General features: G+C 45.6%; 1 protein-coding gene and 2 long non-coding RNA genes across 5 annotated transcripts; 2 read left to right on the forward strand and 1 right to left on the reverse strand.

Annotated features, from left to right (window-relative positions):
- The first annotated feature begins 5294 nt into the window (after window positions 1–5294).
- Window positions 5295–178358, forward strand: MED13L (mediator complex subunit 13L). Its single transcript, XM_039561361.1, is given in 32 exon segments — window positions 5295–5453; window positions 24299–24536; window positions 88063–88147; window positions 92401–92484; window positions 131362–131507; window positions 132872–133066; window positions 133452–133643; window positions 137511–137673; window positions 138507–138611; window positions 140926–141025; window positions 141027–141655; window positions 142327–142549; window positions 143004–143109; window positions 143495–143619; window positions 144760–144859; window positions 148196–148416; window positions 151482–151687; window positions 153960–154903; window positions 155516–155695; window positions 157305–157528; window positions 158117–158309; window positions 159912–160359; window positions 161669–161888; window positions 164680–164868; window positions 166286–166509; window positions 166920–167062; window positions 168248–168406; window positions 169622–169798; window positions 171858–172012; window positions 173900–174061; window positions 174364–174476; window positions 175512–178358. Coding segments are annotated over 32 exon segments (6654 nt in total). The 5' UTR covers window positions 5295–5381; the 3' UTR covers window positions 175645–178358.
- Window positions 177672–230699, reverse strand: LOC109145861. 3 transcript variants are annotated; one of them, XR_005603200.1, is made up of 6 exons: window positions 230409–230699; window positions 229899–230023; window positions 209429–209545; window positions 194654–194892; window positions 183656–183805; window positions 177672–181709 (listed from the first exon to the last, which is right to left on the reverse strand). It is a non-coding gene; the product is annotated as an uncharacterized LOC109145861 (long non-coding RNA). The 3 variants fall into 3 exon arrangements; XR_005603201.1 differs by having other exon boundaries at window positions 177672–183805; window positions 229899–230020; XR_005603199.1 differs by having other exon boundaries at window positions 177672–183805.
- A 417-nt stretch (window positions 230700–231116) lies between these two features.
- On the forward strand, window positions 231117–465019 carry LOC109145862. The gene is made up of 10 exons (XR_005603182.1): window positions 231117–231163; window positions 244934–245041; window positions 288381–288717; window positions 454113–454269; window positions 454745–454877; window positions 455727–459835; window positions 460476–461787; window positions 462231–462428; window positions 462580–462752; window positions 464954–465019. It is a non-coding gene; the product is annotated as an uncharacterized LOC109145862 (long non-coding RNA).
- Window positions 465020–576716: the final 111697 nt, after the last annotated feature.

The raw sequence follows: 576716 nt of genomic DNA on the forward strand, positions 1-576716 counted from the left end.
ATCTGTATCTGTGTTTAAAAAAAGAACTATCGGGTATAGGTTTGCTTTGTGAATTTTAAAATTATTTTAATGTTAAAATTAGATATTGTTAATTAAGTCAGTGAGTTAGTTTGGCTGGTTTGGTTTTTTGTTTTGGTTTTTTTTTTTCCCTCTTAAGTCTCCAATTTGTGGAAGTAAAGTTTTTTGGTTTAAGACCAAAATACCCTTGAGATCTTGTTTATAAACACTTGAAAAAAAGTGTAAGTATTGGATGAATTCAAAAACACTTAAAAAATGTATGCAATCTCATAAAAGGTGGACAATGAGACCACTGAGAACATACCTGGAGCGAGGGTGCTCAGCTGTGCTTTATCACAAGAACATACAAAAGGAAACCACATAAATCATGGTCAAAATCTTCTAAAATTCTGTGACTTTTAATCCTTGCCAATGAACTCGCTCACTTGAGTACAGTTTATTTAAGGGCAACTCAAGAGCAGGGGGCAAACAGAATTATTTTATTTTTAGCTTTTTGCTATATAGAACAGTTGGAGATCACTTGCTTGTGCAGTAGTCATAATTTGGGTATCATATCATCCTCCCCTCCCTGTTCTTTCCATTGCTGGGGGGGAAAACACAGAAAACAGTAAAAATGACACTTGATTAAATTAGACACAAGACAATCCTTAATGGCACTGCAGCAGCTGGACTTTGTTCTAGTGAGTAACCATAAAGTCCAGCTAAAATACATGGAAAAAATATGTTTCACCTGGAGATGAGTTGTCTTTGTCGTGGAATGTCCAATGCTGCTGAGTTTGGACACGGCCAAAGCTTGGCTGGACTCCAGTTCTGCTCCGGGTGTGAGAAGGGCCAAATCCTACAGCCAGAGCCGGGAGAGCCCTGCCTGAGCCTGGTGCTCCAGCCAGTGGTGTTCCTGCAGGAAACGCTCTTCCCATGGATTGGGGGCACTGCAAAGGGGCCATACTTTGGGACAAAACAAAGCCAAGGCCCTGCTTGCCATTCCAGCTTCAGTCACTGGAGACTCCTGTGACACCTTTGTGTCTTCCCCCATGTTTAGTTGGAAGCTTAAGCAGCACCTGCTGGTGGAAACAAAGGCTATGGCAGTGCTGAGCCATCCTCCTGGAAGAACAGGTTTCATCATTACTCTGAGCTCTGGGGAAGTTGCTCTAGAATGAAATAAGCTGGGCTATCACTGTTTGGAGTAATTTTGTCAGGGTAGGGACTGGCTCATTCCCAGCTCTGTGTGCTGAAGGCTGAGTGTGACCCAGCTGATCTCCAGGAGCCCGGGAACTTTCAGTGGCTGAGCTTTGGAATTGCAAATTAATCCATTGCCAGATTTAGTTAAGGCTGTATCTTCCCACTAGGGGAAAATGGTTATTTTGTTATAGTAGGAACCCCAGTGTTACTGCTCATGTTCATTGATTGTTGAAAAAAGGCAAAAGAAAACAGGGAGTAAAACTGGAATGCCCTGAGTTGGGGAACACGTTCCGCCACATACCATCTCAGGTAATTATGCACGAGGAAGTGTCACTTGTGTGTGATATCTGTAAGTGGAACAATTTCTGTTTGAAGTAATGCTGCTGTCACAGACAGCAAGGGAACTTCCCTACCTCGGTACTGGGAAGGGAAGGATTAGACTGTAATGATTTCCCTTCTCTGTGATAACTGAATGCAATATAAAGTCAAGTACCTGGCAAAGTGCTCAAAGAAATGTTATCTTTTTTTCAGTTTAAAACTGAAATGGATTTGGCAGCACAGGGCCGGGGTCAAAATGTGTGACCAGTACCATTCCCAAAATGCAAGAGCCAACAACTCAACTTCAGAACATTGCTGCAAGACAGGTAATCAAATTACATCACACGATTTTTAGTAAACTAAAAGAGGGGAGATTTAGATTAGATGGCGGGGGGAAATTGCTTATGGTGAGGGAGGTGAGGCCCTGGCACAGAGCAGCTGTGGCTGCCCCTGGATCCCTGGCAGTGTCCAAGGCCAGGCTGGATGGGGCTGGGAGCAGCCTGGGATAGTGGAAGGTGTCCCTGGCCATGTCAGGGGTGGAACTGGGTGGGCTTTAATGTCCTTCCCAACCTAGGCCATTTTATGATTCCACACGTTTTAATTTATAAAGTATTTAACACTCGTAAGACTGCTGGAAGGTGGCCAAAGCAGCACAGTATGAGTACGTTAACATTTCTCCTCATGAAAATGGACCTGAATCATCTGTTAGACCCCATGTTCTCCTGACAAAATAAAGCATAATAAGCCATCACTACTTGAAAGATCCAGATAAGAGGAATGGTGCTGACTGGAAACACCATTTGGAGGCTAAGCAGCATATGGAAGGAACAGGAATTCTGCAGCATCCATTCCTGCACAGTATTTATCTGGATAAGTAATAACACGATTCTCAGTTCCAAAATATTTTCTATAATAAGAAAATAATCTTTTTTTTCGTGGTGAGGGATGTTCTTTTATTCCAGAAATAGGATGGATGCTTCATCAAAGGGTTTGTTGTCCCTGGGCCTCCTGCAGTGATAGGATGGGTGCGTGGTGTTGCACTGGAGTTACAAAAGCTGTACTATTTTAATGCGGAAGGAAGTGGTTTGGGGTTGGTTAATACATATTGCCTGACATATTTACAAGTGTCAGATTGTGTTCTCTGTTTATAAGATTTGTGCCAAAAGGAAGGGGAGTAACGTAGGCCAAAGTACTTCCCTAATTCCGGGTGCCAGGATGTAACAAGCAGTTTCTGGGCTGTGACACTTGGACTGAATAAATTGCAATTGTAACTGAATGTGAATAATTTGTACTTGAAAACACTTTTCCTCTCAGTACAGGCCCAGTCTTTGCAAGAGAGAATTCCTGGTCGGTGTGGCAGGGAAGAGATTGGATGGATGATGGATTCGTCAGTGGAAACACACACACAGTAAGAACCCCGGGCTGGGTGGAAATTTTCTTTTGGCCTAAATTCTGTCTCTCACTCTGTGTACGTAATTCAGGTAAACGTGATGCCTGTTTGTGGGAGAGATTTGTTACCATGAGGTAAATCCAAACTAACTCCAGTCAGCCATTGCAAGAGATGCTAATCTTAATTTATTGCCAAGGAAAGTAAATGGCAAAAAGACGCTTAAATGAGATTAAAATCACGATAAGGAAAGCTGCCGTTGAGCACAGAGGGAGAATTTTTCTACTGAATCATGTCATTGAAAATGTGCTGCGTTTCTGTATTAAAGCTTAAGCTGAAATGCTCAATAGCTTCACCTGTTAAGCAGCATTATTTTCTTTCTACCACCTGTGGAACTCTCCAGTTAGGGAGAAACTCAGGCAGGTGAGCCTTAATCTGCTCCCACTAGTTCAAATCAACGGGTCATTACCAACAGGGAAAACAGTATTTGTGACTTATTATCTGTTTTAAACAAAGTATTTAATATTTACTGTTTATTGTATGCATATCCCTTCTTCTTGCATGGTGCTGATAACACCATGGGTTTGCTCCCTGTATGGGCTATTCACTTAAGAGCTGGACTCGATGATCCTCGTGGGCCCCTAGCAACTCAGAATATTCTGTGGTTCTTCTCCACATGATGACTTTTTTTGGAAAGAATTTCATTTGTTTATCTAATTCAGGCGCTTTCGAGCTCCTTTATAAAAAACTAACTCCACCCAATGTCTTTGCAGCTGTTTCAGGTGAACGCGGGGCAGCTCCGAGGCTGCTGCGGGGGCCGCATTTCGCGGGCCGTGCAGAACGTGGGGATAAACTCGACTGTGACGGGGAGCTCGGCGTGCCCTGACGCGGCCACGGCCATGAAGGAGTTTTGAGGCCTTTTAAAAATGACTTGGAGCACTCTCAGGTGCTGGGGAAACCCTGCGGTGAACCGCAGAATGGCCGGGACCGTGGTCTGCCTCCGATCCCCGCCCCGAGCGACTTCCCTTCCACGGGACGGGGCAGAGCATCCCGAGATGGAAGGGACCCACAGGGATCACCCAGCCCAGCTCCTGGGCCTGCCCGGGACACCCCAACAACCCCACCCTGGGCATCCCTGAGAGCGTTGTCCACGTGCACCTGGAGCTCTGGCAGCCTCGGGGCTGTGCCCGTTCCCTGGGGAACCTGGTCAGTGCCCGAAGAAAAAGAAAACCTTTCCCAAATGTTTGGGTAGCACCTCTGTTCTTTTTACTTTTCCTTGATGGTTGAGAAGAGAATTCCGGCTGGTTGAGAGACAGTAAATGGTAACTTTCCTTATCCTGCTAATATTCATTTGGGGATTATATGAATGAAAAGCCCATTTGGTAAACTTGTAACATCACAATGTGAAACACCTTTTCCAGTAAGCCACTGGCTTTCTTGTGTCCTGTGGTGCTTTGTGACTTCCAGGTGGTCCCTGGGGAGCCCGTTCAGCGCCCGACCACCCTCTGGGAGAAGAGCCTTGTCCGGGCGTGCAGCCTGACCCTGCCCGACAGAGCTGCGGCGGCTCCGTGGGGCGCTCCGGGGGCCGCAGGGAGCGGAGATCCCGCTCCGAGGGCCGGGACAGGGCCCGGGCCCGGCGCCGGGACCCCCGCGGCGCCGCCTCTCCCGAGCGCCCCCAGCGGGCGGCGGGCGCAGCGCAGCGGCGGCGGGAGGCGCCCCGGCGCCGGGGCCCCGCCCCCGGGCCCGCGTCACGTGGTGCGGCGCGGACCAATGGCGCGGCGCGGTGCGGGCCCGGGCGCCATTGCTGTCAGAGCGCAGGAGGCAGAGCGGGCGCGGAGCTGCGGCCGCCGCGGGCACGGCCGGCACAGCGCGGGCGGACAGCGCTCCCTGCCCGGGCCGGGCCGCGCCCGCACCGCCGCCACCCCGCGGGCAGCGCCGACGAGGCGGCGGCGGCAGCGGGAGGAAGAGGAGGAGGAGGAGGAAAACACCATCCACGCACAGCCAGCGGCGGCAGCAGCGAGGGGCGGCCGGGCGGGGCGGGGAGGGGACACAGCGCCCCCGCCCGCCGCCGCCTCCGCACGGGGCCGGGACCGGGACCCCCCTCGCCCCGCCCGCGCCGCACGGACCCGCCGCCCTCCGCGCGACCCCCGGCCGGGGGGGGCCGCACCTGGACGCGGAAGGGCGGCCCCGGGCCCCCCTTCCTCCTCTTCTTCTCCCGGCCTGGAGGAGCGGGGGACGCGTCCTCCCTGCTTGCACCGGAGAAGGGTCCCCCGGCTCGAGGATTATCGGCGCGGGGGCGGGTAGCGAGGAGTAGCGCGCCCGCCCCGGCCTCGGCGCGTCCCCTCCCGGCCGCGGGGCCCCGCGGGGCCGGAGCGCGGCGGCCGCCCCGGGCAGTGACGGGGGTCGCCCGCCTCGCCCCTCGCCCCCCGGCCGTCCCCCCAGACATGCCCCGCCGTGGCGGCCCGGCTCGCCGAGGATCATGACTGCGGCGGCGAACTGGGTGGCGAACGGGGCCAGCCTGGAGGACTGTCACTCCAACCTCTTCTCGCTGGTGAGTGAGTGAGTGAGCGGGCGGTGGGCGGGTGGGTGCCCGGGGGTGGCTCCGCGCCGGGTTTGTCGGTCGGGAGCAGCTGCCGGGGGTTTATAGGCAGGGCCCGGGGCTGCTCCTGCGCTGGCCCCTCCCCCGGCCCGGTCCCCGTGTTTATTTTGCTCCTTAGCGTGGTTTGCTGCGGGTCCGTGTATCGCGCTCGCAGCTGGAGAGCGGGGAGGGGATGGCTCCGCGTCCCCTCCACGACCATCTTCCCTGGTAAACAGGCTCCTCTCCCCGCCTCCCTTGGCACTCCGTGCCCTGTGCGCTTTGTGCCACCGAACCGGGGGGTTTTCTCTCCTCACAATGACAAACGCCATTTCAGCAGCGGCGAACGTTCATGTAGTGTGATCGTCTGTCGGACTTAGCTCTGGGCTCCTGTGACGGCGTGTCAGCTGCTGTTACAGCCTGCTCTCCTCTTTGCACACATCGTGCTCGGGGGCAAGAGGTTAAAAAAAAGAAACGAACCCAAACCTTTGAATTTTTTCTTCTCTGAAGAACGGCGGCTGACAGTAGTGTGCCGGCTTGTTTGCATAGATACCGTCTGCCCATCTCCCTGGGAACTTCCGACGTGGATTGCGTGGTTTAATGTTGCAGAAATTACGGTATCAGTTTTGGCTAGCTGTAGATTGGCAATTTAAATTTAAAATACGAAAACAATTTATGTGTAATGGCAAAGCCATTTGGAAATACCTTGCTTTATTTTATCTGGCACGCACAGGAACATTATCCCTTCTGGATGGGCAACAGCTGAGTGAGCGAGAGGGCTGCTGGATCATCGGGAGCCTTCCAGGGCTACAGGGATAATGTCGGAGGGGAGGAGGGACTTGATCAGTGCGTGGTGTGGTGGAGTTAAAACCTTGTGATGCAACTTTGGGGGTAGCATGTGTGAAAGGGTTGTGGTGGGTGCCCCCTCCCCGCAGCAGAGCTCTGCCAGAATTGGAGGTGGGTGCATATGTTCTTCTTCTGACAGAACGGAAGAGATTGTTTTTAGCTCCCTTATGAAAATTAAGAGAGGAAAAAAAAGGAAATTACTTAGAAATGCAAATGACCAAGCTCTTTGTTTTATGCTTTTTAACTTTACTATAGTATACTTGTTATTTTGTCTCAGGGTTGTTTTTTTTTAAATCTACATGTATTTGGCGTTTAATTTGCTCGTACCTTTTAAGAATCTGGGACAAGAGCCGAAGTCTTTCACTGCTGGAAAACTGGCCCAGAGCTTGTTCTGTGAGAATGATACATTTCTTACTTTGGCTTTTTGTTGAACTGTTACGTTATGTAAGTTTGTATCGGTGCTTCTGTTTGAAGGCACTTGGTAATATTGATAAATATGTAGCAGTGCCCTGTGTATCGAGATGTGGGAAAGGTGATTTGAGGGATTGTTATGGTGATTTTGACTACGCTGCTCTTTGCCAGGGAGGAAAATAAATCGGGAAGCGTGAAGGGAACAATCGTATCTGATTGTAGGAGGGAGGCAGTGGAGGGTTTGCTCCTCGCAGGGTTGTGAAGTCCCCGTTCATTAATGCAGACTGGAGCGTGTGTTTGGAGAGGCGGAACTTCTCCTGCAGTTGCAATCTGCGAATCTGTCACTGGTCAAAATAATTGTTGGCATGCAATTAGCATAAATTATAAAGTGAAGCTATTTCATAGTTATTGTGGTTTGGTTGTTTTTTTTTTTTTCCCCCACCTGACTAGGCTAGGGAAATGTTCAATTTTAAATGGGTGTGTAATATCACTGAAATAAGTTCAACGAAATTCTTTTGCAAGTGGCTTTAATAATAATGACTTTAATGTGCAACCCTTTAATCTCCCATGTAATTTTGTGGGAGGTATCTGTACCTTAATGTGGTGCTGTGTACGAAACTCTGTTTTTATTGTATTCTGGCTCTGGAAAAAAAGAAGGAATAAAGTAGTAGGTTTTTTTTAAATACAGCATATGTGAAAACTATTAGGAAGATTTACTTTAGATTGTGTTAGTGTTTTTTGGGATTTAAGTATCAATGAAAGATATTGAAAACAGAAACACTGACTGGAAATACGTGGCCAGCACCACTGACCCTTTAACCTCACATTGTCATATTAATTTCAAAATTTATGAAGTGTTAAAGCTACAGTAGTCTGGATTAGTAGTTAGAGAAACTTTTGCTAATCATTTACTTCTTCAGTGTAACAGAACAAAATCTAAATCAGTAGTTGGTAGGAATCTATTCATTCTTTAGGAGTGAGGTAGATTACAAATATTTGGGAAATTGATTCTGCTATTAGAAATTGGGGGCTTTTCAGTTGTAGGCTTTGTTTTGGGTGTGAATCCCAAGAAATGTTTGTGACTGGAGAATTGCAGTTCTGAAATAATTGCAGTCTATCATGATACCGTTTGTTCATGGTTAAATAATCTTTCTTGCCACAGATATTTGTTTTGTGGAAGCAGGAATGCTGTCTCCGTGCCCTGGAGAAGCCAGAGCTCTGTGCCAGCTCTGTCTGGTTGCTGTGGTGGATTTGGGTTGGTTTAACAATTCATGATTTCTATTTTCCTGTCGACTGTAGAAAAGCTAGAGAGGTTTGGAGCCTTTGCTGCTTCTGAATCTTTTAACGGGAACTGTTTTCTAAAAGCTTCTAGTAACTGATTCTCTTTTATCAGTGATGTCCAGAAAGTGTGGAGGCCCTCGGTGCCCTGGGCTCAGAATGTGTCACCTGAGGGGAGGGCACGGTCTGAAACGAAGGCTTTAAAGTTACCTTTGACTGTGCAGGTGCTGGGGGCAGTGCTGGGCTGGCAGAGCTGGGTTCCATGGAATGTCCCTCTGGACTGCAGCCCTTGGCAGCACCATTGTGTGTGTGGTGCTCTCCAGCAGAGCAGGAGTCCAGCACGGCTCTGGAAAATGGGTTAATGCTGGTGTGCTCTGTCAGGCAAAAACCCCCAGCCAGCCTGCACAAAGGCATCTCGAGTCCTGCTCTAAGTGTGCAGCCTTTCCCAGTATGGTGATGTAAGGGCCAGTTTGCATCTTTGTCATCAGAGTACTCCTCTAATAATAACTTGTTTAATCTGCTGGGTATAATAGCCTTGCTCATTAAAAATACACTTTCTGTCTGAATTTGCTGCTCCTAGCACAGCAGTAGGAGAAATGATATTTATCCTCACTCTGTTTTTGCTGTAGTCCAAATGTCTGCTGCTGCTTCTGAAAAGAATGTCTGTTTTGATAAACAGTATTTAATAAGCCATTGTAATGGCCAGTTTGTTTAAATACTAATTAAGAGCTGTCTAATAACTATTTAGAGACAAAAGGTTCTGAGGTAATATGCTTTGTATTAAAACTTCAGCCCCAGCTGGCAAGCAGTCTTCCTGTGAATAATCCTTAATCATAAAAGTAGTCTTACTGAAATTAATTTGACTTTTCCTGTGAGTAAGGGTTACTCATATGACAGCGAGGGCTTGCATGAAGATGTTTCCTCAACTGTCTGGCTTTGCTGCCCTGGTGGATCCAAAGGCACAAGTCAGTCTCGAGAAATTGGGGTGAAGCTGCATAACACTGGATATAGTGGAGCTGGAAAGAGTACAGCCAAGGGTGTCAGGAATGGCCTGAAATTTGGTGGAGCCTTCATGGGGTAGAAAGATTTGGTGCTGTAGGAATCTTCATCTTGGAAAAGACACAATTGTGCTCTTGGCAAGTGAGACGAGGTTATAGAAGCTGCTGTGGAAGATGTCTCTTGTTCTCGTATAAGTGCATTCCTACAGAAACCAGCTGCCAGAAGGGTCCAGGCAGTGGGAATTGTGTTTGCTCCCGTTCAAAGGCAAAGTTACAAGCAGTGAAGGCCGTCACTGCTGTTGCTTTTTGTAGTTCACATCCAGGAACAGAAGTTGTCCCCTTTGATCAGGGAGTTTTGTTGATGTTTCCATAATAAAATAAAAGGAATTAAAGCAACCTTAGGTGGCATTTGGATTATTCTCCTAAAGGTTCTTCATGGCATCAGAAAGTGAAGGTTGCAGAGGCTGCTGTGAGATACTCCTTGGTGTTGCATAATTGTCTGTAAAGGACTTCATAGTAAATGTTGATTGCTCAATGCCTACAGTAGTAGTGAATTAACCAGTAGTCCTTGCTTGTGTTTTCATAAATGCAGTGGGATTTGGGCATGCTGGATGTTACAGCACTCGCAGTGGATATCTTGCTTGTTTGGAATTTTATGTAGGTGTGAATTTACGTGCATAAATAATTAAGAAATGGAATTAACTTCTCAAGTTGTGCAAAAGTATTTGATTCTCTAGTTATCCTGAGTTTTATTAGGTAACAAGACAGAAGCAGAGAGATGACATTAGAAACCTTTTTCACTTCTTGCTAATAACAGATTATTTCAGGTTTTAAATCACTTCAGTGGTAAGGTTTTTATTATGTCCTGTCAGAGTATTTGACAGTTTAATGGGACGTGCCAGGGAGAGGGTTTGAAGAGAAAAGACCCAGATTTGCAAAGAGATTGGGACAGTGACATTGAGCTAGCGTGCCCAGCTCCGGAAGGGGAGTTGAGGGATCTGTTGGATAACCTACCTTATTGGAATATTCCCAAAGAAGATGGGGGGTGCGGGGATGACGTTTGCAGCTCAGAGTAAGCGTGCCCAAGCTAATCACTGAGAAATATTGGAGTGAAGTTTCCTTGAAATCTCGAGTGTCTTGTGAATGTACACGTGTCCTGGGGCTGGGAATCCTTCCCCAGAGACTGTGTCCTGATTCTGGTGGCACTGTGAGTCTGGTGGTATGCCAGATATCAACATAATAAAGAAAATACTCAAATGTTAGCCTGATGTATTCAAAAAAGTCCTAGGTAACTGCACCTTAGGAACAATAATTTTAATTTACTGTAACACTATCTGGAAATAAATTTTCCTATTTTTCTACATTTTTAATAGAGAATTGACATCATAACCCCAGTTCTCAAATACCCTCCCTGCCCTGACTCATTTGATCTTGAATTTTTTCGCCTTCTTCTGAGAGCGCTTCTTCATATGAAAGAGTAAAGAAAGATCTACAGATAGGATTAAAAGTTCTTTCTTCTATTATTTTCCTTCTGGACAATGCAATCTTTTGAAGAAAATCTAAAGGAACTGGAGGTTTTGATCTTTGGTGGAAAAAATAAGCGTGGTGCATATGAGATATATCTGCCGAGTGTGTTAACTTGAGTAACGGTCATTTGATGAAGAAAGAATCTTTATGGATTTTGTTTTAATTTTTTAATCTCTCTTGTTCTCAGAAGCATGACATGAAAGGATCTGTGTGTATGCAGATGCACTGCTTTTAAATACCAAGCCCCATCAGCGTTAGGGGGCTGTTGCACTTTGTGATGGGGTGAACACCTGGGCTGATTCGAAGCTTCCTGTTCACTGGGTGAGAGTAAGCCTGTTGTCTCCACTTTGCTTGATCTCTCTATGGAATTGCACCCACGTCCTCATCTGGCCCAGTCCAGTTTTACATCCTTAGTTGTGGCAGATCCCTTTCATCAGCGTTTGGGTTTTGCTCTGATCGGAGCAGGAACGTGCCTACAAATTTTTTTGTCACATCCTGTGACTGGAATGGCTGGCACCTTGCTGCATTCCTTCATTGTCTCCCTGCTGTTACACCTGCTCCCTCTCTGCCTTTCATTTTTCCTTGAGTGCTGGCTCCAGTGTACGCCAGGATCGCCTCATTATAAATTTATGTCCTTTGTTTTTTTCTGTGTGTTCCATCGTAGCTGTGGAAGGTGATGGTTGCTGTCCACAGACCTCTAAAACCCCTTTTCCTGAGCTTGTGCGGGATCCTCTAGACAACCCAGTAACACTGGATAGATGCTTGGGCTGTTCCCACTGTTGTTAAGGCTGACAAGTGTAGTTTATACAAAACTTTGGAGTCTGTGTGTGTTCATTTACTGTTCTGTGGGTGAGTCGTGCACTTCGTTGTCTAGAGTCTGGCACGGTGGCATTTGCATCTTGTTGGTGCCATAGTAACACAAATAATAAGCAAAAATACTGCTCTGACTGAAAACATGCTTGTTTTAGTATTAACTTGCCAGTTTTAAAAGTGCACAAGTGTTTCCAACAGAAGATCCCAACCCAAATCCAGAAGATTTGCTTATAAGGAGTGTGTGTTTACACGGGGGCATCTTTGTTCCTCAGACCAGGCTGTTCCCCTGCTTTCATTTTGAGCTCGAAGTATGGCTTTAAAAATAGATCCTCTTTCCTTGAGTTCCCTGACATCCACTGGTAGTTTTAAAGAGAAACCAGCTAATAAAAATATTCTGCTCTGCAGACCTCAGCGTGTGACTAAAAGCCGGTGTTGGGCTCCCTGTGCACGCGGTAGTGGAGCGAGCGCACAGCGCAGGGATAAGGGGCCCGGGGTACCGGCAGTGCCAGCTTGTGGTGTTTGCTGCTGTGGCCCTGCTCGGTACAGAGCTGTGCCTTAGTGTGATCCCAACACTGCAACGGGATAACGAGGGCTGGGCAGAACCCGCTCTGATAGCAGGGAGGAAGTTCAGCTCTTCACAGCGGGAGAGGAGAGTTCTCAGCATTTCCTCACGTAGTAAGGAGCTGCTTTACTCACAAATGTAAAAGATTTAAGCAGTCTTTCCTTTGGCTTGTGCTGTGAATTTTGATTAATTTTGATGAATTCTGACTCTCACTTTCTACTCCAGTCTGTAAAAATACGTTATTTCTCCTTGAGTCATGTGTGGTTTAATCCATGAGCAGCATTGCAGCAGTGCATGTGGAAATGTGGCTGGAGCTTTTAGTGGCATCCTCGCTTTTGTTTCTTTGAGATGGGGAATTTTATTGTGTGGTGCTGTTGTATAAGGTGCCCCGAGGCAATATTTACATTTATGTGACTAACACAGATGAGCTCAAACGTACACAGTGACCTTGTCCCTATATTAAGGAAAGTATTTAATGAGCTTATGATAATGGAGAAAAATGGGCAGGCTTCTAAAATTACAAAAGTAATCAGATATGACACATGTATTTTTGTATCACTTCTCGTGAGGCACTTGCCTCAGCTTTCTTTAATCAGCCAGTGTTGCAGCTTTGTGTATTCTTGTTTATGAAAATTAAAATTACAGAGGAAAAAGTTTGGGGTTTTTCCCCCTCTTTCATTTATTTCCCTCCCCCTTCACTCTTCTTCCATGCCTTGGTGATTCCAGAAAGGTTCATAAATTCATGTTTAAGCCTGGCGTGTGGAACTGACCTAGTGAAAATCTTTTCCCCCTTCTCTCTCCCAAGGCAGCTCTGTTCCCCTCATTCCTCTCTCCCCGCCACGTTTTGGCAGTGGTGTGGATTGAACGGAGATCAAAGTGGCTTTGTAACCACAATCCATGTCTTAGAGAAGGAAATTTAAAGCTTGTTCAGTAAAACTTTATTTCATTCATCTCTTAGCTTTAAAAGAGCTATGCTGTGGTCAGGGCCTTGTGGTTGCCTGTTCTTATGACTCCATATTTGCCCATAAAATACAATATTTTGTGAAAACAGAGGATTGAAAGCAAAATTTAAAGGAAAACTCTTCTTTACCTATTGACCAGGCATTGGCAAACTTCCAGTTTTTGATAAGGATGCATTCACAGCTATGAGACAAAAGTTTCAAAATGTGTTGGTTTTTTACATTATAGACTTGTGACTTTTTACTTATAGGAGTCTCTGGTTTACTAAGAAGTTTTCAAACCTAGTTTAATATATCTGCAGTCTCTTAGTGTTGGACTTTTATGAGTCTCGCTTCATGTGTGTCTACAATGTTACTGAATTTGTAGGTGGCTCTGGTGAGACACAAAATTAATTCCATGAATATCTTGTAGTGGCCATGTCAAGTATTTCTATAAAAAAATAATTTCTTTGCTGAGAAAGAAGGTTAATTGGTTAAATTACTTTATTCTGAAAGAGCTGCTTTCAGTTTTTGGCCCAGAGTTCCTGGTTATTTAATTTTCCATGTGTATTTTAATAAAATTTTGACTGGAGCTCTCTGTGAATTTCTGTAATTCCCTTCTGGCAGGAGGTGCTGGATTCTTCTCTTTGCAGGAATGACAGTGAGAGAGCTGGCAAAGTGAATCTACGTGACCAGTCATGTAGTGGCTTTATTTACTACTTTCCATGTTACAGAAGACTCATATGCCAGGATTCTGCAGGTGGTGGGTTTTGAAGGGCTGAGGGATTTTGGCTGCTCCTGACAAGCTGGGCACTACTGGGTGTCAGTGGTGAGGACAGGCATGAAGAACCAGGGCTGGGCTTCCTGTGCTGTCCCTGCCCCCCTGTCCCAGAGCAGGAGCCTGGGATGGGCCCCTTTGGGAAGGGAGCGAGGTGGGCAGGGATGGACACAGGGGTAAAACCGAGCTTTGCTGGGCCGGGCAGGGATGGACACGGGTTAAAACCAAGCTTTGCTGGGCAGGGCAGGGGCAGACACAGCTGTAAACCCATGAGGGCTGCTGTGCTGCTCAGATGTGGGGCACGGGAATGTTCCGAGTCCTCGGTGCAGCTTTTTGTGTAATGGAAGAAAGGGAACTGCATTCTTTAACTCACTGTGCCAAAGTTTACTCTGCTCGGGTTGTTACTTCCTCCAGCCCACCCTCCCCCCGTTTCTTTCTGCCCATATGTCAAATTACTTGGTTTGGGAAACATCTGATAGTCTATTGTATGACTCTGATGTTTGACATTTCCTTCCTCCTTCAGTTAAAAAAAAAACTAGAAAAGAAAGTTAAAGTTGGGAAGAATAGAGAAGATTCCTTTGTTTGCTTGCAGATTTGCTTTTGTCATTTTTTTTTTTTCATGTGTTGGACTGCTTTTCTGTAGTCCAGCTTTCTCTGAAAGGGGACTTTTAAATTTGGAAAATAGGCAGCCAGTTCTGATTCTTCCTGAAGGGGACTTGCATACCTCATCATTCACCCTGTCTGAAAACAAGGGCGGGATACTTAGGCTGCTGGCAAGTTGTATCTTTATTTGTTTTTTTTTGTGTGCTACTGAAGTTTGCAGTGGTAGTTTTCATTTTATTATCTGTTCTCAACCATCTACTCAGAAGTTAAAATATACTTGATTCCCTTTTGTGAAGAGACTGAAAGTGATGGAGAACTCAGAGTTGCCTTTCTGTAAAATAGTGTCTGTGACCTGACCTGCGGGGTGGGTCACTACCTAAACCCAGGGTTTGGTAATATGAAAAGAATTTCTTCAATTCCTTCTGTCTTTCATCTTGGAGATGGCATTTTGCTTCCAGGCATTGTGTGTTTCCATGCAGCCTGCAGGGGTAAATGTTCAGCTCTGCCATGGGTAAGCCTCATTCCGTGTAGAATCATTAAGGCTGGAAAAGGGCTCCAAGATCAAGTCCGCTTCTTCCCTTTGTCCCGATAATAACCCAAACCAAATCAAGCCCAGTCATGCCTTGTTAAATGCTGTTGGCTGCCGTGGCTTTGCTGGGTAGATGTTTGGACATGGGTAGGTTTTGTGCATCCTCTGAACCCCAGATTCCTGCCTATTCTGTTTTGTTGTGCAGATTGGCTTTCCCATTTCCCTTTCTCGCTCCTGGTGATGGGATTCTGGCACAGCAGCTTCCCATTCTGTGTGGCTGTGTTGGTGCAAGAGCCAGCAGGACGTGTGTGTGGAAGTGCCTGGCTAAGTCTCACTCCCACGCTGACCTGGGTCAGTGCTGCTGTCATCCTTCAGTTTCCTTATGGTTGTGTCCTGAATAATTTGGGCTTGAAGGTATCTTTTCAAGTGATGGCAGAGTCTCAGCCCTTTGGCTTCCAGCCACGGTTATCACATTATCCTTTCCCACCTCTGATGGACTGGGTTACAGCCCTGACAGTGGGAGGGGAGCTGCCGAGCCAGGCACCAGTGTGGAACGTGTTCTGAATTAGCTGGATCGGTTGAGGGCTGGAGGTTTGCTAACCAAAGCCTTCACTGGAAGTGGAAGATGTTGATCTAACTCAAAAGTCTTTTCTTAAAACTTTCCTCTTTAATTCTTTTTTGTTTTATAATGATTTTTTTTTTAGAGTTTGTGCAGTTAGTCCTGAATGGCTGCTGCTGCTTTCTGGGGGCATTGGGTCCTGGCTGAGGATGGCAGCTTTGAGGGTGAGCATTGACTGCTCTCTGTGTGCTGATGAGATTTCCAAGGTACCTCTTGGTGCCTGGCTAAATGGCAGGGCATGGAACAGCTTTGTGGAATCATAATTGCACAAGTGTCCTGTTCAGTGGTGGCCAGTGTTTGTCTGGCCTGCTGGATTTGCTGAAGTGGATGTAGTTGCACTTCCCTTGAATAATCTCCCAGGCTCTCTGTGTATTTGGTTGAGAGGTTTCTTGAAGCAGGTAGATGTTTTATGTACTTATGTACTTACGAAATTGTCTACAAGTTTTTGTCCTGATACAAAAATTTCAGCCACCTCGTTTTGGTTTGAATCTGGGTTCTGCTAATTTAATTTGATATCTGGAAGAAAACCAGTGGCTGTTCTCTAGAGAACCTCAGTTTCCCTCTTGTAAACCAACCAGACTTAATCCTTGGATGATTTTTTTACTGTATGGAATATATATTTTTTGACCATTCCTGTAATTATTCTGGTTTTGATGTTGTGAAACAAGAGCTGTAGTTGTGATGAAGGTGCAGAGCTACAGGTGAATTATAATGGCCTCAATTTCTGTGTCACCTTCTGTTTCTTTCATAGGCATTTCTCACATTTGGTTTTGTTTTGCCAACCTGTTTTTGCAGTGGACTAGAGGAAGATACTTTTTCCCTTTCAGTGTGTCAGTGTGTGCTCATTTTCCTTCTGCTGTGTTTGATTGTAGTCATCTACTTTAGTATTTAACCTTGAAATTCTGTGAGAGTTTGGATCCATATCAGTAATTTGGGCCCTTTTACCAGATTGCTTTTTCTTTTGTGCTTGCCACTCAAAAAGCCTTTGTTGGTAACTCCTGCATCTGCCAGAGCTGCTGAAATTTAAGCATTAGTATTGGAGTGCTTTTATGTTTTCCACTGGGAAAGGTGGTACTTGGTTGCCACCTCAAATTCTTTTTGAGATGGGTCTGACTTTTGTTTCTTTGAAAAGAAGCAATTAATCTTCCTGGCTGCCTCCTCTCCCACATGGGCAGAATCACCCTGATGTTGGGGAGAAAGAGAAAAAATACCTCATTTCTGTCAGTGCTGTTTACTTTTTAGGCATAACAGCTCATGCTGTTAGTTTGTGGCTTTTAGTAATGTGGACTGTATTATTTTAGAAATGCCTTGGTTTTCTGGTCCTCAGTACTGTGATATGGGATCTCAGATGTTCCCAGGTACAGAAGTCCATCCGGGAGATACCTGATAATAGGATTTTGGTTACAGCTAAATCCTTCACTGAGACTTGGCAAAGATAAAAGATGACACACAAACGCCCTGACACTGTTGCTTGTCACAAACAGCTCTGGAGTAGGAGCATTTCAATAATCTCTTCCAGGGAGCATGAGGGAAGGAGGCAGCATGGAGTGCAGGGATTTATCCAGCACAAAACTCTTCCAGGCACACGTGCTGCATGCACTGGCGTGCTCACTTTCACGTTGGTTTTAAGAGCAAAGGAATAACAACCAAAAAAAAAGGTAATTTTTTCATCCTTCATTTTTAAAAGCTTGTTAGTGGCTGCCCTTTATCCCTTTTTTTCCAGCCACTTGACTGTGTGCTTATGCAGGGAGAGGATTAAAGTCAAACATGTCATTCTGCTGCTGCTCAGTTGCATACTAAGAGGGCTGGGGCTGAGCGCTGGGCTCTGAAGCACAGACCATGGCACGGTGTTTTTGTTGGCCATGGGATGCCCATTTCAGAATCAGCTATTTTGTAAAGTGTTAGTTCTTGTCTATTCTTGATTTCAGAGCAAGTTTGGAGGACTTTGTGCAGTTATTGCAATACTTGGCCTCACAGAAATGTCTTTTTGGAGCTCATTCAGTGCATGCAAGGCCTCTGCACTGCCATGTGATCCCTCCCTCTTCCAGGGGCAGAAGGGATAAGCCCTGAGGGAAGGGAACACAAACCATTCCCTGCTTGTTTTAAAATGGAAAGCGTAAAGAGGAGAATGTTAATATGTAGTTGAGGGAATGATCTGATTTCAGGAGACTCCACAGGGCTGAGGTGGTCAGTTTGTTGTGGGTTTTCAAACCCCAGAGAGCTCTAGTCAAGGGAGAAAAGAGGGGGAATGTCTGGGGACAGGTGCTGGCACTGCTCAGTTGTGCTGTGGGAATAGGAGCCTCTCTCAGGGTGTACAAACTGTAAAGCTGTGAAGAAAGCAAATGTTTTAGTTAAGCAATCTCCTCTGTTCTTTCCATTCACTTGACAGGGACTTAGGCAGATGTTACTAAATACTTCATTTCACTGTGAGACGGGGTGGTGTTTGCATCCCCCACAAGCAACACGTTGTTCCAGAGTAGTTTTCAGTCCCACTGTCCTCGTCCTTTTGTCCTTCCTTCCTGGTGAAGTGTATCAACATGACATAAATCTTATCTGGTATTTAAATGGCTGGAGTGGAGTGTGCAATGGTATTTCGTTGCTGTGTGAGGATGATGTAGTGAAATGAGACACTGTAACCAAAACAGATGGTGCTAATCTTGAGTCTGTCTGCAAGATCTTACAGCATTTAATTAAAATGGTGGTGTAATTCCCATGGCACCTTTAACTACAGTTTAAATTCTTGGACTTTGAACTAAGGGCTTTCTTATGCAGATTTTCGCTCATGTGAGTAGTCCTTAGTATGAGTCTCTGGTGGCTTCAGAATAGCTACTTACTTGAATGAAGCTCTCAAGATGAGACTCTAATAAAACTGGCAAACATATATATGGCATTTGCATGCTTTATGTTCCAATTTGAAGCATAAATTGTAGACTAAAGATACTTAGCAACTACTCTCCTATGTAGAAGCAAACAAAATCCTAGATTAGAGAAATCGTTTAGACTGAGCCTAACTTCAGAGGCTGGTAAATACAATGTTTTAAGGTACCCTGGGCAGCTCAACATTTTCTTCTTGGTTAGAAGGACATGTGGTGAAAGCTTTTATATTCCCTTTAACTGAAATGTATTTGTGGAAGTGATGACGGTGTGGTTTGGTATTTTACATTACTTGCACCTTTTTTAAGACCATTAAAGAAAGTTATGTTTGAAGCACTGGGCAGACCTGAATTTGTCTGAGTGGCACCTTTTGGGCAGGCAGTTGGGAAGTACTTCTATACTTGGTTTTTGTTTTGTTTCAAATTGGAGAAGTGTGGAAAATAAAATGACCTGAGCGCTGCCATGTTGAAAGTCTTTGAGAAATCAGGGTTGGAGCTGAGGGCCTGTGTGATGGATACCTGCTTCTTTTACTCACAGTATGATTTTACCTCCTTTCAAATATATCCTTCTTATTTTGAAAGTACCAGAGTAATGATCTTCTACACTCTGCAGCCTGACTCTGTCTTAGCTTTTCTTACTTTTCTGTACCATATGAAGCAGGAAAAATAACACACTTATCTAGTTTTAGTCATTGTTTTTAATGTAGAGAAGCACAAAGCAGTACAGAAATAACCCTGCTTTACGTTTGGTTCGGCCAAAACCAAAAAATTCTCAAACTTTTGATGCTCTCCCTCTTTCTCCTTCTGCTGTGTCTATATTATTGAATAATCTCTCCAAGGGAGCTTTGTGTATTAAAATGGGTGGAATTACTCAAGCGATCTGGAGAAGTTAATTTAGAGTTGGCCTGTCCATTTCCCATAAAACAGAGGCCAAAAAGCATTTGGTGGAGATGGGAAATAAAAGAGGAGGTGGAAGATGGGTTTGTTTGTGTTCCATCTGCAAGGGCTGCAGAAGAGGAAAACAGTCACAGAGGCTACCCAGCACTAATTATATCTTCAGGGTTGCTGGGAGCACACCAGCACCAAGTCGTGCACTGTGAAATGTTACTGGGGAATTGTGATTTTTAGCAGCCTAAACTCTACCAATCGGAGTGGAGCACGATGAGATCAGCAGAAGACCCTCCCAGGCTGCCTATTATTCTGATTTAAGCCTGAAGGGGGGAAAAGAATGAAAGCTTAGGTTTTCTGTCTCCTAGGACTTCACAGTGGTGGATGGTGTCCTGGAGCCCTGAGCTGTGGCAGGTACATGTGGAGGTGTCTGTATTTAGGGCAGCAGGGTGTGAAAGAAAGTGCTAATTTGCTCTCTGTGTCTCTCTGCTTGTCTCTGTATGTGCAGGGGGGATCAGAGGTTTGAACACTCAGCTCATCTCTTTTGAGGCTGTTTCACTCTGCAGGGTGTGATGATGGTCACTGAAACCCGAGTTTGTGTCCCTTTCCAAGGCACTCTGTGATGTTCTCTCTAAGGCTGTGCATCTGAATAAAGACGTTGGCAATGCACTGTTTTCATTAGTGCCTATTTCTTGGGGATGTTTTGGGTGGTTTTGGATGCCTGTATGGAATTTGAACAACCTCTTCTACCCTGACAGCTGCTTTTGAAAACATCAGAAACAGATCTTTTTGTGTCTTGGGAATTGCTCTGCAAGAAGTTGGATGCTAGTGAAGGGTCTGGGTATTACTGTTAGTGATCCAATTTCTCTGTTTCCTTACATGCTTGGCCCCGTGCATTTAGAACTGGCGTCTCACAAATGTTCTGTGTCCAACTGCAGTTAGCTGAATTTAGAAAAAAACTTCATTTCAAAACAGCCCCTCTTATCTGAGCAGTTGAACCCTTCACAGCACAGTCCTCCATGACACATGTTCCTTTATAAACCAAAGCAAAAATCTCATTTAATGCATGATTTGCTAACAGTGTTGGATAATAATAAGTATTTGTAAGTTCCTTTTTTTTGTCAGGCTTTTTAGTTTTAAAAACATTGTAGCAATTGCAATAAGCCAAGACTGTGCATATGGGAAGAGATGCAAGAAACACAGTAGATTACATCACCTGGCAAGAGTTCTGCTTTGTTCTGCATTCATCTCTAGCCAGCTGTGAGTTAAACAGCATGTTCACAGTTTTGTCCTCAGGTTGGCAATTTTGGTTTCTGTCTCAGTGTTTGAGGCTGCTTTCAAACCAGCAGTTTTACTAATCAGAGCAGCTCTGCCCTCCCTGACCTGCTTTGCTGTCCTCAGACTTCCCGGTACAAGCATCTCTGTGGCTGCTTAATGAATCAGGTGTGGGGACTGATCTGAGTAGAGGAAAAAGTCGTTTAATCCAACCCTTCTGGGTTTGAGTCAGCCCAGCTCAGTGTGAATGTCTGAGCAGCAGCTGAGTGCTGCAGGGAAGGCAGCCAGGCCAGGCCTGCTCTGGCACCGGTGCTTGCTCCTGTCAGTTGAGGTGTACATGAGCTGCAGTCTGGGTGCACTGTAGGGCTGTGTTTGATCTGACTGGAGCTGTCCCTGGCAGGGGAGATCCCCCTCCACTCCCCCTCCTGGCTGCTCGGTGATTCCCTGGCTGCAGGATGAGCTGTCAGGGTGCTGAGCCTGGAAATGTTTGTCTTTCTCTTTGTTTCCCTTGTTTAAATCGGTGAAGTGATCCCATTCACCCAGCGATTCCATGACCAGTAGATCCAGACTGGGACATGGAGATGCGTGTCTGGGGCTGAGGAGGAGGCTGTGTTGGGTCAGCCTGTGCTCACTGCCGATGAAGCACAAGTGAAACCACATTTGGCTCTTCAGAGCACTTCCCAGAACCATAGGCCACTGCTTGTCTTGTCTGTACAAACTCTGCTACAGATGGAGGCCTCTTCAAACCAGGGCTGTTGGCTTGTTTAAAGCAATTAATGTAAATAACCCCCCCTGCGGATGCAGATCTTCTCCCTCTAGTGTGTTAAACACTTTACACAGAACATCAGTAGAGGCGTAGAATGTGTGTAAGTGTTTTGGGTGTAGTCCGCTCTTGTGTATCCCTTCAGGATTCAAATCTCCTTTTGAATTCAGTTTTAATTAACATGAGGACACAATCCTGAAGTTCTGAGGGATTGGTATTGGTGCTTACCTATTAAAAATTTAAACAGAAACAGACATATCCAAGTACATGTGCTGAACCACATCTCTGCAACCTGGACTGGGAAACGATGTGTGAGAGCTCATTTAATGCTGCTGCTGACTCCAACCCCCCAGGACTTGTCTCTCCCTTTTTTCCGGAGTCTCCCTCCGTGTGGGTGGGCACTGGTGTGATCCAGGTTAGCAGTTTATCATTCCTCACAGTCCACAGAATTACAGGCTCCAGGAGTTAGCGCAGAATTAAGTTGGGTGCAGCCCTGCTGGTTTTGCTGTGCTTTCCTTGACTGTTTCATCCCTGCTCTGGGTGGGATGTTGGTGTGATACCTCTGAGCTGGCAGGAGGCCACAGGAGCCTCTCTGCTCTTTGGAACAGCTGAGCTCTGGCTTTTGCTGTGTGGTTCAAGCGAGTGCTGCAGTTGGGTGAAGTCCTTTGTTCAGTTGGGTTTTTTTGGTTTTGGTTTCTGTCATCTTCCTGTTCCATGCTCTTTGTGACTTAGCATATGTTCTTAGCTGGTTATGGTACAAATATTTAACATCATTTTTTTCACAGGTTGCCTGTACTGGCACTAATTTTTGGTGTTTTGTAGTTCATAGTTGTATTCATGATCCTGTTTCAGAAACTCTGCCCGTTCCTTTTCCAAGCAATAGCTGGGGACCCATGTAGAATAGATGTAGATGTTTTGGAGGAGCCCTTTCTCTTGGACAGTTATTTAGTGTGTGAGGTATTCCAGCACCCTACTGTGCAAAAAATAACTTTTCTTCTTCCATTTTGCCTCTTCTTCCTGCATTCCCTTGTCCTTGTTGTGCCAGGAAGGTGGCACATGGCTGTGCATCTTGGCCAGCCTGGACTATCTTTTCCCATTTCCTTTTCCATAGTCCCCCAACCCTTTAGATGGCTGATCAGCATTTCTGTCTGCGTGCAAGAGCTCAGTGCTGGCTGTAGGAAGCCTCCAGCTGGGACAATCCAGGACTGGTGTCCTGCTGGCAGGATACAGGATGGCAGTGTCCCTTCTGCCCTGTGGAGCTGAAGGTGCCTGGTGATTTAGGGGCCTGCAAACAATAAACCCAATTTCCGTGCTGTTCAGTGTTCCATAGGTTTTTCCCCGTCCCAGTGCAGTGCTGTATTGCCATGTGCCTGGTGAGGCCTCTTCAGAGGACAATTAAATAGGCAATATTTAATTTAATCAGTGTTTGGGGAAATAGTCCTTGAGGCAGAGTCCCAGGAACTGTAGCCATGGGCCAGAGCCCTGCTGTGCCAGGCAGGATCCAGGAATGAGGTGGAGCTGTTTCAGAGGATGTATTTACAAGATCCAAGAAATACTTGTGGTTCTTTGCTTCTGTTGTTGGTATGATGAGCATCACCTTCAGCTCCTCAGCAGTTAACTAGCCAGCTTCTGAACCAGTGGCAGTTCCTTCCAAGTACTTTGGTGGACAAAAGTAAATTTTAGAGTTTAAACTTGTAAATGGACTAAGTTTGTGGACTGGAAAAGGGAAAGTCTTCTGTGTGTGACGGGGAATTTGGGTTTTGGAGGAGGGGTTGAATATTGTTACACAGGTGATGAAAATGAGAGGAATACATGAACTGCAAGTCTTTGGTCTTATTTTGGAGTACAAATTCATCCCTACAGTCAGTGTTTCCACTGGGTCTTTCCCGTGTCCCTGGCAGTGCCCTCTCTTGTCAGAGGTGCAGCTCCTGCCCTGCAGGGTTTGCACTCCTTGCTGCAGACCAGCTGGCTGCTCCTGCAGGAGCACCTGGGGCCGAGCACCGGCTGCTTCTGGGCAGCCAAGGGAAGGTGTGAACCTTGGAAAAGAAGCAGTGGAGGGAATAGCAGCAGCAGGAATGTGGTAACAGGTTGGAAAGTAGAGTACAAGCCCTCTGTGTGAGCAGGGTATACACACACCAGTTGTGTTTGATAACAGCCAGACTGTCCTGGGGGTATTCCCTGTCCTGTGCTGGGCAGCAGAGAGAAAGGGGGAGGCTACAACAGGGGTGGGGCAAACTGGGAGTGGAAGAAAACCACAAAATCACACAACACCCTGAGTTGGAAGGGACCCACCAGGATCATTGAATCCAGCTCCTGGCCCTGCACAGACACCCCAACAGTCCCACCCTGGGCATCCCTGGGAACGGTGTCCAAACGCTCCTGGAGCTCTGGCAGCCTCAGGGCTGTGCCCATTCCCTGGGGAGCCTGGGCAGTGCCCAAAGAAAACCTTTCCCAAATATCTGGGTGCATTTAGGACTGGCGAACAGGATAGCAAATCTGTTCTTTTTGTTCTTCCTTGATGGTTAATAGGAGAATTCTGTCTGATTGAGAGACAGTAAATGGCAACTTTCTTTATTCTGCTTTTGTTCATTTGGGCAAAATAAAAATAAAAAGCCCATTTGCTAAACTTGTAACATCACAATGTGAAATTGTTTCACCTTTTCCATCAAGTCACTGGTTTTCTTATGTCCTGTGGTGCTTTGTTTGTGACTTTCAAGTGGCCAACTTCTGGGCTGACACTGAGCTCACGTGGCCACCAAGCAGCCTGTAAGGAAGGAGCCTGCTTCCCTCTCCCTGTTTGGTTTTTTTCCTTTCTAACTTGTAAGATGACAGTAAGATAACAATAAGGTTAGAAATTGAATGAAGCTGCTGGAAATGAATAGAACAGAAATGAATAGAAGTGAATCAGGCTGTGGTGAAAACCTAAATGCAGGTGTAAGCCAAGTTTATTCAGCGCTGTTTCTAAATTTTTTCCTTGAAGGGGAATAAAGGAAAATATCTGAATAGGAGGGTTTTTGAACTTGAATTGAGGAACTAACCATGAAAATGAAACAAACTATGAATATAACTAAATTATGGAGGGATCCACTGACTCTTTTCTTCCTTTTGTGTTTCCCACAGGCTGAACTCACGGGCATCAAATGGCGTAGGTACAATTTTGAAGGCCATGGGGACTGTGGGCCCATCATTTCAGCTCCAGCCCAGGATGATCCCATCCTGCTCAGCTTCATCCGCTGCCTGCAGGCCAACCTGCTGTGCGTGTGGCGCCGGGACGTCAAACCCGACTGCAAGGAGCTCTGGATATTCTGGTGGGGGGACGAGCCCAACCTGGTCGATGTCATCCACCGCGAGCTGCATAGTAAGTCACTCTTTTCTTTTCAAAATTTCTCAATTGGTTCTATTTTTTCCAATGAAAAAGAAGCTTTATTTAAATCTTCAACGTGCTACCATATGTGATTTTGTTGTAATTTGTGGTTTAAGACCTACAGGAAAACAAAAATGCTGTAAATTTAACTTTTTTTGCCGTGAGTGATGCGGCAGATAAAATGTGAAGGGAAACTTGAACTCAGGAGTTCATGACCTGTAGTCATGACTTGGATTTTTGTGGAACCTGTAAAAATTGAGTAAATTCTAGTTCAAAGGATGATGATGATAATAATAATAGTAATAAAATCCCACCTCTGGCATAAGGCAGTAGCTGATGAAATAAATCACCTCTCCTGTAGAGTCAGGTGAACTCCACGGCACCCCAGGTAAATCCGTGAGGTCAGGACTTGCTCCTTGGTTGTGCTGCAGGATTTGAACATAATCCGAGGCAAGTTGCAACAAGTGAGTGGAATCGGAGGCAGGAAGGGGCAGGTGGGTCAAAGGTGATGGGGATAAGTTGGTGACTATGGGCTTTATGCAACTGGGATCGTCCTCAGAGTCTCCAGAATGTGGAGCCTTAACATGATAAAGCTTCTTCTGTCTGTTGTGGTCCTGTTTGGGTTTGACCATATCCACTATATATTATTTTCTTTTCAGTGGTGTATTGTTGCTATGACAAGACTTAGTTTGTCTGAACTAAAAGGTGTTTTATTGGGCTGTATGAATTTTACCTCCATTTTCACTTTGTGTCTTGCAAGAAAAGAACTGAAGTTCACCAGTTCTGGAATAATAACAGTAGTTAAAAGAAAAAATCCAAGCGAATCATAAGGATCAGGTTCTAGTTTCTTGGTTTCTTGCAGTGATTTTTTTATCCTCGTGACCTTTAGACCTTCTGGTGACTTGGTGATAAAATGCGTTTCAAGTACACAGAATATTTTGTTTATCAGGTGTGCTTGAGTTGTCCCTTATCTCCCACTTGTACCCTGCACTGTTTGGTCCTGGGTGATGGTATATTCATTTCTCTTCATTTGTTTTTCAGTTCCAAGCACTGTTCCAAAGTTCCTGCTCTGATGGCTGCCAGATTGTTTATTTGGCACCAGAGCCTGTGAAATCACAGATACGGAGCCCTGAGTACCTTGGGGTGTGTTGCACGCAGGTAGCCCTGTGAGCATGTATAATTAAAGAGAAGGCTCACAAGTGCTGCACTGAGCCATTCCACTGACATTCATCTTTTATGAGGCACCTGTTTTGAATGAGGGGATGGGTAATATTTCTACTTACCCAGCAAAGCTTTAATAATATATGCTTTTCTCTTAGTGAAATATAGTTTATTTAATATTTCAAATGCAGGAGATGGGACTTAAGTGTCTTTTTATTTGAGGGGAGTTGCAGGTGATGCTTCTGTTCCTGTTGTAAATTGATGGAGCTTGTTTATATCTGACATCTTGGTTACAACAATGTGATGCTGCTTCCAGTGGTGCTGCTATGGAAATCCACTTAAATGTATGGACAGCTGAACCTGCTTGGGTGCAGTGTGGGGCAGGGTGTAGCAAAGAGAGGAGCATCACTGTCACACATTATTTGCCTGGTTCAAAATTCTGTGGAATCACGGAATTATTTAGTTTGGAAATGACTTCCAAGGTCATCGAGTCCAACCTGTGCCTGACCCCCCAGCCAGAGCACTGAGTGCCATGTCCAGGTGTTCCTTGGACACCTCTAGGGATGGGGACTCCAAACCTCCCTGGGCAGCCCCTTCCAGTGGTTCACAACCCTTTCCATGCAGAAATTCCTGCTGCTGTCCAGCCTGAGCCTCCCCAGCCCAGCCTGAGGCCGTTCCCTCTCCTCCTGTCCCTGTTCCCTGCCAGCAGAGCCCGACCCCCCCGGCTGCCCCCTCCTGTCAGGGACTTGTGCAGAGCCACAAGGTCCCCCCTGAGCCTCCTTTGCTCCAGGCTGAGCCCCTTTCCCAGCTCCCTCAGCCGCTCCTGGGGCTCCGGCCCCTTCCATGTCCTTCTTGAACTGAGGGGCTCAGAACTGGACACAGCACTCAAGGTGTTCCAGCATCCAGGCTGGAGCAGAGCAGTAACTTTAAGTGGAATTAAATCTGAAACTCGTCTGTTGTCGTGTGTGTAAATCCTACAAGGATAGATTTCCTTGTTCTATATTAAAAGCACATTGAAACACTTGTAGTGACTTATCAGATACAGTTCAAAGTGATGTAAATTGTGTAAGTGTTGTACACTTTCCTGCTGATAGGGCTGTCGGGCTCTGTTCAGTACATTTGAGAGTTCAAACATCCGTATTGACAAAATATTGAGCCTCAAATTCTGCCAGCCCAAGGCATTTATATCCATTGATTCCTTGAGATAGGACAAAGGACACAGTTTGTGTTCACTGTTTTGTGCAGCCCCAAGGCAAAAGGAACAAGTTTATTCTGCTTTTTATTGTATAAACAGGCCACAATACTGAAGTATTTGATAGTTGAAATGAGCTTCCTGAAAATATAAAGGATTTTTCCATGTGGGCATACAAACAGAAAATAGGAAAGTTACTGAAGCAGAGTTTTCCTTGCCTCTCAGCTGGGCCAGGATAACATGATGCTTTTTTTGGGATAACCTGCTCAGGAAGTGAGCTGCTTTGGCTTCAGATGCTGTTCTGCAGGTTGGATTGTCACTGTGACTAAAGAGTTCCTTGAGCAGAGCTTTGTTGTTGTGTTGTATTCACATGTTCAGGAAGCACAAGGATGTGATGCTGCAAATCCAAATGGAAGACTAGGGTCTATCCAAAACATTGTCCAAAACTATCCAAAACATATCATGTCTTCTGACTTTAGGGAATAATGGCTGTTAATGAAATAATGAATTCTTATCAAGAATGAAGTTTTGGATTTCTCTTTTCCTGCCTAGGACTTGTGCTTTGAAAGTGAAATAATTTGGTGATTTTTAAATCACTAAATTTTAAAGAATTTAGTTTTTAAATATTATGTTTTATTAATTCAAGTCTAAATTATAATTATGGATTTTTCTGGATAACAGAGTCACTCCACCCGTGCTGTATGATATATACTGCTTTCATAAACAGGTGAAAAGTCCAAACTGAGGCTTTGCTTTCAGAAGCACTTCAAAAACTTCTGCTCATGAACTCTAAGCGTTCCTTTATAACATTCAAGATTTGGTAAACAACAAATCTGCCTTTAATAAAAGAATTTCAAATAGTCCTAGGGAAAACAACTTAGTGGTTGTAAACAGGAGGTACGAGGAGAGTTGTTTATGTAGTAGCTTTCCAAAACTGTGGGTAATTAAATGCTGTCACGGGAGACTAAGTAAAGACAATTATTTGCAGAGCAGTTATAGATCAGTGGAGTGGTTGGATTAGCCAGGCAGCTGGGAACTTCAGAGGCGTCTCTTGCACATTCTCCTACATTTCTTCTTCCTGCCAGCCTTAACTGGGGTTCTCTGGTTTCTATCATGGTGGCATTTAAAACTGGAAGAGGGTTTGAAGATCTTTATTTGGTCCTGGGTGGAAAAAGCTAATTGGTGTGGGGTCAGTGAGTGAGGAAAAACCGGAGTGATTCTGTAAGTCTGAAAAAGTTCAGTGTGCTTTAGTTTGTTGAGGTTTTGTTTTCTGGAGGATAAATGCTGCTCAGTGATACTGCCTGGAGAGGTTTGGCAACTGTTCCAGCCACGGTACCTTTTCCCATAAATCCATTTTCTTGTACATCCGACAGAAGAAGTGGAAGGAGAGGAGGGAGTGTCTGACTGTTGGCAGCGTTTTTGACAGGAAGGTTGTGGATTTGCAAGTTGTAGAGCTCTCATTTGCATTTGGTGACCAAATACCATCTGGAGCATCAGAGAGAATTTAGACTCAACTCTTGGGTTTTCTCTCTTCTCCCACCCCTGCCCTGGACCCTGTGGGTCCCACATGGGTTATAGGGAAGGGACATCTGTTCCTCAGTTCCCCCCTTTGCTTTTGCAAAGAGCACTTTGCTCTGACATTTTACACAACTCCAGGAGCTGGACTTGATGATCCTGTGGGTCCCTTTCAACTCAGAGTATTCTGTGATTCTCTGGCAGTTTTGTCTGTAAATTTGTAATCTCTGTACTGGATTTATGGATATATTCAGGTTTGTCTGCTGCATCTGTGGTACAGAATATTGGAATTCTCAGGGATAATGCAGGGATAATGATGTGTACCTCTACTGAGAACACAGCTTGGTGACTGTAAGCACAGCACTGGAGGTGGACTCTGGAAAGCTGGCAGGATGTGAGACAGGAGCTTGAAAATGAATAAATTCTGGCTGTTTGATAGTTCTTTAAGTAAAACTGCATCCTTCTATCAGTTTAGTAGCTTGTGTGCCTGAACTCACTGATTCTGGTAGGTATTTGGGATTTCCATCTGATATATTGCCCTTGATCCATTAATTTCTGGAGCTGCTTCCCCAGAAAAGAGACACTAATTCACTTTCTGCTATGTAGAATGTAAGACTTTGGGTGGAAACGCTTATGAAGAATAGATTATCTTGAATTAATTAGGTGAGTCTTTCCTGAAAGATTATTGTACATGATCTTTGCAGCTTGGTGAGTTTAAAAACGTAGCTGAAATTTGAGCTGTGACAGGAAAAACCCGGAGCTTTGGCTCGTTCCTGTTTATGAATTCTTGGCATATCGGGCTGGCGCAGCCGTAATCCCCCGGCGCTGATAAAAGCGAGGAGGGAAAAATGCTGCCTGTAGGAAGGGCTGTGTGCAAGGCACCCACATTAACCCACGTGGTTGTACCCCCAAATTAATTTCTGCTATGGTTTCTCTACCTGGAGTTTGCTGATTTTTTGCCTACAGGAAAGCAGAACAGGCCAGCTCCGTTTTAAAGGATCTGTCTCGAGGAGAACAACTTGCCCCAGAACTCAACTTAGGTGGTTTTATTCCTGCTGGGAAGGAAGGGTTCCTGATGCTCCCTTATGAACTGCCAGATTTCAGACTTGCATTTATCAGTCAAGTCTTCTAAATTAAGTCAATGTTTAACCTGTAAATGTTTAGTAGTTGGTGTCTGTCAGCATTTCTTAGGGATTAAAAGAAAAATAATGGAAAACTTGGAAAAAATGATATTTTTTGGTTCCGCTAAGGTAAAAGAGAATAAAGCAGTGAAAAATCTACTTTCCATTTCAGTTTGAGTCTAGTTAAGGTTCTTTCAGGGTACTGTGTTATTTCTGCAATTGGGAGCTCTGTCAGGAATTACAGTGTGTTCTAAGCTCTGTGTAGTGAGATACGTTAATTATTGAACGAGAAGATGTTCCTGTCTGTTCAAACATATTTTAAGTGTGTGAAGCAATGCATGAAATGAAGCCTGAGCCCCCTTGCCATGAAATGGGTGTTCAAACGAGAGTGCTCCTCAGTCTTCATTCTAGGATGAGATTATGGGAAGGGAGAGAGTCGCTGCTGGAATTGCATTACAGCTGGATTGGAGACTTCCTTGGATTTACCCAAAGGCTACTCCTGGGATCCCTGGGCTTAGGTGAAAGCATGGGATGTGCACTACAACAATTTTATGCACCCTGAGTAACTCCATAAAGCCCAGAGCTCTTGCCATGCCCAGTGGTACTGGGAAGGAGAGCAGCCAGGGCATGGAAAAGCAGCTCACGAACACGGAATAAAGGAGCTGAAATGCAAGGCTTTTGGAAGGCTTTCCATCTAAAAAGCAGCAATGAATATCAAGCAGCTGAGTACCACTTATTAATAATTTGAGTGAAATCTGAAAACGGTTAATTGCCGGTTCTTGAGCAAGGAGTGGAATTAACAAGTAGGTTCCTATGACAGAAGACTTTATTGGAATATTAAGTTACTGAAAAGTCTGTTTCTGGCTTGATTATTTTCAATAAGATAAGTAATTTGCATATTCTTAATTGCCTAGCATAGATTATTCCCAAAGACATGAAAACAAAGTTTGACTTTTCCATTGTTTTGGCAAGAAGATGGGATTGAAAAGTGAATTCCTACTTTCTCAGCTCGCAGAATTGTTCCGTGACCCTTATATCTGACACTGGTAATTGGTGTCCAGTGATTGCCAGTTGAAGTTCAGCTTAGACAAAATAAACTTTTTCTTTTAAGGAGGCATATTAAATGAGGTTATTATGCCATCATTTGGGATTAAGGAATTGCTTCATGGGAAAATGCCAACTCCTTTTATACACATGAAGTTGACAAGAGCCTTATTGTGTCTGGGTGAGATGTCTTAATTTTGTTTTGTTTTCTTTTAAAAATAAATGTTCTTCCCACCACTTCAACTCCTTTTACTTGGAAGTTGGTTTATGGGAGTAGTTTAAAAAAAAAATTAAAACTGAGTGTCCTGTTTGGAATTCTGACTGCAGTTACCTTTGCCTTAAATCCTCTTTCCTTCAGTGGTTTTGTCTCCCCATGAACAGGGAACCTCAGTGTTCAGAGCAGGATCCAGTGAGTACATGTAGCATTTGTGAATTCATTACCAATTCTAGTCAAGAAATGGACTTCACTGATCTTGTGTGTCCCTTCCAGCTCAGGATATTCCATGGATCATTCTCACAGTGCATTTTCCCTCTTTATACAGCTGGACATATGTAAGGCTCAAAAGTTATAAAAAAATCTGAAATCTACCAAAGGGCCATATGTAAGAAAGCCTGATGCTTTCTGTTATTTTATTTTATTTGTATCACTCAAGAATTAGCATCTTGATTTTGTTCATGTCTGGGAATTTGGAGCTTTTGCTGTTGATTGCAACAAATTACCTTGTGAAAACAGTTTGAAGGAAAGACACTGATGGAGGGCAAAGCCAAGAAATTCTCTACTGCTGAATCCACGTGCTTCCTCATAATCTTTCTGCTTTCCAAACGTAAGCTCAGCTCAATTGAAATAGTTGAAATTTTGAATAATTAACCTTTAGGTTTTATTGGCCACACAACAGTTCTTGTTTTTCTCTGGTGCTCTTGTGGGAAAAGGAGTTGGTATTCCTGAGGCAACATTAACAGCTGCCTTCTGGAGGGACACTTAATGGTCCTTGGCAGGACTGTTTCAGCAAGGCCAGACTTAGAGCAAATCCAGGATATTTAAGGTGGGATAGAACTGGTGCTGTGGAAGTGGAACTGCCTGGAAAGCGCTGGAAATCCAAAGCAAGGTTCCAATAGCTGGGAATCCCTCCCAATACCAGCAGAGTGAGGTGTTACTAATGAATCCAGGAGAACTATTGTGTAAAATGGGCTTGGAATTAACTGGAGTGTTGAGAACAAACTCAAGTCCAACTTCTGAATGTAAATAAAATTGATGTGTTACCACAGGCAATTCGGTGAACCACGTAATTAGGTTTTTTTCCCATGAAAAACGAGACATTATGCTGCAGCAAAGCAGTATGTAAAGGATTTATATTCTAGTTATATGAAAATTAAACAATCATTAAAAGACTGTATTTTTAAAAGTGCTGCTGGGGGAGGGAGAAATGAAAAAATCCAATCAGTAGAATTTATTTTTCAGCGATGTATTGGGCAATATCAGCCACGGTAGTTGATGTTTTTTCCTTTAGGGAATCTCTTTTTCCAATGAAATGAACTCACTTAACTGTGTGAAGTAAATCTAAGTTAGCTTGAAGTGAAATCTGCATTAATAGGGCTCATTACTGATGTTTGTATTTTCATGTATTGAGTAATTCTAAGAACACAGGGTAAGCTCTACTGGAAAATGTAGGCTTTAAAAATTGATGAAATGCCACCTTCAGAACAAAATGATTAAAAAATTGCATACAATTGCATTTTGGTAATGGCATTTTTAGAATAATTAATGAACTTTAAGTGACAATCAGGGTGCTGGATTGCAAACAGAAAACACTGAAACACAGCTCTGCTGATGTTAACACATCATTGCTCTTCAGAGAGAGATGGTTTTCATTACATAAACGTTACTTTCTTTATTCTAAAGTTCCTATTAAAGGTCATAAATCTTACTACAGAATTCTTCTGCTCCAAACCTGAGACCAGTCTCATTTTAAGTGGACTTCATTGTACACCTGCACTTGCTTATCCTGGGATTTGACTGTAATCTTTAGGACAAGTACCTTGGATACCTGGCAGCATGTCCATGTGGCAATTCCCAGATGTGATCCGTGGCTCGGGGTGTCAGTGATCAGCCAGGAAAACCTGGGGGAGGCAGCTTTGGAAATGTGAAGTCTGTTCCTGATGTTCATTAAAACCTCAGGGCCCTGAAGCTGGAATATGGTTTTTCCAAAGAAGCAAACATAACCATATTCCTGCGTGGAATGAAGAGGAGGAGCAAGTGCAAAACAACTGAGCTGTAGTACATGGGATAGGTTAAGAATGAGGGTGGATTCTTACCTTTGCTCTTTGCCCACGGGAAGTGGGGGTTTCAAAAGGAAAAGAAAAGGCTGGAGTTGTGCTGTTAGTTAAGTATTAGTCTGATGCCATGAAGATTTTTGCCTTTTCTTTTTTACCCCTGTTATACCTTTTTACAGCTTCTGTACTCCTAGTGCTTTTTGCCTACATTCTTGGACTTGTTTGTCAAGCTGAGAGACTAAACATTTTAGAAGCTTCGTAGCCAGGGATCAGTGTGCCCCAGACCCCAAGGTCCTCTCCAGAACATATTCTGTAAACCAAGATAGAACCATCCAGGGGAAGATTCCTTGGGGAGGGGGGCTCACTTGAGCCTCTCATTGGGGAATCTTTGATAGATCTGCTAATTAGTAAAGCCTATAATGTTATACCCAATGTTGGGGGGACACGGAGAGGAGCAGAGACACAGAGACACAGGGAAAGACTCGGCGGGGTGCATCTCGATGCATATGACCTACACCTAAGGATCCTTAAAAATAAATACCAAGGTAAAATCCCTTTTCCCCTTCTAACCGTGTATGCCTCTTGATTTTAAGACCAGGAAAAGGCATCAGTCTTTTGGTTAAAAAGAACCAAGCACCCACGTGTGGCAGTCACTCATATAATGATAAGTAGAACTTTGAGTGGAACGGTGTAAAATTGATTTTCCAAGGCTGAAATGCTCAGTAGTTAGAAGGGAGGGTACAAGCCAGAGGAAAGGCTCACTGCAGGATGGGCACAGCTGCAATGCTTTTGCCTCCTTCTTATGTAAACCACACTTAAATGTTCCCGTGGAGCTGAGCAGAGCCAGCAGGAGCTGCAGCCCGGGCCCGGGAGCTCAGCCTGGCTCAGAGCAGGAGAGGCTGCGGTGCTGCTTTGGTCCCACAAAGGCCCTGCAGCTGTCCCTGTGCTCCCTTAGCTCAGGGCTGCTGGCTCAGGCACAGTTTCAGTTTCTGTTCCAGTGCTGAGGGCTGGGAGCTCCCTGAGCTGCCTCTGCCTCTTCCCAGCCCTGACTCTGCCTTGGCACGAGCCCAGTGCTGGGCTGGGCCCTGGCACAGCCACTCCGGTGTTCCCTGGCTGTCCCAGCAGCCTTTCCTGCTCAACCCTCACAGCCCTGATCCCTCTGCTCCTCCTGGGCAGTGCGTGCCAGTATTTGCACAAAATCATGGTCATTCATTGCTTTGGAATAGTCAGTGAGCCAGAGGGGCCAAGCTGAAATGCTTCAAATTTCTGTAACAAATTGATGGGTGGATCCTACAAATCACCAGGCAAAGGTAGCACCTCAAATTCCTGGAGAAATTGAAGTGTGAATTTCCTCTGTTAAAGCGCTTATATTGATAAACTTGGTTTTAGAAGGAAGAACAGAAGGTGGCAGGTGTGGCAGTTTCTAGGCAGGAAATAAATATCAGATTTTCAATAAAACATTTCTATTTTGTAGTTGTTCCGTGACATTCTTGTTGCTTCTGAAACGCAAGTAATAGAACACCTTTCCCACCAAGGGAAACTTCCAGTCACAGGTGCTGAAAGGATCATTGTACAGGATTTTTTTTACTGGAATGGCTTTAAGAATTTCATATTCATTCTTTAAAGCTCTCTAAAGAGGTGGGAGGTATGGACAGTGTTACTGTGCCCACAGGGGTACAGCAGGCCTGGAGGCTGATGGGTTTGTGGTTCTGGGGAGCTGGAAGGAAAATCTCTTGTCCCTTTGGAGTTTGATAAAACTGATTCTGTGCAAGACTTGCTACATATGTCAACAAAATTCCCTGGAATCTTCTCTAAGGCAGGTGAAGGGGAAGCATGTGGGGTTTGTCTCCCCTGTCATTATTTTTGTCTCTTCTGTATGAAAAGGATGTGATTTCTGGTATCATGGTGATGAGCAGTGTGACTGTAAAGCAAGTTTGGCTTCTGTATTTGAGTGATGTCCTCTGCTCTGATCAAGGGATGGAGGTGATGGTGGACTGTGCTGGGATAGGATGGGGAAGGGCTTAACTGACAATCCTGCCCTTTCCAGAGATATTCCTGAGAATTCTGCCACTTTAAATGGCTGCCAGTCAAGAGGAATCTGCGTTCCTGTCAAAAGCCTTATAGGTTTTCTTTAATGTGTAATTGGCTTATTGAAAGAGAGCATTTTATTTTTATTTTGTACTAACTTATAGTTTGAATACCTTACAAGTAACTTAAGAATTCTCTCACTATCCCTAACAGCCCTGAGCTGGGAGTCTAATTTGGACTTTCTATACAAAGCAAAGTGAGATTTCCATTGCTGCAGCATACTAAAATAAATTAAATACTTCACTAAAGCTGGCGTGTCTGGAAGTGGTGTCACCATTGTTGCTGCTGCTTCTCTGCTGGTGTTGGTGCTTCCAGCTTCAGTAAGGCCCTCTGGTCCTCTGCACAAACCCATGGAATTTATACCCAGAAGGGTTTTGCAGTCCAAATGGAGGAGTTCCCACTCATTTATTCCCATTCTTTGGGAAACAGTGTTTTCAGGAGCTGAGAGTAATAAAGAGCGGTGGGTTTGAGAGGTCTGTCCCAAGAGCCTTTGTACCTGGAGAAGCTGTCCTTGGAAGTGCAAAACTTCCAGACAGATATCCCCTGGCCCAGCTGTATGTGGAATTATGGCTTAGTGCCTCTCTGCCTTTTTCCTAAACTAAACCAGACTGGAGGAAGCATTATTTTATTACGATTTCTATTGCTGTAAACCACAGTTAAGGCCTGGAAAGTGTGAAGAAAAATGTTTTGCCTGCAAGACTGTTACTGCTCAATCTCAAAAGAAATGCACTCTGGTACTGAAATTCCTAATCCCTCCCTTTTGGGATAGGGGTTCCTGCCTGGCCTTGTCCTGGGAGGTTCTCAGTGAGCCCACAAAGGGTAATTGGTGAGCAAACGTTACACTCAGCACTGTTTGCTTGTCCTGCCCCAGACAGCTGCTGTAGGATGGCTGAGCCTGGGGGCGAGACACTGCTCACATTCAAGGGCTCAGATTATTGTGTGGGAACAGCAGAGACAAAAGATCCTGCTGCTTAAAGGTAGACTAAATATATATTTGTATTTAGGAAAAGAATTACTGTCTGAAGAAGTGACTTTTGAGTTTAAGGTGAATTTACTTAAGTTCAGTTTTCAGTTTTTCAATGAGTTTTTGCAATTATTTCACACATTTATTTGTTTATTCCTGAGTAGTAAACACGCCAGCAAACCTGTATTATAAATCCCCTAGGGAAATGTTAATTTATTTTCCCTCTTCAGGTACTGACTACAGTTTACATTTTGTCATTAATGCACTGAACAGGAGTTTCTGTAAGTTTCTGAAACTCAAAATGTTAAAATTGAATAGCAAGCCCAAATTGCCACTTGCTGCCTTCTTAGGATTCCTGCTTGTGCTCCTGAAACACTGGGAGAAGCAACTGAGTTTTTTTAGTAGTTTCTGGTGAATTTACTTGCTTTGTTTAATTGACAGGTACACTGAAAAAGTGGAGACCTTGGATTACTGGTGCATTGGGAAATCTGGAAGCTGTTCATTGTCCAAGATGCCATTTTCTGGAGCTCGCTGAAATAGCAGGATATCAGAGCTGTGATGCTGATGTAGCCAAAATAAGAGGGGCTGTGGAAGGAGCTGCCCACGGAGAAGGCTCCGTGATTCATTTCTGTGCGAGTTCAGAATCTTCCAGTGCTCAAACTGCTGAGCTCAGGAGTTCTGTCCTGTCATTTGTCTATGTTTTAATGGGATGAAGTAATTATGTGTGCATTTTCTTTCAACTAACCAGCCTGATAAAAGCAGGCACAACTGAAGAGCCTATAAATTGTTGGCTCTTGTGTTCCAGCAGAAGTGCTTTGATGGCTCTGCAGATTTTTACATCTTGGTGCATATATATAGCTGCCCTACTAAGGTGAGTAAGGCCAGAGAGCAGTTTATGTAACTGATGGGCTGAGGGTCTCCCCTTGGGAATGTGCCTGGGGGAAAGTGGATCTCAGCCACAGGGCAGTTTTAAGGGAGCAATCCCTGGCACTTCCGAGCAGAAAGAGAAGCTGTTCTCCCCAGCACTGAAATAACTTCATTGGAACGAATCACGTCTGGTATTGATACTTTGGATGTATCAGTCGTGGATTCAAATACAGATTTTGCTGCTGCTTTGCAAACCCTCTGCCTGTGTCCTGCAGCTGTTAAGACTCACTAGTTTTTTATAAGTTTGACATCCATCTGATTTTTCAAGTAGGAACTGCTCACGGTGTATCATGGCATCTGCAACCCTTTGTGTTTAATGAATTCATCAGGTGTTTGCTATGTGATATCATCAACCCACTTAATTCTTTTTAGAACTTCATTCTTTCTGCATGGCGTGTTTATGCATTCAATTTTATCTTTACTATTAATTCAAATTAAGTCTTGGTTCGAGGGTTTATGTAATCACTTTAATGAAGTGGCTGTGCCTGCTCACTGCTTCTTGTTTATTTTAAATATTGGGCCGGGGAAGTAGAGGTTTTAATGCATTCAAAATTATAACCAGCAATAACTACGCAATAGTCCTCTATGAATTCAGTTTTAAGAGCTCTGCATATAAGATGACTTTTACACTATTGTGCTGTCTCATAATTTCATGTGAGAACAAGCTGCTGTTAATTTGTTTTCCTGTTAGTCCATATGTGTCAGAGGCAAAATTTGTCATTCCTCTTCTGGCTTGAAGTTGTGTTGTCAGCAGATCCACTTCTTTTCTGGAGTTTCCCTGTTACACTTAACAATGCAGTTTCTGAATTTTTGGGCTTGTGGCCACTGAATCCCAGGTAGCCATTTAAATTAACCTGCTAGGATGAGCGATGAATTCCTGCATCCTAAAAATGATTTCTCTTGTCACCTGTACAGTTTGTCAGAGGCTTTCTGTGGTTACTTTGCACATGTGAAGTGGTCTTGGTTTAAGAACAGTGACCTGTGATGGAAATGCACAACATAGGGGCAATAATGAGTCCAGGCCCCTTGTTTGCCTGTCATACACATGGAGTTGTTGGTGTCCCGGTTTCCTCGTGCAGTGGACAGGTTCTGTAGGAATGCTGAGCTCTCAGGTCATTATACCCTCCCTCACCTGGCTGTTTGCAGTGGTTTCCAAACCACACCGGTGGCTGCTCTTGCTTTGGGATCTGGAGCTGCGGATCCGACTGGAACCAGGAACTGGGAGCTGCCTCAGCCAAAGCTTTTGTGATCAGCATTTCCCCCCTGGCCACCCGCTCTAAGCTGTGAAGTGATATCCAGGATGTGTGTCCAGGATGTGGGATGGAGGAGGAGGAGGGAGTCTTGGTCCAGGATTGCTTTTAAGTGCTTGTGCTGAACAAGCAGGCAATGCAAATGGTGAATGGAAGGGAAGGCTGGTTACTGCTCCACCTTGTCTCCGTGTTCTAGGAGCTGGGGAAATTGGGAAAAGGAGAGAGGGCTGGTGTGGAAATGTTTGAAACCAGCAGATACCCATTTTCCCCTCTCGCTCCTCACACTACTCCCAGCTAAGTCTTCCTGCTAATCCTCACGTGATTAAGAATGTTGGATGGTGACACAAAGAACTCTACAAAGTAATGCTTAAGGATATCCCGCTGTGTGCATTTGATGCCACATCTGGGATGAGATTATAAATAAATAAACGAAAAGGAAAAAGAACAAAAGAAAATACAACCCTGAAATCCCATGAACTGTAACTTTTTAAAGCCTTTGAATATACAGTGCTTGAGGAAAATGGAAGAAGCTAAGATATTTTGTACAAATATATTAGAGAAGAATACAGAGTGCATTTGGAGTACAAAGACTCCCAGAGTTTTATTGGCTGTGGTTGTTGTCAGCGTTAACAAAACACACAGTCAGCACGGCCCCAGTCTGTCACTGTGACATGTTGAGCATTTGCAGATGTAAATCCCCATCATATGTCAGAAATATGATATTTTGCAACCAAATAAAAACACACAGAAACTTGGGATTCACAGAACTTTCTGCCATGTACCATAACTCTGGCCGTGGCTTCTGTTCAGCGTTGCAGCTGCCCAATGGATAAAGGGAGTTTTCAAAACCATATGTGCTGTGAAAATGGGGCTGTTTATGTAATGATAGTTTATTTAATGGGAGCTTTGCAAAGAATTGACTGTGCCGTGCAGTGCCCAAGAGGGTGAGACACAAAGGAAGTGGCAGGCACAGCAATCATAACCTGAAATCACATTATCAGATTTTTGTGGAAGTGGATTGAGTTTTCCAGAGGCCAGTGTTTCATTGCTGCCAGAAAACCCCGTTTTGTACATATCAGAAGTGGCAGAGTGATGAGAATTGGTGCTTGCCCAGCATTTATTGTTCCTCAGTACCAGTGAGATAATTGGGTTTGTCCCTCAGCTGCAGTGGGTGCATTGCGTGGGCGGCATTAGGTCCTGGTGCCTTCTCCCCTCAGGAGACACCGTTTGTTGTGACAACAGGGACTTGTGTCACACACCCTGGTTTGGGTGTGTGAGGGGTGTGCTGCACCCTGACCTCGGTGTGCAAGCACAGCAAACGTGTTCAGCACGTGTGGCTGAGCTGAGTTCCTCTCCTGCAGGCTCGGGGGCAGCTGCCAAATGGCTGCAAACCACCCCTAAATGCCGAGAGTCCCCGTGTTCCAGCACAGCTTTGAGGTCTGAAGAGATGCAGCCACTGGAGGTGGGTAGGTTTTGACTGTGGTTGCACATTTCCTTCGTGATTCCATGGATTTTCTACTCTGAACAGCAGTGGTTGTGTGAGGGGGTGCCTGTGCTCCCAGCCCTTCCATTAAGCTGGAACATCAACCACCCTTCTCTCTCCGACTTAATAACTATTTTAACATTTCATCCATATTTATTAAATAAAAAACGGCCACCACTACAGAATCAAAAGGTAAAGGGGCTTTTTTGGCTGTTATCTGGAATAGAGTTGGGAAAAGATAAGAAGCTTGTAGTGCCTCTTGGATTCCTCTCTGGTTTAGCCTTGTAGGAAACGTGGTAGTGCTTGGCTTCACGTTGTTCTGGTTTAAAACCAAACCACCGGATCCTCTGATTTACATAGCTGAAATTATTTTGCTATTATTCTATTTACATTAGTATTGCCTTGTGTATTTGTTAGGCAAATGAATTCCTTGTTAAATGGCTGGGAAGAGGATTTCGAAACACTGTGATTAGTTCCTTTCTTTTGGAAGAAATAGTTAACAAATAGGAAAATGCTGGTGGAGAGCCGAGTTTCTGGCAAGCCCCGCCGGTACAGAGTGTACTGAGCTGGAAATGTTGCCGAGTTAGCACAAACGGTCTGATATAAAAAGCACGTTTTTGTTATAAACACTGCCTGCTCAACAGAGTTGTTGGTCTTACAGAACAGCTTTAAACAGGGACTGTTGCTTTTGAGTAATATTAAATATTTGTCTCTGGTGAATGTTTTCTTAGGAAAAATCACTGTAGATAGCAAACAAACCAATTCTTTTATTATCCAGTGTAAGTGCATTTGAACTTCCTTGTTTTTATCTCGACTGTTTCACTTGAATTTATATGTTTTTGGAGAGGTTATTTTTCACTTGAAAAAGTTTTGGGTTATTTTTCTTCAAAACAAAGTATTTGTGCAGGTGTCTTCCAATTTCAAAATAGGCTTTGTTCTTTCTGGGCTTTGTCTTGTTGTTTTTCTGGCTTTGTACTGACACTTTGTGGCTGTTTCTGTGGTGTTTCAAGTGACAGGAGTCACAACAGTAATGGAAAATAGCAACTTAAATAAACATTTTCAGGAAGTGTGAAGCAGGGTGAGTGTGGAAACCTTCCCGAGCTCAAACCCTGTACAGCTGTTCTCTACAGCTCTGCCCTGGGAGTAGGCTTACAGGATAGAGATAGGAGGCTTTTCGATTTATTTTCTGTGGCTTTTTTTCAATCTTAAATGCTGTGAACAAGATATCTCTAGACACTGTATTTTGTGAACAATCTGGTGGGTATTAACTTATAATCAGCATCAAATTTTCTTTTTATTGTACAGGGTGATGGGTGTATTCTCAATTTTAGGCTGTCTCACCATTCCTTACTTGATCCTGCAGTGTATAAATTCCTTTTTCCCAGCTGTCTGTGTGTACACAATTGAGGAGGTGATGCCATCTTTGTTTTTTTTCTTTCTGTGTGGTAGTACGTACTAAGAACAGGATGGGAAAAAGATCATTTTGGAGCCAAGTTCTATTTTTTTAGTTATGATAACTGGTTTAGAGTCAGGGATGATGATTTCTGAGCTGTGTTGGAAGAGGAGCACAACATGTTAATTTGACTTATTTATCTCTTTAAAATTCCTTCCCAGTATCCCATCTATCCCTGCCCTCTGGCAGTGGGAAGCTGTTCCCTGTGTCCTGGCACTCCAGGCCCTTGTTTCATTTAGGTTATCTCCATCCACTTGGAAGAAGCTTTTTGGAGGGTAAAACGTGTAGGGGGGCAGCTTTGGGTTTAGATCATAACTGAGCAACGTGTTTATCCTCTCCTTAACAACAAGGCAAATCTAATTACTTAATGCTTAACCAATGAATCAAAGCAAACCTTAATCCAGGCCTTTTCTTTTGTGCAAATTAAGTGGGCATGTCATTATTTAAATATCCAACAAGATTCTGGAAAATTTGATTAAACCTGCTAAGAAAACCTCATGAAATGCAGGAGAGGTGAGGGAAGAATTACACTGCAATTGAGCATAAATAATTATTTTTATCAAATGGCAGTAATGGTGTGTGTGATTATATTTATTTTCTCCTTTGCTTGTTTTCTTGGGTTTGTGTTTTTGTTCTGTAAGTGTCAGTCTCCTGCTGTCTTTTCTGGGAATTCTGTTCTGGGGAGATGCTGTGCAGTCAAATGCTTTTTGAGTAAGGAAAAAAGGAACTTGTTTTCTGCAGGTAATCCATGCAGACATCAAGGGAAGAAGATATCAAAAGGAAACTTATTAGAGGTCAACCAATTTTGTTTGGAAATGCAAGATTTGGAAATTAAAGGCCAGTCTGAAAGGACGTTGGAAAATTGTTGTTCTCCCTGTAAAGCATGGCCCTTTTCACTTTAAATGCTGCATTTTGAGAGCCCCTGGCTGGTTGTCCTTGCACACTCACCCTGTGTGGAATCCTGTGCCTTGCCACTGGGTAAATGATTAGCAATGGGAAAATGTTACACAAGAAATTCTTTGGAATGTTAATTGTAAATCTAATTATTTCCTTCTAAAATGAACCTGAAGCAAAATTCTGGTAACTGTTATGAGGAGGAAAGAGAGGTGGGGGTATAAAGTAGCTGAAACTTGGGGTAGTTGAAAGGGGATCTGGTGATTTGGGCAGAAAGGAGGCTTTGCTCTGGCATTTCTTCTAACACATTTTGGAGGATAATTGAAGCAGGATTTTGTTTCAGAATACTCCATAGCTTTATATTAAATGTGTTTCATGGAGTCACACAATCATTTAGGTTGGAAAGACTTTTAAGATCAGGGTATTTTGCAGCTTATAATGGAGCAGCTCATGGGATCAGGTTGTGAAGCTGATGCATTTCTCCTCAGAAACAGTTTTAATTAAAACGTTTGAACTTTGGATCAAAAAATCTATTTGGAAAACGGAAGGAAATGCAGTTTTGGCTTCCTGAGTTTGGTGAGGGGCTGTGTGGGCAGCAGTAGCTCTTGTGTCAGTCAGTGCTCCTTTCGTGTGGAGTGCAGGTGGGTCAGAACTCGCCTCCTCTGACGCCCGGTTAAAAACCCTACCCACAGAAAGCTCACGACCCCAGCAGCAAACACCCTTCTCCCCACAACAGCTCACACTTGGTTTGAAGTTTGCAGCTCCCCCTTTTTAAATTTAATTTTTGAATTTAAGTATCTTCAAATGTAATGGCCAGTGTAATATAATTTCAGCACTAACCATGCATGAGTGCAAAAAAAGACTCCCAAAAGAACTCAGGGAAACTCTAAAGTTTGTGAAAAAACTGAAAAATAAAAATTTCAGGCAATGTTTTTACTACAAATTCTCTTGTTCTGCTACTAATAATTTAGAGTGTCATTTGCTGTTTTCTGAAATAGATGAGAAATTACACAAGTAAGGGCTTTGCAGAACAGAGGTTCTGCCAAAGCATAAAAGGTTGTGTATTTGTATCCCTGTGTGTCTGCAAAAACCAGGAAGTCAGGATTATCTTTCCTGTTTAAAGTGGGACATAAAACTTACGCTGAATTCTTAGTGAATATCTGGAGCTCTGTGTGTGTTGAAGGTGGATGCAAGAAGTGCTGATGATCATGGAGAGGAATAAAGATGTTCCAAATGGGGTTAGAAATGACTCCTTCCCACCCCCTTTCAGCATTTGATATAAAAAAGGAATCTGGTAGAAGATCTCTTCGCTCATTCTGCCCCAGCAAACCACAAGAAGAGAAGCTGTTTTTAACTAGATGACATATTTAGTAGTTGTCTTGCCAAAAAAACTTTTCCCTTTCAAACTGGAAATAGTGTTTTGTTCTGAAATAATGATCTTTTTATCTGCATCGCTTTTTTTCTCTGAAGCTGGTCCCTTCTTCGTAGAAATTTATTTTTGTAAGGCTTTTCCAGATTTAGGAACTGCATTTGATGACTCATAGGATTTTTTTTCCCTTTGCTTTCTGCCAGGTAGGAGCAGCTGTGTACTTGGTAATTAGCTTACTCTGCCTTTGCTTAACCACTGCGCTCTTACTGCGTTCTGGCTGAGGGGGAAATGCTGCATTTTTCTGCTGTTTGTTTTCTGTGTTCAGTCTACAAAAGCCAGTTTTACCAAGCCCTTGAAACAGCCAGAATATTTAAATAGAGCATCGAAGTAAAAGGAGGGCTGTAGAACTGCTGTAAATAATCCTTTTCCCCCGCCCTCTGTGTTCACTTTCTCTGAACATGGTAATTCTGGACAGTATTGTAAGAGCACAGAGACAACAAAAAGCAGGTGGTTACTATAGTTTCAGTGAATGAAGCCAGTTTTACTTGGCTGAAGGTGTTTTCTAATTTCTGACATTCATGAAAGGCCTTTCTGAGCGCATTGAAGTTCTGACTGTTTTCATGTAACATTTGATCTCTTTTACCTATAAAAGCACAGGGGCCATCTCTGATGTTTTTAAGTACATTCTTAAGCCCAGGGTTTTATTGCCACTGTGGCTGACTCAGATCTGTGGAGGAGCACAAGCACTTTCCTTATGCTTTGTCCAGAGCAGCTGTGGCTGCCCCTGGATCCCTGGCAGTGTCCAAGGCCAGGCTGGGTGGGGCTGGGAGCAGCCTGGGGTAGTGGGAGGTGTCCCTGCCCAGGGCAGGGGTGGCACTGGATGGGCTTTAAGGTCCCCCCAGCCCAGTGCATGATTCTGTAATTCAGTGACAAACAGCACCTGTAGCTGTGGGCAGAGCTGGGTTCACTTGAAGTTCAGGAAACAAAGCAGCAGCCACAGCTTCCTCGTGCCCAGCCAGGGCTGTGCTGCGGGAAATTAACTGGAATTGCGGAGGAAGTGATTCGATGCCATTTCCAGGGAGCTGCAGTATGTCTGTGGTCATGTGGGGGGATGATGGTGAGGATGAACCTGTGTTATGATCAAACCGACGCTTGAAGATGCGAAAGGGGTTCAGTTTGCTGTTATTTCATTAAATGAGCATCTGTTGAAGCCTTGTGATTTTAAAGCTGACTTTACAGTGCTTAAATGTGAATTTTCTTTGCAAATGCCATAAAGCAAACCTGTCTCCTTGTCCATGTGGGGCTTCTTCTGTTGTGAGATTTTAATGCCTTTTGTGTAAAACTTGCTGTGTCCTGCCCTACTACCTTGCCAGGTCTGTGGCAGCTGATTTGGTGGCTGTGAATAGCTGTGATCCGCAATGGAATTCCTGTCACTCAAGGGCTTCAGGAGGAAGATTACTCAGCAGCAGCCTCCCCTGCACCAGGATGAAGGACCTGCACAAACTTCTGCCAAACAGAAATTGCAAGAGATGGCCTTTGCAGTATCTGCAACAGTTTCTTTTGCTCAGTGTTTAATATTGAAGCCTCAAAAGCGCAGAAGGGTTTTTGCAGAGCGTAAGGGCTGCCAGCAGAATCCCCAGGCACATCTGTGCATTCTGTCATTGCCAAATGCACGTGGACGTGCTTTGTCCCCGTTCCTGGTGTTTTGGAGCAGAGTTTGACAGAAATGATCTATTTTAGTGTGTGCACGTAAGTGCAGGTACCAGTCAGTGTTCAGGGAGGGGGCTAAAAATTACAGCTGAAATCTTTGATTTAAACTCCATGGAAGTTTTGTGAAACTTGCATGGCTTTCTGAGAGCAAAACTGCAAAACGCTCGGAAAACGAAGTGCGAGACAAGTTTAGTGGTTGAGGTTTGTTAAATTCTTCTTTCCACACCCCCCGTGCCTTGTTCTGAACCTCCCGTCAGGAGTTTGGCATCAGGGAGGACAAAGGTGACATTTTACAAGGTCTCTGACTCTCAGGAGATGTGGCCAGTGGGGCTCTGGGGTTTGTTGTGTTTGTGTTCTTTTTTCTTTTCCCAGCCCTTATCTCCCGGCTGCCTGATGGCAGGAATTTACTGCAGCGCTCCGAGCCCTGCCCTGCTGGCCCAGGCACAACCTGGAGTAACACTTTAAACCCTGAGGAGCTCTGTAGTAGTTGGCAGATTCTTGTGGAAGAGGATTTTTGTGCAGAAGCTGTGCCCAAAAATATTTTTCACCTTTTAAAAAAGCATTCATTATAAATTCAGGTGTTTTAATCAGAACTGGTGTTTACTGTGGCGTCACTGCAGTGTTTCCTCTCTGGAATTGCTGAGGTTTTTAGCTCATGGCTTGAGTTCTTCAGTTTGGGGAAGCAGAAACCCTTTGGCTGGTATTTTTTAGTTACTTTGGTAGCTGAAGAGTGTGTGTACGTATCCACACAAATACATACACTTAATAGATATAGGAAAAGCAGCATTTGGTTGGAGCACTAAGCATCTGTTGTGCTTCAAATTCAATTAGCAACTCACCATCTTCATGAAAACACCCAGGACTGTTCACAGTGAGTGAGTATTTAATTTTATTAAGGTGCACACCTGGGGTATGTGTGGGCATGTGAATCCAGGACATACTTGGACTTTGCTGATTGTGCGCTCCTCATACTGTGTTCAACCCCAGAGATTTTAGTATTGCTCTGTACTGTGCATCGTGACTTTGGCATTTCTGAGCTGTTCATTTTGGCAGTAGTGCTGGTTTTTGATCGTTTTTTCAGTATTTGAATTGGCACCTAGAACCGAGAGGAATAAACAATCCCAACTATTTTAAACTGCAGCTATGATTTGTTTTTTAAGATTGGATGAAAATCAGCTTAAACCTCCTTTGTGCCAACACTGGAATAGCAAGTAAGAAAAGAATTACCCTTTATAAAACAGTGACTGTGAAGAATCTGCAAGTGAATTGTTTTGATTAATTGGTACCACCTTGAGCTGATGGGACTTTATATTAAAATTTATTCCTTACTGTAGGGAACAGATTTTTCCTTGATAGGTGTTGTTGTGACTGCAACAGTGCTTTTGCTTTAGAAAATTGTCTGTTTTGTTGTCTTTCATGCTCCCTGTAAAATGCCAGCATCATTTGGTGTTAATCCACCTGGATTTTTTCTTATTTTCTTGCTCCATAAGAAAAGACAGAGCAACTGGAATGGTGATAAACACGGGAGAAGTGATGGGAGGTGGGAGCAGGGAGCTGGAGCAGGACAGGCAGAGCCCGTGGGGTTGATGCCTCCTCAGGGAGTTCAGTGGTGATGAAACGTTTGGAAGAGTGGCTGATCCCCTGAGGGCTGTGCAGCTTCAGAGGGACCTGGACAGGTGGGAGAGATGGGCAGAGAGGAACCTTTGGAAATCCCACAGAGGCAAAGGCGCGTCCTGCACCTGGGGAGGAACAACCCCAGGCAGCAGCACCTGTGGGACCTGTGGGAAGCAGCTCTGTGGAGAAGGGCTGGGGTGCTGGGGCAGGAGTCCATATGAGTCCATGGGGTGGAATTTCAGAAATCAGGTGTCCTGTCTGAGACTGAAGGCTTTGGAGAGCTGCAAAGACAGCCAGAACAGTTGCAGCTATAAAAGCCAACAGAGAACAGTTCTTGCGGTACAGAGAATGAGTGTTAAAGTCAAAGGCAGGATAGGAAATAATGTGAATTAGGGGAAAGAGATGGCCCTGGTCTCCTCTGTAGGTATAAGCGTACACTAAGTTTGGTTGTTTTGAGATTTCCACCCAGATCTTCCCCTATCTCAAAATTTGGCTTTAAGAAATGCCGTTTTTACCTCTGGCTAGAAGCCAGGTGGACACTTGTGAGAGAAACTGGTGCCAGGACAGGAAAATCCCACCGAGGGCTGCTATTTCCAGTTGAAAGGTTGGTTAGACTCAAACACTGAGGAGGCTTTACGCAGTCTGTGGGGAGGGAAAGGAATGATTCAACAGTGTTTCCAGTGAAGAAAGTTATTAACTGTTCCTGGCCTTGTCCCTTCATCTTCGGGGAGCAGCTGTTCAAATCCAACCAGGCCAAACCTGAGCAGCTCATCTAAGCCAGGTGGCATGAAAGGAGCTTCGGTGTGCAGAAGAAAATCAGTTTTGTCTCTGGGCGAACAGCTCGGTGCGGGGTTTATCTGCGGCTCTGTGCTCCCGTGGAGCCCGAGAGCAGCCGGGTGCTGGTAACGATCAAAGAGAGCTGGGGCCGGGTCAGGCAGCCTGTCCCTAACCCAAAATACAGCATTTAGCCCAGATGAGAACCTGAGATGGGGCTTTGGGATCGCAGCCTGTGATCATTGTGGCTTGTACGGCACCCCTGAGATATTCAGAATTTGTGCTTTTGCTGCTGAGCCTGATTCCTGTCAGGCTGGGGCTGGGTGGAGCAGGGAATGCTGAGGGGGCCAGGACTCCAAGGCTGTTTGGGAATTCCTGTTCAACCCTGCCAGCCTGGCCTGGAGCTGCACACCCCAGTCCTCATACGCTGAAACAAATCAAAGCTGTTTAGTCTGCCTGAGCAACCAGCATTCCTGGGGTCAAATAAAAATTCTCTGTGAAGCAGATGCAGCAGTTCAGCCCTAAGTGCCCAGCTTGCTTCAGGTTTCCAGAGCTCACTTTTTTGTGCAACATCAGCTTTTGAAAAGTCAAAAAGAGAAAAGTAATTAATAGATAATAACTAGATTCATAAAAAACCAAGACACTGAAATAACACAGTTTTATTCCTGATCCCCAGCAGGCAAAAGTTTATTGAGGATCTGCTGGAGCTTCAGCTGTTTTCCTACTTAGTCCTGCCGAGGATGTGTCCAAACTAAATATGTTCATCTGCAAAAGGATGACACAGGGTTTTTCCTGTTGTTAAGACCTGGAAGACTTTGAGGTTTATAAATATAAGGGGGAGTAATTGCAAGGCGCTGTACTGTATGTATGTTGGTGTTTTAATAAGTAATAAGTCATTTAATAAGTAATAAAGTAATAAAATTACAGATGGACCATGATAGGAAAATAACTTGCTGCAGGAAAAATTCCTCAGGACAGCTGGTTATTCCCAATATCTACCGCTGTAACTGAGTAAGGAGAAATGGACAACAAGCCATGTCTGATTACCAACATGCTGATGTTGTGCTCTCTTCCCCAGTCTGCTCTCCAAAGATCTGGGACTGACAAAGATGAAGGAATTTGAAGAGCTATTCTGGTTATTTCAGAGAAAGTTTAAAATGGAGAAGGGATTGGGGTGATTAGGAGGCTCTCATTACCCATCATTTTCAGTGCTGCCTTTTGTAGCAAAAGTGACAAATGTGCCCTGTTGGTGTTGTGTTGGTGTTTAGATTTTCTGAGTCCCTCAGCCCTGAGCTGGGTTCCCATCCTGGTGGAACTGTCCTGCCTGGTGCTTGCAGGATGCCCTGGAACAAACCCTCTGCCCCATCATCCACAACGAGCAGAAGGGCATGAGGACAGTGCTGCGAGGATGGGCAAGGAGGGGCACTTTGCTTGGGGAGAGTGGGGCAGGAGAGGCCTTCAGTGGCCTGGCAGAGATACTCCGAGTTTTTGTTGGTTTCCAGACAACAAAAGGTTTCCCCTTCCCTCAGAGATCCGGAGTGATGCTCTTGGCCGGGTCCTCCTTTCTCTCCTGCCTTCCTTTGCCTGCTCTTTTCCCTCCCAGTGTCTCCCTTTGCCCAGGGCAGCTCCCAGCCAAAGACCCTCCCCTGATGGTTTTTTTTCCCCAATCCAGGAGCTAAAGCAGCCCTGGATGAAGTTATGGAGGCTGGCAGTGAAATGTCACTGTAAGATCTTGCTCCACTTGGGTTTCAGCCCCTTCAGAGCTTTGCCTTGAAGGGCAGGAACATCTTTTCCTCGCTGGGAACTGGAACTCCAGCCCATTGCAGCGTGTGCCATGGATCCCAGAGGGGCATTCCCGAGGCTCCCAGGCTGCTGGTCCTGCCGTGCCTCCCAAGGGAGCTGTGCAGGGCCAGGGGACAAGGTCCAGCAGCTGGGAGGGCTCCCAGAGCAGACAGCAAAGGCTGCTTTGCTGCACATTTTCCAGCTGGAAGCAGAGGGAAGAAGGGAAGGGAGTCCCTGACAGAATCCTGGCATGCTTGTGGCTGGAAGGGACCCTGCCCATGGGTTAGGATGCCAAGAGGGAGAGACGCCTGTGCCCCAGGGAAGGTGCAAGTGAGACCATATGAGGACAACAAACGGATTTTATTGGACATGCATTTTATTGTAACAACAAATGGGAGGGATGGGATTCTAGAGGATGTGTGGATGTGTATTTTAATTTGATATTCTTCTTCTTATTACTATTTCCTATTTCTTCTTCTTCATCTAAGTCTTCTTTGCCTTCTTCTTTTTAATTACTTCTACTACTCCTGCTTCTTCTTCTTCGTCTTACTCTTATTCTTCGTATTCCTATTTTAATTTTTCTTCTTATTTACTACTACTGTTTTTTCTTCTTTATCATATTCTTCTTATTCTAATTAATCTTATTCACTTGTTATGCTTATTCTTTTCTTTTTCATATTCTTATTGCTTACTACTATTTCTTCTTCCTCTTCTTCTTCTTATTCCTATGCTCTTCTTATTCTTATTCAACTTACTATTTTTATTAATATTCTATTCCTTTTTCTTCTTCCTCCTATTTACTACTGCTATTTCTTCATCATCACAATATTCCTATTCCTATTCCTATTCCTATTCTTTTTTCCTGTATGAGGAGGTTTTTTTAATTTCTGGGTTTTTTTTTTTAAACTATTACTATTTCTTAAAGTCAGCTTCCACTTGTTGAGTCAAAGTCCTGCAGTCATGTCCGTGGCCTTTGATGCCACCAGGGGAGGTTCAGATTCAAGATCTGAAGCAGTTTTTCCTTGGCAGAGGCGTGAGGCACTGGAAGAAGTTGCCCAGGGCAGTGGTGGAGTCCTTGTCTCTGCAGCGTTCAGGAGCTGTGCAGATGTGGCCCTTGGGGACGTGGTTTCGGGGCGACGCTGGCGCTGCCCGGGTGCCAGTGGCACCGGGTGCCCGGCAGGGTCTCTGGGCACCTCGGTGACTCTCTGGGCTTCCCCGCCGAGCGCGCCGGCACCGAGCGCGCTCCACGGGCGCTGTTTGGGGCCGGCCACGCCGGTGACTTTGGGCGTCGGGGAGACGCCCCCGGCACGGCCCAAAGCAGCCGGGGCAGCTCAGGCTGCGGGGCCCGGCCAGGCCGAGGCCGCCCCGGGCCGGGCGGGCGCTACTCCCGCGTCCGCGGCGCCAGGCAGCGGCAGCGGCAGCGGAACAGCGCCCGCAGCGCCCGCAGCGCCCGCCTGAGGCGGCCGGGCCGCTTGCTGGGGGCAGCCGAGGGGCCGCGGGGGCTGTGCGGGGCAGGCCCCGGCTCCTGCCAGGCCAGCACAGGAGAAGCTGCGGCTCCCGTGGCGGCTCGGCCTCGCACGGGGGGAAGCGAGGCCCAGAGCGGCTCCCGTGCCGGGCGCTCGGCCCAGGCCTCCCGAGGGACGGGCGCCGGGAGCCCGTCTGCCGCAAGAGCTGCCAGGCTTCGGCGCCCGCCTTCTTCGCGCAGCTCGAGGACGCTGAGTCCGTCCCAGGCGGCGTCCTTCGGCAGCGAGGGCGGGACCCCGAAGCTGAAGATGCACGTGTATTGCCCCAGCTGCTGTGTGCGGCAGGGACCAGGCTCCATGCCCCTCACCCTTCCTTCGCCCTGCTGGGACAGCTTTGGGTCATTCCCCTCTTCTTCCCCTTGGGGCAGCTCCTGGACTTTCACTCTTTGTTCCCTCTGGTAGAGCTGTTGCTGTGCCCCATCTCCCCACTGCACACTCACACCCATCTTCCACGGGTTCAGCCCTTGGTGACTCCACACTCCGCACAGGGACACTTCCTGCACTGGCACTGCTGGTACCCACTGGGACAACTCACGGCCTGTTGCCTCTTCCCACAGGCGAATCTCTTGGGGCCGAGTGTCTCTCCCCTGGCAAGGCTCCTCATCCATGCCAGGTTTCCTCTCTGCCTCCTTGATGACAAAGGGCCCCTGCTCCTCTTCAGTGTCTGTCTGTGGCCTGACTGAGGCACTCTCTGCCCCCACCAAGTGCCAGCTGAGGGTCTGGTCTTGCAGCTCGCTGGGCACAGGGGTGGGTGGCTGGGAGGAGCTGGGGTTTGCCTTGTCCTCTTCCATCTCTGAGGTCCTGTAGCACAGAAGGATTGCGGGAGCTGCTTCCTTCTGCGACAGTGGCTCTCAGCGGACTGGGCACTCCAAGGTTCTGCGCCCCTTAGATACCCTCGGCCAGGGCGGGGCTCTCTGATGTCACAAGGGTCTCTGGGCACCCCCAGGTTCCGCATGGCCAAGGGCCCTGACACCACGCGCCTGTGTCACAAAGGGCCGTAGCCGGTGCCCCTTCAGCAGCCGAGCCTGCTGGAAGTAGCACTGAGCAGGCCCTGGACTTGGGCACTTGTAGCCCTTGGCCTCTGTGAGGCTTTGGCCACAGTCCCACTCAACAGCCCAATCCCCACACTGGCTTTGGCGGGTGGGCTACTCAGGGCACGAGCCATTGGCCAGATGGCCGCAGCCAGGGACTTGGGGGCATTGGCTCCATGTGCAGCTGCAGGCCGGGGACGAGGGGTGTCCCTCAGGGCTCTGCCTTGGCCCTGGGGCTCTTTAGTGGCGTCCCCAATGACACAGGCAGGGGCTCGAGCTCCCCCTCAGCACGTTTGCAGGGGACGGGCAGCTGAGCGTGGCAGGGGCACCATGGCAGGATTTGGCTGTGCACAGGGGCCTGGGCAAGCTTGAGAAGTGGCACAACGAGAACCTTACGAGGCCTCACAAGGCCAAGTGCCAGGTGCTGCACCTGGCCCGGGGCGATCCCCGAGTCCCGGATTCATCCAGGCCGGAAGAGACCTTCCTATCCCTCAGTTTGGGGCTGCCTCCCTGGCCGCTCCCAGCACCTCCAGAAGCAGCACTGGCTGGGCCTTGGGGTTTCTGGTGCCCTTGCCCACTTCCAGCAGAGCTGGTGTAGTGGGTTGACCCTGAGCCCGTGCCTCTGCCCCGCAGCCCCTGTGGGCAGCGTGTCGAGCCACCCTGGCTGGGCTCCAGTGGGGAATGTCCTTCCAGCAGAAAGTGCTGGAAAGAGCCCAGGGCTGAAGAGTCTCTCCCGTGCTGGCACTGCTTCTTCAGAGCATTAAAATATTCCCCTGCTGGAGTGGCCTGATGGGTGTCTCCCCATCCCACCCAAAAAGAAGCTGAGGTTTGGGTATTATTTGAGAATTCCTCTCAAGTTGAGCCTGCCAGGGGGTTATTTGCAGGGAGAAGCTGCTGCAATAAATACCCCGATGCCTCCCCCAGGGTCTCTGTGTGTTTCAACACTCTTGGGCTTTCTTGCCACTTCTCAAATGAAAAGAACTTCTTGGGGCAGCAGCAATTTTACCTGTCACCATAAAATACTGTTCCATCAGTTGGTTTTCCAGTCCATCCAGCTCTTACTGTGGGTATCCTGGCATGTGAAGAATTCTGCATCCTTTTCTGTAGCCACCGTGTCCTTGTGCATCACCCAGATGTGCTGTTTGCATCTGGGGGGGCACTAAATATCAGCTCCTGCTCTGTGCGCTGCTGAGGTCTCAGGGAATGTGCTGGCACTGCTCCCCATCTTCTGAGCATTCCTTTCCTTCAATAAATTCTACCAAGCCCTGTCTTTAGAGAGAATCTTGCAAGTCATTTGGTTGCTTTGAATTTCTGTTTGTTAAATGTGTATTTTGTCAGGCCATTGTTCCCTCTTTGCTTTCCTTCTGAGGGCAGGGTCCTGCACAGTCCATCCCTTCCCAGCTCCAGTGTTCCACTTGGATTGGGCTTTATTTTCCAGCCCTGGGGAGGCTGGGTTAGAGTGAGAACACCAGCTCTGGTGACTGGTTTTTGTTTGCCTTAACCAGAATTAGCAGGTTTTCCCATCAGTCAGAGGAGATACACCCCAAAGCTAAATTTGTATTTGTTATTTTAGGAACTTGAGCACATAATGCTTAAACACGAGTGGCTTTTGGAGATTTGTGTAGGTTAATTTGCTGTGTTGGCATCTGGTGGCTACTGGTGCCCCAACTCACGGAACAGCTGATGCTTTTTCCTTTTTTTTAACCACTTGCTTAATTGTTTTCCCTCTTCTACTCTCATTTTAGTGAGGGAAGAACTCTGTCAACTGTAAAAATATTTGACTATACTTTGAGAATATGTTTATTTGTTTAAACTAAGAAATACTGTCTCTAGAAAAAGGTTGAGTGGAAGATGATGTGAACGAGTGATATATTGTGGTGTTGAGTCACGTTGGGGGCTTCCTTTGTGTGAAGCGAAAACAAAATTTTAGATTATTCAGCTTGTGACGTTTGTAGATCCTACGAAAAGACCTGTTTTGGTTTGTAAGCACAGTATTTAAGTGTCTGGGCTGAACTGGGGGAGTTACAGGAGAGCTGGAGCGTCAGGGGGTGCACAGGGATTTCTTTTCGTGCGTAATTGGTCTGTGTTTAATCCAAACTCACTGAACTGCTGCCATTCCCTTCTTCACTTAAGCAGTGTGGATCCTGCTCTGTGGAAGGAGGTTCCACATCCTCTGTCATGTTTTCCAGGGAGGAACTGGCACTCCCTGGAGTCAGCCAAATCTGAAATGGCAGTGTCTTTTTTTGCATTTTTAGTAACCTGGGTTGTGTAAGCACTGTATTTGTCATAATTGCTCTCAGCTTTCAATATTTATCTGCTACTTGGTGACTTCTGGCAAGTGATTAAACCCCTAAATCTGTTGGGTGTTAGGGTTCTCTCGTTGCAGCTCACAGGTGTGCTATGGAAGGGAAAAGTGTAGGAGAATTGCTGCTTAAAATGGGGAAAAAAGTGTTGTTACTTATATTTTAATAACACTTGCAGTAAGGCTGTGGACGGTGTAAAGCATTCTGCTAAAAAAGAATTAAAACAACCTTTCTGCTGAATAATAGCTTTTACTTTTGTAATTACGTAATTCTCTTGTTAAATCTAACAATTTTTTTTTGAAGAATTAATGGAAGTGGTTTAAAGGGATTCCCTCACTGTAAGAGATACCTGATAGCAGTGGTGAGAGGGAAGCACCAACTGTGTGCAGGTGTCCTCAGCACTGGCAGAAATAGATGCATTAGGATGTGTAAGAAAGGAGGAGGAAAGAGGGAAAAAAATGCTCTGAAGCCACATCCTTTTTAAAAATTTATTTGTTGCATAAAAGTACAGCTCAGAGCTTTATTACTGCCCTGCCCTGTGTGGCTGCAGAGCAGCCCCTGCGAGGCTGGATAGCAGGAGCTGCGTTTTGGGTGCCTTTCCTCTGGGAAAACACAGATTTGTGGGTCGCTGATGCTGTGAACTGTGAGGTCTGGATCTCATCCAAGAGATAAAACCATTGACACAAGGAACTGCTCTTCGACATCAGCACACTTGTTGGGAATCCGCTTCCAAGGCTGCCCTGGATGTGAAGGGTGTTGCTAAAATGATCAGGGAAATGTTATATAGCTGTTTTTATGAGACTGTATTTATTGAATAGGTATTTATTACCTGCTTTTCACTGGTCGTTCTCAGTGTTATTGCATTCCAGCTAATACAGAAATAAAGTGCAGAAAAAATCATGGCTCAAGTGTCTCCAAGGGCTCCCTTTGGTATCTCAGACCAAGCAGTGTCATCCTCAGCTCAGAACTGTAAATGAAATTACTGAAATTTGGGGGTTTTGTCCAAGGGCACTAAAGGTGAGCATGAGATTTGCTCACCACACCTGTTCAAGATCTCACCTTGTAGAATTGTTCCATTTACTGGGCTCTCTTTAGGGAAAGAGAGGAGAGTACACACAAACATATGGAACAGATTCCCTCGCCAGGCCGTGCCAGGTTTATTTGGATACATAATGAGCTGTGTGAGGGTTTCAGTCCTTGCATTGTAGTGCTGGAACTTGGCTTTTGCTGCTTTTTTCTTCTCCTTTTTTTATCCTGGGCCATATGTGGGTTTAGCTACACCAATCTTCTTGAGCCATCAGAGTTGTGTGGAATGATTTTAGATCACTGCAAGTCCACAAAGCTGAATTTGTGTTAATCACTTGAAACGTGGGGTTTTTTTTTGCAGTTTAATGGTGCTGCCTGTATTTCCACCCAGGCCTGAGGCTCAGCATGACACATAATATACTGCTCCATGAATGTATAGTTTAGCAAGACTCATAAGAAAGGCAGGATTATTTATTTAGACATTATTAATAGAATTGGCCTTTTCTGAAGGGATGGGATAGTCTCATTCTCATTCACAATGAGGCAATCCTAGAGACTTTCTGGGGTCAAGCTTTTTTTCACATTTCTGAAAAATTAGTCTGTGTGGAAGCAGAAAAGGTGTGGATAAAACAGATTTTTAGCTTGATGTGGGGTTGGTTTTGTTTTGTTTTGGTTTTTTTTTGGTTGGAAGCCAGAATATTTTTAAGCTTTCTACATTCCTAATATCTGAGATCAAAAGAACCGCAGAGATAATCTTTGTATTTTTGATTTCCTCAGCTGAAAATCGGCTCGGATTGTGAAAATGAGAGATAATTGTGTGTTTTCCTGTAGTCCCCTAGTGCAATTCTCAGGAATTTGCAAACCCTTGAACACTTTCAAGATGCTCAGTGACATGTAGGGGGGGCTGGTCCAGCAGTAACTTCCCTGTGCACGTCATGCCCTGAGCCTGCCACGGCTGGGCCAGTGCTGGGCCACTGAGTGCTGCTCCTGGAGGGACAATTCCAGCTGAAATCACACGTAATTAATGAAGCTTTTTACAGATTGCTGCTGGCAGTGGTGACACCAATGCTGAGCTGAATTCTGCCCTGTGTTTGGGTGTGCTTGGCCTCCGTGCCAGAAGCCTCGTGATGCCGAGGGTGCCAGGCTTTGCCCAGGCTTTCCAGGCAGCAGATCCAGGCAGGGCCACTCCTGGCCAAGTGGGCACTGGCTTGGAGAGCCATCAGTGTTCCTGAACACAGACTGGTTTCAGGAATGTGGTGGTGTTGAGGTGAATCCGTCACTGGGGCAGCCACTTAGAGAAGGTTTGGTTTCCCTGCTCCAGCTTCCCTAGGGAGCTCCAGAAATACCCCGTGGGCCTTTTGTCCTGATTGAGATAAGGCTAATTATTTGTTTTTAATGGACTAATTTTACACCCACCCCTCCTCCTGTGCTCTTTCATTTCATGTTGGTCAGAGCTTCCATTCCAGCCTTCAGCTGCTCCAAAGTGGTCTCTGGAACTGCTGCAACTTCCAGAGAGGTGAATCCATCCTGCTCTCCCCTTACCAGGCCCTTCCACAGTGGACTTTGCCTTCTTAATTTGTTGCTGCCCCAGAGCTGCATTTTAAGAACAAAAAGGAGGCTTTTCCTGTAGAGCAAATCCAATTTTACCGAGATGGCAACCCAGGAAGACTTTGACAAGACTAAGGCCTGCTGGCTGAGGTGTGGATTCATTAGGCAAACTGCCCTTGGAGTTACATGGAATAACCTTTCTAGTGCAGCCTTGGCAGTACTGTCCCCTGGGAGCCGTGTCCTTATATTTATTGCAATTGATGTTGTTTGCTAAGCATTTCTTAAGGATTTTAAGCATGGCCAATTGCTTTCCTGGCCCTCAGAGCAGTGTCTGTAGGTACTGAGATCCCTGTCATGATTTCTTGAAACTTGAAACTCTGCTGCTGTTATTTCACTGGGGGTAAATAAAAAATCAGTTCTGGAGATGAAGATGAGCACAGTGTTACTTTCACTCCGAGTTTGCAGGAGAGGCCATGTACTAAATTATTGGATTATTTCTACTTTGCATCACTCACATTTGCGAAACAAGTGCAGCAGTGTAACATGACTGTTGGATTTGATCCTCTCTTAACTTCCATAACTGGAATGCTTCGTGCTTCTAGTCCCTAATCCCTTTTCAATCTGTTCTTGCAAAGGACACCTTCCACTATCCCAGGATGTTCCAAGCCCCGTCCAACCTGGCCTTGACACTGCCAGGGATCCAGGGGCAGCCACAGCTTCTCTGGGCACCCTGTGCCAGGGCCTGCCCACCCTCCCAGGGAACAATTCCTGCCCAATATCCCATTTAAACCTACTCTCAGTTTGAAATTCTCGAGCTCTTTCCCTCTTGCCTTTGGAAAAAAATCGGGGTGGCTCACCTGGAACAAAGTGATATAATTTACTAGGAATTTTTAAGTGTTGCTCGGTGTTAAAATCGAAAAGAAGAGTTTGAACAGGCACAAACTTGATGGAAACAGTTGGATCATCTTTCAGAGTTAGCAGAGATGGTCATGTGTAGGTGGACTCTTTAAAATGTAAATCAGGCTAAAATGAGCTGTTAAAAGCATACTGTGAGTAGGTTTTGTTGGATTTGTTTGTGATCAAATAATGCAGGCAGGGATTTGGGAAACGTAAGAAGCAAAAATTCCTCCTTTATGGATGGTTTTTGATAAGCACCGAAAAAGTAGTATCTACTCCCCTGTAAGCTGCCCCTCCTGCAGCTCGGGATATTGCACACCTGTAGCTCAGGCTGAGCTGGAATCCAGCACAGGTATCCATATGGATGGCAGTGCCTTTTTGCAAGGCTCACAGGCAACAAAACCAGTTTTCCATTCCCTTTATCCTTATGAAAAGTCGACTCTCGTGCTTGATGAGCCCGCAGTTGGGAAAATGAGCTGCAGCCAGATGGGGCTGGGTTTTATAGGAAAGCTGTTTAATTATCTGCCTTTCTCCTGCCTTTATGGGCTCAAAATGTGAGAGTTTGGAGGCATTAAATGTTTTATTAGAGTGACTGTTGTTATTAATGGCATTACAGGTCGGCTGGTGCTGTTAAATCAAATTTGCTGCTCTCACGGTAGTTGTGCTCAGTGCTCTGGAGAGGGGGCTGAGGTGAAGCTGAGGATAAACGCCGGTGCTTTGAGGAGTTTCAGACACTGGTGCTGGCCGGCCCAGGAACAGTCGGGGCTAGAAAGATATTCAAGTGCTCTTGAACGCCCTGTACGTGTTCTTAATGCTTTTACAGGCTCTTCCTCGAGTGCTGAGAATGAGCTTGAATTTGTGGCCTTTTGTTATTGTAAGGATTATTTCTTTTTTTTGTGGAAAAGACTGGTAATTTCTGTGATGTCAGAAGTCAATGATCACCTGTGCTGCTGCTTGTATTTATGAGCCTCTGTTCACAGACTCCTTATTTGGTTCTTTGAAAAATACACTTTATTAGCATAGTCACAACAGCCTGGACTAGTGGAAGGTGTGTTTGGAAATAACGGTGTGTGTTGAATAAACACGCTCGTTGCATTGTGCAGCAGGTTTTTGACAGAGCTCCATGTGAAGCAGTCGAGAGTCAGTTCAAGTTTGATTATTAATGGTGTCCAGAGCAAGCAGTTGCCTGTGAATTGCAGTGAATATCTGAATTCCGTGAACTGTTTTGAGAAATTACCTAAAAATCTCTTTTAGCCTGTAGTAATAATAATAATAGTGATAATAATAATATTGAAGTACAGTATAATTATTTCATTTTTAATTTAAATTCTGTGTAGTGGATGTTGCTTAGTGCAGAAGATGAATTGGTGCACAGTGATCATTTTCTGATAAAGAAAGGCCTGATAAAGAGCCTTTCCACAAGTGCATCAACCAAACTCTTTGCTCTTGGATTATGTTGACTTTGAGACTGGATTCACTTGCTGCAGTGAATTGGCTGAGTGGGAATGGGCAGGCATTGGCAGCCCTGCCATTCCCACAGGAACACCTTTCTTTTGGAGGCTGTTTCACTTCTGCTTTAGCTCACACTTTCAACTTTTCAAGTTTCAGAACTGCTTTTATCTCTCTGACAAAATATGAACTACAAATGGGTGTGAAAATATTAAATACCCGCCTTGTTTGCAGGGAAGATGGAGTGGAAGTGTTTGAACTGTGTGTCCTGCCAGGGATGGTTTGTGTAGGGTTTCCATCCCTGACATGAAAATGGCAGATGAATTAATTGATGAATTGTACAGGGTGGACTTGTCAGCCTGGCTGTGGGATTCTGTGCCCAGAATTCTTCCTTTCCCTGTGCCTGCAGCAGAGCCTGTCAAGGAGTTGGAATTGCCGGGTCCTTCGCTGTTTGGCTGTTCTGGGAAAGGTCACCTTGTGTCCCCTTACAGAGCCTTGGCAAGGCTGGCAGCTCCGCAGAGCTGGAGGATCAAAGCTCAGCCACCTCTCCTGGGCAGTGCCTGACACTTCTGGGTACCAGTGGCTGAGCTCTTTCTGCAGGAGCCCCAGAATTTCAGTCCGAATTCCCCCAGAGTAACACACAGTGCATTCCGTGCTCTCCATGGAAGTCTTGGCTTAAATATTTCCCCCTTGAAAGCTTCAAACTCCATGTTCAGCAATGTGACATCTGTGAAATTTGGGCTGTGATGTCACAGTGCTAATGAATCTTGGGAGGCTTTGCCATTCTCAGATGTCCTACATCAGTTCCACTGAATTCTGCAGATCCTGAGCTTAACTGATGAGGTTTTAATATGGACATCAAACTAACTGGCCTCACCTGTCCTGTAGGACTGATGACAATTATTTCTCATATTTTAGCTGTGGTGCTGGGCTCTTCTTCAGGGGGAAGCTGTAGCAGGCAGGTTTGGCGTATATTCGTGATTCCTTCCCTTGTGTAACCTCCCTTCCACCTTTTCTGCCTGTGTCCTTGGACTGCCTGTGGACAACAGGAGACCCTGAAGGCATTCATGCAGTCATTCATGATTTATGGGCTTGGCAACAGAGCTCTTATCTTTCTCCAGAAGTAAAAGAAAACAAAAAGAACAGAAATGCCAGAAAATGAACAGTGGCATGTTTCTGCTTCTAAATCAAGGGAGAAATCAAGCAAACAAAACATTTACCACTAATCTATAAAACACTTTCAGCCAGTCTTAGATTCCTCATTTATCGTGCTGGTGCTATTACTATTATGTTCTTAATATTCCTTCATAAAACAGATGAAAAAATGATTTTCTTTATGTGGATTTTTTCATGGAGCTCATTTACCCTATGATTTTTGCTTTTGCTTCTAAAACTTTACAACTCCTTTTTGTGAGAAGGAGACTTTGGTAACCTGCTGGTTTGGTTGTGTTGTAGCTCATTCTGCGCTATAAACACACCAGCATTTCCAGGCCTCTTTGTACTTATTTTTTTGGGCAGTGCTCAAAAAAGTAAAAATGTTATTGTTTGAAGTGTTTCAGAGTTATTCCTGGCAGGGAATGGACCTTGTCCCAGCCAGCATCTGCTGCCTGGAACCATTTCCTGTCGGGAGGCCGGATCTGGAGCTCCTTCCTTGCGGAGAGGGGCTGGGAGGCACCTGAGGACAGGGACCTTGGCCACTCGTGCCTGGCTGCAGGGCCACAGCTCAGCCAGCAGTAGCACTTGTGTCTTTTGAAGAGTGTCTGGAATAGAAAAATCCCTTTCCTGTGAAATTATCTCATCAAAGTGCGTGGGGAATTCCCAGTGGCTGTGCACAGCTGCGTTACCTTCGCTGTCAAACATCACTTCCATACCTGTGGGGTTTTTATGGATCCTGTGGATTTTTTTCTCTCCCAAGTTAGGCTTTCCTTTCCCTCTGCAGCAACATCTGGTTTTGATATAATGAGGAATAAAGTTGAACACTTCTTCAGAGCTGTATACTCTATTGCAAATATCTTCAGAAATTTTCTACTGTTCAGTAATAAAATTTAGTTTGTTTTATAGAAAAATTCCTCTGCAAGTTTCATTTTATCAGAGCCTGAAAGCTTTATCTGACAGGGGTGATATTCAGTCATTTTCTATTTGAGCCATTTTTATTGGTTATTCTTTCAGGAATTAGGCAATGGTTATTACTCGTTCTGGGAGGTTTCCCATAACCTACAGAAGTTATAGCATGTACTGTTCCTGCCGTTGAGAGAAAATAAATCTCTTACCAGAGTTGGGGTTTTTTTGCTTAAATTCAGATTAATCGGCTGTGGTAGGAGTTGTTCTTTTAATCATTTCTAACAAGGTCATACACTGAACAATACCATCCATAAAAGGCTGCAGCAGCAGCAGAGAGGGTGTAGTCCTGGAGGTAAGCACTTTGTGTGACAGGTAATCCACTGGAGACAGCCGTGTTGTTCATCATTCCAGGCATGAAAAAGCCATTAAATCCAGGGAATGAATGAGGAATGTGGCGCTGCTCTGGCTCCCTCTCCTCTGCAGACTCCGTGTAGGCAGGGCAGACTCTTTTCTTGCTGTTTTCAAGAGGCCATTTGCTGGTTTTTGTCAAAAAGAAAAGCCTCCCTCCCTCCCTCCCGTTTTTTTTTAAGCAAAAGCTTTCCAGGCCCTGTGAATTATTAAGATCCGTTAGCACAGTTGCTCTTTCTTTGGGAAATTGGCTGTCAGAAGTAGCAAGAGAGCTCTTAGAAGTCTCTTTGCTTTTGATTAAGTGGAACAGTTGGATCGGTAACAGATTCCAGATTTTATGTGACAGTTCCTCATTTCTGCACAACCTGTGCGATTCCAAGGCCTCCTCTGCCATGTGCCCGTGCAGCTCCGTGTGTATCCATGGAAATCAGGGATTGGGCACACACACACACACACAGGGTCACCCACTGGACGCTGCCACAGCGCTCCCTTGGCTTTTCCCAGAGCACAGAATGTGAACAATGCACATGGAGATGGATTTCCTACAGCTGCTTCCTTAGGGAGCAGCCTCTGCAGTGATCCAGTAAATATTGTGTCACTCAGAGCAGAACATCTCTTGTTTGTGCCACCTATTAATGAAGTCATGGTACAAATTCCTTACATTTATGAAGTGTTGGTTTGGAAAATAATCTTTGGGAGAATCACACCTCATGGCTTCCCTACTTTCTACAACCAGGGAGGCTGGCAGTGTTTCATATTTTTGGAGCAGTCTTATTTCTTCTTTAAAGAGAAAAGGATTTTTCCTCCACAAGTCCATCTTCTCCATCAGCTCTGGACAAATGGCTGCACTTGGTTCAGGTTTGTGTTGAGCCTAACTGCAAGTGTACCAAGCTGTGGTACGTCCATGCCTGCAAGGTAATGAATATGGATTTCAGTGGAAGCTTTTTTGAGAAATGTTTTGAAGTTTACCTCCTCTTGAAACAGGTTTTCAGCTCAGAGGATTAGCTTGCCTAATTAGCATATATTAGCATACATAACTTGCCGTACGGTGGAAGGAGATCTGTTCAGTGCAGGAGCATGGTACCAAATACGTTTGCATCTTTTAAATGGGATATTTTGTTCTTACTGGACAGTTCTGGCCTGGGCTGGTTTAAAAAGCTGGAAAGCCTTCAAAGGGACAACAGGACATGGAGATCTTGGAATTTTCTGATTTCACTGCTGTCTTCTGGAGTTAACTTTGGACAAACAGGGCTTTTGGGATGGTGTTGATCTCTGGAGTGGAGCACAGGCTGAGCTGCTCAGAGGGCATGGTTCAGGGTCCGGTTGGAATTCTAGGGTAGCAACGCCCCTTCTCCAGAGTTAATCCTGGGTTTGATGTCCGATGTTGCACCTGAGATGGAAACTGACGACCATTTATAATCTGGGGACTACAAAGCAGCTTTGGTAGGAAAGGATCTGGGCTCCTGGTGGGTGAGGACCTGAATATGGATCAGTAGCAGTGCCCTTGTGGATAATTCCCTGCTGCTCTGGGAATGGCTTATTCCTCGCTCTTGGGCACTGCTGGGACCACCTGGGGCCCTGGGTTCCCTGGGAGCCCCTCAGGTGGGTGGGCTGGGGGGCAGCAGGAGGGGGAAGCAGGTTCTTGCTCTGGATGTGCCCAAGGAAAATGAAAAACAACGTAAAAATTACCTAAATGGGCAGAATTTTCCATTCTGGATTGGAATATTTGTTTCCAAGGAGGATGTTCAAACACTGGAACAAGATGACCAGAGAGATGATGGAATCTTCATCCCTGGAGATGCTCCAGACTTGTGTGAGCAGTGTTACCTCACTTTTGATTTGGTTACAGGCCTTGGCCTCAGGAGGCTTCTGGGCTTAATTTTTCTGTGATTCCTTTGCTTTTTGGAAGCTACCACCTCAGTCGAGGAGTGACATGACCCAGAACAGCTGTGGATGCAGACCTGGGCTGTGGGCAGAAGCTGCTCTGGCTTGGTACAAGGTTGCTGTCAAGACATTGGACACAAGGAGCAAATGAATATTAGGAACAGAATTTCCCTGCCAGCTGCCCTCTCTGCCACATTGTGGGACTTACCCTTTTTATTTCACTTGTTTTCTGAGGCAGGAACATTTTTCCTGGATTATTTGAGTCTTAAAGAAATTAAAGTTCTCTGAGCTGAGACATCCAGTTTGCTATTTAGAGCTCTTGGAACATTCAGTGGTGGTGATGCATTGTGCTCTGACCCTTTTTATATCCCGAAAAGCATTGTTCCCATTCCATAATACAGCCTGGAAGGACGAGTGCAGCGTTTGCCATCCCTCTGTCCTTTCACTCTTGTTTTCGTCCTTTTTAATGGGCTTTCTGGTGGAATTTAGAGCTGTAATTCCCTGCAGTCCAGCACTCAGCACTCAGGACGATGTAAGTTGAACAAAAAGAGGTTTTTACGCCGGGTTATACAAAAGACATCAGAATTCCAAGCCAAACCTCAGAACTATAAATGCCTGAACCAGTCTGGGGGACGTTACCTGGTCACTGCCTGGCAGGGATGGGTGTGCTGTGCCAGATCTCCTTTCCCCTGTGGAGGATGGATGCTGTTGGTGTCTTAATTCCCTACTGCCTTCCTCCTCCCTACTGGAATTTAAGCATCAGGATGTTCTGTGATTTCTAATAAAACTTCTTTAATAAGAAAGATACTTTGAGGGGCCCTTATTCTTAACGAGGCTTAATGTGCTGTTTGTGGTGGTGGTGAGGAGTTCGTGTGAGACCCTGGGTTCCTTTCATTTTCCACCTTGGAATTACATGTCAGAAAATTACAGGAAGTTGGTAAGAGGGAGCAAATAATTTGTGAGATACAATCAAGCTATTTTTTTTAGCATGTTATCTGCTTCCTCTTTCAGGAAAATATTTCCTCTGAACTATCATCACGTAAAGGTCCTTCGTGGGATTTTCTGCTCTGAAACCAGCTCCTGCTCTTGGGGAAGTTGCTAATTAGGCAGAAATGGGATTTTAACCTGTCTTATCTTTAAAGGCCAATTCATCCTGTCAAGTCTACGTTCAGTTGTGAGAGCACAACCATAAATCTTTTTAATACACAGCCAAGTCCTGGCTTGGTTGTGTTGGATATTTTCACCAATTTCTGTGGGGCAGAACTTGTTCCTTGTTTGCAGACAGATCATTTAGTATCCAAGGAAAAGTGGTTTGGTAGCTCTGGTGGGATTGCTTGGCACACATCTGTGTGAGGAAAAGTTTCTGAAATTAAGCAGTAATTAATTTGTCCTTAAAGAGAAATTCATGTAAGGAGTGGGGCTGAGTTTATGTAGTGCAGTGTTTAAGGGAGGTCAAGGTTAAATAGAGCCATATTTATGTTTGGGGTGGCTGTAGATCCACTTTCCAGTACATGAGGATTTTGGAAAGGCTGAGCAAGAGATGCACCAGGCAGGGTGAAAGAAAGGTTTCCTGGAGGTAACACTGCAGGAATTCCCCTGGTGGTGTTAGAGAGGCAGAGAAAGGATCAGAGGGCCAGGCAAGCTGGAGTCACGATCTGAATAAACTTTGGAATGGAGCCATAAGAAAACCTCAGAACCTGTTTGGGTCATTTGTTGTGTGGAAGGAAACTTGGAGCTGTGACCTGAAGTGCTGTTTGATTTCAGCTCAGGATCCAGTCTCGGTCTCCTGCTCTGGGAATAAAACCTTCTGCAGGTGGTGCCAGGGCTGATTCTGAGGGGCAGAACCTCCCCACACAGCCTGACTCAGGTCTGGATCCCTCTTGCTATGATAAACAGATAAAACAGCTTAGGAGAGCTTTTGTTAAATCCGTGGTTACTTGGCTATCCCTCTGTGCCTTGGGGGAAGCTGGAATGGTTTGTGGGGTAAAGCATGAGATTTATAACTAAAGAAATGTTGGATTTGGTTGTTACTCAGCTCCATTGGGAACTCCCATGGAGGGAGGGCTGTGTTTCCAGTGTTTTGTGTCCTCCTAAAGCTGTTGGAGGAACTGTGTGTTTGAAAATATTATTATTAATAACAATGCATATAAATTACTTACTAAAAGAAAGGTTAGAAGCCCATTGTGCTTTATACAGGCACAGTGCATTGGGCTTCAAATTGCTGTAGAATGAGGGAAGGGTAAGAAACTCACTTTGGGGTGACCCACCGAGCAGCTCCAAACAGTTCTGAAACCTGAAGAGTTATTAGATGCTAATTAAAAATAAAAAAATCCCTCTTCTTAATGTGTGGATTGTCTTCCCAGAACACTCCCACTGTGAGCAGTGTCTGGATTGCAGCTCCCATTCCACAAGCACAGAACTCAGGGAGCACCTGTGGTATTTACATTTAGATTTACATTTACACCAGGGCTCAGATCACTCCTTTCCCTCTGCTTCAGTTTTCTGTGCCAAGTTTGTTTCCTGGGCCCAGATTTTCATTGTAGCTCAGATGTCACATTATGAAACTCCAGTGGAATAAAGTGTGCCTGGTTTTTGGGACCTCAGGGCAGCCAATAACTTAGATTTGGGCAATGATGCCTCAGACTTACAGGAATTCTGGAAGTGCTGGCACAAGGTAGTGGTGATTTCCTGTTTGCTGATTTATCTCTTTTCCATAGGTAAGCTGCAGATGAGATCCATAGGGAATGGTTCTCCCACAGCTTCAGACAGTTGTTTCACTGATTAATGGCTGTAAAGAATTTAATGAGCTGAGGTAGGGGAGAAAACATGAAGTGCATATGATCTCAAACCCTCAAGTTAACACACCCATGATCTGTGTATTTTAACTAATTTCAATAGCGTGTGCCAATATAAAAGATAGGTTGGAATTGTGGCCCCGGGGAAAGGGTAAGGATACAAAATTGGAGGCATTGTTTTCCTGCTGTAATTTAGCATCCCCTGGGAGTGGTTTAAGGCTGCTCATTGGGTGCACAGCTGGCTGCAGGGGGGCAGCAGATTTTGATGTCATTGCAGATGGAATTGCTGCCTGACAACCACCCAAATCAATGTAATACCAGAAAATAATTGAATAATTACATTTATTGTGTAGGTGGGAGGATAAGACACATCTAAGTCATTATGGAGTTCAAGAGTTGGGTTTATCTGGAAGTTCTGGTTTGCTCTGAGCTGATAAGGATTCCAGTGTTTTAGTGGTGCAGTGTGGATTACAACTTCAGATCTTACTAATAATGCAATTTTTCCTATAGCAAACTGCAAGGAAGGCACAATTAAATAAAAATATTTATTTTTGCTCTCCAGGAAAGAGAATATACCCCAGCTAATAGTGTCAGCTCCTCCAAGCCTTTGGGTGTGGGCAGTGCTGCTGAATGATATCTCTTATCAAAACCAGGTTGGCCCTTGGGATGGAAGAGTGGTACAGAAGGAGAATGAATAATTAGAAATGATGTTTTGTTTTTTGGCAAATAAGACATTCATAAGTGACCAGACCAACTCTAACCTAATAAAACATTTAAGATCTTTTTTCTCATTGCATGAAAAAAAAAGTGAACAGCTACAAAAAGTAAGCAGCACCTACTGAGTGCAGGTAAAAAACCACAAATGTGCACAGAGGAGAAGTTCAGTGTCCTCCTTCCTTTTGAAGTGTTCTCTTAAGGTTCAGAAAAGCAAAAGCCTTTGAGGGAGGTGAGACCCAGGTGTGGGATGGAGTTTCCTTGGTGAAACATCCCTGCCAGTGCCTGGAATGCCGACAGTGCTCAGGTGCAGCGTGGCAATGGTAACAGCCAGAGTTTAGTCTGTGGAAATCTATTTTTGCTTTGCACACTGCTGAATTGCTGCCTTCTGTGTGTTTTTCTCCATATTTTTAATAGCGAGAGAAACATTATTTTATCAGTGTCTTCTTTCTTTAAACTCCAAATTAGTGTAAATTAATCACAGTTAGTGGCTGCTGCTGCAGGAAGTACTGGCAGGATGGATGGCTTTTGTGTGTTTTTAATATGTTGCTACTTCTTGTCAAATAGACTTTCCTCATACTGAGTGTGCTCTGAGTAATGGAAGATGAGAGGGGAAGGGAATTAAATCCCATTTATTCAGTGGCTTATTGTTTCTCTCTCTCATCTCTGAAACCCTCCGAAAGATTAATTAATGGATGACAAACATCTCAGCTTCATCTATCCAGCTGAAATACTTGATGGAACTTGGAGCTCATCATCAATTTATTATTAGCTTAGCAGTAAAAAGATAGGAAATAGTGCAAAGTGGAGAGAAACCCCCAAATCCTTACCCTAATATTGATAAAAGGACGAAGAATTGTTCCTAAATAACTGTACCAGTGGAGATCTTTGAGCTCTCCATAAGTTCTGGCCACATTCCCAGGAGGAAGCAGAGCAAACAGGCAAGGGGGGGATATGGTTCCTATTCTGTCCTCATTGTAACAGCAGAAATCCAAAGTTTGTTCTTACAAAGCACTAAAAATGTCATAACATAGAATGGCCTTTTTAGGCCTGCCTGGATGCTCTGCAGAGCAGTTATTTATGCGTTGCAGCTTTTTGCCACTGAAGCAGAATTACAATATTTTAGATATTCAGGGAGCTGTTTTTAAGCCCTTTAGGCACTGCAGAAACACAACATTTATTTGTAATTGCCGTTCCATGTGCAGCTTGTTTCGATGTTCTGGACAGGGACGTGTTGTTCACAGTGTGTGAGCCCTGAAGAACACCCATGTATACAGCAGAAATTCTGATTAAATTGATCAGGCAATTTATTCTCTTATTTCTAGATTATTTCCCCCTCAGCCCGTATTCCGAGTGCTGTTGGAAGGCTTGGGTGCTTTTGCCTCTAGGAGGAGATGCTTCCAGCTGCCTTTGTAGGATCATCTGAATTTCAGTCTGATCTGCTTCCAAAAAAGGGGGCCAATTCCTCCCCTCTGCCTCCAGCTGGGCTTTTCTGCCCCAGTCTTTGTCACTGTTGGTGGCTGCACCTCTCCAGAGGTCCCTGTGTTGGCAGATCGTGGTGGAACCTGATGGAAAAGTTTGAGAGAAAAGTGGGGATGCGAGAATGGGAGAGAAATAGGGGCAGGAAGGTGATACCGAGAGGGGTCAGGCTGTGGGAGCCGGGGAGCAAATGTCACCCTGGTGATGGAACCATGACCAGCCTGGCCCTGGCATGGATGGCACACTGGCAAATTGCAGACCTTGGAATACCCTGAGGGCCTCCAGTGCAGCAGCATTAAACTCAGAGCGGAGGCTCAAGTGCTTCTCCAAAGTTCTGAAAATCTTTGCTTTGCAGCCCTGAGTGCTGTGCCCAAAATGTGCCTCAGCACCTGCCCTGAGCCTGCCTGGCCAGGCTGCCCCACAAGGAACTCTGGCATAAGCAGATTAAAAAAACATTAGAAGGGGAGAAGAACCAAATCTTCTAGTTTTCCTTTTCAAGGTTTATTTTAATCTTCATTCCATGCAAAGGTTGAAACAATTGCTGGTGTTTTGTCCCTTCCTGCAGGTCCCCTGCACTGCTGCACCCCTGGCACGTGTTTCAGTCAGATCTCAGTCTGGGTTTGACACCAAAATCCCTTTAGTTCCTAGTTTAGTTAGTGATGCCATCACACTTTGAGTGCCTGCAGTCTCTTACATGTGCGTTAGTCATGGATGGGAATGGATGGGGTTCTTTTGTGTCTTTTTAAGATGAATGAACTCACTCTGTTTGGTCTTTATGGATGGTGGTGCCAAAGCACAAATACTGAGTTACTCACTGAAGTCATCACTTTGGGAACAGGAGAAGGAATAGAACACAGGCTTTTTCATTTTTATTTATTTTTAGAACCTTACCCATTGTTTCCTGTGGTTTTTTTTTTATCTTTTAAGGTAGTAAGTCTTATACAAAAAGCTTTCTTTTCTGCATTTTGATGATTTCCTTTAACAAATACCCTAAGTCATAAATATTCCATTGCTTTATTAAAAAAACCAAACTCCACCCAAAGGAAAAAACCCAAACCCACACAAAACCCTCCCACAAATGCAAGGCAAACCCAAGCAAATCTGTTTGTATTTGAAGGATTAGTTTCTGTTTGCCTGTGGCTGTAGCCCAAAGACATAGATCAGGACAGACAATGTGGTTTTGTGGGGAACAGACAGAATAAAATTTCCCAGTATTTTCTTTGAAACCATATTTTCTGTTTATAAATTTTACAGTATTTAAAATATTCTTATTTGACTTCCTCTCCCTCTTTTCAGATGGGGATATTTTCCTGCATAGTAAATTCAGCTATGTGTGAAAAAATCCTGGGTTTGAATTATTGAAAGTTAAAAAGGTCTTGTTTTTCAGAAATCAACTCATTCCAGATTGGTTTTAACCTAGATATTTCAAACGTGATTTGGGTTGAGAGAAACAGTTCTGTGAGTGCTCCCAGCAAATATCTCATCCCTCTGGGCAGATGCCATTAAATAAACATGTGTTCACTACTACATAAGAACATTATTTTTCTAATGTGGCATATGCATGACAAGCACAGAAGGCTCAACTGTCAAACTTGGAAAAATATCTGTGTAGCTAATTCTGGGCTTGCTCTGCAACCAGCTTTTGCATATGCTACAAGCGTTGTTTTTCTGCATATAATTCTTTACTTTTGCTTTTCAATATCCAATCTAATCCTGGGAGTGGAGTAAGCCGTGGAGTAACAGGATGTCACTGAAGCCCTGCGAGGTAACTGATGTAAAGCAGAATATGTGCTGGTGGAAATGAGATGGTATTAAACCACTGGACAGGTCGATGTAATTCATGATTAATTCAATGTTACTGGATAATTTTGGAGGGAAGAACCTTTTCCCAGCATCCAGCCTAAACCTCCATGACCAAGCTCTCCTTGAAGAGGGAGGGTGAGTGGTTTCAGCGTGTCCCGAGAACTGATCAGGATTCATTTATGGAATTAGCCAGCCCTCAGAAAGATCAGCCCACCTGCCTTCTGCTGACAGGTGCCCCTGAATGTGCCCTTTTCTCTGGCCAAGGTGTGTGTGAGCAGCATGGAAGCCTCTCCTTTAAAAACTTCCCCTGGATAGCTTTCCCAAGCCTGCAGGGGATGGGCGCCACGGAATGATTGCCTTTAGAGGTCCATGGAAACTGAAATAGAATTGTCATCTGGGGTTACAGCATTAACAGCATCTCCCTTCCCTGGATGCTGCACAACCATGATGTAATTAATTAAATATATCTGGACAGTGGGAATAAAGGATCTGGCAGAGGGGCCTGTCTGGAGAGCAGGAGCTGATGCTGCTGTGTCTGGGGCCTGCAGAGTCACGGGGGGTTGGCACTGGGATGAGCTCAGGCTGTGGGATGGAGTCACTGGGCAGTTCTGCCTAAGGCTCCAGGTGAAATTGTTGCAGCCAAAAATTCATCCATGGATTTTACATTTGTCGTGTTACAGATCCAAAAGGGATCCAGTGAAGCTGAACTGTCTGAAAGTTTTAGGCAACAGAAGTAATGTGTGTCACCTGCCAGCCATGTGTGCTGGCTGTAAAAGATCACTCATTTCTGACTTTGAAGTTGTTCATTTCCCCAAACTTACTAAAAATGATGGGCAAAAATAACTACAGCCCATTCATTGCACCTCTGCTCAGTTACTTGCTGTGTGTCATATTTATATAATCAGTTGCATCTTTTAATAAATTTTGAAAAATTGGGGCTCATTGACGTTCCAGACATGGTCGATTATTCTTTTAGGTTTAGAAAAATGGCAGTTAAGTAATCACAATGCTGAGAATTGTCTGAGAATGATTGTTGTAGATTTTTCCAAGTAGTAATCACAGGCCCTGCTTAACCAGCTCCATATGGCCCAAGGCATGTAGGCAGCTCTAAGTGGGACAAAGAGTGTTGGAGTGGTAATGAAATATGCAGTAATCATCAGGGCTGTGTGAGCTCTTTACATTATTTCACACTGCTGCTTTGAAACAAAGAACAGGATGTGGCACATTTAATGCTTTCCCCTTGAGAATCCGTTGGAGTAAAGTTCAATTTTTAATTCAAAAGGCAAGGGAAGCTGCTACGGAATTAAAGATGTGGATGCTGCCCAGATGAGCTATAAATAACTTATCCATGAACAGCAAACCCTCTCTAACAGTCATGAGCAGATAAATGTGCCCCTCCGACAGCGTACTCACCCTGAGCCCTTCCTCTCACATTTGGGTTGGGCTTTTTCTGCTGAGTAATTTTGCTGTAAAAATGGCCTCCAGTTAAACTGGGTTAAACTGGGAGATGCAGATGAGAGCTGTACCTTGCAGATAGAAGCACAAGTGCTTTTGTTTTGCTGTTCCATGAATCTTTGTGCTGGCGCCTGGTGGGATGTGCCTGGCCTGTGCTGCCTCCGGAGCAGAGGGGCCTCAGGAGCAGAGGGACACCAGCCTTGGTTCCCTTGCCTCCCAGCACTACTTTTTCCATTGACCATCTCTATCCAATTCCCTGTTTGGCTCCTGCTGCCCAGTTGCTGTATCCAGTGGGTTTGGTAGATTTTAGGGCACGTCCAAGTGTGGAGATTTCTGTAGTTGCTCACCAGCAGCATCAAGGAAAATGGTTCCTGGATACAAACACCCTGCCAGAGAGCAACAGTTACTGCAGGGTGGCTGTTCTCTTCTGGCAGAGCTCCCAAAGTGAAAATGTTGGTGTTGTATTGAGGTAATATTTTAGTTTTGATAGATCTGAAATTGCTTCTGAGCTTCCTCCCTCCCACTCTCTTGCTTGGGTTCAGATGTATCCTGGTGTCCACTGGGGAGCCAGCCAGGAATAAATTAACATCTTCCAGTGACAAGGTTCTGGTGTGCACTGGTTTGACGTGAATATCTCAGAGTTTGGATAATTCCTTAGCACTAGGAGTACTTAATACCTTAAGTACTTTCTTTAAAAAATTGTCTTTAAAAGCATCTGTGGTGCTGTCCATAATATTTTCTTGAATAATGAATTTATTTAATGTTTTTAAAGGGTGGTGTAGAGTATAAGACTCTTCAATATATATGTGTGTGTGTACATATATATTTGTATATATATGTGTATATACACACACAAGAGTCTTATCTCCCTTTGATACACCAAAATAAGTTTATTAAACAGCAATGGTATGAAGCCAGTTACTTCCACTTCTTTCTTAATTTGGAGTTTGAAAATGAGCCAAATGAGAAGTAATTTGTTTTTTCCTCTTAGTTAAGCTTGTGTGTATTTGATTGTGTAACTTTTACCAAAATTAGCTTATTTACAAATAAGCGTGGGGCCGGGATGCTGCAGGAGGGAGTCCCTGGCACCTGGGTGCTCAGCTCTTGGGAATGAGCATCTCCAGCTGGGTGGGGCAAGGAGAAGCTGCCAGGTACTGCTGGAATCTGAGCAAGGGGCACGATGCAGGAACTTTGAAGTCTTCTGGACTAATTTGTGCCTGATGCCACGTGAAAGGCATTTAAAATATAGAGAGACCAAAAGGAAGTTGAGTAGGGTGTATTTTATTTTAACTGCAGAATACATGCAGCATTCCGATGGGGACATCTTGGCAAGGAAAAGACATTCAGACCAGTTCTGTGAAATGCAAAAGTGACAGCAGTGAGAACAGGGATCTATTGCATTACAGATTTGCTGACAATTCCTGGGGAACTTGTTGGGAATGAGGAGAATTTTAGGTGTAAAACATTGCTCATCAAACTTGTTTTCCCACTGCAGTGGGAATCTCTTGCCGAAACATATCCCAGTGGAAGTGAAGGACTGGTTAAATAATTTGTCTGGCTGTTACTGGTCTGTCTTGGAAAAGATTCTCATGTGTGGTGAAATTATTTCTCTTCCCTAAACATAGGAACTTCAGGCATTTTCTACCAAGGTTCTTGTAGGTTTTCATAACCTGATTGATTCTAATATTGCATAAATTAAAAATATCAGTAATTTCCCAGAATTACCCCCACTGAGCTGACTTTTATTCCTTTCTGATATCCCAGGTAAAACTCATCACTGTTGTGGCTGAAAGTTAAGTTTTGGAGATAAAGGTTAAGTATCAGCAGTAGAGACCTTTATTTTTGTATTTTTAACTGAAACAGAGGTGGTGCAGTTACTTTAAACATTAAATCCTATTTAGTAATTGTTATTAGAAAAACACTGCATATTGATCATTTCATTGTGCTAACGCTTCAATGAAATAAAAATAAAGCACCACAGAGCACATATTAGTTATTAAATGTGACATCAAGATGCATTTTGTTTCTTATGTGATGCTTTCTGCAAAATCCTGGGACAATCCTGGGAATTAATTTAGTGGGAGCCCATCTCTGCCATGATTATGTGGAAAGCTCAGGGAGGTGGGGATGGAGCACAGCTGGGTCGGGAGGTGCAGCTGGACACAAACTGTGCTCCCAAGGTAAGGGGCACAAGGAGTGACCCAGGGCATGGGCTTTATGTAAGACAGCTTAGGATGGTAGCTCAGAGCAATTACATGCAGAGTTATTAAACTGGGATTATCTCCCTGTTGCTACCCTCTTTAAACAACCCAGACATGTTTTGTGGAAATTTAAATGCATTGTAGCTGGGGTTTTATGCCAGCAAAATAATGTCTGGAGTAATTGTGATGCTTTGTGCTTGAAGGCAAAGGCCTCTTACAGGCTATGGGGGTATCACATAAACAAGAAGGAAAGAATAAAAGAAAATAAATTGTCAGCAGCATCAGTCATTGATCTGTTGGTTGTATTTGATAACAGCCTTTATCAGGATGAAGAATATATAATGGAGTACATTTCCAAGAGGATATATTTCCAGCTGGTTCATATTCTGCTTGAGGGGGGAAAAGTAAGCAAACCCAGCCTTCCAGTAATCTTCAGCTGAAGCTTCATTCGATGTCAGATTATGTTTAAATGTTACAAGGGAGTGAAATTCTTTGGCCCAGAGAGATGGAGCTGAGTGGGGCCGCCAGGGTGCTGGGAGATTTCACGGGGGGATTTTACCCTATTAATTTGCACTGAGACTCAAGTGCTGTGATTTGTATTTAGCCATGGTTTGCAGTAGTTAGGAGTTGCTTTTTACATCCCTGGCGTGACAAAGTCAATTAAGTCTGGCTTTGCTGCTTCTGGGGTAAGTAGGTGAGAATTTGGGTTTGGCTGTAGGCATTCCGAAGTGCAAGATTTATTAGAGATGGAAAATCAGCTTATTTTTGTTCCACGAGGGCCAGCCAGGGTTGTCGCAGGCACTCTGTGGGGACTGAGCCGTGTGTGTGCTTTAGTTTTGACACTAAAATTGTTGACAAAAAGGCAAAATGCCAATGTCCATTGCAGGCTCCAAATGGCAGCTGGCACAGCCTGGCAGCAGATCCCTCCCTCCTTGCCCGCCTCGCCCTGGCGCTGGGGAATGATCCCGCGGATTCCCTGTCGCACTGGCTCAGGATCCTGGAGGTGCTGGGTCCTTGCTGGGGCTCACAGGGTCACCCCACATTCCAATTAAATATGCGGAGAGTTCTCCAGGTGGCTCCTTCTGCGTGACAGCCAAGGGCTTTCCTGGAGATGCAGAAATGGGTGGTTGTTATTTACTGAAATATTAGGGGAAATTAAATAGGCTGAGCTGTAATCTTATAGCTGCATTTTTAAACAGAATTATTTAAAAAAATAGAAGCTCAATTTATAATTATTTTTATTTTAGAAATAGCATTTTGTGTTCTCCTGTGCAGCGAACCCCTGGGCTACATGCAGAGAACCCTCCTGGTTTAGAGAGAAGCTGCAGGGTGCTGTGTGCAGAGCACTGTTGTTGGGTGGATTTGCCTGGACAGCTGTGGGATGTGGCTCAGGAGCATGCTCTGGGTGGGGAATTTGATGAGAGCCCTTTATATTGCATCCCAGAGATGTTCCTCCAACACCTGTGCTGCGCCTGCTCCTGTCTGGCCCCAGTGGAGGTGTCTGGTGTTCCAGTGTGGTGCTGTGGAGTGTTGGGGCTGCCCTGTAGGGCTCATTGATGTTCTATTGCCCTTTGACCCTGGACTTTCAGTGTGTAGGATTGTAGGAGGCAGATCCTTCAAGGGTAATAAATCCTCAGTATTACTGCTCACATAGCAGCTATTGCTTAACTCTTCAGAGCAGGGGGCCGTGGCAGAGTTTCTGTGTTGGGTGGCTCCCCCAGGATAGGGACCCACTGGGTCTGGGAATTGAATTAAACAGTTCCAGTGAAGAAATATTTCTGAAGTGAGCAATTAATGGGGATCTGCAGCCTTGGTTTCTCTGTAGACCTTAAAACAGCCTTCCAGTGCCTAAAGGGGCTCCAGGAGAGCTGGAGGGAGACTTGGGACCAGGGATGGAGGGACAGGACACAGGGAATGGCTTCCCACTGCCAGAGGGCAGGGATAGGTTGGTGACCAGGAGGATGTGGTTTGGAGGCTGTTTTGCCCTTTAAGCTCCTGAATTAAAAATAGGATTGGAAACACAGAGTACAGGTGACGTTGCGTTGCTTGAGATGTTCAGATTGTCCCACAGCACTGGATGCACCAGTGCAGCTGCCATGGACTCAGTGGAATGGTGCCATCATCAAGAAATGCAGCTTGGGCTGAACTGGGAGGGGGACTGTTCACTGGGTGCTTTATCTGAGCAGGAGCTCTCAGAAGCACGTGAATTAAACAGGTTAAGGTGAGACGGTTGAACATCTCCCAGACTAGTAAAGCTGCAGTTACAGAACACCTTTTTTTAAAAGATGGCAAGAAACTTACTTTTGTTTTGTATTTGTTCAGCTATTCAGTAGTCTTTTGAGTCTTGGAGGTATCAGAATGGTGAGCATGTCTTTTGATGTTGTATTCCTCCTCCTCCAAATGGGTGGGGGCATAGGAACAAAAGGTATTTAATGAATTATGATGGAGAGTTAAGTGGTGAGAGACTTGGAGGAACCGGTTAAGACTCCTTATTAGGTGGAACGCAGAAGTGGAAGCCACAGACAAGACCAGGGAAGATTCTCTTGGGTTTTTGAAGATGGGATCTGTTCTGTTGTCTGACCTGTGGGAGTGTGGGATGCTGGATTTGAATGGAAGGGTGTGGATCTAGCCCATTCCACATGCAGTTCAAGGGAGTTTGGAAAGGGGAGGAACACCTGACCACTGTGAGTGGATGAGTTCCTCACTGTTGGATGGTGGACTTAGAAGTGCCACAAGACCCCAGAAATGCAGGCCAGGTGTGAGGCTTTTTTTCCTGTTGGAGCTGCCACAGGAAATGCTCAGGAGCTGAGGAGTGCCTGGGTTTCCTGGCACCATGGTCTGGAGAGGGTCAGACAGCACCAGGATTCTCCTTGGCCAAGTGCTGCTCCACCTCTGGGTGCCTGTTTGGTGACAGTGCAAGGGAGTGGGGATGTGTTTATCCCATTCTCATGTAGTTATTCCATGCAGGTCAGCAGCTCCGGGCAGGCAGAGGTGCCCATTCATTCCCCACTCGCTGTGTGTCTTTCGACTTAGTTAAATCCACTCTCAGCACAGCTAAACTGTTTGGGAAAAAGATTAAACCAGACAGTTTGACTAATTGAAAATGAGGGAAATCCTCTGTGACTGTGAACACTGGGTGTGCTTTGTACTGTATTCTGCTTTTCTCTAAGCTAAATAATTCTTTTCTCTGTGTGTACATCTATAGATAAAGTAGATTAACTTGTTGTAATCTTAGCTACTGTTTTAATAAGGCAAAGGAACGTTTTGTTACTGTTGATTCCTGGAGTCCTTGGAGAGGAGGAACTTCAGGAATACTTGTCGGTAATAATTTTTAAGGGCAATCCACAACCCTGATTTTTCAAAAATTAAGTACTTGCCATGGCACATATGCCATGAATGGAATTGGTCAGTCAAAAAGTAGCTGGAATGAAAGGAAAAGCAGGGGCAAGGCAGGTTGGCATTGCTGGGATGGCTGGCCACTGCCTGATAATTTAAAGTAGAGTTCAGAAACTGATGTTTCCAACAGAAATATGCATTTCCAACCGTGGTGAAAAGCTGAATTTATGAAGTGCTGCTCCATCTGTTGCTGAGGAGGTCCCACTGTGCAGGTAACAGTCCAGTAAGAAATTCAGTAGGGAATTTGGAATCTTTTAGGAAGCACTTACAGAGAGAAGCATTCAACAACACTAAATTAAAATACACATTTGTGTGTCTCTTTTCTCTTTGTGATTTGTACAACAGTTGCTTCTTCTTAAATATGCTTGGTTAGATGAGTTCTTATTCTTCTCCTGCTTCTAAGCCCTTTCATTTTGTTTCTGCAATGAAGATGTAACAATTTATGACATCACATTAATATCCATGGCAACAGCCTGTAAAGTGAACAACATATTGCATTTGCATTGCAGAACCAGCAGTGAGGGAGACGGCTCCTGCTGAAATATGGATATGGGAAAGAACTCCAGCAGTGAGCACAGGGGATGCCTGGGAAGGGGAATTCTTTTGTAGTGGTCAAATGTGGTCAGTTGGCTCAAATTTTGTGAAAGTGATCTTTAGAAGGAGTCCCAAGTAGAGAGGAGTCAGAAAATGCAGCGCTTTTTTGATTGAATAGAAGGTAAAATCACAACTTTCTATTCCTGGGTGTTCCTCGGGGAGCCTGCTCATCCCCAAGGGAATCCTGCTCACTCGGGTTCTTGTTTGCAGTAACTCTCACAGGAGAGATTCTTACAGGAGAGATCTTACAGAGCAGGACTGGCTTCAAATTAATAATTACTACATATATGTTCAGCCTTAAAGATTATGAGAAAAGCTGAGTACTTGGGAGTCTCAGATAGTCTGTAAAATTTTGCAGCTTAGTTTATTACTGTGTGGAATTCCAAGGACTCCTCTATTTCAGAACAGCTCTCCAGTCCTCAGTAATTTGCTTTTTCCATTCCCAGTGCCATGCTGTGTCTTCCTCATTACTTCTTTCTCCTGTAATACCTTCTGTTTATAAACAGGAGTAAATAAACATATTATGATAAATAAAAACATGCTGATAAAGAAATTGTTTTTCTGTCCCCATCTGAAAGAGCATCCGTAATATTCCCTGCTTGGAAAGGCAGGAGCGGGGACGGAGAGGGGCTGTTTTCCTACACTGAGGTTTGGGTACCTGTTTGGGGTAAGTATCTGTTCAGCCTCTGGAAGTAATGGACATCACGATTTTCAGGGATCTTCTGGAGTCTTTCCCAAGGGATCACACATTTGATCCCAGCTGCTTTGACCAGATATTATTTCTCAAGGAAGTTCTCTGCTTTCAGAGCTGTTTCATATGGACGGTTTTATTTTAAAAGAAGCACTTAAACTGTCCCTACTCCAAACCTGCTCTCCTCTAATATGTTTATTATTGCATGTGGTCGGTTTTTTCCCCTGAAGTTTTATTTTTAGCCTGCGTGATCTGGGATCCTTTTCTTAATCGAAAAAGCAGCCCCTGGGTGATGGGCCCAGACCGGGTCCCAGCCAGCTCCCTCTGCTGGCTTCCTCAGAGGACAAAAATAGATTTAAAAACCTGCTTAAAAACCTGCTTGACATTCTGCTGCCTCCAGCTCAGCCCCTTCGCTGGCAGAACTCAACACAAAACTGTTATTTCGCTTTTGCTTCTGTTCAAGTAGCAGCAAACTCCAGTAAACATTTGCTTACAGAAGAGCACAAAGTATTTTGGCATGTTTTGTGAGGAGTAAAGAACAAACAAAATGACAAAAATATGCTTGTTCTGTCTTTGAAGTCTGTTCTGCGTTTTTATTCTGTGCCTGTGGTTTTGGAAGGATCCTGGCCTCTCCAAAGAGATGAGGATATGAGGGAAAAGGTTCTCACAGGCACATTTATAAGAAGATATTTCATTTATGCTGTTCTTCATACCTAAACTTAAGATGCATTTGCAGGTTTTTTTATTTCCAAAAATTGTTGCAAAATGGAGAGTCTTTAAACTTTTCTCTTGAAAATATTTTTTTCAAAGTATTTTATTTACAAGCATCAAGTCTGACCACAACCATTTTTGCACTGATGTTATTGCTCAAGCCTCACCCTCTGTTTCTGAAGTATATAAACATTGTAAGCTTAAATTTATTTTCTAATTGATAAAAATTACAAGCTGAAGGTCATGTCTGGAAAGACCTACAGGATCATGTCATGGTTTGGGTTGGACAGGACTTTTGCTTAACTTTGCTACTCAAAAAATCTGCCAGCAGTATTAAATTTGGGGTTGCCTGCTGCTAACTCTTACTTTCTATTTTTGGTGATTGTTGGTTGGGGTTTGGGTTTTTTGTGTCCTTCAGCTTTTACTGCAGCAAGTTTTTAAGTAAACAGATGGAAAAGTCAATTTTGTTGTTTACTCCTGTGTAAAATAGAATTAATTCCAGCAGAGAGGTAGGAAAAAAGTAGTAAAATAAGCTTTAAAACATTCTTTTGAAAGGATGTATAACCTAGAAAAAAGGTGTTTATTCACATCTTTTCATACTTTCAAACAGTAACATGAAGAGGATTTATCTAATATGTTCCATGTATAATGGAATTAGTGTAGTAGTTCACACTCACAACCTTTGGCTGTTTTGTGGGGGACATATGATGTGTATTTAACGTGGGAAACTGCTCTAAAAATATTTCCTGCATCCCTTACTTAAATTCAGATCTTGTCTTCTCACAATATGGCATTTCAAGTAAGTTAAGGAAAAGAAGATTTTCTAATGAAACTTGTTATTTCTATAGCCATTAGGTTGGAAAAAAAATGAAGAAAATAGGAGCCTGGGGGCTGCAAGCAGTGACACAGGACCAAAAGCAAGTGTGAACTGAGGAAAAATAAGCACAATTCTTAATTTTTATGCAGAAGGGTAAACTCAAATGTTAGCTGATGGAAACCCAAATATTGACTTGGTTAAATCAGCATACAGTTGAGAAGAACCAGCAGTTTCTGTCCCCCAGAGCAGAGCCCGGCTGGGTGGAAGCAGAGCTCCGGGGGCCTGGAGAGACTGGGCACGTTACACGCGGGATTTCTCCATAAATGTCTCCTTGGATGTGTTGGAGATCTTGTCTTTCCTCCAGCTGTCGTCTTAACATACCGATTAAAGGCTGTGGCAGCCGCAGCACACGGGAAGGCAGCGAGGCGCGCTGCCCGAGCTGCCGTGGTGCGGGATGGGGATGGGCATTCCCGGCCGTGCTGCGCCCTCGGGCCCGGCCGCGCTGCGCTCCCCGCACGGCGGCCCCAGCGGCCACGGCGTGACTCGTGTCCCGCGTCCCCTTGGCCGGGCAAGCTCCCGGGATCGCCCTGCAATGCCGCCAGAGCTCCCAGCGGATGTGGGGATGGATCTCCGGGAGGCACGGCCGGCGGGCGGGGTGGGCTTGGGATTGGGATTGGGATTGGGAATGGGAACGAGGAGGGACGGGACTGCAGCGTCCGAGTGGAAGCGCCTGGCGGGAGCCGTGCGGGCGTTCCCAAGGCAGAGCCGTGTGGAAGGGCCGGCAGAGCTCAGCCCGGTGCCGCGCTCCGAACGGAGCTGTGCTCCAGCAGTGACGCCCTGCATACTTGGGAAGTGAGGGAAGAGTCCGGGTTCCTTTCGCTTTCCAAGTAGGGATTAATACGGACGGCATTTTCCCTCAGAACATGGCCTGTGTTACTCGGGGATGGCTGAACTCGCTCTGATGTCTCCGGAGAGACTCGCTGCCCTCGCACATTCCGTTACCTCCAGCAGAGCTCTGGGAACAGGGAATGCAGAGTCAGTGCCCCGTCAGTGCCAGTAAACACCAGTTGTGTTTGGAGAGGAAAAATACAAGTCCTCCTTCTCATTGCATTGTTGGTGCACAGGAAGGTCTCCCTGCTGCACATCCACTGCAGGAATTCCATTTTCTTTGAACCTGAGAAGATCAAACGGCAGAAGTGGGGCTGGCAGCCAATGTGTGGAATAAGGGTCACACTGGCTGCAAGGCCCAGGTGGTGACTGGAAATGGAAATGAGGAAAACTTGGGAGATTTGGAAGGGGAAAGAAGAGAGCAAATGAACTTTGGAGAGTACAGGTTGTTTCTAGGATTAGGAAAGCATAGTAATACTTTAAAAACATTGTATTTTCCTTCGAAGATTTTTGGGTTGCTTTTGTGTTCTTCTGACAAACTACCTTTAATGTCTTTATACCAAATAGTTGAAGAGATAATGGAAAATGAAAAGTTCAGAAATGTGAGAGGAAATTCTAGAAACTCCCAGGAGTAAAGTTAAGAAAATACTTCTTTCCTAGTGGCATCCTTAGCCTGGAACATTTAAGGAAACAATGGTGAGAATGTCCCCAAACCTTTAGTGCCTTTTCACTATGGTCAGGTTATGCTTTTCATTTATAAGAAATACCTCTGCAAAGAAATATAAAGTGGCTTGGAAATCAGACTGCTTAACACAAACACATGGTGGGACGAATGAAGCAGCATAAATCAGGGATTGGGGGGGATTTTCTGGCACGTGAGAGCAGGTTTCCCGTTGCAGACAACTTCCTGCTTTGCTTTGGGAAACTGTGTAAACCACATAAAACTGTGCCTTATTTCTGTTCCTTTTACTCTTTCTGGTGATGGTAGAAAGCATTCGAAGCAAAAACCACACGGCAAATCCATGGTTTGATTTGGAATCTCTCCTGTCTCAGGAGCTCTCTGCACAGCTCATCTGCATTCCTACAGAGAGAGCAGACTCGAGCTGTAATTGCACAGAAATGCTCGTTCTGATTTCATAGATAATAATTTTGGTTAACCAAGCTGCTGAGAAGCCGTCTCTGTGAAGATCTGGCTGTGGTGTGCTCCAGTGAAAGGCAGGAGAGGCCGTGCAGGAGCACAGGAATGTGAGTGTGTGGGCCAGGGAGAGGATGTAACGTATAATGTGTATTCTATAAAAAAACAACTCTGTACCTACCGGGATTGAGGAAGCGATAAAAGTAATACTTTAAGTAGTGCTAACACAATCTAAGTGCAGATAGTTACCTACCATCTGTTTTTCAATAAATAGCTATTATGCTAATTTCTGTTTCAATGCGCAACAATTAAAGCCTCGGAATATTCCTGTGATATTCAACAGCTGTTGCCTTTGAAGGTTTTATTTATCCTTCTGAGGTGCAACAATTTTAGTTTCATAGTCAACTCTCCTTGCAAGTGTTGGTTTTTATATCGAAAATTGCGGTGCGTTGAGATGCAAACTGGGGTCGTGCCTGAGCCGCAATCTCCAGCCATGGTCTCCATTTATATTCCAATTTTCCTGGAAGCTGTTAAGGGTACCTTGGAAGGACGTGGATTGGAAATGCTTCTGTGCAAGTCCAGTGAATATTCCCTCAGTTTGGAAATAGGAGAACACAAATGAATCATTCTGGGGAGCATTTCCACTGTTTTGGTTCATTTTGTGATGAGCTGTCTTGGGGAAGGGAGCCAAGATGGATTCTCGGGCCTGTATGAGTGAGCAGCACAATTTCCCTATGATCATAACCAGCATGAGGAAATTAGATCTCTAAGTGGGTTGAATCTGATTTAGTAATAAGTCAATTTAATCACTAATGACTTCAAACGCAGATTTTACAAGGTGATCAATGGCAGTATAGCAATGATCGATCAATGGCGTTGTCTTTAATTGGATTTTTATGGGTATAATATAGTTTTTCAGAATTAATGTACCATTGCATTGTGTTGTTACTCTCTTAACTCAATTTTTTAGGAGAAATGATGCTTCAAAATGCTCTTTGGCTTTTGAAATATTGTTTTAAGGGCACGCTAATAAAAATACAGATAAAAATTAAATGCTTGCTTTTAGTAATTTTATGTCTGATTTTGTTGGAGTTGTTTAGCCATGTGTTTTTAAAACACAGAAAAAGCACCACATCCTTCATATTTCATGGCAGCGAGGAGGCAAAATATCAAAGGCTGAGAAGGAGCATGTGCTGCTCTGCATGTGAATCCTGAGGAGCTGAGTAAGTCCCCGTCCTCAGCAGTTTGACATAGTAATCTTCCCTGGAAGTAATCTCCTTGTCCCATGTGTCCTGCTTTAATCTATCAGTATTTCTGCAGTGTGCAGCAAGAAATTGATTTTCAGTAATTTTAATGGCTGAATAACTGGTGCTGTCCCAGAGTGTTTTTTCATATTTGCAGTGGCCAATGTGGTGACTGAGGGCAGTGTTCTGGATAATGGGTTTCATTAGCTCTGATGCCTGAGGTAAAAAAGCAGTAGGTGGGAATAAAGCCTTGTTTTTGATGTCTAGACGTTCATTTCAGCTGTTGCTGCAATATGATACATTAAAAGGAAATATGTAACATAGCTCTGAGGAAATATGTATTCTTTGAAACTAATTCTGCTTTTAAACTGCACAAGGCAGTGTGACCTGAATTATTAAAATGTGGGTGGCTGGATTTCTTAAAGGTATAACTGTCTCTGCAGCGCCGACACAGCCTCGACTTGCCTCCTCTCCTTCCTTCCTACATTTCTTTTAAGTAAAATATGTCAGTTTGACCACTGAAGCAGAACAGAGATCTTATTATCTTTCCAGTATCTCTGCTGGGAGACCTAAAATTATTGAAGTATTTGCTTTGATATTTTGCTGTGACTTCTCTCCTTGAAATTTTTATAATGGATTTTTTTTTTTTTTGAGAACATGGCTGGCTTCATAAAAATTGTTGGACACTTTGAAGACCTTAATATCTCTGACTTGAAAATAAAAAAGACCCCAAGCCAACTAAGCTGCTCATTAAGTAGCTTTAAATTATAAATTTCCCATGTAAGTCTAAATTATTGTAGTTGCCTTTCATTCATTTAACATCTGATCTGCAAGAATAAACATAAAAATCAGCACAAACGTTTTATTCATTTTTTCAACCTATGAAAACAAAATCATAACAAACGCCTAAAAACACTTTTATATATGAAGGCTGTTGATTAATTCCCACTCTGTTTGAACACCAGCAGTGAGATTAACACCTCCATTGTAATCCATTGTAAGTGTCAAATACACTTTTTTCTTGTTTCAGATTTTCTGCTATTCTTGATAATTTTTTTTTTGATGATCCAGATCTTTAGAGACAGAATATTAATAGACTTAGTGGTTTATTTTGGGAGATGATTTAATTAAAAATAAAAAACCAAACAAAACATAACTAGAGGAAAGCAGTTGCTTCTTTTGGTGAGAAATGATGTGCTGAAGTTCTCCCTCTGTTGCAGGGCAGTGAGAACGGGATGAGCTGCCTGTTGAAATAAAGTAAATGCCACTCCCAGGTGTATCCTTCTCTGGAGTGTCCAGAGGCTTGGATAGGGTAGTCAATGTTTACAGAAATGTATATACCCAGAGCTATAGAAACTTGTACATGAAGCTATCCCAGTGGAGGAGCAGTCACCTGGCAGAACCCTCTGGTGAGAAGGAGCTGGGGCTCCTGGAGGTCACCCAGCCTGACACTCCCCAGGATGGGATTGCTGCAAACAGGGATCAGATTGGCCATGGCTGTGTCTCCCCACGGCCTGGCAAGCAGTGACCCACAGTTTGTCCCCTCTGCTTTGCTGCCTCTCCAAACTCTTGTCCTCTGCTCTGACTTCCATGGAGGAAAATGAAGTTCATGCTCTGTTGTGCTTTCTCTTACTAAAACATTCCATCTTTCCGTGATTCTCCCCCTAGAAGTTCTCTGTTTTGGAAGATGGCTTTCACAGCCGTTGGTCAGTGTCACATTTGTTGCGTCTAAAGAGAAATATTTCAACTGAAGTACCAGAAACGCCTCCAGGACAGGCCGGAGGTGTTCCCATGTTTCGGAACCTGTGCAGCACCGGTGTTCTGCTGGCTGTGCCTGGAAATGCTATCAGGAGCATGGGAAAGCTGAGGGGGGCTGGAGTTGAATGTGTTGAGTGTTAAAAGCATTAGAAATCGTCACAAAGACAGATAGAGACCAACAATTATTTCCTAGGCTTCAATTTGCTATAAGGAATTTAAAATACTCCTCAAAATCTAAAATCTAGTTAAATTATAAGCGTCAGGAACTTTGGAATTTACAGGAATAGTCTAATTTTTAGTGTTTTGCCAAGCTTTTTTATTGGTCACCATATGCATCTTGAAGTTGCAACTTGCTCCAGTCATTTCAACACTTTTCTTTTGGAGTCTGGATCAGGAAGCCAAAGAGCAAAGAGGAAGTGAAATGCTGCACTTCTAATTTTTCCTCCTCATTTTTATGGCATCAGACATATGTACATGCTCTTAATTGTGAGATGTACTTTTTTAGTAGGATAAAGAAGCATTAGAGGTAATTACAGTAAGTATAGTGCTTTAATATATCTGGGATTTAAAGGCATTATTTATTATAGGAAAGTGGTTATGGCACTGTCTTATGATATACTTGGAGTTAAATTTAATAGGGAAGTAATTTTATTTCCATTTCATATGTCATTTATGTGAATTCCATGTACTAAGAAAGGCAGTTTGGAAAATTAGAATATTGAGGGTTGATACCACTCCAGACTTTCCCCTTTTCCCTGTCCCACTCCACTGCTGCTCCTCAGGCAGTCTGATCTCATGGCACACACTTGACCCTCGGGACTTGGCTGTGAGGTTAACATTGCTTTTCCCTGCTTTTCCTAGGATTTTGGACACATTCCTCCCAGCCATTACTTCTGCTGAGTGCAGGATAGCCATGGATGCAGCTGTGGTGATGGGTAGGGAGGGGGAGTGCTGCCAGTTTCCATTCCCTCATCCCATCCCTCCTGCTGGGATGTGGAGTGCTTTCATGTCTGGGATTGTGGAGGAATAAAAGGCTGGGGTAGCCAGGGAAGCTGAGCAGGGAAAAAGAATATAGGTGATGTCCAGTCAAAAAAAATTTCGGGATTAAAATTATTCCAACTCTACAGAATATTACATTTAACAGTGTAAAGCAGTGTGATCTGATCTGAATTCTCCTAAAATGGCAACATTATACTTGGCGAAGATAGTTCTGAGAGATGATATAAGCTGTGACAGGGTCCCATTTGTCTGCCGTGTATATCTGGGAGTAGGTAGGGAGTTAGGACTGGGAACTTCAGAACTGGTAGTGGGAACCTTCCTGTAAAATCCTGGAATTGATTCTGGTCTCCCCTATTTTGCATGAAGTTCCTAAAGCAGGGCAATACTGGCAGTATAGCCTAAGATAGGGTGAAACTGGAGAAGAGCTCACTGCTGTGTAAGAGTGAATTTATTTTGACTTTTACAGGTTCTGTCAACTTCATGATGCTGTCCAAAAATTTCATTTTTTAATTTAAATACTGAATTTTCATGCAGGTGTGATCTCTCATAGTGTAATCTGTAACTTTTCATATATTTAAGGATTATGTCATTTTGAAGTGCAAGACTGTACCTGCCTTGCAGCTTCTGGGGCTTCTGTAGTTCTGAGCTGTTGGGAATTTATACATCGATAGTTCTGAGCATGCACGGGGGTTCTGAGTTCCTTAAGCACAGTGTTTTACCCGTGAAACCCGAGGCCATGCGGAGTTCTGTGCAGTAAATAGCCATGGCCCATTACATCCTCGCTGTCAGGGAGGGCTTGCAAGCATTAAAGGGCCTGCAGTGGTTTCAAAGGAAAAGCTCCTTGGCTGCTGCTTGTGCCCAGGGGCACGGGTCTGTGTCTCCATTCTCCCGGGAAGTCTTGTGCTGTCCGATAAGGTGATTTAGTTACTAAAACCTGGCTTTTCCATTCTGCACGAGGAGAGAGGCTCTGTTACCAACATTAGCATATCACAACACTGCGCATGCAAAAAATGTGCGTTTTCTTGTCTGTGAGTTACAGCTCCTGGAGAAGCAGCAGAACAGTGGCTCGAGGCTTTGAAGGCTGCTGGCAATATTAGTATTTTCCATGGAGCACAAGCTCCTTAGAGCTCGCCTTTAAACGTGGTTGTAAACTATACTGAGATAATCATCTCTGCGATAGACGCGCTGCTGGGAGGTCTCGTCCTGCAAATTGGCCAAGGAGGGGTGTGAAGTATTCAGTGCTTAACGTGCAGTAGAATTTTATGTTTGCACTTCTAAAGATCTGCCGACTACTCCTGTGAAATTGAAATGACAGAACTCAGACAATTAACAAATCCTTACTCGTTGAAAAAGTTGTTTTGTCATCTGTTTTCACTCTGCGTCTTTTAGCTGAGTAAGATTTCGAATCTGGTACAGGCATACCAGAAATAGTGCTACTCCTGGTAGTTTTAGCACCCAAAAGCCATGAGTAAGGACAGCAGATATTTCTGAGGTTTGTCTGTCCTTCAGGTGACTAATTCAGGCTGCACTCTACTAGGAGAGATAATTAGACTTACTTTTTTAAACTCTAAAGTCCCTGCAGTTTGGTACTGAGTGTACAGTTTTTATTTGGTATAAAATCTGCTGTGTATTGCTAAAACTGCGATAGTTCAAGTCAGTACGATGGAGGAATTGCACCTGAGTGTGACAGCGAGAGGTTCAGAAGAGTTGTTTCATGTTTTTTCGGTTATGTAAATTGATTTTACACCTTTAATGATTCACTTTGTTTCTTGATTGTCGGCATCTGTGGTTAAGTTTTAAAGGATCTCTCAGCGGTGGTGGCAAAGAATGATCGTGCATTCCTCACCCCTGTACTTGAATATTGAATGCTACAAACAAATGGGTTTGCTTTTATGCTTTTGTGTTGGGTTTGGGATTTTTTTTAAAATTCAAAGACTGCGTCTGCAGCAAGTAAAGATTAAAGCTACTTGGGCAATATAGGTATTAGCTGAAATAGTTTAATGAAACATGCTACTTTGAAAATTAAAGCTGTTGAAGATACGTTTTGGATAAATGTATTTCCCTATTCTGAGCATGTTGACATTTTATGTTTTTGTAGTGGTGGAAGAAGGATTCTGGGAGAATGGACTTTCCTATGAGTGTAGGACCCTGCTCTTCAAAGCGATTCATAATCTTCTGGAAAGGTAAGAAAAACTCCAGTGCTTTCAAATATTTCATTTTGATACTTAAAATCATACAGGATACCTATAGAGCATTTATATTATTATGGATCTTAAGGTACATTTTTTTTAGATTTAGACCTTGAGTCCAAGAGAACAGGATAGAGATGGATCTCTTGAGTCATTGACTGGTAATTTATCATAAAATGCTGTGCCAACTAATTAAACACTCATACAAGCAATAATGTTGGTACATATTTCTGCTCGGATTTTTGCTAAGGAGCTGTTTTAAAAGCAAAAAAAAGAGAAGTTTTCACCTTCTCGAGGTGCTGAGAGAGGGGAATTGTAGCTGACCTTTACTGCCTTGATGAAAAAGCTTTGCCAATCATCCTGGTTTCATGCAAGTTACAATTTGACTACATTTGTGCACACTGTTCAGGGTAAAGCTTAACAGTTCCTGGCTCTGATGAGACATATTTTTTGTATGTATATATATATATATATATATAGATGACTTGACTGCAAAGTTATTACACTTATGGCTTTTTCTTCTTAATCCAGCTATCAACTCTTAAGATTACTGAAGATTATCTTGTTCTTAGATCTAGGACATGGCATCTTGGGCTATATAATTTTATTCTTTCTGTTTCTGCAGTTTTTCAGGTCATCGTCACCTTTCTGTATTACATCCTAGTTCTTCTTACAAATTTGGATATCTTCTCAGAATTAAATTGTCATTAGACTATTCCCACTTTCTCTGAGGTTCTAATAATAATAATAATAACATCATCAAAATAGAATGCACCTTTGTGTTGCAGTAATTTTGCAGAATGCAGCCTTGGATATTTTTTCTTTCAGAAAATAAGCAAGTGGAAAACACTTTCATCTTGTCTCATTTGGTGTCCTGTTTGCTTTGATGTAGATTTACTGGTAATGAGGTTTGTATTATGTTCCTGAGGCTGTGCTTCCATAGGGTGACCGAGTTACCTGTGTGCATGTCCGCAGGTACAAGGATTAGTTGTTGTATTCCCTGTTTTCTATCCCATCAGTCTCTTTAGGGGATTTTTATAAATGTTGTGGGCTACTTAGAATGAATACAAGTATAAAAATTAAATTCCAAGTCTAGAATGTTCATTAGTTCTTTTGTAGCTTTATATATAGGGAAAATTAATTTGATATGTGTTTATTAATCTGTGGTACCCAGCCAGCTGACTTCTAAGTGTAAAGTAGCTAATTTTATTCTTTGGACCTCTTTAAACTTGTGAAATAATTTTTTTTTTTTTTTATATAACTTAATTGAAATCAGTTGGCAGAGTCAGCAGACGGTTCTGTCCAGCTGTGACTGGAAAGCCTTTTCCTTTCAGCAGTAGTTGGTGAACACACCTCAGGTGTTTGCCAAGAGCCTCAATTCATGTCATGATAAACTGAAACAATTCATGTCACGATAAGCTGATATGATTCATGTCAGATAAGCTGTTACAACTCGTTCCACAGTACTGTCCCTTGGACATGAGCGCCTTCTCACTGCTTTCCTGATGACAGTTTTTACAGTCTCATAGCTGAATTTACTTGAAGTTAATCACTTTATATATTTTTTTTTTTTTTTTTTTGGTCTGCCATACCAAATCTGAACTTAACATCATAATTACTTTATTTAAAGTAATAGCAACATGTGTGCAGACTTTATTAAACAGCACTTTAAACTTTCAAGCCCTATTTTACCCGGTGTTTCGGAAAAGCCCCATTAATAAAGCAGAAAGCTCGAAGCCGTTTCTGGCCCATCGGTGCCGGGGCTGGTGCCGGCGGTTGCGGTTTTGTGGGGTTTGGGGTTTATTTCGCGTTTATTTTGCCGGAGGCTGAGGGGGATCGGCCGTGGCGGGAAGGAAATGGCGGGAGGAGGAGCCGTGAGGGGGAGCGGCCCCTCATGGAGGAGCCCGAGGGACCTGTGGGGACAACACGGGGCAGGAAGGGAGGAGAATCGTCTGCTTTCGCCTAACCCTGGCAAAGGCAAGAAAAAGGACCTACACAACTGATTGGGGGGGGATATTTTGGTTGTGGGTTTTTTTTTTCCTTTTTTTTCCCCCCTCAGTACCCACACTAATGAGCAGTTTATGTAAATTGGCAATATAGAAAACATTACAAGATCTGAGGGATGACTACTCAAAATATTACGGTGTCGTTTTGTAACAATTGGTGTGCCCTTGGCAGGTCATTTTTTCATGGAAAAATCAGAAATACAGGAGGTCAGGTGCCAGTGAAGTGCTGGAACAGCTGCACTGCTGAGGGAGGGATCGCCCAGCCCTGAGGAGGGAGAGGAGCCCGGGCCTGCGGGGTGTTTCATGTCCTTATATCATTAAATAACTGCTTTTTATGACCTTTTATTGGCTTTTTTTTTTACACAAGTCCATTGTTACAGCTCACTGTGAAAGACTAGTTACCTTTAGTGCTTATACAGCAAAAATAACCATGCTATCATTGACTGCCCACCCGGCCGCATCTGAGATCCATGCTGCTGCAGGCATGGCTCTGATTTTATATGGGATTATTCTTTAAATAACCCATGATTTAGTTTAGCATGGAGGGTTGACTGATTTTTAAGGACAAATCTTCCCATGAAGACTTTTTTTCTAAGAAAGCAGCATTAGTTTGAGGCAGTTAAACCTGCTGTGGTGAGACACAGTGATGTGACACACGGCATTGAACTGTGTGTGATGGGAAGAGTTTATTACATTTTTTTGTTACTACAGATTATTTTCTTTAAGGATCTGATGTAAACTTCACAGACTTCCTTTTGTTTGTATAAAACATGCTGGCACTGACAGACTCTCTGATAGCAAATATTTCCTAGGGAAATAGTTGCTGAAGCTTTCCCCCCCCACTATCAATGTCTTTAGATCTCTGCTGGCTTAGCTTTCATATTCAGTTTAAGGTATTGGTTATTCAACTGAACTGGTTTCTTTTTTGCTTTAGTTGAGAAAGTGCTGATAGAATTTTCTTCAGCTTTAACTTTGGAAAACCCTGCTGAGTTTATACAGAAAAATTAGGAGCATATTAGTATCTATGTTGTCAGTTGTCCATTTCCTATCTGTGTCTTCTAGGTATGCTTTTGAAGTGCAGATCACACAACTTTTCTGAACCTTGCAGAATGTACTTGCACAGAAAGTTTCATGTGATTTTAAATTTTTTTCCCTTTGTTTTGGTTAATCTCTAGCAGCTGCTATAAACTATTGGAAAACTTAGAAGGGTGGAAAAATCCATTTCTTTCATCTAAATAAAAAATAATGAATAGATGTGAAATGCATGGGCAAGGCTTGCATATTACTTGTAATAGTGTATAAACCACTAGCAACAAGTAACCAGTTTTTCAGATTTTTTGAAGCATATTATTTACCTTAGTGAAAAATATGCCTTAATTATGAATTTCTGTGTGTGGTCCCATGGGCAGCATGTTTGAGTACATGTTTAATGTATGAGGCATATTCAGGGTTGGCAAATTGTGCCTGTGATTCATCTGTACAGGTGGACCTAGAAAGGCATCAGGCACTCCCTAACTTGTCCATTTGAATTGGGTATTGATCTCTTCGGGTCCTCACTGTTGTTGTTGTTGTTTTTTTTTTTTTTTTTGAGGGGGATATGCAGTTCCTAAAAAGAAACGGTGGGCTTTCAAAGGGGCCACAGAAAATGGAACTTACTGCTCTAATTTTGGTGATGTGGGAGTATATTTGGTGGAGTGAGGTTTTCTGACAGAGGAAGCAGTAATTATGAGAGTTTCAGCACCTGAAATCATGCTGGGGATCATGTGAAGGGAAAATTGAATCATTGTTAATATTTCCGTAATACAATTTTCTGTCATTCCTATACTATACCACATACATGCCAAAAATAAAGGAATGCATATTCTTTATTGTCTGAAATCTGAAAGACCGAATAGAAAAGAATCAGTACTAATGAATGGCTTTTGTTCAAGAAGAGGAGTGAGAAAAATAGAATGATAGATCATTCAGCAAAAAGAGTAGCACAGAGTGGAAAAGATTGTGGCAAAGATGAAGGGAAAATGCACGTGTGAAGTTCAGCATCAGTGACAGTGTCATGAGATGGGACAGGGATTCTCTGTGAGTGATGTGGGAAAACAGAAAGTGGAACCCAAAAGCTACAAACTTTTATTTCAATCTGATGGAAATTCAGCTGCCTAATCCCTCAGTGTCACTGTCTTCAAAGATTCCTTTTAATTACACTTTCAGATGTAACTAGTAATTGTTGCTGTAATTGTTTTCTAGATGCCTGATGGATAAAAACTTCGTAAGAATTGGGAAATGGTTCATAAGGCCCTATGACAAGGATGAGAAGCCTGTTAACAAAAGGTAAGGAGATCTCTACATCAAGTCCTGCTCCTGTCAGTGTTGTGTATTGTGTGATGGTAATTTGATGCTGCATTTTGGTGGTAGTTTTCCCACTTTTTTTGCCATGTAACAAGTGAAAACACAGACACTGTGTTCACATCAGTAACACATAGAAAGCAATTAGGTAAGTTTTCAGGCCTTGTTACAATAATTTAAGATAAGAAGGCGAGGTTGATGTTTATCCATTAGCCCCACAGAAATGTCACATTTATTAATATCTTTTGAGCAGCATCTGCCTGTTCCTCTCATTATACAGCAGAATTGCAGGCAGTTACAGTGAATAATTTCAATTTCTGGACACTAAACCCCAACCTGACATTTTAAGCAGTAAAATAAGTAGTCCATAGATTTCCTGATTTATTTTCTTTAAAGATGCCACCCTCGATACACAGCTTTCCCTGCTCAGGCAGGCTGACAAATCAGACCTATAGGAGTGATTAATGTGCTTCTCCCACAGCAACACAGCCATGGAATGGGGTAGCTGGCTCCACTGCTCGCTGCTATTTCCTCTCTGAGCTCTAAAGGTTACAATGTTCTCAGATCTTCTGGTACTTGCATTTATAGTCATCCGCTAAACAAGTTCTGTCAAAAATAATCTGAGTTAAGCTGAAACACAGATTTTCTAACGGGAATCATTTTGACAGAACTGGGTTAGGAAGTGACTAAACACGCAGTTATGCTGGGAGATTTGAAGGTAATGAGCAGTGGAGATGAAGTGGGGTGGCAACTTCTTCATCCATCCAGCATAGCTGCAGTCACCCGGCATCTGATGGCAGGGTGGGGACAGGTGGAAATCATCTTGCACATCAGACCTGTCTTCTCCCTCTTGTCGTGGTCTCACTGCAAGGTTTAGCTGCAGAAATGTTACAGTGCAATGCTACAAACCATTGGCTTTCTTCTGTAGCAGACTTGGTGCAAACCAGCTGCTTACAAACAGCATTTGGTTTTGAGAGAATGCAGGAATTAAAGATGGATTTGTCTCCTTTCTAAAACCTGAAAGTGTTAATGTAGCATGGAGTTATCTGTTTTGTTACTGTTTACTTTGTGGCTGACACTGTGTGTGTGTAACCTTTGATTACACATCGATCCCATGGCAAGGAGCCATGGAAAGGTCCAGGTTTTTCCATACCTTCCTCTATCCTGGCTGTGCATAACCACCTTTCTCCCTTGTGTTTTCTCTGCTGCTTTTCTGATCATACCAACATCAGCTTAATTTTCTGGAAGATTAATTCCCTAAAGTGACGTAAGTAGGGGTCAATTCCAGTTTCTGGAAAAGAGAGGTAGCTCCTTTCAGCAAAAGCTGTTTGTTTTATCCACGTCACTGGAGCCTGAGTGCTCAGATTAAATGTGCTTGTGAGTCTCCTGCCTGTTCCTGGTGTGTATCAATTTAATAAATTAAGCATGTGATACAGTAGATGATGTCTGTCAAAAACAGCAGCAGCACTGGCGTGGGAGGGAGGTAATATCACCTTAGAATTCTGACAGATTAATAAGTCCCGTGTCTGATTTACATGTGTGGAACGCCAAATCAACCTGCACAGTGAGGGCTCTGTAGGGGATAGTTGCATTTGTAAACAGAAGTGCAGTCTGCACATAAAGAAATCTGGCCTGGAAGATGTCACAAAACCTGAGTTCATGTTGAACTCTGTTTGTGTTTGAAGTATTCCATGTGTAAATCTGACATTGAGGATTTTAGGGTTGGAGGGTGCACTGTTGATTTGAAGAAGATAATGTTTGTTGTTGTTTGGGGGGGGGTGTTGGTTTCTCTGTTTATTTTTATAAAGTTCTTGTCACTATAAATCCTTTGGATATGCACAATTTCAAAAGTGTTTATTTAGCAATAATAATTACATCTAATTTGAAATAGGTTTTGTGTCGTTTCAGGTTGTTAATTTTTTTCTATAAATGTATCATTGAATTAACTAATCTTACTGGAAGATTGCAGTAAAGACTGCAGAAGTGGACAGTAGAGTCAATTGTGCACAGTAGCAACAAGTAGTAGGAAGCTTTGGGGACTAATCTGTCCAGACACCTCTTATTTAATCTTTTAAGCTTTCTTTCTCAGCATAGCACAAAAAGCTATCTTCACAAATTGATTTATGTTAATTCCAGATCAATTCTTTGTGGAGCTCTTGCACTAACAGCAGGTTGTTCTAGATAAAGCAATAAGGAACAGTTGCAGGAAGAAGAGGCCAATTGAGGGTGTTTTAGGTATTTTAACATAAAACCTTCATAACAACAAAAAAAGACATTTTAAAACATATTACTTAAAGCCGTGTTATTATATAAAGTAATAGAAATAAGTTGCATGTTTGTACAGTGATCAGAGGGAACAGGCAATCCCTGTTGAAAACACCTGCACTGTTCTCCATGAGTGTGGAAAGAGATCTGGATGGATATATCCCCCCCCTTGAATGATGGAAACCAGCAGGTGTCATTCTGCTAAAGAAATAGAAGCATCTCAAAAATCTGCTTTTGTACTTTTTAACTTGTGGCAGAGTTACTCATCTCAAATTTCCAATGGCCAGAGTTACTAACGCCATTTCAGGAATACACTGAGAAGTCCTGGGCTGGGTATAAATGAACAGGGAAGGAGTTAAAAGTCACGGTCTGGCTTTCAAGGAGTAAATTCCTTCAGGGCCTGTGGTTTTTGTGAATGGCATTAAAGGAGAAGGGAGGGAGGGCTGTGATTTCAGAATGAAGTCAAAGATGAAGTGGAGCATGGCAGTGGCCGTGACCTACTTATGCTGAGATGTGAGAGGGAGGCCTAAGAACAATAGAGAGCCTGGCCTGCCTTTCCAGGCCGTGCTGAGAACTGAGTGCAGGATGAGCTTTCCTGCTCTTCCAGGAGGGCTGAGGAAACAGCAGAGGGAGTTGCAGACAGATCACTGTATGCTTGTGTTTTGTTTTGCTCTCAGTGCAGACCAGATGCTTTTCACAGGAAATTTAGTGCAGAACTTGTGGGTTTCCTTTCCCAAGTATCTTCAGTATTATGTGTCACTTCCTAAATAATTCTACACATTTTACTGTCATACTACAGCAGTGTGTTTAAAATAGGTTTCACGCTACTGACAGGAAATGGCAAACTTGATAGTTTTTCTACACAGCTTTCTAAAGGAGATCTGTATGTTTGGAGTTCACAGAACTTGTCTGATCCAAGGCATTGGTAGTGGCTTTCACTGTGGGATGAAAATTCATTCTCACAGTCTATACGGGATTTTTTTTGTTTGTTTTGAAAGCACCACAATGAAGTGTTAAACAACTTACTGAAAAAAATAATGACCGTGTTATGTAAGAATGTTTGCTGTTTGTTTTAGTGATTGTTTTCTTGGTGTGTAGGAAATTGGGGGAAAATCAGTTTGTTTTGAACTGTATGAAAGCTTAAGTTGTTAAACTGTTTTTAATTAAATTCAATGTAAAGAACACGTGAAAAAATAATCGTTGCTTTTTGTAGATTAAATAATTTATGGGTCTTCCCCTCTTCCAGAAGTGTGCTGGGTTTTTTTAGCCTTAAGAAGAAAACTACTCCATCAGTAGAATATTTAGAATTAGAGCTCGTTACTCGGTGAGAAGGCTGACAGGTAGGAATGGGGTTTAGGCAGCCCCTGTGCCCTCTGTGAACCAGCATGGATGGGGCAGGGGGATTGCAGTCAGGCTGCAGGGATGTGCAACTCATGGATTGCAGTTCCCAAACAGGTTTCTGGCTGTCACTGTCCCATGCTGACAATCTCATGCGATGTGCTGGAACACAGAAATCTCTGAGTTACGAGTGCATGGGTATCTCAGTAAATACCCAGAGTATTCCCAGGTCAGCCCTCCTCCTGTAGATCTAATCCAGGAACTTTTCCCTTTGTAACAGAGCTCAGTCAGTGCATCCACAGCCAGTTTTGCTCAATAGCTGTGTTCACTTCTCTGTGAGCATCAAAACTGGACATTAAGCAGTGCCATCAAAACCTGAAGACTGCAGACACTGCTTCCTCTCTCAGATCCTTGAAATCAGCATTGCCTTCAATTTCTTGGGAGTAGCCATACGACTCATCTGGGGAATACCTAAATCAGAGCTGACACTGAGCATTGTTGAGAGCTGCATTTGCTTTGTGCCATGCCAGGAACTCCTGCCAGTCAGGTCAGTGTCTTCACATGCAAACATCAAGTTTGGGAAGCCCTGGAGAGGAACTGCTGTGCCAGGAGCAGTTGAGAACTACTGGAAGCACTGGAGCACCTTGGCTGAATCCCACAGGGAGCTTTGCTCCTGGCACAGATAATGTCTTCTGGCAAATGGCACTCAGGTGTTTCATTATGTGGTGACATAGTGCAGTAAAAGCACAGTAAAATAAGTTGAAGTGATTTGTTTAAATTTTTATGAAGATTTGAATTCCTCAGCTGAAAAAAAGTAACTGCTTGTGCATGTACAGTTTGCTGTGATGCAGCGAGGTTTTATTTCCTTGACTTTGAGAAAAAGAAGTCTTATAAATTATTTTAATTCTGCGCATTTGTGTACTTGTATTTTAACCATCTTAAAAAATTCAGTAATGTGATCGTATATGTTTCTTGAAAATGGTGTCTAGTGATGCTATAGTAATATATATGTACAGTATTGCCAACACCATTATAAATGAGGAAAGACTAGGCAGGAAAATAATAAAAATCAATCTGACTTCATTTTAAATAATGTGTTCTTATTCATGACTTGTCAAAATAAATGTGATAGAAATATGGAGTAATAAGAAATACCGTGTATTTCCCAATAATTCTTCCTACCTCTGTAAAAATAAGCTTTTCTATTTCAGTTTAAGAGGCTTAGTTCCCAGAGAAATATTTTCATATTTTCTAGATTTAAGTTCTGAAATGTTATGCTCATCTTTGCTGAGTTTCTTCTGAGGATTACTTATGGTTTCAGTAAAACCATACACCAAGCTGGTGTGTTATATCTGTGGCTGGTGTTATTTTAATTGGTAATCTTGTATGTGCTAAAGCTGAATTAACTCTTACTTTCTCTGAAATATTGTGTAGTGTACCCAATGTAATATGGGCTGCATTCATATTTTAACAGAAGGAATAGTTCTAAAATAGAGATTTTGAAATAAGTGTTTTCACATGCATTTTTCAGGCAAAAGGTGGAAGTATATCAAGGTGTTCTTGATATGAACATGCTTATGTTTATAGACTTTTTCAAGCAATTTAATACCATTTAATTCAAGTATATTAATCTAATACCACTAATTAATATATATTTATGTTTTATAGGCAAAACAGCAAAATATTATTAACAGCTTAGGGTTACTTAAGGATACTATTAAGATGGTCTGGGAAAATGCTATTCAAGCAATACCTTTTTAATAACTATTACCTATGCTTATACATGCTCCTGGTAGTCTTGGATTATTTTGTGTATTCATATTCCTGGAATCTTGTATGTAAAATTCTTGATTGAAAATGTTAGCACACTGTGTAGGAAAAAAGCATTTTGGACTAAAAGTCTCAATGTTCATGTGCTTTATCACCAAAGTAACTTCTACATAAGCTATAAATTAAGGGGTATTTGTTTTCAGTTGTCTTTTTATTAGTTTTTTAATAATGAAAATACTAAACCAGTATTTTCCAAAAGCTGGTAAGAACTGTGCTCGAGCATGCTGTAAAATTCTCGTTGTGACCCAGTTTGCAGTGGCTGTGCCCAGCTGTGCATCGGGGCGTGGGGCCGGGCTTTGTGTGGTGTCCTTCGGGAATGGAACCGAGCAGCTGGAGCCGGGGCAGGGACAGCTCCCACCGAGGGCTGCCGGCCCCAGCCTGAGGGCCCGGCCTTTTCATCTCCTTTCCTGCCTAAAACCATTAAAAACACAGTGGCAAAGCAAGCACAGGCGCCGATTCTTGAGATTCCTTGCCCCTTGCCAATCAGGATAACATCCTGGGAACAATAGAAGGTCTCCCTGCATGGGGTCATTGGTGAGATGTCACTGGAGCTGTGCTTCCAGTTTGCTGCATATCCCCACTTCAGCCAATTCAGGTGATGCTGTGCAGTGTCTTACCCTGCTGTTTGCTGAGGGCATGGACCTGAGCCAGCCAGCTCAGGCTGAAGCAGCATGGGTCATGGTGGGTGTGCTGGGGACTGTTCAGTCCTGTCATAGCTTCTGTTTTAGTGGTAGAAGTGAGGTAGAAATTGCTTCTTCGCAACTGTGCCCTTGTGTTGTTAAGAGAGGTTCTGTTACTGCAGTGACCTCCTTGTCTGGGTGCAGCACTCTCTCAGTGCTGCTGCTGCAGCTGATGGGGCACTTGAACAGTGTGTTTGGAGTGCCTGTGTGTCTCTGGCAGCCAGCAGGCAGATCGGGGTCCCTCCTGTCACACAGGAATTCCCAGCCTGAGGCAGCAGGGTGTGCAGCAGGATGGGTACTCACAGAATAATCTGGTGTGGCAGTCCTGTAAAAGCATCTCTGTAAACTCCAGCTGTTTGGCTCCTTTGTGAGCTTCTGGTACAGGAGACAGATACCCCTGACCAACATCCACGAGTCTGAAATGAATTGGTAGCACAATTCTCATCCCTTTCTGTCCTGAGAAGGAGGAATTCCATTGTGCCTGCTGCTTCCAAAGGCACCCTGTATTCCTTGGGTTGTGCTTGAGCCAGGACAGACATTCAGGGTGCTGTCACAGAGTATCACAATCTGATTTTTGTGAGGTGCCTGAGACTTTGGATTGCCTTTTTCCCTCTGAAATACTTGGAATCCATCTATTTTCAGTGTGTGTTTGTAACTACCACCTCCTTGCAGGATTCTGAGGAAGCCAGGATATACAGGATATGTGTGTCAGGGTATATGTTTTCATGTGTTTCCCCTTTTACCATTTGGGGGGATGTGCTGGCACATACTTCTGTGATTCCAGTTTATAATGCAGAAGAGTTGTCTCTACAGTTTTGAAGTTAAGGATCTTTTTTACTGATTTAATTAATGTAAATTTACAAATATATAAAGCTGATCTAGTAATCTTTAACTTCTGGATATTGTAAAACCTTCTCTTGTAGTTATTTTTTCTGGGCAACATTATTTAAATACACAAATATTTTTATATATATGTAAGGTTACTGGAATGCCTATATATTGTCATTATTTAATGTAATTGAGAGATTATTTTCGCACTTTTATAACTTTTAAAAAATATAGTTATTTAAACGACTGAAATACTTTGGACAAGGAGTATACAAAAGGCAGGTAGTTCAAGTAGAGTTGCCTATTTCTCTGTTTCTTTTCTTTTTCATGCCTTATTTTTATTTGCATAGTTTAGAAGTGACTGAGTATCTTCATGAAGTGTTTTTGGATACATTTGTGTCAGATACTTGAACTTCAGTAATTATATATGAAGCCTGGCTTAATCAGGACTTGGTGACCAATTAGTGCAGTCCCACTAAAGTTTAAGCTCCTTTTCTCATTATACACTCAGTACTGGCACTGTGTGTAAAGGATAAACTAAGTGCCCCTGATGTGCTGTTAATGAGATTTGTCAGGGCTCCCAGTTGCACTGTCTGCCAAACACAAGTGTTGTCACTTACTGTATCAGTAATGAATTGACTTAAGGGCTTCTGTAGATATTTAGAGGGCCTTAGAGTTGCAACGGATTTAAGTATTCCGAACAAATTGTGGGTGCACTGGAGCTCTGCTCCCTGGGCTGCAGGGACCTCCAGGAGCAACAGAGAATGGCTTGCCTGGGTGTCTGAAAATCAGGCTGCATTTGGGCATTAGACTGATTTAAAACCCTTGTATATGGCCTTGTGAGTTCTGCAAAAATAGTGGCACTACGGGGTTTATTTTCAGTCCAATTTAGAAGTAAATACACTTCCTTATATTCACAAACAAAATTGGTGCCCAAAGCAAAAAAAAATCTTAAATCTCTCTCCAAAAATAAGAGAGAAAACTTCAGTTGAAAACAATTCCATTGAGTTATTTCTGTCAACAATAATAGCTTTTTCATTTATTTTTCTGACAGTTTTATACCTCTTTAAAATAACTTAATCTTGAAATAAATCTTTGTTTCATAACAGTTATGTAGGTTATTTATTCTCGAAGTCTGTTTTCTGAGACTTGTTCCCTTAAAAATTTTTGCAAACCCTTATTTTCTGAAGACTCAAACTGAAATGGCAACAGGGGAATGGTTTTAAACTGAAAGAGAGTAGGTTTAAATGAAATGTTAGGAAGAAATTGTTCCCTGGGAGGGTGGGGAGGCCTGGCACAGGGTGCCCAGAGAAGCTGTGGCTGCCCCTGGATCCCTGGAATTGTCCAAGACCAGGCTGGACAGGGCTTGGAGCAGCCTGGGATAGTGGAAGGTGTCCTTGCCCGTGGCAGAGAGTGGAACAAGTCCTTTAAATACTGCAAAATAATGTAATTTTTGTGCAATACCACATGATCCATTAGGTGTTGTGCAACCAGGTCTCTTCTTTAAGAAATCCTCAAATGATAGGATATAAATGGACTATTTTGTGACTGCTAGGCAGAAAAAAATGTTTTGGAAACGCTTATTTTTAAACACTAATTGTCTGGAACCATTTATAAAGTTGAGCAAAAGCTGTATTAATCTCCTGAATGCTTGTAGTGTTTTAACTTACTAAAAGGTCAGATTCAGGATAATGGCACGGCTTTAAAGTAGCTTTGGTATAAATTTACTGCTGGTTTAGAAGACAGCAAACTTGAATGAATATATCCTGTATAATCTAAATAAGGCTATATAAACCAATTCTTCTGGGTGGGCCTATAACACAAACCAACCTGTATGTGAACAATGAACAGGGAGCTGTAGGCCAGCCTTCCCAAGGCTGAAGTGAATATTGCAGAGGACCAATCTGCTGATACAAATAATTACACAGCAGATTCATCTTAAAATGGATCACCATTTGTGAACTCTCTTGGCAACTGAGAAAGCAAAATTCTGAATTATGGTTCCAGTCTGTTGGTGAGAGGACAGGAGTAATGCTCACTGCTTCTCCCTTCTGTTTGCTTCCAATGGCTTGTTCTCTTCTCCTGCATAATCACTGTAACCAAACTCTGTCCTGAGCTCAGCAATATTTATTTTTAAACCTGCCTAGAACAGGAGGAGCTGCAGTTGGAGCAGTTATGTTTGGTGGGACAAACTGGGTAGAGTTGGATTAGTAAAGCACATTAAGAAGCCACTGGCTGTTATTCTTGGGATGCTCGCTCTGAGTTGTAGCAAGAAGTACTGACTGGTGACAGGGCTTTTACTTTTCCTCTTTGAGAAATCTCATATGGTTAAAAATTGCTTTTTCATTGGAAAGAGTGGGGCAGGATGGGGAAGGAGGGAGAGGTTCTGCGTGATCCATTGCTGCCATACCTCCCTCAAACTGGGAGTTTGGGGCGAATTGTTGAAACATTTTGCCCTTTGAGGGCAAACATTCAGAAAAAAGCCTCTTCTCCTCCTGCTCAGAGTTGCAGAGCACACCTTGTTCCTTCAATGTGAACTCTGCACAAATTATGTGTGGCCTGAGCCAGGGGCAGGGTGAGGAACATGTGTGGAGCAGGTCCTTTGTCAATCATGAATGCTGGGCAACCCTCAAGTGCTCTCACTTGGGCAGAGAAGTGACTTTATATGCTTGGAGTGTGTGCACTTAGGAAGTTGAGAAATCCTGGACAAGTGACTGGATAACATTTTGGAAACAAGAACTGGACTCTCTAGCAGTATGTGGGTCTGAGCTGTCTGGATTCCCTCAAGGTAGGACAGACCCACATGTGGGCAGTCCTCTGCTTCACGGTCATGGCACAGTGTGTTTATGTCAAGTTTTCTTTCTGAAAAATCAATAAGCATAAAATGTAGCTGTAATAAATCAGACTGCATTTAGTCTCTCAATTCTACCCTGATAATAAAGCTAAGAGTGGGTAATTCCTAAGGAGCAGACCTTTTTTCCAGGTGCCCAGCAAAATACTTGTCCAGCGTTGCCAAACTAACTTTGCCAATACTGTGCTTGATGCTGCCATCTACTGCCATCAGGGCTGGTGATGCAGCAGGGTTCAGCCCGTGGCTTTTCTCTGTGCCAAAACGTGTGGTCCTGACTCCTCTGCTGTAATGACACCTCTGCAGATTTGCTGTTACAGGGCTTGGATGTGGATACTGTTCTTGAGGATGAGAAGTACTACTTCTGAGCTAGCTTATGTGTGTTACAGAGGGTTTGCATTACACAGGGAAGAGGCTCTCTACATCCTGACACTGTGTGGGTAGAGTTGCCTCAGTATTTTGGTCAGGGTTCATTGGCCCAGAGAATTGCAGATGAAGTATCCTGTGATCCCAGGCCATGCCTGTTGGCAGTGCCGTTTGATCCTTGGTGATCTATAAGGAAAAACCCAACAGGAATTCCTCATGCATCACTGGATTTAGCAATGCCCATGTGAAACTCTCCTGTGTGAGACTTGCAAGATACTTTCTTCCTGCAGGAGTAGACTTTCCCTCTTTTCCTTCCACCCTTTCTTCTTGCCTTGTTGTTCAAGTTTGCTGTGCACTTCTGAGAACCAGTCCAGATTTGGACTGGAAAGCAGTTTTCTTACCGTGCACTGTGTAATGATGGCCATCTTTAAGTGCAGCAATGCACTGCTAGACACTGGAATATTTGGGAAAATTGAAACTTGCATGGAGGGCAGTGGCCTTCCCCTGATTTTCTGTCAGTCTGAATGTCATGGTGGCAATTTTTGGAGTTTCCTCCCTGGGGGAGTGGGAGGGGAAAGGCATTCTGAGAGAAGTGGGAGCTGTGGGTGCCTATGTGAAGGATTCAAGGACTTCCAAAATATGGTCCCACAATTGATGATGTGACATGGCAGAGTGAGACTAATGCTGATGGCCAGGATGTCTGCCAGCATGGCAGGACTGTGGGGAGAAAAATCTTGAAGGACAAAGGTGGTATGCAGGGGTAGATTGAATTTCCTACCAGCCAAGGGGATTTTCTGTATCCTGAGGAAAGCAAGCTGCAAACATTACTTTGTGGGATCTCACCTCTTTTTAATCTCTTCATGTTACCAGCTGTTAAAGACACGGGGAACTGCAAGTGTTTTTTGGATGATGATGTCAGTACATCTAATTATATAATTTCCATCTGCTGACTGGAAAGCTGATGGAGAAGAGCTGAAGGAAGAACATTAAAATATCTTCCTTTTTTTTCCTTGTTTAAGGATCCAATAGTCTAAAATATGGCACTGGATGTCTAATGTACAGAATTCTCTCTTTACTAGTTTTCAGATTATGTAGAAACACGTCTGTGTGCACACAGTGTTGTTGAAACCACGTTTAGATCTGACATTTTGGAGAGCAATTCCCTAGGACAGGGACATACAGGGAAATTATTTACTGCCCTGCCCAATTCCTAGAAAAAGATTTAATTGAGGAAGGAGTGGAAATGTTGCCTGAAGAGTATCAGATTCTGCCTACTTTGGCTCCAGCCATGAGACAGATGTAGCATTTGGCCAAGTCAGATAAAAATCAGTGTAATACAGTTACTCTGGGCATTTCAGGAAGCTGCCTGTGATTATGTGCTTCTAATTTCTTAAAAAGAAATATGCCCAGATCCTCTTCCTAAATAATCCCTTACCATAAAAATTGTCTCCAGCAGTGGTCAGAAGTGGGACAGCTCAGGGAAGACTCTTCAGATCATGCCAAGAATTCAGTTATTTTTCTGTACACTCGGTCAGGTTCCTGCTGGTTTTGACAATACAACTTGACATATTTTTGTGTTTAACAACTGTTGATGAATTTTTCTTTTGTGCATTTAATTGAGTTTGAACCCACACAGAATTTCAGCCTGCATAAATACTTGTTGGTAATTAATACCATAGCTCATCTATGCAATGGGTGGAAAAAAGGTTGGGATTTTTGGTTTAATTTTTTCATTTATTAGCGTACTCTATGGGCTCCTACTTCCTGTGTTAAGGGGAGAATGTAACTCTCTTTATCCTTTTTTGTCTCAAGCCTTTTGATTTTAGTACACATCTGGTCTCTCCCTATTCAGTTCATCTCCTTCACAATGAAAACTCTTTATGTTCTTTGTATGGAATTATTATTATTATTTTTGTCTCCTGCTCCTTTTCTTTATGTTTATTTGTATTTAATTTAATTTGTGGGGGAGGTTTTCCCTGTTGTTTTATTTTCTTTCCCCTCATCCAATCTCTGACTCCTCTGAAGTTGTACTACAGTTCTTTGCCTTGAATTTTAGTTTTCATATTTTTCCAATATCATCAGCAGAGCAGAATTTGTTTCTGTGCTGTTTGCCTTCTTTTAATTCTCATTATTTAGCCTTAATGGTCGTGACGTCTCTTTTAAATGCAAAGTTAAGTCAAGGACTGTGTCTGAATGCTGGAAGAAATCAAAGAGGGCTAAGTGATCTCAGGAGAGGCTCTTAAGTAGCTGTTGTGTTTGTATAAGTGAGAGAATTAAAAGAACTAATTAAAGTAAGTTGGAGCACTTTATGAACTGCCCACACAGACCTGTTTAATACAGTTCAGTCCAAACCTGTAGCACTTGTATTGATGGTAAAAATGAACAGAGAAATAAATATCTCACTGATGAAGTTAGCACAGAAAATGCTGTTTAAAATGAAGGAATTAAATATTGTGAACCAGTTGATTGAGAAATTCTTCTGGCCAGGGAGTTTGATTGTCCATTCCCCTGTGCATCACATGTTCATTTTATTTACAGGAGATAACACTGTCAGTGACACCAAATCTCTCTTCTTCTGTTGTAGTGGCTGTTTTATGTAATAAAGGGTGCAGTGTACTGGGATTTGCTGTTGTACTTCATTATTCTTAAGGCCACTCTTCTCACAAATCCATGATTGTTCCCAGTCGTGTCACACACACACACACACACACACACACACACACACACACAGAGGTAATTTCAGCTGCATTTCCATTTCCCTTTATGTAGCATTTATGATCTTTGAAGATTCATTTTGGATGTAAATTACCAGTTCAAGAGTATAAAAAGAGAAATCTATTTAATGTTCCAATTTTGAATGATGGTTTTGCATGAGTGGAGATGATTTACTTTGAGTTGGAAAATAAACCAGTCAATCCTTTTACAATACACTGTCACAATAGAGATCTTGAAATAAGAGTGTTAGTTTGGTGGGGTTTTGTTTTGCTCAAGTTGCAAACTGCAAACCACTGTTTTGAGACTGGACTGACTTTGGTTTATGGCATGTTTTCCTGAATATTCTTTTGATTATATGTTTATATTTAAGGACACCTTTGTATACTGCAGCTTTGTCATTTGTGTGATATTACAGGAAAAATTGAAGTCTCCTGGAGAACAGATGGACCAATAAAGTCTCCACCAAACCTCCATACTTATTTTAGAATCTATTTCTGGTACAGTGCAATCAACAGCAACAAAGAACTAAAAATAGCAGTACTTTATTTTAGGCTGTCCTGATGCCTCTCTGCTTTTCTGGCAGTGTGCTTTGTGTCACTGACGTGCTCGTGTGACCTGTCTGCTACTTGGAGGTGGATTTTTGCAATCTGCTCCCTGTTTTGTTCTGAACTGCTCTAATAAAGCTGAGCACACAATTTCCTTGCTGTAAATCTCCAGAGATTAAACAAGGAAGCCTGCACCACCACAAGGTTGGCTTGCACCACCTCTGGAGCCAGGGGATGTTGTTCTATCCTCACCATGAAAGGTTACAAGATCTTTGGGGATACAGTTGGTTCACACTTCAAGAGTTTCAGAGGTCTTTTAAGGAGGTTCAGCAGTGTTCTTTAAGTGAAGATGCTGATAATATGAAGAAATAATTTGGATCAAAGTCTTTTAAAAGTAACAATATTTTCTGTAAATGTTAATAAACAATGAGAATCACAACTGAAGTCAAGTACTTAACACAGTCGGCAATGTTGCAATAATTTCACCTGTCTTTACTCTTTGCAGATACATCCTGCACTGGAATTCCACTGCTTTATTTGAAAAAGTACTGAGCTGACTTTATTGATGTGATTTTACTGTTAAGCTTTTAAATATTATTACTTTTTCTACAAGTCTCTATAAAAGCCAGTCGAGTGGATTTTTACGTACTGCGTTGGTAGCGTGTTAAACCAAATAAATAGATTAAAGCAGTTTATAGTAAAAAGCACGCTGGAAATGTAAACATGTATTAAGTAGGACAAAGATGTGGTTAGTTACACACACAAACGAACCAGGAGATCACAGAGAAGCAGCCCTATTTATTAAACAGTCAGATGGCACTGCAAAATCCTATCAGTGTCATTCTGCCAAGAGCAGCAGATTGCCACCTGGGTTGGGTGAAAGAATCATCTCTCTGCTACTGTTCCAAAATTTGTAAAAGATTTTTATGTTGTAGTTAAAAATCTTGTGTTTGGAGGCAGTTAATAGCATCTCTGCGATTTAATGTGCAGGTAGCTGCTTGTAGGGTTTGCTGGCACAATTAGGCATGTACTTCATGTTTCTGTCAGTGGGAATTGGGCATTATTTGTTTCTTCAAGATCCTGCTTGGCATCTTTTTCCATCTAACAGCAACCAATTGCTTTTAAAATCTAGCTCTGAAGTTGGTGGTGATGTAAGTCCTGTGTTCAGTGAGTGAAGGATATTAAATTCAACTGAGGGTTTGTGAGATTTAGTATTTTAAATGCCTGAGTAGGTTTTTTTGACCAGTAGTTCAACTTTGTTTGAAAGTTCTATATGAAAGCTTTAATTTTGTCACTCCTGTTTACTTTCCTTTGTAGCTTCTCAAGTAATTCCTGTTAAATGAGTGAGGCTTATCCACCTGTTTCTGAGAGTGGCAATAGAAATACTTATTTGTTGAAATGTTTCATTATGGATAGAATTATTTAATTCTGCATTCATGGGGCTGTTTGTGAGCATGTGCACATAATCCCAAACACAAATTTTTATGCACACAGTTTCTGTCAGCATGTTAGAGAATATGGTTTGTGGGCAAAACCCCTGAGCTGACACACGGCTCTTCCTGGCTTTCTTGTTTTTGAAACAATTCTGGAGCATCTGTCATTGTTTCACACAATTTCCTGTAAAGCTGCCTGTGGCAGTTGCACTCATTCTTTATTACCCAGGGGCTTTGCAAGCTATAAAATAATGTATCTGACTACCTAATAGCCTAATATTCAGTCTTCCCAGGAGAAGGGGGAGTGGAAAGCTGGTTTTACTTTCTTTTTTGCTGACCATGCAAACCTGACCCTCTATGAGGTGCTTTTATCCCTGTTGTCAGTGAAGTCAGAGGATTTCCTGTGATAATGGCTTTTCTAGCGGGGAGATGGCTCCTTCCATACTCCAAAGAATGGCTCTGATCAAATGAGATTCAAGTTCTGCCTTGATACAAATGGCACATCTGCATGTGATTATCTTTTTAACAACCCCTTGTTTTTTTGCTTTGTTTATTAGTTTAGAGACCCTTTATACTGAAATAAACTGTAAAAGCAGTCCAAAAATGTGATGCCTATGGATGCTGGACTATGCCTGTAGGATCCTTGCTGCATATGCACACACATTACATCATCTGTGCATAGCTATAGATAGATATGTGTTGCTGCTCTTGTTTTTAACTGGGTTTTTAGTTAAGGAGAATAATTTTCAGATATTTTTAGTTGAAAACCAAAATGCTTATATGGAGCTGCTTTTCTGTTTTGTAGTTGAATAAATGAATGTTTTTTCTGTAGAAATTTTTCTATAAAAACTGAAATAACAGCAATTAGAATTAATTTGAATTTCCTAAGCCTAATGGATTGCTTTAAGATCAATATGTGGTGAACACTTCACTCAGTTCATTTTGCATGACAACAGTTCCATTGGGGTTACTTATAAAACCTTATTTAGGTATGTTTGAAGAATTAAATTATGCTTGTGTGGACTGGGGCTGGAAAACCCCAACCACAGGCCTACTGTACCAAGTACACCCTAAAACTTGATATTTTCAACTACAAACAAACCCCAAACACAGCAAATGATTTGTCCTAAAATATTAAAAGTCAGAGAGCAAAGGAATACTTAACCACTGTTTAGGTTTTTGTCTTTCAAATGAGTTTCTTGGAAATATGAAAGTATCGCTGTAGGTTTGAGGGAAACCCCCTGAGCAATGACAAGTGAAGTGAACTGGGGAGAACAGTGCTCAGGAGCCAGAGCTTGGGGGTGAACCCCTCCCAGGGAGCACCACCAGCGCCCATCAGTACAGGGAGTTCTGAGCTGGGGGAAGGCAGGAGCTTGGAACTGCAGTTTGAGTGGCACCATCAGGTACGGAGGATTGTGTGTGATGCCTGCTGGTTTAATAGTGCTCTGCCTCCTTCCCTGCAGTTGGATTCCTTCAAGTTCTTATTTAAAAAACACTTGAGCTGCACATAATTTCACACTATCACATTCCAGTGAAGCCGTTGGAACCACATGATTGTTTAAAGCTCTGTCCTGCCTTCCCTGTCTGGCTGAATTAGGGTACATACAGTCTTCCTTTGTACATTCCAAACTCATGAGCAGCTTCAAAGAGATTCTTTTCCTGGCCCGGTCTGCTGCCAGGGATCCTCCAGCTTTCTGATCTGAATGTGGAACCATGGCTCTGTTTAAAATTGGGCAACTTTTGGCCTGTGTCCTGAGGGAGGTGTTGGCTATGTTTGGGATAGAAGATTGTGTGATGGGAGGGCTTAACCAGCATCTAAGTGCCTAATTCACTGCTGGACTTTCCACTTGCAAAGCACTTCAGCAGTCCTGAATGGGTATTAATAAAACCCCTCCTGCTTTACCAACGCATTTAGAAACAGGAACTGTGTATTCCTGTCCTTCTGTCCTGTGCTAAATGCTTAATTAAATCCACATGTTTTTGTGATTAATTTATCTGATACCTGCCATGCACCTCTGCACGCTGGAAACTTCCCACCACGACATGATGTTCCAAAGTACATGGTGTGTTTGGCTGGGTTTCCTCACAGGATGAAGGGAGTTTGCTGCTTCCTCCCTCCTCCCCATGTGACCTTTAGATTTTGTCCTGGTGATTATTTGAGATTGCTGAGAGATGGCTGTGTATGTATCTCTGGATGTATATTTAGAAATGCCATGGTCTCCTCACATAGTGTTATTTCTTTTTTCTAATTGATTCCATGGGATTACTCGGCTGGCAGAGTGCACACAACAGAGCTTGCATTTCAAGGAGCACTTCAAATACGTAGTTGTATTTTTAGGAGCTTAATTTTACACATCAATTTTGAGGCCAGGTAACATCGTTTTAAGTCAATATTTAGATTTTTCCTGTCTGCTACTTGCTCGACCTAGTCTTCTTAACAGATAGTAGCATCTGAGGAATCTTAACAGATTTTATTAAAATTTTGTCTTTCAACAGGAACATTAGGAAAACATTCGCTAATGGTCGAAAAATGTGAGCTGAGCTGTTCCACCCAGGCCATTTTAATACTGGAAGAGTGTTTGTTGTTGAAAGCAAGAAAGGAACTACCCAGTCTGATTCTTTTCCAGGGAAATAAATTATCCTGCTGCAGAGTTCTTATTTAATATCTGCCTCTCCTCAGTCAGGTGTACTGAAGTGTTGTGTGGAACAGTGACACAGGATTGGCCTCCAGGCAGTTACAGAAACCTCCCCTGAGGAAAAAGCAGGCACAGTTCTGTTCCAGTGCAGGGAACAGACACATTCTCCAGGAGTGGGGTGGGCTTTGCACCCACCCAGGTGTGTCAGGAAGGGTGCATCTTGCAGGAAGTTCTAGAATGCTCATCTTGGGTTGCAGGAATTAGTAAAGTTTATATTCTTTCATCAAGTGCTGTCAGCGAAGCAGCCAAGCCCCAGGAAGTGGTTGAATTTAACTTTTTTTTAATGTACATCTGTTTTTACTCAAACTTTTCCTTTATTCTGCTGAGAATCTACTTTAAACATTGAGATTTAAGGTGGGCCCTAATAAAAGAATTATTAATTTCTGAGGTTTTACCTTTTTTTTACTGCCGGTTTCAAAAAGAAAATGAACACCTTTGCCCTGAAGGGTGGGAATAACATGAAGGACAATTCTAAATTTTTTTCTGGCTAGTCCTTGTGCTTTAATATGGTTATCCTTTTTTAACCACTAAATTCCATGTGGGAAGGGTTGGAACTTGTTTGCATGTTACAGATGGAAAATACAAAGGTGTAGGACAGGGTTGGCTTACACAGGCCAGCAGAATGAAACATAAACCTCTTCTTCGCCCTGCCCTCTGGAAGGGAAGGGTCAAATCCTGTTAGTGTTTAATCCAGGGAAGTGCTGCTGCAGAGTGGGAGCTTTTCCTGCGAGTCTAGAACTTGCACCCAGATTTCTATCTGCCTCCATGCTGCCAAATTTGGCTGCTTCACTTGCAGTCTGTGCTACTGGAAAGAAAGAAATCAGAGAGAAGTCTGTTTCTTCAAGTGACCTAAATAATTCTCCTGCTTCCTCTGCTCGGCTCGGTGTTACTCCGTCGCCTGCAACATTAATAGGATCAGATAATATCGGAGACTTGCGGGTGTTTTTTCATAATTATCTGTTTAACCTTGTGATTGAGGGTAATGCATCTCCTCCATCTGCTACTAATTCAGCTGAAGTAAAACTAGTTTGTCTGTTTGGAGGCTGTTGAAGCAAACGCTGATGGATACTTATGAGGAGCCATTAATAATGTCATTAACTGACTTCATGCCATTTTTAAAGGCAGAAATGGTTATTGATGCAGGCCACCAGTCTGAATTCTAGGTCAAAAAATCTCAAAGCCCTGCTGATTCTGATAGATGTTTTGCAATCATTATGTGAAGGAATTTTGTTGGTGCTGTTTCAACTTCCGTATTCTAAACCTTGTCACTGCACTTCACACTAATGAGCAGGCTAGGGAAAGAAGCCAAGAAATTAATGGACCATAGGAACTAAATTACCCTTTCAACCCTGAAGGAAGTCTTCCCTCGTGCTCAGCTCATGAACTGATCCCAACACAAGGAAAACAGAACCTGCTAAAGCCATTTGCTGGCGCTGTCTTACCTTGGTATTAAATCTATGTAGTTTCATACAAAACCAGACTGTGCCTTCTTTCTTAATAATTTTCCTAGATTTAGATTTCTTTAAGACTTCCATGTGTGATAAAATTTGGCATCTCTCTGAAATGATTTCCCCCGTTCCTGCTCCTCCCATGGCTGCTGGAAAATTGAAATCCTTTCTGCTTTATGGAGAGAGGTTTAGAAATAGAAATTTCAGGATTAGCTTAGATTGTTATTGCACTACTTATCATCAGCCTTTATGTTTTAGAAGCAAAAATTGTGAGGAAAACCACAGTAAACTACAAAGGTCTCATGAGACACGTGTTTTTAGGTACTTTAAGAATCTTGGTATTGTTTGGCTAAGAAAAAACCAAGCTGTGTGGAATCCAGTTTTTTCACATGGCTGACCTTATCCTTACAGTTCACCTGTACTCTGTGTGATCAGTGTATGTATATTTTTACAGACAAGGTGTTTAAAACCCTAAGACAGATGTCTTGTTTTCTGCAGCACCTCACCCTTCCCACCTCAGGTGGTGACTGTAGTGACCCAACAAGTAGGACTGCTGAAATATCTCTATTTAGAATTTATGAAGAAATGAAAACCACCAAACCTGTCTGATGCTGGTGTAGCTTAAATTTGCACAAAATATTGTATTCAAACAGTTTAAAGCAGGTCTTGAGAAGCTGTATTAACCAAAAAAGTGAACTCTTGGATTATACAAATTCATTTCCAGTGGGGCTTTTGCCAGCATCGTTGTCTGTGAGGAGAAGAGGGGTTGGAGCTCTGCTCCTTACATCAGCAATGTTCTCAAGGGTTGGCTGTGCTTTGTTAGGATTTTTACACCTGAAAATCCTCTTGAAGTGTTCCATACTCAGCTTAAGCTGGGTCCTTGTATTTGTTCTCTTGGTGTTTGGTGGCGCTTTTTTCCCAAGAAGAAATCAGTGAAATGAGTCAGAAGTGACAAGAAGTCTGGAATGAGAGGAGCTGCTTGTGAATCTCTCAAGTCACTCTGGATATTATTAGGAGTCCCAGAAAGAACAGCTTCCCTGGAAGCTTGGTGCAGGACTGGTTGTGTGATTGAAATAAGAATATCGTGTTCCATCCCTATGCACTCAGATTTCCTTCTAGAAGGATCCATGGCACATTCAGCTGGCAGTTTCCAGCCATTACCGAACTTATGCCCTACTCCTGTGGGGTAAAACGACAGGAGATTCCTGCAGGATTTTGGATGCAGATCTCCCTTTGAAGCTGACTATGTGACAAAAGTAATTCTTACATATGAACATGTCATGTATTTTCACAAACACGTCATTTCATTTCTATCGTGGAAATGTGCGTTCTTCTAGCAGAGATACCTGTTGAAAGTTCCATTTGTGTAAAATACAGAAGTGTAGCTTTTTTATGTAGTGTTAGCAGTTTCTGTGTGATTCAGACACACTGACAGAAACAAATTGTCTCATTGCTGATATTTGTTGCAAATTGCTAGCTGGCTGAATATAAAATATTCACAACTTCTGTCACTTAGGGATTATTGGCCAGTGTGACAAAACCTCTCACTTGATGGGTTTTAGTATTAATGAATGATAACTTTACACTTAATTTTTACATAAGAACTGTATTCTTTGGTATTCTCAGGGAATTTTTTTTCCTCTGAAAGCCTGTCTTAAAAATGTCTTAACTAACAGGGTCTGAAAGAGGGAAAATGTAGTTCACACAATGCATAAGAAATGTAGGGACTTTGATCTTTAGGCCACTGGAGTACCAAGAGGGTGTGAAATCCCTCTTGCCTCTGGTTAATGTAGCTGGGGGGTTGTGTTGAGGATGGGGGCTTTACTTTCTTTTTGAAGTTTGAGTGATTCCTGTCAAATTCTGTTGCTGGTGATTGAAGCACAGTAACATTTAATAACTTCAAGCTGCTGCACTGCTGCTTCTGGTAGTTTGCACTTGGGACATGGTGTGTGATCTTTTGCTTCCTCAAGATCATAAATGTTCTGCTCCTTGGGTTTGTTTTTGCTTCATTTGAATTCTCTGTGGGCCTTTATGAAGTTGCTTAATAAACTTCATTTCATTGAGAAATGTAGATGGAGTTGTGTGCTTAAGTCGAAGTGGTTGTGTTTGACCAGAAGTTACATTGATGAGATGAGAATATAAATCAATTTCCTTTCCCTGCTCCAGTCTTTTAATCATCCAGCCTGCCCTTCAAGGCTCTCCTTTCTCACATTAAAGTGCCAATCCTCTGTTTTTGCAGAAATTCTTTGAGTTCATTCATTCATGTATTCAGCCTTTTCTCTTCCATGGGCAGGAACTTGACTCTTGTGGAGCCCTGCTCCAGTGAAAACTAATGAAGAAACTGGTTTTTATGTATTTGTTGGGTTAGGCCAATCTTTAAGTCTCCTGTAAGTGCCAAGAACACAGACATCTGATAGGTGACACCCTTGTCTTGTCAGCTGGTCAGCGTTGCCAGCCAATGCTGCAGTGGGAATCAAGTGGAAGCAAAACCCTGTGTGAAGCTGTTTATTGCTTGTCTGTGTTCCTGTCCGCAGTGTTTGCCGCATCCTAAAGAGTTTCCTACCCCAGTGCTGTTATTTCTGCCTTGGTGCAGTTAAGCTACAGGAATGTAACTTTATGGATGGATCTAAAGAGTGATTTCCTACATCTCCTTTTGCGTTTTGTCCTTGAAGCTGACAGGATGAGAGGGAACAAGAAAGCTTTCTCTTCCATGTGGGTATTTTGCTTCATCGCTTACTCTGTAGCATTTTAACTTAATGAGAAATTTTAGAGTCTTGTATTTGTTTTACCTTTTTCACTCCTAAGTTGCAGTCATTTTGTTGAATGTAGAATAATGGCAGAACCTTCATTTTTTTCTTTGCTGAAACAGGATATGTTGTTTCTTAGAACTTTTCTTAAGCCAGTTGTTCAGGTGCTTTCTTTAAACTGATTTGTCTCCAGCTTTTCTCATCCAGGAGCAGTAGTATTTTTCCTCATGCTTCCATTATGTGGATTTGTGGCAGGATATAGGAAGTTGCAAAGTACTAATTGGAAAGTACTAGTTGGAAGTGGCATTTCTCTGCTCTGTGTAGGTATGTGAGAAGGATTTAATTGCTAAATATTGATTTAAGACATTCAAAACCTTTTGTTTACACTATTGATAGGCTTACTGGAGTACATTGTTATTTAAGAGCAGTTTTAATTTCTGTTATGCCAGTGCTGTTTAAAATACAAACAGGCAATTCCATCAGTGACACAAGAGGTGCTACAGTGGGATTGTTTATTTTGTCTCCTCTGCCAAAGAGGAAGGTGCAGTTCCCAGGATGTGCTTTCTGCAGTCTGTTCTTTGAGGGAGTAACAAAATAAGACATAACTGTAGGAACGGTGTGTGGAACAAGCAGAGTTCGCAGCAGGAATGCAGCAGATCTTTTATAGCTCATGACACCTTCCCTGCTCTTGGATGTAAAGCACTCCTGTGATTTCCTTTGCAGCAAACACTTGACTTACCCTGAATCTATATTCACAATATCTATACCTCAGAAAACCCCAAACACAGCAAACCCCCACAAACAAAACTACTGTACTCCACTTTCCAGAATAAGGATCTTGATTTTCCCCCACCTAAAAAGAAACATATTTTACAAGTTCAGTATTTTCCTTTGGTCTGTGTCTCCTTAACTTGGTAGCCTATTTTAGTTCGTGTTTTCTGCCTGCCCAAAAAATGTCAGATCCATTCAGAATTTTTTCTCAGCTGGACTACTAAGATAATCTTCCCTTTCTGATTAATTCCTTTAAAAATAATTTAAAAGCAAATCAGTGCTAAGAAAATAATCTTTCCTTTCAAAATGATGTTTGTAGCACTTTTAAACATTCTTGTTGTATTTTGGCCATTTTGAAGTTTCCTCTTCTATTAAATCTGTGGATTTTGGGGGAACAATTGCCTCTTGCATGCTAGACTTCAGTTCTAGAATGAAATGCAAGTGTGGCCTTGACCTTTCTGCCATTCTCTTGATGAGGACGTGTCCCTAGGCCAGTTCTGCCATTGCCAGGACAGTGAGGTCAGGGAAGCTTTTGAGACCGAATAAAGGACCTTGGTGGTACCTTTTTGTGTGATGTAACCATTGCCATCAGTAAATAATGATATCTCTGCTTCTCAAGACCTTCTGCAGCACTTGAAACATCTCATTTTGCTCTGGGATTTTTGAATAGGTCACTGAGCATCAACAAAGTCTTTTGTTTTGCTGATGGGTAGATTGGGTGGGCAGCCTGGGTACTGAGGAAGAAGTGAAATAGTTTGCATGTTCTTTACTTCATTCATCTTCAATCTCAGCGTTACCAACCTATTCCACACAAAAGCCCACGCACTGTAAATAACCTTCACTCTGATTTTCCTCTCTGCTCTCCTGCTCTCGTGCATTACATGTCCTTTTTTCTGCACTTGTCAGTGTATCTCCTGCAGTAGCTGAATGTGCTGAAACAAGGGAGCCTGATCCAGGCCTGTGTACAGAGGCCTGACATCTCTGTGGGAACAGTGCTGAGATTATGCAGCCTATTGTGCTCACTCCTTCAAAAACCTGCTCGTGTTTCCTGATAGAGATCAGGCTGCTGAGCAGTCCCACCATTTACCAGAATATTTTCAAAAGGAAGCCACCTTCCCTTTCACAGGTTAGGTAAACACAATATTGTGAAGACTCTGCCTGTCTTCAGGTGCCTGGGGTGAAAAAGGAGCAATTCAGTGTTACCAAGAAATTTCTGTTTTCTGCTCTCAGCTGTCTTCCCTTGGAGCAGAGGTGGATGCAGACAGCTCAGGGCTGGTAGATCTCCCTGGAGAGCAGACTGAGGATGGGGTGAGGCTGCACAGTTGTCCCCAGCGCAGAGGGGAGGATGTGCTAACACAGAGACTAATGTTTGAAGAGCCACCAGGGACTCTTGCTGATGTTAAAAAATGAAGAGGAGAGGAAATGGGTGTACAACTCCTTTTCTTGTGGTTCCATTTATTAATTATAGTGTGAGACAGTTTCTCTGGGCTAGACAGGAAAAACTTGGATCCTGAAGCTGCAGACTACACTGAGGGGTATCACTGTGATTTCAGTCTAACTCATTTCCCTTCTCCCCCACATTCATTGGTAACTCAGTGTTTCCTCTGTTCCTGGAACCTTCAGGAGTAGGATGGTAACAGTCATACCTGTAGCACACACTGGAGTTTGAACATTCAGAAATTTTGGCAGCCTGTCAAATGACCAGGTTGGGGGAGGAAGAACCAGAATTGGGAAGTGGTTATTTACTTTTCCTTCACCCTATAACTCAGTCAAAATTTAACAGTATTTAATTGAAAGCATGAAGAGAATTATTTTTGACCTTGAGGAAAATCTTGCCAAATCTCAGTGACCTGTTAGAAATAATGACATTTTAGGGGTTGTCAGAGAAGTTTTGTGAACTTGTACTGTTTGAACACAGTGAAGTGAGTCCATGTAAGCATGGCTGCTTTACCTTTTAACAGCTGAGTTCATGGAGCTCAGCTTTTCCTTGTGGTTCTGTTCCCTTCCAGTGCTGGGTCTGCTGAGGCTGACTGGAAGATCAGTGCAAACTGCACCCTTCTTCCTACTTCTCTATGGGGTTGCACTGTGCATAGTGCTCAGCATTATACATGTGGAGAGCTGTGTACACACGGCAGAGCAGTGTCATTTCTGCCTGGTTCTTAATAGGCTAATCCAGGTTTTAGAGCGATTTCTTTAATTTTGTTTCCGTGTTTGGGATGAAGTCATTCTGAACAGCAAACCAACCCGTGCCACCACCACAGGCAGCACCACAGAACAAGCCTGAAAGTGTGAAGCGTTTTGTTTCTGTCCGTGGGTGAGAATTCAGCACAAAGCGATGGCTGCAGCACATTCCTGCCTCAGGAATTGTTTGGCCTGGCAGAGCTTCTGGGTCAGCATTCTGGATGGCAACACAGGCCAGGGCACAGGCACTGGGCTCGCAGAGGCTGAGCTCACTGAGGGCTTGCACAAGGCTCACACAGGTCTCACAATGAAGAAATTGGGAACTGCTGGAGATGGAGGATGGATAAAGATCCTGGTTTCCCTTTCTCTGGGGGTCACTCTGTGTCGGTGTCCCACGGTGGGTGGGTGCTGGGCACCACAGCTCTGTCTGGTTCACTCACTTGGTGGCACCGGCTGGAGTTTCTAAGTCCTGCCAAGACACAGAACTGGTATTTCAGGCATTTCTATAAAATACTTCTCACTGCAGAAATGTTTTTCTGCACTGGTGGGGCTGGTTTGTTTTTTTTTTTTTCATTTTCAGATAGAAACTTGTTCTTAATTGAAGAGGAAAACTAGGGAGAAAATAATTTTTATTATAAGATTACTTGGTGGAACTGAAAACATGAAATCTTGCATTTGATATGAGAATAATTATTTTTCCTTCTCATGATTTTTCTTGAATTGTGTTCTTGGAGCATACTTTCTTTAGGTTTCAGATAACGTGTTTATTATGTGTCTGTGTAAATGTTTAAAATCCAACAATCAGGACTGATGTACAAAAATAATACTTTCCTTTATTTTCTACTTGACCTTCATGTGGTTTCAGGAGCTTTTAGCTTACTTGAAATAATTTTTCTTTTCAAGCTTTTTGCTATATATAAGCTTTTGCTATATATAAGCTTTGCTTATAGAAGGGGTGAATTCCTTGGCTCATCTTCAGATCTATTTTATTGTTTAAATAGAGAAATCCTACGTTCATTCTGATACCCTTTAAGGTGTATTTTGTGGGAAAATAAAATGTTCTGTCCCATTCCAGTACTGGCGAGATTGTCAGTGGTTTTAATAGGCAAAAAACCTCAGTATGTTTGGATTTTTCCATCCTCTTAAGATTTTGTTGCTGGAGGTTACTGGTTTGGCGTCCAATACCTCTGTTCCCCACCTGAGGAATGATTTCCTTGGTGACAAACCCTCCTCTCTCTATCTTTGACACTGAATTATTTCCATGTGCCTTGCAAAGAAATGAAGATAAGAGCAGTAGGTAGGTGAGGACTAGAAACTAAAGAAAATTAAAATAACCTGCAGTTGTCATTTAAAACCCCCCAAACTTTCGGGACGTGATTGGGAGCTGGAGTAGTGGAGATCAGAGAGAGAACATGGTTAACTGAATTGTGCATCTCTAATGCTTCATATCCCTGCTAGTGCAGTTCTTTCTCCATCCCTAAATGTGATTTGTGTGCCACCTGTTTCAACTGCAGTCACTCTCCAGGGACATCAAATGGGAGGCAGCACGTAGGAGCTAAATTATTTGGAGAGGATTCAGTGATTGACTTAAATGTAAAGGGATTAATTGGTCTCTAAACAAGTCAATTAAACTGTATTCGGAAAGTGGAAAGATCACAAATGCATGGCAATGAATAAATTAATGCATTTTTCATGGTTTTAGAATTTTCTACATGTTGCTTAATTTGTTTTGAATCATAAAATTTATTCCATTAATTGTGATCATGCTGCATAATAGACACATGTGAAATAAGTTTGTGCAGCCATCCTCCTAAAGGACAGCTGGCAGCAGGCTTACAGCACAAATTTCAGTGTGTATTAGGAGGTGTTCACAGCTTTTGCAGGCTCTTTTACACGCCATACAGCAAAGGAGAACGAATTTTCTCTGAGACCATGCTGTAAAATGAGGTTCAGGTCTCTTAAAACTTTGTCTCCGTTCTGTGTAGCTCATTAAACCTTGTGCTCTTCAGTAGACGTGTGAAGGGCATTATATGCTTGGTCCTTGGTGCTTGAGGAAGGTGTGCTGTGCAAGGAAATGTGGAGAGATTTAGGCACTTGGCTTTGCTTTGTCATTTTGGGTGGTATTTTATGGGCTGGGTTTTGGCTTTTCGTTTAATTTTATCAAGGTATAGTTGAACATGATTTTCTTTCATTTTGCAGTAGTGCTGTTGTTCTGCCACATTTAAGAGTTCAGCTGCAAGTCCTAGGAATAATGAAGCTCTCCATCAGGATTCATCTCTCTTCGTGTTCTGTAATTCAAAATGCTGGGTTATTATTACAGGTTTATAATCATGTAAAGATATCAGAAGATTTGGTTTGTGGGAAGAAATGAACTTAAGAGGGGGATCAAGTCTTGCAGCACTTACAAATCCTTTTCCAGCTGCCATTTTTAAATGGGTGTGAGATAGTCAGAAGGTCCCCAGCTCCCATGTTCTGAGAGCAGGGCTGCTTCCTCACTGGAGAGCTCCCAGTGCTGGTGTTCACCTGCTGGAGAAACTAAACTTTGCTCACACTGAAAGTGGGAACAGGGATTTAATGCCTGGAGAGTCTGAATTTCTTTTTAAGGCTGTATGAATCTGTGACATAAAACTCACAATATAACGTTTTACTTCTCCTTTTCCCTTGAGGAGCCCACAGTAAGCAGCACAAATCAAAACTGCATTAATAGTTTTGAGATTTTGAGAACAACATTCTTCCTCTTATTTCTGTGTTGAACAAACTGGGTAACCACAGTTCCCCCCGTTGAGGTACTTGCTTTGTGAATGAAACCGATAAATTTATGTGCAGTGAACTTAATGACAACAAGAAATGGACGTGTGGCCCTTCTTCCCCTTCAGTTTGCTGGTTTTTCCCAGGAATCTCCTTTCTGAATGGCCTTAATCTAATATAATGCTACTTTGGATAATAGCACTCAGCCTCCGAGGGGCGAAGGGGAGAAGGGTGCATTAACCTACATTAGCAGGCAGCAGAAACAAGGCAGTGCTGGCCTTGCAGAGCAGAGGAGGAGCCTGTGACAGGCTGGGCTTTATTTGTATGGCTCAGACGTGGAAAGGACGCGCCCTGGTTGTGCTCTGGCTGCCGACTGTGGTGACAGAGCCTGTGTGCATGTCTGGAGAGCATCCCTGTGACTGAGGCTGCAGGAATTTAAATTGGGAGAGAGCAAATGAATTGTGGTGTCTGTTAACTTGTGAATTACTGTGCACTGCGTTACCATGCCAGTGCTGCTTAACTTACAAAGCAGGGAGAGAGGGAAGCCTGGCTGCTTGTGAGAAAATTAGGTTCTTTGGTTATAAGAAACACCTGTCTTTTCTTTTATGAGATTTTCATTTTCATTATTTTTGAGCTCCATTTTTGGGATTTGAGGAGAACTATCTGATTATCTTGGAAGATTTTGGATAAAATAATTTTAAAGCTTCACACAGCCCCTCCCTAATTTAAACAAGCAGAAGTAAGTGGCAGTGTCTGCTTCATTTTTTCCCCATGCTTTGAGCAGTCTGAGAAATTATCTGATGTTTACATATTATTTCCCCTTGTACCTCATACCTGTTAGTCTGGGTCCTTGTAGGGCATTGAAGCTGGTTTTGTTCCCATATTTCAAATTTTTTTTGGTCTCCCATGCCTGGTTTGCCCAGCACTGGGTGGTTGTTCCAGCTCAGTGTTCCCACGTGAGGGAATGTTTGGTTACTGAGGAACTCAGAGCTGTTATTTGTAAGACCACCACGTGTGTTACGTAAACAAATAATGTGACCTTTCAGACTGCACATACATAATGTAGGCCTATAAAACACACAGAGCAATGCTCATCCACTCACAGTGCTCGTTCAGGTTACAGGGGCTTCTAGAGTAATCATGTCTCACAAATGGCTACTGGGATCAAAGCCATTTCAAGCCACGATTATCAGATGCATTAAATTTCTAGCTTTCAGAGTTAATTGCCATATAAATCAAGACAGAATTTAGGTAATTTTTGACAAGTTGTTACAAAGAAATTTCTGTGTTATCCCATGTTGATGCTTTTCTTTAATGTGCAGGTTTGAATCCAGTAGAGCACAGAGCGAAGCTGTTTGGTGACAAACTCAGCTGTGGCTTTGATTGAATCTGTGCTACAAGGACATATTAAATAAGGAATTGTCTAAAGCAGTTACTGAGGGATCACTAATGACTTGTGGCTTTACTCCTAGAGCAGCATTAATTTATGAAAATGAAACTCCCAATGTAAATGTGGTTTGATACTCCGCCATACTTGAGTGTTAAATACCCTTTTTGTTTCTCTGCTGAACATGATTTCATCACTGACTTCAGTGTTGTTCGGGTGTGAGACTGAAAACTGGGCTGACTTAATTTGGATAAAGTTAATTGCCCACTGATGGCCAGCGTGCAACACAAATCTTAAGAGAAAGGATAATATTTTTATCCACTTTATGAGGGGTAGGGGGAAGCCTTTTTCCACAGCCTCAGCTCTGTTTGGGTCTGTGACCCACAGACAAATCATTTTGACTCTGCCAGTCACCCATAGAGCTGGAGTTGTGAGCCAGAGTAACTGATAGCTGTGTTATCTGTGATAAAACTGCCACAGAAAGCTTCAATTTCAGGGAACTCAGCATTTAAACTTTGCAGGCCGAGTTGTTAAGGAAAGGTCAGTTTATGCCTTAGGCTGGAAAAAAATGGCAATAGTTGGTTGGTGAACCTCCATCAGCCCTCGTCAGGCTTATGCTGGAGTTTGGGGTTATTAATATTCAAAAGGATTTTTTTCAGTCCTGATCTCTAGAGCACAACTGCTCATGACAGTTCTGAGGCCTGGATGGTATTTAAAAAATGCTGAGACTAACAGCAGAGAAAGAGGGCTTTTGGGGAGATTCCACATGTAACTAACATGCAACTTACTCATGTGCCATGAATAAGTTATGGGGCACATTGAATATATGAGCTTATCTGCCTGCATTCCTGTTTGAAAGAGTATCAGATCTTTTATGGAAATGGGTTTTCCAAAGGACCCATTTCAGACCCTGTGTGGAAATACAGTGCTTCAGACAGAGATGGCAGGAGGATGATAACAGCAGGGATTTTAGAAGCTTTATGTGCAATTTTTCCTGATGTGTTGGTATTTTGAGTATGCTAAAGCAAGAAATACTGCATCCATTCTGACAATCTTCTAGTTAATTATAATCCATTTTGTAGTTTTCACCAGCTGGTACTACTGTTTTTAGAATACCTGGTAATGCTGCTACAGATATAAGCAAGTTCCTGATTTTTAAGGACATACATCTTAAAAAGCTCAGAATTTCCAGTGGAAAATACGTGTTTGTTTTGGCATTAGCCTGAAAATAACTTTAATAACCTCCATGTTTCTTTTTTGGTATGCATTTATATTGTATTTTAAAGTCTATATCCTGTATTACAGTAGAAATATGGTGACAACAATGTCTATGTTTTCTAAATAGGGCAGGATCCAGTGTCTCATCACAATGAATTTTAATTCATAATGAATATAATAAACTTGTAGAATCAGTTTTTGGTACTGACATCTTAAATAATTCAAAATAGTTGTAGTTCTAAATCAGCACTGCTCTGAAGTGTAGCACAAATGTAACAAATAATGGACTCAGTAATCCTTAGTGCCTCGAGCTACATGGTGCGGTACAGTGCTGACTGCATCACTCACCATCCCTCTGCCAAGGGAGGAATGTTCACTGGGATTTCACTGCAGGAATTTTATTTCAGAGATCCAGGAGACCCTTTGGGTTTGGCCAGTTTTATCCAGTATTGACTAGATTTAGTAAAAATCAGATTTTATTTGATAAAGATAATTTAGCACATAAAATTTTAAGTGATCTGAATTTCTGCTGCAGGGAAACTGCCTCTGTTGATCTGCTCTGTTTATCTACCCTATAACCTCTGTTTGTCTATTGCAGACAGGATTTTTCTAAGCTGACATGCCTTAACTGTTCCTAACTTCAGAGTGTTGGTGGGAGGATGCACATGCTCCTCACCTGCTGAGCAGCACTGTTGGATTGCTGTGGTTTGATCTGCTGGTGACAATCCCACTGGAGATGGATCACAGCCCATTTCCAGAGCAGGAATCCTGCACAGTTCTTTCAAATAGGTTGAGCTTTCAGCATGAAAACCAAAAGCCTGCATTGCCGTACTCTGACTTCAACTGGTTTATTTTCATACTGGCAGATGTACTGACCAACCTTCTGTGCCATCTGTCATTGTCCCGTATTTCGGCGTATATGGGATGAGGATAAATGCTATCCTTGATCCAGGGACTTGCCTTCCTTCTTGCTCCGTGTTGCCTTTGGTATTAACTGATACCAAGAGCAGGGTTTGTCCCTGAATGTAGAGAAAATAAATACATTGCAGTGGTCATGGCAGCCCTGCTGCCTGGTTTAGTTATTCAGGATGTTATTTTGGATTATTTCTTCAGTAACCATCAACAGTCTGGGAATGACTTCTGTTCATCTTAAAAATTGTGGGAAACAATTCGAAACCAGGCTGTTTTGACAAGTCACATTTTATGCAGCTAATAATAAATCAGTAAACTTCCATGTTCAACACACACAAAACTTACTTGATATAGAAAAGTAAGGGTTTATTGTGAATGTTTATGGGAGATTTTCACCTATTATGGTGTAGTACTTCACTGAGGATCACAGGAATAAAACTACTCCAGTTGTACATGGAAGGGAATCTCTCAGTGCCAGTACACCGGAGGAGCTCCTTATATGGTTAAATTATCCATTAATCAAAACAGAACTAGATATTAAACACTGCTTCAATACACTGTCAAAATATGCTTATTTCTGTGTGTAGTTTCCAGGGCAAGCATGGGATGGCTGTTGCTGCAGAACCTGGCTCTCCCTGCAGGAGCTGTGGGGCAAAGCTCCGCTTCACTACAGTGCAAACTCCTCCTCAGCAGGAGCTCTGTCACCGTGTCATTTACTCACAGCCAGTCCTGTTCTGCTGTGCTGTAAACAGTCCAGTCCATCTCCAAAAAACCCAGACATGGAGCTCTCCCAGCCTGAGACATCGGGATAAGCCAGGGCAGGAAACGGGAGCAGTTTGTCCCGTGTTCCCGTCGAAGGTTACGGACGCTGGACGTGACCTTGCCTCCAGCACAGACTTGATATGGGTCTTGTTCCTACTGCTCCTGCAATGGAATTACTGCTCAGAATGGGCTGATGGGATGCACAGCATTGCCCCTGGACTTGTGCAGGTGCTGCTGTTCTTACCCTGTCACACTGCAGATTGATGGATCCATTGGAAGAATAACCCCCGTGTCCCCCAGGTTGGCAGCTCATCCTGTGCATGCATTATTACACACAGGGAAGGATGGGAGATGGGATCAGGGAGGGAATCCCGTTGGTGAGGAGTGTGTTGGCCTTGGCAAGGGCTTTACTGGTGACAACTGAGGCAGTGTTGACATAGTAAGTCTGTAACACAGCAAGTGTTTAGATAATGTTATCTAAATGCTTGCTGCATTGTGAAACTGTTATCTTAGTGCTTTACTTCACCACTGGAAAAACATTAAAGGCAAATAATACGTATACAAAGTTTCTGTGTGTAAAAAAACCCAACAGAATATGTGAGACAACGTATGGACTTAGAGATACCATTATTAAAGACCTGGTAATTCTGGGAACTGATGGTCTCTTCCCCCCTCTTATTTTTATTTCTTTGAGTTGGGGAAGAAAAAGAGATAACAAAATCAAGAGACAAGGAGTCAATGCCAAAGCAATATGATTTCATCTGCAGCTTGGCTTCCCCTATTCTTACTCTGTGCCATACAAAAAGTAGTGACTTTAGGCAGAGATGTGTAACCAGGCGTCAGTTTCCCTTGTTCATGAGCCAGCAGTGTGTTCGCCTGAAGAAAAGTTTCAGGTGCTGTGATACAGGGGAATAATTGCCCCACCTGCTTTCAGCTGGGTGTTCATTAGCCTTGGGACAAGCTCCAGCTGCAGGGCAGTGTCAGCCCTCAGTCCTGCTTTGGCTCCAGCACACAGAGAATGCTGGATTCAGTGGGTCCTTACTTCTCAGGGATTGATGTGTGGAGTGACAGAGCACCCAGCAGGCTCCAGGTTGGTGTTTCCATATTTCAGTGTGGATCTGTGTCTGGGGCCACAGCGGAGAGAATCTGGCTGTGGGAGTCCCATGCCTGGTGCAGAAATGGGGGCTGTGTGCTGTCAGGACGCTGTGGTGTCCAGAAAACTCTGGAATTGTCTCATGCCTGGAAATGTTTTCCTTCTAGCTTTAGTTGTGGTGTTGAATGTGTGATTTCCCCTAAGGGCCTGAAAATGGCCTGGCCTTTTTTGTTTGCTGTTCCAGGTGCTCCTCTGCTCTCCTGGTGTATGTGAGGAAGCTTTCCCTGCTAATGCAGCGGCCTGGCAGGGCCCTGGAGTTCCTCCCTGGACCATGGTGTGTCCTGGAGGATCTGGGCACTCTGGGAGTGCATCACTCCCCTCAGCTAAGGGCAGTGCCTTAACTGGGCAGTGGCACCTTTAAAGCCACTCTGCTCTGGAACTGAGGCTCTGCCTTCTCTGACAGCAAAGGAGGCAGCCTTTCTTCTCTTCCCTTTGTGGGAGCTTGTTCAAATTCAGGCTTCTCTGGGGATACTTATTTCCAGACTATTTAAGAAGAGGTGATTTTCATACTGGACTGCTAGTTTACTGTGGTGTTTGGGTGTTACTGACTGTAGGGGTGTCCAGGTGCTGCCATCTCCTGCCCAGACCCCACTGTGACCTGCTCCTGTCCTGTTGCTTTAGAAACTTTAAAGGAAATTATTTAATTTGCTCTCACTTACCCTTCTGTTTCAAGTTTGCCTTTCCATGCCCTCTTTTTTGTAGTCCACATCAAACAAGTGATTTGACTGTTTTCCTAATGCCTGTGCCTGTGCTGCTGCCTCTTTTCTGACATCAGACTCGATGAAGCTATTTTGGGGTAACTGTGACTTGAGGGCTTTCAGATCCCAGCCTTAATTTTGAGGAGAATTAGAACAGCCATACAATTTATTGGTCATAAAATATAATTAATTGTACACAGTCAGTGGCTTTATGGACAATTGCTTATAAAGTAAAGGAGAAACAAGAGGTTGCCAGCAGCCTGTAAGGCAGGGGATGGGAGCTCAAGCTCCTCTGTGGAGAAATAAGTATTTAAAAAATGCTCAGCCCTGAAATTGTTCTAAAAATAGGACTGATACGTACAAGTATAGGATTCTTAAATTTTCACTGTATTTTTCTAAGGAACCTTTAGTGTCAGTCCTGGCATCTGGCTCCTGACTGCGCTTTCCAGGTGTGTCAGGAGGTTGCAGTGTTTGGGACAAAGCAAGCTTAGACACCGTGCACTACATGGCAGCAAGGGGTTTTCAGGGAATGGTTTCAAGTCCTTAAAATAATAATGACAACATTCATACCGGAAAACTATTGTTTTAATATCTCTCTAATAAGGAGAAAACTTGGTTGTGTTCAATTAAGGCTTTTCGTAGCATCTCCTTCCCCAAATCCCAAAGTAATTGTTACTGGCAGCTTTGATTTCCACATTTGTGGTGTATTTTGAAATCTGTGGGGTGCAGTTTGACTTTATGTAAGGATAAACATTAGTACATACATTCCAAACTCTGTTAGGAATTGCAGTATTTGACATTTTTTTCATGTACAGTTTGAATGCAGAATAATACAGGTTCCACTGGGTATTTGTGTAAACCTCCCAACAAATGAACACCTGAATCCATCAGTTGTTCTCCTTTCTCTGCCAGTGCTGTGGAGTTTAAGCATAGTCAGATTTTTGTAATCCTCATCTGATTTTAATATATAAGTAAATTTAATGTAAAGTTGTTTTCTTTAAGTCATAGTAACTGAGGAATTGGCATTCATAAAGGTTATGGGAAGTCCTAAATACTACATTGCCAAGGTATTCAGCTGCATTTTTAGGCATCTCAAAAGTTATTTAAGGTAATTGAGATCCCAGAGGAAACACCTGAAAGACAGTTAATGTCAGCTGCAGGTGATTAGGTGCCAAAGTGAAAGCTGGATTTTTCTGTGCTATGGAGAAAAAAATACCAGCAATAGTTAAAAGGACACAGATCTTTTGTTACAAAAGGTTATGTGATGTTGCTTTTTCTCTGTATTTCTGTTAATAGATGCCTTTTATTGGAATAGTTGTTTTAATTTTAGCACATAGGTCTCAGTGAATATAGTGGAAATATTGTTGGAGGTGTGTACCAAAGTGTTCTGCTGGCTGAAGGCCACAGTGCTCAGCATTTTTCCCACCTTATCCTTAGTGCAGCCAGAGGTGGAAATAACATATGTACTGTATATGTTCCATACATTCCACTGGAGAAGATGACATCCTAACCAAGGCAGCCGTCAGGCACCTGGAAAGCAAAGGAAGGTTTCTGAAAAAGTACCTGTAAAAAAGAGTTCCTACATAGTGTTACCAGAGTACTGTTACAGATTTGCACTCTCTAAAATAATTTTTATAAAATAGGATGAAAAGAAGAGGTCTTGCTTAAGTTTGTGTTCAAAGTTTCCCATGGAAAACTCCTGCAGCTGCCACTGTCTCTGGTGGCACTGGCTGTATGCCTGAAAAAAGCCAGAAAAGGAAGAAATTCAAACCTCAGACTCTTAACTGGTAGGGTAAATCCTAATAGGGTTAATACTGAATTAATCCAGCTGAAATACATTTCAAGCTAAGTTCATGGGCACATGGCTGAGCATTTTCACTTTACACCACACCCAAGGCATAAATAATTTTAAATGCCCCCAACTTTATTTTTCTGATGCATGGGATGCTTCAGTCTGGTCCAGGCTTCTGATTTGGAATTTTTTGTAGGGAATATATGGCACTTTGTATTCCCCTGTTAGGATCAGGAATGGCTGGGGGCTTGCTCAGGATGTCACCTTACTGCCACAGTTTTGGCCTTCTTCCTCACCTCTGGGTCGGAGCCTTGACTCAAACCCTGCCTCTGACTGCCCTTAGTTCCTGGTGTAACTCATTAATGTGTGCAAAGCGAATGTACAGCACAGCTGTGCAGAATTAGCAATGTTTATATTATTGTACTTGTCCTGAGCTGGCAGTGTGAGGTATTCCAACAGACTTTGGGGAGTAGGGAGATACTCCATGTGCATTTCTGGTAGTTTCTGATCATTTTATCATCTGATCAGACAGAGTACAGAAATGAGGATGTTTAAAAACCTGCAGAGATAGTGGAGCAGCTTCTCAAAAGCCTATCTGCTTCAGTTTTTGAACTGGGTTGAAATAAATGTAAGTAAAACAAAAAAATCAGTCTGAACATGGTGCTGAATGTTTTTCGGAACCCTGGTCTGATTTGCATTTTGTGTTCAGCTTTTTGTTGGTGCAAAGAGTAGTGGATCTGGTAGGAAAACTGGATATTGATAATGTTGGAAGATTCTAGTGAGGACCTGGACCATTTGTGTGTTTTGGAGCTTGATTTGGTGTGAATAGGTTGGATGTACAGTGGGGCTCAGTGGTGGATCAGGTAAAGCCTTGTCCTGGGGCTGTGTGGAGGGCTGGCTGCTTGGAGTTGGGTGAGGTTTCTCCACTTGGATGTTATTCCAAGATCTGGCTCACATTTGCAGCCAGAGTGATTTCTTCGGGCTGGTATTTCAGGAATGGTGTGAGCTGTACTGCAGACAGGAATGTCAGGAGGCTTGGGAGCACATGCCAGAGTGGGACACAGCTCAGCAGCGGGTGCTCAAATCAAGTTCTTATTTGTTACTAAAGGAAACCTTTCACCCAGAGCCTGCCAGGAGCTGATGGGGACCGCAGGAAGTCCCCAGGCCTTGATCTTTATTATTTTTGGTCTTGAAAGCTGAGCTTATGGCAATGACTGGCACCAGAGGGAGCTTAACTTGTGTGTCAGTGCCTGGCAAAGCTGGGGGGAGCCCAGGGAGGGCAGCAGGACACAGGGTCTGGCTGGAGTCAGACCTGCTGGGCAGAGGGGCTTGTGCCAGCAGCTCCACCAGCTCTGGTCTGAAGGAAAGCACTGCTGGACTGACTGAGCTCTGTTGCTCTCGTCCTAGAGCTGCACTTGATTTAATTTGGATCCAGTGTTACAAATGTTCCATCTTTCACTGCTGAAGTCCTTATTGCTGGGCATGAGCAGTGACATTCGTTACTGTTATTCCTTAATCTGGCATTCAGGGAAGAGAAATGGGCTGCTATTGTATTTGTATGCCTTTCCCCCAATAATCGTTTGTCTATACTCTTAGTCTGAAGCTGTCTAATTTTCTGATTTTAATTACTAATTCTGGTGCTAGGTGATTCTCAGTTGAAAGTTCATGGCATGCACTGCCTTCCTTCCAAAAACAAACAAAACTTCTGTGTTTCAAGGTCTGATTTGGTGTATTCCTTATCCTCACAGTGGTTAGGGGTAGCTGTGAGTGTTGCATAAGATTGCACATTTGTTCATGCCAGACCACTTTGCAAGACACTTGAAAGGGTCCCTGGATGTCCCAAGTTTTTCCCTTTGGTTGAATTGCAGCCAAGCAAGACCCACAGTTAAATCCTGTGGGAAGCTTGCAGAATCCGGAGTGTTTCTGTGTAGTGTCCTAAAGACAGGGGTTGAAAATCACTGCTTTGCAAACAGCTTTGCTCTCTGCTTTGAAATGCTGACCTGCTGCACATGAACTCTCTGCAGACGTTATCCTCGCTTGCTCTTACACCAGATTTCTCATGGGCATTTTATTTATTAAAACCTTCTTTATATTAAAGGTGTTCACCATGTGTAAGAAAACGAATGGGATCTGATTAAATATTTGGACTTGGCTGTAATTTTGTGTTTCTTGTATGTGCAGAAATCCATTGTTCAGGGGGTTTTATTACATTAATCGATTTGCTTCTCTTCTTGGGGCAGGATAGGAATACCTGGAATCTGACCCATTTTGTCCCATGTCCTGTTCCCTCCCTTCTCCCCACCATGTAACTCAATGATCAATTTACTTCTTCAGCGCTGAGGATAGTAAAATTTCTTTCCTTTGTGAAAATTGAAACATAAGGAAACCTTTTATTTAGTGGAATTACTGTTACAAAATACTTCAGAATTGTGGATGGCAGCACCAGGGAAGTATAGCCCTTACCTGTCATTTCAGTAGCCTTTTTCCTTCAGATTTTTCTCAACTGAATTTTTTCTTCTGGTCCCTTTTTGTGGTAGGATTTGAGGCTCACAGAAGAGTAACTTGGGGTACGGGATAACAAGTTATTCTGCCCAATATGTGGAATCATTCAGAGATTTAGTGAGATTAGAGCAGCTCCCTATTCTACACCATCAGTGCCTTTGTCTAGAAACAACTGGCAGCAGCAGTAGAGCAGTTGGTTGACTTCAACACTGAAGTGAAGTGGCTGTAGTTACCTCTGTTTTTTTTCTTGGTGCGGGCAGTGAGAGCTGTCTCTCAAACACAGGTCCCATTAGGGCTGGCCCAGTGCCAAAGCCAACACCCATAAAGCTGTGCACAGCTCTTGAATTGGACAGAAAAGTCTGCACACTTACTGCAGCTCTGTACATTTTTAGTTGATTAAAATGATGATAAAAACATGAAATGTGGTTTTTTTGGTGGCTTTGTAGCAAGGAATATTTAAGCAAATAGTTAGCTGTGATGGGAGTCACTCTATGGGTAGAATAAAGGGAAAACATTTTCAGTACCATTCATTTCAAGCTAAGTTTGGTCAGCAGTGGCAAATCCATGGTTTACCCTAGGTTGTTGAGAACTTTCTGTAATATTCATGTGCTTTTATATTTTTTTAATCAAGATTCTCATGAGGTGTTAGGCAAACATCTTTCCTATTCCCTTGTTATTCCTTTTCAGCTGGACCTCGTTGTGGGGTGAACTTTGAAGAATTTCTGAAGACCCCTCTTTTCACTGCTTGAATCCTGGTTAAAATCCCACTTATTTGTAATGAATTTGTTGAGTGAAAGAAGTAGGAAAACACATCTATGAGACAGTTGCCAACATTGTCAATTATGTGGTGACAGACCCCTCTGTCATGTGATTATCATCCCGGCAGTGAGCCTCAGGACAGGACAAGAGGGTGTGTGCTTGGCCTCCAAGGCTCTGAATTTCCCTCCTGGAGCCCATTAACACCGATAAATGTTTCCTTTTGTCTCCCCTCTGCTGCAGCGAGCACTTGTCGTGTGCCTTCACGTTCTTCCTGCACGGGGAGAGCAACGTGTGCACGAGTGTGGAGATAGCGCAGCACCAGCCCATCTACCTGATCACCGAGGAGCACATCCAGATGGCCCAGTCCTCCCCCTCGCCCTTCCAAGGTACGGAGCTTCCCGGGACTTAAACCATGTGGGGATGACTCCCCAGAACTTTCTATCCATTCGCATTGTTGTTAACGTTACATGCCAAACAAATCAAGCATTTTTGTTTAAAAAAACTTAGTATTTAAGAAAGTCAGTGCACCCGTGTGGTTTTCTGACATGGTCTCTCTGTAAACCCTATGTGAGCTTATGTGGTTCAGGACTGCTTTTCATTCATACATTGGCAACTGTTTACTGTTTTATTTTAAAAACAAGGGGTGGGTGGGTGTGAAAATGTAGCAGAAACAATGAAAAACTTGAAGTATCTGTGACTATTTATTTGCCAGTGTAAGAAATTAGAATTTTATAGAGTTCAGTTGATGGCTTAGTAAATTCATAAGGCAATTTTTGTGTGATACTCTACCAAAAAAAAAAAAAAAGAAAAACACCTAAGAATTTTGAGTCATTGAGTTATGCTGTCTTTACTACAGTCTGAAATTATAGTTTCAAAGCAATTAAAGCAAGAAATCTTTGTAAAGTTCAACACAGAGTAAAAAAACACCCAGAGACACATGAAATGATCATGTCTAGAGATGTTAATTTATAGAAGCTTTATTGAAAAACATTTTGTGTCTAAATGTAAAGCTTTGACAGAGGCTCAGGCACTTCAATCATACATTTTATTTCAGTGAGATGAATTCATGACTCAAATCAAATACAACTAAAAGCAAAGTTGAGTCAGAATGGAAATACCTGTTGTTAAGCAAGTAGTTTTCCCTATTTGTTGTGACTCTTCTTTGTGTATTATCTCTCCTTTTCAATGCTGAGAAGTCTCAAGTGTTCCTGTCCTCTGTTCTTTCCATGAGTGCTCATCCCTGAGTGCTCTTTCACTACACTGGGATTGCTGGAAATTCATTCACTGTGGAAGTTATGAACCCAAACTGCCACAGGGTCCCGTGTTAGCTCAGAAGGGGTGTGCAGGAGCAGTGCAGTGCCGTAGGTTTGGGCTCACACCTGTACTGGGTGTTGCAGTGGCTTTCCCTGGAGTGGACCCTTCATTGTGCAGGCGCCGGAGGCAGACACTGCTGACCCACAGCTGGAGCAGCCCTGCTGTGGGACTGCTGTTTGCTATCCTGTGGTGCTGCTGGGTCCTTCAGGGCTGCTGTTTCCTATCCTGTGGTGCTGCTGGGTCCTTCAGGGCTGCTGTTTGCTATCCTCTGGTGCTGCTGGGTCCTTCAGGGCTGCTGTTTCCTATCCTGTGGTGCTGCTGGGTCCTTCAGGGCTGCTGTTTGCTATCCTGTGGTGCTGCTGGGTCCTTCAGGGCTGCTGTTTGCTATCCTCTGGTGCTGGTGGGTCCTTCAGGGCTGCTGTTTGCTGTGTTGCAGTGCTGGTGAGTCCTTATGGGTTGAACGGGACCCTCACGGGCCAGTCCTACAAGATGTCAGACCCCGCCACTCGGAAGCTGATGGAGGAGTGGCAGTACTTCTACCCCATGGTGCTGAAGAAAAAGGAAGGCATGAAAGAGGAGGAAGAGCTGGGATATGACAACGATTTCCCTGTGGCAGTCGAAGTCATTGTTGGTAAGTTTCAATATTTTGCCTGAAGGATTATTTTCCTCCTCATGATTTGGAAAAAAAAAAAAATCTAATTAATCAGAAGCAGCCATTATAATTTTCCTATATTCTCTTGTAGCTCTCTTGACACCAGAACATCTGAGTAGTTCTGTTGCCTCAAGCTTTTGTACTCCCTGTATCCCACATGCCATTATTCACTGGATTGAGCTACTCATTTCAGCTCTGTACTGGTTACAGAGGGCTGGGTGTATATTAGCATGGAAATTCCTTAGCTCTTTGTATTTCAGATAATAAGTTTTGTCAAATAGACATTGAAAACAAGTGGAAGTAGCTGTGGTTGCTGGATATTATCAGGTGTGTTTAAGACTTGTGGTTTTCCATCTCTCTGCAGGGGGTGTAAGGATGGTGTATCCTTCAGCCTTTGTTCTCATCTCCCAGAGTGACATCCCCGTGTCACAGAATGGTGCCAGTGCTGCAGGCCATATAAATGTGGGACAGCAGGGGCTTGGAAGCGTGAAGGATCCTGCCAGTACCTGTGGGATGCCCCTGACTCCCCCCACCTCTCCAGAGCAGGCTGTTATGGGTAAGCAGTGGGCTGGGGAGATGGAGTCAGACGCTGGGCTTTGCTCAGCTCCTGAGGAGTGAGTGAGCATGTGAATAGGGCAGGGTAAAGGCAGGCAGTGGAGGAATGTTGGGGGAGGATTTGTAGGTCTGTGCTAAAGGAAAGCCAGTGCTGTGAACACGCCTTTACACAAACCGGGATGAATTGGGTGCAGCTCCCTTTTCTGTGGGTGCATCTGTGTGCAGTGCTGCAAAGGAACACACAAACCTCTCACCACTGGGTGACCTTCTGCTCGAACTTGGAGATGTTTTGAACTTGTTGGGCAGCACTTGTCCAATTTCACAGCGCAATAGAAGTGTCAAAGACACGAAGGTCCTACAGGTTTCTGTGGGACTGTGCAGCCAGGTGGGACTAAAGAACCCTTGTTATACCCTCACTGAGGAGCTCCCAAGCTTAGCCTTTATGGGATAGTTCTGTCACATCAATAGGGTCAGTCTTGGAATCACAGAGTCGTTGAGGTTGGAAAAGACCTCTAAGATCATCAAGTCCAACCTTTGAACCTTGATGCAAAGCCGAGGAAAACTTGTCTGGATCCACTTGTCTGTGATTAGAGCTTATAGATGAAGACAATCAAAGTATTTAGTATTTACTGCTAATAAGTCAGAATGTGAGATGTGAATTCACTTGGAGTTGTGTTTTTCAAAGGAAGTGAGAGTTAAAATAAGCAAAAAGCCAATTAATAACTAACTGAAGCAAGACAATCAACATTTAAATAACAATCTCTGTTCAAGTATTGATGCATATTTTAATGTGCTGTTGTATTTTTAAATTTTTCAGAACCCTGTTAAACTTGTACAGTATCACAAGGGGGATTCTATTTTTGAATATTTATAAACTATCATTTATATAAAAGTGTTCATGTTGTCCAATCTGGCAGTCACGGCTTCTGTTTGATCTCTGCTATTGTTTGAGGGCAGTATGAATTTGTATTAGAGGGCTGCCTCTCCAGCAAACAATGAAAGGATTCTTTTTTATCAAAACCATTTTAAAAGACCTCGAAAAACTGGAGAAATGGATTGGGAAAACATGCCATGCAGTCCAGAATCACTAATGGAATCCATAAACTGGATTAGTGTGAGGCACGGGAATAACACTTTGGTTCTGCCCAATACTATTGAAAACTGGCTGGAGTCCAGGAAAGGATAGTGGGAGTGATCCTGGATTTTGCAAACAGGACCTCCAGGAAAAGAGGGACAGAATTGAGGTGGTTTATTCTAGAGAAGTAGAATTTGAAGGACAAGAATGGGCTTTTCTCTGCAACCAGTATGTAATGTATCTAAACTGGAGCAAAGCAAAACTAGGTTAAACAGGAGGAAAAACTTGCTCTGAGGAAGGATAATGAAATGTTGGAGTAAATTTGCTGTTGGGAAGCTACAGAAGTTCCATTAGCAGAAGGGTGATGGGTTTGGTGGGGGGCATTTCGTAAGGTTGTTTTTAAGACACAGATTAGTTAAATATGTTGATCCAGCTTTAAAGCAAGGACTGGACTAGATGATCTCTTCAGTTCTCTTTTAATCATATTTTCCATGGTTGTGTCTAAAGTATGTAACAAAACAAATTCTTGCTGGAGCTGGGGAACGGCTTCGCCAGTGGAACCAGTCAGGACCACAGGGGATGTGTGGTAGCCTCTGGTGAGGGGCTGCTGTGTCCTCCACTCATTGTACCATTACCTGACACAGGTATCTATGTGTGCTCCAGGACTGTGTCAGGGATGTTCATGGATAAAAATTAGTGTGTGAGAACAAAGTGGTTTTGCCTGCTGTGCAGTTCTGGCTCACACTGTCAATTGCTGTATAGTATAAAAATATTGCATAATTATAGAAAGCAACAATTAATGCACCCCAATGTAACTTGAAAGCCCTGGTAGCTCCTTGGTTATCCTCTCATGCCTCTTGTCCTTCTCTTCCCATCAGACTTATCCTTGTTTTCCTCCTGCTGTTGATGCATGTGATGCCTCTGTGTGCACGTGATATTTGTCTGTATACACACATTCCTTCTCCCCTTCTCCAAAGGAGGGCACGTTTGCCAATTCTGAAGTTCTGACCTGTTTTTTTGATCATCTGTCAAGTTCCCACTGCCAGAGAACCTTGGAAAGCCAGTGAAATACACGGTTAGAGGCACAAGCCTCAGGATGCCCAGGGATTTTGGGGTTTGACTTTACAGAAAGATAAGCAGGGAAGATCCAGCTGGAGAAAGAAATACATACCATGAAGAATGAAAGAAGATGCAGGGTTAGGCAGCTCGTGCACCATTTCAGAAGTTGTGTTTTGCAAGTCACCTGGTGGCAAGCAGCAGGAGTCCCTGTTAGCTGCAGTGGTGTGCAGCAGAGTCCCTTCAGCACCTCACACTTGAGGCTGCTTGGATTGCGTCAGGCAGGAGGACGAAGTGTTCTGTACCCTGGTGTGACCTTGTGAAAATGCAGCACATCCCTCCTTGCTGTTCCATCCCCAGCCCAGAGCAGGGACTCCGTGCCCAGGCCACACGGACCCAAAGCTCCCTCTGCTGCTGCAGCTCGGGCTTGGCAGGATGGAGTTCAGTTCAGCTGAACACAAACACATTGTGGGGCAGGAAGAGAAGCTTCTGCTTGTACAGTAGTGGGTAAAGGCTTCTGCATCACTGGAAGGAATGGAGTGCAGAGAGTTTTCAGGCTCTCAAACATGTTGAATATCTTCATTTGTTATCTCTTTGATAACCGTACAGAAAATATGTACTGAGAATATCATATGCTGTGTTAATAGTGTTATCTACTGGTGATAAGATGGAAATTTCTGTAGTGATGTAGATCTCAACTGGAAAATCTCGTCGAAGCCAGTTTTGATTCTGGTATTTCAACTCAAGCATATTATAAAGAAATGGCACAGAATCCCAGAGTGATTTGGGTTGGAAGGGACCTTAAAACTCATCCCATTTCACCCCCTGCCGTAGGCAGGGATACCTTTCACTATCCCAGGCTGCTCCAAGCCCTGTCCAGCCTGGCCTTGGGCACTGCCAGGGATCCAGGGGCAGCCCCAGCTGCTCTGGGCACCCTGTGCCAGGGCCTGCCCACCCTCCCAGGGAACAATTCCTTCCCAATCTCCCATCCAGCCCTGCCCTCTGGCACTGGGAAGCCATTCCTTGTGTCCTGTCCCTCCATGCCTTGTCCCCAGTCCCTGTCCAGCTCTCCTGGAGCCCCTTTAGGCCCTGCAAGGGGCTCTGAGCTCTCCCTGGAGCCTTCTCCTCTCCAGGTGAGCACCCCCAGCTCTCCCAGTCCGTGTCTGTAGGAAAGCATCAGTGATCCATTCATCTCCTCAGTGAGATTTAATACTAAGTATGAAGAACTGATCCTTGCTTTGAAATGGTGTGCATAAACTATTAGTTTTCTTAATAGATGCTTTTATTATATTATAATAAACTTTGTCTTTAAAGCAACTCACCAAAGACTATATAAATTCAAGTTTAACGTCCAGGATAATTGTGAAAAAGCTCTGTCTGCACTATTTCTTAGTGATTCAATCCAAGGCTATAGGGGCTATCTAAAGTACCTCCATTTATTAGGGAGTATACTTTTATTTATGCAGATAGCTATGTATAATATACAGAGTCCGTCACATCACCTGAGGTGCAGTACGTGCACAACTCCATTGCCTGTGTCTGTGGTACAACCCAGTGCCACCTTTGTTACCTCGAAGGAAGCGTTGCTTTGAAATGTGTTCTGTAAGGATGCTCTGAGCATTCCCCAGTGAATGTGCACATCTGTGTAGCCAGCAGCCTGCTAAGAGCCTTCCAGGAAAAAAATCAACTGTGAATATGAAGAACAGGTCTGACATTGATGCTTCATTTCTCTTGCAGGAGAAAGTGGCTGCTCTCAGAGCAGCATCAGCCATCCAGCTGTGCAGGAGGGAACAGTCAGTGTCCACAGTCCAAAGAAATCAAGCAAGATTACTCCAAAATTTCACAACCGTATGGTTCACCGTGTGTGGAAGGAATGCATCCTCAACAGGGCACAGTCCAAGTATGGCAGCAGTCCTCGTGGTTTGCTTATTTATAACACAAAATATGCACTTAAAATTGTTGTAGTTTTGGCTTTATGTTATTCCTTACAGGATTCCTTTGCTAGTAATCAGAACTAATGGTGCTAAACAGCATTATCTAGGAAAATGTGGCATTATCAAAGAAAATTTGTCACTGTGTTCAGCTGAGAGCTCCTGACACTTCCCGTTGTATTTGCAGTTGTGTAGCCTGATTGTGCCAGTCCTTGAGGCCATGCATCCATAGGATGTGCTTCAGCCAGGTGCTCTCAGATTTAGTGATGGCAGCTTCTATCTCCAGTTGTTGCTACTACACTGAAAGCTGGGTGACTGCAGAACAGATCATATATATTTGATATTTAGGGCTCTAAGGGGAGTATTTGTAAAGCATTACATGAGTTGGACTAAAACTTCAATTGGCAAGGGTGTATAAATTGATGTTAGTATCATAGGCCTTTAGTACTGGAGATTTAAAGTGTATCATGGTGAGCCCTGAAATATTTATTCTTCCTTATTTCCATGCACTTTCCTCGTTGGGTATGTCAGACTAATTTCCAGAATCAGTTTAAATGGCTTTCCCCTTGTGTCTTGTGCTCAGACTCCAGACAGACTTATCTGATGCAGAGCTGGGACCTTCCTCCTACATAAATCAAACTGTAAATTTAAAGAGTAGTACAGGGATCTGCTGTCTATTTCAAAGGTCAGGTAGAAGGAAGGAATTTATCTGAGGGGAACATACATGAATTTATGCATGTACATTTTTAAAATTTTGTTTTACAAAAGGTGGTGATTACTAAAATAACTTTCTCTTCTTCAGGAGGAATCAAATTACAGCTGCAAATTTGGAAGAGGAAGTTCCTAACAATAGCGTTTCATGGGATTTTGTGGATCCAGTCCAAAGAGTCAGTTGTTCTTGTTCCAGGTGAGCTTTGAAGAGAATACACATTTGTCATACTGGGAGAGCCCTGTTTAATTCAGACAGAGGTACACTTGCAGGAGGGAGTTATGCTTTAGCTGAGACAAAAGGAAATTGTAATATCAAACCTGTGGTCACATTTGGGGGATGAATCTGCATCTCAGCCCACTGTCACTTGCAGGAGTCAATCCAAGTGGGAAAATGATGGTATTGGGGCCAGGATGACTCCAGAAGTTCCCATTCACAATGAACTCATCCTGCAGCTTTTCACAGCCGTAGCCGTTGGTTAAGTGGTTAAGGCTTGTGGTAAAGAGGGCAGGATCTGCCCAAGCTTGTGAGCATCCTGATATTTGGAGGAAGAGGGAAAACATCCCTACAAATCACTTCATGTGCCTCTGGTCAATCTGCCATGGCACAAAACCCACCCAAGAGAATATTAAACCTTTGCAGCCTGGTCAGCCACTGTCACTGGATCAGAAAGAATTCACAGCTCACTCACACAAACACTTTAGGAAGTTATTAAATTATCGGTCATCTTTGGTGAGTGGTTAGAATTCCGGAACTCCTCACTCAGGAAAGGCAAACCATCATCACCAATTCTGCTGAACCATTCTTACAATTATCAGAGAGATGTTACAGGGCTAGAAAAAACCCCAGTTTGCAGTGAAATAGTCCTGTGAAACGCTTGTCCTGAAATTCTTGATTCCCAAGGTCACCATCTACTTGTAAGATGGGTGATAAAAAGCATCTTTACCAAAGGAAGTTATTCCTTAAGCATGCAGTTCTTCTTTGTGTAGTCAGAGGAAGAGATGAAGGGGTTATGCATCCTACAAGGGTGGAAAGTTCAGCCTGGAGACTCCCTGCTCTATCCCAAGTGAGAGGTGCTTTCTGCAGCTGTTTCCCCCCGATTATACACATCGTTTGTATTTATATACTCAAGAATGTGGAACAGATTAATGTTTTGTTAGAATACCAAGTGTTTCCTGTGGAAAACTGAGGTCCAGCTCTGCCTGGAAAGCATGGGGAATCAATAGTGGGCAGTGGGCGCCTGATTTTATGGATAGGTTCAGCTGCACTTGCAATTTCACACTTTCTGTTCATTCCTCCAGTGATAACTGCATCATAACTCACCAGCTGGAGTTGGTGAGCACAGCAGCTGGGAAATGGAAACATCATCCTTAAAATGAAGGCAGTACCTGATTTCAAACAGCAATAAGTACTTTCTGTGTAGCTGCAGAACCTGAGCAGCTACTCTTATATAGAAATTGTTTTAGTCATTTCTGTGCCCATTCCACGTACTGGATAAATGTCAAGATATGATCTTAGAACTGGAGTCTCAAAGGGCTGTCTGGTACTCAGCATCAAATTCAGTCTCCTGCAGACCCAGCTTGGTGTGTGAGGGACAGAATGTCTGAAATAATTCTCTGCAGTTAAAATACGGTGAATGATGGAGAATTAAGGCAATGAAATGTTACAAGAACATGCTTAAGGCAAATCCCCAGTTACCAGGGCATTAGCTCCACATTAGGGTGATTGCAGCCACAGACCATCTGCTGCTGCAGGGAATCTGCAGCGTGTCCTGGGAACAGCAAAGCCCTATGGATAGCTGGGATAACCCCACACAGCACGAGTGCTTCCAGGGGAAAGGGGCAGCAAGGACAAGACGTGTTTGCACCCTTAGACAGGGTTGGGTGTCTCCAATCTAATCCACTTCACTGGTGACCATGTAGGTTATCTTTTCAAGTAAAAAGCACATTACTTGTTTTGAAATGGGCTTTTGTTGTCCTTTTGTTGTTCATAAAATAGGGATGGAGTGATTCATTTTGAAATGATGTTTATTTTTAAACAGGTTTCAATGTTAAGCACAAACACATTTTTCAATTTCTGTTTAGCTTAATAAAATCAAATAAACAGCTAAACAAAAAACCCCTGAAAAACAAAAAAGACCAATAAACGTATGGGCAGGGTTATTTCCCTGTTGTCACATCCTTGGGAACCATCACCAGTATGATGAAAATACTGTTTAGCAGTACCTGAGACGCTGAAGTTCAATCCTGTGCTTCCCCGTCTCAAAGATGCTGGATGCAAAGTCAGAAAAGCCATATGAAGCCAGCAATAAGATTGTATGTTACTGCATTATTTTGTTTTGAATATTTTAAAATATTTATTCAAACTTCCTCCATCAGGCAGAAATTAAAAGTCTGTTAAAAGATCAGGAGCAGCCAGGAGGTTTCTCAGTGCTGCTCTTTGGGTTTGGCTTTCCCCTGGGCTCAGGGAACTGCCCTGCCCGTGCAGTGAGTGGTTTCTGCTCCTTTTCCAGGCACAAGGTGTTCAAGCAGCGCTGCGCCGGTGCCTCGGGCCGGCCCCCCACGCTGCCCCAGCCCGGCTTCGGCGTGGGGACAGCGGCGGCCTCGGCACTGCCCCCCTCCTGCCTCCTCAAAGCACAAAACCACCGAGAGGCAGGACAAGGGAGAGAAACTGCAAAAAAGGCCCCTGATGCCATTTCACCATCGGCCCTCGGTGACTGAAGAGCTATGCATGGAGCAGGACACATCCGGGCAGAAGCTGGGACTGGCCGGGATGGAGTCCGCTTTGGAAGTCCCGAATTCCAGGAAATATGAGAAGACGCTCTCGCTACCTGCTAGAAATCCAAGCAAGCAAATTAATATGAATCCTATGGATTCACCCCATTCCCCCACTTCCCCTCTGCCTCCCACCCTGAGCCCCCAGCCCAGAGGTCAGGAGGCGGAGAACCTGGACCCCCCTTCCGTTCCTGTGAACCCAGCACTCTACGGCGGCGGGCTGGAGCTGCAGCCACTGCCCAGCTTAGATGACAGGACAGTCCTGGTGGGACAGAGGCTACCTCTGATGGGAGAGGTCAGTGAGACAGCCTTGTACTGTGGCATAACTCAGAGCAACGAGGCCGTGGACATGTGGAGGACCTACAGTGTCCCTTCGAGCGACGACCCCGAGTTCCGGCCGCCGGAGCTGCCGTGTGAGAGGTATGACGGCAGGATGGAGATCAACCCCGACAGCACTGCACTGAAAAGGTGAGAGTGCACACCGAGCAGGGGGGTGGCGGCTTTTAATCATCACCAAACTCTAATTTCTCATTTTCAAATGAAAAAGGCCAAGGCTTCACTTCCCCATCACAGATGCTGGAGAGAATACCGGGTACTTAAATAGAAACACACTATTACAGATGCTTTCCTGTTCCATATCTGGCTTTCTGTTGGACACTACAAGAACTGATCAATCTCTTTGTGACCTATTTTTGTATTTTATGCTAGCCTAAAAATTACTCTAACATTCTGATAATGCATTTTAAAAAATGCACCGGAGAGAGTGGTTAATGGAAATGTTTAAGCAAAAATTAATTGAGGAAGAGTTATTGAGTTAAAAGAATATTTGGTTTGGTAATTACAATGGAGTTTGCTCGGCTGAAAAGGGTTTCAGCCTGAAAAATACAGCCTGGGAAGGCTGGAAAATGTTTTCATTTACATAGTGACAAAATTGATTCTTCTTTCATTGTCCCAAAGTAGGTCTTAATACAGTAAGGTATTTAATACTAAATGTAGCCAATACATCCTTTATTTGAGGAAAAAAACATTTCTGCTTGATCAAGGGGGATGGAGTGAGCCATGGGGCTGTGTTTGTGTGACGGCTACAGATCATGCTGGTTTTGTTTCATGGAGTCTTTGCTTGTTTATTTTCACTTCAGGCTCTTAGCACAACCTAATAAACGGTTTAAAATTTTGGAAGAGCAGAAACCAGTGCAGACCCTGAACTATCTTGACCCCTTGCCTCTACTACAACCCCCTGGAGAAGGCTGGGGAGACGCCAGTGATCCTTACACCTTCGAAGATGGAGACATCAAGTACAGCTTCACTGTCAATAAAAAATGCAAACTTGGGGCTGAGAAAGATCCTTTGAAAAAGAACAAGGTAAGGTGTAAATCCAGAGTCTCTGGCATTAATGTTCTTGTGGGATTTATCCTGTAGCACAGCATTTGCTGTACAGCTCTCTGGAAGACACAAGCCTGTTCCACAGAACGAAATCAGGCATATATACATATTTATATTTACATTTATATTTTCATATAATTTTTAATTTTTTTTTTTTTAATTGACACCTGCATGATGCTCCTTATGATCTTATCCTTTAAGGAGCCGTTTCAATGTCTGGCTGTGCAAGCAAACATTTCAAAACATGTTTTTTCCTGGAGATTTTGAGGTGGTTAATTACCTGGACTGGCTATCAGAGCTGAATGATGTCCATGGAATCCTCTGTAAATCTTACATTTAACTCAGACCCCTAGGTTTGGCTGGATGTAGGAAAACATTTGTTCTTGCCTAGCTTAAATTCATATCCATGAAATCTCTTTAATTTTTTGTGTAGTCAGAAGATGTGATTGGCACCAAGGAAATCCCCCCAACAGGCCATTCCACACCAGTTCCTGATGGAAAAGATGCCATGTCCATTTTCAGTTCTGCTCCTAAGACTGGTGAGTTAAAGCTCTTAGATTGAGTCTGCAAAGCAAAAATACCCATATGCCATAACACCTTGAGGGAAAAATCACATCTGAACTTTTGTGTGTAACGTCAGAGCAACAGACAGCTCCCAAGCTGGAAAAAACTTGATTTTCCTTGTCTTTCTTATAAAAACAATTTTATATATATATATATATATATATATATATCTCAGCATATTAAAGAAGCAGCAGCTCCTTCCTTGTTTCCCGGCTGACCCTCGGTGGTTGCTGAACAGCCTGCAAGGCTCCAGCACAGCAGAGGTGCTCAGTGCTGCTGGGAAAGGTGCTGCTGTGTCCCTGCCTGTGCTGCCCTGTTGCTGACGGTGCCCCCGTTTATCTCCCGTTCCCTGGCTGCCAGACCCGCGGCAGGACGGCGCTGCCGGCAGGGCCGGCTCCGGCAGCCTCACCCAGGTCACCGACCTGGCCCCGTCCCTGCACGACCTCGACAACATCTTCGACAACTCCGATGAGGATGAGCTTGGGGTGAGTCTCTGTGGGACTGAGTATCCTCTAGGCCAAAAACCAGGAATCCTGCTGGGAATGATTATCCTTAATAAATGGGAGAGAGGGTTTCCAGGTAGGCAGGCTTGGATTTTAGCTAGGAAGGACTGCTGGCAAAGAGAGAGATCCTTCAGGAGATCTGTTCTGCATGGACAGGCTGTAAGGAGCTTCCATAGGGAGAGCCATGCAGTTGCTTTATAAATCCATTATACCTAGTTCTGTGTCCTGGACTTCTGTCAGAATTTTGTGTTAGAAAGTTGTGGAAAAGATCCAAGTTTTATTAACTGGTGATTAGTTCTTTTACCTTGTCTGAGAACCTGACCAAAGAAAAATAAATTCAGCCTTACAGCATGTTCCCTTTCATTCTTCCAAGCACTTTATTTCAGTGCGAAGAGAAATAGTTGCTGCATGTTAGGAAATACAAAAGGAAATGCAGATTTGTATCAGTTATGAGAGGGGGAAACTGCCAGGGAAGGCAAAGATTTGAATAGTCGCTATCTTTAAGCATAATCTAATATGGCCATAATCACAAAAGGTGATCCTAAGGTGACTGTTAGTAGTAGATAAGGATGTTTAAAAGTCTAATGCCTTTTTCTTGGCAGGACTTTACAAGTGCACCAGTTTCCTTGCTGTGGTTCCACACAAACTGCACTTCAGATGCCACAGTTAATATGCAAATCTACCAGAGGACTGTTCTGTCAAAATAAAAAATTACTTTTTTCTCTGAAGTTGGCCTGGACAGCCCTAATGTTTTTCATGTCTTAACATTTGCATGTGTTGGGCTTACTTGCAGTGTCATATTCCCATTCTTACCTTGGAGTAATCCATAGATGGAAACAAGTAGAGCAGTCGCAGGCATTTCAAGCTCAGGGCTTGTGATAAAATTTTGAATATAATTTGTGTGTGTATAGAAATATAAAAGTACATAGTTACATGTATGCGTCAATTTATGAGGGGGTATATAGACAGGCAAATATTTTTCTTTTTAGTGTTGAAAGAGGGGGAAAAATCCAGACTCCTTGGGGGGCAGTGGGTGGGAGAGCAGAGAAGCAGCCGTTCTCTTTGCGGTGCAGTGCCCCTGAGAGGTGCCAGTCTGTGCTAACTGCAGTGTTTGGTTTGCAGGCCGTGTCCCCAGCCCTGCGCTCCTCCAAGCTGCTGGCAGCGGGCTCTGAGGAGCGGCCGCTGGGCAAGGACGGCCGGACCGCGGTTCCCTACCCCCCCAGTGAGTACCAGGGCTTCACTGGGCACAGCTCAGCCCTCCCACGCACACAGGCCTCGCTGTGCCAGCCCTGCCGTGGCGCTGGGCTCACGGAGGGTGCACCTGTGCTGGAGTTGCCGGGTTTTAATGAGGACAGTGGTAATACAGACACGGATTTTTAATGAGCCTACTGAGATTTGAGGTGCTCTTCTGTTGGCATTGTTGTCTTAGTCTGGAACTATGGGATGGGTTTGTTACAAATCTTTCTTTGGAAGCTCTCCCCTCTCTTCTCAGCTCACTGTTGGGCACTTACACCATTACCACATCCCTCTTTAAGTATAAATCCTTCTACTTAATGAAATCAAAGAATTTAAAGCCATGGCTTACCAATTGGCCATGATGGTGCAACCTGTCTTAGAAGAAAATTGCATCAACCATGTGACAAATTAAAACTAAAATCACCTTCAGAGTTTAATCTGGATGTGGAAGTGCATGAGTAAAATCAAAGGGCTGGGCTCTAACTGTAGGCATGGTGTAGACCTTTTACAGGTGGTTGTGGCAGCAATGCTTGTACAGGCCCTGCCCATGGACAAGGGAGGTTATGGGAGTGCAGGAAACTGATGAAATTGTATGAAATTAGATTAAAATAATAGGGCTTTTTTCTAAGGACTGTGCCAACAGCTGTTGGGAATGACGACTTGTACTCTGAGGTTTGTGGGCTCTGCTGCATTTCTTGCACCTGACACGAGGGTGTGGCCAGGGCAGGTCAGGCTTTGCCTGCAGGGAACTGGGACAGGAGGAGAGGGAACGGCTTCAGGCTGTGCTGGGGAGGGTCAGGTTGGATACTGGGAAAATTCCTTCACAGAAAGGGCTGCCCAGCCCTGGCACAGCTGCCCAGGGCAGGTGCTGGAGTCCCCATCCCTGGGGGGATCTAACAGCCGTGTGGATGTGGCCCATGGGGCAATGGTGGCCTTGGCAGTGCTGGGAGTGGGTGGACTGAGTGATCTCAGAGGGCTTTTCCAGCCTGAACAGATCTCTGATTCTATTGTGGTATAGGTGGCATTCTATTGAGATGAAGGAGAAATGTGTCTGTGTTTGTGGGACAGGAGGAAGGTGAGAATTTTTGGTATAATAGTAACGAATCAAATGACAAATTACTTAGTGGTGAGAAGGAAGAGTGCTTGATTTCTGTGGCCACTATAAGCAGAAATCCAATCTCTCTGCAAATCATTCTTTAATGCCTTCTCATTAACTTCAGCTGGTAATGAGAACAAATTGAGGTGAAGAAAAAAACCAGTCTGAAGGAGATGAGTCAGAGTTTTATGGACCCATAAAAGCTGTGCTGATTTACTCAAATGTAGAAGTCTGAAGTATACAGAGATTGGATTTTGACAGGTTTAGTTGATCCATAGCTTTTTAAAATATGCAAAGCTTTTTCAAGCATGACACACATGAAAATGAATGATGATAGTTGCCTGTTGCTGTAGGGTTGGGGGATTTTTTGTAATTAAACTTTTTTATGAATCTGCACTGCAGAATTTTGCTAAGTGGAGTGAGCTAGAGGTGAGAAAATGATGTAGTGTGAAGTTAAACAGATACACTCCACTTGTAGCTGTGGCCTTGCACCAGCTGTCGAGGCAGAGCAGTGTCTGTGGGGAGCTGAAGTGCCTTGTACAGCATCATAAATTCCTACTGGCCACCCTTCATTTTCACCTTCCTCCCTGTCCCCTCTCCAGTGCCTAAAGCACCTCTCTCTGCTGAGAAACAGGGAGCCAATCCAGCTGCCAGCTTGAACATTGTATTTTATACTAATGTTGTTGGAAAAGAATTTCTTCCATTGTGCTGAACCTGCTGTCAGCACTGATTCATCCTGTATCAGGACAAGACTAAGGTCTTAAATTCAAATATTGAAAGAGTGGGGAAAAGAATATGGACGGAGTGGGAATAATTCATAGCCCATTGTTTACTCTGCTGCTCCAGATTGTGAAGGACTTTGGATTCAGCTTGGACAGTTATTACCAAAAGAACTGCATTTTGAGAGGATTTCCCCTATTTGTTTCACTTTGTCTAAAGAGTTCAGTAGCCTGGTTGTGTCATTTCTGAGTACAAAAGCATCACATGCAGGGCTGGTTCTGTTAAGGCAGAGTGGAGACACATCCTGAGGCTGCAGCATACTACACAAACATTCTGTTAGTGCAGGTACTCACAATCCATATACAGTTGTAATCCCATCACTTATTTCTGCATTTTTCTGTTAGTTTTTGAGAACAGTACTTCTTCTTACCTGTTTGGATTTCCACAACATGGTGTTTACCAGTCAGAAATCCATCCATATTGATTTATGAATTTTCCGTCATCTTTAGGCTGCAGATGTTACTGAGCACAAGAATGTCCCTGTGTCCCATCAGCTTGGGTATGGAAATGGGATTGGGCATTAAATCTGTCAGAGAAAGTATCTAAGAGGAGACACTTGAGGGAATTCACCCTTCTCTAATTACAGTGGTTCACCAGTGATGGTTTGGTTCAGAGAGGATTAGTCCTAATTCAAGTCAGGAAAATAGAGCATTTATGCTGAATGTGACACAAAATAAATCGGCTGTACCTGGAAGGAAGCAGAATGGAACTGGGGAGAACATGCAGGACTTGGTGTGATTTGTGTTTGATTGCATTACAGTGTACGGGGCATCTCTGTCGGGGTTGGTTGTTCTGCTTAAAGAAGAAAAACAGCCAATGGATGATTCCATTACGTTCATTTCCTGGGAAGTCAGGGATTTTCCTGGCTTAATGTCTTGTGATGCAAAATGATAATTTTGTGGCTTCTCTGGCACTGGAACTTCAGGCTGCCTGGCAGTCTGTTCCTAGGCAGGACTGCCCGTGTTTGTGGCAGGAGCTGTGTTGCCATGGACCAAATGAGGCTACAGTGACTGAGTGGAGAAATCCAGCTCAGGCCTCCGGTTTTGGGGCTCGGTGTCAGCTCTGGCAAAGGGAGGAAACTCCTCTGTGACTCCTGAGAAGCAGTCACTGGGGTGAGCTTGGCATTAATGTCAATTCATCTCTCCAGTTAGGAAGGATTTATTAGTTGCTGGTAAACTGTACATTTGTTTGTCTGTCTACCAGGTTGTTGTTTCTGCTGAACAATAACCTTGCAGAGTATCCCTAGGAATTTGGGGAATTTATCCCTAGGAGTTAACTTTTGGTCTAGACTTACACTGCTGTCAGAACCCCAGTAAGTCTGGAGGAGCTTTGCTAGTTTTTAACTGATGAAGTAAGAGCTCGCATTCAGTTGGTCTCTTCTGTTTTATTGAATTTCCTTGAGAATTTTTATTTTAATGATTAACTGTGTTGTTTCATCCTATTCAGCTGTGGCAGATCTCCAAAGGATGTTCCCAACACCACCCTCTTTAGAACAGCACCCTGCCTTCTCCCCAGTGATGAGTTATAAAGATGGAATAAGTTCAGAGACTGTGACTGCCTTGGGAATGATGGAGAGCCCTATGGTCAACATGGTTCCAACACAGCTGGCTGAGTTTAAAATGGAGGTGGAAGATGGATTAGGTAGCCCTAAACCTGAAGAAATTAAGGTAACATGCCAGAAATGTGGGATTTTTACAAACTCCTCTATGCACACTTTGATTTTTATAAACGAGTCCTGTGTAGTGTGTGTAGCAGCTAACAAATGTGAGCTGGACCCATGTAAAGAACCCGTCAGGCTGAAGTTGGAAAAATACTCTTTTCTAGTAAAAGAGCTTTTTAATTGTTTCCCTGATTTTAACTGTAGGCATTTTTCTTCTTGTAATCTTGTGTTTGTAATGGTTCTGGGTGTTCTCAGGAAACAAACAGTATTGTCTGTGAAATGAGCCCTGTGCCGAACAGAGAGAATGTACATGTATGGAAAAACACCACACTCCTGCCTAAGGAGCTGTTAATTGATGCATTTCTTCAAATAATTTCTCTGTGGCCCCTTCGCTGTGCCCCCCTCCCTGCTGCCAGGCTGGGCACACAGTGGGATAAAGTGGTGCATGTAGAAAGGCTGCCTTTATCTCTCTGAAATGTTCCTTTTTTGGTTAGGGTTGAAACTCTCTGAGAAAGCCCAGGGGTTGAACTTGCTCTGTTTCTTCTTCAGCTGATGTTACTTCACAAGTTTTAAGGCCAGATGGGACCATTCTTATCTGACTTTCTGTATAACACAGGTCAGGTAATGTCACCTAGTTCTCCTCTCTCGAGTCCTGTAGTGTCTCAGTAAGAGCTGTTCGTGGCTGGGGACTCTGGGTTCTCGTGACATCCCAGTGTGGCCATTTCTCCATAGCATCCCATGGAGGGACCCAGCATCAGCACCGGTGTACATTGGTTGTGTCATTGTTCCATCACAGGGTAGGAGCAGGGCAAAACCATCCTGCCTGTGTGCATCCTGCATCCCTGAACTTCTGGGGCTGCCTTTCGGCACTTTTGCCAGAAGGTATTGTTGCCATATTTCCATGCATACAGCCTGAGGGGTTTTTTAATAAAAAGTACACTTTTTGTGTGGAAATGCACAGCACCTTGTTCTGCAGCAAGCTGCTCTGTACATGGGGAATAGCAAGGGAGATGCCCACTCTAACTCTGGCTTCCTGGTAGTCCCCAGCCCTTGATTTTGTAGCCTAATTTTTCTCCTTCAGACCCACCTGTCCCTCATGTGCCACAGCCTGTTCCTTCTATTTCAGCAGCCTTCTTTCTCCCCAGCACCACCTCCTTCCCTCTCCTTTGTGCCCATGTTGGAATTAACTGAACGCTGATTTTTAGGGGTCTGCATTGCTGAGCCAGGGACACACTTGGACATGGACAAGAAGTGGCTGTGTTGGTGTGAGGATACTGATGGATGCCTTTGTTCACTGTAAATGATGTGGTTAGCTGTGAAGTAGGATATTTTCCTGGCAGCAGGAATAGCATCCCTCATGCAGACTGCAAGGGGAGCCCTGGCAAATCCCACAGGGTGACTTCTTCCACAGGAGCTTTCAGTTTTGTCCCTGGGAGAGGAGGGAGTTCCTGTCCCTGGCAGGAAGCAGGACAGCCTGTGGGACAGCATTCCAGGGTTGTGCTCCCATGTTTTGGTGCCAGTCCAGTGTGTCCAGTCAGACCCCGGCACTCCCAGCTCATTCCCCTGCCAAGGGCTGAGCTGGCAAGGAGCTTGTCCCAGCAGCTCTGTGGAGAAAGGGGCTTTGCAGAGGTGGGAGGGAATTCCCAGTGTCCCTCCTGAAGGGAGAACCCTCCTGGATACCAGGACATGGGGCAAGCCTGCCTCGGTACTGCCAGATCTCTCCTTCCTTCCTCCCTGAGCTCTCACTTGGAGGCACCTTGGCAAGAGACGCCTTCTCAGTGTGTGCTCCAGGGCAGTCTCTATTTCCTGCCTTGAGTTGGTGCATCCACAAGTTTTTATGCCATTAGAGGAGTCTGAAATAAGTTTTTTATAGGGTTTGTAAGACTTTGCCTTGCCACAAACCTTGCTGGTTTTTCTCTTCGGCTTGTGCAGTAAATTGTTTGTTTAAGAACAGGATAAGTTGGGCCTGGAAAAGAAGTCTGTCTTGGAATTTGTTGAGCTGAAGGTTTTTGAGTGGGAGCAGATTTCAGGGCATCATTGATACCAAAGATATTTTAATCTCCCTCACCAACCATTATAGGAGTATTAAAATACTTATTTTAATTCTGCCTGAGAACATTTCCAACAGCACAGTTGACTGGCTTCTGAGTGTGTCACAGCTGCTCATACACACCAGTGGGGGAAACAAGCACTAAACCCATTGCTGATCATTCTGAGAGCATGGAAGGAGATTCCTTGTGCTGAGCATTCCACAGCTGGAGATAGTAATCCACACATTCCTCATCCCTCAATGCTTGACAAGGTGCAAGGGAAAAATGCAAAGCTCTAATGAGATATTAAATACTGAGACTGCTGTTAATGTTTTCCTACTCATTTTTACTTTGCAGTAGTGCCTCAGAAGGACTAGTTCTGATCTCCTGAAAGAGCTGCAATAGCTCTAAAACTCTGGCTGAAGTTCTTGTCATCAATCTCTGCAAGCAAACCTGACAGTCACTGCAAGCCCAGCTGGGCTGAACTTCATTGATAGTTAATATAGTGTTTGCTGGATGGTTTAGATATTTGTATTTAATACTCTGTGTAATGATTGGCATGTGCAAAGTGTGCACTGTTATTGCTAAAGTGATGTGAACCCCCACGGTGGGGGTTATTCAGAGAGGCTGCCTCAAGGCACCTCAGGGTTCCTCACACTCTGACAGCCTCTCCCCACTGTCAGTACAGAAGTCTTGCAAAGATCAATCTTTTAAGTGCCTAAATGAGGTGCTAAAAGTTAGGTAGTGTGAAAATTTCATAGTGCACTACTGATGTTTCAAGCACAGCTTGTCTGAAATGAGCCTGATCCAATTGTGAAACCTCCTGCCATAAAGCTGTGCAGCATCTCAGCATAACCAGGAGCCTCAGCTGAGTTTCCTTGAAGGAACTGCTCTTGAATCCTTTGTAGAATGAATAAATATAGTTCATTTGGGGGGGAAAAGGTAATATTAGTTCAAACAGTACAATAGATTTGAATTAAAAATAAATATCTAAAGAGCAACCTGACCACATTGTTGTAACAAGGTCACTTGGATGTTACAGGATTTTTCGTATGTGCACAAAGTTCCATCACTTCAACCTTTTGTGGGCTCCTCCCTGTTTGCTCCACTGAAGATCCTGCCCAGCCAGTGCCTCCTACCTCTGAAGATTCCAGATGCCTGCATCTTCAGGCCTTCTTGGGCTGTTCCTCCGAAAATTGAACAACTTCCATTGCCACCTGCAGCCACTTTCATCAGAGATGGCTACAAGTAAGTACAGCCTTGGAGGAATGGAGTCTGTCCAGCCCATGCCTAAAGCTGGGTGTAACTAAAATGGTTGTTTGTATTAACAGTGCTTTAACCTGCAAATGTATTTTAAACATTTTAGGTTTGTCATTGACTGAGATCAAAACACTTCTGATAGCAGGAACATTTAACCCTGGCTTTGGCAGTCAGGGGTGTTACAGTATGTGTCCACTCTCAGTGCTTTTGAAAGAACAGGAACATGCAGTACTGAATTAATGGCAACTTCTGATGATTCAACAGAGACCACAAGTGTTGGGGAACAAAATGAATGCACTGAACCTCTCACATCTCTGCCCTCCCATTTCCATGTCCAGCCTCCAGCCAGGCTCCCTTGTGTCACTTTGAGCTCCAGCCTGGTGATCTCTGGTCCTGGAGATTCCATTTGCCCTTCTGAGGGCTCTGGAAATGTTGAGTGGGCCTGTGGGAGCTCCCCAGTGCGTGTTCCTGTGGGAGCTCCTGTGGTGTCCCTGAGCGGGGCCATGGGGAGCTGCTGATCAGACAGATGTTGGTCCATGTCCTGTCCTGTCCCACCCTTCCTGAGACCCAAAGAGGAGATGCCAAGTAGAAGAGTGCTGTGACATGAAGGGAACCACTGACATTCATTTTCCAAGCTTGGATTCCTCACTCTGCTCTCAGAAATGAGCAGTGTTTATGGAGGAAATTCATTGCTGGAGGTTTTGAAAGCTAGCAAGAATTTGCACCATTAAATTAATAAAATCTCTGAAAAAGCATAGTAATAGTACAAAGGTCTCCTGCTGCACTGCTTCATTTCTAGAGGAAGCAGTCTGTATCTTTAAACCAGTCTGTCAATCCTTTAAATCAGTCCTTTTGCAGCCCCAAAGGGTCCTTCAGTGTTCTCAAAAGAATTGCAAAGAAGAAATTGTAAACCCTTGATATAGTGCCTAGGGAGCAATTTAATTCTCAGGTTTTTTCATAATAGTAACTGATGCACCGGGCCTGAGCTGGTTATTAATTTCAGGTATTTGTTGGGGGAAAAAACCCTTTCATTTTCAATCTAATCCAATTAGAGTGAGGATTATTACTGCAGGCTTCCGACAGAGTGGTGATTGCCAATCAGGGTTTCTAGGTCACCTTTTCTTATTAGTCTGAGGCACTCGCTCTGCTGCCGCTCCACAACTCCTTCATGACCCTGCTTCATTATTTTCCCCTCTCCTGCTTTGAGTTGGACACACCAGTTCAAGGTAATAAAATGATTGTAAGGAAAGGGGTCTTCAGTGTTTTCCTTTTCAAGTCACTAATGATAGGTGGGCATCCAAATGACGATAGTCCTTTCCAATAACACACAAAACACTATGAGGAAAGACAAACACGGAAAAATCCCTGTTTCCCCTTCCTTATCCAGAGACTTACTGAGTTCTTACACTCTTTCCTTATTCTAATATGTAATCAACACATTACAAGAAAAGGAAGCAGGTTAGAAGTGATGTGGAAAGAGAAAAGTAAAGATCTTATTCTTTCATTGGCCCCTTATTACCTGTTTCTTGAATTGAATCCTTGCAGATGAAAGACAGATCTCATAGGAATGTACAAACTGTTCTGTGGTCACTTGAATTTGGCAGGAAATGACAAAAACAGAGTAATAAAACCCAGTCACAAATGGAGATGACCCAAAAATATGATTCTTAGCTTTACTGGACTAAGAATTTGTAATGGAACGTGTCCCATTGTGCCGCAGTCTGTGTAATCCGAAATGAGGATTTGCATTTATAGAATCAGACATGCAATGTGTGTCCATGAGGTGATACCGTGTATCAGAGCCACATGCATGACTTGTGACAGCTATTTAAAGTGGTCATTTCTAAAATAAAATAAGATTTCTGTCTCTCTGAAATACTTTCATTTCCACTAATCTGTATCTCTTCACAGATAGTGGTGTTTAAAATAAAAGCTACTGTTCTTTCTTTTTTCCCTAGAAAACTTGCAAACATCCTAAATCTTAACTTGATCGTTTACCTAGGGATTGTTCTCAAGAGCGTTTGAGTCTTAGGCCATGAGAATAATCTTTAAGAGGGTGAAGTGATACTTTTTATCATAATGATAAGAAACAGTGGTGCTTGTGGTGGGAATTCAGAGTTCTGTTGAGAGCCACGAGTAAAGGTTATGAGCGGAGTGTTCTTTACTGCAGTGTCAATGAGTCCCTTCAGGTTTCACCATCTCCTGGTATTTAAAAATGAACTTTGACAAAAGGCTCTCTGTTCCCATCCCTTCCCCGCAGCAACGTGCCCAGCGTGGGCAGCCTGGACCAGGACTACCTGCAGATGAGCACGCCCCAGATGAGCACGCCGGTGACGCTCAACAGCACGGCCCCTGCCAGCAACAGCGGCGCGGGGGTGCTGCCGTCCCCGGCCACGCCGCGCTTCTCCGTGCCCACGCCGCGCACGCCGCGCACGCCCAGGACTCCCCGGGGCGGGGGCACCGCCAGCGGCCAGGGCTCCGTCAAGTACGACAGCACCGACCAGGGCTCCCCCGCCTCCACCCCCTCCACCACGCGGCCGCTCAACTCGGTGGAGCCGGGCACGGTGCAGCCCATCCCGGAGGCGCACAGCCTGTACGTGACCCTGATCCTCTCCGACTCTGTGCTCAACATCTTCAAGGACAGGAACTTTGACAGCTGCTGCATCTGTGCCTGCAACATGAACATCAAGGGCGCCGACGTGGGGCTGTACATCCCCGACTCCTCCAACGAGGATCAGTACCGCTGCACCTGCGGCTTCAGCGCCATCATGAACCGCAAGCTCGGCTACAACTCCGGGCTCTTCATCGAGGACGAGCTGGATATTTTCGGCAAGACCTCGGACATCGGCCAGGCTGCGGAAAGGCGACTGATGATCTGCCAGAGCAACTTGATCTCGCAGATGGGAGAGGGAGCCAGGAGGAGCCAGGAGCCTCCCATGAGCCTCCTGCTGCTGCTGCAGAACCAGCACACGCAGCCCTTCACATCGCTGAGCTGCTTGGATTACATGGCCTCCAACAACCGCCAGACGCTGCCCTGCATCAACTGGAGCTACGACCGGCTGCAGGCCGACAGCAACGACTCCTGGGTGGAATGTTTCAACGCCCTGGAGCAGGGCAGGCAGTACGTGGACAACCCCACGGGGGGCAAGGTGGACGAAGCCCTTGTCCGAAGTGCCACTGTCCATTCCTGGCCTCACAGCAACGGTACGGGCACAGCTGAGCCTTTTGTCTCTGAATATTTTGTGATCTCTGTAAATCTGTTTAGTTGTGACTCATTTAATCTTTACGTGGGAAATGATAGGACTAAAAATATGCTAGAGATAAAGTAGATTTCTGAACGCTTGTGAATTACATCAAAGTACCAATAATCCCGTTGTCTTCAGACTTCGTGGCCTAAATTGGAAATGAGTCTGTGGAAGTTCACAAATCCGAAGCAAATTCAGGTATTTGGGGGAAGGCAAAATTAGAGGCCTTTTTTGCTTTTGGAGAAGGGTATAAGCAGTCAGCAGAAAATAATTGCTCTCTTTGACTTAGGGGGAAAAAGTGCCAAGGGAGGGAAAAAAATTATAAATAAATATTACCTGTTTGTATAGTGAAGATGCTTTGGCATCTTGTGGCATGAGCTGGACACTAGTGATACTGAAATGTGTGTGTAAAGGCCTGTGGTGACAGCAGTGTTTTTGACAAGTACCACATTGAGTGCCATCCAGCTAATTCGAGTTGTCCATATTCCGCGGGCAGTGTGCAGAGCAATCTGTCGTGTCCAAGGAGTTGCTGTCCCTCCCTGAAGTGATTGCTGCTCCTTGTCCCTTGCAGTGCTGGACATCAGCATGCTCTCCTCCCAGGACGTGGTGCGCATGCTGCTCTCCCTGCAGCCCTTTCTCCAGGACGCCATCCAGAAGAAGAGGACAGGAAGGACCTGGGAGAACATCCAGCACGTGCAGGGACCGCTCACCTGGCAGCAGTTCCATAAGATGGCAGGACGGGGGACCTATGGTACCTATACTGGGCTCTGTGCCAAGTCAGAGTGCAGCTTCCTAGAAATGGGCACTTTCTCCTGGAAGTGTGTTAGGAAGGGGGCTGTTCATACAGCCTGGGGTCATGGGGGGGTTCTTCACAGAGCTTTAAAGTGCCTCAAAAGGCCTTTGTGACACCCTGATGAAGGTTTTACCCCTCCAGGTGATGAACATTTACAGGGAGCAGAAACTGTGGGGTGAGGCTCAGCCCCCCTACCTGAATGGGGGGGCTGGCTCAGACCAAAGCAAGCTGGTACAGACATAATGGGAGTGGAGGGAGCTGCTGAAATCAGCCACATCCTAATGGGAACAGGGGCTGTGTGAGCTCTGCAAATCCACAAAAACTGGGAGTGCTTTCTCCACAGAGGTTCTCGTAGTCTTAATGAAAAGTTTCAGTTCCAGTATCTCCTGGCTGTAAGTGACACTTCTGGAAAACACAAATTACAAACCAGGTTTTGTCTGTGCACGTTTGCAGAATAACGACGGGCGTTTCAATCTATTTCTTGCCTGCAATTTATTGCAGGCTTAACCAGTGCAGTCTGGTATAATTTTTCCTACAGCTCCATCACGCTTTGCTCTCTGCTGGTATTTGATGTATTGCTGCTTTCCTTGGGGCTGGGACAATGGGGGTAACTCCAGTTCCTGTCTAAAGCTGTTGTGCCCCACCAGGAGCACTTCTAATGATTTTTCCAGCATTTGAAACTTGAAGAGTTAGGATTTGCCAATTGTTGCCAGAGAAGAACACCAAAATTCCCATAGAGTGCAGAGCAGAGCCTTTGATGGAAAGTCAGTGAACTTTACTGGATGCTGACTTTTTAATAAAGTTGAATTATATTCTGCAGGAACTACTGGGTATATTTTACCTTGACATTTTCAGCAATATTTCTTCTACTGAGGCAGTATCTGGGAGACACCCTGTTACACTGGGTAATAATCCTCTCCGTGGGGACAGCAGTGCTCAGAGCACATCCTATGGAGAGGGGCAGGAGGCAATTTTTAGAATTATAATAACTTTGTGTAGTATTATATACCTGGGAATGAATTTCTCTAAGCATCAGTAATTTTGCATAACCAGGGGAGGTGGATGAAGAGCTGGAAGGTCAGATTTTGTGTGTTCCTTTTATTACTTGTGATTGAACAGGACCTCCTGGGCTGTGGTTATGGATATGACAAAGGAAAAACCAGGAGATGAAGCCTCGGGAAGGGCAGTACATGTGCTTGGAGTACACTGGGAGATGTTTTATTGCAGCTTTCTAGGAAAGTTTAAGTGGTGCTTGGATCAGCTCCCTCCACTTTGGCCAACAACTTTGATTATATGACATTTCTTTAGTACGATATAAATCTTCTCTCTCCTTTATTAAATATCTTTTCCAAGAAGAAGGGCTGGGAGCATGTGGTTTATCAGGCATGGCACACCCTCGATAACCATTTCCACTCCATGATAAACCTGTAGGACACTCAGCACAGCAAGGGATGAGTGATTTCCAATATTCCTGTAAAAGAACCCACATCCTGGGCCATCAGAGACCCACTGCAGCTAAACCAGGTATTTTAACATCTTTTCTTTATTTGTTTTTTCCCCTGTGAAGGCTCTGAGGAATCTCCTGAGCCTCTCCCGATCCCGACACTGCTGGTGGGCTATGACAAGGACTTCCTGACAATCTCTCCGTTCTCCCTCCCTTTCTGGGAGAGGCTCCTGCTGGACCCCTACGGGGGCCATCGGGATGTCGCCTACATCGTGGTGTGTCCGGAAAACGAGGCCTTGCTCGACGGAGCCAAAACTTTCTTCAGGGACTTGAGTGCTGTATACGAGGTTGGAAAGAGGGACCACACTGAATTATTGCTTCTTAGGTGTCATTGCCGCTGAAGTGCATGTCCACTGGGCATGGGGTTTAAAGTAATAACTATTTGAAGAAGGGGTTTTTTTTTCCATTTTGAGGGCTTTCTGCACTTTCAGAGTCCAAGAATGCTGTTGGAGTGACTGACACTGGGATTCTGTGGGCATTTTGGGGTGTTTGTTGCTGGTACACATTCATTTCACAGAGGAGGCAGCAGTGGCATTAACAGAGCTGCAGCCTCCCAGTGATGGCCCAACCAAGCCTAAAGAGCAAGGAGGACATTAAAGAAGCTGTTGCTTTCTCACAGTTGCTAGGCTGGGGATAAAAGCATTTATTTCTTTAGCATGTGCTCCCCAATATGTTAGATTCCTTTGTAACCTTAGTTTTGCTGTGAGTGCAGTTCAAGCCAACAGATAAATGTAGCCTGTTTTTTAAAGATACTTATTAAGAAGCCCCCCAGCTGTGTGCTGAGAATGAGGGGATTAGGCCACAAACCAGTCTCTGTAACTTCCTAGGGTGGTTGGCATCTCCTTACAGGTGTTTGTCCTTCCCTCCCCTGGCAGATGTGCAGACTTGGGCAGCACAAGCCCATCTGCAAAGTGCTGCGGGACGGGATCATGCGGGTGGGCAAGAGCGTGGCGCAGAAGCTGACGGACGAGCTGGTGAGCGAGTGGTTCAGCCAGCCCTGGGGCTCCGAGGACTGTGACAATCATTCCAGGCTCAAGCTCTACGCGCAGGTCTGCCGCCATCACCTCGGTGAGTGACAGCCCGTGCCTTGGGACATTGGGGGGCACGTGCAAAGCCACAGTGTGGGTTTTCTAAAGGTGCAGATTATGATCTGTTTAAAAACTAAAAGGGTATTACAAGGTTTTATCTTAATTTTTTAATCCTTCCATGGTAAATTTGCCTACTTCAGAAAGTTGCGTTTTTTGTCACTCTAGGGGTCATGTCAGAGATTCAAAAGCCAATTCTTACCTTTTTAGAAAATCAGTTTGGTATAAGGTGTTTGTGTAGCACAAAGGTCACAGAATCACAGACTGCTTTGGGTTGGAAGGGACCATAAAACTCATCCTGTTCCATCCCCTGGGACACCTTCCACCAGACCAGGTTGCTCCAAGTCCTCTGTGATCTGGCTCTGAACACTTGCAGGGATGGGGCAGATGTTCCACACAAGACTGGAGGTGCCCATGGATCTGGTTTATTGCTGCTGACACATCTCATCACAGCCACGTGACAGAGCCGTGTCACGGTGCCCTCCAGTGTAAGGTGTATTTATAGGAGAGAGGAGGTCCCTGGGACTCTGCAGAGGCAATGAGTTAACACGGGGAGAAGAGAAAGTGCTGGAATCCTTGGTGCCTGGGGCCTCAGTCTGCTCTGTGTGGACCCTTGGAACCACAGGACCCTGAAGGCACCTTTGCCTCTGGACCTCATGCTGGCTTATTTCTCTCCTGAAACAGTGACACTTTAAACAGATCAGTCTGGTTGTTTTTGTTACGGCACCCTGCCCTGTTTGTTCTGTATTACAGCAACGTCAGGAGTGCTTGTTTGGTGAGGGAGTGTAGAACCTGAGAGTGTGGAAGGGTGTAACATCTGCTGGGGCAGGATCACTGACTGCTGCTGGCTGAGTCCCTGCAGTCACCTGATTTCATCTGGGGACAGACACGGTTGTCTTCTCCCAGCATGGGTCCAGAGTCAACATAGATGGTGTATGTGACTGAGAATTGGGATCTTAGCATGAGACACAGGAATTATGGCAGGGGGAGAAATTATTACAACACTACTGAAGTACCTCAGGCTTCCCTGCAGAAAGAGGCACCGTGTGTACAGTCAGATGAGGAATTGGGCTGCTCAGTTCACATCTGAGGCGTCTGGCAGGGGCAGCATTGGAAACTTTCCTGCTGGTGATTTACCACCTCGGAGAGCAAATAAATAATAAATATTCATTTATCGCTGTGGTATGTCACAGTAGAAATAACTACGTTAAAGTTTGCCATGATTGTAGCTCAGATATAAATGACTCTAAGGTTTCCAACCTGACGGAGATAACCTGGCAGAGATTGCAGAGCTGAGCACTGTACAATGCTGTTATTACCACACAGTCTGGCCAGAGATCAGAACGTGTCAGTACCAGCTTCACAAAGCCCTGCAAAGTCAGTCCTGGCTTTAAAGACAATTGATCAGTTTGAACTGAAACCCTGAGGAATGGATTCCAAAGCAAACACGGGTTATGGAGATTCCATTCTCTTAGCATTTGTATACTCTTAGAACGTTCTAAAAGTGCAGGGAATGTCGTCCGAGTTGCAGGTTGATGCAGGTTCCTTTGATCTGTCATTAATCCCTCTTTCCATGCCATTCCAGCACCTTACTTGGCCACCCTGCAGCTGGACAGCAGCCTCCTGCTGCCCCCCAAGTACCAAACGCCGGCTCCGAGCCAGCCGCAGGCAGCTCCCGGGAGCTCGGGAGCAGCTCCCTCCAGCTCCTCCTCGTGTCTCTCGGCCGCCGCCGGGGCCCCCGCCCCGGGCAGCTCCTTCAGCTCCACGCCCAGCGCGGGCGCCACGAGCCTTCCGGCCGGGAGCGCCTCCTCCTCGGGCTCCTCGGTGCCGCAGCTGTCCGCGTCCTCTGCCACGCCCGGCGCCAGCCAGATGGGCACCTCCTCCACGCCGGGCTTCAGCGGCAACGCCGGCTCGGGCCAGAGCAGCGGCGCCGCGGGAGGCACGGCCGAGCGCTCGCAGGGCAGCGCGGGCCCCGGCGCGGACACCGAGCCGGGCCCCAGCCTTCCGCAGCAGCAGCAGGAGGGACAGGAAGGGTAAGGGAAGCGCTCACGCGGCTCAGAGTGCTGCTCACTAACCCCCTGTCCTGCGCGCAGCCAGCCTCTGAGCCTTAGGGAAGCCCTTCAAAGGAGAGGCCCCTCTGACAGGTGCAGCACAGCCCAGCAGGTGGGAGCGGGGCAGGGCCTGCTCCTGTGTAAAGCAGTCACTGACAAAGGGGAGCTGGAAAAAACACCCCTCCCCCTTTTCAGCACAAGAATCCCAGCCTGGTTCAGCTGCATGGATGTGGAGCTGCCTTAGGACCTTCCACCTGGCCTGCCCCTGCAGCACCAGGAGCGCATGGGCTGTGTCAGGTCCTGTGCCAGACCTGTACCCCATAGTACCCCATGGAGCTGAGTGCTTCTTGCTCCATCACACCTGCAACATTAACAGATGCAAAATGCAAGCCATGGATTTTTTTTCCCCTAATTTTCTTGCATTGCAGGTGTTGTTTTGCAAGCAGGCACACTGTGAGGTCAGGAGACACGATTGTAGTCCTGTTACTTTAAAATAAATTTGGGTAGCACAACGTTTTTAAAGACTTCATTATAAATAGCCATCCATCACATAAAAATTAAGAAAAAGTTTTTTAGCATTGTACATAAGTAACTTCCTGAGGCAGCATGTTTTTCATTACTCTCATAATAATGCACATTGCTGATAGTCCTGGTGTGTGTTATGGAGAGGGAAAAGCCCACATCCTGCTGTAGCTGGGCTTGTCCTTGAGACATCTGTTCCCTGATCTGTGCAAAACACCCTGTGAGCAGCTGCAGGGGCTTCTGACAGAGCCGGAGCTGCTTTGATCACTTACAGATGTTGAGCCTCTCTCTCCTGGCTGAGGCATGGGAGGAGCATTTTACCAAGTAAGAAATAGTTGCTCCTGTTACCAGTGGAGCCTTCCCCGGACCTGAGCAGGATTCCAGGCCCCATGAATTGCTGTGGCACTTCTGAATTCCTGCTCTCCCCCTTCCACTTCTCCCAAAAGCAGACCCTGAACTGCACCAAAACCCAGACGTGCACCTACATGAAAACACACAGAGCTAATAGTAGGCAGCTTTTCCATCTTCTTCAGGCATCATCTGGTCTGACTGCATTCAGTGAGATGCCATCAGACTGTACGGTACCTTTAGTGCCTAATTAACCCCAGCTATTTTGGATTAGGAGCTGCTCTGAGCACAGCTCATCTCAATCCCATCCTCCTGGGTTTTAGTTTTGCTCCTGGATGTGAGAATTGCTCATGCTTTCCTTCCCCCTGGCTCAGCCTGGCCCCAGACACAGGCAGTACTCACCCCGTGGCTCTCCCCCCAGCACGTCGGAGCGGGAGCGGATCGGGATCCCCACGGAGCCGGACGCTGCAGACAGCAACGCCTACCCCCCCGCCGTGGTCATCTACATGGTGGACCCCTTCACCTACACTGCCGACGAGGAGTCTGCCTCCACCAACTTCTGGCTCCTGAGCCTCATGAGATGCTACACAGAAATGTTGGACAACTTGCCTGAGAATATGAGGAATTCTTTCATTCTCCAGGTAATTCTGCCTTCCTCTGTACCCTCACAGCGAGTCCCTCTGTCGCAGCACACCTGTGATGCGGACACTGTGCTAAAAGAGAGAAATGGGAGATAATACATAAAATGGAGGTGTTATTTACAAATTATTTTGTTGACAGTGCAAGTCTGTGTATTTAAACAACCCCTTGATTTTTTTGATGAGGAAATTAATTAGAGCAGCCACAGAATCCCTGCATTGAATCTGCCCCATGCTTCCTGGAGAGGGATTTCAGTTATTTAAGTTGCAACTTGAGTAGTCATTGCCAGAACTGGCCTTTTGCTCCTTTGATTACTTTACATGTTGGGTTGTCTGCTGTTTATAGTCCCCTGATTTATACTGTTTAATCCAAAAGAAGTACATGAAACCAGACATTTAATGTATAATATAACTATTGTATTGGTATAAAAAATAATTTCTTAAATAGCTTCTTAAAAATAGTTTACCATGTAACTTGGCATATAAAAAGTTACTTACTATGGAATTGCTGAAGAACTGAATTTGTGCAGCCAGAGGCAGCTCCTGGCCTCTTGCCCAGGCTGGCTGCATTTTGCAAGGCCTCCTCTGTCACAGAGGCTGAGCCCCAATAAATGTGGGGAGTATGGGTGGCCAGAGGGCACAGGGAGGAACAGTGCAGGAAGGATTTCTGTGCACCTTGTCCATGTGTGCTCACCTTGGTTTAAAGGTATTTCAAATTATTAAAAAAAAAAAAAATTGGAAGTTCTTGTGGTGTCTCAAATTGGGCACGGAAAATGTTTGTTGTTTTTGATAGTTTTGACCTCATTGGCCCCTGAAAGGATGGGGGAAACTGTCACCAAAATATTTCAGGCTTGGGGATGAACTGAAAATCAGATCCACAACATCATATCATGGTAGGCTGCAGGCAGCTGATTGATGCGGACCTGGAGGCTCTAAAACCAAAGCAGCCACTGATCCCACGGTGTCTGAAACACACGAACCGTGTAACCTCTGCACTGCCATTGCAGCTCAGCCTGTAGCACACTCACCCTTTCTCTCTGTGCTGTTTGTTTCCACATCCTCTGTTTGTTCCTCAAAATACATTTTGCCAATTGAAGTTGATGCCTTAGGTTTTAACTTCTGTTTTTTTCAAATCCTGCACTGCCTGGTGTGTCACTCTGGAGTTTCCTGTAGCTTGTTCACTGCTGCTCTCTCGTGCTTGGTAGACGTAACAAAGCCTCTCCAGGCCTGCTCTCCAAGGACACCCAGACCGTCCTAGGCCCAAAAACTATAAACCAAAAGCCTCTAAAGGGGGGCAAGCTGAGGGGAATTACATCATTAAACTGAAGCTTTAATTGGAGAATTAACCCTGATATGCAAATGAACCAAACCTATAAAAGTGTGAAGAACTCGTGACCTGTCATCCATCTTGGGGTCCATCTTGGCAGTAGCCTCTGGCCCCCCAGGGGTACCTTTGAAGGCTCTTTGAATAAATACCTGCCTTTATTCCCTTACTCCTGTCTAGTCTCTGTTTCCAGGAGGCCTCTTAAGGCATCAGTTCTTCTTAAGGCATCAAAGTCAAACAGCAATTTTCTCCAAGTTGAGGGAAATGTGATCCATTTCCAGCACTGTATTCTCACAGCTGTACACAGCACACACAACATGCAGTTACTTCAAAATAAATCAAACCCAAATGTTTGCAGCTTTATTACCATCCCTGTACAGAGGGGAAAGCCCAGCTTCTAAAATCCTTGGGTAAAGCTGGCTTTTAAAAACACACAGGCATGTTTAGTAAGCAGAATGTGCTGCCAAAGTTCTGATGGTTCAAGCAAGAGCCATAAAGTAGTAAAAGTTTTGTGACACTTAAGTTTTATTACTACTGAAAATATTTGTCAAAAGAATCTGTTTGGGTCTTGTAGTGTAGGCTACAGTATAAATGTTTCGTATTGACAGTTTCTGCTCCAAAGACCTCACTGTAAAAGGAAAGACACCTCCACAGCCACATGTGGGACTTGTGCAATAAAACCAGTAGATAAAAACAGTGAGGTTACAGGGATTTCATTCTAATTTTAAAATGGATTTGATCTGAAAACCAGGTTTTTGTCATGCTACGTTTCCTTCTGAAGGAGTGTTGTGCCATTTCTCCTTCCTGCTCTTGTGGTGCAGTTGGGTCTTAACCCCCAAACTCATCTCACAGGCAAATCTCCCTGTAGCTCTGGTTCTTGCTGGTTGAACCTGTGAATGCTTGTGGGCTGCTTCCCATGACTTTTTGAAACAAATAAAACTGAGCAGCAGCTGAGGCTGCTGAGCTTCCAGTGGGTACTGAACTGAAAAGGGGAAACAACCACACACGTCATTGCAACAGAACCTTAACTGTGCCCTCTACACCCCTCGCTAAGGATGCTACCACAGTGCCAATTCCCACAAGGACAGCAAACAATTCCCAACCCTGACCGTGAGCCACGGAGCCAAACCTGCCTGAACACAACATTCAGGGATGGTGTGGTTCAGGCACCTGCAAGCAAAGATGTTGGTCAGAAAAACAGTTCTAAAAAATTCAGGGTGTTTGAATACAGGTGTTTGGGTTTTATGGATTAAAATTCACTCTCATTGTGATGGAAGCAGTTTTGTCCCTGGGAATGCAGTCCCTGGCTGCTGCAGCCACTCCTGCCAAGGGAGCTCTAATGCAAATCGTGGAGCATCCCAGAGTGTGCTGGGTGTTCAGTGCCTAATGAGTGGGTGGGTCTGGTGGGATATTAATGAGAGCTCCTGGAAGCCTCTCAGCCCTGTTCTATTGTGTGTCTGAATTCCACAGATTGTGCCTTGCCAGTACATGCTGCAGACAATGAAGGATGAACAGGTTTTCTACATTCAGCACTTGAAGTCTCTGGCGTTCTCCGTGTACTGCCAGTGCAGGAGGCCCCTGCCCACACAGATCCACATCAAGTCCCTCACAGGCTTTGGGCCAGCTGCCAGCATTGAGATGACCCTCAAAAATCCTGAGGTTGGTATTGGTGGCAAGAAAATCAAAGTCTGTTAATAAACTCTAGCCATTTTCCTCAAATATCAAAGAGAAAGAGTAGAGAAAATACTTGTTGGGGGATTTTTTTCAAGGTATAGAAGACGATGAAATAAAGGGAAAAGGCAAGCTAATACAGAATAGAAAATAGTAAGAAAAACATCAACTTAACTTGCTTTCAAAACATTTTAAGCTTCTGGTTTTGAGTCATGAAGGTTAAAGATCAGTGTGAAAGAAGAGAAAATGAACATCGTTACTTGGGATTCTGAGTCATTTTGTGGTTTCAGTCTATAGTGCTCCAACCAGAGTTTAAATCCAACCTTTATTTCTATTCACATATATATGCATATATATGAAATAAGTTCCTCTGCCTAATTGCAGATGTTATATTAATTCCCTGAGGTAATGGAGAAATCCCCCTCTTCAACGGGCTTATCTTTTATCTGTTTTAAACTGTAAATATTAAAGCCCTGATGCTGGAATTTCAGGGATTTCAAAGGAAGAATAATCCGTCCTACTTTCTATTAATGTTTTGCATTCTTTGGAAGATAACAATGAGTATTTTATTTAGATCTAATGGACCAATGAAACATTTAAACACTTACCTTGGCATAAAGGTAAATGCTTGGGAGGGTTTAAAAACCTACTTGCAAAATCCACCATAACGCAAACCTATTGGCATTTCCCTCTTGCATTTAATTAATTTCTGTTTATTGCATTTTACTCACGTTTGCTCTCAGTCTGCACTGCAGACTCCCAAACTTTGCTGAAGAATTAAGAAAATACCCTGACCATTTTTTAGTTATGGTACATGTCTGGTGAAGCCCCTCCTGTTTGTTCTCCAGAGAGGAGTTCCAAGGCAAAGATGGGTTTGGGGTGCCCATGTGGGAAGCAGCTTTGCAGAAGCTGATCCAGAGGTCCTGTTGGACACGATGGATGCTCCCAAGGAGCAGCAGTTGGGCTGCCTTTGGAAGGTGCCAGCAGCACAGCCAGGGAGGTGCTTGTCCTCCTCCCTTCTGGTCTCCTCAGAACAAGAAACTCAGATGCACTGGAGCAAATCCAGCCAAGGACCTGAAGATGGTAAAGGGACAGGAGGATCTGACAGCTGAGGGGGTTTTAACTCCTACCTGTGTCAGAGACTGGTCCAAATGCTGCTTTCATGCCCTGGGTTACCTGTACATAAAAAGAAATCCTTAGATAAGGTTTGAAGTGCATCAGCTGTAACTGGCAGCAGTGAATTGTCTATAACCCCCTTTTCCCAGTCTCCCTCCTGACTAGGAATGCTTTGAATTTACTCACTGTTTCAAGCTCCCCTATCTCTGTTGTCACTGCCAGTGTGTGTGTTCCTTGTGTTCAGTAGTTTCTGATCTATCTGCTGATGATTGTGCTGACTCTGTTGCAGAGGCCCAGCCCAATCCAGCTGTACTCACCTCCTTTCATCCTGGCCCCCATCAAAGACAAGCAGACAGAGCTGGGAGAGACGTTTGGAGAGGCCAGTCAGAAATACAACGTGCTCTTTGTTGGGTACTGCCTGTCCCACGACCAGCGCTGGCTCCTGGCATCCTGCACCGACCTGCACGGGGAGCTGCTGGAGACCTGCATTGTCAACATCGACCTGCCCACCAGGTACTCACTGCCCTGGGCTTCTCCCATGGATCTGTGTCACCAGCTCCTTGCACATCCCTCCCCTTCCCTGCTCAGGAGATCATGCTGGTGTTACAGTGAGAACATTTCAGTTGGCACTTCTAGAATTTCGTATCTGCTCAGGGAAAACTGATGGAGTTACATTTGTGTTACAACTGTTTTGCTTACAAATCCTACCTTGAGGAACACCTGGTGTGTTGCTCAGCAGTTTGATGGCACTGCAGTATTGAAAGCAGACACACAGATTTTCTTGTTAGTAGTAGTAAAAGGTAAGTTAGGGACTGTCCAGAACTCCTGTAGAGGGTAAGCAGTGGCATTATTAGGGAGAACAGAAATCTGAATATTGTCCTTGATTCTCCTCTCACTCTTGTTTTTAATTCCTTCCCCTGCAGGTCAAGGAGGAGCAAGCTGTCTGCCCGGAAGATCGGGCTGCAGAAGCTCTGGGAATGGTGCATCGGCATTGTCCAGATGACATCCCTGCCCTGGAGAGTTGTCATCGGGCGCCTGGGCCGCCTGGGCCACGGGGAGCTGAAAGGTGTGCAGTTGTCAGGGCTGCCACTCCCGGGTGTGGAGTGAGGACAGGGACCCAGAGGGCAAGGCAGGATGGCTCAGAACTGATCACAAACCTTCCAAACTAAAAACTTGAGTGTGATAAATCACAGAACCACAGAACTGTTTAGGTTGGAAAAGCCCTCTGAGCTCATCAAGTCCAACTGGACCCCCGCACTGCCGAGGCCACCACTGATCCATGTCCCCAAGTGCCGCATCCACACAGCTTTTGAACCCTTCCAGGGATGGGGACTCAGCCATTCCTCACAGTTTTGCATCACCTGCAGACTTGCTGAGGGTGCACTCTGCAAGTGACATTAGATGGGGTGAATTTGGCTTAACCTTCCCAAGTTCTGTCTTTGCTTCCTAGAACCATGACCTTACAAAAGGTAAACAAGATGTGCCAAATTCTGTCACACAGGATAGGCTGTTGTTTATTTTGACAGAGTTTAGTGAGGGCAAACATGGATGGGGAGCAGATATCCAGGCTTCCCAGGCAGGTCTCCTTAGGAGTTTATAATCTACACCAGAGCTGCTGAAGCCCTTTCTCTCCCTTTGTCCCCGTCATTGTCTTGACACTGATGCCCACTTGACCAAGTGGATCTGAGTGTAAGGTACCTGACAGAGAAATTACCAGGATCCTCCAAACTGGAATTTCCTGGGCCATGATAGCATGGATTACAGGAGACCTGGCTGCAGGCCTACCCTGGCACTGAATTCCTGTACTGGTTTCCGTAAACCCTTTCCTTGTTTGTGCCCTGGGTCTGATGTTACTCCCTCGTGTTGTGCAGGATTTGCAGTGCCCTTCCAAGGGAACTCAGGGGCCTTGTCACGTGTTAGAAAAAGTTCTGGGCAAAGTTACCTCACACGGGGACAGAGACAGGATTCAGTTGTGATTCCTCAGCTTAAACATCACTAAATAAACAAAAAGGTCTTGGAAAAAAATGAACAAAGGAAAGCCAACAGACTGTCATGGAATAAAACATTCCCCAGGAGCTCCTCGAGCACCCAGTTTGCAGGGCCAGACCCCTCATGTGCACAGGAGTCAGTCCTGGAGAGTTTGGGATTAGGAAAATGCCAAGTGTTGGGAATGTTTTGCTGTTTCCAGGTGAGTGCTGGCTCTGCCAGCTCTGCATCGGCTCTGTCCTCCCACGGTGCTTTTCCCTTGCAGACTGGAGTATCCTGCTCGGGGAGTGCTCCCTGCAGACAATCAGCAAACAGCTCAAGGAGGTTTGCCGCATGTGCGGCATCTCCGCAGCAGATTCCCCCTCCATCCTCAGTGCCTGCCTCGTTGCCATGGAGCCACAGGGATCCTTCGTGGTGATGCCAGGTATGTTTTAGCCAACTATGGCAATGCCAGTGGAACTCTTCTTCTATCACATTTCACACTTAGGCACAATAATTTTGGGATTTCTGTGAAGACCTTGACTAGCATGGCTGCGTGTGGCAAAAAATAGGTTGAGCCAGCAGAATTCCCTGAAATACCATGGGGAGAGCAGGCTCGTGAGGGAAGGTGACTGTGGGCCACTGCCAAAGTGCTGATGTGTTCCTTGGGGAGGCCGTGGGCTCCGGCAGCCCAGTTCCCATGGGTTGGAAGTGGTGTCACAGACACCCTCGTGCACAGAGGAGGCTGCAGTGGGAATGAGTAGGAGCCTGTGGAAATGGGAATAAGAGTAAGCCCTCTTGCCTTCTCGCATGCTGAAGTTATTTAGAGAGTTCACTTACAAGCAGCAGTCCCTGGGCTTAAGTTGAAATAAAATTAACTGTTGAGCCCCTTGCTGTCTTACCTAAGCAAGTACTTTTTAACGTATGTGTTGACACATCCTTAACATATCCTTACAAACCACACTGGGGTTTTTTAAGTTTAGAAAGAAAAGACTAATACATGGAGCAGAATTAATTGAGCTTGAAAATTACTTACCATGTTGAATATTTTCAAAGCAGAGATTTTGTAATGTGAGAAAACAGATGGCAAATTAGGCTTTTTTCATATCACAGTAAAACACAAAGAAAGACCCAAATCCTTCAACAGAATCTTTTTTTCCTTTAGATCCTGACATGTAATTAGGTCAACAGCTAGCAAAAATTAGGTTAAAATTGAAGGTGCGGGTTAAATACTGCAGAAGAAGGTGTCTCTGCATTGACTGTTGGCACCCTCCAAGTTAATTGTTGGTGGATAATTGAGAATAGAGGAGGAGGAGGAGAAGCTTTATTGTTCTGTGGCTTTATTTTTATGTTTGTGTTCATATCGACCAAAGTGGGGTTTATTTCATAATTCTACAGAGATTTGTGTGAAAAATCAATTTAACTCCCTCATTTAACAAGTAAATATTTGATTAAGGGGCAGGAGAATGACAGGAGAGGTGGGGCTGGTCTTGATCTTATTGTCAAGCTCTTGCAGCAATTCAATCTTTTGAAGATAAGGCCCTTCAGCCGTGTCTGTGAGTTTGCAGAGCAGGTGGGGTGGGCAGAGGTGTGCCTGGACACAGAGCACGTGTTTGGGAGGTGATGCAGTGACCGCCTGTGCCCTCGTCTCCGTCCCCAGACGCGGTGACCATGGGCTCGGTGTTCGGGCGCAGCACGGCGCTGAACCTGCAGTCGTCCCAGCTCAACACCCCCCAGGACGCCTCCTGCACACACATCCTGGTGTTCCCCACCTCTGCCACCATCCAGGTGGCACCTGCAAATTACCCCAATGAGGATGGCTTCAGCCCCACCAACGGTGAGTGAGAGGGAAATCCCTCAGCGCCTTTCCAGGGCATCAGCAGAGCTGAGCTGGGTGGGAATAAACCCCTGAGGGGGCCAGGGTTCTGCACGGACCCCACAGCACCCCAGCAAGGGAACCACGCAGGGCTTCAGCTCCAGGGGCTTTCCCCGAGCGTTTTCAGAGTCACACCAGTTCGTTCCCAAAGGGACGTGGAGCAGCCAGTGGAGCGAGTGGCACAGGCCAGAACGTGCTCTGTGCTGTTGTGACTTGGTCAGGCCAGCCTGCATGTTCCAGTCGTGCTTCACATCGTGCCCTGTTGTGTGCAGAGCTGACAGGAAGGAGGCACTTGCAGAATAGGGGAAATATCCCAACCCGAGACTTCCTGATGCCCCCAGAGTGCTTTTACACTGAACCTGCAGCTTGAGTCAGCAAGACTCTGGTTCATGCTTTATATCAAATAAGCATTTTCCTGCTTTGTCCCAACTCCTTTAAATGAGTGCAGAGCAATTTAAACCAAGAGTGACTACACGTACAGTGGCTGTGTTAATGAGGAGGGCAGTTGGGCTAGAGAGGAAGGCAGGCCACTGCTTTGAAGGCTTTGATCTGTCCCTCCTGGAATGTCCCAGGGCCTCTGAAGGGAAGTTGCCCCTCTCAATCCCTGTCCCAGGAGGCCCCGGGATCCCTCCCGAGCACGACAAACATTAACCTGCATTAACCTGCCCGTTGGTGCTGCAGATGTTAATTAGAGTCAGGTACAAGAATGGCCTTTTCCAAAATGGTGTTAAATTTAATTTTCTTAGCTCTGCTCTACTTAATGATTAAGCTGCTTCCTCTGCCATTAGGCAGCTCATTTCTGCTCTGGGGGCCAAGCAGAGCATGACATTAGCTGTGGTTTGTTTACTGAGGCTGTAGGACACAAGTTAATAAACTTCAGTTAAATCACTGCTCCGGCAGTCCAGAGGTTCTCTTTGGGAGATGAAGGAAAACAAGCACCTGCCTGTTTCAATACTGGGCCTTCAGGTGAAATTAGTTCAGGACACACATCCTTTTCCATGTTACACAGAGTAAATTCCTCTTTTTCAAGAGAAATTGTTATTTATTACATGTAGGATGTATGATTTCTATTTAGGGCTTTGTGTTTCAGTATAAATTTGGTTGCAGTTCTAATTAATGCAGTTCAGACAGCTCCCACTATCCCTGTCTGCCCACTAAAATGTACTTGAAATGTCATTATACGCTTGGATTTCTTCGCCTGCTGAGAAATCTGGGTAAGAAAAACCCCTCTAAACCGTATTGTGATGTTGTAATTTTTGGCTCTGTGTTGATGGTGCCTTATCCTTCCCTCCCATAACTTACTCAGGGTATTGTAACCTGTGTGCAGATGATGAGTAGTGGAATCCACAAGACAAACACATCTTCCCAGTATCTTTAGCCCTCCCCGCATATTAACATAAACCAAATTAATACAGCCAATTATGCTAACGAGCTGTGTGGAACTCCTGAGGTGAAAGTGGGATGTGAAAGCTCCATTGTTGGGGATCCTGGTGCAGTGTTTGAAAGGATCCCGAGTCCCTGGCTGTGAGAGGGGCCTTGCTGCTCTCACAGATTCTGGGGGCAGTTTCCTTGGAGTGCCAGGGCTGTTCCCAGAGTTTGGAGCTGGTGTGCAGCTCTGGGAGCCTGAGGAACAGCACCTGTGGCAGCAGCACATGGAGCTGGGTGTGATAATTCCAAGTGTTTTGTCAGGGGTCTCTGTGACCAACAGCACAGAGGTGTCAGTTGTTCTGTTACAAAGTTCAGTCTGGATTTTATGGAGCTGCTACAACGGGAATTCTGTTCACTCTGTGGCCGCTGCTAAAATTCATTATCCCAAGAGTTGCCTGCCAACTCTCCCTTGAAGTCAAAGGTTCTAAGGGGGCTTAAATGGTAAAGTGTTTATCTCTGCTTTTATCTATCTTAGGAGTATGTAAAAGAGAAAAGGGAATGATATTAAAGAGAATGGTAATAAATTACAAAAATTTCTTGGAGAAAAGAGTAGAGCACGTTGGAAATGATTTTCCTTTCTTTTCCTTTTCAGATGACATGTTTGACCTCCCATTCCCAGATGACATGGACAATGACATTAGAATTTTGATAACAGGGAATCTTCACTCTTCACCAAATTCCTCCCCAGTTCCTTCCCCTGGATCACCATCTGGCACTGGAGTGGGATCTCACTACCATCACAGTAGGGTAAGGCTGGAGCACCATAGGGCACACACTGCTTAAAATAAAATACAAAGAAAGACCCAAATCCTCCAACAAAATCTTTTTTTTCCTGTAGATTCTTACATATAATTAGGTCAAAACCAAGCAAAACTTAGGTTAAAACTGAAGGTTAAATACTGCTGGAGAAGGTGTCTCTGCACTGTTTGCACCCTCCAAGTTAATTGTTGGTAGATAATTGAGGGGGAGAGAGGAGGAGAGAGCAGCTTTATCACACCTGATGACCCTGCGTAGATTTAATCTGTACTCATCCATTCTTTCCTGGAAAATCCTACGGAATGTCCCTGGCACAAAGTGACAAGTCTTTGAGAGAAAGGAAGCTGTGACAGCCCTGTTCCTGTGGATTTCAGGGGAGGCAAGAGGGAGAGAATTCTCCCAGTGATGAAACCCTGCCCATGGAAACTCTGCAGGTGCTGGATGGTTATGCAAATGTTGTTTTTTCTTAGGAATATTTAGCCCAGAGCACACAGCATTTGGGAGTTATTTTTGTTTGAAGTGGCTTTTATAAAGCCAGTTCCAACATCAGTGATTACTTAAAATGCAAATTATTTTTGGTAATTCAAGTTATTTTTTTGAATTGGCATAGCTTGGATCAGGTTTGATGGAACTCTTCCACTCCTACATTTAATCATGTAAGACTGAGCTGTTCTCTTAAAATGGTTTCCATCACAATTAGGTAGAAGCTTTATGCTTCATAATTTCCTGTGAAGTTTTGTTCTAAAAGTAGTAAGTTTAAAGCAGTAGCATATTACTTCTTTACTAAATGATATGGTATTTTATGAGAGAAACAGGGTAACTTTTATACCATTTTTGACACGTCACTGAGATGTCTCAAGACCAGAATTCTCACTCCTGAACATGACTGACTAAATGGTGCTACTTTCACCCCTGGAAGGAGAAAGTCCTGCCTGTGTTTTCCTTGCAACCTCTGCCAAAATGCCTCAGCGGCAGCTTTAATAAAGTCAGTGAGGGAGAAATGCCTCCTGCCTCAGCCACAGACATGCTAATCCTGCATTTTGCTCAGTCCACAACCACCTTGTGTGGATTGTGCAACTCTCCCATCAAAGGCTTGATAACAGCATGTTGCTGTCCCAGTTACTCCAAACTGGTGTGTGGGCAAAGGAAAACTTCTAAATTCTGCTGCCAAGCCCTGCAGCCATAAATCACAGCTCCTCGCTCTCTCCCCAGTTCACTCAGCAATCCCTGTTCTGTCCCACTTCTTTGCAGAGCTTGCTCTCACTGGATCTGCATCCATTGGGAGCAGCCCTGGGAGGTTCATGGCCTTAGCCTGGAGCCCGGGCCAAGCCCCTTCCAGCTGAACCCGAGTAATTCCGATTAACCATTAAGCCAGGCCTGGTAATTGCAGTGTAATGTTTGGCTTTAGCAGAGCAGCAGTGTGTGATCATCCCCCCGTGGGCCCGGGGTCAGGGCAATAATTGATGGCTGGTCACCAGCCCCGTGTGCCAGGCTCCCAGTGCTTTCTGCTCCAGGCTTGTTCCCTGCCTTGGATTCCTGTCCAGACCCACTGGAAGGGATTGGCAGGGAGGGAGTTGTAATTGAGCTGCTTTCTGTGCAGTGGAGTCTTTTCCCTTTTTTTTTAACCTGTTGACATTTATGGATGAAGTGAACTGCTCTCCCAGCTGTTTGGGAATCTACAGTGCTTCTGAAACATAAGCCTGGAGAACCCCACTACAGGGGAAAAAGGCAGGGCCTGGATAACTTTGACTAAGATTCCTGACTGACTAAAGGGGAGGGCTCATTTGTCACAGGACAGTAATTAGCAAACAAAGTCACCTTTCCACGAGTGGGCTGTATTGACACAAACCCTCAGAGATGCCTTCTCCCTCTCTGCAGAGCCAAGGTGAACGTCTCCTGTCCAGGGAAGCCCCTGAAGAGCTGAAGCAGCAGCCGCTGGCTCTGGGATACTTCGTGTCGACTGCCAAAGCGGAGAACCTCCCGCAGTGGTTCTGGTCCTCCTGTCCTCAGGCCCAGAACCAGTGTCCCCTCTTCCTGAAGGTCTGTTATGCTCCGCATGGAGCACTCGCTATCCATCGCTATTTCCATGCCTGTAAGAGCTGCAGGTGGGGTCTGTGGTGTCAGTGGCCCTGAGACCTCCCACTCCCGAACTGCGAGCTCCAGTCGGTTTATTAAAAAATGTAACCATTAATTTGGAAATACACATGGTCATGGTGGGTTCAACACAGAATTGCCAACTTCCCACGTTGTCCTGAGGTGATTCAGCATGGATCTGTTTCTTGGGAATCTTTAGCAGTACCTGCTGTATGAGGAGTTAATTTTTGCTCTTTCCCTCTGCACAGGCCTCTCTCCATCACCACATCTCTGTAGCGCAGACAGACGAGCTTCTACCTGCCAGAAATTCTCAGCGAGTTCCGCACCCCCTCGACTCTAAAACTACATCAGATGTCTTGAGGTAACACCTTTGAGGTTTTCATTTCTGCCCTAAACGTTTTGGGACTGAGTTCAGAGGTTTCAGAGGAACCTTTCTCACCTGTCACAATTATTTACCTGTTTCATCAGCAGTTTCTAGCCCTGCTGTGCCCTACGTGTGTCTCAGGGCATCTCCTCCTCCAGGTGCTAGAGCAGGGCTGTGAGGGGGAATTCTGTGGCTTCCCACTGCTGTGCACAATGATGCCGAGGAAACTCAGAACAGCTCAGCCTTGCCAGGGGGACGCACCTTGGTTTGCCCCCTCCAGACTGCTCTGTTCCCCTGGGATCTAATTTGGGCTGTGCCACTCATTATCTTTACTCACCAAACCAAATGGATTTGGAGGACATAAAAGCATTCCCTGATACCACTGTGCTAGGATTGGGATATCAAGGAGCCACTGTTCCTGAATGCATGCAGGGTGTGCGTTGTGTTGCTCAGGATGACATGAGGCCTGTTTGCCTCCATCCCACCTGTGGGACTGAACACAGGTGTGTGTGATGAGAACACACAGTGTGGGGCACCCCACTGAACAAACAAACATCAGCAGGGAACAGCAATGTCTAATCTAAGGAAATTGGGGTGTATTGTTCTAGATCTCAATCTGTGTCCTCTTGGAGGACTGAGCTCTCACAGTGTCCCAGGTATTGAGTAAAAGGAGGATGCAGTGGACAGGGAAAGGATGAGATGCAACAGACCCAAGTTACAAGATGAGAAATTGCAGTTAGATACAGGACCACAGGAACAGGGTGAGCAAATACTGGCACAAAGTGGAGGTGGAGGTGTTGAATCCCCAAGGCTGTGACGGCAGTGGCATCTGAACCACTGAGAGTCCAGAATCTGGGTGCTGGGGAGGGCCTTCATGCAAATAGCTCAGACATAGCAAACGTAAACCCTCCTGCTTTTAGTGAGGTTCCTACTTTGCCAGCACACTGGCAGCCCTGTCAGGGTGTGCCTCCAGGAGATGCCTCTAACAAAGCCCCCCAAGGCAGGCTGTGATGTCTTTCCCTTGCTGTGCAGGTTTGTGCTGGAGCAGTACAACGCCCTGTCCTGGCTCACGTGTAACCCGGCCACGCAGGACCGCAGCTCCTGCCTGCCCGTGCACTTCGTGGTGCTCACCCAGCTCTACAACGCCATCATGAACATCCTGTAGGACACACACAAGCACTTGTTCTTCTGGCTACTTCTCCCCTCCGCCCAGGAACGTGCCACGACCTGCGAAGAGCTCAGTTTGCTTCTCTTCAGACCAGTCCTGTGCTGTGCTTCTGTTCCTCCAAAAGCACATGTGAATTCTGCAGAGTTCAAAACTAAACTACCCATTAACATCTCTGGCAGCTTCAATCCAAAATCTGGGAACATCCAAGAACAGTGAACACAGTAACCTCAAGCCAGTGTTAGTTTGGTGGCTCAGTAACTACTGGTCAGTGTGATTATTTTTTTTAATATTTTATTTTTTTAAGGAAGACTACAGGATCTTTTTGCATTAGGAACTGATAAAGACCTGCGAGCAGTGTCAGCCCTGCGAGTAAAAACCACCTTGTAGTGACCAGTTCAGGTGTTTCGTTGTTTGATCGTCGTAAGCTGGGACTTTGCAGGAGGAAAAAACCACAAACACAAAACCACAGTCATAGTCTCGTATAAATATTGGAGTTTTCTGTCTAGCTGGAGTTCCTGTCAGAGTGGATTGGGATGAATGCATGCATTTGTTACCTGTCCATGTAGATATGAATGGTCTGGAGATACTTTATTTATTTTTAGGTTTGGGGAGGGGAGGGATTAAATTATAAAGGACTGGGAACAGTACAAATACCTTAAAAATCCAGCTCCGTTCCACTGTAGGGTTATTTATCTACAGACCTCTCACTCTTCTGACCTGGAAATCAAAAGTGAAGCTCCTAACAATCAAAGGCTGGGAAGGGAAGCGTGTTCTGGTAAGGGTATCTTGTATTTTAAGGAATTCTCCCCTGCGTTTAGCCTGGTTCAAGCAAGGAATGGCCAATGTTTAATGAAGGATAACACTACCTAAGGCAGAAGAGTGAGAGGGAGATAGGGAGGAAAAATACTTTAAAGCCCAATGTCAGGGCAAGTGGAAAGTGGTAAATTAATCTATTGTAGAGCTATGATTGAAATATATTTCCAGTAAATTTAGTGACGCTAGAAAAGTATTTACTGAAAGCCAAGTCGCCCTTTAATTCTGGGCAGACTCGTCCATGTACATATCCAAAAATATGGTTTTTGTTTACACTAAATCAGTCACAAATCTGGTGTATTTTTTCTGACTATAGGAATATTATTTCAAAGAAATAATTTTTAAAAATTATATCATTAAATTAGTACTTGAAGTTACACCACTGTGGTGGCAAAGTTACTTTGTTTAGTGAAATGATCGCCATTGGGAAGGTTAATGGCTAATTGAAGTATTTTTATGACTCCTTCATTCCAGGCTCCAAGGGGTTCCTATTCCAGCCCCATTCCCTCATTTCTGGGGGTGCACTGGGCAGCAGGAGGGGGCCGGGGTCGGGCACTTGGATCAGGCTGGGTGACCCCTCCCCTGGCTGTGGAGAAAAACTACCAAGTTTAGAGTTCTTCCAAAAGACTTTCATGTTCTGGTTAAAAAAAATGAAATTCTATGATTTTAAAAAGTATTTTTCTTGAGATAATGTAACATTTAAAACAAATTATATAAAATAATAAAAGAAAAAAAAAAAGAATTGCTTGTGTAATGAAAAGGTGAAGGCAGGGGAGGAACCTGTAAATGGATTATTTCCTTCCTTGCTCCACCCCTCCGTGTGGGTGTCCTCTTTGCAATGTATAGGTTAAAAAAAATCTGATATCAAACCATTTGTATCTAATGTGTACAGTGTAAAATTGACTTTAAAAATATTGCAGTACTATTTTTTCTTAATCAGAAAAGAAAATTCTCAAGGCCTTTTGAAGAGCATAAAAAGATGAAGATTGTAAACTTGTATAAAAAAATTTAACTTGGGGAGGAAAAAAATGTAAAGTAGACATTTGTAATCTTTTACCATTTGGGGCTTATTTGTTCCCAGGATTCATCTGAACTTTGGATTATTATTTTGCTTATTGTTTTTAAATGGGCCGTTTTTATCCAGGGGCGTTTCTTCCCCACAAACCTGGTTCTAAGCAAAAATTAGAAATTAAAAAAAGGGCAGCAAGGAGTAGTTTTCATCTGGTGTCTTTTATTTAATTTTTTTAAGTTAAGAGAAGCTGGTGACATATTTATACGTTTTTGTGCAAAATAAATGAATGGCAATAGATTTTAAAGAAAAATCTTATGTACTTCAGTGTGAAAAGTTCTGTATAATATTTCCCTTAAATATGCATTATTTTACTTGTGAGTTTTTTACTGAATTAATCTGAAATGTACAAGCCCTGGCTTTCCTACAGAGTGAAGAAAGTTATTTTATTTTTTTTTTTATTTCTAACTTCGGAAAATCATGCCTAAATCCAGAATTATTATTACAGTTGTTTGAGCTAAAGGGAGCAGGAGGGTGGGGAATGTCCAGCATGCTTGTATGTATATTTCAGAACCTTTTTTAAATGTAAAAGCTGTACATTTCTGGGGAGTTCTGAATTTCTTTTTGTTTTCTTTTTTTTTTCTCTGAGCATTTTGCAGTGAGCTTCTTTTATATATAGCCGACAATTTGAAAGAAAACAAAAAAAATGTGAAGTTCATTTTAAATCTACAGTATATCGCTGGTACAATACACTAAAAAAGACTTTGATAAAAAGAAACAATAATAATAAAAGACCTCCATTTTAAATGTCATTCATATATACCTTGTGGATGAGAGCTATATACTTTTACACACTTTTTTAGATGAATAAATTATTGAATTACTGAAACTGTTAGTGGAGTTTTATTCTTGTATTGAACTCTGAGTTTTTGGCATTCCCAGGGAAGGAACTGCAAGGTGCAGATCCAGGGATGTGAAAGGAGCTGAAAACAAACGTTTCAACATGGCTGTTGTGAGGGGAAATTGGGTGTCGCTGCTGCCACGGATGGAAAATCCTGCCAGAGGGGTGGGTAGGAGCAGCCTGGGATAATCCAGTGCCACGGGAGCAGTGGCTGCTTTCCAAGGGCAGCTCCAAATGCAGGGGCTCCAGCAGTGGTGGATGAAGTTCTCCAGCTGCAGCAGGTGAGTGTCCAAGAGGCGCTGGCAGGGGCAGGTCAGGCCCGGCCCCTCTCCCTGCACAGGGCCAGGGCCGCGCAGGACAGCCCTGGGTGAGGGAGCAGAGCCGCGGCCTCAGCCTTCCCAGAGGAGCTGCAAACCCCACGGCTGCAGGAGCGGGACTCTCATGATCCTTGGGCGTCCCTCCCAGCTCAGGATACCCTGGGATTCTGTGCTAATTGTGAATTCTGTGCTAATTGTAGGTGCTGTGGGCAGGGCTGGGTTGGACTGTTGGACCGCAGGTCTCTTCAAGCGAGACCCTCTGGGTTTAGCAGAGTCATTCCCAAATACAGACCTGCCAAAATGACACTAAATGGACAGCTGTGCCATGCCAGGATGTGTGTGGGGGTTGGAGCCAGCTGTGCCATGCCAGGATGTGTGTGTGGGTTGGAGCCAGCTGTGTCACCCTGGGATGTGGGGGTTGGAGCCAGCTGTGGCCAACCCAGTGTGTGAGGGTTGTTGGAGCCAGCTGTGCCATGCTGGGATGTGTGAGGGTTGTTGGAGCCAGCTGTGCCATGCTGGGATGCAGGGACAGCCCCTGTTACAGCAGTGCTAGCTGGCAAAAGGGGATGGGGGAGTTTCTGCAGACCCCCAAATGTTTCACAGCTGATGTTTGTGGCTTAGTCCCTTACAAAGAATCCTAAAAGAACTCCTTTTCCATGACAGCTGGAGCCCATATGAGCATCCAGTGACTGGGTGGAGGAACTGCCACTCCTTTCCATGGCTCTTTAATGGCCATTTGGGATTTCCTCAGCAGTTGTTAATTCTGGTCCACTTTGAATTTTGGTGCATCTTACTTCTGAATTTAGATAGTTACAAAAATAGTCCTGAAGATTTTACCTTTTTTCAAAACTTTCGAGCTTGTATCTTTTAGTTCCCTGTACTGTAGTTCACTGTAAATAATGGTACTAAATGACATTGTTCGATCACCCTGTCTGCATTTGTACTGAACAGTTACACTTTGGTCTTTCCCTGTGAGAGCTGGAAGTACCTGGAATTACTGCAGAGCAGTATTTGTTGCATGGAGATTACTTTGTGGCTAATTCATTGGCTTCACAGACAAAACCTACCAATTAAATATTCCATTCCATGAGGACTGTAAGGAAGAACTGAATGAAAACATTGAAATCTCAGTTGATTTGTAACAGTAATTGAATATCTACAACAAATATGTACAGCACTGTGGTGATGGACTCAGCCCTTTTAACTCCAATAAAGAAAATGCTTTTAAAGATCAGGCTGATATTAAACTACTTTTCCTTTCCCAACTGCCATCTCTATTTTTGAATGTCATGGCCACCTGAAAGCTGTTTCAGCAGATGCAGAAAGCATCACAAATTGTGAAGTAAACATGAGGTTTATGGGCAGTCTCTCACTATTTACAGTGGAAATGGAAACAGCCCTGGATCCCCAAACAGGAAGTCTCTGGTCTTTGAAAACAAAGCAGGATTTATAAAATTATGCAGCTTCCACTTCCCTATTTTGACACTGAGCTTAACCCTTGAACAAACGTTTCTGTGGGCAGCCTCTGGTTTGTGCTTCACTGGCTGTTTCCCTACCAGGTGTCAAAGGAGCAATCCCACAGCGCATCCCACGGGATACAGAAACCTCAGGGCTGTCTGAAACCTGAAATACTCTGCAGAGACGACGAAGAAGATGGCCCCAGTTTTGTGCGAGGCCAGCTGGGAATTCAGGCTGCCCTGAGCTGTCAGTGCTGGGGTCTTACGGGAGCTCTGCTCCGGGCAGGGCAGGCTCCAGGCTGAGCCATTCTGTACGAGCAGCTCCTGCTCTGCTGCCACACCAGGCCCTGTCGCCACTGCAGCCGTGGATGGGCGTATCCAGTACAGCTGACACAAGCCAAAACCAGACAGCACGTGCTCCTTTAGCTGATAAACGCCAGCTTTTCCCTCTAAGGGCTACTTCCTGAAACCTTTCAGAATCACGGTGAGAAACCAGCTTAGCACAAGGGCCCCCTTGCAGCAAACCAGCAGGACATGGCACTGCTGAGGACTCTTTCTATAGGAACATCTGCTGGAATTCACTGGCTCCCTCTGGTTGCTCCACAGGGTCTGGTCCAATTCGACTGCCACTCTCACCTGGCTCTGAGGACACTACAGCAGCTTCTGCTGTCGGCGCCCTCTCCATCCCCAAAGCTCTTTTTTCAGTTCTTAGCCAACCCCTGGTACCCAGCCACCTCCTCTACCTTCACATTCCAGGAATGTGGATTCTCTCCCACCACACACACACCTTTTGCTGCTGGACAGATGTTTCATTTCAGCAGTACCTGCTCCTGCAGGACCTTTGTCATCTACCCAGCAACATCAGCTGCTCCCCAAGCACTGATGCTCACTCCAGCTGGCCCCTTTTAAAAGACCCAGCCAGGCCAGCAAGGAACTGCTGCAGCCCACGTGGCAACCAGGGCAGGCCTAGGGCCTTCACAAGTGGAATTTATTTTCCTTACACACTAAATTAGACATGCATTTAAAAAACTCCTACCTGACAATCTCTTTGTTTTTATTTAAATATTTTGCCATTGGGAAAATGTCAGGCTGGTATAAATCTAGGAACAAACTACATCCTCAAATGCACTGCTGCTACTGCGAGTGTTTGGAGAACTTTCTGCTTTGATATCCAGAACTCCCATTAAGAAAGGATTACACACACACAGAGCACTGCAGAAAAAGCTCAGTGGTTCCTGCAATTCTGTAAAACACAATCCCACGGATGCAAAAAACCCAAAAATGAAAACAAAACAACAACCAACCAACCAAAAAACAATAACCAGAAAAAACATTTTTACCTTTCCAGTTGGGTGAATACTTTAAGAAGTCTTTTAAAGCCAACCTTTTTTCAGTTGTCTGTGATTTCCTGCAGCCAGTGACAGCTGTAACATGTCACATTAATCACATCTGAGCCTTTCTCTGTGTGGGGTTGTCCACATGAATAACTGAAGTTACATCCTTGGTCCTCCAGCAGGGGTCATGTTTTGATGGCAAATGAAACTCCAGCTTCTGCCTAGACTAGGCTTTAAAAAACCAAATTAAACTGCACAGTTACAGAGCTGGATCATTAAAGGTCAACCACGCGAGCAGGTGTGGGTTCATTGGTCAAAGTGCTCCACCCCACTTGTAATCAGTCTCGGTGGTAATTTCATTAGTGCCTGGGGAAAAGCCAGGCCAGGAGAGGCAGGTGATGGGGCAGGGTGCGCATGGCAGGGCAGGGGGCTCTTAATCCCAGCAGGGTAATGGCCCATGGAAGTGCTAAAAGAACGGTGCTGTGAGCAGCTCTCCGGGCTCCTGGCTTCAGCAACATCTCAGTTACAAGCAACTGCCCTTGGATTTCTTTCCCCTGTTACTCTGGAGCTGGGCAAGGGTTCTGCTGCAATGGCACAAGCTGCTGCACTGCCCAAGCATCCAGGGACGGCCAGGGGACAGCAAAGGGACCTGCGCGGGCCCAAGCCCGGTCTCAGGGTGACTTTAGCCATAAAGAACAGGGAGCCCAAGGGGAAAACAACTCGCACCACCCAGGGTCCTGTGGCTTCTATGGCAATAGAGGGACAGAGGACGCCCCTCCTTTGCTGTGGAGATTCCCCTCATCATCACATCTTTGCCCTTCTCTTTGTACTTTTTGTTGCTGACTTGTTTTTTGATGTTGGGCCTTTTCACGAGTGAAATGTTGCTTTTATTTAAAAGAAATATCCCACACAAGTAACATCCCTTTCCACAATACATAATCTTCCCTCCCTGAACAATTTCAGTCAGAAGCCAAGAGGATGCAGACTCATTTTCCCAGAATCTCTCTGCTTTTCTAAAGCTGTTCAGGTGACTTGGATGAGTCCCCTGCCCATCCAGGAAGCACACTTTGCTGTGGTCTACAGATTCCTGATCAGGCAGGGGGACTTGGGGTGACCTCTGTTCCATGTGCAACACTGAGGCTCCTCCACCCCTGTTCCCTGTTTCTTTGGACACTTGCTGGTGGCAGCCCAGGGTGCCTGTGCAGGTGAGGGGCACTGGCACCAAGTGTTAATGCATAACCCCAGTGTGCCTGAGGCCAGCACTCATGGAATGGAACTGCTGTTCCAGGTTTCGGTGCAACTACTGCCCACCCCTTCAGCCTCCTGAGCAATGGCTTTGCAGTTATTTATGGTGCAGTTAATCAGAAGAACCCCTCCAGATTTAATAAGCACGTACAGAAGGCATGCTAAAGGGACTGAGGGGAGAGGAAAGATCAAGACTCTAAAGCTGCCCAAACTGATGTGGGATTTTGGGCAAACTGTTGGCTTTGCTACTCCCTGTCTGTAACAATCCATGCCACTGGCTCACTGGCTGGAGCTCTGGTTCATTTTAAGGCTCTCAAACAGCAGAAGGCAGAGCATTAGTTTGCAAACTTTAGTCAAGATGATATAAAATTATTCAGGACAATGAAAACTAAAATCTTCTGCAAAGACTTACAAAAAGATCCCAGAATGTTGTGGAACTGGCCAGTAAGTACCAGAAGGAATTCATAGTAGGACACACACAAAAAAATTTAAAATTATGCCAAACACATAGATGTGGCCTCTAAACCAGGATACAGCTCAGGATCATTCACTTCAGGAAAGAAGAAGTGGGATGTCTGAGCCAAAAATGACCCCAGCAGGAGTGTGGTAATGCCACTCAGGCAGCCCAAGCCCAGCCCAATGGCCCAGCTCTGTTCTGCTTGTGGCATGTCCCCACCCCAGGGATCAGGCAGGACTTGAGGGCAGGGAGAGCAGCCCCTGAGCCCCTTCCCAGGACTGCCCCGAGCTCTGTGTGTGTCCCAGGGCACTGAAGGCCCCATGGGAGCTGGAGGCAGGGCTGCAGCCTCAGCTCCGTGGGGATGTGCCTGATCCTTCCCTCATCTCCCCCTGCCCTGGGCCACCTCGCAGCTCCAGGTGGCAAATCCCCTCCAGACCCCACAGGACCAAGTCACCACTTGCACACCACCTGGTACCTTCCGAAAAATGGCTTCATCCCAGGTCCCAGTTCCAGCCAGACGCTTGGGAAATGCTGAAATCCACTGGTGCTTCAGTCGGTTGGTAACAGGCAGGGGCTGCACCTTCACTTCCCTCTTCCAGGTGCTCTGATGGCTCCTCTGGCTGCACTACAGGTAAACGAGCCGGGTCTACATCAGGCTTTTATTAAAGAACTCCTCTTCTCATTCCCAACCCAGCATGTCTGAGGAGCTTGGCTGAAATTTTAGCATCGTTAACACCCCATCAATGCTGTGTGAAACATGCCTGTAGGCCAACGCTGGGGAAGTATCCATCTGGAATCCATCCCTGGCATGGATCAAAGTCACATGAGAGCCTGCCCCTGGACATTCTGGTGACTCTGCTGTGGGGAGAGGAGGCTGCAGGAGTCCTAAGCACTTGAGACATCTGCTCAGGTCTAGCTGTCAGTAGCCCAAACTCTGTCCATGAATTATGCTCATCTCTGACCAGAAGGAGCCAGGTGAATCCTCACTGCTCTGCAAGACGACACAAAGCTGAAGCTTCCAGCAAGGAGCAAGTCCCAGCTGAAGGGGAAAAGTCTGAACTCCTGCAGTTAATCTGAGGAGGAAGAAGATCAGACATTCAGCAGCTGGCTGAACTAAGGAGCAAATCAGTGTGGAGATGGGACAGGGAAAGAAGATATTCCTACACAAAAGGTCTGCTTTGTTCCCCTTGTACTTTGTGCCAAGGCAGCAGAGAAGGAACTGTAAAATCTAGAACAACTTTTTTCAGAGCCTGATAAAAAAGGCAATCCAGAAATGTATCACATCCCTAAAACACTTCTGCAGTGCACCCAGGGCCTACACAAAAGTGACCAGGCACACTGATCTGGGGACAAAGCCACTGTACCCTGTTTTCTTTGTTGGCCTGGACCAACAGACCTGGCTCTGAACTGCTGCAGAGATGTGTGATTTCCACTGACCAGAACAGCACAGAGGAAGGGAGTTTCATTTAGGACAGTGCCTGATAGGTTCCCACACAGCAAGCTGGCTGAAGGCTAAATTATCTGCTTCAGAGCAGTGAAGGATTGATATGCTTGAACTCTGTAAGGTTGGAATTACTCAAACACCTCCTCTGACTTCAAGACTTTGGAAATAAATCAGAAGGGGGCTGATTAATGCCAAGCTCACACCCTGCTCCCCCTAAAGGCTCAAGAATTCAGGCATGGCACCTTTGATCCAAGAGAAGAGCTTGCAGTTGTATCTGTCATGCCTGTCTCTCAACAAATGGACTCCTTTTCCCAGAGATTTTAACTCTGGCAGCACTTGGCCCTCAGCACATATCAGCTGATGTATAGTGCCTGTCTGGACACATTTGGACCCGTCCTGATTCTCTGTCCCTTTCTTCTCTACCCTGCTTTCCAAATAGCCATCCGTGACTGTTTACTTTGGCAACGCCTGCAAAAAAAATAGTCTCAATGAAAAGGCAAAATCCATTAGGAAAAGCCAGCTGAGTGCTAAAAAGCCCCTAATCAGTGGAAAGTTTAAAGAGCACCGCTCGGAGAGAGGCTGTGGTGCCTTTCCAACACCTCCCCAGCAATGTGTGAGGCTATGACATGTCAGAGTGAAGCCCCAAACACAGGCACACTGCCAGGGGAGCTGTTTCCTCAGGGCTGAGCCTGTGTCCGGCTGGGTGCTGGGGAGGGAGCTGCTGATGGAGGAGCAGCGGCATCACAGCAAATAACTGCAACCAAACTGGTAAAAGTTCACCCAGCTGGTTCCAGCTCTGGCTGTTCTCAGCCAAAGGAGAGAGAGGGTTGATCTCAGCTCAGCATTACAACTGGACCAAAGCAGGAACTTGGGGTTTAAGGGCCAGTGCAGGTCCAAGTAGGGGGATCTCAGCGACACCAGCTAGGGCAAAAAAGCAGCGCTACAAAAGGATCTGTTGCTGTGGAGAAAGAAATGCCCTCAAAATGTCTTGTCTGAAACACTAAATTCAGCCAAGAGCTGAATATAGTTCAAGCTAAACTGCAGTTGCCCCCAAACACCTCTCAGCTGTGGATCCCCGCTGAGAAATGACTGCTCACTTTGGCTGTAGGAGGTAGCCAATGCTCGGCCTGGGTAGATTTACTTGCTTTGGGTTGCAAATATTTCAAACCACCATCACCCAACATTTCGCAAGTGCATTGAATTACAGATTTCAAAGCATCACAAAGAAGTCAACAAACCACTCCTTTCAGTTCCCCTACGAAGAAGAAAGTTGCATGTTTTTCTTTCAGGGAACAATCAAAATATTTGTAATGAATCTGCTGCTCTATGAACTGTGTTTTTAAAGCTTGATAGAAACAATCAGGCTCAGGTTTAGCTCATTCTCCTTCATGTTTTAGAGGCTGTAATATGGTGTGTAAGGGAACTCAGGCACAATTTACCTCTAGCAGCTTTATGCCACTGAAGGATGTGCACATCACAGTCCACAGGTGAACTATTTTTTGTCACCTAAGCTACACAGACCCCTCCACTCTGTACAAAATTCTAAGACATGCTTAAGGAAGTGTCAGTAATTGAAATTATGTTGGGCTACACAGCAGGTCATACAAGAGGTAGAAGTCCCATTCCTAATGTCCAGGGTTGTTCTGCATGGGACAAACGTGCTCCTTTGATCTATTTGGAAACTTTTAACTTCAAAAGAGGAAAATCAGAAGTCCTTATTGTTCTGGATAGTCCAGAGGAGGGATACAAAGATTATCAGAGAGCTGGAAAACTTCTCTCATGAAGACTGGGAGAGCTGGGGGTGCTCACCTGGAGAAGGGAAGGCTCCAGGGAGAGCTCAGAGCCCTTTCCAGGGCCTAAAGGGGCTCCAGGAGAGCTGGAGAGGGACTGGGGACAAGGCATGGAGGGACAGGACACAGGGAATGGCTTCCCAGTGCCAGAGGGCAGGGATGGATGGGATATTGGGAAGGAATTGTTCCCTGGGAGGGTGGGCAGGCCCTGGCACAGGGTGCCCAGAGCAGCTGTGGCTGCCCCTGGATCCCTGGCAGTGCCCAAAGCCAGGCTGGACACTGGGGCTTGGAGCAGCCTGGGACAGTGAAAGGTGCCCCTGCCCATGGCAGGGGGTGGGACTGGATGAACTTTAAGGTCCCTTCCAACTTAAACCAGTTTGTGATTCAAACTTAGGGTCTACTTTTAAGAATTTTGCACTTTATAGGAAAGCAGAAAGATATTTCTGGTACTCATAGAAGTCTTCCCATAACTCCAATTTTATTACAGAATAAAGTTCTAGTGAAACATCCTGAGAGAGCCATGGAATTTTAGGGAAGTATCTATCACACTGTGGAAATGTAATCACCAAACCACAGATGAATTCCAGACAGCCAGGAATGATTCAAGTACAAAGACTGCAGCATCAACTGAGTTTTTCTTCTATCAATTAGAAAATTAACTGATACAGAAGAATAAAACCAGTGTGTCCTGAGCCTTTATCATCTGTAACTGGAGAAATGGGCATTACTCTCAAGTAGGCAGAAGCAGCAGGTGGAGCTGAAATGCCTTTGAATTAAGTGTTGGAATGGCCTCTGTCCCAGTGAGATATCTGGAAATGTGGCACGAGTGCTGTACCAAACCAGTCTGCTGCCACAGCAAACTGGCCCCACCTGGGCAAGGCTCGGCCCACTGCAGTTACCTCGTCAGAGAACTTGATTCACTCAGAACTCTCAGCTGGCTCTGCTCTCAGCCAGCAATGAATTCCCACCTGTCCCTCCTGCTGACCAATCCCACCAGCTTTCAGGTAGCCAGAGGGGATGGAGATGCACACACCTGCCCTCTTCCCTTGTTAATTAAAGCCTTATGTAAGGCTCCCACGGGCAGGTTGTGGTGACTTTTGGCTTTTCTTTTTGGTTTTATAAAAAAAGGTGTTTAGAGGTTGCTGAGCCATTTATGTTTGAGGAACTACTCCTAGTCTCTAGAGTTAGTTTCCACTTACAGAAGCCTGCAAGGTAAGAAGAATTCTCTTGTGCTGATAAACTTTTCATGTGTGTGTTGCTATGTTGGCATTTCTTCTGCTGTGCTGCCTGGTGATTTGGTTTGGGTTTATTTCCTTTTTTATTTAAAAAGACACATGCTAGACCAAGGTATTTCCTGGCAAGGTAATGTTTTTTTTGCCTGGGGTTGCCTGTTTTGAGGAAACATGCCCATTCTGGTTGGGTTGCAATTCTGACTACACAGGTTTGAATTTGGCTGCAAAGTCAGATTTGTCAGGTTTCAAGCTGTGTTGGATTGTTGGAAGGAACTTGAATAATTTATATTCTCTCTACTCTGTTCTTACAATCAACAACAGATATTGCTTTAATTTCCATTGCTCAGGCAGTCTGGAAAGCCTGATCAGCAGTGGTGACCTAAACTTCGATTCACAGGCCTGTATTTGTGGGTGCCCTTCTCTGCCCTTTTCTGCTTCTTACCTTCAATATAAGGAAATCAGCTCTGGGAACAAGTATTTGTTCTTCATCTCTCATAGATTAAAATTTCAGTCCAGTAAAAAAGCTTGGTGCTAAGAAGTACTTGAACTGGTGATGCCCTTAATGGCAGCAGTGCTGCCTGGAGGGCAGGGAGACAGGAGAGAGAGACCAACTCTGAGTTCCATGAGAGGACACCTCCTGTCCTTCTTGACACCTGTTCTGTAGCCCTAACGTGCTTTCCAGTGCCTCCTCTCCAGTAACCGAAATCTGGGAGGCACTTGGCGCCCTGAAACGCTTTACAGATGCACTGAAAACCGTATGAAGGAATGTATAAAAAGAGGCAAAACTAGATTTTATGCAGAATTGATGAGAGTGAAGTTTAGGAGGTAAAAGTAGCCCAAAAAGTGTGTGCTTTCATTTTCTGTTCATTTTTTTGTCCCCAGTTTTTCCACCTTGAGGTTAAACTCATGACTTCTTATCTCTGAGCAGGCCCAAGGTGTTGCTTTTCCTTATCTGCTGGGTATAGACAGTGCCAGTGGCCCACCCCCATCCCTGCAGGGAGCAGCTCCCCCAGGCAGGTTCAGCTGAGGATGTGTCACTTTGGGCAGTGAGTCTGGGAGCCTGAACCATTTGTAGCTTGTGAGCGTCTCTGGAACACAGAGGGTCATAAAAGCCCTTCTGAATGGGCACTTTACTGACAGAGCTCACCTTTAATGGCCTTTTTGTGAAGTTACAGCTTGGCTTTTAGGCCCTTTTTGCAATTCATCACTTAATCCATACATGCTACCTTGGCCAAGAGCTGGACAATGGGGCCCACTGTGTCTGGTTTTGTTATGGAACAGCCAGAGTGGCTTTTAACTAAAACAACGTATCTGAAGGAGAAAAATGTATTCACCTTGAATTCCCAATGGCTTCGACTTACTTAAGGCAGCTCTGCAGACACTGGTGTGTGCAATCAATGAAATCCAAACTGCAGCCACATAAGGATGGCAGAAAGGAGTAAGAATGTATATGCCTTTGCATGTATAAAATATGAGGGGAGGAAATGTACAGGGAGGAAGGAAACAACTATCCTTGTAGCTAGCTCTGGAAAAGAGTATCCTTCTGATATGAATTTTTTCATGATTAAATATAAGGGTGTATTAGACTGGCAGGGAAGGACTGCTACACAGCCCTGACACCAGCTGGGGGCCCTGCTAAAGGTCCTTTCAAAAATCATGTGTCTTCTGGTACAGATCAATCCTATAATCCATTTGTCAGTTCCTTTTTGAATGGGAGGTGGATGGTAAAACTGATCCCCCCCCCAGCCTTCTAATGCTGCTGCACAAAGAGCACATGGTTTGCCTTGGACCATGTAAACCCAGGGTGCCTTGGTGGCAAGCCAGGGCCGGCCCAAACCTGCTGAGACTTGGAACACATCAAACCAACTTGCTTAACTATCCTCCTGTAACACTTCCAGATACAGAGGGGAGAGGTAGATACCCTTACTTAAGGGGAAAGGAGAAGGAGTCCTCCTCTAGGCACTAGGAAGTGTGGAATTGCCTTCTGGAAGCATGGAATTGCCTTCTGCACTGCTGTCGATCCTTCATAAAAATTAATAATCCTTTGTCACAGAATGGCCTGGGTTGGCAGGGACCTCAAAGATCCTCCAGTTCCATCCCCCTGCCATGGGCAGGGAACCTTCCACTAGCCCAGGTTGTTCAGAGCTCCATCCATTCCTTGACAGAGGCCCTTGCCTGCAGGAGGGAGTACCCCACGGAAATCCACTTGTGATCCTTCACATGCTTCCTCTTTCCAGGGTGCTGACTACATGAATCCAGTGGGAGCAGGGACACCTGGTACAGGGAAGGGACTGGGCTTCAATGTCATGGAGGAAGAGCAGTATCCATATTACCACCTTTTGGCTCAGGTAGGCCAGGGACCTGTCACTTCAAGGTGGGGCTCTCAAATGGGACCATTTGGCAAAGGGTAATCTTTATTTTCCCAAAACTTCAGCTGTCAAATTCAGATTATTTTTTTAAATGAGATGAGATTTTTGGCTTAGGTTCTAGTTAAGCTAATGTGGAAAGCTACACATCTCTGGAGGCTTCTAGAAGCACTTCAAAAGACTGAAGTAAAGTCTCAAGAAAGCCAGCAGGGAATACTATACTCTTCTGTGGAATTTATCCCACTTTAGTTTGGCTCTAGGCACCCAAAGTAAAGCCACAAATTTGGCAATCAAGTAAGTGGGTGGCCAGTCCAACACTTAGAGTAGCAACCATTGACCTCAGTTAATTTTCCTTCTACACTCAGCCATTCCACCCACGTCCTGATTTTTATCAGGCCTTCTGTCTTCCAAAGAATCTCCCTCAGAGAGTGAAGTAGGACACATTCCCGCCTTGACTGTAATGTGTAAGTGAAACTAAAGCAGGCAAGAGGAACTGGGCACCAGTGGCATTTGCCTGCGGGGCTGGAGCCGAGGGCCTGTGTGCGGCAGGCCTGCTGAAGCATTAGCTCCATTTGCTTTTTGTCTCTGAGCCCCCCACACCTGCCTGCCATTTAGCTGCCTCTGAAGGCTGGCCAAGGGACATCAGATCAAATAATAAAGGCCACATTGAAGCAGTGTTTCAGCTGAAACAGTATGAGTGGAGGCGAGATGGGGCTTGGAAAAGGCTCCCTCTCAAAGAGCCCACACATACATGCGAGAAGGTCATTAACTCGTGCCTTGTGCTATCTTTGCCGTCTCTGCTCCCTCTCTCTCAATTATTACATCAGAAGGAAATGAGAGAGCACTTTGCCAAATACTAATGGACTTGATGTTTTCATAATCTCAAGTGCACAACAATCAGAGCTGTTTATTTTCCAAAGAAGATGGGAATCAGGGGAGGAGGCTGAAGACTGTGCCATTCTGTTAGGGAGAAAAAAACCCTTATGAACAAGAGCTGAGACTGAAAAACAAGCATCTAAGAACACTCTTGCTGTTACAACTCTAGCACTCACTTCTGGGGAAAAGGTAGTGAGAGTGGTTGGATATTGTCCTGTCCCAGTGCCCACTGCACAGTAACTGACAGCAAGGGTCCAAGTTAGCAGAACACTTTAGAGTCCCACTTCAGATTGAACTCAGATGCTTTAGTTTTTTTTTTATGTCTGAGTATAATGATACTGCTATATATTTGTTTCTGAAGCATAGCAAGAACCACTTCTTTCTGAATGAAACGTGCTCAGGAGACAGGATGTGACTGAGCTGACAGGAGGGGTCTCTGCAGTGACATGAAGGAGTCAGTTCTGTTTCTTGGTCTCAGTAGTCAGCTTCCCCACAACTTGAGCCTGTGTGAAATCCCAGGCTTTGCTTACAAAGGGAGCTTAGCAGGATACTTGCACATCCTTAGATTTATGCTGGTGTACAAATACTGGAATTTCCCTGAAGAGCCAGCTAGGACTGTGAAGCTTCTGTCCTGGAGTCACCAGGTTGTTCCCCTGGTAAAGGACTGGCATCCCACTGCGATGTGAGGAGCTGTGGAGGGCATTTGGTTTTACTAAGTGAGCCCAAGCCATCCGCAGGAAGATAAGGATGCTTTGTGTTCTTCCTTGCTGCTCAGATTTTGGAAGCTTCTGCCTTGACAGGGGTTTTAAATTCTCAGTGTCCTCTGACACTGCTGACAGGAATGTGCACAGGGGCTGATGTGGGAATGACTTGCCCAGTCACACCGCAACTGAATTATCAAAGGATCCCCCAAGAGTGTCCTCCTTTCCCACACATCACCTTTCAAAGGTCATAAACCAGAACAAAGGCTTTGTATAATTTGGGAGTCTTTGGGCTGAACTGGGTCTTAACAACTTTCCTAGTGCATGCAGGTACTTATTTATCCCTATGATCTAAGTGCAGGAATTGCCAGTGTTTGTCCATACAGGCAGATGTTCTAGGCCTTTGACTGGGTTAAGAAGCAAACAGGGCTCTTAACTACCACCGTTCAAGCATTTTTTTCATCCACTTGGCAGTTAAATTCCAGATGCCTTGCACAGAGAAGAGCTTTGAATCTTGTCTCCTACAAGCTTATTATCGGTGTTGTGTGCAAGACCAGAAGTTTTCCTGATAGTAAAACAAAGGGCTGCATCTCTGAGGAAGGAACAAAACATCAAAAAATACCAAACAGGGAAAGTTTCTGGACCCCATGTTAAAAATCAAAAGGATATTTCTAAATGGCGAGTCAGACATGAGCCGGGGCAGTGGAGGAGAGGAGCGGGTGCCGCTCCTGTGCCGGCAGCTCCCGGGAGGTGTCGCCGCAGCCCAAGGCTCGAGGCGCCGGGACCGGGCTGTGTCCCCATTGCATCGGGACACACGGACTGTGGGCAAGGGGCTGCAGGGGACACCTCAACCTCAGGTGGCAGAACCAGACTCCAGTGCCACCTCCTGTGTGATGCTGCGGCAGCAGCAGGCTGAGGCTCCCCGTGCCGATCTCATTCCCACGTCCCCATTGTCAGCACCTGGATCTTTACCTGCAGCAGAGGGTGAGGGGCTCTCCCTGCCCGCCGCTGAATCTGCTGCCTGCCAGGGTGTCTTCCGTGGGTGACCTTTGTGCTGAAGCCTAATAAATGTTCAAAACCAGAGGGATTTTGGATTTGGTCTGACAAAAAATGAGATTATGTATACAGAGAGATCTGATAAAGAGCTGCTTTACTTGCATTAAAGCAGACATTTAAAAGAGGCTTTCACTGAGGACATGGTTGCTGTGGAATACTGGGGCTGTGTCATGAGAGTGGAAGGGTGTACTGGGCATCTCATGCACCATATAATTAACTTGATTTTTGGGCATCTTGAGTGCCACTAGACTTGAATGAGACATTTATGCAGCACTTGGTGTTTGTGGTCATCAAAGGTATCACTTTGTTGTGCTTGAAAATACAGCAGCCAGTGCAACAGAGGCTCAGCACTGGCTGGTCTTGTGGTGCTTGCAAAGTATGAACGGGCACCACTGGACAATGTAGTGTGGGGACGTGTAGCCACACACATCAAACTGAGATGTTTTCTGTACACCTCTGATACAGGAATATTTTGGCAGCAAGCTTTAATATTGTGTCCCAAACTGTGATTATAAGCTGGTATACAGGAAGACACTACTGTAGCTGAGATAGGAAGTGATGATTATCCCTCACATACAGTTTAACTGTATACAGGAATACTGAATGTGGATGAACTGCCGGTGCTGCTCTCAGAAAAAGAAAACTTCCCAGACTGCAGAGACCACATTTAGAGGGAGGGAGGTTAAAAAAAACCCCCCAACAATCCAAGAATGCTCACACAACTCCAAACCACCAGGCAGCCACTCTAATCCTTTAGAGTGGAGAGCTGGAAATGTACCTGAACTACATCACAAGTATGAAGTCCATCCTCCAAAAGGAATCAGATGCTCGGTGGCCCACGTGCATCCTCCCCATGTATTCACTCCCGTGCTACTCCTTAGAATCTCATGGAAATCTCTAATTCAATGAAATCAGCCTTCTCCCACTCCCTGGTGCAGAGTATTCCTTCAGTCACAACTAAATGTGTCTTTAACAATGAGGCAGATGCAATCCTCAAGGGCTGGGAACATGGGCAGCAGCCTTACAGGCAGGTGTGTTCAAACATACCTGAGAGCTGGGCCACCCCACACCTGCTCGGGATCTGTTCTTCCCCTTGCTCTGCTCTCAGGCAAGCCAGTGAGGTTATAGGTTTCCCCATCAGTCTCTAACACTGTGTTTCTGTCCTTCACACCCACTGGTGACCCATCAAAGTACCTTGTTTATTATTTTCAGATTCCTCCAAGTATTTCTGGATGCACCATTCAGGAGCTCTCCTTCTAGGAGTTACGCTTGCATTTTTAGTGCTCTGAGATTTCTATTAACTCTGCCCTGCGTGTTTTTCCTCCCTTAAGCATTTAAGTACACAGCTCAGGCATGTACTTGTCTCACTTTAAGCAGTGGCCAAGGGCTATTTAATGATTTGGGTTTATACAGCTCACACTGCCTGACTAAGTACCTGTGATACATGGTAAAAGCACAAATTCTTCCGTTAGAAACAGGTTTGTGTTTCAAACAAACTAATGTACACTCAGAGTTTTCTTCAGTGACAGCCAGATGAAAGCTGTCCAGCCCAAATAAGCCAGCTTCCAGCTCTCCAAACTTTCCTTCTCCTTTGGAGAGGGTGTGAAGTACTAGTTCCTGGCTAAACCTTTTTTCAGAATCAACAGTGAGAGACAGGAGTAGTGTTGTGGTTTCCAGCCCTTTTGTCTTCATCTACTTCAGGTCACAGTGGATTTTTTTACATGTTAGAATTTTCCTCCTAAAACTTCTCAAGGCTGGAATACTTGAATTGCTGAAATATCATTGAGTGGTTACTGCCCCTCACTCAGGACAATTATGTAGCCCTTAAAACCTTGCTTGCACTGTTTTGTTTTTTTTTTACATTGCATCTGCTCCACTGTAAGTCTGTGTGTGTGTAAAGATGCCCTAGAAATGGACCAACTTCATGGGCTTCAATGATGGTGACAAAATGAGGTTAAACTTTTAAGCAGCCAACGTAATTTCTCTTGACATGAAATGATTCTCTTACCACTCAGATGATCAATTATCTGTACTGATCAACACCCTTCTGTGTTGTTGGGCAGTGCAGGATTCTCCTGTTTGGCACATCTGTGTCTCAGGGTTAGAAGGGCCTGATCTCTTGCTGGGGATCCCCAGGCTGCACCTCCACTTGTGGTCTTCCTGCATGATGGGGCTGAAGCTTGGGGAAAGAAGGGAAGGGTGATCCAGCTGTAGGACATTGAAGTTCTTCCCATAAGCTGCTCCTGACTGGAAAACAGAAGTTTTGGTACCTTAGAACAGGAATGGCCTATTAGAAAATACTACTCTCAAGAGAGGAGAATATTATTTTAAATAGTCATCCTTCACCTGAAAACTTTGGAGTTTGATGGGTTTTAATTCAAATACTTTTAATGAAGTTACACTTCTGGGTGAATAAGGCCCACAGAAAGACTGTGGCTCTCTTTAAAAAGCCTAAGTACAAGAGTGGAGATGTGGAAGAGAGGCACTGATAGCTAAAGATGCAGAAGAAAAATATGTAATGGAAGACATGTAGGCAAATACTCTGCAGCCTTCTGACGGCTTTGGAACAGTGTTGTCCAGCTGCAGCATCACCCATCAGAAAAAAATATCTGAAGGTCACATTTTCAGCCTCCCAGAGCACTTGAATCTAGGGCAAGTGTTATGGGGACAGATCCAGGTCTGCTACTCTGCGTGGCATTCTTCCTTTTGTGCATCACCATGGTAAACAGAGAGGGTTGCCAGGAGCCTGGATGCACTGTTTGTGTCAGTCCCTCATCCCCTCTCCCCCTCCTTCCCCAAATGCTTTCTCGGTGATTAGTTACTGAGTAGAAGGGGCTCCAGTTACCATGCAGCCTGCCATCCCTCCTCATTTTATTGGAACTAATATCCCACCTGCGATGATAAGGTTTAAACTTGTTTAATCTCCCAGCTTAGCTGTGGTGTTTTAATATTTTTAAAATGGTTGTTTCAGAAATGGGGGATTTAAACAGGTTTTGAATAAATAATAAAAGCCCTTCTCACAGGTTGCAAGGCAGGCTGGGAGGCATGAACCATTTTCATCAGGTCAGATTTCATGTTGGGTTATCCCAAGGTGGCCTGACTTTGTGGCTACAGATTTACAATGGAACAGTCATATGCAAAGCAGTTTATGGAGGAGAAACTGCTTTAATAATGCATTTCCTGCTCAGCAAACAGCAGATACAATGACATTCATAGGGAATGGGAGAGTGAACAAAGTCTTGCAGGAAAGGAACCAGTTTCTCCCCAGAGTTTTAATAACATTTTTTTGCTCCTACAATATATTTGGGGAGATAAATGTTGACCTGAGAGACATCAGAACGTACAGTTTTGAAGTGAGAGAAAAGACAGGTTTGCACATCTCAGGCCTGATAACCTGGAGCTGCATCTGCATTGTTTCAAATCTAAGGGAAGGGAAATGGGTTCTCATCTTATGGTGAAACTTCACTGGCATAAACATAAGACTCTTTGTCTGGAATAAACTGGATAAAGTGCCTTGTGTTAACGTGTAGACCACCTTGGTTTGTCTCCCACTCTTTGCTCCCTGGACTGGGAATGCTGTGTTCAGCCTCAAGAGCAGTACTGACAAGCTCCTGACTTCTCTGAGCCAAACCAAAGCTGCAACACCAGGCCTTCAGGAGTCTTGTCCAGTCCCAGTCCAAGCCACTCGGATGCACACCAGGCTTCTAGGAGTACACGTGCAGGACTGGGATTGTAAAGCCAGGAAAACCAGGCAGGACTTCTTTAGCTTTGTTCAAGACTCCTCCTGCACACTTAGGCACAATGTGTGTGGAAATCTGAGTAAACCACAGCATAGTGACTAAAGCAGGGGTGGCCAAAGGCTGCCAGAAAGGAGCCCACTGACCCATGGCTCAGTTGCAGAAGAGCCCAAGCAGCACCAGCTGGATGACCTTAGTGCTGTCCAATTCTTTTCCTAAGGCTGCAGAAAAGGTGGGCACAGAGCTGTTGTACAAATACTGTTTATATTATTTCTGTCAAACACAGTAATTCACAGTGATACCAGAAGGGCACTTGGCTGTGGTCAGCTTCAAGTGAAGGGAGAGCCACTGTGTCTCAAAGATGGGTCATGCCAAGCTCTGAGTTTGTGCTTGCACACATGAATTTGCAAGTGCAGCTCATAAACAAATTAGCTCTGAGTAGCTCACTTAGCCCTGCCACCCCAGATGGGCTCCTTCCTTACCTGGTGGAGAAGGAGATGGGGAACCCAAATCACTCTGGGGTGGAAAAGAGAACAGGGAAGAGAATAATGCTTTCATTGGTGCATAAACTCCTCTTTGACACAGCTAAAATTACCTTTGAGCTCCTCCAGGAAGCTTTTATGGACAAAATAGCAAATAAGAGCAATTTACTTCACAGCATATAATCATATTTCCCGTATCTGACATAACCACAGGGCAGAAACATGTAAAATCTAGATGAGATTGGGTAAATACATAATAATAACAAACCACTGCCTCCATTACACCTTCTATTTGAGGGAAAAGAGGCTGTTTCAGCGTGATTTCAAGCACTACTCTAGTTTTGTACCCCATTGAAATAGTGAAGTATTATCCCCATCTTCTTTAGCAATGCCACAGAAGTCAAGTAATAACTTGCTACACACACTGCTCACTCTGTGAGAAGCCCTGTGGGCACAACCTAAATACCCTCAACTGCAGTTGTCTGCCTCAACATAAAAGCATCCTTCCTCAGCAAACCAAACAAACCCCACACCTAAATTCTTTATGGAAAGATGTGGTATTGCAGGCTGAAGGTGAAGGTGATGTATAAAACAGGAAAGACTTTTTAAAAGCAAGAGGGGGATAACAGTGAAACTGGGGCTCATTTTTCTGCTAAAGGAAAGGTTGGGGAAAGAGCTAAATCTGTCAATGAAAAGATAAGCAGATTACTTCGAGGATCCTTAAAGGGTGGGGGCTTAAAACATCAATATTAAAGTGGAACTTGATTGGCAGGACAAGCAAACATCAGTAGGTTCAGAATGTTACAGCAGAGAGCCATCCATATCTCTGGTCATCTCATGTGCATGGAAAAACCACTTTGTTCAAGGGCCCCGTGTTAACGAAAGAATTTGTTTTTCAGTTCCTTGAATGTCAGTTTTCAGCTGGGGGGTACCGAAGGGCAAACATACAGAAAAGTCAATCTTGCAGATTCAGGAATGAGCTGAAGTCCAATTTTAACAAAAGAAAGGTCTGGGCAAGTGTTATTTGGTGTTTAGCTGTAACATCACTAAATCAGAGCACACTGCAGGAAAGCTCTGCGGTTAGTCTGCCACTAGATACCTGTCTGAATACAAATCACCTCTGCTAATTGCCAATAAAGCAAAGATCAGCATCGTATTTATTACATTAATATTTATTATTTATTTAGAGGCAAAATTTCACACAACAGCATGGGCTACTGTGGTGCTTCAGCTTTTCAGCTGGCATCTGTTCTTCCATGAGGTTTTATGTTCAGTTTTTCAGTGTACCACTTGTAGCTATCTGGTTTCAGGTCATACAAATAAAGACAGATAGTGGGGGTTTTTGTTTTGTGGTTTGGTTTTTTTTGGTATATGGCTACTGGTGAGCTATGCAACAGGAACACCACTGTAGGACAATCCCAGGTGAATCCCACCTCTGATGCTCACATGTATGATGGACACAGCTCTAGCTACAGAAAACAGGGGTCAGTTCAACTTGTGGAAATTGGAATCTGCACAAGTGGGTCTAGAACGCTTCCAGTCTGGTTTGCAAACTATTTAGCAGGAGCCAGCAACTGAACATGGCTCAGAACAAAAAAGGAGCAAACCCAATGGAAACACCAATTTGTGAAGCAGTAATTATTCCTTGTTTGAAGTGGAAGGTCACTGGAGGAAAGCAGTGTCTAGAACTGGAAAAGTGACAAGTGCTGTTCACTGAAGTATTGCGGCAGATTTTTTTGGCAGTTGTTTGTACTTGGGGTACCTAGACTTGGCCATAGCTTTGTTGTGCTGGTTAACTGTTTGTGGGGCAGCAGTACAGGCTGAACCACTGAAACAGCTGCCTGGAAAGGTTATTTGGAACCAAAAATAAAATTATCTGCTTCAGCTGATGATCCAGCCATGTGAATCACTGTACTGCTATACAGCTGATTTCTAACAGCTCAGGTAAGTAATTTGGAGTAATGGAATGGAGGAATCCAGGGAAAGATCTGCTTCAGAGGAGTTTGCTGACGGTGGAGGGATTCTGTGGACATATCCTTTTAATTTTTAGAGATTTGATCTGCCAATCTCATACTTCAGGAGTAAATTTGATTCACTAAGATCTTGCTGACTTCAAACAATCCCCCAGGAATGCAATTTGTAACAAACAGCCAAGACTTAAGCTTCTGCATTAGAAGAGCACTTTAGTTCAGACTTCGTATTTAAAAATACATTAGAAACAAAAGTATATTTTTTTCAGGTAAAACTAGCCCAGTGTCCTGTGTGTTAGAAGCTCTGCCTTGTTTTGAAGGAAGCAGCTGTTCCCTGCCAGCCCCCAGTGTCCTCAGGTGCAGGACACACATATAATTTGCTCTTATACCTCAATCAGTGAACAAGCAGAAAAATAGGAGGAAATTAATTTCTCTCGTTCCTTTTCCCTCTGTCCTATTTTTTACAAGAGCCTTTTAAAAACGTTGGTTACTATATGATTATGCACAGCAGGGGTTTGTAACAACCTCATCTTAACTCAACTACCTCTGCCCTTGCTGTGGAATGATTGGTTGCCTTGGCAATCTTCTCCATGTGGTGCTCAGGAGCTACAATTATAGTGCTTTTCTCAGTAGTGATCCTCTTGGTTCCCTTTCTTAGGAGTTCATGATAAGGAGATACAAAATTACATATATAATGGATTTTATTGCTCCAGCCTTCTGTCTCCTTCAGGCCTGAAGGAAGCATATCTGCTCTATCTAAACCTGTTTGCTCTGCAGCAAGGAGAAAAACCCTGTTTGTGTAGGATGAAGGACTGTGTTAGCTGGAGGTCACAACCAGGTGGGTCAAGCCACCCGAGGTGATAACTCTGAGTCCCACATAAACCCTGAGGATTCCAGCAAGAGCCTTTTGAGCTACCCCCCAGTGAGAAGGAAGCATTGTTCTGTATTGCATTCCATAGACTTCAGCTCAAATGTGCTGTCTTTGCAAGTGAAATGATGGCAACTTGAACTGCTGGCTCTGCAAACTCAGGCTAAATTCAGATGAGCAGGACTTCACACTGAAATGGGAGGGGCAGCTGCCTCAGCCTCCCTCAGCTCGGATTTATCAGCCAAGCCTGGTGCTAAACTATGCCATCACATATTGTCTGTGTACAATATGGATGGACAAAAGTAAAACCCGTGTCAGCTCTGTGACATTAGCAAAAGATTCAGTGATAAAAATGCACTATTTTCTTGACTGTACTTGTTCCGCTGGGGTAACAGGGGGGTTTAACATTAAAAAAAAACAACAACCTGTCCCTGAATTTGAGTATGACTGGTAACACAGAGGGAGCAAGGCTGCCAAGGAAGCAGTCACAAAGCAGACCATTAGTTTAGGGAGAAATCTGAGGGCAGCACTGAGGTTAGTTCAACCTCTGCTCTCTGTAAGCAGTGGGTAGATGCACAGAATGGTCATATATTGCTTAACCTACACGTGAGCCTCTGTATTGTGTGCCTGTGTCTGATCCTGTGAGTACCTGAGAAAGGACACGTGGTTTTCTTGCTGCTGAGGTTGGCAGGTTCCAGTTCGTGCTCAGGGAGAGAAGTTGTTCTCACCGTGCACAAACTGTGGGGCTTCACAACAGAAATGCTTAATTGCAGCTGGCATTTTGGACACTCAGTGCCTGTGCCAGTGGGCACTCGGCTGATGAGAGACATCCCTTCTGACACGAGCAACGTGAAAACTGCAGAGGAGACTGAAGTGCTGAACTGCTGGTTCACCAATTAAGAACTAAAAAAAAATTAAGCAGTCCTAAACAGTTCAGTTCTACCTGCTAAAACACAATCAAGCAGAAGATAGGTTTCCAATTCCGTACACACGGGTCTCCTCTTTTTCTCTTCCCCTGCCCCCTCTGCTGTCAGTGCGACCAGAGATGTACTCTGCTCTAAGAGGGCAGCCACCAGCAGCTGCCTGAGATGCCATCATTAATTAAAGTCTTGGTTCTCAAGTGCTGCTCAGATTCAGGAAAGGGTGAGAAATGCCATGTCTGAGAGCCACGAAAACAGAACTATCTCTCAACCAAAATCACTGAGGCTGAGCACTTCCAGGCAGATCACACACATGCCTGGCATACACAGAACAAATTCAAAACTAACTTGAAGGAACAAAACTCCACCACCACCACAAGCTCTAAATTCAATTTAGAAGCTACATGGAGAGTATAAGAAGGAGCTCTTTTTGCACTAGATACTGTCTTAGTACCCTTTTGAAGAAGAAAATCAATGGTGAGGTATTAAGCTGATCTGTTTTGTTAAGTTTGACACTGCATCAGTAATTTGCCCCTTTTGGATCATGGAAAGTCTCTTGTGCCAAGGGCTCCCAGCCCTCCACATCTGGGCCTTGGGTTAAACAGCAAACAGGATACACAGATACCCTTGACTTTCTTGCACCAGCACACTGCAAGCCAGGTGTGAAGTTCACACTTGCTTTCTTCCAAGAACCAAGAAACCCGATAGAATAGCTGGAGCAGGTTTCTGCTTCAGCAAGGACCCAAGCTTGTTTTGGGTCAAACAAGGAGTAGCATTAATCCCCCCCTTAATTGCAGCCCCCTTCAGGGTAGAAATTGGCAGTCGTTTAATGTGATGGAGGAATGTTACACATGAGCTCAGGACAAAGCAAGGAATGATGTCTCCATTGAAAATTCAATGAGACATTAATGGAGAGAAAATAATTACAGCTGGGATTTGGAGGGGATGTCAGGTTTAGCACCTCTGTACTTGCAAAGAGTGCTGCAGGATGTTTAGAAACCCTGCTGATCTACGTCACTACCTGCAGTGCTGCATTGACTTGGGAGCTCTTACTGTTTGTTGCTCTGGAATTCTTCTTAAAATGTATGGAATCTGACAAGATAATATCTTGAGGTGGCATGCAAGCTTCAACTGCACTTCACTAAATCTCAAAGAATCTATGCATCTTTACCTTTTTGCCCTTTTCTTTTTCTCATGTTTGTTGCAAAGTCAAAGGAAACAGCTTTTTATGTGAATGATGATTAATAAGCAGCCCTGCTGAAGGGTGACAGAGCTGATGCTAAGAACAGGCTGCTTTGATAGACACTTTAAAATGTGTTCTAACATGTGAAAATGATAGGCTGTCAAGTCACCATTCAGGTGTACACCGAGATAATAACATGCATTTGAGAAAAATGATAAGCTAAAATACACATTTCTACAGCATGAAGATAAATAGTGAAATACACACTTGTGTGCCTCTATGTAAAGTAAGGAGAAAAAAATAAAAAATCCATTTAGAATGGAATTGTGAGGAGTCTGGACATCTCCATTGCCTTGTGCTTGAAATATCATCTCAACTGAGTGTGTCTTCTTGTATTTGTGCTTGAATTAAAGATAAAAAGCATTTGCAGTGTCCATCCTATCAAATCTTCCCACAAGGTTCAAGGCATCTCAGGACAGGACTTTCTTTAAAGGTTATGTCTGTACTTTCAGTATGTGAATTTCTGGGCAGAAATAGAAATGGGATCTTTCTACAAAATAACACAATTAATGGGAAGCTTCTAATGAAAATGAGGTGGTAGAATGTCTGGTTTGCTTGAGATCACCAAGAAAACATCACTTTTCTCATTTGCAAAAAAAGTCGACAAGCAGCAATTGAATTTGTGTAGTAGTGAAAGGATAGTTGTCTTTTCCTATTTTTTGGAAGTATACTGCAGCCCAGAATCCCCTTCCCTGACTGCTACTTTGACCTCTTAAGAACAAAGTGCCCAAGCATTTGAAGTTTAACCTTAGAAACATACAGTGAATAACAGGCATTTTCCCATTCCTGTTCACGTTGCCATTTTCAAACATCTGATAAATGTCAAGCCCTCTCCCTTTAAAAAACGTTTTTCCTTTTGTATCAGGGAAAACCAAAACAAAACAGCAAAGCCCAGAATGCCAGTGTGAACCATGAAGGCAACTATCCTCACCTGAGCAGATTGCCCTGGGGAGACAGGGTAGATACCCTACCTGGAGTTGTTCCAAGTTCTTCAAACCCAGCATCAAAGCAACAACCCTCTGGCTTAGAGGTGAGAAAATGATGCCCTGAGGCACAGCTTCTGTGTCAGGCAGATAGCAAGCAATGGGCTCGTAAAACAATATTTGAAGAAAGATAAAAAAACATGAGGGAAAGGGAAGAGTTTCTTATTAGCTGCAGAGCAAGGCTTTTCGATCACAATCTCTGACAAAGAACAGCACTACTTGGACAGTAAATCACTGTGGCCCACTGAGGAACCTGTGCTGATAAGAGCCTGACAGGTCAGGGAAGAGGTTCAGGGCTTGCAGGGAAAATCTTTCATTCCAAACACACACAGCAGACCAGCAGAGGCAGGAGGAGCAGGTACAGGCAGGCAGTTCTGAACAGGAGGGTGAAACGGGATTTCTGCTCTCTCTGCAACGAGGAGAGAAAAGCCCCTCTCTGATGCTTTTAGTTGGGAATAAAGAGGGCTGCCTTAAGATTCTTCTATCTATGTCTTCTTCCCATCATTTCCTGGGTCTAGTGATACAACCCAAAATGACATTGAGTGTGTCCACAGATTCCCCTTCGTGCTCTGGGCAGGCAGGTGGCAGGGACAAGTGGCTTGGCATGTTGTGCATTTTCTGTAAAACTTAAGACTTTTTTGGACTTGCTTACTTTGTAGTGAACGAATACCATGTTCTTTCCCCTCTTTTTCCCTTCCCACTCTTCCCCTTGTGCACTTAGTTTTGTCCCCACAGCAAAAGGGAGTTTAATATGGTGTGATTTACATTGGCAAGGAGGAGGGAGATTGGAGGAAAAGCAGATAATTGAAGAGTTTAAGCACTTTTCTCTTGGTTCCCAAACACTGTGGGTATGATATTTCAATATTCTGCAGAATTTCTGGGACACATCTGAAATATCTAAATTCAAGAGGTGACTGGAAAAGAAAATAACAAAAAAAGGTTTAATAAATGTTCAGGCAGATTTTATTGTTCCTTTGCCAATGCAAGGAGAAGTATGGAAGACTACACTTTGCCCTTGATACTGACCTTCACATTATTGCATTTTAACTATACCATCTTTCCAGGGACTGCTCCACAGCATTAGTGTAGAACCATCCAAACACTCATATTCCTCCTACTTTTCCAGTGCTCCTCTTGTGCTCCCATTGCTCCTAAGTTTCAGAGAGCTCCACACATGACTGGGTGATGAGAGAGCTCCCCATGCAGTAATCTGCCCCTGAGCCCTTACTGCCAGTCCTGCAAGGGGTATTACTGTGCCACCAGAGCAGTAGAGAGGCTCAAAACTCACTGAAGAGTCTATTTCTAAAATTTTGAGCAGTTAAGAGTTCATTGAGGCTATTTGGTGATATCTAAAGGCACAAACCAGCAATGCTGAAGTTTTCTCCCCTCTCTATTTACCTTCTACTGGTCATAAATTTTCTCTGCAATCAACACCTTGCTGCATCCTGGGTTTTTTTTTTATTTTACTACTGGTCCAGCTAACCTGGCATTCACATTCTAAGCTACAGTTCACTTGCAAACTTTCTTGGTACAGTTGAGGGAATGGGGAGGGAGAAAACATACATAGGTGTGTAGAAGCACTAAGCTGTGCTGTTGAATGAGCAAAACTACATTTAGAAAGTATTAAACAGTATTTTTAAAAGGCAAGAAAACCCAACAAACAGCCAGAGCCTGCTGTCTTTCTTGTCTCCTATGGAAAAAGGGGAATTCCGGCTCCTGCCATTAGAAATAAATTGCCAGCAGCAAGGAGGTACTAACTAGTCTGACACGGTACTTTCCCCAGGAGAAGAGAATGCTGTTATAGCACCGAGAAACATTCTGACCTCAGGCAACTGATCTTAACAGTTCAGTGTCTTAAATTCAGGGAGCAAGAAGGGAACGATGATAGCACTTGCTCTTCACTGAGGCACTTGCCTCGAGAGGCCTCTCAGTCCCACTTCAGATGAACAAAGTCACTGTCCTTCTGTCAAGCACTTACAGGCACCACAGCTCCCTAACTCCACTGATGGGGACTACTCAAATTGGGTAAACCTTGTAAATTGTCTCACTAGAGAGGCAGTGTCTTGGAGCCACTATCAAATCACATGAGAGGAGTCAGATTAGATTAGATCACAGCTCAATCTATCCCAGCATCCTGTCTGTTACAATGGTCGTTAGTGGATGCAAATGGAAAGCTTGTGAGAAACAAGGCAAGTCTAAAGTGATCTTGCACCAACCCAGTCCCCCCAGGAATTAGGGATTAGATGACTAATGTTCTCATAACAGGCTTTCACTGCACTGAGACCCACCTTTCCTACCTCTGTCTCTGCTTTGAAACTGTCACCCTGCAGTCAAGATGTTTGCAGAAAAATGCATCTGTAACGGGTTAAGATAGGAAAATTTCTCAGCCAAATTCCCCACATGTTGACAGAAATTAATGTTGAGATGACAGAAGACTTCAGCTGTAGGGAGGGGTTAAAACAAAGTTGAGGGCTTTACGAAGTCTTCATCCTTGGAACTCATAACCTGCCTTAAAAGCCCTCATTTGCTTCTTGACTGAACCCTGGATCTTGCACCTTCCTTAAAGCACTGACACAAGGCTGTTGGCTATTTGAGGACAGAGAGATATTCTTGATGCTCAGGTTTAGTTCTATTCTGTTTTTTTTTAAATAAAGTATTTAGCCTAGGCACAAGAAAGACAGTAGTACACTGCTCAGGCCACTCAGAGAATCAGATGTAGGTTCAGCTTACTTCAGACAGAAAAGGGGAATGAAACTGGGGCTTCTAAATTCTTTTTCTGTTCCAGTTTGCTGGGCTGATCCAGGAGGTCACAAGCATGCAGGGTTTTCCCAACTCAGACCACATGTTTGGGAGTAGATAGCACAATATCCAGACAAGATCCTTCTCTTTCCAAAGACCAGAGCCAGGGAAGCTGGAAGAGGACATGTTGAGAAATTCCTTAAATACTCACAGAGCGCTCTTCTGTATATGGTGTCACGCAGAAAAACAAGTTGCTACTCTTGGCACTTTTTAATACATACCAAAATTCAGGTGGATCAAATTGTACTGTGTTAACAGCTGGGAGAATATAATGCTATGGCTTCAGAGTCAGGTATTCAAATGAAAAGACCTAATTTTACATGTAATTACCTCACTGTCAGTTTCTAGAACCTACCTGCCAATTAATCCCTAGTGTAGGAGGCCCTCATTTGAGAAATGGAGTGTGATCCTAGACAATTCCCCAAGCCATGTGTGTGCTCAGGGATGTCTCTGGTTTGTCTCTGTGTCCTTGTGAGGGAAAACATGCCCTGACTGTCCTGCAGACTCTGAGAGGCAGGAGCAGGTACAGCCCAGTCCTCCCAGAGCCTTCCCAAGGTCAGGATGCAGAGCCCCCGCGGCAGCCCTGACCTGTCTCACCACGGCACAGATACTCTGCTGTTCTGACAGCCTGGCAGTTCATCACCCAGATGAAAGCTCTGATCTCCCCCGTTTGTCAGCAGAGCTGTCACAGGTGAAATTTTGCAGATTTCCCAAGGTAGGTGAATTACAGAGTCAAATATGACTGGGGGGCAGAGGCAGAGAGGAGGGCAGGGAATGTACAGTTATTGAAGTCTTCAAGATGTCTTGGGCACGGTGCTTGGTGCTTCTGTCTGGCTCTTGCCCGTGACTACTGGAAGAGGCCTAAGGGACTGTTCCTGGAATCCTCCAGAGTGTCAGGGACCTACTGCTCAGCCAATGGGCTACATACAGATTCCTCAGCTCTAGGAGGGAAAGATTTAAGCCCCGTATTGAGCCATCTTCTACACTTTCAGACTTCTAATGTTCATGTTAAGGAGGCCCTTCTGAGCCCTAAGCTTTTATTTTCTTATACACTCAATGTTAATTAGCTGTCCATAAAGTCTTACATTTTGAAGCAGCGAGGAATCTTACAGGCGTGGAAATTAGAATCCTGTATATCCTGCAGAGAGTCCTGATACAGGGCTCTGAATCTGCTGGCAATTCCAATGCTGTGTTTCAAAGCTCTCTTTCTGCCGGAGTGCAGAATGAGACTTAGTTTTTGAAGCTGAGTTGTCAGTAACAATGAAGAGTAGCTAGTCATGTTCTGGTTTATAGCAGACACTTGGGAACAGCCACAGACCAACAATCATTTGAAGAACTTCTCAAAAAACAAGCAGCAGACATCTTCGGAAAAGCCTAACTGTGACTGGGAGTGAAGGAAAGGGAAAGCTTACAGGTTTACCAAGCAGGAAAACTAGCTGCAGTAAAAGGAAGTGTAGTAGGCAGAACTGATCCATCTTTCTCTCTTAGGTATTCCCTAGTTAATCTCACTGCTATTCCAGTAAGAATTTGACAGTGCTCTACTTTCTCCGTAACTGGTCCAACATTTAGCAAATAAACAGCAAACACTGGTGAGTTTCATTACACAATACATTTTCTTCCCTTTCACGTTGGTTTTCAAGTAGATCAGTGGCATGCTGGAAGGGTGAAAACTCTCCCTGTCAGTCAACTTTGTATTTAATAAATCCTTTCTTTTCCTAAGTTCAGCTCATTCTGAACAGCTAATTTTGTGATGGCCTGAGGATGCAAGGAGGTCAATACTCTTTGCAGGGAAAGTCAGGGGTCAAAATCTGCTACTTGCACACTGAGTACTTCCATCTTCTGTGATATAACGTACACTGCATCTACTTGTATGATTCTAGCAGCCTTAGTCCCCTCTTTCTGGTCTCTCCAACGTCCATGATACAACACAGTTGTGATGAAAAAAGTGGTGAAAGTGATCAAAATAGGTAATTTGGAAGCCTGTGCCAAATGTCAGTGCAGGAACTGCCTCAAGTAACTGAGCCACAATTTTAACTCTATGAAACAATTTAGTTCTAACAGATCTACTGCCCCAAGCTTTCCTAGGTGGACCTGTGTTGCTGTGTATGTATGCATTTTATAGCTTTGGCCAGTCAAGTATGGAAGGTACAGGGCTTCTTTCCATGCAGTTCTGGGCTCTGACACTTACCCCAGTCACCAACTCCCTGAGAGCAGAGCAGGATATTCCCAAAGATAACTCCAGTACACCATTCACAGCATTTATATGGAAATGATCTCTACCTAGTCAAAGTGTCTTCAAAGGAAAATAAAGCAGAACAGAAGTAGCTCAGGTTCGTATCGTGTGCTGCTCTGAATAATGAGGAAAAGATGATGTAAAATGTGCAACCACTATTTTTTTTCCAAATGTATTTATCTATTCTGTATTTGGAATGAACTGCCCAACTGAAGTATCTCTAAATGGCAGCAGAACTGTTTGAAGATTAGGAGCACTCCAGAGATGAGATTTCCCCGGTGTCCCCCACATGGGCCTATGATGAATCCCCATCATCAAAATAAACACACTTTTCTACTAAACACTGTTTTATATATAAAAGAATTGGCATAGACAAATAACTTGTAGTTTATGTAAGCCAAGATTCTCTTACAGGCCCAGTACCAACTGCTATAGATGAAGGTGAAACAAAATAAAAATTGATAGGACAACTTGCCCCAAGGAGAATTCTTCCTAATTGTGAAAAGTTAGAGAGTGGCTGAAAGATGAGTTCAGACAGTACAAAAGGAAAGAGATATCAAAAAAGGACATATACATTCATTCAGGGAGAGTTTTGCCAGTTATACAACCTTGCATAAGCTAAGCTGGTTTATCTCCACACAAAGTTTCATGTACATTGGCTTTTTATAGACATGGGAGGAAACAATCTCCTTGGTCGTGCCAGGACACCACAGAGGGTAGCTTTCTCCCAGCATCCATGTAACCCTGGAGCTGCTGTGCAGGGTGAACGCTTCCTGGAGCACTCCCAGTTTCCCAGCACAGCCCATCAGGAGGGTCACAGTGGAGCTATGGTGCATCTGGAAGGGGTGTCTGGTTTCTGAGGCGAGGGGCAGAAGCGGGACCCCAAGGGAAGGCTCTGTCCCTGACCCCCTTTGCCCTCCCTTGTTCTGATCTTTATTGGGCCGTCTGCCTCGTAGCATCAAAGGCAAAAGCAGGCCCGTGATTTGTCCTACAACAGCTCTATAAAAAACATAATTGCCCAATAACCCTCTGTCTGCAAACCAAACCATCTTCCTGTTTCTTCTCTCATAAAGAATATTTGACAAGCCTGCTCCATCAGCTTATAAAAACCTAGAAATAGCTACCTTCCCTAGAAAGAAACTTTACAGAAAAACAGAATAGAAACTCATTTACTTATATATATATATAGTATGTGTATACAAGTAAATGCACTAAGACTTCCACAGCAAGTAAAATACATAAATCATTTAAAACAGCCAAGTATTGGCATGACAAGCAGAGGAAGTATTCCTTCCTAAAATAAGGATGTAGCCCTACATAGTGAATTTATAGTGTCAGAAATGTTCTGCACAAAACTGAAGAAAAGTGAGGTGGGGGGTGTGTTGCTGAACTAAACAGGGAGTGATCCCAAAATGATGCAGTAAGAATTATCCTCAATATCATCACATTATTGTGAAGCTGGATATGAGCAGAGACAATTTAGAATTATTTTTTTCCTCTTTCTCTCTTAGATCTTGTTTTCCCACATAACATTGGTGCAAGACTCACCAATAAAAATGATTCTTCAGCCTTCCTTTCAGTAAGTATACAGATGTAAATTGTCCAGTCACCTTCTGGTTAGTGTAGGGAGTAGCTCATTCAGGTGACATTCTGTCCTCAAGCATCCTTGAGAAAATACAGAGAAACTTCAAATTAAATTGCTATACTTAAGCTTTAAATCTAGACCATTTTGTGCTTCAGCCACTAAAAAGCAGTTTGAAGTAATCCTTTGAATAATGTTGCTCTGATGTTTTTAAAAGATCGGTTATCGAACAACTTGTCTGACTGTCACAGGTCTCATTTGAAATATTGGACATAGATATACAATTAATTTGATTTGTGGTGCTGAGATTTACACTCCTAGCAAATGTAGGAATACTGCATTTTAATTTACTTTCAATACAAAATAGTTGCTTTGATATGCCTGAGAACAAACGCCTTGGGATCTGTTCCTCCCAAATGACGTCAAATAAGAATTCCTCTATTAACATCAGTGGATGAAGGATCAGGTCTTCAAAACCAAAGAATTTATGACTCCTGCTATGGGCCAAATCTTGAAGTGCTTACTTTATTACACATGCAAGATTTGAAATCAGTGAAGACAAAATGAGAAAGGTGATGCCAAAGCTAAGGGAAGGGTCCTGATTTCAGACTCCACTGCTTTAAATCCAGGGATGTTTCAGAATGCTCCAATTTCACACCAGTGTTTTGTGTAAGCAAAACCACCTGAAATCTGGAACAGGGGTAAAACCACAAACTCCAAGTGGCCCTTGCAGATAAGGCCACTCTGAGTAGACGTATACATAGTTAGGATGTTGAATAATGCCTGTAATTTAAAAGTTTCAAGTAATACAATAATTTCATTCATGGTACATAGGACGCCTCTTCAGGTGTGTTTCCTAGCTTTTTTCAGTCTCATACAGGAATGAAATACTTCTTTTCCATTCAGCTGGTTGTGCTCTGGTTTGTATTCACATAACTAATTGTCTCTGTGGGACTGAATCCTGATTACAATTATCTGTCTCCAGAATTTTATACAGCTGTCAGTCGTTGCTGGCTAACAGTCTGCTTCCAACATCCAGTCTCTTGGTTTCTTATTGTGCACTGGTTCATCTCTCTTCAGGGTCCTCCTGAGGTTAGACAATCGAGTTGTCAAAAAAGAACTGTTTTCCAAGCCTTCTCTACTTTTTCTGCATTCTTTCTGTTCAACACAAGGTCATTGTCACAGGGGACTGAGCCCTGCACTTCCCAGCAGATTCTACTGCATCTTTTCAGTAGTTACACTTCAGAAGTATTTTCTGCTCCCTCTCCAGGCTCTTTCCTTCCCCTTGTACCTAGTGGAGAAGCAACCTCTCTGCAACTTTTCACACATTGGAAAGAATTAATGTCCCAAGCAGCTACATTCAGAGTGACCTGCCTGGTGTGGACCTATGGCTCAAGGCAATCCAGTTGGCTTGTCTTACAATGTGAGATGATGCAGGAGTCCTACCTGTTGGCTCAAACACTGTAAGGCCAGGCTTAAAAGAACCTAAAGTCAGTGTCTTCCTCTTTCTAGTGATATTTCAACTCTTCTCTCAAATCTTCTTAGTCCTCCCCCTATCTCCTCCCTGCATAGTGCTCCCCCCCTCTTAGTTCAGCTAGGTGGTGAACACAAATATTCCTGGAACGCTTTCAGCAGTAATGCACAAACACTGAGAGAATCCTGAGCCCATCCTATGATGGCAAGATGGCATTTTTGTTCAATGAAGATTTCAGGCAGAATCTCACATACAACTCACCCAGAACAGTGGACAGCGAGTGACCAGTCACATATCTTGGTCATCTCAGTCTTATTCTACCTACTTCCCAAGCTGGGAATTCTCCTTCCTTGTGTCTCCAGTAGACTTCTGTTCAGCAGCCTCCTCCTCCCAGCCAGTTTGTCTCAGGGACTCCCTAGTGACTTATTCTCCCCTCTGCTGAGGAAAGCTCTCAGCAGAGGCTGTGCCCATCTCGGAGCCATGCCAGCACAGATGCCTCCACCTGGGGGAAGCAGAGAACCACACGGAGCTCCTTGCTTTTGGAAGGTTCCCGAGTACTCTCCTGCTTCAGGTAGCTCCTTAATATGCGAAACTCCAGGCTTAAAAGTTGTGCCAGGTCCAACACCAGTACCGAGCAACCAGAACTTGGACCAAAACCCTATAAAGGAGGGAGTTTTCACACAAAAGAGGTACTGGGTTGGCTGGTGCCCTCATAACTCCAATCTATCAATTTTGAGGGTTTCTCCCAAGGAAGAACTGGACCCAAAGGTGGGGTTTCACCTGTAGCTTTAGGACTGAAGCAACACAGGGAGGTTACAAAAAGCAAATGACATGATATTGTACAGCATCATTGCTCCTGAAGTTGGCAGGTTAAGCTTGTCTGGGCCACCAGGCTGTAATGCTGTAAGTGTATGAAGGTTGTTACACACACTATAATTACTACAGTAATAATTCTGAATTCTGTAGTATTGAAGAAGAAACTGTACACCATTTGTGAGGATACATACACTTAGTATGCAGTATTTATGTAGTATATTCTACTGACTTCTACGAGAAAAGCAGAAAGGTGTTGGACACAGCACTTAGCATGGCAGACTGAATTTTGAGCAAAAAAAAAAAGAAGTGAAAGCCTGCTCTTAAAAAAATGAATCGATGTGTCAGTAGTGAAAAAAAGTCCATGCTGAGCAGCAGGAACCTATTGTATTTACAGTCTCCTCCATAGATGCTGGTATGATAAAAAAATAACTTGTCTTGAAACATTAAAAAAACAGAGTTGGCCATTGTGATACTGAGATCTGTGGTCCTTTGCCTTCAAGCCCAGAATTTAACTTCGAGCCTCCCTGCTCAGCAACTGTTCACAAAGTTGTTTAAAATGAAGGTCTCAGTCCTGCTTAGCAAATCTGCATGGTATAAAATTGAGCTAAACCAGAGCCTTGTTAAACAAAATAGGGCTCAGTGCTGGCTTGGCAGTTTGTTCCTGCTGTACAGAACTGAGATTCAAAGTAGAAGCTGATTAAAAAAATTGTGGAAGAACAAAACTTTCCTCTTGTTCCATCACTCTGGCTCTTAGACATATTGAAAAATAAACAGCCAGCAACTTTTACAGCAGCAAGACTTGGAGTGTGCTACTGGGAAACCCACTAAATCTTTAAAGGAGGTACCTTTGGAAATATTTTATAGACACTCATCTCCCCAGCAGGAAAGCTCGTGCTGGAAAGAGACATCTTTAACAAATAAATAATAGTTTATTAAGTCACTTGTCTCCACAGCAGGAAATAAACTGGGGGGTGGGAAGGAGGGTGGTGGGTGACAAAAGAAGGGAAACAAAAAATGTTACCCTTGCAACCCCTCTGTTCCAACAGAGCTGTATTTATTTAAAACACTCTTCTCCTAAGACAGATGGAAAAAATAATTAACCCAGCCACCCACCCCTTTTATTAAACTCCTTTGTGACCACCAGGGATACGATTAACATGGCCACCATAAAAACCCAGTCCCCTACCCTCAAAATAAAGAGAAAAACACAAGTAAGAGTGAGACACCGTGCAGGGCAGGAAGTAAATTAAGAACCTGCCTTTAGGGCAGTGAAATATTTTTCCGAGTACCTGCTGGAAAATTTGACAGAATCATAGTGAAGGGGTAAGCATTCAGTTTATCTCAGTATGACCTTGAGGACTCACTTCTGTGGGAGTCTTCCTCAGGCAACCAATTTGTGTGGAAACTGTGTGGAAGTGCCATCACTCAACAGCAGAGTAGGGACAGAGGATGCAGTGCTACTTGTGAGGACAGAAGGGCAATTTACAAGTTGTCCCAAGCTTTCCCAGTTTTGAAGCTTGCGCAAATCCTCTGATGTTCCGTGTGCAATCCCAGAAATTCTTGGGGTGCTAGGTAGCTATCTAAATTTTTTATTCACTGGAATTTTCTATCATCTTCCTATTGCTGCTTCAAGGCATTCTGTGCCTATGGAAGGCCAGGCCAGATTTCCCCAGGAAAAGCTGTCTTCATTTATACAGTTCAAGTCTGGATTTCTCCAGTTGTTTACACAGCACCATGGCCAATCCAGGTGCACAGATCCCAAGCAGCAGATTTTTCTCCCTCTCTACTATTGCCTTTTATAGTCACCTATACCTCAGTTTCCAGTTCAAATTAGCCCCGTGTACAGAAGATCAAAGATGCTCAGGTCGAACAACCTTCATCCCTTTCTGATGATTCTTCTGGGATCTCCTGAGCTCCACAACCCTCCATGTCATGAGAATCATATGAAAAACAGATCTTAAACCTATCTGTGGCTATTCACGTGTTCTCATGGGCCAAGTGGTTACAAAACCAGATGAAAACAAATTAACAGAAGGCTATAGTAGGCTTTGTGTACTTGAGTCTGAAGTTATAGGAGTCCATAGTGGGGGCATCGCCACACTGAGATACTGGCTTCCCTGTATTATTCCCATGTTATCTTTAGCAATAAACTTGCCCTTTCTGAACATGTCTATACTGACATTCACTCCTGACTGCAGCACTTCATTTGTTAGGATTACCCCAGGCAAGAGGAGATCAGCCAGAATCACAGTGTAGAATAGGCTTTTCATCATAGCAGCCTGACTAAAAAAGGTTATGTATTGTGTCTACCAGCGCATACTGGTGATGAGAAGCCATGCCAAATGTGGCAGCCTAGGACTAGAAGCTGCCAGGGTAAAATGATAGTCATCTCCACGGTGTAAGATCTGTCAGCTTCCCAAAGCAAAGATTTCCATTCTGTGATTGCCAAGGAAGCTCCTTGCATGCTGTCATCATTATATAAGGAAGCACTGAAAACATTCTGAATATCTTGTGAGAACACATTCAAAGAAAATACTCCTCAATACATTTGATTTCAAGCTGACTTGGGAAGCCTTTTGCTCACCTTCTATTAACCACAGCCCTGAGTGTTCTGCTTTTTATCCCTCAGGAAAAACTGGAGGCCTGCAGGCTTAGTCAGAACCTGTTCCTATAGAACATTATAGAACCCCTGTGCTGTGGTAGATGGTGACAGTGGGAGGGTAAGTGGTACCAGCTCAAGTACAGGATGAACAAACTCACTTGTTGCATGGACAAAAGGTCTGCACTGAGCTGTCCCAGTAACAATTGTTTACATTGTTCTGTAAATACAGAAAAAAGATACCTGGAGTGCAGGTAAAAGGAACATATAACCCATACTGATAATATGGACTGGAGTAGATGTTCCCATTTTAATAACAGCCTGTTAAAAAAAGAGTAATATTAGCACTGTATAGGTCAAAGTCTCTCCAGATTCCTTGGCAGAGTGAAGTTTTATTTAGTAAATGGTTTCAAAATACAAGATTGAGTAGGAACAGTGGGATGGGGAAGAGGTAACTACGATACTATCCATTTAGGGCAACAGTAATCAAAATCAGAAAATTATACCTAATATTTGCTAGTCTCTCATTTCTTAGAGAAGCCAAACACTACAGTACCTGCTGTTACAGATAATGGGGGGTTGGTAACTAGGCTATTGTATGTGATTGCAGATTTTAGGGAATGTTAGACTAACACAGTGTGGTTCAGCAAAAGGGCAGAGTCAGGAAGCTGCATTTACTGCTAGCTCTGCCACTGGAGTGTTTTGAGTAAATAATTTTGTTCCTATCCGTGAAATGATAAGGACAAATGTGCTTTCTTTATAAGACATATATTGTCATGAATGGATAAGAAGTGTTAGAATGAAAAACAAATGTTGTTGGATAGCTGAGACTCGACTTAAAGCATTACTGGAAGGTACAGTCTAGTTGGAAGTGGGAATATTCTAACTGAGCTGGATGTGGAAATCTCACAAAAGTATTTTTCATGACTATGTGGAGATGACAGAATCATAACTTTAATGTCCTGTCTGGATGGCTTTTATACAGCAACATGCATCCTGTTTGGCAGAGCTTAGGATATCTTCATACAAATATTTTAATGCCTAGCTGCTACTTATTTAACAACTTTAGAAATAGTTTTAGTTTATATAAATTTTATCATATTCTCAGGAGGGATCAGAAGTCAACACCCGAGCCTTGGGATCCAAGGGAGGGACTGACCTTGCCAGATTTTCACCTTCTGGTTATTGGCAGTCCAAGTATTTCTTTCCTGCTGCTCTGACAACCAATCTGTTTGTCTGGCAAGCAGTCATGAAACAGTTGATGTGGGTTGGCCCTGCTCACTGGCATTTCAGCATCACTTGGTAGCATTCATCTGCTGCTTGTGGAGACGGATCTCAAAAGAGAGATTTTGAAGGGTTTAACCAATTTCCTGAGTTCTGCCCATCAACAGTGTCTTCATTTCCTGCCACTTTATAAAACAGGCTCAAGTTACAGTTACAGACTTGTTTTGGGTTATTCTAAGTAACTCCACTGAGCTGCTTCAAGTTTATACTCATGTGGGATCCTGCTGCAAAGACCATGGGGATTGATGGGAATCTTCAGTAGACTTTTTATCAGCCTTGATTCTTCATTGTTCAAACCTATCAAAATTTTACCATTCACTTGAACAGAAGCAGGAATACATGCCTAAATAAGTGGTAGTTAATCCCTCACCATGTAAATTGTTCATGGATCGGAAAAAGTAACAAAGCGGTTAAAAAACTAGCCTGAATCCTGTACTGAATGAATGCCATACATTTTGCATGTAAGTAATTTCATCTAATATTTAACTAAGAACTAATGGGTGCTGCTCTATTGTTTTCTTCTGAAAGAAATCAATTTCTTAGCTGTATGGCAGTATTGTATGGAAAGGGATTACTGCGTACATAAAGACTTTCAGTATTTGGCTCCTACCTAGGTGTTTCTGGTAGAGTTTAGCTTCTGTGGGACAAAACTTTGCCTCATTAAAATGTTAAAGTTTCAGGACAGTGAAATAAGCTCATACTAGTTGTAGCTTGGAGGGGTATAAGGGACTGGACTGGGGGTGCTAAGAAAAGCTGAACTGCATTAGGTACATTGATTGCTCTGGGTTTTTTACATTTAAAACGGGTTTGTTTATTGACATGATTTCCCTGACAACTCTGTCTCACTGATACCCAGATCCACGGTCTATTCATGCACAGGACATTGGATTAAAGGTATCATCTCATGTGACAATTAGAAGGGTTTTTTTAGAGAAAGTGGGGTTTGTGGTTTTTTTCCCTGTTATCTGGCAGAAGAATAATGAAATAATGAAAGCAGATAATCAAAACCAGCACAAACTATGAGTAATGCAGAATCACAGGTGATACTGGGAGATTAGAGGGGGAAGAACTACTCAGCATTGACCACCTTCAGTAAGAGAAGGTGGAGTTGCTGTGTTGTCACACACAAAGTTGCCTGAGCTGGTCTTTAATTACTGAGAGGTAACAAACTGCGTAAGAGCACATCTAATAAGATTTCATGGGACACAAAGTTTAGGTTTAAGTTTTTAAAAGCAGGTGATTACAAAACTGAAATTCTCCACCGTATTTACATTTTCATTTCAAATAAAATAGTATGTTCCTGAGTGCTTAACTTCTGTACCACAGTAAAGTGGGTTTGCTCGTACTTGGGCAAGTTTAATACATTTCAGTGCTGTCACTGTCTCAACTAATATATATAATTTTGCTGTTGAGTTTAGCCCACTTTTGACAGACAATTCAAAGAAATGGCTCAATTGTGTCAGGAGGAAAATCCTTCTAGGAACTGACATTGAACCAAAATTTCCTGCTCAAGTCAACCAACCATTTGTCTTCAATTACTGATAGCTTTTCACAACATAACTAACTTGAATTGAACATTATTTTCTGTTCATTTTTTGTATCTCCTCTTGTAATGATATCAAAGCTGAGGATGCTGGGAACCTGGTTTGCTTAGAGAGAATGAGACAAGCACAAATGTGTGCTTTGGCATGAAGATTCCAGGTCTCAAGGAAAACAAAAGTGTTAGAAAGCAGGAAATCCTGATCCTGGAAGAAAATTATGTACTTCTGAAAACTTGGGGCAAATTTAATGAGCTGGCACAAGAGGACAAAAAAAATTTTGCCTATGCTTTCAAAATACTGTGCATGGTCAGTTGTTCTAAAAAACACTGTCAAGAGTTACTGTGATTAATCAATGCTGTTGTGCCATTTGACTGAAAATGCATTATCTGGCAAATGAATGAGGATTTCAGGCAGACCAGCCTAATTAGACAGAATATCTATTTATGTAGCCATCTCCTTTATACCATAACAATAAACAGTAATAATAAATAATATGTGAAAATGGATTCTAGGAACCTGATCAAATATGCACTTAGTTCAACACACTCTTTCCACTGGCCTCAGTGCCCACCATTGTTCACGCTGGAATGCTGAAGAGTATTGAAATGAAAAGATTTTGTAAAAAAGATAGGAATTTGTCATTGGAGAGGATGTATCCAACACACAGAAATCCTAAAATTCTGCAAGGCACTAAGTATGGTTAATACGCTCCTCCTTTTACTATCTGTCTAGTTTAAATTGCTGCAACTCTGATTAACAGAAGCACTTAACCCTGTGTTTGACTCCAAGAAAAATCCTAGAACACACTACAAGTCAGATTAGGTGTATGCTAAAATGCTTTTGCAGATTCAAATTAATAAGCATCAAAATCATTACATTAACAGACACCTAAATGCAAAGAGACACTATAAAATTAGGTACTTTTCTGTATTTGTTTTCCAAACAAGTATCATGGACAAGGAACATCAAAACTGAAAAATCAAGTGCTCAGTTTGGGAAACAAATCAAAGCTGCTCATGTACAACCACACCTCTATCAGTGTACCCAGCCCCAGCCGTGTGTATGACAAAGGAGATACCAGACACAGGCATTACGTGCTGGGCCTTTTTGCCACTCCTAGTTCAAGCAAATATCTTTAAAAAGAATAAGAAAAACTCAAGGGAAGTTTTGTCTGGATTAAGAACGTGGGAAAAAAAAGGGCAAGGAAATTAGAACAAAGTGAAGCTCACAGCCTTAGTGAACACAGTTTATACAAAGTCTTTTTGCAACTGAATATTTGGCTTTTGCAGCAGTCTGATTCTCTGACAGAATGATCAGCAATCTTTCCTCAATCACTGTCTGTAAAATAATAAAACCTATTATCTCCTGATTTAGATATGTAGATGTTACACTGTGTCTTGGCATATTACTGTGAAAACCGTCCAAGAAAATCACTGCAGCAATTTTCTTAGTCCAAGAGCAAGCTACATGCTCAGATCTGGTTTGTTTTTTTTTTTTCTTTAAAGCAGTATGGATAATGGAAGATAGATGATTCTGATTGGGTTCATAATAACAATAGGCAGCTCTTTACAAAACTCTCAAGGCTTATCTTGAGAGAAATCCCAGCGTCCACACACCAGTTGATGCTCCTACTCCTGTTTTTGTCAAGTGTCTGAAATCGCAGCTTCTACTGAACCGAGTTATTTAATCATTGTCATGAAATGGACATAAGAATCAGTCAAATACGTGATTTATTTCTCCACAAAATTCCTAAAAGGACTTGTAATTTAGTTGCACTGAAAATGTGGAAATGGACAAGGTTAACAGGAAGAAACAGTAAAGGAAAAAAGGAATGAAAAGGCTATAGCTGCAACATTTTGTGAAAAGATGTTGCTTTGGTTGCTAGAACCGTAAGAAGCATGATGTGATAGCAGGTTTATTCATTTCTAATTACAGACATGGCTTCATCTGCAAGTCTTCCTCCCCCTCCTCTAACTGCCCCCCTCCTTTTTCCTCCCGTCCCCTGGGGCAGCACTGTGGTGGGGCTCAATCACTCTTTTATTAGTTGTGATATACTGTGGCTAATTCCCTTAATCTGGACCTTGCTTTCCTATAAAGCCCAGACCTCAGGTATTGAATTTCCCTGATCAAAGTGCAACCAGTGTGGGACACAGCAATCTCCACTAAACAGGGGAGCTTGGGAAAGCTCGTAAATGGAGTCAAAGAAATACACACACACAACGCACTCACAAGATGGTGCAATCAATTGGTAGAACAATCACGTGTGAAATATTACTAGCTCCTTAAAGTGCTGGTTCTGGGATTTACTGCAGCGTATTAATCTGCTATGCTTAATGCATTGACCTTTCACCCCCAGCAATTCAGTAGACAGGGTTTGAATTGCCAGGAGCTGATACAATGGATTAGGAGCAGAAAGACCTCACCACACTCAAGTGCCACGGCAGCTCTAAGCCATACCACCAGTAACTTCTCCATCTTTCCTAACAGATACTGCCAGACAATGTGGCTACCACAGAAAGGACCGTATTGACAGCAGAATTTCTGGAAGGGGAGATAGTGGAAATAAGGCTTGTTATAAAACAATAGAGAAGGGCAGTCTTGTGACTGAGTCACAAGACAGGGATTTAGAAGAATTGGTTTTATTCCATGCAGTCGTTCTCTCCTTGTGTGCGACCTTAGGCAAGACAATTCACTTCTTAGGGTCGTGTCTTTCCTATCTGTAAATCTGGGATAACAGCACTTCTCTGATTTTCTCAGGGGCAGCACAGAGGCTTTGCTCACTGACATTTTAAAGGCACTTTAGGATCACAGGATTAAAGGTGTTATATGTTCATGCAAAATAGTATGATACTCTGTGCACTGAATACCCATCTGGATGGAGAAGAGAATGAAGAGAACCTCCCTTCCTATGTAGACCAGGAAACTCAACCATTAATCTAACAGCTTTCTCTTCAGAGTGCTGTGTTGAACCAAAAAGTTAAATCAGATCTAAAAATAAGTGCTATGCAGACTTGGAGAAATGTGTACAAATAAATGACATGGAGAGCAATGCACATCTGTAATGATGAGATTACCACATGCTCTTTTCCTGCTTCCTTGGTCACCCAAAATCTCAATATTTCATGCACAGAAAACCCTTTGGAATTGCATTTCCAACGTTAACTCTTCAGTGTCATCTTTATTCCATATAATTAAACAAACAGTGCTACTGAATTTGAGAGGAGTGTCCAAAAACCTCATAAAGGAGATTATTCTAAGTAATTGCTATCAAATGCCATTAAATTCTGAATAGCGTTAAGCCCCCTCCACCGGCCTGCACAGGCACTCTCATTTAGGATTAAAGGGACCTTTATTTGATTTGTTTTACTTCAATACAAAATAAATTAGGTTGACCTGAATTAACGCCTCTTTGATACTCAGGAAGAGTGTCTACACAGGGATTTACTATGCTTTAATTTGTCCACTTCAAAAGTTAATTTGGATATTTTTTCCCAACATGCTCTGAAACTACCCCAGAGTACATGTGTCATATTTATAAAATGGCCGAGAAATTCAAGCCCAGGACTCAGTGAATATACATTCAGAATTTACCATTTCAGTGAGCATATTGGCACTGCTGAGTACTCCTCAGAACTGGAATAAACTTAAATGATAAAAAATGGCAAGATTCACCTCACCAAACTTTGGTTGTCCAAAGTGAGGTCTCTAAGTTTGTTACATCTCCTAACTCCACAGAAAGATGTGCAAACCTAGAAGATGACAAAGCCATCGTGGTAGGCATCTCTGAGGCTGCTGTTAAAGGGCTGCTGTAAGTCCACATTAAGGGGAGGCTGTCCCCAAAAGTTCACCTCATATTCCCCTGTCCTTAGCTGCACGTTTCCCCATGCCTCGTGTGCCAGCAAGCATTCATACAGCGGTGGAACAAATCGAATCAGAAAAGTGATCCAACCCAAACCAACTCTGAACAATACCAACAATGAGAAGCCAGAGAAAAACATGAGTTATGCATCTTGACTTAAGCTGGCTTAATTTTGATTGTGTGACCGTATCAGAAAAAAAAAGCAGGATGAACTCTTTTCCAGAGATATTTCTTTCAGTCTACCAATTAAATGGGCTTTGTAAGTTAATTTATAGCAAACACCTAACTGAAGACAACTGAGGAGAAAGAAACTTAGCCCCAAGAAATCATACTTGTGCCAGCTCCTATGAATGGAAGTATGTCTGAGTTTCTGAGCAGTATCTATACCTCGGAACTTGTGGTTAAGTGTCTTTCCATCAATTTTTCACAGTAAGCTTTGGCAAAGACAGTTGAAAACTCTTTTAAGTGGACAATTAATAGTACCTTAAAGGTGCCTGGTTTTCAGAAAATGCTGGGAGCCAGTCCTGTGAAAACCATCACTCAAGTAGGGCACTCAGAACCGCTAACCAGTTTTGGTCTCTTGGCCCTATCTAAAAAGAGTAGAGTTCACATAAATTAACTTTTAAAACAAATCAATACACATCTATTTTAATCCAGCCATGTGCACATCAAGAAATAATTTTTTAAGTGTGGCACTGCTGATCCTGTTACACATGGATCAGACAACACATCGTGAGTTTCAAGAGTATCTTGACTTGTGGTCAAAAGGCCTGAGCGCTCAACTTGAACAGCTTGGAAACCAGAGCCCCTCAAATCATAATGCAAGGATTTGGGAGTAGCAAAGGGCAGAAGAGATGAATAGTGTAAGAGCTGAGAATGGATCTGAACAGAAGGGATGTCACAGGGCCACAAAGGACAGTTGGGACATTTCTTTGCCCTGGTGGGTTTGTGGGCCCTGCTGCTCACTGCCTGACATCAGCCACTTGGAATGCCAGTAATATAACACCCCTGCGACACTCGTGCTCCTGCCGTACCATTTTATTGCCCTGCTTCCACTCTCTCTGGTTTATATCGGATTGTGTTTTCCAAAGACAGGCAATAAAGAGGGGAGGAGGGGAAGGGGGATTTATAGCCTGCTAAACTAAACTTCCCTGGGCTTGCTGTCCTCTGTCCCAGCCCTCCTCTTGCTGCCCTGACTGGTCTGGAGGAACAGTGCTTATAGCAAGGTCTCGGGGTGTGAAGGACAAGGCTTGTCAGAGACTACTTGGGCTCTCTTCTTGGGAGGTCAGGGAGCACACCCCGGTCTCCCACCAGCTCCGTTCCCTCCGTCCCAGGCACTGTGCCCTGCTGCCATGGAAAAGCATGGCCGTGCTGTCACATGCTAATAGTCTTGAGACCAATCTTGATTTGCACACTTAAGAGTTTGCCACATAAGTCTCTCTGTGGAAGGACTGTGGAACAGCTAAAGGCTTAAAAAAATCTTAATGGCTTAAAAAAACCTTAATGCAGGCATCTTTAGTACTTCTGCTTCTGAGAAACGAGTGTCAAGGTCTCTGTCTCAGCTGATTTAATGTAAAGGTTTGGCTTGCTATATGCACGATTTCAAGTGCTGTATGATAGTATGATGTGGTTTGGGATCTCTATAATACACACTTAACTAAGCTGAGAGCTTTTAGAACATGAAGATGAGGACCTCCAAAACAGCACTGTGCCACTCCATAGTCTTTAAGGTGTCTGAGGTGAGGATATGGAGCTGAAAACAGTTGCAACTGCAGTTCTCTGCAAGAGGGAGCTAGAATCCTGAAAGGCTGCCATTTAGACATACCTGCTTTGTGACAGGCACAACAACAGCACCATGTGATTATGACATTCTCTATAAACATGGGAGGTAGGACAGAGGATATGGGGTTGGATTTGGGACAGGGAGAACCATTTCTACACAGCAAATACATGGTGAAATGCTCATAAAAGGCGTAAGTCTCTAAAAAAATGCATCTGAGATGAAAATTCCACTCAGTGGAACACTCAAACTCCTGTGCTATTCAGAGTTTTTAAAACATCCAGTCTTTGCCAGTATTTCCCGGGAAATGGGATAAATAGATGGCATTCTTCCCTACTGGATTTTCAGTGTGGTGTGGTATAGGACAGAGAGAGAATGAGAGCAAATAACTTTGTGTCTCAAGTCACTGCACTCAGTTAACTGCGGCAGATGGGTGGGGAGGTGGACGAACACCAGTAAAATGCAAGGACATGCACCATGTAAGCAGTGAAATCACAGTGTGGTCTGCTGTGATAAAACTGTCAAGTGTCTCTGAACTGCCTGTCATTGACAGAAATTTTAAACCAGCTCTTACTAATGTGATGTCACAGGGCCAGGTGCTCCTCTCTGCTCTCTCCTTCACTGCTTCCTGCTCACTTCTACCTTTGGCAGCTGCCCTGGCCATGGTGGGCAAGGTGAACACACTAGGCAGTGGAAGGGATTGCCTCAGCTTCTCTGGGGAGTGGAATGAGTAGGATGGGATGAAATGCAGAATGGTAAGTGCAATCTGCAAGGGACTTGTGAAACCACGATGTTCAAATTGTTTTAAGACAGCGCTGAACAAATGACAAGAGATACTGCACTGTGGGGAAAAACTCAGCAATGGCAGAGATGAGTGGTGTAATGGGACTTCTGAATGTACACTTCTCTGATTGAGAGCCTGCATGTCACAGTTTCTCAGTCCAGTTCAGCTGCACACCACAGGACATGCCAAATGATACCAATCAAAAGCCACCCACCATTTAGGTTAGCAAGTGTTTTTGTTTTTTAATTTTCTCTCATGAACCAAGATGGTGTTGTGTTCTTTAGTAGAACATGTGAAAAAAAGAAAAAGGGACACTGGCCACCTCTCCCATTGCACTTGTAAGCTAAACCTGGTTTTTCTCACAAAAAGCAGAAAAATGGCTCCAACTTCAGGACTTTTCATTTTCTTCTTTGTTTTGTCCAGAGGTAGCAACTCCTGAAAACAGTTTCCCTATAGGTCTTGGGAGTAAAACACTATTCAGGGCAGGTTCTTGTGTTTTTATACTTTGTTATTATCCATTGGAAGGAGAAAAAACCATAATGGGGCAGAGGGAGAAGGCAATCCTGAAGTATAGAAAGCATCCACCACATGCAGAGAAATACCTCATCCCTTCTCTAGCTGTAGGGACAAGATCCTTTGTATACTGTGCACTCAGAATTTATTTACACCTCTACTACTTATACGTTGTATGTCTTTAGAAACTGGAACCTAATCAATATTAATAATATTCCAATTATTATTTAAATAATAAAATTCCAGCTTCACAAAGTCTCAGGGAATGCAACCCTGCTATTCACTGTGGTGCATCACACAGATGTGCAAGGCTTGAAGCTGCAGCCAAAATTCGTAAAAATTCACTGAAACGCAGGCTGAGTATTAGAACAGGGTTTACCTTTTGCTGCAATGACAGGGCATGTTAAAGGCAAAAGTGTTTCTAGAGACAATTTCCGTATTACAGACTGATAAGCAAAGACCACATCAGAGTAATTAAATCCAACTTCTTTAAAGAGAGAGCCAGCATAAACTGGCTGAGGACTCATTTTCACCTGGTAGTTCCTGGAAGATCAACTGCTCTGGACACTTCTAAATAAACTGGCATTACTCATCCATAACACATCTATTCGTATCTTCGTAAATTTTCCCTGTTCAGAGCAAGAGATAAAGGCACCATTTACACTCCAGAATTACAGATTAAGTCTAAGTGGAAGTTATATTTGCTTGTCCTTCACTGATATCTACTTTGCTGTTTGTGAGTGAGAATGAAAGTGTTCTTGTGGGGTTTTTTTTGTCAGGGAAGTTTCACATTAAACTTCCTCTGTATTCTGAAATATTTAACACAACCCTCTGCAAAGACTCTTGACAAAAACACTGCTCATTAAACAGTTACAGAATCTCAACCAATCTTGAATGCTGCCATGGTTTCCAGTCTGGCAATGCACAAGTTAGAGCAGTATGTCCTGCCAGGTTTTCAGTATGTTCATCTGATATAAACATCTCTCCCACCTTCATGCTTTTATTTCCTGCTTGCCCCGCATTGTATCTAATGCATTTAACAATTGCTTCATCTGAAGTATTTCTAGTGAAATAAAAACAAATCCTGGACTCCGTCCTCCTCTATTTCTGCTGCTTTATTAACCCAAGGTGATTTAGGATGTCCTTGAGCCTTACAGCAATTGAAATTTATTTTGGGAGCTGTGTGCTTAGGGACATGTGGAAGAGGTTATTTATTCCAAAGAGCCATCCAGCAGTGATGATGTCACCAGCAAAACACCGTGCCGGCTCCGCTGGTTTGCTACCAAAGCACTGCCGCGAGTTTCCTGTATGTGGGGGCACTTGCTGATATACAGGGTGCCTGTATATAACTGGCATATAGATTGCTTATTTTGTTAGAAATACTTAAAATTAGCTTTTGTACTCTTTATTTTTGGCCTTCTCGAAACCCCTGGTCGCGAACTTCTGCAGTTTCACTTGCACTAAGCAGAGATCTATTGTAAACAAGTCCCATCCCAATCTGAAATAAAATGCAGCTCAGTCATGGCAGGGTGAACCGCCGGGCAGCTCTCTGACTGCTTCATTTGCATATGCAACAACAGATGACAGATTTGTGAATAAAGTGATCTATGAGGATATTTTCCTGTAGATTCCTATACACTTATATAGTTGAGTTTGAAGGAATTCTGCTATAGGTAGCTCATACTATTTTCAGAGCTGCTTCTAAAATCCCTGACTTCCTCCTCAGACTAGCAGTATTCCAAGTTTGCTCCTGCTTCTAGGCAAAATATACTGGTAAAAACTATCCAGTGTACGAGTAGACACAGTCCCTTCACTGGGGTTTGTCTAGCTATAACTTGCTGCTAGCAAGGCTAAATATCCATGCAGTGGAGTGTCAGACTTGCTTTATGGAACACAGGACAGAGTCATAGAAAACAGGGCAGAAAGGAAGCCCAACAGATCTCCTAAGCCGTCTCCTTCCCTGGGACAGCTACACTTGCAGTGTTCTTCATGAGGAGCTAAGGATTGGGATGGGATGCTTTTTACCAGCTGAACTGTAGATCTCCCATACAATCTTTAGGAAATGAACCAGGACAGTATAAGCAAAGCAGTATAACCCCTCTGTTTTTCATATGGGTATTGAGGAGCTTAAATACTGCTGATAAAATGCTGTAGGGCCATGCATTGCTGGATCAAAATGCATATGAAGGTGTCATAAGTATTTTTTTCTCATGGTTTGACTCTCTTAGTACCGGACTCAGTGGGACTTAAATATCCAAGGGAAGATTCTGTGTGAGTACTGAATTAGGCTCTTTACAGTATTGAGCCATTAGTAAGTGGATTGTGACATTCCGAAATTTCAAATTATGCTTTACTACTTGTGTTAGTGTGCAATATTGCTTGTTGCAAGCAGCTCAGAACTAGGCCACTGTGAATATCCCACCTGCAAATTCACCCCAAGTGAGCTAGTTCCAGGACTCAGGTGATGGGAATACTGTACACCCACTGGTGACTGAACAGCACACCCCAAGGATGTCACGAACAACTGCTCATTCAGTGTGTGCTTTCTGCAGATATTCAGATATTAAATTCTCCCTCTGCAGGTACACTGCTATAGAACATGAACATTTCCTGGCCCACAGAGTATCCTGCTGTGATTAAGTCCATAACTCTTTCAAGATTCTAGGACATGTTCATAAAAATATTACTCAACCCCTAGCTGTAACAAGTACAGGAGTGGGGTTCTGTGCTAGAGAAGTGGTCAGAATATTATTGGGACATAATGGGAGTAATAGGTGTGAAACAGTTATTTGCTACCTGAAAACTTGGGAGGGAGAGAAGATAAGTGTAAAGAAGGACCACACTTGCAGTGTAGGTGTGAGTGGATCACTTGGTGCTGTTGTCTCACCAAGTCCAGTCTGCACCGAGCAAGGACCCACATACCTTTGACACCTTTCTTGCATGATGTCCTGGAGCCAGAAGTGGTCTCACAGGACTTGTTGTAATTCTATTTTAATTTACACCCAACTTTCCTCTCTATCTCTTTCACTAGGATGATCGAGGTGGTCACTGCTATCAGTCACTCTAGTCAAACACATTCTTTTAACATGGTTTTTCCCACACTTTCCCTTGGAAGCTTTCTTCCCCCCTCAAAACGCATTGTTTCCTACCAATTCCTCTTCTCCATTCCCTTAAGTTCAAGCAAACAAAGCAGATCATGTCTCACATAATAGGACAACGTCACCTCTAGGGAAGAATTAGGCTCTCACGTTCCTCTCCTACTTCAATACTTCTATTTAATATAATACTTTTATAGACCTTTTCTTTCCTATGCCAATTTCTCATCTGTTATTTCTTTGCTCTCGTTCACTTCTTACTCCCATCATAGATTAAAATCTTTCCTATATCTGCTACAGACTTCTTAAGGTGTCCGTGTATGGCTAAAGGGTCCTATTAACAACAGAGATTGTTTGTATGACCTAATTAGATTTCCACAGAGACAGCCTTAATAGGCCCTTTTGGTTTTTTTGGATTGTCTGCAAAGTAATAGCGCAATGGCAGTGTTCATTTTGCTTGGCTGTATCAGGCCATATATCACATCCTTTTCCTTCCAGTCCTTCAAATAAGCTTGTCTCATTCTTATTTTGGTTTCAAATTATAGATTATAAATTTTACTTCTCTCCACTTTTCCCTATAATTTGACCCCCAGCTGTTGAAACTACTTCGAGTGATTCCCCCTGCCCACCATCCACCCCATGGTTTCATATGAAAGACAGCCCTGGCTTTAGGAACAAATGACGTCCCTCAGACCAGCTGTGCCTAATAAAAATCCAACCTCCAACTCTCACTTCCCTTCCTCAAAAGGGTAAAATTGATTTGAAAGTGCTGATGATAAGATACATGGGAATACAAAATCTGCCTCAGTCAACAGACCAAAGCTGTGCACTGTGACATCATCGTATCCAAAAGAAACGATGCTGTCAGTTCCTCCACTGCCCTATAACTAGAAGTTATTGCACTTGTCCCAGAGAAGGGATATTTGTCCATTTAATTTAGCCTTGTTTAGTCTGGCAAGAGTTTTTTTCATTCCTGAAGTGCCATAGCAAATACTAGAAAATACCAGCTGCCCTCCAGGGTCCATTAGAATCAGTCCATGTTGTGAAAAACACTCCCCAGTATGGGATGGCCACTTGAAGCAGTTTTCCAGTAACCCTGCAGAATGCCTACCCGAGAAAACAAGGTGGCTTTAGCTGGCAGGGAGCCTGCAGCACCTGCTGTGCACAGACAGGCTGGGAGGTGGCACGAGCCAACACTACTCACCCTTACCCGCACGTCCTGGCAGGCAGACCAAGGGCTGCCTACGTGTGGCTGTGTGACAGAACACAGCTGGACCAGAGCACATTTCAAACCCCTCCACTGCCTGGGCAGTGAACATTCCAAACATCTTCTGTTTCCCTGTCTTTTCCTCTCATCAGTCAAAGCAGAGTATTTCTGTAATACTTAGTGCTGAGGCAAAAACAATTCTTGATTTTCCCCCCTATTTCCCACTAGAGATTTATTCTGTTCAGCATTGCCAAACTTCTCTAAAAATCTGCATCCTTCCTCCTCTTCACCCTTTTCTGTAACCTCCTTAGATAGTTTGGGATATTTCCATAGACCTTTTTGATTGAGAACATTTCATGGAACTCTAATACACAATATTTTAATGAGATTTCTGGTATATCTGGGTATCAGGCAATTTTGAGATACCACTCTCTGGTTTTTTGTTCCATTTCATCCTTCAGTTCCCAAATGAAGCCAGCAGACACAGGACACCTACAGATGATCTGAGAAAAATAGTCTGGAATCTTTTTCACAGTTCAGTGTTTTAGCTATGGAATAAGGAGACTTAAATGCAAACTTAATGCTTTTGTTACTACTATAAAGTGTGAAAATGTTGATAACCAAAAGGAATAAATATATCAATACTATATTCAAATTTTGAATGAAGGCTGCTCTCATCCATTCCCACAATTTGTAAAGAACCTGATTCTGCAGATGTAACCTTTCTCTATCACTGAAAATGGATCAATTTCAATGAATTTGGTGTGATTCAAGGTTACTTATCACCTTCCAGAAAGTTCTGAAGAGCTTAGAAAGTGAACTCTTAATTATACACAGGGGTAAACAATCTAGGCAAGACAGCTGGGAAATCCCAGCTTTTCCACAGCTCCTAACACCCATGGTTCATAGAGCAACTCCCCAAAATCCTGGAGAGAGAACATCGGCTTGCTCCTGTCCTGGAACTGCTGCTTGCAGAGTATTTTGTACAATGGAATTACAAATGGCTGTAAAAACAGGGCCTCTGTGATTTCCACTGGAAGAGAGTTTAACTGCCCAACAGATCTCATCATTAAGAAATGTTTCTGGTGCTCAGCTAAAATGCAGTAATATCCCATCAGAACTGCAGCCTTGCTTTACTGCGGCTGATCAATGACAGTAAGTTGATTAAATATAGAGTTTAGAGCTCTATATTGCTTCAGAACAATGAGAGTCCCAGGGAGAATTTTTTGATTTTCAGGAAACTGCCTCAATTACCTTCTGTATTTTTGCTTCATTTCAATAAACATGATGGTATAGAGCAAGTACTGATTTGGATTCACAGAATATTCTGAGTTGGAAGGTACCCACCAGGATCATTGAGTCCAACTCTTAAATATATATGGCATGTACAGGGATTGAACCTACAACCTTGGTGTTATTAGCACCCTGCTTTAACCAACTGTGAAACTATTTTATAAGGAATTACCTTGATTCTTGTTACTTACCTCAGTTTCAGCATTTAGTATTATCTGAATGCTTCAGTCCTGCTTGTACCAGTGTGGACCAGGAGATGGGGAAATGCCACTCAAGCCCTCACAATGGGACAAGAAACCAAGCCGTCTTCTTTCTGCTTCGTGGCGACAAATTTACAAAATTAATGAAACTTATTTTATTTGACTCAATAAGCCATGAGTGAGTTTAACAGAATGCCACAAAGCTGAGTTTGGAAAACGATTGCCACCCTCATCTCCTACCTGAGGGTAGTCCCACGTTCTCCTTTTACAGGGTCCTAATGCTGTAAAGTGAAGCCCTGGCACAGGCTGACCAGAGATGCTGTGGCTTCCCCATTCCTAGAAATGTCCACAGCCAGGTTGGATGGGGCTTGGAGCAACCTGGGATAGTGGAAGGTGCCCCCGCCCATGGCAGGGGGAAGGACGAGATGAGCCTTAAGGTCCCTTCCAACTGAAACCACTCTGACTCTCTAATACACGAGAGGATCTCCTTCTCAAACCTACCTAGGATGTCCTTGGCGCTGGAATGTGCTCATGGAAGGACAGAGGTGACCAGTCACCTGCTGCCGTGGTGGCTGGACAGTGAGGGAAGACCCATGGCGGCCTGAAGTGCGGAAGGACACGAGGCGCGGCGGTGATGCGATTCAAGGGTGCGCGAAGCCGTGAGGCGCGGAAGGGCACGAGGCGCGGTGATGGGACTCAAGGGCGGGAAGCCGTGAGGCGCGGGTGGATACGAGGCGCGGTGATGCGGCTCAAGGGCGGGAAGCCGTGAGGCGCGGATGGGTACGAGGCGCGGTGATGCGGCTCAAGGCGGGAAGCCGTGAGGCGCGGATGGATACGAGGCGCGGTGATGAGACTCAAGGGCGGGAAGCCGTGAGGCGCGGATGGGCACGAGGCGCGGTGATGCGGCTCGAGGGCGGGAAGCCGTGAGGCGCGGATGGGTACGAGGCGCGGTGATGCGGCTCGAGGGCGGGAAGCCGTGAGGCGCGGATGGGCACGAGGCGCGGTGATGCGGCTCGAGGGCGGGAAGCCGTGAGGCGCGGATGGGCACGAGGCGCGGTGATGCGGCTCGAGGGCGGGAAGCCGTGAGGCGCGGATGGGCACGAGGCGCGGTGATGCGGCTCGAGGGCGGGAAGCCGTGAGGCGCGGATGGATACGAGGCGCGGTGATGAGACTCAAGGGCGGGAAGCCGTGAGGCGCGGATGGGTACGAGGCGCGGTGATGAGACTCAAGGGCGGGAAGCCGTGAGGCGCGGATGGGTACGAGGCGCGGTGACGAGGCCCCTGAGGGGGCGGTTACGGCGGGAGGAGGCTGAGGGCAAAGAAGTGACCTCAGGTGCCGTAGATAACGGCTTTCACATGTTTGCAGGATAGTCAGGGTTGGAAGGGACCTCTGGAGGTCATGCAGTCACACCCCCTTGTAAGGTAGTGTTACCTGAAGCAGGTGACAAAGGAACACACCCAGATGGGTTTGGAATGTCTCCAGAGAGGGAGACTCCGGGTGTTCTAGTGCTCTGCCACCCTCCTTGGAAAGAAGTCCTTCCTCATGCTGAGGTGAAACTTCTTGTGTTGTAGTTGATGGTCTTTCCTGTGCACATTGTTTGTGAAATGCAATGAATTACTTTGGAGCTCTTGGTTGTCTGTTTCAGTATCAGCAATCAATTCCATGTTCATTTCAATGAGAAGTCTGAAGGTTTGCTTGTGTCCTAGTCTGGATTTCCAATACTGGGCTTATTTCTGCTTGTGACTATGGACAGCTTTCATCAAAACACTGTTATTCTTGCTCAGCAGATCCATACCTTTAGGGTCACATGATTTTCTCCCTAATTCTCACCGTGTCCTCTGCACCCTGGGATAAAATTGCTCCAGAGCCTTTGGTGGCTCATCTGTGCTTCACTAAGTAAGGCAGGACTGGCTTCTCCAGGAAATCTGAATATGCACAGTCATAAATACGTTCTTAGTACAGTTATTTAGTAATAACTTCATTGTTGTTTAGTAAAAACCGCATTAGATACAGGGATAGCACAAGGCCCCAGTGGGCTCAATGTCTGTGAGACCTGGGCTAAAAATGAATATTTCACAGGATGAATCATTAAATAGAGGAGGAGTGCAGTAGCGATGGGAAGATGGAGGGGTTGGGCAAGCCAGGTGTGACTGAACAAATTTGTTTATAGGAGAAGCCTGATATTTGTATCCCATAACCTTTTTGAATCTTATTTGAAGTAACATAATTGTTCTTATATTAATTACATGTCATTTTGACTGTAAATGAAGTTTTGCTGGGTGTTTATGCCTTAGCCATAAAGGATGTGCTGGTGTAAATACCCTGATACAATTATATCACTGAATCTGCTGAGTGGAGCCACAGCTTTAAAAGAACTATTTGTCTATGTAGTTTATAAGGATTTCCTCACCACCGAGGCAAGCCCTGGAAGCAAGCTGACTTTGGTTGTTTGCTTTTGGGTTGTTTGCCCATTTTGAATGCAGCCATATTAGGGTTACAGGGGTAACTCTCTACACCCAGTCAATACCAGTATTCTTATGCAACTTTTAAGTATAGGCCAGGTTTCAGTTTTCCATCCTAAGCTATCATTACCTGTGCCAGCTACGAAATTACTCAAAATACATTTTTCTGTGAAGCTGAATGGATGTCCTTTTGACGGAAATGGGAATGTTGGACTGAACTGTATGACAATGCAATTTCTAATCACAAACTGTAACTTTAAATTTAAAAAAAACCCAAACCAACCCATTTAAAGTCAAAAGCTCAGTGTTTCTTGTCGTTCCTCAAGCAATTGTGGATTCATTATCAGCTTCTTGTGAGGTAAAAGAGTTGTTACAAAACAGAACTTCTACATGGAAATGATTACAGTTCTCTCTTTTGCTTTAACATTTGGAAAATGTTTCTCCAAGTTGTTTGAATTTAGCTTCCCCAGATATGTAATCTGAAATTTGTTTATATTCTGATTCAGCCTTAGTTGCAATCTGTGTAAGCTGCTTTAAAACAAGGTTTTAAAAGATAGCGTAAATGGGCCCAAACATTTGCTATTCTATAAGTAATATTCTAACTTTATTCTTAGGGTGGGAAAATCAGGTGAATAAGTACTTCAGTAATGTATATGCTATGAACAGAGCTAAGACCAGCCCTTGTTTAGGTTGTGGCTGCTTCCACTGGGAATCATTCCCAACAAAATGATAAGAGGAATGGTTGACAAGGCTTGTATGGCCTCTCTGAACAAAGGACACCCCATCTGTCAATGGAGAAGTGCTGGTGGTTTTAGCTTAGTCTGTAAATTTAGTCTTAGCCTATAGCTGAGCGTGGTTATTGTGTCCTGGTGCTCTCTGCTGGAAGACCTTGATGCCGATTATGGGCTGGTGCCACATGGTTCCTGCTGTGAGCCATGTGCTGTCAGCTCCTTCCGAGGCAGAGCTTTATCCCTGTCCTATCCCATGTCTCCTGCCCCGAGTGCCTCGGAGTAGAATAAGCCCTGTGTGCTCCTGAGCAGGCACCGAGGCAGCCACAGTGCCCTACAGAGTCTCACATGTTCTACTGATTATCCAGCACACTTAAATTTTGAGTTATAAGGGTGACCCCAGCCAGTTGGCTGAAAAAATATATTTGACATCATTGAAAATGTATGCTGCTGCTGAAGCATGGATTTTAATTTGAGGAAAATGTCGGCCGTAATCTAGCATACATTAAAAAATATATCTTTTTATTTCCATATGGGTCACGTTAAGGAAAATATTAAAAAAAAAAAAAAAAGCCAACCCTATTATATGAAGTCTCATTAAAGCAGCCTGGAAAAGTTTAGCCAATTTACAGGCTATACATCTTAATCTCCCCAAATTACAGGACAGATAGAAAAACGGGTGGTTGAGAAGGAAAGCGGGACCAGCAGAGCCTGGCTGAGGGCCAAACAATGGATCAAGTAGCCCTTGCTTTCACTTGACTGCTACCCCTTGTTATTTAAAGCAAAGAAAGGATTTTCAAAGAAAGGCCTGGAAACAGCGAAGCACGGAACGTACTTCCTTCTCCGGGTGAAAACTAAAACCCAAAGCTTGGTTATTTTAACATGGTGCCTTGGCCCATCTCTCTAGTGCCTGGAGAGAGATTTTTGAGAGCTCCTGAGAGAAAATAAGGTATCTATCTGCAATTCTTCTGTAGTTGTTAGCAGGCAGGTGGTTTAAGGACTGATTGTACCATCTTAGTGTTTGCAGGGAAGCCAAAAGTGGAATGGGTATAGGGATGCTAAAGGATGCAGGGGAAAAAGGTAGGAGGCAGTCAGGTGTGAAATGGCAGAGAGGTCATTGTCACCACTCAGTTCAGTGCTGTGTGTGTGGAAAACTACACACCTGCCGCTTTTGCTGCTGTTGCACCGTATCCCAGGGCTCTAGCCAGTGGTAAAGAGGGAGAAGTTGGGGATCGAGATTAATGGCTCTTGCATTGATCTAAGAGACCAGACACTGTAGAAAGCACTAAGAGGTGAAGTGTCATGACGTGAGTTAGCAGATGTGTTAAGAGCCAGCAAAGGGAACAAACCTGATCAGCAGAAAGAGGAGGAAAGAAGCTACAAGATCTTGAGTGTTTGCAAATCATCCTGCTCTTAGCAAAAGCCGAGGCTGGCCTGAAGCATCTAGAAGAGAGTAGGGTTATGGCAGGGACTAGGTTGGTCTAAGAGATGTGTTGTGTCTGTATGGTTTTCAGGGAATAAGGTTGGAGCAGAACTGTATGGCAGAAATCAGTGGTGTTTTCCTCCTACAGGTATGATTGTAGCTGGCCAACCTCATCTCCTGTTTCTGTGGTACCAAGAAAGCAAACTGGGGCAAGCTAACTGGCTACGTGTGTACATGGAGGTGCTCACTGCTTGCCTCCCTGAGTGTGTCTGTGCCCATATTAACCTGCTGTGCATTTATGTATTTATTAGACAAATTATGGGTGACTGACAAAGCAGTTCCATACATTTTTGAGAAGACTTTATCTCCCCGAACCATCTATTTTATGCTTTTAGATCAGGGGAAGTTGATGGGGGTACGTATTTTTCTGTACTCTGGTAGGCAGTCTTTCACTATGGTGTTCCATGAGCTGGATCTTGAAATTTCCTGTTCCTGCCTTCCTAGTCCTCAAGCCCTCTGGCCAGGGATTGTCCCATTATCAACGTAACAACCAAAGGGAGGGGTTACGCTTTTTGTGTGGCCAGCTCTGGCTTGTTTGAGGAGTTCCTGCGACTTGTTTGCTCCAGGAAACTTAGAGCTTGGCAAATGGGCTGCTCAGCCTGCTTTCTCGTGGATATGAGAGTGGCTTTTCATGTGTTTGCCATGCCCTACCTATTGCTTCTTCAGCACTGCTTCTTTCATAGCGCTCGGAAACACTGCCCGCAGGGGCTAAGGCATTCTGTGTGCCTTGCATGTGAAATGGGCGCGTGTGGGAATGTGAGTATGGGCGTGTCTTGGAGGCAGGTTTATTAATACCACTAGAGATAATGGCCTTGGCAATATTTTGAAGCATCCTGCTCCATTAAATTATAGACTTTGTGGAGACAAAGAGATTAGGGAGAGCAAGGAAGATTATTTCACAAAGCAAAATATTATTGTAATTTGCTAGTCTTAAAAACTTTGCAGAATTCAGTGGGAAAAATTAGAGGCCTTAAATATGCTGAAGTTCCTACAGCTAGGCTTGATGACTGACTCACTCCACCTTACCAGTTAGTGTCCAAGAATGCACAAAGCATTACATGTTTGTGCACTGATATTGTTAAAAATGTCACTGATCAGTGGCGTATTTTGAAAAAAACCCCAATCCTTGGCTTTGTTGAGGTCTGCTAGGATAAGTAATAGTGCATATTTTCTCCTGATTAATTTAATTTTTTCCATCCCTGTTTTTGTTCATGGTTTGTCTGCAAACAGACCATAGAACATCTCAACTATTCAGCATTTATGAATTCCTTTCATCATCTTAAATGCAAATACTTCAGGATGGGGCCAGGATTTCTTATATGTTCCTCCCATGTTTAATAGAGCAGTGTCTCAGTCTGGACTGAATTTGGTTGTCTGGGCAATGCTTTTCCCGTGTATAGTAATTTATTTTCAGAAGAGATTTTTTTTTTTTTTTTTTTTACCTGTTTCTTATGTACTCCCATCTTTTCACAATTTCTTTTGTTGGAGTAAATGTCTAAGATTTTCCCAGCATTCCCATTGGATTTTCATGACTTCAGTTCCTTCAGCTGTTCGTATTCACATTACACAGCTCTGCCATGGGCTTAGTGACTTTCATTTGAACCAAGCTCCTAACACCTCCTCTCAGGTAGGCTACAGACATCATGGATTCCTACTGATTTAATTTGCTTTTAATATTTATTTTTACTGCCCATTACCATTCCTCCATATGAGTCTGAATATCTGACATATGCATAAATCTGGTCAAGGTCTTCTGACAGAAGGAAAAAATATACTTTATTTATTAACATCTGCACTGGAAAGCTGAAACTTCTGTGATGTATTTTTCTGAGATAAGCAGGAAGAAATGTGACTCACGTTCCATGTGTTTTCTTCTGCGATAACTTTCTTTTGCAGCCTTCTTTCCATGGGTTTTGACTGAGGTAGTCACCAATCCAGAGCTTCTGCTGTCCACATTTGGAACCCCAGTGAGAGCCGATGTATGAGCTGGCAGATGTCACTGTCGTTTTCAGAATAAATCTGCTCATAGGTGTCCCTGTACTGGTTCTGGGGCTTTATGCCACTGTTAGATCTTATACCCTCTGGTAATTATGACTGATATCACTAACATTTATCCTGTCTGATATTTGAGTGCTTTGTGCACCACAGCTTGTTCTTTGTTCACACTGTGAAGTGTGTACACCTGCCTTGGAGCAGCATCAAGCTACACCAAGGAATTTTAGTTTTCTAATTCTTCATCACTGTAAATGTAACAGACCATTGGTCCTCTGGAGGTACAGTGCTCTCATTTTATCTTACCCAGAGCTCCTGAAATACTCTGTCATGTTGATACTTACTGTACTCTTTTTCCCATATTAAACATCGTAACAAGATGTTTGAGACTACACCTCTATTTGTGATTGTGTTGCTTGAGTATCTGGGAAACAAGGACTGTAAAACCTGGTGTGTGTGTCTGTATATATATGCGTACTATAGAAAGGGAAGTTTTGAATTCTTAGAATTCTTTCTTGTATATATTATATTTGCTGCTAATTAGGAATAAATACCCTGTACCCCACATGAAATTCCAAACACTGCTCAATGGGAATCTTGACTGTTCCCTACCCCTGAAGGTTGAAAGGGAAAGAATGCTTGCTTAACCTGCTATTTGGATGCTGAACTAATTTACTGAGCTTTTCCCTAAGGTGGAAAGTTTATAAAGATTTTGCTGTCTGACCACGGCTAGAACTATCATGGTCTCCTGAGGCAGCTCTCCTCCTCCCCTGGGAAGGAAGTTCATCTGAGTTCCCCAAGATGGGCCTGTGTCTTTTACAGTACAGCTATAGACAACAATACATGGCTGTGCTTACACTGATGATGTTTTCCTCTGCCATGGAGATGAATATAGGTCATCTGGGCACAACCCACTAGTTCAGGCAGGAAGAAAATAGGTGAGTATTTGTCTGTGATTGTATCTTAACTTCTACTGTAGACGTACCACAGGCTTATGGAGAGCATTTAGGGCTGATATCTTGGTAAAATCTGGTCTAATTTCTGCTCTGCTGCTGATCCACGTCTTTGTGTGGTCCGCAGTCCTCAGGACTCGTGACTGTTGGTGAAGCAGCACATGTAGGGTGCTGGAGCAGCTGGTAGCTCTGCTTCTGTCTGACACAGTCCCTGGGCCCTCTCTCCACAAACTTGTAATACCTTAAAATTTAAATATAATGCCTTGAAATTAAAATACAAAGTTTTAAATGATCCTCACCTTGACAGGACTTAGAGCCACTATTTCCACTTGTGATTGTACCTCCTGACTTGTATTTGGCAGCAGTACAACCACTTGAAGATGTGTGTGTTACTGAGAGATCTATTTGGCTTTTCTGTTCGTTATGCTCTTTACTGCCTCCTAGTCATTCTAATCAACTCTTCTTTTTAGTCAAGAGAGGCATGAAAGAAGAAAAAAAAAATCCAGTTCTGAAAAATGTTATATACTGAGCTCTGAGGAAGCCCCTTTGATGCTAAAAATATGATGTAGTGATTTCGAGAACAAAGAATTTCTATATCATACTTTCTGGTGTCTGGTTTTGAGGAGCTTATCTTGCCTCTTTTCCCAGCAATCATTTATTAAAAATAATTAATAGGGTAAAAATTAAAATCAGAATTCAAAGTATCTTTCAGTGGACTTCAATATACCTTAAGCATGTGGGCACTTTTTAAAATTTGACCCTGTCAGTACATTGTGTCCTTCTCTGAACCCCTGTCTTCCTTCTCTAGAATGTGAAGTGCTCTAGGGGAGAAGATACCAGGGTACGTGTTTGCACAGTGTCCACGATCCCAGGCTCTCGTCCTCAGAGCTCTTAATGCTGCTGTCATGTTGCTGAACGTCTCTCCTTTGAAGTGAACATTTCCCAGGTCTCACAGATCCGCTGCTTAGGCATCAGGTTTGTGCCGAGCAAACCCGTTCTGGGATACCATTCGCCTCCGAAGCGGTGTTCAGGCCTCCCACTGTACCTAAATTGGCAGGGCTGAGACCAGCATGGGATGGAGACAAAAGCAGCTCTATCTGTCCTGGGGAACAATGGAACAACCTTAGCTAGTGCTGCAAGAAAGCAGGTAGGGAATGTCTTTGTGCTGTGCTAATGCTGGGAAGATAGCGCAAGGAGTCAGGCATACAGCTCCTGAGAGCTTCTGGAAAGCAAGAGGAGTGAGTTTGCTTTCTTCCTTTTTTTTGTCAAAGTTTAAGTTGATTCTCTTGTCTACTTTCTTGCCCCCCTTCCCCCTCTGCTCTCTAAGCCTGCTTTTGATTTGGTTTTATTGGCTAGTGAAAGGAATCATTTACTAGTCAAGGGCCAAGCAGTGACAAAGGAATGCAGGTAAATTAGTTTCAGTTCCTATTTCTCCCCGTCTTCCTCCTTTGGAATTTGAGCCTTAGAAAATAAAGTCCTTTTACCCATACCGCCCCCCTCTTTTTTCCTAAAAGGATTCCCCCCTACCCCCCCGCAACCTCTCTCTCAAGAACTTCGTTTTTGTAACTAAGAAAACCCCCATTAAAGTACCTAAAATGTCAAGGTGTACAACACATTCAATGAAATCCAACTAAAGTGCATTAAAAAAAAAACCCCTACAACTTTTTGCATGCTCCTTAAAAATGCAGAAATTAACTGAGTGTCATAAAGCTTGTTTTAATGAATAACTACGTACACACCAGGAAGTTTTACATGCACGTGTATCATGCTTCAAATGCTAAAATATAGTTAAAGTTTAAACATTTGCAGAAGAAAATGTGCAAAAGAACTTGCAGAGAATCAACATGGAGAAAACCTGTATGTTCAGTCTTTCATCACTCAGTACTATTGAAGTATTAAGTACTAAACGAGTAGTAGTCGCATTCAAAGTGTCTATTTTTTCGCTTTTCTTGCTTTTTTTCCCTTTGTAGCTTGCCTTCTTTTGGTCAACTTGCTTCAAATGTTACCTGAATGTTTCACCAACTGTACTCTAATACAAAAAGCTTTAGAGGTTGAGGCCTTCTTTTTACATCCCATTGTCCTTGGTAAATAATGTAATCCAGAATGTTCTGTGATGTTAAATAGTATAAGGCATTGTGGCATTAATGACAGAAAAGGGTTTGTTTCTCATTGGCAGCTATTCTTGTTAGTTATTTCCACATTCCTAATGTAGAAATAAAACCATGATTTCTCTTTTTTTCTTAGCGCAGCAAAAAGTTGCTTATTCAGTCTTTTAGTTGCCTTCATAATTAGATGCATTTTGTGTTTCTGCATGCATAACACAAACTTGAAATACAAAAGGACTCAGTTCTGCCTAAACAACTGTAAGGTTTTGGACACCAGCTGGAAGAAGCCAGGAAATGTAAGTTAATTCTGATACTCCCCACTTACCTCACGCTATTGTGAGTACGTTTTGTGGTGAAAAAGCACAATGATGAGAGAGGTAAGAACACAACGTCAGTCCTAACACTGCATTTCCTGGCTTTTGTTGGTTTGTGTCACAGCCCTAAAAAATTGTCTTTAATTTCCTCAGAAAGGGGGCAAATATGTTTTCCAGAGTGGTGTAATAATACAAACATAATTTATCTGTCCAGGCAGAACATCAGCTATTGGGGGAGTAGAATCAGAATTTGACATGAATTTCTTAGAAAAATCTCTCCTGTATTTTCTCGCTGTGTTTAAGTACAGTTACTTCAGTTTGTAATTTCCAACTGATATTTAAATGACCGTCGGAGACCAAAGATTTCTCCTCCCAGTGGAGCAGTACCATTCATTAAACACCCACTAAAGGTGTTTTTACAAATGATTTCTAGGGTTCAGTGGTGGTCTGCTTTTATTTGATTTAGAGCCACTGAGTAAGTTTCTTTTCTCCTGGCAGGTTTAGGAAGTACAGAACTTGCTTGGAAAGCTGGGAGGTCGGATGGAAGGAGTGAGATCTGTTATGTCATTCCCAGAGCAGTGCTTAGGTTGGATCCAGGGGCCGTTGCAGTAAGAAATGCAGGTCTTGGTTGTGTCAGAAATGAAGGACAAGATGCTTGTTCTGTGCTTGGTATGAAAGAAAAATGGAGATTGTGTATATTCATAACTGCATGAGTGACAAATTATTGTGGTTTTTATCTGACGTAGGTGGATTTTTTTCTACTTCGTGATTTTGTCAACAGAGTTTGAAATACTTTCACATATGCACATCTTGCTACATTTGTAACTCCTTGGATAGTAAACGAGGCAGACACCTCCATTGATTCTATATTAAAGCTTGTTTAAAGTTCTACAGAATCTTTGAAAGCATCACTGTAAGCACAAATGTTTTCGCACTTGATTGTCCTATACAACAGGATCATATCAAGAATGTACAATATTTGTACAGGTTTCCACTGGGAGACATACAGGTTTCCACGTGAGACGTTATTCATATTAATATGAATTAATATTAATATTATTTTCTTGGTGCACTTTAAGTAAGCATTTTGAAATACCAAAAATAAAAATATTAGATTTATTTCATGAGTACTTACATTCTCTTTAAGTATATACAGAGGAAGAAGAAGTTACCAGAAGTATCAAAATCACATGAAATATCTGAGTTACAGATATGAACATGAACTATCCAATTAAGAATTCTTGCGCCAAATATTCTCTTTGCCATTGAAAATAAATGTAAGTGTGCTAGTAATCTAAAACTTAAACGGTCAGATTTCATGCTGCGGTGAGCTTCTATCCAGTTTTTCCCAAAAGATTGGTTTGGGAAGGAAGTGTTTACACAATGTTAAGAACAGTGAAGGCAATAACTGAAATTTTATAACAACAAAAACTGTGGTTTTATTGGCCCAAATTTGTGATTGATTATACATGGTTAAGTGTTAAAACATTATAATGAAGTGTCTCTGCCTCTTACAGCAATTTTTATCAGATAAACAAAAGACCTGGGCTCAACAGATTCTCTTGTCTCAAAAACAGAATGATTAATTTTCTGGTTTGCACCCTCCAAGACATTTTTCATAGTGAATTATGTCTTAATAAACCAATAAACTGGGTCCTGATAGTCTACCACACTTTAGATATATTTATTATTCATAAAAGTAACTGAATTTCACAACTTTGAACCCAAACTGGAATTGGCAGTTGTGTAATACAGGTATTTAGATGTGTATATGACTACTGGGTTTTTACTCAGTACATTTTAAAGAAACAATTATATACAAATATGACAGACTTTGCTTTATGTGGTGAACACTTTCCCTGCTTGAGTATGGTGCTATTAAACATAAGAATTTAAAAAACGTATGTGAAGTCTCTAACTATGGGAGTTTAGCTACAAGGACAAAACCAAAGCAGTTTGTTCATGAAGACTTTAACTAACTCGGAGCAGTTCTCCGTGCATGCTCCCACCTTTTCTAGTTTCACAGTTAGCAGATTAAAGTCTTTCGGAAGCGGCCAAGGTCAGACCCCAGCTGAAGGGGGCTGAAGGGAAAAGAGGGAAGAGCGTTGGTGAGCGATTGGCGATCCCCGGGGAGCTGCGGGCCGAGCTGCCGCCGTGGCCCGGCCGCGGCCTCCAGGGGCCGCTGCGACACCACGAACCCCGAACCGCACTGCTTTGAGGGCTCCTTTAAACGGCAACAAAACATACAACTCTGAAATCCTTTTTGTCTTCAGATGTTCCAAACCAGGATTCCAGCGAAGGAAATGAAAAAGGGAAACTAAACGAGCTTTCCCCTGCCCCCCTTTCTCTCTCTCTGGTTTCTATTTGTAATACTTTATTTCTACAACAAGCACAAACCACTAGAAAGGCAGAAAACAAAATATGAATTTTTCCTTCCTTTTTTCACTGTAAACCTCTGTAAAAACAATGAAAAAAAATTCTGGACTATATTAGATGGCCTGCTTCTTGTTTCTTCTTCTTTGTTTCTTTTTCTCTTTTTTCTTTTTTTTTCTCTTTCCCTTTTTCGCCCCCTTTCTCTTATGTTCACTGAGCTATTTGCATTTTAACTTTGGAGGAGGAGGAAAAGAGGAAATAATGTTCTGTAGAAATACCCAGTGATTACCAGTTGGACTAAACTAGAGGCAGCAATTGATGGCATGAAAAGGTTATGTTTTATGTCAAAATACATCCAAACAGGACAGAAAGTTGTACTGGATTTGGTGGCAAGAAGCTGCATCTATCAGACATGATAGCCTTCTAAAGAAGAAAAGGATATGTAGTATTCAAAAGAAAAATGGCATTTTCTATATGATAAAGATTTAATTACAAGTCTCCATCAAACATTATCTTACATTCTGAAAACAATAAATGATATAAAAGAACTATAGTTGATGGATACATTTAATTAGGGTTTATTTACCATGGGCTATATAAACACTTTTATTTTTATAAGGGGAAGGATTTGTATCTGCAAGTTCTGCCTTGAACATTTCAAGTTAAAAACAAATGTTTTAAGAAAAGAAACTAACATAAAACAGCCCAGTGTTGGCTTTGTGTCTTTGTAAATGTCTGTGGCGGTTTCTCCTTGTCTGAGGGAAAGAGCCATTCATTAAATTAAAAGTGAACCAGTTAAACTGGACCTTTCATTGAAGAAAGTCTCCCAGTGATCCGTGCTTTATTTGGTGGATTGTCTTACAACACAAATAAACCAAGGGGGTTTTTATCTTGGGATCTAAAAATACTGGAAAGAAAGGAAATCCAAGCAAGGCAGAAAATACTAGGAAATAATTTCCTATTAAACAGACCCTCTGCCTCCAAATATCTCAAATCATGAAAGTACACAAGAGAGAAGGGCTCATATTCCTTTTTCTCTCAGGTTAAAAGCCAGTGACAGAGGAAATCGAATTCAAAGGTACCGTCAATGTTTGCAGTGTTCAAAAATAGATAGGAAAGAAATATACACTGCAAATCCATCATGACTCTTTGCTGGCAGCTAAATGCAGATGATGTTGCTGCCTCTGAAAACCATTGAAATAGGATCCTATGTGCATAAATGTTGTGTAAAATGCATAGATATTTTGGGCAGATTTGAAATAATTCTTATTTTCTGAGCAAAATTCATGGGCATTTATTTAGATACCTGTTTTGGCTGACTTAACACAAATCCACACTTCACATTCTCTTTTTCCTTTCAAATCTTAAGCATAGCTTTACAAACCCTGCTTAGGAACATTGTGTGATAATCAGCAACAAAGAAATCAGTATAGTTTGGAAGAATAATTGCACTAAAATTGGAAGACAGTTTAAGAAGTCTTTTTTCCTTATGGTTTTTTTTCTGCTGTGATTGAAATCTTGGTGATTTTATTTATATTTTTGTAAGACGTTTGCATGGAGTATTTTCAAAAATAGACTTTTTAATAATTGTGTACTTAATGAAAAATGGGCAGAGTAATGTTCTCTGAGATACAGAACTGAAATTCAGAATAAAATGGAGTCTTACACACTGAAATTGCATGAATGCGTAGCTGATTAAATTTTGGAAGGCTGTTAGTGGTTTGATGTAATTTGTATTTTTGGATAGTGAAACTCAGATGCTCTGAAGGACTCCAGAGATGTTCTGAAAGGTCTCGTGGTGCTGATGAGCACCCAAAGTTCCCAATTCCCTCTGCATGTTGTTTACAGGCACATATGTTTATGTACATTCACAAATTCTATCTCCTGTAAAGACTGAAAATAGCTTTGCCTTTATCTTTGCTTGTCAGCAGCATCCATACATAAATACAGCACATCTCATAAAATCTTTTTTGCGCCCACAATGAGCCACTAATTAATTCTGCATATAATTGCATAACATTTATTATTAATAAGTATTAAAACGAGTTAAAAAATAGAGCCATTCTCAGCTTTATGACTGACCTAGCATGTCGGGGATGAAAAAATGCACAGAGATGATAAATGGATTTTTTGTTTTCTTGAGAGAAAGATGGAACAAAGCTAAATGAAATGAAATGAATTGTCACCAGGCTGTTGTAATAACCAGATCCCTTTTTCTGTGCATGTGTTTTTTTGTTTAGTGATATAGGCATGATTGTGCTGACAGTGTAAAAAATATTTGCCGGTAAATATACTCACTTCTGTGAGTAGTGTGACCAGGTGTTTTAAAAAACCAGATATTTGCATATATTCATAGGCACTTCGGATGGAAAGTACGTGCAAGTTTAACCCCTGGTAGTTTCATGGCCCTTCCTCTTAAGCAATGAAGAGGGAACCGGCCAGGGCTGCCAGGTCTGGGAGAGGGAGCATGGTGAGGTCTGTGTGTGAGAAGTTCATGATAAAAGCACAGATGGGAAAAAGGGAAAATATCTGTTCTCTTTTCCTCCCCAGAAATCTGCTGGAAGTCTGTGGTGTGCAATGCTGGGAGCAACAGTGTGAACTTTTGTGTCTCTCTAGGTCTTCAGCGACTGAAAGGGGTGTAGTAGAGCTCTGCAGCTTCTGCCCACAGCTTCTGCTCAGCCATGGTGGGAGTCGCTGCTTCCTCAAGAGTTCCCTGCTGAGAAGGTACTGTAGCCACTCTGGATAGGATTATATATGATACATTCTATCAGTCACTACTAAAATACAGCTGCTTCTAGGATAAAACAAACAAGTAGCTCTGAACTGGAAGAATACATAATAACCTGCTTTTTGACCCTTTCCCGTCTATGGGACTTGCAAGGCAAAAAGTAGCAATGAAGTGGGAAAAGATAATCTGATGGTTTACCTTGAACATTCTGGTCCAGTAGAAGTTGGAAACTAATACTAAAGAGGCCTGGTTCAAAAGGTTTTGATTTGTCTGATGCCAAAACAAAGTATGTTTCTGACTGCCATGTGATGTTAGGGGCGCACATTTCCTGAAAGCTTCACTTCTCACCTAGGCAAATAAATAAGGATTCAAAATATTTTCACCATCCAGGATGCATCAGATGGCTTTAACTCATTCAAAAAATCTGTGCAGTTACCCTAAAAGGCAGCTTAGCCATTCTGAAAATCTGGCCATTTGTGCAGAATGGAGCATAATGCAAGTGGGTTTACTTGTGCCAAAAAAGTACATGAGGGCCATCAGTGCTGGGCTGCCAAGGGCTCCTTTTTTCAAGTGGTGATCATTTGTAATTTGTGCCCTCTAAGTGTCAGTGTGGGCTACCATATATCTGATTTGTCCTGAAATGTTGATAAATGGAAAGGAACTTTGTGCTCTGCCTGTTTGCCCAGGATTTCCTGACATTCAACAGCCTTGCTGGAATTGTAGTTTTGCTGCAGTTGCTGAATATTCACGTGTATGGGAGAAGCAGCTGCTGTGTCGTACTCCCACGTAAGATGTCTCACACTGCACAGGGATCTGAGCAGGCACAGTGAGCCCAACTTGTCTTGGATTGTGGAGCACACTCGGATTCCTTGCTGAGTCACTTTGCACATGAGGTCATGTTGCTGTCTAGAAGCCCTTTCTGTCCAACAGTCCATATTGAGAACAGTTCATAGCAGTAGTAAGAGAAAATTTCCAAATGCTTTGCTCACTTAACTTCCAACAGTTTCCTCATTCTCATTAAAGATGGTGAGTGGGAGTGCATCAGTCTTCTTCTGGAATATGAGTGTTACTCTCTGACTGATACAGATGAGAGGGGTTTGGTGTAGCTTAATAGTTGTGCTTTGAAGAAACATTTGGCTTATGCAGTTAAAAAGGAAAAATTGTTTTGGGTTGCAAAGGCCTAAAGGGCATGATTTGCACTATCTGATCCATTTGCCTTATGAGCTACTACATTGAAGCACAAAACAGCCACTTGATTTCTTAAGCACCTGAAGAGAAGGAGAGGCAGGGGCTGGAGGGTGGAGGAGAGGGGAGCAAACAAACCCTGGCCTAAGCTTTCACCACAGAAGTTTCATTGTTTTAGTTTAGAGATGGTTACTCATGTAAAAGTTGCCATTTTTTTTCCAGCATTTCTGTTAGTACATTTAAATCACAGTTGTTGGAAATCTTGGTACAGGTAAAAATACACTTTTCACGAGCTCTTGGAGCACAGTGAGGGAAGTAAAATAAGTAGCAAAACTCCTTTTCCTGATTTCCGTCCACCCCCCTTCAGCAAAGTCACCTAAAAATGAGGGGATTAACTATTACCAGTCAATAGGAGGCACTTTCGAAAGAGGAAGCATTGCTGTCCAGATTTGAGGGAAGTGAAGTGTTTGTTGGAACAAAAATATACTCTTTGTTCAAGTGTTACTTCATTGAATTGTGTATTCTCTTCTAAAAGCATGAAAAGCAATTGCAGAAAATGTTTCATGCCACTCTTTCTTTTACCACTCATCTTTTGTCTTCCTGTTTTACCTCCTTTTCTCTGTGTCCATCTTTCTCATTAAATTACTAACCAATGCTTTGCTAATTAATGCCAGCTTAATTTAATGTTTAATGACGCTCTGTCTGTGTGGGGAGTTTGATTTATTTTTGTGATTCTGGCCTGACCATTGAGATTAGCAGCATCTGTACAAAGCTGCAAAAGTCCCTTGGGGCATTGAGCAACACTTTTTTCTCACAAAATCAAAGTGACTGGCATGTAGGATTAGTAGAAAGTATCTCTTCATAAAGTGATTGCAAATGCTTTGCAGCTTTCTCAGTCAGTCGATATTTACTCGCTTTCTTGTAGATTATTCAAGATTATGGAGTTAAGTACAACATTATTGTAGTATAGCTGCAAATTGAGCTGGGAAAACTATTTTTAAGAAAAACGATGACACAATTTTGTCAAATCTTATCTATCAATATTCCATAAACATTCATATAATTATACCTGTGACTGGAAAACACCAACAAATATTGCATATTAATATATTTCAATCTGTAACTTGTTTACAAACAGTTTTCAGAGACTTTTTTCCTTAAGTATTCAAAAATTTTTATGCCATTGGCCATCTAGATTACATGATGCTCTTTCTGTTCCATTTTGGTTACATAGCTCAGAACAAAGGAGTGGTGACTGACAAGTTTTAAATGTCACTGCTGAAAGAGTTGGCGTTACCAGACCTGTCCAGAGAAGTTGGGCTGTGGTGAGCTGGTGTCTGAGGCAACCAGGTAAATGCAGAGCAAATCCACACAGGCTCATAGTGGCTAAAAAGAGCAGTGGTGCAGGTCGTGGTAGGCTCATAAACATGCACTCACTGGTGTGAGTTAGAGTTCAGTGTTTGTTGTTTCCAGTCATATTATTCTTTTTGTGTTTTTCTTGTGGGATTGGAAAGAAAGTGTCACTTCCAGATGTGTGATGAACTTGTCCATCATAATATAGCTCCTAATGACTTTATGGCTCCTCCTGCAATGATAATTGAATTTATCCTCTGATGGCACCATCCTGCATCATTTGGATGAATACAGAAAATTAAGGAGCATCCTCATACTTTTCCTGTGAGATTATGCATTGAAGCAGAACTTATTTAGGACACTATTGAATTTTGAGGCTTGTTTTCATTTCAGGAGAAAGATTTGCAACATGATTGTGTCTTTTTGCATGGTAACATGCAGGAGTGGGATGCAGATTAGATGTTTAATGGAAACCAAGAAAATACACATACTTTCAGACACATATATGCCTCTTATATGACTTTCACCCATTGCTTCATACAACCACTATTTACATTTGGAGCTAGTGGTTTCTTAAATGCTCAGAGCCCACAATTGAGCCCAGATTTCCAAAAGTGCTTGGCACCCAGCAGTTCTCACTGAGACATTTTTATGGCCAGATAATCAAAATTGCTCAGCGTGGTGGAAGCTAGGGAGTTTTGAAAATCTAGCCACTTATTTTAATGCCCAAGTGGAGGCTGGGTTCTTCAGGAAAGCTGGTTCATATATTACAGTTCCAATGACTCTGTATTAATCCTGTAAGTACATTTTTTTTTTCTCTTATGGACATACAGTCTATCATATATATGCCCACTTAAAAACTTTCCCACTCATTCTTCCATATAAATTGTAATTACATTAGTTTCATTGAATTCCAGAAGTTGTTGGTACCATATGAATGAAGCAAAAGTTCAAATGAAAATCAGATTTAGTAATTACAGGATTTTTCTACAAGCATTTTTCTTCTTGGGCTTGACTTGGAAATGAAATAAAGACAAGAGACGCCCATTTCCAGGTTAGGAAGCAAACAAAACCAAATTGTAGAGGGCGAGAGCTGCTTAGCTGAGCTGCTATTTATAAAGCACTTTGACAGCTGAAAAGAAAAACATTGAGGTAACTTGTAAAGTGAATAACTTCAGCTATTACATTTGCAATTTTCCGCTCAGTGTTCCCTGTCCTACAGCGCAGAGGAGCTGGGTAGGACGTAGTACCCCAGCAATAATAGTCAGCTTTGACTTTGTACTCTGCAGACATTAACTAGCTCACCTCACACCCCTGCGAGGTAAGGAAATGGAGTGACTGCCACCTTGCCTCTGGCACAGCAAACACTAGTTAAAGTCGAGGTTTGCCAAGAGAACTGCTGGCTGTGTTGTTCCTCTCATTTCTCCTCACAGTTGCAGAACCACCTCTTAGTGCCCCAAGAGTTGTGCTTTCTCTGCAACATTCCAAACACCTGATCCTTATCAACAAACGTGCTGTTCTGTTTGTGACAATAAAGGATTATGATGAATATTTTGTGATGGTTGAGGTATTTCACAGCTGCCCACAAAGGGTTTGTTTTACTCAGGTATTTTTTAGACATGAAGGGCAATTCCTGTACTTTGTAGAATTTCAAATAAGTGCAGTTAATAGCAGTCTCCATGCCTCATAAAGTCATTTGGAAGTAGGCGTAGGGACGGTCAGAATGTCTCCTGTGCTGGAGGAGTACATGGATGCAGAGTCAGCAGAAGCCATGACTGAGACAAGGAAAAGTGGGGGATTTTGTGGGACCTGTGTCATGTGAACCTCCTTTTTCCTCACACTGGCTGCCAGGAGCTCAGCATCCCTGTAGGAGCTGACCTGGCACCTGGGAGTGTTGTAGCACACAGCCTCATTTTCTGAGGATCAAATCCCTGTGGGTGGAGGAAGGCATTGCAGGGCGGGGTGTTTCAGGTGAGGACTGGTTCTCTCCGCACTCGCTGCCTCGTGAGGAGGTGTATTCTCAGTAGCAGTGTTCTCATACCAGCAGAGTGCCTTGAACTGTGCCCTCCGAGTAAAAACCAGCTTCCAGTGCATTCACCTGCGGACTTTGTCCTGCGTAACTCCTGTTGAACACCATGGTTCCTCGCTACCTCCCAGCTGGGAACTGACCCTTTTTTTGCTACAGGTTGAGCAGAACTGCCTTTTCAAGAGCACTCAGGTCATTTTCCTTAGGCTCTGTACTGTTCCCATGAGCAACACTGATGAGTTTTAGTCTCATTAAAAGTCAGCAGATGGAAGCCCAGTTCTTTGAATATGATCAGGTACCCGTCTCTTAGGGATTTCAGTAGAGATGGATTTATAAATATGTTTAATATATTGGACTATGACATGTCTGAATTAATAGTTAGAGAGGTTTTAACCATCCCCTCAGACCCAATTTTCCTTGCCATATGCACTCTATGCCTCTTAGCTTGGCCACCAGCTCTTCTCTTATGGAGTCTGAAATGCCCTGTGGAACTTCTCTTTACAGGGTTTGGCTAACATTTTCCTGGGAAAGCACTGACTTTGGGATCATCCCACTCCTCTCTTTTCTTACCCCATGAAATGTATTTGTCCACTATCCTCTCTTAACTGCTTTTAAGTAGTAAATTTGGGATACAAGTCTGGGGAGCGGTGGATTATTTGCAAGCCTATATCCAAAAGGGCTTCATTTAGCTAATGGTAATCAATAATGTAAGTAACTAAGTAACTGTAGGGAAGAGATAGGTAAGAAGTGGCTTGTGTGGTATGGGCTGATGAATTCAAAAGGAATTTGTATTTTAATTGCTTTTCTGCTTTTGAAAATGTGTGCGTAAGTCTTTCCTTCAGACAAAGGGAACTTAAGCTTCAGACAAAGAGGTCTCTGACTGACTTGAGGCGTTATGACACTAACTGCTTGCAAGTTCATTCTGCTGCTAGATCAGCTTCCTTAAACGTCTTGTTAAGAAACCTTTGCCAAAAATCGTATTTGAGGCTGCTTAACATGGTGGTAAATGAACTCTTTCATCTGCTTTCTTCCAGCAGCAAGTGCTAGCTTAAAAGGAGGGTGCTGAAAAGGGCAAAGTAAGTGCTATGTCAGTACACTTATTTTTAATAGCATTACTGGCAGTGGCTGGCACTAAAATATATTAAAATCCTTTGCGCTGTTTGCTGCAGGAGGTCCAGAAAACCAGTATTCACGTCTGCATAATTTGTGACAGCATCTGATGTTCTGAACAACAGGGATGTTAGTAGTCTCCAGGTCTCCATCCCTCCCTCTGTCCAAAAAAAACCCCAAACCAGCTAGTGTTGTTTACTTGACAGGTAAACACACTCACGACTCGCAATTGCTCTCATTAAAAGAAGACCTCAAACAGTAGCCACTTTCTTGGGGGGTCATTTAAAATCTGCTGGCAACTGCATGCAGGTTAAATTTACAGCTGGAGCTCTTGCTCATGTACTCTGCTTCCTTTTAGCCTTGTAATTTCCACTGGAGAATTATTCACTATCTTAGCTAAGACGTTTAATTCCCTGGTGGGGTAGAGCACAGACAACAGCTCCTGGTGGAAAAAGTAGTACAGTGATATTGTCCACCTTAATGCATTTATTTCCAGCTCCTCTTACATTGTTTTCTGTCATCTTTTCCTACTACTAGAAGACAAAGTTAGGTTACAAGATTGCAGCTGAAGCCCCAAGCTCAGATCTTTCAGTGTATAACTTTCATGTAATTTCAGTCAAGAATCTGTCTTGTGTGTAGTTTCATGCAGTGTTCAGCCTGCAAACGGAATGATTTAATTGCCCTGCAGGGTATGCAAACCAAATAAAATTAAATCCACATGAGCTACTGTCATCTCTTTTGGCTTGACAAGAAAAGGTGATGTTCATTTTGCATCTGCCTTAGTGTTACTAAATCTTTCAGTACTTTGGGTGTGTCATGCTTTGGAATTTCATTAAAACCTTGTCATTAACTAAAGGGTCTTATTGCTGGCCTTGATGATGGTGGGGAATATCCTTGAAAGTGTGTTCCCTAAGTGTGGTAATGGCTGAGAAAAGAGAAGGCAGATGAAAATAGTCCCCACTTTGTTCTTTTGGAATCCAAAAATACTGCTTGCTTTTCATTTATTTCTCTCTTTGTTTTTAAGACCCCGTGACTGACTTTCAAATTCCTGCAGCTGTGAATTTACACATCAGTTTTGTAAATATGGGAAGGGGCAGTTCTAAATTCTCTGGATGCTTAAATTTCAGTGGACTCATGCTGGGGAGCTCTGGGTGGAAAGTGCCACATTGACTCAAAAGTTCATTCTGGGAGCAGATTTGTGCTGTGGAGAATGTAGACATTACTTGGCATTTGAGGCAGTGTGTGTAAACCAGGATAGCCATGTCTGTAGGATTGCATCACTGCAGGTATTCCCTTTCTGCTGGGCATTGCTGGAAATGCCTTGGATTTGGTAATTCATAGAAGAAAAGCCTGTCTTTGCTCTCTGCGCCATGCTGTTTACAAGCCCAGAATCAACCCTTGTAAAATGAGCTCTTTATCCTGTTGAGCAAACACACCAGGGCCTTCTGCTGCCTCCCTTTCCAATTAACATCCCAGGCCACATTGCTCTGGCAGAGCCTGCCTAAGTCTTTTGTTTCAGCAACTTCAGCACACCTGCCAAAGACAACATGAAGCTTTACCAGCCAGTGTTTCTTCGAACAGTGCTCCTGCCCTCCCACATCCCAGCCAAAGAATGCCTGTGTGTTGCTGCCAATTTCTGCCAACGGATAAAAGCCGTGGGGAATGCAAGAACTGCCACTAAATCTCCAGAAGAACAAGGCTTGATGTATTTTGGCCAAAGAGAAATCTGTAATCCTTAAGAAACAAAGATTGCATTTCATGGAAATCAGTTTAATGGGAGTGGAATGGCAGGGAGATGTAATTCATATTCAATGGGATGTATATAAAGTAAGCCAAAACAGTTTCTTAGCAGAAGGCAGGTCTATAGTCTTAGTCTCATTAGGATACCTCTGGAATGTTGCCCGTTTCTGCAGTGGAGTTGCAGTGGATTTTCGTGAGACTGACACCAGCATCTGGCTCGTGGGAGCAGCTCATCTGACCTGATCCATTGGTAGCTGAGGTTGCTTTGTACCTCACTGGGAGCATGTCTAGATTTTCAGGCAGCATATTTCCAACCTCAGTCTTTTCTAAATTATCTTTTTTTTGAGGGCAATCAGCATCTGCTTGGAGGGTATTTAATGACTCTTCAAATGGGAACAGTCTACTGGCAAGGCAACAATATCTTACTAGAAATGACAGATCACTTGAAGAGTACGAAAGGTTTTCTTGTTCTGTAACTCGGAAATTTCTTCACTGCTCAAGATTCTCTGGGTAGAAATAACACCCGATGTAATTGTTACTTTCTCTTTGTTCCCTCAAAGTATGAACTGTGGAGTCTCTTGAGCTTGAGCTTTTTTCTGTTTAAGAATATTCTTTCTGTTTCAGCTTCTATACTCAGTAAATTGGCATAAGGAGAACACCACCCAGGATTTAAAACACTTGGTGAGGAAATGATAGCTGTGTGGTTGTGTTATTGTGTCTTCCTCATTTTTCAAACTACTACATAATCCTTAGTGGAAACCCCAAATGAATTTGTTTGATTAATTAATGGGTTGGCTCCTTAGCAGGTATGATTTGTTGTTAATGGAGCTATAAGAAGGTTATGTTGATTTGTACTGTGGATCCAACTCTTTGAAGTAAAGAACTATGAAGTATTAAGTATTCTCTTAAATATTGTCCATGGGGTGTGTGTATACATATGCTAGAATTTATGGTTTTGTGCCCTTTTTTGTGGTGTATTATAAAGGGATGGTCTGGGAAATTCCCTTCTTACCCCACCTCTAAATGCTCAGCAGTTCTTTCTGAGGTTTATATTATATTGTGCTGGGAACAAATTGACCAGGTTTGTCTTTTTTTTTTCTTTTCTTATTTTTTCCCCCCTAGATGGTTCAAAAATATCACTTTAGGTTTCTCATTGTCAAGGTTTTATTTCAACCACCAGAGAGAACAGGCAAATTCAGTAACAAAGATGTTACCTTGGCCATAATGTTCCTGGGCTTCAGGGTAGTTTAAAGCAGTTCCGATGTATGGTTTGAAAACTTGAATTCAAGGATCTGATACAAAACAGGCAATAAGCAGAGGACACAGAACTGTGCTACTTTATTCTTCACAACACAATGACCTTGGTTGAGCTTCGCATCCTTGATATTGCCCGAGGGAAGGTTGAGAAACTGAATGGAAGGGAGAGGGTTGTGGTACAGGAGTTCCTGTATGTTGGATGAGAAGATCCTGTAGTTGTTAACATCTGCAGAGATTGTCTAACTTGAGGAAGAGTCAACAGCATGCCAAGTTTGGAGAACTCCTACACTTGTGGAGTTCTTAAAAATGATTTTTGTAGCTAAATTGAAAGTAACTTGAACTAGGCTTTGAGAGTTATTGGCTCCAATGTCCATGGGAAGGGGATAGGAGATGAAGTAGATGCTCAGCTGTTTGTTCTTAGAAAAGACACTCTGGTTTGGTATAATCAGCAGAACACTTGGCCTTCCCTTCCCCCTGCATCAGGACCACTGTTCCTTTGCACAGCTTTTATATAGAGCACAAGGACCTATAAATAACAAGGGAGCCTATAAATAAATACAGCTGTGAGCCGACAAAGGCTTCTGACAAATGATGTTTATTGAATTTCTCACGTGTGGTCCAGTTTGAATCCAACCGTGGTGCTTGCTGTGTTTTTGAAAGTATATTTTGTGCCCAAGCTTGGGATTGCCCTCTGTTGGACTAAGGAGATCTCTGGCTAGCTGAGGAAAGGAGAAGAATGGATGAAAACAAGAGGTTTTTTCAGTGAAGCTAAGCTTAAGGTATTAACTTTAGACAATCAACCCAAGATCTGCTGATTGTTTACATGAGAGGGTTTGTGACAGAAAACAATGTCACTGCAAAGTGCTGGCTCAGATAATACACACCTCACCTCAATAATTCTACCTGATGTCATTGTCCTAGAAATGCAGTATTCCATATCTAAATTTAAGTCCATTATATTGTAGCCTTCAAAAATGGTAGTCAGGTTTGTGTGTAGGTGTGGGCTGTTGTGGGAGGTGTTGTACGGACAAGAGCACAGAAAGCCCCCGTGCCAAAGAGCCTGAAGTCTCCCACTTGAGCAGAAGTTCCAGGTCTGCTGGGTGCATGGAGTTCATTGGATCTCACCCATAGCCACCATGGGAGCTCTAGTCAGGTAAATTGACAAGGCATTAATTACTTCAAAGGAGAGCTAATGAGGCAATAAACCACAAGGGTGAAACTCAAATGGTTTATGGTACCATTAGTAGACTGAAATGGAATTATAATTAGAGCAGGGCAAACGATTCATAGTCCACAGTTTATCCAATGGATTTAGTGTTTGTTTCTGTTCATGAATTATGCACAAGTAGGCATATTTTAGGAATGTATTCATTGTTTTCAATTGCTCAGCAACCACTTTATATGGAGAGATTTCTGCCAATATGAGTAGCCTTGTACAGTTTGCATCTGGTTTCTCTTTGCTTGGGGGCTTTGTGTATGTATTTGTGCTCTGTAGTGGGCCACTGAAATACTACGGTGTTTCTACTTCCTGGAATGTTACAGAAACACATGTTAATTGTACTGGAATATGTAGCAGTTACCTAGATTTGCAGGAAGAACTTTTTTTGATCTTCAGGGATGGGTTTTTTTGCTTGAGGAGCAGTCCTTCTGTAAATAGGTCAGCAATAGGGAAGGAACCTTGGCAAGACTTGCTCAAACATCCATCCCCTAAAATGAATCAAATTTGTGTGTCCAAATGAAAGTGTGGTTCAGAAATAATGAAACAGGCTCAGGAAAGCTTCGTTCCACTGCTTAGATCTTGACTTAAGTGCAGAATAATTCAGACATTTGTTGGGTGGCAGTCTTATCTTGGGCTTTGAGGTTGTGTGGGGTTGAGCTCATAATATTCCTCTTGGAGCTCTTCCAGTTTGCATAAAGTACTTGTAAAATATAAGGGATGATCCTCTGTTGTGGGGTGTCTTTGCTGTGTCTGCTGTCATTCACTTGGAATTATTTATACAGGGGAACAGTGTTGCTGAGAGGGGTCAAATGTTTGGAAATGACTGTACACTCTCAGATGCTCCTTGTCCCCATGTGGTGTGTTTGTGTCTCCATCTTGCTGTGCACATACTAGTGTGTCCCAGGCGTGAGTGTCCAGTCCACTATCCAGTAAGATGTTCTGGTGTGTTGAACTCTCAGTCAAAATATCTTGGGCACCATTCTGTCTTTCCATTACACAGTCCTGTTCTCGTATATGAAGAACCTATTCAGAAGAGACAGAATTAAGCCACCAACCTTTATCTTCTCACGTTCCTGTATCCCTAGCCTGGGAATCAAGCATTTGCTTCTTCTCTCAGATGATTGACAAGCTTAGTTTCTTGGAGTGGGGATGCTCTGTGCTGCCCAGTGGTTGCCTGGCTCCATGTTTGTCTTCCTGAATAAATCATACATTCTCCTTTGTGTATGACATGTTTACTTCCATGATTTAAGAGCTTCAACATATAGCTCTTGGTTGTTCTTACATTTGTTAATAACTAACCATGAATTATCCATGAATGAGCTAACTAGGCATTAACCATAGATTATATACCAACCAAAGAATCAGAACTTTCACAGACATCTATGTACTTAGTAACTTCTTAGAATATCCCTGTGGTAGAAATGTCTGCATGTATTAGGGAAGGTTCTTGCAAATCCTGGCCTGCAGGGTAGTTGCAGCATAGCTCAAAAATCAAAACAAGTCATACACAGAACAAATGCCTTGTAGGGAAAAAGGTCAGGATCCCAAATGACTCAAATGGTGCAGTATGGATCAGGAATTTGGTAACAACTTATTCTTTCAGAGAGGACAGTATTATTGGAACTGATTTTTGGTTTTCATGTAACACTTTGAATGAAGCTCATGTAGAATGAAATGGAAATAGAAGAACTATCTATGTAGTGTGAGATTGGTTTGTGAATTCTGATACTGTGACTTTATTAGAGCAGAGAGACTTTGTAACAGCTTGGTTTGTTTATACTCTGGGTACCTGTTGACACTGTTCTGCCATGGTAGGTTAAGATTTCTGTTAGTGCCACAATGATGAAAATCATCAGTGCAGAAGAGAAATGAGCAGAAACTCAAGGAAAGAGTCCTGGAGGTGGGCAACATAGAGATCAAGGCAAATACCACAGAACCAGGATTAGGTGATGCCGATGCCAGAAGTGTTGTCAGTAACATCAGTTGTCATTCTCCAGTGTTCTTAAGTGAACTGTGTGTCAGACCAATTGAGGTGCTGTTGCCTGGCCATGGCCAGCCTGGCTGGTTGTCTGCCTTCTGCTGTCTCTCTCAAGAACTCAGCAGCAACTCTTCAGTCTGCCCCCATCCTGAAACATTTTCTCAGGTAGCTGATACCTGCTGGGCCTCAGAACGATGTTATAAAATCCGGTCTGTAGGTCCAGTAGTGCTTCTGAGGCTCAAAGGTTCCTACTGTCCAGCTCCCCACCAACAGCGTTGCATGGTCTGTCCCCACTTTGAACTTTCTGTATCTGACTTTGTACATTACCCAGCAAAACCCAGCTCCAGCTCTGAGTCACTGTGCAGTAAAATAACAAAGTTGTCATTTAGATGTTTGAATTAAAAAGATTGTGGAGCCTGTTTCTACCAAATTACTTTCCTATCAAATATTAATAAGCTTGGCTGGTTGGGGGTTTCTTTCAGAAAAAAATCCAAGAGACATAAATCTATATTAAAGACTAAGTGCCTACCAAATGGAACTTTATGCACATTTGCTGGGGTTTCTCGCTTTCTTTTTACTCAAGTGTTACAGAGGAAAGCCAGCAAAACCCACAAAATTGTTATTTTCTCTCTTCCATCTTTTAGCCCCAGAATTGTAGTTTGAATGCTGCTGTTTTCCATAGCATGCATTTCTGAGTGTCTGCCTGAAGCACAGATGACATGATACATGATGAAAGCTAAAGGGTTAATCTTCTAGGGACTCAAGACTAATGGCCCAGTAATGCTCACCCAAGAGGGAATTGTTGAGGCTGTTTCAGATCTCAGTCCTAGTCACTTTATAATAATTTGGAGATTTCCATTGGAACTTAGGTGGCAGTAAGAGCAGCTTTTAATAAGAGACAGCAGTGCTTGAGGTTGATGTCTTGTACTTTGGATCAAAACCTTGCTCCTATCTCTCCTTTATCTGCTACTGAAACCTCGTCTTGCAGGTCTGTATGTGGGAGAAATACAGAAGAGACTTCAGTCCCTCTCAGTGGGGCCTTTAATTTACATTAAAGCTGCTCTTTGCAGCTCCCCTTCTCTGCTGTGATTGTTACATAGGTACGGGAGAGTGCAGATTACTTTTGGGAGCATCCATGTATGTGGTACAGAGAGTTTCTGTATATTTGTATATTTACATAGATATATGCATATATAGATGCAAATATGTACTTACATTCAGACAAGTCGTGGAAAGTGTAAGTGCATGTTTCTATCCATGATTTTTGATCAGCACATCGGTACGTGCACAGGGGAGTCTGTGCAGGTCTGCGTTTGTCATGTAGGTAAACATAGCATATATTGGATTCCTCGCTCCGATTTTTGTTGCTGTGGGAATTCTGACTTGCATCAAATCCTCTTGTGCAAATGGTTTGGATTTGGGGACTCCTCCCCTTGCTAAGTGCTCTACCAATCTCTCTCTTATTAAAAGAAAGAAGAAGAAAGATGGAAGGCAGGAGAGAGAGCAGTGTAAAGGTCAAGCCAGCATTGCAGCCCGACGCAGAGATTTATAACCCTCCAAATTCTCCCTCTCTCTGGCAGCATGTCTTTACAGACTCACATTATCTCTATTAATACCAGCCACAAGGTCATTACTCAGGCACTGAGCCTTCCTCCAGCATAAATATTTATATAAGGCTGACCTGCGGCTGCTGCGTTTGCCTTTTATTTGATTTCTGCCGCCTTTTGTGTCTGTCAGTAATGTCTTTAGCTGCTCAGGCTGGGACAGAGGGAGCTCAGAGGAGCCAGGGAGGGGTTAAGAAGGGGGGCAGGGAGAGCAAGAGGAGAGGCATGGATGGGAGGTTGACATTTCATATGATCCCCATTGATGGTGACTTAATAAACCCTTACTTCACACAAGCTGAAAATTTTTAAGAAGTCAGTATTTTGCTAAGAGATTACAAATTTAGTGAAAATTTCCTTTTATCTACTCAAGAAGATAGGAGTGCAAGAATCTTCTGGGTATGAAGTGTTTCTTTTGCTGGAGATGAATGGGATTTTAGAGATGTATTCCAGAGAATAAGCTAAGGATAGTTTGCATGTAGGCATGCATAAGTAAATACATAAAATGCTATCTCACAAATTTCCATCAGCCATGAGTTCATGGGTGTGCATCTCTGCTCACACTAACACTGCTCTGGACCATGTTTTTAGTTTCTGTCAGAGTCAGGTGCAGATACCTGTCTGGCAGAAAGGGAGACAAGTTTGCTTTGTTTCTTTGGGAAACGTGTTCCAAGGGGCAAGGACAGCCTGGGTGTCTGTGCGGCAGCCCTGTCCTCTAGTAGAGCTTTATCTGCCAGTGGTCAGAGATGTATGAGGAGCTTGGGAACAGGAATGGAAAATTGAGACAAGTGTGGTGCATGCCAGTGATTGGTTGAAGTTTTCTAGTGCGGTAAAAACAGAAGCTGAAGGGAAGAATCATGAGTTTAACCATGTGCTAAAATTTGAAATGGAACAACCTGTCTTAATTCCACAAGGACTGGATATTTAATGGCACTTGTAACTGCTGATATATCCCTGTCCCTCCAGAGCTGAGGGCACTCAGTGCAGTAGTAGTGGAGATCCCCATACTAAAAGAGGGACCTTTACTGTAGGAATGGATTAGCACTGCCTGAGCATTTGCACTTCTGAATTGTTTTAAGCCTGGTAATTTTACTTAATTAGTTTTGCTTTTCTATGTTCCACTTAGATCTTTGATCTTGCTGAAGGCAGGCTATAGGTTGGAGCTAGTACAGCAAATGGGGCAATCCTCTGTAATGGGCTTTTTCTTATTGTTGAAGAAACACTGTTTAGTGATTGTGCACCCTGTAAAATACCAGTAAAAAATAAAGTAAAATTAGGTTAACTTAAATGTGGCTTTCGGATATGTTTTCTCTACTTTATGGAAGGTTCCTTAATTTTCTCCTTTCTTCCTCCTTCTAAGAGCTTGAGAAACTTTTGCCTGCCTTCAGGATGCAAATGCTACCTGTGCTATGATGTCAGTGATGACTGGAGAGTTTCACTGCAGTGGGAGAGTGAGGATCCTCCTTAAACTAACATGTTGTCTTTTGTTGTTATTCTAAGCAAGGATTTTGGAGCTTGAGTCCCAGACAAACATCCCTCTGTGTGGTCTTGGTCTTCCAGCCTGGCTGACTGAACTAATCACCTCAATGTATTTCTGAGAAACTCTTAGGTTTTATTGTGTGCATCTGCCTGCAGCCCATTCCTGAATACAAAGGTCTTCAAGCCTTTCCAACTGTATTGTCAGTGCTGTGGAAATGGCTTATTCCAGGAATCCCTTCCTTTCCTTACGCCACCTGAGGATATTTTTCCTTTGTAATAGTGGTTCTGTAATACTGCATTTGCTTGGGACCAAGGATGCCTCTTTTGTCTGTGAGTAGGTTACAATTGTAAAATTAAAGCCTAAGAAACAACAGCAAAACATACACACACACACACACACAAAAAAAATCTGGTCTCATTTTTGTAGCTTGTTTTCCCTGTAGAAGAGGATGTTCATGAACTCTCTGGTGATCAGCCACAGTTTTCAGTTGAGTCTCTGCAAACCAGTGTGCCTGGTGGTTGGAAGCAACCTGGATCCTGTCAGATACTCACACACAGCTGAAGTTGAGGGTCGCTGACTGCTCAAATCCTAAATCATGGAAAATATGGCAGGCAAGAATGATCAGTAGTTTTGCTTTTTCTCATGCACTAGGTAAGCAAGTACATAAGGTTTAGGATGGGTGTGAGAGGGAAAGGCAGTTGGATTCCTCAGATGATTAAGAAAATAGGGGGACTTGAAGATGCCTGGAGTGTTTCTAACTTCCTGCTGTCACTGATGTTTAGTTTGCGTAGGCGAGCTGATACTGGTGAAGAAAAAGGCTGATGGACTGGTACTGGCACCTTCCACCCAGGTTCTGGCCTGCATCAGCACAAGTTGCAGGCAGCCAAGTTCTTCGATGCCTCCTGTTCATGTCTCTCCTTCCTGACCTGCAGATGAAGCCATGGGAAAGGGAATCCTGTAGTGGAATGGAAGATGAGTTCTGTAGCAGTTCTACTGAAATTGGAGAATTTTAGGGGGGACACGATACCATCTGTCCCTTCTTACTGATTGTGATATTGAATAGTCCTTCTCTTGAGCTGTCTTCACACTTTCCTTTTTTGGTTACTGCCGTCAAAACAAAAATCTACATCCTGAGTATGAAAACAGAAGTTCCTGTTGAGAAACTTCAGCTGGAGCTGTGGGAACTCTGCAGCTGAGATAGTGTGTGGGGTGTGTGTGTATGCACACACTCCCCTCCCAGGAGTTCTTTGAACCTCTTGAGCCAGCAGCGCCATAGACAGATCCCTCCTTTCTCGTCATCCCAGCTCTCCTGCTTGTGAAGATCTGTATTGATTTAGATGGAAGGATTGGTACAGGCTACAGCTAGGGGAAAGAAAGAACGAGTAGGGTGGGGCCATTCCTTTTTGGAATTTGCATAGAATTTCCATACCAGCCTGTGAAACAATAGTGGGCATTCCTGCTGTGGGACACACATTTCAGCAAAAATACTTGAATAATAATTAGCAGTGAAACAATTCAATAACTGACATTTAAACTGTCCTTTTGGGGCTCCAGGATTAAAAACAATAGAGGTGAATGAGGATGGTTCTTCCCTGTCAGAAATACAGCACCAGTTTTGCTTGGTTGAGATTTCAAACAGATGATTACATGCAGTGTTTAAAGTGTAGGAACACTGTGATTAGAACTGTGACAGGAAGGATCTGTGCTAACTTCCAGAAAAATAACAGGGAATGCATCCCGTTCTGTGTGCAGCTAGGCAAGCTTCCCACCTTGGCTACTTTAGAGGGAGCTTAGAGGGAATTAGTTACTCATTTCGATACACATCTTAGAGAAGATGGAGAAATCAAATTTCCTGACAACTTCTGATCTTAGAACTTTATGAAGCAAAGCCATTAAAGTTATTGCAATTTTTCCAATGTAATGATCCTTGTTGCAAAACTGCAGATATTCTGGTCGAAGGGAAGTTGTTTTAAAATTACTAAAACTCGTTCTTTGCCTGTGATCTTGTACTTAGCCTCAGCTGATCAGCAAACCTGTGTTTTGGTGTTTCCTTGGCCCTTCCTTTAGCACCAAGTGACTTTTTTTTAAGATGGGTGGAATAAAACCCCTGCCAATTATTCCCAGTAGAACAAACAGTTTACTGTCTTCTCTTTGTTACCCTCAGTGTGTAAATCAGACCTTCCTTAGCTGTCTGTTTGGGTTCATATATTCTGAAATGGCTGTGTGTGCTTAGGTAACGTGTCACAGCATCACAGAAGGGAGGACAAATACTGAGCTGGGGTGGTGTACTCTGATCTCTGGGTAGTCATGCACAAGCACATACATACACTTTGAGTTTTACTTTCAGACCACTCTCTGTGCAGTATGTCTGTCCTTTGAATTTGGCATGATGACTCCATAATTCCCTGTTTTCCTTTCTTTATTAATTTTTTTTTTCATTTTATATATACATGGCTGCCTTATCTCTAAAACCTGGAACTGCTTTTCCTGGGCCAACGTGGTAATTCATAGTAATTCATTCAGGAGCCCTCTTCCTGGTTATCTTGTCTGCTTTTATTCCAGTGATTTAAGCAAGTTACAGAAATCCTTCTCTGTCTGATAGGTTTTTAACAAACATTTTTGCTGAAATCAAAACCCCTTGTCCCATGTAACAGTTTTAAATGGGGAAAGCAGGTTTGTGTTTCTTCTCCATGTGCCATTTTTAAATTGTGCTATAGATCTGGAACTCTGGGAGACAGTGAGATTAGTGGAGGATTTAGAGAGCCTGGAACAGTGGCTGCATCTTGCAAGATCAAATTTTTATTGACTAAAGAGTAAGGGTTATGTACTAGTCATTGTATTTTTCTTTAGCAATGTAAATCTGTGTTTTGGGCCTGGAGTGTCTGAGGACCTGCTTTCCAGAGCAGCAGTTCCCATTTAAAAGGCAGTGAAGAACATGGCTGTGTCCTGCACTGGTAGCTTTAATTTCCCACAACAGGTTAGTATGAAGTGAATGTGGAAAGAGTCTTCAGGTGGCTTCAGTTCTGGTTTACTCACAGAGTTCTCATCCAGGCTGAGGCTGCCAAGTGACTCCCACCTTAATGCTCTGTAGAGGTAACACTGAATGTGCTACCAACACATTGTACTTTTACTTGGAGAGCCTCATGGAGCTCTGGGGAGCCTACATGTGGTAAAAAGCTTCACTGACTGCCTCTCTGATAGGTTCCTGCTTGGCTGAGATTCCTGGGTTTCAGGTGGTGAGTTTCATGGTTACTTCTTTATTTTGACATAATACAGCATCTAAGCCTGTTAGTAACAGAACTGCATAAATATGCTGCTGATTTTTGTTACGATTTGTAAAGTCCATCAGAAACTGATCAGAAGAGTGAAAGTGGAGATGAGTAGGTGTTCAATAGCTAGTTGGTAGCTAGGTAAGGTAAACACACTTCAACTACTTTGCGAGTATTTTAACTGCATTTGGGTAATTTTTATTATAAAGGGAACTGTAGTGGTGGGCAGACACTAAAAACTTACAGTGTTCAAAACAGCAGCATCTGTCCCAAGTCTCTGTGCAATGGAGCAATTTCAGAGCCTGTATGATGAGAACTAAGAGTGACTTGTGAGCCAGGAAACACGAGTTCTTAACTTGCCTGTGGTCATACAGTGCATTGATTTCCCTTCTTGGTGTCTCAGTGGTTTCACATGGAATGTGATGCTGAGGACACTTACCTTGCTCTGGGAAGCCCTTCCTGATCTGTACGTGTTTAGCAGTGTTATGCCTGCAGAGCACGGTCTGTTCTTAACTGCACTGTCCCTGTGTAATAACACAGAAAACACAGAGAAGTTACAGGTTTGAAATGTGAACACATTGAAAATCCTGAAATAAGGTCTTGCTGTGTGGTGGTTAACTGAAACATGGGCACTTTGGCACTTGATGGCTTTAACAAGACACTGAAAATATCCATTTCTTACTGTTTTGTTTTTTGAAAGTGTGACGATTGCAGTCCATTTCAGGTAAAATCTTAAAATAAATGCCTCTGAGGCACCAAATAAAGACATTTTCTTGCTCTAAACTCCACTCTTGACTCTCATATAATGTCAACTGCGTTCAGTTGCTGATGTGTATGTGAGTGCACATTATGTGTTCCTGTGTGAGTTTCGAGGTGGTGCATTTTAAAATTGCATGTGAGGGATGCTGAGCTTATGCAAACAGGACAGGCCTTTATGGCTTTGAACTCGAGTTCTGAAGTGAGCCATGCAGGTGAGATTGAAGGTTTGAGCAACAGTTTGCTATTCAACTCGCCCATTTGGTGGATGACAGAGTGGTCTTCTAGGAGAACAACTCCTTAAACTGAAGGAAGATTCAAGTGAAGACATTTTGAATTAAGATAAAACCATGAAACAGAATACAGAACCTGTAATTGCTGCAGAGTATTTGCTTGTTTGGTGAAAATGCTGTTTCTGCAAGCTTTTTAAGGTGCTACTTCAGCAAACCAAAAGCAGTTATTGGTGTGCCTGATTACGTGTGTGAGCCAAGGATGATATTAAAGAAATACTGCACAGGACTTGGACATCAGGATTTCCTTTTTGCTTGTACTCCCCTCTACAGTTTAGAGTGCTAGACCAAACTTTCCCAGGATCAAAGTTCAAGCAGTTTTGCATGAACTACAGGGTGAGTTTCAGTCCTTCCAGCCACTGCTGAAAGTTCCCTCTCATTTGCTGATATGAACCAAACCGACATGCTGGCATTTCTGTAGTTCATGGATTTCATCTGCAGATCTGGGGAGAAGCGTATTTACAGGATTAAAGTGGGGTTAAGGAGTTGAATATCTAATTCAGCTAAATAGCTGAGAGACCGGAGGAGAATCAGTTGATAGGGAAGTTGCTGATACTGTAATCACTGTTTTAGTTAAGTAATTGGGGAAAGGCCATGTGGGAGCAGGAGCTGAAGTGTGCGTGGCCTGCATCTTCTGGGGAAGGAATGTGTGGAAGCTCTGGTGTCGGGTCTTGGGATCGAGTGCATGGGCACAGCTGCCTGTGCTGTTCCTTTCTCTGTGTTGTGAACAGCTCCTTCTTTCAGTTAAAGATCAGGTCTAAAATGGTGCAAGTACTTGGTGTCCCCTATGCTATGAAATACCATCTTTGCTCAATTACTGGAAATTCACCCTCCCACAGGGAGCCACGAAGCTGTAATGGAGTTGAACACAACCATTTGTTTTGTTTAAAAACCCTGGTGTAACATTGCTGTGCAACTTTGGATATGTCAGTTCCTGTAAATGCTCTGAGCCTGAGACCAACAGTGCAGAAAGCGTTGGAAGAACCCATTGTGGAAGCAAGGTTTACCAACCTCTCCGATGGTTCATGCTGGCTTCAGTGATCTCCGTGGCTCCCCGCTTCTGTGAGGGCTTCCAGCTTTCTGCTTGTGACATCTCTCCTGATGTGCTCAGACAGAGGGAATATGCAAAAGGACGGCTGCAGCTCTGTGCTCAGGAGATGTCATCTCCAATGGACGTCAGGCAGGGGAGCAGCAATTAAGGCTCCAGCCGACTCTCTGCTCAAGCTCCAGGCACACTGGGGGAGGAGAAGAGTGGAAAAGAACGTATAAGGGAAGAGTAAGATACTGGGAAAGGGGGGAGAAGAAGGGGAGAGAGAGGGGGAAGAAAGGGAAACTGCAATGTGGAAGAATGAGAAATAAGAGCAGCATGGAACAAAATATTAGGAAAAAATATGAAAATGTCTTAGAAGGGGGGATAATAAAGAGGGGAAACAGGAAGGAAATAAAGGAATGAACATGTGACTTTGCGAGGTGAAAGAAAGAAGAAGTGGCAGAATGAGACTGGTGGCAAGGAAAACCATGAAAGCAGGGAGATGAGGGCAACTTGTGTGTTTTTAGCTATTTGTTGCTGGCGGGAAAAGAAGCCCATTGTCCCAATCCACCAACTGTGGTGCTGGAGAATCCCTTTATTCCTGACTTACGGTGAGCTACCAATGTAAATCAGCTGCTCTTTTACAGTTGTGTGTCAGTGGGGAGAACCGTTGAATTACTTTTGAAAACAACTCATCAGATGCATCCAAGACACCAGTATGACAGTGCTGAGAATTAATGCTTTAAATTAAGACTTGGAACAGCAAGCTAAGCAGCTTGGCTCTTACCAGCTGTGCCATGAAAAAGATCTGTTACTAGAACAGATACCGAGATCAGCCCCTTGGGAAACTGAAGTACTGAAAGATTTTGAGATTACAGCTGAATTAAGAGTTGAATGTGCTTTATGAACCCCAAATGTTTTCATAATAAAATTACTAGATCTTTTTCTGTCTTTCCAATTTTGTCGTTTGAATACAAAGAGGTTTCCATCTCTTCTAACCATTCAGTCTCTGACTTCGGGGTTCTCTTGCTTTTTCCCTGCTGCTTGGCATCATCATGACCTTCTCTTTTTTAGTAACTGATCAATTGGGATCTTCTATTATGTAGCTATTTTGAACTTCCGTGTTGGAGCTGAGCGTCCATTTTTTGTCTTCACCTATTTTAAAATACATTATTACTCTCTTGAGGAATCCAGTGTCCTTGTTCCATAATCTGGCTTTGGTAGCTGATCTAGGAATGGGTAAAAGTTCCTGGGTGATGACCATCATGAGCAATAGAATCATGGAATTGTTTAGATTGGGAAATACTTTTAAGATCGTCAGCATCACTGGTTCACTCTTTCTTTGCCCATTCCAAATTCCTGAGTGGCTAAAAGAAACCAGCTTCACAAAACTTTTTCCAGAGTCTCTCGGTGCACCAGTTATTAAACCTTGAAATACAATTTGGAACATTAACTATGATGGGATTATTAAATCTACAAGGTTTAGCTGCAAAGAGCCAGGCTGTTGCCAAAGCTCCGTGCTTTAGCTTATTAATAGTTACTAAATTGGGGTGAGACCTGGCAGAAGGCAAGTGGAGAGCGAGCTGGAGAGAAGCACAACCCTTATGCATTCAGTATCCTTTGGTGTGTTTTATTTTCCCATCTGGATTTCCCCCTGCCGAGCAGCGAGCGGGCGCTCAGACGCGCGCGCGGTGCCAGACAGCTGAGTAGGCGCGAGGAGTCAGCCCAGTGACGTTTGGCATTGCTGGGCCTCTTTGTGCCAGTGGTTTAGTGCCAAGAGTAATTGTGATTTACACCCGCTGCCCCTTTGGTGGCAAAATGGTTTTGATTAAGTGCATACCACATTTATTAAGTCTTGCACAACCCAGCACAGGGTCTTGGCTGGGATGCCGTAAAAGGCAGTGAGATTTACACATCTCACTGCAGGATTCATTTAATCTCTTGGGGATTTACTGACCCTCAATTAGAACTGTTAAGTACTGTTTACTTGGTACCTAAATCATGTAAGGCCCAGCTAGAGTTTCTTTTTTTGTTTTCATTAGTAATGTTGTGATTAAATGTGGGAAGAGAAGGGAAAGGACCTAAATACTATTTGACCAGTGAACACGTGCCCTAAAGAGAAACAGTTTGAAGGTTTTAAATCAAAATACTGAACTAAACGAACCCATTTTTCTTTAATGATCTTTGATATGAGGCCATTGGTTCAACTGAAAGACAAGGAGTGACTTTATGGGAGTCGTGTACATACCAAAGGACATCATCCTCCCTTTCTTTGCATTCAACTAATCCACTGTCTGTGGATTTAATGGAAGAATAATTTTTAACTTCAGAGGACTTCCAAATAGGTGTTGAAAGAACTTCTCAGCTTGGCTGTGAAAAATGTATCTGCTTCATTGCCTAAAGTCACTGAGGTTATCTGTGGTTAAGGTACTTCTTGTAGTGAACCCAGTAAGAGTGGCCGTATTGGGAAGCAGGATTGTTCTTACTGTAAGTCCCTTCAATATCGTCCCAACCACTTAGAAAGTCTCTGTGGTTCTAGGGAAAAGATCTGTCCTTTGTCACCAAATACATAGTATTTAGAGATGGCATAGCAGATGAAAAGTGAAAATTAGGACTGAGCCTACACTACAGAGCAAAAATGTCCGTGTTTGAGGTCTAGATTACCACTGAGCAATGTGTCATTCCAGGTGGATAACATCACAGTCAGAAAGGAAGGGAAAAGATTTTGCATTTGTGAATGGAGCTCTGGCTGATGATATTTTTCTAATAAAAAGGTCTCCTCTTTGTACACAGCTTCTGGTCTTTCAGAACGTGGTATTTTTAATAATTGGCTGGAAAATGTTGGCAGATTATGAGCATCTAGTTGTGAATTCTCAATGTTCAGAAGTGAACTAATTTGGTCTAAGCTTTGTTGGGCAGGTTGATCATGTGGCATCTTCTCTGCACCCTGATTAGATGAACACATACAGCAGCACCGAGGACCTGTTTGCTAGGATGAAAGTGGAGTTTGACAAGCTGAAAATTCCTTTTCCACAAGTATTCTTTAAATGTTTCTTTAGATCTTGGCTGCTTCTGAGATTTTTCCTGCCAAGAAACTGGTCAGCTGGAGTGCTTATGGAAAGTGAACCCCAAAGGAACCATGAGCACAGCCAAAGTGAGTTCATGGGGTTGGAGAGCCAGAGAGAATGTTGAGCATTCACTCAGCTCTCATTAGTAGCTCAGGCTTCTTGCTTCCTCTTGACTACTCAAATTAATAACCCAGCTCTCCATCCTTGTGCTTTCTCTGGCATTGTGTCAAGAGCAGGCGAATGATGTGTGGAGGGGCTCAAGGAAACAGTTAAATGGTACATGCCCTTTTAATTCAAGGTGTAGAAAATTCCCTTGAGACCTAAATCAGAAATTGAACTCACATCTCCTGTCACAACCAGAGCTATATCGCATCTGATCTGGAGCACTCGGAGATAATTTACAGTTTCTGGTCATTGAGCTGAGTCAAATGAAAGTCCACTTGTTTTTAAGGTGCATCAGTTTACTTATGTGTGAATTTTGGATTTTGATTTACACAATCTCATCTGGGTAATGACTGTTCAGGACATGTGTGCACTCAGTGGTAAATAATGAATGAAAGGAAAAGGTCCTTTAAAATGTTTTCCATACTGGTGGCATTAGGCAGCCTAAGGCCACTATGAAATTAAAAGGCAAAGAAGGGAGGAGTAGGAAGTCTCAAAAGGCCATGTTTTTCACCTTACTCTCTAATTACAAAAAGTATGTATTTTCTTTTGTTATAACAGCATCATCTCTTCATGTTCTGTTGGCTTTCTTTGGTTGGGTGATCATGGAATTGTTCCTCTTAGAGCTCTGGTTTTACTGAACCTCCTCAAACCTGGGGCTACATTTGCAAGTGCCATTATGTCACCAAGTGGAAAATGGCAGCTTGTAAAAGACTGTAGTGGTGAACAACAGGGTGCTGTCAGGTGTATAATACTGGGAATTGTCCTCTTGGAATAAAGTGTAACTGGAAGTGAAGCATGTCCAAGAGCCCAGCAGTTCCCAGTACTTTGGGTGCCTCATTTACAATGTCCCAGCTGACAAGTTTTACGTGGCTTCGTTTGCATGTTTTCACTGTCCAAGAATACTGCATCCAGTGCCATGGCTCTTGTGATTTTGTTTTTAAACGGGGACCTTTAAAAGCCTGATTTGCAGGTCCGCTGGGTCTTTCTGGGGTTCTAGATCCAGCACAGTCTTAATGCACAAATCATGGTGATTTTTGGCTGAGCTTCAAACTGTCTCTGGATCCCTAATGGGCCAGGACCAATGCCCAGGTCCAGATTGGTTTGAATACTTGAGGTGCTTGTGGCTATCTCTGTTTTGGTTGTTTTATCAATCTTGATAAAACAGGCTTGAAGAAAGGTGGATGAAGGTGGCTGCACTGTTGGTGAGGGTACCAGGCATTGTTAATACAAGCTTGGGGATACCTGACAAAGCCACAGTGACAGCGTGGCAGTGATTTCAACAACCGCGTTTCTTTACACACTCTCAAGCAAAACGCAAGGTACATGAGAGGGCCCCGTGCTGCTGGGAGGGGGTGAGCACACCCAACCCCGATGACAGCACAGCCCTCGGTCCCCTGGTGGCTCCTTGGGACAGGCCAGGCAGTCCTACAGCCCCCAGAAAGCTGCTGCTCTTGATGAATAGGAGGTGCTAATCTCCTTCTTCCTAAGAGACCTCTTTGTCCAGAAGCGTTGGGATTTAATTGGCTTGTTCACACTTTCTCCAGCAGACTCTGACTTCTAACACTTCCTCCACACCCCACCCCCAGCCTTTGGTTCACGGTGTCAACAGGGCTGGAAATGTTTTAATTCCTTTACAGACAGTCCTCCTCCACACCAACTGCAGGTCTGGGTGGACTGCTGGTGTTGGCATGCTGGGAGCTGTTAATCCAAAAAGGCGATTTACCTTTTTTGTTGTTGTTGTCTGGAAGGATTGAGTCCATTGCACTTGAATGCTTGCAGAGACTGAAGTGTTTTCTCTCACCAAACCATTAATTCTTGACTAGGAGTAGAACAAAAAAATTAACTTGTAATAATCCACTTTTTATTTCCTTACTCTTGCTCAGATCTATTATATCCTGACTCGTCTTTACATGTAACAATTGTAATAGCACCCACTGGTCCCATTGTGTTGTAGGTGTTTGTTCAGTGCTCACTATATGGTGCACTCAAGCTTTCGTGGTGCCACTGAACCATAAAGACCAGTAGCAAAACTGTCAAGTTGCTGCTGCAGGAAATCAGGGGGAAATAAGAAATTAAAAACCAGTGGGCTTACACAAGACCTGTTAAATTTCTGATGCATTTTGTCTGGATAACATATTCTCTCTCTTCCATTTTCCACTTGAGCAGCATCAGCCGCTGTAGGGACTGTGACAGTGTGAGCAGCTGCTGCTGGAAGGTCCTTAGGGGTAGGAATGGAATGGAAGGGGGGCTTGTGGTCAGACTGATATTGAGAAGAGAGGAGGTAAGAGTTCAGAGAATGAGCCTATGGAAATTAAGATGGGGAGGCGGTAGGGCCAGAGCAAAATCAGGGGATTTGTTTGGGGAGAGGAACCTATGTACATGTGGCAGATACAGTCATTAGGTACATACAGTCATTAAGGGCCAGAAGGAGAACTAAACACCAGATAGCCATGAGTGCTGCTCAGAGCTGCTGATTCACCTCTGTGACTGCTTTGGAACATTCACTAATTACACCAGAGGTCTTGGATGCCTGGGAAGGCTGTTCCAACACACTGACAGTGTGTCCATTGTGTAGTTCTTGCTCCCTGGGTATGGGAGGCACCACCCTCCCAGTCCTAGAGCTGAGAACTAGGACTGTGGAACAGCCTCTGCGAAGTCTGTGTAACTCTTAAATCATTGTTCCAAAGAAAGTACAGGGTTGCTTTTTCTTTTTGTTTTGGGTACTTGAGTCATAGCCAACAAATAGAAAGCTCGTTCCATGGTTATCTGAAAGACGATGTCACATACAATGGCAATTAGAAAGATTTCCAAAATTAAACCTCCAAAGGAGGAAGCGAATTACAATGCAAGCAACCTTTGACCCTGGAGAATCATAATGGCTTCCTGGATTTGGAGATATTATGAGCTGAAGCCAGGGAGGTACTGCTGCTGGGTCTTAAGAAGTGTTAAAATTAGAACACAATGTGGTAACCTTGGGTGTGTCTTTCTCATCTGAAATCTCCTCCCACCCACACCTCTGTTTAATAATGATGTGTTTTGAAAAGCTTGTGTCTGGCTGCCTTAATGTCTCGGCATTCGCTCCGCATGCATCAGCTTTGGTGGTTATCACTCTGCCAGACTGTGGGCCACAATCCAAAAATGTACAAAACTACTTGTTTACCTTTCAGTATGGGAACAAGGCCACAGAGTAAAGACAGCTACTATGCTGGGGGCCAAGGAAATCAGATGTGTGTGCACATAGCCTCTCAATCTCTGAGAAACCTTCGTCTCGATTTTGGTTTTGTTTATTTCTGACATTTTAACTTACTTTCTGGGCCTAGACCTGCATACTCATCCCTTTGGGAAACAGGCATCTTGTTGCTTTATACCCCCCCAGCAAAGGCTTATTATTCCAACAACAGCAGTATCCAGAGGGGGCTGGTCTCATTGTACCAGACTTTGTGCAAACACATAATAAAAGACAACTCTGGCCTAAAAAGAAAAAAAATTACGGTCTAAACAGACAAGGGAGACAGTGGGTTTTTCTTGGGGAGGGTGACAGAGAGATATACCAGCTGAGGAAATGTTAGGACATTTAAAATCTTTTCCTGTTCCCTTTCACAGAAGGAAGAACTTTATATTTGGCTACATACACAAATCCAGACTTAAAAATAGCTGGGTTCCTTCCTGGCTGAGGGAGAAAGACTGAAATGAGTCAAATTTATTAGCCGCCTAGCAAGCTTGCATTGAATTTTTGCTTGTTGGGACTCCCCCAACTAATTGTGTTTTACAAACAAGTTGGTTGAGGAAGAGCTTCATGGGCAAATGCCTTGATTTATGCACGGACATGCAGGAGAAAAACAAGCCCAATGTTTGTGTGAGTGAATTCCAGCCACACAAATGTTTGAGAAGTGAAGCCAAGGGGGCAGAATTGTCATTGGACTGATTTGGGAGCTGGATTTAGTTGAAGGGCAACATTTTCAAAAGCACCTAAGTGACACAGGAGCCTCAGGGCAAGTCTGGAGCAGGTGGGGCTTGTCAGGGGGAATGCTGTATCCTGCTAATGTGGCCGGGCTCTTCGGGATCCCTGCACCCAGCAGGGCCGGGCTGGGGGGGATTTAGCAGCTTAGGGACCTCTGCCCTGGGAGCCATGCTGCAGTATTGACTTTCACCATGTACCATTTTTAAAGGTGATTTAGGTGTGAGCACTGGATTTACAAATGTATTAAGGTGCCGATCTCCCACTAAAGGCAGGGAAGGCTGGAAGCTTTAAATGCCTTTTTGGAGGGTCTGAGCCTCAGGGCCAGCTTTACAGAGCTTCGTAGATATCTGAAATGCCTGATGATCTTTACAAAAGCACCAAATGAGTTAGACCTGTCTCCTCTTGACTTCAAAGTGACCGACTAGTAGAGATAAGGTTGGTACAAGATGAGTCTCAAGCTGCCTGTATGGCTTTGTGGAGGATCTTTAGGACAGCACATCTTACCTTGAAGCCCAGCTCAATCTCACTGAAGGTCAGAGCGTTGTGGGTGTTTTTGAAAATGCTGCCTGCCAAAATTAAGTAAACAGAAGGGGGTTGCTGCAGTGAAACTGTTGACCTGCTTGACATCGAGTGTGCTCTGCATATGCTTCACTTTTGTTATGCAATAACAAAACCAAATGTGACAGAGGAAAACGGGATTCCTGCATTACCCCTCGGAGTATGGGGTATTTAGCAGTGAGGACAAGATGTTCAACATGGAAAAATGGGGAAAAGCAAAACAAGCAAGGTGTTTGGGGTGAAAGAGAAAAGGGAGCATCAGTTAATGGAGTAAGGGGAAGGAGAAATGGGTAGACATCTGGCCCAAATGGGCTTCTGTGCCAGAGTAGCTGAAGTAATTTGTGCAAGATACTCCTTGTCTTTGCATGTAACTGAAGGCTCTCAGGACAAGGAAGAATGTGCCTCATGCTTTTAAAGGTCTGTAAGAAGCTCTGGGTCTGTGCTGCTGGGTGAGGACCTGTTTTTACCATCAGATGATGGCTGGAGTTACTGTGCAGCAAGGAAAGTTCCAGCACCACCACTGCAAGTCATGCAAGCAGCCAAACCACTGGAGTTCTTTTCCCCCACTGCTGTTGCCATCACAGCCATAGCTGGCCCTGAAGGCTTTTCTGCTGTTCTGAAAGGATGTTAACAAGAGAATGCATTTGCTCTTCTGCCTGACAGAAGGGGAAAAGAAAGTTTTTTAACAGATATTCTTCATGTTCAGTTGTAAAGATTCAGCTCTTTGTCCTACCCCTGTGGTGTGGCTATCTTAGATCTGTTTGCTGGAGAACTGTTGCAACCTAGTCTGGAAAATCCTTTCTCCTGATAGGGCTGCTGAAGAATTAAAACATGACAATGATCCATGATCATGTTGCACAGAATATTCCATTGTGCAGGGAGGTGGTGACAAGGCTGGCTTTAAGCAGAAATGGATGTGGGTAAGATTTAGGGTGGTCTCCTCCCCTGAGGAGTGTCTGTGAGGGGGACACTGTGGGCCGAGTAGCCCCAAAGCTCCCTTGGCCTACAGCACGGTCAGAAGCAATCGGGGCAGGGAGCAGGGCAGGCAGGTCCCTGCCGCCCCACAGGAGCCATGGCGCTGTGACAGCCCCGTGCCGAGCCGCGGCTGTGCGCGTGACGGCGGCCCCCGTCAGCTCGGGGTGCCGCGAGCGTGTCCTGCCTGCCCGGGGGCTGAGAGCAGAACGGCCGCGGCAGCTCCTGCAGTGCCTTCCTTACACATCCTGCGCTTTTCCATGCCAGCCAGGGCATCTGAGTGAAAGAGAGCACAGCAGACACGGGCTGAGTGACAGCTGCCAGTCATGTTGGCTGCAGGGTCTTCAGAGGGAAGGAAAAAAACTCCTTTGTGTTCATGTGTGTCCCCCTCCCATATCCCCAGCTAGAGAACCATCCCCAGGGCTTGCTCCTCATGCCAGCAGCTGCTGGGTACATTCTCTTCCTTTCAAGTCCCTTCTCAACACAGACCTGTTTTGCTCCTGTTTCCCACTTTAGCTGCTTGCTACAATGTCCATACTATTATTTCTCAGTTGAGCCTTGAAATACTCCTCCTGCAAGTGCTCGCAGGCTCATTTCCACACAATAAGGGCAGTTAGCAATTTCTTCCCATCCCCATCTGCTACCTGCCTGCTCTGGGGGACTCAGTGAATAGCAAGAGGCAATTCTGTTGGATGCTTCTGACAATTTCTATTAAGGAAAGCTGAGAGCATATCAATTAAATAAATATATTATATAGACACAGGCAGCCTTTAGGATTTGCTTCTATTTTCTGCAGTACTCCTTGATGTCATGCCTTGAAGACATCTTACCTCCGGTAGCAGCAGCTGCCAGCAGGATCGTGGTTTTGGGTCAAGAGAGCCTCAGCTCCTGTGAGAGAATGAGCAGAGCTGAAGGAAGAAGGAAAGTGGCAGAGAAAGATCCCCCTTGGCTACTGGGTAACAGATATTGGCTCGGACTTGGGAAACAGCAGAGAGGAACCAGGCTAAATTTAAACAGATAAAGAGGCAGATAAAAGGAAACCAAGCAAAGCGTTAAGGTTTCTGAAGCTAAAAATCGGCCCAGTCTGCAGCAACCCAAAGCATTTCCTCATCATTTCCAAGCAGGCTGGGTAAAGCACCAGAGAAAGTGCACTCTGGGCTGCCCTTATGGGCTCTGCTGGCCAGTGCAAGTCAGGGAGATGTGGGGAAGCTTTAGGCAGATTCTTGTGTAGTCTAGAGGGTGCGTGAATTTGGTAGCTTGATGCACTCATCTCTGACAGTAGGCAGGGGATTGAATTGGTAAACCTGTCAATCTTGGGCTCTTAAGAGAAGCCTGGCTGAGCTCCTTCTTTGAGTTGCAAAAGCCAGTTAATGGTGTGATGGGAAGGCCTGGGAAGGGGTACAAGGAGACAGAGGTACATGCTGAGGTGAGTTCAGCCTCAGGAGAGATGAAAGGGGACAACACTGAAATACCATGGGCTGGAATTGCAATTGTTTGGCTCAGATCGGGTGTCGGATACCTTTGAAAATCATCCCTTCAAGGTGGAGCCTCTGTAAATAGCACCACTTGATGTCTTAGGCTAATTCTGCAAAGGTTGAGCCTGGAAGGATGAGGCAACAGCTTCTGATAAGCCTGACTCCTGGAGGTCTTGTCAGCTCACTCAAGAGACTTGCAGGATTGGCAAATTAGGTTTGTTTCTTCTGCAGCTGCCAACAACAAGGAATCGTGGGCTCTTTTCCATCCCTGTTAGTTCACCCATGGTCGACATTGCAGAGCTCAGTCTGTGACCTCACCTACTCGCTGTGAAAGATGGGGAAGGTTTTTGCTTGAAGGCTCTGGAAGGCACTATTAGAAGTATCCTAATTGTAGTCAATAAGAAGATACTATTCAGGCCCCTGTCTCCTTCCCTGAAGAGCCAACTCCTGCTCTCCTGGTTTCTGATGGAAGCAGAGGCACAAACAGGAACAAGGTCCTGCATGGTGAGCCCAGACCTCAGGCTCACATCTGATTGTTACTGGGCCAGAAGTGGAGATACTTACCTGACATTTGCAATTCAAAAGCTGTGTCATCCCATAGCCCTCCCCTTTTGGCCTCTCAGGTGGTAGCAGAGGCAGGTATTGCCTTTTCCCCAAGCAGCTGGCCCTGGGCTCTGAGTGCTTGTGTTGGTTGTGGACGTGCCCCTGCAGCACTGCAGCTCTGCTGACCTCAGGGCTGCAACGCACAAATGCGCTCCAGCTCTCAGAACAGTTCTTACTGCAATTCAACTAGCACACTGCCATATTGGCTGGGATGGAGTAGGGAACTATTGTTTAAGAACACTAAATACTGGATTTTCCTGGTGCTCTGTATCAGCTGCCTCATCCTTTGTGAATACAGCAGAAGGGGTAGATATGGCCTGATTCGTTGTCCCGTGTGGATCAGAGAAGGTATCTGAGAGCTTTCTGTACATTTATGTTTTGCCAAAGTATTTATGAAGAAGGGTGTTTATTGCCTTAGATTTTGAGGTTTATCTTTCCAGATGGCAGACAGGCTTATTCAGAGGCAGATTCACAGTTGCTGGGGCCAGCTTCATCTTGTGAGAGAGCAGAAGCTGTTCTCATGGATAAGAGATGTGCTTTTTTGATTAAAGCTCTGCTGAGTTCAAGAAAGTGAACTGTTGTGGACAAGAAGAGATGAAAACACTTGAATTGGTGATAGTTGAGCTTTGTTAAAGTCTTAATGATTATAAACCTCACAGTAATATGTCAATATAGACATAACTGCACTTGCTCTGTGCCCTAGATCTGTATCTGAGTTATCCAGATTATTTGTGTAATATCTGATATCATTATAATGCTGGATATCTTTTTCCCCCCTGGATTCTGAGTTGTGTCCTATCAGGTGGATGGATACAGTGATTTTTGTGATTTTTTTTTTCTTTAGTTACTCCTGTTTTTCATAAGTTTCTTCTAAGGTATTAAAAAAACCCCCAAAATGCAACAAAAGTGAAAACTTGAATGGATTAAACAAGTAAGAGCCCTAAACAGGGATAGAAATTTCATAAATGTAAAGTAGTTTTACAGGTTGAATCTTTGCCTTTTGGGTCTTAGTTTGTATTGCTCAGGGTGTTACAAAGAAGAGCAAAGAAATTTTTGTCTGACTTAAGCAATAGCGAGATGTTTACACAACTCTTACGTGCTTCTTTTTTGTGTTCGTACTAACTTTTTTCTTGGATGCAGCTTTCTTTGAAACTGTGGGGAAGGGGAAAGTTGTTCTCCTACTGCCTCTGCTGCTCCGTCCCTTTTCCTCCTTCCCCCTCCTTTCCTCTTGGGTTCCTTGCCTTTCATGTCTTTGTTTGACATCTAGGAAAGAATCATGAGGTGCTGAATATTATTAACTTCTAAACACCTAAGAAATCAGTAGGAAATCACAAACATTTTGGCCCCCTGACAGTCTCCGTAAATGACCTGTCCAAAATCCCTCCCCTTCTGAGATGAAAAGAGGGAGCCAGGCAGAACGAAGGAGAGAATGGGGAGAGCCAGGGAGTGAGAGGGATACACAAAATAAATGAGAAATATGATTAACTTATTTCCTTGGCTGGGCCTACAGCTGGTTCTGGGTATTTAATAAACAGGTTGACACTCCAGGTTCCCCTCATTAGGTGATCACTAAGGTCTGGGCTGTCATAAATCAAAGAGCCAGGTTATCAAGGCCTGTGATCTTTAACTGTACAGGGGCGCCCAAGTGTCTGCCCCAGCGAGGGCTCAGCAGTGCAAGCTGTAAGGAATTAGCTGCTGCGGCACTTCAGACTGCGCAGGCACCAGCCGTGGCCCGGGATGGCTGTGGGCTCACACAGCTGCTGTGTCCCCACTCAGCTGGGGCAGGAGCCAAAGGCACTGCGCTGCAAACCTGCCTGAGCCTGGCTCTGCACTGGGCAGGGAGAGGAGCCAGCTCAGTTATGTGCTCCTGAAAGGGACAGGGACAAGCGGTTCTCTTCACTTCCTTCAGGGAGGAGACACAGCCCAGCCCAGTCTGCTGCTGTGTCATTCCAGCACCGGGCTGGCACCACAGAACCCGTCTGCGGGTTATGCAGCTGAGGAGGAATTCCTGCTCTGCAAGGCACACTGTGGTACCAGGGCAGCTGGGTCTTGCACTGCCCTTTCTGGAGGCAGGTAGGGCCTGCAGTGCTCTTTTTACACTGCAGGTGAGGCAGAAATTTGATGAAAGTTGGGCTGCCTGAAGCTACAGCCTGAGGTCTCCTAACAAAGCTGGCACATGAATAAGTTCTGTGAACTCTTGAGTACAGCAGAGCATCAAATCACACAAGTTTGGGCAGTAAGTAATACAATTAAGAGCCAAGTGGACTTCTGGGGGGAAAAAACAGTGGTCAGTCTCAGCCCTGCTTTTGTGAGGAGATAATTTTTAGATGCTGGGAGTGTTCTCCATTCCCTGGTTTTCCCCAGTTTTGAATAGCCATTGTTGCCCACAAAGCCAGGAAAGCCTTGGGAGGAGTTTCTAGGCTGATTCTGCGGGACAAGAAGCTTGGTGACACAAACACCAGTGGTGAGAGAACTGAACCTTGTGCAGCTCTTGTAGCTGCAGTGTGTTAGAAACTGAAATGAGCAATGGGGGAAAAGGGAAATGAGGGCTTCCCAAAGGAGATGTGTATTCCTGTACCTTAACCAGCGGACGGAAAGTGTCTCAAGCCACGCTGGTAGAACTTTTGAAAGAGCAGGAGTGGGGACTGTGGGCAGAGCAGAGCTGAGGGTTGTGTTTTACTCCTAGCACCCAGTGGGACAAGTGGCATTTCCACATGCATACAGAGGGAGTTTGAGGCCCAGCTCTGTGCTAGAGGGTGGGAATCTGCATGGTTCCAGAGGGAGGCAGTGCCTGTGGACTGCAGCAGTACTCTGCTGCAGGTGTCGTGGCTCTGCTGATGGCACCTCCTTGAGCCGTTGTCCATGGAGGAAAGAGACGCTGTCAGCGTATCTTGGCTGCTCATGAGGACTGGGACATTTTCAGTGGGGTCCATGTGAGGAACCACATCAGTGGGGCAGGGAAGAAACGCTGAGTTAGGCTTGTTTTCCAAGTGATCTGCTAAGCTGGGCCTCAGCTATTGCCTCCTCCCTTGGACACGGGGATGATTCTCTGTGGAAGAAAGACCGTGGGAGATGAGATGGCACAGAGATGACTGCTGTTTTCAGAAACTGAAGGCCCCTAAAGCCTCATCCCGGCAAACATGGATTCACTGAAGCAGCTGTACACCTTGTCACATCTTGTGTGAAGGCCCACATCTACCTGTCTACTAGATACTCAGCTGATAGGATAAGTGATGTCCCTACAGTTAAGCCACAGCTGAAATTCCTCGAGGGGCTCAGAAGGCACAGTTCCAGCTCTGCTGCAGTCACTCCAGGGCATTCCATGACTATTTATAATGGTCTCTGTGGGTTTACTACTTTACAGATTGTAATGCAACTCACTGCCATGGGGTAGAAAAATGAAACACTAAAGCATGACATGCTGCCCTTTGGCCATCAAACCGTGTGGTTCGTCTCAGGCTGTGAGGTGGAAGCGTCTGGTTCACAGTGATTTCAGGGTGTTTTCCTGCCTCTTTCTCCTCCTGTTTTCCTCAGCTGTACTATATTCTAGCCACTATTCTGTCCTTAAACACAGAAGCATCTCCGTTGTGCAAAATCAACTAAAGCTGTGCTTGTAAAGACGAAGAATAATGAAAAATGTATTAATCCATATGCCCTTATTTTAACCCCTCCTCTGATTTCAATCAATAGTATACAGATTTTGGCAGAGGTCAGAGACAGCTCTTCAGATCTTTGCTTGAAAAATATTCGCAGCTTGTCAGTTTTACATTTGGACAACAGAATCAAGTGCCTGAATTTTCAGAAGAGCTCAGAACCTGACATGTGGTCAGTGTAGTTTGTTCTTTTGAAAACCAGTGTTGTGCTTCCTGATAACCACACAGGACTTACCCATACAGCTAAAGGCTCACATTAGAACTTTTTAAAAAGTGCTTACTTGGTTTAGGATTATGCACATTTACAAATGGCAGATCAATAATTTAATACCTTCTTAAGGAAGCTGATAGGAATAGGATGCTGAAATGCCCTCTCTGCCTCCAAAAATCTTTCCATAGCCCTGTATCATTAGAGTGATGTTGAAAATGCCATTCTGAATCCTAGTCTTTGCTCAGCTCCTATTTTGCAGTTTGACATAACTTTCATTGACTGTTGTGATAGCTTTTCTTGCATAGTCAATTTTCTAAGCCTCTTCTCCAATAACAAACCTTCCAAAAGTGTATTGAAACCAAAAACCTGTCTGAAAGGCATTTATGTTACACCTAATGTAGATATACCATGAATTTGGTCCCGTATATTCCACATTCTTGTACACACAGTCTATATCGTTAATCACTGGATTGTGTGTCAAGACTTGAGGTTCTTGAATTTCAACCTAAGGATATGAGTTACCAACCCAACCAAGCAAGTGAAAATCTTCTAAGTTATTGCAGGAAATTGCCATCACTACCAATTGGTAAGGAGTTTCCTGTGTTCTTGTTAACCAGTTCCTTTCTGTACCGTATATTTATGCAAAACAAAATCTGTGTGTGCAGTGTTTGTTGTCCCATCAAAGTCATGGTTGTCAAAGCGTGACCTGTGTGGTGCATGTCCGTGTTCCATACCCTTGGAGAATTTCCTCAGATATTGGGGAATAGCTACTTTGCTCAGTAGGTTCAACCTCTCCTATTTCAATCCCTAGGGAAATAGGAAGAGTTTGGATTTAAGTTGAATTGTATGCTAGAGGAATCCAAAGTTAAATAGTTAAGGATTTATTTGAAATGCTGATGTTTTCTACTTGGTAAACCACTGAAACTTCCTGGGAAGACAGCATCTCAAAATCCTCCCATTTTTTCTAGGCTGTTACTAACACAGGTGCTGATGGAACTGTTTCAGTTTATTTTTTTTCCCATGATTTTAGGTGCAGTAACTTTCTTTTTTTTCCTGATTGAGGCATTTATTATGGAGAGCAATTCTGCCCAGAAGGTTCCTCATTATCGTGCTGGTCCAGTGGAAGAAGGATGATGTGAGACCCTCTGAGCAGGTAGGAACACTTTTGTGAAGGGAAGGTTGAATGACAGTGTTCAGACAGGCATGACTGAATATCTGGAGAGACATGAGCCTTCCCTGGGCCCAGCCAGCCTGTTTGCTGCTGCCATTCCACATTTCCACTTTCCAGGTTGCACAGCTGAGCTCAGGGGCTGTAAACTACATTATGAAAGTTGGTGAGTTCTCCTGACTAAATGCATACAGGAATGGGGTAAAAACCCAAATCTGCTGATGTCCTTTACTCTATGTGTCTTGTATGTCTGTAGGCTCAGATAACTTGAATGCAACAGCTACTCCTATCACTCAAGTCCCCCCAAAAAGTTAATTTTTGGCATAGCATGACTGTTCCTTTTAATTAAAAAAGCTCAGAACTCCTCAGCTAACTAATTATTTTGCATTGCATACTGAGTATTCTAATAGAGAAAAAAAATTACCTTCTGATGTCCTGGGTGGAGTCCCAGCCTGGGTCAGTTATTGGTTATGTAGTGTGGGTTGGGGGTTCATGTACTGCTCTTCCCACTTGCAGAATAACGAACTGCTGGGTTGAAATCAATTGTCTGGTGCCCAACATGACATCATTTTAAGGGAGAAGAGGAGGTGGGTTTACCTCAGGCTTAGCAACAGCTGAGCTATTTCACAGGAAGGACTGAAATATTTGGAATATGTGTTTTGGCTGAGCTAGAAAGCAGGCCAGGCTACAGAAGGAGGTCTGTAACTCTAAACAGAGGAAAACTAGTGGGAGAAAAGAAATTGTAGGGCTGAAGAAGGCCTGGCTTCTGATCTAGTTCCCCTACTTTTGCCCCTCATAGCCACGACTGCTTTTGTTTCTCAGCTTTGTCCTGCTACTGCTATCAGTGTCCCACTCCTGATGATTGTAAAAAGCACTGGATTTAGTTGAATGGCTTTGCAGCAGTGTGTGTTGGATGTTTTGAGGCACAATTTAATCCTTTGTTTCTGTAAGGTACTAACAAGCTGTTTCCAAATCCTCTGGTGCCACTGGAGAGTGATTTCTTGGAAACTTTCCTGCTGAAAGACAGAGCTCATGAGATATAATTAACACCAGGCTAAGTGCTACTTAAGCACCTGGTGTTGTTTATATTCTGAGTTATGCAGACCTTACTGTTAATTTTGTCACGAGTAAGCACATGTCATTGTCATGCTAGACTTCAAATTATTTTATCCTTGTTATCTTAGAACTTCTCTGTTCTGCCTTAGTTAAGGTCTCAACTGAGGAAGTTTTCATTTCAGCTATAACTGTTACTATTACTGCAGTTTTAAAGTTATACAGAGGTTGCTGAATGCTAATTAGTGGGGGTTTGAAGCTAAATATAAGCACTGAGGAATGTGGGGATCTGTCTGTCATTTGACATCTGCACTAGACTGGATTAAGCTTTCTAGAGTTTCCTTCTCTTTAGAGATGTTCTTAGATGTGGTGTCAGAAATATTTGTTAAAAAATTCTGCAGTCTGTCTTATGCTGAACAGTGGCACAAAGGAACAAAGTGGAAAAGGGGCACTGAGGGTTAGGATGCTGTGGTTATTTAATAACTTAGAAGTATTTTCTACACCTTCTGATGGTTCACACAGAGGCTTTTCTAAGGTCAGTATTTGTTCAGGTTCTACTTGTAGAGAAAGAGAGCAAGCGGGAAAGAAATGAAGAGCAAACCAGAAATGTATTTCAATGTATTTTAACTTGTTACTTGTTTCTTGATGTCCCTACTGAAAAGGAAGTAGGGGAAACCTTGGAAACCCAAGTGGTTTTGGCTGTAGTTAAGTTAGGAGCACCCTGGTGAATTATTTTTCCCTTCTCCAGTCAGGACTGTGGCCTGAACTGTAGATCAAAGAAGAGCAGCACTTTGTTTAATCTGGCATAAAAATCTACTTTACCCCAAAGAGACAAGAAGAAAAAGAAATCGAGGCCCTGGCTCCTTGGCAACTGTGAATTAGGTTGTTCAAATGGTTGGTAACCGTAACAGTTAAAAAAAAAAAACTTGGAAAGATATATTGCTACCATATTGGAAAGGACATTGCATCCCAAGCCAGGGTTGTTTCCTGCTGTTCCAAGTTCATAGCAGCGTGTGGATAGACTTCTCTGCTTATTTCCTCGCAGTATTGCAAATAATAAAAGGTGGCCAGCTGATACATCTTCAGGTGTGCTTCAGAAAATGCATGCTGAAGATGCAAGCAGTGCTTTTATTCTCTGAATCTGTTCTGCATCACAATCTGCCTTTACAGCCATTGAGCCAGGGAAATGTGACATGGCAGGTCCCCATTTGTTGTGGGTCTGACCACATGGCAGACTGTGCCTGCTGGTGACACTGAGCTCTGATGCTGTGTTTGGAGCAGAGGCTGCACTGTGACCCTGCGTGCTGCTGTCAGCTCCTGCGCTGTCACATGCAAACCTCCCGAGTGCTTTGATGGGGACTTGAAAGCCTGTCCAGGATTCCTGAGTGCTGTTCCTGGTGAATCTCCTCAGTGCACATCTTGCTCATCACACCAAAGTCTTGACTTCCTGCTGCTGAACAACCTGGGCTGATCAGTGTTGTGGCTCAGGCCAGTCCAGGTGGGAAGCTTACCTGGAGTCTGGGTCAGTGTGGTTAGAGCACACCTGCAGCAACTGGGAGTCACAATCAGGATGCTGCTTATTAGGCACTCATACCAATCACCCACACCTTGCTCATCTTTTACCACAAGCTGCTTATTTAACCACAAGCCTGGGGTACCAAGCTGGGCTTTTTCAGAGCTGGACAGACAATTCCAGGTGAGTAGAGATCCCCATGATGAATTTATGGCCAGCACTTCAGCTGTTGTCTTGCTGATGTCTATGAGTGCATACTCAGGCTATCCTGTGACGAAGCTCTCTCAAGTCCTTCTTGGAAGGGAATTCTGCTTCCTGCATGTGTAGCTGGATGCTTTTTTTTTTCTTATCTGTCTGTTTTATTAGGAAATTAGTGAAAGTTAAATTAATATCAAACCCAAATATTCTTGCTATCAGCAAAGCTGGCTACATTCTGTTCTACCACCAAGTGGCCAGAGAAAAAAATGAACATCAGTCTACTTAATAATCACTACTTATCTATTGTAAAAGAAGAACCCTGTCTTGATCTCTCTTTGGAATGGAAAACAAACACAGTTCCATCAATCTTTATCCTTCAGCAATGCTTTTGAATGTTTTTATAATTCATGATGCTCTCTTGTCCATCTACAGCTGTGTTACAGTGAGGTGGCCAAAGCTGGATATATTAACTTGAGGCAAGTCTAGCACTATAAGGAAAATGTCATTCCATTCTTCACCTGTCAGTACATTCTGGCATGTTTTCCCCCTTCTTTTCCTTGTTTTGGTGACATCAACTTGTTGACCAGAATTCAGTTAGCATTGTTGAAGTCTCTTCTCTGAATATTGCTGCCACTTGTTTGTAAATGTTTAAATTTGTTTGTTATAGATTGATTTTGTACCTCTCCATTTTGTTCCATCTAAATACAGATGTTCTTCCCACTTTCTTGAGATTGTTGACTTCTAATGATACCTGCTAAAATGGCAGCTGTGTATCTCTAAGGGCTGTTTATGCCAGTAGCTCTTGAAGCTGCAGCTGCTGTGCCCCCTGTGGAGCAAAGAGTTTGACAGCAAAGAGCTGTTAAGAGGATTTTCTAGATATTTGTACACCAAATTGTGGTGATTTTAATCTACGTTTGATTTCCTTTCTATGCTCTGGCAACATTATGTGGGCAAGGATTAAAACCACTGTTTTGTTACTTTACTTATCAAAGTAAATCACCCTAATGCTTCCCCCCATCACGGGGACTGTTACCCCATTAGATGGAACATAATAAATTTGTTCTTGAGCATTCTGTATTGATAGGCTTTTTTCGTAATTATGCTACCTTCTGCTTACTTGTAAAATGATTTTTCAGATTTTTTTTCATCTTTCTACAAGGTGCATTTAAGTAATTTGCAGTTTACTGAGTTGTGCTTTTAAAGATGGGACCTTTGTTTGCCTTCTGTTTGTCCAGAACCTTCCAGAATTACATGAAGATCAATGTTATTTATTCACAGATTAACTGTTACAGCTACTTCTGAGCTGCTTTAGGGCAGACTTCATCAGCCCTACATACTTGGTTGTGTTCAATTTAAGTATCTCAGGGTGACCTGAATGTGGCTTCCATGAGGTCTAGAATTTTTGTCGTTCTGTCCCCAGACCCCGTTGTTACAGAAGGAGGCCTGCTGCCATTCCCAGTTCCTGGCTCTATGGGCATGGGGTGATCCAAGCCCTATGCATAGAATCTGCTCCACAGCTTGGATAATTTATGATGTTTCCTTTTCTCTCCGGAGAAAGAGGATTTAGCACACAGCCCCCCAGTTGGGCTGGATTGACAGAAGTGTTATTTAACCTGCTTTGTCTTTGTTCTGGACTGTGTCTTTCTCTTGATAGGAAAAATTACCTTGAGTCACCATTAATCTTTTAGTGAATGTGGAAGTAAAGAAGGCATTGATGACTTTCTTATTTTTTTCCTCTCCGCTTTTTGTGTGTGGTGTATGTAGTTTGTTTTGCAGTTCTGTCCCTGATTTTTTTTTTCTCTTCCTCATATGGTCTTCCTTGATATTAACCCTTCCTTGTGTGTTGCTATTTCCATGTTAGTGTTCAAGTTTTTGGAGTTAATTAAGATCAGAGGCATTCCATTTCCCTCCTATCAGTTTGCCACTGTACTCTTGGTGTAGTCTGTCCAGAAAATTCCAGCTTTACTCTACATTGCTTCCTATGGGAAGTCTTTCCAAGAAACCAATCTCCCCAGCTTGCTGTCATCTCCTGTTTTGCAGTCCAGTGTCCAATCTTACCTTTCCCCTGACAGCAAAACATTTGAGGTCGTGATTCTCTTTCATCCAAGTTATCTTATGGTGGCAGTGTTCAGCCAGTCCATTCCTGCAAGGTAGGAAGGTGTTCAAGGCAGCTGATGACACGGTTCAGCTCCCTCACCTTAAGAAACAAATGTGTTCCTGACACACTGGCAGGGTGGGGTGAGCAGCCTTTGACTGGCAGTGTTGCCTTTCCATAACCCTGGCTCATTTTCCATGACTTCTGGGTTATTGCTGTGTGGAAGTTTCTAACCACACTGGACGCCTTTTCCTCCCTCTGACATAACATAACATTTCAAATTCCCAGATAAATCAAAACTTTTGCTGGTGGGAACTGCATTTACAAAAGACAAAAGTATATTTGAGCTGCCAGCTGCTGTTTGTATTCATCCATGTTTGTGATCCCTGTCGTTTGCTGTTAGGGAACAAACTTGATGCGCGTGGATTTTGATTTGCGTAAAACCACAGAGAATGTGGCGTTTGATCTGAACATCTTAGAGGGCAAGGAGGATTTGGTATGTGAACAAAACTCTTCACTATTCTCTTGGGTAAAGGGCTTTGCACATCCACTCAGAGGGCAGAGACAACAGCATATAACTTAGGTGCCCAATTGCACCCTGTGTGTCTCCAAGAAGCTGAAGGAGCAGCTCCCAATTGCTCCATAGTCTGAAAACAGGCAGCTCAAAGCTCCAGCAAAAGGCACAGTGCATTCAGGGCAATCGGGTGCTTTAATGCTTTGGGAAACAAAAAGGGCTAAATTTGCAGCTATCCCATAGGAGTTATCTGTGAGCTCTATCTGCAAATAATAATTTAATCAGCTTATTTGGCTGCCCATGGTCACAAAGCCGTAAGTGATTAAAAATTATCCTTTTTGTAACAAAATAAGCTGTGGAATAAAAATGAGATTCTAAGGTGATTCTAACGTGCCCTGCTCTGGCAATGTGATAAGGAGCACTTCTGTAGACAGCCAAAGAATCTCACAGCAAAAGGTTTGGGGACTGCTACAGAGAAGTCTTTTCAGACTTTAGGGTGGTTTAGACTGAATTTAGACTTCTTTTCTTTCTTTTTTTTGCCTTTCTTTCTTCTTTTTTTTTCCTTTGTTCCTTTTTTTTTTTTTTTTCCAGTGTATTCATGTTCCTTTGGGAGCTGAATGGGGGAGAGGGACTTCTTTCAAAGGCCACATGGCTCACTTCCAATTCTGATAGATAAAGTCAACCTGCTTGGCCCCACCAACAGGAAATAGGATGCTGCCCCTTTAAGCAGGCTGTAAGGAGTATGGAATTACGGCTAACTTGGTTTGGAGCCTTTGTGTAAGGCTTTCAGGAAGAGATAAACCATTAATCATGCACAATTACTCTGACCTTGCATGAACTAAAGCCTCTCTGAACACATAAGATTACGGTCTCTGGGGACCTTGAGACACTGACACGATCAGCTCGTCCGAGGGCATTGGAAACGGCTGCACAAAATGGCTGAAAGCTTGGCCTTGCTTTCCTTCCCTTAAACCCGAGTCTCTTTCCACCCAGGACAGAGATTTATCCACATGCTTGCAGTGCACACTGAAGAGAAGTTGTTTCCCTTGTGCCAAGCTTTGAGTTCATGAGTGGAAATTATGGCAGTGCTGAAGAGAATAAATTACATTTGAGTTTTGAGGAGATGTTTTTTTAATACTTACTGAGTTGGAGCATTTCACACTTCTGCTCTCTCCCTGTGGGGGACCCTCTTTTTCTCTGGGGTTAGCACAGCTTGTAGTACAAGTGATATGGTCAGTGGCAGAGGTTGTTGGGTAGCTCTGCAGTGTAATTCACTTTTGCTGGTGTTATTCCTTTCCTGGTGCCAGCCTCACCTGTTCTAATTAGATTTTAGATTATGATTTTCATGGTCAGTTACATTCTTGCTCCTAGCTTTGTTTCGGATTTCTTTGACCTCTTAGACTCCTTAAACAACCATGTCTCACCTACTGTGATGTACTTTCCTCTGTCTCTTCTTTTTCCAGCCTCTGGCACTAGCAGCAATATGTAAAATAATAACGAAGATAAATAAGCAATTAAGCACTTGCTCATTAAGTAATTACTGATTTTAACTTGTCATTTTTCAAAATTAGAGTGAGCTAAAAGCACACATGAACAGTTGCAGAAGCTCGGCTGACTCAGTGAAATGCAGTTTCTTGTTTGATCCTTCATCCTGTGTTTGATCCCTACAGCTTCATTCACTTACCAAGTTTATACTGCTATAAATATTTTACTTGCATATGTGATCATTTGACATTATTATTTACTGCAGTGTGACACCTATTTTGAACGAATTTTACATTGCTTTAGCTATCTTTCCTCTTTCCACTGACGTAGCAAATTTCTGTTTTTTCAGAGATGTGGTTTTAAGAAGATGGAGATGGCTCACCCTGCATTAAAGGACTGGGCAGGGGATTTCAAACTAAAATATGTGTCCAGTTCTGACCAGCGCCTCCGTGTTGCTGTGTAAGAAGATGGGTTAGTCCAGAAGGAATAAATATGGTCTTCACAGAGTGAATGATGCAGAGAATGTGTATTAGGAACTTCTCCCTGAAAAGGGGTTTAAAAGGTAGAATCATAGCATTGAAGAATGTCCTGAGCTGGAAGGCACCCACAAGGATCACTGAAATCCAAAAGGTGGGCATAATTCAAATACCATGGGGACAAGGACAGCAGAGGAATTGCTTTACCAGGTAAGATCTCTGGCAGGAATGTCAGACTTGTTGCTTCAGGACATCAGTCGCTCTCTAACGCTGAAGATAAATAAGGAGAAATTCTTTTATAAGGAAGATTTCTCCAGATTGTTTGCTGCAAGCCTTCTGCACAGTGTCCCTGACTGTTTCCATAGACTTAGTTCATGGGTTTGGTAACAGCTGATTTGTATCAGAAGGGTATTAAAAGGCTCCCTGTGCCATCAGGCATTGAGGATGAGAGCCTGGTTTGAGGGAGCTGTCCGGTCCTAGCTGGAGAAGACACATACTGTGCTGCTCTTCTTCATGGATATTTTATTAAGTTTTTTTCCTTCTTTTATGTTTTCCACTAATGTGTTCTAAACATGCAGCCAATGGTTAAAGGGCTGTTGGTTCTAAGAAATATTCAGCAGAATGTAAACTCATTGAAAACAAAACAAAACAAAAATAGCGTGGGTGCTAAGGGACAGACTTGTCCTGATTGTGGTGCTGTGGGGCCACAAGTGCTCATGGCATTCTTGGGCAGCTTGGGCTCACAGCCAGTTTTCAGAGAAGCACGAATCCCAACCCTGCTCCGCTCTTAGGAAAGGGGCTGTGGAAGGGATGGGAATTAGCTGTGAGACGGAAAAGGCAAGAGATTGCTATCAGGAGGGGATGAGGGGAGTCTGTGCTGCAGAAGCCAAAGTCAAACAAAGGTAGATTCTTACCTGATGTATCCCAGCTGAAGTCAGTGTCAGAGCTGCATCAAAATCAGGCTTGAAGGGAGCAGTATCAGGCCCACATTGTTTTTCTGCTTTGTTTTTAGTGCTGTTGCACCTCGTTGTGACCAAAGGCGTGGAAAGATCCACTGTAAGAGGTTTAAAGTGGAACAATTCTTTATTTGAAGGGAAAAGGACAACCCGCTGCTTTTTGGGTGCAGTCCAGGTGTGCATTCCGTATCTACACTGCAGTGCTGTCAGTACAGCTGTGTAGCTCTTCCTGAGGCAGCTGTTAACAAGCTGGCCTTGATACTTCTGCCTGTGCTGCCAGAACTGTAATAGACTCCATGTGTGCCTTCTCCAAAAATACTACAGACTCTGCCTCTCACTATACTCCTAGGAGTACTGATGGTCACTACCTTAAAACTACCTCAGCCGTGTGTATTCAACCTATTCATGCTTTGGACTGAAAGGGTGAGTATTTTCTTTAGTTTTAGATTTGATTCTACAAAATCTAAGACCTGACTGAATGGTTTCTGTAAGTAAACCTGTCCTGATTTTACCATTCTCCATTTGGAATCTCAAAGGCTTTGTTTGTGTGGGTCTGAGAGATAAAAATGGGGAGAGAGACAGTCAGGCAGCAGAGATCTGTGTAGATAATTCTCTGCTGCTGGCAGTCCAGGTGACTCATTTAAAGCAGTGGAAGAGCTGGCTGAGGGCTGTTCCATCCTAATAGGGAGGAGAGAACTCCAGGGGTTAAAGGCAAGAGCATCCCTTTTATAATTAGGACAGATCAGAAGTGGAGCAAAATGTTCTTGCAGCTGAATCAGCTGCCCTCTAACCAGCCTGGAGTCTGGAGCTGGGGCCTGATGGACACTTGTACAGAATGCAATTTAATCTGTAATGGCTGAGGAGGACTCCTCAAAGTCTGCGGCAAATGGCAATTATTGTCCCTTTTTGTCACATCCCCCCCAACCAAAACAAAAAAGGAGGAAAATTAATGAAAATAACAACAGGGAAGGATCCTAACTAGCATGCCCTGCCTCCCCCTTTCTCTTTAAAAATCCTCTGCAATGTAGTGACTGAAATGAGCTGCCCGGTATAATAAAATCTCTGGAGCACCAATGTGAAACGAGAATTCCTCCCCCACACACAGGCACACACACCCCTTCTCCCTAATGAGCAGGGAGACGCCAGCTCGGGGGCTGCAGCCAGTGTTAAATTAGCAGAGAAGGCCATCGAAGTGGGCTGACTCCAGCGTAAACTGCCTTAAGTGTCTGTTTATTAAATCACACCAGCGCTTAGAGTCTGCCCTGCTGCCACATCAGAGCTGTCTGCACACAGACGAACCCTGGCCAGTCCCGGGGGAACCTGGGCCAACTGGATACTGGTGGTAATAAAGGCAGGGGGAGGAGGGAGCAGCCCTCACCAACAGCCCCTCGTTAGGTTCCATCATGGGTTATTCTTCTAGAGCAGAAAATCCTTTATTTAGGGTCACTGTTTGCATTTGTAGCAGTGGGGAAACCATAAAGTTGTGTCCCTCTCTCCTTGTTAGGAAGCAGGAGTAGAGGCAGGCACTTGCTTGCTAAACTGGTGTGTCTGAGCCTTGGAAGTGGCTTTCCTGTGTCAGTCCTTACAGGGAAGTGTGGCCTTCGCTTTCAACTCAGTCGTTGAGTTACAATGGGAGAAGGTTGTTAATACCCAATGATTTTCTAAAAGAATTCCCTGGTGTCAATGTATCTAAGCCTTTGGAAATAAAAAATTCTGCTGTTCAAACCTTAGGTTATCATACTAAAGCAGGGAAAAATCAAAATGCTTCAGTATATTTGTGCAGTGGGAGGTACAGTGAGGGTTTAATTCCAGATGGGATTTCTACACTTGCCTGCTAAACAGTAATACCACATATTCTGCAGTTAAGGCAGACAGGAGAGAGATATTCAAGCTGGAAACTTTGTTCTGTAAGTCAGGAGACATCACTTCTAATGCTGTTAGTTCTGAAACAAAAGCCCTACTATGTTCCCCTCTTTCTCAAGGACTGGTTTTTAAACACAGGTGGAACCAGGGCTGCTGGTTTATGACTCTGCTGCTTACATTACCAGTGGCCCTGTCTTGCTCTCTACTCTACACGTCCAAGATAAGTATTCTTTTTTGCATAAATCCCTGGGGAAAATTCTGGGGAAAAGTGGATAACCCTCTCATCCCATATGGAGGCATAGAATGAAGTTTTGGAAGAGTGTCTGAAATAGAGTTTGTGCTCACGAGTGGCATGGGCTTGCTGAACAGCTCTTCAAGTTGCCATCCTCCCACTTAGGCCTGGTCTTTCTCTGTGATAGATTTTTAAGCTTCAAACAAGTTTCATCCATGTGTTGTCAGGTCAGGATGTTGAATGTACAGCATGTAGCTCCATTTTTTTGTTTCAGCTAATTGGTGGATACTTCCATACTTGTGTTCCCTGCTCAGCCTGCTGGTTTATGTCTTCCATGAGGGATTTTTGCTGCTCATAGGCTTCCAGAGGCTCCATTGCAGCCCAGATTCCACTTCCTGTTAAAGCAGGTTTGGAGTCATGGTCAAACATCCTTTTGGGAGGTGGGCCATTGACATTGGAGACGAGCAGCAGTTGTTGAGCCAATTTGTATGAGGAAGGAGCCATGTAAAGTTTAATATGAAGTGGTTGGTTTAGCTGGCAGAAAGGGAGAGGTGGGCTGTTTTCCATTTCCCTTTAAAATGTCAAACACTAATAGTCTCTTCCGACCATCCTGAGATTGCCAAGTAATTGACTCCCGCCTACAGCAAAAACCTCCCTGATCCACAAAGCAGGAAGCTGATGACAGCAATTGCCTGAACGTGTCCAAATTAGTCAACCCCTGACAGCCCCAGCAGGGTCAGCAGTGGCAGCCCAGGGGTCGCAGGGCAGCAGGAGATGGAGGTTGAAGATTGCCCTGCTTCCTATGCCCTCTCATGCCTCCAGGACATAGCAAGGACATGAGGGATTCCCAGCTGGAGCAGCCAGCACCTGAACTACGTGTCCAACAGAGACGTGTTTATCCAGAGGATCTGCTGTAAATTAGCCAAAGCAGGGGCTTAGGGGCAGAGCGGGGAAGTGCCTGTCCCTGCGAGTGGCAGCAGAACACGTGTGTGGGGTGAGCCGGTGTCACATAGCTCCTGCTGGGTTTTCTCCAGGGTTTCCCTGCTCTGCTGCGTGGGACTGACCTGTTTACAACTTGCTGGGGTCTGTCCCAGGGCTGAATTATATTTTCTGTAGCTTCATTTGTTCTCTCTGTGCAGTCGATTGCAGGAAAATGTATGGACATAGAGTATTTAGGAATATGCACACAGCCCTGGAGCTCAGAGAGGAGACAGAGAAGGGTGTCCACCAAGCCATTCCTGAGCCTCTTCAAGACATCCAGTTATGTGTGCTGGGTGGTTTGGTTTTATAAAGTGGTGGCAGTAAAGCAGCAAAGAATCTCTGGCCCCATTCCCCTCTCTCTTGCCTTTGAAAGGACTTCAGTGTGCCTGTGACGTCTTGAAGGCAGCTCAAGCATCTAAGGGTTGTGGCCTTTTCATAAGATTATTTTAGGACTCGGAGAGAGGACAGAGGGAGAAAGAGAGAAGCACTGTCTCAGAGCTCCCAAGCAATACCTCTGTTGTTACAGGCAGGATGAGAAAGTTTGAAGAGCAGGCTCTTTGTGTGCTAGGCTGTATTCCAGTCTGTGCTTCCTAAAGCAGGGGAGCTGGGGACAGGGAGCCTGCCCTGACAGCTCCCTGAGCACGCTGCTGCAGGTCAGGACCTCTGCCCGGGGAAGGAGCACTGCCTGTGGGCCTCCCATGTCTGCTCATGGAAAGCTCTGTCACACTCTGACAAAGGTCACTTTTACATCCCGTCTTCTGAAAGGTCACAGCATGACCCCAGGTGCAGGAGAAGGAGGAGAGACAAGGCAGCTTTCTCCCTTTTTCTTTTTTTTTTTTTTTTTTTTTAATTTGTTGCTACTGCCTGAAAAAAATATGCCTTGTCTTTGCTCTTGTACTGCCCCCTCTCTCGACCTGCACTGGCACCTTCTCTTCCTAAATGCTACAGCATAAGCTCTCCCTTTATAGGTTTCAATGGCTGGTTACTGGATTTTCTCCTCTTTGTCCACTTTGTTCTCCCTGCAGAGCTGTAGCTGCTGTCCCTCAAGGAATGAGCAAACACTTCCAACCCCGCTGTGCCCTCCAGGTGTAAAACTCTCTGAGCGCAGTCCTTCACCACAGCTTGTGTGAGATGCAGGAGCACAAACTGCTACAAGGATAGTTTTTCCGCTGAGGGCTGGGTGGGGGGAAAGTAACAATCCTTCTCTTACTCATCCCAGCATATAGCAGTAAATGGATACATCTCCTGATGGGAAAACTGCCTTCCCTTGCTCCTTTTTGGAGCTGATCACACAGGTCAGTGGGGCAGGGAGCACAGGTAAAGGCCAGATGCTCAGGTGTCACACACTGCTGCAGAGCTGTTTCCCAAACTAAGATTTACTGAACCAGCTAGAGCATGAAAACGATTTGTTTTTCTTGACTTAGGTAAGGCCCCATGGTTAACAAGACATATATGTGCAAACCCATAAGGCTTCAATTCAGAACTAGTTTCTTTAACTGCTGGTTCATCCTCCCAGTGTGATTTGAAATTCTTCCCTGTCATAGAATTTGCAACAGCAGTGGAATTATTTTCTGCATTTCAGATGCTAATGGAAGGGATAAATACAGGGGGTTTCTCTGTCTACTCAATTTAATAATTCTTTTCTTCAGGGCTGGCCTGAGATGCTGAATATGGTTCTCTGTTTGAGGACTGCAGGGGCTTGTCACAGATGCTGGACATGGTCCTCCAAACGGCAGACATGGGACATTAAGTTTCAGAAACACAGTTGACTTTGTGAGGGTCATAACTTGATACAAGTTATTTTATTTACAGCATTCATTCTTCACACAGAATTTCCTTAAGATGTTTAAGTAGAGATATAAAGAGTTAGAGAAACACAGAGGAGTCTCTTTTCAGACAACTCACTATAACTTTTGAACAGGGAACAGCCTGTCCCTGGCTTGTCTTCGAAAAATAGATAGCCGAGTTTCACTTTAAGATGTAATGATGTGCATCTCTCCTAGATCTCTCTGTAAGGGCTCTTACTACTCACATAGATGAGTCACATCTCTCAGAATGTTTTTTAAGACAGTGTTCCTTTAATGGAGGTACTTGCTGTGAGCCCAAAGTAATTAAGTATCTCAAGACTGTCTTACTTTCAGTTGTAATACCTTAAAAAATCCACATCTAATTCCCAGGATCTCAGAGGAAATTGATGCAGCTTGCAGACTACCCACCAGGCCAGTGGACCTGTTCCTGACCTTTAACTATGCAGATCGATGGAGTTCTTGTATATTGGCCAGACCACACGAAAGTCAAAGTCGGTGGAGAAGCAGGAAGTTATATAAGGTCAAAAACTAGGTCATGGCCGAGCTGGGAATGCCAATGAACTGGGCTACCTGTTGAGCAAAGAAAGGAAGAAATAGCCATGATGAAGAGTACCCAAAGGTGGTTTTCCAGGTTCCCACTCAGAAAGGAGACTGTTTCGCTAATTGGGTCTTAAAAGGTCTTTTCTATTCTGTTTAAATTCTTACAATATGCCCCTCACTGAGATATGAGGGTGTCTGTCTAAGGATGTCTCTCTTTTCACTCTTTTCAGCTGTGTTTGTTTTCCTCCCTCCCCTCACCCATTCTTTGCAGGTTCATGAAGAGCATTCAGACCCCATGAGGGGGTCTCTACAGATCTCCTAAGAAGATTAAGCTCTCTGAATATTTCATGCCCCTGATTGACAGTTCTTGAGGACCTCTTGTAAGCCTGGCGCCCGTATTCTTGCTTAAAAAAAGAAGAGAGAGAGGGAGACAAGAAAATCACATCCACAGAAAAAAATTGATCCTATGGGCCCGACCTCTGCTGACAGAAGGCACTAGACAGAGGCAGCTCCTCCTGAACGTCTCCCCCTCCTTTCCCTCCCGCCAGTCTCTACTGTGAAATAAAAGGAAGGTAATGGGATTTTAAGAGGCCAGGAGTAGGCAGAGGAGGAGGAGGTGGTTGTGCCCCCTCCCCTGAGCCCCAGTGCTGCGGCTGCCGGTCCCTCAGGAGCCATTGTGTGCCCCTGTCCCCGGCTCCCGTTCGGTGCCGCGCCTGCCCGTTCCTAACAAGCTGCGGGCCGAGCCACCGGCCCTCATTAGGGGCTGAGCCGGGAGCCAGCCCCGCGCTCCCCGTTCCGCCCCATTAAGGGTTTGCCCCCTGCTTGACAGCGGGAAAGGGAGCTGGCGACCTGTAAATTCTCATCAGGCTGCTTGAGAACCTCCCTGCCCCCTCAGTCAGCCCACAATAGGCAGCTGAGGAGTTTCTCCTTTCTTAGAGAGGCAGGGCCAAGCAGGTCTCCTCACGTGCTGGCTTTAGTAGAGGTTACTTGGTGGAAACAGGGGGATGAGGATGAGGGGGAGAGAAGCAGAAAGAAACAGCTCTTAGCCCTTCTTGCAGCTGGAGCACAGTGAGATTTGCTGCTGTGCTTGCTTGATACCAGTGTTGGACTGCCATGTCTTGTGTTCTGCTTCATGCTCAGAAATTGGCACAGCTTCCTGCTAGCAAATTTATGGGAATCATCCATGGTGCTGGGGATACTGCGCAGTTACGACCATGCAGATAAATGGAATGGTCACTGCTGAGTGACCAACTTTTGCAGTACTTTAACCTTTTCCTTGCTCAAGACTCCAGAGTTGCTGGACTCAGTTTGAAGTCTCCTCTTTGATGTTAGACTTGCCTTCTCAGCACGATTAATCTGCAGCCTAACACAAATCTCTATGAAACTTGAACATCCTTTCTGTGTAGGTTCAGTGTTTCTGTGTGAGGTATGGCTGCACACTCCAGCAGTGGCACTTTGGACCATGTGAGTAGGGGACTCCTTGAGGTACATGTAAGATATTACATGTAAAAGACATGGGCACTTTTATAAAGCATCTGTCGAGCCCATTAGTTATGCAATAACATCATCTTTTTAAGGTCAATTATTATTTTTACCTGCTAATTGATGTCCCATTTATTTGCAATAGCCATCTTGGTGGAATGCCAGTGCCATTCCTCAACAGTGCTTATCCTGCCAGTGTTCTCTGGATGGGGTGTGCACCCTATGTTGCAGCTCATTATTTTGGTTTGGAGGGAAGAGGAGAGCATCTCGGTGTTGATAACCATCAGGTGATACTATGCACAAGATTGGTATGCAAACAGAACCAAAGGAAGCTTTAGCTCTTGGTTAGTCTCACACCACTGGTATTAAGCTTTATGAAGGATCGATTGTTAGGGCACAATATTGTCACCCCCAGTTTAGTCCTCATGTCGGTTGTTAGTCCTGGCACTGCCACCCTGTGCCCTGCATGCGTGCCTGGGTGTACTGGGCAGACAACAAACTGTTCCAGTGCCAGTGGGTTTGGAGGAATTTAATCCTCCCCTACTGAAATGAAAAGATGGGACATGGACTAGATTTTCATCTTAAATGTAGCTGATATGAAGTGGAAAACACTAGACAGACTTCCTCATAGCCCTACCAGAGTCAGGAAGATGGAATCCTAGATCTGGAAACTTTTTTCTGAGTTTTGAAAGAGGAAGAACTATGCCCACAGTTTTCTTGTAGTGGGTATAGTCTCTATAGACAAAACCCTAGACCTAAGGTCAGTGAAACCGTTTTAAAATCCAGTTCTATAGGATAAGTCTTTCTGGTTCCTTAAAATCCCTTCCTCTACTCAGCTTCTTTGTCACTCTGAGCAGAGCAGCTGAGAATGACAGAGCCTGAAGACAAAGCTACCCTTGAGTTGTTCTCAGCTTCTGACATGGTTTGCCCAATCTCTCTCATGGACACAGAGAAGGAGCTTTTCAAAAAGTGCCTGAATGCCTCCTCATCCTCTCACCACTCCTCTTTCAGATGAGCAACAAATAAAGCAGGGAAGGCTGAATTTTTCTTGATAGCAATCTGCTGGCCTACTCACAGACTTCTGCTTCTCATCAACCATGCTATTTCATCTGTAATTAAACTAGAGATGGTTTTTCTGGAAGGAATCTGCTGATGTTTGGGACTGATGGGATGTATTCACTACCCAGCTTGAGGTATCTTACCTGCATTGATAAGATTAGGACACAAATCACACATGCTGTGCTCCTGCTCCAAAGGCTCTGGAGAAGCTTGTTTGCCTCTCTCTTCTGTCTGCACAGAGACTTGAGGTAGAGATCCTTTCCCTGGCTTAGAGAACTGGGGTATAATTAGGCAGGCAGTAAAAATATCCCTCAGTGCCACAGGAGAACTCTAAAGATCCTTGTGCACGCATGTGTTGAAATGGTCAAGGAGGTTTTGTGTCTTTTTCCAGGAGCAATTTCTATCTCTTCTATTAAGTGTGGTGCCATGTAGAGCTTATTGATAATATCACATTTTTCTGGACTAGTCCTAGGAAAATAGACCTCATCTTCTGTTTCTAGACACCTGATACAGGCCAACATACTGCTCTGCAACGCAGTCCTTAGCTCCCTACAGAACTGTGGAATAATACAAGTTGGAAGGGAGTTTTGGAGGTCATATGATCTAAGCTCAAAGGAGAGGGGAGAGCAGTTCAGAGTCCTGCTCCATCCTTAATCCCATACAACCATCTTTTCCCATTAGGGTTTCCAAGAGTCAGCATTGCCACATTCTGCCAGCCCTCCCTGCTGGAGTGGCACTCCTGCAGTGGCTGTGGCCAAGGGAGGCTGTGTGACCTCTGTGTGGAACTGTGGAACAGAGGTGGGCTGGGTTTGCTTCTGGGGTCTCAAAATTGGAAGTCCATGTCACTCATCCAGGTGGAAAACTGCACATAGCTATAGTGCTGGATATGTTAAAAAGTGGTTATCACAGTAACAGAAGAAGAAAACGAAGGGTTTCCATAAGGAATAAAAAAATAGTAATGGATAATCTGTTCTTTTTTGAAATGCTTATCCATGTTCAAAACCAGAGTGAAATTTAAGCTTGGTTTGTAGGGTTTGAAATTTCTGGATAATTTTTTCCATTTTAATTTGTGGTTAGGAGTAGAACCAGAAAGACCAAGATCCCTCACAATTTATTCAATAAATTTGGAGTTGTGAGCAGACGTAAATGTACTAGAAATCACACACAAGCTAATAATTTCCTCCAGGGTTTGGAGCCCATTTTTGCAGAGTTGGGAGGTTTGCTGCAGTTTGCAGTTAGACAGCAGTCAGGAGTGGGTCAAAGCCAGGATCTGGGGTTGCAGGGAGGTCTCTGTGACTGGGGCCCTGTAAAGGCTTGAAGATTTTTTTTCCCCATCAGGTTGCACTTGTTGCTCCACAGAGTCCAAAGCAGGCTGGGAGAGTCACTGCCTTTGCCTTCCCTCATAAGAAGAGATTTTTCACTGGATGTTATCAAAGGTCTTAAGAATGTCCCTTTGTCTGAGGGAGTGAAGATACCAGCAGAGAGAAACACTGACCTTGTCATCCAAAAGTGAGTTTTTCTATAGGAAAAAGGATCACATTTATGTTTGCAGAGACTGTGTTTTGCCTTGAAAAAGCTGGTTAAATTTGGAGTTGAAATCCATGAAGCGTTTTCATTTGGGTAGAGAGAGATTCTTTTTTAATCCATTTTGCCAGTAGTGAGAGCTACCAATGTACTGTGACCTAATGCAGTGCCAAGCCTAGGTGTTTGGAAGCGTGTGGGGAGGAAGGAGTTAAGGATTCTGCTCCATGAGCCATCCACAGCAGGGAATGACCCAGTTTAAAAGGGTTAACAGTATTTGGTTTTTCAGAACTATTTGTTATATCAAGTTAGTGCAGCAGAGGTCACCCAGGTCACTGTGCCTCCCCCTTCCCTTTCCATCCCCAGCCCCTGTTCCTTTCCTTGTTTCTCCTCTAATCCGATGACCTCAGACACAGCTCTTCCCTTATGATGTTCTTGACAGCATCTTCAGACAATGTGCAGCTCGACGCCAGTTGTCTTTCCCTTTTTCTCCTGTCCCTCAGGAGAAAACCTGGGATGCTAAAAGGCACTTTGTGCAGTGGGGAAAAGCCTCAGCAATTTGTTCTGTGGTTTTTGGACAAGAGTAGCTCAGAAAACAGTTTTCCATGTATGTGCTCTGTTAGCATGGCTGTCTTTTCTTCTCAGTGTGTGTGTTTGGGTGGTTTTTCTCTGTTTTGTGTGTATGTGTGTGTGATTAAATTCTCATTTATCTGCTGTACATTCTGGTCTCTTCCATCATGGTGTCGCTGACTGTGACTTGACAAAGCTCTGAGCAAATGCTTTTTGGGAGTAGAAGTTAACTGTTTACAAATGGGAATGGAAAAATTTGGCTGGAATTTGTCCTTGGGTTTAGTAACCAAATGAGGTCAGATTTGCTACTGTAACTGAGAGTTAAGTATAGAAAACCTTGCTGAGAAAGTTCTCGTCCTCATCCCTCCCCTCTGACCACCTTCTGCCAATTGAAGCTTCTCTTGGGTATTTGTTCAATGTATTTTTATGACCTATTTTCAAAGGTACTGAAGGCCCAGAGAAAAGCAGAACCTCAGGTTCTCGGTGTCTTTGAAAATCAGACTGGAATTAAGAAATTACTGTTATGCTTATATATTTTTTCACCTTACCAGCGTCACTATGTTAACCTTCTGTCCCACCATTCACAAGGAACAGGATACAAAACACCGTACCTGATCTGAACCCAGGAAGTCTCATTTTCCTGCTTCTTCAGTTGCTTGTTTTACTGTTTCTCATTCTCCTCTACCTGTGCCTCTTTGACATCCAGTCAGTTGATTTTTTAAAGAATGTTCCTTGCTTCCGATTTTATTGTGCTGCTCATTATGCAGCCAGAGCTAGAGGAGTTACACTCGCTGTTGGGGGTAAACTTAGTAAGGTGTAAAGGACAGTTTTACTCCCTCTGCTATGGTTTGACTGCTTTCTGAGGGGTGTGCTTTGCTTTTCCTGGAAGGGTGGGTGTAGTCCTGGATGTCCTTAACCTCCTGAGGGAAGTGAATGGTCACCAACAAGCTGCTGCTGGTAATGTTAAAGCTGTTTCTTGCAGCCTTCCCAAGGGCTGGGGAACTGCCAGACCTCAGTGTTTTTAACAGATCTGAGGGATCAGTGAGAAAAAATGCCTGTGCATATTTGCTTGAATTGAAAAGCAAATTGCAACTCAATTGTGTGTGGCTTGCCTTTGCTTCTTGGTCATGTTCAAGTACATAAGGGTTATTAGTGTGAATGTTAATCAGAAAACAAAGTTTAAGGCTGTGTCTTCTGTTAGAATGTTTTTATACTATGAGAAAATCCAATTATATTTAGTTCAGTCACCACAAATTGATATATCAGGAGAGCAGAGCTTTACATTCAAAGTTCCATGTAACTGGCAAAAGCAAAGTTCAAGTAATACTTTCCATTGTCAGCTTTTTCAATTCCCAACTTGATTTTCTGATAGTGTTATGAAGTCACTTTCCCAGTGGCATGACCAGTGACACTGGTAGCAATCAAAATTATTATTTTGAGTTGCTTGCTGTGTGGGAGGAATTGGAACAAATGGGAGTTCTGCATACAGTGTATGTTGGAGTTGGACTGGATGATCCCTGTGGGTCCCTTCAAGCTCAAAATATTCTGTGATTCCATGGAAAATGACTTGAAATCATAAAAAATGTTGGCTAATGAACTTCTTCAGCTGAGCAACAGTTCAACCTGTTGGAAGAAAACGTGTTTTAAGTTTCACCTTCTTTAACCTTAGGTGGAACATTCCTAATGTTTTGTGTTAGCCAGGGTAGTGCGGGTCTTGAAGCCAGTATCTGTATGTTTCAGAGCTTTCTTCCAGATTCTCTGGGAGGGTTTCACATCCTTCCTCTGGCACCTGCCCAGATGTTTCAGGATTCTAGAGAGTCATGGCATTGCTGTGTCATTTGTTACCCAGTTCTCCCACCATTGGCCTCAGCACTACAGGTTTTTGGAAGCATGAATGTGATGGAGATAGGGAGTATCTGGAGGCATGGAACCCTTTCGAATTTTTGTGGTTTTGTTTGGGTTTTTTTCTTAAAGAAAAAGGCAAGACCCTCTTCTGTCATTGCAGCACTCGTCTTACCCACCAAGTCATCTAGGCCAAAGGACACTGTAACAGGGACATTCCCAGGAACGGAAGATGTACAGTTTCTGTAGCAGGGAAGAGAGCATCAAAACAGGAATGGAAATTGGCAGGAGAAGCTTGGAAAGGCCAAAAGTTTCCAGCTCAGAGAGACAGCGAGAGAGGAAGTCAGTGAGTGCTAAAGGATTCCCTCTCTCCCCACTTCTCAGCCCCCACCCTCTGTCCTTCCTCCACACCCCACCCGGGGAGATGGGAGAAGAAACTTGGCAAGCCATCTTGTCGCCAATCAATCTGTGGTGTAACAATTAGCACTTAAGCAGCACTCACGCTAAACACAGGCTCAGAAAACACTTACAAAGGAAAAGAAAAAAACCCTTAAACCCCAACACAACAACAACAGGGGAAAGCTGGAACAGATCAATGCCAAGCCAACCAGGAGGCACCTAATACCCCATTATTGACAAGGCCGATAGCGCTTTAAGTGTGTGCTCTCCATGCTGAGCAATTAGCCGCAGGACCAGTGCGGTGGAGGCAGCTCCAGCACAAGAACGCACCCCCCGCTGCCCAGCGCTTCCCCCAAGAGGTGTTTGATGACAGCTTCATTTGTTAGCGAGATCCCAATAGCTGCCGGCGCCGGCATCCTTTCCATTACGGAGCAGAGTGCGAGGGGAGCTGGGCAGTGGGTGCGCTCCCCCCGCTCCCCGGCCTGTGGTAACAGAATACAGTAGACACGGAGTCTGTCTGTGCACTGCCTAAATTGATTGTAATGGCTTTCTTAACGTGCTGAAAGAGCCGACTGTTTTCTCGCCTCGAAGAAAGGCTGGAGGAAGGAGGAAGTGACTCCAGCGGCTGCGGCACAGTGGATGAAAGTAAACTTTTGTTTAGTAAAAACCAGCCGACTGCAGACTGTCTCTGGCCTTTCAGCTGGCTCTCAGCAACACTGTGTTTGAGAAGAAAGGGGAGAGGGCAGGGAACAAACTCTGAGCTTCCTGCCTTGGCTCTTGCTCCCGTGCTAACCCTGCTCGTCTGGCTGCACCTCCCAGCAGCATGCTGGAAACCTCTTCATGCAAGGAGTCTGGTTCCAGAAGGTGCCTGTAGGGTAGGCAAGGCTTTCCAAGGGAATTCGTACACATGGACAGTAGGGCATGTGTGCTTTTAAATGCTTGGCTAGGCTGAGGCTTACCTCAAAAAGGTGTGCTGAGCTCCCATACCAGCAGAAGCTAAGCCAAGCCTGGAGAGGATATGGCCTTCTGAAGAGTATCCAAACAGCATCTGTTATTGATAAACTCTGTTTATCAGGAAGCCTGGAGCTATCCTGAGACCTCCCAAGTGGAGAGACGTGTCCCAGGTCAGACTGTCTGTGCAGTCGGGTGAAACCATCCATCGGTCAGTCATAGCTGGTCCCCAGGGCAAACCAGCAGGTGCCACTCAGGGACTCCGCTGCTCTCAGGTGTGCTGCAGCCTGTCCTAGTAATTTTTACTGCATTGGTGCCTAAACTGGCTGGGAGCTGCCAAAGGAAAACAGTGCTGGGAGCTGCCCAGGGTAACCCAAACGCTTCTGTCCTAGAAGAGTCATTGTGTCACACCTGAGCAGCCTTTGGCAACAAAATAAACCAGGTGACACACAGATGTTCAGGCCTTTCTGAGAGGCAGCATGTGTTGTAATAGCTCTGTATTGGAACCTGCTCAGCTGGTGTGGGTCTGGGGTACCAGAGGCTCGCTCCTTAATCGCTCATCACTGGAGATATGCTTTGGTTGCCTCTTCTGTTTCCATAGAATGAGTCTCTTAGAGGTACCACAGACTGGTGGACACCACAAAGGATTAGGAGGCCCAGACACCTGGTGTGCAGGTACTGCCATGGTGTGAGGGAAGAGGAAAAGAACTGAAGTTCTCCACTGTTGTGTCACTCAGGTTGCAGGTGGTCCCATACCTTCCCACCCTTGCTTAGTGAGTAGAGAAAGGGGCTGCAAAGCACAACTTCTCATGCTGCTGTAACCAGAAGCTGCTCTCTGCTTCTGACCAGGAGGCTTTAAGATGATGCCAGATGGGGCCATTAAAGCAGTGCAAACAATAAAGAACACATAGGGGAATCTGTTAATGGGTTTCTTTTGGAAGCATCAGCTGGAGCTGCTGAATGGGGCACATGACCTATTTAAAAAAACCACTTGAGAAATCTGTCTGACTGCTGAAAGGATGGGATTTTTTACCTTCCCTGTTTATGCCAAGCCACTAAGGATCTGACTTGCTGGATGCTTACACACTCCTGTGTTTGCAGCATTGCTCACCTGCCAATACACTTCATGGCTCGTGCTCTAAAGCTCTGAGATCGTGGGCTGGAGGAAGTGTCCCAACCACGTTCTGGGCAGGGGGGAAGCCACATTGAAGGAGATGGCTGCCATAGAAGTGTTGTTTGATTATACCTTCTGGGAAGGGGGAGCCCACTGCTAGTGCAGATTCTTTCCATGGTTACAAGCCAGCATTTTGCCTGGAGAGCAAGCAGCATGGTTAGAGGTGGCTGACAGAACACTGTGAGTGCAGAAGTTCCTTGGCCTTGAGTCCTGCTGGGAGCTTATGTGATCAGAAATTGTGGTATAGCTTGGCAAAGCTCTGAGTTTCAGCTCACATGAGGATCAGCTACTGATCCACTTTATGAAGGGAAATGCCTCTACCTGCAGTGGCCAGAGGAAAAATGATGTGATGGAAGAAAAAAAATACAGATACGCTCCTTGGCAGAATCCAGATCTTAAATTGCTCCAGACTGTGAAGGTATTTTCAGTCAGTCTTTTGTGGAAGAATACTCCAACATCCTGGCTTGAATTTGAGCCCAGGGAGCTGGTGATGCAGGGGAGGATCAGTTCCCCAGTGTGCTCTGTGTGCTGCTTTGTTGGATTGGGTTTGAAAGAGGAGGATTCTCTGAGCAAATGGAGAACAACGATTTCTCAATTGAAATTTGACCCACTATGCTCGATTCTTTACTGTTTGAAGCACAGTCCTATGATTTTATGATGGGCAGATCAGTCATCTTACAGTGCCATTCAACCAAGATGGAAACTGCAGGAGAAAGGTTGAGTCTTTGTTCTCTGCAGGGGAGCAAGGCTTCTTCTCTTCAGATGACCCACTCCTGACTATTTATTTCATAAATAGTACAATAGAAAGGTGTTGATCTTGCTGAGATAAAGGAACCAAGACTAAAATCTGCCTTGGAGAACACCTTTAGGAAAAGCATGAAGTGAAACATTACATTTATGTCTATCTTACCACTTTGGCACATATAAATGGGACTGTGTGGTTTGCATTGTATGTTTCATCAGATTCTCAGGAATTCAGTGGCTGATTATTAAGCTCAACTTGGACACAAACTTGGAATATTTTATGTGGCAAAATCAGATCTGCAACCCCTTTCTACTGGCGTGGCAAGCAGAAAATTTCACTTTGCCAGAACCTCCTGGAACTTAATTCGTCTCCCTTCAAAGGTGTTTTCTTCAGTTTTCATAAGCAGCAGTAAAGAAAAGTTCCCTGACTATGGAACTTTCCACATATTTTTTTTTCTTGCTTTGGCTGTAGCCAAGAGAGTGAGGGAAATCAAGTCTAGTTGTTAAATCTCCAAAAGTGTGAATATGTCATTCTGCAAACTCTTCAAGACCCTTGCCTGTGCCTGGGAGCCTTTCCCATCTGACAGGAAACATCTCCTGAAGGAAAATCAACTTGAAGTGTTTTCTCTCCCACTTGCCACCTTCCAACTTTGGTTGCTGAGAGAAGAAGAGAAAGGCTTTTAACACCATGCAGTGACCCAGCCCTAAGTACAGTCTCCAGGAGTTGATCTAGCTGGGGAGACAGGAGGTCAGCTGTAGGGGCCAGGAAAAGTGAGAGAAACCATGTCAACAGGCTGCTCCCACCGTGTCTGAGTGCTGAATGATGAGCGGGTGACACGGCAGAAGGAGCCGGGTGCTCACCTGGAAAATGTTGCAGGAAGCCTGTCGTGGATGTTTAAGTGCTGACAAGATGTGTCGGAGATATCCTTGCAGTGCATTTAGGATAAAGGTAACCTTTCCTGTGGGTCCTGCTTGCAAGAGAAGCTGCTGCCCTGGTTCATAGAGGGGAGACAGCAGCAGCTTGATGAGGGGGACTGAAGTAATTTTTCAATATGGAATAGTGCTGCTGTATTTATCTAAGGACTGAAAGGGCAGGGGATGGTGGGGGTTTAATTCTGCCATCTTCCCATAATCCATAGGTGTAATCCCAAATCAGGTAAAACCAGCAAAAACACATTTTGCCCAGACAGATTTTGAAGCAGGCTCTGTTTCAGGAACATCTCCAGCTCAGTAAATCCTTCGATCCAATATGTGGCTTGTTTCTGAAAAAAATACCCATGGGATGAATCAGCTGCTTTACATGTGTGCCTTTCAGCAGTGAGTTGTATCCCATGTTACCTCCAGGGATGTTGCAGATGAGGCTGGAGATGGTATTGGGCAAATCTGATACCAAGGACTTGTGAGTAGCTCTTGAAGGGAAAGAATTTGCTTTTGGAATTAGATTTTCTATAGTGAATTGTAATTGTCTTAAGAAGTAACATCTCAGTGGGTCTTAGCATATACTTCCCAATGCCTTGGCAGGGTACACGCAGGGAACAGATGCACGGCGGAACAAGAAGTGCCTTGCAAAGACCCAAGCTGCCTGGTTCTGGTGTCAGTTTAAATCGCTGAAATGAACTGACTTCCTTGCAGTTTTCTTACTTAGGATATGATAAAGAACAACAGAACCAGATCCTGATCTGCAGCAGATTGTTTTCATTGATCTGTTATCAACACTTCAGTGAGATCAAGGTTAAAGATGGACATTTTCTACTACTTATTTAAGGGCAGAAGTTTGATTCTGTCATTGTTTCTCTTCTTTTGTTTGTTTCTCACACTGTTAATTTCTCGATTTCTGTCCTTCTGCAAGAGTCAGCTGGGAGAGCTTGGTAATGTTTAGCCCTTGAGCCTGACCTTCTAATCTCTGCGAAGTCCAAAGGAGAGGAAAGAGTTTCAACTGAATTTAATTGGGGTCGTCTTTGCCCATCAACCTCTTCCTCCTCAGCACCTGGGGGGTTTGAGCTGGGCCCCAGTAACTGGTGGACAGGAGAAGATGTCTCCACGTCAGAGCTGGGCAGCTGTCACTGAGGCTTAGGGAGCAGACAAGAGACGGTGCCTGCAGGAAACAAAGATGGTTCCCACCTGTCCAGAGCTAATGAGGATGTTTCCGATGTCAGTAAATGTTTCCTGAGCACAACAAAGAGCCGGGAATCTTCACAACCCACTCCAGAACAATCGGCAAGTACAAGAGGTGGAAGACAGAAGTGAAAGAATTGGGGAATAGGAATGAAGATGAAGCAGGGAGGAAAAGGAAGGAAAGGGAGATAATTGAAGAAGGGAAAGAACTAAAGAAGGAAAAGAGAAAATAGAACACATGGCAAAAGAGAGAAAGTGAGGATGTCTGGATGGAGCAGGGAAGAGATGCAGAAATAGGTGGATGTGTCCTGAGATGAGAGATACTGAGAGCACATTGGAAATGGACCAGGAGAAAAAGAGCTAAAGGAATATGGAAAAAAGCATCAGCAGGTGGAGAGTAGTGCTTAACCCACATCCTCTTCACAGAACAGCTTGAGAAGCCTGAAATGATGAAGGATGGGACATAGTCTCTAAGAGGAGTCCTGGGTCTAGAGAAGTTAAGGGAAAAGAGGGAGAGAAAGTATTTCTGGCATATGATATTCTAAATCTTACTCTTGGAGTGTTCCTTCATGTCAGCATCTCCAGGAAAATTCTCAGTCTTGACATAAAGCAAAAGAGAATCCTTTTTATGTGTTGCGCGGGCTGTGAACATCAACTACAAAGTGCCCAGCTGAGGCAGTAGCTCTCACCTGGGACTTACAGATAGAGCCAACAGCTGATGTAGATTTGTCCAGGAATGTGTAGCACTTCATTAGCTGCAGCAATAAAGCCATGGGTTTATATCTTTTGAAGATGATTCATTCTCATTGCCACACTCTATCCTTTTATCCTTTCTCTGCAACAGAATTGCTATTGAAGCACCAAGAGGTCCTGCTCACAGACTGGGGGTGTTACTAACCTTTCCCAAGAACTGATTTCATTATCTGCTGTTTTACATGAGCTGATATTGCTTTAAATTCGATGAAAAATCTTACTTTGGAAGATTGCTTCTTCCCTTCCTTTGGTATCAGATATCACATTTGAAAGTTCTTATGTGTAGCAGTACTTGGAATAACTATGCCACACAATGACCCATCAGGGGTGTGATTTATCTCATTTTGGTCCAGCTTTCTCATGATCCTACACCACAGCTCTGCTGTAGGCAGTAAGAGGAGATCAGCAGCTCCAGAGCATCATTCAACTCATGTTAAAATAGGCGTTAAAGTAGAAATTATTCCTGTCCAGAGTCAGCCTGGCGTATTAAAAACAGGAAGACACTTGAATCTACACAAGAAGGACAAATATTTACGTTGGTGCTAAGTGGCTGTTGTCCTTCACGAGTTTAAAAATAAAATGAAAGCAGAGTATGCCATCAAAGTGCGTCCTGTTGCAGCACTGGGATCAGTGTGTTATGAAACCATGTACAAAAGCTAAAACATTTAAGAAGGGAATTTTAGATTAACTGGGAACACATACAAAGCTTTTTTAATTTTAGTTTTGTATCAAAAATGATGGAATTTTGGTTTTTTCAGATACCTGCAAAGTCAGACCATTACAGTAGAGCTGTGCAGTGCTCCAGTGGTACAGTCAGGTCTGCCAATTACCCTGCTTGTTCCCCAGCATTTGCCACTGGCCAAGAGCAGGGATGGGAACCCACCAGCTCGTTTCCTGCTCAGGTTTGGTTCTGAGCTAAAAACACATTATTAGTGTTCCATTTCCCACAGAGATGCCGGGCTCCCCTGTGAGATGCCAAGGGCTGGATCCAGGGAGGGCGTTCCCTGGAGCTGTGACAGTCACAGGGAACAGGCACAGCTGAGCCCCGGGGAGGTCAGAGAGAGTTTCACGGCCCGAGAGTTTCAGACTCTCAGACTTTGAAACAAAGACTTTGGGGTCTCTCTCCTGCGCAGCCCCCTCTGCTCCCATGTGCTGCCCTGCCCCTTTTCCCTCGGAGGAAGAGTGTGCTGATGTAAGTGGACAACGCAGGGAGCCGGTAGCGGGGTAGGGAGAGCCTGCAGGAGATCGCCTGCAGCCAGAGAGGACACAATTACTGCCCCAACTGTCCGGCCAGGCCCAGCCAGGAGACTCCACTTAATGTAATTGAGTGTGAAGGCAGGCTGGAGACACTGCACCCGCTGCCTCAGCCCCTCCTGCCGCAATATAGACACTATTGGCTGCTAATTGGCGCCAGTGGGCTCGTGCTAATTGTGCTCATGTCTTGGGCTGAGGACAGGCATGTGAAGGATGAAGGGGTCTGCTGGGAATAGGAGGAGGGGAGAGCCAGGGAGACAGTGGTCATACAAGTTGGAACAGGGCTTTAATTTCATATCAAATATTTAAGCGAGTGGAGGATCTGTGAACTCTCTTTGTGGTAACCCGCAAAAGGCCTTGGGGAATAGCAGCCCCCTGCCTCCAGCCCAGCCAGGAGCTGTCTGGAGGCCTCTGCTCCTCTTCCTCCTTAGCTTTGTTTAATTAAATGGGAGAATTGCTAACGATCCTTTATTCTTCTTCATACCTTCTCTGCTTTCTGCCATTGCTGCTTCTTCATGTTTTATTTCAAAGATTCAGCTTTTCCAGATCCGGGGCCATCCAATATTTACACATGGAAATTTTGGCTGAACAGAATGACAGCTAAGGGAGAGATCAGGCTCATTATCCTGAAATTGGAGAAGGTCTGATTTGTACATGCAAGGCCAGGATGAGCAGTGGGGACTGTTCCTTGCAAACATCCAGTCAGACTTCCAGAGATGGAACTTTGCACTATCAGGTGTCAGTAAGACATATGTTCAGAAATACTCATTTGGGCCAGGACCGCCAGTTCAGATGTGAGTTGTACCTGCATGCTGTCTTGCTTCTAAGATTTTAGTCTCAAAAATCGGCAGGGAAAGTCTAATTAAGCTGTGCTGTGCTGGAAGCAGAGCTCCTGCAAGGAGGTGACCTGGCTGTGATGGTGTGCTGGTGAAGGGGGAGTCTGGTACATGGGACAATGCTCTTCACTCTACCCAATGTGAATGATTTTAGTGATGGTAAGGCACCAGCCTTTGATACATCCTGGGAGCAAGCTGGCAATGTCGGGAACTCTGCTGGGAGTTCTGGCTGCCACCATTTGTTTACAAAGTCCAGGTAATAGAAACTTGGGTGTGCTTGGCTTGGGGATTGAGGTGCAGCCAATTTCAACTGAATTCAGATCCCATCTCTCAGATCCAGGTGCTGCATAGGTTTGTCTTGAGCTGAAGGTGGAAGATTTTCAGATGTTTTACACTTTTCTCCTTTCGGTGTCTTAAAGTCAAAGTGATTTAGGTACTTGTGCCTTAATTTTGAAGGACCTGGAACCTTGTGATGCAGTTTTGTGACTGACTTAAGACAGTGTGACTGTGGGAAGCATCATCCAGAGGTACAAGCTCATCCTGTCTGGGGGTTCCTCTCATCTCAAATAATTCTGTGATTGTGAGTCACATTTGAAAACAAATCTCCTCATTCCATTGAAAGCAATTACTTTCTTTCTTAGGTTACTGCTAATTTTCAACATGATCCAGGTTTTTATATGGATCATTCCTTCCCAAAGAAGATGGAAGGAAAGGTGTGATCAGGAGAGAGAGAGAGCAATGATCAGTGTCTTATTTTTATTAGAAATCACAAGATGTTCATGTCCCCAGTTCCTCCTAAAAATGGATCATAATTGTAAAAATCACTTGGGCTTTGCAGTGCTGTACCAAACAACGCATAAATAACTTTAAACTTGAGCTGTTATAATTGTGTTACATTTGTGTGGTGTGGAACACAATGAGGACTTGTTTGGCCTCAAGGCACTGCTGCTATAAAATGTTCAATATTAAATAATAATTGCAGAAAGTACTTTAATAGGCTCTCTGGGCAGGATGTTCCAAATACACATATATCTCACAGGCCACTGCATTCAGATAACAGTTTCAATCTAAAATTAAATTTTAATGTACTGATATCTAGGCAATTTTAAGCTTTTTATAAATTATCACAATGTGCAGATTCTTGGGTGAAAGGCTTAGGCATCCAAAGTTCTCAGCCTCTTTCTTTCTCTCAAAATGTAATCCCAGAACTGATGTATGAAGCCTTTAAGCTCCTTTGACAGCACGTCACTTTTACTAAGGCAGGCACAAAGTGAGTGAAAGCTCTGCAGTGATTTGTTTCAAAACCTAAGTTCCAGATCTCAAGCTCATGAACAATCAGTTCATGACACAATCAAAATATGCCTACCCTTTCCATGCAGACACCAGCTTCTAGAACATGGCATCCTTAAGAAAGCCTGTAAGCTTTGGAGAAAAGCATGGGAGGTCAGGGATATATTGGGCCAGACTTGTACCAGGTACAAAAAGATGCTGTACATGGCTTTCCTTTCTCTGCTCAGTTTTCCTCTTCGAAGGAGTTCATGGCTTGTGAGGGTTTATCAGATCCTTTGCTCAGATGATGTGGCACTTATTCTAGGGCTGCTGATGGATCCTACAGGGTGTACAAAGTACCTTTAGCACCAGAGCTTCAATTCTGCTTACAAATTGCTTGTTCTCCTCATCCCTCTGGATCTAACTCTGCAGTGCAGTGCTGAGATAGCCAGGCTAGCCCCTAGGCAGCTAACAAAAAATACAGTGACCTGGTTGGTGTGAGCCCTTCGGACGCTGTGCTCATGTTCTTGTCTTTCCTTCCTTTTCTTGGGAGTTTGTGCTTTTCTTTGAGTCAGCACTGGTGATCTCACAGAATAAATCAACTCACTGCTCCAGCTGAAAGCTTAGATACCTCCTTTTTTTTTTTTTTTTTTTAATTCTTCTAGTTTTGCTATGCTTGTTTGCAAGTCAGAAAGCTGAGCTGGTTAGCTGGGAGGTGGTAGGCTCACTAGTGCTGATGGAAAGGGAGGAACAGGAACGTGTAGTTTGGAGCACTGAGACTGTCCCTTTGTGGTCTTTATTTGGCTTAATCCAGCCAGATGGAGTTTGTTTAATTAAATGCCCTCTTCTTGACCATATTATGGGGGTCATATCATGGAGGGCCATGTTCATTGAGCTCAGTTTGGAGTAGATCTCTCTCATAATCTATTGTAAAACTGAGATGATGTCACTAAAAGAGCATAACAATGTGCTGGGAGGGATCTCCTTGATGGATCTGAATCAGGAGAGTGTCAATGGCCTGACGGCTCAAGTGCTTCCAGCTGGGCATGGACTGGTGCCTTGCTGAGCAGGAATGGACCTGCTGAAACATGCAAAAATGAACATCAGCTGAATGTCTGTAGGGCTGTGGGGCCTTGGGCAGCGTCTCTGCAGCACTTCTGTCCTCTGCTAGCTTCCAAGTGTGCAGCACAAGAGCCTAAGCCCAGTTCTCTCCCAGATATCATAATCCTCACCTTCAGGCATGGAACTCCCCTTTGGCATCATGCTGAGTCTCTCTTGGACCTTTGCATCTGTCTGTGCTTTAGGAAGAGAGAATATCCTAAGAGTTTCCTCTAGGTCAGCCTAAGCATGTGTGTGGGGGTTATTGGTGTGAGAAAACAGATGGTACATTTGATTGTTCTCAGAACTGGGAAACCAAGAAAAGCTGCCATTCTAATGGAATGTAAGTACCAGCAACTGCTTCCTCACTTTTACTGGGTTAATACCCCAGAACAAAACTATTCCAGTCCCTCCTCACCTCAGAGGGCCTGAAATCGGGGCTTTAAGCAGAGGACAAGGTGGTTTCTTCTCTGGTTGCCTTCAATAGGTCAGTGCCAAGTGTTGGAAACTGAACCGTTCTATCAATTTGGGTCTTATTTTTCTTCCTTCAGTGGATTTCTACATTTTATGTTGCAGTACAGCTTTGAAAGGCAACTGTGACCAAAGAATAAAGGGAGGAACCCAGTTCCACTGGCTTAAATTGCAGAATGCTTTTCCTTTAAAGCCTCTCCCTCCACCCCATGCCTTTCTCTGCACACACTTTAAGTGAACTCATTGGTGCTGAAAGAGATTGGTTTGACAGGCTTGATGATTCACACCTTCTGTTCAGCTTCCTACTTCAAACCAGCCCAGGCTGAAAGAGGAGAGGTCAACATGTAAGGCTGTAATTACTGTAATTCTGACTGGGCAGGAAGTATCTGAATCCAAGACCTCACTCTTCCATTAGGCAGTGGAAGAATTTGCACCCTGTGTGTGATATTGGTGCGACGTTGAACCTAGACCTCAAAATGTGTTGTGGTGTCACCTCTGGCTTCCCTTTTGGACACACCAGTTCTCACCCAGCTGCTCAGTGTGTGGTGCATCCGCTGATACCCCTCCTGTGAGGGCTCACTTGCACTGCATTGCAGTCAGATCATTTTTACATGGTAAACAGCTATTAATTACTGCTGCTGGAGTGTTAGTGCACAAAAACACTCTCCCTCAAAGCTGGGTAGGCAGCAAGAGTGCTAAACGTGGGTGCATGCTAATGAGCAAGGAGCTCATTAGCTACACTTGCAAGGATAGAACAACTGAGGTTTCCTGAGTGTCTCTGCAAACCCATAAAGTGAAAATTAATCTCTGTACTCAGAGCAAAAAACAACACGATAAACACAAGGCCACCCAACCCAGCTACTTGATGGACAGTCCCTCCTGACCACGCAGAACATTTGCCCTTCTGATGGCACAGACACAAAGGTACAAAGTGTGGCACTTACGTTCCTCAGTTTCAGCACTGGCTGTAGAAATGCGACCTCACAGAAAATACCTCGTGTCTGTGCGCATCAAATCCTGTCCCAGTGTGTCCATCCCTGTACTTCCCACAGAAATGCTGATGGCCACGTGCAGCACACTCTGTCACAGCACACAGTTTTTCCTTTCTTCATCAAAATAAAAAAATCCCATTGATTTTTACTTTTCATGCTTCTGTTACCAGCTCCTGCTAACAACTGCCACTGCTGTTCCTTATCAATATTTGATGAGTAGGGTGAGGTGGAATGGAGAAGCCCTGTGAGTTTCTCCTTCTAAATCGTCTCTGTGAGGGTTGAGGTTTTTGTGGCTTATGTTTATTTTCTCTGTCTGTTTTACTCAGTTAGTTCAGGTCCTGAAGGTGACTGCTGCTAAAAGATAGGATAGAAATAGGACATCTCTCTTCCCTCGCACCCTCTTCTCTGTTCATGCCTTTATCTCTCTGTTTGCCCTCTTGAGTAGGCTCATGGATGATTTTGGGGGCTTTTGAGTTTTTAGATCCTTGATGAAATTCATCAACAGAGAAGGTCAAGCAACACATATCTGTATGTAGCCAACATAACTTCTCCTTAACTAATTTTTCCCAGGCTTTATCCAGCTAAGTGTTCTCAGGAAATGAGCTCTCACTTTTAAAATTATCTTTCAACTCACAGAATTAATGACTGCCCTAGTACCTTACTAAATTGTGCCTAAAAAAAAGAGTCACTCCAGAACAGAGTAGCATGCCTTCAGGACATGTCTCGGAGTTGTAACTCTTCATTTATTCTTCATTTGTTATAACGAAGAAGCTTCCACAGTACCTGAGAGAGAATCCTTTTTTTCTTGTGCTTAGGCAGCTATTAAAACTTACTCAGTGGATGTGAGCTTATGTCAAAATAAAGTCAAAGGCTCATTCATTATGGAAATGAGAATTCAGTGCTTTGCTTCAAAGAGCATTTCTGCAAATACTTTTCATTCTAAACAACTAGTTTGAGTTTACGGGGATGGAGTTCTTGAGGGCCATAACCCAGAGAGCAGTACACGACCCATGAAACATCGTTTCAGTGAGCTCTGTGGTAAGTGAGGATATTTGAGAAGCAGACAAGGCTCAGAAAACGCAGCAAAGAGAGTGTGGAAGCCTGGCACACTGCGAGTGCTGGGCTCCCAGGGCTGCAGAAACAGGCTGCCAGCTCTGCAGCCTCTGCGTCTGCCACCTGATTTCGGGTTAGTGAGCACAGGCACTCAGGTTGGCAGCTGCAGGATAATCCCAGCATCTGTGATCAGCTGGAATGTGCTGATGGCATCCCAGAACATGGGAGACCCAGCAGCAAACACAGGCGGCTGCCAAAGTGTTGCTGGGAATAGCCCCATCCCCGTTCACTGAGATTCAGGCTGCAAGAGCTCATCGAAGGGAGATGGGGATTTATCATCAGTTAGGCTGGATGTAGGTGTAGACATCAGGACCTCATCTGTACCTGCTGGGATTACAACAGGGGAACAACTGAAGGAGGAACTTGCAAGGCTAGAAAAAACCCTTGTTTCTACTGTAGCCATCAATAGCTTTATAGGAGTGACTGGCAAATGATTTAAAGATCTGCATAAGCCTCATAATCGCATAAGGTGAAACATTGGCTAAGGAGAACCAGTGTATGCTTCAGTTTGTGGTAAAAGAAAATAAATCAAGGAAAGGTATTTTGTATTAAAAAAAACGATTTTTGCCTCATTTTAATGTTGTTTTTTTCATCTTGGTTTGGTATACAATTTGCAAGTTAAACAAACCCGGGCTTTTTTAGTGGCTTCATTTCAAATCTAAATACCTGGGGATGTCTTCCAGTTTCATGATTCTGTTCCTGTGGTGGCAAAGTTCAACCTCTCCTTATTCTGTGCTGTGCTCTGACCATAAGGACCTCTTTCAAAATGAGCATTAAATGTCATGTGGAGGACAGCGTAGGGATCCAGGTAAGTGACTGAAACATCTGCAAACGTGTGGGAGGCAAGAGAAAACATGAGCACGTGGCACCAAGTGGCTTCAAATACATCACCAATCTACTGCAAGACAAGTAACAAGAGACAGAAGGGCAAAAGCTGGGCAAAACTCTTGGGATGGCAGCTTTTCCATGGCAAGGCATAAATGTTGAGCTTGTCTGATGTGTGCTGTGAAATGCTGCTGGGTGAACAGAAAGAAGGAATTCTGTCTCTCAGAATATAACTCTTGCCAAGTTCCTCAGGGTTACACAAGCATAAGCAACACAGAGAATTCTTTGGGTTGTTTTGTTCGTTTGATTTGAGGAATTCTTATGTTTCTTAGTTCTTTTTCTTTTTCTTTTTCTTTTCTTCCACTGCTTCTAACTCTGCTCTGTTGCCCTTCTTATTTCAATGATTTCAGGATTGCTGGTGTCCAGAATTCAGCTTTGGGCCATCTGGAGTCCCTCTGCTGCAGCATCATTAATCCCATGCAGGACAGGGCCATACTCATTTCACATCTACAGATGTCGACAAATCTGATTATCCATCTCCTGTACAGGTCTTACAGAAAAATTGTAGCTGAGTCCTTGGAATTTAGTGAAAAGACTTAAGAGTTTCACAGACTTTGAAGCTTTCTTTGGACTCAGTTTAGGACTCAAAGCTGTTTGTTGGGAGGTCTGCAGGCCTTCTTCTTCCAACTTTCCGTGTAGGTCTCCTCTAGTGAGCGAGTCAGTGATGTTCTTTCTGTGTGATGACTGTGGAGTCTGTGGGCTGTGTGAAGTCAGTGAGCAATGCTGGGATCAGGTGTCCATGTGGGATCAGTCACACTGTGATGCCAGCTTAACTTTAGAGTGTTGGGTTATGTCCTCTATTTTTCCCTATTTCTTGAACCTAAAGTCTGCTCTGCATAGATACACCAGCTTATTCTTCTTAGTCTTGCATCCAAAGCTCTTGGGCAGCACATACACAGGTTGGTGTGGGCACCACACAAACCTCTGCCCTGGTTCTGCCCCGGGCAGCGTGCCCAAAGTCCATTCCCAATGACAAAGCAATCCAGTTCTGTCTTCCAAATGGTTTAGAAAACCACATCCTTTCTGTAAGAGAAAAATGATCTCTCTTCATTTGTAATATCTTTCCTAAAATGTGCTGTACAATCATGTCTCTAAAATATATGAGGTGATAGAGCAACTATATTGAAAAATAGCACATACTTGGCCAGTTTTGCTAATAAGGAAAATATACAGGTCTGAATATGACAACTGTATGTGTTGAAATATATTGAAAACATATTTGGATCATTTCACATAGACTGAAATATTGAAAACTGGCCAAATCTGTAAAAAATTTAAGTCTGTGTTTTATATATTATAAATTCAAAAATCATTTTCCCAAATAGATAGCAAGGAACCTTGCTACAAAGATGTGGGAAATACTAACCAAGTTTTATTTTTTCCTGATGGGAAGCAGCGCTCGTGGATGCTGTGTCATCACAGACACTGCGGTAAGAGTTAACCTGGCTGCTGGCTCATAATTTGTGTGCTGGGCCCAGCACAGGGGTCCATTGATCTTAATAGAGACCACTCAGGAACAGGGAATTCCAACAGTAACGGCTCCCTCGGCATCGCTGGTGCTGATTTAAGTCTGAGCATTTCTTCCTTTGCAGTCTCTTTGGATTAGCCTGGGAATGGAAGGGAGAGTGGGAGCGAGAGCGGTTGGGACAGCTCTTAGATGGAGGAGCTTGCAATTTCTAGAAAAATGAGAAATTTCTGGAGGCCGAGGATTCAGTGATATGACCCCACAGACAATGCAATTGTCCTGGCCTTTGCATGAAAACAAAGATCTCTGTTTATTGTTAGCTCCTGCTGGCATTCCTAAGCATTCTCTTGGTAAGTCCAGAGATGTCTGGATGCCCTGGATCCTCTGGGAGGTGTCCTTTTGCAGTATGACACAGTTACCTTTTGAGTTTTCTGGGTGTATTGTTACACCTCTGAAAGGTGTGAGGCAGGAGACCCTGGTGTTTTGCCATGGAGGATCCAGGGCTTTCTCTCCCTGCATGCTGTAGCAGCAGTGAGATCCCCAGTGGAGATGGAAGCCTTTGGGCGTGCTTCTGGTTGGGGATGGGATGGTCAGCTCTGCTGATGGACCTGTTCTGTGTTGCCAGGGACTGTATTTCTGGTGAAGGCAAATTAGTGTCCTGACTAAGTTAGAGATGAGTGTTTTAGAGATGGTGAAAAGGCCATTGGAAGATCTGTGAGGAGAACTGGTTCTGTTTGAGGGTTGGTTGGTAGAACCAGCGAGGGCCTGGCTTCCTCATCCAAGTTAGACCAGGTCAGCAGCAGAGGGAGGAGATCTCACCCAGAGAGCAGCTTTTAAAGGAAGACCACTGTCCCCTGAGATGACGTTCCTGCCTATTTGGAAGTGAACAGAGTTTTCTTTGATTCTTAAAATTGTCCAATTTCTCTGTTAGGAAAAAGCATTTAAGCCAATTTGGGGTCTTAAATCTGGCTCACTGTGAGAATGAATCATCAGTGTCTCAAGCAGGAGTCATGAATCCTGTGATCCTGTTGACCAGGTGAATGTGCTTCTGCCAACTACACACCACCAAGTTTGTGGGAACATTGATTTGCATGCAGAAAGTTGGGGAGAGATCAGCCCCAGACAGAACTGAAAGTCAGGTACATCAGGGCTCCTGTCATGAGGAGACTGAGGGGGCTTAGGAATGTCGAAATGGGAATCATGGTTGTTTTACACTTGTGCCCTGCAGATGAGCTGCTCTGAGTGGTGCCCTTGTGTTCTAAACAGCATCAGCCTGCTGAGAGCTGGAACACCTCAACATCCCTAATGAAAACAAGGAGCAAACCAGAACTCTCCTGAAAAATAAACAAGCCCACTTCCATGACCTCTTCTTGACCTCCCAATGAGGTGCTAATTACTAGAGGATTAGCACCTCTTCTGTATCACAATGCACTCAGCCAAGGAGCAGGAGGTGACAACACTCAGCACAAAATGCAAATCCAGAAGAATTAGTCCAAGGGCAAGAGACAAGTCCCAAAGTTAAGAACAGAGAAACCTTCTCCATTATGAATTCAACCTGTTGTCAGAAAAACGTGCTAAGTTACTGCCTTTTGGAAGAGTTAGGCAGGAATGGAATATTTTTTCCCCCTTTATGATAGGCAAATATGCAGCTTTTCTTAATTCGACTTCAATAGAGATCCTTTTTTCAGTGTGGCTGCAGCAATAGTAATATGAAAAAGGGCTTATTAAAAATTAATTGCACCAGCAGAAGTATCTCTATGTATCTGTGTCTGTGTTGGAATACCATCCCTGTTACACCACATCCACTGGCTCACTGATAAGCTGGAATGAAAACTGTAGGAATTAGTGCTTGCAAAGGAAGCCCTGCAGAGATGTGTGTGATCTGTCCTGTCAGACAAGCTTCAGTGTCTGTATTTGTCACATCGGATGGACAGAGTCTTTCTGTGGTGGCTACTGTGGTCTTTATGTGGGGATTTTCACCTCTTTGATCCTGTATGGGATGGGAAATAAACTGCTCTGGTATAAGGAAGGCATCATTATATTTGCTTGAGGCTTTGTCTTGGGGTTTTTATTTTTGGTAGGAAGTATTTATTGTAAAAGGAAGCAACTTAAGCTGTTTCCAAACACCGAAGGGAAGTTTTCCCTAGGGAAAGAATTTCTGAGGTGTGGAACAGCCCAGTCTGGTGGCCAGTGTGTCCACCTGAAAGGTGTGAGATCAAAGCCTTTGCTGACAGATACTGGGTGAGACTGGAGCAGACAAGCAGAAGCCTCCTGGGAGCAAACTGGCACAACTGTCCCCTAAAATAGGTAACAGCCCAGGACTTTCCTGAGGGAGACAAGACAAGCTGTAAACCAGAGTCTCCTGGAGCTCAAGAACCTCTCCTGGGCAGCATCTTACACTGTTCTGGGTTTTGGGGTTTTTGCCTGAGTGGAAGTTCACTCATGAACCCAAGAATGCTGCTCTGCTGTTCTCATTACATTTTTTCCAGTGATGCTTCATTCTTGCAAAGGGGAAAGTTTCTGGTTTGGATAATTGAATTTTCCAACAGAAGATCTTATCAATAAATTCCTGACCAGCTCCCCACTGACCAGCTCTTTTGTCTCTACCCACTTTCTCCGTTTTCTTAGATATGAACATGAGCTGCTTATACAGCAGCCCAGAGAGCTCCCTTTGGATGAGATACATCCTCCTCGGTAGTTAAACCATTTCAAGCTGTACTTTTCAGTCCTGGCCTTGTTCATGGCAGTTTCTTTTGCTCTTCTCTTCCATGGATGCAAATCTCAGTGCCTCGGTTGATTCTGGCACTGCTGCCCGTGCTCACCGCGGAGGGGGAGCTGGGATTGTGCCTCCTGGCTGAAGGGGCTGTGGCAGACATGCTGCCTCGTGTCATTTCCTGTTTGCAGAATTACCTCAGGGATTTTCACATGGGCCAAGAGACTCCTGTCTACACTGTTCTTCTGCAAAGGATATCTGTGGTATGGGGCCAAGGTGACACAATCAGGATCTCCTCAGTGTAGTGTTTGAGCGGGGCCTCGGAAAAATAACCAGATTACTATCTCCAACTTATCCTAAACATGCCTGCCTCCTTTGACAGTTTTTGTTACACAGTATTGTTGCCAGGATGGATTTACGCTGGGCCATTTCCCACTCCAGCTGCGTCATTACAATCATTGTCATGAGAACACAAAAGCAGAGACTGAATGCCCTGTGCCTTCCAAAGAATATATTTGTCCCGTTGCACTGTTGTGACCTTTGGGGTTCCATGTGCTGGTGGCTACTAAAGCAAAGACTTCCTGATGCTTGATTACCAGGGGTCCTCAAAGGCCAGAGTGACTCCTTGCTGTCTCAAATAGCCTGGCTTGAGTATGTAAAGCGAGGTTGCCAAGTGAAGGACAGTTCTAGAGGACAGGAGTGCCCGGAGTTTGGCCCTAAGGAGGTGTTTTTGTGGGGTTTTGGTGCCCACACCCTCGGCCGTGCACAGACGTTCTCTCTCCACCAGAAGGCGCTGTTGGACAGGGCACGGCCCGGGGGTGCCGCCACGCACCGCGGTGACGTGACCGGAGTCCCCGCCCAGTGCCTCAGTTTCCCCGTCTCCCAGTGGTCTGAGAAGCGACTGGGTGTTATTAAGCCACCAAAGGAGTTGGTCAAACCACATCTGTGCTTTAGGAAACTGAGGTCAAACCAGATGCATTCAGGCTCCTCTGTGTGACACCGAGCCACAGAAGGTGAAGAAACTGTTCCTTCATTATTTCATTGGTTTCCCATTGTTCTGCACCCTGCTCTCATCTCCAGCCTCCTGGAACATTTTGCCATGGGGCCTGAAGGAAAACAAGCGCTCATGTGCTAATTTTACAAGCTGCCATGGCTGCAGCAAACAGCCCGTGGGGTCGGGGCAGGGCCTTCCTCAGACACACAGCCTGGCACAGCAGCCTCACCGCCAGCCCCAGCTGGCAGTTTGATACCAGCCTGAGAGCTCTTTTTGCAGCACTGATTAGACAATCTGCTGATTGATCGGGGAGGGGGGATCTAACAGCAATCAGGCCTCCTTCACAGGGTGTTGATGCTGAGAGGGCCTTGGTGCTTCTCCTCAGACAGGTCTTTTCCTTCCATTTGCTTTGTTTGCAAGGCTCTGTGTGATAGAAAGTGGTTTCTCTACTGTTCAGAGAATGATCTGAAGAAATTGTTTGAGAAGAGTCACAATTCCTACTGGAATACTCTGCTTTGCAGGAGGAAAGTGTGATTGCCCACCAGCCTGTCCACCCAGCTGCAGCATGAGTGCTGTCTGTGTTCATGAAGAGGGAAATAATTCTATGCCTAGAGTCCACTCTGAGACTCAAACAAAGAAACAAGCTTTAGGTCCATGTCTTCTGTGCAGTCATGCAATGGACAGGAACAATCTGGTGCCTTGGGCTTGTCACCTCTGCAGTTCCTGGCTGTCAGCAGCTGCTTGTTGCTGGTATCACATGGAGCAGAACCAGTGATTTCAGTAAATGAGACAAATACAGAATTCTCCCTTAGCATCTCTAGCTCCACCAATTTCATCTTTTCCTTCCAGCTCTCGGGTACATTAAATGGTTTGGCCTAATGAAGCTCTCTGATCTTAAAATCAGTCCGCTCTCAATGACCTCCTGTGGCAGCGGATAATATTTAAAAGCCTTATGTGCCTGCAGAGGCTCCTTGTCTCTCTTTTGGGTTAATAGTTAAAAATTCATGGTTGTTTTTGAAAACCTAAATTGCTTTACTCTCTGCAAATGATTCCCCTTTCAATTCAAAATCAAACCTTTGTCTAGACTCAGCAGACTCTTGGCTAATAGCTCTGGCAGGCAAAGATACCAGCAGTTTATCAAGATATTCACTTTCTGCCCCAAACTCAGCTCAATTTCATGAGGTGGTTTTTGTTTTCTTTTTTTTCAGTGGCAGAAGAGTGTTTAGCTAATTGGGTTAAGGAGCCTTAGATGTTCCTTGGCTCTCCGCAGAGTGTTTCTTTTTTAGCAGTGCCAATTTCCTTAACAAATGTATTTCATTGTGTGGCGCATTTGATCCTCATATCCGGAACTGTGTGTGAATCCTGAACCACCCCTGAGCCGCCTTTCCAGCTGCCATGGTACTGACTGCACAAGGCTCCACTGACCTAGAAAGCGACCTCAGAATTCAGAGGCCTACTTCTAAATAAATGAGGATATAAATAAAGATAAAACAGTGCAGCTCCTTCAGGTCCATGCGTGATTTCCCCCGTGGAGCTGCTCCTGAGGCTCCATGTCTGTCACCATCAGTCGATCTGTGCAGAGGTTTTCATGAAGTCCCCTCTCAGGTGTTTGACAATTGTCTGTAGAGAACGACCTTTCTCTTTACTCAGGGTTCAGAAGAAGCTCAGCAATGATTTGAAAATTATGATCAGAAAATTTGAGGCTTCTGCACTCGAATTTTGAGCTTCAGAAACACATCGGGGTGTCAGGCTGGGAGTTTGGAAAGCCTGGCTGTGGAGGTCAGCAGTGCTAGGCCTGGGCAGAAAATGTTTATCGTGTAGAAGAACTTGGCTAAGTCTGTTTTGTTAAAAGAACAGGTCCTGTCTGAGATTTTGTGTCAGTGTTTAGGGTCTGCCCCTCAAGGGTAGAGCCACTTGGTACCTAAAGGAGCCTTAAGAGGGCAAGCTGTCCCATTTAGTTTAAAACTCTTCTTTTTTTGCTCCTCAGCAGACTTACTGTGAACTACTCAAATGTTCAGAGTCCAATGTGCCTTACTACTAAAGCCCTACTACAAGTAGTACCAGAGAAACTTGAGCTATTACATACACTTGAAATCTCATTTATTTTCCTGCCAGAACAGTATAAAGGAACTTTAGTGTAAATGTGAAACAAACTTCCAGTCTTGGTTGTAGTCCTGGGTTTTGTAAAGGTCTGATTACCCAGTGTGGTGTTCTCACATGAGGAGATCTCCACTGTAACTGCAAATGCTGTGCAGCCTTACTCTGGCCACAGCTGCTTTTACTACTGCAAGAGTAAATAAAATAATACTTGCCATGGATAAATATTTTATTTGCATGCTGGAGCGTCTTAAAACTGTATTTTCCAGCCCACCCAAGGTGAAAATAAATACCGGGAAACTGAAGGAAAGGCAAAAAGTGAATCACTGTCACAAACCATTTTAGAGCTGAGGCTAGAGGCTGCTCTCTGGCTTTTTGGCAATCCTTCCTACCAGGGCATTGTAGGTCTAAGCATTGTTATTTCATCTGGAGGATCCATGCTGCTGGGAAAAAAGAGGACTAGCTTTGGGTGGAACAGCTACTTTCTATGATTTTCTTTCAGGATTAAAGTGGGCAACTTTCTCCTGATTACTGAGAATAATTATGCCTAGAACTGCCCACATGTTAAAATATGCAATCCTAGATCAAATGATAGAAATGGCAAGTGGAGTTCTTCAGTGGCTTGATTGGCATGAACTCAAATGTTAACTTCACAAGTATTCAGCTCCAAAGAGGCCCACTGTATCACTGTATCTATAGTTACTTTTTCCCCAATTTTTTGCATTTAGTTAAAAAGGCTGTTGGAGAAGCGAGGCTTGAGGAGGGCTTGCAGCTGGCAAAGGTGAAGGAAACAAGCAGCACTCTCCTGATGCCTGTAGCACCTCCTTTCCCCAGGTGCAGAGCATTAGTTATTAGAGCTCAGTTTAACAGGGCCAGGAACAGGAGGCAGCTCCCGATGTGTCTGGGTGAGAGTGTTCCTGGTGTGACCTGGAGCAGCTCTCAGAGCAGCTCACAGGTGGCAAAGGGCTTCTGTACCATCTTGATTTCCAGGCATTTACTAATCCCTGGAAACGCAGAAAAGCTTCTTTCCAGGCTGCAAGAGGTTTTATGGGATGTGGAGGTGAGTGCATGGATTCAGTACTACCCAAGTGTTACCCTTTTGGGAGGACTCTCCAATAGGCTGTTGGGATTCTTGGAACAGCTGTTGTGCACCACAGAGAAGGGATGAGGACTGTACTGGGACCATGAAGCCCTAAAAGTTTGTCTTTACTGCAGGATTAGCTCACACCTTGTGTGTTGCCCCCAGCACAAGCTCCACTCACCCAGGGGAACTCCACAGCGCTGTTTCTCAAAGAGCTGGATCTTGGAGGAGCTGCTGCTGTTTGGTAAATGCACCTCCAGCCACTGACACCTTCCCTGTAATCTTGATTTAAGGGGACTCCATCTGAGTCCTTCTGCTTGAGTGTGATGGAAAATTCTCCTGTGGGTGACTGGCAAGTAATCAGTGGAGCAGCTCAGCGATGCCCAGAGCTGGCGTTTGTCATGCTAGCAAATTTCAGATTCAGTAGCTGGAATGTTATTAGGTGATGCAACTGCTCAAACTTATGGCTCAAGGGTAGTAATTTGAGGGTGAGCTCATTAATTGTGCCATGCAGCTGAGGTACTCCTTTAAGAATCTTCCTTGAACTCAGGAGTGATGCACAGTGAAAACCTCAGAGTCCTTTTAAAAGGCATACTCCTGTTCTTTGGGTGATGCATAGACATTGCACAAGGAAGACTCTCCCAATACAGGGCGTTTGTAAGATGTGCTAGTGGTTTGTGGGCGTCATCCACATCTCATTGTGGGATGGAATTGAACTCAGTGTGACAAACTTGCGGGGAGAAGCGTGGAGTAGAGGAGTGGGAGTCCCAGGGTGGAGATGCTGCTAACACCCAGCAGTAACCGGTTACCCTGCTTGGCAACCCCCGTGCTGGTCTAGGTAAATGGAAATGACTTCATTATTTGTTTGTCCCTTGTCCTAGTGCCTTTTATTTTTAAGCCTGCATAACGCAAACCACAGCCCCTGGGGAGCTTAACGAGGGTCTAAGTGGCACCACCGTTCCCTGCTAACAATGGGCTTTTGTTGTTCACACTTTCCCTATCAGAGTGTCCCGGAGGAACGTCCTTGCTTAGGAGACTATATTGTGATGTTATGACCTCAGAGAGGGGTGGGAGAGGAAGGGAGGGTTCAGGTGTATCTTTAACTTACTTGAATAACTTTCTTCTAGTTGTGTTTTCTTCCCACCAGGATCTTTAATGACTGCTCCGAGGGGGCTGGCTCTGAGCTATAAATACAGGCGCATTATCACCCGCCTGTATTGTGTGTGAGCGCTAATTTCTGTGCTGGGCTTGAACTTGTTGACTTCTGCGGTCGCTGTCAGGAAATGTTGGGTGGGAAAGGATTAAAGAGCCTATTGATGTGACTCGGAATCTCGGGCCAGGAAGGCTGCTTGTATCATCTTAGATCTAGAGATGGTGGTGTTGATACCCAGCCTGGGCTTTTTTTTATAGAGTCGCTTTAGTCAGCTCCCTGTTCCTCCCTCCCACCTCCCCCATGGCGAGCACACTGACTCCGGCACTCCAGGCCGGAGTCTCCACGGAGGAAGTAGACCCTGTAGGCGAATTTCCTGGTATTATGCCATTTTAACAACCTCTCTCTTGATTTAGGTGTTGCAGGCTGGCTAAGAATATTCCTTGACACTTGAAAGGGACCTTTATTGTTTTCTTAATTTGTGAAGAATTACCTTTTTTTTTTTTTTTTTTTTTTGTCTCTCCAAACTTCTCTTTGTAGGGTCAGACTGGAGCCATGTTATTGTTGTTAAATTTAGATCGGAGACTATATTAAGTCCTCTGGCAGTCTGCCCCAGAGCTTTCACTTCTTAAAACAGGAAGGCAGGCCTTGCCCTACTTGTGCTCATGTACTTAAAAAGGGTGAGAAGAAGACTTTTTACACTGCTGGGAAATAAATATAAAACTGCACGGTGTATATACAACCACTGTCCTGCTGGAGCCAAGAGACAATTTCAAAGGTTGAAACTCTTTAAACCTCGTGGTTTTCAACAGGAATTAGGTACATGAGTGCCTTTTTGGAAAGTCTGTCTCCGAAACAATTCTGGCACATGAAAGAAGTCTTGTTCTGTGTGGTGTGGAGGAGAGCAGATCCAGCAGTGTCAGCTGTTGGGATGTAATGGAGCCATTGGCCCAGCGGGGTTGGTTCCCAGGGCTTGCAGCTCCTGCCTGCATTTGAGGAAGAGCTCTTCCAAAGCCTTGTGCAGGGTCTCATTGGAAAGGTCGGTGCCTAAAGTGTAACCTCCTAAGTTATGTTTGGGCATCTCAGAGAAGGAAACCTGGCTTCTAAGATTCCCAAGATTCCTGTGGAAGGCAGAGAGGGGGAATGCTCAACACTTCAGGAATAATGACTAACTCAGATTGCGAAGTCTGGCTCTGTAATGTCTGGCATCTGGGTTTGGAAACTGTCTCTCAGCATTCAGTGCGAAAACAAATTAGAATATCTGTCCATGCTTGTAAAGAACAGCATGAAATATTAGTCCCTAAACCAAAAAATGATGGGAAAGGGAGACAGCATGACTACATTAATAACTTTAATTTTTTCTGTCTAATTTCTCAGCATTTTTGAGCACACTTGATTGACTCCTGCCTTTTATAGGGATGGCCCAGCCAGAAGGAAAGGCAATATTGCAGCACCTGCAGTTTGCTCTTTTATCAAACTGTGGCTGAATGCACACAAATGGCTCCATGGGCTGGAGGGCTGTGCTCCCCTCGAGTTTTGAGTCTTTCCCTGTGCCATTTCTGTAGCTAATCCTTCCTATCAGCAGACAGCTAGGAGCCAGCAGCCCATTGAAAAGGGAACCAGACTGAGGGCAGGCTGCTGAGAGGAGTAGAAAAACTGTTCCTTTGAGGACTCTATAGATTGTTTTTTTTTTTTTTTTCCTCTGTGTAAAAGCATTCTTATTCTGAAATATGTGATGGAGGTAGGGGGCCACAAACTACGATAAAAATACCTCTGAGCTTCACCAAGGCTTTTTCTACCTTTTCATAATTCAGGAGTCCGTCAATCAGAGCCAAAGGAGAGGAGGATGTGCAAGGCTGTGTGGGAGGGCTGGGGGCAGCAGAGACAGCAAATACCACTGTCCTCAGACTGCTGCCAGTCCTCATTCTGGGATATCACTGCAAATGGGCAGGCAGGAGCAAGTGACCCCCTCTGTGGGAATTAAAATACATTTTTGAATTCATGGTAGGTGCAGGCTGTTCCTGGAAGGGTTCAGGTGCTGCCTGTGGGTCCCAGCAGGGGCTGGGCACTGTGTGTTCAGTGACACGCTTGTGCATGTTCAGGCCTGAATAATTTGCTTTATCATCAGAGAAGAGCTCAGCATGAGCTTCTACAGCACATGGAAAAACTTGCTCAGATAAGGATTGTCTTTTACTGCCTATCTTTGAAGCTGGCTGCACAAAACTGAAATTGAAAGCTCTTGGACCCCACCTCTTTAACAGTATCTCAGCTCTTCCAGTTTTGTGTCAGGTGAAACACAGAAGAGGAGGAATTCCTGAAGTGGACAGTCAGTTCAGGACACGCTGAGTGTGTCAGTTCAGGCAAGGGATGTTTAAGCGGGCCCAGGCTTAGTAAGAAGGTAGCAAAGTCTGGAGGATTGCTGGAATTTTTCAGTAATAATCAAACTTTGAACAGAAAGTAGCTTAAGGCTTGGGCTTCCTTCTCTTCTAGGAAGGCTTATAGCAAGGGATAATGTGGAAAGATGGTTTTAAATTTATATTCTCCTGTTTTCCAAAGGAAAACCTTATAATGCGGCTCAATCTGATTGGTTTTGCTTTTGTGCGTATATTGTTTTTTTCTCTTCAAATCAATGCAGCATTCCTTAGTTTCAAGCAATTGTTCACCCGAAAAGAAAACTTCAGTGCCTGAGCTGAGAGTTTTTTCCTTGGGACCAGTCCTGCCTGCTGTTATCTTCTGGCTCCTGCAGCAGGGCCAACAATAAAGCCAGGACTCAGAATTCTTTCTTTGCACAATGTCCCTGACAAACACGTAGATGAGTAACAAGAAAACCTGAAAGAGTATAAAAGGCTCAGGCTTTCTGATCCTCTGAATCTTCAGAGAGATAAACTCAGGATTGTTTTAGCTGGGCTAACTTTGGAATTGTATTACTCAGGGAGGCTGCAGGGAGAGGTGACTGGGTGGAAAGGTTATTTCTGTTTGTACACAGGATCTAAATTCCCCAGATCCATTTTCTAAGGATTTTCCTCCTTTGTCTTGAGCTTCTCCTGGCCCTAAATTCCCCTACTGCCTAACAGGCTGCTGCCTTCTGTCTCAGCACTGTGGGATGCTCTGGAATGACATGCAGCCTGTGTTACTGTCACTGTCTTGGCCTGAAGCCTGCAAGCATGTGAGGCAGAGCAGTCAGTTATTTAGTGCCTTCCTTCCAGAGACAGGAGAGCTGGAATCTGTGATCGGTCTTTTCTGGTGCATCTTGGATGCTCTTAATGTGGTGCTTTCTTGTTTGCCCGGTGGCCTGTTGCCGTGTTGTCTGAGCACACAGCACACTCCTCACAGCACTGGTACGCTCCTGTACACAACTCTTAAACCTCAGTTTTTGCCTCTCGGTCCCTTTGCTGTTTGTGTGTCACTCTCCTGACAGAGCCATGGCACTTTGTTGCAGTTTGCACAGCAAGGTGTTGCAATTTCATTATTGTGTTGGTGTCCAAACAAACTACAAATGAATTGCTTTTGGAGCCAGGCCTGTGGATGTTGCCTGAGCAAACAGGCTGTGACTCCGTCTGCTGGAGCACACCTGTCTCCTCAAACACAGGGGTTTGCTCTCTGTGGAGCCCCGGTGCCTCATCCGCGTCCCTTCCCCGGATGAGACAGGTGTCTGCTGGCTGCTGAGCCCCGGGCAGGCAGCAGCCCCGTTATCAGCGCGGGGCGGCCTGGCCCGTTCCGCAGAGGAAGGAAGGTAGAGTCACAGATACTGAGACACGGGAGAAAAGCCAGATCAGTGGACAAGATGTCTGAGGCATATGATGCTTATCTGCTGCAGTGGGTGGAGGAGGAAAGGGCATCCCTTATCTCTTCTCTAGTTCCCAGCCCGCTCTGGCTGCTTAAGGAGGCTCACTGGAGTCTTCCCACATTCCTGTACCTTTGGGTTCCGGCTGGACAGGAAGCGGCTGCTGCTCCAACACCCATTACATCTCAGCTGGTAGTGTCATTTACAGTTGGATTCCCAGAATCCCAAAGGGTTTGGGGTGGAGTGGGTGGGAGTGGGGCGGAGGGGCTGCTTGGTCAGTGAAAATACCTCCCTGGGAAAACAACAAAACCATTGAAACTTGCCTAATTTCTTGAGCAGTTGGTGAAGCTGGCCTGCGATACTGAGGCACTTCAAGAAATCAAACTGACCCTTTGGAAAGAGTTGGAAAGTTACAATGCGTGTAAGGCTTAAATAGTCCAAAAAGGTAGTCGCTGTTCAACATTACAGGATGGGGCTGACCATTGCATTATTATTTTATGTCTGAAAGGAACCTGGAAATACAGCATTTATAGGGGAGATTTCTATTTGTGCAGATGCTCCTGTGCAGCCATTTGGGTTTGGGTATAGGAAGATATTGAAAGCTGCAGAATTAATGAAAGCAGAGATACAGGTGCTACTTTGCAGTGAGAGAACCCAGCATGGCTTGTGGTCTCTGAGGTCTGACATTTAGGCATTTTGAAAAGTGAAACTCCTGACCTTAAAGCTCATCCTGTTCCACTCCCTGCCATGGAAGAGACACCTTCCTCTATCCCAGGTTGTTCCAAGCCCTGTCCAACCTGGCCTTGAGCACTTCCAGGGATGGAGAAGCTACAGCTTTTCTGCCGGGGTTCGTTGTCCATGTCCTTGGTTGGTGGGGGTGTGTGTGTGTTCAGTCTGAGTCGGCAGAGCCAGGATGTGATAACTTGTGTTTTGACATGATTATTGTATATTTAAAATGTCATTTATTTTGAATCCGTTCTGGATGACTTCACAGATAAAGACATTTCTACAACTTGTGCAATGCTACCTTCTGCCTGCTGCCACCCAAACCTGTTAGAGGTTGATCTGTCATCAACCCAGTACTAGTGCACAGCTACAGTCCCACTGAGGTATTTAATCTGGGATGAACGTGTGGAACAGGCTGTCCACTGGTGACCTTCAACAAATCTCCCACTGCTGTTCCTCTGCTTCTTATTGGTGTCCTTTGCACCTCACTGTGGGCTTGTGGAACACCTAGAACTTCGTTTGGAACTCTATCCTTGTTATGAAACTGTTTCATTGTAGTTGCCATTGAGATGAGTAAAAATTCTAAACAAAAGATATGGAGGGAGACAAATACAAATCCTGTGAACTTCTGTAACTGCATGCCTGGTTCTGTGTGTATCGGGGAAAACCTTGCCTATCTCTGTGAGGGAGATTGGCATCTCTGTATTGTTCATCCTGCACGTGGATATAATTAACATTCTATTGCGCCGGTGCCCTCGGGCTGACCTTGGTGAGGTTCCAGTGCTGGACTCGCCTGTCTATTGTCTGACACTGGTTTACATCTTCAAATACGTCCTTCCTTCCTGTGCTCAGGAGGAACTACTGGGGCCAAGTGTGTGGCTCCTCCTGTCTCACTGGCGTCTTGATCTTCGTGGAAATTCCAAAATGACACAGAATTCCTTTTCCAGGCCCATTTTCCTACCTCAGTTCCTCGATATCTTTAAATTGCTGACCTCTCTCACACCTACCTTCTGTCACATCCACTACTTGATTCACACCCTGTCAGAACATGGTTTTGGCCAGAGTCTCACTTCTCCCAGTGTTGGGTAAGCCTGGATTCAGGTCTGTAGGGAAGGTAAAGGATTCAAAAGCTCTTCAAACAGAGGTGACATGTGAACAACCCAGTGTTTGTGTGTGTGTGTGTTTGTGTGAGTCAACAGAGAGAGCTCTTTGGATGAGCATCTTTTCCAGTCTCTTTTGTGCATAAGCGCTCTCTTTCTTTAGGGGGAATTGCCAGGGGGAGATGGAAAGAGGTGGGAGTATAAATAAAGAACAGAATCCTGCCTTCATTTATGTCCCTGTTCTTGAGTTAATGTTGTTACCTGGATATTGCAGACTGCAGTCAGTGCCTGCCATTAGGGTATTGAAAGTACCAGACCCATTGAGGGGGGGAAAAAAAAAAATTCTATCAAAATCACCCTCAAAGAAAAATTAATCTCATTCAAAATGAACACTTTTCTGGAAGGTATCTCCTTCCTTCAAAAAATCATTGTCTCTGTTGGAAAGCAACTTTTAAAGCATGGAGTAAAATCTTGAGGCTTTCACTTTGGGGTTTCCCACTCCCCAGCTGAACATCGTGTAGTTTTAGTGATGTGTGTGATTTTTGCAGCTCTCTCCCCAGGATGGTGACTTTGCACTCCATTGTACCTGTAGCACGTGAGGTTTTGTGGAATACAGTTTGCCCAGTTCTTCTGCCCCTGTGTCTGTGTTCAGATAACTTTCCCTGTGACATCTGTCCCTGGTGCTGCTCCACCCTGTGCATTCCCAGTGTCCCTGTGCCCCGGGAGCATCACTTGGCTCTGCTGGGCCTGCACAGGTCATTCCCCGAGCCCCTGGGTGACCAGCTCTGCTTCACAGCCCCTCTGCTGAGGGTGAGTTGTGCTCTGGTCTTTCCAAGTGAGGCAAGAGTACAATTCCCTTTTTTCCCTTGCCGCTTGTTTGCATGAAGCAAGAGCAGCTGAGTGTTTTGGGAGTCCTGTACTTCCCTGTTCAAATAGGCATTGAATGGGCACAATGGTTTGGGAATTGCTGTTGGAGGCAGGAATAGAGTCCCCTGCCTGGGCTGAGGGTAATTACTACTGTATTTTGGGCTGGACTGAATGAATGGGTTGCCTAAATGCCCCTCTGAACCACTCACTTGTCACTCCTAAGGCTTTTTCATTTTAGAGACCCAACATTTCATTCTAATTGACAAAGTTTCAATGGCAGACTCCAAACCAGAAGCAAAGCATTCAAAGCAGGGAAAATGCAGGAGGCTCTGGAGGTCATTCATATATCAGAGGGTCTGGACATCACTCATCTGGAAAGAATTCAAAATTTGCCATATGTTTCTTTTGTAAAATGTTTGTAATGATATAACGCAAATATATAAATACTGGAAAATTGGCCAATTTCCATGGTATTTAAAATATATTATGTTGTACCATATAAGCTAAATTGTAAGGAAACTGGCCAATTTTCTAAATTATATCTGAAATCTTCAGTGCATTTTGATATACATATACCATAGTATGTCTAATAAATACATATTTATCCCGTATGGTTAGGGAAATACATACCCCTAAATGTATGTATGTATTATATATGTGGATATATTAATGGAATATATATTGTTTTTCCTTTTGAGCTCCTTTACTTATTCTCTTAACACAAAGCTGACCCTCCAGATGCATGCCAGAAATCCAGGGTTGTTTAGCCATAAATGATGTTAATAATGTAGGTAAAAAACCCCCTGAATTTTAAAATCAAAAGTCATTGCTGATATGGTCTGGAAGCAGCAGAGCTCTGCTTGTGCATGTCCTGGGCCATGCAGGCTTGTCACTTCCCAGCTTTTTAAATATGATTTCTGGAGGTTTTGGAAGTAGAATACCAGTCCTCAGGCTTTTAGAGACCCTTCTGTGAAAGAAAAGTGTTTGTGTGTCCCAGTTGTGTTTTCCTTTTGTGCCTCTGCCCCTCCTGCCAGCCCTCCAGTTCTGAGGAGACTCCAGTGGATTTCTGAACAACTTCCCCAGTAGGAAACTGCTATTCAGAGAGAGAGTCTGAGCAAAGGCTAATCCAGCCAAGGTGGTGTTGGGATAGAGGGATAGACTTTCTTCTCCAGAACATGGACTGGGGTAACTCAGGAGGATGAGCTGACAGGCTGGTCCCATCCTGCCAACATAAGGGCTAAGTTGGTTTTAATTCAAGCTGCTAGGAGGGACATTTGAATTAACCTTTAACTTGGTGGGTGTAGATTTTTCACCCTGGGAACTTACGTAGCACCCTTTGTATTTATTGGGCAAAGCATTTTGAGTTTTACTGAACCACTCTGGGGGAAAAATGGATTTAGTGTAACCCCAGAAGAAGGGGTTGGGCCCTGCCCAGGCTCCCCAGGGAATGGTCATGGCTCCAAGGCTGCCAGAGCTCCAGGAATATTTGGACAAGGCTCTCAGGAACAGGGTGGGGTTGTTGGATGTCTGTTTGCAGGGCCAGGGGTTGGACTAGATGATCCTTGTGGGTCCCTCCCAGCTCAGGTTATTCCACGATTCTATAACAAATGGCCGAGTTGTAACATCCACTCTTGCTTCACCTTGTCTGTCTGTGAGTGCAGACATGTTGGAAGGATAGGAGGGAAGGAGGAGACCTGGGAGGTATTTTACACTTGTGGAAAGGACGTGGTGAGTGTGTGAGTGTGGCCACATGGATGGACCTCTTGTAACTGATGGGCAAAGGATCTCCTGTTAAACTTCAAGGGGAGTTCCAGACACTGATCGAGGACAGTCTGTGTCTCTAAATTTCCCTTCTGACCTGTTCCTCCTGACTCGTTAATCCACAGTAATTTAAATTTATGTCATGTGTCTTCAAAAATTATTTTCAGCCCCTGTTCTTTGGGCATCTCTTGCCGTCTGCCATGTGAAATGTTCCAGCTTGATTTCATTTGGTGGAACGTGCCTTTTCCTGTTCCATCCCCTCTCCCTGGCAGAAGTGACCTGCCCCAGCAGCACAGGCAGCAGCACGTTTTTGCAGGTCTGCTGTTTTCTCCCTGCCTGGGAGAAGCTGGGGAGCTGCAGGTCCGTGGCACCGCTCCGGTAGCATGTTGGCAGGCACATGAAGCAGATTCCCCAGTCACCCTTAACGCCAACAATGAGATTTATTATCTCCATTGCTCTTAGGGAAATTAGCCCAGGGAATTAATTTATGGTGTTTTGAAATGCTGTTGTCTTATCGAGTGACTGCTTGCTTATAGCCAAACTCCCTGTTACCTTTGGTCACAGGGATTGCGTGTTTAATGTGAGCTTTAACGGGGGCAATTAAAAGGGCACAAGTGAACACAGTCACACTCTGGGCCGTTTATGGCATTTGATCCTTGTACAGCAGGAATGACCCCTTCCAGCTCACCTTCTCTCTCAACATTGTATCTGGGAAGGGAGATAAATTCACAGTTAATAAAGATAAGGCTGGAAAACTCCCATTGTGAGCTTGTGAACAGCTCACAAGTTGCGGTTCAGTTTGTAACAGCAGGATGCAGCAGTAATTCTCATAATTCCTTGAGCCAGAAGGAGCCACTGCTGAGGGAACAGGAATTGGGAAATGTGAATGCCTTGGTTTCACTCTACTGGCCAGCCAGATTTCAAGGGTTAAAATCCTCTGCATTAGCATAGTATTGATAAAGTCCTTTCATTTCCCGTGGTACACACTGCAATCTTTTGTGATTCTTCAGCGTTTCTGGAGTAATGGTGCTCTTGGCAGGGACGGCTCTTGTGGGTACAGTGCTTATCCAAGCATCCACAATGGTGTTGAAGATGGAGTGGTGACTCTTGCCCTTCTGTCTCCTACATTATTTATATTTGTATTATCATTAATTAATGATTTATGGAACCCATTTTGCAAACCACAAGCCCATTTAGGGCAGTATAAAGCAGTGTGGATGTAAAATGTGCACACATACAGGTGCTCACCCTGTGCACAGAGGCAGCCACCTTTGGGATGGAGACTGGCAAGAGTTACAAAAATGTACAAAAACTATTTAGCCAGAGGGCAGAGCCCTGTATCCCAAGAGCTGGAGAAGGATAACTAGAATGTAATTATTCTGAATTGTATTTAAACATCAGCTTCTCTTGCAAATTGCTCGTTGTAGTTTGACTCAGTCTCTTTGCTGCACAAAGTAGCACAGCCTCAAGTGGATATTCCCCCTTGAGGGAGTTCCATCTCCAGTACCTGGCCGGGATGTCGAGAGGGTTATTTCATCAAGGGAATGGAGATATATGTGCAAGATACAATGCTTTTCTCCTATGAAATTAGACACCCCCAGTTAAACAGCTATCTTGGGGTTTTGTATCAAACCACACATCTAGGAGTCCCCAAAGGGCTTGTTTTCCCACAGTTCCTGCAATGTCTCTCAGTGTTTCCCTCCTTTCATCCCGACTCACATGTACAGTTCTTTGGTTGGAAAGGTGCTCCAGGAGCTCTTCTTGAACTTCCTTTTTCTTCTAATCGTAGCTGATTGGATCTGTTTGATATGCCAAGTCTGTGTTTTTGAGGACTTTTTGTTGTCATCATGTGATGGTGTTAAAAGTTAGTTTTAAAATCCAGCTGATGCTTGAGAACATATGGTATGAGAAACTGTGAGGAGGTCAAGTGACTGTGGTCACTTGCTCTTCATCCAAACAGGTTGTATCTGTGTGATTTTGGAGCTGGACAAAATGTCCTGGGCAGTCTTTCACCGTAAACAGAAATGTTGAGGTCATCATGTATTGGGTGTGAGGATAAACATCCTCGCCTGTATTTAAACCTCCATCTTCCTCTCTCAATCAGATAGTGCAGTGACAATTGTGTGGGGGGTTTTTTGTTTATTTTGATTTTGTGGTGTGGAACACTCATATGAGCTTGGCTCCTGATGGAATCTCTCAGTCACTGGCATATCACACACAGGTTACATCAGTGCAGCTGAAAGCTCTCTCTGTAGTTATGCCACACAGGTTTACCTCCGTGCCCATAAAACCACATCCACCAGGGACCTCATCAATGCAAATACACTCAAGAGCAGCTAATGAGGATTTTAATTTAGCTTTAAATGCCTTTGGTGCTGGGTAGGCCTTTACAGCACCAGGCGGGGAAATCTCCGAAGCTCTGGCGGTTTTCACCATAAATGTCACTGCACTGTATTTATTATTTGTTTTAGCTGCGTTTCTAATGACCAAAAGCTCATTTCTCAGATTACACCGATGCTGTGTGTTACTTCCCAGCACCTTGGTTTGTTTAAACACAGTGCAAAATGCAGGAGTTGGCCAGAAATAATTTTCCCTTATGGGACCAAACGTGCGAGTGGGGGAGAACTGACAAAACATCTCCGGAAAGACTCCGAGGGAGACCCTGGGAAGGTCCTGACTTCACTGAGTGACAGGATTTTACGGAGGTGTGTGCTGAGGTGTTACAGATACCTGTGATCCTCTATCAGCATGGATCCTTGGGAGGACTTTCCCCAGGGCTACTCGATAAAGAACATTTTGCCGTATGTAGTTGAGCCAAACTTGTAAGATTAAGGTTTGTCTTGCCAATGTTTTATAACTGCCCAGACGTTTGCAGGCAACGATTACTTATTAATGCTGCTGTTATATTGAGTGTCACCTTTCCTTCTAATTCCTTCAATCCTCAGTGAGTCATTATAGACTTCAGAACTGACTTCAACCTTTCTCGAGGCCTGTGTTTGCCAGACCCTATCAATGGGAGATTTATTGCCCTGAGGTGGTATTTTCCAGCCGTGGTCCAGAACTGGTCTCGTTTACGACAGGGTAGGGGCAGAGTTTTCAGAGGCTCACAGTCTTGGTGCTTGTTTGAGGTTTGAGGCACCTGTCTTAGGGTGTTACATGCTCCCACTATGAGGTAGTTCTGGTGCTGCTCCTCCTCTTCTTTTTCCCTTTACTTTTTTTGGTTTTTCTCTCACCTACCACCTTCTCTCGCAAACTTTCAAGAGTCCCTTTTGCACGATCTTTTCCAGCGGATCTCCTACCCTTGGAGTGCCCAGAAATTCCCGTTTTTCTTCATCTTTTCTCCCTCTGCAGTCAACTTCTTCCACAGCCTCTCTCTCTTCTCACTTTCCTTACAGTCCCAAGATTTTGTAACCCCATTTGTCCTGCACAGAAAATTTATATCTGGTCATATTCTGGGAGCTAGCAAAATATGATCTGAGTCACCAGCTGGCTGTGATTTAAGGCTACAGTACCTTATGTGATGCATAACTTCTTTAAATCGGGGGGAGAAAACCAAGATCCCCAAATCCCTGTTACCCAGACACTGAGGTGCTGGGCTGTGCCATCTCTTGTCGATGCTCAGTCCCACAGTATTAGGACACAAAGTGTTGGGCAAAGGGGCCTGATGAACTGCTGGGATAACAGTTCTTTGCTATATTTCTCCAACTGGTTTAGGATTTGTAGTGCAAGCTTCTGGGAGTCTGTTTGCACAGCTGGAGCCCTGCTGTAGCTGGCATGATGATTCCTCCATTTATAATGTCCTACTGCCTGGCATGTTTGGTGGCTTTGGTGAGCTGCCTCTCAGATCTCACACCAGGGCCTGGCCTTGCTGTCAAAAGCACACCATCCCTTCAGCTTTGTGGCCAGCCTCAGCAGAGACCAAGGGTTACCTTTGCATAAGTTTGAAGTACAGACAAAATGAGGTGAAAATCCTCCTTCTGGCTTTTCTTAATAGAGTTTGCAACACCTGCCTTCCCCAGGTGACAGGATTAAGTGTCCAGTAAACATAAGAAATATCCTTCTGTGTATACATTCAGGCACTATTTAAAGCCCACTACCACGAGCCTGTGCTCCAAATCCCAGCTTTCTCAGCTGTTTAAGGCCTGGCTCCTACTCCCGAGACACTTCACTGCTTGACAGCTGCTCTGTGGCCTATATACAACATGAGTCAGAAATCTCAATTTGATCATTCCAGGACTTGCAAGTGCATCAGAGAATCACTCTCTCAGCTTGACAGCCTGAAAGGAGATGCTGTAGATCTGGAGTCGGATGAATTCCTCTTGGAGTTTTGGAAACAGGCCTGCAAGAGCAGAGGTGGAGAGCCAGAGACTTGGCAGGGAAAGCTTTCCCTTTCCAGGCATGTACGTTGTGTTTGAAGACTGAAATGAAAGCAAGTTTTTCCAGCCCTTTAAAACTTGAAGAAATCTGTCCCTCTGTCCCACCTTCCACCATGAAATAGTTTCCTTCCTAACACCTGTTTGAGCCTGACACAGAAGTCTGTGTGTTGGCCTGTCCAGGGAGACACGGTGGGCTGGCAGGAGCCACCCCACAATACCTCAGCAGTTAACACTTCAGCTCACAGTGAAAGCAGCTGCTTTGCTCCACGCCTCATAAACCCCTGAACAAACTTTTACACGTTTGTGCTGAGAGAAGGGATAGATACTCCTTATCCCTTCCCCGCCAGTGCGCAGCACGGCCCGGCAATTCCGGTGGGGCTGTGGTTATCAGGTGAGCAATAAGGAGGAGTGTGAATGGAGATAGGGGCTGGGCTGGGCCCTGTGGCAACCAGCAGGTTATTGCAGCTCTGCTGGCGCCGGCGGGGCTGGCGCGGGTGGCTCGGTGGCCTGCGAGGGAGGGCAGCGCTCAGGTGGCTCCTCACCCGCACAGCGATGAGCAAACAACACCCAACGTGACAGCCGGTGCCAGCCCTCGCTGTCACCTGCCCTCCTTTATGGGGGAAGGTGAACTTTCACCTCACCTCTGTTTGCCAGGTCTCCCTTTTGTATCTGCCCTGTTGAAACCAAAGCAAGGGAAGAGTTGTTCAGTAGCGTTCCTCCTCACAGCCTGTGCGTCCTCCCCAAAATATTGCCCATGGTGGTTTCCGAGCAGTTCAGGAGCATCTGTCTGCGGGTGGCTTTTCAAGGCTCTGTGCAGAAATTCACTGTCCTGCTCACAGACCAACACTCCTCTGAAACCAGAACCTCTGTTACCAGATGTGGTAAGAGAGACAATTCAGCTTCAAGTCTGAGGTTGTCTTTGCCAACCCAGCTGTTAGAACTGTGGTTCTAAGTCAAGTATCTTGCAGCACAGTAACCTTGGGGAGATGAGAAACAAGGGGCCATAATATATCAAGTCGTTATGTTCCATTTTTTCATGTGTTGTGATATCAAGAGGTACAGAGAGTTAATGGCAGGTCTGGAAGCAGAATTGGATTTTCTGTTATTGTGGGAATATATCTAAAGATCATCATTAGATGACTGAGTTCTCAATTTCTTTGACAACCTTTCCTTGAAAGTCATCTCTTTTCAGTTAAAACGCCACACTTTAGATTTTTAATGCTAATTAAAGGCGTCACTTTTTATGGTTTCAGGAACCATCTTTTAATACTGTGAGCTGACACATGTTCAGAGTTTGTGGAGAAAATTGAAATAAAGAAGGAATTGTCCTCAGAAAGGAATGAAGAATCTCCTAGCAGTAATGAAGTGAGAGATGCTCAGACTGAAGGGCTATGGGGGTATGACCTGAGCCCCTGGAAATGCAAAACCTTCTTGTGCAGTCTGGGAGAGCTTGACTTTCGTTCTGACCAGTTATCAGAGCATTTCTTCATCCCAGGGGCGTTACTGTGACGATACTGTAGGAGATAGAAATGACAGATGATTCAAAAGGAAAAGCAATGCTTAACTCAGACACCAATTGCCCTTGCCCTTGTCATAGGAAGTGCTTTACTAAATGGGGTTTCTAAATATACTTTCTGGTTTCTCTGTAGGCTCTAGATAATCTTTGTTCTCAGGAATTCTGAATAGATCTGAGATACTGAGTTCTGACAATCTTCAGTAACTAGCAATGCTCCATTAGCTAATTGCTCAGTGACAGTGACCTTTCTGGGTAAGTCCACATGACAACCACATAAATGCCACCCTACTGCTTCCTGATTAACTTTACAAACCATTTGCTGTATAGCTTTAGTCCTCAGCTAACAGCACCTTTGGCTTCACATGACTTTAAGTGTCAGGGCTGGTCTAGGAGACAGGCTTTGCTTGTTTAGAGTCCACAGGGAATGTCAGCTTCCTTTACAGGAAATACCTGAGGAATTTCTTCAAGGAACCAAATCAACACCACATGGATCACTGTTCCAGCAGTGGAGTGCTCCTCAACACCCTGCCCATGACCTGGCAATGGAGCAGCTTGTTCTGTGTGTAGATACGAGATCAAAGAGTGATGAGCAGAAGAGGAAATGTGGGGTGGACCAATTGGTCTTGGCCGGAGCTGTATTGCTTTGCTGGCTTGGTGTTGTGTCTGGAGCAGGGTGGCCTAAGGCAGGAGACCAGAGGTGCCTGGCAGTGTGTGAGTGTGCTGCTCCTCTGGTACAAGTAGCGCCAAGTCTCAGGGGTTTTCAGTGGGCAGGCTGTGCTGGGAAGGGCTCTCCAGGGTCTAACACCCACCCTTACCCTTCATGCATCTGTGATCTGGAGTGATAAGAGTTTCCCATGTGGGTAGATACTAGCCTAGTATCTAATCATGGATCTTTTAGAAGACAGTACAAAGACAGGACAATTATAACTGGTCCATCCTACCTCCCCCGTGTTGGTAGCCAAGGCATCAGAAGAGTTCCAAGTCCTGTGCTGAAATGCACATAGCAATGGCCTAAGCAGTGGAAAATTAATTTGATCAAACTAGGCCTCATTGTGAGGCTAGTTGATGCTCCAGGTCTTTTGAGTGTTTTCCTTCCTCTTTAAACCGTTGTTTCCCTTTTAACAGCATCTCGAATAAACCTCTGCTATTTTAAAAATCTTCTTACTATTTTTGCTGTGCTTGGGACTCTACTTAAGACAGCTGCTTTATGCCTAGGCCAAATACACAAACTCTGGGATAACATCTCCAAGGTTTGATATCCTTCCCTCCCGTAGCTTAGTTGAAGATACAGAGCCACGTTGTGGAGTCATTAACACACCAGCTGTGGGTGAGAGTTTAAACACCATTTAGTGCTTCTGCCCTTTGCTTCTGATGTGAAGATAACCAGGAGGTTAAATAACTGCAGCCAATATGGATGGAGATCACAACCATTGCTTATACAGGTGTGGCCCATAAACTTTATGATAGTCTTGGATACTGCTGAGAGGTTTGTGGCTATCTTGTCTTGGATCTTCAAGGGTCTGCTGTTCATAGGGAGAGACTGAGTTACAAGTGGTTGTGTTGCAAAAGCCCTTAATAATCCTGGGTTTATGCAGAGGGCTGATGCTGGCTGTGGGCTTTGCTTTTGGATCTGTGGAGGTTTCAGTGGAGGCAGGAGGAAAATGAATCTGACACCCCTAGAAGAAAAGAAGTTCTCCCTGTTTCTGGTCTCACACTGTGCTTGTTATCACAGGGGTTGTGATGTCCTTGTCACTGTGTCAACCCCCGGAGCATCCATCTCTCAGGTGACAAATCCCAAGGAGGAATTAAGGAAGCAGTTTGCAAAGACTGATGCAAGTTTAGCTTCAGCAAGCATTGAATCAGAATGAACTTAGAGAGAGTGGGAAAAGAGTGGCTCAGCAGAGATTTTGGTGAGGAAAGAAAGAGGACAATTTAATGGAGCAATTTTCCAGTTGTTTCACTTTTGACATCTTCCACTTCTGCTGGTTTTCAGGACCCCTCTCTAGTCCAGTCTTGTTCAAGTTCCTGCAAAGAGCAGTTTTGTCTGCCCAGTGTAAAGCATGGTTTGAGTCCTGACAATGAGATTTTAAAGACTGTTTAATTAGGTGTTTCCTTCTCACCATACAGCAAGGTAAGCTGTTGGTGCCATCGTAAAGGCTGGTTGGGAGTAGATGTCATCCCATCCCAGTGAAAGAGAAGCACTGTTGATCATACCGGGGCCTTTTTCCATGTTTTTGGATGTGTCCTGTGTCAGGCATTTGCACGGAGCAGGGGCTGCCTCAATGGATTGTCTGTGCCTGTGTTTCCTTACATGCTTGTGCAGTGTTGCTCCACACTCAGCACTTGGAGTTGTTTTGAATTTGATGGCACTTGATTTATGGTGAGATGTATAATGGTGTAACCAAGGGCAGCACAGGCTCCGGGATATGAGCCTGGTGCTGTTCCTTCTGACGTTAGGAATAATAATCCTGGTGAGTGGTTGAAAAAAAGCCTGCAACTGTTCCACCACCCCAGAGCCTTTTCCTTCTGGCAATGTTTCTGTGGACTTCAGTGCAAAGAAATTATGGTCTCTATCTCTTTGCCCTTTGATTCTCCTGGGTTCTTTCTCTTTTACTTCCTATGCCTCATTTGTTCTACTGTTCTGAATCATAAATAGTTCTGGTAGTAAAACACATCTACCGGGGGTTGTATGGGCTGTTCTTGCAGTTCTTGTTCCTTTGATGTATTCTTTGAATCCGTTATGTCTTACTCGAAGCCTGAAGAGATGTGACAAGACAAGTAATGCAGCTGGTAAATATTTTAGCATCCCACTTGGAGCACTTGAGAGCAGTCTGCTAATGTTCTCAGTGTCATTGAGTTATTTTCACATGGATAATGCAGTGTCTTCACTGCTCCAAAGGATCTGAGCTCTCTAACATCAGCTCGGATTGTGGGTGAAGAACACTTGAATCTTTGTCCCTGAATTTGTTTGCATGTCTGGTCCTGGGCTCCTCTGTTGCTGCCTGGCTTTCCAACGCTGCTGAAAGAAGTGAAAATAAATGTTACTGCATTGCTCTGAGAAGTTCACCAGAGATGGCCCAAGGTTTTGGTCAGAGCTTATGAAGCCTTACACTTGATTGATCTTTGGGTAGGATCAGTGCAACGTGGGGCTCCCATTCTGCTGCAGCCTTTGCTGCAAAACCTAAATTTCAGCCTCTCGATTCAGTTGAAGCAGCAATGCTGAATGTCTTGCTGGACTTCACCTATAATTTTCAGATTCACACTCATTGCCCAAGATGTTTTCAGGTGATGCAGCCTCTCCAGGGATGCAGCTGGTAGGACAGGACGGACCTGCAGCCGTGATTCTGTTGGTGGTGGCCTCAGGAAGAGTGGCTCTGTCACACCATCACAGATAAGTGATGTACTCTGGCAGAGCAATAGGAGAGCTCTGACTTACCTGAGCCTGATCTACTGCTGGTCTAAAGCCATTACAGCTTAACTTCAGTGAAGATTAAATCAGACATTCAGTGGTGATACTCCTGGGCTTCTACAGTGTTCTGAAACGTTTCTGTAGATTTAACAGGAGTGCAGTGAGCAAGCTTTTCAGTTCAAGGCTAATAGATAAATATGTACATGACCTAGAGAAATAAATGGGCAGTGTTCTTTCTCCTAGACTTTTAGAAATCCTTCTGTAGAATAATTTAGTGAGGACATAAATAAGAGATAAGTGACAGGAACATGAATCCATACTATAGTTTTTGCACTTGGCAAGTTTATACTTTACCCTCTTTTTCTGTATGTCTTTGCTGCTGCTATACTGAACAATGCCACTCTGAGTAGCATAGTGGACGTTATTTTCAGTGTTCTTAGGGTGCAGCTCTTAGTGCTGAGGTAACAGAGGCATCCACACAGTCAGAGTCTATTCTTACCTGTGGAAAGCTCTCTGAATTGCAGCCATCAGCTGCCCATGCAAATTTGGGTAAGTGTGGGCAAATGTCTCTTCATTGGCTTAACCCACACCATGATACGAAGTTATTACAATAGCAACTAGAATCCATAACTAAGATCAGGTTCCTGTTTTATGCACCTAGAATGAGTGATGGCCTCAAAAATGGAAAAAACACATTTTGAAAAGAGAAAAGTAAGACTCTTGCTGCCATTTCACAGATAGGAAGCCTGAAGAACAGTCAGTTGTGTGCTTGATGTCACAGGGGTCGTGTGACAGAGCTGAAATTGGTCTGCACGTCCAGTTTAAGGCCTTAACACCATGGGTTTCTCCTCTTCCTGGCTTATTCCTTCTCAGAACTGCTGGTGTCTTACACACCACTCCAGCTTAGCCCAGGCTGTCTCTCATTTGACTCTTTCTGACAGAATACTGTGTGCTACTTTTAAAAGCCTCCTGGGCTTGCAGCCTTTGGAAGCTCATCCCTCCTGGAGGCTGGCAGTGACAGCTCTGCTGGTTCCTGCTGGCACCGCTTGGGAGTGTTGCAAAGGGATGGAAACAGGGTGGAACTGATCTGAAGCCAGGGTATGTTCCATGATTTACGTGCTGGGGGCCAGAGGAAAAGGGCTGCAGTCAGTATTCCCACTCTGTTCTGTCTCCTACTCCCCGCTTTCCTTCTGTCCCCTCTGTTGGGACATCAGAGGCAGCTGCTTGTTGTCGGTATTCAATTACTGAGATGTGATGGACACATCAACTCAGTACAGGAGTTTCCCTCAGGGCAGAAAGCCTTTAGTAGGAAAGGTGGAATTTTAAGGGTTCTGTACTGAAAAAAAATAGAAAAGAAAAGCCGAAAAATGCCTACCTGAGTGACTGAGAGATGGAAATCTGGTTAGAGAAGGCACGTTCTGGGCTGGGGAGATTCTTCTGTGCTTCTGAAGTCACATTTCCTCAGAGACTGGGGCAGACGTTGTGACATTGAATTTCATTTTCCTTTACATTTGTATACCAAAAATAAACCCTGCCTAAGTCATTCAGTGTCTTCTTGATGGTTTAGAAGCAGTCAGGATGACAACAGCTACTGGTCAGATTTGTCAGAATCAAGCCTCATTATCACAGCTTGCAGTACTTGACCTGGTGCCCTGGCCAGGAGGAGACATTCAGTAGGGTGCCAGATTCCCTTTGAATTAAGATCTTGCATATGGAATTCATGCTTCCTAGAAAGATGCTCTTCCTACTCACAGATACACTCGGGAATACTGGTACAAAGGTGAAGCGGATGGGGAGCTGGGCACATCCAGTTCTCTATTCCAAAGGCCTCGAGGGGTAAGCGGGGTTACAGCGAAAATTCCCTCTCTGTGGGAGAGGGTTCAGGTGAATGAAGGGTGTGGTTTGCAGAGGAGCTCCACACCTGTGTTTTTACAGATAGAAAAAGGCTTGATTTGAAGCATGGCTTAGTTTTAGCCTCGTGTCCGTGGTCAGTTCCTGCCTTCCCTGCTCTCCTTCTTGCCTTCTTTCGTCCTCTGTCCATCCCCTCTTTCTAAATCTAATCAAGACTTGAGACAACATCTTGGTGTACATGTTTCCTCCAAAATATTTGTCAATTTTTCCATTGAAATCAGATTTGTTACCAAGTTTTTGGTTAAAACTACAGCTTGTCCTTCAGACGTGCTCAGCCCTCTGAATCAGGAGGGAAAGTTTGAAAATACTTGGTTGAAGGCAGAACAGATGTCACAAAACTTTGGACTTTCATATATAAATCTTTTATCAAGGTCTTCAGAGCTGTCCAGATGTAATCAGATCTTGTGGTTTTGAGAATCCTGACTATTTCTGTGGGAAAATTCTTCATTTTCTATGCACACTAGGTTTTCAGCAGCACAAAAAGAAGCTAGAAATGTATTGTTTTAAAAATACTGGCATATCTAGATTTTTATCAAGCCTCCATAAAAAGAAGAGGGCTTGGCCTAAAAACTGTATTCAGAGAAGATAAATCTTATATCAGTGCACAGCTTAAAAAAAAAGTCATTATTTTTAGCCAAACATACAAATACCTGCTTTTTTAATTTTATGGGTTTGTTTTGGTTGTTTTCTTTTTACATCAAAAAATAAACGATAGACAAGCATGGGAAACAATAAATCTGGGTGTGTCAGTAGTAAATGCTCGAACGAGTTCCCATTGCACAGTGGTATGAAATTCCTCTGGGAACATATATTTTTATATACGTGTCAGGTCTAAAAATATGTTACTAGAATAAACTATAGTGTTAGAAAAGAGGAAGAGGACTTTCCAGTTTGTTTTATTGTTCTGTTTTGCAAATGAGAATTTGTAATCTGAATGGGAAAATATTTTTTTTGCAAAACCTGTGACAGAAAATGAGCCAGATTAGACTGACTTAAGTGAAACCAAGACTGTGGGACTGATGCATAAGGAAATGCCTTGTGTTCCTCTGGAAATGTCTGCTAGTTTTTCCATCTGCTTTAGCTAGAGCTGTGTCAAACCCAGCAGTCCTGAGGGTTGTTTTTCCTTCAGTGCAGGCAGATGATGGAATGGTTTGGTGTCTGCTCTGCCAGCATTGCCTGGGTGGTTGTACCTGAAAGGGTGAGACAGGATCCAAACTTTGAATGAGGTAATGTGGATGTTCAGCCCTTCGTACCTCTGGCTTCGGAAGCCTTTCCAGAGGCGCTACACGTGGTGCTGCTCCCTCAGTCTGGGAGTGGGGCTGAGTCTGGGAAATGGGAGGTGCTGTGCTGCTTTTACAGCTGCCAGGGCCCAGTCTCCCACCCTGGTCACCAGAGTAGCTGGAGACCACTCCAGCTGCATCAGGCCCACTCAGGAGCCCTGGCCACAGGTCCTGAGCTTTGGGAAATGCCTGTGTCCCTCCTGGCTTTGTTCCGAGCTTGTCCTGGCTTGCGTGTGCTGAGGTTCCGATCCCAGGGCAGTGCCTGTGAAACATGGCTGCTGGGATGGGATTTGGGCAAGGGCACAGCAGTTCCTTGCTCTGTGTCCAGTGGAAAACAGGAAACGGGCAGGGTGGTGCCTCCTGTCCATGCCAGACTTAGGGCAAGCGGCTCCTTTTTTCACACTGACTCTAACCTTGCCTTTGATATTTGTGTTTCCTTGAGCTTGGAGCAGTGTTGGGAGGCTCCATTTGGAAAAGGAGCTTGTTGGGGGCCCGAGTACACATCCCCACACATGGGTGCACACACACCTTCACTCACAGACACACAGCCCCCACTGATGTCGGGAGAAATGGCCAGTCCTCTGCTCCTCTGCAAAACTGCTCTTTATCATTTGTGGATGAATGGAAGACTGGTTTGGAAACAGATTTGTCTGTCTTATTTATAATGGCCTAATCAGGCAGATCAAGAGAGCCTTTTTACTTGTGTTTTCTAATCAGAACATGCCACAAAGTCTGTTTGCTTATCTCTTAAACCTCTGCTGTCCAAACAGAACACACGGTATCTTTGCAATGGCAAAGTGAAGTCCTCAAGCCCTGTCATCAGAGGCAGAGCTCAGGAAGATTTAGAAAATAATGGTGGCATTCTGCTGCAGTCCATCAGCTGGAAGTGCTGGGGCTGCCCTCATGCCAGGAGGTGGGTCTGGCTCCTCTCTTAGCCAGTGCTGGCCTGCAGGAGAGGGGCGTGTGGTGCTGGGTGACCCCAGCTCATCCTGAACAGCCCAGAGGTGACTGATGCCCTGCACGAGTTCTGTAACCTCAGGTGCAGCAAGGAGTGTTCAGAAAGAGGAATAGTCACTGACTTCGCTGAGCACGGACCCTGTGTTAGCTCTGGCTTCTTGTCGTGGGGGGAGTCAGCTCTTCCTCATTTTGTCTTTCTGCGTATTCTGGCAATGAACCTGCTTGTCAAGACACTAGACTGGAATGGGCCAGCTTTTTTTTTTGGTCAAGAAATAGAATAGATTGTGTGAGTGAAGAAGAGGCAAGCGCTCAGTTACCTTTCAGTGATACACAACCCATGTCTCTGGTGTATAAATAGCATGAAGAGTTAAGCCCTCCTTAGTCTTTCTCCTTCTTCTCTTGTACTGTGACTGAGTGATGGCTGTGGTGACTCCCCTCAAACAAACACCTTTCCCCCCTCCACCCCCGTTCAGAGATTCTTCTCCTTCCCTTTCTTTTTTTGCCAAGATAAACTCTGTGTAAATTGGATGAGCACTGAGTGCATTAAGGGGGAGGGGGTGGAACAAAAATAAGACCCTAATTAATAGTTTTGTAACTCAGGGAATGAGAGGAGAATAATTCGAGGAATAACAAGAACAGCTTTTTAGTCTGTTACTTGCTGTGTGTTTGTGCATGTAGTTGTACACTAAAATAATTCCAGCTGTTCTTCCTTCTTTTAATAATGGTTCATTGCTTTCCCGCTGTGGGGCCATATTTGGACAAACATTAACCAGATCAAAGCCTAATGGATAGTTACGATGGCTCTGATTCAGCAAAGCACTTAAGCACACTGTTTCATTGTAACTTCAATGGGACATGCTTTGACTTCAGCAAGATACAAGCCCTGCTCCAGCCGGTGACAGCAGAAATGCCCCTGTGACTTGGCATGGGTGTGTGTGCTGTGCTTAAAACTTCTAGGTAAAGTGAGTTCCCATTCTAAAGAAGGATAATGGAGCGTTCTTCCTGCGAGGTATCACTGTTGGACTAAGCACCCCTTTGCTTTCCTTAATCTTGGCCGTTCCCATCGTGGAGTGTTTTAATAGCTGTGCTAGAGCCAGAGTCAGTACTAAAGCCAGAGGAGGTTGTAGAAACCAAGAATTGCAGTCAAAGGGAGGAAGGACAGAGGAATAGCATGAAGGAAGAATGGGGGCATGCCCACGGAGCAGGGCCTCAGACCGCTGTAAGTGCCAGAAGATCCGTCTGTCCCCAGAAACTGTCTGGCAGTGCCTTACAGCAGGTGCTTAGGAAGAGTTCTGAGAAACAGGAGAAGTGCTGAACACTCGCTTCCCTGGTGGGAGTGAGTGGCCTGGGGATGAGTCCAGTGCTGAGCTGGACACTGCCCGTGGACTGTGATGGTTGTTTTCCACCAGGAACACAGCGAGGGTCCCTGCAGCCTTCCTGGTGCTGGAATGATTTCATAGGAGAGGGTTGAGCAAGACATGAGGAAAAGAGGCTGAAATTATTTTTGCTGAAGTCCTCCCGTTGATTCCTCCTTCTTGATGGCATAAAATCTTAAGAGTACAATTTTCTTGTCTCGTCCAGGCCATTAAAGTGTAATAAATTATGGCAGCTTCTAGGATTTAAGATACTTTTTATTTTTAGTGGCTGGGCTCCACTGCCTTGGAAACACTTGGAATTCCCCTTTGTGATTGTCTGGGAGTTATTTATAGTAGGTCCTTACTCTGATGGCGGAGTCTACATCGCAGAGCTGCTGATTTGAAGGGGTGTAGTTTCATTTAGAAGTTTTGCTCGCTGTGTTTGCCATTTCATGTTTCTGGTTTTTAAGCTGCTGTCACGAGTGAACAGAAGCAGTTGGTGGCACATTGCCACCACACGCAGGGCAGGCTTGCTTTGCTTGGAGCACTCCCTTTGAAACAGCTTCCTGATGGGAACATCATTATCAGCATGGTCATGTGTATTGGGCCTCTGATGGGCCTGACTGTCCTGAGGTACAGGGGTGAAAGCCTGGAGAAAATGGAGCTATCAGGGGAGGAGAGGGAGGGGAACTTAATTTCCTTTGCCCTGACATTGATGTTGTTGTAAACTCTCTAAAACGGCACTTCTGGCTCAGAATTAAGCAGCCACAATGACATGTCTCAGTTTGTCCAGACTGGTTTTCTTGTCCACTTAAAGTGAGAGAGTCCTACGCCTTTAAAGCTTCCTGGCTCCCAGGAGGAAAATGCCAAACTTGTCAGAGAAAACAAACAGTGGCTGTCCCAGCCTGTGTGTGTTCCGATTAACGAATCTATTAGGCTATAAAACCTGGGACCCCCTTTCCCGGAGAAAGAGCATACATTAGGAAGCTGTTGACAGTTCCTAAGTCTGACCCCTTGCACAGGGCTGGATACATATCAGCAGCTCCGAGGGGCTGTTTGTTCCAGGAGGTCTCGGAGAAGTTTTTGACGCTCCGTAAATGCCAGATGCGTTCTTGTTTTAATCTGTAACGTGGGAGGCCGGAGGGAGAAAAAAGGAGGAGCCGTGGCACAGCTGAGTGTTCCTGTTCTTTTGGTGTAATCAAAACGTGTTTGGAGGCACACATTACCTTGGGCTGGCATATCGTTGGCTCCCTCAGACTGAGCAGGGCCTGTTTTAGAGGGAAGTTTTTCAGTGGTTTGCTGCTGTTACAGCGAACGCCCAGAGTGGTGCAGTTAATGGCATTCCGTGCTTTTGGCCAAAAGGGAAGGAATCGCCAGTGTTGCATTCAGCATTCACTTCCCAAGGAGATGCAAACCCGCAGATCTGACATGTGAGGACATACAAACCCCATTTTACAAGAAAAGGAGTTAAGCCCTGTGCTCTTGGTGTATTCCCATGAAAGCAATTACCTCTTCCTTATTTCCCCCTGCCCCTTGTGCTGTTGTTTGAGAGGCAACTTTTTTTCTCTGACACTATGGTATTCATCAAGCAGAAATGCAAATCACTCCTGCACTCCTTCATCCATTGCTGAGTGGTTTTACTCATGGAGTACTGTTGGAGCATTTCTCTTATGAGGAAAGGCCCAGGGAGCCGGGGCTGCTCAGCCTCGAGAGGAGCCCCAGCTGAGAGGGGCCCTCAGCCCTGGGTGTCCCTGGCTGCAGGGAGGGCTCAGGGCAGGGCCCGGGCTCTGCTCCGGGGCCCAGCAGCGGCACCAGAGCACCGGGCAGGGCCTGAGCCCGGCAATTGCCCTGCCCAGGAGGCAGAACTGCTGCCCTGGGCAGGGCCCGGCCCTGAGCAGAGCCCAGAGAGGCTCTGGGGTCTCCTCCCTGGGGATGTTGCAGAGCTGTGTGGACACAATCCTATCCTCTGTGCTCTGAGATGGCCCTGCTGGAGCAGGGAGGACCAGGTGACCCACTGTGGTCCCTTCCAACCTGACCCATTGTGTGACTCAGAATATTTCCATGAGTTTCAGGTCGCTGCTCTGTCCCTGGCTGGGTCCCTGGTGCTGTGTCTGTCACAGCTGAAGGAGGCAGTTGCAGAGCAGGCTTTTGCTGCAGTTCCTTCCCAGCCAGCCGTGCACACAACTCCCAGCACAGCACACGGCTAGCAAGGCTGGTCAGACCGGTGGTCTCCCCAGTCCATGGTGTGAGTGAGTCACCCTGCTTTTTCTAATTAGTAATTAAGATAACAAATATGTGTCAGAGAATACTGCAGAACATATTGAAGAGTTACTCATACGTGACTCAACATGCTTGAGACAAATTGCTGTGCTGAACCAAACTTTGCCAAACCACGGAGAAGTTGAGCAGCAGCCCTGCAGTCCCAGTCCCTCGTGTCCCTCGTGGTCACAGGTGGGTCTCAGTGCTCTGCAGCCAGGCTCTGTGTAGCAGGTGGCTTTTACCCTTGGTAGAGCACACACCATTTAGGTCAGTCCCCGGGAGAGCTCCGAGCAGGAACGCTGCAATTCACTGTAGCGCTTTTAATTTGCTGGATGAGATCTCTGGTCTCTGGAACACAGGACTTGTTGTGAATCACAGCAGGATATTCTCTTAAAGAGCCCAGCAGAAGGCTGCTGACAGTGTCCCCGGGCGATGCTAATCCGACATCACATTGGTCATGGCTCCTCGGGTTACCCGCGGCCCCGTCGCACAGGAGGCCTGTTAGTGTGGGAATGGGGGACCTCGTGCTGCAGGGACACAGCCAGGGCATTAGGAGGAAGAAAATCTATCCTCTTCCCATCACTTCCTGAAGGGAATGTGTCAGAATGACGCACGTACTCCGGGCTTTTTTTGATGAGGGGGCCGAGGGGGAGCGAGAAAGGAATGAGAAGGTCTCAAGGGACGCACGATTTGGCTTCACCGGGTCACGATGCTCTGAGAGCTCATTTGGAGCTGCTGAAACTGAAGCACTGGAGAGCAGTCCTGGCTGGACACACATTTGTCATCTTCGTGACTCGGGAGGGCTCTTGTGGATATTTTAGACAGCCCGTGGATTATGGTGGGCTTTTCTCAGCCTCATAAACATGCCTCAGGAATGAGATGGGAGAGTCGAAGTGATGGTGGCATATGCTGGGACTGTGTACATTGTCTCAAGGTGCTTCTGGAGTAAAAGCATCCTTTTCCTCACGTTCTGTCCTGCTCAAACTTTCAGGCTAAATGGCACTCTGTGTCTTGTAAGTCTGTGTCCTCTCCAGTTTGATCTAATATTGACACAAGAGGTGAAGCTTTAATCTCCTGATGAGATCCTCATGTTCTCTGGTTGTCCATGCTCTGAGGGACACTGAGAATGCTCTTGGGAAATGGGAGATCTCGTGATTAGAAAACTTCCAGTGCAGTTTGTACTCACCAAAGTGCAGTCACTCAGCCCAAATCTCTTCTGTTCTTTTCCCACTCAGGAAATACAGATTTGGGTCAAATGAAGTATGTCAAAAACAGGTGCTAAAATCCATTGGTTAAAGCAGACACCATGTGCCCTACTGCCAGTTTTTGAACCTAGTCAGAACACTGGGGGAAAAGAGCAGTTTGATATTTTTGTTTCAAATGAGAAACTTAGGAATTAACTTCAGTGTTATTTTTAAGTGTTTTTTCTTGGGTCAAATTAAATGTTTTGTTTGAGGCCAAAATGTTACGTCGTTCTGTTTTTCAGTTTGCTGGAAAAAAATCTGAAAAAATAGTGTTTATTTTGGGCTGCTGCCCAACTAATCTCTTTCTTTATTTTTTTTTCTAAAATGCAAGCAAAATACAAAATCAGTTATTTATGCATCTCAAGTTCTAGCTTCTGTTTTAACCACCCATCAGATTAACAGATGCCACAGTATAGTAATTTTTGTACTCTTCAGACACAGAGCTGTATTTCTGTGCTTCTAAGAGTTGCACAGGGAAGGAAGAAAGTCCTAAAATCAATGGGATGTTGGGTTCTGTTTGCTGGGCTGTTGAGTGATTGCCCAGCTGAATGGAGAGCTGGTTGAATGAAGGTGTTAACCTTGATCTTAATACCAGTGTCCCTCTCACCATCTGAGGAGTCAGCAAATGATTTGTTTTAGCTCTGGAATGATGGTTTTGTCCCGGTGCTGCTTCTCACAGCAAACTTGGTCTGAGGATAAATGGGAAGAGGCCACTGGTGTCCAAAAAAGAGGATTTGTTTAGAGTGGGAAGGGAAGAACTAAATTAAAATACAAGATGATCACATAATATACCATCTCCTGCAACCTCATCTGGTGGCTTAACCTTTGATGCCTACTTTATTTTTCTTCATTTCTGCTGTTGTCCTCAGAGTTCTGCCTGTTTTCCCCATGGCTTGAGGGAAGACCCAGCAGTGGAGCTTTACCCTGTGTGCACATGGCTTCTGCCACAGCACTGGAGCCCAGTAAAACCCCCCTCAGCCCTCATGGGGTTTGGTTGTTATAGCATTATTGTTTAGCATAATTATTTTTTGTGGTACTTACATCAGAACAACTCCTGTGGGCCTGCACACATCACCTGGATGCTGGAGGTGCTGTTCTGGATGTTGTGCCCAGGTGGGAGTGCAGGAACTGACTCAGGTTTAGAGCAGCTTCTTTGCACTCCTCACTGCGTTTATGGGCCACTGCTTGGGCTTGGCAAATCATTTTCTCTCCCTGTGCCTCTGCTTAGCTGAACTGTCCTTCCTGTAGGAATTGGGGCTCGGCAGCACCTCCGAGCAGGTCTGCAGTTTCAGCGGGTGCCTGTAGGTGCTACCACAATACAAACAATAATCAATCACTGACTGACACCTCCGAGGCTCTCACTGAAACCAAACACAATAAAAAAGCCTCCCCAGGGGCTGGATCTACCAGGCTGTGTAAATGATTTTTTAGTGAAAGTGGTAGAACCCCCATCCCTTGGGACACTTAAAGCACGCTGCAGAAAGCAGGAGCAATCAGGGTGGTGGGGAATAAGCGTGTGTTGGCAGAAGCATCAAATAAAGAGGACTTCATTATTCTGGAGAGCCTGTCCAGCAGAGATCAGCATGAGTGAAGGCACAATGACTTAATAGATCTCTCTCAGCTTCTGACTGCTGCTGTCCTGCACTGCAGGTTCTCACAACCAATAAAGAAGGCAAAGAAGGCCTCAGCTAAAACGGAACGTGTATTTTGAACCTTCCTGCCAAACCTTGATCTTTTCCTAGATTAGTTTTAGGTATAGTTAGGCCAACTCCTGAACTCCTTTGTTCAGGTCATTTGATGCAGCAGAACACAGGGTAAAGGTGTGCATTTGGAGATGCATTAGTAACTAATTATGGGGAGATAATTGCATTAAATCAGAAGTAAAATATAATGAGAGAGTCCTGGTGAAGAGCTGCAGCTCAGTGCAGGGGGAAGCAGGTAGGTAGAGGTAGGAGAGGTTCCACAGAACATGTATGTAAACTGCATAGCTTGGATTTGATTCTCATTTGTGGTTATTTTTTCAGTTTCCCCCATTCAACAGAACATAAATTTTCCAGGTAGGTGAGCGCAGGCAGGAATGGAGTGAAAGCACCCAATGGAACGAGACAGGATCATTCTCTAGTCCGTGTTCTGTTCTTGCCCACCACGCTAATGAGCTGCTGCGAGGCTACTCCGTCCTGCATGGAAACAGTGGCCCCCGCCTTGGAGCCGGTGCTAATCCCTACGAGAGGCATCTTTTCCAGCCAGCCCTGCAGGTGGCACAGCGAGCCTTGTCTTTCCAAGCCACGGGAGCAGTCCTGGCTTCCCTTCCCATCGGTTCACAGTGCAGCAGGCAGCTGGGATGGGGGACACCTTCAGTACAGAGAACGAGACTGGCGCGATCCGCTGGCTGCTGCGACACCCTGGCTGTTCCCGGGCTGCTTCCAGGGCTTTGCTAGTCAGGGACAGAGAAACCAAACCTTTGGGGTTTTTTGCTGCATTGAGACATTTTGAATGCCCTTATGCTACTTCCAAGCTAAAGTTGAAACAGAGAATGCAGCCAAGCTCCTAAAAAATCAAGGTAACTCTTGAAATCTTGGTTGCACACTCCAAATGTATTCTCTGTCAGGCAGGTCTCCTTATCAGAAAATCTTATCTGAAGCCATTGGAATCAAGTGGAACTGATTTGGGAATTGCGGAAAAGGTGGATAGAAAAGGTCTTTGTGTAGCCTGCAGGGTTGCTGGGAATTCCTGCTTGTTAGTCCTTATTCTCACTTTGCTTCTCTTCATGGCCTTGGGCAAGTCACTTAACTTCTTAATCTCTGGCTCAGTTTCTCTGCCTGTAAAATAAGATAACTATTACTATCACATACCTGTCTGACAGGATTTTCTCCCCTAGTAATAATTAACATTTGTAAAATGTTCTTTGACTATGTTTATTTTTATTATGATACTTCCAGATTATATTACAATACTGACGCTGTTGCTGTTGCAGATTTGAGCTCCTGTACAAGATTACACCGGAAATTAAGTCATTTTTCTAATAAGATATAAACCAACTTGTGGTCGGTGTGGTTAAGCAGAGTTTAAAGCTCGTTTGCAGCATGACAACAGTGTGAAGCAGCTGCAGCATTGCAGGGAATCTAACCCCAGTATCTGTGACAAAATGAACTACATGCACTGAAGATTATCCATGATCTGACCTTACCCCTAGCAGAAGGGTTACTTACTTGAAGTATTTGGTAAGTGGGACTGAAGGTTTGAGGTTTCCTTTGCATTGGCAGAAGGTGTAAAATGTCCCTGCACACTTGAATCTCCAGTCCTGCAGTCCAGACTGAGCTCTAAGGAACTGGACTGAGGATTTGTGAGGACATCTGCAAGCCTGAAGAATCCTTCTTTGCATTTCTTTTTTTTTTTAAACTACAATCACAGAATGGGTTTGGGTTGGGTTTGAAGGGATCTTCAAGATCATCTCCTTGCTCAAGCAGGAGTTACCTAGAAGTAACTTCAGTTTTCTCTCTATATGAAGGGAAAGAAATTAGGCTGAAACGTTGGCTTTGTGAACCTGCTGTTCATAAAGCTGCTTTTCACCTCCAGTGACTCATCAGCACAAATTCAAAGTTTGATTTGTGTTCATGGACTTTGTGGTTCCAATACCTTTGTCTCTGCCTCTTGGATACTCTGGTATCAAGATTGATCCCTTCCTCCTCTCCCTTTTTTCTGATCTCATCCTGTATCTGTGTCAGCTTTCAGTGTCTGTCAAACCAATGGCAATGAGTGCCACCATTTATCAGGGCTCCAGGTAAGGAGGTGCTGGTTTTGCTGTTCTGAACCTGATGTCTGCTACCTCTGAGTGTGGATTGGGCAGACTTTTGTTTTCACCATTATGGTGAAGGATGAAGCTATTGGGGCCTTTCTTGAGCCAGGGGAAGCTTGTCCTCGTGGCACCCCCAGCTGGGTTCCTGAAGACCATCAGGAAAGGTGTAGGACCTTGTAATCCGAAGTCCATTTCTGTGGTGGGAGGAGGTGGGGGAAAAAGCCAGTGACTCCTTAAATAGCTGCTTCTCTGCTTGCTGTGCTCTTTAGCACCCGCACATGTGACCTGTCCAAATAACAACAAAGAAAGTGTAAGCTAAGCAGGAATCAGATGCAAAGAGGTAGAAAATCAAAAGTGATTCCCTTTAACCTGACAAAGAGGAAATTGTTGACAAAGTTTCAGGCTTGATTGAGCAAATTTTTTTTTTAACTCATCTTCTCCCCCCTTCCTGCCCTCTGCCCCCCTTGGAGAGAAGTCTGGATGTAACACTATTGCTAGGACTAGGCCTATGATTAAGTCTGTTTTTCAAAGGTGATCCCAGCATGATTAAAACCAGGTGGCCCCATGGCGCAGCAAGGGAGCCAGATGTGCTCTGCAACTGGATTGCCATTTCCTAGCCCAGCTGCAAACATTTGATTGTCCACTCGCTCTGGGTATTACAGCCGTGACCTTCTCTCTTCCTTACCTCCCCCGTCTCCTGTCTGCTTCCCCCAGTGACATTTGAGAGCAGAGAAGTCCCCTTAGACTTGTTTGTCACTGTTACAAGCATCCCTTTCTCCCTTCACCTCCCCACTCCCAGCCTGGGTTCCGCACTTCCATTATTCACAGATGTTGGAGGGTAGGAGCTGACAGCGTTGGCTTTTACCTCTCTCTTTCCTTTCTTTGGATTTTTTTCCCTCTCCATGTTCCGGCGTGTGTGCACTGACCCCAAAGCACTCCCAAGTCAACTGGCAGCGTCTGAATCCACTTAGAGGTGAAGGGATAAAGCAATTTTCTTCGAGATGTGGCATAAACTGTTTAGGTTTTGCTGTCTCCGAAGGCCTGTAATGAGAGGGTGGCCCTGTCCCAGAACAAGCCCTGTCTCACCCTGATCTATAAAATTTGGAATAGGTTAATCTTTTCCCCCAGCACTGGCCTGTCAGCCCTTTGTGCTGAATTAGGGCTCTAATGCATGGGTGGTGTCAATAATTGCCTAGTAAGCCATACTTAAAAAAGAGTCACAATCAATCGTCCCGACATTAGGATGTCATAATGCATCAGTCCTGCATTAGGAAGTTGTAATCCATCAACTTGACATCAGAAGGGACAGTGCATGGTGGGAGCTCAGCTCAGGCCTAGCGTGAGCTGGAACCACTCCACAGGCTTTGCAGCAGCACTGGATTTGGTCTCACAGGGTCACACTTTTGTTTTCCCACCTACCCTTTGCAGTTTAATAATGAACTTGATGAATATTGAAACCTCTGGGAAGAGAAGGGCTGCTGATGCTATTTCTAAGAGGTCTGGGACAGCAGAGAGTTTGAGTTTCTCTTCTTGTTCTGCCTAGCACAGTTAAATTTTTTCTTCCTCCAATGCATGAATTAACTCATCCATGAATATTCCTGTCCTGACTGGTTTCCATTTTCTCTGGAAATGCCCGTTTGTGCTAGTTTATAGATCACCCCTTGCTTTATTCCATTTTAGGATTCAGCTTCTCCAAATCAAACCTCAGTCTGGTCTGCAGCTCCTTTATAGAGCTTTCTCTGTTGTTTCAAGTGTGCAAATCTTCCTGTTTGGGCAAACCCCCATAGCTGCTATTTCAGTTTTGTGGCACAAGCCTGAGGATGGGAGAGGGTACTTGCAGCGAGGTCTGAATTCAGCTCGGTGCAGGTGAGGCTGTGGAGTTCCCTGGATGCATCGTGTGCGTATTCAGCCTCAGTTTTTAAAGCATGCAGGAAGAATTGCCTGAGAGCTGTGTCGGGTGTGCAGCCCCAGCACAGGCTCCAAGTGCCTGGAAATCATCTCAACACTTGTCCCCTCACTTACCAGGCATCGTAATGAGCTAATTAATGTTTCAATATGATAGGTTTTGTATGTAAGAAAGAACCTGTGTCCTGAAGAAGTAAAATCCAAACCAAAAAGTGAGATACTAGGAATTACATGGATCAGATCTTTCCCAGTGGCTGTGGAAAGGCAGTTCCAGAGGCAACTGTGGGCTGGTCACCTGCTTCTTGGTCAGTGCCTGTGGGCAGCTGGCTCTGGTGGTGTTTCCTCAGCTCTTCTGTCTCTCTGGAGATCCTGAGGTGACAACAAATCCCTAATTTCACTTGTGTTACCCTTCCTGAGCTGTTGAATAGCTTGTGAGGAGCTGGGTTTGGGTGCCTGCTGTGGGAACAGTCATGTTTGTGTCCTGCTGCTTGGTGGGGCCTGGCTGGGTGCTGAGCAAAATGCAAAAGAAAGGCTTGGCTGGGCCCCCAGAGCAGAAAAAGGGGAGAGGATTCACAGGAGATGAAGTCTTGGGGAATAATAATTTGATTAAAAGCAGGATGTCATTTCCTTTCGAGGGCGAAGGAGGGAGAAGCAACTGTGATGGAAACGTGAGTGCAGGAAAAGGTGATGTTTGGTCAGGGGCAATGGGCCAGGTGGAACATCCACGAGGAATGACCACAAGGCCAAACACAGACCACAGTTCTTGTGAGTGCTAACAGCAGTTGGTTACTTTTTCAAGAACATTATGAAAATGGTTGGTTTTCTTTGTGTGTTTCTTAGCTGTTGTTCTGTGTAGTTCTCTGTTTGAGCCCAAAGCTTTGTCACGTGAGTCTCTACGTTTGCCTTGAGTTTAGTAATTACTGCCTTTGTGCAGAGCAGTTGCTGTGCATAGACGGTAAACTGAATAAATACTGATGGTAAGTTTTTTTAGAGTGAGGGACAGCTTTTAAATTTTGGAGCCAGTTAAGTTTTAACTCCTGTCTGAGATTTTTCTAAACTACCTGGAGCCATTTGGAATTGGTGTCCAGCCCCTCAAAAGATTGGAAATCCTTTTCTTTGAGTGACTTGAGATAGGGCTGAGATTGGCAGAGCAGATGAGAATAATAATAATAATAATAATAATAATACATTGTCAGCACTTAAAGTGGAATTCCTTTGCTTTCAGCCCCATTCTGTCACCGTGACTAAAACCCCACTTTGGTGGCTCAAGGACTTGGTGACATTGGCTGAGCAGAGGCTCTGGTGCTGTGTCCTAGAGACATCCAAGGGTTCTGGTGTCTCATCTAGTCCCACGTCATCGTATTTCTTAGATCCTTTCTGGGTGAAACACTGAGATGGTCTCAAGGGAAATGCAGCAATTTTGCTTCTGAAAGGTCCATGCTGACAAGGCTCAGCTTAAAGGCTGAGCCTGGGGTCAGTTTTAGGCTTAGCCTCTGGCTTTAGCAGGCTCAGTTAATCCTTTGGGAGGGTTTTAGCCATGCACCAACAGTGCCAATAGTGACCACTAAATTCAGCTTTATTGGCTGAATTATCTCTGATGCCACGAGAACACCACTCAAAAGGGACCTTCGTAGTTGATCTGGTTCTAATTATAATCCAAGTAGTTTTAAACATTCATTTAAATGTCTTCTTAATTGCAACCTAATTTCTTCAATTGTAGCCCATTCATCAGTTGTTAATCATTTTTTAATTGTGTGGAAAGTTTGAAGGGTTAGTAACAAGTCATTTGTTAGCTAGAGGTCATGAAAAGGGTTATAAAAATTGCTTGGCTAATTTTAAATAATAAATTAACAAATGGATGTGTTCCCAAATTTTAAGGTGTTTCAATATTTGCAATATTGCAAAATTATTGCAGGTCAGGAAGAATGGATTGTATTTCTTGTACAAATATGGATTTTGGATGTGTTGTAAGTTTAACTCTGTTGCTCTTGCTTCTCAGGAAAACAGTGAATGACAAAATGAACATTTTTTAATGACAGTTTAATTGGAATTGGATGGAAGTGACTATGAGAATTCTGATGGTAATCTTTTAAGGCATGCACATTATGTGAAAGAAACAAAGGGGAAAGAAAACCAGTGCCTTTTTCAAGGTATATTTTTTTTAAATAGCATCTCTTGACTGTTTCTAATAAGAGCAGCTGTGAGCAGGAGTCAGTGGAAGAAGAAAGGATGTGAAGCTGAAATGAAACAGTGTTTGGGATCACATCCGTCACATCCGCGCATTCAGATCTGGTGTTTCAGTTCGTGCCTGCCTTGCTCTCCTTCCCAGGGATGACCTTGTTCTTCACTTCGGGCTCATTCCAGCAGGGAATCTGGGCACTGGGAGCTGCTAGGGGTGTTTCCTTACAGAAAATCAGACACTCTCTGCACCTTGGTAGTGTTAGGCTGAGATTCGAGGTGATGTGCAGCCCCGGCTGGAATAAATGTCTCAGCACTTTCTTCTCTTTGGATACAGGATCCTGGTGTCAGTCTGAGCACTGGGAGTCTGGGAAAATCCCTGCCATGCTGGAAATGAATTTACAGGAGTAACAAGAGTCTGAACTGTGCTGAAGTAATCCCAAGAGCACTGCACTCCTCACACTGCAAGAGTTGAAAGCAAAATTCCTCTGTGCCTTCCACAGGGTGGAAATAGGCAGAGTGATGGCTACAACTGGTTGTATTTTCCTACGAGAGGTGGGGTAGCAAGGCAAGACAAAATCCTGCGCAATGAGACAGCCTTGCCAAGAATTGTCTTTTAAAAAGTAGAGGGATTCCTCACTCTTCTTTCTCTCCTAAATACAGACATTCTCCAAATCGTGACATTTTCACAAATGGACTGTTCTGTCCAGATGAAATTTTCCATTTATTTCCCTAGTATTCTCCTTTGCCTCACTTCTCAGCTTAATATTTTGTAACTTTTGCTCCTGGTAAGAAATCTCACCTTCCTCTGCTCTCGCAGTGGCCTCAGGGATGTCTGGGAGGTGATTTAGTGCCGGGTTTCTATCAGAAGGTCCCTCCATTCAGCTGTAATTTAGAGCCATTGCTTAAATCCCCCTGAAAGTTCACTTCTGGGAGCTTCCCTCCTTTGTACCCAGCCCAGGAAATAAAAATGCACATCTTCAGAAGAAGTTCCAGTCAGCATCTGGGCAGGAGTGAGGATGGTGACTGGAAATTGAAAGCGGCTCTTTGCCATATATCATGGAAGTATTAGGATATATCATCTTTCCTGATGGGATGGGAAGGGAGCTGCAGGCAAAGCTCACGTATGGAGCGCTCTCACCGGAAGGAACAGATTACCAGAGGGAAAAACCCTTCAGACAATGCCTATGGAGCAGCCCAAGAATATTCTGTCCTGTTGGGACTTTCTAACCCTCGTGAACTACATCCTTATCCTTTCTTTCCTGCTTTTCCCTCTCCCCACGTCTGCCCCGGACACTGGCAGCACTGAGAAATTTGTCTCCCCCCTCAAAAAAAAAGAGGAAGAGAAGAAGAGAAAAAGAATCCCAAGGAAGGGATAAAGGCCAGTTTTCCTAACCCTGACGTGTCTCACAAATCATGCTATGGGAGGTGCACTCAGAGGGCTCTGTATGGCAGCCGCAAGGCAAAATCCAGGCTGAACTGGGAAACTACAATTTCACAGCTAGAGATGGATCTGATTTTATTAGTTTGAGTGTATTTTATATCTTGCTTTGTATTTCCTTGCATGAAACACTTCTTTTTGTCCCTTCTTTTAATTTAAATTGCAGAGAAAGGGTGATTTTCAAATGAAGAGAAAACTTCTCTCACTTCCCTGCACTAACCCTCTGCAGAGGATGGGGATGGAGCTGGAATCCAGCACTGTTTGAGTCAGTTTCTGTAAAACTGGTGCTCATTCCATGAGAAGAGGAGTTACACTATGGAGAATTTGTGCAGACAGCCATGGAGCAGACCTGTGGCTGAAATGACTTGCAAAAGACTGCCCCTAAATTTTGTTTGTTTGCTTGTTTTTTGAGGTTGACCCAAGTTGCCTCTTTATTATGAAAGCCTCTAAGATGTATGTTTGTATTTGTTTTACGGTTTTTAAAAAGTGTATTGCTTGTGTGTTGAAAATACCATAAATATGAATTTACTTATGTTTTCCTGGAAGTGTGGTTGTGTTTGCTGGAGATACTCAGTGCTCTGGAATCTTAACTGGAGGGACAAGGGAGGTTTTAAGGAAGGTTATTTATGTCTGATATGTTGATATTAATAGTGTTAAGTATTGACAAAAAACAACCCCAACAGCAGAAAACACTGAATATTTGGTTGCTAAATTCCTTTACTTTTCAAGTTGTTCTTGACTTGATGTCACCATTTCAGTGCCAGTCAGGGAATTCTGCTTGTGACAGGAGGGGAAGCCCCACAGGAGAGGTCAAGGGGAAGGAGCTCTTTGCTAATACCTGTTCTGAGGGGTCATCCCAGCCTAGCCTAGCCTGGGACTGTGGGGAGAGGAAACTTGGGCAGAAATAAATTGATTTCTTCTACTTGTCAAGGGTTCTGTACAGAACATTGCAGGTACCTTTTAAATGTGTAGAGGAAAAGTTATTTCTAACGGGGACTTCATCTACAACTGTATGGAACAGTGATGCAACAGTTCTGAGCAGCCAAAAACGCTTCTCTTGGCTTTCACCTTTGTAACTGTGTGAAAGTGAAATAAAGCCCAAGCCCTCGTGCTGATATCAATCTGTAAAGCTGCAGCATTTGTGTGGCTCTTAAGCATAGTGCTGATTATATATATGGAATGTAATTTAATAACGATCTTAGCTTTAAACATTTTTCTTTCTATGCCGTTTTTCTTCAGTGGGTGACTTTCTTAATCTGACAGAATATAAAGCTTGATAAAATTATTGGGATTTCTCTGCTGTTCAAGATACCAGAGCAGTTGGTAATGACATGAACTCACTGTTTTGGAAAAGCTCTTTTCTTTTTCATCCTGCTCTGTCTTACTGTGCTTTTGAGACCTATACTTGTCTTGTTCAAATTTTGGTGTTCCAGCCCACCAACCTGTCCCTTACTGCACGGGTTGGGTTTGTGGATTTAAAATGGAGCCTTCAAAGGAGCACTGGAGCAGGCTCAGGTGAGGCTGTTATTCTTTCTTCCCCCCACTATTTCCAGGGTCTGGGAGTGCCCTGGGCTTGAATTTGACTGTGCAAGTAGTAAGGAGAGTGGTTTTAAAATTCTGACTTTACTGTGGCTGATGTGCTTTAAAAGAGTGAGAAAAGGTAATGGAGTGAGAAAGGATGAGTGACTCCAGATCACATCTTGGTGAGAATTAATTTCCTACAATTGCTGAATTAATGTGATCAGTACCCAGGTTCTGTAATGGACAGGAAACATCCAGAGGGGTTAGAGCAGAACGGAGCAGGGTTCTTATCCCAGGAACTCTTTGTGTAGGAGACCTTCATTAAAATCTCCTTGTTAATTGTTAGGGAGTGCCTTGGTTTGGGATTCCTCCATAAAAATTAATATTGGCCTTACCTTAGAGATGGCTCTCTCTGACCCTCTGCTTAGGGATTCTCGTGATTATTTAAGATTTCAGGCGTTTAGTGTGGGGTGTCCTCGTTCACACTGTGGCTTTTGACTGTGTCTGTCAGACAGAACTGTGCCAGTGTCAGCAGTGTCCACGTGAAGGTGCACTGTGACCTGAGAGCTCCCCGGGAAGGGCCAAGCTGGGCCATATTGCATCCTGGCTGCCTTGGCTTTCTCCTCCAGGAATCTCCAGGCTTCTTTACACAGTGCTGCTGCTTGTAGGAAAAAACCCCTCCTGCTTCCAGAGGCAGTAAATGCTAAACAGACCAGAGGGTGATGCAGCCCCTTTCTCCCCTGAGCCTTTCCAGGGGAAATTTTCTGGGAATGACTTTAGCAGAGCCTCTTGGAAGAGTCATGAAACACACAGCGATGAGATCACAAGGACTCTCTTTAATAGGATTTCTTTTTTGGGGTCCCAGGAGTAATGTCATGCCAATAATTCACCACTGCAGCTCCCTTTCTGTTTCCTACCAGAAATAACCCTGAACAGCTTCCTTTGGAAAAAAGCATCCTGAGTTCAAGGGCCTGATCCAAAATGCACAGCAGTCAGTAAACACTGATTGCAGTAATCTTTATACAAATCTGGTGCCAAACCTCTTTGACACCAGCAGCTCTCAGAGTTGTGTCTGGTTCAGGTTTCAGCGTGTTTCATCCTTGTCCCTTAGAAAACAGAAACAAAGCAAAAAACCTCAAACGCAGGGAGCCACAAGGAAAATGGTATTTTGAAGGATGGACTTGGGCCAGATCAGGAAATGTTGAGTTATCCCATCAAATTCAGTAAAAAACCCCATATTTATAGATACAGCACTGGCTTTGCATAGAGAATTCACGTAGTAAATGGGGAAATAGAACCATGTTCAAAATAAAAAACATTTCCTGAACTCACTTAACTTCTCTTTCTGGGGGAGAAATAAACTCTAGGGGAGAGGTAAGCCTTGGAGCCAGATCTTGCAGGTCATTTGAAGGGAATGTGAATAAGGCAAGTGTTTTCCAGATTCCAGACCTGAGGAAGGACCTGTCCTGAGGGGTTTCTGGTTGGAGAGTTCAGCTGGACTCTGCAGCAGTCTCTCCCAAGTCCTCGGATAACTGAGATGCTTCCCAGGGCTCTGTGGCACACCCAAATGTGACCTTTCTCAGGGCCCCCCGTGGCCTGGCTCTGGGGGTTGGACTTACTGGGGGGAAAAAAAGCCCTTCAGCCATGAGGGGTGTTTGTGAATTTGAGGCAAACGACTGGCAATAGTGAGGGAAAGTGCTTTTTGACACAGTTCAGCCTTTTCCACTTCTAAGCCTAAATCAGAAAGTGCAAAACTCAGAGAATGGGGTTTTGCAGCATTTGAGCATCACGGGATGATCTCATTTGAATGCCTTGTTCTCCCAATAGTGGTATTTGGGAGGGCAGGCCAGAACAGTGGCAATTCAATCTCTGTGGTGATTTTTGGATGCCTGAGCTGTTATGCTGAGGACAACTGGTGAATGGGCTGGCACTTGTGTTTCCCTGCCCACAATGTCTGTCCTTCAGCAACCCCCCCAGAGCCTCCTCTTGCCTGTCATCTCTTCAGACAGATCATAGACATCTCCCCCAGCCCATTCTTCTCTTAAAGGGGATGTTAAGCAGGAACACAGGATTAAAGAAAGTGAAGTTTGCTTGCAGCTGCTCTGTCCTGTCCGTTCCACTCAGCATCAGTGGGATTAAATGCCTTCTTTTGGGTGTCAGGTTCTGTCTGTGCCTAGCACCAAGTTGCCAGCACAGCCCAGTGCCCTGATCACTGTCCCTTCCCAGATTGGTTCCACCTTTATATCCATTTCCTACCCCACTGGCTGGTGTCAGCAGCCTATTTGAAGTCGAATGAATTAGCACCGAAGAAATAACTGATAAAAAATACACATTAGCACCAAGCAAACTACAAAGAAGGAATTGGCTTCCTGACGTGAGCATTCAGTTCCATCTGGGAACTCTCAGTGTCCAGGGACAGGCTACGTTTTGCCACAAATATTTGAGCTTCATTAAAATTTTTTCCCAAAGGAAAGAACCAATTCTGAGATACAAATATTATTTTGAGTGGTGAGGCACTCAAAATAAAGGTTTTCCATCCTGTAACTTGTCTTTCAGCCAGAATGGTCATTGCAGACTTATCTTTTTTTCCCTGTGTATGAAATTTTCCCCGAGTACGTGGCTGTTGACAGGACAGAGGAAATGTGTGTACAAGCTAATCTTGGGAGAGAAACATGCAAATAAAGCAATGATAATAATGAGAATGGGCAGCTCATGTCCATGAGCTTTTTGGAAACCAACACAGCCCTGACTGCTATGATGGACTAAAGCCAGAGAAAATTCTCTTATTTTGGGTCATTTGTGAAACATCCTGAGTATTGTTTTCAAAGCAAGGGAACTTTCTAGGAAATCTTTCCTAAGTGTTTTCATCTGTAATCTGATGTTGAGCTGCAGCAGGGCCTGTCTCTGGGATTTAGTGCTGGTCCTCTGTACCCTCACTTGTATTAAAGCCTTTAGTTCATTTCTAACCTCTAATTTTAGCGAAATGATCTCATTAGGGACCTCAGACTGCTCAGGACAGAGCTCCAAGGGGTCTCACACACTCAGCTATGTGGCACCTCTGTAGGAGAATTCCCTTACCTTCAGGGGGGAAAAATGATTCTGGGAATGGCTGTTTTCCTTGGTTTCAGATCCCTAATTGTCAATTTTCATATTCCCAGGAGCATCCCTCCCTTAGCTCTGAATACCTTGGAACCTATGGCAGGTAAAAGTGATTTTTTTTTTTTTTTGAGAAGATGTACTTGATATACTTGAAATATTCCTTAAAAACAAAGTGTCCCTCTTGCCAGCACATGAGCTGTGGGTTAAGGTGTCTTGTAACACAGATTCTCCCACAAACAGAGCCCTGTGCTTTTTCTGCTGCTGCATTAAAACCCCTCAACCTTGTCTTACTGATATCTTTATCAAATTCTTGTGGAAACATGTTTTTTTTTTTAAAACACACACACAGACACAACCCAGCAGTGAAAGCTCTAAGTTAACGCCTCATGTTCTTCTCAGATTTCCAAAGCACTGAGGCCTTGAGAATATGTTTTCAATATCCTCTCATCTCTCTCTGTTAGTGTTTTACTCAGCTCCACGCTGGGGAGGTCCTGACCCCAGCAATCTCCAGGGAAGGGGGCGGGAAGGGGGGTCAGGCCATGGTGGAAACCTGCAGGCCACAGCCTGTGAAATCAGCCCTGTTTCCTCGACTCCTTTAATACATTTAACCTGGAAGAGGCCGTTGCCGGCCAAAGATTAGATTACCAATGTTGGCATGTTTGGCCTAACAAATGGCAAATGGATGACGTGCCAGGCAACAGCTAATCAGTGCTGACACAGATCCATGGGCAGGCCTTTTCCAGGAGGGGATAGTTCATGGCTGCATCCAACTTTTGTCCTGACGACTGAAAGGAGAGTTGAGAAGGCCACTGGAGTACCTGTCTCTTTGAATCTCAGGGCTCCTGAACTGTGTGTCATTTTTAAAGGTCTCACTGGCCCTCTCAGAGGACGATCTAAATGTCCCGTGCTCCTCCAGGCGATAGGACACGAGAGCTTGAACCTTTCTCGTAGCGAGCCTGCTCTGTGTGTCTCTCTGTGTATGCACCTGTATCCTGACTGTCACCAATTCCTGCACAGAAGGGAAAAGGAATTGTTTCTGCAGCGTTGGTTTGAAAGGATAGTGGGATCAGCAGCCTTGCTCAGAGAAATGGCTTTTAAAATATTTTTTGAAATGCTTCTCCATGGTCCTGGCTTTTGGAGTGTTTCTGGCTCCTTTGCTGTGACATGGCTCTCACAGAAGGGTAGCACTGGGAGGTGATGGCTGAGGTGCTGCTGGTCTCTCTGGCCCAGCAAGGCTGCTTTACAGTGCTTGAGTGTAGTTTCAAATTCTCAGTTCTTTGGTTCCTCTAATGTCCAAAAACTTGTGTTAATCTGTATTTTGCATTCTGCTGAGTATTTTCACCTCCACTCTTAACTCACTTAGATGCGTGTACCTGTCACTGGTGTCCTCTCCTCCTTTCCTCTGTGGCGCAGCGAGAAGAACCTTCTCTGAGTGTAATCAACTAAATCAACGTGAATTTTGAAAGGAAGAGCTGTCTAACTGCTAAAACTGTCAGTCAGAAGATCCCAGTTCCATTCCTAGCTACTATCCTCTATATCCTCAGTCGGATTAATTGCCTTTTAGCTTTGCAGTTCTTCAGCCCTGAAATTAGATGGAATGTTCTAGTGGGTAAGTGAGCTCTGAAGGGGGTGAGGAGGAGGAGGAGCAGAATTGCTCTGAAGCACTGAGACAGTCTAAACAAGGCTGGGGAAGGGAGACTGCAGTGAGGTCCTGTTTGAGAGCTCTGAGTTTGGGGTAAGCCCAGTCTGTCTGGAACTCTGTGTGCTAAATCCAAGAGGCTTTGGATGAGATACCTGTCCAGAGGAGGTCCATATGCTGTGCTTTGCCTAAGGAAGGCTGAGTGGGTAGGACATGGAAGCAGGAGGTGATGGAAGGGGAGAGGAAGAGCACTTTGGCACAGTGGAACACGTCACAAGCTGAAGCTTGGCATCCAGCGAGCAGCAAACAGAGCTGGATGTCAACTAAGAGATTACTGGAGATTCTACCAAGAGAACATATGTTTTGTTTGCCTCATTGAACTGATGGCATTAGATCCAAAGTCTTCCTTTCTGCTTTCCTGTGAGCATTTCGAGCTCATTGGCTTGATGGAAGGATATCACTCTGGTACCTTTCTTAGAAGGCATCTGCACAGTTGTGTTTGATGCTGTTGACAGCCTGGTCAGCTGCCAGTCAACTTTATCTTCAGCGCCTGATTCCACTTGTAAAGATTTCTGTTACGGATCAGTCCTGTGCACCCAGATGCACAGGTCCTGTGCACCTTCACAAACCTTGTCAGGCCAGGATAATCACAGATAATGTTTCCTTGGTCCAGAGCTCATCATGCTTAATTTTAGGCATAACTTTGGTCAAATCAAAGAGAACCGTCTGTATTTCTAATACAGTCACGGAAGAAAACCAGGCTGTTCTGCAGGGAGTGTTCCTTCTGTCTTGAAGTGATCATGATTGAAATCAAGGAGCAGCCCTTTGGAAGCTGTTCTGTCTTTTGCAGATAAAGGGAACCTAGGTGACCAGTTTAGGTCTGGAATGCTGTTAGTCGTGGGAAACGAATCCCGACTTTGACAGGAAATCCGTGCCAGAAGTTGAAGACTGAGTACCTCTGGGAATAATGCAAGACCTGCAGGTGCCTTCAGACCACTGCCAGTAAAGTCCTGAGACATCTACCATGTGCTGTAGCAGAAATGGCTGCTGCTTGAAATTGCTTTTCTTCACATGCGCTCCCAGGTTTTGGATGTTGGCTCATTGTTGGAGACGGACGTGTTTTGCCTTGGCTCCTTTGCTGTTCCTGGCTATTGGGATGGCCACTGCTTTATTATGTTTGTACCAACAAGATGCTTATCCTATTTCATTTCCAGCAGGGCCATCAAGTACCAAAATGAGATTTGTCTTTCTGAGCACAGTTACTGAGAGAAGAGCCCTGAACATGGCTGCACATTGATGAGGTTCATGCATTTGAGAGCGTTGACCCTGGTTTTTTATACTTTATTTGTATTCTAGCTTTGGAATGTTGTTTTTAAATCCATATTTGGTTTGGGGAATACTTTGTTGTTTTGTTGAGCTTTAGTAACTGGAGGAATTAATGGATCTCCGCTGTATGGACGTGAGTGGAAGAGATTTCAGTAGAGGGTGAGTCTTTCTTGCCAAGGTGGTGAGGCCCTGGCTCAGGATGTCCAGAGCAGCTGTGGCTGCCTCATCCCTGGCAGTGTCCAAGGCCAGGTTGGACGGGGCTTGGAGCAGCCTGGGACTGTGGAAGGTGTCCCTGCCCATGGCAGGGGATGAAACTGGATGGGCTTTGAGGTTCCTTCCAGTCCAAACCATTCTGGGATTCTTTGATAAGGTTGGCTTGTTTTTGTTCTTGGAGTGATGGTGAACCTGCATTTAAAATGCTCACAATCCAAGTGAAAACAAGGGAGGGAAGCAAGACAGAAAGTTGGGGGGTTTTCCCAGGATATATGTTTGCTGCTTTTGGTTTTTTTCAGAAATGAAGAGAAAAATAAGGGTGAGGAGGCAAAGAGGGGCAAATCTGTGCCTAAGGAGGCTGGAGCTGGGCAAGACAGAGGCTGCACTGCTGTGCAGCTCGGCGAAGTCTCATCAACCTCTGTCTCATGCTGAAAGCTGCTCCTTGGTCATGCGTGCAAAGGAGATGAGATGGAGGCAGAGGAGGACCTGGGGGAAGGAAGAGAAGAGAGCGAAGATGTTGAAGGGGGTGGGGAAGAAGTGGAAAAAACAAAACAGTTCCAGGGCAGAGGAAGGGAGGATGGTTCAGTTTAATTAGGAGGGAACACGAGCGAAAGCTCCAAGAGCACACGCACACACGCGTGCACACACCCTCTGCTCCACACCCTCACCCCCCAGAGAAAAAAAATTCATCACACCGATTTTTTCATGGTCTGGCAGTCAAGTGATAAAATTATCAGATGAGGGTCCCATTCTCCTTTCCTGCAGTCACTTTCGCCAAGTGCACCACGTCTGAAATAATGAAGCAGATTTGATTAAATTTTCGCTGGCTGAAGCAGCCATGCTAATTTGGAGATGGGCTTATTAGTTTAATGACCGATCCGAATAATCAGAATTCATTAGCATTAGTGCCACTATTGTCAGCTCAACATTAGCCCTGGGCTCCTGTACACAAAGATGCATGGTTATATATTTATATAGAGGGAGGCTGTGTTTATAAAGGGTGAAATGGACGGGGGGGGGGAAGCAAAAGAAGAACTATATATGTGCATTTACATTTTATACTCTTCTTCTTATCCCTTCCTGCATATCCTTGTCCATTAGCAATCCACTGAACGAGGAATCAAAACAAAACAAGGCTTTGTGAGAGGGTCAGTGTTGCTCTGCCCTGGGCCATGCAGCCCAGTGCTTGGGGCAGAGCAACTTCGGGGCCCAATTTGCAGATCAAAGCAGTTGGGGTTGTTTTCCACTAAGATGCTGTTGACTTCGATGGCCATTACTTGGATCTGGAGATGCTCAGGAAGTCCTTAGGGTTTGGAGCTGGGAGAAGCCACAAGAGAAGCCTGGAGACTTTCAGGTATTTACTCTGCTTCTCTCTAATGAAACGAGTGAGCTGTCACTTGGTGAAAGTCTCTCAGAAAGACTTTGGGCCTCATTTTCTGTCACTGTGAAGGTATGATCTGGTAGTTCCTCTACCAAAATCAGTGAAGCTTGCAGAGGGTTGGCTTAAATGAAGAGAAAAGAAATTCAGTTCCCAGAGCTCTGATGGTGGTAGCAACTTAGCTGTCAGCTCCAACTACTGCGCAGTTAAATGCAATAAAACAAGATTAATTTAACATTAAGGCTGCACAAAATGTCAAAAAATAAAAATTATGAGCCCTGATGTTTACTCAGGCTGACTGTGTGTCATGTCTGTCTTTGGAGAAACATCTTTTCATGGAGAGAATACTATATTAAGTCCTGTACTTAGCAGAAAATGCAGGAATGTGCAAGACAACTTATGCCGTAGGAAAGAATGAGTGTTGCAGTTATTAGCAGTATTTGCATTTCCTTCCACTGGGATCTTCTAAAACGGTGAAATTGTGTCACTCTATCTGTTGCTTTTTTGGGTTGTTGGGATTTTTTACCTCACATTCTTCTTCACATTTATAAAATGTATGTTATAATATCTAGGTCAGTAGCTATTATAACCTTAGAACTAAAGCATGAGGGAAGCCTTCGCTTTCCAGAGGATTTCTCCAGTATGGGTCTAAAATGTGTGAGGCAAATAGTTTAATGAGTGTAGATTTTATTTCTCACAGCAGCACAGCCCAGTCGCTGCTCCTGTGCATGACCTGCCATGGCTGTGCAGGGTGTTGGGGTGTGGTGGGAGAGCCCTGTGAGATCCAAACCTGAGACGCCTTGTACCTACATCCATCTAACTCCTGTTGCAGCACAGGTGTTCCTGAGACACCATCTAACACATCTTGCTCATTTGCTTTCTCTTGTTTCTCTGCTGCTTTGAACAGAGCTGCTTTGCTTTTCACCTGGAGGGGCATTCCATCACCATTATATTGACAAAGTAAGATGTATTAAAATAATATCTGAGGGACTGGGAATAAATCACTAATATTTGGGGAAGCAGTGTAACACCCATCTGTCTGTGACCTCTGTTTATATATTGATGTATTGGGGAGAGCACAAAGCACTGGAGTCAGGTGAGTAATAGCAAAGCCAAAAGCACTTACACACCTAAGGATGATTGAGTGCAGAGAGTTCCTCACCTGCTGCGTTTGAACCCGTCTGAAAGCTCTGCCATGGGCAGATGCATTGATTTTAGCTTTGCACCTTCAGCTTAGATCCCTGGAACGGGGTCCTCAGCCCTCTGACCTTCTCTGCAGTCGGTGCAGTCTGGAGAGAGCAGTGGAAAGGCCCATCCCTAAATCACAGAATTCCTGGCTGTTAAATAGGTGTCTAAGAGTGTCTCATGTCTCAGAGAAGTACATCTTGTGGAGAAATGTGCTATAAATGTACAGTTCAGTTGCTTTCATGTAACCATTGGCATCACTTGCATTAACCAATTATGGGGGAACTGAAAAAATTCCAGTTGCCTTTACTAATTTCTGCTCCTCAGAAGTTACACCTCTTGGGATGCTTCCTTTCCCCGTGCTCGGCACCACTGCCAGTCTCACTGTGACATCTCCCTGGGTCTTCCCAGCTGCTCTCGGGCTGGGCTGGCAAACAAATAGCTGGAATATGAATTTCTCCAGGCACATGAGGCTAGGACTGGGCTTAAAATCCCAGCAACATGGTATTGGTGGGTATCTAAAACTGAGGCCATGAAGTAGTTTCCTGTTTTCAGGAGTATCAGATAAAGAAGGTTTCAGTACTGGTGTTAGGGATCACTTTTTGCTTGTTTCCGTTGGTTGTAGTTTAGTGAGTCTTGGATTGATTTGATGAATCCCATCACTGCATCACTGACTGATTCTTGTCACTCGTTAGGTTGTGTCTTTCATTAGGTGGCGTCTCTTCATGACTGCCAGACGTGGGAGTGGGGTCTTTCAGAAGTCCTGATTCCTGTTTAGCCATCTGCATAAATGAACAGACTTTTATGTATCAGCCCTTGTCTGGAAATCTGCCTTTTAAGGGATTCAGAAGATGTTTAGTTATTGGAAATCTGGTGCTGATTTGATGGGTTTTGAGTCCTTTAAGAACCTGACTCTTAGCTCACTCAATAGTCTGACTCCATGTTTCAGTTTGGATGGAGTTCAGAGTGACAGATGTTAACCTTGAATTGCTTTTCGGTGTCTCGGTTCATGCGGTGTTGGGCGTTGAAGACATTGATCCTGGGTTTTGCTTTGTTATTAACTTGTGGTGCAGATGAGGATTTATTTCTCCCTGTCCATTGTCCTGCAGAGCTGGGGAGTCTGGCTGAGTCCAGCTTTTACACTGGGCTCGATGCTGTCCTAGGAAACAGTAAGTGACAGTTCAGGTAGATGTGCATTGCATATAAATTCACCATCACGAAGGTCTGCAAGCCGTACACAAAAAGCCTTTCTTCCTTCCATTAATTTTAGTTGGTATTCCTGAGCACTAATATTAAAAAAAGGATTTGATTCTTCAAACATTGAATGGATCTAGCTGGGTCAGCACTGGCTCCAGCTTCTCCTTATCACCAGTGAGGCTTTTCTGCTGTCTCAGCTGGCAGAGGGGCATTTGTCTCCTCTTTGGCCATGATGAGAGGAGATACTTGCATACACTTCCTTGTTCACTAATTGGGTGTTCAGAATCACATCCAGAAAAATTGGCATCAGGGGTGTTCCCTGCATAGTTGAAAGGACTGCTGGCATCTGTCCCCCCTTGTGAGCTCAGGGTCTCTGTATTTCCAGTACTGTGTGGAAGGCACAGCTAGCATGAGACTGGTACTGCCAAAAGGTCCAAATGGACTTCAGGTGTCCCCTGGAGCTTGGATAGTTAATGGGAATGTCCTCGGCTAATGTACCCACGGGGATTTTGAAGGGACATAACACTTTTGTGAGGAATGACATGAAGAAGGACCTTAAGAGACCTGCACTTGAGGATGGGGACAGTCTAGAGAGAATCCCAGAATCAATTAGGTTGGAAAAGACCTCTGAGATTCAAGTCCAGCCTATAACCCAACACCACCGTGTCAACCAGACTAGAGCACTGAGTGCCACATCCAGTCTCTCCTTAAACACCTTCAGGGATGGTGACTTCACCACCTCCATTATAGAGTGGAGTCAGGAAATACTTTGTATGAAGGCCCTTGTTAAGGGGCCAGGACACTGAAGGAAAATGAGAGTCTCCCACAAGAGGAAATCTGGAGTATGGAACATGAGAAATCAGGTGTCCCAGCAATGTGAAAGGATGGCTGGAGTGTGCACAATTACAGGGATGAGAAAGCACTTCTGTTCCAGCAGAGGTAAAGCGAAGCTGAAGCTCAGTGTAGGATGTGTGTGTGTCAGTTCTGTTGACTTCACAACCACTGGGAATGAGTCAGCTGGAGCTGACCAGTAAAGTCTTTCCCCAAGCCCTGCCAGCTCTAGTCTGGGCAAATCAGGAACGTGTCAGTGTGATGGTATGAGGATGAGTAAGTCTGCAACACCTAAGAGCTGGCACGAGAGAAGTAGAGTGCGATTTCCTCCCCAGCTGGCACAGATCTGGGGCCAGCAGCTCGCCGTGAGCCAAGCGTGGAAGGGAGGGAGATTGCGAGTTAGAGCCTGCTTGCTCCAGTGCAGGATTTGCACACGGGATCCTGCCAGAGCTGGAGGGTCCCTGTGCTTCTTTAGGAAGAACCTGGAATCCATAAAACACCTGCAGGATAAGCACTTGGTTTGTTGTCTGACACACCACAGTGTGACAATGTGTCTGCATGTGGGTAAGAAAGGTTTTCTGGAGAAGTGTAAAAGCTCTTTTTGGTGAGACCACGGAGCAGCAGGTGAGTGTGACCCTGGAATTGCTGCTTACAGCAGCCTCTTTTGGTGGCCAAAACAGCACCAGGACATGGCATCAGCCCAGTATTTTCTCCTCTGAGCAGTTTCTTGAACAGCAGTTCCTTGTGACTTGCATTGGAGAGCTGGCCTGGGGAGGGTGGGTTTGGAAGGAGCTTTGCCAAGCTAAATTTCTAAGTCGTGTGCAGTTCTCCTTGTTTTGAAATCTTTGTTCTGTTCAGTAATCCCCTCGTTTTCATGCTCTCCATACTTCCCTGTGAAGAAAGAATTTATTTCCAAGGACCCACGGGTCATGCACCAGTAATTAAATAATAATTTCTGGCTTAGCCCTCTGTACACTTCTGATTTAGCTTGTGTGGGGTTTTTTTTATTCAATAGGAAAAAATACTCTGCTACATAAAAATAACAAATTTATAACATGTATTGCTTCACAGAACACTGTGAGAGTTAAACCATCTGAACAGATTGATCAGCTGCCATTAGAATGAAAATGCACGTTTAAGTGGAATGTTATTTACACTATAGACAGCTAAATTCAAAATACATCAGTGAAGGTTCTTTTCCAGGTTTTTGAAATTGGAAACCAGTGTGTTACATTGCATCATTCCCTGACAGCCATTCAGGTTGGAAACTACTTGGATTGTGCCCCATGCCGTGGGATTCCTGCCCATGGAGAACATTCCTTGGGGTGTGTCTGTGCTCTGATTTCACCTGCAGCCCCTCAGAGCCCAAGTGTTCATCGTGCCATGGCCCACACAGCCCCTTGCTCAGCCCTGCAGCCCTGAAGGCACTCGGGGACTCACAAAACGAGCTGCTTGTTGGGTTGCTGGGGAGCGGCAGCGGGAGAGCTCCCTTTGGAGCGGGACTGTGGGATAGAAATCAGGCACCTACGCAAACCTCTGCGTTTAATTTCCCTGATTTATTGGTGTGAGCTTCTTGCACCTTCAGGGATGGAGTATTGCCTGTTGTTCCTGTACAAGAGCAATGCCTCTTGTTCCCTTCTCCGTTGGCAGCCGGAGGAAAGTGCACGGCGATGGAAGGTGGCAGAGCAGAGCTTTGGGAAGAGATTGAATTGCAGAGGTATTGCTGCTCCTTTCCAACTGCCCAGCTAAAAGCTGCCATGGGATACAGTGGGGATTTAGAGCTGTTACAGTCCCTGATTGCCCCACAACAGAGAGAAATTTCCAAGAGGAGCTTTAATCCGGTGGCTGGCACTTCCAAGCTCTCAGTTCTACTGGAATACTTGGAGGGAGAATTATTCACACTGTGGCTTCCTGGGGTTGGAGGTTCTGCCCCGATCAGAGAATTTGCCCTGCCCTGGAGTGCTCCATCCAGGATAAGCGCCAGCAGGAAGGAGCATCCAGCAGCTGAGACAGCTTCTGCTTCACTTTCACTTGGGCAAGAAGGGAGAAAGGAAATTCACTGGGAATACTTGGAATACGATCCTGCAGTCTCATGGCAGATGCTGACTCCTGGTCTGCTGCAGTGGGTCAGTACAGATCATTCTCTGTGGGCACCCACTGACAGCCCCAGTGTGTTTCTGACAGCAAATGTGAAACTGGGAGGGAATTGGTTGTTGCCTGCTTGTTAGGAGTTCTCACTGGTGCAAAATACAGCTTTGATATTTCTCCATGCCTGTCCCAATTTCCACTTAAAAGGCAAAAAATAGGCTTTTCAATAAAGAGGTTCCTGACAGGCAATAATTGTAACACTGGCACAGATTTTTCCTTCTCAAAACTGGCTGATTTAAGTGAGCCAAGATTGCAACACTTTTGGAAGCTGTTGGTCAGAGGTATGGAGCTGGCTTTCTCATGAGGTTTCTAGTTCTTCTTGGCTTGGGAGCAGAGGTGGGCTGCCAAGAGTTAGAGGCGTAAAAATCTTCCTTTTGAAGTTAATCAAATAATTTGAACATTTCTCACCTCTACCTTAAGACTGTTGGGATTAATCCAGTGGCATATGGTAACCTTGAAAGACCTCCAGCACCCATATCAGAGCTGTCTCTCTGGTTTTAATATGTATGAATTCTGCCCTGCAATCTTTCCTCATTCCTGATGACGTTACCAAATCCCTGTATAGCTCTGGTGATTTCTCCAGAAATTCCCCAAAGCAGCGGCAGCCGTGGCCATCCGAGGAGAGCTGAAGGATCAGGGCACTGTGTGTTCCCAGGGGGATGGGAGAGCCTGAGCAGGGAGCCTGCAGTGACATCCTGGGGCTCACAGGTGAAATGGAACGTTTATTTAACATTTATTTACGGCCCCTTGTGCTTTTCAAACTTGCTGTTTACTTACAAAGTAACAGGGAGAAAACCTTAGAATTGTTCTGAGAGCACTGTAGGAAGAAAACCACCAAATTTGGGAGCTCTTGAGCTACAGGACATGTTCCTGTCCTTCTGAAGGGGCCCTGCTGGCAGTAGTTTGAGCCCAAGGGATGTGGTAGAGCTGGATGATTCAATGTTGATGTGCAAACCTGGGAATTGGTGGATTTATGACGGAGTCATTGTCACTGCTTTGCCACAAACCTTCTGTGTGATCCCATGCAAAATGCTAAAAGTTCCTGTGATTAGGATTGTGAGTTCTGAAAGGTATTTTTTAAAAAGCCTGTTAAAACCCAAGGCCACTGTGTCGGAGCAGGCCAGCCTGTTGGTACTTGCACGGTAACTTGAGCAGCAGCTGGTTTGGCCGTAGTTAAACTTGCCAGACTTTGAGTTCCTCACCTCAGGAACAGGACTAATTGTTTCTCGTCACCTGACAAAAAGCATTGAGAGGATGAAAGGTTGTGAAGTTGCCTTTAAATTCAGGCGTGGGGAGAATGAAATGATAGAGAAACTGGATATATCACATGGAATTAGGGAGGTGAAGAGAGCTCCTTCATTCGTCCGCAAGGATATTCTCCACCGTGCTGCGGTACAAGGAAGGTAAGCCAAAGGTGGGGGGATAGGCCATGAGCAGCATCCCAGTTCCTGCTGGTAGCCAGAAGTGTTAGATCTGTGAGGTTTTAATTGGAAACACCTTTGAAGTCACGTTGCTCCAACAGGGGATTATTGGGACCAGAAGGCACAGAGATTTCAGACACTTGGCTTTGCTTTGCCACCCAAATAAAGAATTTTTGCTGCTCCTGAGGTCGGAGGATTTACCCACGGAGCTCTTGGAGCAGCATGATGGGGAAAGCCAAACAGCAAAGAAGTTAACGTGAAATAAAAACAGATGCAAATCTTCCTCTAAGAACTAAGCTGATACAGAACTAATTTTTTTTTCTTTCCCTGACTTGGAAAACAGTTCTGGTCATTGTGATTATTCCTTATGGGGTTTTTTTGTGGCTGGAAGGATCCAGAATAAGAAAGTTCCAAAGCTCTTCAAGAAAGTTGCTTGTGGTGTCAGCCACGCCGTATTCCAGATTACGCAGCGGTTAAATTCAGATAAAAATCTGTGCTTGCTTTGATTCAGCAAAGCAATTAACCATGTGCTTTAGCTCCACTTGGGATTTCAGCATAACCTTAAAGTTAAGCATGTACTTAACATTTTGCTGAGCAGGGCCCTGAGTCTTTAACCCTTGCTGGAACCCCTTTCTAATGAGTGTTGGCATAGAACAGGCCTGTTTCTCAATAATGTTTGATTTTTTTGCAACCTAGAAGTCCTTCTCTCAGCTTCAGTGGGCTTTGGATCAGGGCCCAAGAATGCAATCCAGAAATAATAATTTACCATATTTACATTGCATGTAAATTATAGATGAAGAAATGAAATGGCATAATGAATCAACCACAGGGGCTTTTCTTCCCCTCTGATACCAGAAGAGAAAAAGCCTGTAGGCAGCTCACGACTTTTCTTACTAATACTCTTGAGCCCTTCTCTTATTAAGTCTTCTGTTTTCTCTGGCAAAGCCTCCCCTAATGTTACCCTCAGTACAACCTTCTTAGCCCATAAATGAGATTTTGATTCTGCTGTTATTAAAAAGTACCATTGAGCACAGGGTTTACTGGTGGGAAAATCCCATTAAGTATTTCTGAAATACCCTTTAACTACTTGATTTTTAAGATGATAGGCAAAACTTAGCACTCCTCACAATTATATGTACAATAGGTGGTTTAACACTCACCAGTCTGGAGATACAAAGGGGAAAAAAGTAGATATTGAGTTTTGTGTTTTAATGGCTTTGCTGAGTGGAGGGTGTGGAGGGCCCAGATTTTGATATAAATTACTGAAGCTTTGAAGCTGTTCTGTTCCATGAAAATACACCGGGATGAGGCAGTCCAGAATCCCTCACAGGTGGAGCACTGAATCGAGAGGTACGAGCTGGAGCTCTTAAAACAAGGATCTATTTGGTGTAGAAAAGGCTCCATCACTGGAGATGACAGTCCAGGGGGTTCCCTGTTCCTCTGCACTGCCACGGGAGTGTCCCCAGTTTGTCACAAATGAGTGGTCTAGGTCGCTCAGAGCAAAACCAAGTTTATCAGCAAAAACAAGTTCAACAGTAAAGTGAAAGTGCAGCAGAGTTTGTTGGCCACATTCACTCTCCTACTTACTAGATGGTGAAAGCACACAGAGAAAAATCAGACTAAAATTTAAGTCAATCAACCTAAAATTAAAATCAGCCTAAAATGATCTATGTGGAGGTTGGAGATGGAAAAAGGGTAAGGATGGGAAAGAGTAAGGATAGAAGGGAGTAAGGGAGACCCTTCCATTGAGTCACAAGGTTCTCTTTGAGTGGCTGGGTACATCAGCAAAGGACTTTCTAGGCAGAGCTGGAGCTGGCACATAGAGACTTAGAGTTTCTAGTCCAAAGATGTTAAACAGAGAATTTGCAATAGTTTGTTTCATTACTGGAGTCTGTGCCTCCATTTATTCATTCACAGTCGATGTTTCTCCCCCCAAGAATCACAGAGTTAGAGAATCCTAGAAAGGGTTGGGTTGAGAGGGACCTTAAAGCTCATCCCATCCCACCCCTGCCGTGGCAGGGACACCTTCCACTACCCCAGGCTGTTCCAAGCCCCATCCAACCTGGCCTTGGACACTGCCAGGGATCCAGGGGCAGCCACAGCTGCTCTGGATATCTTGGTGTTTTTCCTCCTTTGCTGTCCCCCTCTGAGATGGCTCATTGTGTTCCTTCCCACTGAATTCAGGGAGCCTCAGAATACTTTTCGGCTGAACTAATGCTTCAAATCTAATCTCCAGGAGTGGGTTTGAACTGAACCTGTGATTCAAAACCAGTTCCTTGGGCCAGGTAAAACATGGCTGCACAATGCACAGCTCTTCTTTGGCCAGTTGTTATTACTCCATTTGGGGAAACATTAGAGTAAGAGTATATTCATAAATAAATGTAAAAGGATTAATGCACGATGAATAGACTGTGTAAGCATATTACAGGCATGGTTATTATGTGATATAGGTGATCATAAGTCATGGTTAAATGCAGCCTATTGACCAACTGGACTCTGTAAAAGTCTGTAACAAGACATTAGCCACTTGTTAACAGAGCTAGTAATCATTTATTGATCTTCCATGCAGTATTTATACATCCGCCACCCTAGAAAGTGTGGAATTCAATTCCAGGATCTGCTTTCAAGTCCCACTTACTCTAATGGGGGACACAAATCTCTCACTTCGGAATGTTGAACTGTCAGAGATTGTCAGGGCTGGCAAGAGGTGAGTGCTGTCCTCAGGTGCACGAGGGTCTGGTGCTGTTCTGCCAGAGTGCTGTGAGCACTGGGCTGCCTGGCTCGGAGAAAGAGGTAACTCAGCTTTTGCGAAGGATGTTGATATTTTTGCATTTGATTTTGTTCAGATTAGACATGAAATACCTGCATTTGGAAAATCATCACTAACAGCTATTGAGACCAGCAGCAGAGACAGCCCCAGTGATGGGCTCCCTAAGAGAACATAGCTGGGAGTGTTCAGGTCCTCTTGGCTGCAGAAATCCCAGCCAAGGCTCTCAAAGCTCATGAGAAGTGAGGCAGAACAACCCATCCCTGCTGAATCTTTGTTTGAAAGAACTAGTAATTCCCAAAAGAAGTGTTTAGCTTGAGTTGTTCTCTCAATCTTTCTTCATCCCATCCAAACACCAGTGAGAAAGCAGAGAGATCCAACTGCCCCAACACAGTGAGATAAGAAGCAAATAAGGTCCTCAAAAGTCAGAGATAAAAATTTAGAAATCTCTAGTGACCAGAGATTTGGTAATGGCCTCCCCTAGAGAGATGGGTAACTGGTGTTCAGAGAGGAGCAAGTTGTCAGAGTGGGTTGGGCAGGGAGAAGGAATAAGAAGGTCAAAGGTGCAGAAAGAGAAAGAAAGGAGGAGGGCAATAAGCAGTGGGGAAAGGGACAGAAGCTGCAGGAATCACCATTGTCAAAGTGAGGCAGTGCAATAATAAATACCTTGGAAAGCCCACAATGCAGTCCTGCAGTGCAGAGTGACTCTGGGGAGAGCCCTGCATTTTTCTCCTTCTGGTGGGTGGAAGGAGTGATTTTATCATGAGAGTGAGAAAAAAATGATGGAATGGCACGTTCATGAAGCAACAGAGTGAGGAAATGGAAGACACAGAGCCCTGGAGGCTGGGAGAGGATGGCCCTTAATTCCCTGTCTCTCTGTGTTCCTCTGGCTCTGGGCCTCGGAGCACACACAGCCCATCTGATTTAATAAAGGCAGGAAGCAAACGGTGCCGGAGCCATGAGAGACTGCAGAGAGGGGTTGGAGAAGGGTCAAACTCATTTGTCATATGATGGGATGTAGAGTGTGGGGAGGGGGAGATGCTTGGAGGGTTAAGAGGAGTGGAAATAGTTACAGCGCTGGAAAAATGGATGTTACCACAGCTGACCTGAGTGCTGAGCTGCAGTGTGACTTCTGGGGGTAAGGACAACATCCTGGCCTTTCATCCTCTCTCTCCCTTTTCTCACTTTGGGACGGGGTATTAGAGTTTCATTCTTTACAGCTTATTCAGTATCCCTGAGAGCTGGCTATATTTAGTGTTTGTAGCACACAGGGACTCGAGTCAGGGGTCCCTGCAGGGCTATTGCTGCTCCAAAACATCTGTCCTTCACAAACTGCTGCTCTCTCCTAATTGGAGCAGGGACTTCTCAAACTGTGTGTTCCTGGTGCAGCAAGACTCCAAAGGAACTTTCCACTCGTGCGCAGAGGGACTTCAAAGGGTCTTTGTTGACCATGGCAAGTGATGAAGCACAAACTCGAGCGATAACGAGTGAGAGCATGCTCAACCACAACCCCCACAGTCATTCCTCTCGCTCGGTGAGGAGCCTGAGGAAAGGTTCTGGGATGGCCACTACGTCCTGGGGAGTTTTCCATGTGTCTAGGGAGCAGGAGCAGCACAGGCAGGGGCCAAGGTGGTCACTAAATTCCCAGTAAAGGGGTACCTGGGTAATGCCCCAGCAGGAATGGTCACAAATGTGTCACCCTGTCATTAATGAACTGCCTGAACACATATCCGTTAACAGCACTTCAGTAGTTCAAGAAGTGCTTGCATGCCAGGAGGAAGTTCAAGAGTTCTAGGTGCTGTGTTGCATCTCAGGACAAACTTTGCTCATGGCAACAAATCTGTTCATTTCTAATGTTGTCTTTTTTTGATTGAAAACAAGTTGTTGTTTTGGGGCTTTTTTAAATATGAGACTAAAACCAGGCATTATAGGCATCAGGTCAGCAAACAATGAGAACAGATCTGAACTTTCCCTCAGAGATGTTTATTGAAGTTCAAGGGGTTTTTCTCACTCCCTCTTTCTTGCTGTGGAAGGAAATCCTAAAATAGCACAGTCAAAACTTTTTTCTCAGCATGTTTCTGGTTCAGCAAGGAATTAGAATTATTGACTCATAAAGGGTGGGAAAATGCAATTTTTAAGTGAAAATATTTTCCTAACATTTTTCCTTCCTAATTTCTCTGAAGTTTTAAAGGTATTTGCAAAATTCAGGGTCTTATATCTAGCTCTGGCAGCTGTCTGAAGCAGGTAGTGTTCCCTGAACTCTCCATTTCTGCCCCCAGTTAAACAAGCAAATTTAATTTGGCAAAAACCTCAGCCTGTACCAAACATTATAAACTCACCAGCCCTAAAGATAATTTTTCCTTCTTCAGTGCCTGCTGCATCTGCATTGTCTCTAATAAATGAGCTGATGAATGAGAAGGCTCAGGATGGTGGCTGGTACAGGATTAGGAAAACTCTGCAGATTGGCACCCTCGGAATATCTTGTCCAGGTTTCCAGCAGCACCTGTAGTTCAATGTGGTATCTCTTAGAGATATGTGGTATCTTCTCTCTCGGGGTTCCCTCATCATGGCTCTGCAGAGAATGACAAAATGGTTTTTGGGGTCCTCTCATCACCCCAAAACCTCACAACAGCAAGCACTGGCTGTACCTGGAGCAGGGTAGGGATGAGACTGACAGAGTATACTTGAGGCTGACTGATGGAGGGGAAGGCTGGGTTTTCATACTCACAAGTGCAAGTGATAAATGGTGAATTAATGCTTATTAGCTATGCTGAATGGTTTAGAGCTGCAGCTGAAATCCTGGGAATGCAGATCCTATCAATTGATGGATTAGTCATAATCTCATACAAGCACTGTAGGACTGGGCTGTTTGAAATGCAACATTTGGGGTGGATTTCATTGCCTCTTTGGCCCCTTGTGTGTTCAGACACACCAAAGGTGCCAAACACGGCCCAAGCAATGGGTTCTGGCTTTCTCCATGCTCCAAAGTCAGGTTCCTGCCTCAGGTAGGAAGGGTCTCTGTAGCTGTACTATTAGGATTGTGACAATGTAGAGTGAACACTTGGGTTTGGTGCGTTGACTGGAGTGATGTTTTGTCATCCTGCTGCTGGTGATCTTTAGACCAAGCATTTATCCATAAACCATTATACATTTAGCATGTGTTTTCCCTATCTTCCTGTAACCTACATTTACCACAATTTTTCTCTATCAACAATGGCAAAGCCTTTTTAGTCTCTTTACCTTGTTTTAAAACGTAATTATTTCATTTACCCTTGGGTAAGGCACCTGCAGCGTTCTGGGAGCAGATAGATCCCCTGAGCAGCAGTGATTTGTGCTGTACTATCCCCTCCTTTGTAATTAGGGTTTTCTCCCTTCCTTCTTCACCCCCCTGGCCTAACATGTCCTCTTTGCCGCCTTCCCCAGGTCAGACAAACGTGTTCCTTGGAAGGTCAGTGTAACCTGTAGGAAATTCCTGCTGTCTCTGAGCTGGCTCATTCATCACTAGTCATAACCATTCTGGAATGTGAACTCGTAGTCTGTTATCTGGCTACTGCTAGTGATGATGCCTGGAGACGACAGCTTGGTTTTCAAAAGCTGGCTTGACCCTGAGGGGCGAGGAAAACTTGTTTTGACAGAGCAAACATGACACGGAAGCAGCACAAGTGCCAATATGTGCGGGAACAAGGTGTTATTTTCTCAAGGTGGATATTTTTTTTTTCCCCAACTGAGGGAAGCACAGCAGTGTGTGGGAAACAAAATATTTAGTGCTTTTTCCTTCCCCAAAAATGCAATTAAAGCACAAAGGCTATCCGTGTGTATTTTGAATGAGAGAAAAAAAGAATGGAGTGGGTTCATCTGGGGAGGGAGGAAGGTGTGTCCTCCTCCCATTCACCTGTCCAGCAGTTAGGTTGTGAGTTAGTGGTGCTGAGACCCCCCTGCTGTCCTGCCCTTGTCCTCTCTTTCCCCATCTTCCCTTTGGGATGTGCTCTGTCTGAAAGGGGACTCGCAGGGGTCTCTGGCCCAGTCCTGTAAAGGACAACAATCTCAACTCTTGACCCTGGTGCAGTCATTGTTCATACATGTTCTGCTTCCCTCAAAGACAGGACAGAACAGATGACTGTGGATATTTTAAAATGCCAGCCTGACTTTGTGGCATTAGTATAATTCAAGCCAAGCACTGCCAGTTAATTCACTTTGCTTTCTACTGTCTGAATATCTTGCATGCCTTGTTTGTGGAGCTCAAAGTCTTGTGGTTCCATGACACCCCTGATCCTGCTAAGCCACCGTTTCCAAACTGGGGCAGCCACATGCTTCTCCCATCACTTGTACATGGCCTGGCCTGTGTCTGGGAGCTGTGGCTGTCACTGGCTATGTCAGAGAGAAGGAAATGTCTCTCCTGCTTGAGCCATGGTGTGGCTCTTTTTTGGAAAGAGACCTTCTCCCTGGGAACCAGGACTGCCACTGAACTGGGAAGGAAGAAGCAAAGTGCTGAGGCAAAGCACTCCATGACTAAGAATAATGTTTGTGAAAATCAGGAGTGGAATTTGCTTCTTAGTAGCCTCTCTCCTTTTTCTTTTTCCAATGACATCTGCCACAGACTGGTTTTGAAGTCCCTGGTTCTGTGTGCTGCTAACATGCCTGATGGACCTGCATGGTATTTGAGAATGTAAGTCAAAAAGATGATCTTGAGTGTTTTAGCAGCAGCTTAGATCTTACAAAAATCTGTGTTTGAAGGCAGAAACTGAAGGTATTATCTAAGCAGACAAGATCTAGTAAGTCCCTTTCATAGTCCCTGTAAAGCACTACAGAAGTCTGAAGATATCTTTCACAACTTCAGTGTGAAGTTGAAAAACACTTACTGAAGACTTAACAGCATGCTGTGATTGTGGTAAGTTAAGATGGTTTATGTTTTAATGCTGACAACTCGCTTCCTCTTCGTGCTGGAACCAGCCCTGACCTCGGAGCAGTGTCAAGGGGAGAAGCAGCATCTTCCCGGGGCTGGTGGGAGAGAAGCAGTGGGAAAGTCCAGCTGTGGGCAGTCCCATGCAGGATGCTCCTCTGTGTAACACCCAGTGTCCTCCAAGGTTAATTCCACTGCACAGCTGCACTGCTTGGGGCGATAAGGATGCATTAAAGAAAAAGGGATTTCCCTCCTTGGGAATCAAATTAGAGCAGTCCAGATCAGGCCAGTTCTTTTATCTCATTCTCACCCCAACAGGAAGTTTAGCCACCAGTCCCCAAAGGTCCTTTTCTGGTCAGAAACATCTGCGGGGCACTGAACTGGAGGAGTGTGGGGATAGTGCTGATATCCTGGCTGTTGGGAAGATGGGCACTGCTACCCAGTGTCTTGGGAGAAAAACGAGGAGGCTGGACATACGAACACTGGACATTGCTTGGAGTCACGGATTAATCCCAGGCGTGAGTGGCAGAGTTGTTCCTAGGGAGCAGAGCTGCCAGCAGTAGCAGTCACTGCAGCACTGTGTTCTCCAGCACGTGGGAGGCCCCCAGTCTTTGACCTCTCTGCAAAGACCTCAAAATAGGGAAGGAAAAGAAAGAGTACAGCTGAAAGAAAACATACTTCTCTTGTAACGTTTGCTGTCTGAGCATGGATCAGACATGATGTGTTCAAGAGAGTTCTTGGTTCAGTGTTATTCCATAGAGAAAAAACAAAAGTAACTCCGGCAGAAGGTTGAAAATGCAGTATCTTGGGTGGGATTCTCAGCACAGAGCTAACAGAAAAATAATAGGAGCTGATAAGAATGAATGACTGTTGATCTGTAACTTGAGTGAGAGGAGTTGGTGGTCCCAGTCCAATCCTAATTAGATCAGAGCTCACAGCATGGAAAACCAGCAGTGACCTTGCTACTGCAGTGGCTGGAGCTGTAACAGCTGATGGGGAATGAACTCCCCTGACACAGAACTGCTCCTGAAGTTGGGCTGGGGGGCTCAGCTTCAGCACGAGGCTGTTCCCATCACACAAGCAAAGCCAAAGCAGCTGTACAGCACATCAGCTCTTTGTGTGTTTGCTGGCATCAAGGCTTATAAGACTTTATTCTTTTCCCTGTATCAGACCTCTAAACCCCTCCAGGGACTTGCTGCATTCACCACGGAATCCTATAGAACTGTCTGGTAGCTGATGTAGCAGAACTTCACTCCAGTAAGTGGCATGAAAAGTAGCTCTGATGAGGTACCTATCTCAAATTTTTTTCTGTGTGCACTAAAACCACCTTTTAAAGTTGGTTCTGCCCAAGGTCACTTGAATATGGCCAGTGCTATAGAAGCCTCTAATGCTTTTTGCAACAATAATGCCTTCGTTGTCTATGCAGCTAAATTGCAATTGGTAGAAGTCCAGATGTTTGTCTGAAGGGAGACCATGCTGGGCCATTATTTACCTTACAGCTCACACCAGAGATGCAAACAACAGCAGCACATTTATCCCCATTTTGGCATTAATCCCGTGAAAACAATGGACCAAATTAATCACTGATAAAACTCCATTGTTTCAGTGGAGTCTCACAAGAAGAGACATTGCCTGGTAGATGGTTTTGCCCCTCTTCTTGGAGAGAGTGGAAAAAGATTTTGTCTCCTTTGATACCAACACAAATGGTCTTCTAATCTCCACTGGCACACGAGAACAATTATCAGCTTTTCAAACCCAATACATACAGAACAAGACAACAATCGTAAGGTTGCCAAGTGACATCCTTAGATCATTTCCACAGGCTTTTGTTGTCTTCTGTGTCTGGCCAGAATTCCTTTGGGCTCACTGATGTTGCTCTCTGCGCATCCCGTCATTTATTCTGTTCGACAGCCAGCATCAAACGCTGAGAAATCCAGCAAAGGAAGGCAGAGGTCAGACTTGTGACATCTTCTGAGCTCCATGTGTTTGTGTAACCCAGCAGGGTTCATTTCCATCACGGATGGAAAGAGCAGGGTCGCTGCTGCTGGGAGTGCGGGTGGGAGCGTGGTTGGGAAGGGCTGTGTGGAGGCAGCTCTCATTCCGTGCTGGTCTCACTGGTTTCCTGGGAGGGCCCATTCTCTTTATGTTTTGCTGTTAGAAATCTATCTGTGAAATAAATGGGGGGAAAGGAAGAGTGAGAACCTGTAGCATCCCAAAGGGAGACACTTCCCAATGAGCAACTCTTTGTGAGCTCTTCAGTGGCTGCAGCCACGGAGGGAAAGGAGGAAAAGCAGTGAGAAGATTTTGGGTGCATGCTGGAAAGCCGATGGAACTGCTGCGCCTTCTCTGCATGTGGAAAAATTTTAGGAGCCTGTTTCTGCTCTTCTCCCCAGACTTGGCAGCTGATGGATATTCACAGCAGAAGGACCTCAGTCTTTGTGTCCAGTTGAGAGCAAATTGTCCTTTTCTTCTCCTCACTCCGTGGTTAGTTTTCCTCGGCCACAGCATAGTTAGTTAGTTAGTTAGTTAGTTAGTTAGTTAGTTAGTTAGTTTTCCACAGCATTGTCCCTTGGGAAAGCGTGGCTAAAGGGGGTGGGTTGCTGGAGGCAGTTTGACAGTTCCTTATCTTGTCATGGCATTGTTGGAACTTTCTGGCCTTTTCTCTGCCTTTCAGGGGGAGACACTCTGCAGGAGTTACTCATAAAGAGTTTCTGGGCTGGTGTGCAGGAGAACCAATTAACTGAGCTAATTGTTTCCGATTTCCTAAGTTAAGGCCTGGTATTGACTAGGTAGTTAGTACCTGCTTCTGGCTTGGCAAAGAGCACTGAGGTGACTCCTGATTTTTGCCTCGGTTTCCATGCGTATGCTGTGACACTTCCAGTTAAACACACGTGCTGGGAACAAAGATGAAACTTCCATTCATGGAAGTGCTGGGAACATGTTTGTGAATGCCTGGAGTGTGCTTTGAGACCCAGGGATAGAATCTGCCAGATACATTCAATATACCAAAAATCCCACAATGAAAACTCCAAAATGTAGATAGTCTTATCATTAGTCTTGTACTCCTTGTGTCCTTATCAGCAGTAGCAAAGGTTTATGTATGTTACCGTCATGGAAAACCAGCACCAATGAAAGTGGAAAGCTGGACACAGGCTCACAACTCATTCCCTGGACTTTGCTATTCCTTCTCGTGGCCCTAAACAGGAGAGGAAGCTGGAGATTTCCCCTAAAGACAAGCATCCAAGGTGACTGAAATACTGCTCCTCTATTTATTTAGTTAGTGAGCTACTTACGGTTTGCTGTCTGCACTCCTGATCTAGTCAGGGCCCAGCACATGAGGGAATAGCTCTGTGTGAAGTCAGTTCAGAGCTTGTGCACTCTGGCAGAACCTCCCTTGCAGACAGTAAATCACTGTCCCCAGCAGGTTGAGGACAGCTTGGAGAGATAACAGTTCTCTGCCTTCCTGGGGACTCCAGGCCCTGCCTTGATGGAGCCTGGCTGCTGAGTAAACATTCAGGGAAATATTTTTCTTGTCCTGCAGAGCTTGCAATCCCAGTAGACCAGAGGCAAAGGGGGAACCTGAAGGAAAACAGAAGCTGCAGTTGCTCAGCCAACCATGCTTGGACCCCAGTGCAGTTACGTGCCCTCAGTGAGGTGTGTGTACAGCTCCAGAGTCGCTCTTAGCGCGTGTTCCCTCACTGGAGCAGGCCTGGGGAAACCCCAGGGTAGCTCTGCTGTAAGGCCACACAGATAGGTACAAGTGATGGCCTCGTTTGAGTATACAAGGTGGATCTGTCAGGAGAGAGAGGAGATCAAACAGCTTTGCTGTGAGCAGTAGATGACCAGGAAAGCAGGAAGTAGCTGTTCCACATTACAGAGCAGCTCCAGACTGGTCATGGCATTAGCTGGGCGGCTCTCACAGCATTTCACCTGCCCTGGAGCCCTGGAGCTCCTTTGTGACCATTCTCGTTTGTTCCAAAATTATTCTGAAAGCTATAAAAGCTTTTTTTTTTGTGTAGAACCATTTTTCTGAGCACACATGGTGGTCAGAAGGCTGATTCAGACAGTCTGAGCATCTCAGCCAGTTACGCAGCCGGAGGTGCTCTCCTGCAACTGGAATTAGGAATCCGGACGATGTGTTCAAGATTTATGGTTTCCACTGGGGTTTATGCTGCTGATGTTTGTTCTGCTTCACACCGCGTATTCCATCCCATGATGAACTCTGTCAGGAGAAGAGAAAATAAATCTGTTGTCTCCTGGCAAACTCTGCCTGTACAATCACCCCCAGTGTCAGGAGTGAATGTGTGAATGTTCCAGTGTGAGAGGTAGCTGGGGGCTGCTGAGGTTGGTTTTGAGGAAAGGAGAAGGGCTTTAGGGTGTGTCAGTAAGGGAAGGAGATAAAGGAGCTGGAGGTTACTCACAAAAACAGGTTTTGGCCTGTAGCTGAAAGAAGACTGTGAACAGGTGGTTCTTTTCCAGATTTCTTGACCCCTGGATTCTCTTCTGCAGCCATGTTATTCAGAGAGTGATTTTGTGAGGTCAGAGATTGATTCCAGGTTTTCGTCTTTCTTTGAACACTTAAATGGGCACCAAAATGGGCAGAGGACTGTGTTCACCCTCATGATCACAGAGCATCAAGGTGGGCTTTGTTCTTGCTGTCCTGCTCCTCACAGTGACACAGGCACAGTGTCACCCCTGTGATAGGACACGAGGAAATGGAGTGAAGCTACATCAAGAGAAGCTCAGATTGGGCAGTAGAGCAAGGTCCTTCCCCCAGGGATTGATCAGGCCCTGGAACAGGCTCCTGAGGAAAGTGGTCACAGCACCAAGCCTCGAAGGAGCATCTGGAAAATGCTCTCACCCAGGCTTAGCTGTAGGTGGTCCTGCGAGGAGATGGGCTTAGTGATGCTTAGGGGTCCCTTCTTGAGATAGTCTGTGATCCCTGAGTCACTGGGACTGTGTGGGAAATAGGGGCTGTGAGGGGAGAGATGCTTCCTGCTGCACAGTGCTCTCCAACAGAGGCATGGAATTTCACCTGCAGAGCGTGGGCACTTAGAAATGCATTGTCCTAAGTAGAGCTGAGGGAACTTGGAGATTGGAAACACTAAAATACCACAGCGAAGGCTGCTCTTGCAGTATTTATGATCAGAGTGAAAGCAGAATGTACCAGAAAGCTTCTGTTGGTGTCTCTTAACTCTTCTCACGAGGTTTCCCATCCTTCATCCTCAGGAGCCTGGGAGAATTTGGATAGACTTCAACTACACACCCAAACTTTGTGTGATTATCTGTACTGAACATCTGACCCCTTTTGAGGTTTGGGCATCTTTGGGCAAATGGAATCTAGCAGAGATAAAATCAGGCTTTATTTTTCATGCCTGAACTTCAAAAGTGCCTGTTTTGGTTAATGAAGCTGTGGCATGCCCGTGGGGGGTTGTGTGCCTCTGGGGTCTCTGAGCAGGGCCAATCTCTTGCTGAGAGAGGTGCTCCTTGCCAGTGTGCTGCCCACTGGTTTCCACAGCTCCATCACTAAACATCCCTGTTTTCTATTCAGATGGAAACGTTCTCCTTGCTTTTATTTCCTGGATACCTTATGAGAGTGAATTTTAGCCCATGGTGGTGTTTGCCAACTACTGATTCAGACCCCTTTTTCAGTTGCTGGTCCATTTGTGGTTGTGTTGTGGAGTTCGTTACCTCTCACAAGAAAAGCAGTTCCTCTGTTGCTGTAAAATATTACCATTCCAAAGGCCTCAATGAAGCTATGAGAAATCATATTTCTGATTTCTGATTTCCAGATGAGGATTTAGATTCTCAGTGGGTTTTTTTAATTCCTCAATTTAAATTAAGTGAAACAGTTAAAGGAGAGTGTTAAATGAGCATTAATGAGTAGTGAGAAATCGCTTTTATGAGTCTTTCTCATCCTTTGTCTGTTATACAAGAGGTCCTAAAAATTTTCTAGATGTGCTTATAAATCATCTCAGTACTTGCAAAATGTCTTTGCTTCTTGAATTACACCAAAGCAAACTTGCTGAGATTGATGGGCCTTTGACCTGCAAGTTGCATAGGTGTTTGTATCACAGTGAAGTAGAGGTGAAATCGGACCTTCTTTATCTGGCAATGTTTTTGTCTCCACTTTGAACTGATTTTGTTGGAGGGAAATGACCAGGCAAGGTATTGCCCATTCTCTGGGCCTCAGTGAGCCCTCGCTCTGCCTGTGTCTCTTTCTATGGTAACACAAAGAGCCCCCAAGCCTCTGCACTGCAGGAGAAGCTGAGCACGTGTGGGGAAGGAAACCACCATGCGTGGGGCAGAGTTTTGTGCTTGCTTACACCCCTGTACCACCCCTGAACCCCACGGAGCTGGTCTGGAGCGCAGAGGGCTGAGAGCAGCATCCTTCCTGCGCTGTGTAAACACATCGGGGACGGGACACGTGGCAGAGGAGAGGCACAGGCAGAAAAGGGCCTAGACTGACAGACAGACAGACAGGGCTCCATAGACAGCCAGACAACAATTATAAATAGCACCCTTTTGAGCTCTGTTTGATGTGTTGCCCAAGGCCAGGTGGAAAATCTTTCCGTTGCTGCCTCTTCAGCTAATCGCTTTCCCCTCATTTTTCAATAAAGATTCCAAGTTTGGTCACTTCTTTGGCACATTTGTTTCCCATTAGAATACTTTGTGCTATTTCACTGTGTTATGCTAGATAATTGCTCTAATAACAAACCAAGGGAAAGCTTTTGAACATTTTAGGAAGTAATTTTTTCCCTTATGAAAATTCAGCAAACGCTGACAGAGATCTGGGGAACAGCGAAGGAAAGGCAGGGGGAGAGAAAGGGGGCAAGGAGTGCATTGACTTTTATTGATGGTATTTCTGCACTTACATGTAAACCACATGCCAAAAATCTAATTGCAGTCCAACTGAATATTTATATAGCACTTTATCACTTTCAAAGCTTTTTAGTGAGTATTGTTCAGGAGAACCTCACGGTATCCTGTGATTAGGGACACAAGGTTATTGTGTTCTGCTGCTGCTGGAGAAGTGAGACAATGTCTTTTTTGACTGTCCAAACCATTGCAAAGCAAAGACAGGAATTGAAGAGGTCCTCACTCCGCTAAACTTCCCCACTTCCCATATATCAAGGGCATGATTGCTTCAAGTGCCCCAGTAATTGTCCAGCTCGGCTTCCGCTCACGGCAGAGTGAGTTTTAGCAGAGTAGTGCAGGAGAAAACAATTAGAACATGTTTAGTACTTTCAATAAACTCCCCCCTCTGTGTTTGCATACTGCCAGGATGCCTTTCAGAATTTAGTGTGGTCAAGGGGATAGGCAGATGAATAATACAAGCCGAGGAAAGGAGGCTTTGGGCTGATTTACTGAAGCCTCTTAGCTAAATTCTTTCCACTCAGACTCTGCTAGAGGTGGAGCTTTTGCTTTGCAATGCCTGTTCATTTCCCATCTTACACAAAAAGCTCCAAGTGAGTGCACTCAGGGCTCAAAGTTTCTGGGTTGGAGGTGTCTGAGGTCAGAGACAGATGTTGATGGGGGTGCAGGACACACGAGGTGTATCCTGACCTGCCATTAGGCCTTGGCTGGGTTTGTGCTTTCCCATCGTTTGGAACTTCAGTCCCCCCATTTCACAAAGGTGGAAGGATGGCACTTCCCTTCTTTGTAGAGTGTTTTCAAATCTAGTTTGATTAAAGGAGCTGGATTCATAGCTCTCGGCTCTTCCCAGGACTACCTCTGCTCTTGTCTTCAAGCAGGAGTTTCACTTATTTATTGTCTTCCTTTTTTTCAAAGCATCCTGATATTTGTGGAGAGGGGGAAGGAAGTAAGAAAATAATCTTCTGCTAAATTTCACTTATTTGACCTCTGGATTTGGTGCAGATGGCCCAGCTGCAATAGTTCCCCTGCTGTGATTCCATGGCCTAGATTCTGGATTTTCCTGTGAGCCGTGGTGTCATCCCTCCATGGAGCCAGTCCTGCTGAATCCCACACACACCAGCACAGTGATTGCTCCTGCTGGTCCATCCCCACTACCTTCCCCAGGGCCTTGCTGGTGCCTGGTTTTGGTTTCTCTCTCTCTTAGCATTGAGTTCTCCTCAGCACAGCAGCTGCTGTGTTACACTGCCTTGATCCTGGTGTCTGGGAGAAGAGAGAGGCAGTAAAAGGTGTGTGTCTCCCCTTTTTCCCCTCTCCTTTCTGGGAAGCTGTTTGGACGTTGCAGGATCCATGGCAGGAGATGCTGGATCCCTGGGTAAAGGGGACACTGCAGCTTTCATCCACTTCTCTTCTGCAAACTCCCGAGCAGCTGACAATCCCTTGATGACAGCCCCAGAGAGTTAATGAACTAAAAGGGCTGTGGGTTATCTGTTCCCAGAGATTGGGGAGCATGAATTAAATGGTCTTTTGGAAGATGGGAAATAATTATTCTTCTGCTTCAAAACCATGTCCAATTGAATGATGTCGCCAGCCCGAATCAGCAATCACAATCTCTGATGAAGACCCATTAAACAGATTGGGCTGAGTAATGCACAGGAAAAAATGTCAGGAGCATCTTTAATTCCGAGTCTCTCAACCCTACAATGGTCTTTTTTTCTTTTTGTTATTTTCTTTTTTTTTTTTCCTAAAGAAACTCTCTAAGTGCCTCGAGCTTTTCTACCTCAGCACTTCCAAGCTGGAAATAGCTAGGAATGTGTTTCTGCACCATCCCTGATGGAAAGGCAAGGATGTGAGTAGCCAAGTTTCCTGGGGTATTGTCTGGGATATCTGAAGGGTATTGTTTAGGATATGTGAAGGAAAGAAACCTTTTGGGGAAAGGCTTGGGTAAGACCAGTTGGCAGCCCCTGCTCTGGGATATTTTCTCTAGGTCACTTCCTTCTGGCAGGGGATGGGAAGGAGGGGGCTTCCCCAGGGCCAACACTTTCATACACTTTAAGAGGAGGGAGTGTTGAGTGATCCTTACTGAAAGAAAGACACATTCTTCTGTACTTTAGCTATTGCAAAAGTGACATAATGAAGTCAAACATTAGAGCATGATCATTAGGGGAATTCATTAGGAACGCTTGGCTGTACAGTGAATTCAGTTGGAAGTTACGAACTATAACTCCTTAGTGTTATTGGAGAGAGGAGAATCTTATTGCAGTGGTTTGCTTTTTCACCGTATGAGCTGCAGCTTGAGGGATGCTGCACCAAAGGTGATCTGTGCCACTTGGTGCACATGCCAGAGAGGCAGCTCCATAGGTTGGGCTGCAGGTGAACTGACTGGATGGAGTCCAGCATCTCCTGCAGAGGACAGCAAGTTACAGAAATAGTAAAAGGAGACTGAGAAAGGCCCTTACTTTGGAATAAAGAAGCTGTCACTGGGGTCTGCATAGCTCCCTAGCGTGGCTCTTACAACTTGTTATAACAATCTGCTTCCCCGTTACACCTCCATCCCTCATAGATCAAACCTGTTACATCACAATATTCCCAAAACAAATCCGGGAAGGGGCAGTGGCACATGTGTTCTGCAGAGCTGGAGCAAAACCCCCAATGTTTTAGGGCCATGCTAGGCAGCAGCCCTGGACTGTTTTTGAGGGTGTAGCTCTGGGGCTGTGTGAGGATGCTGAGGAGGAGCTGTAGCCCCAGCTGGAGCACCATCACTCCGAGGCCCTCACGCCTGGCTGGGTTTCACTGCCCAGCTTTGCTCAGCAGCCTGTAGTGGCTCATCTGGACCAGCCTCACTGGCAGCAGTGAAAAGACATTGCTGAGACAATTTACCTTAAAGGAGCCATCCAAAACAGGCCAGATGGTCTGAAAATGCCAGTTTCTTTCCATTTATGATAAAATAGAGTGGAGTTATAGTCTCACCTGTAGTGATCCAACAGCAATGGAAAATGCCTAACCTCTAATCTCAGAGGTCAATCTCGTTTTCCTTCCCTTCTCACAGACACTCCCAGATTTCCATCTGTCATGGATGTAAAGTTTGAAAACATGGCCTGAGTGGTGTCTGCCCAATTGTGCAGCCTGTCTGAAACACAAGCTTCAACAAATGCAAACCATGTCCCTCCCACTGGAGACGAGATAACAGAGATGTGTGTGTGCCTGGGCCATGGAGGTTCTCCCTGGAACTTGGCTTGGCTTTGCTTCAGCCCTGGGGCAGCGAGGGGATCTGCACATACGCTGGTCAAACACCATGTCCTTAATGCCAGTAGTGGATTGTCCGCATAAAACCTGGGGGAAAGTCATTGGAGTAAAAATGAGTAGGTACTGAACTCAGTGGAGCTCGGGAGAGTTCACCTGGCTCTGGAGCCCTGTTCTGGGCAGACTGCACACTGTGAACCCCACAGTGCTCTCTGTCCTGGGTGTTGAGGAATTACGATTTGAGGGCCATTAGCCAAAATTTATTTTTTGAAGAACCAAACCCCACTGATGACCCACATATCCATGGATCAGCCCTTCAGATGTCCCACTCAGTGTGCTCAGAGGCACTGCAGGTGGGCTCAGCAGCTGATGCAGCATAGCAGGGAGGGGCTTCACAACAGAAATGTTTGTAACCTCTGAAAAATACCCTGGGAGAGCACAGAAATCATCTGGGGACTTTGAGTCTGCATTGGCTGCTCCAGTGCTGGTGACTGAAAGGCACCAGAGCCTGTTCTCCTCTCTGGGGTGTGATGCGTGTGGGGAAGTCCTGTGTCCTCCGCCCGGACGTGGGCACGTTCCAGCTCCAGAGCCAGGGTTTGTGCAGGCAGGATGGCAAACAATGCCTGCTTGTTTTGCCCAGCAGGTTGTTAAAACGCTACTTTGGAGGCTGTGTCATGGTGTTGGAATGTGATTCAGCATGAAAGACTCAGCGTGTTTTACAGGGGTGTCATGCAGGGCCCTGCTCGGGATGGGAGGGGAAGACTGCAGGGCACGGATTCCGAGTGCAGGAACGCTCTTCTCTCAGCCTCTCTGTGGACAGTTTGTTTTCTAAAGGTCTTCAGCATTTTTTACACTCTGGTGGGGTTTATCCATTCTGTTCTACCTTGCCCTTGACATGCAGTAGCTGAAAATCAGATTTGTAGTTAGCTGAGAACACAGCTGTGCCAGAAAAAGTCATTCTGTGACCTCTATTGAGTGTGATGCTCCTGGAAATACACCCTGAGATTGGTCTGACTGTAATAATCAGAAAAAAAACGAGGGCAAAGAGGGGAAAAAAAAAATTCCTTGGAAAAAGGTTTTTTACAGCCAGTTAAATCCAAAGGAACAGTTTCTGCCTCTGAAAACTGAAATGACAGCTCTTGCTTGTCCTGTTACCAGGTCTTTCCTAAATATTGTCACAGCTGGGTACGGGACATGGGCTGAACCCATGAAATGGCTTCATATGGTTTGCAAAATAAAGGAGCTGGGGACTGAGGAATGAATGAGTGCCGTGTTCTGCTCTGGTGGGTTGGGCAGGATTTGGTCTTGTGGCCTTCCTGCAAAGAGGAACAGTCAAGGGTCTGGACCAGTTTGTCCACCAGTCATCCTGGCCAGCCATGTGTAGCTGGGCAAAATTCGCTGGGCTTAATGGGCTGCATTCCTCAGTGTGATTGGATGGGAAATTTGGAGACGCTGGAAAATTGCCTTGTGCCAGGCTGGAGTGAAAAATCCTGAAAAATGTCATGTGCTGACAGGCTAAGAGGAAAAAATGTTAAGTTTTGCTTACTTGAAATGTTTTATTTTGTCATCTCTATGGAAAGCTGAGAAAAAGAGAAAAATCAAAATGAAACATTTCAAAGTTTAATTAAATTGCACAGAAAGCTTATTTGAACAGAAAGCAAATGTTCAGTGACTATTCAAGCAGCATGTTTTGCTTATTTAGGATTTTTTTTCCACATTTTTTTTTTTTTTCCCTCTTGTGTCTGGAAGTTTAGTGACACCAAACCATTCCTAGAAAAAAGGTTTTGGTTTGGATGAATCTAACTTTTTCAACAACAACATATTTTGTGAGAAAATTCCCTGCTGCTTCTGCTCATCAATAAAGTTGATGAGTTTAACCAGTCTCATGGCTGGCTAGGGAGAAAGAGATCCCCCAGTTAGTGAAGTGGATAAATAACTTGGCACAAAGTCCTTCTCTGTTGACTCAGTTTACTTTGTGGACCCGGGCACGATTGTCATAATAAATTAAGGCATGAACATTCCCATTTGTCACTTCGCCACTTCCTTTTGCTCCCTTCCAACATGTGGTAAAACCATTAGTTCTAACCGAGAGAAAAGAGCAGAGGAGGGGCAAAGAGTGGTGCTGGAATTAAGGGGAGGGAGGAGAGGACTTGCAGGGGTGGAGTGGAGGCGTTGCTGAAGCAGCTCCAGTTGGGTATTTACAGGGCATAGTCTTACCAAAGACATTGGGGTTTGTCATCTCCCTCTGGAGATAAAAAGGGCATGGTGGTTCTTCTGGGACTCACTGATAACACCTTCCAAGTGCTTAGGGTGGCCCCAAATCTAAGGGCAGGGGAAGGCTCCTCTTGGTCAGGCCGTGTCCCAGGATTTTAAGGAGCCGTGTCCTGCACTCTCACGTGTTCCTCGCTGTCTCCTCATTCTGCACAACGTCTCCTCGTTTTCCCGTGCCATCCTCGGCAGGAATTTCCTGAAGCTAAAGGAGGATGTGTTCAGATCAGGCCCCTGGCTGACAAGGTGTGAACAGATTAATGGCTGTCCCATCCCACCTGGCCCACTGGGCTTTCCGGGGAATCCCCCTCCGAACTGGAGCCTGCAGGAACAGAGGGTTTCAGCTCTAAAGAGGAGCAGAGGTCACATTCACAAAGGGAGGAGGGTGTGGGGGGTTTTTTATGTGTGCTGGGAAGCTTGGAAGAATGCGAGTCTGGGATTTGAAAGCATCCCACTCCTGAATTATGATTATTTATTGTCATTAAAGTGCCTAAAGGCCCAGCCTCGTTGTGCTGAGGACTCTGCAGACACAGAATGAAGACACAGCCCCTGCCTTGAAGGTGGGTGAGGAAAACCTCCCTAAAGGGGGCTGGGAACAGGTGTGGCACACATCCATCACCCTGATGAAGCTGTTTATGGGGTGGGTGTAAGTGTGGGCAAGTGTAGGAGATGCAAACAGGAGAAGGAGAAAAAGAGAAAATTGGATGTCAGTTTTCATCTCCCTGGCTTCTCCTTCTAAAGTGAAGAAGGGGCTTCACTTTTTTTGTATTAATTATTTTTATTCTCACCTTTCTTCTCCGGTAGTGATTATCCACAGGTAAGAAAAGAATTAACAGAGCATTTTTAGTGATTTTGCTAAAAATCTAAATGCTGAAAGATGGGATTCAATAATTTATTCTCTATCTTTAAGCAAGTCACTTCTGCTTAGACTTTTCTGAAAGGTAATTCACTACCTAGACCCCATAATCACTCTTTAAAAATACAGTGTTTTTATCTTTTAGTGCTTCAGTTTTACTTAGTCTGCGTGAATAGGAAAGCAGAGGAATAAAGAAAGAAGTTTTTGCATGAGCAGCAGGTTTAATGAAGCCTGGAGTCCCCGTGGACTTGTGTCTTGTGTCTTACAACGCAGCCAGCTCGTGACATCCCTGTCCTTGCTGTGTCCCCACCACCCAGGACAAGGCGTGGAATTGGTTATTTGGAGCTTTTGAGTCCTGCTGCTGCTCCTGCCAGGGAAACTGCTGAGTTTTCTATGCCTCTCCTTCACTTGGAAACTCATTTGAAACCTCTGCCCTTCACTCAGGTTTGTCCACACCTGGACTGTGGGCCCCAAAGCTGTGAGATCAGGAGGTCAATCAGCATCACGCAGAAGGTGGGATTTTTGGGGGGAGTTGGGTTTGCATAGGGATTCGCTTCCCTCCTGGAATCCTGGGGATAAAAATGGCAAGACATTGAGGAACACCGTGCTTGTCATGGGTTAGTGACATAATGAAGCTCATAAAAGAGGGGAACAGAGCATTCTGCACCTCGGTTGGGACATGGTGGTTCTTGAGTACTTCAGGCAGAAAAACGGGCAGGAGAGAGATGTATAATTTTTTTTCAGTTCTTAGAACAATCACCAACAAGAAGAAACTTGGCTATTCTTAGTTACATCTTGGGGCTCTGCATAATCTTTCCTGCTGAATTATGGAATATGATAGCTTTTATTAAATCCATTGCAATTACAGCCTCTCTGCTGCACAGATTTAGAATATGGAATAACTAGGGTGCATAATTTCAAATAAATATTTAAGATTTTGATGCGTGATACAGTTTTAGACTCTGAGGAGATGGAATTATATTTGGATAGGGCTGTTTTCTTTTAATTCACACAAACTTTCCTATCCAGCTATTTATAGTGCCCAATACTTCAAAAAAAAGAACTTCAATCTGGGGAACAGATCAGGGCTAGTGCTGTTTTGCTCAGGACTTTGTCTGTGGTGGTGATTTGGGTCTTCTATAAAGTTGCTGAACAAGAAAAGTTATAAACTTTGGTGTTTTTTTTTTTTTTTTTGAAAGTTTGGACTAATGTTAGGATGAGCATGCAACTGGCAAAATTACTAATAAAAATTTTGTCCAAAAATTAGTAAGTACAACGTTTGGAGAAGGTGATGTTCTTGCAGAATTTGGATTGTGCGTCTTTGCAGGGGGCCCAGGAGTAACAGGAGAGCAGGAGAGCTGAAGGTGGCTCTTACTCTGGATCTGCAGCGAGTGGCTGCTGGTGGGTTCTCCCTCTCTGCCCTGCAGTGCCTTGGCTTTGTGGCAGTTGCTTCCCAAGCCCCGCTAGGGATAGGAACACCCGATCCCACAGCAGCAAGGACAAGGACAGTCAGGAGCTCCCAGAGGAAGCCGGCAGGGACAGCTCACCTTGTAGGTTGTCCAGGCACGTGGCAGAGCAGCTCCCGAAGAGCTGCAACCTCATCACCTCTTTGAGGAGCAGGGTGGCAACTTCTGAGCGTGAGGCCAAGAGGGAAAACCCCCTGTGGATGACTTTGTGCTCCTCCTTTGTCTTCCCCACACCTGCTCCCTCTTCTCTTCCGCTCTCCCCAGCCGCCCTCCAAGAAGATGCTCTGGGTGTTGGCTTTGCCTCGGCTGCCAGTGCTCTGCGGAGACGTGTTAATGATGACTGGCAGCTTTTAAAAGCCCTGTTTCAACACCTTGCTGTCACCACACCTCATACCTCAGCAGCTTAGCACATGTTCCAAGGTGTTTAAAGAGCTTCCCGTGCAGCCCTTTTCCAGGCACCAACCTCTTGCCAGGAGCAGTAGCGCTCCTGACCGCGCTTTTCTGGCTGCGACCTTGTTGGTGTTTGCCTAAGCCATGTAAATGAGCAGCGCGGTCGTTAGCGAGAGAAATGTGTAATGTTTTCCATTGTGCGGCAGGCTCGGAGCTGACAAGAGCCGAGCTCGTGTTCCAAAGTCTAAAGCAGTTGGCAGGTTTCTCAGTACCAGTTTTTTATGCCCCCGAGTGGGTCATGGAGCGGAAAAGGGGGTGGAGAGGGAAGGAGAGGGAGGAATGTGTGTGGATGTGTGGTGGGGGCAGAGTCAGCGGGAGAGAAGGGCCATTTGCAAGCCACCAGCTCCGGATGTCACTCGCTGGGCCTTGTGGTGGTGCTGAAGGGGCCGTCGGAGCGTTTGATTGACTCGAGGCTTGATGCTGCTTGCCACTTACCAGCACTTGTCTTTGCTCATTAGCAGGGGGATTGTGGGCAAATATTTAGATATTCAAAAGAGGAAATGTTAATCTTTGCAGTGCTCACTGAATATTTAAATGAGGCAGCAGGCAGTTCTGCTCTGTGTTTGACCTAGGCCTGCAGTGCCGAGCGAACGTCTGGATCTTAGGATGAATTTAGAGTCCTGCACCTCCGTGCCCCTGGGTTCAGGTGATGTGCTGGAGTCCAGACGTTCTCAGAAAAGGCAGCACGGTCGGTCTGCACAAGCCCTGCTTCGTGTAAACGGCCCAGGAGCTTTGATCTGGCCAGTTTTAGGCACAGAGAAGTGCAGCCCCCATGGAGCTAGAGGGACTTGCTGGCTTGTTGGAGACCCTCTGCTCCAGGTAGGACGTGGCCTTGCACTGGAGGTTGAAGGTAACAATGACTGGTGGACTGGGCTCTTGGGGTGTTCTGTTTGATAGAAAACGAGGACAATGAGGACATTTCCTTGGGGTTTGGACAGGCAGCTCTCCCAAGTAACAGTGTTAATTAAAAACTTCAGGTGTTTGGAGATGAGCATGGCTGTAGACCACCTGTGTCCTTGGAGCATGAGTGGATTCAGGTGGGTTAGTCTGCATTGACACACTCGAAGCAGGTAATTAAAGTGTCTTGCACCACATTAATACCCAGAACTTTTCTCTGTATTTACTCTAAATTTGCTTAATTTCAGTTTTCTTTTCTCATTTTTTTCATTGCTACCTTCCAGCAAACATGGAAGCAGGAAAATCTAATTTGAGAACGTTGCAGCTTTATAGGAGATGAATGTTGAATTAGCAGTTCCTGATATCAGCACTTGAATCTTGGTTATTTTTTATCAGAATGAGATCAGGAATGTTCTGTATAGGATGCATATCCTCTGGGATATTTAACACCTACTGTAGTTCCTTAGAGAACACTCTAGACTAGGAGTTACGAGAATTATATTGTTGGATGGGGTTAAAAGACAAATAGATCTGTATACGAGTTAATAGAAGAAGGGCCAAGAGGATTAAATCTGGCAGCTGCTTATTTAATTGAAGCTTTAAAGGAATATAACCTAAAATGAACATGGTACCACCTCTAACGCGGGTAGGTGAGTTCAGAACCTGCCAAGTGCTGAGCATCTGCCCTGACCTGACTGTATTTCTGTGTTTCACAGGAGGCAATTCAGTTAACCTGGAATTATTTTCATTTAATTTTTTTCAGTTACAGCAAAATTACCAAGGAAATTATTTACTTATTCCTAAATACAGTCACTGGCTGCATCCTGACAGGATGAAGTGAAAAACATTTATATGGATTTTATTATTGATGGAGTTCCTAAACACAGTTTATGTTTTCTGTCTTTCTTATTCCAGTAGCTGCTAGTCAATTAAATATTTCTCCAGTAAATGTGAGGCTTAGAGAATCACCTGGGATTTGTAGAACTCCTTTTAGTGGGAATTAAAAGCTGGTTACTGTAGGTTTAGGTACATCTGACAGTTCCAGCCCTCTCTTCACAGCTCTGCCTTCCTACCTGGGATCTCTTCCTGTTTTTTCCGTGGGCATTTTTTCTTTTTGTCTTTATTAGTCTTTTTCTTTCTGTCATAGCATTGCTCTGGGGAGGACAGCCAGTCCTTGTTCCACTCTCCATCTGACCTTCACTCGAGGCAGGGGTCGGGATTGCAAGGCACGGTTTTATTCTGTACGGGCCGGTTATCCCCTGGGAACGAGAGCAGCAGAGGGATCTCCCTGCACCCAGCAGACAGCAGGGATTGTAGTCACAGCCACGGCTTCTAATCACACCCCTGCGCACAGGCTGGTGGGGATAGGTGGAGATCCCATGTTCATCCCATCTGCTTTCCCTGTTTTGGGTTTTTTGGGTTGGCAGAGCTGTTCCACGTGCTCAGGAAATGGCTGCGAGTGTTGGATTTTTGCAATGCCCTCTCTGAGCTGCTCTCATTGTCAGACTTTTGTGTTGCTGCTCCTCCTGACTCAGGCTGGCACCGTGCTCCAAAAGCCCTGGCCCGTGGCTCTGTGCAGTTGTAGGGCACTCGCTGCTCTAGGGGGTGCCAGGGCCGGGCGAGAGCAGCCCAGCCCCGAGTGCCCGCACTGTCAGCTGCACTCAGAGCATCACACCCAGCCACCAGAGCTCCTGGGACTGCTGCTTCCACCGATACACTCACAGCCTGCCCTCCTCCTCCCTCTCCTCTGCCTGCAGCCGGTGGCAGTGCAGTGCTGGGACTGGGGGCCAGCAGGAAAATAACCCTGGAAGAGTCCAATGCCTAACAAATTCCCACCAGTGGAATGCAGCTCCCACACAGGAGCATCCCCATCTTTGCACTACACCAGGGTCGTTCGCCAGTTGCTGGGACACCTTCCAGTAGAGCAGGCATTTGAATTTAAATATTGTAGTCTTTTCTCCACTTCTCCCTCCAGCTTAAGATCTGCGTCCCAGCTGCTGGTGCCAGACTGAAGATCTTAGTTCAGAAAGCAACTGAGACTCTGCCCAGTCACAGAAAGTTTAATCTCTGTCACTTCTTGAATGCTAGCTTTGATGATTCAAATATAAAATTAATTTTTTTAATGCTTTTTAGAAGCTGGTGTTAAACAGATCTGCATATTTAGTTGCTGATACCTGGAGAAGTATGTCTGATAAATTGTTACCAGGCTGAGAGAATTGAGGCTGTTCAGCCTGAAGAAGGTTGTGTGGAGATCTCACAGCATCTTCCAGTATCTGAAGGGGCTGTTCCTCAGGAACTGTAGTGACAGGACAAGGGGGAATGGCTTCAGAGCAAAAGAGAGGAAATTTAGGTCAGATATTAAGAAATTATTCCCTGGGAGGGTGGGCAGGCCCTGGCACAGGGTGCCCAGAGCAGCTGTGGCTGCCCCTGGGTCCCTGGCAGTGCCCAAGGCCAGGTTGGGCACTGGGGCTTGGAGCAGCCTGGGATAGTGGGAGGTGTCCCTGCCCAGGGCAGGGACTGGAATGGGATGGCTTTAAGGTCCCTTCCCACCCAAACCATTCTGTGATTGATTTAGATGGGCAGTAACATGTGCTAGGACAGATTGAATGTTGGCTTGAAGACCCATGTACAGAGGCAGGATGGATTCTGTGCTGCTGGAACTCTTCTTCCCAAAGGAATTTACACTCCTTTAGCCCTCACTGCTGACCTCCCGACAGGAATTATTACGTGGACTTTTACACAGCAGTGAATGTCCGTGTGGAGAGACTCTCCTGTCCCCGGGGTTGTTCCTCTCCTGGTTTTCCCTTCATTATGCTGTTGTTGGCTCATTGATTTTGGGCTTTGCTGTTGTTGCTTTGGTTTTGTTATTTTACAAACAAAAAAAGTAATAATCAAAGAAATGAACCCTCCCTTCATCCCCACCCAAACCCAGAAGCCCGAAACAAAGCAGGCGGTTTGTGATCCTTGATTGCATGTGGCAGGAAGAAAACACTGAATTGAGTTTCCAGAGTGAGCCATTGTGAACTTGAAAGGGACGTTGTCAAGTAATTTGATTTTCCCACAAAGCGTTGCAACCTTCCGAGGAGAGGAGAGGAGAGTGTCTTTTTGGTGTGGTGTGTGCCAGGCTCCAGGAAGGAAAGTGCTGCTGAGGCAGCGCCAGCTGGCTGCGATCCCAACCTCCATTCCCAAAGCCAAGGCCGTGGCATCAGCGAGGCTGGCATGGGAGTGCAAACAAAAGAGTCTTGACTGCAGGCTCCCTTTGGAACAGCTCCCCGTGAGGGAGGGGATGGCAGACAAGGAGGTGGGCGAAAAAAATATTTTCCCAAGTAAAAACTGTTGAAAAAGAAAAGGCCAACGAGGCAAGGCACGTTCTGTTGACAAAATGTGGGGTTCTGTGGAAATCCAAGACTCTGGGGAGCAGTGAGTCTAAGTGAGAGATTTCAGCAGGAAAAGTCTAAATCCTTAATTTTTACAAGTAGCAAAATGGTAAAAGTTGGCAGTGTTGAAATATATTTTGATAATAATTCTATTTCAGGTTTTTTATGGGATGGTAAATTTCTAATTCTAAGATGGAAACATTTCATTTGTTTGTACTATATTTATTATTATGTCAATATTAAATCCAGTAAAAACATAACTGTTGATATCAAAATTAAACCTTTGAGCTCTACTGAACAAGCTGTCGTTCCCTCAGGGTTGCTGGATTTGGGTAATTCTCAATTTTCCGTTTCAAGTTCTGGTTCAGTGCAGTTAAGTTTATTTCTTGGATTATGAAGATTCCCATGGAAACTGCTTTCGGACCAGTTTAACCAAAGTCTGCTTCAGAAGCATTTTAATTGTGGAGACACAGTTTTATCTTTCCATGTATTTTAGAAGAAGAAGAGGACCTAGATAATAGTACATAGAAAACACTGGGGTTGGAGTGTGAGGGTCACATTACCTGGGATACAGCCCCATCCACCCTTCGTGGAAGGAAACAAAGAGGGAAATGCTCTTGTTTTGTCTGGAATACTTATTAGGAATGCACAGGAAGGATGAAACAAGTCCCAGAATTCCTTAAGGTTCTCAGGAGGTACATCGAGGAGTTAAAGGTATATTTTGAATCACTGGAGAAGGAAGGGAGGCAGTCAAAGGGAAGAGGAAAGTTCCAGGGCAGCTCAATATTCCTTTGCTCCATCTTTCTGCTTTTGCAGTAAATGCTGGCAGTGGTTCCTGCTGCAACTTTTTCAGGTAAAAAGGGTGAGGCATTTGGGTGCCAAGAACTGGGAGTAGGGATGGATAAAATGGATCACATCCAAGAGCTGTGGAAAAATAAAAGGTCCAAGGTGTGACTTAAACAAGCACCCTCTATGAGGTTTACTAGCAGCTTACTAGCAATAGCTTCTTCAGGTTCTTCAAGTAATAATCAAAATTGTAAATTTTAAAAGTTTTTGTTTGGGTTTCTTGGGGTTTTTCTTTTCATTTCTGGCAAACTTTTTGCAGACAAGAGAAGGCAGGATTGGGACAGACAGGATTTTACTGAGCTGTACAGTGGAGTGCTGTGTGTTGTCTTGGAAATTACCGACTCCTGGGCTATATTTCAGTACCTGGTAACTAAAAATGGCTTTGTGGTCAGAAAGCCATTGATGTTTGCTTCAGAGGTAGTGGTATTGGCAGATGCCCAATAAAAGGCAGAACAATTATATTATCTGTCAAGGAGACAGGATGGTGGGTTTCAGGACTGCTGCCTTGTTTTATGATGTAGGTGCCCACATCTGTTAATTCTATTCTTAATTACCTGTATCAGTCTGGCTTTGCTGCTTTTGTTTGATGCTGTGTTTCATCTGCAATTGCCTATTTACTTTTATTTCTTTGGAAGGCGAAAGATGTAAGAGCAGCTCTTGGAGTCAGTCTTTATTGACTGCCAGTGCAGTTCCTGGTGACCCTGACACACATCAAGAGATTGTGCCCAGCAATATTTAGTGTGTCACAAGAACCCCCATGTGGACCTGCTGATCACTCCAACATCCCACAGCAGCTGTCTTTGCCTTCAGGGGAGCTGAGCAGAGGAGGAACCAACAGGCCTTTTCTACTCCCTTTTTTCTCTGCTCTCTGCTCAGGCCACCCAGATCTGTTTGTGAAACAGATCCTGGTGTTTTCATTCCTGCTGGGGTTTTGTTTAGGGTCAGATGTGGCCTGAGCCCCCTGCTCAAGAAGGAGAAGGACCTGCAGAAGGATCGACTCACCCTGTTTTCTCCTTAGTGGTTGCAGGATGTTGGTCCTGACCCACGTGGGGTTGTGGTGAGGAGACCCCATCCCTTTTACCTTGGAAGGCAAAGGGAGCTCCCCCGTGAGGGCTCGTGCCCCGTTCCTGCTGGGATCGAGGTGTGGTGTCTCTCCTGGTGTGTCACCTGGAGAGTTTATGGCCCTGCAGTGACGCAACCCTGCAAAGTGCGGGCTTGGGAGATAGGATCAGGACAAACGGAGGTCTTGGAGCTCAGGCCCCAACAAGCAGCTGGTGATCCCGATCACCTGAAGGGCAGGGCATGCTGTGCCTGCACACACCCTCTGAACGAGTGCACACTCTCTGAAATTTACATTTTCCTTGCAAATTGGCCCTGAAATGGCTCTGAACACACTTCAAAATGACCTTGGGTCTCTGGCTCATGAACTGTTCGTAGCTGGGAGTGGATCGACCTGCAGTTCACTGCAGGTGTGAAAATGTCAGGTCTCCCAGAGCTAACCCAGAAATACCTACAACTGTCACAGGAGACATTATCAGCTCTTTGTTCCTTTCCCTTGATTTTTTACTCTTTTTTTCATGAATTGCTGAATCTGTTTTGGGACTCCTAATCCCCAGTAAATCCCAGAGAGGGAGAGGCAGCAGTGCTGGATGGGGCTGGCAGCGAGTGGAGCGAGCACTAACGCGGCCTGAGAACCGCTGGCCTCGCTGGCCTGTCCCATGCTGGCATCTGGCACAGCTGGCTCTGCACTGAAGCCTGCTGCCAGGTGGGTCAGGACATGTTTGGCCAGGCCTGTGACTGTTCAGCAGCCCTGTCTCCGTGTATCCCTGCACTTCCACATTCCTTTCTCTTTTTATGTGGTCATCTTCCTGTGCCTGTCTCTTCCCTTTCCCTTCCCTCGCAGATCACTGCAGCGTGTGCATTGTTCCCAAATGTGAATGATCTTATTCTGATAGTTCTCTTCTAGAGAGAGTAACTTTTTTTCCTGTTTTTCCTCTCCCCACTTTTCCTCATGCTTCCTTTCCTGCTTTCCTTTATCAATCCCATGCTCCTTTTCCCTGTCTCTCCTGATCTGAGTACATTACTCCTGTTAAAACAAAAGGCTCTTACCTGCTAATGGGAGAGCTGTTCTCTCCTGTCCTTTGCTCTTTGGCAGCCCCTGAACTTTGCTATTTCCTGTGGTGTTTGATAAGTCTGGAAACTCCTTTGGCAAGCACTGGAGCAGCACAGGACTCGCCTGCTGCATGTGTTTGAGTGGATACTCATAGCTCCTCTTGGATCATCACACCTACACGCTGTCACAGTTCAGTCCTGACAGCCCTGCAGAGCTTTTACTGAACATCCAGCTACAAAGCGAATTTTATGAGCCATATTATGGGTATGAAGCAGCTTTTATTAGGGAGGGGTGTGCCAGGGAAAACCCTGCACTGGAGATTTCCCAGTGGGAATGCACACTGCATCCTACTTCCAGTGGATGTAAGAGATGGTTCTTCCCTTATTCTGCTTCTCATGAAAGCTGAAAAAATTGTGCATTTTTTAATCCCTTCTCTGGGTAGAAGCTCTGGTGGGGCAGGTGATTGAACCTCAGTGGTGTTTGCTCCAAAACACCAAATCAGCAGGTGCTGGATGATCAATCCCTAAACACTGCCCGTGTGCTTTGTGGGAATAAAGACTGAAGAAAGGAGAAGGAAAAAAGGAGCTCTGTTTCCCTATTGCCACTGAATTCAGAAGGCAACAAAAGGGTTTAGTTTGTCAGAGAAAAGCAAGGCCGGCTTTAGCAATGTCTCTGAATGCAAAAATATGTTTCTGTGTTGGCATTTGGTATCGTGTATGTGATATATTTTTGTCGAGTTTTGGACTTACTTTATTTACATATATTATAACCTCCCTACTGAGTAAACAAGAGATGCCCAGCTAAGCAAACAAGCCCCAGGGTGATGGGAGAGGGAGAGGAGAGGTGGCAATAGGAAAAGGGTAAACAGACAAGCACTAATTAAGGCCTTCATCACAAGCAGGGAGATGTGCGAGGCTGACAGTCAGTCAAGCAGATAAGGGGAGATGAGTTAAAATCTAGCCCCAGGTTTTGAAGGCCCCGGGGCCCTGGCAGACAAGAGCACAGTGAAGCACAGGAAGCCACTGAAAGGTCATTTGCATGAAATGATGTTCAGGATCTTTGCTTTTGTTGTTGCCCTGGTGGCTTTAACCCATTCCTGGCCCAGGAAACTCGCAGAGATAAGACACTGCACATGGCTGGAAGGCTTCTTTTGGTGGCCTTTCAGGGAACACTTCTCCAGGGAGTGTTGGGGAGGGAGAGAGGGCTTGCTTCCCCCTGAGGGTAAGGGGAGCTGAAATTCCTTGGCAAGGGATGGCCTCACTCTCCAGCAGAACATTAGAAGGAGAAATCATCGGAATAGGAGACTCTGGGCATGAAATGAGCCACAGGCTCGCCAGGCTGAGGGAAGGTGCAGTGACCTGCATTGGTCAAAAACATTCAGGTATTCGAACTGAGTTTTGTGCATCTTTCCAAGAGCTCTGGGCACAAATCGGAGTTTCCATTATGGAGCAGTGTCAGAACCTATCGTCACTCGCCCTTGCTGTGGTGTCACAAACATGTCCTGACTGTCAGGAGCACTGTGCAGGTGGCTCCTGTCTGCCCCTTCAGCTGCAATTGAAAATACATCCCAAATTTTTTGCTTAGCAAAGAACAGGCAAATTGTAGTTGCAATCTCTTCTCCCTGAGCTGCTCCAGGAAACAAGATCTCACTCAGCTCTCCAAGGGAATTCTGACACTCTAATTATTGTTATATGTTCTCAATGTGCTTAGGCATTTAGGCAGGTTGTAATTCTTAGTGACACGCAAGAGAAATGAGCACAGAAGTGCTCCCCACTTTGGAATAGTCAGGCAGCCTGACATGCTTCTTTCCAGCCCCCACTTGTGTTTAGACATTTGGGACGTCACAGTCGTTACTCTTCTGCTTTTTCTTCTGAAACAAAAGCTGGTTAGAGCCAAGTCAGTAGATTAAATGGGGGTCTGGGCTACTGGACTTCAGGGTTCTGCTCCAAACCACGGCCACTTCATTACTGCCTGACCTTCTCCAGCTCATGTCAACTCCCTGAGTAATGTATCTCCCTGCCACAGCAGGGCAATAAGCTATCCTTGCCTCCAAGACTGGAGATGATTGGAATGATTATCTCTGGGGTTGTCGGGGTGCTCTGGGATCATTGGCTGGAAGGGCTGGTGAAGGTAAAGCAGTGGTTAACAGTGGAGCAGATGGTGGTGAGGCTGGATGTTTAAACTCCAGGCTTAAGGCCAAACCATATTGGGAAGCCAGGGAGGTCTTGAGAGATGTCAGCCTGTTAAAATGTCAGATCTCACAAGGGAAATCTCACGGAGGATTTCCGGTGGGGTGAGCTCCATTCGGATGATTTCCAGGTACAAACCCCTTTCAGTTTCATGTCAGAGCTGGAAGATTCCAATCTGAAGTCCACCTTAGACTGAGGCGGAACAGACCAGGGGTGTTTTGCTTGGGAAGCTCCTGGGCTTCCCACTAGAACCTGTGCTGTCCAAACCAACCATTCCAGTTCAGGTGTGAGGGTTCTGGCTCAAGCCCAGTGGTAGCAGATAATCTTGTGTAGTGCTGTGGCCACAGCTTTCCCAGGATGCTGGTGTTTCTTTCCATTTTTCTGCTTCTAGGACAGGAATCATCATGAAAACAGAAACATTTTTTTCTTTAAAAGATGACAAAAAGTTTCCAAACTTTCCTTCTGTTTCACTTTGCTTATAGCTCACCCTGCATTCCAATGCGGTGTTAGGGCATGCTAGGATCCCATTTAGGGGAATATTTTTAAAAGCTCCCGTGTGGAATCAGTGGGGATGATGGCATGTGGGATTACAGGTAATTGTTCTGTGTTATGAGTACAGTGTCATGATTGAGAATGGACTTGTCTAAAGCAGGAGCTACGAGCACGTGGAGGAGTACCAGGATATAGATAGCCCTTGGCTAACTGCTCATTGCTCCTGTTCTCGGTAGCATTTTAAAAGGCCACTGTCATCAAGTAATTTTTCATCTAATTCACTGTATGTAATAGCTTCTTTAAGAGCCTGGAAATGATTTTATTTGCCCTTTTACTCTGGACAAACAGCAGTTTCTTTTTCTTGGCCTAACATTCCATTGGGAAGACAAACCCAAGCCCTGTTCAGAATGTTTTTGCTTCAAATTCCACATAATGCCAGTGCTAGCATCAGCCTAAGAGGAAGAGAGTTCTGAAAGTGTGATTAATCTGTTCAGTGTATGACCTTGAAAGCTGAGCAAGTGGAAAGGAAGTATTGATTATTAAAGGTGAGGTCTATGGTTTGGAAAGAAACCTTATGTTGGTGTAGCAAGAGAGATCAGTGAATTCATGTGTTGAGGGAAGTCATTTGTATGAAAGAAGAGCCCTCGTGCTCATTTAAGGAGGAAATATGTGTAGTTCCATTCTGTGCTTTATGGGAACACGCTGCTGTTGAAAGACAACCCTGTAAAAGTCCTGCACTGTAATATTCTAAACTGATCCTGTACCTCAGGGCAAAACACAACCTGGAATTGCAGATTTCCCTTCAGACCGGTAGCAGAGATGGCCAGGGCTGAGGATGTGGAACAGACTCTGTAAAGCAAGTGGAGGAAATATTATCCTGCTGTTTTCCAGATTTGGCTGTCCAGAGTGAGTCTCCAAGAGGAGACTTTACCCTCCTGTGCAGGGTGGTCTCATTCTCCAGGGACCACTCTGCCCGTGCCAGGAAGAGCAGCCCGGGCATCCAGCACAGCTCACTGAGTGAACCAGGGGGACTCCTGGCTCCATCAGGCTTTAAGTAACCTTGGGGGTGGAACTGAGCAAAACATTTGCCAATGGCAGCAGAAGAAGTTGGAAAAATATCGAGGTATTTTTCTGTCCTCTCTTTGCTCTTCAGCTTTAATACCCAATGTGCCTAAAACCCTGCGATTCTGGGTCAGGGAGGAGAATCAGCCAGAGAATTGTTATGGACCAGGAGTGTGTTAAAAAACACTGAGCTATTTCCAGTTCTCCATTTTTCAGTTCTCATTTTAAGACAAGGCCAGCCTCTGCCACGCCAGCGTGGTGTGATCTGTGCCCAGCAGTGTGGCACAGGGTCGGAGAGGTTCACTTCCCGCGGGGAGTAGCTTGTGATTTCCCAAAGCCCAAGCAGGCGATTTTTCTCTCTTTCTCTCTCTCTTTTTTCCCCCTTTCCGCCTGGGAAGGATGCAGCATCACAGACCTTGTCACCCGGAGCTTAGAGGACAGCAACCATATGCCTTCCGACCTGCCCTTGCTTTTCTAGGAAAGCGTCAGCCTGCTGGGCATTTCCTATCAGAATCGTTAAGGGAGAAGGGCTGGGATGTGGCCCAGGCTGGCTTTCCTCTGGTGCTGAGCAGGGGTGGAGGGAAGGGGGAGGGCGGCAGGGGAGTGTGCCAGGGGGAGGAGGGTGAGGAGCCCGGGCTGTCAAAGAGGAGGAAGAGGAGGAGGGCTGGAGGAGAGGCGAGATTGGCATCTTCATGTGCAGGGGGCTGGCCAGAGCCGGGACAGCCTGATGAGCCCGCGGGCCCCGATCTCTCGGCTTGCGCTGATTGCAGTGATGGGCCTGTCTGGTGGCTCGGACACCAGCGCTCATTATCGTGCTCCGCAGCATTCGCAGCGGCGGGGGAAGAAGGGATGGAGGAGGTAAAGAAGCCCTGGAGTCACACGCACACACAAATCAGAGACAGGAAAGGCAGAGAAACAGCTTTGGCTCCAGGCTATTGATTTTGTTCCCTGACACTTGCTCATTTCCCACTTAGTGCTTCTCGCTGTGGTTCCTTCCCGCTCCGGCTCCAGCGGCTCTTCAAGGGGGAAGAGTGACCCGGAGTGGCAGGGGCTGAGCAGCTGACGGGTTCATCCAGTGATTTGGAACCGTGTTGGAAGCAGTCCTGAGTGCTTGCAACAGCGCACAAACAGCCCAGCACATCTCCACGCTCACCAAGGAGACGCTTCCAGCAGCTTCTCTCACTGATGTGCGCACGCAGCCCCTCTGTGTCCATACCTGGCCTCCTTAGGTGGTCTTCCAGAACCTCCTTTGCTCCCCCAGCCTTTCCATCAGTCTTGTCCTGCTGTCAAGGTGGAAGAATCTGGAGGCAGTGCTATCCAAATAGTCTTCTTAGAGAAGTGATGCATTTTTGGAGGTGTGGCCCCAGCATTGCACTGTCGCTACTAAAGCAACAGCTCTACCCTCATTTGCACTCTGGGCCAAAGCACCGGGACAGCACCATTGCACAGGCAGCATCAGCCTGTTGTTTCTCCCTTGGTTGTAACTGGACTCCCTGTGAACTGTTGTGGCAACAGCAGTTCTGATCTTTGCCTACCAGCTGCCTGAGCCCAAGGGAAGGGAAGGGAACTGCTGGTGGGCAGGGGGGTGAAGGGACCAGGGCTGTCACAGAATAGCACCAGAACCAGACTTGGTGGTCAAAATCTATGAACCTCTGCAGTGGCTGCCCATATTTTCTATCTTGTGAGAATACTGATGATAGCAGACAATTGTCATCACACCAGCAGCAGAAATTTTAGGGACACAGAGAAGATGTGTTGGGTTGATGCTACTTTGCTGGTAGTATCACTTTCCTTTATTTAGCTGCTTCTGCCAGAGCTTCTCCACTCAGCTTGGAAGTTTGGCTCAGCTGGGAGAGTAGGAAGGGGCTTTTGGGTTAATGTAATTTCTTGGTCACTGTCTCCCTTCCTGGCCTGAACACACACACATGCACAAAGACACACGGCCATAGGAAATTTTCCCCAGCTTTGTATCAGGGGATGTTGGAATGCCATGGCTGGCAGGAACTACTAACTGGATTAGCTGGTAAATCCATCTGGAGCTCCCAGTGGGAGGGGTGGACAGGTTCAAAATGAATAACAGCTTGTCTGAAGCAGCAAAATGGATTATTTTATGAAGAAGAAGGGGGGGGAAATACCCTCTTTCTTCTTGCAGGCTTTTGCCTGACACAGGGGGGAGTAGTTTCAGGAAGGTAAGGAAAGAGGATATGGTTTTTGAAGAGGGAATGATTCTTGCTGACTTGCTAAATACAATTGTCCATCCTTTTTCAGTGTATTTATCTGCACCTTGTGTTCCCATTAAAGTGGTTTTTTACCTCCTGAAACTTCATTATGAATTTGAGGCTGTAAGGGGTGATGCACCAAGCCTTGGTGCTGCCCCTCAGGCCTCGGCCAGTGGGATTTCACACTGACTGATGGAGGGAAAACAGTGGCTTGCTTAGTAAGAGCTGGGCTGAGCTCCACCTCACCTGGGGCTCAGCAGCAGCCTCACCTCGGATTTACCTGTGCAAAGGGAGCAAACCAGCAGGATCTGAAATGTTGTAGAGGAGCCTCCTGACTGTTGATAACCTTGAGCAAGGCTGCATTTGCTGATATTGCCTAGATAAGTGGCTGAGGAAATAAAACTGGCTTTTCCTCCCCCTGCCCTCATCCTGTTGCATAATTTTTCCCCCACAAAGCCAAATAAGCTGGAATGAGAAGGAAAGAGCCTTTTCTTTTTTTTTTTTTTTTCCAGTTGTTTAATCCACCCACAGTGGTGCCAGTTCTGTTGCAGGATTACAAAATGTGTGTGAGTGCGAGGTGCAGCTTCTGGAAGCACTTTGTTATCAGAGTATCATAGAAAGGCTTGGGTTGGAAGGGACCCCGAAGATCATCCAATTCCATCCTCCCTGCCAAGGGCAGGGACACCTTCCACTATCCCAGGTTGCTCCAAGCCCCGTCCAACCTGGCCTTGAGCACTTCCAGTGTTGAGGATGAGATTCCTACGGTGGCAGGGGGTGTAGGAGGGGCTGAGGAAGGTGGGGTGCTGAGGGACCCTTCCCTCGGTGCGGGGCTGGGAGCGTGTTGTGCCCTGAAGTGTGTGTGCTCACATGCAGCCTCTGCCATACAGTGGCCTGTGTTATTTAGAGATTCTTGGGACCAAGGGTAAGGGCTATAATCAATAACAGCAATAACAATAACAGCAACAATAATAAAAATTGTTGCAGTGCTGTTGAGCTGTGACCTAAAAAACCAGAATGGCCGATGAGAAGTCGTGGGTCTGATCTCTCCCCCTCCTCCCTTTCCTCTCCACCCACATCTCTATGCTTATTTCTCTCTTTCTTATTTTTCCTTTCTTACTGATATGTTTTTTTTCTGCTCTGGACATATCCTTGAATCCTGGCCATTCCCCCAGCTTACGGGATTCCCATTATACACGCTTGATATTTAACAGCTTTGGCGTCTTCCATAGCTGGGAGTGAAAAGAGAAAAAACAGCTCAGAAACATAATGGAGCAAAATCTGCATACTGAGCCCTGGTTCCATGTCCCTTTACACTGTTTATTGAGATCTTAAAAGCTACGAGCTGTGGCATCTACTCAGACTTCATCAGCCCATCCTGCCCTGATGCTGGCCTGGGAGTCACTGCCAGCTCCCGCTCGCGCCGCAGCCACCTCCTCGCGCCGGGAGCGCTCTGTGCTTCCCGGGGCCGCCCCGCTCCCTTCCCGGGCTCCTCCGGTGCCGTGGCGCAGGAGGGAGCCTTTGTGGGGGCAGGATGGATTCTCTTTGCTGTAATCACAAATGCTGGTAAAGGGCTACATTCACCCTGCTGGGTTTGCTCAGTAAGGTGTGGGGCGTGCGGTGCCGATGGGGTGAGGAGGTGATGGATGTCTTAAAATTATTGGCATCTTCTTCATATAAAGAAATGTTATACCACAAATGAGTGGAAACACCTTCTCTGAAGTCCTGTCTCCTCACAACCCCTTTTGCTGACTCAAGGAGTGCCTTGAAATTCCCTTTTTTAGTGAGCTTGTCTTGGGGTTAGGTGGAGCTGAGTGTCACAAGTAAAGCAGTCACCATCCCCAGCCTTCTCTCCCACTCACTTTCCAGTTCTTTTTTTTTACTCATGGGGTTTTTTCTTCTCTCTTTTCTTCTTTCTTCCCATTTTTCTTCCTTTTCCCAGTGGATGTGAGTTTTAATGAACAGGAAAGGAGCCGCCCAGCATTCACCTGTCTGTCATGTTAGAACTAGAAAAGTGTCCTCAGAGTATTTAGATAATCTGTTTGCTGTCCTCCTTTACCTGATAAAGTTCAAAGTCAGACTCTGAGCATTTTAGTGTCATTTCTTGTAAGTTAGTGGGGACAACCTGATGCTTCCAGAGGGCACTTCATGTGCCCAGTCTTAAATATTTATTTTACAAGAAGGTAAATTGCTCATTTACCAAGGCTATGAGGAAAATAGAGAGGAATTAGCTGTGAACCTTGGTTCAGGTATCTGAGTTAGACCTGACTCATCCCATGCTTTAATTGCCAGTGTCCTTAGCAGCTTTGGAAGTCTTCTGATGAAGCACCTTCTTTTCTATCTTCCAGCATCCTTCTTTCCTGGTTCCCATCTTTTATACCTCAGATAAGTCAGGCATTTCATTTTCAGTGCAAAAGCCAAAAGATTTTCATTAAGGTTAACGATGACACATTAAAAGCTCATGAAGATAAATGTGCTTAGGGCCTAGTGGTTGGTTACTGAGTGGGAGCCATTGCTACCAGTCACCAGTGAGACTTCAATTTTGTACTATGAAAGGTTTTATAAGGTTTGTGGCAGCATCCACAGTTTTATGAAACAGACTAAAAGTGCATCGGCATCAAGATGTGAGGCAGCTGTTAACTGATGGTTCTTAACAGCAAAATTCCCTTAGAGTCAGCCATGATTAGCATGGGGAGGTGTCCTTTGTGGGCCTTGCTTACATCTCCTTGGCTTTTTTCCTTATCTCTGGCCCTGCAGCCCAGAAGGAAATTATCCTCTTTGTTGTATTCTCTCTCTTGGTCTATTTTCCCAAAGGATTTTTTTCCCTTTGCCTTAAAGGCGAAGCTCTGGGTGAAGCTGTGTTCACCTAGGGAGGAACTTCACTGCAGTGCTGTCGTCTTCGGGTCCTGCTGAGCTTCAGGGTTGGTGTTTGGGGTTCGTTTCATGCCTTCTCCAAGAACTGACACTCATTTGGGACTCAGCTGTCTGGAAAGCCATTGCAGACCAGAGCTATCCAGGCTGGAAGATCAGGATCTCAAGTTAACTCTCTCCTCTGCCAGGACAGCTCAGAGCATCCTCAGGCAGCTGCTACCCTGCACTGGTGGAATCTCCTCTTTAATGGCAGGAAATACAGAGTGAAGCTCTTCCACAAGCTGCTGCCAGACCGTTGCCCACAGTGTCTGGAGAGAATCCCTGTGTCCTCAGGTAAAATCCCTGATTTCCACCCTGGAAGTGGGGTGGGTAAACCCCCTTTCCTCAGCTGCACCTTTCAGGCTGGTGGATGTTCCCATGTCTCTAACTCTGCACAAGCAGGTCAGCATATTCTTCCAGGGCCATTATCCTGCTGCTCCCACAGCCTTTGGAACGCAGCAGGGAGCTGCATCAAGGAAATGCATTAAGACGAATCAGCAAGAGAGAAGGGACCTCTGGGCCAACTCCCTGCTTCTCAATTATTTATACTTCATAATTTCCAGCAAATCACTGGCTGTTTATTGGTGCTCATCTATAATTGAAGAGTTTCCTAGATCACTGGCCAGCTTTGCTTAAGTTGTAGCTGGCCGTGCCTGTGAAAGCTGTTAGGAAAACCCCAGAGGGAAAGGCAGGGTCTCGGGAGTGGCTGGTCATCCATTGAGGATACACACTTTTAATTTTTGGCTTTTGTGGGCACCTGGGACTGGGAGCTTTCCAGCATGTGGTTTACCATCTCCATTTGACCACATCACATAGGGGCTGCAGGCTGCAGCACCAGGAGGACCTTGATCAGGAGGTGTTCCAAGGATTCTGCCTTTCCAAGCCCTTGCTCACACAGTGTGCTGCTTGTTCTGCCAAAAAAAGAAAAAAAAAAAAAAAAGTGGAAGGTTTTGATGGTCTTGAAATTCTTGAAGAGGCTGTGAAAAAGGAGCTACTGTTCTGCATTGAGATGAAAAGCCAAAGCCTCGAAAACTTTAGAGAGGTTAAAATCTGAAGGAAAAAAAAAATCAAGTGCATACTTGTGCAGGGAGCAGAGTTGGCTTTGCATGCTTGGGATGGCTCCTTCATCAGGCCTGGCTCCAATAACATTTCAGCTTCATTTTTCTCTTTTAACATCAAAATTAAATTGTTTTGGCCAAAGCAGTTGAACATTTCTGTTTCAAAACACCAAATGGGCTATTTTGAAAATTGTTTTATGATATTGTTTTCAAATTAAAAGATTATCTGGAGCCAGCTACTTAAGAGTGAACAACTTCACACTAGAGCAGCTAGGAAATTCTACTGAAAAAATGTTGAAATGTTCCCAACCAGCTCTATCCATCACTTCCTTTCACTACTACCCAATAAAAATAGCTCCCACATACCGCTGCAGTCAGGAGTGCCATGTTACAGAAGAAGAAATAACCAAGCCAACAAAATGACTCACATTCCAAAGATAATGTGCAAGGTAGGGCCTGGCCAACTGGTTCAATTCAAATTAGAACCAGCCTCAACCCTTCTGCCCGAGACAAACTGATCACAAAATATGATCTGTTGCTGTTTTTTGATGTCTGCTCGTTGTATTTTTGCACACTTCTATTCATGATCCCACTTCAGTGGAAGTGGACATGCCTGTAATGCTACAGAGACTGCAATTGCTCCTCATTTTTAGCCTAACTAAAAGCAGGAAGCAGTAGGGCTGTGGCAAGGGGATTTGTTCTTGGAAAGAGGGGTTTTAGCTCTGTTTCAGCATTTGGTTAAAGTAGATCTAGAGCCTTGCACAGCTGACGCTTTGCTCTGCTGGATTTCTCTTTTTGAAGTGATCTGTGTTGAAGTGGCAGAGGTGGAACCTCACAGAAAGCAGGCAGTACAATTCTGTGAGAAGTGTCATGCGTGAGCATAAAGAGCTGCAGCACTGCGTTCCCACATGCCCTTAGAGCCTGAAATATCCCTCTTCATTTTAAACATATAAATCAAAGGCATAAAACTTCTAATTTTATTGTTGTTGTGAGGTACTGAACTAATACCCTGAAGTTTTTAGCTCGTTAATTCTGTCGATCTTCACAAAAGCTCTCGTTCCAGCAGAGTGAGTCCTTCATGGGAGTACAACTTCTCAGCCAGGCTGGTAGTGCTTTTTGGAGCAGCTCATGGCTTAGGGTGAATGCACTTTAAAGCAATCTATAAATCTTTATGATCTTTGTTTTTCTTTCTCTTGCATGCATACTTGGCAAGCATTTCCAGTTTGCATCATTGAAAATTTGATTCACCTATGTACAATGGGTGGGATTTGTCCATGTCTGAAAAGGCAACATCAAGCCCTTTGCACCTTTTAAATCTTCAAAATAGGACTGAAGCAGGACATTATGGTTTGCCAGACCGTTGCACTGCCTTCCCCTGAACTGAGCTTGGGCCAGGCAGAATGAAGGGGATGAGGGTGGAGAATGAACTACTGTGACCTTGCAATGTGCTGGGAAAGAAGAAAGTGGTTTGAGGGCTGCAGTGCTGATGGTTACTTTCTTTCCTCCATGGCTTTGGTTCTTTGGATCCTGCTTGGACAATTGCATCCCATTTGGGGCACCCTGTTAACCAGAATTTAGAAGTTTAGGAGAAAGCAAATTAATGTTAAAGGTCTACAGAGCCCAACTTCTGGGGAAGGGGTTTGAGTTCAGGAGATGTAGTTTAGATGAGCAGCGTGGATGGAGTAAGAGGCTGCAAGAACAGCTGAGAATGGTGACTTGGTGTGGAAAGGGGAGATTTATCTGGGCATGGATTTGCCTGCTGGAGGGGTCTCTGTACTAGTGGGAGTTTTCAAAGGGAGACTGAACAAAATCCTGGGTGATGTGGAAAGCATGGCCACAGTCCAGCCTGGCCTTGAACGCTTCCAGGGATCCAGGGGCAGCCACAGCTTCTCTGGGAAGCTGTGCCAGGGCCTCCCCACCCTTCCAGGGAACGATTTCTTCCATATATCTAACATAAATCTGCCTTTTACAGTTTGAAGCCATTCCCCCTTGTCCTGAGGATTGCTGTATTCCAAAGAGCATTGGAGGTGCCCAGAGTCCGAGGTGCTGCCTTGGGTGTGTGAGGAATGACAGGGACGGTGCAGATGAGGGCGGCACAGCTTGAAACTGGGGCTGGACCCTTCTCCTTGGATCTGAATAAACAAATCCAGCCAGGGTGAGGGCACGAGGCATTTCACAGGAGAGTTGTCAAAAAGCTCCTGTGCCATGTACCTTTGACTCCATCTGGCTTTGAACCCAGCCTGGAGCTGCCAGTGTTTATGGTGCTCGGTGGTGTTTAGTGCTTGGCTGGTATTAAATATCTTTGCTGTGTGTTAACTCAGTGGTTTCTGGGGACACTCGGAGGAGTTAAGGAAAACAAGCTGGAAATTAAAGGGGGTGATGGGAGTGCTGCAAGGGTTGATGTAGCTGAGTCCCTCTTCCCAGCTCTGTGGTGCACCAGTGACTCTCCAAGTCCTGGGGAAGTCCCACAAGGAGCAGGATGCTTTGGAAATGCAAATCCCTGAAGTATCCAGTAGCATTTTCCTTTGCCCAAGTACTGGGGAACTTCTTAACACTGTTGTCAAACATCCCTGGTAAAAGTAGTGATTATTGGACTGACCTGCACCAGGAAATAAATAAATAAAAGCCATAAGAAGAGAAAATGCACCCTCCCAAGATAGCTTTTATGTAGCTAGAAAAGTGAGGTGGTTTCCTGTTCTAAATATTTAACATGATGTTTATGATATGTTCTCTGGGGGAAGAGATGCTTGAAAGCTAATGTTTATGAAGTAAGTCTGGAGGGATGGAAAGGGGAGGCAGGGCACACTAACTAGGAAAAAAAAAAAGGGAAAAAAAAAACCTCAGGAGATGTCCTGATTTATGGCTTTACTTGCTGGAGAAAAATCTCTGTTTTGTTAAAAAGGTTGCAACTGAAGGAAAGCAACTCCAACTCTGCTCCTTTTGAAACCAGAAACCTGTTCCCTCAGTCCAGACAGGATCTGAGCCTGGGCCAGCAGGAATCTTTTACTGGCTGCTGCCTTTGTGCTTTGGAGCCCCGCAGAAGGGTTTGTGTCTCCACGTCACGTGAGGCTGGAATGATGGGCTGATGGTTAAGAAGCTGAGCTACGTTTCAGAAAGGAGGGGTGAGTTCAGTTTCCTACTCTGCCAAAGGCTTCTAGTGTGATATTTGGGTGTTTAATCTTCCTTTGTCTCTGTTCCCTGTCTGGGAATAGCAACAATTTCCTGATTCAACTGGGAGATTGAAAATAAATCACTTTATTGTTAAATAGTTAAAAAATAAAGGCCTGCATAGCCATTATTTCAGGAGGGATGACTGAACTCCTTGTGAAGCACACTTGGAATGGATGGTGTTTTCCAAGTTTATTAAAACCAATTCTTGGCTTGTTTTACCTGACTAATTCTGTGTGTGAACTGCAGCCACCCAGGACCAGCTTCAGAGGTCCAGGGAAAGGTCTGGAGCCCCAGGAGCAGCTGAGGGAGCTGGGAAAGGGGCTCAGCCTGGAGCAAAGGAGGCTCAGGGGGGACCTTGTGGCTCTGCACAAGTCCCTGACAGGAGGGGGCAGCCGGGGGGGTCGGGCTCTGCTGGCAGGGAACAGGGACAGGAGGAGAGGGAACGGCCTCAGGCTGGGCTGGGGAGGCTCAGGCTGGACAGCAGCAGGAATTTTTTCATGGAGTGGGTGGTTAAGCACTGGCAGCCCAGGGAGGTTTGGGGTCCCCATCCCTGGAGGCGTTTAGCAGCCCTGTGGATGTGGCCCTGGGGGACGTGGGTCAGTGGTGGCCCTGGCAGTTCAGGGGAGCTGTTGGTGTCCTTAGAGGGCTTTTCCAACCTTAACGAGTCTGTGACTCCTGCGTGGCTTTGCCATCCCCACCACAGGACATGGATCCTTTGTGCAAAGCTGGAGCTCAGAGAGGTGGAACAGCAAATGTTCCCACTGCTCCAAGCTTCAGCAGGGCGAGCTCCTGCCGTTTCCTTTCCCAGCTGGGTCTGATGGAGGGGGTGTAAAACGGAGGCTGCTGTGAAAGGGGTCAGTGCAGCCCCTGCCCCTGGTGCTGTGTCTGCTGGGCCCTTGGTGTTCCCTTGGTGTTCCCTTGGATCCCAGCATTGAGGAGCCTCAAAGGCAAACATGAGAAATTTCCAACATAATCTTGTCCGAGATGAAGCTCCCTGTGGTTTTAGCACTGAACTTTGAAGGTCTCAAAGAAGTCAGAGGCCAGGTAGAAAAATCCCGTGTCTTAATCAGTATTTTAAGTTTCTTCCCTGCGTTGTGCTCAGCCAGGCTGGGAGTCAGGCCGTTTGTTTCAATTATTAAATACAGATTTATGACCTGTTGTTTCTGTTGGAAATAGAACCAGGCTTGGGAACAGTTTTCTCCTACAAATAACTGGCTGCAGTCAGTTCGTGCAGGTAGAAATGTGTCGGTTGTGTTTATAAATTTCCAGTTTCCTACTGGTTTTCTCTCTATCCTTGTGACGCTGACCTCTCTCATCACAGTCTAACAGTCCCACGTCCCTTTTTCTGGGATTACTGTGTTTTGCACAGGACTAACCTGCATTTGATGGCTTTTCTTTGGCATGCTGTCAGCAAGCTCTGGCAGACCTTCCCAGCAGAGAAAATCCCTGCTCTGTGACGGTCCTGGGCAGTCCTGGTTTGATGACAGCCGGGTCCAGTGGCCCCAGCATGGGAACATCTCCAGTGGTGTTGATAATAACAGGGTGCTTCTCCCTCCCTTCCCTGGGCTGCTGTAACAAAGCAGTGCAGTAACAAGCATGGGAAGTTTCCTTCTATGTAGATATTCCCCGTATGACTGCTAGTGAATAAAACAATTTTGGTAACAGTTGAAGCAGGGATGGTGGAAAAGATGTTTGAAGTGAGGGAGAGTTCAGGTGTTTTGGGTAAAATGTATCTAACAGAGAAAGTTGATAATGTGTGATGTGGTAACGTGTTAAAAAAGCAGGGAGATGAGTCTGCTACTCCTTCCCAGCTACTCCAGCTTCCCTGGAGCTGCAGGGGGAGCTGGGAAGAAGGTTCTTTCTTTAAAGGTTCTTTTTCTTGTTGATAATACACAGAAAAGGCTGTGGTACATACCTGGCGTTTCATTTTTTTTAGTACTCCCCTTTGCCCTGAAGTTGTGAATCTCTTAAACTCCAACATGAGAAATTGCTGAACATAAGGAAAACCCAGCAAACCCTACCCCTGCCCACACCCACCCCTCTAAAACTTCATGTATTACCTGAGCATCTGGAGCACTGAGCTGAGGGAAACATGGTTTCTGAAGTTTTTTTAAACAAAAAATCCCTAACTCTAATCTATAACCCCCTTCAGACCTGCCTCTAGGGAGAAACCCACCAATTACTATTTACTTTACCAACCTAGAGTGATTTGTGGACGTATGGAAGAATTATTTACGGTTTCATGCAGGAAAAACTTTCAGCTCCCTATTTGCCCTTGTAAGTAATGAGTTGCCTCAGGGGATCAAAGGTCAGATTTTGGTTTTAATGCCCACCTCCTTTTAAAAAATAAATAAAGCAATCTATGTGAAAAGAAGAAGGATGAAAAAAAAACCCCTAACAGTCTGAAAAGGCTCTGACTCCTGCTCTGCTTTGATGTTTTAGGTCTGGAAGGGATCATAAATTTGCTGGTGTGAGATAGAGTGATAATAAATGTAGCTTTTAACTGCTGGGTTTTTAGCTCACACAGCATCTATTATCACTGGTAACTGCAAAGAGAATGGACTTTTTTCTCTTGTTGCTCTTTAAGAAGATAAATATGCACCCGCTATCCCCTGATGTCCCAAAAGCTCACGTGAAGCCTCTCCTCGTGGTCGTTCCCCAACACCTTTCATTCTTGGCCCAGATAATTCAGGGGTGTTGATAAGAGTCTGGAGGGGTTGGGTTGCCACTTGGTTCTGCATTCCCAGATCTTTATTGAATGGATACTTCTCCAGTAGTTTGGGGTGAGCAGGGGATAGCCAAGGAACAGCTGGAAACAGGAAATTTGTTTGGGGTTCCAAGCTGGAGAAGTCTCGAGGTTCCCAAAAGGGCTGGAAGCAAACAACTGGTTGGTTTTAGGACTTTTGTATCTCTGTTGTCCTGTTGGCCTTCTGTGAAACTCATCCCTGGAGCCCTTCCTTCCTCCTCTTCCTGACAAACCAAGGGACTCTGTGCCCTGTCAGCACCTTTGTGCCAGCCCCAGAGTGTGTTAAGCTCAGGCAAGAGGCACTTTTGGAAATTCCTTTAAAAGTCTGATGGATACTTTGTGCCAGCGTGGAGAGGAGATTCCAACCCAACAGCCTTAGTCATGTCATGAGATTCTGAAACAACCTTGTTAATAAATGATTTTAGCTGCTTAGATGTCTGTTAATGTCCTTTTGCTGAATGCCAGCAACCTCATATTCCTACAATTTCCACAAGCACTTATTGATCATGTATAGATTTGGAATGAATTTTGCCAAATCAGTTTATTATCCCTATGTATCTCATTCTCTGTGCTTTGCTGTGTGGAGTAAACACTTCAGGTATTGTTTCTATTTTCCCTAGATCAGCAATTAGGTCATTTTTACCCAGCTCACATCCATTATGGATCACTTCTGTTAGGAGTATCATTTATTATTACTTTTTGAAGTTCAAACATAGATTTCTTTCTTTGGTCTGCTGCAAAACTTAATGATTTCCCATATATTCTGTCAGGCCTCCAATCTAAATCAGAATGTCATGCACTCAAAAACCAGAAACTGTGAGAAAACTCTGGGACTAGAACCAATGCTGGACAGCACTTGTAAGTAAATAACATTCAGAGGGTGTGTTAAAAAGCACTGAGTGGATCTTTACTAACAACTCGATGCAGTTAATACTGTTATTTATGGTAGCTCTTGCTCTTAGGTCCTTTTTTTAATGTCTTTATTGAATTTGCATTTACCAGAGGATACCTTTTCTTCCTTGGTCTTTCTCTTCCAATCATGGAAATAACCCTCTTTTCGTAGGTTAAAAAAATGTGAGCTCAGTGGGATGTGTTGTGCTGTCTGAATTCTTCTGCAAAGCAAGCCAGGCCCTTTGAATCCATTTCTTTATAACTTCCAGAAAAGTGGTGGCAGTTAATTACCACGGCTTTGGAGCAATTAGCTGCTGATTTGAATATGTCTGGGCGTGGCTTCTGACCAACGTAATCCACCCAGGGTTTTGCTTTAAGGATCAGCTTTACTTCTGACTTTATCTTTGGGGCAGAGCACATTTTTATTGAGTACATCATCTTGGGTTTCTCTTCCTGTGTCCTTGAGTATATCCAAGAATCAGTTTGGAATATTGTCTGAGTTCGTCACATGGACTTTGGCTGCTTGCCTTGGCCACACTTTTGCTCCTCTCTGGCTCCATGCAGGTGGCCATACCTGGCACTCTGAGGTGGTGTTTAGCCTTACAGGGTGAGCCATTTCATCCCCAGAAATTCTCTGGGACAGATGGGATGTATTACCTCAGGGCACACCTGTGCCATCGGTTCAGCCAAGAGCCTGGAGGATTATCTAGGCTGGACCTCATTTCCTGACTGCTAAAACTGAGATGTAGCCTGCTTGTAGTTACAAGTTTCTATAGCCCTAGAAATGTTTTTATGGAAAATTATATCTTGGCTATATGATTTTATTGAAAGAATCTTCTTCAGATGGGCCATTTTTATCAGTCCATTGTCAGCTCTCTTTTTCAATTACCCCTTCTCAGACTGTCCCAGATTTCTGGGGTACCACATAAGAAAAGGTACATGGTTTTCAAAAAGAAAATAGACCACTCATCCCCTGAGTAATCTCACAGTAAAAAGGAAACCTGGATTTCGGTGACCACCTGGAACTGAGTCTGGGAAAACATCTCAGCATAATGTGAACTTGAGCTGGACTCCAGTGGTTGTAGGACTGGGCTCTGGATAAGGCCAGTTCTGGGACTAAAAACATCTGCTTCCCTGGGCTGGATGTTGTCCATACTCCTTGGAATAGAACAGCTACTCATGGGAGATGTTAGCCAAGTTCTGGGACCAGCTCTGCTTGTCAACCCTCTCAGGAGGCTCCTGCTGGTGCCTGGCAATGCTGAACGCTCAGGTGGGAGGAACTGAGGAGAGCTGTGCTGCAGTGACACCTCAGTGGTTGGGATTAGGCACTAAAATACAGAGAACACGAGGAACTGGAACTGGGTATTCTCAGGTAATTTGCAGTTGCCTTTTGAGAGGTGTTTGTATCCATCTCTGTGCATCCCAGCTGGAAGTTGGATAACACTGCTCAACAGAGTGAACACAAGGAATCATTATTCCTCTGGAGCCGTGATGGTCTAAGGATGTGAGGGGCAGATTTGATGGGCAGAAGATGGTTTATTTTTCTTTCCTGTTATTAAACCCGGTGGAATATGTAGAAATGCAATCAAAGTTTTGGTCTCATCTGCCTTGAGTCATTTCCTACTTCAGGCAGACTCACCAAAGCTGGATACCTGCATGTGCACATGTATTGTCCCAAAAAGGTTTGGAAAAGAATTCTGAGGATAAAACCCGAGGAATTCCCGACTGACCTTAGGAATGTCACATTAACACTCTGTTTCCTCTTGTTATCAGTGATTAATACTTATTCCCTCCATGAACAAAATAATCTCTGTGGTGTGTTGGATCGTTTTAAACCGGAGAGCAGGGATCAGGAAATCTGAACATCAAAGCAGTGGTGAAGGAGGGCTTATCTGTGGAGCAAAGGTGGAATGAACACACGCCAATGCATTTGCTGTTATCCTCAAGGTCTGATAATCTGCACCACACTGAGATGCTGTTGGATTTCAGCAGTCATATAGAGACAGACAGAAAAAAACTTCACCATTTAGCTAATCAGGATTACACCCAGCTAATGGAGAGAGGTTGTTTTCCCCCCGTCCCTATCATCCTGGTCGATTCCAATTGATCCGAGTTCTGCTGAGCGAGAGCAGTCCTTCAAAGTTTATTCTGGTGTCAATTTTTATCGTTTCCCCCACTGATCAATAGAATGCATAATCATTAAGGCAAAGTTTGTGAAAGCTAATCCTTCAATAGGAGTTTTATGAATGGCTCAGAGTGGGCTCGAAGCATTTGGATGTAAGTGGACCCTTTAATCAGGTGAGTGACAGGAGACAGTCAATAGGATTTGCTGAGATTGGATTCTGATTTTCTCTACAGCTCTGCAGAGTGAGCAGGAGAGAGGGGAATGGGGATGGCCAGAGAAACAGACACATGTTAAAATGTAAGTTTCTCCTCTTTTATTATTTATAAAATGTACTTCCAATATTTTTAAGAAACGCTTTGCACTTGCATATCATTTTTCACCTGGAGAGCTCAGATGAGGACATTTGCTGATTAAACACTGCATCATCTTCTTGTGAAGGTGAATAACAATTAGTGCTGCTTTATGCTGTGAGAGCTTTCTGCACCAGGTTTTCCAAGTGCAACACCTTTGGAGCTTCTCTGTAAGGTGAGAGAAAGCAGAGGCTGATGGAGTAGGACAGTGGCAGAGGAAAAGGAACCGCTGATGCATTTTCCTGGTCTTAAAATCAAGAGTCATACACAGTTAGAAGGGGAAAAGGGATTTTACCTTGGTATTTATTTAAAGGATCCTTAGGTGCACACGTCCAGGTCATATGCATCGAGATGCACCCTGCCAAATGCCTACCCCAGAAGATCAGGTATAACATTATAGGTGTTACTAATTAGCAGATCTATCAAAGATTCCCCAATGAGAGGCTCAAGTGAGCCCCCCTCCCCAAGGAGCCTTCCCCTGGATGGTTCTATCTTGGTTTACAGAATGTGTTCTGGAGAGGACCTTGGGGTCTGGGGCACACTGGTCCCCAGCTACAAAGCTTCTCAGCTTGACAAACGAGTCCAAGAATGTAGGCAAAAAGCACTAAGAATACAGAAGTTGTAAAAAAGATACAACAGGGGTATAAAAGAAAAGGCAAAAAATCTTCATGGCATCACCGTGGAAGCAGAATTGCTTTGGGTTTGCCCACTTGGCATGTGCCTTAGCTGTGGATTTGGTTTTTTTCTTTTTTGACACATCCTAGTCTCTCTGGAAGGACTGATCTGAATTGTGTGAACTAAGAAGAAGAGTAAGGAATTATCTAAAACAGGGAACTGGAAAATCAGAGGATGAGTGGGATGAGCTGCTGCACTGAGCTCATCACTACCAAAAAGCCCTTGGTGACAGCATTAATATCTCTCCTTCTCTGCCATTTCCAGTGCAGTGAAATGAGCAGAGCAAACCTGCCAGCAGGACACCTTTTCTAGCAGCAAGAAGTATTTTTGCTTGGGCAAATAACTTCATTTGCTGAAGGATCTGCCTTAGCATACCAGGATGAGAGGAGAACAGCCAAGGGAGAATCTGCTTGCGTTTGGTCTGTTGATGAATGAAGGGCTGGGTTTTGGTGTTAGCACTGGGTGCAGCTGGACACTCTGAGCATTCCATACCGTCAGGTTGGGCAGTGCTTTGAGGCAGGAAACCAAAACTGCTGAAGAGCAAAGCTGGGCTTTTCATTTGCAGTTTCCAAGAACAGAGTAACAGACATGAATCATGTAAACAGCGGTCAGTGAATTTCTTTGCAGCTGGCAGATTGAGGGGTTGCTAAGAGTGTTTGAAAGGGAGTTTAAAGCTTCAGTGAGGTGCCTGCTCTAAACTGATCAAGCTCCGTTGGTTTCCCATGCTTTGCATTGGCTGAACACCGTCCTCTCATTGTCTGGCTTTTCCCTCTGATGGTTTAACAAATGTTTAGAAAGCAGAGTCTCATTTGGGGGGTTGAACAAAGTTGTCTTGAGCTCCATCAGCTGAGCTCCTGGCACTGCACCTGCAGGTGGGCTCAGGGGGGAGGGCTGAGGGAGCAGCTCATGGCCCTGTGTGCGTGAGACTTGTGTGTGTCATGCTCCTCTTCTTCTGCTATTGTCCCACTGGGAACTTGGTGAAAGTAGGAGTTTTTTATTTTAGCTGAATGTGTTTTCTTTATTTATTGCTGTTTCATAGTCCCCGGGGCATTTTGCCATCATGATTGCACAGCAGCATGAGTAGAGAGGTCAGAAATAGAGAAATTGTGCTTATGGCAGCACCTTCAGGAGTTCAGTGGAGTCAGACCTGTATGGGAAATTCACCACCACTTGCTACGAGAATAGAACGTAGCAGATAAACTCGAGGACTGCAGGGACATTGGCTCCATGTGCTGACCCTGACCTGGAGAAGTGGGCTGAAATGCTGTTGGGTTTCCAGGTGCAGGCAGGACTGTGAGAGCTGTGATAGGGCAGCACCTCCGCTTCCCCACGGCGAGGTCTGGGGGGAGGTGTGTGACGAGTGAAAGCCCTCCTGCCTCACAGAGGAGTCACCAGCCAGTGACTGCTGGTAGTTTCACACCTAGACCTGGATCTGAACGTTGTCTCTTGACCCCACTACTAAAAGATTGGGGTTTGGCATTCTGTGTGAAACACTTGCAAGCCTCTACCCTGAGCTGCTTTTGAGTGACAGAGAGAGAGATGGGGGCAGCTCTGAACTTGGAAGTTATTCATTACTGAGATGTATTTCAAAGCTTTTGGTCTGACAAGTGCTAACCTTTGATCTGGTAAATGAGAACTTTACCCTGTGGAGGTGAGGGAAGGGGAGGAGAAGGTAGGATTAATAAATAGAGGAAGGGGAGGATGACTTGGGGAAGGTCAATGGGACCCGAGAGCTGAGTTTGTTGCATCAAGTTCAGGTGGAAGGAGATGCTGAGGGGGCTCAGGAAAATACAAGACCTTGTAACTGTGGGAGTGCTTCAAGTTCCATTCCTCCCCCATGTCCTTGTCTACCTTCTCCTGGAAGCAGTGGTTTGCTTTGCCAGGGTGGCTGGGGAGGACAGTGACACTTGGGGTCAGCGTTGGAATTGTCCCACTCAGCCTGGGCTGTCCCAGGCATCAAACTGTGGAGCACAGATGTGTGTTATGGGCAGCTGTGGCTGGAGAGGTTTTGCTTCCAGGGCAGATGGTGGCTGTGGGGAAGCCACTGGGCCTTTCCTTGTTAACCTCCAGTGTAGCTGTGCTGTCCTGGAGCCCACGGGGCCCCTGAGAGTCAGAGAGCAAAGGCAGCTGAGTTCAAACTGCCCTTGGCAGGACACAGCATCAAAGGTGCTTTCCCAGAGTTACTCCTCCAAGAAGTCAGGGGAGTTTTATGAGTCTTAGCTCACCCCAATGCTGTGTTAATGACACATCAGTTTTCCCTTCTGTCATTGCTCTCCTTCTGGCTGACCAAGTAATTTTCCTGCTCCACCAAACGCTCTGTGTTCTGCTGGGCCCTTCCAGAGGCTGATGGTGCTGCTCTGCTGGCACTGCTGGGATGCCTTTCCAGCCTTCCCCACACCCCCTCCCCCTGCCTCCCACTACGGTAAATATTTTAGTACTCATTGAAATCAATTGAGCCTCATCAATTGGAAATAGAGTGTAAATCACTGGGACTTTTGCATTCACCCCAGAAATCAATTTTCACACATTAGGGCTATTAGCTTATTGAGAAGTGTGTGATAAATGGCTGTGGGCCACAGGGCAGCCACACCTGCCAGCTCTGCATTTTGCATCTCAAGTAGGCTCAGATCAGAGAGATGCCAAGGGGAGGCAGATCTCAGTGTGGGATAAGAGACACGAGGCTTGTGAGCCAGACAATCGTGCCTGGAGATCAATAACACCATGAGCACTAACTCATCCTCGCCGGGGCTGCAGGCGGCTCGTGGCCAAAGCTGTGGTTAGGCAGCTAATTTTTATTCTCTCACAAAGATGAGTGGAATTTGGGGAGGAAAGGTGAAATGTAGATTACAAACATTTAATAAAACTAATGCAGCAGTTTAAAAAAGAAGCTTTTGTGTGAGTCAATATCCTCCTTCCACACAGCAGCTGCAGGTAGGGTGTAGAAGAGCCTCCTCCTTCCGTCATCGCAGCGCTCCAGGGAAGGAGGATGCACAGCTCATTTCCAGCTGTGATACCGGGAGAAATGGGATTTCTAGTCTCTCTGGAATTCCTTCCTATCCCCTTGATTTCTAAGAGCAGCAGCTAATTAGCTTCTTGCTGAACGAGTCTGGGAGAGGCGAGGGGCCTGGTGGCCTTGGCCAGTGCCCAGCAGGTCATTCTGTGGCCATCTGGAAGAGCTTGGTCTGTATTTCTGTATTCAGAACATAACTCTTTCTTCTCAGTTACCAGTGCCAGTCCAAACCATGGGTGACTCCAGGGCCTTGGAGGCTCTCCAGGGCTGCACTCCGTGTTCATGTGCTGTGGAGTTTGGCATTTTACACATGTGAGCCACCCCTGGAGCTGTGGCAGTCATGCATAAGTAGGGCAGTCTCTTTGGCTAGAGATCTTATCTTGGTCCTTCTATGTTTCCCAGTATTGGATATTGTCTGTACAACAGGAAAAAAGGGATCCTGGAGCACTGGATGGACTGTGCAATGTCAGGAGCAATTGATCTTGCTGTGCAGTGGATGCTGGGCTCGTGCACCCTGTCATTCTAGGAATAAAACCCTGAGTTACTTTAGGAACACAGGAGATCGATGTCATCAAAGGTTCTTTCCCAAGACGAGAGATGTGGGCTTAGAGGCAAAGCTCCTTCCTGAGAACATCTGGAAGGAGTGACTGAGATGCTTCTCGGCCTGTCCACTTTGGAAGCCCAGGCCACTGGTGCAGTAGGGAGTTTCCTTGCCTGCACACTACAGATGGGCTGTGGCCTGGCTTGTTTTAGTGAAAGTGCTGCTGGATGGACTTGAATTGCATCAGGAGCATCCCAAAAACAACAGGCAGCAGGAGAGCTAGCACAGAGAGCAGGGATTTCGAGCAGGAAGTTCTTGGCTAACACTTGGAGGTAGCTTTGACCCACCCCTAGGATCCACTGTTTTGATGCTGATTCGTTATCACCCCATGTGTCTCTTCCCTTCTTGCTTGTTTGCTTTGAAGGACCAAACTGAGGGACTGAGAGTCCTGCCTCTCTTTGGGATGATCTCTGCAGGCCAGCTGGGAGCAGGAAGCAATGAGCTGCTCCCCAAAGAGTGCCAGTGAGGTTTGTCAGCTCTCACAGCAGCACAGACAGCTGGCTTTAAATATTCACACCTAAAAGCTCCTGGGTTTCATTCGGCCACATTGCTGGAGCATTTTCCAGTTGCTCCATCCAAAATTTTGCCTTTCTTCTTCCTTACAAGTTTCGTATGGAGCAGCACCCCCTGTGCTGTGCAGACCTGCTGGGCGAGGTTATTCCCAGGATCTGCAGGCTGAGGCCGGCCGGCTGCCATCAGGACTCCCGGGCAGGGGCTGCGTTGCTTCTCTGACAGTCCTGGGCTCTCACCCTCAGCTAATTACTTTGATCCTTTACACTTTGTAAAAATCCTTACAACACAAAATAAGTCCCCCCTGGCTTTAACCTTGTGACCTGACCGGCCCTTGTAAAAGGGAGGGAGAAAACGCAGCCGTGCACGCCCAAACACACGCACCCACCCCTGTGCCTGCATCCACATCCCCACAAACTGCCTAAAGCCTGGGGCTTTAATAGTTTCCTCCCAGGACTCCCACAAAAAGGCAAATAAAACTCCTTTTACAAGATAGCAGAGCAGCATGAAGGATCAACTTCACCAACAACAAGTTCTTTCTTCAGTTCATTTGTTTTAAACCTCCTTTTCTTGCAGATTTTGATCCTCTGAGTGCCTCTCCCCTTCCATCGCTGTCCCTCTTGCCCGCCCTGCTGCCAACAGTTTAATGGCTGAAACAAGCAGGGTATTTTTTCAGGATCTGCTTGTTCACAGGGAGTAACCTGTGTGTGAACACATACTTTTAAATTCCCTTTTCACAAATAGGGGATGTTTCTTCTTTCTTCTTCGCAGGACCCAGCTAAGAAAAGAAATGCAGAGGCAGGAGAGGGAAAACCATCACATTTATGAAGGGCAGTTAAATATAGCAGGGATCTGTGAGGTAGCTGAGGAGAGATACAATACAGGGCTATAAAATCATAAGTGGTCTGGAAAAATAAAGAGGTTGTTACTCTTTTACCTGGGTTAGTACAAAAAGCAGATTCAGTTCTTCACATAACATGTATGTCCCTTTCCCTGAGCTGGGGGAAGCATTTCAGAGAATGGTAACTTGGTGAACAGCATAAGGAAATCTAATGTATGGTTTAGGTTAGGGATGGGGAAACAAATTTGTATCTTGCTCCCTTCCTGGCTGACTTGTATTTATAAAACTTACAGACACTTAATAATCTTGAGATTTCTTTCTCTCTGACATATTTGGTGAAGAATGCTCAGCATTTTCTGAAGTTGCCATAAACCAGAATGTAGTGCAAGCTGCACACACATCAGGATTCAGGAGCCTTGCCTCTTTAGGAAAACAGGGAAAAAAATAAAACCCTTAATTTGCCAACAAAACCCACATTTGGATGCCTTTATCATTTCCTTAGTTAAGCCAAAACCAAACTGTTTGAAAGCTTTTAGGCTTTCATTTATTTCTCCCTTCTTTCTAGTATTTTTTATTTCCCATGCTTGAATTAGAACTGGTAAAAGAAGGAGTTCAGGAATAAAACCCTGCAGGGTCTGTTCTTCTTAACAGATCACCTAGATGTGATAGGCAAAAATATCTCTAGACTCAGACAGAACCAAGGGTGTCATTTCATGTTCTCTGGGAGCCAGGAAATGGATTCTGGGAACACTGAGGGGAAAAGCACCCCAGCCTTTTGGTGGAAGGTCTGCAGTGTTTGTGCTGTTCTGTTTTGCTGGACATCGAGGTCTTGGATCAAAGGCTCAAGACAGGGAGTGAAACTTCCATGCTGTTGCTGAGGATGGCTGTGGAGGCAGTACCTGCACAGAAACATGTTGTGTATGTTCTTTATTGTGGATCTGGGCAGTTTCTCCAAGTCCATTTGGCAGTTCTGACCCTGAAATAAAAACAGAGGCTCCTTTTAGCTCCCCACATGAAGTGCCTGTGCATCTTTTTTCCTCTCGCACCCCTCAGGGGGAGGCACAGCCAGAGTCTCCAGTTAAGATTTGTGGAAGCCATTCAGCAGATAGTGGCACAATTAGGAAATGTGTGTGTCTGAGGCAAGGGTACATTTTGCTGATTGCTTGGGCGTTAACGCTTTGGGATCAAAAGTGTGACTGGGAGATTATGAAGAATCAAGGGGGAATCTTGGTAGGATTTTCACACTCATCCCCTGCCCTTATTTTGAAGAGGATAATTATTTGTGTGGGGAACTCCCTGGGCTGGGATCTCACTTGTTTGTCCATGTTTGTACAACACAGCAGAGCTCTTGCTGCTTGCTTGGGAATCTCGGGGATCCTTGCACTGTGCTTTGCCAATGCTCAGGGAAGAATCTATTCCTGTAACAGAAAAAGAAAAATCCTCCCCAGCACCCCTTCCCCTGTGAGAGATTCTTTGTGGGTTTTCTCATTCCCTCCTGGCCTGTGAGCCTGGTTTTATCCCATCAAGGGGGACTTGAACTCCCCAGTGCTGAGGTTTCTCTCTGGTTTTGTCTGGGTCAGTGTCCCGCACGCGAGAGCCTGAGTGGAGCCACTTCCAGACAGTCTCTGTAGGGTGCTGACCATGCCAGAGCTCTGACCACAGCCAAATTCTAGTCCAGGGCTCCGAGCTGGTCTCTCTTTCCCCAAGTTGCCTGCTTGTACTAAATACTGGGGCAGCTCTCTAAAATACTGAAGGAACAAAGCATGCAAGGCAGTAAAATGAGGCAATTAAACCTATAAAACCAGGGTTTACAAGGGAATTTATAGTGTCAGAGGCTTTTTATAGCTTTTTTAGATTAGTTTAAATAAAAAAGGAGGAGAGAGAAAGAGAGAAAGAGAGAGGGAGAAAAAGAGGACCTGAAACTTGAGGAGACTTTAAAGTTCAGAGAGAGGCTTTTAGGAAGAACAGAGGGGTAATAATTAGAGGCACATTTTCCATTTCACTGTCTTTGCAAATTGAAATTAAAGAAGCGGGGGGAGAAAGCATGCACAGAACAACAGGCGGTTTACATTGCTCCCTCTTCCTCCTGGTAGCATTTGGTTGTTCTATTTCTGTTCTTTTGCTTTCTGGCCGGGTGAGAGCATCTCATCACCTGGGCAAAGAAACTAAAGGGAAAGAGTAATCTCAGGCCAGGTGAAGTTTAGGTTTGGTTATTTTCCCCTCCTCCTGTGCCTGCTCACTGGTTCAGTGTGCCTTGCAGATCTGGGAGCTCATGTTCAAGAGGTGAAACGGAGCCAGCACCTGATTAAAGCAACTTTGGCCAGGGGAGACAATAGACCCTGTGTTTTTAAAGGCTTTTCGTGTTTTAGCTCCTCCAGCTTCCCTTGGCATTCCATAAACACAATGTGCACACACCAGGAGATGAGATTGCCTTGGGAGTGTCTAACCAGAGCCTCCCTTGGCCTTTGTCTGCTTCTGTGTGAACAAAGGAAAAGGTGATTCGCATCTCCCCGGTCCTGCATCCTTCTCTGTGGAAGCACCTCCTTTACTCAGGCCTGGTTTCCTCCCCAGCAGCAGAACACACAGTGCTTTCAAGGGGGTGCAAATCGAGCAGCATTGCTGGGCCCCTCTTTTCTCCAGCTCTGTGTCCCATGCAATTCCTCAGAGTAGATCCTTGGAAAGGCCAAAGTGTGCAGTCCTGAGCTCCAGGGCTGTGATTCTGCCTTTTGTTTTGTTGTCTTCCATCAGTTTTGGTCCCTTTGGGAGTGGCCCCAGAGCCTGGGCTCTGTGATGGCAGGAGAAAATAGTCTCAGCTCATATATGTGGCCACTTTTTCCTTACATAAAGAGGAAAGGTCTGCTGGAAATCTTGTCAGCATCACTCTCTCATTTACAGCATTTGGAAAATTACCCCTTCCATGGTGTTTGTAGGATCCTGCCCAAGCCAGGGAGCTTGGAGTCTGGAATACTTTGCTTCATTCCTTCTCTTTAGACTCTTCTCTTTTTCCTATATGTAATAGTTTACTTTGGTAGAGTGTAGATCCTGGTTGGTTGTTAGAATATGCAATTAGTAAATTACTAATTAACCACATCAATTCATCATCCTGCTGCTGTGCTGTTTCTTATGTAAACCTGTCTGTTCTCTAAGGCAATATAGGTAAAGGGCCCCATCCTTTGAAAAATAAACTTACAGGAAGTAGGAGCCAGCAGCCCGTGCTCCAGATCAGCTTGAGCGCCTGAGTGGGACATTTCTGCTGCTGGAGAGGGTGACAGGGAGAAGGGTTCCACCACCGTCGGGTGGGTTCTGCAGCAAAAGGGGACTTTGCTCATGATAATCTTCAGCTCATCTGAACTAAATCCTTCCTTTTGTAACAATATAAAATACAGGGTGAAGGGTGAGCAGGAGAGACAAAACCTGAAAGGAGTGAAGATGTGTGACAGCAAGAGAGAAGGTGGAGGAAGAGGAGTAAGTTCAGATCCAATACAGGCACAAACAGCTCCAAAGTGTTTCTCTGACCAACTTGCAAAAGACGTGAGCAGTTCTGAACTGCATCTCCACATGCTTTCCTGCCTGAAAGAAGGTTAAAAATGAAGCACGGTGAGGCAAAGTTACCCATTTCTGATCCCATTGACTTGAGGGTAATTATCTTCGTTGGAGCTGTTACCATTTTGCAGTGAGATTAGAATCAAGCCCAGCGTTCCTGAGGCAGCGCTTGAGTTTTTAAAGTCTGCAAATGTGTGTTATTGCAGTCACATGATAAATAGTTCTGAAATCAATAGAGAAAGCTATTAAAAGTGTGGGTTTTGTCTCTGTCTAGTATGGTACATTAGGATACATGTATCATCCTGCAGTCTCTTTCCCTCTCTCTCCATATATGTGCGTAGGGGTGGAAATTTTAGAGTGCTCAGCGTTGGTCAAACTGTCCCCAATGGAAAATACAACACTGACCTCAAATAGCATCACATTTTAGGGCAGTGATGAGTGATTTCTAAAATGCTACTGTTAAGTCTATATTTAAAGAGAAATCACTGGAGGAGTGAGTCTGACTTTCCTGATCCTAAAGTTCTGTTTGAGAAATGGTGGTGAGAGGGAGCTCTGGCTGGACAGAGCTCACTGTCTGGGTCATCCCAGTCCAGTACTGGTCTGGCATTTCCATTGTGATTTCCCACCAGCCATTTATTTTTTGCAATATGAAGAGCTGCTCAAGGAAGAAAGTGAGCCTGGAATGACTTGTTTGCATCTTCTATGTTATCAAATGCATCAAGAAACAAAGAGCTGGCTGCATGAAGCTCTCCGAAAAACAGGATTAAAAAATGCCTCACATTTGCTAGTTGCTAAATAAAACTTTGAGTAAGCACTGGAGTCAAACAAACAACTTTTATGAGCGAGAAGATCCATCTGCTATCACTGATCTTATTGATCTTTCTCTTCTCTGATACTTCAGTATTTTAAATAGCATCTAACGGGCCAGAACACCCAAAGCAATCGATGTGATTCCATCTCCACAGCCCTCGCTGCAGGTGTGGGCTGTCCTGGCACGGCAGGCTTGAAGCCAGAGCCTCGCTCCTTTCAGTCCGTGTCAGCACTTTACAGCTTGCTCGGGACCTGGCCACAGAGAAAAGTCTTGGCCAGCAAATAATCTTGGTCTGCTCTAAATAAAGCTCCTTCGTTGATCCCATCGGGATGCAGAGCCACTGTGCTGCTCCAGTGCTTGGAGGAGAGACTGCTCCTAAACCTGAGCCTGCTCAGAGCTCGGGAGAGAGGTGTCCACACTCCAGGAGAGCGAGAAGGAGCTGGCAGGGAGAGCTGAACCTGCGCTTCGTGCCGCTGTAGCCTTCCCTGCGCGGTCTGCAGTGGCAGCGCCCCAGGGCTCCCTGCTGGGAACGCAGCTCCTGCTGCAGGAGCTTCTGAGCCTGCCTGGCTGAGCTCCCGCGGGCAGCAGCGGGCCCAGAGCCAGGCAGTCTGTCTGTCCGTCCCCACTCTGGTGTGTAGCTGGCAGTGCCGGTGCCTGGCAGTCTGTCTGTCCGTCCCCACTCTGGTGTGTAGCTGGCAGTGCCGGTGCCTGGCAGTCTGTCTGTCCCCACTCTTGGCCAGGACAGTCCGTGGTTGGCCTGAAAGCCTCACAGTCTGTCTCTGCCTCTCTGCCTTTCGTTTTCGTGGCTCCGTGAGTTAGCTCAAATGTCTTTAAAGAGCACAGTTTGAATGATGGAGTTTATAATTCCATCTCGGGAGTTGTGAGGACTCGAGTTTGGTTCTTGTGGTTTATGATGTCACTGGGCCCCATCGATGGAGTCGTAGCCCCATTATTCACCATTGCCCTGTTATTTATTCTGTGCAATAAATGGCTGCAGTTTAATCACCAGAGTAAATTGCTGAAGCATCTTGGTGGAAATTGTGATGTTACTGTAGTGGTTTCTATGGCAACAGCCATTCCACTGGGGAGGCTGAAGCAGAGGGAGCCAGGAGCGCTGAGCCCCGAGCACCCAGGGGGACAGGACTGAGCACCAGCCTCAAAGAGGGGACCCTGGGGACGACTCCAGACACGCCCTCAGGGGAGAAAAATCCACTAATGGCTGCTGGTTCTCACATGTTGCTCTGGAAAATTAGGATGTGGACCCTGACTTCACCAGCCTTGACAGACTTGTGGCATTGATTTAATTCAGAGAGATTTTTAGGAAAAACTCCCAACTCCTGTGTACAGTTGGAAAGCAAAAATATCTTTCCCACACAGTTTTATTTTGTTTAGGCTTTTTTTGTTGTTTTTTTCCCTTTTCCAGTTCAGGTAGAAACAAAAAGGACTGAGGACACTTGAACCAAATGGTTCAGAACTTCCTGCAGTTAAGGGCTGCGTTTGGTTTTAGTGTGGGCAACAGAAAGAGGAGATTTATCTGCATTGTCTTAATTCTTCTTGCCTTGTATCTCTGTCCTTTAAAGGCCTGGTAGGATCCTGGATTTTGGTGGTGGTGGGGCATAATGTTCCTTGATAGTACATAAAGTTTCTTCTTTTTGGCAAAATACATTTGCCAACCTATTCAATGCCTGATGGTTGTGGATATGCAGTTGGCATTGGAATAAACATAGGGCTGGGGTGTAGTATCATAATAGAACATCATTATAACATAATTATTATTTATTGTTTCTTAGTGAAGCGGTATTTATGAGATGGTTTTGCTTTCCAAATCTTAAGTTTCTACTCAAGCCCCAGATTTTCTCGATTTCTTTCTATTTATTCTCTTTTTTCTCCCCCAAAAAAGTAAAATGAAAATTTTAACTAAAACCTCTCTGTTTTCTGATTTTAGGAAAAAGGCAAGACACTTTTAAATTTCTCTCCTCTCCTTTCTCCTTTATTCCTTCCCACTTTCTATATTCATTAATTTTTCTCCTGGGGGAAAAAATAAGTAAAAGCCTTCTCTGTCCATCTTCTTTCAACACCCTGGGAATGCTTGCAGTGCTCAGCTCTTTTTTCCTCATTTCCTCAGCTGAGCAGCCCTGGAGAAGTACCCCAGCACATGGTATCAGTGCCCTGACAGTGTGCTGCTTATGGGAAATGTCATTTTACAATGCAACTTCTTTTTTTTACCTCAAATTTTATGATTTTCTACAAGGATTCATTGTTTCAAGCCACAGTACCAACATGTGTTTCTTGAGATATCACTTACCTTTAGTAGCCGTTGAGTTTTGGTCACCAGGCTGGGCTGTCTCTGGATTCGTGCATTTGTTCTGTTCTGGTAACCTGATACAGCCCAGCCAGGGAAGAACAGAAAGAAAAGCCTTTTAATTTATGGTAGGTCTCAGTTCTAATCATGTACTTGTGTAGACTTTGGCTTTATCGTGAATCATTTTTAATGACAGTTGAGGAGAAAAGAATTGAAAAGCAAATCTTACCTTTCTCATCACTGACAGCTTTTCATAGCAGATCAGACTTTTATGGCACAGCCTTGCAGTGAGGGTATGATGCAAAGGAAGGGCTGGACCCAAGGGCTGCCCAGCACGAGAGCACGGAGCCTTTTCCTGCCTAGCACAAGCCAGGCCTTCACAGCATCAGTTTCATCTGTAAATAGAGAGCAGTTTTTCACCTTGTGGATTCCTAAACATTGTCCGTGGAATCTCTCATAAAGAAACTTGTCTTTCCTCGTAGGAGGCTGGACTTTCTTGGTCACCTTTCAGAAGGCCCTTAGAAGTTCTCCAGGAATGTCCCTGGACAAAAGGGTGGAAAAAGTTGATGGCAAAAGCCCTCGTGGACTTGAATGTAGCCAGAAAGTCACTGCTTCCCTGCAGTGAGCCTGGTGACATGTGTGTGTGATCAGCCAGGGGCCTGGGGGTCACCAGCTACAGCCCCAAGGCTGCCAGAGCTCCAGGAGCGTTTGGACAACGCCCTTGGGCACGGGGTGGGATTGTCGGGGGGAGTGTGCAGAGCCAGGGGTTGGACTGGGTGATCCCTGTGGGGCCCTTCCCACTCAGGATGTTCTGTGATTGTGTTCTATTGTATGATCCTCTTTGCTTTGGAGTTTGTGCTCTTGGTCAGAAAAGAAAATTATCTGAGGAAATTGCTGGTTTGGCATCATCTTGCCAAGTGAGCTGATTTCAGGGGTCATCCTCCTTCAGCAGAGCCCGTGGCTGTGCACTCAGGACTCCCAAAGCAGGAGTTTAGTGCTGATCCCCTGAGCGGGGCTGGGAGGAGGCGCTGCCAGGGCTGCTGAGGTGGTGCCCAGCAGGGTTAATAGGGAGATGCTCTCTCTGTAATTGGATACTGGCAGGATCCTGCAGTGCATCTCCGTGGCCACTTCCCATCAGCACTAATGTGGCTTTCTGAAAGCTCATCCCTTTTCCTGGCATGGCCCCTCTTCACCGGGGCACTTGTTAACTCCCCCACCTTTGTGTGCTTTGACCTGCCGTGCTCCGCGTGTGCCAAGACCCTGTGCCAGGCTGGAGCTTTTCAGTGCTCCTGACACAAACCCAGGACATTTCTTGGAGGCTGAAGGAGCAATGAGAAGCCTGCAGAGTATAAATCCCACATCACCGTGGCCTTCAATTGGCTTCTGTCATCCTTGTGTTTACCCATGACCTCCAACTTTCTCCTGTATGGAAACATTTCCAACTTAGGTTGGCTACACACTGCGTTCTTTCTGACACATTTTGACAAATTCAGTTTGATTTTGCCCTGGAGGTCTTTCTAGGCTTAATTTTATGGTTGTGGAAGGTCATCAAAAGGGTAGTGCTATTTAAAGACCAAATTGTGTCACATTTACTCGCGGCACTGGTAACTCTTCTTGAAGATGTCCATTCATTTCAGGGGAACTACACCCGGAGTAAATGGCACCCATTGTAAGCAGAGGCTCTGGGGCCGGTCTTACTCCTCTCACTGGACTACTCAGAGAGTAAAAGTCAAGTCCTTGGCCTCAACATGAGTTTCCCAGACCCTGTTGTTCCGAGGTGGTTTTCTGGCCCCCTCTAGTGACTGCCCACTTGGGTTTGTGAGGGAGATCCAACCTTTCTGTGATCAGAAACCGCCATTTCCACCCCGACAGTAAACGGCTTCAATTTTAGAAGTGGCATTTCAAATCCTGACATACCAAGTTTGTTCCCCTCTGCTCACAACATTCTCAGGTGCATCCCATTTCCAACGTGGTGGGGTTTCTTGCAGTGTTGGGAGGTGTTCACAGTGGCTGAGGGAGAGTCAAACCACACAGCGGTTGATGTGGTGGCATGGCCGTGGTTACACTCCCACAGCCCAAAGGTTCACCTCCTTTAGGGGAAACAGGAGGGGTTTGGTGTTACAGCTGCACTACTGAAGAAACAGCCATGGGTTGAATCATGGAATCTTCCAGGTTGGAAAAGCCCTCTGAGATCATCGAGTCCAACCATGGCAGGCCCACCACTAACCCGTGTCCCCAAGTGCCGCATCCATGTGTACTTCGAACACTTCCAGGGATGGTGATTCCACCACTGCCCTCATCAGCCTGCTCAGTCTCTGACCACCCTTTCAAGGAAGAAATTTTCCTCAATATCCTGCCGCTCCCCAGCCCAGCCTGAGGCCGTTCCCTCTCCTCCTGTCCCTGTTCCCTGGCAGCAGAGCCCGACCCCCCCGGCTGCCCCCTCCTGTCAGGGACTTGTGCAGAGCCACAAGGTCCCCCCTGAGCCTCCTTTGCTCCAGGCTGAGCCCCTTTCCCAGCTCCCTCAGCTCCATGGTCTGGGATTTATGACCTTCTACAGAATTACAGTGAAACCTGGGGTGACACTTGGAGTTGATACTGAGAAGGCATTTTTCAAAGCCTTTCTTTTTCTTATTCTTTTCATACTATTGGAACCACAAAAGGGAATCTCATTTAAAATATGAATTAGAAACTTTATACTTCTTATGGCTCTGTATCCTGGAGAAGCAGATACTTATCACATGCCTGTGTCCTTGGGGGAGTGTGCAAGGAACTTTTGGAACTGTTTTCTACTTTTTGACTAATGTGGAGTGGGGCAATTACTTATTCCAAGAAGCTAGAGCCAGGCTGACAGCCTGGGGGCAGACCTGAAAGCACTGCAACACTGCTCTGAGATCTTTTAGAAACAGTTGCCTTGATCTTTTAGTGCCCTGGTAAATCATTTATTCTGATCACCTGCTTATGAATTCCCCCTCACTGATCCTGTGGGATGGAATGAGCTGGGGATGCAGGTACCAGAGCTCCAGCAGGTGAACTTCAGCCAGGCCCCCAGAGCACCTGGCAAAGCTCCTCACTTGGGAGCAGCCTCAGTCAAGGCAGAGCTGAAATTCAAATTCCTCTGACAAACGATGTCTGGAGCTGAAGGTTTTGGATGGGATTTTTCCCTCTCAGGTTGCAGGCTGCAGTCAGGACACGCTGCCATCCCTCCTCCCACGGTGTGCCTTGCTGCTCCTTGACAATCTGTTTCAATTCCCCTTCACTCCAGCATGACCAGGGTCCCCCAGGTTACCCAGTGATTCACCTCTGTGGAATTTGGGAGTGCTGCTTCTCTGCTCCTACCCAGATTGGCAAGAGGGTTATTAAAGCATCAGAGATTAACCAGAACCTCTTTTGGTGAATATTTAGGCTAAGAGCACTTGATGCCAAATGTTATTTTACATGTGCATTCTAACACCAGACTTCACTACTGCAGCTCCCTTTCCTCTGTAAGGTTTGAACACCTTTTCCAACTACAATCACATTAGAGGATCCCCTATGCTTTGGGAATGTACATGGGGAGTGACTTCAAGCGGAAGCGTGTTTGGATTGTCCTATTTCTATTTCTGAAGCCCTCTGAAGGAAGCTCGCTCTCTCTTCTCACCCCATCGCTTCCGATGGGGCCGAGTCATTGCATTCCGTGTGCGCACAATGACACCTCTGAGAGACTTGGACTGTTCTCTTGTCTCACTTCCACTCTCTTCCAGGCTGGATGCACACCCTGGAGGTATGTGGTTTGTCTCAAGATATAAGACTTCCCCCCCTCAGAAACTACATTACTTCAACAAGCCACAAAGGGCTGGCAAGAGGGAGAAGGATGCTCGTGATAGTGCAGCTTTCCCCTGGGATCTCTTCTGTGGACTCCGTGGAGCTGGAAACGGACCCTGCCGCTCCTGAATCCTGTGTGTGCACAGGCACACGGCCCCTCATGCAGCATTTCACTGATGTGTGGGTACAAACACTCACAGATGCACAAATACCTTCCCTTTGTTGTCCTCCTGCACAGATGTAGAGGCAGGAATTCTCTGGGTGCACACGGTCATGGCTCCCTGCAGACGCCAGCCTGCTCTGGCACACGGCTGCAGCAGTGTCCCAGGACGCCTTCTCCCCTGGGATGGATGGATACAGGGACATTTACACACCCTGCCAAGGGTTTGCAGAGGTTGGTGGGAGAGTTGAGTAAATGGAGCCTGAAGGGATCTCTGGAGGTTTGGTCCGACCACTGTCCCAGGCAGGCTCACACTGAGTTCAGGAAAAGTTGCTCAGGGCTGTGTCCAGTCAGATGTTTAAAACCTCCTGAGTCAGAGATGTGATAGCCCATTTTTTTCCTGTATGTTCAGGCAGAACCGTCACTTCTTCAATGTGTGTCCTCTCTTTTGACCTTTAATTTGTCTTTCACTCCCCTGCCACAGCACCTGAGCAAAGAGCCTGGGTCTGTCTCCCTATACTTGCCATGGTGTCAAGAAGGCTGCTATAGCTGCCCCTAAAACTTGGAACAGGGTGGACAAACTCCCTTCCCTCAGGGTGTCTCCATGAGTCTGTGCTCCAGGTCCCTGCCCATCCTCTTGGTGGCTCCCTACTGGATTTGTCCAGGTTTGTCAGCATTTTCCTTGTGCTTGTGAGCTCACACCTGGGTATGGGCCAGCTGGGGTCTAACAACTCACAGAGGGATAGTTGTGTCCCTTGACCTGCTGGTACAAGTGAGTTTGCTGTGAGCTCTCCTTGCTGCCAGGTGCCTCTCAGGTGCCCTTGGCTGGAATTGGACTGATAACCAAACAGTAAATAAGAAAACTAAACACTGAGCTTTGCTTCTTACCAGTCTGGGCTCACATTTAATGGATCTCAGATCTCAAGCAGTTCCATGACTCTCTTCAGGAGATCACAGTAGTTGATCCAGCTTTGGGAGAACAGGATGGATCAGATGAACTACCAGACTCCCTGCATGTGTGTTGTCTTTGCTCCTTTTTTTGGCCTTGAAGATCCACTGAGCATTTTACCTTTCCTGTATATGGAAGGATATATTGGAAGGATATATTGGAAGGATATTCCTCCTCTTCCAGTGGCCAGTGTCCACACAGGTCACAACCACAACTGCCTAGATCACAGGTTTAAGATCTTGCAGTACTTAATTTGGGGAAGAACTTCAGACTCTGTTGAGACTCCTACCTGCCTATTACCTTGCAAGCCATGAATCAAAGGGTAAGGGTGTATTTTTTCGGAATTGTGGAATGGTTTTGGTTGGAAGGGGCCTTAAAACTCATCTTGTTCCAAGCTCACGGACATGACACCTTCCACTATCCCAGGGTGCTCCAAGCCCCGTCCAGCCTGGCCTTGGACACTGCCAGGGATCCAGGGGCAGCCCCAGCTGCTCTGGGCACCCTGTGCCAGGGCCTGCCCACCCTCCCAGGGAACAATTCCTTCCCAATATCCCATCCAGCCCTGCCCTCTGGCACTGGGAAGCCATTCCCTGTGTCCTGTCCCTCCATGCCTTGTCCCCAGTCCCTCTCCAGCTCTCCTGGAGCCCCTTTAGGCCCTGGAAGGGGCTATAAGGTCTTCCCAGAACCTTCTGTTCTCCGGGCTGAAAATACTATGCATGTTCATGGATAGGGCTGCAGGCTGTGTACACCTGTGACAATGCCTCTGTCATTGTCCAGTTTGTCCAGACTGTCACACGAGTGTGTTTTGGAATGAGCGCTGGCTAATTTGGGAAGTGACACGTGCTTTGTTTTAATCTGGATTTTCCTGCTGAAGCCAAAAGTGTAGGCAACACAATTCCCACTGAGCACGTTGCCTCTGAGTGACAGTTTGAGTGCAGGGGGGGTGACTGGCTTTGGCTGCTCTCTCTGCTGCTCTGAAAAGAGCAGTCAATGCCCTTGACTAGCAAGTGCCACATGAGTGATAATGGCCAGAGGCCTGGTCACTCCTCTCAGCCAGCCCCTGTGGGTTTGGGTCTGGCCAGCAGAAGCCAGACTGATTTGGAGACAAGCATCCTTAGGAAATTTGTGTTGCTGCTCTATAGGAACTTAAATTTTAAGCCTCTCGTCTGTCTGAGATACAGAGCACAGAATAAACCGTGACCCTGGGGATGTCTGCAGGTTCCCAGGTTGCTGTTTGTGCTATGGATCCTGGTGTAGGGTGAGGATGGGTTTTGCTGCTGTTGGCAGGGGGAAAATCTGGGAGAGCTGAGGCTGCTCACACATCTGTGTGGGTGCAGCTGTTGCTGAATGCTCGTGTTCGTGGCGGAGCTGTCTGAGGCAGGAAGGTGCGTGTGGCACCGCCGAGGTGTGTGTTATTCTCACATCCCTGCTGGCTGCAAACAATGTCATGTCCCTACCTGGACTGCAACATGACATACACCTTAAAAACAGCAGCAGCAACAGCTCCAGAGCCACGGGAGAAGGCAGAGCTGCTCTTTTTGCTCATCAGTTAGGAAACCCTGCCAGCCCCGGCAAAGCATGCTGGGACCCAAACCGGCTTTTGGACTGGGACTTGGAGAGTGAGAGAGAAGCAGTAATTTGTTTGCCATTGCCCTCAAGCCAGGAAATCCAAACCTCAAGCATTTCCCAGGCCACAGCACACTGGATTGGAGAGAGAGTGTCAGGGAATGGCTCACACATCCCGACAGGAGCGCGCGCACACGCGCGCACACGCGCGGAGCCAGCGCCGGGAGAGGGGGATTGTTCCAGCACCACCGCGGTTAAGATGCTGAGACAATCTCGAGTTTTCAGGCCATAGCTGTCAGGATGCTTTGGTATATTCATCACCCCCCACTCCATGGTGATAAAAATTTACACAGCCAACGAAACGAAGATTAATTTCATGTGAAAAGCTGACAGAATGGCCCATGTCATTGCTTTATTTGTGCCAGCACTCAGTAACTCGGTGCAAGTTCCATTGAGGTGGCAGACACCCCGTCCCCTTGAGCCATCTCGTCTCCTCTCTAATGATGCCACCGTTTTGACAAAACCAAGCAACGCAGCCGGTATGTGCGAATTTGGAATTAATTTTCTTCAGAAAGGTCAAGTATGTTAATGAGCTTTTGGCTGCCTGCATTTTCTCTCTTGGGTTTTCTCTCCTGTTAATGGGGAAAGAAGGGGAAAAAAAGAAAGGGGAGAAATAATCACAGAAATAAAAATGAAGGAAGGAGGAAAAGAAAGAAGCTGTGCAGATTTGGAAGAGGCAGGATTCAGTGTAGCTTTTCATGGGTTCTTCTTTTCCAGGGCTGAGGTGGACTAATTGTATCAGCTCAAGCCTGTGCAGTTTGCTTGGAGCTGTTGAGCAAGGCCAGGGATGTCATGGATCGTGGAGTTGGTGTAACCTGGCACAGAGGAGGTGGATTGCACCTCCTTTGCGCTCGGGGACTGACGGCAGCCCTGTGTGTTGGCAGCTGCCTTCGTTTTCCATCCCAGAATGGCTGAGCTCGGCTCAGCACGGGGCTCTGTGTGCTGGGGGAGCAGAGAGCAAAGGGAGGGGGAGGAGAGGAGTTCCTGGGCTCCAGCTCTTGTGGCCATTAGTGAAAGGAAGCTGGAAGAGAGCTCAGCTGCTCTGGGAGAAATCCAGGGCCCACTAATTCATCCAGCTTAGGAACAGGACAAATAGGCATTTTCCAGAGAAGTTGTCCCCCCATGTGACTGGCACAAGATTTTTGAACTGTGATGCCAGCCACCTCTCATCCCTGTGCTCCCCAAATTCCTGCCTTTATTTGTGCCAGTTAGAATTTGCCACTTTCTGGCATCCTGATGGCAGGAGCTGCCTGGATTTCTCAAGGAGTTGGGTGGTGATGAATAGAAGGAAAGGTGGTAAAACCAGCAGACGCTGTGTCAGGGCATGACGGAGTGAAGCTGGACTTCATCAGACACGAGCCACACTCACCTGGGTAGGACATTTAGGGTAGGATTCATCTCACCTAATTTTAGTCTTCTTAAACAAAGTATCCAGACTAAATTAATTGTCTACGTTTCCCTTCTTCTTAGTGGGGAGCAGTAAGGAGGAACACGTATCCCACCTAATTTGAGAGAAATTCAATTCTGGCAAGGATTTTCTTTCTCATTGAATATAAAGTGAACTTAAGCAATTAGTTTGGACTGAATCCCTCCTTTTAAGAGGCTTAAAATTATGGGGAGTGATTTCCTCCTCACTCTCTTCTCCCTGCTCCCATTCTGGCTCTTATTTCCCTACACAGTTGAATCCAGCAGGCAGAGGAGATCCAGCGGGGCTCACAGCGCCTGTATTGGCAGGGGTGGATCAATGCTTTCACTCCAGCTTGCCCAGGCTGGCTCCAAGCTTATGCACTCCTGTGGCAATCCATGCTCTGGCTGTGATGTGGTCCTGCCTGCCTTGCTTTGCTGGAGTCAGCCCAGCACACAGATTCTGGGCGTTGTCCAAAAAGCCTCTGTTGGCTTTGGAGGGTACGTTTTGCCATCCTGGCCGCGGTGTGAGGAGAAATGATGTGGGATGTAACAGCGCCAAGGCCGCGTGTGACATATTGCAGGGCGTCCTTAAGGAGGAATTTTCCTCAGTTTCACACCTCTCTCAGCTGTGTTGTGTGGGTCCCTGTGCGTGTTGGATCCTTGCGTGTTCCCCACATGAGTCACTCCTGGCTGGGGCACGGATTTCAAAAGCACACAAGTGACCAAACTTAATGATTTTCAGCTGACTCCGAGCATTGTCCTAAACATGGAATTCCTTCCCATAAAGTGCTGTGCTGCCCACGCTCTCCCCCTCGTTCCCAGGCTCTGGGGTGTGCGTGGAGGCACGTCCTGCTCTGCTCACCCTGCTGCAAGGTGGAGGGGTACTGGGGGCAGTGAAAGGAGCTCGAGGGCTGTCTTTCTCATTTCCTTGCACAAATGATCTCAGAATATTCATGGGCATCACCAGCACCTGTATATTCTCTGTAGAAGTTGTTGTGTTGCTAAGTGGCTACTGTATTCCTCCTTGGAGGAAGCTTCTGTGATTGAAGGAAATTATTTGCTAAGCCCTGCTAAGGTCTTTGTATAAAGTTAACAACAAGTATTAATCTGTGCACAGGACAAAGTGGGACAAGAGATAATGAAAATATTTCAGTGACACGTTGTATTTTGAGTTGACAGTTCTAGCAACAGAACATATGAAGTGTATGCACAGAGACTGCCTCATTCATGGCCATGGTGAAGTGGGGAATCCCTGTCCTGTAGTTGCCTGGGATGTCAGGATAAAATCTATAAGAACTTGAATTCTTAGGGAAATTCTCACCCAGCAGCTCCCTGGGGCTTTAGCTGAACTGTGGGATATCCGGCGTTCCCCAACTCTGGTGTCAAGGACCGTCTCCTCTCTTCCCAGCTGTGAGATGTGGCTGTGCACCCCTTCTGTGTCCTCCCCTCCCACGCTCTGCTTTCCATAGGAAGGAATCCTGGGCCTGTGAGTCAGGGAGCTGTAGCACGCCCTGGCCATGTCACCATGGGATGATTCAGGACTGAGACAGCACAGCACACCTACCCCGTGATCTGCATGGAGCCCCTGGGACGCTCAAAGCCACATTTTCTCAACGTGCCAAGCTCTTGAGAAAACCCAACCATTTGTTTTGGTGTGTAAGTAGAAACACAACCCCTAAGAGCAGAAATGGAATCTAGGAGTTGCTCAGGGCAGTGAGTCTGCTGTCCCCTCCTAGCATGGTGTCCCTTCATCCCAGTGTTGCAGGGGTTGTTTGTGCCAGCTTCTCTCAGCTTGTGTTTCTTCCTCTCCCGCTGCTTTTCCCCCGTGTGAGAGCACTGGCGCCTACGATGGAAGGTCACCACCGAGGTTACTCAGCTGGCTCCAAGGATTAAGACTTCCTGCTCTGCTCCAAAGAGCTGCCAAGTCCCCCCCGCTGCTCACCACAAACCCAGTGCCTGTTTGTCTCCCTCTCTCCCCTTCCCATCCCTCCTCCTACCAAGAAATCCAGATCTCTCTCCAGCAGACAGAGTGGGAGGTCGAGGCACCCCAGCAGCCTCCAGATGCATTTGCTGGAGGACCAAAAGCAGTGTGGCCCCAGGGTGATGTCTTGATGCCACTTACCAGTGCTGCCAGGTGAACTGTCCTCATCTGTCCCTCCAGACTCTGGGCCAGGTTCCCATCAGGATCTGACCCAATAGCTGGAAACTTTTGTTTCCACTGGAAAATGTCATCAAGTTTTTCTACCAGCAGGCTGAGGGCATCCATGGATAACTGGGAAGGGATTCTTGAAAATTAACCAGGGAGAATGTGATTTTTGTCATTAGATGGGACTTGGCACAAGGACCTGTAGCTTCCTTATGAAAATGGTGGAGGGTTACAGAAACCTCTGCCCCGGGCATGAGCCTGTCCCAGAGGAAGCTGCCATTGTCCCAAGGACTGTGTGGTGATGGGGAGCAGCCCAAGAGGAGGGAGCTGCCTTTGGTGGGCACCTGAGCTGAGGGAGCAGGGCACGAGGAGAGCTTTATTCACAGGAGCAGAGCATGAACCAGAAGAGAGAAGCAAAGAGAACAGGATCCTGTGAGAGGGAGATGAGATAAATACGGTGGGAATGGGGGGAGGGCGGGATGGCTGCTCACTGTTTTTGTAAAGGGGGGATGCTGCTCCAAAAAACACCACAGAGATCAACCACATTCAAGTAAAAACACCATTTTCTTTAAAAATAATACAGAAGTCCTACATACTAGTGGTTCAACAGGATGAGGAAAAGCTGCCTGCTCCACCCTAGTATGTGCTGAGGTCAGGTGAAACCACCACCACCCTCAGGCTGGCTTTGGACACCGTGAGGGGGGTGCTTGACTTGGCGAGGATCTTGCTCTCAAGCTAGAAGAGAAACAGCTGCTTTTTAGGATTTTAGCCTCTCCAGCCATGGCTGAGTCTCTTTAGCTCCTTCTCTTTGCTCCTGACCTGCTTTCTTAAAGATCTCACTGGAGACTTGCCACTGTTGTTCAGGTGCTGGGGTCACCAGCCAGGAGCTTCTGTCTTTTGCCCAGGAACCGTGAGGCTTCAGTAAACACACCTCGAGGAGTTCTTTGTGAGCATCACACCTGAGTTTGGCCCATTCTCTGCCAGTTTATGCTAAATGGAGACCACAGAGACCTCATTTAATGACTGGGTTTGTGTAGGCGTAGAGCTCTTTGAGGTCTCCACAAACATGGGTGTTTATTCATTTAGATTTCATTTTGATTTTCTTTTCAGATGAATTCATTAGCAGGGAGAAAGCCAAAGCCTCACTGTTAAAAATCCAAGTCTAGTTTTTGTTTTGTTTTGTTTTAAGAAATGAGAGAAGTATAAATTAACTAATTTCTACTTCTGGTCTTGGTGCTGGTCCTTCAGGGTGCCTCCATGTGTGTTCTGGGGGCTCATAGCTAAGGAAAAGCTGAGAAAAGCATTGAAAGAGGAGGACTGGGGGCAGCTCCTGCCTTGTTTGATGGCACCCTGTGCTAGCTGCTCCTTCAGTTGTTAGGGATATCACATTCCAGGGATGCATTGCTGTGGTTAAGGGCTGAAGTGAGACAAATGAGAGGACAGAGGCTACACACATGAGCTGCAAGGATGTCCCCGTGTAGGTGCTGGGTGGAAAATCAGATGGAGTGTGTTTGCTCCTGCCCTGGGGCCAAGAGCTGCAACGGGAGCGAGCAGGGGATTTATCTAGCTGGAGTCTAATATTCCTTTGGCTGCAGCAAAGGCTGCAGCACTTCCCGACTATCGGCTGGCGCTTTCACTCACACGCATCTGTGATTGATGGGCAGAGAGTATAAACACCTCATTAGTGCCATAATTCACTGGTTAGGACTAGGCTGAGCTGTGGGAGGGAGGAGGGAAGAAAGAGTTGAGAAAGTTTAATAAAGAAAAAAAAATGGAAGAAGGAGAAGAACGGATGTAAAGGCCACACAAATCATTCCAGGGAGTTATCTGACCTGCTTTGAAAACTTTAATTGCTGGTAATGGACAACCTGTTGGGTGGTATTTTATTAACACTAATAGATTTTTACGGGATATTTCTCACATTGCTCTCCCAGAGCCTGGAGAATACATTAAATATTAAAAGTTAATGCTCTTGGTTGCTGTTTCAAGGATGCCCCACCGATAACGAGCTTTCCCGCAAGTTGCAAACCAGGAGCAAACATGAGCTGCCTCTGCCACTTACGGCCTCTGCAATAATAATGAGGAGAATGCTTGCAGCCCGTGTGCACCTTGCAGCTGAGGTTCTCAAGCCTGGCCTAAACGCCCTGTAAAGGCAGTGCCCAGCCCAGAGCTGGTGGTAGCAGTATCTAATCTCCAATCCTGGATTTACAAAACTTGGATTCCAGAGTCCCACGCTGAAAGCAAATGCTCATAAACCCCCATATGCTACTTTACATTTCAGTTATTCAAAGCAGAGGCTGAACTGACAACCCATTCCTGTTTCTCAGGAGAACTCAGGTCTGAAATGGAGGATATTTTTCTTTACTATGCCAAATGATTTTCTGAAAGTGCTGCTTCCACACTAATTTGTTGCAGAAATGCCCGAGCTACCTGGAACAGAAATGGAAACGTCTCTGACTGTAGGCAGCAAGAGGGGTTTTGGGGGAAGCTCTTGACATCCCAAAGTCCTGCACACAGTACTGAACCCTCAAAGTATGGAAAAAAGGTCAGGTGTGTACTGTAAAAAGAAGGGCTCAAGCAGCCAACGCAGGGAGGTTTGCTGGAGGGGAAGTGAATTTGAAACAGGGTAAGCAGTACAGCTGAGGTGTGTCAGAGCCCTTGTGTTAGAGCTGAGAAGTCCTAATGCACATCTGTGCTCATGGGGAAACCTGGACTTTAGTGCCTCCTTCGGGCACACCAGCACCGTCAGCAGCCACGGCCTGGGCCTAGGAAGCCAAGTTAAGTTTGTTTGCCCAGCTTGTGGTGTCTCTTTTGAGTCATGTCCTCTTCCCTTGCGGCAGCAGGGGCCTTGCCTTTGGATCTCGCTCTGACCGCTGTTTGTTTGGCACCTCCTTGTGCCAAACCAGGCTGGACTGGATGGCCCCGTCCGTGTTCCCTGGGATGGCCCTGCAGTCTCTGGGATGGCCCTGAGCAATGCAGCTTTCCAGGCCTGCTTGGCTGACAGAGCTTCCCAGGCTTTCTTGTGCAGGCAGCCAGCTGGACCTCACCAGGGCCTGTGCTCCAGCTGCCAGGAAGATGGGATATTGGGCAGGGATTGTTCCTATCCCAGGAAGATGGGATATTGGGTAGGGATTGTTCCCTGGGAGGGCAGGGAGGCCCTGGCACAGGGTGCCCAGAGAAGCTGTGGCTGCCCCATCCCTGGAAATGTTCCAGGCTGGGTTGGACGGGGCTTGGAGCACCCTGGGATAGTGGGAGGTGTCCCTGCCCGTGGTACGGGATGAGGTCACTCCATCCCTTGTCCAAAGTCCCTCTCCAGCTCTCCTGGAGCCCCTTTAGCCACTGGAAGAGCCTCTAAGGTCTCCCCAGACCCTTTCCTTCTCCATGCTGAGCAATCCCAATGCTCTCAGTGAATCTGGGTCCTGGCTGGATGTGGGAGGAAGTTGCTTGCAGGGCAACGGGGAGGAAGGGCCGGGAGACTTGGTGCAGTGTTTGTTTCCAAAGGGGTAAATCCTTTGGCTCCCATATTGCAGGATGTGCTTTTTTTTGGATTGCTGTTCAGCAATTAAAAGGTCTCAGTTACTCACCAGGAATTGAGTGCTTGGTCACTTCTCCCCCGGCCAGCCCATCCCTTCTCCCGTCTCCCCTCCAACAATGACAGCTTTTCCTGATTGACCCCACAGGCTTGCAAGAAACCTTTTTACTTAAACGTGTATTGACCTCAGTCTTGCTGCCCAGTGAATTATGTCACAGATGGCAATCTGAAAGTCATCAATCAGGGCTCAGACCCCAGGAGCTGTCTCCTGGTGACACGGATCCGAGCCTTCATCGATGAAGGTTGTACCAGGTGCCTTCGTGTCTCTGGCAACTGGGAGGGGAACACCCTTTGTATGCTTTTTTTCTGTCATCATCCCATAGGCCCTGTGATTTTTTCCTTTCCTTTGATTTGTTTTTTGTTTCCCTTCCCCATCTGTCTTTGCACTGTGCATAAAATTTCCTTCCTTGCCTCAACCTCCCTTCAAAGAGAAAGAAAAGGAAACTGTCAAAGGTGACATCTTGGATGATCTTAATTCTTAGGTAGTGTTAATTTTACCAGTCTTTCCTTCCCCCTTTACTCTTTCATTTTTGTGTTGTTTTGTTGTTGTTGTTTTCCCTGATGTGATGTTATGATCTGGACAAATGCACTGGACAAATGAGAAATTTAATGATACTGGAAATATTTCTCCCATATTTTGTAATGCAAAGTAATTCCAATAGATCTTTTGCCCCATGACTTGGGACGTGCTGGCTTGTTGTCACTTTGTGGATGAGGGATGGGGAATACTCTGTGAAATGTGAAGCACCACCACAAATTCAATCAGCCCTTCTGCCTCTGTACCAGGATTGATCGAGCAGGAGGGAGGGAACTGAGTCCATGGCAGAGTCTGTGAAAGGAAGACCTGTGTTGTACCTGACTGAAACAGTAAAAATGCCATGAGTTTTCAGGATTCCCTGTTCTTTTGGGGGAGGAGGGGGCATAGCTTGATCTTCCTCTTCTAACAAACAAGAGCAAGGCTTGAGTATCTTGCATGGGTGGCAGGGCCAGAAAAGGGGGGATCCTTGCTTGCTTTCCCGCATCTCAAAATAGGGCTATATAAACAATTCTTGACTTCTTGGCTGGAATACTCTGCTAACAAAGCTGGGAAAGAAAAAGAACCTATCTTTTAGTTCTTCTAAAATGAGTAGAAATGCCACCTTGGTGACAGTCTCATTTCTTGTTGGAGATCTTGTAAGGCTGATTTGATATCTGTGGCACATTCCTTCGATGCGCCACGTGAATTCTTCAGCTCAGGAATGTCTTGAGTTGGGGCTATGTTACCTTTTTCTCCGTGTCTTGACTTTAGGAAATGCAGGCAGATAAGGCTGGTGATAGCTCTGACAATGTGCCTGATGCTGTGGCCAGACCTGGCCAGGCTGAGCTGGGGCCGGGGCTGCTGTTGGCTCCCAGTGTCCCCAGGGAGGCTGTGAGAGGCCTCGGCACCTCCAGTGCTCTGGATGGAGATCAGGCCCTGAGATAACAAGGTGATGACAAGCACTTTCAGAAATCCTGACACACAGACAGATGAAAGAAATGCAGTAATAGTGTGTAGAAATAAATCCTTCTCATTCTGCTTTTGATCTTCTGAGTTTCTTAAAAATAAGAATTTCCTCATATAAGTTTCTTACATCATCCATAAGCTTATGGCCTGCATTTTAACAGCCTTACAAAATATTCCTACAAGAAATGGATTCAGGCACTTTTTTTAAAGACACTGGATTAGGCACTATCTGTATTTAGATTAAAATCCTCCCCCACAATGTTTGCAGTATAATATTTGTGGTACTGGCATGTGCAGCACTGCCCAAAGAATGGAACTGGCTGGAAATTCCCTCATCTGCATAAATGCAAATGACTAAAAAGTTGGACTGCTGGGAGAAAAATGAGTAGATTGTGGAATTTATTCTTCCTTTATTGATGTAAATTGCAGGCATGTGTAATGATATTTGTGATTTTAAAGTAGGCTGTGTCCCTTCAAAGAAAATGTGAGCTCATAAATCCTGGGAGATTAGAGATCCTGAGGCCCGATGTGGCAATGGCTCCGGGTTTATGGCATTCCTCAAGACAGCCAGGATAGGATGTTCTGTGACCTGGCTTTTATGAAGATCAAAAGGCTTGAAACTGTTGAGAATAAGACTTTCACATCATGCAGGGGGAGACACCAAGCTGTCAAATGGGAGGAGGCTCTTTGAAGTGTGGAGATAAGGACCCTTCTAACCTTCAGTCAGGTATGAAAGCCATTTCCAGCGGCACAGGAGCGTGTCCTTCCACTGGACTCGTCGTGGAACAGCCCAGCTGAGTTCATTCAGGTAAACACCTGGCAGTGCCTCAGCCACAGGGAATGTTTGAAGAGGATTGAAAGGACTGGGAAAATGTAAAAATTAATGTACTGGGGAGGTGGGAATTATAGGTGTTAATATGTCTGGGACCAACGAGCCTGAGTCCAGCAGAGCTCCCAGTCTGGGAGCTGGAATAACAAGTGTGCTCCCACATGGATTATCTGTGTGTGAGTGTGGAGGAGCAGGTGGGAGTGCTCACAGAGAGCTTCAGGCCGGGAGAAGGCTGCAGAGAGACAGAAAGTAGCCTCACACCTCTGTGTTCTGGCCAGGAAGCTGAGCCAGTGCAGGGACAGCAACCCACTGCTGCTGTAGGCCAGGGAGAGCTCGTCACTGGCAAGGAAGAGCTGTGGGAGAAGCATTTGTGGAGCACGGCACCACTTTTCCAACTGTCCCAGAGCTCCCCATCCAGCACAAACACTGACATGTTTGTTCATTCCCTTCTCAGATTCCTCAGAGGGGTTGGCACTGGCAGCTGGATCATCGCGGTGCCTTGAGAAAGGACTTCTGCACAGCATTTCTCATGTAAGCAGAAGCTCTTAGCACTGAAAATCTTCCCAAAAAAGGATTCCCCTGAGCTGGTAAGAATAATTTCTGGTCACATTTATAGAAGTTTAAATGGCATCCAGACAAGATAAATATCCTTAATGTTTTGTCATCTTTGTGCTGATGAACTAAGGATATATTTACTCTTGTATAATGACTTGCTAAGAGAAAACAGCTAAACAAGACAGAATAAAAATAAAATTTCATGACAGATGGTGTTGATACGTGTGTTTCCTCTGTAATAAGGCTCAGTCCTTAGCCAGCATCTTGAAAGCTGAAGGTGAAAACAGAGTGGTAGGAATCACATGGCTTTATAATTCGTGTCCAAACATTGATTCACAACAACAAAATTTCTCTTAAAATCTTGTCCTAATTATCACAGCTCACATTAATACTCTCTAGGAACTGTTATACATAGAATTGGTTATAAATACTTTGATAATCCAGTTCTCATTGGAAAATGCCATTTCCTGTTGGAAATGGTTGAGGAAATCACAGTGATTTGGTTCTTTTATGTCTTCTTCAGAGAGGAAGAGCCTGACTCAGTTGTAGTCATAGGTTTTATTTAGGTGTTGTTTTAGATTTCCAGGTTTTTTTCTTCTTTTCCTAGTTGTGTTTAGTTGTATGTTAGACATTTCCAATGTATTCCAGTGAGTCCAGAAGGAAATTGTGGAGGGAATATTGAGGTTTTGATGGTTCTCTTCCAAAGCAAAACATAATTAATGGAACAATGAAATTGTACCAAATGGAACTTCCATTCTTTCCCTCATGTTACCCTCAGAGGCTGACCCGTGCATGGGTTACAAATATTGCAGCAGTGGGATTGCAGAGGGAGCTCCTCGTTTCTCTGAGCAGTGTTTGCTTCTTTACTCCTGACTGTGCAGGTTTTCTTTGTCATCCTTCCTAAAGCTGCACTTTCCCAAACAGCAGAGCAGACGGGAGTATGTTGTCGCCCTTGCACTCAGCAGTGTAATGAATAGGATCCTGCTCTAACGGGCCCACAGGTCTGATTCACAAGGAAATTGCTGTGTCCCTGTATCCTTTTAATTGTGGGGTTTCAAACCAAAGCATGGAGACACACATCAATTATTATATTGTCATTTAATCTGGAGTCAGTCCAGTGTGAGCCCTGAGCGCCTGGAGCTGGTCCAGCCGAGTGGCAGGAACAGGGCTGGGAGTCCTGGTAAACACCACAGGATTCCTGGGATTTGCAGGGCATCTGTTCTGCTGCCCTTGCAGTCCCTTGGGCTCTGGAGGAGCTCCTGGGTGACTGGTGATTTTATTAGGGCCTGACACAAGGGAGGTAGGAGCTTCTCAGTGTGCTCCCAGCAGAAAAGCTGCTGTGAAAAAACCTTGCTGTAGGCTTTGAAATCTGAAATGCAGCCAATTCCAGCTGAGGGATGTGACAATCACCTTTTGCTGGCAAGTTGCCATCTGAATAATGACAGTGTTGTGTGGTTTGAAGAGATGGGGAGCAGTGGGAAGGAGAAGTGTCTGACGTGGCTGGGACCGGGCTCTGGGAGGGAGCAGCCCAGGCCCTCGGCCTTTCCTGAGCCTTCGCCTCAACACCCCCAGCTGGATTTGTTTCGGGGGACACATGTGCATCCCAAGTTCTCTACTTGGGCAGCTCGGTTTGGCTGGGCCATCTGGCCATGCTTCTGCTCCTTTGAAAGCTTTGCCTGATTAAACACTCCTGGAGCTCAAGAGGGAAAGCCGCAGGAGGGGAACAGGAAGGGGGCTTGCTACGAGATGTGCTATTCCCTAATTAAATAATAGCCTAAGAGGAGCTCACAGCTTGTAACAACCAGGGAGATTCTGCTGCTAATACTCACTGCAAAGCTGCTCTTCCCAGGGCCATGCTTCCGTCCCCAAACCCAGCTGTGCCGTGCATGTGCTGCACAGCTCTCCCACAGCCCTGTCACGGAGGGTGAGAGTTGGAATGTATTCAGCCAAATTACAACATCTCATCTTTTGTTTTCAATTTGTTGGGACAAACAGCTCCTCTGTTAATATTTATGATTTGCCACTCCTGGAAGAGCCCAGCTGAAGTCATTGCACTGAGTCTGAGCTGGTTTGGTCTGAGAAACGCTTGAATTAACAGCACAGTGAATGTGGAGAGGAGCAGAGGAAGAGGGGGAGATTGGTACCTGTTGTGTCCCTTGTACAGCTGGGGAGCTGAGGCCTAGCAGTGGAACAATTTGCTGTCAGTCTGAAAAAGAGGTGATGGCAGGATCACAACAGCAACTCAGCTCTTCTCCATACACTATTTTTGACCAGCATTTTTGATGACAGTTGAAATACCCAGCCTGAGAAATGGTTGGTTTAAAGGCCAGTGATATTTATGAACCAAGCCCTGCTGTCCTTGGGTTTGCTCCTGCATAGGCATATTGGAGCTGAGGGCTGCTCTTTTCCCACCCAGGAACCCCAGTGCATCTCAGACATCTCAGCTTTACTATTTATGAGGCTTCTGCACAGACTCTTCATGCAGGTCCAACCACAGATACTGCTCCAACGAGGGGAAATCCTGGGAGAGTGTCTGAAGCATCCCATGAGGACAAAACCATGGACAGAAAGGCGTATCTAGGGATGCCAAACACAGATAAAGCTCTGACAGAATTAGACATTTATCCAAACTCTTCAGTTACAGGTTCAGGGTAACCCTGACTTTTGGGCACCCTACCTGAGATGCGTTAGGGCTGATATTCAGGATTCCTGTGGGTGCTGAGGTTTAAGGGATTTTTGGGTCTGCTTGTTGTGAAACTTGTGGTGTTATCATGGACCTTGTATTGTTACCTTATCCTGGCAAAACAAGTGTCCCAACAGACTTCAGGAATTTACCATGTGCTTTGTTCTGGCCTAAAGTATGATCTGCCCCAGCCATGGATACAAAGCCCAGCAGTCCTTTGGATTTACCTAAGTAATGGCCTTACATGGCAAGTGAGAAAATTCACAGTTAGGTTTGTGTTCTCATAAGGAATAGCAACCATTAAAATCTGGGGACAGGGAGGTATAATTCATGAGAAGGGCTGGGTTACTTCAGAGCCAGGTTAAACCAAAGCTGGCAACAAGGCATTGCTTACATTTCCCTATGGACACAGATTTTAGGTGAAGTGAACCAGCACCCTGCTTGGGGTGACAGCCTGGTGTAACACACTGGTGGCCAGCAGGTAGAAATAATCAGCAGTAGTGGTTGACTTTTTCCCAAAAGACTAAGGAAATACTCAGATAAAGAGACGTGACCCCAAGTACCAACATCAACTTCTCTTCTTGGCTCTGCTCTCCGTTTATTGTAAGGAAGTGGCACAAGTGTCTTTACAAATCTGTTATGAGCCACAGATATTTTCATCTGTCCAGCACTGTAGTGTAGTTAGAAGCAATATAAATGCTGTTTGCTATTTACCAAAGAAAAGAGTGGGGTGAAAAAGCTCAAATGCAAGATGAAGCACCCCTGTGGAGGCTACACCACATTCCAAGAGGCTGTCCATACCCATCTCCCAAGGGTTAGGACTGTACTATTGCAATTCTTCATGAGATTTTTCTTACACAAGCTACAAACCTTGTAGCATCTCTCATTCCCTTGGTCCAGACTAGGAGCAGATGTTGGGAGAGGATCCAGGCCTGTGTATTACACTCAGAAGAGGCCAAATGTATAAATCCCCCTTCTTTCTACAGCTGTGATATACAGTGTATGCACCTTGTTATCAGAGGGAGATCCAGAGCACAGGGTAGAGTATGACCAGGATAAAGCAGAGCCTTGGGAGATTTCTCCCCGTTCAGGAAAGCTGAAAGAATTTCATTTGGAAAGCCAGACCTGGGAGGAAAAGGACAGGGGAGAGGAAGGAGGAACCACTTTAAGTGTAAAGATGTCTGAAGGGAGTAGGGAAGTGTGAGGTTTTGGGGCTGTGTGAGCAAGTGTCATGTGCAAGGTAAGAGAGCCTGGATTGAGGCTAGAGATGAGCCACAGGCAAGGAATTTGCTCCAGGCAGAGTCCCTCCTAGATCTGCCTGCTACCACAGCTAACAGTCATGTCAATAGGGTTTCAAAGGTGCTTCAGAGGAATTGGGAAGCAAAGACAAATAAGGTGGGTGTCTGAGGGAGGAATGGAAAGTCCAGTGGTTACTGAGTGAGGCTTGAGTGTGATGAGAATCCTGGCTGTGCTCCAGTACAAGATTTCCTATCACATTAATTATATTGCAGTGGGCTCCAGGGCTTTCTGTGATACAGACTTGGTGTATCAAAAATGTTACACAGACAACAGTGGTGCGGTGAGAGAGAAACTTGCTGTGTTGTCTCCCAGCCTTCCACAAAGATGGCCTCAAAGGTGAAGCCTGAGATTCCTTGGTGCTGTTCCCTCTGTGCACGTGGGCAGGAAGTGAGTGATCCCCAGGGAGCCAGGAGTAATCAGCTCTGGGATATGTCATGTTCCTCCCAAAAATTAACTCCATTCTCTTCCCTTTCACTGAAATACATATGCTCTTGGATGGCATTTTTGTAACACTGGAAGGTGTTACTTGAGAAGTGTTTCTTGCTTTGAAAATATGGAAATATGGTTACTTAAACCTACATGAAGATACTGGGAATGTTGTGGTGCTGTCACTGTTTGTTGTGGGCAGAACTCCTGGCAGGTATCTCATGAAATCGTATCTGTTCAAACCAGGAAAACTGAGGTGAAGGCTTTCTCACTCACCTCCAACTCTCCCTTTTCCCCTCGATCTGGGTGCTATGACTGGCAAATGCCTTTGAGACCATGGAAGGACAGAAAATCAGTGTGGAAGAAGTGAGGTCTGGGAAAGAGAAGTCACAGCAGATGCAATTCCACCAAACAGCAGAGAAACAAAAGCAAAAGCCAGACAGTACTGACAAACAGAAAAGGAACGAGCAAGGAGCTGCCCCAGCACAGTCTTGTAGTGAAGAAGGAGGGCAAGGAGAGCCTGATGCTGATTTTTCCAGTCCTGAACTGTGCCACAGTTGCTTTCTGTCACCTGGATATGAGGTAAATGAGGTAGAGCATCTCCAAATAATGCCTAAGTCACCTTGCTGGCTTCTGTAGAGGGGAAGATATGGATGTAACAAGCACCCTTCCCTGGGAGAGGGTGTCATGCAATGTATGGAGCCAGGATTGCCTTAGGCCTGGGATGTGAAGACTTTAAGGGACAGTTGAGGCAGGAATGAGGCTGTGTTTAAAGTCTCCTTTATCACTGAAATGTGGAGGTGTAACCTGAGGAGGACAGAAAACCACCAGAATCCTGGTCATTGTGACCACGACACTGTTGTTCTCCTTTGTGCTAGAGGTAAAGACTAAAGCTTTGTGCTGGCCAAGGAATTCCTTAAATCAGGAATTAGTGTTAGGAGACTGATTCCAAATGCTTTTTTTCTAACTGAAAGTACATAGGAGAGGTGAAAATCGGGTCCTTTCTGGAGTACCCACCTGCCCTCCCAGCCTGGTGACGCACTGGCTGGAAGACTTGGAGCATCCTCTGCTTGTACCTCCTCTCGTGTGGCCAAAGCAGAGTTAAGCCTCCTGGCCCTCTCTCCCCCCCAAAAAAAGTGCATTATGGGATTCTCTTTCCTGCCTCTCCCTCCTCTCTCCAGAGCTGTGTGTTTGAAATGATATCTATTTCTCTTTGTGACAGCACACCGTGACTGCCGCCTTGACATTGTGCCGAGCTGACATCCCGACCGGTCTGACACTGATGCCTTTGGGCAGAAATCAGAGCCGGTTTGCTCCACGGCTCCGTGCAGCCACGACGCCGGCAGCGCCTCCCAGAGCCCCCCGTGCCCCGCTGGGGAAATGGAGCGAGCACGTGGGCCCCAGCTGAACTCCGGGCCGAGCGCAGGCGTTATCCGCACTCATCCTCCTGCCCCTTTTCAGCTTTAAGTGTTCATGTTCACATGGGTTTCTTTATTTTTATTTTCCCCCCTTTTCTCTCCCTTTTTCCCTGGCCCGTGAGAGGGTTGGTTTCCTGTTTCTCCCCCGGCTGCAGAGTCCTTGGGGAGCTGGGTTTCCGTGAGCTGGAAAAGGAGCGCACAAGCGTCTGATCAGCCCTTATTAGTGTTGAGAAAGATCTAATGGGTCCTGGCTTCTGGGACCATTACCTGTCATTTACTTTTATTAAGTCAGTGATGAGAAAGTTTAAAATTAAAGGCTTTGTAAATTGGATTGCAGTTCTAAAGGAAGGCACCGAGCAGGAAGGCAGTGCCTGAGCTTGCAGATGGACCACTGGGAACAGCACCAGGCCAGGGCGTTTCTCTTCAGCTGCTTTGACAAAGGTCCTGTGCCCAGAGCATGGCGAGAACAAAGCCTCGAGGTATCTAGAAACCTTCAGCCATGTGAACCATGTAATCCCTCCTTTGCCAGGCTGCTCAGGTTCAGACCTCCTGTTGAGGAGGAAGGGTGGTCTGCTGGTTGAGCCATTACCTGGGCTGGGAGCTCCGTTCCGGCTGAAATGATCCCAGAGAAATCACGTCATCTCCCTGTGGTTCTGGTTTATAAGGAGAAGGACCTCGTGTTAGTATTGATTTTGTTTCCTACCTGTTGCCTGGTTTGGGGGCTCTTTGGCCCAGGTACTGTCTTTAACTCTTGTGCTTACAACAGAAGCTCCAACTCCTGTGGGTCTTCCAGGCAAAAATAAAGGCTTTTGTTAAGTCTGTAGGAGAGAGCAAGTAGAAGGGATGAGCCACCTAGTTAAGGTAAGCATCTAATTCTTAGGGGTTGTAGCATTGTTGTAGTCTCTGCTTTTGAGACTTAATCTTTGAGTTAACCACCCAAACACACTTGTGAGTGAAACACCCCAATTGCACTAAAGCAATGCAGCTAATTATGGTGTGACAAGGGAAGCTCAGGGGCCAACCCTAACCAAGAGCTGCTGTCACTTCTGTTTTCTCAGCTGAATAAAAGTCTCGTGGTGACATTGCTCTGATGAGGAGCAGCGTGAACTGGTGGTTGTAAGTACAGTCTGGGAATCAGAATTCTTGGTTAATGTGTCTCAGTTTGTCTTTGACTGGAGTGACATGGGAGAAGTCACCTGAGGTCAGGATTTTAGGTTGCCTCCTGCCCATCCTTGCATTGTTAAATACACAAGTTGTGCTTACATGGCTTTGCATGAAGATTTGAGGTCCAAACTGTCTCTGAGAGGCAGAGTACAGAGCTCCACCAAAGCACAGGGCTTAGCCAGTTAGTAGGAGATTGCAAAATTAAGTGTTTGTCTCCTGAAGGGAGAATGAAACAGAGATTCCCTTTAAGCACATGGTTTCCTGGAAAAGTTTTCCTCAGGTTCTCCCTGCATGGCTTGGCAGTTTTCATCTCCCTGTGTTTTGCCTGTGTTGTTATCATTATTGTTGTTGTTGTTGTTGTTATTATTACATCATACTGTACTTACTTTTAACAGAAGATTTGTGAAGATTTGGAAGGGATGCCCTCTGCCCATCCCCTCTAACACCCCTACAGCCAAGCTCCAGGTGTGAGTCTCCACTTCTAGGAAGATTCTCCTGTTTTTAAAGAACCAGGACTGAGAGCAGAGGCTCACATCGTACAAAACCACATCCTTCACCTTTCCCAGAGAGATTCCAAACCACACAGGCAGGAGGTAGGGAAATATACCCAGAGGAAACTGGGACAGGGAGGGATGGCTAAGGAGGGGCAGGAAGTAGGCACTTGGACAAGCCTGGGCCCAGAATTCCTGCCAGGGGAGGCTAAGCATGTGTTAACTCCAGGCCATTCTTCCTGTCTGTCCATAGGCACAGCAGCTCCTTGACTTCAGCTAATTGCCAGGTTCCCTTGAAGGAAGAGTGATGCCTTTCCCAAGTTTCTCTGCTAGGGATGTGAGGAGCTGATCTCCGAGCTATTCAGTGGTTTCTTACATCATTCCTGTGTTCCCAGCCCTGCCACTCGACCACAAGGCTTTCAGAAGGTAATCTGGGGAGATTTTATCAAATGTAAAATGTTCCTAGACATTACTGGAGCCATGATGTAATGATCCAAGGTTTTTGTTCTTTAAATTCCACTGAAAAACCACAGGCCCCAAAAAAATTGTTGCAGGGGAGCTGATGAGTTTTAAGAAGGAGGCTGAGATCTGGTGCTGGACTGAGCCATTCTGGGGGAAGTGGTGGGAGAAAAGGTTTCAGTAGGTCCTGTGTTGCTGGCCTTGTAAGGTCTGGACTGAATCTCTGAGGAGGGCAACAGCCTCTTCACATCCCCCACTCCCTGGTTTCTGCTGCCTGGTGGGAAGTGTTGTCAAAGGAGAAGGCAGCAGGACCTGGCTGCTTTGTACCTCGCTGCTCCCGATTTCACAGAATCACGGAATAAGCTGAGCTGCAATGTTGGGAGCTTTGGTATTCTTTTATAATCGTGGCTGTTGCCATTTTTGTGAGGACAGTTCCAGCCCAAAATCTTGCTCAGAAAGACCAAACTCACGGTCCCCTCAAGTAACAGAGCTCTCTCAGGATCATCCATGCTGGGGCTGAGGACCTGGTTTACAGGATCTCAGTGCTTTGAAAGGCCTGTAAACCCTTTTAGAGGGACAGTGATTGCTGAGTGACACGAAGTCTCCCTGGCATATTTATATCTGCCAGGCCAGGATGAGACTGTCTGTGCTTTGATGCTTTGGATTTCAGTACCTGTTGAAATCCCCTGAACAAATGGTGCCATTAATTGTGGGGCCTGGCTTTGATGAATGGTGCACAGGGGACAGCATTTCATTTTGTCTGGGGGCAGTAGGTGGGATGGGGCGTTTCAGAGTGTTCAGTGATGCAGGAGAGGTCCTGGGTGTTGCCTGATCAAGGGGAAGTTGCTTCCACCCTCCAGAGTGCTGTAAAGTCAGTGTCAAGTCTCCGTGGCATCTGGGTTATGTCACCTGCTGAGGGGGCTGCCCTTTATACATCAGATTTGCTCAGTCAAAAGCCGATTCAGCCCTTTATCTAGAAAGCTTTTAGAATTTCTCTAAGGGTTACAAATAATTTTGTCCTAAATGGCTTCTGCCTGCCCCATCCCCAGGCCACTGGGCAGAGCAATGAGTTTGGGGTTCAGATGAGACACATGAGATGGGGGAAGGCCATGGGGCATTCCCAGGGAGAGCCCCAGGATCCTACCACCTTGTTTTCCCCATATGCTTTTGAAACTCCCAAAACAAAAGTTGTTTATATGACAGTGTTATAAGAAAGGCTTGTTCCCCAAGTGGTAAAAAAATACTTTTCCCCAGCTTTGATATAGGTTTTTATTTGGATCATTATTTTGGTGCTGGAAGATCATGTTCATGCCAAGAAGTTGAATTAATTTTGGGGGCACCTGAACGTTTTGTTGTGTACAAAACAACACTACTTGTCATTTCAGTCTAATTAATTGCAGCCATCTGAGGACATCTCTGGTGGGTTTTCACAAAGGGTTTCTGGACAGGATGAAGCTGTGTTAGAAGATTCTCCTTCTGGTGCAAGAGGACTGCTTTCAGGACTGCTGGGTGATAGCTTTGTGAGCTGGTGGGGTTGGTGGAAAACAAGACCATTCAAAAGGGAAAGGAAAAAGAAGGAAAGTCAAAGACAGTGCCATCAAAAGGAAGGATAATGGGAGGAGAGTATTTACTCCTTTTAAAGCTCCCAAAATGACAAGGAACAAATGGGAGTGTGTGATGTTCCCTTGTGGTCAAGAGGAATCTCAGCAAAGAGAAGGCGTGATTCTTTTTTAACCAAGTTTGGTTTACACTGGAGATGTTTACATGATTCACTCATCCATGTTCCAGTTTAGTGATTCACTTCAGGGTAGAGTGAATCACGCCTTGGAAATTTCTTGTTGCTGACTTTAAAGGTTTTCTGATGATACTGGCTCAGGTGAAGAGATCTGTGCTACATCCATCTACCTGGGTCAGAATTCGACACAGGAACAGTCAGCACATGGTTAAATACTTGCATATAAGGGGAAACTCTGGGTACCTGATACTCAGGTAGCCTTAAAAACAAGACATGGAGTGAAGAGGCAGAAGGGACCTCGTGCAGATCCTGAGAACATACTGTTTTTTAAACTAAGAATTTAAATTCTTTTTTTTAAATGAAGAATAGAGTTCTTTTTGTAAGAAATTTCAATTTAACTTAATTGATCTTTCCCAATGAAATTGCACTGAAGAATTTCCTGAACAGCTCTGACAAGGAGGCTTTGGAGTCAGGAGGACTGGCAGAACACTTCAGGTAATGAGCCTGAAAGAGGTAAAAGGAACTAAGTTGTGACCTGAGAGGTTGAACAGGTTGCAGAAGGCACTGCCAGGGAATCCAGTGGCCAAAGGCACAAATATGTTGAAGGTACCTTTAGGAAAGTAACTGGAGGGCAGCTCCAGGGATGGCTGTGCTGGCCACCTGATGGAGGAAGTCATTAAGCAAATTACTGTAATGGAAGCCAGGTAGAGCAGGGAAAGATCAGTCCTGGGAAAACCTGGGTGTTGTATTCGCCTTCACACAGTGGCTTTTGGTAGAGATCAGTATTGAGCTGGATTGATTTTTGGTCCAGTGGCATTTCCAATGCTTGTTCCAAGGATTTTGCATCTTGAGACAGTAGTGGCAGGTGACACAGGGCTTGTCCAGGCTGCCCTTGAGCCCCGTCTGCACACACTGACCTGCGGGGCCTGGCTGGGATGAGACTTGGAGTGCTCTGACACCATTTCTATATCCATGTAGGATTTAGGGGATCCTACCCTCGTGCCTTGATTCCCACAGGGCATGCAATGGCCCAAACCAGGCAGTCTTCCTTGTGTTAGTACTTCCCAGAAACACCGAGCAGGGGATAAACTCCAGCACTGTGTTTTCCAAACGGACGATGAAACCAGGGATTAGAGACAGGCGTGAGCCCTCCTCCAGCCCCTGCTGCTGTTTGGGCAGGCTGGTGCCACGTGTCACTGCAAGCAGTTGGGACATCTGGAATGGGTTCATGCGAGTCCGTGGGGTTTGGATCCCTGCACGTGGGAAATCCCTCATCCTCTGCTCGTTCCCGACAGGCAGCTCCTGCCTCCGCATGGCAGCACACAGACAGACCCTCTGCACGGGTAATGGAGGAGGATGTTCTGACTGGGATCCAAAATTGCTCTCACAGTAACATCTTCTGATGTTTAGCCCTCCAGATGGGGCAGGATCTTAATGTCTAGCACAGACCTTCCATGCATAAACCACTAGAAACCACTTATTTTGTTAATTCAAGGCAAAACCTGCTCTCATCCTCCTTGGATTTACATATGATTAAATCCATTGACCCAGTTTCTGCCTTACCACATGGGAATCTTCCAGCTGAGGATCTATTTCACACCTCCCAGCTGAAAGACACCTGGCTTAGGTGAGTACACACCTGCAATCCAGCCTGAACAAGGGATTTAAACACATCCTGGCTGAAACTGGGCCTAAGAGTGGGTGAAACCTGGTGCTGAGGGGGCACATGAAGTGAAAAACACATGAAAAATAGGTAGGGCATAAACTTGGAGCCAGTAGTTATATGGCAGCTGTCTGACCTCCTCACCTAATTTGCAAATAATCTTGTCAGGACAAATTAGCCCATGCTGAGCCTGTGCTGTTGAGTCTAGATGGTTATCAGGACTTGCACTGGTGAGCTTTAAGGTAGTTCTGGTGTCTGCAGCGCAGTGGAGTCCCTGTGGCAGTGACTGCAGTGCAGAGAGAGCCTTTTCTATTAACCAGAAGGAATATGCACAAGCCCTCTTTGACAGAAACCTGGAATTAATGGTTTTCTGAGCTGGTTTCTTTCAGGCCATTTTCACTACAGGGGCGAGCATTGAAAATAAAGATTTAAATTCCATTTTTAAAGTGCAGCTCTGAACACTGTGAATTGCTTAATTCATCTTAATAGAGGTGTTCACTCTGAACCCAAAAAGCTTTTAGTTGAGATTTAGCCTGTGGTTTGATATTACAAATTGCTTGGTGGTAGCACTGGTTTAAGACACAGTTGTCTCCTGGCCTCTTGTTCCTGCTGCTCTGCTGGCACCGCCACTCCTGTGGTTGGGAACCAGGTGGGAGGAGCCATCTGGCTTGGAAAGGGGGAAAAAAAGGTTTCATGTGTTTGGTTTTTTGTTTGTTTGTTTGTTTAAAGCAGGAAAGTTCCTCTGTCTGGTTCAGTGCCTGGTCACGGCGAGTTTTCCTGGCACAAACGAGTGGAAAGAGCACTTTGGCATGGAGAGGAAATGAGCAGCAGAGGGTGAAAGGTGAGCAGCAATTACTGGTGCTGGGAATGCCCCAGTGTACTTTAATATCAGCCCATGATCTGCAGCTGATCTGAGCATGTGAAAAATGCTCAAATACCTTTCAAATTGTGGGGTTTAATCTTTGCTTCTAGGTGTCCTGGCAGACACTTCCCACTTGTGTCCTCACCTCCCTGTCTCCAGCTGTCTTCAAAGGCTGCCCAGCTCCTGTGTCCTGCAAGTTCAAAACCCTGCAGCCCACTGGGACTGCAGATGTGTGAAGGAGCACAAGGACTGCAGCTGAATGACAGTGTAAGTATCAGTTGTCAGTTCAAGGAATGTTTCCTTCATTTCCAGAAGGAGTTCATCGAGAAGGAACCTGTTTTAATGTAAGTGAAAGCTGGGTTTCCACGGTGATTTTCTCAAATTTAGAAGATCTTGTCCTTTAAATCCAGTTTGCCATGGGACATAAAGTTCATTTGCTATAGACCACCTCAAACCAGCTGAGTCTGGAGAAGAACATGGTGAGGTGCCTGGAAAACAAAAAAAAATCTGTAAAAACCAGACTATTGTGGCACTAGAAAGTGGGAAATTATTCTTACTGTAGATTTGTCACCACAGTTCCTGAAATGGAGCTGTCTGATAAATAAATTCCCTGCAAAGACTGAAAAAAACAAGCCAACCCAGAACAGATGAATACCCAAATGATTTGGTTAAAGAAATATTTGTTTTGTTTAATAAATTGTGATGATTTTGATGACATTTCCCTTTGTAAATTTGAGTTGTACTTGACAGGAGGATATTGGTACCTCCAAAGCCTGTGAAAAAATGTGTGTCTGCCTTCAATCCATATCCACAGAGCAAAATTCAAATAGTTCCCATCAGTATCTGGCATGCAAGTGGAAAGGGAAGCTTAGCAGAGTTTCTTCGGTTATAAATAGTAATGTATGTATATAATATATAAATTAGAGTGCAGTGACACAGCTGGAAATCTCAGATCTTTCCCTTGATTAACATATCTCATTAGTGGGACTGCTGGGCCCTGACGTGTGGAGTTTGCTCCGGAGCTCAGTGGGAAACTCGTGCTGGCAGTGGGAACCCCATTTCCCTCCCCATCCTTTCCCTGCAGTGCCCAGCGCTGTGAGAAAAAGCAAGAGATGGAGAGAGGAAGCTCAGATTTCTTCCCAGTGACACAGGCAGAGGCAGCTCAGGGGAATCCTGCCCAGCAGAGGTTAATGTGACCCACATATAATTGTGTGAAAAGATGCCACTCTGCACCTTCGTCAAAGAGGCTTCTCGTTACAGCCCGAGCTCCCCAGTCCCCAGCCCCTTCAGCAAAGCACAGTTTTCTTGCATTAAATCACCACTGCCCTCTTGCCAGCTGCTTAGAGCTTGCACATTATACAGAGCAGAGATCTAATATATATTTATATATTTTTAAAATGTGACAGATTGTCTTGTAACATATGTGGTACTGCCTTGAAATGAGCTCCGTGCATGTGATGGCCGAGCCAGCGGCCCCTGTGTGTGTGTCTCTGTGTGTGTGTGTGGTTTGTGTTTTATTCCTTCTGCTGGAAATCTGAGAGCCTGGGACACTGGAGCTTTTCATGTTGCTTTTTCTCTGAAATATTCATGACGAGTTGACGACCTTGATTCTTTGATACCTGCCACTTATTTCTGTGCCACTGCTGATAACTGCTGCTAAGTACATATGTCAGTGCCATGGTTGAGTGAGTGGGATGATAAGGAGAGGGAGGGCATCTCCAGGATTCATGTGCTGGAATAAGATTACTTTAGAAACTCTGAGGGCATTTTAGGAGCCTGCCATGCCATCTCTTTCACCCCACTTTGGTTTTTCTGACTAAAGCCTGTTTTCTTTGCTTCTCCTCCAGCTTCTCCTCCGACTTGGAAATCTGCTAGGTTGCTGCTGCTTTTCTGAGAGATGATTCTTGGCTTGTTATCAAGTGAACTGCTAATGAATTAGTTACATTTTTTAAAGAGAGATGTGAGTCTGGGGACACCCAAGGAATTCTTTCTCAGCCAGAAACAGATCCTCATTGAAATGGACTCCAGGAGGTTGGAGTAGATGATCAGGGCATTTTGTTGCCCTTAAAGGCAAGGAAAGATGAGGGTAGAGCAGAGGAAGATAAGAAGAAGAGTAGGCAAGCAGGTAAGCACCAGTATCACCTTGTAAGCGTGACTTTTAAGCAGGCAGATCTCATTGATGTTTGTGAAACCATTCTTTGGAAGGATTTTAACTTGCCAGGCACAAAGTTTTGAGGGTGGGGGGTAAAGTCAGTGACAAAAAGGGTTACAGAAGTGACAAAATAATGAAATATATGGGGAAAGAGTTCCTGAGTGAAAGTTAAATGAAGCCCAACCTGAACCAGTTTTCACTGACGTTGCTGGATCAAGGGGCCAGTGTGGTTCCTTTTGACTGCACCTTATTCCATGGGCTTGCAGAGACACAGCTGGTGTCCGGGCCTGGGTTCCTCCTGCTTGGTTCAGTTGTCCACCTGAAAGGTGGGATTGGGAGACCCTGGGCTGGCTGAGCTGCTGTAGGTTCTGCAGTGGTGATTTGGGGAGTGCAGGCTGGTGCTTTCACCCTCATTCAAGCTGGGCTTTGGATGGAAATTGGAAAGATCAGACAGAGTCAGCTGGTCCCATCTGTTGGGTGCTGAAGGGACTCTGCTGGGGAGATGCAGTGACAGTGACTTCACCTTAACTGTGAAGTGAGGGCAGCCAGAGCAAGGGAGACAATGGAGAAGAACCTCTGCCATGGATTCTCTTCTCACCATATTTCATACAGAAAATTGCAGCACTGTCTCTTTTCTGGCCTATCACCTTCCCCTCTCAGAAGTCACAGCACGTGGCTGTACTGCAGTGGACATTCTCCTGAAGATAACTTCCCTTCCCTGTCAGAAAATATGTGGAAAAGGAAGAGGACACAAGGATGGAAGTAAAATTAGCAAGGCCTAAGGGGCTTCTGCATGTGCTTGTTGAACTGCAGCATCCTGGAGAGGCAGGAGATAAGGTGGCTTGGGGAATGCAGCCCAGCCCAGAGAGGCATTTATTTAAGATTGGTATCAAACCTTGGAATTGTGAGTGGGAGGATTCTTGAGGAAGGAACAGGATGTTGCCAGGAGGGAGGGAGGCTGGCTAGAATGATTTATTGTGAGGGTCAGTGGCAGGAAGTCACTGGAGATATGTGATGGTCTAAAACGCAGGCCAAGGAACCCGCGTGCGGACACTGTTTTATACTCAGAGATTCTGGCTCCTCGAAAGAGGGCCAGCAAAGTGACTGGGTGGTCTAATTTAGGGTCATCCTTGGTGGTCCTGCATGCGTGTGTTTTGGTCAGCTTCCTTGTCTGTGTGTGTCTCCGTGTGCACAGTGACCCGTCCTGCTCTGGGGTCTGTTACAGAGGCTTCTACCACTAAAAAACATTGCACTGTACTTGCAAGAGAGATTGCAGGCCTTTTTTAAGGCAAGAAGTCATTTGGTGCTTCCACAGATAACTGTGCATGTGGGGCTATGAAGTAGTGATGTTCATCATTAGGCATCCCTCCTCTGGTGGGAAAATTCCCTGTGGCCAAAGAAACGAAAAGACTGGCAAGAGCAGAGGAGTCGTGATCGGAACGACCTCTGGGGCCGTAAGCAGCATTGGAGAGTTCAGCTGGATGGGAAGCTTTAACTGGTTGTCAGCCTGAAATCTGCAGCTCCAGGGCATTGTACCAGGCCAGTTATCTCGAGCAGGACTCCTGCAGGCATCGTGCTTTTTGATACTGATGGCTGTAAATAAATTATTGATCGTTAAGCACAGGCACCTTCTGTCTAACCTACTTCTGAGTGCCACTTGTGTATTGTGCTGTCTTGTGACCCAGTCAGACCTGGACTTCTCTTGTCAGGAGCAGTTGTCCTTCCTGAGAAGAGAGATGTTGTCACGGAGAGCCCTCAAGCTGAACAGGAGTCTGGAAGGATTTTGGCTCCCTGGGAAATGCAGTGTGGTGGAGAAGGCAGCAGTGCTTTGGAGTGAGTGGGAGGGTGCCCTTTGACTTCAGGTGACCTTAAATGACTCGTCAAAGCTCACACAGAGAAGTTAAAGCTCAGGAACAGGACTAAGTTCATATCTGCTTCGTAGGGGTGAACATCCAGACAATGCTCCCGTGTCCCTGTTGAGGCTCTCGTTACTGAGGCTGTGTTGTGGTTTCCCTCGGTGCATTCCTCCCCTGCTGCTCTGCGATTGTTCCTTTCTGCAGCTCCTCGGGCTGTCCCCGCTGATAATGGCTCTGATTAGATCGACACGAGGGGGTGACATCTGAGCTTTTCATGCTGTCCTTTTATCTAATGTCCCCCAGCTCGTGGTCCTGTTGTCCCAGCACAGCTAGGTCTGTGGTGATGTTCACTCTCCTGCCTACACTCAGTGAATGATTTATCATCTGTTATCAGTAGGACTCTGTACAGTGTCCAGGGACAATATTTTCTTCCATCTGGTTCCAAGCTGGTGGAACACCCTTCCATATGGTTTTCACATGTAGTTCTCCCAGTACCTCCTTTCTATTTTTTCCCCTCTGGATTCATCATTATGCAGTTTGTCTAACAAGTACACTTTGTTTCACTTTATAAATTAACCACATGCATGAATTAAAACTTCAGCAAATGTGGATATTTCTTAAATGACAGAGAAAACCTTCACAGCTGGGTGAATCTATCTTCTAGGAGAAACATCCAGTCCCACGACGTACTGGGAATTAATTGCTGCAGCGTTTCGCTCCACTCCTCAGGCACACATCAGCCTGGGGCTTGTTCTGGAATTAGAATGTGTGGGGATGTCCTTGGTTCAGTTCTGCACTATGAAGGTGCTGGTTGCAGTTACAGGTTCATGGTGTGAGCAGGATAAAGACCACAAAAACATCTTTTTATGTGGATTGTCTTGAGTCACTGGCAGTGATTCCCCATGACTTGATATTGGGCATTCCAAGAGCCAAGCAGCTCTGTCTCACCAGTCCTCTGGGTGCTCCAACCTCCTCCATCAGGATCCCTTGCTGCTGCGTTTGTTGCTCTTTGCAGATAACTTTTTTGCTGTGGTCTTTGTTGATTTTGTGTTGTTAGACCTGGTAACACACTTTTATCTTATCTGCCTTTTTCTCTTCTTTGCTCTCGCTGTTGTTTGCCATTCCAGGATAAATACAGAGCCGCCTGCCCCCGGGGGCCAGTGAGCTGCGTTCCTCCCCCCAGACCGTGCAAATATTTGCAGCAGAGCAGCCTCTGAGCCCCGAGACGTGAGCAGCGACACGGGGAGGTGCAGCCCAGGGCAGGGGCAAGGCCAGAGGGTGTGAAACCAGCACACGGCCCCCCGGGCAAGTGGCCTGGGGAGTTTAGGAAGCTCTTGCGTGGTCTCCAGAGCAACAGGGAAACGGGGACTTGACTTCAGGGTGTACTCCCACTGCTGGGATGTGCTCGATGATTCAGGAGCTGCTTGTTCAGAAAATCCTGCTTCTGAAGTGACTGACACCTTAGAGCTGCTTCTTCTGGCAGAGTCACCTGGAGTATCACCCCTCCTTTATGCCCCGTTCAGAAGCAGAGGATCTCAAGCAGCTTGAGGTGTTTGGTGTGTCTGTCCAAGATACACAAGCCGTTGCTAGTGCAGCCCTCACACCAGGGAGCACATGAAGCAGTAATTTTTTAAGCTGTTGAGGTCAATGGAAGCCAGTATTCTCACCAGAAAAAGACATTTCCACTTTTCCTCCTTCCTTTAGCTGCTTTTCCATGCTTTCTGCTCCTTCGATAGCACAGATGTTCTTCCAGCTCCAAGGCAGTGCCCACAAATGTCAGAAGGGATCTGTGGCTGGTGTTACCTTAGAGCTGTGCCCTCATTCACTGGCTGTGGAAGGCACACACTGGTGTCCCTCAGTGCCCGTTGGGGCGGTGCCGCTGCTGCCCGGGGGATGCCCGGGGCTGGAGGCACTGCTGCCAGAGACCTGGGCTGCTTCGTCCTGTAAGGGCTCTTCCCCCTTGCTGGCTCCCACCTCTCTCCCCTCCCTCACCTTGGCTTTGGTGGGTTCACCAGGACAGTTTTTTTGTGTTGGTTTTGGGGGTTTTGCTGTTTGCTCACGGTTGCCTTTTCCCGGTTTGAAGTTTGCCGGCCCCGGGGCCAGTGACCTCTCTGGAGCTGCTGGGGTTATGGCCAGGGAGGTTATTCCGTGTCCATCAGGGCTCTTGGTCCACACTGGATCCCTCCTGAGGGCATTGATTGATGGCCTTGTGCCAACCAGAGTGACCCTGGTCCAGCAGCTCTGCTCCCTCCCCCACGGCCGTGTTTGATGCCCATCAAAGAGGTGCTCAGGTCATCAAACAGCCAATTAAAACAATCAAGAGGGAGGAGTGGAAGAGGAGGCCTTAACTCTTTCCACCCCATCATAAACACCTTTGTGGAGCCAGATTTTTCTGCCAAAACAAGGGCTGTGAGGGAGGTGAAAACAGAGATCCATCTCAATAAAATTTATCTGTGGGATCTCTTTAAAAATTGAGTAAGCAGAGATCAGGAAACAATTAACTGTCTATGTAGTTGTCAGTTATTTAGGGCCTGGAATGAGGCTGGATCAGTGGCCTTCCTTTCCATTTTATATTTTGTTTCTGAACAGCACATCGTAAAGCAGCCCGTGAAATTCAGCCTAGGGTAATGAATATATAATAATCCATCTCAAACTCCAACACTGCTTGGAAGAATTGGATTTTCTCTCATGGCTGTTGCTACCTGAAAAGGAGAAAGACACTCCCATTACAGCTGCTGGCAGCTGACAGCTGGCAGAAGGCAGTAAATTTGGAGTTATTTAGCATCAGCTTCTGAATAATGGCATCAGAAGGACAAGCTCTTCACTTGAGGAACCTGACAAGGGAGAAGTGCTAGAGCTGGGAATTAAGAGAACCACTGGGATCAGGGGTAATAAAAGGTCTGTGATCTGCCAGGGGCTGGTGCTCAGACCAGTGCAGGGTCAATCCCATTGTTTCAGTGCTAATCTGGGGGCTGTGTTGTAAGATCATGCAGCCTTTCCTGAAATGCCAGCAAAAATGCACAAGAACACAGATTATTTTGCCTGTTGAGCTTCAACCCACACTTACTGTGAAGTTTTCAGGTACCAGTTTTGTGGAAATGCTGACGAGATAAAGACTGGTTGAGGGTTGAGTGTAGAGAGGTTACTTTTTGAACAACTCAGCACATCCACACTCAATTCCTGGTCCAGACACAGAATTTCAGAGGCATTGTTCTGTACTTCAGTTTCTGGCCTATAAAAGAGGGAACAACTCCTTGTTTTTCCCCAAGAACACTAAAATCTGTGCAACACAGTAATGCTAAAAACAGTCTTGGTGTCTGAATAAGGGAAGACAAAAAAAATCCCCTTCTTCCCTGCAGAAGATACCCTGTTATGCTTGAGTGCAGCACACACTCCTCCCAGATCTTCCTCCACCTGCTTGTACTTGTTCAATTTTTGCTTTAATATCGTCATCTAACTAATGCAAAGGCATTGAATCCATTTTCTGACTGTTGGGTAAATGATGGTTAAGTGTCAGGAGATTTATTTAATTGTCTAGCTATTAAAAAAAAAAAAGTAGGCCTGCTGAGTGAAAGCTTTTATGCTTTTAAATGAGGTATTGTTGTGATTAGAGTTTAAACAGCAATGATCTCCTCAAAAATGCATTGTCAATAATTGCTGGCTTGTTTGATTGTCCACATAACTGTACCACCCTCACTGCCAAGAAACTCATCTGACCCACCAATGATAAGAATAGCTATTTTTTTCCATTAAGTGTGCAGCACATCTAATGTTGAGGGCCAGGAACATCTTCATTAGGCAGTACGGAAAGTGAACACATTGTTCGTGAACCAGCCTCCAGAATAATGGACTGGAGAGACTTCAGAGGTGAGGGATGGAGGTTGTGGGAGTGGGAAAGGGGCTTAAAGCTTCACAAACCACATACAGAGAGGGTTTGAGTGGGCAATTGATTCCCTTAAGTGTCCTTGAAGAGGCCGGTCTAGAGGTGGAGAAGCTCCAGATGACTCATTGTGGTCCTGCTCAGTCTCATCACAGCATCTCAGTGCTCATTTTACTCTTCTGTATTTCTTTAATTCAAAAAGCCAAGAATCCAAGGGTAGTTCAGCTGGCATAACCCAAACCCACAGCACCACCACGGCAGGTTCCTGGGGCCGGGTGGCAACCTGCAGGTCAGGTGGCTGCTCCTCAGCTCACCTGGATGTCTCAGAGACTGCTCTGGGAAATGCAAACAGGCCAACCCTTTTCTTTATGGTTTTTTGTCCCGTGGGAAATCCATTTCCCAAGTGAATGCCACTTCCCCGCTAGCCCTTGTCCCAAAATCTGTGCCAAGTGTGCAGCTCAGGATGAGGTTTTGCCAGAGCACTTGGCTGCTTTGGGAGTGTGAAGGGCCTGTGGAAAACACATGTTCCTACGGGCAAAGAGAGATGTTCTTCCCTGTCCTCCTCCACGTGTTCCTGAATTTCCCATTCACTAGTATATTTAGGCACTGAGAGCTGCTGTTTCCAGGTGTCAGGCCTGGGTAGGATTAAGGCTGACACTTGCCCTAAGACTTGAGCAGGAATATTCGCTTCCCATTTCTCACTGGCACCCCCTGCTTGGGGAATCCCGGGCAGGGCCAGCGAGGAGAGCCCGGCCGTGTCCCTGGCAGCACCCCAGGCAGCAGAGCAGGGCTGGTGTGGGCAGGGCTGAGCTCCCGTCCCCCTCCCTGCCCTCATCACTCCTAAGTGCCAGTGAGGCACTTTCGGCATTTGCTGCCTGCTCCTCCCTCGCGGCTGGACAGCGATTGCTCCCTGTTGGAGAGCTGTCAGCGAGGGCAAAGCCATCCATCCCGGTGGGAAGTAATCTCACCCAGCAGGGGGGCACCTCTTCCCAGCCAAAACAACAGGGCTTTGACAGCCCTGATGTATTTATTATCTTCTGTGGGGCAGAAATGCTGCCACAGCAGGCAGCAGGGTGAGGGGAGGATGCTGCTGGTGACTTGGAAGAGAAAGCAAGGAAAAGCACAAAGTGCCAAGGAGCTGCCTGCAGGGAGCAGGGGGTTGGAACTGGATGGTCTTTTAAGGTCCCTTCCAACCCAACCATTCTGTGGTTCTATGATAACGGGACAGGAGGAAAGAAAAAACTTATTGTAAAAAGGCAGTTCCTTTATTTATGCACTTAACTCATCTCCTGGACTTGAGAGCTGACAAAAGCGAAGAGCAAGTGCAAAGGCAGAGGTTGCAGCCCAGATGGGCCGTGGTGTCCCAGCCAGGCTGGGGGCTTGGGGGTGGGTTTGGAGAGCTGTCACCGTGTGAAGAACACAAATCCCTCCTCTTGTGCTCCTTGTCCTCAGGGCTTGGCTCCCCTCTGGCCTTACACCACAATCTGGGAGGCTCTCACACAAGTGCCATTTGTTAGATGCTCTTCCCAGCCCCAGTTTGGGTCCATTTTCCCTCTGCAAAGTATCAAAGGACATTTCGACTTTAAGGACAAAGTCAGGTGTTCTGCCAGGTGTTTTCAGGGGCACAGTTATGTCACATCCTCTGCAGCTGTGCCAGTTCAGAGGGCTCATCCAATTTAAACTCAGCCTCCTTACCAGGTGTGGACTCCTGGGCAGCAGTGGGGGTTGGTCAGGAGCCTGGGCTTTGGGAAGCCCCCGGCTAATGTGGCTTCTGACCTGATCCATTCCTTTTACTCCAGTCTTCCAAGAGTTAAATCCCCTCACAAAAATCAAGAAATGTCTCTAGCTAAAAGGTCCCTGATGATGTTGAGGTGTTTTCTATTAGCAGGAATTTAGTACAAATTGGCAGGGCCTGGGTGCACCCATAGGGTCTGTTTGCCCTAACCAGCCTCACCTGGGCTCATCCACCGCCTCTGCTCATCGGTCCAGGAGCTGTATTTAAGCTCAGTCCCTCAGTCCTGCTCTGGTTTGCCAGGCTGGGCTCATCTTTGGATTTTCTCTTTGTGGCTCACATGGAGGATTTAAGTTTAGAAGTTATATATTGGGATAAAAATCCCCTAGTTCTGCAACTGGGGTGTGTCACCTCTTGTCTGTGCTGTTTGGAGCAGAGGAAAAGAAGCCAAGCTGTGCTGATGACTGAGAAGTGAACTGTATTGTTCTCAGTCTCTGTGTAACATGGTGAGCAGGAAGCAGGCAAGTGACTGTGGAGTCTTCTGGAAGGATGAGGAAAGTGCCATGAGGAAAACTCACTGTGGAGAGACGTGGCTTCTGCTGGAATCAGCTGAGGGACTGGCTGAAATGAGCAGCTGCTGCTTCAGAGCTGCCCCTGCTGCAAAGGACCCAGGTGGGAGCGACTGGAAGAGAGGGAAGGGAAGGCACTGACTGCAAGTAAGCGAATTTTACGTGTGGTTGGGAAGACAGTTTGGAGAGTGGGGTAGAAGACATGTTGTAGTGGGCAGCAGGGCTGCAGAGTGGTGCCTCATCAGGGAGGTGGCAGTGTTCCCAGGTGGGTTGGGCAGTGGGTGTGTTTGAGAGCCAGCTGGATGGACTTCTTTGGATAAAACTCTTTGGATAAACTTCTCTTCAGAGAAGTGTTGAAGGTTGGCAGCTTGTTAGTACTGAAAGGTGCTCACCTGATTGTGGTTGGAGCGTGGCTGAGGAGAAGGTGCATGAGGAGCTCACTTACCTGTGTTGAGCTTTTCTTCTTGTTGTGTTGAAGTTGGCTGTTTGCTTGGTTTTCTGGACAAATGTGGAGGGTGGGTAAAGTGTTTTCTTGGCTGAAGAGAGACCAGATAAGTTAATGCCTCTATGTTAGACTTGAATTGTTAAAAACTGCTTTAAAGTGCTGAGGTTGTTTTGGTAGTTCACAAAATCATTCTGGAGTGAAGAGCTGAGTGTGATCCTGCTCAGACTGGCTGAACAGCAGAAATTGGACTAAAGGCTGTGGTACAGTGAACATCCAGTGTCTCTCTTTGCTAGCTGTTTCTCCTTACACACTGTTTGCTGAGAACTTTATGGCAATGGAAATATTGCTGTTATTGGTGCAGCCAGGAGCTGCTGATATGGGTTATTTAATGAAATCTTGATGTTTTGTGTGGATTGCTGTAGTGCTACAAAGCGCTCTTGGAGCAGGTGAACCTTGCTTTGGAAGAGGTGAGTGTGTCTGTGTTACTGAGGGTTTTCTAGATGTCTTACAGCAGTTGTTTTACAGTGTATCATGGATACTCACACTGGTTTTTCCCTTTGGCATGACCCAGGTTACTACAAGAGCACAAAGGGGCTCCCCAGCTATTGATTAGTCCAACTGCAGTGGCAAGCCTTGGGTAGCTGAAGTTTATTGGCCACAGCAGTTGGATGCATTTGTGGTATCAACTCTGAACCCCTGCAAAGTGTCTCCTCCTCTTGGCTTCCAGCTCTACAGGGGAAATGTTGTGCTGTGCTGGCCAGCTTGGGGCTTTAGATTATCTGCAGAAGTCCCAGAAGCATAGGAATCATAGGGTGGTCTGGGTTGGATGGAACCTCCGAGATGATCCATGGGCAGGGGTGTCACCCACTGGGTCAGATTGCTCAAGGCCTCAGCGTATTGCCTGACAGAAACATTGATTCCTTTTGGGATTTATCTGTTCAACTCTTATTTAGGGGAATAAAAACTGTGGTAAGGGCAGAGTATGATACTGGTTTAGGTCATTAATTTTTATTTTTTTTTTTTTTTTTTTTTTTTTTAGTTTTCTTTTTAAATTTTTTGTTTTAATTTATGTTGAATATATGAAAGAAGGGGCTAAATGCAGTCCTTTGGGGTAGGAATACCTGTGTAAACTTCTTGCTCATGATGAAATGGTTTGGAGGAGGAGGAAAGCTTTGCAGTGTGCCCCCGGGGGTGGGTTGCCAGGCTAGTCTCCTCTGGAAGGCTGTTCCACAGCCAGATTGTTTTCCTTGGAAATGCTTTGTTCCTGTTGTGATCCGTGCTGGGCTTTGTGACCTGTGAGTTGCTGGAAAAGCATCTGCATTGGCAGTGCTCTGGGTGAGGGAGGCAGGGCAGGGGTGCTTCAGCCTCCATCACTCCTGTGCCCTCACCAGTTCTCCCCTCACCCTGGTTCTGGAAGAGAGGCACAAGTTCAAGTGGGAAACAGGCAGGGGTTTACTCCTGTAGCTGTTACGTGCCTGAATTCAGGGTTTGCTTTCCTCCTCCAGCCCTTCTGGCAGCCCAGTCCTCCCTCCACAGCCGCTGAAGTCAGACGTGTAAGGAGTGACTCCTCACTAAGCATGGCTTTTCCTGTGTGTGCCCAGCCTCAGCCCAGGCTCTGGCTCTGTCCTGCTCTGGTTTCATCCCTCTCTGAGCTGCTCAAGTGTCAGAGCTCTCCTCACCCCCCCATGGACCTGTGCTCCAGGCACCGTGTGCTGCCCTTAATGGCTTGTCCAGTCCTGGGTTCTTGTGGCCATGCTCTTGGTTTCCTGTCGTATTTCATGGCTTTTGATGGCAGCTCAGCTGAGGAGTTACGGAATTCATATCCTCCCTACCTAGGAGAAAATGGCAACTGGAAGATTTAATGTCCCAGAGGGTTGGTGTAGGAAGTTGTACCAGAGGGGAGGAGGAGGGAGCTAAAGCTTGAGGTCCTTCACAAATCTCTGTGAGTCAGGCTTTGCAAAGGTGGGAAAGCTGTGAATTAGCCCAGCTGAATCACGTGCTGGCACAGTGTTACAGCACTTGTACTGAACTCCCTTCCCCACCAGGAATTCCAGGATTTACATTTGGAGGAAATGGCCTTGTTTCATATGGTGATGGATTTCATTCACCAGCACACAGTGCTTGGGGAATCAGGAAAGACAAACTCCTGCTAAAATCTCTCACCTCTTCCTCTGTGTTGCTTTGGGGTCACATTAGGATCAGGTCCTGATATCCCCAGCAAACATTGCATTTTGGGGTTTCCAGGAGAGGCTGGAGCTGCCCCTTCTGTACAATACTGGGGATGAAAGCCTGTTTTGGGTGGTGATTTGCTACTGCTTGGTGGACACTGACCAGCTTCTGGGGAATTCTGGGCTGGAAACATCAGCCCTGGTCACTCATGTGCACAGCGCATGTGGTGTGTGTTAGTGACATGCTGTGGCTGGACTCCAGACAGTGTCTGAGCTCTGGTCCTCCTCTAGAGCTAGTCCTTTAATGAGGAAAAAGGTTGATTGTGGGATTTTTTTTTTTTTCCTTTCAATTGTACTATCCCTCTAAACCCAAAGCTTTACCATTTATATGGCCTAAATCCCAGAGCTGCAGCCTGGCTTTGTGTGGCAGCAGTTGTGATGAAGCCAAATGTCAAGGACTAGCAAAGAGAAGCTGTTGGTTGGTGCATTTTACTGTTTACATGTTTATTTTTTTTCCCTTAAAAAACAAAGCGTTCAGTTTTATAACAAGCTGTAATGGAATAGTAGCTTTAAAAAGATTCCTTCATTTTCTTCCTTAAAAAAGTAAAAGCTTCATTTCCCTCCCAAACTTACCAAAAAGTGTTTCAGCACCAAATTATCTTGAAGTCCTCAAAAACAGAAAAAGAATTTAGAGGAGATGGAAAAAAAAAAATTTAAATGCTTTTATAGATGGAAGATTTTGTGAGAGTCATTTAGGGAGAGGCAGCAAAACCTACAAAACCAAATATTAAAAGTGCTGGTGGTCGGACGGCAACTGTTTTTGGGCAAAGACACAAATTCAGTCCTAGAACAATAGCAACTGCTCTGTGGCTCTTGGAGGGTTTTCCCCTCGTGGATGTGTCGGATACGGAGCTGTCTGGTTGCTTGTTACCAGAGTCATGTTAGTGAAGCTGTTCCTGCCACGTGGTCTGTTCTTATCTGCCTCTTCTGACAGGAGACATCAGAAGCAGGAGCAGAAACTATTCAATCATAGTGACAGAACCCCTTGCTTTGGATGGTAAAATGTTCTGTAGGTTTCGTATCTGTAACCTCCTGTTTGTTTCTCCGCTCGCATCCAGCACCTTTGATGAGATCCAGCACGAAGGGTGGTTCTGGGAGATTCCTGCCCCGCTCTGCAGGGCTCCAAGGGCAGGATCCCAAACCCTGAGTGCTTGTTCTGGCTGGTGAGCGAGCAAGGAATAGGATCAGTGGGAAGGGACCCACAGGGATCATGGATCCAGCTCCCAGCCCTGCCCAGACACCTCAACAACCCCACCCTGGGCATCCCTGGCAGCGCTGTCCAAACGCTCCTGGAGCTCTGGCAGCCTCGGGGCCGTGCCCATTCCCTGGGGAGCCTGGGCAGTGCCCAGCAGCCTCTGGGGGAAGAACCTTTCCCTAAAATCCAGCCTGAGCCTGCCCTGGCCCAGCTCCAGCCGCTCCCTGGGTGCTGTCCCTGAGCAGAGATCAGAGCTGCCCCTTGGGAGGAGCTGCAGCCCTCAGTGAGCTCTGCCCTCAATCTCCTCCAGCTGAACATTCCAACTGACCTCTGCCATTCCTCTAGACCCTTCACAATTCTTGTAGCTCTTGTTTGGAATAGGTAGACTTAGTGGGTGACTAAGGATTGTCCTAAGTTTTGTTCTGTCACTAGTGGGAACGCAGTACAAGTGAGAAAATGTAACTGGTGATACCTACAGATTTTTTCAGCCCTCTACCAGGTGTGTCTTCCCAAAAGCTTCACAATTTATCTTATGTACGTGGTGTCACCTGGTTGGTGGTGTGGAGGACCTGGAGCTTGTTGATAGGGGCTGGATTCCCAAACCAGGTGCTGTCCTGCAGAGTGGCCTCAGCCAGGTCCCATCACTGCTTTGTGCTGCATTCCCTGGCTGCAGAATGGGGCTGGTAACCAGCTCAGCTGATGATGAGGGTGAAAGGAGAAAGAAGTCTTCTCCTTGGATGTTTGTCATGATGCTGACCCACATCCACACAGTCAAAGTGTGTGTAAGCTGCAGAGGGCAGTTGCACAGAACAGCATCTGGGCACATCCAGGCTGGCAGATCCCTGCCTGCACAGAGGTTACGAGCATCACTGCAAGGCAGAGAGATTGGCTGATGCTCCCTATTTAAAGGGAAGATGTGTGGGATTTCAGGCTCAAATTCCATGGAAGGACAAAAGGACATTTGTCAGGCCCAAATCTATGGGTGGCAGTGTGCGGCTTCAGTGGTGCTCATGGCAGGATTGTAGTGGATATGTAACATGTGGGTGTGGATATGTAGTACATGCCTTGAGTCCGATGCACTTGTAAGTCCTGTGTCCTTAAAATCCTGTAAGATCCTGTGGAGCAGCTGGATTCCTGCCCTGGCTCCTCTCAGAGCAAATTTTGTGTCCGCATTGGGGTGTTACAGACTTTTTACTCACTTCATCCCCCTGCTTTTCCCCTTCTTCCTTCTCTGTCCCAGTTTAAGGGGACTCCTCCCACTCCCCTGCCCAGGGACAAGGGGCTTTAGAAGGGATTTTTAAGGGCCTTAGATGGGGATCCTGTCACTCCAAGGGCACCGGCAGCAGCGCCGCTGCTGTGTCTGCACCGTGCTGGCCATTGCTGACATCCAGCTTCTCCAGGAGCGGGATGAAATCCAAGTGGCAGGGTAGGCACCTCTGAGGAGATGGCTCCTAACTGTTCCCACAGAGCTTGAAGGAAAAGATTTGACGGATTTACAGAGGAAAATAGCTGAGAAGGGATTGATAAACACACAGAGAGATCTAACTAGTGTGTCCCATCACTCTGAATAGCTGATCATAGGGAAAGTGCTTCAGGGCAGTGTCGGGAAGGATTTGTTGATGTGAACTCGTGTCTCCCTGAGAGAATCATGCTGTTTCGGGGAAGGGACCATCCAGGGAAGGTTGTCGTGAGGAAAAATGCAACAACAGTGGGGTGGGCATGTGTGTCAGGAGCAGTTGGTGAGATGCTCACCAGTGCTGTCTGAAGGCAGAGCTGTGAGGTTGCCAGCCAGGGCTTGGGAGCTGAGCGTCCTGCCAGCAACAGCACCGAGCCAAACCCCAGTCCCAGTGCAGGCACTGGCCACAACAGGCCTTCCATGCCAGCCAGGATCCCAGGCATGAGGAATTCCGTTCCGCAGTTGGCAATCTCCAGTAGATCCTGTGCTTAGGCTGCCCTGCAGCAGTCAGCAGTGTGAACTGGCTTAGCTGAGCATCTCTGCTATAAATCACTTCCTACAGTCCCTTCAGTGGCAGGAAAGGCTCAGGACGGGAGAGAAACCACGGCTTCTGCAGTGACCTCCTCAAGGGTCAGTCTGGAAGTAGTCAGAAAGGTTTGGGCAGCTCTTGCTTGAAGATCTGGGGGAGTGTCTGTTGATACATATTAATAGCTTAAGGAGGACCCTGTATCACAAACACCTGGGCTAAAGTGAGCACTCTGCAGTCAGAGTGGGAGGTGTATGGGGGGAACTGCAGAACTGCACTAAATATTCCCCAGAATTCTGCTTTGCCTTAGTTACAGCTCACATAAACCATTGGATGAAGCACTAGGGAAGCTTTTTGCTAGAATTGGGCCAGGGGCAGAATTTCGACCAAAATTACTTGTGAAGTTTTACCTTTTGTGGAAAACATCACTGTCACGTGAACTGTGTCATTTTTTAATGTTGAGTTCCATTTCACCTGCACTGACATATTTGCTTGGACATTTAATGGACTGAACATATATATTCCCAGCAGGGCACAAGGCTTCAAATATTTTATTAGCATATATCATATACTTATCAATTTTTAAAATATTTTAGCTTTGCACTCAACTATTCTACATGAGAGTAATCATCAGAGTTTGTAATTTCTGATTGTTAGTAAGAGAAAAAGATCCAAAGTTCTGTTGTAGTGGAGGCATCCAGACAAATACTTGTACCACACTTTGAAGATCAAAACTAGGAAGTTCTATCTAAGTGCAAGAGAAAATAAGAGATATTAAGGCTTTGAAACGTTCAGAAGTGTGAGTATTTTGTGTTTGGTTTAGTAGGAGAGAGGTGTCCAACTCTTGGAAAGCTTTCTCCTAAAACACATCTGGATTGGGCTGAGCACAGGATTGCTGGGGATCTTTGTGTGCATCTGAGTAATTTCTGACTGGCAAACTCCAAACCGGGATGGCAGGCAGGGGAGCGTGGTGGCCCCTCACCTGGGAGGGCTGAGCTGGGGCAGCCCTTAGTGAGGATGTTTTCCAGAGCTTTTGTAAACAGGCTGTGTGTGTGTCTCTTACACTTCAGGCCAGGCTAACAGATTGAGATGAGCCGCAGCAGCTCTGTGAAGGCTGGCTCTGCACACACAGGGGCCTGAGCTGATTTATCTTGATGTTTGGTTGAATTCTTCGCATTTTGGGTCCCTTCTGTAACCTTTTCACCTCGTTCTTTTTTAAGGTGGCTGCCTGGCTGTTACAATTTATCATGAGCACATCTCACTTCACTTCTGGCTCCTCTGACGGAAGGAACAGCCGGTCTCTGGGAGGTCAAAGACATTATTTTCCCCTCGTCTTTCTCAGTTTCCAGCACATATTTGTCACTTTGAAAAAGCATGAATTCTGGATTTGATGCACTTTAATTGATTTCACCCTCAACAAGTCCAACTGTCCATCAACCTTTCCTTTTTCTTTCCTCTCCCCCTTCTTCGTTTCTTTCCTCTGTCCCTTCACTTTGAGAGTGATGTTCTCACCCGCCTGCATGTTGGAGCTCTTGCAAAGCCCATGACCCTATCAAGGCTTACTGTCACTAGCCATTGCTCTCATTCTCCTTATTCTCCAAGTTGAACTTTGGGTGCTGAATGAGAATGAAGTAGGAGTACTGGTCATGTAATATCTCGGTGATGTGCTCCTTGTCAAAGTAAAAGTGGTGGCTGATGGCCCACTTATTTTGAGACAACTGTGTAGGATTGGAAACATGAGGGAATTAATTGATTATATACTGGCATTGGTGTTTAAAACGATTTGCAGTGTTATGGTAGAGTTGAATGTGCTGCTTCTTTCCTCCTGAAAGGATGTGTATTCCTGGTGCTGTGTATATGCACAGGGTTGTGTGGTTGTAAATTCAGTGTGTAAAGTGGCATTGTCGCCTCATGAAAGGAGATCATAGAGTCATAGAACATCCTGAGTTGGAAGGAACTCACAAGGACCATCCCAAAAATCCCATCAGGTGCCATCACACTCTTGTTTGGTGAATTTTTCTGGCACAAGTGGAGATATGGAATAAACGTGGGTGTGTAACAACTTGTCCTTCGCACAGAAATCTTTGGAGTGTGTCTTGGAAACCAGGGCCTGCTTATAGTGAAAGCTGAAGGAGTCACAGGCGTTCCTCTGGGTGCTGTCAGGACATGGGGTGGGGAACAGGCTCCTGTTTCCAGCAGAGCAGGGATTGCAGTTTCTCAGATTGCTGTTCTGAGGTGTTCACCAGAACTCCAGAGGGAGAAGGGTGGTCCTGGGGCTGTTGTGCGCTCACTGAGGAGCTCCAGCGCTCAGAGTGAGCGGAACCGGCTCATGACTCGTTGCGTGAGTGTTTCCAAGCCGTAGCCAAGGGCTGCGAAGCCCCTCCCGCCGTGTGCCCGGCGCTGGGCTCGGAGCGTGCCGGGAGTGGCGAGCGGCGGCCCCGCAGCGGGAACTGCTGTCCATGGTCCTGCGGGAGCGGCCGGGGCTCGGCCCGGGGGCTCGGGGAGCCTGGGCCTCCCTGCCTCCCTGCCTGCCTGCCTGCCTGCCTGCCTGCCTGCCTGCCTGCCTGCCTCCCTGCCTGCCTGCCTCCCTGCCTGCCTGCCTCCCTGCCTGCCTGCCTCCCTCCCTCCCTCCCTGCCTCCCTCCCTCCCTGCCTCCCTCCCTCCCTGCCTCCCTCCCTCCCTCCCTCCCTCCCTCCCTGCCTCCCTGCCTCCCTGCCTCCCTGCCTCCCTGCCTCCCTGCCTCCCTGCCTCCCTGCCTCCCTGCCTCCCTGCCTCCCCGCCTGCCTCCCCGCCTGCCTCCCCGCCTGCCTCCCCGCCTGCCTCCCCGCCTGCCTCCCCGCCTGCCTCCCTGCCTGCCTGCCTCCCTGCCTGCCTGCCTCCCTGCCTGCCTGCCTCCCTGCCTGCCTGCCTGCCTGCCTGCCTCCCTCCCTGCCTGCCTCCCTGCCTGCCTCCCTGCCTGCCTCCCTGCCTGCCTCCCTGCCTGCCTCCCTGCCTGCCTCCCTCCCTGCCTGCCTGCCTCCCCTCCCTCCCCCTCCCTGCCTGCCTCCCTCCCTGCCTGCCCCTCCCTGCCCTGCCTCCCTCCCTGCCTGCCTCCCTCCTGCCTGCCTCCCTCCCTGCCTGCCTCCCTCCCTGCCTGCCTCCCTCCCTGCCTGCCTCCCTCCCTGCCTCCCTCCCTGCCTCCCTCCCTGCCTCCCTCCCTGCCTCCCTCCCTGCCTCCCTCCCTGCCTGCCTCCCTGCCTCCCTCCCTGCCTCCCTCCCTGCCTGCCTCCCTGCCTCCCTGCCTGCCTCCCTGCCTGCCTCCCTGCCTGCCTCCCTGCCTGCCTCCCTCCCTGCCTCCCTCCCTGCCTGCCTGCCTCCCTCCCTCCCTGCCTGCCTCCCTGCCTGCCTCCCTCCCTGCCTGCCTCCCTCCCTGCCTGCCTGCCTCCCTGCCTGCCTCCCTGCCTGCCTCCCTGCCTCCCTCCCTGCCTGTGCCGCACCGTGCCAGGCAGACCTGCACACCAGGATTTGCCAGTGTGCATGGGGAGGGAACGGAGTGTTCTTCAAGGAGTTACCCAGGACCTCCACGGGTACTTGTGGAGCTCATCCTGAACCTTTCTTTCCTCCCCACTGCCAGAGGGTGGGTTTAGATGAGCTATTAGGAAAAATCTCTTCCTTGGGAGGGTGGGCAGGCCCTGGCACAGGGTGCCCAGAGCAGCTGGGGCTGCCCCTGGATCCCTGGCAGAGTCCAAGGCCAGGCTGGACATTGGGGCTGGGAGCAGCCTGGGATGGTGGAAGGTGTCCCTGCCCATGGCAGGGGAATCCAGGGCTCAGAGTAAAACATTAATAATATGACACAGAATGTTTCAAAGGACATACAAGGATTTTTTTTTTTTTTTAATTGGGTACTGTAATTCCACTTAAATTCAGTGTTGTGTGGGGAAAAACACCATGGTGGGCTCTGAACTCTGGAAGGAGTTTGTTAGTCTGCTCTAGGCACTGCATCCTGTGATTCTGCTGTTCAGCAGGAGAGGGAAAATGTACCAAGAGTGGTATTTAGGATACCTGAGATTCCGCCTTTCTCTCTTGTGCAGCCGGGCAGTGGCACAGGCAGTTTATTCCGTCAGTCAAGCCCTGTGTGTGTGCTCTGTGCAAGGAACACAGAACATTTCCTGTTGAGATCTGCATTGCCATCCCTTGTAGGATGTGTGTGTGACACCGGCTGCAGGGCTGGCTCAGAAAATGGGGAGAGCTGAGCCCATGGCAGGCCTGGTACCCTTCATTTGTGGCAATGTCAGCGTGGTTTTAATGCCTTTTTTTTTTTTTGTGCTGGGTAAGTGGATTCTCTTGGACAGGCCATGGTTCACTGGAAACAAGAGTTTAGAATTATGTAAAATCACAGTAGAGATCAAGGTTTCCACTTGTTTCTTCGCTACAGGGCAGTGGCAGAGCCCCCAGTTTGGGGGATTTTAAAAGATATATCGATGTGGCACTTGGGGACATGGGTTAGTGGTGGCCTTGGCAGTGCTGGGGGAATGGTTGGACTCGATCTTAATGTCTTTTCCAAGTTTAATGATTCTGTATTCTGCTAGGAATAGTACAAACTCTGGAAAACACTGTGTTAAGGTAACTCAGCTGGGAATGCCACAGATCCGGTCTTCCTATCCCTGGGATGTGCACTAGGAAAGTAGCAAACACTAGCACTGCATCGTGGCTGCTTATAATAAAATATCAGATAATCTCAGAGTTGTGGGAATGTTCAGCTGATACTGGAATCATTCGAAGATGTGGGCTCAGGTTTGATACTTGGATTGGGATTTAAATTAAGATCAGCCTTAAAACTCAGTCCAGTTCAAGTCTAGTGTTGAGAGTATCCAGCTCTAGGAATTCCTTTGTGGGAAATCTGGAGTTTTAAAGCAGTTTTTGTGTCCCCTCTGCTGGATCAGACAGACCTGAGGCAGCCCTTGCTCCCGAGCAGCCCCATATCCTCGAACAGCCACACCCTCCTCTTGCAGCCCAAATCCGGGAGCCAGTGGGATGTGAACTTGCCCAGGGGGCTCCAGGGAGGCTGCACAAGCTGTGGTTTGGCAAAGCTGTGGAAGTATTCAGAGCACCAATCTTAATAGCCAGGCAAATGAGGAGGAGGAGGCAGAGCTGGTGAGAGGGCGATGCAGAGCAATTGAATTGCACAGCCCAAGGTTTCAGTCTGAAGAGCTCTGAATTCCCCTCGGAAATCTTCTCTTGGGAGTCTTGGTCCTTAAGTTAAATGACTAATTAGAGCCTGTTCACACCACAGATCAGCCAAGCAAGGTAAATTCCTAAGACCTGATGCTGCTTACTTGCTCCCAGAGGAAGGTGAAGGTCTCAGGAGCTTGCACAGAGCTGGCAATCTGTGCCTGCTGCCAGGAGAATTTAGGCGGGAGGGAAGCAAAGAAAAATCCTCCCCCACCAGACGGGGCCTGTATCAATCCCTCTCTCAAGCCAATTTCTTTGCCTTGTTCTTCCTCTGCTTGAACATCTTGTTTAGTGGGAGAAAAAATGTGAAACTAAGTGCCCCAAGCTGAGAGAAGTTGGGCACCCAGCAGGCCCCTGACCTCCCTTGTAGGTGACAAATTGGATGGCATGTCAGCTGAGGAGGGGGAGAGGGGGATGGCTCCCGGGGGGGGTAAAGTTACAAAGCCAACATCTGTGCTGAGGGTCTGTATGGGCTGCAGGCCTTGCCCTTCCCTTTGGGAAGGCACGAGGGAATGGCCTGGGGTCACCGCAGGACAAAGGTGGGAGTGGACATGGGGTGGTTCTGAGGGGATGTGGAATAGGTGAAGATATGGAAAATAGATCCTGAGGGGTTGCTTGTGGGAGGGGTAGAAGGTGGAGAATGAGTCTTAGGAGGGAGCAATGATGTGCTCATCTGTGAGGTACAAAAATCTGGGTTTGGTTTTCTTATCTCAGGGACCCACAGGAATTAGTCATCCCTGAGTAATGGAGGGAAGCAAAGCTGGTATTCATCCCTGCCAGTTACCGAAGTCCCTCCTCTGATCATTTCCTACATTCATCTCCTACACTCTGTCCCTGACTTGTATCTTCCTTGCTATTTAGCACCATGAGCCACTGAAAAAAAAAAAGGGTTAAAAACTTAGGTAGGACTGGCAGTCTGAAATCATCTGGAGATGATGTGCCACAGCTTCCACGGAGGAGTACGAACCTGGGCAGTGGGATCTCTCCTGCATTCTGCTGTGAGATTTTGCCCCAAATGCCTTCTGTCATCTCAGCAGACCTCATCCTTTTTGCTTTAATTGATTCTGTCTGGCTTTAATCTGATGTGAGAAGAGACCTCCCACGGTGAGCACTGAGGGCTGGTTTGTGCACAGGGAGCTGTGAGAGGCACAGGGCTGTTGTGCTGAAATGGAGATGAGGATGTTTTGGGAAGGACGCTGCCTTCTGTAAACCCATTAACAATTGAAGTGAGGCCTTTCACTTCCATACAGGGTTTGTGGGAAGTGCTGGTACAACTGGCCAGCAAAGAGTTGTAACAATAATTTTGCATTATAGCCATGTGTAGTGTTTCCTGAAGGCATCCAGTTGGGTTGGCTCCATGCAGTGGGAGACAGTCCTGGAGACCTGGCCTTTCCCAGGCAATCCAGGGGGAAAGAGAAGGGAATGGGTTTGGCTGTGCTCACCCCAGCTGCACGATGGCAGAGATGAGAATAAATAGGGAAGTTGAAAAGGAAACCTCCATTGTGAGTCTGCTCAGCCAAAGTCTAAACAGTTGAGGGGTTTGTTTTATCAAATCAAAATATTTTGGTTCAGCGGTGGTGTTGGCTTGAGTCAGTGTGTCTGGGCTGACACGGTGTTGGAGAAACACTCAGGTTTGAGGGGCTGGATCCCTGCCACTGGGGGGTCAGGAGCTCTGAAGCCACAGGAGGGGGGGGTGTAGCTCACTGTGGCCAGGGGAGGCTGGATGGGAGCAATTCTGTTTCCCATGGCTTGGCTTTAGAGTGTTCAGATATTTTAAGGCCTCTCCAAAGCTGTTCTGCGGCCCTGTTGGGTCTGATTAAGTTTGCTGCTGCTTGGACCACAAATAAGGGTTTTAAGTAAAATGGGAAGTTTTTGAGGGAAAACAGATGAATAAGTATGGAGAGTTAATTATCTGCAAAGCCCTGAAATGGCATGAGTTATAAAATATAGATAGGTACACACTCAGTCCTATCGTGCCATTAGTGGTCTGTGTCAGGGAATGATGTGCTGGGAAAGGTTGCCTTGCACAGGAGCAAGACAGTGCTCCAAAATACAGAATTACTGCCTGCCAGCACTGAAGGCTCATGTCTTTGGAAGTGTGGTCTGGTTGAGGTGTTCTTCCAAAAGTACCTTGCCAGAAAACCTGGTGCTGAGGATCTGAGAACAAAACAAGTAAAGCAGTTGAGGTTAGGCTGGAATAGCTCCTGTGTTGCACCCGACCTCTCCCACATCTCCCCAGACACAATTCCCAGTGAGAGTTCTTCCAAAAAGAGATTTGTTCCTACATGTTAGTTTTGCTTAGCATGTGATAGAAACTGTGGAAAATAATACCACGTAGTTGGTTTTGTTCAAATATTTCCTCCTTTCCTTCCCTATCCCAGAAATCTTCCTATTTTTTAACTTGTTTTTAGCCATTCCACCGGACCCTTCAATATTTCCATATTTCAAGGAGATTTAGCCAAATGGTGTATTTCCATGGCTGATATGCAGCAATAATGCAGGGTTAATACCTACTTAGTTCCCAGGGACATTGAGCTTTTCATGGATATTCAGTAACAAAAGCAACAACAAACAAGCTGAATTCCTAGGTCTTAATTCGTCGGGGAGGAGGAAATAGGAACCTAAAAACGCAGGAATTATTCAGTGCAGTCTGAAAGCCCTGTTCTTTCTCTCATGAAGCTCAGAGGATGCTATAGTAGCTGACAGGGGAAATACAACCTCCTCCTCCTCCTCCTTCCCTCCCTCCCTTCAGGGGGGCTGTAGATGTGTCTGCCTTTGCAGCCCTGACATCTCCAAACAGGAAAATTCCCAGTTCTGCAACACACTCTAAACAGCTCCCTGCCCGTTCCCCTCCCTGCCTCAACCCCCAGCCAACCTGACCCTGGGTTTTTTCGCCATCCAGCCATACCTGATCAGTCGTATCCCAGCAGCTGGATGCGATCAGAGCTGGCCTTCCACCTCGCAGGATGGTGAGCATATGGGCCCGCGGGCTGCAGCCATTATGTTCCTGGGCACTGAGCTTGTCTGCCCCTGGCTACAGAGGGTTTTTTCCCCTCTCAAGCAATCACAAATAAACCTTTCTGATAAGTAACAGCAAAACAAACAGGCCCTTTGGCTCTGTAGGCAGTGAGAAGGAGGGAGGAATAAAAACCCGACCCAATAACAAAATTTTTGCTGTGTTTAGGCAGTGCCTCCAGGAGGGAGGAACTGCCTGCCCTCAGCCAGACAGAGTTTTTCTGGGAGCAGGAGCGGTTTCAGGACGATTAGCCCTCAGTGCTTTACAGCCAGGCCCTGGGGTGGGAGCTCTGGGGGATGGAGGAGGTTTGGCTCAGAGGGCAGCCCTGGAGATCATCTGGACCATCAAAGGGAGCTTTGAGCTGACCCGTGTGGGCAGTCTGGTCTCAGCCTGGAAGTTGTAGGGGTTGAAGGCTGAGACTTGTGAGGGTCCTCAGCCCCAAGTAGGAGGGTGGTACAGTGCAAGAGTTCAGGGCAGTTGTGGGAAGAGGCTGGGGATAATCGCAAACAGCCTTTCTACATCCTTTCCTATTTCCAAAAAGTGTCTCAGGTTCTGGAAGGGGTCACAGGAGGCCTCTGGCACTTGGCATGGCATGTTCCAAGTGAAGTGTAACCAAGTCCCCATGTCTTGGGGGTTTACTGTGGTGCTTGGAGAGCTGAGGAGGGGTGCCTGGGTGTCCCCACCACCTTAGTGTGACCTGAGCCCTGTGGAAAGCTTGAGGCAACGAAGAGATTTTTGCATAGAATGTGTTACAGAAATGGTGGTGTTTACCTTCCTTTCCTGTATGCCAAGGAAATAAGGCTTCAGCCTTCCCAGACAATCCTGGCTTCCCAAAACTACGTAGCTCAGCAGTCAGAGGTGCACACCAGAGCATCCAGATGGGACCTGCCATGGTCTTAAAATTATGGTCTAAGCCCAAGGACAGGACGAAAACCTTCATTTTGCTCTCTGAACCCTGCTAATACAACACAGAGGCTGTGCTGCCCCATGTGTGTGGGACTTGAATACCCAGGGCCACAGAAACCTGTGGATGAGCAGACTGGGGGGAAAAGCTTGCTCTGAGACATTCAAAAAATATGATGAAAGGTGATGAACTGAAAAGCTGCCTGCTACCACAACCCCTTTCAGGCCAGGAGTCTCTGTTCTGGGCAGATGTCCTGTTTTTTCAGGGTTCCTTGAGGGGCTGAGCCTCTCCAGTGCACTCCCAGCTGGGGGTAACTGCAGTCAATAAATGAGGGACTTTTTCCACTTGGAAGCCAGACCCTTTGCCTGGGCAGATACGGCCAAGGTTATCACCCTGGCAGGGCTGCAGTGAGCTCGGACACTGCCTGGAAAGGCTGCCAGAGTCTGCACCAGGCTCATGCTGAGAGGTTGGAACCACATGAAGGGCCCGTGGCCCTGTCACCTCGGGCTGACAGGAGCCAGAGCACTGATGTCACCACACTGTTACGACAGATGGTACCAGGGACAAGCAGTGTCACTGCCAATGCTTCTTCATCAGCAGGAATCGCTCCTGATGGAGTTCTGCACCCCTAAACACTTGAACTGTGGAGAGGAGCTGGAAATCCATCTGGGAAATGGATTCAGAGAGGGGGAAATGAGAGCATAAGCCATGGGAGCAGCACCAAGTGGGCCAAACATTGCTGTCAATTACATCCCAAGCAGCTCCATTGAAGCAAACAGCATTAATTGTAGATTTATGCCAGCATTTCTGAGAGTCACTCCTGGGACAGAGCCAGTTCTGGTAGAGGATTAATCTTGCCAGAACACTTCCTGTTGTTCCTTGCTTGGTGTCTGACACTCGCACATGCACACAAACAAATCGTGGTGACCCTCTGCCAACCCAGTTAACTAGCAGGGAATTTGGGGATGTGAAACCTTAGCTTCCCCTCCAGCACAGCCCTGCATCTGCCACAGCCCTTTTGGAAGGCAGGACGAGCCACCTGCTACTTGTTTTGCTCAAAGAGAAAATGTCTGTTGGGCACATAGGAAACAGCTGATGTGGTCCCACGGGAGGGAGCAGCCATTTGTCATTCCCACAGTCTCCAGCACAGGTACTCAGCACCTTCTCGGGCTGGGGCTTTTCTCTGGGTGTTCTTCCACCTGGCAGTAGTTCTGTGGTTGGCTTTATCTGATGGGGGTATTTCTGACACTGGTGTTTGGTGACTCGCCTCAGGACAGTAAAAGTGCAGTGAGCCCTATTCCCACACGTGCATCCCTTCTCAGCTTAAACATTCGTGCAGCAAGCCATGCACTGCAGTGCTGGGTGTATGTCTGCTTTACACAGGGACACGTGTTCTTTGATGGGACATTTGTGCAGCTCAAGGTCTTCCAGAAGCACGGATCTGCTCTAGTTCTGACATCTGTCTGTGCCTTAAGGATGGTCAGTGGCATCTTCTCACCACCCTCCCAGTGTCATTGCACTCTGTGTGACACTGGAGTGATTTTTTTTTTTTTTTTTTTTTTTTTTTTTTTAAAAATCCAGATTTGCCAGTGGAAGTGCTCCAGATGCTTCTCTGAAGTCTCAGCAGCAGAAGGGATAGTTTAAAGGTCTTGAGCACCAGGCTGGGAATGCCTCCATTCCTCGGGAACAGCAGGCTCAGCTCCACAGGCTGCTCAGCCTCTCCCCCTTCGGAGGGCAATAAATTGAATACCATTCCGTTTACTGCCTGCCCACAAGTTTCAAGTGGAAGAGGTGAAGCAGAGCCTGAGGCCAGCCACTCCATGGGTGCAAATCAGTGTGGCTGTGCTGGCTTACCCCAGCTGTGGGGCTGGCCCCGAGGTTTTGTGTTCACATTATCCTGGGGCTCGTATTGCAGGAATGCAGGGCTGGCCAGATGTGCTGGTCACAACATCCCCTCCCCTCCTGAAGTGACAGGGTACCAGCTGCCACTCCCTGCCCTCAGAGCAGCCTGGTGTGGCCTGCCTGCAGCATGGAAGGTGCTCTGGGATCCTTGGGAATGGCCACCAGCACATCAGAGCTAGGCCTGTGCCAAGACACAACACTGAGAGACTAAGAGCAGTCGAGGAACTTTTCCCCCTTGGAAGTGATGTTCATCTCCTCCCCCAACCCAGCATATGGAATTCTGGATCACATTTCTCTCTCTTGCCAGTAAATATTGCAGATTTATTGCTCTCTACCTGGTGGGTAGTAAATTGCATTCCACCTCTGTTATAAGGCTCTTTGCTATGACACAGCCTTGCAGCTCCATTAAACCTTAATTACAGCAACACTTCATTGGGTTGCCGCGATGGCCCGAGTGCCATTGCAGTAGGGAGGATGTATGGCCAAAACAGGCTGATGCAGAGGGGCTTTGTTTTGTTTTCTTTCCTCCCTTTTTAAGGATTATGAAGAGTTGAGCCCAGCAAGGGGAATAGAGGGAGCCTCGGCCTCCTGCTCTCTGCTCATTTTCCACAACAGCTGGCGTCACCTGCTGCAGCCCCGGCAGCTCCTCTGCGCCCTGATGAAGTGCTCAGCAAACAGCCTTGCAGGCTGCCTCTAGTAAAGGGCTGATTTGCATTCGTGCTGATGGGATGCATCCCAAAGCCAGAGTTATCCCTGGGTTTGGTTACGTGAGGAGCGCGGAGTTTGCCCAAATGGAACACCAGGAGCAGCAGGGCACTTGGATTTCTATGGGTTGCAGCAAGACAAATTTAAGGTGTGCAGGCTCATCCTGCAGCAGGCAGCTTGCTCTGTGTCAGCTCAGGGCGCTGTTTCTGGTGCCATCTGTCCTTCCCTGCAGCCTGTGACAAGGACTGAGGCTGAGGCAGCTCCTCGGAGGCCAGCGCTGCCTGATGTGTTCCCCAGGCTCCTCTGGCCCTGCTGCCTGAGGCCCCAGGAAAGGCTGGGAGAGGGTGCAGGGCTCGGTGCCTGTGGACATTGCACGTGTGCATGGATGGTTCTCGTTTCCCCCTCCAGCCAGGCATGGAGGAAGCCCAGCTTGGAGCTCCAGGAGAGGCTGCCCAGTACCTGTGCTTCTTCCAGACTGAGGGGGTTCTGCTCGGCCTTAGGGCTGTTGTTTTGGAGATCATTCCTGGTGTAGGATGAGTCCCCCAGCCCCGAGGCAGGTTCAGTAGGAGTGTGCGTTGTACAGGCACCTCTGCTCGGGTGGATGCTCAGGCCTCTCTGTGGGATGATGAGCTAACCAGAAGGCACTAATGGCTACACCAGCCACTTGGATTTGGTGCTGTTCCAGAGGCGAGGCTGTGTTGTCAGATCTGCCCAGGACAAGGACTGTTTCATTCCCAGTTTGGGAATTATTTGCCTCCCTGGCCGTAGTGGTGTGACACCAAGTGTCAGACGTGGAGTAGCTGTGACAGTAACCAAAACACTGGGATTGTCCTCAGGATTCCCTCTGCCTTCAGTACTGATCCTGACTGTTGTGGTCACTGTGAAATGCTCATCACCCTTGTAAGTCCACTCCTGTGAGCAAGGATGTTTATTTGACTGCATTGTACCACATCTGTAACTTTATCTGGCCGAACATCCACACAGGGTGTACTCAGGTATCCACAGGGAACTGCAGATAAGCAGCACAGGAATCTTCTACACCACTGCTAGTGCAGAGAGCAGCTACCAGGAATCAGCTAAAATCCTTCTGCAAATTGAGTTGTGAACTCTTCAATGAGCAACCAACACATGGGAAATACTTTCCTATGGAGAGCCTGTGTTAGAGCCTTGTTTGTCCTTATTCTCCCCTCTTGCAGCAACCTTGAGATGTCAGATGTAGGAAATGTGGCCACAGCTGTTTATGCACTTAGAGGGTTTTTTCCAAGGCCACATCCTTCTATTCTCCCGTAGATTACTTGAAAAGATGCAGTGGGGACTCCAGAAAGCCAAGGTCTATGTGCCATGTGCAAGTGTTGCCAGGAGATTGACATTCTGAACATTTGAAAACTATCACAGAACTCATTTGATGGTGGGTTTTTCCCTCTCCTCCTTCCTTCCCTCTCGAACTGTGCGATGCGAGGCTTTTGCTGGAGATTGATATTTCTAGCAGAGCCACATTATTCAAGCCACAGTCAAGCAGGAGAGCACGTACTAGGAAGGAGATGGGCATCTTGTCCTTTCAAAGTGTTCAACGTCTCTGGGATGAATTGTCCCTCCCAAAAGCCCCATCCAGCCCTTGACTTATCTTCCTCTATAGGGTTGTTAAGTCATGCCCCACCCTAAGTGACTCAGAAAATACCACTGCATCTTGTGGTGAATATCATCCCCTTTGATGAAAACTGATTATTCTTCTATGTGAAAATTGATACACTTTGAGGAATCTTTGTTTTAAATAACGTGAGGGAAATAATATTAGATGTTTGACTTTGGTAGGTGCAAACCAAAGGCGTTTGTTGTTTCTCCTTGGAGGGAAAACTTTTAATTTTTAAAATGCAGTTTGTGTGTAGACAAATTAAAGATGTGTAAAATTAAATGGGAATGTTTTGAAGGGACTGAAAATATATATTTTGATTAACTCAAATGAATTTAAAAATAAATCATGGGGAAAATGAAATGTTGATGGAGGATTTTTTTGGTCCTCATTTGAAATGAAAAATAATTTGCAATCTTGACACTTTTCATGGAATGAAAAGTCCATTTGCTGATTAAGGTCCAGATTCATCCTGGCTAATTTCAGGCACTATTGAACTGCTTAGTGCCAAAGGGCACTTTAATCCACCTGAGGTTTGAATTGCCCTCTGGAGGCACCTATTTCTTCCATTGATAAGGCAAGGGCAACGTGACTGGTCCTACATGTGCCTGAGATAACACCTGAAGCTGGGTGGCCTGGACAGGGTGCAGTGCTCTGCCTTGTCTTGGTGACCTCTCAGGTCCCTTCCAGCCCAAACCATTCCATGGTTTTATGCTCTACATGCTGCTCTTGTGTTCCTGTGCCCTTCCATCTCTCCCCTCAAGCGCCAAGGGACTTGGCTTGGCTTGGACTGGGGAGCTGGACTCCATGATCCTCCCGAGTCCCTTCCAACTCGGGGTATTTCATGATTCTATGATTGATTTTTTTTTTTTTTTTTCCCCTGAAGGGGGAGGAGATTTCCACTAAAACACAGTGTTTTATCTACTAGCTTCCTGTTAGTGGGGAAAAAAAATCTGGAGGACTGTCAGGATGACACCTGATGAGAAGGAAAGGAACAAGATTTGTGGTTAAGACTGAGGGAATTGTTGGTCAGGTTCATTCTCTTTTAAGCACTACATCCCCTGAATCCCAGCTCCCACATCTGGTTGGCAGAAGGCAGGTCCTCTCCAACAGCTCCTCCACAATGTGCCAAACACTCTGCTCCATCTTTAGCACTCCTTGACCCAGAACAAAAGTGAAAATACTTGGCATGCCAGGAAAGGTTAACAAATAAATGATGCACAGCCTTCTCCTCCCCATGACATCATTTCCATGTGAGAGAACAATCCTTGTGCCACACCTGGCAGTCTGGTGACAGCACAGGGACCCATGTGCTGCAAGTCATTTCCCATGTTGGGATTGCACAGTGCTGTCCTGCCTGGCTGGGTTCTCCACTCCCCTCTGGGCTGAGGAGGTAACCTCTGGGAGGTCAGGTCTGCCTCACTTTGTCACCAACCAATGTCATCTCGTCGTGTCCATGAGGGCTTTTGTCACCTGTCCAGTCAGCCAGATGGCTTTGCTTTAGGTAGCTGGACATTTGGGAAGTATTATTTCTTTTAAACATGTAGTCTGTACTGTTCTTACTTTGGGCTCATAAAACATAATGAGATATGGGTCAACATTTAAGCCGTGTGGAAAATTGCATCCTGGAAGACTTTGTGGAGCCGAAAGCTTATCTGGTATTAACTCTAATTATACCACTGAGCTGTGCAGCAGCAACTGTGGCCTTGGTTACTTATTCTCCTTCTAGAGACCTCACCATGGCTGTTACACCTGGTGACATGAGCACTGTGCATCCTGTGCTGCATTTTGCTGGGAATCGTGGAATGCTGGGGGTTGGAAGGGACCTTAGAGATGATCTAGTTCCACCCCCTGCTGTGGGCAGGGACACCTTTTGCTAGATGGAGCATCTCACTGCACTGAGCTCCTTCCTTGTCCACCATGGAGCATTTTATTCACCTTTCAAGTTTCCAGCAACTTTTGGGAACTCGTTGCAGCGGCAGCTCCTTGGCAGAGCGCGTAGGATGTGTCTGAGTGTCTCGGTCTGAGCATCGCAGGCGTGTGCTCCTGGAGCAAGCAGGCAGCATAGGAGGCTGGGGGAAGGAGATTAAAATACAGTTGTTGGCTGATATGAAACACAAAAAAAGCTTAAATAAACCACAAATTACAAAAAAAAAACCCCAAAAAATCCTGTGAGAAAGAAAGAAAGTAACAAGTCTGCGGAGGATGGATGTTTGGAACTGTTCAGCCTAATGCATGCCAGATTCCTTCTCTCCTCTCTCCCCCTGCCCCCTCCTGCTGCCTTCCCCTTACCAAATGCTGTCTGCTAAACTTCTGAAACACCCTTTGCCTTTTTGACCCTTCAACTCATCTTGAACTTAGGAAAAATTGGGGAGGCGGGAAGGATTCGTTGGCTGTGCAGTGCATGTGGCTGTGCTGGGGCAGGGGGTGTGCGCCGGGGCTCTGCGGGCGGGGGGGGCTGACATGGCTCTGTGTGCTTGATGCTCCCCTGAAAACAATTTGTATCCTGTTAATAGAATTAGTAAATATTTGTAGCTCCCTTTGAAGCCTGTGTCCCCAGGGGAAGTCTGGGGGTGGGGGGGCACAGAGAAATTAGAGACAAGTTACTGATTTAGTCATCCTGGCCCCTTCCCCCGCCTCTCTCTTTCATTTTCCCCCTCCTTTATGAAGACACTAAACAGACAAATTGAAGGTTTGAAACGAGGCTTGTGCTGGTGCCTGCGGAAGTGACAGGGGTGGTACTCGGGGGCCTGAGAGCTGCTAATGCAAAAGCCATTCACATCTAATGACCCCATTTGGGAGCCAAGTTCCTGAGGGCTGGGGGGCCCTGCCAGGCACAGAGCCCTGCAGTGGGCAGGTGCCCGGGGGACTGGCAGGGCTCTTTGGCAGGGCACTGCCCCATGGCATGTGGGGGTGGCTCCAGACGGCAGGATTTGCCTCATGGGACTGTTTGCTGAGGTCTTTCAGCTCCATCACCCTAAGTAACCATAAAGGAAGGTCTGTGTGTGGGTATAATTTCACTTGTTCAAATCACAGAACCACAGAATGGTTTGGGTTGGAAGGGACCTTAAAGACCATCTCATTCCTGTCCCATGGGCAGGGACACAGTGCATAGACCAGGCTGCTCCCTCTCTCTTCTTCCTGGTGTAGGATTATAAACCAGTAAAGGACAGAGGAAGAAGAAAGTGGTCTCGGATCGGAAAACTGAGTCATGTAGGGCTGAGACGTTTCATTTCCCGTTGTTATTCCTGATTTCTTTACAGAACTGCACAGATGCACAGGCTGAGCTTAAATCACCTGCAAGTTTTTAGGGGGTGGCCGTGTTCCAGCTCTCTGCCTCCAACAGCTGGCAGTCAGAGCCCCTGTGAGTGACAAGGGCCACCCAAAAGGAGGCTCAGGTTTGAAGCGGGGGAAATTCAAAGAGCTGTTAACATCTCCTGATGGCAGCGTTGCTTGAGAGTGATTTTGACAGGCTTTAGGGGGGAGTTTGTGCCAGTTATGTTACTTTAAGCCTGTGTTGTGCCATTGTTTAGGGAGCCTCTCACTGACTTGACAAATCCACCCAGCTCCATAGTTCTGTGGTCATACAAAGCTCTTGGCAAAGTATCTGAGCTCCTACAGTGAAGGGACTTGTGAAAATGTACATCTCAGGTGAGCTTTTGCCTTCCCCACAGTCTGTAAATAAACTGCTGGGTGGGGGGAACCGAGGGAGGGACACCACATTTCCTGCAAACCGCTGGCGTTGGGTTGGGAACACCTTGTGCAGTAGGAGCTGCTGTGCTCCAGGTGTAGTAGAATCAGGTAAACCTGCATCTTGGTGTCTGTCCAAATTAAACTGGTTGGACTCGAAAGCCTGTGTTTTGAGGGTTCAGTGTCTGTAATATCGGTGCATTCTGTGGGGCCTGGCTGGGAGGGAAGTGAAGGAGGCAACACTCAGGTGGGAGAAAGTGCTGCTCTGCTGCTGCTGGAGGGTCAGCCCGTGCTGGAGAGGAGAGGCAGCACTAGATGGGAGCCACTTAAAAAAGTCAACTGGCCATCACAGTTTCCCTACATGATTTAGAGGATCCCCTTGTTCCTTGGAAACAGAACAAGCCATCCCAAGTGGTGGTGTGGCTGCCTGCTAGGTGAGGCCACGCAGCTGAGAACGTGTGGGAGGTGAGGGAATGACTCCCCAAGCCCAGGTTGTGAGGTTGGAAATTTGCCTTCTGAATTCTGGGGGCTGTAGAAAGCAACAGAGAAACCTCAGGTGGATAATTTCTGTCTTGAGGGAAGGAGCGAGCAAGACAGGCTCTGTAACTGTTGGATATTGGGTTGTCTGTGTGCCAGCAATATTTGAGGGGATTGACAGGCTTCACTTCTGTGAAGAGGTAGCCAATGTCACCTCAAGTCCTGGTGGAGACAAACTGGTTATCAGGAGGGCAATTCCTTGTCTGGTTCTCTTCATGAGCTACCACATCACCCAGGATTACTAATTGAAATATGTGCTTCAAGTTAGGATGGATAAATCCAGTTTTCAGCTGAGAGCTTGGTGTTTTGGAAGATTTCAACCCAGATAAAATGATTTCATTGGTTTGTACATGGTTAAAGGTTGGCCTTTAAAGTTTGCTCACCTAAAGAGTGCAAACCTTTACAAAGCCCCAGCCTTCAGCTGAAACATGAACTCCATGTAAGAAATTAAACCATAAATTGTTTCAAGCTCATGAATTTTCCTTTTTTGAGGACAGGTTTAGAAAGAGAGAATTTTTGCAATTGTTTCTCTCAAGTCTTGCTGGTTTTTTGTGCAAAGGCACCAACAGGAATGTTCGCAAGTCTTTGCTAAAGAAAACTTTGAGGAAAATAGTTGCAAAACACATTTAGTATGCTTCAACCAGCTGGATTTTCTGGCAGCTCCAGTGAAATCTAAACAAGGAAAATGATTGTCTTTTTTTGTTGTGTTTTGCAGTATTTTTCTGTCCAGACTGGACAGTACAAAGCACATCCTCTGTGGGAAGGTGTCGCGGGCTGCAGATGAGATAAAGTTCCCCGTGAGTAGATGGGGTGTTTCTCAACTGAGAGTCAGCACATGTGGAGGTGCGGTCCTTGTACCGCTCGCAGGCAGGGAAAAGGGAGGAAGTGGAGTCCATTAAGGAGAACAGTAAAAGCAGGAGTCGAGTAATGAGCGAGGGACGGCTCCAGGAGCGCCATGTGAGCACCTCTGCCTCCCACTCGCTGCAGGAGGCATTGACCGGTCCCGAGCCCCGGATCGTGTGAGCAAGGGCCTCTTTTGCAATCCTATATGTCTGCTCTACCTTTTCCAGACACGCATCTCTGGTTTTACTGAGCACACAGCTTGCTGTGCTCCTTAAGTTCCCAGCAGCTCTTTGCACTCCCCTTCCCACCCAGAGCTGAGAGAGCTGTTACCAGGTAATGATGTGTCAAGCAATAGCAAGGTGGGGGAAATCACCGAAGGAAAATGCTGATGTAGCGGTGGAAGCATCCATGGCTATTTTATTCTCCTTCATGACCTGTTTTTCTACACCCAAAGCCTTTAAGTTGCTGCTGTTTTTCCTTTGGTGAGTAGGTGGCTTTGGGCACTCAGAGAACAGCAGCAGGTCCAAAAGTGTTGTAACGTTTCTCTTGTCCTAAGGTGAATTACGTTTTCCAATCCCCAGATTCGGAGAAAAGTACTGAGCTTTAACTTCTCTTGGGTCTGTACAGTGACAGAAAGAGTCCAATTAACTGTGGGTTTGTGTTTATCTGACTTCTTCCAAAACTGACTTCTCCAAGTTCCCTCAGGGAGCTGACTTCAGTCTAGCAGAGACTGGGAGCATCTTGATTCGTGGTGGTGTAGGAAGCTCTGCAGAACCAAACCTGCTCCTGGATGAGCTCCTTGGGAAGTGTTGGACATCTGCAGCCTGGGCAAAAGTGATCTGTGATCCAGGGCTGCACCTTCTCCTAGCCCTGATCTCAGTCTAAACCAAGGGAAAAGCTTGCCCAACTTCTTGCTCCATCAAGTACCATTTTAATGGTTTCCCAAACGTTAAATATTTCCTCAGTAAGTGGGAAATCCAGTGTTTCTAGTGAACCTGAGGTTTAATAAAGCCATTTCGAAATTTTTCTGGAATATTCCTGGATAGCAGATCTGCAAATGTGCAGAAACTCCCTTTTTTTAACATCAAATGCTCGGAGCTGCATTCTGAGATTCCCTGCAAAGACTCAAGCCCAGACTGTAAAATGTAGTTTGAAATTTAATTTCCACCAATATCAGTGTGGAAGAGATTAAAATGGGGAAGTTCACAAGGAGAAAGATTTTCTTGGTAACAAAACAAACTCCACTGTGAGGTGGTGACAGGTTTTATCAAAAATATTTTAAAAGCTGTCATTTCATATTGTTTCTGCTTTACAAAGTTGGAAATGCTGTAGAAGCTGGAGCCATTTTTAATCTCTTTAGGGAACTAATTTTACAAATCAGCCACTGTAGCTTTGATTACAACAAACTTCACTTTCTGAAAACAGCGGCTGTGGTGAGGAGGAAATAGCACATTCTTGTTTTGCAAACAATTTTGGTAAGTTCAATAAAAATAGAGATAAATTATTCTGAAAGGACCCAAGGGTCTTTGGAAATGCCGACAGTAAAGAAAAATTCTGGCTAAAAATTTTGTTTCAGAAAAAGAAAAAAGCCTGGTTTCCACATAAAACACTTCCGATGCCAAGAATTTAAGCCAGCTGTCATTGTCTTTTGTATCCATAAACAAATGCTTTGGTCTCCCTAACAAATCTCAAATGAGGAAAAGGAGAATGGGAAAAGCGAGGGCTGTCTGTCTGCAGTGCCCAGGCCAGCCAGAGGGTCTGACACAGATTTGGGGCTGTTTCCCTGGAATCCTTGCCGTGGTCAGGGAGCTGCTGAATGCTGGAAGTCACCTGGGAGGAGAAGTTAAACCCTTCCATCCCATCCAGAGAGAGGAGGTCCAGCTTGGCCATGGGTGCTCTGGAGAACCTGCCTTGGAGAGGTGACCAGTGTCCCACCGTTCCTGACCTTCCATTCCATCCAGCTGTTCATGGATGTTGGATGAGGCTCTGACCAACCTGGTCTAGTAGATGTCCCTGCACGTGGCAAGGATTAAGTTGGAACCAAATAATCCTTAAGGTTCCTTCTCACCCAAACCATTGCATGATTCTCGGATTCCCATTTTCCATGGCTGTGCTGTGGCACTCACTGGGAGCAGACTGGGCAGAGCGATGTGCCAGCAGAATCTTCAGCAGCTTGTTGGACCTTAACAGCTGGAAGCCAGGAGTGATTTGCTCCTCTGTCTCTTTGGTCCCAGATCCTTTGGGATTTTGTTTTTCCCCTTTAAACATTACCCCTGCTTTAAAGCATTTCCCCCTGGAATGTGGGGGACAGCGTTCCCCTGTATTCTATTTCCTGCAGTGCTGAGAGCAAAGCCCTGCAAATGTGGATGAGGATTTTGAGTGCATACACAGCTTGCAGATCTTTATTCTGTCCCATAGATTCTGAAGCCTCAACTGATGTAATTTTCTATCTTCTAGGGTTCTCTGGTGCCTGCTAAGTTTGGGATTTCCCTCTTGCAGGCTATTATGGGAAATCTTTCCCACCTGGCTTCCTGGTAGTGTGATACTTGTAGGAACTATGTAACCCTGAGATCTTTGTTGAAAGACATAGTATTTCAACTAAACCAAGGTCTGTGGCTCAAAGATGGTGAGGTAACTGTGGGTGGACAGGCTCTGATCACACCAGCCTTGTCTCCATAGGAATCCAGGGGAAAAAAAAAGCTGACATCATTTCTGAGTCTTCTGCCTCTGTTTAGCTTCAAGTTGTTGGTGAAGGTTAGACAGAGATGTTCCCCAGATGGTTCATCTTAGCAAGTCTCTCTCCTTCCATTAGTGATCTGTGTCGTTCTGTACTTCCGTGATCAGCTTTGCAGCGGTTAATTGGCAGGGACTGCTTGGTTTGGGTTTTTTAACTGCCTTTGTCCCTGTGACTCCACCTGGATTCAGGGAATCACTGGCCATACCTGTTAGAGTGGCACATACCAAGTTATTTCTGAGTGCAGGGTCTGTCAGCTGTAAACAACTTCCATATGTTACACACTGATGTAAACATCTCCCCTCCTCTTTGGAGTCAGACCCAAGGTTGAGAGAACATGAGGTGCTCAGCTGCACTTCCCTCACAGCAGGACAGATCTGCAAGAGATGCTGTCTCCAAGTCACTTGGGTAGGATCCTGCATGGATCCCTGTCCTGCTCATCCCCAGGCACAGAAACCCTGGGCAACTCTGCCCTGCCAAGGCTCGGAGTTGATAAAATATCTGCCTTTGCACTGAGGAGATGCCGCGGGCACGGGCGACTGTCACCGAGCTTGAAGATCGAGGCTGGGCAGAGCATGGGGTGGAGTGAAAAACCTTCCAGGGTAATTAATCCAGGCCTATTACTCCAGCTTTTGGCTTTGTTGGTTTTTTTCTAAAGCTGGCCTGCAAAACGCAGGTCTCAATTAATACTATTATCCTGGGGATGACATTTCCTCAGTCTGTCGTCGGTTATTTTTTAATTCTCTAATTTGTTCTAATCTGCACATTGCCTGCACATCAAGTCAGCCATGAAGACGCTGCATTTCCAGGTTCCTTCCTCTCCATCCTCCCAAAGAAATTAAAGCAAGGAGGCTGTGGGACCACAAGTGCAGGAAATAGAATTAGGGAACATATTAATTGGGGCATCAAGTAGGATTTTGTTCCAGGCGGTTTCCTTCCGTGAGCCACTTTGATGCTTCCCCTTCGCAGCTCTGTTTCTCATTAAAAGTATCCCTTAATGGCAAATGTTGTTTATGCATGTTGCAATTATGTCATGCTGTAACCCCTATGCTGGCAGGCCGGGCTGATTGGCGGCGAGGAGCGGGAGGAGGAGGTCAGTTGTGGGGAGGAAGAGGGGGAGGGCATGGGGAGGGGAGGTAAACAGCAGACAAATAGTTTCAGCCTTGTGGTTGAAGGATGGCTGCTCCAAACCCCTCGGTGTGTCCAGCCAGGCCGGACCCTGCATGAGAGTCAGGGCTTGAGGCTGCTCCTTGCAGTCGGGTTTTGGGCTTTCTGCTCTTTACTGGCCTTGGGGTTTGCGGCACCGCCAGCAAAAAGGGCTGGGTAATAGTAAAGCTCTGCTTTGCAAAGTGAGACCTGGGCTCCCTTTTGCTGTTTTAGCTACTGTTTGATTTAAGAGAAGTAGGATTTTGGGTTGCTTTTAGTGGGTTTTTTGGGGGAAGGGAGCGTGGGTCTCTTCACTGTCAGGGTTTTCTCTTCTCCATGGCTCTCGTGCCGTGGCTGCAAACCTTCCATGGGGATCTTCTTCAGGGCACGAGATTTCCTCTGATCTCCTCAGACCCAGATCCTTGAGCGAGGTTGCTCCTGGGTGACTCTTGCCAGCACTAATTCAAGGCTGTGAGAATAGCTCATTTGTGGGAGGGTATTTGTTTTTCCATCCCGGCAGCCAAAACCTCCAGCTTCCCCTCTCCCTTCACTCACACACCGGGAGTGCAGAGGGTTTGTTCTGCCCTTGATCTCTGAGCTTCTGTGATCAGCTCAAGGCAAACCTGATGGTGAACTTCCCTTTTTCCTCTCATTTTTTAATCACTCCTGCAAAATGGGTTTGCCCCTGTGTCTAGATCTCAACAGCAAACAATTAACAGCCATAATGAAAGAAAACAGCTCGTGTGTGTGGGGAGAGCAAGCCAAGCCATGTCCATGCCCAAGCAAGTTCAGGAGCCAATACAAATACCACTGCTGTGTTTTGGAAACTCTTGGCCTCTCTGCCTTTTGGGAGCCAACACACAACGACTGAAGCTGATGGCGAAAGCAGTGAGCAAAAACCTCAAAGCTGTAAAAACCAGAATGTAAAACAAACCTAAGAGAGGGAAGAAAAAAAAGCTCCCTCCTTCCTTCCTAGCCAATATCCTACCTAAAGTGAGTGGAGCCTGAGCAGGCAATCAGGCCGAGGAAACCACAGGAGCTGGTGAATGAGGGGAAGCAGACAAGTGTAGGAGTCACAGAGGAGAAGTCACTCGGTGCCTAGAGCCAGAGCTGCTGTGAAAGGACTCATTTTCACTTTGCATGTATGATATTTGCATGCAAAACACATTCTGCGAACCGTCACATGGGGATTCTGCTCATGGGTTTTGATCCGGGATGAAATTTCACCCTTTCCTCCAGCAAAGTCGTTTATCTTTCTTTCAGGGAGGAGGGAGGAAGTGGGAGGGAACTGTGGGGAGAAAGAAATTGTCCTTTAGGCATAAAATTCAGGGATTTATCCCTCAAAAGGGTCACTCAGCTGCTTCCTAACATGGGGACAGAAGTGGGAAATGCTGGTGAGAGCACAAGGTCAGGGCAGAGGTGGTTCTTGACTCTGCTACTTCCTCCCACTGCTGGCTTGAGCTGGAACAGTCCCAGTGCAGTCCTTGGCCAGGAACTGGGAGCCTTTGTACTGCTTTGACTTAAATTGTTATTCAGCTAAAAATCTCTTCTGGAATGAAGTAAAACTCCAGAATTAGACCCATGGTGCGTTCTGGTAGTCTTGAGAGGTCCAGGGACGTCCCCTGACCAGGGCAGAAGAGCTACTTGGCCTTTGATCTGTTCCCTGTGAGAGGTTTGTGGTGTTTTTAGGATGTTTTCTGGTGTATCCCTCAGCAAAGGGACTGGGATGAGTTATGGACAGGCTATGGTGTAATAATACTGGTAACACCAGCACGTGTGCTGGGCTGGATGGACGTTGGCTCTCAGGGTCAGGCTGACAAGCACAGGGAATGCTAGTGTAGGAATGACTGAAGAAGTTCACAGCTTGACAAACAGTAAACCTAATCCTGCAATACGGCTTGGTGCTGTTCCTGGGGGTGTCATTGCTTTGGGGCTTGGACTGATCTTGGTGTCCCTGTAGGAACACCTTCATGGCAAGATGTATCAGCCTCCACTCCTTCCCTACCAAAGGGATGGAGTTTCCCAAAACTAGGATTGCATTCCTGCAGTCTCTCAGCATTCTCCTGCCACTTCTTCTGTGCCAGTGCCTGTTTCCAAAGCCTTACAATGCCCTGTGTGGCCCTACAGGAAGGTCAAACCTTTGGTGCCCCGCTGGTACGAGTGAGTGAGCTGTCAGCTGTTTGCCCTTCCAGGGCTTCCTAAGCCAAAGGAGCAAATCCAGAGGTGGGAATCCTGATGGTAGAGGTGTGCCATTTCCACCAGCCCTCTGTCTGGGAGGTTGATGGCCTTTTACTTTATTACCCACACAGGAGTTCCTCTGGCAAAGCTGCACGGTTGTCTCTGGCAAGATCCTGCTGTTCTTGGCATGGCAGACAGGGAGAGGCAGGGGGTGGATGCAGGCAGTGCCACCCTGGGCACTGGGATATGGAGCTGTGCTCTTGGGAGCCTTTCCCCTCTGGATGATGGCACCAGTTGCTGCACTTTGGGGGCCTGAGGGCTGTGTCAGTCACAGCAGGGGCTGTGCCTTGCCAGGTGGATGGACTTGGGTACAGAGGGCAGGTGGTGGCACTAACAAAGGATTTTGGGGTTTGGTTTCCAAGGTAGTGATTGAAGAGGAAGGCTCACCCACGTCACCAGTCCTGCACATCAGATGATGAGAGGGTGGGTAAGGATCTGCCTTGCATTTGCTGCCTGTGTTCAGACCCTTCCCCTGCATGAAATAACATCTCTGTGGAGTTTCTCACAGAACTAAATCTGCCCAGGTGCTCTTAGGCTGTACCTGGAATTTATGTTGTGTGCAGGCCCAAACCCGAGCTCACATAAAACTTGCCATGTTCTGAGCATGGGCTGCTCTCCAAAACTGAGGGTGGTGAGCTTTGGACACCCCAGCAAAGGAAAAAACCTGGGGATGAGCCTTTGCCTTTGCCTGAGCTCAGCTGTGAGGGTACAGAAGGGGCTGTGCCCACGCTGGGGACCACCACTCCGTGTCCAGGCTGCAGCGCTGGCACTAAGGTTGCTGGTGTTTTCTAGTGCCATAATCCAGCACAGCTGTAGTGGGGTGCCCAAACATCTGAAACAACATGGCAGCAGATCACTGCAGCAGTCAAAAAGGCTTTGAAAGGACCTATTTTAGTGCCAAGGTGGAGGAAGGACATCCCAGAACAAGCACAGCTCATAAACAGAGGCAGAACAACTGCCTCTGGCACCATTCTCTGAGCCCATGATTTTTACAAGGACTTCCAGCATTTCCCAGCTGTTGGAGATGTTGGATCCTGAGTTGGAGGGTTGTGGGGGCAAAGGAGTGAGGCTGCAACGTATCAGTTCAGTTCTCTAAAGATGCAGTTTTCTCAGAAGCCTAAGCAAGGAAAGAGGAGGCATCACCAGGTAAACAACCTTAAATGAAGGCTATTTTGCTGGAAATGTTTATACATCATTCCTGAAAAATACACAAATCATTGATAGTGTAGCACAGAGTTCAGTTTGTGCAATCCGGAGTGTGTGTGAGTAGGTGCCTGTGTTAGTGAGATTCGTCCTTCCCTGAAAGAACATTTTGGAAAACAGTTGCTGACAGGTGAATTTTTACTTTAGAATTTCCTGAAATATCCCAATGAGTCTGCACCAAGTGACTGGGAACAGCAGTGATAAACCCCAGCCCTGGTGTCTGTCTGCTTTCCTGACAGAATGACACAGGCAGATGTGTTGGGGTGTGTGGATCATAAATCCTGCTGAGAGCTCTGGATGCAGGCGTGGGTCGGCACTGCAGCACATTCTGGGTCTGGCATGTGCCAAAGCTGGATCTGCTTGGTGGCACTGCGGGATTTCCAGGTCTCTGGGTGTCCAGTTAGAGCTGCTGCACAAACCAGTATCCTGATACCTTTCTTTGCTGAGATTGATTTTTGTGTCCGGCCAAAAGAGGACAAGTGGGGACATCTACAGTGTGGTGACCTTAATTCAACTCCTGGCCCATGGCTGGAAAAATATCAGAAAGGCCAGGGCAAAGTCCCTCATTTGCTAGTAGAAATTTAATCAGATGACCCCAGAAACCCCTGATCAGAGATTTTTGGCTTGTCCATTTTGTTGTGTCATAACACCAGGGAGAAAGGTTGAACGTGCTGCTGTTGGCTCATGCCACGGTGATGCCTCAGGGTGCTCGTGAGGAGATAACACCAACACTGCACCGCCCTGCATCCATGCCAGCTCCTTGGTCTGGGATGTAAAACTAGCATGATTCAAAGAATTGGGAAGTAAATTGATCTGGAATTTACCTCGTTGCAATCCAACTATTCCCAGCACGCCGTGCAATTTTCTGCCTTTCTCTTGCCATGCTCTGCTTTTCTCCCCTGAATCTCCATTGCCCCCACTTCGATACACAGAGCAGCACTGCCTGTTGTATGTGCCCTCAAAATCACGTGTGTGCCCACGTTCTGCTCACAGACACCAAACTTCACTGTCCCTGCGGTGCTGGAAATTTCTTCAAATGGAAGTTTTCATACAAAAATGCCTCTGTAATTTAGCCTGCTTATGGAAAAAAGAGTGGAAATGCCTCAAGTCAATGACAGAGCTCACAACTTGGGTGGCCAAGGGTAGCAGGTGGGGTGCTGTGGTAAAACAAAGCCCAGCTTAATTGCAGGAACCTCTGTCAGAGAGGATTTCTTTTTTCTCACACGCACATACATCCATGTGTGCGTTTATCTCCTGCAAACACAGCAGGGTTTGCTCGAACACACAGTTCATTCCTGTTGCCACAGACCCTTGTGCTGACTCAGTCCTTGGTGTGAGCAATGCCAAATTGCACTTGGGTGTTGCTTTTGATTTGCTCGCTGCTGAGTATTGAAAAAAATTCTATATTAAAGCACTTTTCTAGCAGAGAGCTGAGAACCTGAGCCCCAGCTTTGGATCTCCTGCTGTCCTGGGTGCACCTGCTTGGGCAGGGGAGGCACCTGGGTGAACATTCCCTGTGAGGGCCTCCTTGGCCGAGCAGGAGCAGCACAACTGAGTCAACAGCATCATCTAGAATTCCAAAGTGTGGGCGGAAGGAAAGAATCACCCTTTGTTGCCGAACCCAAAATCCCGGAGCTTTCTTTGCCGCGTAATTTGCCGGCGTCAGCAGATTCTGGGTGTTTTACTGCCAGCAGCCGGACTGAACTTCCTTGAAGTTGCAACATCGGGAGGGTTAATGATGTACAAAGTGCTGGCCAGTGCCGAGGTCTGGCATGCAGGGATCCAGCTGTGCTGCAGAGATGATCCAGAGGTGATTGTCATGGCCAGGGCTTGTGTGTTCCTGGGGTCGGTGGAGGCAGGGCAGAGGCAGGCTCTGGAAGAAGCTTCCCTTTCTGTGAAGGGTTCTGGTTCAAAGAGAATCACGTTGTGTGTGGAGGGTTAGCATTCGGGGGAATGGAGCTGCAGCCCTTCTGTGTTTAATCTGGGTCCTTCTCAACACTTCCTAGGGTTGCAAATGCCATTTCCAGCCATTACGGAATTATGCTTTACAAACAGAAGAAAGGAGCCTTGGGGGAAAGAGTGAAATATGTTAATTTTGGGGTCTTTTTTTTTTGGTATGAGTGCCTGGTGGCTTTACAGCTGAAGGACTTTAGTGTTGCTGATGAACTGGTGAGTTGACTTCAGCTGAGGTGTGTGGAGCTTTTTCCATAAGGCTTGGACTGAAGCTGGTGTTGAGGAGATCCTCCCTCCAGACTCCTCCATCCAGAGAGGAAAAGAGTTTGTTCTGCTCTCTCCAAACACCCAGCAGCACTGCCTAACCTCCATCCTCCCCCTCCCAGCAGCGCTTCAAACACGGTTTGTGGATTTCCCAATATTTGTAAGCTCGTCGGTCAGGGCTTATCTCCCTGCTACATGAAAGGACAGAAGGCACACATGGGCCTTATCGGGGAGCCAACAGCGCCAGAGGCGAAGACATGGGAAGTGTTCTGTCAACAATTCAAACTGTGCAATTAAAACAGGGATCGATTCCTTTTTCACTTGTGCTGGTGGCTCCTCTTTGGCTGCCAAAGCTGTGCTTGACACCAGCCTTAGCAAAGATGGTGGTGCAGGTTCTTAAAGCATTAAATGTTCCTCTTTTCTCCTTTGCCTGGTATCTGGTACGCCCCAGCCCAGTTCAGCCACTTCGTTGTAGAATGGCTTTGGTTGGAAGAAACCTTTAAACTCCTCTCATCCCACCCTTGCCATGGGCAGGGACATCTCCCACTGTCCCAGGCTGCTCTAAGCCCCAATGTCCAGCCTGGCCTTGGGCACTGCCAGGGATCCAGGGGCAGCCACAGCTGCTCTGGGAAATCCATCCCAGCCCCTCCCCACCCTCCCAGGGAACAATTCCTGCCCAATATCCCATCTAATCCTGCTCTCAGCAGTGGGAAGCCAATGTGCAAACTATCCTTGGTACTTTCAGTTTCAGCTCCTTTGCCCTAATGGGCAAATGTTGTTCTCCTTTGCCCAGTGCAGGGCACTGCAATGTCCCTGCTTTGTGTTTTAATACAATTTTTAGTTAATTATGGCACAATTCAGTTATGACAGCAGCAGACTGGCAGATGCCTTAAATGCTTGGCTGTCCTTTGTCTGCCCTAGGTCAGATGTCAGAGCTGCCAAATGTCAGTGTTGCCAAACAGGAGGGGAAGAGACTTAAATACAATTTAAAGCAACTTTGTTCCCCTCTTTTTGGTAAATGGACCATTTGCCTTTATGGTACAACATTATCAGAGTCCTCCAGCCCCCATTTTCCTGTTAGAAATACCTGACAAGGGAAAGCACAGTTGTTTGCACTGCTGGTGGGTGATTTTTTTAAACAGTAGTAGAGTTTGACTTGATTTTTTGGCTTAGAAGTGCACTGCAACCGTCGTGTGTCTTCCTCACTCCAAAGTGAATGGCTGTTTAATCTCCATCCCATGGAAAAAAAAATAGTCAGGACATGCTCGTCCCCTGAGATGGGCTTTGTAATTGCTCTAGCTTGACACTCCAACTTAGTGTCCTCATGGCCACTGATTGATTTCAATTAACATTCCCATGCTCCAGGCACTATAAATAACCCTTGTCTGGCCGGCTGCTTCCCCACTGCCAGCTCAACCTTTCTCCTTTAGCTGCTGCTGCTGCTCATCTTGCTTCTTGGCTTGGCCTCAGGCTCAGTCTATAATTCTTTCCAAACTTCCCTGTATAAAATAATCATGTACATGAAGTAAAACAGGAGTCTCATATACACACTTAATAACTCTTGTGTACTGTATGAGTGGGAATTCCACTTCATAACCCCCAGAGCTTTCAAATGGTTCTCATTTTCAGCAGCATTCCTCCTGCGAGATCTAAAACTTCCCATTTTATCCCAGGCCGTTTCTTTCCCTTTCAACTCTTGGATGTCTCCGCTGGATTTCGGGGGACAGGCAGCTTTGTTGTCCCGTTGGGCTGTGGTTTCAGCCGGGAGCTGATAGCCCTGCTCCTGAGCTCTTAGCCGAATCTCAGGGTTCTCTTTCCAATGCCACATTTTCCAAATTAAAGCTTGGGCTTGCTTGCAATCCAGAGCAAAAGGCTCTGAGGTTTAGGCTAAACTGATAAGATAAGCTTACAGGGACCCAGAGCTAATGCTCTGCATGTGTTCCTCTGTCTGCCTACCTGTTATCTCGTTCCCAGTGAAAAAGAGGAGAAGGAATATCAGGGGTATTTAGACACTTGGTGGATGTGACAGCCAGATAACATCTGTATATAGCTACAGGTATATAGATATGGATATATGGATCCATGGATGCAGGAGCACCACTGAGAGATAAGAGGCAGCAGCCTGCACCTTTCTGAGGCCAGGAGGGACAGTTGCATCAGAGAGTGCAGATCTGGAGGGTTTCAGTTTGGGGGTGTGCTGTTTAGATGATGTTTCGAAAGCCAAAGCAAAATAGACACCTCTTTGATAAAATGCACATGTGTTTCCCTCTTTCCCTGCCAGCTGGAGATGGGGTTGGAGTTTCCCAATCTCAAAGTAAAAAAATAATAATTTATGGTTTGTCTCTATTGCATCTGGCATTTTTTCTTCTTTTTTTTCCACGCAGCAACACATCCAATGGAAGATCTCCAAGCATCCTGATCTATCAGCATTTTGAATTTGGAAGATTTGTGTTGATTTGGGGATTACTCCACAAATACGGGAGAAGTAAAAGGGATGATAGGCATTGTCCTCAGAACCTCTGGCTTCAAAAATGTGTGATCCCTGTAGAAATACAGTGATGTAATAGAAGTACAGTGATCCAGTAAAATCAAAGGCAGGCACTTGTGCAGGCTGGCAGAGTCAGAAGCGCAGGAGCACGTGCGGGCGGAGAAGCCCAGGGAGCAGGGAAGGCTCATGTGGATGAGGGCTCACAGTGGGAGCCCTGTGGCTGCTGGACGTGTCACTGTCCCCAGCTGAGCACGGGTGACCGGCCCGGCCCTCCTGAGCCGCGCTGGCAGCCCCTGAGCCGCGCTGGCAGCCGGGGCCCAACGCTTCCTCCGGTGCCGGGCTCCGGCTGCGTGCAGAGCCCATGTGCTCCGTGCGTGTCGTGCAGTGGCTGCTCACCCCGTTAATTAAAACAGTCTTTTCAATGGTACATTCTTAGGCTTTTTGATTTTTTCCCCTCCCCTTTTTCCACATTTCCTCGGTCCCTCTGTGCCGCCGGCTTTAATTGCTGAGCTCTGTGTCAGTGCTGTGTCTCCGTGACGGGCAGCTCGAGCCCAAGGAGCGGATCATGGAGCTGTAGGAGCATTGAGTGGCTGGACCCAAAAAGTGGAACCTCTAGTTCAGGGCTCAGCAGAGGTGGATAATGATCTTCCCTGTTCTGCTGTGCACGGTTTTTGGACAAGCCCTTTGCCTTGTGTGTGACGAGAGGATGCTGCCAGCTCGGGTCTGTCCCAGTGCCCGCTGCAGAGCTGGTCCCAGGTGCTGCGCTTTGCCTGCTGCATTTCGATCCGAATCCCTGCACCAGGACTCAGTGCTGGCAGCTGAATTTTCCCCTTGCTGCTGGGAGCACCTGCCTGCTTTGTTTATGTCAGATTTGTGGTGCTTGTGTCAGTGCAACTCATTTATGAAGAGCAAGGTGCTGCTTCATGTTCTTAATTGGTGTTCCTTTTTCTACCCATTCTTTGAGAATGCGTTTGTGGCACTGCCTTCAGCTTTGGGTTTGTACCTGGTGTTGGGCAGCAGCAATCAAAAAATTATAAATCTGTATAAAATAATTCAATATATTGACAAATAGAAGGCCTTTGAGCAGTGATTAATTTGGAATGAATGTTGAAAACACCAAAGAGGAGTACATTTTCTTTTGTGCCTGGTACAGTGGCAATATTGAAAATATTTTAATGCTATTTAATGATATTCAAAGAAAAAAATACAAAGAAGGAGTCTTTTCAAATAGAAATTTTATTTCTGGAAGTGTTGAAATTTGCCAATTTGATGGGTTGGGATTTAGCAGAAAAGAAGAATAACAATGCCCTAGGTCAGCAATATCAACATGCATTTGTGGTACGTCGTCGTCCTGAAAGATTTTTCTTTTTCCATAAAAAAACAGTGCGGGAAAAAAATCCACATAGGTCTAATCACATGATCTCCCAAAGCTATTAGTGGATATGCTTGTAGATAAACAAGAAACAAAACATCCTGAGAGCAGTGGGAGAAATAAATAGATTTTCTGGAAGGGAGAGTGAGTGTGAGAGCGAGGGGAGTAATGGGGCAGATGTGTGAGAGTTTGAAAACTGTTTTTTGCATTACAGGATGTCATTTATTTAGTTTGAAAAAAACATGTTTTTACGGTGTTTTTCTGTGCCTTTCAGAGTTCTCATGCGCTGGAAGCCAGCTCTGACTTCTGTGTCAATGGGCACTTGGGGACTCCGAGCCCTGAGTTATTTGACTGTCAAATGCTGGTACTAAGTCACTGGAAATAGCTTTTTTTTTTTTTTTTTCCTTTTTCACAAAATTAATTTGTTTCACTCCAAGATGCCCAGAGCAATCATTTATATTATAAAGCTGCAAGTGGCAGGAGGACATCTAAAAATAGCACATTCCAAAAAGGCTCAGATACAGTCACTGGAGGAGAGGTTTTTCTCTTATTCACATTCTGCATTGTTATTTAATCTGAAAAATCCCAAAAAGGTCAAATATGGGAAGTCATGTGGTGTACAGCTGTACAGACCATGATCTTGTCATTTGTGTCAAGTTAATAGATCACAAAGAGATATTGGGCCAGATCTTGCCAGGTTCTGTAAATTGCTGTGTTGGGCCAAAGTCTTATCAGGCAAACTGGTGTTAAATCCCAGACTGGTTTGGGTGGGAAGGGACCTGGAAGGGACTTCCTGTGCCACCCCCTGCCATGGGCAGGGACACCTCCCACTGTCCCAGGCTCCTCCAAGCCCCAATGTCCAGCCTGGCCTTGGGCACTGCCAGGGATCCAGGGGCAGCCCCAGCTGCTCTGGGCACCCTGTGCCAGGGCCTGCCCACCCTCCCAGGGAACAATTCCTGCCCAATATCCCATCTAAGTTTCCCCTCTTTCAGTTTCAAACCATTTCCTCTTGTCCTCTGCCTCCACCCCTTGTCCAAAGCCCCTCTCCAGCTCTTGGAGCCCCTTTAGGTGATGGAAGGGGCTCTAAAGCTGCTAAATTGGGATGTTGGTATTTTATCTGTGGAAATGCACAAGTTGTTCACATGCCAGCTTGGGCTGAGTTGTCTGGGCCCACAGAAACATCTGTGCTGTGGGATCTCTGTATCCAGCAGATCACTCTGGGCTCCCTCTGTTCTCCAGGTGAGCTGTCCATGCTCGGGGTGCCAAGGGCTGCAGCCTCCTGCAGGCCTGTCCCAGATCTGATGGGCTGATCTGCTCTGGCCCTTCTCGCTCTGATTGCAAAGAGAAAACTGCCCATGTGTGCTGCTGGCATCTTCCAGGGCAGGAACACCCCTCTGTGGCTGTCCACAGCAGGCTGGGATGGGTTTGTTTCTAAAGGTTCAGAGTCCTGGTGTTTCTGCTGGAGTTTGGAGGTGGGATGAGCTTTGACCTTAAACTGAAACTTGGCCCCAGACCTCTGGTTTTGGCTGGCTTGAGGGCTTGTCCCCAGTTCACTGGATCTCTTCCCAAGCTTTTGGGAAATGTGGCCCAAGCAGATTATGAGGAGGTGTGGAGATGTGTCCAATTCCTGACCCACCTGCCCTGGCTTTCCCTACATGAATGGCTTCTGTTACAAAACTTACACAAATCTAATTAAATAGTTGAGCCTCTTCTACCACCTGGAAATCTCATTCATAAGGGAAAGAATTTGACCTTTTGTTTCTCATTCTGGACTTCAGCATCCCAAGTCCTCCTTGGCCAAGCTTTGTTATGGCCATATAAAGCAGTACCAAAGGCCGGCCAGACATCACTCCCTTCATGCCACACTTCGTTTATAAGCCTGGATTATGCTTTTGTCCAGGACAGCTTGCCTTACCCTAAAATCCTGGCAGTCTAGAGGGGAGGAAAATCAGATTAAGTGTTCCTGATAGCAGGGGAGCCAAGAGCCAGTGCGAGGAGCGGCTTCCACTCGCAGCAGCCGCGGCTGCCAATCTGGCAGCTGCACACACCAGCATCCTGAGCTGGCCTGGCCTCGTGTGATCTCATCCCCCTCCGACTGCTCCAGCACGTGTTCAGGAGGCTGGGCTGGCACCGAGAGCTGGGAGCCCCTGCAAAAGCAGAGCTCATGGAAGCAATGTTTAGCAAATGTTCAGCTGTAGCAGCAAGGCTGCTGTAAAAATCATTTAAAAAGCCATTTTAGGGCTGTCGCTCACTTGCTTTGAGCTACGTGTGACTTTTGGGGAGTTAAATGCTGTCTGTGGAGCAGGGGAGCTGGGAATATCCACTGAATGGGGTCAGGTGCTTTCCCTACAAAGTGCAATGAGCTGGGTTCTGTGGCCTTCCCTGCAGTTGTGAAAGAGCCACTGTTGTGCCCAGACCAGATTCACAGAATCACAGAATATCCTGAGCTGGAAGGGACCCACAAGGATCATCAAGTGCAACCCTGACAGGACACCCCAACAATCCCACCCTGTGCCAGATTCCTCTTGAGCCCTGGCAGCGTTGGGGCTGTGACCACTTCCCCAGATTGAGCTGCTGAGGCTGCACCTGATGATCTCCAGTGGTGGTGGGCAGGGACTTGCCTGTTCAGTGTGGTGGAGCTGGAGACCCGGCTGCCAGGATCAGGTTGGGACCCTGGGGTCAGTTGGAGAGCAGTGCAGGCAACTTCATGAAATGCTGAGCATTTTAAAGAAATCCTCTTCTTGGCATCTCGTGATGCCAACATGAGTCACATCCCTTCTTCCAGGCAAGGGGTCTGCAGCAGAAGGAAGGAAAGAAGGGAACTTTGCAGTAGGTAGAGAATAGAATAAGGTGAATAAGGACGTGGAGGGTTGGAGTGTCAAAGGGAGACCATCCCACTACTGCCACCCTTTGTGTCGTATCCACCCTGCAGCCCCAAAGGGAGGAAGGAGTGATTCAGCCGGACTCCACTGTGCTGCCCAAGCTCTCTGGGCTTGGCACAGGGTGAGCCACTTGGTTTCTAATGTCAGGGACTTTCCTTTGACTGAACCTTGGAGAAATGGTTTGTACAGGTTACTGGACCATTCTGACCTTTTGCCTGCTTTATCAAAGACCAGAGAAAAGATCCTGGAGTTTATTTTATGCAGGGGCAGAGACTGACTGGCCATGCACGGTCATGCTTTGATAAAAGCCGAAGGCCCAGCTGAAACAATAAATTAATTTTGACAGCTCAGGTACATATTGCTCTTCTCATTCAATAGCCAGTTCAGGCACTTTCCCACTTCTATCAGTGGCAAAGGAAGGCTTTGAGTTTGGGAAGTCCTGATGCTGTGACTGAGCACAAGGCACTGGGGCATGGCACCTCCGTCCTGCAGCAGGACAGGACCAGGCTGCGAAGCAGATCTAGGAAGGCTTTGCATGATTGGTCACATGGATTCAAGCTGCAGAACACAGTAAAATTGCATTGATAAATTTTAATTCATAAAGCCTTTCTGATATGTTGTTCTCTCTGCTGGGGTGGAGAAGTTCTCTTGTGAGCTTTGGATGCCTTTGTTGTACATCTCGTGCACTCTGTTCTCCCACTGTCAAGACTCGCTGCAGAAACCTCTACTGTTTCCTTCTTCCTTTTTGGTTCATCTTCAAATGGTAATTTTAGCAGTGCACAAAGTTTTCCCATTTGCCTTTGTATTTCCCTGAAGTTTTATGACTGTTCCAAGCATCTAAAACCCTCAGCAGGCAGAGTCACTGCTGTGACTCAGCCCCTGCCCCTTGCACAGTTCATTCTCTCATTCCCAGTGTCTCCCCAGGTATTCATTGGTACCTGTGAGCTGTCTCATCAGTCCCAGCTGATGATAATTTAAAGTCTTTGTGCTGTATCTCCTCATCCTTCCATCTTCCTGGAGGTGATCATCATACTTACCTGGCAGGTTTTTCCCTTCCTTCAGGAGTCTCTGCAGCTATGTCACCCATCTCTCCTCCAAATCCAAAGGCTGAAAACAAAGAGCATCTCTTCATTTACTGGCTGATGTGTCCTTAATTTCCCAGGCTGACCAGGGAACGTGACCGATCGCATCAGAAGTTTTGTTATCACAGGCCACAAGTTCTTCCCTTTTTATGGGATAACAGTAGTAAATATCTCAAAGTTTAATTCTGTCCTGGATGGGAAGATTTCTTGGCTGATCATCTGAGATGAGTTACTGGGAATGTTTTGTACTGGGATGTGCTGTGGATGAGGCTGGCAGTGGCTTGACGTGTCTCTCAGCGATGGAGATACAGACAGCACCATCATTTCTGCCTGTGATGTGTGGTGGTGGGTTTGTTCTTGTGCTTGTTGTGCCTTTGGCTGCTTGTTTGTTGTGGCCACTGTGTTTTCATGTTCTGATTCTGGGTTATCATGTAGCTGTGGGGACCCCCACTGCGCTCTGCCTGCTGTTGTTGTGGCTTCCTGCTAACCAGTGTTTGTTGTGGGGATAATATGTGGTGATGTTTTTCGGCTTGTTCCTTTGCTCTGGCTGCTTGATGTTTGTACTGTAGCCATAGATTTCCGTGGTAGAATGAAGAACAAACAAGCTTTCCCTTTCTAGTCATTTGTGAAACTCAAACATGATCTGGTTCAGCACGACCACGAAAACTTGGAGATCAAACCAAGTAAATTGAAAGTGTCCCACAACACAGAAATTCCCTCCTTCCTCCTTTCCTTGTTGTCTCTCCACAACCAGATTCCTGCTGCCAATTCCAAGCAGAGGAGAGGTTTTCCCACTGCTAAGAGGGCTGCTTGTGCTCCCACTGAGTGGGGTGGGACAGTGGTGATGGAGCAGTACCTGAGCAGAACCTTATGTTTGGTAGTAAAAGTTTAGTAGGCTCTAGAAGGTGAATTCATGTCTTTTGTCAGCCTTAGGGACTCCATTAATCCATTCTTTTTATCATAAAATAATAAGGTCTGTGTCCTTGGAAATGGAGAGGAGGGGCGGGGGCAGTGGTGTGTGTTTATATCAGACTTTTTCATGCAAAGAGAAAATGCAGTTTTTGAAAGGCTCCGTTTTGGTGATTTGCTTATGAGCTCCATTCCGCTCCTCTTGTTTCCCCCACAGCTCCAGTGCCAAATGTCTCCCTTTACCTGTACAGATTAAAGCAGGAGGGATCAAGGTTTTATGAACCCAGCATTTTTCCCTAAAGATAAACCCACTTGGATAATCAGGGTGGGAAAACGTAGCTGCGAGGTACTTAAATGAGACATTTGAAAGCTCCTTGTGAAACCTTTTCCTTGAGTCTTTTCGTCTTACAAGAGTTGGAAAGCCCCCCTTTCCCTGCCCAGCCATGATCAACAACACTGGAACTCAGACAGTTGTAATCAGCCCTAATAGGAGCAGAAAAGCCAAGTGCCACGCGTTATTATGCCTCAGCCCCTGTAGTGCCGGTATCCGGAACCTCACTTGTGCTGGGATAACAGTAAACAGATGTCAGGGCAGTAGTTGCAATACTGAGTTACCCTTTAAAAATCCAGCTTGCCCCTTGGATTTTTGCAGTTCTTGTTAAGGCCCCTTCATACTGAATGCTTTTTCTTCCTCTCTCTTTCCTTCTCCTTTTCTGCAGGGTTATTTTATTTTTTGCAGGATCAGCTCCCTTGGCTGATTCACCGTGTGGCTCCATAAATAGTTGGATTGGCATAATTGAGGGGTGAACCGGATTTGGGAGTGAGTGGCTGGTGATTGAGGAAGGAGGGGGGAGTGTGATGGGATAAGCTGGGCTTACCACTGAGAGAAATGTTTGTGGAACCATGGCTTTTCCACAAGTAGCCACAAGTCTACTGGAGAAGCGGAGAAATGCTCCAACCACTGGAGGAGTGAGACTCTGCTCCCCGGACCAGACGCTGATGTCATTGCTCCGAGAGTTTTGGCTCTGGTCCCGGCCTCGTGCAGGAGTGTGTACCCATCCCTCAACACACTGAGCTCTTCAGTGGGATTGGACATGGCATTCTGTAGGGCAGCACAGCTCTGAAGATCTTTGACATCAAGGCAAAGAGCTCCATCGGCTGCTGTGGTGCTCAGTTGGGTCTAAAAGTCACGTTAAATACCTGCCTAAAGTGTTACGGGGCTGGGATGTTACACCAAACCCAGATCTGGTCATTTTGAGGAGAAACAACCATTTTGTCCGTGGTGGGGTCACACAGATGTTTGCTCTCTTGGGTGCTCCAGCAGAAGAGAGAGGGAGGAAAAAGAGAGGAGGAACCAGGCATGGAGCACAGATTTTAGATTGTTTTCAACTGGTTGTGAGGGAGCACCTCAAGGATTGGGTTTCCCATACCATCCAGCCAAGGGTGTCCTTAGGCAGCTGCCCTGGCCTTGCTCCCTGAATTCCCACTGCTCCCCTCATGCTGTTCTTGCTGCCACAGAGCGAGCCGAGTAAATTATAGACTCACAAGAGAGTTTGAGTTGGGATGGACCTCCAAAGATCTTCTTGCTCCAATCCCCCTGCCATGAGCAGGACACCTTCCACTAAATCAGGTTCTTCAGAGCCCTAGCCAGTTTTGCATGGTTCCAGGGACAGGGCATCTGTCACCTCTCTGGGCAACCTGAATCAGCTGATGATGGGAAAAATGAACCCCGCAGCGAAGCAGGAAAGTTTTCCTTGCTGTTCTGATCCATTCTGGACCTTCATCACTGCCGTATCTGATCCTGAAGGGAGCAAGGGATTATAGGCAGAGCAGCAGGAAGGGGAGCAGGCTGTGGTGAGCTCTTCCCGAACAGGGAGAGGTTACACGAGGGTGCTGTGGGTGAAGGAGGATGAGTCTGGCCCTTTGGAGTGACTTGTCCAGCAGCCAGCCGCCAACTTTTGGCAGCTTCCATTCAATGCTGTCATCAGCTCTGCCCACTTCTTTGCAGGCAGCCCAAAATGCTGTAATTTGGAGGTGTAGCACTTTGACCCGTGAAAGGGTTGTTTCTAGGAACATCATGAGCACAGAATGGCTTTCAACAGAGGGGTGTGGGCAAAGAGTTCGTGGGTGTTGGTGAGGGGCCTTCTCTGGAGAGGGAGGGCCAGGGCTGCTGTACTGGGCTCTCTCTCCCTTTCCCGTGGCTGTGAGTCCGCAGGGAGAAGCCGGAGAGCCGGCGATGTGCGTGTGGCTGTGGGCAGTGACGCGTTCCTGGGGCATGCGCAGAGTTCCTGCCAATGACCACAGCGCTTTGCTGAACAACTGTCAGAAGCTTTCTCATCCTTCTCGAGGGAGGATGCTGTGCTTCCAAAAAAGCCTCCCAGTGGAGGTAACGATGTTCCTCCGGTTCTGTTGCTGTGACCTTTGCTCTTCCTGTGGCTGTTTTGCTCCTCATTATCTCCCTGGGAAGAAGTTCTTCTCTTGAGCAGCAATATCCCAACCCCAGTGTCCGTATTTTGTGGGACTGTTTCTTATTTAGCAGCCGCCTTTGCAGGGGTGTGAGGATGCTCCACGCTGTGCCAGCGATGTCAGACAGGCTTTGCCCCCTGGTCTGGAGCTGCAGAAAACATGTGAGAGATTTCCCTGCTGCTAACAGGCATTGTGTTTGCCTTGCTCTTTGAGGGTGGGAGAGATTTGGGGAAAGAAGTTAAAGAACCAAAAAAGGCCTTCCAGTGAGACGTTGGGGCGGGAATGTTCCTGCCTGTGTTCCCACATTGTTCCCAGCCTTCCGTTGGAGGCCAGCTGTAGGACACAGGCCTCCAAAACGTGAGGCAGATCCCCCGATGAGTGACACACGCAATGGCAACTCACAGCCAAGGCCTTGGCCACCAGGTGGGTGCTGGGGAAAAGGGGACTGGCCTGACCCAGCAGCATGAGTTGGACCTTGAGCTGGGCTGCTGCAGGGTTGGACCCAAACCCATCTGTGGCCCTGAGGGTTTGTAGAAAGGCTTTCACTTCTCGGCAGCCCTCTGAGAATTGTTTGCTGCTCTGTAGATAGCTAAAAGGGGACAGGGAGGGAGCCCAGGGTCCCGGGGATTCTGGAGAGAAGACCAAGGGAACGCTGGGTTCCTGGGAGCAGAGGAGCCTGCTAATGCTTCCAGGGAGGGAGCTTGAGGAAATGCTCGGGTAGGAATAAGTAGAGCTGGCAACAAATGTGCATTTCATTTTATGAACATTTCATGGTGAAACTTAAAACTTCCACAAAATTTGGGGGACTGGATAGCTCAGGGGATTAGTAATGGGATACAGAGCCTTTCATCTCACCAGTGCCTTTTCAACTGCAGCTCAAGTCAATACCAGTGACTGAAAGTTGTTACCATCTGATGGCTTACGTGCGATGAGTTGATGGTCTCAGTGCATTTCCTGGCAGTCAGGTATCTGCGGCTGACGCACACAAACGCCCCAGAGAGCCTGGCTGCTCGCCAGCGCTGTTGGCAGCCTCTGCCCACGGCTGGATGAGGCTAAGAGTGAAATATCCCATTTGCTCTTAGCTGGGAGCTCTGTCAGGTACTGTCCTGGCATGTGCAGCGTGTGAGAAATGCAAGGTGGGTTTATGTAGGCATCCTCCATCTGTGCTGTGGCCCTCCAGGAATACCGCTTTGTTGCGAGGACCTCCTCCTCGGATGCTCACCCCTCAGCAAAGCTGTGATGTACAGGAAATTTATGTTTTGCCAACAGAGGGAAGACATTATGGCACAGGGCTTTGTGTTTAAAATAATGTCACTGCTCTTCTGCCCCTCCCCAGAGTGGTTCTAAGTGGAACACAGAGCACATTTTAATGAGCATTTGTTTATTAATGCATCTGGGATGTGACTCCAGTGCAGGGCTGCACCATCATCTCCATTTCCAGCTGGGAAAACTGAGGTAGGGAGAAACCAAATGAAGGAGCAGCTCTTCCAAGGTAAAAAATTCAGGAGTTTTTGGGTGCTGACCGTGTGCCAGGTCCAGTAATGGATTTAGACCATTGGTGCACTCTCTGCTTCTCTCTCAAGACATCTGCCCTCGCTCCTTCTGTCGTGGATCTAAAAGCAGCCCCTCAGAGGAAGCCTTGGAAAAGGCTGTTGCTTCGGGGATGTGTCCTTTCCCCTTTTATGCTCTAGGGACCTCGTGGTCAGGACACAGTTTGGAATAAGAAGACTCCTAACAAAGGTGTTTAGGTGTAGATGATGTTGGTTCTGTTCCAAGTCGTGGTGATGGGATGGAGAACGGGTGAAGATGGGGTTAATCCTCGGGTTAATAACCAGTTACCAGCTGGTTGTGGTGAGACTCCCTCGACACCAGCAGCAATCCATGGAGGAACCATCCCTTGCTGGGGCCATGAGCATCCCTGAGTTACCCCCGTGGTTTGGGGAGTTCCCTCCCACGTCCGACAGGAGGATCCCCCAGCTTTGGGAACAGTCTGGTGTGAGCTGTTCCCTGCAGGAATCTCTGCACCCAAGTGGCAGTGGGTGGGATGAGTCTCCTGTGCCCCTCTGGCCTTTCCACGCTCACCCGGAGCCAGGCACAAGCAGGCCATGGGTAAACAAATGATGTCAGCTCCCAGTGGCGTTATTTTAAGCACTTTGTGTATATTACTTGTTTTTATGTATCTCTGGGCTGTTCTTTCTCCTCCTCGCACAGCCTCTCAATCACCCTCAGAGGTTTTTTTCTTTTGCTTAAAACCAACATCTGTGGATTTGCTCTTGACAAAAATAAAGCCATCCATCTCCTTTGCCCTGCCACTCTGCCATAGAAGCTCAGGAAAACGGGCTCGGTCAAGGTTTACAGTAGCTGTGGCTGCCTGCAGTGGGAAAGGCACTTATCTGTGAGGAGGGTTCGCAGTTCTCAGGAATGCATCCTTCCCTCGGACCGAGGGGGGTGGCTTTTGTTTATTCTCTGGCACACAATGAAATGATGGGAAAACATGCTTGGATGCACTGCAGTAGTAAGGTGGGGCAGGGCAGTGGTTAAAAATGGAACGGAGCCTTTGATCCCCAGCCAGAGCAGATGACTCCCAGAGTTTGGGCTGTAGGGTGGACGTTGTGTTCTTTCTCTCTCCATCTCTGTGTACAGATGGAAGAGTTCCCCTCCTACCTAGTGGGGGGAATTAATTCTCCCAGGCTGGCTTGGAGGAGAGAGGAATTACAAGTGAGGCTGGAAGGAAGGAAATGGTTTGGGATAAGCCACATCTGCCTCAGGTGGGTGCTGGAGGAAGGGGTGCGAGTCTGAGCCTTCCAACAGCCTGTGGCTCCCTGCAGCACATCCCAAGATCCCGAAGCTCCACGGCAAAGAGCAGCTGAGCCTCTGGGCTGCTGCCCTGGTGGGGCCGCAGGGGCTGGCGGGGCCAAGCTGTGAGTCATGACGGCGGCTGGCACTTGGGACAGCGTTCTTCCTGTTAATCTCCCCCACCATCTCCCCCAGAAAACACAATGGAAACTCCGTAATGCGGGAGATAGCCTGGGGCATACCACAACTCCAGAGGGTCCTTGCAGGAGGCTCCGAGTCCTCCCCAGATTTCCCAGCAGCCAGAGCAGGTAGTAAATAACCACAGGAGCCCAGAAGATCGAAGGGGCGTGATAGAAGGATTACGTGCCTGTGCTTAGTCCTGCTCTCTCCCGGCTCTGGAGTGGGATGCTCAAAGACTCTGGAGCGCTGACTCCTTGGAGCCAAAGTATATCATCTGTTAAGTCTCTGGCATGCCAGACTCGCTTTAGAGTGAGCAAATTGAAGGTCATCTCTCAGAACCTGGTTAATGCCAGATGCCAAAGCAGACAGAGAGGGAAGCAGAGGGATGGTGGGTACTCAGATGTACAGATCAGTGGATGGCTCAAGGCGCGTTTGTTTCTGCCCTGGTTCGGTTTCTGTCGCCGAGGTGTATTGTTTTTATTATTTATAGTGGTGGGGGGAGGAATCCCGTGTGTTTGGATTTATTTGCTGCGCCGTGTGGCTGATTTGGAACACGTCCTGTTGTGGGATTTTTGTTATTCTTTTGCTAAGGAGCTTGGCAATCATTTGGCACTGACTACAGGAAAAATAAAAGAAAAATATTTAAAAACCCCTCCAGATTCCATTAACCATTTACCTTTTCAGCACTTGGCCACTGTGCACATGTTGGGAACGGCCGAGGGAACCTGTCTGGCCTTGATTCAAGAGGTCTTGGGTGGAATTTTAGCACATGCCTGAGGGTAAAAGCGCCGTGCCAGCCCTGGACACGGCGAGGCTGGCTGCGGCCGATGCCGCTCCGGAGATGGAGCGTGGCAGCTGCCCCGCAGCGGCACAGGAGCCTGAGCCAGGAGGGAAAGAGGATCCATTACATGGCCAGTCAGCTTTAACTCGCCTCAGGGTTTGGACATGAAAAATTCATTCTGCTGGGGAGATGACTGAGGGCTCTGGGCAAAAAAAAAAAACCAAACCCACTGCAGAGCTGCAGAGGAACATCCAAGGGATGTGAGAGGGGACTTGGACCCGAGGACTTGGGCAGCTCCGAGGCATCCTTCAGATGCTTCACCAGGAGCCTTGCTGTTCCCTCCTTCAGATGCTTCACCAGGAGCCTTGCTGTTCCCTTCTTCTTGAGTAACTCAGGGTTCTGGACTGGTTTCCTCGTTGCCTTGGTGTGGTTTTTGTATCTCTGGCTGGCAGAAGAGACCTGTAACGCTACCCTGAGGCTTTGCTTCTGATCTGAGCCACAGCTCCCCTGCATGGAGCCAGCTCCATGTCTGCAGTGGAGTGGGAAGTCCAGGAGGAGGCAGGGCAGTGTGAATTCCCTATTTGGGGTACCACGTGCAGACAGAGCTGCTTTTGCACCCTCTGAACAGCGGCTTGGGAGGTCCCAGTGCAGATGTTAACATGGTGGTTGTCCCTTAGGCCGAGCCTGAGTCAAGAGACTGGTGCACAACACGTGCAAATGTAGGGCTAGGGAAGGAAACTTGCCTCTTCTGCACAAGACTTTCCTCAAAAATCAGGACTCTGGAGGCACTGAACGTTGAGTCCCATGGTTCTGGGCAGAAGATAAGGGTCATGCTTAAGCCTCAGAGCCCCTCAGCAACTGAGTTCTCCAGTCAATTCCTCCTCCCCAGTGCCCAGTGTCAGGGATTTACCCAGTCACATCTTTCTGCAACTGGAACTAACAGCTCAGGCTGTGCAGCCAAAAGCCAAATGGGACACATGTCCTCAGAGCACAGGGGACAGTTCTGGCCTCTTACATGTGCAAAAGTAGCTTAAATGCAACATGGAGGCCAGGAAACCCAACCTGCATAGCCTGGAAGCTTTGCATTGTAAGTTGGCTGAGGCAGCATTAATTCAGCTGCTTCGCTCTCCCTTGGCATGAGCTGCACTTGTTTTCCTTGTTATGTGCAAACCTTGACACTTGGCTCCTCCTGACTTTTCATCTGTACTGAACCTGAGACCCAAACACAGTCGCTTTGGCTGAGTGGACACTTCAGGAGGAATCTGAGCTGGTGGAATCACCCACCTCAGTGTCATTTCTAACTCTTCATTTGGACTTGGGGGATTTGTTTCTCACTTCAGGGAAGAGATACTGCTGCTGGTCCCTTTGTTGTGTCTTCTCTTGTCTCATTTTCAAGATATTTGAGGTGGAGGAAGTGCACAAATGCTTGGTTTTAAAAATGTGCAGCATTGCCCTTCCTAATGAGTTTTAAGGAGTGTGACTGCCAGCATTAACATGTGTACTGAATTATTTTCTCAATCTGACTATTGGAATTACAGAGATTTCTACTGATTTCCATGCAGGCTGGTACAAGGAGACAAAAGGTGGCCCTGACCCACTTCAGGCTCCTTGGATAGGAACCTGCTTTGCACCCTGTATTGTTTTGGAGTGACCCTCCAAGGTGCATTCATGTTCCTGTGGCCAAATTCAGCCCAATACTGTGGGTCTGTTGAGCATGTCCCCATAAAACTGGTCCAACCTTTCTTCTCCCTCTGCTCTGTGTAACAGGTTACACTGAAAAGAAAAACCAGATTTTGGCTAAAATCAAAACGTTTTGCAGGAGTGTCAGCTTCAACTAAATTTCCCAGCAGATGACACTGGCATGACTTCCTTTGGCTTTCAGTGTTTTGTTTGCATAACATCAGAAGGCTCTTGTTTCAATGGGCTGGGGTCTTGTCGTTCCAGCAGCAGCATTTCACTTCGTCCTGGTTTCTGTGTGGCTGTAAATAAATTCCTCCGTGTTACAGTGAGCGAGGGGCTTGGTGACCCCACCTTTAGAGGGAATGGATGATGCCTCTTCCAAAAGGAATTCAGAGGCCATGGCTCTGGAGGTGTAGGGTAGGGCTTTCCACCACCGTGACTTGGAGAGAGAGCTTGGGGCAGGAACTTTATGGTCTTTGGTGTTCAGCACCAAACTGTGACTGAGTTGTGCTCGTCATGGCAGGGCTTTGGTTTTACCAGAATGGCAAAGACGGGGTTTTCTTCCTAATGAAAAACTCTGGGACTTTCTACTTCATGGAAAACTTCAAAACTTTGGCTGGGTTTTCTTCAAATGGGAATCTGAAGTGAGTTTAGTCACGCTGAGATTATGACAGGAGTGTGAAAACCCTGACTTGCTGATCAGGAGAGTCACCTTGGATTGCAGCCAATGGTGCTTTTTTGGGTTTGAACCCACAGAAGTGTTTGAAACAAAGATGTTCTCAAGGCTTTGAGGAGCACAGCTCCCCCAGCTTTGGGGCTGCTGAGTGTGTCCCATTTTTTCATCCCAACACTTCACTTCAAGGGGTTTATTTAAATATTACTTGTTTAAATGCATAAAGTTTCCCTGGAAGGATAAAGAAGGATCCTTCCTCCAAGTTCTTGATGGGGAAGAAAGGCAGACTGAGCTGTGAAGAACAGGTGAAGATTCCTTACACTGATGTGAGATGAGTTTTTGTTGCTCGCTCTTTGGCTTCCAGGCCCATCGGTGTTTCCAAACCAAATCCCAGAGGATGATTTTCCCATTTATGAGGCTGAATTGCTTGTCTGTTCCTAAATTCACTGCATTTGTTTGCTTCTCAGCCAACACTGTTTCTCAGCAGGTGCCTGAAGTAAAACCACAGGCCTATGAATGAAAGCACAGACAGTTCTTTGGAGACACTTTATCTCCCTCGTCAGTGCCAGTGGGGAAGGTAAAGGGAATTCTCCTGCTTTTTTTCCTGGCTTTGGTTACAATCTCTTCTCAGGGCTGTGGGCCATTAAGCAGGGCATGCTCCTTCCCTTGTGCCTGTGCTCGAGGCTTGGGTTTACTCAATCCAAAGGTATATGGTTGCATTTTGAATGAAAATTACATCTGAAACCAGTTTTATCAGTTTCCTGGAGGATGACTGGGAGAAAATATGTGAAAAATGTCTTTTCACCTCTGCTGGGAATTTTTTCTTTGTCCTTTGTCACCCATTGCATCAAGCTTCCTTATCATTTGACCATGAGAAAATGTTTTCACCCAGTAAAAGAGAGGCCAAACCCTCCTGGGTTCGTTAAGGGGTGAGTGGTGTGACTGGAGATACCTGATCTGAAGTGTGAGGGAACGTCAGCTCCAGGGTTTGTGCTTTGGGCTGGCTTTTATTGGCTTGGTGGTGGTGGTTTGGGGCAGGGAGACAGAGACACATTTCTCCTGCCTAACCCAGCTCTGCTTGCAGGTAACTGAGAGGAGCAGCTGGTGCCATTCCCAGCTCCCCATTTCCCCACCACTTGCACAGGGAAGAGCAGCAGGACTCTCCTCAGCTGCACTGGGGGCTCGCAGTGCGAAGGCACGAGGGAGTATTTGACAGTCCCTGACTCTCTCACAGAGAAACAGGGCAAGAAACCTTCTCGCTTTCAGTGACGTCCCCTCCAGGCAATATATTTTTCCCGTTTTTCCCAGTGGGCGCAGCTTTACTATCTGTGTAACAACACATTAGTTAGGTCACTTCACAGCTATGAGGCTGTTGTGCGGATTCCCTCTCTTCTAGGAATTCTGCCGATGAATCATCAACACTTAGGGCTGGAATTTGATGTCTTTATTCACACTTAAAGCTCATAGTTGGCCGCAGAAGTAATCCTGTGGAATCCAATGGGACTAACTGTGGAGTTAGACACTATTAAATCTTCGGCCTTTTACCAGGAGTAATGGGTTACAGCCAGATTTGTGAATAAAACTGAAATGCAGTCCTGGCTTTCTGAGGGGTTAGGAGGGAGTACAGGGCTAAAATGTTCCTGATGAAACCTAGACCCATGTGAAAATTCCCTGCTAGCTGGCTTTGTTGTAAAGCCTTGGATGTGATCCCCTGGGGAAGGGCAGTCAGACCCACCTGGCCTCACTTCTCACAGGAACCCCTGGAGCTGGGAACAAATTACATCCCAGGGTGGGGGTTTTTGTTAGTTTGTTTCATTTGTTCCCTCCTGTTGTAATTAAGATGTTTCAGAACATAATTAATTGTCTTTCTGCAGTAATAGCTTTGTAGTGCTGGACACGACAGGATGTTCTGTCTCATACTGAGCACCACAGGCTGTGGAAGATGCAGTTATGGGATACACAGTCCTGCTCTCCAGGAAGGAGTTTGGGAGCTGATGAGGATGCTGTTTATTTGTAGGAAAGCATTGCTCTGGTCTCCACTCAAATTCTAGGTGGATTTGCTGGAGTTGTCTGAATCTGAAGCGATGTGCAGGCTTGGCTTTCTTGGAGGGTGAGGGAAGTGAGTAGCATTAACCTAATTTTCCCATGTGGAAAGAAAAACGAAGTATTTGTTTGAAAAAGCAGCAGTGCTGTCATTGGTCTCAACACTGTGTTGGTAATGTGGTGCTTGATGAACTTCAGATGTAACAGCAATTGACTGAGATGGGATATTGGGAAGGAATTGTTCCCTGGGAGGGTGGGCAGGCCCTGGCACAGGGTGCCCAGAGCAGCTGGGGCTGCCCCTGGATCCCTGGCAGTGCCCAAGGCCAGGCTGGACATTGGGGCTTGGAGCAGCCTGGGATAGTGGGAGGTGTCCCTGCCCATGGCAGGGGGTGGCACTGGATGAGCTTTAGGGCCCCTCCCAACCCAAACTATTCCATGATTCTATATACTTTTTAAAAAAGGAAAAGGGGTCCAGATCTGGCAAATCACAGCGTTCCTGTGCTTTAGTGTTATTTAAGAAACACAAAATCAGCAGAGTTGTGGATCACAAACCTTCATTCAGTGAACTCTTGGGAGTCAACCTCAGCTGCAGGGCTGAGCCCCAGCCATGGAGGGGACGGTGCCACTTCCTGTGCAGTGCCCTGGTGGGACCAAGTCCTGCCAGGAGCAGGGGGCAGCTCCTGGAGCGTGGCCGTGCCCCAGGTGCCACCACAGCCCTTTGCCATGTGCCCAAGAGGAAAAACCCCAGCGAAGGCACTCTGGTGCAGCTGTACAGCATTAGCCTGCAGGGGAGGAGGGTGGGGAAATGAGGAACAGCCACACATCCTCCCTCGGACAGGGCTTGGTTTACACTGCCCCGCTGAGGGTTTGTTTTCTTTTAGACCAGATTGGGTTGTGGCCATGGGGGCTGGACATGAAAACACAACCCGGCTCGGTGGCTCACAGCGCTGCTGGCCCGAGCTCCTGCGAGGACCCAACAAGGAAGACCTGAAGTGTCTCTTTCTTCAGCCTCTGCCTCTCCCCCTCCACTCCCTTCCCCTCCCAAGGTGCTTTTAATCCCTCTGGTTAATGCAAAATTAAGATAATGAGTCAAAGAGAAGAGAGGACTGGGAGGGGGGTAGCAGGGGGAAGAGGGAAAGAAAAGAAAATAGAAAAAAAGAAAAAAAAGAGAGATTCTTCTGACAGATAATTAGGGAGATTGGTTTACCAGCGAGGGACTAATGCTGGCTTCCCAGCTCAAACAGTCCCTTGTGACTCATTTTGTGACTTTAATTTCTATGGGGTTCCTTAAGCAGGTGCCCTCTGACAGGTAGTCAATAGGGGACTTCTGGCTGAGCACCAGCGCCTCTTTGGAGGGGTCAGAGCGGGAGGTCAGAGAGCGGGGCCTGCGAGATTGGCGGGTCAGGAGCCATCACGGTGACAGATGAAGCTAAACGTGTTCCCTTCTCCCGGCTGTCCCTGCCGAGCGAGCGGCAGCGCTGGCGTCTCTCGGGACCGGCCCCTCCCTGCTCAGGGACGTCCGTGTTCCCTCTGCTCGCACCTCTCAACTGCTCTTCATTAGCCACAGGGGCTGTTCACAGCCCCGATCCGATGGGGAGAGGGTGCTGTCTCCATACCTCTCAACTGGTCCTCATTAGGTAGAACAGTTCCCTTTTGTCCTGCATGAAGCCCCCTTTGTTTCTGAGCCGCAGCGGGGCTGCGAGAGCTGAACCTGATACAAAACAATGCAGCATTATTTAGCCAGAGCCTAAAGTCAAGGAGGGAGCAGCGTTTCGGGAAGCTCTGGCTGCTGTAGTGTGCGTGTGTGTTGTGTGTGTGTGTGTTGTGTGTGTGTGAACACCCATGGATTCTTGCTGTGCATCCATCTGTCCTTCCTGCTCCGAGCTTGGTTCCTCTTGGAGTTTCTAGCTGGAGTTCACACCATCTGCCACCAGCCCGTGTTGCAGGACCCCTCTGAGAATGTAGTTCTAAGGTGCTGTAGCTACAAGGAGCTGCTTTTACTCTGCTTCTCCGTGTTCTGGGGGGACACGGCGCTCCCCCCTTTCCTGGACAGGTTTTTCTGGGGGTCCCCTGCTCTGGCAGCATTTCCCTGCTTGGCAGAGGAATCCGGAACCATTCTGCTTTGCTTCCACCCCTCCCAGGCTGCCTCCCTGCTGCCAGCAGCTGAGGTTGTGTTGGCTGGACCCAGATTAGTCCTTCTGAGATTTCTTTCATATTGAGGATAATGATGGCAAAAAAAGAAATTCATTTTCTGTATAATTGGATTCCCGCTTTTCCCCGAAGAGCTGATGCCTTTTTAAAAAGCAGCGTCTCTCACCTCTGTGCTGGTGGCTGCGATGCTGCTGCAAAGTGGGATCACCACAGGAGTGTCTGGTAGGTTATAAATCGGGTGGCAGAATTAAATGCTTACATGTCTGGAGTGCCAAGGTCGGGTCCCTGATCCCATTAGCCACTTCTTTCGCCTCGAAACAGCTGGAGCAGAGCTGAGCATCAGCTGCAAAATACCTCATTCGAGAAGAAACTGCAGAGGCAAACTGGAAAGAAATGATCCCAAATGTGCTTTTGGGTCCCATCCACTGCAAAAAAAGTGAGAGGGCTGGGACTAAACAGCCTACCCCAGAGAAAGAAAACAAAGCCTGACTTGGGAGCAATGGGGGAGCCAAAATGCTGCTTGCAATGAATAGTGTTTGCAAAATTAAAGTCGTCTTTAAATTTTTTTTAATAAGAAGAGGAAACCCAATGTGCATCAAGCCCCAGCAGAGCTTCAGAGAGGCAGGAGTGAGGACAAGGAGCTCATTGTCCGTGTGCCAGTGATCCAGAGAGAGGAACCTCTCTGTCCTATGCCAGAGTCTGAATATGAAAGTCCTCTATAAATCCAACCTGATTTGAGAGTTAATTGGAGTGGGAAAACCAGGACAGCAGGATGGAGAAATAGGGCTTTGTGGGTTTCCTGGTACACCTCTCCCAAAGAGATCCTCCTGCATGTGGAGAAGGCTTTTGTGGCCTCTGGGGCCACCACCAACACTGACATCTCTGCCAAGGCTGTTGCGTCACGTTGGTCAAGGTTTATTTTGATACAGCCACAGGCGGCCTCACATATTGCACAACAGTCACACCAGCGTTTCGGCCACCTCAGGAAGCCCTTGCCTGGTGACCATCGAGTCCAAAGGGTGCTGAGGGAACTGGAGCTGTGGCTGTGGTTCTGCAGCCACGACCTGCTGGGTGTTGGACGTTCCCACCCTGTTGTACACGTGAATCTGTGCAACCCAGGGAGAGAAGCTGGTACCGACCTTCCGTGTGACTCAGCCAGCAGTGACACACGGGCTTGGGTGTCTCTGGCAAGCAGATGTTTCAGTGGCCAGCTAAGAATTTTCTTGGTGCTGGGAGGATGGTGTTTTTGCTGTGGAAACCTCCAGCACCGTTTGCAGAAGGGCTGGAAGTTGTGCCAAGGGGCTGAGCAAGGGCTGTATCCAGCGGTTTGATCGAGGCTGGTGCCTGCCTTTCATTCCACGTTCCCACCTTGCTGGTGGGTGGGATTTTTGGCTCGCTGCACCTGCAGCAGGGTGGTCACCCAAGAGGACCAGTCCATGTGGCAAAGTGGGAGCCGTGTGCTCCTAGAGGGTGGATTTGCTCCTGGATGGCTGCAGGGCTGCTCTCTGTTTACGGCTCTTCCAGCGAGCACAGGCCGTGGCTGGGTGGGACTCGGAGTCCTGCAGTTGAGGGTTTCGTGTTTTGTTTCGAACCGTAAATGTAACACAATTGTGTTTATGTAATGCAGTTCTGCAAGATGCTGCACACGGGCTTTAAATAGAATAAGGGTTAAATTTAGCCTCTTTTTTTTTTCCTCCCATTGATTTTGCAGAGATAGATTTGTGTTTAAAGGACTTCTCACCCTGGAGTTTACCGGACTCTGTGCTGCATGATCTCATTGCTAGGATCTCACTCTTTCTCCACCCTTCCCTCCCGTTGTTTGCTATTCTGACTAAAGATGAGACAGAAAAAGTTAAACAAACTTTTTTTAAGACAGGGAACGCATCATCCTATGTGTTTATGCACTATTAAACACAACAAGATCATTATCTGGAGACACTGGAGACCGGATTCCCTTTGGATATAAATGAGTAAAGTTCCCATCAAGTGCATGATTTACACCAGCGCGGGCTTTGGCGCCAGGGTGTATAAAGATGAGCAAGGCAAAAAAAATTCAGCTATGCAGAGTTAGACTTTTTAAGCATTTCTTATTAGCAACTGGAAAAATGGTTGGAAGAAAGAAAACAAATAGGCTGAACATCATCAGAAGAGAGGACTTTGAAATTATGAACCTATTTGTATTTTTAAACCTGATTTGGTTCTTTTCCAGTCAGCAGCAAAGGATTAGTCAGGCCCAATGACTGGGTCTGAATTTCCCCACTTCTCAGAGGTCAGCACTTGTTATTTACCCCCTAATATGAGCTGAAATGAAATCTGCGATTCAGAGCCAGTGATGCAGAGGGCTTTGCAGATTGGGCTGGCTTTGCCATGTGGGATGTTAGGAGCAGCTTTTCTCCAGCTCCAGCCTCTCCCAAGGTTATTTTGAAGTTTCTGTTGTGATTCACACATCCTGGGATCTCTGCAGTAAAGGACTGGAATTTTGTGCTTGGAGGCAAATCCTTGAGTCAGCTAAGCTACGTAGTAAACAACCCTTTGTGTTTCCAGGGCTCTCAAATAGCAGCATTCCCTCAAAAGTCTTCAATACAAAGTGATTTTAGGTGTACTAACAACGTTTCTGAGGAAGAAACTCATAATCCACCCAAGCCAGAGCAGGATTCTGGCTCAGGGCTGTTACTGTCCAGCTGCTTCCATCCTGCTTCTGGGACACCAGAAATAGTGGGTTTTATTCTCTTAAGAAGGAAAAATATTACCTGGCTTTCAGAGGAAAACAGCCAGATTCTGTGGTCATATCTTATTCATGGTCTTTATTCAGCCTGGAAGAGTCTTCCAGTTTGTCACTGGGTTCTTCACTCATACTTGTGAACTACGTATAAGTCCGAATTTCTTCCAGCTCTAACAAGGATGGCATTTCTCTGGGGGGCTGGAATAGGTAACAGGCAAAAGTAGGTTTGGGGCTTTGTCTAATATGGGTCCAGGGTCTGCACACCCTGAGGACGTCTCTATCACCTCGCTGTTCCTTCAGGAGAGAATTGCCGTGGCTTCCTGGCAGCAGAGATTAGATGCACAAAGGAAATCTGGATAATTTTGCCCACTGGGACATCTGGATGAAGCAGTTGTCTCCCAGTTGGTGTGAGGTTTAGACTGGTGGACAGACTGGCTCTTGGAACATTCTCCTGCCTCGCTGGGGACATACCAAGCGTACGTGATGTTTATTGGTTCCGAGCTTGGCCCGCGCTGGGTTTGAAGTGCGGGTTTATTTTTGAAGGTGGGATGATGCTGTGGATGAATGACACGTAATTCAATGCCCACTTTTGCCAGTTGGACTGTCTGTGGTCTCTTCCGTTGCTCCTTTCCAGGGCTCCCTAACTCCAAGCTAATTGGGTGCTGGCTCCAGGCTTTCTATTTTAATGCTGTTTGATGATAATCATCATTCCTGCAGGATGAATGGTTGGGAACAAAGACAGGAAACGTCCCCCTGATTAGATAGAGGCAGGAGAGCCATTGGAGGAAAAAAACAAATGACAAAAGTGACAAATGAGGGTCCTGTAACTTCTGCTGTCCTCCTGGGGCATGTGGAAGGGCCTGGAAGGAGACATGAGTAAGACTGACTTACTGGTTTGGAAAACCATGCCTTGGAAGTCTTCAGGCTTCATCTCCATCTGCAAACAAAGGCCAGAGGAGAGATAAGGCCAGGCAGCTCCCGGGGCTGGGCTGTTTTGGGGACAGTCACACGAACCCTCCTTCATTGCAGTCGGATCCAAACGAGCGGTGCCCTTTCCTGCCGCATCAACGCTGCATAAGCGGGAAAGGGGCGGCACTCGGATGTAGCTTTAGGCGGTGAGCAGGGTACACAGGACACCTCCAGCGTGCTCAGAGCACAGCTCTGAGCTCTAGCTGGAGTCTGACCTTGTTTCACATTCACTGGTGGTGATGCTGTGCCTGGGCTGAGCTTGGTGCGTTCCTTGGGAATCTCGGGAAAGGCGCAACGGGCCGTGCTGTTCCTCAGCAGCGACCCAGAGTGCGCGGTGCTGCCCACAGACGGGTGTGGTCCAGCTGGCCTCCCCATTCATGGGTAAACGTGTCTTCTGCAGTATTGTCAAATGGTTTTAGGATCCTAAAAGGGCTTGCACGTGCCTGGCTGTGGGGACAGGAAGGTTCTGTGGGAGTTGGGCTTTAGGTGTCAATGCAGAGAAAGGTGAGTGCAAGGAGCTTGGAGCAGGTCGTGCTCAACCCTGTGTCCTGTCCAGGTCCCAGAGATGCTGTTAGGGTCTCGTTTTACCTTCAAGTACAGACGTGCTCTGTAAACCAGTTAAGTGCAGCCTCGCATGTCTGGGGGGGAAAGATCAACAAAAACAAACTCTTTGACTTCAGTCAAATTGTCGTCAGAATATTGTAGCTTCTTCAAAACGGAAAGGTTTTCATTTTCAGTGGTTGAAAACTGAGTGGGAGCTGGAAGTTCAGGGGAGCTGGTTCTGATTAGCCCCAAATCCCCACATGCTGTCATGCATTTTGGTTTTATTTTTGTTTGTTAAGCTTTGTTTCAATTAATTCTGTTCAGTGCTCGTGTTTAGAGCATGGCCTTGGGTTTGTTTATCATCATTATGCACTGAGGGGATGAGCAGAGTCTGGGCAGCCCTGAGAAACCCCCAAACTGGGGAACCTGGGCTAGAGAGGGCTCTGAGATGCCTGAGGAGTTTGACATTTCCATGGCTTGGAGAAAACCCTTAAAAGGTTTTCTGAGGCTGAATGAAACATAAAGGCCTAAATCTTTCCTTCACTGTTTTGGCTGTAATAGAGGCAAAAACCTGACCTGGAGAACAGCTCTAGGTCTGGTATCTTTGGTGGCTCTTCCCCAAACCTTGGCAAGTTGGCTTGCTCCTTACCCAGACCCTTTGAATTAAGGGTTACTGTGGTTCTCGGTGCTGTCTAGGTTTGAAGCCAATAGAAGTCTCCTGAAAGGAAATGGAAATAGAAATATTCTGACTTGAATACCTCCAGCTTAAGCTGTGGGATGAAGTTTATTTTCTAATGCTACAAGATTTTTGTTGATGGTGTTTCTAAAAGTGAGGGTGACTTTTTAGGTGTGCTCTTACAAACCCGAGTCTTCCCTCTGTGTTTAGTGATAATTTATAACTACTCTTTAAGACCTCTGCTGTGAAATAAATTAGGGACACGCCTGGAAAACACTGGATTGGCTTAAATGTGCTGCAGAGTCATTTTAGTTTCTTTTATCCTGCATTTTTAAATTAAAGAATGTAATGATTTAAGGCGTTTGATCTCCAAATGTTGCAATTTTTATTAGCATTTGTTTCCAGTTGCGTGTTTTCCCAGTGATGGGTTTCTGGAACCTTTCACCCCCAGACTCCTCCTCCAGGGTCGCATGCCTTGCTCAGGTCCAGCCATCTGGCTCTTCTCTCCCACCACTGAGCAAATAGGGGTCACTTTTTTTTCTGGAAAGGAGAACAAATGCTGCTGCAGCCATTGCTCCATGGCAGCTCTGTTGGGTGGCCTCAGCAGGGTCAAGGACTTAAAAACTGCAGTGACCTCCTGGTCCCTTTCTAGGTAGGATATTCCAGCCTGGGAATGAGATGTATGAAGTTGCTGGAAGTTCTGCCAAGCAAGTCAACCTAATGCATGATTTCACTTCTGAATCAGATATTCTTCCCTTCCTCCTCCTTTGGAGGGTCTAGTGAATCAAGATGTGGTTTCAAAACCACTCATTTCAAAATCAGGCAGATCTGGCTTTCCCCATCTTGGGACCAGTTCAGGCTCTGTTTGGAGTCCCTCATGTTCACAGGCAACAGTTGGCCTAGAGCAACACTGAAGGCAGAGCTGGTCTGACTTCAGAAGGGAGCTTTTGCAAAGATCCCTGAATTTCAGGAATCCCTAAGAATTTATTCTTATCCTTTATTTCCAGTAGAAACACTTCCAAAAGCATTTCTATGTCAGTCCCTTGTACCTTTGCCTGTGTATGAGAAGGACACTGTCTCTGGCTTCCACTAGCCCCCGCTCCTTCAGCTGCTCTGACGTGCCAAACCTTCCTGTGGGGATTCCCTCTCCCCGGAGCACTGCCCTGTCAGCTTTGGTGCATCCCACACGAGCACCCACTTCAGCAAAGTGCCATTCCCTGTGTCAGAAGGGAAAAGCTGTAATTTGGTTTAACCAGCCGCAGCTCTGGGGCTTGGATTGCTCTCCCAAAGCTTGGCCTATGGTTCTGACCTTAAATAGGCTCCGTAACAAGTCCTTCCAGCCTCTGTGTGCGTTGTTAACTGTTTCCATGTTTTTGACAGATGGCTTGGTGTACCTCGCAGCAAAGCCAACTTCCTGTTGAACAAACAATGAGGAAAGAAGAGGGAGGAAGAATGGGGTGTGGGAGAGAACACAGGATGCCATTTATATTTTATTTATGCAAGTGTTGGATTTATTTTTTTATTATTTTTAAATCTTGGGTATGCAGCAGACTGAGAATTTGGGGAGAAACTGGAAATTTGAGGTTTCATTTATGAGGAGTCTCCAAGGTTTCCAAACCTCCCTCCAGAGATTGAGACTTGTCATTACTCCTGTTTGTATTGATACCATGGGGAGTTGTGGCTCAGGGAGTGGAGTTACTGTCTTGTAAGTCTTTCGTAAGGCACTGTCCATCCCTCCCTGGCAATGATGTTTCTTTTGGAGGAGCTTTCAGGATTCAGGCTGTACAAGGCTTTGCTCTCAAGGTTTTGTGCTTGTCTGAAACACCAGAAGCCCCCACCAGGCTTCATCTCCCTGTGGATTGCTTTGCTAAGTGACCCCTTATTTCGTGACCACATGGTCCAGCGCATTCTTTAACTGTCCTACACAAGATTTTGGAGGTATTTCTTTTTGGTCAGAGCACAGGACTGGGACTTGGACTTAGGTCTGGTGGGGTGAACTTGGAGAAGCCAGGGCAGAGTCTTGTCAATCTGTAATGTAAACAGGATTATTTGACTGCTTTTGCCAAGTATTTTTAAGATCTGGTGGTACAGAAAGCTTGGAAGCCTCTCCAAATTGCAGAGGGTGTCCGTTACTGGGGTGGCCAGCACGAGACTTTCTCAGTCCTGTAGAGAAGTAGTGGTGGCACTAACAGAGCAGGAATTCCACATCAACCACAGAGCGGGACTCGAGTGGTGGCAGCTGGCTTGATGAATGGCTTGAGAAGCAGCACAGCTTCTTGTCTATTATTGTTCAAGTCCTCATGGCCACGACTCCTGTCCAGCCCCTCCCTGGCAGCATACAGCGATTTCCAGAGTTCCTGGTGGCTGGGTTTGGATTCTCTGCTGTCCCCTCTGAACAAGGGCTGCTCTTGCAGGATTTCTGGCACTTGGCCTACCTGGTCAGTGATTGATTTTGATGGACACAGAGTTCAGCTGACCCCAGCTGATCAAAGAAAAGCTGACTCTGCTCTGTGCCTCGCTCTGTGCATTGCTCTGCTTTCTGTCTACTGTGACCCAGCTCTTCTGTTTACCTCTGAATCTGCTTTTTTCTTCTCTCTTGAAACCATATGCATATTAAATATCTTTCCCTCCTTCTTTTATGTTTCTGCGTCCCTCCCTCCGGTGATCTTGTCCTAGTTCACAGTGGAGTTCTCCCTGGTCAGGCACTGTGCAGGGTGTGGCTGATGGAAGTGAATTCCCCCACTTGGGAATTTGCCACCACAGAACAAACCAGATTTTGCCCCGAGTCTGTGTAGATCCTTGTGAGCTCCTCAGCACAGTCTGATGGCACCAGGAAAGCAGAGCTGGCGATAGTTCTGATTCCAAAACCCCTCTGCTTCCTTGTTTGCTCTTTAGTAACTCCAGGGAACTGCACCTGGATCATCCCTTATGAGATGTGGCGAGGGTCTGCTGGACCAGGCCACCCAGCTCTGGCTGGAGGCTCTTGGACAGCAATGTCCTGCCAGACTATCAAATACCCCTCCTGAATTGCTGCTGACCACCTTAGCCCAGGCTGTAGCCATACCCCCTAACCGGGGTATATCAGTACATTTTGGGGTATTTTCCCCCAAAAAGCTGGCAGTTCCAAGGCTGAGAAGCATCCCTGTAACCCTCCAGTTCTGCAGAGGCATTTGCAGGGATCCCAAGTGGTTCCCTGTCCCTGAAATAGCACACCCTGTTAAACGCTCCCAGCTGAAGGAAACCCACACTCGGCTGCAGGAGGTTTGGGAGGCACCACGATGCCAAGTCCCCTTTGCAATCCATCATCCCCCTTTCCACAAGTTTCCCAGGCAATGGGAGTGTTTTTCCATCCTTCCCTGCTAGTAATGAAGTAGAGTATAAAGTGAGTTATAAAGATGTTTAAAGGAGCTTTTGCCCCGGCCTGGCCTGGAAGAGCTGAGGTCATTCCCAGTGCACATTAGTGAATATGTGGAGGGTCTTTGGAGCTTTCTTCCAGGGAAACAGCTAATAAAGCTGCCTGTGTTTGTTGTTCATGCCAAGACACATTCCAGCATCTGATTATTTTATGTCATTACTTTAATGTGGAAAGAAAGAGTGAAGCATGGATTTTTCCAGGTGGATTGGCCCATTTTGGGGAAGTCACAGCTTGGGGTAGGTGTGTTGGATTAAAACTGACCCAAACTACTCTGTCAGGAATAAACTTAGTGCAACGAAACTTCAGATTTTAGTGTCATTAAAGCTGATTAAGGAAGGGTATGGCAGCAGAACCAAGAGCTTCCATTCGGAGGCGTTTGCAGATGTGATGTGGAATTGGAAAAGGAAAGAAAAAGAGACAATAGTGTTGTAATTGCTTAAGTGGCTCGAACTGCAAAGGAAATGTTCGAAACTCATGTAAAAGACCTCCCTGTAGCCATATGTAGTACAGAAGGTACCAAAGAGAAATTTTGCTCCCTCAGAAATTCTGTAGTTTGAGGGAGGGATTGTTCCCAGTTGGAATAAAATGCTGGATTTCCCGTGTCCCACAGGCCTACTTAAAAAATGGATTTAATATTACCAAGACAATTGGTCAGGGGGATTAGTCACTTGAACTTTTTTACTGTGGTAAATAATGCAGAAATCTGACAAACATTCTGACATTTCTTGGAAAAAAAGTCATCAAAATCAATACTTCTCTTTAGATCTCTGCTCTTCTAAGGTAATTACCCTGTTTCAACTCTTTTAAACCAGCTGTGCTCTGTCTGAGGTCTTGGTCCTTGGATGTGTGACCAGTCTGTACTTGTGGGAATAGGGAATAATGATTTTGTGAAACTGGATACATGAGTATGGACTCTCTATAATCAGAAAAAGTCGTAGATTCATGTTCTGTAGGTCTGGTTTAATTTTTCACTTTTGTGTCACTTCATTGGCATTTCTCTTAATTCTCCCCAACACAGGCAGAATTGGAAACAGGACATCTAAGTCTGGGAATTTGTGGCCAGCTTCTTATCTCCCATTGGTTTTCCACCACTGTAACTTCAATGACGGATCATCTTTTTTTGTTTAAATATTCTGGTGTGAGAGAAATGAAGACCAAAGGACTTGGGATAGTTTACGATGGGTTACTGGATATAAGTAGAAAATTAGAAGTGATCCATATCCGGTCTGTTCAACTCTGTTATCCATTTAATCATCTCAATTCCAGGCACTGTAAATTTCTAAATGTTATTTGGAAATGAAGTGGCTCATTACATCTGATGTTGCTAATCCTTCTGCTGGCAGTAGCTCCCCTGCTGAAATGACATAATTTGTGACTTGCAGTGATCAGTGGTGTTGTAGGCAGGTTAAATCTAAAGCCCAGTGTGCGATGGTTTTGCTCATATCTTACACCAGTTGTTAACTACTACACGTGGCTGTTACGTTTGACATTGGATGGCAAAGGGAAAAGAAATGTTTAAATCCTGTTGATGTGTGGTGCTGCCAAGCAGCACGGGGAGAGCAGGCTGGTGTCCAGCCCTCCTCGCTGAAACGCCACGGCTTTGGGCTCTAACTGAAGGTGGAAGTTCCCGGGTTACGCTGCGCCCTACGGGGGCTCTCCTGGTCAGAAGGAGCATCCTAAAGAGAGGAGCTGTTAACTTCCCAGGCCTGAGGATAGACAAGAACTACTCATACATCTCCTTTTCAAGATAGTAGGGGAAACTAGCAGAACACCATTGGCTGCTGCCAACAGCTGCCTAAGTCTGGTCTAAATTGTAATACAGTATTTCTGTCCACAAGCGGTCTGTGAGGAAGTTTTCATTGAAAAGTCTTTGACATCTTTGACATCTTTGACATCTTTGACATTCAATGTTTCCTAAACTTCTGCTGGAAATACATTTCATGCTGCAACAACTGCAGCTGTGAAGACTGCGGGCAGTGCTTGACGAGCTGGGTAAAATGGTTTCATGAGTAGGCAGTATGTTCATGCAGATCAGCCCATTTCCTGACTGGGTGTCTAAAAGGTGCATTAATTGAAATCTGAATTGAATATACTGACTTCAGGGGTTGGTGGAACATTGCAGGGATGAGCCCTAGGAGATATGGATGCTTTGGATCCAGATGAAAACTTTAAAAGTGAAAATACCAGATTTGTTTCAATCCTGAAAAACTGGGTGTGGCGTAGAAGGTAGATCATTACTGACCTGTGGTGAGGCTCAGATTATTTAATCCCACTGCATTAGTGCCTTCTTCTAAAACACTGTTTAGTACAGCTTTCATCCCTTATCCACGTTTTGGTTCTGTTTGGATTTGTGGAGGTTTCTTATCAGAAGGGAAAAATTCAAGGACTGAACATAGATCTGAGAAAGGAAATGAAAAGCACTGGCAAGCCAGAAGGGAGATAGCAGGTTGGTTGCGCAGCTTTCTTAATAAACTGCTCGAGTTTGAACATGGCCTTGCTCCTTCAGCCCAGCTTCTTCTTCTTCCTGGCTTCAGCTGTGGAAAAAATAACAGAAATTTGTATTGTGATGGAGAATGCTGCTCACAATGCCACAGAATCACTGCATTCACCCATCACAAGAACAACGGTCTGGATCTTGGCTGGGCTCCAGGGGTTGAATATCAGCAAATCCTATGGATCTGTTTGGGTTTGGGGGGGTTTCTGTTGGTCTCTCGTGCAAAGAACTCAAGTCTCCAAAAAGGAAACGTTCCCAACATCTCAGGAACAGCTTTGCAGCCATCCTCAAGCTCCAAGGACCATAGGGAATGTCCGGGGTGGACACAACCATGTGGGGCAGACATGAAAGTCATGGATGACCTGCACTGATTTCTCTGTTGGCCAGGTAGGGATACACCATGCATTATGCCATGGATTTGGCAACCCTTCCAAAGCTTCAGGCTTGGACACGCCTCCAGGTCTTTGTGAAACCAGTGGAACTGTGAATGTGCTGGAAAACACGGGGCTTTTGGTTTCCTTTGAATTATTTCACTGGTATTTTCTTGAATTGCCCTGAATGTCTTGGAGATGAGTGGAGAAGAAGAAAATTTGCACAGCTTAACATTTCAGGAATATTTAGCTTTTTGATAACATTATTGATAAAAAAATGAGATTATTCAAAGCAATCACCTGCTCTTTTGCAGCCTTGGGGCACCTTGGAGTTACTTTTTGAACAGCAGCAGTGGATTTTGCATCCTTTGTGTTTTTCCCAGAGCTCAGAATTTTTCTGCAGCGGCTGTTCTGCACTTACCCTGGGGACTCAGGATGCTCTGGCTGCAGATCAATCTTTCACACAGTCCTAAAGCCTGCTGGGATGTGGGAACCTAAACCCCAGGCTTCCTAGAAGCTGGGAGAACGAGCAGATTGATAATGCAGCAGATTTTCCACTGGAAGCCAAATGGTTTATGCCAGGATTTTGTTGAGACTAGCACGCCACTGAGGAACATCCCAGGATTTGGCCCATGTGGACTCTGAAGTTTTCTGCTGCAGTTTCTGACCAGTTTGGGTCATGGTCCCATGCTTTTGGTGAAGCTGCAGCAATGAGTGTGTCATGAAAAGAAAGCCCTTCCATCTACCCAGATCTGACCCACTTAAGTGTGTCCAGATGGACAGATGACCTCCAGAGGTCCCTTTCAGCCTAAATTATTCAGTGGCTCCGTTTTCAGCATTCCAGAGGGAGTGTTAGGTGAAACTGGGACCATCCCATCTGGGGAGGAGGGTAGAGTTATATCTGCAAGTCCTGTATCTTGACCCCATCCTCTGCCCTGGCCATCCGTCACTGGGCACTGGTATTTTATTCTACCAGCATGTCAATCACCTTTTCAATTAGTGAGTGGGAGGGGAGAGTGTGGATGATAGCACCCAATCTTCCATTTGATTTAGGATGAATCACACTTAAGAGGGCATCTGGGGTTAAAGAACACAGGATTCTGGACACATGTATAAATCAACAGGCTTGAGGTTTGCATTATTCACCTTCTGGAGTATGAAGTGATATGACTCATTGGATCATAAAAGAGATCAAATAGCTTTGTTGCTAATAATTCTTTCCTTGACCCATTCCCTGGCACATAAGGTTTGTAAACAGAGTTTTAATGGCATCCCTTGGAAGTAATAACATCACGCCTTTATAGCACCTTGGCTGACTGTACCCTCCTGGCTGTAACTGTGCTTGGGTTTAAGCCTCAGCCATTTGTGGGAACTAATGTGCTTTCATATCTTAAGTTTGCATTTATTGTCTTTTTGAGATTGATCATCTCCAGTTACTCTGCCTCCCAGCCTCCTCTTCCACAGCCGACATTTGAACCCTCCCAGGAGCCCACAGCTCAGCTTCTCCCAAATGATAAGCACGCCCTGCCGTTCTCGGGTGCAGATAACATGCTTGAACTTCAGGGTGTTGTTCCTGTCTAATGAGCTCATGGCACCGTTTACTGTTTTATGGCTAAATCATGATTGTTCATTAACAAAAGCAGCACTAGACCATGTGCCAACTTTGGACAGAGGAAAAGGTAAAGCAGAGGCATATGATGGAGTGTGATAAGGATGTGGCACCTGTGGCAGGACAGGCAGCACATTTCCTGCTGGCTCCTGTGCCCATTCCATGAGGTGGCTCCTGTGGAGAAGCCTGGAGCAGAGGGAGAGCAGTGCAGGGCTCTGGTGGTGTAGCTTTACAGGTCCTTGGTATCAAACAGTTCCTGAGTTGTTGTTTTCTGATGGGATGGTGCTTTTTTGTCTTTCTGGGTATCTTAGTTTGGGTGTCACCCGTGGCAGCCTGCTCTGAGATATTTCGTGGAATTATTATTGTTGGGAAGGGCCTCTAAGGCCATTGAATCCAACCACTAACCCAGCACCACCGTGTTCACCACTGAAACAACATCCCCAGGTGCCACATCCACATAGAATCACAGAATGGTTTGGGAACCTTAAAGCTCATCCCATTCCAGCCCTGCCATGGGCAGGGACACCTTGCTCTATACCAGTCTGCTCCAAGCCCTGTCCAACCCAGCCTTGAACACTTCCTGGGATGGTCATTCCGGCTCTTCCTTGGGCAGCTTCGCTTGCTTCTGCCTGTGTCTGTCTTATTTGCTGCCTGTGAAGTGGTGCTCCCTTCTACCACGCCAGCTTTGCTCTGCCTGCCCAGGCTGCAGGACTTGCATATGGGGTCGGTGGTTCCCAGGATGGGAAATCACATTTTCAAGCAGTAGAAGTGGGAGAAAGAAGGTCCCAGTCTCCATTAGAGGGTCTGTCCTGTTGGAAGATATGGGGATATCTGATCCAGGGAGAGGAAGAAGGGGGTGAAGGAAAGGAAAGAAGGTTGGGAACTGTCAGTGTAGAACTGTGCTGCTTCATCATGTAGTCTCAGGCTGCTGCTGAGCCTACAGCAGGTAAGAGACCTTTGTAGAGAAAAAACTGGAACAAAGTCTCAGAAGTTATCTAAGACCGAGGGTTTTTGGTGGCTGATTTATTCATGGACTGGTGGATGCCCAAAAGCAGCAAACTGCAGCTGATGATCACTGGAGAGGGGTTTAGGTGCAATAGAGTTGAAAGTCTCCAATTCTAGCATGAAATCTTGCAGATCCACAGACCAGGGAGTTTAAGGAGTTCAAGAGAAGGAAAACAATGTGAATGGTGAGGAGCGGGTGGGAATCTGGGAATTTCAGGATTGTTCCACCTCATCTGAAGGACGTTCTGTATCAGTTCTCATGTTATCTCTGTTTTGGTCAGTTCCTATAGTTAATACCTAAATTCTTGCATTGAGACCTAACAAAAGACCGCTCAGGGACAGCATATAAATAGCTTTTGGGCTGCCTTATATTTATATATGTTGGTTAAGCAAACTTCCATGGATAAACAATAGCAATATAATGACCTTTTTATAGATATGGCTCCGTGCATGCACCAGAGCAGTCTGGTGTATTTATTTCAGCTTGTAAACCATGCGTGGTTATTACAGGATGTGTACTCCTCAGCATTTACAGTTGCTTAAAGGGAGGCTTTCGTGGTGGTGCTGTCGTGCAAGGAAACACCACCAGCCTGGGGCACAAAATACTAAGTGTCAAGGGGTGGGTGTATTAAGCAGGAGATTTAATTAAGAGGCCATCATGATATCTTGTGGCTAAAGAGTATCTTTGGTTAAAAATGGAATATAGGAGCTGAATAACCCTACAAGATATCTGAAATGCTTTTGAGGGGAGTTAGATATCCAGTAGCTGTGGGATTCTGGAGAATGAGGTAGTTAACTCCTCCTAAAGTCTCTGGAGTGGTTAGTAGCCACCTGAAGGCTGAATTCATCTTTAGTCTTGTAAAATCGCTGCTTTTGGCTGGGAGTGGGCTTGGCTCAGGGAAGAAAACTGCTCTCTGATGTGTCCTGGAAAGCAAACAGTAGGTTTGGGATGCTCACTGTGCTACTGCCAGCTCTGCTCTGGAGGAGCGTGGCTCAGAGAGCAGCAACAAACAGCCCTTGCAGGACTGAGATGGGGGATTTTGCTATAAATCCCCTAAAACTCTTGGAAAGGTGGAATGTTTCCCCTTCTCTTTTCTCTGCCCTTCCTTGTGAATAGAAATCCCCAGTGTTTAGGAACACGCAACCCTCATGTCTGACGACAGATGGCCAACTCGTTTTTGCTGAGGGATTTTCCCCCCATGGGTGGCTCGTTCTGGAAGTAATGCCCAGCTCTGCCCAACCCCTGGACTCACGCCCTTTCCAGAGGAGTAATTGCCTCCCTGTTTGCACATGGGGAAAACAGGGCAGAGCAAAGTAGTTGAGTTACCTAGGGCAGAAGTCGAACATCAGGCTCCAGAGCTCATCTGGCTGGTGGGGGATGGTGACGTTCCCCCTCGGCAGCTTCTAGCCTGGATGAACCTGCTCTGGTAAGGTCACCTCTGGACCTTCCACTTAGGTGGGTGCCCTGAAGCTCCTCTTTGCTCAGCCATCAGCACTTTAGTGCCTGGACAATTCCTGCTGAGAACACGCAGCCTTCATTTTATGAACATCCATCCTGCTCCGTGATGTTTCTCCATGGCAGCAGTTTGTGCCTTCCCTCCTCTTCAGCTCCTCATGTGCTGCTCCACAGGCAAGAGCAGGAAGGGCCCATTCCAGTGTTATCGGCCTCTTCTTTTGTATCCTACGGAATGGGAGCAACTGCCAAGCCCACTTTGCCTCCCGACGTTTAACAGATTGGCCCACGTCTAATTTCTGCCTCTGTGTTTACAGAAGGTGGAGGACGGAGGGGAAGGGGGGCTGCTGAGCAAGGGAAGAGGGCACAGAGAAAAAAGAAATTACTAACCCTCCATCAAAGAGCTGCTTTCCTACTTGTGGTTTCAGAATGCTTCCTCCTTCCCCAGCTATCCTGTAATCACTCTCCAACATTCACCAGAGCAGTGTTTACATCCAGCCCTATTACCGGCAGGGGAGACAGGAGAAATTAAGGGCTCCCATGCCCCATTATCTCCCCCTCTTCCCCCTCCTCTCCCCCTCCCACAGGCAGACACACTTCTCTCCCCTTACTCCTTTTCATCAAACGCCTCCAATTCATGAAGGAGTAAAAGCCCTTTAATGGGATTCTTGGAGATCTTAAAATCCAGGTGGTTTGTTTAAAAAAAAGAAAAAAGAGAGGGAGAGGGGAAAAAAATAAAAACTTGGAGGCAAAAATACCACCAGCTCACTCTTTTTGGCTTCTTTGTTCCTTTTCCACGTTGTCTTGAACCTTTTTCTCCTCCACAACTCTGCTTGGCAGCTGGGGTGAGCTGAAGTTTGACTTGGATGGCTGGTGAGACCACACAGAGCTCACCCTGGCTGGAATTAATTTCCGATGTACAGCTGAAGAATCCCATGCGCACACACAAACACAGCGAGCCCTTGCATTTCCTTTTGATTTCCTTCTGGTGCTTCCTTCCCCAGATACCCTTTTTATCAGAAGCAGAACGAGCTGCAGTGCCAGCGCCGCGGCTGCTGGGGCGAGAGGCTCTGCCCCAGCGTGGCAGCAGAGCCGGGGGAAGGCGGAGGCTCTTTAGATGTTGGGCAGGCAAAGAGACGTGTGAAAAATGGCCAGTGTTGGACAACAATAAATGGGGATTATGACTTTTGTTAACGAAGGGTAAAAAAGGATACTCATCTGGTACTGGCACTTGACGGGGACTTGAGGTCTGATTCCAATTCCTTGTTTAACCACAGATTTCCTCTAAATAATTCTCGTAATCTCTTGATTCCCTAGCTGAGGTCAGGGGCCCATTGTTCTACACCCTGTAACAACACAATGGGACACAGTTCCTGCCCCAAAGAGCTTACAGTGAAAACAATCAAAGAATGAAAAAGAAACCCAGGCTTGCCTGGAGTTACACCCTGGTGTTAAATTGAAGATTAGAACCAGACCTCCTGACTCTCTAGGTTTTGAGTCTTCTGCAATTGTAACATTTTTCTGGCTCCTATCTTGAGATTCACACTGCAGTGTTAAAGACCATCAAAACGGAAAATGCTGCACCTCTTACCCCTCGGAGCAGAGGACAAGGAGCTGCTTATGATGGATGGCTCTGCCCCTACAGCAAGGACAGCCTTGTTGATTCTTACTCAGCATAACCAGCACACAGAGAGAGGCTGGGAAGTTCGGGAAGCCACTTGACCATCGAGGTTACTGGGTTTCCCACGAACCAGGGCGATGGACCAGTGCTGCAATGGGCTGGGTGGCTGGGGAAGGATTGCAACAGGGCTGCATTGAAGTCCCTTCCTCAACGGGAAGGGAAATGGCCGTGGGCGTATGGGGACATTTAAGCGGAGAATATTCACTCCCACATGTAGGAGTTGCTGGAACAGCTCCGCGCCCGGAACTGTCTCCCAGGGCAGGGATGTGCTGAATGCGTGGGGCGGCGCACGCGCGTGTGAACTCGGCCCAAGGCCTCCGAGTGCTGGCACGGCCGTGCGCCGCTGCGGGAACACTCGTGGCACCACGGTCCTGGAGAAGGGGGACAGGCTGGAGTGGGGCTCTGGCTGTACTGGCAGTGCTCTAAAGCCTCGGAGCTCCATGTGGTTGCTGTGACGGGAGGAGTAAAACTAAAGTAAAACTGAAGCAGGCTCGGCAAACGCCACCCTCGGTATCGCTCGGCAAAGAGAGGGTCTGGCCCTACGTGTTGCTGGAAACCTCATGGTGCTATGGCTTTTTTAAAGTCTCAGCATCTGGAGTGACCTGATAATATGGAAAGTGGTAATTTGTGTATGCTCAGCCATAAATACACAGCCATCTATACACTCTACATTTTCCTTGGTTTCCCAGACACTTAACTCCTACCTCCAGAGTGTTCCAGTGGCACTACTTGGGCTTTGGATACTGAGTATGCTTAGTGGGGGAAAAGGTGAGTGCTCATATCCTGTTTTCCTTTTCCTAACTGGCAGTTTATATGAAACTTGCAGTCACTTTGAGATCTTTGATTTCATCCAGATTCAGCAAACGGGGCAGTTTTTAGGCTTGTCAGAGAGATGGGCACATCTGGATGAACACACTGCAGGATTCATCATCCCTAACTTTGGGTATCACAGGAGATCTTCTCTCCATGTACAGAGATTACACCTTAAATGTGCTGTACATCTGCTCAAACATCTATGATTTAGCTTGTATTTTATGACTGAGAGAATGGCTGCTTTTAGGGCCAGGCTTAACAGCTTTATTCCAGAGTTTCATTAGGGTGAGAAGTTTCCTCTGACTGCAAAGGGAGTCAGTTACTGCATTAAAAAATACCTCCAGCCTACTGGGGCACTTGGGTGAGTCACCAGAGCTGTGTGGTTCTGTCTGAGGGCACTCAGTGGTCCCGTGTGGCCCTGTTGGATGTGCTGGCCTTGGCTCCAGATCCTGACCCTGGAGAAGGCTTGTGCACAAGAGCTTTATTAGGCACCAAGTTGCCACTGGCAGATTTGTTCCTTGGCACTGGGGCTGAGCTGTTGAATAAGACTTTATTCTTCAGGCTTAGGGATGACAGGTTTGACCGTACAATGAAATCAGCTTTGTTCTCCTGATGCTCTTAAATTTATTTTCTTTGTCTCAGAAAAATGTGGGGAAATTACTGGGTTTCCAGACATCTCTTCCAAAGGGAACTGCACTATAGACCTCGATTTCTGTAGAAGTATTGGCAAAGGGTAAGAGGAGGGGCAGGAAAATGATTCTGCTAGCATAAAATGCTCCAGAATCAAGACATAGGCATCAAAAACTGCTAAGATTTAATACACAAAAGTCTATCTGGCTTCTGGATTTTGGGATTTAGGATGTACTTAGGTCATACTTTCAAGATTTTCCTTGCACACCAGCAAGGAAATTTGCTTCTTTTAACTTAGTTTTTCTGTTAATGAGAGCTGAGACTCTCATGTAATTAATTTGTTTCCTGGAGTTGGGGCCTTTAAGTCAATATCCAATATCCAGAGATTTGTGTTAAAGTCAGGAGTTGGCCATTCTGTTTTATTTTATTTTAGAGAAACCTCTATTCATGTACAAAACCTAGACTAGCTTTTAAATAGTCATGGAAAGAGAATTATCATTGATGGTTTTTAGTTCTACTAATAGCTACTCTAACAGCAGTTGAAATTTGGGCTTTTTCCTGTGAGAATTTATTCTGCTGGAAAAAATTTGGAACATAGCAAAATGTTTCTTTTTGGAGAAGTTGAAAAGCTTCCTCTTGACTTAATTCTGCCTTCCATTATAGTGCACATTATTTATAGTATAAGGGATGAAATAGCTGAGCTCCATTTGAAATGCTCAAGTGGAAATTAGATGGTTCTTAATAAAAAGAGGGATTTGGGGGAGGGGGTCACAACAAACTATTTTCATTAGTTTTCATCTCCCCCAAAGTCTGAGGGTTTGGGCTTTTCATGCCAATTATTTGAAATGTGGATATCTCAGAAATTTTTGCTGTACACTCAACTTCTGACCAGCCTTTTCTATTACTTCAGATGAAGATTGTAACAGAAACACGACGATGCAATTTGTTTAGTTATAAATACATTCCTTATTTTCTTGTCCTCTGCTTTTCAATTTTATTGGCGACCCATTTCAAAAGCAATTGGTGCAGGCCAATACCTTGATGCAACATTAATAAGAACAAAGAGGCTTAAATGATGGAAATAGCTGTCTATGTGACACATTAGTAGTTTTACTCTCCATTTGGCAGATCTATTGTGGATAAAATTGCGTGTGAAGGGATGAAAGGGAAGAAACTTGGATAAGAGTGGTAGTATCTGCTCCAGGACAATGAAGAAGACAGACCCATGCAGAGATTTATTTTATTTGCTTTTGGCAATTAGCATTAGCAATATTGTCTCTGAGAAGCTGAAACTGCTACAGATAATGATGGGATTGCTTTTGAGATGGTTTATCCAGCTCTCATAACCACGGATTGAATTTGTGAGAGCTGTGGCGACTCAGCACCACCTCTGGAGGTGCTCTCATGTGTGCTGCTAATCACACAAACTTTTAGGCATCTGACATAAGGAGCCCAGGGCAAGAAAAGCTGGCTTTAGAGCTGTCAGGTGGAAGCAGCCCTGCCCTGAGTGTTCCATCCCCGTGTTGCTCAATCTCACCACCTCCCAGGGAACAATTCCTGCCCAATATCCCATCCAGCCCTGCCCTCTGGCACTGGGAAGCCATTCCCTGTGTCCTGTCCCTCCATGCCTTGTCCCCAGTCCCTCTCCAGCTCTCCTGGAGCCCCTTTAGGCCCTGGAAGGGGCTCTGAGCTCTCCCTGGAGCCTTCCCTTCTTCAGCTGAGTACCCCCAGCTCTCCCAGTCTGGCTCCAGAGCAGAGGGGCTCCAGCCCTTGGAGCAGCTCCATGGCCTCCTCTGGACTCTCTCCAGCAGGTCCAGATGGTTTGTCCTGTATTTGTCCCAAATACTTGTGGCTGTATACAGCAGACTGTCCATTTACACCAGGGCTTCCCATACACATCAAGGCTTTGGTGTATTTGTTGCTGGGGATCAGCTGAGATGTGGCAGCTCAAACCCTTTGGGCTCTGCTGGTCCATCTCCTTCACCCAACTACACGATTCTAGCTGCTTCTGGCTTTGATCTGAGATGGAGAGCTGCTCCTGCTCTTCCTGAATGTCAAACAAGTTCTTCTCTGATGTAAATCCCTTGGCTGCCCTGACTTGACATAATGCAAATGACACAAGAGATGGGTTGAGAGGCAGAAGTAGCCCAGTGGCCGGTGTTTGGCCAGTGTGGCTGCTGTGAGCTGGCCTTGGCTCAGCCTGTGGCAGCTGCGGTGAAAACCCCGACGCTGGGATGCTCACGAGGCATTTCATGCATTTCACAAGGCTTTGCCAGCTGTCACGGTCCTGGTGACAACTTCAGCACATATTTCTCAGTGCTTTTTCAGGTGAAGGCAGTGAGGGGCAGGAGGTCAGTGGTGGCCAGGTTGGAGGAGGAACCAGAGCCATGGGTTTCCCATCCCCATGGCAGCTCCTAAACACACTGTCCCGAAAGGCTGCCAAGGCAGCAGAGCCAGGAGGTGTCTCGATGCCCTGGGCCAAAACACAGGCTGTTGGCTGACTTCGGATCAGGAAGCTCTGGGTGCAGGTTTGAGCTCGCTCCGTGGTGAGGTGCCACCAGCCAGCTCCTTGTGGCACTGGTGACAGAGAACCTCCGGGCGGCCACATCGTCACTGAAGGCTCTTGGCGGCGCCGTACGCAGCAGAAGCTGTGTCACCCATGCCTGGGAAGGTGCTTGTGTGGGAGGGTTGAGCAAAATCCTTAAGCTCAAGGGAATGTGAAATCCTCCCCCTTCCTGTCTGTGCTCTTTCTGTGTGTCTGGAAAGGAGAAGGGAGCTCGTGCTGTCTCCGTCCGCTCCCTCCTCGGGAAGGTTCGGGGAGCCAGGGACTCGCGCGCCCCATTCTGTCGCAACGTCCCAACATCAACACCCTCTGATCTATGGTATCCTGAGAGTTTGCAGCTCTTGTGTGGAGATGGAGTATGAATAAGGGCCCCCCAGTGTATTGGGAATCGGGCCTGTGGGTCTCCCGTGTCAAGTGAGTCATAATGTATTAGATCCGAGGACTTCCCCCACGGGTGTTTAGTCTGAACAAACCCAGCTAATTCAGATTTAACTTAGCTCTTAATATGCTACATTGCTGAGTCTTCTAATTAATGCCACATGTTGCAGTCAGCTGTCATACTGAATAAATGTTTACAAAGCTATTAATGTACTGTATTTGTAAACCAGACCAGCTCCTTTTTGGAAATCATGTGGTATGTGTTTTCCTCTCAAAGATGAAAAAAGTTTTTTAGCAATAACGGATACTTTATTTTTGCAGCAACAGCCACTTCCCAGGAATTCATTGCAAACTTTCTTGGGCCGCAGCCATTATCCCAGGGAAGGACGTGGGGAAAGGCGCCGTGTTTTAAACAGAGATGCTGAGCCGAGCCCCGTGGCCACGGAGGGACGAGAGGCTGGCAGGGATCTGAGATCCCGGTGCCGGGGCTGATGCCAGAGGAGGCAGAGTCCGTGCGTGTGTCGTGGCTCTCCTGTCCCCAGCTGCTGCCATCCCTCCCCTCCGCTGCCACGAGAGCGGGGACACCCGGCCACAGCTGAGGGAACAGGGACACAGCCGTGCTGTCTGCAGGCCAGCTGCCTTCTGCTCAGGGGCCCTCGCGGGGCGGGGGACACGGGCTGGCCACCGCCATCCCCACATGGCCAGCACTTGCCTGGCACGGGGACTGGGTGACTGGAGCAGTGGGATCGTGGGGGTGGGAGATCCCGCCTTATCCTCGGAGCCACTCCCCAACAGCTTGCTCTGCACAAATTCATGTTTTCTGTTTTCTGAGTTTGGTTGGTTGTGTCTTTAATTCCCTCCTGGGGCTCCGGGGAAACAGCTTTCTTCTGCTGGGATTCCTGCACTCCTGTTTCATCTCTAATCAGCTGCAGAAACCGTAGGAGATGCCAAAGGACTTGAAAGCTTAGTGGGGGGTGAGGCTGGGATCTGTGCATGGCCACCAGCTCCTGTGTCCCACTAGCCAAGGCATCCAGCTAAGGGATTTGGGGATGTTGTCCTAGCTGAAGTCCATGACTCTCACAGAGCCTACTGAGAAAGGTTTCACTCCAGCAATAATTAAGGAAATTAAAATGGTGTTTTCTCTGCTTTTAACTGGGTGAAATTTAGGCTAACACTATTTTGGAAGAATTCATAGTGGAGCCTGTTCAGGTAAAGAGAAGCAAAGCTGTTAAGTGATTTCACTGCTGGGGCTCAGCCCTTTGCCCTCGTGCTCCACTGGCTCTGACTGACTTCCCCAACCCAGGGATTAGCTCCAGATCTGGACATCTAAGCAGGGCAAATCCAACATTCTCTAAGTCATTGTGCCTTGGTGAAAAGCTCAGTGCAGTCTCAGGAGAATGAGTCTAGAAAAGGAAAAAATATTCTTACTTAGGTACTTGATTCACTCTTTTCTCTCTCTGTACGTCCTGCAGCCATCTAATGTTACTGCGCCTGCGTGTGCATTGTGTTTTCTACCCAAAAGGGAAGAGGAGGTCATTTCATCCGGAAGGTGTTTGAGTGCTTAATCAGGGAATGATGCTGCATAAGCTAAGGACTGCACCTTAGAGCCTTCCTGTTTTGTTTAGTGCCAATTTGTGGCTGGATATGGCTGAGGGCGTGGGAGATCTTTGGTTCCCTGGTGCTGGCAGCAGGTGGAAGGTCCTGCTGTACCACAGAGCCGTGTGCTCCACGAGGCACTAAAGGTGCCACCAGAAGTCACCAAACAGCAGGACTAAATATCCCTCCCTGTAAGAACTGTTACAGGAAATGGCTCGTGTACTTTGCATGAGAGCCTACAGGCATCTCTGTGGAGGTGGCTTCATCCTCTCGCATCCCTTGGAGAGTATCCCCAGTCCTTGGGGTTTTTCTCTTTACCTGATGCTTGTGTCTCCCCTGCAGTGTGATTTCTGTTCTGTTCACCCCACAAGATCTCCCTGTCTCCCTCCTCAGCTGTGCAGCCCAGAGCCATCGCTGTGTCTGCCGAGGGGGCACACGGAGTGTGGGCAATGTGCCACTGTCCCGGTGCCTCAGCCAGCTCACGTGGGGGACCTGCTGCTTCCCTCCCTGCCTGGGGTGGAAAGGAAAGAGCATTTGGGGTGGGAAATGGAGCATCCCCATGGCTGGGGCCATGGCCAGGCTGTGGGTCAGTCCTGCCTGCCAGGACCTTCTAGTACCTTCCCGTCAGTCCAGACTGAGCTCCACGTGCTCCAGCTTGTGTGCAGTGAACCAAGAACTGAGATATTTTTGGTGTTGCCTCTCCCTAGGAGCAATCTGCTCCTGCTGGTGGAGCTAACACTGTGTGCCTGGGTGTTACCTGTTATCTCCCAGCTTGGTGAGCCCCCAGCAGAGGCATCGAGGGGCTGCTGGTGACTGGTGGGGCACAGCCACCTCTCAGAGCCTCACACCTCCAGGGAGAAGGAAGCAAGGCAAACTAAGCTGGCTTTTCATTTAGGATAATGGTTTCAACGCAGGATCCCTTCAGGACCATGTTGGGAGGGGCTGCCCCAAGCTGCAAACCTTAAAACATCCTGCCCTCCCCACTGAAGACAAGCACACACCTGCTCTGGCTGTGGAGCTGCCTCTTCCAAGTCTTCAGTCCCCTTTTTCCCAGCCTGCCTCGCCAGTGCAAAGTGTGCTCGCAATGTTAAACTTCCCTCATTAGGCTGAACATTCCTCTTTTTAACCTCTTTAACCTGCAGCATTCACATTGGGAGGACCCTGTCTCCATACTTCTCAACTGCTCTTAATTAGATTGGACATTTCTTCCTCCACTGTATATTTACAATTTAGGAACAGGAAAAAATACAGCCTGCACTTAAGGGCTTTCTTCCCTTCGTTCGCTTCCCGTGCTTGATATGTTGGACAGCAGGAGGTGGAAATTTTAAAGCCTAGAGGAGCAGAACTTCTCTGGGAAGACAACCCAAGGCGGTTTAGGCCATCCTTTCGGCAGGGCTGATTTCATATCTTGATGGATTTTTACATCAGCTCTCACTTTTTTTATTTCCATCGCCCTGCGTGCGCATGTCCCTGTGCACACACACACACACAACCCTATTGTCTGTCGTTTGCTCTTCTCCTGCCATCAGCCTTTTATTATTGTTGATGCCTTTTCATTCCTGATGCCAAACTTGATTTGGAGATCGCAGTACTGAGGGTTTCATTTGAAGCACTCTAGATGGAAAACTGAAGTCCTAAGTGACTGGAGCCCTCGGCCAATCTAATTGTTATTGACATTTGTGTCTGATTGTTCATCAAGGGGGATTTGACTTGCAGGCCAAATCATTCTATTACCAGGGTTCCTTTCAGCCTTTTCTCTAACATCAAAAAATGCCCCCACCCCAGTCAGCAGCAGCAGAATCAATGGCACTATCTGGAGATGTGAGGGGGGCAGCGAAGCTGGAGGAGATCATGTACGTCCCGTTTGAAATGTGCGAGCAAGAGATCCGAGAGCCGGCGGTGTTGCCTTACAGGGGGAAAAAGGATCTCATTAACAGACTACCGTTTTCATGGCAAGGTGAAGGAGGCAGAGGAAGGAGGGGCTGGCAGGGCTAATTATATTAAGGTCATTTCACCTGTCAAAACTTTCCCTTTAGTGGTGTCCCTGGTGCCCTGGGATAACATCCAGATTTGTCCTGAATGGTGTCTCTGTTCCTGCTTAGGAGCCTTGACTGGTGGGTCGTGAAGCGAGCTGCATGAAAGGAGCCCTGAAGGCACCCTTTTGCCTTCTTTTCACCTCCTGCTCTCCTTTGATTTTGCTTTTTCCCCCTCTTGAGTTTCAGGGTGGGTAATGACGAGGCCCTGCTGTGCCGCTCGCCCGGAGTCGCGCTTTCCCTGGGAAGCACCGAGGCAGCTGGCACAGCAAAGGCCCCGTGTGCAGCCAGTTTCCTGTCTCCCTGCATTTCGAACCCACTTCCACCGCTGCAATGCCTATTTATCCCCCTTGAAAGGTCTCCTCTGGTGCAGAGAGGGATGGAGCGAGGCTGATTTTGCTCGTTAGACTAATGGTGGAAACCGGAACGATGCAGAGGCAGGGATCAAAACAGAACCAAGGGAAATATTCTGCTTATTCATTTGAAAGAGGCAGGGGTGAGGAGGTGGCTGGTAAACGAGAGCGCCCTCCTCCTGGTGATGAACCCTAGAATTACCTGCCCTCCTTCAGGGGATTGTTCCGAGCCATTAAGTTATTTCATTTTCCAGGAGTTTGGGGGGTGGAAGGCAAACTTCTGCAGTTAATCTTTCTCTCAAGGTAGATGGAAGCCGTGCAGATGGCCTCACTTTGCTAACATTAGCAGGTAGAAGTAATTTGGGGAAGGAGGCAATGGGAGGAACACAATAGGGTTCATTCAGGATCACGCAGGTTTTACGTGTCGCCGCGGAAACAGCAGAAATTTCGGAGATCAAAGGGCTTCTCCACCAAGAGTTGCACCTCAATGTGTTGGGTAGCTTGAGAGGGAACTGAGGACGAGGAGGAAGTGAACCTAATTCCCCTGGCCTTCGGCAAGCAGCTCAGTGAGTCAGATTTATCCTGCTGAAGCTGCATTGCTGGGGTTTGAGAGACGGATTTGGCTTAACATGCCCTGCCTTTGAGAGATGCTCAGGAGCAGCGGTGAGTCACAAACGGCTGTGATGTGCGGTGGGGTTTGATGAGTTTCCCTAAACTGGGACATATTTGGATCCTGGGATTGGCTTTCACGTAGGAAAATAAGCAGACCCACACGGTTGCTAATAGTATGCAGTTACTACTACTTTTTAATTAATTATTTCATTGGAGAGACGAGCGAGAGGCGTTGAGCTGTGGGTGCAGAGCGGGACTGCCTGGTGGGTGGTGCCATTAAGGTTGAGCTGTTGGACATCTGCATTTTGCTCCACTGAAAGAGTTAAATGGCCCCTAATGCTAAAAATGATTCTTGGGGGCAAAAACCTGCAGTTTGTAGTTCTGAGAGCGCCGAGGGAATTGCTCAAACTGAGACGTGTGTAACTGTCTGTCACACCGACCTCTGCCACTCCAGGCTCTTCCCATCGTTTCTAACATATCAACAACCACGGCAGCAGCCTGTCCCCTGTTTCTGTCTGACTGTTCGGTCAAACGTTGCTCTTCTACCCTCCTGTCTTCTGAGCCAGCTTAGTTCAGCAGCAACATAACTGGCCAGACTCATTTCTGACTCTCTAATTGCTTTATTTATTTTTGGTGAAGTCTTTTGGAAGGTAGTTCTCAATAAATGCCACTTTATCCTTTCGGGAGGCACGCAGGGATATAAAGGTACCATATGATGCTTTGGCCCTAGATAAGGAGAAAAATACCCAAATGGGGAGAGTGCTGTGCCTCCCCACTCTGGCTAGAATCCCCTCTTGGGGCCAGACCAAGTTGCTATTTCGAAAGTCTTCCAGACCTACAAAAAACAGCGGCTTCTTCGTAGCACAGTTTGTAACTTGGGCCTTGAGGAGGATGAATGAACAAGTGTAAATGCTCTTGCTCTCTTAGGAAAGGACGAGCCAGAGTTTTGATCATATCAAGGGCAATGGGAAGCGAAAATGTGTGCTGGGGCTGGCACTTGAGTATCCACCCCAGTCTCGCCCCTGCCAGGTGTTCCTGCCGTGGCTCCCAAGGCAGCGATGCTTCCAGTGCAGTAACCTGAATCATTTTAAAGAGCAAAGCAGAGACAAAGCCCCGTATTGTCAGCAGCAAAGGTTGAATAAGAAGACCTTTGGGAGCCCTGCCACGTCTCCCTTTAATCTGATCAGCAAGCAGCATTCTTGTAATTCCCTCCAGGTCACTCTGAATTCCTGCAGTTTCTCAGCCAGGTTGAAGCCTTCCCCTCCGATATTAAATAATCTGCAGGCTTAAGGAGAACAACAGAGCAGGAGCAAGGCAGGGCTTGGTTTGTATCAGAAAGCAACAGGAAGCTGCTGCTACCTTCTCCCAACATCTCTGAGACTCAGGAATGTAAGCCTTACCTTGCACTGTGCGCTCTGCTTTTAAAACACTTTGCAAGGTCATTCTGAGAGGATGTGTTGTGTTTTTATCATAGAACAGTGCCCTTATGATGGATCTGTAAACTTCAGTTGTTCCTGGCTTAATTCAGGTGAAGCAGCAGCTTCAGTGGTAACCCAGAGACATGGGACTGCTCCTAAAGCTCACAAAAGCAACATTGGCTTGGTTCAAATCTCACCTCAGTGGAGCCCACAGACACAGAATGAGGCAGGAAGATGAACCAAAAAAATTAAAACCATTTTTGTCCCTCAGTGGGAAATAGTGGTGTTGTCAGAATTCCTTGTTCCAGCTGCCCTAGGAAGGCACTTCATTCACTTCAGTGGCTGCTAACTCCAGCTTAATGTGAAACTCCAAAGATTTTAAATGATGCTGGAGAGGTGAGACTGTTTTGAGAAGTGAAGTGTTACTCTTTTCTTGAGGACTTGATCTAGAAAAGGAACAAATTTTCTTCCAAAATATACAAAAGAAATATTCCTACCATGGAAATGCATAGCCTGAAGACTCAAATGACATTAGGTCACTGCTTCCTTTTATCAATAACTTTGAAGTCTTGTCCCAGTTTTCTAATTTAGATTCTTGTGATAAGAGATTCTCAGTGAGCCTGGGCAAAAGCCAAGACCCTCTCCTGCTAACAGTGTGTTGGGAGCACAAGTATCAGTAGCAGTTCCAGTTCTGAGGATGGGCCAGGTCTTAAAAGTGGCTGCGGGGGCTCTGCAGAGACAAACCCTGAGACTTAGCACTGTTTTACATTTCAGCCAGCTCTTGGACCCAAGGGCATGAGCCATGTGCTTGGTTTGATCTTTAAAAGCATCATGCTCCATTTCTGGGCTCTGCTGTGCCTCCCTGGACTGAATGTGTGAGGTGGATTTCACTGACTTGCTCTTGGAACTCCCTCCTGTTCACAAAAACTCGGGGAAGTTTCACATAATAAGATGGAGAATTAAATGAGCAGCTCATAGCTAAGCTTATTTTTGAGCAGGTGCTCTTGGGGATGAGCCAGCCCTGGCCAGAACCCATCCTAGTCTGGATGACGTGGAGATGTGTGCAAGGTATGGGGAATGATGCATTTCTGGAGTGGACAGTGACTGCTTTCCAGCAGTGCCAGATTCCAGCTTTTCCTACCACTTGACAGTGGGCAGTCCTGGAGAAGGTGGGAAGGTCCAAAGGCTACAACCCCCAGGAGTGACCTCCTCTGTAGTGTTGGAGGATGCTCAGGGACACTAAACAAGAGCTTGAAAAAGAGCTTTCCTTGCTCCAAGACCTAAGGCAGCTGCCAGCTGAGCACAGCACATCCACAGTTTGCTGGGTGTTTCAGCAAGAAGGAAAAATGGGATCCCTGTGTCCAGGGGAGCGCTCTGGCTGTCTCAGCCACCCCACCTCCAGGACTGGTCACTGCAGGTGCACTGAGCACTCAGGCCTGCCCTGGGGAATGACAGTGCCGGGTCATTTGTGCTGGAGCCGTGGCTCTGGGAGCAGGGATGATCCCATCGGATCCATGCTGGCTGGGCACTGCCCCGTGCCTGCATGAGCTGTGTGTGCAGGGCAGGACCTGAGCCCCGAGAGCTACAGCTCATTCTGTCATTAATTAGCGGTTCCTGGCCCCAGGCAGCTGCAGCCCACTGACAACAACAGGATTGCAGCTGTGCAGGAGCTGCCCTCGCCACTCTCATGACGTTACTGAAATCCCCTGCCACGGAGATGAGGGCTGCTGGCAGGGCAGGGCAGAACCTCCTGCTCCCCATGCTTTGGGTCTGTTTCCCTGGGGCATTACCCCTTGGGTGTTCCCCCCACCCTCAGTGGCTCCTTGCCCCAGGGCATTGCCCCAAAGGCCTCGGCAGCGCCAACAGCGCAGCTCACCCACGTTGCCCATCCAACCCACTCACCAGCCGGGACGGGAATTCTTTGGGAATTCTCCACGATGCCCTCTGTAGGCTCCCGATGAACAGAGCACACCCTTCCCAGTGCCAGGGGAAGCGGGAACGGGCTGGGGCTGCAGCAGGACACGGCTGCCTGGGAGCTAGAGTAGCGCTGGGCAGGAGCTGGCTGTGGTTCCCTGGGTGTATCCCGGTGTATCCCGGCAGCGCTCCCGGCTGTGCCAGCTGTCCGGGAGAGCTCTGCAGCGAGGAGGTAAGCTGGGAGCTGTGCTAGCGTGTTTTCTGTCTCACACGGCGGTGCTTTCACACTCAGAATGGTTTTAATTATTTGTTGGAAGATTTTGAGAGCTCCCAGGGTAATGGAGAGGCCTCAGTCAGTGTTTCCTAGCTGAAGGCATCCATGGATGTGCGTTCCTCGCCTTACTCACAGCCCAACCTTGCATCAAGAGTGGGGCCTGTGCCAAGTGCCTGGGTGGTTCCATGGTGGCTCTCAATGGGTCTCAATGGTTGGCAGCTCCAGGCATGCTGGAGTTTGCACCAAGCTCTACGGAATTTGCAGAGAAGTGGCTCTTTCTCCTAAATTATCATTTATTATTTTGCCTTGCAACAGTGCAGTGCACATAACCTTGCGTGGATAAAACCTCCCTTGTGGGAATAGCAAAGTGACTCCAAAAAAAGGGGCTTCAGCCGCAGAGGTGAGTTGTGGCTGTAGCTCCAACCCTGTCCTCCTGTCCCTCGTTACACTGTGCAGTTCCTAATGTTCAGGATTCCTTTAGTGTCGATACTTGAGCAGGAAAAGACTCTTTGCTGCTTTTTTTCCTGGAAGAAAGTATCAGCAGATGCTGCTGACTAACTGAACTCACACTTCCAAGCAGGAAAAATCAAAGGAACAGATTCCCTTCCCTGCTTGGCTTCCGACTTCATCTCGTCTGGGTGAACTGTGTAAGGAGTTAGTCCAGGATTTTTTTAATAGGTTTCATAAAGTCATGCTTGTGGTGGAGGTGGGAGGAAGGATCACAAATGAGTGACCTGGGCGGTGATAGCTCCTGCTGAGGGCATCTCAGCTCCAACACGATGCGTGTGTTCCCCCAGCGCTGAACGTTGCCCAGCATCGCTGCTCCTCACCTGGCTCTCTCCCTGCAAGGCTTTGCAGCTCGCTCTGAGCTTTAACTCTGTCCCTGTGACCCACAGCACGTTGCTGGGGACCCCACACACCTTTTCCTCCACGCTGGGGTGCCACAGGCTGGGCAGGCACAGAGAGTGAGCGTGGTGCAGTCGGGTACGGCATGGAGGGAGAACACAATAGAGCAGGGCCAGATGTTGCCGCATCAGTGGGGAAGCAGAGTGGCCAAGAGCTGTCACCAGGACAACCAGAACACTGATGGATCAGTCCAGCCCTGTCCCCTGCTCTCTGCAGCTGCCTTCCCACCCTCAAACCATCCCTCCCATGGGCTCTTCCACCCATTCCTTACATCCTCTGCAAGGCATTGACAGACTTGTAACAGTACTTACATTTCTCCAGACACTGCTGATAACTGCAGGGGACTGTTTCCATTTCTCTCCAGTACCAGGGGATATTTTATGGGTGGAAAGGCTCATGGTGTTGGGTGGCTTGGAGTGCACATGGACAGAGCTGATGGGCTCCACTTCTCTTTCGTTGCGCCCACCCCACAAATCCCATCCCAGTGTGGTTCTTCATCAAAGCTCACATGATGTGATCCGATACTCGCCTGTCCTTGGGGAAAGAAAAAGCACTGAGTGATTCCTTTTGTTTTAAGCTGTGTAATTGGTAAGGAAAACATATCCTCTTCTAGTGGCTTTTCTTTTATTGTCATGTTTAGGAAGTTTTTTCACATGTCATAACATTTTGTCTGTTTTTACTGAAATCCTTCCACGAAGGAATGATTGTTTGCACAAACAGACTGACATGTTGATACAGGCTGACAACTGCATTGCTAAGACCAAAATAAAATGTAAAGTAAACACATTTGCATAAGTTTATAATATGACCCAGTTCTTACGAAGCAGAGGAAATGGGGAGACGTGAATCTAAGCAGCTTATCTTGCATCTCCCCTTTCTGCTGTGCCCCTCATTCTTAACCTCTGCTCTGCGAGTGCCATGGGAGAGTTGTCTGATTTTTCCATTCAGATTTGAAACAACAGGTCCCTCTTGTAGTTCATTTGTGGTTTTGTTTTGCTTAGAAGGGAGGGCATGGAGGAGGGAGCATTCCTGGTTTTCCCCTCATGTGAAACTGGTTGGTCTTTTCATCCTTTTTCTTCTCGGTTGCACTTTAAAAGGCTTCTGTCAGTGCATTTTCCATCACATTGAAATTGCATTGACATGCTGCTGTTTTGTCATAAGTGCAGCATCACAAAATGCTGATTTGGTACTATCTATATTTGATCTGCTGGTGGTATGATTTCCTTAAGGATTGTGAGACCAGTGCTTCTTTTTCCAGATGAGAAAAGCAGAGTGTGGAGCAGTGATTTCCTTTTGGACCCAGATCACGGCAGTCCTGGCTGAGTGAAGTGAGATTTGCTAGTTCTCAGCTGCCTGGAAATGACACAGCTCCCTTGTTGATGTGTGTGACTGGAAACAAGCCCTTGCCCAGACACCCAGGAGTTCATCCAACAGTCTGTGGCATCAGTCAGGTCTAAGTTGTTGGTTGGCTTTCACAAAATAACTCCCAAAAACTATGAATCCTAAAAATACCTTTGGAAGGGCCTCATCTGAACCTGGCTGTCCCAGAGGGAGCCAAAGGGCCCTTGTTCTCAAAACTGCAATTAATCCGTGCTGCACAGTTGGAGAGAAGGAATGAGGGAGGTCTTGGAAAAATAATGTTAAGTCCTTGGAGCAGAAAGATGCTTAAATCCAACTGCCACATGGTAAAGATGGACTCCAGGTCCATCAAAGGACATTTCTCTGACTTGCACAATTTCTGCCTGCAATTAAACATCTCTGTTGGGTTTCCTACAGTAACTGAAGGCAGAGGAACTTCTAAATTCAATTCTCAGTCTCTGAACCTTACAGGTCCCTCAGCCCCTTGCAAGCCTCTCCCATCTAATGTCCATGGCCCCAGTCATTGTTGTTGGTAGTAGAGGGCCAGAGTTAACTTTTCTATCGGCCTTGAACAGAGCCATTTTGGTTTTAATTAGGAGGAGCCCATTGGTGCCAAATGATCTGACTAACAGAGCCCTGTGTGAGCAATCCCTGCTGTGGACAGAACACAATAATAGTTTCCACAATTCTTGAAGGGAGCTCAAAGCCCTGGTCTCTTAGGGCATGAGCAATTCAGATGCACCATCATTCCACGTGTGAATTTCTGGGAGAGAGTGGGATTTAGGGGAATGTTTATTTCTGGGTTTCCTTTTGCCTATTTTGGGCGGTTTCTGGGTTGGTGACTTGTCGTCCGTGCCTCGCTTGGATGGGCCTTATTTTTGGAGCTGCCATTCAGTCTTTGGAGCTGTTTGGTCTCACAGTGACCCTCATGTCACCCTCCTTTGGGGGTCCCAGCTCTCCATCCCCAGGGCTTGCTCAGCTGAGCTCCCTCTGGAGCTCCAGAGCTGCTAGGGAACACAGCTGTTTTCCTGCTGGCCCCTCCGGCTCCGAGTTCCGAGGGGAACGGGAGGGTCAGAGCTCCGTTTGTCACCATCTGACACCGTGGTCATCTGGGGGGACTTTGCCAATGACATTGCAAAGGAGGAGAGTGGCACAAGGCTGCTTTGTCATGGCAGTGTCACCCTGGAATAACAGTGGGGAACGTTATTTAGGGGGGTTTTCCTGTGTTGCTGCACATGCTGGTAAAAGTCTAACAAGAAAAATATGTGTATATGAAAATCCTAGACACAGTGTCCCCACAGCCAGACCCTTCATGTGTCTTTATTTTGTTGGATTTTGGATGTGCCTCTCTCTTGATGGGAACTGCATGCCCAACCTTAAGAAGTGTCAAGATATTCAAGATTTATAAACCATAATTTTGATTTCCAAGAGGCAGCGATGGGGCTGTGCCATCCAGATTATCCATGAAATATGCTGGTGCCATGGCTAGTGCTGGATCTTCTGAAAGGGTGGGGTTTGGGTAAATATCCTGGAATAGTCAGAGTGAAAATACTGAGTTGCAGGAGAAAGCGGACCCGGGAAGGGGTTGATTTATGTTTGTATTTTGTCATTCTGGGTATTTTTCTGTGGCACACATCCACTTCAGGACACTGGTGTTAAGCTCTGATGTCGTATGTTGAAGGTTTTGTGGCTTTTACGATTTTCTTAAAAGAGCAGGACAGAGTTTTGGTCTATGTGGGAAAAATGTGGCAGGGATGACTGGAAGTGAGTTTGTGAACACACAAATCCCAGCAGATGTTCCCATGGCCAGGATACCCCAGGAGAGGCAAAACTGAATGCGGCTCATGGGATTTTTAGCTGTGCTCTCCCAGACTGACAATGAAGCTTCATCTTCACTGAGGGAGCTGGGCTGAGAGCTGGGGGTGTTCACCTGGAGAAGAGAAGGCTCCAGGCAGAGCTCAGAGCCCCTTCCAGGGCCTAAAGGGGCTCTAGGAGAGCTGGAGAGGGACTGGGGACAAGGCATGGAGGGACAGGACACAGGGAATGGCTTCCCAGTGCCAGAGGGCAGGGCTGGATGGGATATTGGGCAGGAATTGTTCCCTGGGAGGGCGGGCAGGCCCTGGCACAGGGTGCCCAGAGCAGCTGTGGCTGCCCCTGGATCCCTGGCAGTGTCTAAGGCCAGGCTGGACATTGGGGCTTGGAGCAGCCTGGGACAGTGGAAGGTGTCCCTGCCATGGCAGGGGTGGCACTGGATGGGCTTTAAGGTCCCTCCCAACTCAAACCATTCCATGATTCTCAGAAATTGGGAGGCCTGAGTCTGTGTTTGTGGGTTTTGAAGGTGATCTGGAGCGAGAGGGGAAAATGTCTTGGCCAGAGCTGAACCAGTTTATGCAACCACCACATTCTCTCCCTGGCCTTGCTACAAACTTTCTGAGAAACTATAGACCAGTCACATACTTCCCTCCTCTGCCATGGTATTATTATTTGGGAATTAGAAATAATTAGCTGTTTTTTGCCTGTTGCATCTGTTCAGACCACAACTAACTGGAACTTGACTTTCCACTTTGTGGCCAGACCCAAGAGCAAGACGTTAGTCTGAACGTTTGGCTTGTCTGATCATTTTCATAGCTAATGTATCAGATAAAACCGAGCGCAGCAAGGACGTGTCTCGTTCCTGACTCTGCTCTAAAGGTTGGCTTGACAGTCGTGTTTCTGCACCAGTGGAACTTTTTAAGCCAATGTAATTGTGCTGCTGCATATGTGGGTGGGACTGATTTCAGACTGGAGATGTTAATGGCTCGAGCGTGGTGTAGGGCTCCAAGAACAAAGGACATGGAAGTTTGACTCCCACATCACAAGTGGGAGATGATAAGGGCATTATTTGAGTATTCTGGGTATCATCTGATACATATCAGGTTATCTGAGTCGCCTGATGAAGGAGGTGGCTAATAAACCCAGCCTAGTGGCAATTCTACCACCCCAGCTTTCAGGGTTCACGTGTTCATGCTGGCAGATAAAAAGATATTAAAGAGATGTGTATCTCCTATTCCTTAAAAATCCTTTCTTACTGCTCTGTGTCTCCCAGGTGATCTGCACTGGTTTTTATGTCATTCTGCTGGCCAGGAGCACAGGGCTGGAGCTGGCATCTGTGGGGACTTGCTGGGAAGCTTTGCCCTGATCGTGCTCACGCTCCAGATCGTTTACACAAGCTTTGCAAATCCAGTGCTTTGGGAATATGGTCGGGATCTGCTAGAATAAACTAAGCGTGCTGCTTCCATGAACTGTGGGAGCAATGAGTCACACTACACAGAGTGACTTACGTAGAAAAACTCCCTGCTAGGTGTCAGAAGAAAATGTGTTTTGTGCCTGCAGCCTCTGCGGTCAGGCAACACATGCTGCAAAAATGTTCTGGATGTGCAGGAAACCAGCTACAGCTGAGAGCTCTGACCAGATCCCAGGAGCACACAAATCCTACACAAATGTCCAGAAACTTCTCAGTGGGAAAAGAGGACACGAAATAGACCCCTGACAGTGTTTGCCAGGGCTGTGGTTTGCCCCTTTCAAAGGGGATTTGTTGGATACACCCTGATGCAAGTTTGGATGGAGCTGCTGCTGCTCGTGGCAGAACATCCGAGATCACAAGCTCCCTCCTTCCCCATTCCCATCACAGAACCCCTTGAGGAAGGGAATAGCCTGATATTGAAATTGTCTGTAAGCTAGTTAGATCACGATCCCTAAACTGCTGCAAGGGCTGTTGGATAATATATGTATAATTTTTTTTTTTTTATGGCTTTTTATGAAAAAGGAAGTCAGGCCCGGGCTGGTGAGACTGGAAGAGCAGGGAGTGGATTGGCTGTCAAGGGTCAGCCTCCCAATAGCCCTGTGATCAAAGCCTGCTCTCAGCAGCATGAGTTTATAGGCAGCCAAGACAAACAATGAATGACTTTATCTCCTTTCAGAAAAGGAAAAAAAAAAAAAACAAAACAAAAAAAAAAAAAAAAAACCAAAAACTTAAGTTCCAGGAAACCATTTCTGGGCTAGACAAATTTTGGTTGTTATTCCCTTTCTCTCTCCCAGTGCAGCTGTTTCTAGATGAAGGGTGATAACAGGGAGGCAGCAGAGCAAAGCCCAAACCTGAACCAGGTTGTGCCACGTTCTCAGGTGGTGCAAATTGGTGCAGAGCTGGGGAGCTCCAAGCAGCAGGACCAGTTTACTCCTACTGGGAATCTGGCCTTCACCAGCAGCTGTCCCTGGAAAAGCAACAGGAAACTCTGAATTGAACCGTGGCCATTTCCCCCGGTTCGATCCCTTCTCCAAAGGTGTTGCCTCATTTGTTTGCAGTTGGAATATTGCCTGTTTGGCTGTCCCAGCTGGGCCTCCAAAGTCAGCTGGTCAGAGCACAGCTGGCCAGTTTTAAACATGCTGGCTGCAGCCTCAGCTCTCTGGATAAAGTGAGCAGAGGGGAAAAACATTTTGGGCTCCTGTGTACTTGATTATTTGTTTGGGAGGGAGAGGAAGATATGAGAAGAAAGCCTCTTATTCCTAAAATGGAAAAAGTTGCAAAACGTTTAGTTGGGTTTGGATGTGAGGGAGAGGAATCTTCTCAAACTGCAGAGTGTTCTTGATTTAGGATTTCCTGTTGGACACATTTCAGAAAGCTATTCCAGTCATAAGTGGCCAGATTCTTAGCTAGAATAGATGTGTAAAGCTCTGCTGATATGAATCCACGTAGCACTTTGACCCCAGCCTAAGATCTTAGGCGGAGGTCTGGTCATGGATTGTGAAGATCTGTCCCTGTTTATGGGCTCAGGGCAGGACTAAATCCAAACAGAAGTGGCAGTTCTGAGGTTCAGAGCTGTGTGTGGGTGTTCAATCCCCCTCCAGTGCCGACACCCCCAGTGATTTGAGGGTTGGACTCTACTTGGGAGATGTCTTAATTCAAGACTGCAAGGTTTGTTTTGGTGTTATGCTAAATGGGCCTGGTCACATCAGTCTGGGGAGAGGCAGGAAGCCTCCAACCTTCTAACCAAATGGCCTTGGGGGTTCTTATTCCCATCACCCCTCTCTGTACTACATTTGTACCCTTCTACACACTGAACATGGAAAATGTTGTGAGAAAAGCTTTCCGAGGCAGGATTTAGTGCTGAGAATAGAGGCAAAAAAGCCCTGGGGGCTCAAGAGAACATATTTCCACAGTCTTTCCACACAACAAAGCAGTGGAGAGTTGGGAGGGCATGGCCGTTCCCAGGGATGGGTGCTCCTGAACCAGCAGTGGGGAGCGTGGCCTTGGTGTGCAGGAACAGAGCTGTGGCAATGGAGCTGCTGCCCAGTGAAGGATGAAGCAGCAGGAGAACTTCCCCTTCTCTTCTTCCCATCCACCCTGGTGAACTCAGAGGGATAAATCTAATCTTCCGTTCTGGATTTTGGGATGGAAGGGGGAAGAGAAGGGAGAATTGGGTCCAGGCCATTGAGGCCAGTGGCATAATCCACAGCAGGACAGGTTGTCTGGTTCTCTGTCCTGGGCTATTACTACATAAAGTGGATCAAGTTTTGCCAATGGCTGCAGCCTAGGGAGGAAGGGCTTCCTCCGGGGGGTTGCTGAGCTCCAGCAGGAGGGTCTGAGCTGAAGCAGAGAGAGAATTGTCAATGTTGTGGGGTTCTGATTTAATTTTTGTCTCTTACCCTTCCTCCCACCGTGGGAAGGAGCAGCTGCTGGAGACCTCCATATGAGGAGAGGATTTCCAGGGCTGGGACAGGAGGGTCCTAGATTTCCTTTCCTTGGTTGGCACCGCTGCTCCAGGATATATTCCCAAATCCCTGACTTTCTTTCCACACCTGTCAGCAAGGGCTGGGCCTTGATGTCTCATTCTCATTCACATACTTTGTGTTCCTCTGCCTTTCTCCCACCCTTCAGAGTCAACACTGCAGCAGCCTGTGAGTGACAGCAAAAAACAAGCGACTTTATTTTGTTGAACTTTGTTGACTTCCAGGCCTTTGTTTTAAGCCTGTGACATTCAGTCTGCTGCCTGCTGCTCCTGCCTCATGGGAGCTGCTGAACTCCAGAGGCACCAGAGCTCACAGGTTGGTGCTAACACACCTGGCACCTTCAGAAGGTCTAAGAAAATGAGGTACCCACTTGTCCAGGGATTTTAGTGAAGTTCAAATCTCCCATTCCTAGAAAGTGCCTGTGACTCCCCAGTGAAAACGTGCTGCATTTCCCCAGCTCATTATTTTTACAGTATTTCTGCATAATGACTGGGCTCGTGTGAAGGTCTCAAGGTGCTCTGCAGATGCCAAGGTGTGATCTCACCTGCAGTTAATGAAGCTCTGGTGACCGATAGACCTGTGACTTGCCCAGGGCACAAAGCACTGGGCAACGTGAGCCGGCTCCCTACCTCCACCCTGATGAGTTACCCCTATTCTGCTGCTCCAGAGAAGCTGGAAATCCAGTTTAACCATCTGCTTGGGAATTCCCCTGTAGCTGGAGGGGATGGAGCATTCTCACACCCCAGCATCGAGGGTGTGGTTGAGGGGAAGGACGCATGCGTGGGACTGGTGCGCGCTGCCGGAGCCAGGCTGACCCCCAAACTGTCCCTTGGGAATGGGGGCACTTGGGCAGGACCCAGCGAGGCACTTTGGACTGCCGGCTGTTTCCCAGGGCTGGACAGTGTACCCTGAGCATCCTGGAAGCTCGGTGACTGTGTTTGTGCTGGGATGTAGCTGGAGGAAGTGTCTGAAGTGCGGGTGTTGGGAATCTTCCCCATCTCTCTGGGTTAGAGGACCTGTGGGAACCTGGGTTTTATTTGCTCTGGAAGCAGAGGACAGAGCTGGATTGCTCTTAATCAGAACAGACTTTTTGAGGGGGGAATACTCTCAGAAACAGCAAAATCTCCCTCTACAATTAAGGACATTTCTGAAATGGTAGCTGTAAGCACCCTGAAACATTCTAAAAGGGTTTGCAGCATAGCATGGTTAGGACCTGGTTCTCCGAGCTCATACTGGAAGTTGTGCCATCTTCCACTGTCAGACAACAATTTGGAAAGCCCCAGCTGTTGAACAACATGTGGCAGCAGCCTGTGCTCCAAAACCAGGGAGAGACCCATAAAGCAGTGACAGCCAAGCCGTAGTTTGGACCATCACTGGGCTGCAGGGTTGGGGGTTTTTGAATTCATCCTGATTTCTTCACAGAAATAGTTCGATGATTGGATGGAGGAGCCTGTGGTTCCCTGTTGGCTGGAGAGGCCCTGCTGCTGTGGCAGGGCAGAGGAGCTGGTGCTGCTCTGTGGTCGCTGGTGGTGCAGTAAGGAGCTGAGAACATCACCTGGACGGAGGTGGTTTATTCTGTAGTGTGGGGATCTATTGCCAAACCCCACAGATTATTGCATAAGAACACTTTGGGAGGCCAACATTAAGGTTATTTATTGCACTAAGGGCATTTTTAATTTATTATTCTGATAAAGCTCCCAGTGAGAGCAGCTCAGCTGAGCTGACTGGATCTCAGTAGGAGATCCCCATATGGAGAGGGCAGCACTTGGAGACTTGCTTTGTGTTGGGTGTGAAGGGCCATTCTTATGACCCAATAGTCAATATATTGGATAAATCTGTGTCCAGCAATGAAGTCTGGGTTGAGTTAGAATTGCCCAATGACCTATTAGTGCAATGTACTTGTTATTTTTCCTGGCATGCTCTAGTTTTTCTCTACCCCTCATGGTTTTTTCCTCTAGTTCACAGATAGTTAGGAAAATGTGCCGCCTTTATTTTCTGCATGGCAGAAAATATCTTCTGCTTTCTTTTTTTTTATTTTAAGCATAATTAACAGAGCAAAATTGCTTGCAGATTCTGCTTTTCAACGGTCAAAACACAAACTGTCGGTTTTGCTTTGGGGTTTTTTCATGGCTGGATTTTGGGAAAGAGGGGATAGAAGAAATAAAATTACCTGGGTTTCTGTAATGGGTAAAAACAGGAACCTTTTCATGAAAATTGTCTGACGACAGTACTTTTTTCATGGCGAGGAGGGAGGATTAGGGTAAAGAGCAGAAAGAAGAGCTCGAGTTGAAACTCCTTTTGGCAAGTGAGTGCACATCAGCACCCTCAACGAAATTCCCCGCTGCCTCTGCTCTTGCTGGATTGTTGGATGCCGTTCACCTCCCCACTGCAGCTTCTTTTGCAAATATGGTTTTCATTTTGCCTGTTTCGCTGCTGTTCAGGCCCTTATCAGTTCCTTGCTTGACAAGAGAAGCTTCTGCTTTTTCTTCTTATTCGTCCTCGCCTTCCACGCTCAAACTTGAGCATTTCCCATCATTGTCGGGTTGTTCCATCGCAGACCAAATGGTTCCCTTGCCTGTCCCTCCCCCCCCCCAACCCCCCGCTGTTGAGCTTCATGATGAGGAGTGTGGAGGAAGGAAAATACAGAGCTCATTTAATTTTAAGTAACTGTAACTAATGGCTTGATCAGTTAACGTACTGGAAAATATGCAAACTGCTTGGAGGAGAGTGGATGTTAAAAATGTAACTACAACATTATTGAGACATCTTTCAGCTCTAATGACAGACTGAATAACAAACGTCAGAAACTTTGTTGCTTCTCTAAGCAAACCGAATAATTGAATTTATTTTCAGTGATGGTTTTGCCTTTTACATATTCAGCTCCTCATCCATTTTGCTGTAGCCTTCATCAGATCTCTTAGAATAAACAGATTTTTTTCTTAAATGGTAGAGTGAGCAGGGGAACAGGACTTCTTCGTACTCCCTCTCTTGTCTGCCAGGCACTTTTTTTGGTTTATCACATACAACCAATTCTCAAATATTTCTGCTGTGGCTCCATCAGATGCATACATTGGTCATAGTTGTCTCTGCTCCTTGAGCACATCCATGGGTGATGTGGACTGGTACCAATTTATTTATTTCTCAATAATTATGTTACCTTGTATCAGCTGATGATCTGGTCCCCACAGTCTGGAGCTGTGAAAGTTCTTGCCCAAGCCTTTGTGTAAATTAGGGGCTGCTCCTTCTGCTGTGGCCAGTGGGCTCTTCTCTGCAGGGCTCCTGTGATGGTGCAGGCTGCGAACAGCACAGGAGAGTCTGCAGTGGGATCTTTTTTCACCGTTCTCACGGGAAATAGGGGAATCAGATGCATTTGTCTAATGGCACAACCCTTGAGAAAGCGTGCATTCCCTTTAAGGTATCCTCCCAAAGAGGCAGGCAGGTTGGATTTCCATCCTTCCCCGATGCAGGGGCTGAGGAGACCCTCATGGCTCCGTGCCACGCTGCACCTGCCAGCCCCTGCAGCTCTCTATTCCAAATTGCTCCTTGCCCTTCTTGGCACCAGGAGCTGAACCTGCAGCCCTCCCTCTCTGAAAGGGAACCCTGGAGCTGGCCCAGGGCTCTGCACAGCGCTGGGGACATGGCAGCTCAGACACATGGTCCTTGCATGTGTGTTTCTTTTTAATTGAACTCAGAGCTGCAGCAAGCCATTCCAGCCACAGGTGAGATCCTTGGAAAACTGACTGCCCAGAGCTCTGAGGCTTTCAGCCTTCGCGCTAACGCACGGGCCCAGCTGGCTGGAGATTAAAGAGCACAGTCGAAAACCAAAAAGCATTTGAAATTGCACCACTGAGCTGGCAGGAAATTCCAGCTTTTTGTGGATGTCGGAGGCGTTGGAACGGCGAGGAACCAGAGGGTAAAATTCTGGGGGGAATCGCGTCATCAGCGTTTCAGCAAAGCCTCGGACATGGGTTGTGCATGGGGGGGACTATCCCCAACCCCCCACCTTGGGAAGGGGGGAAGAGGAGAGAAGAGCATCCTGGCTTGCACCTGGCTCATGCCTCAGCTGTCTCTGTGCACCAGAGGCCTCTCAGCTCCGTGTGAATCCCAGCGCGGTGCTCAGCACTTGCTCTGGGGATGGAGCTCCCAGCCCTGTCAGCCTCAGCCAGCCCCAGGCGTGCCAGAGATCTCCAGGGCTGATTGGAGGCTTTTGTTGTGCCCAAGATAAACGTTCCCTTTGCTTCTTGGACTGACTTGCTTGTACTCTTGGAAGATAACTCACAGTTTAGCGGAGTTTGAACCGCTCTGAAAGGAGTCAGTGTTGTGTGTGGATTGATCAGAGAGGATATCTGCCTGCAAGGAACAAGGGTAGGAGACCAAGAGGACTGAATGGTTTCTTGGACCTTTATCCTTTATTAGTGCAAGCATGTGTGGGCCTGAAATGAGGCTGTTGGTGAACAGCGATTCCCAAATCCTCCTGAAAATCAGTGCGACCGCTCATTCCCTTCCTCTCCTAAACGGGCTGCCAAAGATTATCACTCCAACAACAATGCTTAGAGGCAGCTGAAGAACTCGAGGCCTCCTGTGAAGCCATTGGCACTAATGGGAGACTTCAGCTTCCTCTTCTCTCATCCCCTTTCCTCCCCCCCTCACCAAGAGCAGATCAAGCCCTGCCAGCATGAGCGGTGGAGAACAGAATCTGCATTGACGACAGATGGAACGAATGTTATGGATGCATCCCAGGCCCTGAGCTGTTGTGCCACATAAATCAGCAGTAAAACTTTGCCAACTCAGAATGCTTCACAGGACTAGACTATCAGCCAGCTTAATGTCTGCCTCTGCAACCCCAAAATTGCACGGTCCAAATAAAAAAAGTAAAATAAAATAATGAACGCATGTGCCCTCAGTTGAACTTCCAGCCAGCAGGGCTGGGTTGGGTCCAGCTCCTGGAGATGAATGTGTCTCTGTGATAAGTGACTTGTGAAAGATAATTCAGGGTTTGGAAGCCTCCCACTGCACCAATGGGCCGTGGATGCTGCGGATGAAGTGTGAGGTCCCGGGCTGCCGATGCTATCGGAGCTGTGGATGTGTGCAATGGCCAAGCCCAGCCATCAACCCTGATTAGATCCCGAACAATCAGGGCACCCAGAAATACTTCATCGTGCTCTCCTTGCCTGTGTGCCAGTGCCTGGGCCACTCCTTCGCAGAGAAAAGCTGGAACCACACACAACCACCATGTGTGAAACTCGCTCCCGTCAGGAAAGCTGCTTCCCATGCACTGCATAAATCCCAAGTGGTTGGGATTTAAGACAAAAAAAAGAGGCAAATAAAAAGATCTGCTGTTAAAATTATGACTTGGCAGCCCTGTAGATGTGTGTGGGGGAGAAGTGCCTGCAACCTTTTTAGAGGCATACTTGCCCTCTGGAAAATGAACTTCCATTCAAGTAACAAGGCTTCACCCTTCTCGGTGGTTTTTTGGCATTGTGAGGGGGAGAAGAAAAGGCTGAAATGATCCCTTCAGCTTTCTCACTCTGTCTCAGCAATGATAAAATGAAACATTTTAATGCAGCACTTCAGATCTCTGACAGCTGTGGTAGCCTGGTGTTTACAGAAGACATCCTGTTGTTCAAGGGAGACACTTCTGCCTTGCTGAAATGAAGGGGGTTTAATTTTTTTCCCCTCCTCACTGCTCTTTTATTCAATTTCCACTCCAAGAGGCCATTACAAAGGTGACTTTGCAGATTCTGAGGGTTGTAACAGCGAGTTCACCATCAAAAAGCAGATCCGACTTGTGGGAAAACTGCCCTGGCACCCACACGGGGCTGAGCAACACTTGGAAGGGGAAAAAAAAACCTTGATGGTTATGGAAACTCTCGCTGCAGCGCTGAGTCCAGCACGTGAGTGCATCCTCCTGGGACTGCATCCCAGCCTGCAGCACAGCGGGATGAATCACAAGGAAATGCCATCCCAGGGAACTAATTGGTCATTGTTTGGAAGAGCTGATGGCTCTTGGACAAGCACTGGGATAGCTGTGGCAGCAGGAGGGAGGCTGCATCCAGCTCGCTGCATTCACGGCAGCGCTGCAGCAACACGCCGGCGAGGCCGGGCATGCTTTGCTGCCCTCCCAGCAGAAAAACCATTTCCCTGTGTTTTTGGTTCCTTGATCTCTCTAAATAAACAGTTTCTTTGTACTGAGGAAAAAAAAAAAGGTGCACCCATTGGTGTGCTGCAAAGCTTTTTTTTTTGGGGAAGCAGGGAGTGTGGGGACTACCATCTGCTGGCAGCCCCTTTGGTGCTCTGCAGGGGCTTTGGAGCCTTCCTCTTCTGAGCAGGGTGATGGGAATGATAGCTCTGAGCCTTGAACAGCTTCTTCAGCTTTGGATCTGCAGCTTTGGATCTCCAAACCTGCTGCGCTCTTGGATTTTCCCCAGCCTCGTGGGGGTTCTTGGCTTTGTTCAGCTGTTGCTTTGCCTCTGGATCAGGAGAGCTCACAGGGCTCAGTCAGAGGCTCAGGGTCCCTGGGAGGATTAGCAGCACAGCCAGAATCAGTGGTTTGCAGCCCAGTCACCCTGTGCTGTGGGGTAGCTGGAGAAGGGGGAATTT

This window comes from Corvus cornix, chromosome 15 (genome assembly GCF_000738735.6).
Source record: "Corvus cornix cornix isolate S_Up_H32 chromosome 15, ASM73873v5, whole genome shotgun sequence".
In the NCBI taxonomy this organism is placed as follows: Eukaryota; Metazoa; Chordata; class Aves; order Passeriformes; family Corvidae; genus Corvus; species Corvus cornix.